Source organism: Podarcis raffonei, chromosome 5, assembly GCF_027172205.1.
Source record: "Podarcis raffonei isolate rPodRaf1 chromosome 5, rPodRaf1.pri, whole genome shotgun sequence".
Classification (NCBI taxonomy): Eukaryota; Metazoa; Chordata; class Lepidosauria; order Squamata; family Lacertidae; genus Podarcis; species Podarcis raffonei.
In genome coordinates, this window is record NC_070606.1 from 44,459,510 (window position 1) to 44,936,562 (window position 477,053).

A 477,053-nucleotide genomic window follows, 5' to 3' on the forward strand; every position below is an offset into this window, starting at 1 on the left:
TCCATTATCACAGAGTGAGAATCAGAACTGCAACTTGCCGACTTCCGGAGGCGGCGCAAAACCGTGATGGCGGACCTCTTCGAGCTCTGAAGAGGGGCACCGCAGAAAAGGGTTGCTCGCGACGGCGCAGCGGCAACCCATTAAGATAAACCACGGGCAGAGTGAGTCCGTGGCCGTGGGACCCGGCGGGCACCTGGAGCGACCCCGAAATCACAAAAGGAACCCCGTAAGGGGCTCCGGAGTGAAGGAGGGGGAGCGGTGCTGTGGGTTCATCGCTCTTTCTGCGGAGGCGAAGCCGCGCGGCTGTCACGGATGAGCGCTGACCTTTCTTCCAAGAAACATCGGGCTGAAACATCAAACCCGTGAGTAAGGACCTAAGATTCTACAAATCAAATCGGAAAATTTGGCTAAAAACGGGAGACGAGAAAGAGGAAGTCCGTCTTCCGACACTGCTTTCAAGATCAAAGCAGACGGTCTAAAGAGCGGAAAGCGCTGTGAACAGGGAAGCTTTGAAGCTTTAAATCGGGACTTTCGTGCACATTTGAATTTTACTTTTAAAGAATAAATACAGCATAAAATTGACCTGGAGCGGACACCCCAAGGGCAAGGGAAGACTCTAACCCCAAATTCCCGGGTGGCCGGGTAAAGTTGTTTAAACTGCGGAACTGTTGCAAGCTTCCAGATACTTTTGTAACTGGATAGTGTAATTTTGAGCTCACCTAGCTGAAGTGGATACAATTGCAGGCACCTTGCTGGAACTTTGTTATATGTTTAAAAGGGCTCTGCAGGACCTTTCTTTTAGCGTGCTGGAACTAATTTGCTTTTAAAATTGTTTTTAAAGTTGGAACAAAGAGACTTTAATTGCGGAAAGTTACCTTCTTCTTACTAAAACTTTGGTGGCACTCCCCCTAGAGGACATTGGGAATATAGAGGCCTGGGAAAGTTTCTCTGTTTACCTTCTCTCAATAGACTGTTTTTAATTCTGGACTTGCCTTTCCCATGGGATTACAACACTTGACCTTGAACGTTGACTGATGAGTGGCACAGGAAAGACAAGAGCAGCCAAAGCTAAGGAAGCTAAGGAGAAAGAGAAAGCAAAAAAGCAAGCACAGCTTTTGCAAACAACTTTAACTCAGGGACGTAGATTATCAGTTCCAGCTGTGCTTGCGACACAAAAAGTAGAAACCGAAAAGCCTGAAAAATCTGAAGAGGAAGATATGGCAGCAGGAGGAGCTGAGGCAGTACTGAAACAAGTTTTGGAACAATTGTCAGCAATAAATCAAAAAATTGATAACCAATCAACAAAAATTGACCAAGCAACATCCTCGATCCAGAAATTGACAGATCAGGTTTCCCAACATACCCAAGCAATTGAAAAATTGCAAGGAGCAACAGAAGAGAATCGTAAACTGGCAGGGGAAGCCGTTCAAATTGCAACATCAGCTAAAAAAGAAGTCGAGGAAGTTAAAGCGGAAGTCAAGCCTCTTCATAAACAGATAGGGGACCAACAAACCTATCTCTCGTTGGTGGAATTGAAAAATCGCGAGACCAACCTCAGACTAAGGGCAGTCCCAGAAATTGAACAAGAAGATTTGAAAGGACTTTTGACAACAGAGTTTACAAAGTTCTGGGACTTAAAAGAAGAAATTGATTTCAAAATTGTATCGGCTTTTCGGTTGGGAAGATTAGTAAGAAAAGATAGATCCAGAGACTGCTTAATAGCTTTGAGATCAAGGGAGGAGAGAGACAAAATACTAGGCCTACACTTCAAAAACTCAATTGTGATACAAGAGAAAAGGGTGGAAATTTACCGAGATATTCCTAAACAGTTATTGGACTTGAGAGCCACCTATTCAGATTTGGCTAAGTTGCTGAGACTCAACACAATTCCTTACAGGTGGGAGTTCCCACAAGGGCTATCATTCACTTACAAACAGAAGAAGGTTAAAATAAGATCACCAGAGGACTTACAAAAGTTCCAGCACGATCACGGAGAAGACCTCCAAAAAGAAGCAGCAGCTAATTGGCCTATACCCAACCCAGGTGGAGCAATACCTGCACCTTCGGAACCAGAGGAGAAAGAAGATACACCGCTCTAGGTGTAGCAGAATAGTTCAGGATGTCTCTGCGGCTACTCAGTTGGAATATAAATGGCGGAAATTCCCCGGAGAAAAGAAGGAGGTTATTTCACATATTGAAGAAAGAACAATTGGACATTATTTGCCTACAAGAAACCCATGTGACCAGGCTCCACAGGAAGGTTTTGGTAAATAAAAGATTAGGCCAAGAATTTATTTCGTCTGACAAAGTAAAGAAAAGAGGAGTGGTGATCTACGCTAAGGAGAGCCTGATACCCAAATTTCTATTTAAGGATGAACAAGGAAGAATTTTGGCAATTGAAATTCAAACCCAAGGAGAAAAAATATTGATATTAGGAATTTATGCCCCAAATGACGGGAAATCAGAATTTTTCAAGAAGCTGCATGAGACGTTGCTGGACTATCTGGATTATGCTAACATCATAATGATGGGAGATATGAATGGAGTGGTGTCTACACATATGGATAAGTCTTACAACCAAAACTTAACATCAGACGGCAGACTGCCCAAAACTTTTTTCGAACTGACTGACAATCTGGATTTGATCGACATATGGAGGACAAAGAACCCCCTAGGTAAAGAAGGAACTTTTTTCTCTGAGGCCCACCTGTCTTGGTCAAGGATCGACCAAATCTGGACCTCCAGGGGGCTGGCACCCAAGACTAAAAAGGTGGAAATCTGCCCAAAAACATGCTCCGACCACAACGCCTTGAAAATAGAACTTAGATTAACTCAACCCGGTTCCTTCAGATGGAGAATGAATGACACACTACTAAGAGATCAAGAGATTGTGAAAAAGGCCCAAAAAACATTAAAGGACTATTTTGAGATAAATCTGAATACTACAGTTGAAAAAAGAACGATCTGGGACGCAAGCAAAGCTCTTATGAGAGGGTTTCTGATACAACAGAATTCAATCAAGAAAAAACTCTGGAACGGAAAGAAGGACAAAATATTGGAGAAAATACACCAAGGAGAAAAAAAACTGAGAACCAAACCAAAGTCCAAGGAGGTGCTGAGAGAAATTAAATTCCACCAAGCAGAATACTCAAAATTGATTAATCAGGAGATTGAATGGAAAATAAAACAGATGAAGCAAAGATCTTTTGAATCAGCAAATAAATGTGGAAAGCTGCTAGCTTGGCAGCTGAAAAAAAGACAAAAGCTAAACACGATAACAAATCTAGAGATTGATGGAAGGATCGTACAGAAACCAGAAGAAATTAGGAGGTGCTTCCACAGATACTTCAAAGAACTGTATGCACAGGGGCCCCAGAAAGAATCAGAGATAGATCAATTTTTAAAGATAAATGGACTATCAAAAATAACTCAAGATAAAAGATCAATCTTGAACTCTACAATAACCTCACAGGAAATTGAAGGTGCCATTCAGAATATGCAACTAGGCAAATCTCCAGGCCCGGATGGACTTACCTCCAAATATTACAAGGTTCTGAAGGACTATTTGATACAACCTTTGTTGGAGGTATGTAACCAGATTATGGATGGGAAGAGGGCACCAGAAACGTGGAAAGAAGCCTTCATCACATTGATACCTAAGTCAGAATCTGAAAAGACTCAGCTTAAAAACTACCGTCCCATCTCACTCCTAAATGTGGATTACAAAATATTTGCAGACATTTTGGCAAATAGACTTAAAAAAGTCTTAAATGAAGTAATTCATAAAGACCAAGCTGGCTTTCTCCCTGGTAGACATTTATATGAGAACACTAGAAACATCATTGACATTTTAGAACTTTTGCAGACTAACAGGAACACAAGGGCGGTGTTAATCTTTATTGATGCGGAGAAAGCATTTGACAACATATCTTGGATGTTTATGAAGAAGAACTTGGAAGGGATGGGAGTGGGACGGGGGTTTGAGAATGGATTACATGCAATCTATTCAGAACAAAAAGCTAAATTAATAGTGAACAATGTGGTGACGGAGGAATTTAAAATTGAAAAAGGGACACGACAAGGGTGCCCTCTATCCCCTCTGTTATTTATTTCAGTCCTGGAGGTGCTATTGAATATGATCAGAGAGGACCGGTTGGTACAAGGGATAGAGGTCGGAGTGAAACAATATAAACTGAAAGCTTTTGCAGATGACCTAGTTTTGACACTGCAGGAGCCAGAATCCAGTACAAAAAGAGTTCTCGAACTTATATCTGAATTTGGTCGGGTGGCGGGATTTAGGTTGAATAAACAAAAAACTAAGGTTCTGACCAAAAATTTAACAATTACAGAAACAGAGGGGTTTCAGAGAGAAACAGAACTGAATGTGGTTAAAAAAGTGAAATACCTTGGGATCTATTTGTCCTCCAAGAATTTGAATTTATTTAAGGATAATTATGAGAAATGTTGGTTGGAAGTTAAAAAGGATTTAGAAATTTGGTCAAGATTGAAACTTTCCTTGTTGGGAAGAATTGCAGCTATAAAAATGAATGTGTTGCCGAAAATGTTATTTTTGTTTCAAACCTTACAGATCGTGGACAGAGTGGATTGCTTTGGAAAATGGCAGAAGGATATATCTAGATTTATCTGGCAGGGCAAAAAGCCCCGAATAAAGTTTAAAATATTAACAGATTCGAAAGAAAGAGGGGGGTTTGCCCTGCCGGACTTGAGGTTGTATTATGAAGCTGCAGCCTTCTGCTGGCTGAAAGATTGGTTTTTGTTGGAAAACACCGATGTCCTAGATCTGGAAGGTTTTAATAATGCTTTTGGATGGCACGCATACCTATGGTACGACAAGGTTAAAGCACATAAATTGTTTAAAAGCCACATTGTCAGAAAAGCAATTTTTGCAGTCTGGATGAAATATAAAGACTTACTAGAGAGTAAAACTCCGAGGTGGCTATCACCAGTGGAGGCCAAGGCCCGAAAAAGACCCAATATGGAGGCCTATTGGCCGAAATATTGGGAATTGACTGAAAAAATTGGAGACAATTGGAAGTTGCAGAGCCAGGACAAACTAAAAAATAAGGTGCGAGATTGGCTACATTATGCTCAAATTCAAGAGGTTTTCAAAATGGACAAAAAAGTTGGTTTCCAGGTGGAAAAGTCGAAACTAGAGACAGAATTGTTAGAACCAAAGACAAAGCTGTTATCTAGAATGTATAACTTGCTGCTTATGTGGAATTTACAGGATGAGACAGTTAAATCTGCTATGATTAAATGGGCACAGGATGTTGGACACAACATTATGTTTGAAGACTGGGAAAGGTTATGGAACACCGGAATGAAATTCACGGCCAGTACGGCCTTGAAGGAAAACATTATGAAAATGATATACCGGTGTTACATGACCCCAGTCAAGTTAGCTAAGATACATCACCTGTCTGACAATAAATGTTGGAAGTGTAAGGAAGCAGAGGGGACTTTCTTTCACCTCTGGTGGACATGCCCAAAGGTTAAGGCTTTCTGGGAAATGATTTACAATGAGTTGAAAAAGGTATTTAGGTATACCTTTCCCAAGAAACCAGAGGCCTTCCTGTTGGGCATGGTAGACCAGAAAGTGTTAAAGAAGGACAGAACTTTGTTTATGTATGCTAGTACAGCAGCAAGAATACTCATCGCAAAGAACTGGAAGACACAAGATTTACCCACGCTGGAGGAATGGCAGATGCAGTTGATGGACTACATGGAGATAGCTGAACTGACCGGCAGAATCCGAGATTTGGATGTAGAAACAATTGAGGTGGACTGGAAAAAGTTTAAAGACTACTTGCAAAAGTATTACAAACTGTATGAATCTTAAGACGGTGCATGATTTGGAAATGATACGCTTTAGCAATTATGATTAAGTAAATAGTAAACTAAGTGATAAAAGAGAAAAGGAGATAATATGAAATTGAACATGTTACGTTTATTTTAAAGGTATAAAAATTGTGACATAATACATTGAATATAGATACATAACATGTAAAAGTTACAATAAGGTATGACATAAGGTAACAAATTGCTGACATTGTTAATATAAAGAACGCAGAATCGGAAGGGGTGGGGAAGTCCAAGTTGGGATTTTTGTTAAAAAAAAAAAAAATGGTTTCTTGTAAACTCCTTATTTGTTTGTAATGTATAAAATTTGGAAAGAAACGTAATAAAAAATATTATAAAAAAAAAAAAAAAGAACTGCAACTTGCCAGTGGTGGCTCATTTTCCAGTTTGCACCTTGTGATGGCCTGAAGCCAAACAAATCGATCAACAAATTCCAGAAAACTAGTAAGCAAGCTTGTCTTTATGCCAACTTGGCACAGTGAAAGCCAATGCAATATTTATACTGAGACACTCAGCAATTCCAACCAAATGTTGGAAGACAAATGTCGCTCTGTGGTGAGATGACCCACATCAGTTTGTTTGTTTTTTAGTAGAGCAAAGGTTATATCTGTGGACAGCTCTGGCTGTGGACAAATTCAGAAGAAAGCCAAACAGACAAGCTCTTGCTCATGACTAGAAACTCTACAGACTTAGCATAGCTTTATGTGGGTGAGCCAATTGCAGGGAACCCCTCCATGCAAGCAGGAGCTCATGGGACTTCTTCTCACACAGCTGTATCACTTCACTGATAAATAAAGAAACTTTGTGGGGTAGGACAAAAGTGCAGCCCACCTGTTCACTCTATACTAGAAGTGGGTAACTTCCAGCCTATGGTACACAGCAGGGGTTCTCAGTTGGACCATGGGGCCATTTCCCCCAAATTATGCCCACCTGCACCACCCCGACATCACAGGTGTTGCGAGGTGTGGGTCACATGACTAGAAAGGAAAAATCAAGATTGTCCTGGTTATTCCTTCGCAAGTGAGCCTTGCATTTGGTGCCAAATTCAACCCCTGCAGGAATCAGCAGCATTATGGTGTTCCTAGTAAGCAACCCCCAAGTGCAGCCAATCTCTATTGCAAGCAATGGTTGTACCCAGCACTAGTCAGCAGATTGGGACTGATCGTTGTGCCCACGCCTGCCCTACTTACTCCTGCCCTGCATATGCCATATTTAAAGGGCTATCTACAAGCCAGACTCCAGGTGATCCTTCAATGACTAAGTTGCAGATAGACATTTCAATAAATACTGAAGTTGTTGGAAAGCAAATGTCAAGAGCACCATTCTTTAATATCAAAATAAATCAGTGGGTTTTTTCCCTGTTATACAAGTGGGGCTGCACTTTGATGTGCTCCTATTTTGGTTTCCTGCCAGCCATGCACTCCTCAAGGAGTACAGCATTCCTTTTGCCCTTTCCCTAGTTTTCTTCCTTTGCAATATTTTGGAATTTGAGCTCAATGGGCACGCTCAGTCCTCATCATGTCTCCTCCCCACCTATATGACTGTGTTTTCCACCAGCAAATATATTTTGTACCTTTGAAAAAGTTAACCCAGTGCTGCTGATGAAGATAGGTGACTGGGGCGTGATTTTTGCTATTATTAATATATATCAGGAATGGGAAACTTGTGACCAATCAGATGTTGCTGTATTCCAACTCACCTCACCCCTCACCATTAGCTATGCTGACTGCAGCTGATGGGACTCAGAGTTGCAGAACTTCTGGACTCTTCACCCCCTAGAATACTGAGCAGCCTTTCTCCCAAACAGGTGCCTTCCAGCCAGCTTGGACTACAACTCCCATCAGCTGCAACTGGATGCTGATACAGAATACAGTGCTGGAGCAATGGAGGATTTCACAACATGTAGCTAAGGTCACTTTCTATTACCTCTTTCCTTTGCTTTTAAACTGGCTGTTAGATTCAGAGTGCTAGCTAGGTGTTAATTTTGTGACCAGCAATTAAAAACAGATATCTTTAGGAGACAATTAGCTTAAACCACTTCAGTGGAACATCTTCTAGCTTTTACTAGCTGATGGGTTAAGAATGTCTCCTCGATAATGTTTCAAGCACCATCTGTTTATTTGTCCATGAATAAGGTCTAATAAAATAAGTAAAGCTTAAATGGATGCACAGAATGGGTAGGGGGGAAGGAACAACATGTATTTTAAAAGATGAGAGTAAGTTGCTTTAGAGGAAATGGAAGGAATAAAAGAAACATTGACAAAGCCTTTTTTTTAGTGTGACTATTAGAACTTTAGAAAATACAGGTGTCACAGTAATAGATTGTCCTTGAGACTTCAGTGCTGATAATGTTAAAACAACAACAAAAATCCCCCTCCATCCATAGTTCTAAGGTTTATACTTGAGTGTCTTGGATCATTACGTTTTAAGAGCTCTACACACAGTTCATAGCCATGGAAGCTTTTTGTTCCCATATTTTGATATTTTTTCATTGCAGGAATGAAAAGAACTAGGATCTAGAGTGACTTTGCATTGGGAATGCAAAGGAAAAGCATAAGTCAACAACAGGTTCTGCCCCGTGAGAGAATAACAATAAGAAATGAAACAGAGTCAGATACAGAAATGGGGGGGGGGGCAGGAACAGATAATTTGATGGACTATTTAATAACATAAATATGGATCAGGCCATTGGCCCATCTAGTCCAGTATCCTGTTTTCACAGTGGCCAAACACTACCTATGGGAAACCTGCAAGTGGAACGTAAGTGCAACAACACTTCCCTTCCTCCAACTTTCTTCTCTTTAAAAACTTCTAACCACAATAAACAAAATAGAAAAGGTGGTCTTGCTGAAGCATCAAACTTAAGTCAAGGCACGACTCACTTGTGGAAGGTCAGTGTGGTAGCAGGTACACACAGAAAGCATTGTTGACTGAAGTGTGCACTGCTCTGAAATCTGACATGGGGAAGGGTGCTGCATAAGCACTGGTGGAGGAAGAGGTGTGCTGGAGGAGCGCACTGCCCCTGGCAGCGCAATCCCGGCGGGGTGCCATCACAGCTCCCCCCCCGCCTACAAACGGTGCGCCATGCCCCCAAGATGCATGCCATGCCCCTATGGGCAGCGCACCACACCCCCAGGACGCGCGCCAGCCCCGCCCCCGCCTGCTGTCTGCCCCCCGGTGCCAGAGCACGAAGCTCCGCCACTATGCATAAGTGCTTAAAATACATAAAGAAGTGGCTGGGAGCCATTACAAAGAAGGCTTGAAATAGTCAATGGTGCTTCAGTTATCTCAAGGGTGGGGAAACCTTTTGAGACCGAAGGCCACATGGCAATATTTCTTTCTTGACAATCTTCAGGCGGGCCAAACGTCAGTTGTGAGTGGCATCAGAGGCTAAAGTGGGTGGAATAATGAATACCTGTGCACAGTAGGCAAGTTTACACACACACACACACACACACACACACACCCCTCTTTAATCTCTATCCTGACAAGTGAGAGGCATTATTAGAGTCCAAGGACACATCTCAGCCAGGTAAAAACATTCATAGCACATAGCAGGGTGTGGAATGGGAAAAGTTCTGCGGGCCACAGACAGGACCCAGGAAGGCCACATTCAGACTCTGGGACTGAGGACCTCCACCCCTGTGTTCATCTATTAAGACAGAATAGGGTGGCAAAGGAAAGTGTGGAGAGAAGAAAAGGAGGAACGTGTCATGTGGTCACTTGCTTGTCCAGACCAGAGTACTGACTCAGTGTTGCAAGCTGGAACCAATTGGATAAGTGTTTGTGCATGACCTATCAAGAACAGTTTCTGAATAGCTGCAGTGCCAGCAGATTTTTGACAGCTGGCCAGCACTGAGCTGTGTCAGGAGGATTGCGCTATCTGTATCATAAATCTACAGGCCCTTGCTCAGGACTTTTGGAGGACATGGATCATGGAATGTAAGGGATTCACAGATGCCCTCGGAAATGGAGAATGGAACCCACGGTGAAGAGCACACAACGAGTCTGTGACGCTTTCCTGCTGTTTGATCCCTCAAGTCCTTGCTAGAGCTGAGTTCATGAAGAGGATATCAACCTTAATTTGCATGAAAATGGAGCTCAGTAAACGCAGATACAATTAAAACCAAGGCTAAACTTTATTAAAGAAGGCTCAAACCTATACAACTTTTCACTGTACCAGAACCATCCAGTTAATCCGCTTATCTCTTAGGGCTGAACGTAGTGTACCTGCCGAGGCTTCAAATGACAGGATTTACTCTCTGAACAAGGCTTGATTTGCTGAATATGTAAATAGTCAAATATTCTCCTGACAGTTTGCATGACTGAAGTTACTTGTCAATGCTCGTAAGAAGCATAGTATTAAAAACGAATATATTCAATTGCATATATATATATATTTGTCTTGGGGCTGTTCAGATGGATAAGACTCTTGCAGTTCAATCCTGTGTATGCTTACTCAGAAGTAAGCCTAACAAAATTGGATGGTCTGTACTTCCAGGTAAAAAAAGCACAGGGTTAAAACTGCTGCTGTAATTTAGAACCACTTTACAGTGGTACCTCAGGTTATGAACTTAATTTGTTCCGGAGGTCTGTTCTTAACCCGAAACCGTTCTTAATCTGAGGTGCGCTTTTGCTAATTGGGCCTTCCGCTGCCCCCGCGCCACCAGTGCACAATTTCCGTTCTCATCCTGGGGCAAAGTTCGCAACCCGAGCTACTACTTCCAGGTTGGCGGAGTTTGTAACCCAAAGTGTTTGTAACCAGAAGCGTTTATAACCTGAGGTACCACTGTACTTAGGTTGTGTGCAAATTAGACATTTAAACTACAGTTCCCACGATTCTCTGGGGGGTGCCTTACATGTATGGTGTGTACACAGCCTAAGAGAAAGGAGCCAGCTACATATTTCATGGTGTGAATTTCAAAAAATAAAATATAAGTTGGTAATACCCAAGGACAAGAGAAAATTCATTTTTGCCCTAGCACTGCAGCTGTTAGTACAATATCCATTACAATAGTAATAGCCTATTTATTATGAATCATCCCCAGTGAGCACAGTATATCCCCTTTTAGTCTGTCAATGAAAAAAAATGGTTTAAAGCAACACCACCAGCAGGATAAGCTTCCTCAACATCAGAAAAGGCTTGCCTAAACAAATAGGTTTTCAACAGATGTTTGAAGCACCCAATGCATATGGTGCTGGAGGAGACTCCTGGGAGTCCCATGGACTGCAAGAAGATCAAACCTATCCATTCTTAAGGAAATCAGCCCTGAGTGCTCACTGGAAGGACAGATCCTGAAGCTGAGACTCCAGTACTTTGGCCACCTCATGAGAAGAGAAGACTCCCTGGAAAAGACCCTGATGTTGGGAAAGATGGAGGGCACAAGGAGAAGGGGACGACAGAGGACAAGATGGTTGGATAGTGTTCTCGAAGCTACCAGCATGAGTTTGACCAAACTGCGGGAGGCAGTGGAAGACAGGAGTGCCTGGCGTGCTCTGGTCCATGAGGTCACGAAGTGTCAGACTAAACGACTGAACAACAACAAACAAACAAATAGGTTTTCAACAGATGTTTGAAGCACCCAATGCATATAGTGCTTCCCAAACCTAGTCTAGTAAGGCATTACAGAGGTTGGTACTATAGCTGGAAAGACCCATTCTTGTGTGGTTTCTAAACAGCAATCCAATGGGTATGGCCAATGACCAGCAGTCCCTCATCTGAGGAACATGAAGATCAGCAGTTGCACTTAGCTGATTGCAGTCTCTGGGAGCTTGTGACCAAAGGCTTGTGACCAGGACTTGTAAACAGGGGCGTGGGATTGGTGGAAGAGATTAAGAACAGTGAGCTTGTGTCTTTTGGATGAAGGCTGGTTGCTTGTCTGAGCTGTTTGGAGGCTTGATTGTGCATTTGTTTGTGGGTGTGACCATGTACTCTGCTAGCACCAGGTTGGGGGAGGATGATCTCAACATGTATCGGTGGTGTTCAGTCTCCCCATGGTGCCTTTTAAAACTAACCCTTTGGGAGTTTTATCATATCGAAGGTATAAATATATCCTCTTGCACAGGAGGTTGCAAGACAGTGGTGTTGCCTATAGTCAACAATTTGCAGCAAAATAGTAATAATTGCATTGTCAACAATTGACAGCAAAGGCAGAACATCTTGCTCCTAAATTATAACCAGGCAAGTAGTACACCCCATGACATGACTGTTTTTACCAAAGTATCTGCTCTGAGAATGACAGAAATATAAATTACTTGTCCAGGTACATTTTATGGCTCCAGCCTTAAGAAGATGCAAAAATACTGTTTAATGTGTCTCAGTCCTAGTTCTCTATTTATAAACGTAATTCCTAATATGTAAGTATATTTTTCCTTCCATCTCCTTCCCCATCCCATTATACTTTAAATATTCAGGAAGAGCGTGGGAAGAAAATCTATACGTTCCTTTGCATAATTCTCACAATACGAGTCAAGTCTGTGTTTGTTCTGTCTCTGGGCAGAAACTGCTAATTATGTCCATTGCACTGAGTTTGGGACCCAATCCATGACTGACATAAACATTAAGTGATGCATCTATTCTTTTTGCAAAAAGAGACAATTTCCTCAGGGACTTTGGTGGAAGCAACCAAACCTGTATTCATAACATCTGGCACACAGCAAGAATAATCTATTTTCTTAAAATAAAATAAAAATCTTAACCACAACCAAGCATTTCAACCCCCAAATGCTATCAATATTTTCAGCATTCCAACTGACAAGGAAGGTTTCTGCCTGATTTGAACACCACAAAAGCAAAGTATGATCTGGGGTTTGGGTGCATTTTTATAATTTGTTTATATTTGGAATTCCAAAAATGCAGGTACACTTTTATCTGATATAATAAAGTATCATTTTAATATGGAAGACAACACAGGCAGCAAGAGGCACACAACAAATCTGAGAGCCACAGAGAAAAGCGATTAGCATATCTGCTTGGTTCTCCTCCCCCCCTCCCCTCCCCTCCCCGCCCGCGTGTCAATATAAATTAGACTTGGTGACGCTTCTCATATGGATTACTAAGGGAAATGCCACCTTGGAAGGAGATATCAGCCTCCAGTTGAAGACACCTGTCAATGCTGAAACTTAATTTAGGGTCAGGCGGGAATAGATGTCCCATCGGTCATCTGTGAAATGATGGCAAACAGGTTTGAATGGAACAGCAAAGATGAGTACCCATACAATGACAAGAAAATTCGGCATAGCACAACCATGAAAATCAATATTTCAAGCAGTGGCAGAAAAAACTGCTGTCATACTGGCAGAAGGAAGCAAAATGAGATCCCAGTACAGCCGAATCTACAGACTAGTTAAGCCAAAATGCCAGGGTTGAAGCCAATCCTGTTCCTACTGAAGGCATGGGTGCTAAATCAACTTAAATCCAAGTACTTCAGCTAAACCGGATTGAACTACAACAAAAAAAAGCAATAAAAAGCATCTATTAAAACTGTGCTGGAGAAGGCCTAAATAACAACTTGGGTAAATACGTTCAAAGTAAAGCTTATTACGAAAGCAAGCATTGCTACATGCTGGATTACATCCTGTCCCCATCTGTTCCATGGCAAATGTTGAGTAACTCCTTGGCTCCAAACAGACTTATACTGAAAATGAAAGTCTCAACCCAGTGGGAAATTAGTCTAGCATCAGTAATACTGCCACCTGGAGCAGGGTGGGGTTACCTAGGGGGGTGTTAAGAGGCAAACAGGTAAAGGGTGGCAATGGAGGTGTAAATGAATATCAGACTTTGAAAAGCACTGGTTCATCAACTTTGTTGAATCAATTAAACTAAATAGTTTTAAGTGGATTTTGAATAAATGTGCAATTAATTGTTACTGTTTTGAATTTTATGTGTTATTATCTTCCTTGGTGGCTTGCGCAAACTGCTATTCTGAAGGATGTTTTGTTGCAGTGTAAGGAAGGAGGAGTGATGAAGAGTTTATGGAATCAAGGGGGGGCATAGTCCAAAAAAGTTTGGGAACCACTGCTCTATTTTATTGCATCCCCCCACCCCAAACCTTTGAGCCGTGCAAGATTCCAGAGGTTCCAGGCGCTTATCCAGGGTTTTGGAAATAAGGCACAGTGGAGACTATGATGTCTTTATGATATATGGTTTGTTTGCACATATATATCATATATTTTTGATTTCTGCTTGAATCTGAGGCTGTGGATATGGGACAAGCAAGGCCCTCTTGGGTGGTAATGCTGTGAACCCCTCCATTGTAGGCTCAGCTTGCATATATGTGTAAATAAACCATATATCATAAAGACACCACAGTCTCTGCTGTCCCTCATTCCAAAGTAAACACAAACCCTGGGTAAACACCTGAAACCCATGGAATCTCACACTGCTTGGTTTGGGGGTGGTGTGCAACAATATGTTTCTCAGGCTATTGCATGGGTAGGCAAACTAAGGCCTGGGGGCCGGATCCAGCCCAATCGCCTTCTAAATCCGGCCCGTGGAATCAGCATGTTTTCACATGAGTAGAATGTGTGTTTTTATTTAAAATGCATCTTTGGGTTATTTGTGCGGCATAGGAATTCGTTCTTTTACCCCCTTCAAAATATTGTCCGGCCCTACACAAGATCTGAGGGACAGTGGACTAGCCCCCTGCTGAAAAATTTTGTTGACCCCTGGGCTATTGGTTTCAGCACAACTACACCCTGCTTTTTCACTCCGTAGAATGGCTTGTGTGGTTGTGGATTTGGCTGCCTGTCTGAGCTGCAAATGCCACTTCTGCCCATTTCCTTCAGGTCTCCTGTAGCTAATATGGACCTGCCCCTGCAAGGGCTCAGATACAGCTGAAACACTTGGTTAATGTGTCCCTTTGTCTCTTCGGAGGCAAAATGAAATAGTTTGGCAGATTCTCCAATTTGCGAAGGAGGGTGATAAAGAAATGGAAAAGCTCCCTCGAGTCTTGAGAATGTCAACAGCAGCATCCCTTTCAGTCTGCATGGATCCTTTCAGCCTCTCACTTAACACAGCAGGCCAACTGCTAGCCAACGCTGCCGCTTAGAGACCCCCTACCCAACTCAGCGCAAAAGCACCTGGAGCTATTTTTCCCCAAAGAGATGGAAAGGGTGCAGCAAGCATGAAAGGTTCAGAATGCCTCTGAGGAGTTTCAAGTGGCCACTTAATATCAAGGAAAGTTTCCTGGCGAGCAGAGGGAAGGCATTTAAAATATATATTTCAGCTGAAAATGTGGAAATCAAATCCTTCATCGGCCTTGGCACACGGATTTCAAGCGGGAGAAGGAACACCAAAAAAGCAGTGCGTGAGGAAGGAGAGAGTGAAAGCAGGTAACACAAAGCCTACACATTTCCAGTCGTCACTTATCAGATGCTACCCTTTGTTAAATTGATGAGTGACAGCCAGGAGCTTTACTACAGCTAGAAATGTCAGCACCAGATCATTATTTGATGACTATCATTGCTAGCATAAAGGTCCTCGTGTAGAATAAAGCTAATGTTGCTGTCGTACAATTCAGTGCCCAGCCTGACATGCCTTTTGTCTGAATATAAGCCACAGAGCCTCATCCAATGAAAAGGCTCAGCCAAGAATATCATATACCAAGGGATGTTAAAATTTTTTCTTTCTCCTTTACACTTGTCAAAGGTGATGGAATGCTATCTTGTTGTATGATGTGTACATCTTTCAGCAAATAATGACTACGAGAGAGAGCTGCGGCTCAGTGGAATTTCCCAGGTTCAGCAAGTTGGCAGAATTAACCCCTTAAGATGCAAACTGAATGATCCTTGCTGCAGCAGCTGCAGCACTTCTAACACTTCCCCTGCCTAAATTAGACTGCTGAAAATGAAGTGAGTTAACCAGGACTAGGCTTCAGTCTGAAAGGATTGTCAGCTCAGCTCTACTACTGAAAGCTCAGAAATAATAATAATAATAATAATAATAATAATAATAATAATAATAATAATTTCTACCACGCCCATGTGGATGGGTTTCCCCAGCCACTCTGGGCGGCTTTCAACAGAATAAAAATAACAGAAGTGGATTAAAACTTCAAACATTAAAAACTTCCATAAAAAGGGCTGCTTTCAGATGTCTTCTAAAAGTCAGATAGTTGTTTATTTCCTTGACATCTGATGGGACTGCGTTCCACAGGGCAGGCGCCACTACCGAGAAGGCCCTCTGCCTGGTCTGCACTTTATTTGGAGCTTCTCTCTCTCTCTCTTTATTTCTTTCTTACCTCTGGTAAATTTGACTGGTAAATTTGAGGTCTAAGTAAAAACAAAGTAGATCTGAGAAGCCAACCCCTGAAAGGTCTGCCTACCACTCATGCAGACATTACTGAGCTTAGATGGACCAATGGTCTAACTCTGTGTAAGGCCACTTCCTATGCTCCTTACTCTATTGTTTTCACATATTAGTGCCACTTATTTAATAAGGGCCCCTTCACCCACTATCTGTTATATAACTTTGTTCTTATTCTTTGTTATCATTTCTATTCTCCTTAATGCTGATGTAAAGCTTGAGAGTATTTAGATGATGCCAAAATGTAACATTTACTACAATGCCATTAGGTCCAGTCGTGGCTGACTCTGGGACTGCGGCACTCATCTCGCTTTACTGGCCGAGGGAGCCAGCGTACAGCTTCCGGGTCATGTGGCCAGCATGACTAAGCCGCTTCTGGCGAACCAGAGCAGCACACGGAAACGCCATTTACCTTCCCGCCAGAGTGGTACATATTTATCTACTTGCACTTGGATGTGCTTTCAAACTGCTATGTAGCACATCTTTAGACCAGGCTGCTAGTCAGAAGAGTGAAACATCATTACACGGCTTCTGTATGCAAGATAATATAATATAAATAGGACAGAGCCAATATAAAATGTCACAGTCATTTCAGAAACAAACATAGATAAGAACTTCATAATCCGCTCAGAAGCATTTTGTCGACAAAGATAAAGGTGTTATTGGACAAATCATTTGTTTGCTCTTAATTATCCATCCCATGCTCTACACTCATTTTCCCCACAACTCTCTAGGATGAAATCGCTTGTAAATCTTATTTTTCATGTTGGAGATACCAGATTAAAGTCTAAAGATGGAAACAAGGATGGAAACAAATGTCCCAGAAAATCTACTCATTCTGCTACTTGAAGGGTTACAGCAGAACTAAGATGCCTATAAAACTACACCTGAACCTGAAATCGTTATAATGGGGAGCATATTATAGTTGATAGAAGTGCTCTGGTTTTGTTGTTGTTGTTGTTTTCTTGTTTTTTTACAGTCAAACATCATTAGTACTACTGGCACACCTCTTCTTTATGTCAAGGGGTGATGGCAACTTTAATACAAAAGAATCTTCCAGTCAGGTGTCTAGATTTGAAAAGAATCGTACCTGCAAGACACAACCATATTTCTCTATTAAACCGAGTGATTACCGTATTTTTTGCTCTATAAGACTCACTTTTTCCCTCCTAAAAAGTAAGGGGAAATGTGTGTGCATCTTATGGAGCGAATGCAGGCTGCGCAGCTATCCCAGAAGCCAGAACAGCAAGAGGGATCACTGCTTTCGCTGCGCAGTGATCACTCTTGCTGTTCTGGCTTCTGGGATTCAGAATATTTTTTTTCTTGTTTTCCTCCTCCAAAAACTAGGTGTGTCTTATGGTCTGGTGCGTCTTATAGAGCGAAAAATACGGTATAAGTGGTGCTTGGCTGAATACCCACCCACACCCACCCACAAAATGTGGGGGATTATTCAGTGACTTCAGGGGGGGATGTGAATTTATTTAAAGGGGGGAGCTTATATTTGTGATTCCCAATTTTTGGGAGAGAGTTGCTGCACTCAGGTATTGCTTGTGGGCTTCCCATCAATATCTGGCTGACCACTGCAAGGGTGGCAAATCTGCTGTTTCTAACATTACATATTTTATCGGCTATACTAATTTTAGAAGGCCTTGTACATGCTGGCCCAAGCCATCAGACTAAATTAATTCACATGACACTTGAGAAATGATGATGTGTGTCTTTTGTCCTGCACAGGGAAGATCTTTACAAAGGGGGGGAAAACTCCACATGTGAAATGGAGTGTGCAGTCAGTCCTACACATTATCACTCAGAACTGAGTTCGGTAGAACTTATTCCCCAATAACAGTTCACATTTTAGCATCATTTTGGAAAGCAGTGTCTGGGCAAGAGCTACATATTTGCTGCTTAGGTCTGACCACATTACTGTGGAGTTACATCTGTCTGTCTGTCTGTCTGTCTGTCTGTCTATCTATCTATCTATCTATCTATCTATCTATCTATCTATTGGAATATGTACACCACAGTCAGAAAAAGTGGTGCAGTGCTGTTTTCCCTAATTGCTTTGCTCTTTTAAGCCCCATTGCAACAAGCCAAGATTTCCTTTAGGTTTGAGCAGAGCAAAGTCTAAGTGATGGGATGAGGCAAGCTCCTCTACCACCAACAAAAGTAAGACATTCATTTCCATGTTATGCCAGCAAGAAGGTAGCAGCTCCCTAAATATGAAGATGTTTCTGTTGCCTGGGAAACTTCCCCCTTTTGTCTGCAGTATTACAAATGACATATTGTGTATATTTGTCTTCAGTTACAAGATTATCATGTTGCCTATATACTGTATGCCGTAACTGAAGGAGGAACCCTTCCAGAGTGAAATCCACTCAAAAACGTAGTGTAATAATAAATACATAAAACAAAAAAATAAGTTATTAGATGATCAGGCACGGCAACAGATATGTAAGCCAAAGGACTGGCTAATTTGAAAGGAAATGTTAATTCTTAAGGAGGTTGGATGGCCGTCCATCATGGATGCTTTAGCTGAGATTCCTGCATTTCAGGGGATTGGACTAGATGACCCTTGGGGTCCCTTCCAATTCGACAATTCTATTATTCTTGGCTGTGAATAAAATGTTCACCAAATAGGATTCATTAGAAGCATCAATTCACCATACTGGGAAATCACCTTCTCCAAAAGCTAAGCCAACAGCAGGGCTCTCTGCTCACCCTCCAAACACCATCTTGATTTACCTTTAAATGTCAAGCAAATTCTGACCTAAGTGACTCCTCAAAGGCTGAATGCTTGTTGTGTACAGTGGTACCTCTGGATGTGAACGGGATCCGTTCTGGAGCCCCGTCCGCATCCTGAAGCGAACGTAACACGCGACTGCGCGTCTGTGCGTGCGCAGGTTGTGTTTTGCCGCTTCTGCGCATGCACGTGACGTCATTTTGAGCATCTGTGCATGCGCGAGTGGGGAAACTCCGGGTCGCCGCAGAGCGCAACCTGAAAATGCTTATTCTGAAGTGTATTCATCCCGAGGTATGACTGTACCAGTTTTAATAGCAGTTGGGTTTAATAGCAGTTGGGTTATTGTGAGGATTCAGAATGGTGTTGTGGAAACTCAGTCAAAATGCGGTATCAGAGTGAGAGATGTCAGCTGACATTTTGGACATTCCAGTTTCAGAGGAACAAATATAGCAGCTGTCATTGTCCAAGGAGCAGCTGATACTTCTTTCTCCAAATAGAGAATGCAAAATGTTGCACTGCTCATAAAAATAGGCTAATATGTATTCTCCTGTGCATTGGAAGTTAAGGGTTGCATGTCTAGAAACTACCTTTCTGCAAAATACCAGTTGATGATGTGGTTGATTGTGTACCTCCACCCTTTGAAAATCCCTCTCATTATATATCAGACAAGCATCATCTCTATGGTCTTTTAGTACTAGTTTCCACTTTCACCAAGACTTCTAAGTAGAGGCTGTTATCCCAGTTGGTATCTGCATTGGATTTGAAGTGGATTACACACACACACACACACACACACACACACACACACACACTATATGTTGTTCCTTTTAAAATTGTTTGTATATGTCATGTTTAACTCTTTTTTATATATGCAATTATTTTAACTGTTTTTAATCTCTTGTAAATTGTTTTGAGATGCCTCATAGGAAGCAATTCATAAATGAAGTAAGTAATAAAAATAGACAATAAAGAACATGGCACTTTTGAGCTGCTACATATTATACCCAAGACCAACATTAAATGGAGGAGCCATTCCTTAAAGCCTAAATCTCCAGAACGGTTCCTACTTGGGGTTTCTTAAGGGAATGGAGGGGGAAAGGCTCTTCCATTGACTACTTAATACAATAGCTGTGGGCAGGGTACTGTGGTATACTATCTCCCTGAGCATTTGAAATTTTTGAGGATGGCTTCCTCCTCTGATTGGCCTTAAATGGCATAATTCTGGGATGGATCAAGCACAAAGTGGCAGTAATGGTTCCCTCTCATGACTCTCTTCCTAGTCATGGGGGGTGATATCATTTAGCATTGCCACACTTCCTGGCATAATGCACACAGACACACTGGAATGGAGTAAGGGAGGATTTTGATTTGAGTTATTTTAGGGTAGCCTGCTTCACCCTTTCGGAACCATGCCACAGGATGGGTCAAGCATCGTTATTAAAAGAAAAATAAACGGAGAGGCTCTGTGAAATCACTTTTCACCCTGCCTGCTTTTGACTCTGCACAACCAGCCTGACGGCTTCTGCATACTGATAAATGTGTTTTGCAGGGTGACCAGCGAGCTGGTATTTTCTGAGCTACAATGAGTGCCTTCTGAAAGAGTCTGGACATTGTGAATGCAGGCATGGAACAGCTTAGCTCCAGACACACATATTTTGATGACAAGGAATGAAAGGAAATGCAATAAAAGGTAGATAGAATTTTATTCAGCAACTGACACCAGTTTCTGCCTTTGGCATTCATTGGTAGCTTTAGCTGGCTGCAGTGGGAATTGCATACGCTCATCCTGCGAACAAAAATCAGCTGTGTGTCTTATGCCCTACATATAATGAGCATACAGTAGGGAATTTTCAAAGCATTGGGAAAGGCTATGGAAGCAGAAGCAGCTTATGGAAAAAATATATACATAGCAAGTAAGGAAGAGAGATCATCTTGCTTCCACCAAAAGCACAACACAAGATTTCAAAATATTTCCAGAGTGTATCATTGGGCTCCTTACAATTCAGATATATGTCTCCATTTTCTCTCAAGCATAGAATTTAAGAATAGAGAGAAAGAATAAAGCCTAATATAGCACACCTTATGGCTTTGTGTCAGCCACCCTGGAACACTGCATTGGTGCAGAGGCGTGCAATTGGATGAGGAGGAGGCATGCAATGGCATTATAGAAAACTAAAATAGTGGGGAAAGGGTTTGACAGGTGGCAGGTGGCAGAATTGACCCACCTGGCACGTCAGCCACTCTGCAGCTGGTGAAATTGGTGCATTCCAGCATGCCTGCTGTACTGTACTAAGATGCCTTAAGAAGGGATGCAACGAACAGGCAGTTTTGGCTTGCATACCACAAGCAGGAGGCCACATTAAATGTCATAAAAGACTCTCTGTCACATTGGATGTATTTCCTTGGCTTGGTATATGAAGCTAGGTAATTCACATGCTCACCTTCAATATGAGGCAATCAATAGCATTACAACCCTGGAGCTCTTTCTCCAGTTCAGATTTTAATCCAAGCTAGAGAAGAACAACCCCTAACCTCCCACCATCTGCTTTAGGAAGAGGAGTAAGAAGGCAGGTTTTTCTCTCCTGCCAACAGTCTGCTGGTGCTTAGGGAGCTTCTATACCAGTCACTTAGGCTCCAGTATAGAAAATATGGTTTCTCCAGGGCTACTAATGTTGATTGGAATGTTCTGCAAACTCCCGCCCTGGGGACATTACATTTCCTGGATCATCAGGTGCCCAAGGGGAAAGGGCATGACCATAGCAGAGATTCTCTGCCTCCCTCCCTCTTCTGTCCTGCTAGGGCAGAAGCCAGAGAAGCAAGTGAGAGACTAGGAAGTGAGTTTGGAGGTTGACAACTGAGTGACCAAAAACAGATATGGAGGCTCTTAGTTGAGTTGAGAAAGGGATCAGGGATATGCATACTCCCAGTTATGTCAGCTGGTGTTTCCAATAGCTGCAGGTCTCCCCAGGTATTTACCCCCAGCAACTGGTATTCAGAGATAAGCTGGGTGTCATTAAACTAACTTTTTGTTTTTTTTTTTTTATAAATTTTTTTATTGCTTTTTTCCAGAATCTAAATCCATCATCAATAACACAACAAAAGCGGTTTTACAGAAAGAAAAAGAAATTAAACAAGAAAAAATTCATTTTTCGAAGTCTTTTTTTTTTTTTTTCATCATCCACTGGACTTCCCCATCTCCTCCATCCCTGCATTCTTTATAATAAATATAAACAGCAAATTAATACCTTGTTTCCTGTGTTTTTGTATTTTCATCTAATTATTCACTCTGAAATTAAAACTTTTCTCAATCATTAACTTTGTTTCTATCAACTCCGAATTTCAATACTGAAGCATATTTACCTCAAACCTTAGCAAATTTTTAACATTCATATATCTTATAATGTTTTTGTAAATAGTCCTTAAATTTTTTCCAATCCTCTTCCGCAGCCTCTTCTCCCAGGTCTCGGATTCTGCCAGTCATTTCGGCTAGTTGCATATAGTCCATCAGTTGTGTGTGCCATTCTTCCAGTGTGGGTAGCTCCTGTGCCTTCCAGTATTTAGCTATGAGAATTCTTGCTGCAGTCGTTGCATATAGAAAGAAGGTTCTGTCTTTCTTAGGTATCCTCTGGCCCACAATGCCCAAGAGGAAGGCCTCTGGTTTCTTCTGAAAGGTATACTTAAATACCTTTTTCAACTCGTTATAAATCATTTCCCAGAAGGCCTTCACCCTCGGGCATGTCCACCAGAGGTGGTAAAAAGTTCCTTCAGCCTCCTTACATTTCCAACATTTATTATCAGACAAATGGACTTCCGGAGGCGGCGCGAAACAGCAATGGCGGTCCTCTTCAGTTGTTGAAGAGGGGCTCCGCGGAAAAGGGTCGTGCGCTGCGGCACAGCGACGACCCGTTTAGGAAAACCACGGGTAGAGTGAGCCCGTGGCCGTGGGATTCGGCGGGCACCAGGAGCGACCTCGGATACGCAGAAGGGACCCCGTAAGGGGCTCCGGAACGTGGAGGGGGTAGCGGTGCTGTGAATCCATCGCTCTTTCCGCGGAAGCGAAGCCGCGCGGCTGCTGCTGATGAGCGCTGACCTTTCTTCTTTGAACATTTGATTGGAAACAACAAACTCGTGAGTAAGAAATTTGAGGCTTTATTTGGACATCAAATTGGTGAATTTCGGCTGAAAGCGGGAGACGCTAAAAAGGAAGTCAGTCTTCCGTCCCTGTTTAAAGTACTGAGCAAAGTTTTTTTAAAGCGGAAGCGTTGAAAGGAGTTTAAAAGAAGTTGGAACTTACCCTGCAAGTTTGGATTTGATTGTGAGACTGTGCTATACCTCTCTATATTTTGTGGATTATAAAGTTATAAGCCCCAGCTCACGGGCTGCCTGGATACAAAGTAACATCAGACTGTGGCAACTGTGTATAGAGACATAAAGTTACATTGGGCTACTTTGCAGTTACAAAAAAGGAACTGTTGTTCACACCTTCGCAAAGAACCTTTATCATCTGCAGTTTAAAGTGAATTTAGAGGGTTTCCCCCCCTTATTTTGGATTTTACCATATTTGGGAATTAAATGGTGGAAACTTTTGGGGAGCTCCCCCTGCTGGATTGTGGAAATATAAACCTCTGAGAACTGCTGGTTGTTTTGGAAATCTTTTTGCCTGGATGATTGCTTTTCCCATGGGATTTACAATTTGACCTTGAAACCTAGACAGTTGTGGAATGAGTGTGGCAGGAAAAACAAGGGCTGCCAAGAAAGCAAAACAAACTGAACTATTGCAATCAACTTTGCCTGTGCAGCCACGTAGATCATCTGTTCCAATTGTGATAGGTCTGCAAGAAGGACAATTTAAACAGCCAGTTTTGGAGGATATGGCTGCAGGAGGATTAGACCCTATTTCTAAAGAAATATTGGATCAACTGGCAGCATTAAATAAGAAAGCTGATGAACAAGCGGCTAAATTTGACCAGGTTACAGCAACGATTAATAAGTTGACAGACCAAGTTGCTCAAAACACACAGGCGATAGGAAATTTTGAAAAGACTATATCAGAGAACCGAAAATTAGCTGAGGACGCAAACACGAAAGCAGACCAAAACAAAAAAAGGATTGAGGAATTAAGAGGGGAAGTAAGACCACTGAGTAGACAGGTCACTGAACAACAGGCCTATCTGTCTATGGCGGAGCTGAAAAACCGGGAAAGTAATCTTAGGATTAGAAATATTCCAGAACTAGAAAAGGAAGATTTGGCTGGCTTTTTGACTGCAGAAATATCCAAGTTCTGGGGTTTGGCAGAAGAGAAAGACTTCAAAATCGTCACCGCTTTTAGATTGGGAAGAGTGGCCAAGAAAGATAAACCAAGGGATTGCTTGATCATATTGAGATACAAGCAAGAAAAAGACAACATACTTGGCCTACATTTTAAAAACCCATTGGTGATACAGGGAAAGACAGCAGAAATCTTCAGAGACATACCAAAACAATTGTTGGACTTAAGAACTACATACAAGGATCTGGCAAGATTATTAAGAAACAACACAATCCCTTACAGGTGGGAATTCCCCCAAGGATTATCTTTTAATTTGAAAGGGAAGAAGGTGAGAATCAGAACAGCAGAAGAGCAAGAAAAATTCCTAAACGATCACGGGGAGGACCTTCGAAAAGGGACAGCAGGTACCTGGCCACCCCCCACGCCTGGTACAAAAGATCCACCTCCAGACATAGACGAGAAGGGAGACAACCCCATCGGCTAACAAGCTGATCCAGGATGTCTCTGCAGCTTTTTAGTTGGAATATCCATGGGGCAAATTCCCCTGAAAAAAGGAAAAGGATTTTTCACATTTTGAGGAAAGAACAACTAGACGTCATTTGTCTCCAGGAAACCCATGTGACTAGGCTCCACAGAAGAGTGCTAATAAACAAGCGACTAGGCCAAGAATTTATTTCATCAGCTAAAGAAAAGAAAAGGGGAGTCGTGATATATGCAAAGGAGAGCCTAGCACCAAAATTTGTGTTCAAAGATGAACAAGGAAGAATTTTGGCGATCGAAATACAATCACAAGGAGAAAAATTTTTGATAATTGGAATTTATGCACCAAATGAGGGGAAATCTGAATTTTATGGGAAGCTGCATGAGACAATGCTGGACCATATGGACTATAATAACATCATTCTGATGGGAGATATGAATGGGGTTGTCTCCACACACATGGATAAGTCACAAAATCAAAATGTGACTAAAGATGGCAGACTACCAAAGACTTTTTTTGAACTCACAGACAATATGGACTTGATTGATATCTGGAGGACAAAGAACCCCCTAGGTAGAGAGGGAACATTCTTTTCTGAGGCCCACCTATCCTGGACAAGAATCGACCAAATCTGGATATCTAGAGGACTGGCACCCAAGACCAAAAAAGTAGAGATCTGCCCTAAAACTTGCTCCGACCATAACCCCTTGAAAATGGACTTGAGACTTACACCAGCTGGATCCTTCAGATGGAGAATGAATGATGCATTGTTTAGAGACCAGGAGATAGTGAAGAAGGCCCAAAAGACGATGAAAGACTACTTTGAACTAAATTTGAACACTTCGGTGGAAAAAAAAACAATCTGGGACGCAAGCAAAGCTGTTATGAGAGGGTTTCTGATACAGCAGAATTCTATTAAGAAAAAACTCTGGAACGGTAAAAAGGACAAGATCTTGGAAAGGATAAAAGACGGAGAGAAAAAGTTGAGACTAAATCCAAAATCAAAAGAAGTTTTGAGAGAAATAAAATTCCATCAAGCACAATATGCAAAACTGATAAATCAAGAAGTTGAATGGAAAATCAAACAGATGAAACAAAGATCATTTGAATCGGCAAATAAATGTGGGAAGCTGCTATCATGGCAGCTGAAAAAGAGACAAAAACTGAACTTTGTTACCAATCTAGAGGTTGAAGGAGAATGTATTCAGAAACCAGAGGAAATTAGAAAGTGTTTCCAGAGATATTTTAAAAAATTGTTTTCCCAAGGACCCCAAGTGGAGACTGAAATAAATAAATTTTTAAAAAGCTATGGCCTACAAAAACTAACACAAGACAAACAAACTGACCTGAATTATAAAATAACCCAACAGGAAATCGAAAATGCCATTCAGAACATGCAACTAGGCAAATCCCCGGGCCCAGATGGACTTACCTCCAAATACTATAAGATATTGAAGGAATACCTGACTCAGCCATTGATGGAGGTATGTAATCAAATTATGGAAGGGAAGGGGGCACCAGAATCGTGGAAAGAGGCATTCATCACTTTGATACCAAAATTGGAATCTGAAAAGACTCAACTTAAGAACTACCATCCCATCTCACTCCTAAACGTGGATTACAAGATTTTTGCTGACATTTTGGCAAATAGATTGAAAAAAGTCTTAAATGGAGTTATTCATAAAGACCAAGCAGGCTTTCTCCCTGGCAGGCATTTGTCAGATAATACTAGGAACATTGTTGACGTTCTGGAACTTCTACAGACAAATTTGAATACAAAAGCAGTTTTGATATTTATAGACGCGGAGAAGGCCTTTGACAATATATCTTGGAAATTTATGAAGAAGAATTTGGAAGGGATGGGAGTGGGAAGGGCGTTCCAAAATGGCATAGATGCAATATATTCAGAACAAAAGGCTAAATTGATAGTAAACAATGTGGTGACAGAAGAGTTTAAAATTGAAAAAGGAACACGACAGGGGTGCCCCCTATCACCCTTGCTATTTATTTCTGTCCTTGAGGTTTTGCTAAATTTGATCAGGAAGGATCAGCAGGTGGAAGGAATACAGGTCGGAGGAAAACAATATAAACTGAAGGCCTTTGCAGATGACTTGGTTTTGACATTACAGGAGCCGGTGTCCAGCACAAAAAGAGTATTGGAATTAATTTCTGAGTTTGGTCGGGTGGCGGGATTCAAGTTAAACAAACAAAAAACTAAGGTTTTGGCAAAAAACTTGACACCTTTAGAAATAGATGGGTTTCAGAAGGAAACAGAACTAAACGTTGTTAATAAAGTGAAATACCTGGGGGTCAACTTGACTGGGAAAAATTTGAATCTGTTTAAAGATAATTATGAAAAATGTTGGTCTGAAATTAAAAAGGATCTAGAAATCTGGTCAAGATTGAAACTTTCCTTGTTGGGAAGAATTGTAGCAGTAAAGATGAATGTATTGCCAAAAATGCTGTTTCTGTTCCAGACCCTACAGATCGTGGACAGAGTGGAATGTTTTGGAAAGTGGCAGAGGGACATTATGAAGTTTGTCTGGCAGGGCAAAAAGCCCCGAATAAAATTTAAAATATTAACAGATGCAAAGGAAAGAGGGGGTTTTGCCCTGCCGGACTTAAGGTTGTATTATGAAGCTGCATCCCTCTGCTGGCTGAAAGATTGGTTTTTGCTAGAAAACACTGATGTCCTAGATCTGGAAGGGTTCAACAATGCTTTTGGGTGGCATGCATATTTGTGGTACGACAAGGTAAAGTCTCATAAGTTGTTTAAAAACCATATTGTAAGGAAATCTCTGTTTTCTGTCTGGACTAAATACAAGGACTTATTTGAAAACAAGACTCCGAGGTGGTTATCACCGATGGAGGCTAAAGCCACAAAAATACTTAATATGGGGGGTGGCTGGGCAAAATACTGTGAAATAATAGAAAGAGTGGGTGACACTTGGAGGTTGCAGAGCTTTGAAAAATTGAAAGGGAAGGTGCGAGACTGGTTTCACTATGCCCAAATTTTAGAGATCTTTAAAAAAGATAAAAAAATTGGTTTCCAGGTGGAAAAATCAAAATTAGAACTAGAATTACTTGAACCTAAGACGAAAGTGCTTTCAAGAATGTACAACTTGCTGCTTAAATGGAATACTCAAGATGAGACAGTCAAATCAGCCATGATAAAATGGGCACAAGATATTGGATACAACATTATGTTTGAGGACTGGGAAAGGTTATGGACCACCGGTATAAAATTTACGGCATGTAGTGCCTTAAAGGAAAATATTATGAAAATGATGTACAGGTGGTACATGACCCCAGTCAAACTTGCAAAGATATACCATTTGTCTGATAATTAAACTAACTTTTTGTGCTAGCTCAAGAATTAGCACTAGCACATGGGGATTCCACCGTGCATGCCCATGCCATCTCCAAATCTTCTAAGGTGGCAGGAAACCTAGAACAGACTCAGGAGGAATTTGTAGAGAAGGGAGGGGAGGAAGAACATTCTGTCATTCACCTTAGCGCTATGTTGAATATAATGCACTATCTCTGTGCATGGAGATTCCAAGTATCCTTTATAGGTAAAAGATAAAGAACCTCTGGACGGTTAAGTCCAGTCAAAGGTGACTATGGGGTTGCGGCGCTCATTTCGCTTTCAGGCCAAGGGAGCTGGTGTTTGTCCCCAGTTTCCTGGGTCATGTGGCCAGCATGACTAAACTATTACTGGCACATGGAGGACCGTGACGAGTGCCCGAGCGCACAGAAACAACATTTACCTTCCTGCCGCAGCAGTACCTATTTATCTACTTGTACTGGCATGCTTTCGAACTGCTAGGTTGGCAGGAGCTGGGACAGAGCAATGGGAGCTCACCCCATCATGGGGATTCGAACCGCTGACCTTCCAATCAGCAAGCCCAAGAGGCTCAGTGGTTTAGACCACAGCGCCACCTGCATCCCTTTGTTGTTGTTTAGTCGTTTAGTCGTGTCCGACTCTTCGTGACCCCATGGACCAGAGCACACCAGGCACTCCTGTCTTCCACTGCCTCCCGCAGTTTGGTCAGACTCATTACCTTTACCTTTTACCTTTTCCTTTATAGCAGGGGTGGGCAGGCCTTTTCAGCCAGAGGGACACATTTTCTTCCACAAAGCCTTTAAGTGGTGGGGTTGGGGTGGTGATAACTGTGGCTATTGAGGCCAGAGGTAAAACTAGGTACTGTAAATCAACAAATGTAAATTTCCCCATTGTACAGTGGGGAACACACACACATCCATCCTCCATCCAGGGAAGCAAGAGGCATTTGTGCCCCCCACCCTGTGCTTAAGGTTTCCCCTGCCTGATTTATAGCAATGTTGATTCCTAGGGCCAAAACGCAGGCTTCTGCTTGGCACTCTGCATTCTGTAAGCTTGTCTCTGTAACAGTTACCATGTTGGAACACATTGAATTTCACATCTTACATAAGATTCCCAACCTAGCTACATATGCTTAGCCCAGCAGCTTGTCTGCTGCTACCAATGTTCTTTGCATCTGGAACCTCCACCTGCCACAACCAGTTATAATTACAAATGTAGGGGTGAGTGAGAGAGAGAGAGAGAGAGAGAGAGAGAGAGAGAGAGAGAGATGATAGGAATAAGACTATAAAATTGGGACTTCCTATGCAATAACTCTGCCATTAATTTGAAGGGTTTCTCTGCTAGCACAGGTCACTTAAGAATCTATTAGGCTTAGCACAGAAAACTTCACACCCTGTAGGCAGCTTAACTGCAGGATAAAAGAGTGCATATTCCTTCGGAGTTGATTGGCAGGAGTCACGAGTGCTCCTCTAGCCTGTATCTCTCTCCCTCCTCACTTCCTATTGCAAAGCTGTCTCAACAGAACTGCTACAGGAATTATTGGGATCATGCTGTTAGCACCGCTTAAATATGGAGAATAAGATGCTTAAAGGTGTAACATTGATAGGTAATTTGTTTGCCTGTTTGAGGTGCTTTTAGTCCATTTTGTGGGATTTGCATAAGCCTTTCGATGATCTGGCACTCTATAAACCACAAAATATACTTGTGGCATGGGATATATACATCAGTAAATATTATCTACCTACATGCTTCATAAGATAAGTCATTTCCATTTCCGATTCATCCATTTCTCTAGCATATCTCTATATAATTGCACTTGGCTAAGAAGGAGCAGAGAAAGGAGAGGCAAGCAGAACCTAAAGAAGGGGCACGTGCAGATTTAACCCCCTCCATCACTGCTACTGATACTGGCTATGGGAAGGACAATTTTCTCTGTGTCCTTTTCCAAGAGCACATTGTTTGCACCTTCAGTGCTGCTACCAGTCTTAGAGCCTGACATCCGGGCCATGAGCTCCTGACAAAATTAACATTTCACTGCTGTCAGTGGGGCTCAGAGCAGGGACCCTGGTTGGTTCACTGTACATCTGACAAGGTGAGTGTAGTGGGGTAAAGTGGGGAATAGCTGGCCCAGCCAAATCAATCACAAGAGATGGAACCACTTTCTGGTCCTCTCTAGGGGGAAGTGGTAGAACAATGTTAGCTGTGCAACAGAGCCCAGGTTCAGTCCCCAGCATCTCCAGGTAGGACTGGGAAAGGATTTCTCTTGGAAATCCTGAATAGCTCAGTTGGTTGAAGCATGGTGCTGATAATGCCAGGTTTGCAAGTTTGATCCCCATACAGGACAGCTGCATATCCCTGCATTGCTGGGAATCCCTTCCAACTCTACAAGTCTATGATTCTATGATCCCGGAGATCCACACCCAAACAATGAAGGTGATTCAGAGATAGGTGGACCAAAGCAGCATCACGTTGGGATTTTACTCCCCGCTGCTCTTAGGGGTTTATGCCCCACATGGCTTGGTTCTGGCATGAGGCACTGCAGTATCTTACCCTCTCAGTTTCTCTCCAAGCCATCTTGCTCCTGCTCACCTGGCTATGAAATAATTGTGTCACATTCGTGCATGTCATCCTCAGCTGCATGTGGTTCAAGGTTGCTGGAAAGGTATTACCAGCAAGCAAAGGGCAGAGGACAACAAAATACAAAAAACTCCTGCCAATGGCAAGGTTCTGATACTGCATTTTGGGGTGTTGGGGGAGAAAACCCATCCAGGATAGTTCTGGACTTCTGAGGTGGTTCAGTGCTGCTGCAGTTAGGTTTGTCTGCATAGCAAGACTCTGTGGGGCAGAGGTATGGAACCCGAAGCCCCAAGGGCACAAGGCCTCTCTGTCCAGCACTCACTGGCTTTGCTCCATGCCCTCCTGGGCTTCTTATGCCTGGCTGGAATGCAGCCTTGCACTCCCTCTTGCTCACTTGGATAGAGAATGGGGAGATGTGTGTGCACATTCATGGGCCGCATTCAACTAAGACCCACAAGCATAAGTTCACACAATGGAGCTCCCCCACTCCTCCCCCACATGTCCCAGACTCCCCAAATTGGCTCTGGGAAACTCCCAGAACAGTACAAGGCAGGGAGTGGATGGGGGATTGTTCCATCTGGAAAGTTGAAATGCTTGTGGTGAGGGAACAAGTCTCACAGCGCTGCGATGAATTCCTCCCTCTGACTTTTATGTGGCTGAAACACAGTATTCTGCCAGGGGAGAGTTCCATCTGTTGCTCTGCCCACTTCTGACCCATCCCTGGCATGTAGGCCCTGGAAAGTTGCCTAAAAGGCAGGATGTGGCCTTCTACCTGAGAAAGGTTCTCTTCCCCTATTGGAGGAATTGAGGACCAGCTTGCCAAATTCAGGATCTGTCCCATTCTGGTTGATTCAGGATTGGACATTTTGAACAAATCATGCTCTCACTTTTATTAATTTCTTGAAGAGTTATAATTATAGGACTCTCAATAAGACTATCTTTTCTCATCTATCTGAGGGAATGCTAAGTGGAAATTAAGGTAAGCCATGTGGACAGTTGGAAAACGCATACGTCCAACGCCATAAAAGGACAAATTAGGCAATGTGGTCTGTGGGCTTTGCTATATTAAATTTAGTCCCAGGTTAGTAATCATGCAAACTTTATTCTCAATTAAATGAGATCTTTTATGTGGGGCACTAAGACTTCTTTTTTCTTAAGCATTTACCATGGTACATTGATTCCGGGTTTTAAATATTTTATCTACGGCTCTTTTTTACCCTGGCTTGATTTAATTGGAATCCTAATACTGGACTGAGTGAAGTGCTCAGAATATAAAAGAGGCCTGGAAATAAATAAAAAAAGATGATTATTTCAAATGACAAGCTAATGCTATAACAAGAGAGGGGATTTTGGAAAGAACAAGCATTTCTTTTATCTAAAGAAAGTTCTTGTTTCAAAAGCTGAAATTAAAGGGAAACAACAAACACAGAACAAGGCTGTGAGACTCAGTTCCAAATCTTGGCACTTCTGGGCAGGGCTAGGATATGAAGAGATCCCTGCGGGAGACCTAGGGAAAGCTATTGCTAGACAGAGCAGTGGTCTGAATTGGTCCGAGGCAGATCCCTACGCTCAAAAGCCAGTGATTGTTATGTTGTTGCCCACAAAATACTTGCCATTTTGCTACCCCAGGCAAAGGACAAGATAGCAATGGGAATGCAGGTTGCATTCACACACACAATACTGCCCACTCCTCACTTTTCAGTATCTGCTACTGAAGGTGGTTACCTCACTTTGCCTAAAGGTAGTACTACAAAAAATCTACAAAAATCTACAATTCTATGAAGAAATGTCCCAGTGAATATGTGGCCAATGTAGCCAATGCTACAGTTCTGTCTGTGCACCAGAATCCTCCCCCCTTACCTGCAACCCCATGCCAGCTGTCAAAACCTGCTCCAAATTTTGGGGGGAGCAGATAGAGAAGAGGTTGGGGAATTCTTTCATATGAGTGGAGTATCTGTTATGCAGCAGTGGATACAGCTCATAGTAAATGGTTGAAATGGTTAAGCTAAGCTAACTACTTCTTTTTGATGAACACAGCGAGCAGACTTTTTGAAGAAATTGTGTTCTCTTATTAACTGTGGAAGAGTAATAAATACAGACCTTATAGTCTCCATTGCTTCACATTGTGTTCACACTACATCAAAAGTTTGAATATTCAAATTAATTAAAGAATGTCTTAGACATATACACAGCAGTTGGATTCATGGGATCTATTGTGGCTACTAGCCACTGTTAAATATTGAGGTTAGGTTGGCTTGTCTGTTGCAGTTTGTACTCAAAGCAGTGTGATATATGAACAGCATGCCCATGAAATCTCCAGTTCTGTGCATGCTTTATATTTAAATATGTATATTATGCAAAAAAAAAACCCTCAGCTATCCCACTTTATGACAACCAAATCTGGGCATTTTGTTTGTACTTTGAAACTAGCCTTCTTGCCCTATCTGTTGATATAGTCTTCCATAAATGATACTATGTTTGTGTGTTTTCTACTTAGGAATTACCTGCACATGAAAGACACCTGTGGCCTAACAGAATTCTGAACTGGATAGAATATTGGTCTGAACTAGCAAAGGCTTCAACTCCTTTTGTAAATATGTTAATGATTAAACAGTAAGCCCTAATTAAACATGAATCCAAGTCAGCAGAGAATACTGGAGCTGCCCCTCGCAACCCTTTCCGTATGGCTCATTTGCGACTGAGAGAGGTGGCCCCTATGGGTTGGATAGTAAGTCAGTCTCGAAATCTTTCTACTTGGAGAGATAGATGTTGAATGTCTAATTAGCGCTGTCTGTTGTGTCATGTTGTGGCACGGGTGCCACTCCACAAGGCCAGCAAATGACCTTGGATCACAAAGCTCCTCCATTTCATGCAGACAGGATTCAGACTAGCAATCAAGAAGCAACTGAATCAATATCCAATTACTAATTGCACAATGTATCCAGCTTCTCTCAGCTTGCTTCGCTTTTAATAGGGGCCAGGCATCATATGACACCCACGAGACAAAGATATACGCATCTCCTCAAAAGGGTTTTGCATTTTGTTAATAAGCTGCCTAAGATCAGGATGGGTTTTTTTATTTAAAAAATAAAACAATGGGCTGCTGTTTTGTTACAGGTGAGCGGTTGTTTTCATAGGTACAAATTTTCTGTGACAGTGAGCAATAGCGACTAAATGCTAAAGATGCATACCATCAGGTGTGGTCTAGTGTCAATAAGTGAGACAGTGTCCTCCTTTTCTTCAACTGTCCTTTGAGTATTTTCTATCCCATAATCTGGTTACACAGGGAAACTATTTCACCATTTCTCAGTGTACAGTTCCTAGGAACCACCTGAAAGCAATGTGGGGGGTAAAATCCTTTGTGTAAACTATAATTAGGAGGGTGAATTTAGAATAGGGAGAACTGAGAAACTTAACTTTTCTAGCCCAGAAATCCTATCCGCACTGTGAACTGAGCCCAACCTTCCCCTAAAGTTCAGGTCTAATTCACAATGAATTCATCACCAGCCATCTCATCCTGGCTCTTTGTGAGAGCATTGTCTTTGCAAAGGTGGAGAAAAGAGTGACAGAGAAGGCCTGTTGAGGCAGGTGAGGCCTTCTAGGCTTGGATGCAGAAGTTTAGGAGGATCATTTCTGCTCAGGTACATGGGAGTTGTGGTTTCCTATGCTTCCCATTTCAATGACTTGAGCTGGGAGTCAGAAGAAACTACAAATCGCATGGACCCTAACTGTCGTGAACTGGCAGAACACTGAGGAAGGGAAAGAGGATCCCAGTGAGGTGTATGATTGGTACACACCGGGGGGAAATAAAGATGGGGAAGAGGTGGTTGGGGACTCAGGAGGTACTCAAGGGACATCAGAGGATGTTGAAGGGGCGGCTGACAGTTCATGGGAGCCAGGGGAAATGGATACATCACTAGAACCAGAAATGCCCCCGTCTCTGTGAACACGGCAGGCTCTGAGGCACCGGGAACTGTGGGGTGTGCACTTTAAGAGACTGAGGCAGGAGAGAGAACCCAGCCCAGCTTACTAGTTGATCAGGTGAAGATGATGAGACGCGTTAGGTCTGGGAGGAGGTTTGTGGCCTCTCAGCAGGATTTGGCTCAGGCAGGTGAGGATCACATGCTTCGTTAAGAGGAGAGATGCAGCTACTTGTGGGAACAAGCGCAGGTGTGTCAAGGAAGATTTGGAGGGAAAACAAGAGAAGGGAGACAGAGACTCTGTGTTTGCTCAACTTTCGCTGTTGATGTCACTTGGCTGCTTCAGGAACTCCTCTGGGCTGTGATTTTAGGACTGACTCCCTGCCACCAGTAAGTTCCCTGAGACTTGATAATTCTAAGCCTTTTTTTTTTTTTTGGCGGGGGAGCTTAAAAATACCAATATGTCTTGGGGGGGCAAATCTTTGAACTTCCTGTATGCACATCTAGAGACTAGACTGAGCCATGTGTGTATGGGTATTTAATAATGTGTGTAGATGCAAATGTGAAATACATTGGGCCTTTTCTGTGGCTGTTTGTGGAATTCTCTCCCTGCTTCTGGAATGTTCTCTCCATTCATTACATATCTTTAGGTGCCAGGCAGAAGCATTTTCTTCTCTGATGCCTTTGCCTAATTACCCAGTCTGTTGCCATTTTAACTGTGTGTGTAGAAATATTTTTGTTTGTTACTATGATATGCATTTTGGTGTCTTTTTATTGTAAACTGCCCTGTGATCCTTGGATGAGGGGTGGTATAGAAATTTTATAAATGCAAATACTCAAACATTATACATTTGTTGAAGGAAAAGCCAGCGTAATATTACTAGATCGCAGCAGTGCACATAATATATGAAGCTGCCTTTATCTTAATAGATCTTTTAGCATTGAAATTTGGGTTGTCTTTTCTAATGATGGACAAGTAAAACCCTGAAACTCACATTGAACTTCACTTCAAACTTGGAAGTAGATTCAGGATACCTTGCAAACCTCCTAGAAAGCTCAGGGTGCAAAAGGGTGGGGTTTGGCAGGGGAGAGGGATTCTGAAAAGCTTCAGCATAAGCAATAAATAATAATAATAAAATAATTATTATTATTATTATTATTATTATTATTATTATTATTATTATTTTATTATTATTATTTATACCCCCATCTGGTTCGGTTTCCACAGCCACTCTGGGTGGCTTCCAACAAAGATTAAAAATACATTTAAAGTTGAGGGGTAATTAACCTCCTGCTGGACACCACCTCTTCCTTCCAAGCAAATTTATTCTTGCAACAGGGTGGGGGAACTAGTGTCAGGAAAGGCTCATTGAAGACAGAATCCATTTTGTTTGTGAGAGGAAAGAATCATGGGAAGGGGGGCTGGCTGGCTGGCTGGCAGCAGCTAACTCCATTACAAGCTGGGACTGAACCTGGAGACATCTGGTCCTGCCTTGAAGTGCTGCATGTAAAAGTCTGGACTGGGAAGTTAGTAGTTTGAAACCCCTAGTTCTGAAATTGGCTCCATCATCACTAACCTTGTTGGTATGGGGGGAGAAAGATCCAGTGCTGTTATGTATCAGCACTTAAAAGGACTAATTACATCCTTGGGCATGAGCCAACTTCATATTGGATAGTCCTGCTGTAGTAAAATCATTTATCTGGGAGAGATCTACTAAAGTCAGATAACTGAATTAAAGGAGGGGAATTCAAATGGGTTTCAAATTGATAGGAAAAGTCCCAAGGGACTAAGAGTTAAATCAGGAAGCTTGTGTAACCAAGTTTCATATAATGGGGCTTTTACATTGCAATCTCTCCTTGCCCTTTCATATTTCCTTTTTGATCTACATGTTGCGTGTGTAGTATGTTCTTATGCAGATCAGTGAAATAAAGATAATGTTCTCACAATGTGGAAACTCCATAGTAAGATAAATTTGCTGGAATCAGTAAGTGTGAGAAATGCCAAAATATTGGCAGCCGGTACCACAGAGACTTTCTGTAGTATCGGCAGCAACCCCCAACAATGGAATAGCATGTTTTTGCTGCCTCAGAGGTTCTTCATTCTCTTACAACAGAGGAGACAGGCAAGAACTGGCAAGACAATAAAACTGAGATTATAACTTCGCATATCAACCTTTATAATATTAATTGGAAAAGTCTGGAGATGTGCAGCCTGATGAAGGTGGAAATGACAGATGCAATTAATGATTGTGTTGCAGAGGCATTATTGGAAGCAGTTAATGCTAAGATCTCGTTCCAGCTAATGACCAAGACAGTGCAAGGAAATTAGAAAGAGTTGAAATCCAGGGGTCATGAAACCACACTGTGATGAATATGATGCAGCACAGTAACCATAAACAGTGCCAGAACTCAAAAGGCATGACTTGGAAAGAGGCAGACCAGCTAGGAATGGAACATTAACAAATTGATGAAAAGCACCAGCAGATCCGGGCAGGGGGGTGTCATTTGGAGGAGATGGATGCTAAAAACAGGCAGTATAGGTCTTGTCCAACTGTGGATTTCCCCCCTTATGGATTAATGCAGCTTCTTTTGTGTGTGTGTGCTTTTAATTTGCCTCTGAATACAGTACACATAGGGACGTGGGTGGTGCTGTGGGTTAAACCACAGAACCTAGGACTTGCCGATCAGAAGGTTGGCATTTCGAATCCCCGCGACGGGGTGAGCTCCCATTGCTCGGTGCCTGCTCCTGCCAACCTAGCAGTTTGAAAGCACGTCAAAGTGCAAGTAGATAAATAGGTACCGCTCCAGCGGGAAGGTAAACGGCGTTTCCCTGCGCTGCTCTGGTTCACCAGAAGTGGCTCAGTCATGCTGGCCACATGACCCAGAAGCTGTATGCCAGCTCCCTTGGCCAATAAAGCGAGATGAGTGCCGCAACCCCAGAGTCGGTCACGACTGGACCTAATGGTCAGGGATCCCTTTACTTTTACCTTTACAGTACACATTGCCTTCTTAGGCAGTTTTTTTCTTGTTAGGAGAACAAAACCTTAAGATGCTACAGGTTGAACATATACAGCAGATGTGTGATGCTGGATAGAATTGTCTGGGTATCCTTGGAATACATAGTCAGTGCACTTGTTTTTAAAAGTCATAGCAGATCTCATCATAAGAAAACATATTGTTTCTGTTATAGAGGAGAATGAAATAGTTAATCCTATAGAGCAATGGTGAGAAGCAGTTAAATAGGGTTTGTGGTTTGTTTGTGGTTTGCTGTTTGTGATTTGTACACCATGGGGGAGAAAGCAAGCAAACCTGAAACAGAGTGATAGATTGAGACTGAATTATGGAGTACTGGGCAAAGGAGGAGTTGTTGTTGTTGTTTAGTCATCTTAGTCGTGTTTGACTCTCCATGACCCCATGAACCAGAGCACGCCTTGGAAACTCTCACTTTCTTCTCAAAGCTTCTCCTTTTTTATGTCCATGGAGTTTTCTTGGCAAAATACTGGAGTGGTTTTTTCAGTTCCTTCTCCAAAAGGAGGAGTACTGGGGATTAATTTGTAGTTTCCACTGTGGCTGCTTATGTTGCTGAAGAGGCAGGGTACTTTCTGAATTTAAGAGCGACCTGAAAATAGGCTTGCCTTTGCAACAGCTCAAGTGTCTAAAGCTTAGAGTCCCCAGCTGTGCTCCCAGTGCTTGCTGTGTTGCTCCTTCTGTTTCCCATCACATCTTCCCACTTCCAACCCATAAGGGTTTGTGCTGTGAATAATTTTAAAAGCCTATTATATTTGCCATTGGCTGTTGCTGGATCTGTGTTCTTTTATTCAGAGCAATATACAAAGTGCATAACAGTAACTAGCAGTGCATCCCACAAAGCACTTAAAGCAGCATACTTGCTCTTAACAATAAGTCGATTTCGTTGGATTAAGTACACATAATAAGCGGTTTGTTGCTCGCATCCTGCTGCTTCGAGCCCAATTCCTTTTTTAGCAGGGGCTTGACAATTAATTGGGCTGCCTGCTGCCTAACACAGTTGAAGGGCTCCAATGACATCACCTAAAAGGATCCCAGCTGAAGCCTAATATTTTCTTTGGATATACTGTGTTTCTCTTACCACAACTCATTCTCAGAAGCATCTGTAGTAAAGCTTTTATAATACAAGTAGGAATCTGTCCTGTTGGTTTTATACATTCATGTAGGACCATGAGTGAAGAGGGTATGGTACAGGAATCTCCTTTCTCCCTCCCCCCCCCCCCTCTCTCTCTCTCTTTCTCTGATGATAAAAACCTAACGTTGGAAAATCCTTAAGGTCCTTCAAGCAAAAGGAACATACGAAGAAGTCTAATACTAGGTGTGCAGAGGTCTATGCCCAGTTTATCCACTAAGCAGATCACCCAAACAGACACTTTTTGCTGCAAAAACCATCAATACAGACAACTTGTTTAACTCTATGTGTGGCAGGAACTGGCATGAACCAGCAATGGTTCTAGCAAGGGCTTTGCACTTTGCAAATTGTCTACTCCCGTGTGGTTCCCAGCTGGACTAGGGATTCTACTTTTTTGAAATGTGCATTAAGTCAAGTAAAGATGGTGTACAACACACATGCTCTTAAGGCTGCTGTAAGACCATGCAGTGATGTTAGAAAGTCCTTAAGCAGTTAATATTTTTGCTCCTGGCAAGACTGGGGGAAGGTATTTTTCTCATTCAAATCAGTTAGCAGAACCTTGATAGATTCCAGTGCTGCCGCAGAATGATACTGCAGAAAACTATGCAGGTGGTGTTTTGTCAGTATATAAATGAGAGATTACAGATGCATATTTACTAACTGTGTTCAAAATTGTGTGCTAAATTATGCCAGAAATTTTTACAGGCCTCAACAGCTTGCTAGGCTCCAGTGTTTAAAACAATGGAAACACTATCAGGAAAGCAAAATGAGAATAGTTCATGTATACTAAAACTCCAGAAGGGCATGATCAGCATGGAGAAACTAGCTAATGGTCTTGAATTCCTTAAGAGGATTTAAGACAGTGATAATGACAGCGCATACATAATCGTTTATTTTGATTTGCAGAAAGACATTGATAGACTGTTCCTTCTGACAGGGTCTTACATAAAATGTGAGCTTTTGGAATGAAGCTCCAGAGCATGGAAAATTGATAAAGAGCTGGGTCATATGATAAAACAGATGTTATTTATCTGTGGAAGCCCCTAAATGAAAACTTTGCCATGGAAGCACATCAGAGGAATTGCAAGCATAAAAAATGAATCAAGTGCTATTCAACAGGTTTCAGAGCTCATTAATAAATGGAACAAGTGGCACTAATAAATGTGAAGTGTGGCTCAGACAGAGTATAAAACTAATCAAATGAAACTCCAGTGGAGGGAAAGCTCAGAAAAAATCTTGAAGTATTATTTGTGTGCCTGCAGTGGGAATAGAAAGGAAAGCAACAGACCAACAAAACATAATTGGGGTGAAAACAGGCATCACTCTTTATAGTTTGGTAGATGAATGGCAGTGACTTAGGCCTGATGATACCCAGTATGGCCTCTGGGTATTGAAATTGGGAAATAATTGAGAAGAAAAAGTTCAGCATCGGTCCATCCACAGACCCAGAGCCAACTTCCTGGGCATGGCTCCTTGCTTTTCCTTAGTTATTCAGACCTGCCGATCACCCGGAGTCCTGCCTTAAGATGCCCAAAACAACATGCTGCTAAGGGGAAATTCCTAACTAGAGGAAACAAAAGATTCAGTTGAAATGTACTGTTTTGTGTGCGCGCACACACATATTATCTTTGTATCTCTCTGTGCTTGAAACCAGTATTAACTATGAAGTTGAAATATTAAGAGTCAGCAGTTCTGTAGTTTCATATCACATTCTTGTTAAACTTTCAGATGAAAGCCACTGGGGTCTGGATATCTATTTCTGCTTAAACTATCAGTTTGCTCTCAATCCTCTTCCAAACTCAATAAGTGAAAATTGGGCAGATTTGATACTAAGGCATTGACATAGTTTTATAGCACACACATATATAAGGACGTAGAAGCACCATGGTGTTTTTAATCTAGTGACTGGGACATTATTGTGCATGGGAAAATATTGATCAAAATGGATGGTTGGATTAATAATGCTGATAAGGTTTGCATGGGGCTAAATGGTTGTATCTTTCAAGCGTGACACATGCTCAGTTTAGACAGGAAATATGGATAATGGAGGTATGGATAATGAGATTCTACAGTATAATCAGTGATCTGTACTACTGTAAACATATTAATTGAATTACTTATTTAGAGGCCATTACATGCATCAGGAAACACATCAGGCCTTGACATGGCAAATTTGCCTTATAATAGTTTACAATGAAAATAATTGTTTTAATATTACACAGAAGGTAGCTGTGATAGCAACATTAGATCACCTTTCATTTCTGCCTTGGCATGATAATTTGCATAGTCTTGTAAGATTTTTTTAAAAAACAACGTATAATTTTCAAATATGCATGTGATAGGTACATTAAAATTGTTGGGAAAACTCCATTTAAGCACAGGCTTCCAGTAGTAATGAGAAATAGCAGAGAATGCTTCTGCAGCAACTAGAATCAAACAGACCTATTTTTTTTTCTTTCTGAAGAAATATAATGTGAAGGCATGAGAATATGTTGAGACATAATTGTCTCTCTTGGATGATAAATTCAGGAACCGTGCAGGAATAACAAGGTCAAATGATTCAGGGCATACAGCTCATTCATAATGATCTATCCAACACTGAGCAGCCGGAGAGCATAATGACTTGAAAAAGCATAAACATTCAGAACAGTACATTGGCAAACATATAGGCATCATCCAGACTGAGATGAGAACATTGACACTGACATGTAAACCTCCATGCAGAAACACCTAAGAATTGCAGAAGACCTCCTGCAGCCCCACCATACCCTCATTTACAATTACCTTGCAATGGTCCTATTCCTAGCCACATTTGCTTGGAAACAAGCTCCAACTATATGAGACTGGCATGAGTTAACACAAGTATGTCCATCATGTGATAACTGCAACATTGAGTGATGATTGCCATGTTTTGCAAATTTTCACAATTAGCATAAATCAGTTTTCAGGTAGAGAACATTCTCATCACCCAATGTTACTTCAGACATAAGACAGCTAATGGTGGCAGTAATAAGTATTATCTACCCTTGGCAATTTTTATTTATTGTACATGTGCAGCCATGGCTTGTTCATGCTGTCAACTAATGGAGCTGGCATCGGTTATATTTATGCACGGTGTTCCCTGTTCACCATGTGTGTGCATACATTAAGTTAGAAATGACAACAATGGCCAGCTGCAGTGTTCAGCTGCAACAACAGCAGCAGCAGCTGGAAGGATGAAGAAGGGGAGAGTAGCCAGCTCCAAAGACCCAAGCCTTTCCCAGAGTGCTCTGGAGCTTAGCAACTTTTGCCACCTCCAAGAAGTAGAAATGCAAACCACCTAAGAATGATTCCAAAGTAAGTATCAAGGGCAATTTATGGTAAATGTACCCGAGGCAAAATAGGGGCATGTGAAAATGTTTATCTTTTGCTACGTTCCTTGTGGTTTAAAACAGAGAATCATAATTGGCAATGCCATGTGTGAACAACAAAATAATAAATCTAAACACTAAAGCAATTAATCTGAACCCAATAAAAATGTAAAGGTTGTACTATGCTGCTTCTCCCTTGGCCTCTCCTAAAATGTAGGTGAATTTGACCTCAAGCTAAGTAATAAGAGCCTTGATTCATTTCACCTTTAACTGGGAAAAGCCACTTCTATGATTCAGCAGAGGGCAAAGCTGCCTCAATTACAAGCTGGTAAAAGTAAATGTCTCAGCGAACTGCAAACTGATTACTTTGTTCCCTTTGGGCATTATGACTGTCACAGAATTACAAAAGGCACAAGGATCTAGGCCAGCCAGATTATCGCCATATTGTCCTTCCAGGGTCTCTGTCATCTTTGTCTAATGACAAAACAGTTTCTAACACCCACTGCCATCAGCTCACCCCGTATTCTCTATAATGGATCACTAAACCCAGCATAAAACCTTAGTTTGGAAATAGGATGTATGAATGTCAGGGAACATAAAACGCCCAACCTTTGAATTAAAACTGTGCAAGAGAAGTCTCCATAGCTTGTATTCAGTGTCTAAGTGATGACAAAAAAATTCCAAACACACTTATTCAATACTGGTTTAACTAGGACCTGGATATCTGATAGAGTACCTTCTCCCTTACGGACCTGTCCAAATATTAAGATGTAGCAGGGATGTTCTCTTGATGGTGCCGCACTTGCCTAGGATTTGACATGTGACAACCCAAGAAAGGGCACTTTTGTTGTAGGCATCCTGACTGTGGAACTCTGAGCCTGTTGACATCAAGTCTACCCAGTGCCAACTGAAGACCTACTGAGTCACCTCGGCTTTGGGTTGAATTTGTGACGTTGTACTGTGTAAATAGTTGTTTGACTGTTGGTGCTCTTGCCTGTTTTGTTGTTTATTGTACGAATTGGAATTATTTTATAATGGAATGCAGGTGATAAATTTTACAAACAAGCAAAAAAGCTGGGATAGCTCAGTCAGTAGAGCATGAGACTCTTAATCTTAGGATAATGGGTTCAAGCCCCATGTTGGGCAAAAGATTCCTGAATTGTGGTTCTTTCCAACTCCACAATTCTGTTTCTGTGAAATATGTTCATTTTGAATAATTCCTTCATTGTACAAAACAGAAGCTATTTGCTGCAATCATTCAGCTAGTTTTGCTAATGAATAAGATGTCTTAACAATAAGCACAAGCCTCATATCCATGTGTGACTCTGTTCATTAGATAGTGCTATACATTGCTGAATTTCCCCCCTTCTCCCCATAAATCTACTATGCACAATGAACTTACAATGTCAGCAGAAATTCAGCTAATCCTATAGCACAGAGAGGGTAATTTCAAAAGGTAATTGATGTCTTTTTAACCTAGAAATGTCAGATTGTATTGAGAATAATGGGGCCTGACAAGTCTAAAGTTAAAAGAGAAATTGCAAAATTGATCCACTTTGGGTTCTGAATTTTTAAACTAAGTTAGCATTGTGCTCCTATCCAAGTATTATTACATGAATATTTCCCTCTAGGTTTTAAGGCTATCTCCGGAATGGCATGTGGCCTGCTGAATGGGAAAATGCAATAAGACTTCTTTTTCTGTCTTGCCGAGCTCTGGAATATTGGCTTAAAGTCCTGCTTTATAGGGTAGACCGTCACTGCTGCTTTTCTGACACCAGGAAGTGATTTTGCTGGGATGGGAAGCTTCAGGGAGAAATTGGCCTTGTTGAAATGTTTTAGGAAGCAGAGATGGCAGCTCTGATGAAAATGTGGCTCTGCTCCCTGATCTGTCCTCTGTAACTCCATGGAACACAGAGACCACCTCCCTTCCCCTCCCTTAAGCCTCCAAGGAGTCACCTCTGCCGCCAGACTCTGATGGATGCTCTACAGCAGGGGTAGGCAACCTAAGGCCCGTGGGCCAGATGCGGCCCAATTGCCTTCTCAATCCGGCCCACGGATGGTCCGGGAATCAGAGTGTTTTTACATGAGTAGAATGTGTGCTTTTATTTAAAATGCATCTCTGGGTTATTTGTGGGGCATAGGAATTTGTTCATTCCCCCAAAAAAATAGTTTGGTCCACCACATGGTCTGAGGGACGGTGGACCAGCCCACGGCTGAAAAAGGTTGCTGACCCCTGCTCTACAGGCGCTTGAGAGATCAAGAGAACTTTTAGAAGAGACCCCACAGCTGGAAACCCCATTAATCCACAGGAGCCACCCCACCCCCAATTGAAAGCACAGAACCAATTGCTCAATTACTGTACTGTTGGATTTTTAGTAAAAATTCTGTCTGAACAGTTAGCCTCTAATACTTGCAATAATACCAGTGTGAATTTTTCCATTCTAAATTATGATCTTCTGGTGGACACTATGAGGACTGCAGACCCTGAAGCAATAAATAAGTTATTTGAGAACAATATACATGTTAAGAGCATTTGTTCAGGTATAGATTGTTTTTGTAGCATCCTTTTTTTCCTTGGTGTCAATTATATATATATAAAAATTTCTCTTCCACAGACATATTTTACAAACTTATGTAATATTCACGGAAAACAGTATTTACAAGTCTACAATCCTATACAATGTCATCAGGTCATATGCATGGTAAATATGCTAAACCCCTAAAGGAACAATGTTTCTGCATATGTAGGGAAGACACAACTGAAGATACACTACACATTATACTGTCCCCTGAAGAATGAATGCTTTTGTTTGAGTTCTTAAACAATATATGGATTTTGAGAGTGCTTCATAACTACTGCACAGTCGAGACAACTTTCCTACTTATAGGCCATCTTTGCCTGCAGTGGCTGTCCATAAAATTATAGACAATCGATTGCAGTGTTGTGCTACCAAGATAACTTCCTATAATATTTAATGATTTTTGCACAGGTGTTTAGACTGAATAATCAGAAGTAGCTTAGGGGGGCTGTTGCTTGCTTTTGCCCTGTGAAACCCACTTGTACCCACACTGCAGATCTTCAAAACGCCTCTTTCAAATACAGTATTTTTAAAAAGTGTATGATCATGAGATAAAATATGGAGTCTTTTTGTAACCACTACATTTATTTGTATGATTCTGCTCCTCCCTTATCTGGATGAAAAGGGTTTATCGTTTGCTCATTTCATATTTCAAGTTACTAATGCTGAACAAGAGAAAGAACAACAGATTGGTTTTGTTGGCAGCAGGGTGTGTGCGTGTGTGTTTGGTTTTGTTGGCTGGAGCTGCAATAAATTCTTATCAAAATTTCTGCTGCTTTTACTTCATTGGGAACAGCAGGGAATTCCAGCAGGGCCAAAAAGGTTAGCCGTAAGGGATCAGGAAACTAATCTGCACTGGAGAGCCCTTCTCATCAGAGCTGGGTGATACTCTGCAAAACAAGTGAGCTTTGCAGTGATGCTGATAAACCACCATTTCTGTTATGTGGGAAAATTCGCAATAGAAGTAATTAAAGCCCACTACCTCACAGTGGGAATTCAGCTCCACATCAAATATTTGCATAAACCTTCCTAGATGGAGATGTTCTCTAAAATAATTACTTGCCTGGCAGAAGACACGCCCACATCCAGGCTACCTTCAGCAGTTCTGTATTAGCTAGATACCATCTGCTGGTGAAAGTATATGGAAAAAAACACAGGAAGAAAGAAACCATAGGAAGATCTCGCCCTCGAGGCAACAGCTGCATGTGATATACATTTTATTTGAGTTGGGGCCTTCTCCCTTTCATAAAATCTGACAAGAAAAATAAAGCTGAATTTACACGTCTCTGTATGGAAGGCCACCAGCCAGAACACAGTGGAAGCTTCCAGTGGATGTGCTGGGGACGTGGAACTCAAGCCACAGGTTAAGTGTGAGGCAGGTGAACACAATATGTAGCATGGCAGTCAAATGTTCAGACAATCCAAAGGAGAAATGGCAACTAAAGCCATTAAGCTGGCTAAATATTAAGCTGGCTAAAATGACAGAAACAATTAGGAACAGAACAAGCCAAAAGTTCTCTAAGGAAAGGGAGTGCTATAAAAACTATCTAGAAAAACATTCCTCTCAAATAAAGCCTTTATTATACTTTGATTAATTTAATTTTTGCAAAAGACAAAACAGTTATTATAACCAAACAAGCTAATACCAAGAAATGGAAAACATCTAAAGAAGGGCAGTTAAGGAAAAGGAAAAATTGACTCAAATGAAGGTGGTGGACGGAAGCCAAATCAAAAGATTAGAATGCTTAAAGTTTGATAATTAAATATAATAAGTACAGTGGTGCCTCGCAAGACGAACGCCTTGCAAAACGAAAAACTCGCAAGACGAAAGAGTTTTCCGTTTTGGAGGTGCTTCGCAAAACGAATTTCCCTATGGGCTTGCTTCGCAAGAAGAAAGCCCATAGGGAAATCTCCGCCGGCCTTCAGAAGAGGTCCTGGACCTCTTCTGAAGGGCGGCGGGGGGCAAAAGTCTTTGCTCCCCCCCCGCCTGCCTTCCCGGGATAGCGGAGAAGCGCAGCGCGTTTCTCCGCTATCCCGACGGCTTTTGAAGGCAGGCGGGGGGGAGCAAAGACTTTGGCCCACCGCCGGCCTTCAGAAGAGGTCCTGGACCTCTTCTGAAGGCCGGCGGGGGGCCAAAGTCTTTGCTCCCCCCGCCTGCCTTCCTGGGACAGCGGAGACTTCTCCGCTGTCCTGGGCGATCTGAAAATGCTGGCGGGTGGCAGCAAATGCTTCGCTGCCGCCCGCCAGCATTTTAAAAGCCCCCAGGACAGCGGAGACTTCTCCGCTGCCCCGGGGCGATCTGAAACTGCTGGTGGGCGGCAGCGGACGCTGCACTGCCGCCCGCCAGCATTTTAAAAGCCCCCGGGACAGGTGAGACTTCTCCGCTGCCCCGGGGCGATCTGAAAATGCTGGCGGGCGGCAGCGGACGCTGCGCTGCCGCCCACCAGCATTTTAAAAGCCCCTGGGACAGCCGAGACTTCTCCGCTGTCCTGGGGGCTTTTAAAATGCTGGCAGTCGGGAGGAAAGCCCTCCTGTCCCCGGAGCTTGCGGGGTGGGAGGTGGGGAGAAGGCCTTTTCTTCCCACCCCCAGCCTTCAGAACAGCCTTCTGAAGGCTGGCGGTGGGAAGAAAAGCCCTTGTTCCCCCCCCCAGCCTTCAGAAGAGGCATTCCTATGGGAAACCGTGCTTTGCAAGACGAAAAACTCGCAAGAAGAAAAAACTTGCGGAACGAATTAATTTCGTCTTGCGAGGCACCACTGTACAGTGATACCTCGGGTTACATACGCTTCAGGTTACATACGCTTCAGGTTACAGACTCCGCTAACCCAGAAATAGTGCTTCAGGTTAAGAACTTTGCTTCAGAGTGAGAACAGAGATCGGGCTCCGGCGGCAGCGGGAGGCCCCATTAGCTAAAGTGGTGCTTCAGGTTAAGAACAATTTCAGGTTAAGTACGGACCTCTGGAATGAATTAAGTACTTAACCTGAGGTACCACTGTATGGGGAACGGGTGGTGGGAAAGATATTTAGTGGCTATGTTATTTTTTTCTTTATTTCTTTTCTTATGTAACTGTTTATTCCTAGGTGTAGTTCAAATTAAGGATGGAAAATGTATATGGATGTATGCAAAACAGAACTTAAAAAGAAAGAAAAGAAAATCCAAATGAGAAGAGATGTTGAAACAGGAAATAAGGAATGTTATTGGTTCTTAAAATCTCAATCTTTCACCCCAGGATCCATAAAACAGCTACAGTTTACATGAAGACCAGATATTTGTATAGCTTTCTACTCATCTGTCTTCTATTCTAATGATTTGCTTTTGTTCCTCGGTTTCTTACTCTGAACCTTGGCTTGCTGCATATCACAATCCTGGCTGTCATTAGTAGATTTCTCTGAAATGGTTTTCTCACTTACAAGCATTGACAGGGGGTCAGAATCATTTACCAGAAGTCGAGTATTGAGTAGTTCTCTTTTGCTCTCACTATAGTATTCTTTAATTTCGCTTGTGTTTGAGTGCAAACCCAATTATTTGCCCTGATAGAAAAATATCTTTTTTGGATGGTGAAATGTATTCAGCTGTAGCAATAGATAGAAAAATAGATGGATAAAGATAGACGGACAGACAGATCAATAGATGTGACAACTTAGCATTTAAATCTTTACTCTCTAAACATTCTTCTTACAGTGTAGCAACTGAATGGTCCAGTTATATGCTGCTTCATAAAGATTTCTAAAGAAGTGGCATAGATATGATGGCATGGCTATGTCTGCAGTTATGTGCTGCCCTACTGACATTATGAGTAATCCCATCAGCTCTTTTACTGATCTAACATGACACTTCTTTACAGATGTTAGCAGAGTATTGCCAGGCTGGACCATTCTACAGGGGTATGCATGTTGGTTGAATTATGCTGTGGGTTAAACCACAGAGCCTAGGACACAGAAGGTCGGTGGTTCGGATCCCCGTGATGGGGTGAGCTCCCGTTGCTCGGTCCCTGCTCCTGCCAACCCAGCAGTTCGAAAGCATGTCAAAGTGCAAGTAGATCAATAGGTATCGCTCCGGCAGGAAGGTAAACGACGTTTCCGTGCACTGCTCTGGTTCGCCAGAAGCAGCTTAGTCATGCTGGCCACATGACCCGGAAGCTGTAAAGCGAGATGAGTGCCACAACCCCAGAGTCGGTCACGACTGGACCTAATGGTCAGGGGCCCCTTTATCTTTACCTAGGGAACCTCAGGCTTGGAAGACAAATGTGGCCTTCCAGGCCTTTCTATATGACTTTTGGTACTGTCCTCAGGCCACTTGCTTGCTTCAGGGCACTCTCTTGAGTGGCCCTTCTCTATGCCCTCCTTGAGTGCTCTTGCCTGGCAGGAATGTGTCCTTGAACTGTGCTAGTGCCTCTTGCATCCTGCGTGGAGGGTGGGCAAAGGTGTGCAGGTGTAAGATGTAGAAACATCCAACTTGCATGGTTGGAATGTAGCCCACTGTACAAAGAAGAGAGTCACATCTATTGCTTTCCCCATTTTTCTTCTCCCCGCCTCTGGGCAAACTGGCATGCAGCCCCTGAAAGTCTGCCCATGAGAAACATGGCAATCATGCTAACAAAGATTTTCTATTCCTGAACTGACCTTCTATTCTAAAATAAAACTTAGAGAGCACTTGCCCAAGAAGTAGTAGTGAAACTCCTTTAAAGGTGTGCAGCGTGGTAGCCTGGCCCTTTAAATCCTAACCTACTTTGCAGTCTTCCTTCCAACTAGCATATACCAAATAAAACCATTAGTCCATCTAGCTAAGTATTGTCTACACAGACTAGTAGTGGCTTCCTAGTGTTTGAGGCAGGGATCTAAAGAGGCTAGGGATCAAACCTGGGATCCTCAGCATGCAAAGCAGATGTTCCACTATGGAACTCTAGGGCCTTTCCTCAATCTAGTTGACACAATGTTGACACCATCTCTAAAATATTGTACTTACTTGAGTCCAATGCACCATCAAATCTAATGCGCACCTCAATTTTCAGAACCTTGAAACCAAAAAAGTAATTGGTGGTGAATGTAAATGTGCCATTGAATCTAATGCGCACCTTAATTTTCGCAATGTAATTTGGTCAAAAAAAGAGAGCATTCAGGCACAGAGAAAGTCACTGGCAAGAGCCTTCACAATCATAAATTTTTATTTACCTCTGTTTAGCAGTTCTCTGAAACAATTGTTCTAGAGCAAGGTTACCAGACGTCCCTGTTTCCCAGGGACAGTCCCCAGATTTACAAATCAGTCCCCTGACAAAATCCTATCATTCCAACTCATTTCAATGAAGTGTCCCTGGATTCATTGAAAAAAAATCTGGTAACCTTATTCTAGAGAGACTTTAATTTTGAAGGGGGCAGGAATTCCTTTTCTAGTACTTCTTTCTTCCTTTTCTTCCCTTCTCTAGTTCTGGCCACCAGTAGCCATCTTGTGGAGAATAGCAATGCAAGCAGCACTACAAAAACTTCCCCATGTGCCTTTTTGGTGCCCCACCAGGACAAATCTTGCATTTGTACCATGATACTGAGATTGCCAGAGCTGTCATTAAACCATGTGAAGTGCCTGGATTTTTTTGAATAAGGCAACTTTTAGTTCAGTACAAACTTAAGGAATTTAGAAGCTTAATTTCTCCACTAAACACACACATATACACAGCCTTGGTGAAAGGGATTAGATTAAATTTACTGAGCCTTTATGGCTTACTTTTCAATTAGCATCCCAGAAGGAATTTGTTCAAAAATGCTCCAAGATAAAGAGCCCCATAAACCAAGAGAGTTAATAGAGCTCTGCCTTCTCAACCTGAAAATAATTGAGGTGGTCATCAAGGATGGCTGCATGAGTGCATACTCTGGGGCAGTTTGCTAGTTATGTACCTTTTTTATGTTGCTCTTTTCGAAACATGGCTGTCAAAGCAGTTTACCACAAGAGACAATCTGCGTACACATAATTTCCCCCAAACTACAGTGCGAGCATGTGTTTTATTTTGTTCTCAGCGAGCTTTGCTCTTGGCCGGAGGTGCTTTCTTCTGCTCCATCATTTTCTTGTAAAATGAAAGGAAGACAGAACAGGAGGGTATTCTACTAATAGGTAAATTGCCATATATTATAGGTAGGTGCTTGTCCCCCACCTTTTCCCAGTTGTCCTTACTGTAGAGGTGAAGCACACAATGGACATATTGATTTATTATTTTAACAGTGCAGATGCTGGCTGAAGCCATGACTTCAGCTATTTAAAACATGTTCTCTTGATGTACTCACCTGGTGAACTATTTAAGGAGTTTGAGACAAAAGGTCCATTCTGGACGAGGACTGTCTTCCTATTTAATATGTAATAACAGTATTGTGAGCTCTTTCAAATAGTTGCTAACAACTTTTTTCAATCAGGATAGATATTTTTATATGGGTAATAATGAATGCACCAAATTTAACAGGGTTGGTAAACCTTGATCCTTCAAATGTTGTTGGACTTCAGCTGCCATTAACCCCAGGCAGCACAGTCAACCATTAGAGGTTATGAACTCTCCAACATCTGAAGGGCTGCAGGTTCTCCGTCCCTGAAATACATAAAGGATTTGGGAGGCTGGCTATGCTCATAATGTTTTTCTCTTTGACTGTGACTGTGGAACCGATCTGAACCAAATATAAATAAATGTAAAGAGATGCCATCTTAGATGAGTTTTCACCAGGGGGCAAGGTGTTTGTCATGTATGCTATTTTAGAGGCAGAGAAGATATGAGAGGATGGATTTCAGTTCCAGCTCCAATCCAGGAGCCTGAAGGGGCTCCTCATTCAGAATCTAGAATCAATGAAATGTGTTTTGCCTTTGAAAACCCCTTTTAAAGAAATATTCCGCGCTCATTGTCACAGTTTGTCTCTATAGGCTCCCCACTGAGTTGCATTAAGCACAGCACAACACCCCAGCAATAATTTGAAATGCTTGTGGAAAAGCACTGACAAACCCACACTTAGGTTCACTTAAAGGCACAATAAAGAGCTCATTTATTCCTCATGGATGACTGCATACAGCAGCTTTCCCCAACTGGATACCCTTCAGATAGTTTGGATTACAACACACATCTGCTCCAGCAAACATGGCTCTGCAAGCTGGGCAGTGCTATTTTTCTAGAAAAAGAGGTGCCAGAATTCACCATGAACGCCTCCCTTGTTCTGAGAGGTGCCGGAACTGCGTTCTGGCGAATTCCGGCTGAAAAAAAGCCAAAGCTGCAGATGATGAGAGTTGAGGTTCAAAACAGCTGGAAGACACCAGGTTGGGGAAGACTTAAAAAAGAAAGTTTAATATCTTTTTGGTCACTGTTTTGATATATTGTATTTTATTATTGTTGCCAGCTGTCACAAGTGCAAGATTGCAATTTTTTTTAAAAAAAATGAATAAAGCATATAAGATTTCTTGGAACATCTGATTCCACCCCCAACCCCCGTAATTTTGAAATTGGGTGGCTTTGAAATATTTACTTCAGAATAAGCTCCATGGAACACAATGAAACTTACTTTATAGTAACCATGCTTATGATTGTACTGTGTGTCAAATCTGAGATGAACAGATTCCACCCCAATGAAGCCTGGAATCAGTTCAGGAATGGAATCATAGCCAAAATATCCAACATTTTAATCTGGGCTCCAAATGTAGTCAAGATGAGGCCTGTGCTGGGCCTGTCCAGAAGATTCATGGCCTTATTGCTTGACCATGATATTTGGGCTGCACACCCTGGATGCCTCACACCCTTCAGTTACCTTTACTCCATCAGTTAGCATACTCCAAACACACACACTTTGCAGAATCTACCAGAGGCCTAGTATAACTCAATTAATGGCATGGTAGCCACAGTTGGATCTGAGGCAGAACAAGATCACTCAGCATGGGAAAAGTTTTTCATGCTATGGAGAAGATGGTAAGACCTGTTTGCTCTGTTCCCATTCTCTGTCACCACTGCCAATGTATGTGTACATTGCCAGAAACTTTACACTGGCCACAGAAGAGGCAAAGTAGTAGCAGCCAGCCCAAAGCAGCGTGCAAAGTAGTTTCATGCTGTATTTGTATGATGACCCACTTCTGCATTCCATAATCCTTTGATTTTTGATCTTGAACATGCACCCTTAAATGACAATATCATGCTCCCTTGCTATAGTTAAAGCTAGCTGAGGTGGGAATGACAGAGACAGATGGAGAAGCATCGCCCTTGCTAACATGATCTTAAAAAGAAACTCCCTCCCACACAGAATTATTATTTTTTTGTGGTCACTGCTCACTTCCAATTATGTTGTACCATTGGCTAATGTCTGTTGTCAGCTAGAAACAAAGAGCACCAGAGGAAAAAAAACCCCACAAGTTCTAAGCAGTGAAATTGTTTCTTTCTGGTACTACAATGGCCTACAGAAAAAGAAAACATTCCTGCTGAAGTTACATAATTATGTGTTAGATAACCCTGTCAGAATCCCAGGGGAGGCCCAGCATTGCGGCTTTGTTCCCATTATAGATCAGTGCCCTCCTGTCAATTACCTGCCAACTTTAGGTCACACTGCTCTGGGGACATACCTTTCCTGAACTAAAAGCAAGCCAATATTTGTACTGAAGCTCCTTCTAAATAACAGCCTACAGTCAGTGGGAGAGCAGAAGTGGTAAAATCCCTTTTGCAAAATGCAGCTCAATAGCCAGGCAGACATGCAGGTGACAGAATTGGCTGTTCACAACCTTACAAAGGCACATTCCACTCTATTGGATGAAACAACAAGCCCTTTTTGCCTGTAATTCCAAACACTATGTAAAGGAGGAGGGTCAGAAATTGATTTTTAAACCATTTCCCCCCCAGGATTCTAATTTGTTGGAAGTCTAAAGAGTTCAAAGCATATTATAAAGTAGATTGTGTGCCCCCCCCCCCGCCGGACAATCTCAATTCTGATTAAAAGCCGATTGGAGCAGAAAATAGTTTGGGGCTAAGAGTCAGAATGTAGGTCTAGATGAAACTGTTGTTAGTTTTATTGATTTGGTTGTTGTGGTTTATGTTGGGCCCCATCCTGGTATTGATGAAGTTATAAGTTAGCTAAACATTATAAGCTATAAGGTATAAATAAATAAAAATGATGACCATAGAGTCAGATTCAACTCATCCTACAATTGTAACATTTTACCTTGGCTGATTATGGACAGTCCAGTCATTTTGTGTAACAGTGGGACATAACAAGCAGAACTTCCAGGGGCTCTTTTACTGAGACCTCTGTGTAACAATAATGAGTAGCTAAATACATCGTTCTGGTGTTTAAAAAGATTGTTGGAAAAAAGCAGGTCAGCAATTGCCAGTCATTATAGGCAGCTTCACAGGCTTGAATGCCCAGTGGAATGAAAGGAGTAAGATATACAGTAGTAAGCATATTCAGTAAATGTGACCATATCCTGCATGTCTACATGCTCACATTGTCTATACCATGTGTGCAAACAGCCCACATGTATAGTTTATATGTTCACACCTTTAAGGAGGAAGCAACAATGCCTGTGTAAGTCTTTGCAGGAAGTCTCATCAGCAATAAATCAGATCAGCCTGTAAGTTACACCTCTCATTTCAGGATGATAAAGCCCAACTGCTGAGGGAGAGGTGCAGGCTTCACGAAGAATCAGAAAGAGAAATACGGAGAGAAGTAGGAAAGTGGAGAGAAGGGGAGGGAGCTGTTGGGGCATGTTTCCTCTTGCTCAGAGATAAAGAGGGTGGAACTCTTTAAAGCAGCGTCGAAAGAAAGGTGAGAGGAGAAAGGAGATTTGGAGGCAGGGAGCGCTCACACTTTGAGTAAATAATAGTCAACAAAAACAGATACTGTTTTCATGGTGTGAGACAAAAAGTTCTGGTGGTGAGTCTATAATGAGATTGGTGGGATATTAAAACCAAATATTAAAGTAGGAAGCAGGTTAAAAGATAAAGGATAACTCCAGGATTCAGTGATGAAAATGGAGTCTGAGTTCTTGTAGCTATGGTCCCACCAGTATACTTCGAAGGAAGAGTATTTCATGTTCTGAGGATCCTCTGGCTGGGAGGTGATGGATAAACCTAGAGTGAATCTAATGATACCCAGTGTGGAACACACATAGATCAGGGTCTTCTACCATGATCCTACTCCTCCTATATTTATTCACTCTACATGCTTTGAACATGTGAGTACAACTATAATCTTACTATTGTGGTCATATACTCTGCCACACAATAATTCTGCTGCCAAAAAGTAACATTATTATGTTGCTTCTTTCCTTAAGCAGTGAAAGGCACAAGTCTTCCCAAAAAGACAGGCTCAAAGTGGCAGACATTCATATGGAATATATTGGTTATGTGTTGGTGGAATTTTTGAACAACCAAAGTAGGAACAGACCTCATCCACAGTATGCCTAGGCTGGATTCATGCTGAAGTGAAATCAGGACCCTGGACAGGAGCGAGAGCACCATGGACAGTGATCTTGCCATTGAAAGCAGGGAAAACAAATTACCGAACCTTAGCTTTGGCTTTCAGCAATTGCCAGAGGTTTATTGTATGGTTTAGGATAAAGACTGAAGGTGTGCCTTCTAAGTGCTACACCTTTCTCCTCCTCCTCCTCCTCAATATGGCTCAAGACGGCTTACTGTTAAAGGGCTAGAACCCTTTAGTTGGTAGTCAATTGCTCAGAATCCATAGACAAAGATGTGTCCTCAGGAATCTGGTGCCAGCAGATTTACTTCAGCAGGTCCCTGGGTCTGTCTCCTCTTTGGAGTTACTATTGTTTGGGAACAATGGGGCCACGAGAGTATCGCTTTGTTGTACACTTACTTGTTAATTATCGGCACATTGACAGCCATAAGAATTTGTGAAGGGATCAGAATAAAGCTACACAATTTCACACACCCAGATATTAAGGCCAATCTTATGAAATCGTGTCTCTTTTTCTAAAAGGAAAATCAGTAGCCTCAAAACATAACTTGAGGAATTTTCATGACAGCCAAGGGCAAAACAACCACAAGAGTAAAAAAAAAAGACACAGCTATTTCATCTGCATAGTACAATGCAGTTGTGCTTTCAGAGATACACCTTCTTTATGATTTCAAACATTTCAAAAAGCATCTTCATGTTTCAAAGCAGAGATGTGTTTATATTCTGCTATTCTTTGAAATGTTAATTTGCAGGGCCTTGTTTTAAAAAGGAGTTTTTAAATCGCCTTCCTTTAGGAAGAAGTGGAGATGACGGATGCTTACCATATTATACTGCGGCAAAGGTACATATGCAGCTGGGAACTACAGCCAGCCCTGGCCCACTGATTCATGCTTAATAAGTACAATTGCATCCATTCATTGAGTGCAAATTGCATGCATGTAATTTTACATGTGTAAAAATGTAACATGTGAAACAGCAATGACTTGAAAATAAAACCAGTGAGACATCCTTTGGATTAAGTCTTGCAAAAACTTCCACCACTTGTTGAAACTTAGAAAGAATTAGTAAGTGTTCCCATTCAAGGTTCCAGCAAGCCATGCCCACTTCCAGGACACTCCAGTTCCCATCCCCTTTGGGTTCTACCTGTCTTTCAGTGGCTACTGAGCCATGGCCATGGGCTCCCATGGGGAAGCTCTCCCAAATTACTTTGTCCTTCTGCAAACCTTGAGTTTCCTCCAAAGCTGCCTCTATCTCTGCCTTGTACATGGATGGTGCCATGTTAGCTATATAAGGAGTGGCACTGGGAGAATTGAGTTCGCTGTTAAACAATCTGGAACAAAGAAAGTGATTATGTGAAGAATGGTGATAGTTTTGGTTTGTGGGGTTTTTTTTTAAAAAAAGCTCAACATACACATTGGTCAGAAAGCTTTTACAATCTCCTGCAGCAAGTGTATTGCACGAATAGAAATGTGTGCAATGGGTATTATTATGCTTTTCTAATGGACTTCCAATTGCACTGAAGCGGTAGTCAGTCTGTTTAAAGGATCCATTTATGTTGAATGAATTCAAGCAACCGGAATAACATGCTACTCTTGGCTATAGCTGTGAATGCTGGCTTCCATCAATTAGCATAGTTGTGCTTCAGGTGATGAGAGCCTAGCTTAGAAAAATAACAGCCTTACTACAAAACTGGCAGGAGAGAAAGGCACTTAAATGTTTACATGCAGTAGAATGACTATGGGTCGTTCCACTTAATAATTATAGGTTCTCCATAGGCAAAGTTACAAAGCTGGGAACTGACACTGCAAGTTTGGTCGCAGATGTTGAGACCCAGCAGTCATGACCTTAGGGTCAGACTCTCCCTCTGCAGGGGATGAGCCTGGGGATTCAGAGCAGGACAGGGAACTGCAGTTAGGGGCATCCCCAGATGTACCTAACCAAACAGAAGTACTTGCACGAGAAGAACCCTTTGTGCCAGTACTTCTCCAGCCCGAGGATCTTGTGTTACATGCCTCTGACTTGGCAGAATCCAGCCCTAGCGAGACTGAAGTAGGTTGACCCCTTTTAAAGGAAGAGGTAGCAATGCTGACTTTAGGCTCAGCCTGATGACTGTTGCTGAAGCAATAACTGAACTCTGCTCTTAGAGTCTCCAGTCTGAGGGTATCATTGAAACCTTGCCTCACCTCTGTATTGCTGAGGCATTGCTCAATACAGAACAATAGCTGGAAGTCAAAATGGAGCTCATACCACACAGATTGAGGTAGTCTGGATCCAGATAGGCAAGTGGGCAGAGGGAAATTTCTTTGGAAACATCCACTCCTCCAAGCTACTGTGGGATGTTAAAGTGCTAGCCTCCCTAGAAGCATAGGAAGCTGCCTTATTCCAAATTAGGCCATTGGCCCATTGAGCTCAGAACTGTCTGCATTGCATTGACTGGCAGCACCTGTCCAGGGTTTCAGATGGGGGAATTCTCAGCCATGCCTGGAGATGCTGGGGATTGAACATGAAACCTTCTGCATGCAAAACATACGCTCCAACACTGAACTATGAATGATTCAGTGTCCCTCGCAGTTGAGTGCCAGGCTCTATAGTCTTCTTATTAGGAGGTACAAGACTACACACTGCCAGATATGTGGCTTGTTGAGGATGTGTTAGGGTGATATGAAAGTCCGGGGAATTTGTGTGTGGTGAATGAACTGAAAAAATTCTGTCAATAAATCAGATTTTCTGCAATACAGCCTTTGATTATCTCTAAGCATCTTATTGGTTACATTCTTTTTTGTGTGTAAAGGTTATTTACCAGTAAGCTATAAAAAAGCAGTAAGCTATAAACATAGAATTATATTGAGAGAGAGAGAATACATATGCTTGGTATGTATTCTTTTGCTTTTATCCTAGTGGATGATTGGAAAGAGTTCTTTTGACTTCTGTTGTTGAATTCAGAAAAAAGGAGTATGTTGGCTTTCCCCCATTAATTAAGTGCAGAGGTTTTGATTGTTCCAAGTTGTGCACCTGCCTTCAAGCAGCTGTGGATGTTGCTCATCCACACATTCATTTTGTAATGTCCACAGCCACTCTTGCATGAATGGCCCCTAGAATGCATAGCAACCCAGGAAAATGCCATATGCTGCTACATCTAGATCAGAATTATCTGCAATGAGTGGCAGCAACTCTCCAGGGTTTCAGGCTCTACCACGAGATGCCAGGAATTGAATCAGGGACCTTTTGCATGCAAAGCAGGTGGTTTACTGCTAAGCTGTGACCCTTTGCCTAATTGTGGGTTGTTTCTCTCCATTATGGTGTTAATCGTTTGTGGGAGACATAAGTTGGGTCCATAAATAAAAACATTTGCAAATAACAAATACCTTGCAAATTTACAACAAATATTTCAGCTTGCTAACTCCCACCTCCCACAGCCAACAAATAAAATATAATCTCACTTTTCAAGTGAGAACACGGATCAGGATTTTTATTATTCACTCCTGCTCTTCTTTCATAACTAATAGCACAAACATTGAGCTAGGAAGTTTCCCTTTCATTTCCCCCTACAATCTATTTTCTTCTTCTATTGGCCTCCCTCTGGAGTAGCTATTGCTAAGTGTGAATAATACTTCTCCCTCTTGGGTTATATTTGTTGCCATCTAAGGTTCAAAAGTGGTTTCTCTCCAATGCCTATTTAAAGTTTTTCCAACATAATGCCCTCAAGTGAGCCAGGACATACTTTCGAGAGACACCAAATGTTAAAAGGCCTTTTAAAATCCACCGCAAAGCCCTCATTTATCTCCGGAAGGTCAGTGAAGTTATTTATGAGAAATTTGACCTTTGGAGCTCCTATTTACATTTTGCTAACATTCCCCTCTGGACACATATATCAATGGCAGAGAAAATGACAGCACACAAACCACTCCTTAGTAATAAACTACATGGCAAATTTAATAAATAACTGCTGTAAAACGTCAGTGGAAGGAAGCAGGATCCATGCTGGCTTCATAGTAACATCACTGCATGCTGTTTTTGAATGCTTGTCCTATTGGCAAAGTACTTGCTGGTTGTTGTTTTTTTAAAAGTACTCCATTAATTTCACATAGCCATTCACTTCCAAGCAAGCTGTGTGCATCACCCTTCTGAACACATACATGCAAAAAGGGTCCAGGAATAAAACCTTGCACCCAGCTCCTGGGTGTTCATGGTATTCTACAACTGGGTGGGCAGAGAAAACAAAGCAGATACCACAATCTTGAAACATGTCCATTCCAGTTAGAGAACTGTGAATAGCAGTTGTTTTTTATTATTATTATTATTATTATTATTATTATTATTATTATTATTATTATTATTTATTATTATTATTATTATTATTCCAGTGGGGAGATCCTCATGTGCAATGCACAGAATGATCTGTGGGTAATATATTAATAATATAATAAATTTTTATTTATACCCCGCCTTTCCTGGCCAGAGCCGGGCTCAGGGCAGCTAACACCAGTAAAATTTCAAGTGAGCCCTGCGGAAAGATGTCAAGTCCCGCAGGGCCGTAGTCTCTTGTGACAGAGCATTCCACCAAGTTGGGGCCAGTACTGAAAAGGCCCTGGCCCTAGTTGAGACTAATCTAACCACCTTGTGACTTGGGACCTCCAAGGTGTTGTCATTTGTGGTCCTTAAGGTCCTCCGTGGGGCATACCAGGCAAAACGATGCAGTTGGTGCTCTTTTGACATTCCCCAGCTCGTACCTACCTGATGTTATAAAATGTGACATCATACCAGCGCTGAGGGGAAATGTGAGGGTATAATGGAACTTGAGTTTCAGCATGATCCTAAGACCAATTGCCCCAGCAAAATGTGAAGAATGTCACAGCAAATTTATTGTCAAAGCCATATGTCATACCAAAAGAATTGCAATGTCATAAAACAAGATGCAGTGCAGGTGTCACCAGTCTGTTTTTCTTACCTTAGAATGCAGGTAGACCGCCAAGATGTTTAGGACTGTGGATGCCAGGCTGTTTTTTAAAAAAAGATTTTACAACTGAAAACTGTTAAAATTTAGCACTCTTAAAAAAATTATATACTGTTAACATTAATAGAAAAATAAATACTCAGCATTAGCTGATCATAAATAATCTGCAGTGACTTTTTCCTAATACTTTCATTTGAGGTGCTTGTAATGTCAAACTACTGAAAATTCTGAATTAAGCTAGTTTAGAAATGCATTCTGAAGCTTTCAAACAGAACCCAGAAACATTACAAAATGGCTACACTTCTATATTTGCAAGGTTTGATTAAATGCAGCAATGCATGCAAAAGTGCCTGGGAATGGTTTTGGTTGCCCATTAATTTCCACTCATTGTTTTTCAGTCCCGTGGTTTTGTCTAAGTGTTTTTAAGTTAGAACAGATCTGGTTGCTCAGTTTTGCTAAGTTCTACACCACTGCTAGCATGATCTGTCATTGTTTGCCAAAATGACGGGAATGGAAAACTTAAATTAAATTGTGATTACAGCGCTCAGTACATAACTGAGAATAGTCATCAAGAAGAAGAATTGCTTTGAAACCAGAGTAATACCCAGGGTGGGAGCCCTGCTGACAGAACAAATATATTCATTAACCAAAAGATGGTGAACCAAGGGAGCCAGATAAACTTATTTAGCTGAAAAAGGCGTGTGTCAAATACCCTCCAGCTAACTTCAGTGCTTCAACAAGACCCTTTCTCTCCTGTAACAACCAGGCTTTGATATCTACTCTACAGACCCAGTAGAGCTTGGAGCTGGTTCCAGTGTGGCACAGCTGTATGCTACAGAACAGACTGGCTAACTCTTTCTATTAGCCAGCAGCTGGATTAGCAAAGGCAAATCATGAACCCAGAAGGCTGGGGTGGGGAAAGATTTGGCCAAATGCCTCACCATGCTGTCCAAAATGTGCTTGGCAACTAGCCAGCCACTGCTGAAGCAGCAGTATCAATTTCTGCTCTGTCCTGTTTCTCAGGCAATGCAGCTGTAAGCTTAATCCAGTTCTGGCTAGGTTGGCCAGCAATTCCCAGTCCAGTAATTCTCTTAGATTGGGTGCTTTACTCTCATTTTTTAATTCCACCCAAATTTGGACACACCACCACCTGTTCTTGGTCTAAGTTGGAGTCTAGACACAACAGCTGAAGAGGGATGACCTTCTCCCATGTGTGACTGGCAGCATGCCACCAAGCCACACCACAGATCAAGACCCAGTACAGCCACAGTTAGGTGAGTCAGCTGCTTATGAAGGACAGCAGATTCGAAGGGGAACCTGGTCTGCTCCCAGGGCATCAGTTAGAAGACCATGTGTGGCTTCACTCATCAACATCTGGGCCTATTAAGGTGAAGACCATTCACTTGGGCCAGAAGCATCACAAAGCACATAGTGTTTGTCATGCTGATCAAAATGGTGTACAGGGCCAACTCACTTTTGCCCTTCTTTGGCAATTTCCCCCAATGGTTGCTTTACATTGCATGCTGCTTGCCAATTAACATTCATGCTCAATGGGTACAAGATGACCACTAGCAGCACTTTCCCCAAAACATTAAACTAATTAAATATAACTTCATGCATAAAACAGACTCTTTTGCACTTCTAATTGTCACTTTGTATGGGTCTTGGGGAAAGTGATGCATGTGACTACCTCATGCATATTGAGGATGGAGGTTAATCTGCGAACAGCAAATCATTTGCCTGGAATGTAATTTTGCTTCCTGGCAGCATATCAACATAGGTCCAATTCAAATTTTGAATAGCTTTAGTATTAACATTTATTATATACTAACTGTCGGTTATGTACTATTCATTTTGAACTGCTTGGTTTCCAATCATTTGTTTATTAATTTTATTAATTGCTTACCCTGTCAGGTTTGCAATTAAACAAGTGCTGCTAATGAACATTATTCTCAAATCAACATGTCACCTGCAGAAAAAAAGCCAAGGTTTTTGATCATAGAACCACCATGCAGGGATAATAGCATCCCAATTTTGTGTGGACAAAGCGTAGGATTTGTCAGAGTAAGAGAACAGAAAACTTCCAGCAATATAGGGAAAGTGTGATTTGACTGATGGTGCTGGTTATACATATGTTTCTCAGCATATACTGCAGCTCCAAAGTTTGGTACTTTGCTGTTTCCTGGTCTAGAAATTGAAGGAAATGTAGCATCCCATTCAGCATTCTGAAATAAATCATGCAAGGATATCATTGGCAGTACTGACATGACACAATATTAGGGACAGTATGGGCTACCAACATCACCAAGCCTTGTAGATGCTATAAGATCATTGGACTCTATTGCAAATGGACAAATCCAACTTCAGTGTATTTATTGTGATAGATGTAAAAAAGTTCTACTGACAAAAGCATCAACATTCAACCTTAACTACTGAGTGATAAACATTGTGAGAGAGTTCAGAGACACCAAAGTCTCACAAAACTGCCATTAGATAGCAATTCATTTGCAGTTGGTGCAGGTTATTCTCTCAAGTGGTCTTACAAAGTTATACAGGTATGCAACTCCAAGGCCAAACTTTCAGAAAAAGGAACATAATGATAGCACATTATGTGGTATTGCTCTATTTGTATAGATAGCATGAAAGATCTGTTTTCAAGTTGTCCAATCTTAGTATATACATAGCTCAATTAAAAGAACTAGGTGCCAACATGTTGAGTCCTGTGATTGAAATATCTAGGATTTTTGATATCTCTGAACATCCTGGTCCAACCTTTGTGGATTATGCCAGTCACCACAAGCAGAATGGACTCATTGCACAAAATTGTCTCACTGGTGTGAAGAGGGTAATGCCTTTGTTTGAAGAGCTGCACAAACCTTTTCTAGAAGACATTGAAGAAGAGAGAGCTCTTCAGGGTGGCAACAGTACAAAGACATTCAGCGATGTGCAGGATATTGAATGAGCACAGTTCAGGAAGCTTTGGCAATGCAAGACTTATACACTGAGTGAAATTACTGATACATTCTCAAATAACTATTTGCTGCAGTTTGGAAAGAGTGATGTGTCCAAACAGAAGAGAGTACTGCTGTGAGAGTTCTGAAGTGAAAACTGTCCATCACTTGCTGGTCACACTCAGATTGCAAATATTTATTCAGACATTTATTCAGCTGTTGGAGAAATCAGGTATGGAACAAAGCAGCAGTTTTTGCAGAAACATCTAATAACCATCCCAGTGTCAATGCATTGGTAACTGGTGATTTGACTTCATGAATATGCTCAGCACTGGTGTTTCTCAGACCTTTCTGGTCTGACTTGGTGGCTGTTGTTTTTTAACCACATATATCAAATCAGGCTTTGACTTTCAAACAAACCAGGTGCTGTACAGTGCATGGACCACAAAGACAGCCTGCAAATAACTGTGTGAAAGAGGAGGCACAGGTGTGAAACATAGATCAGCTGCTGCCAATCAATTGACATCACCTCTAAAAATTGATGAAACCAAGAGTGATCTATTCATGTTTATTGCAGAGGTTATATCAAAAGCTAGCTGCAACAAACTTCTGACCAGCACATGTGGAGAGCATATTATTAACTAGTTATTTCCAATGTCAAGTCTTTCTGACACTAGTAATGTTGCTCCTCTCAACCAGGAAGAGGCAGATTCTAAAATTATACTCAGCATTTGAGATTACACTCAGTTTCCTTCAGAATACTGATCAGGACTGTTGATTCTAATACTCTAGCCCTTGCCATTTCATTTTTCTGCTTATTCCCTTGGAAGCTGGAAGAACTTCACATACCCGATACAGGGAAGACAAATATCTTGCAAGCCTTTTATACATATGCTGGTGAAATACTCTGCTGTTATCACCAGAAAAGGAAAATCAAAGAATGGGCAATCTGGTGAGATTTCAGATGTAGCAGGGAGTTCTATTGTTTAGGCAACTTCAAACAGCATACTGTGCTTATGTATGACTGCAGCAGTGAATGGATATCAGTTAATTAAGAAAGAGAAGTGTCCTTTTCAAGTGGACACATTCCACTTACTTGAGATAGCATATAATGCATGTCATTTATTATTATCAATAAAGGGTTGTATTTGGCTAAGTTTTACTCATAGTAAGCTTACTGAAAGTAGTGAATATAACTAAATCACATGCTTTAATTTCAGTGGATCTCCTCTGAGTTAAAAGTACCATTGTACCTACCTGAAAGGTAGATTTGCTTGTCCAGTGCAGCATCCCTGGGTTGGGCTTACATGCGCGTCTAGTGGACGAAAGCAGGAATAGGTATTTCAGGAAACAGGCTGCCCCCTCCTCAGTTTTGCATATTTGCCAAGCTTGAACCGTCTGGAACTCAGAATAGTGTTAACCTATTTCCTACAACAAGTAAAGACCATAGAGCCAGTGAGGCAAACAGAAGTGGAATCAGTGTCGCAGACCAAGAAAGGTGTGGTCCCAGTGATGTTACGAGGTGAAGCAGACAGGCATGGTAGGATGAACTGAGGTTTAGGATGACTTATGAAACCTATGCAATAACTGTTGGAGATGCTAATCCGAAGCCATTGGTCTGTTGTCCAGACCAACAGAGTATGACCAAATCTCTACGAATGCTTGCAGAGGTTTCTCCATCCAACTACTGGTGGCGTCGCTAGCAATTTCTAGAGTTCTTTGTGGGCGGGGCAGGTTGGAGGAGTTGAATTTGTTTCCCTGCTTCCCCTTGAGGGAGAAACTCAGTTTATTCCAATCTTGTTTATGTTGCAGTCTCTTGGTCCACCTTCCTATCTGTAGGAACGAAAGGACTGGTTCATCTGGTATGGAGTGCAGCACTTGAAGTAGCAGCGTTCCTCTCAATTGGGTGACAAGCACTTTCCGTTTGCCTTTAGATTCTAGGAGGATATCTTTGAGTGCCTCTTCTCCAAAGAGGTTTGAGCCTTGGAGTGATGCTGTGGAAAAGTTTGTTTTTGATGCAGTGTCAGCTTCCCACTTTTTCCATTCATAAGGTTTTAATTCATATGGAACATGCTGCAAATTGAGAAGCATACATGGTGGCATCAGCTATAAAGGATGCTGCTTAAGTAAGGGTTGGCAAGCGCGTGGAGGATTCTGTTCTGGTTTTGTAAGGAAATATTTCATCCAGGCATGGAATGCTCTAGCAAACATTGACACTTCAGATGATGAGAGAGGGCTGCTGCTTTGTGAACACGCCTGAAGGTGAAATCCAGGCTCCTATCAGTGTGGTATCTTTAACTGTGCTTCTCCATCCTTTGGTAAAAGATCTTTTGAGGAAAGTGAGTAGACTGATTTGTCCACTAATGGGAACTTCAGGAGGTCCATGAATTCTGTATCCATCATGTAATGTTTATTGGCAAGCTGTACAGACTTTCTAAACGGCATAGCAGTGTTCCACTCTGCTTTAGTAACTTTATTGATAACTGCAGGAGTGGGAACAAATCTAGGAGTTGGCTGGGGGTCTGCTGAAGAAATAATGTCGGCAGTTTGCTCTGTTGACTTGGGAGCCAATCCCAGAGCAGCTAGGGTGCAGCATAGCAATGACATAGAGAGTGTCTTGGAACATCCTGTCCAGTGGGGGTTCTTTGATTACTGAACCCTCACTCCATTCATCATCATCTTGCTCTGCCAAGGCAAACAAGTCAAGCCCCGAGGATTGGGAGGTTTGAGTGTGAATGGACTCATTACCATAGTGATGGATGGGAAAGGTGTTAGGTGAAGATGGAGCTGTAGATTCTTCAGATAATGCTTGCTGCTGGCTGTGATTCTGAATTTTTGCAGATTTAGCAGCTCTGCGTGTGGAAGTAGATTGGGGTTGTGAGGGCTGCTGCTGCTTTGGAGTAATGATGCTCACCTGCCTTGATAAGGATCCTATTAATGTTTCTTTAATTTACCATAAAATTTACTTAGATAATTGGAAGAACCGAGCTGGGGGAAGGGGAGGGAGATCCCTGTTCTTGGGTGAGTTTTAGAAGGACAAAAGGGATGATCCTCAAAACACAAGAACCCATCTTCCCCAGAGGATGGAGGGGGATCTAAAGGCCTGTGCTACAACATGAGCTGGGCTAGCCTCCTCTAGCTCACTGGGCTGAGCAGGCAGTGGCTGGGAAGCAGCTGGGGGAGCAAGGTCAGATGGTCTTACGTTGTCTCTCCAGTGATGGGCCTGTGTCCTCTTCCAACCGAGACTGCAGTTGCACTGCCTTAGCAGTAGGCCTCTGGAGATGCTTGGTACTACGTAAGTCCTTAAGGGGTTTCTGAGTCTCAACATTGCTCATCAGGGTCTGATGTGTGCCCAAGAAGGGCATCTCACCCTATAAGGGAGGGCAGAGACTTAGGAGGGATAAAGGGATGCCACATGCAACCACTGTGAGGAAGCAGTGGGTCCAAAGATCTGGCCTGGCCTGCTCATGAACATTGGGCCTGACTAGGTCTTGGTGGGAATTCCAAAATATTGCAGTTGGATGAGTGGGGGGAGATCAACCCATAGCTCTTAGAAGTCCAGAATCAGAGACAGAAGCAGGAGAGGAGGGAGGCAGATATTGGTCAGGCTTGTGAAGAGGCATGGGTGTTTGCCCCTCCTGTTGCTGCAAGATCCCCTTCTGCTGGTCTCCCAGAACCAAGAGGCATAAAGCGGGAAGAGCAAAGACACATGCAGGTGCAGTCTCTGATTGCTTGGGGGGGGGGACCCTGGGGAGGAGGCTACAACCAGCTGTGGGGAGGTGGGGATCTTTAGTCTTGGCAACTGCTTCATGGGGGCCAAGACCTGAGTTGCTGTACTCATTAGACCTGACACTCCTGTGCGGATGCTGTTTTGCTAATAAAGAGTAAACTCAAGCTTTCTCTGTGTGATTTATTGCTGGCTCGTGTCTGTCATTAGGATTGTTGTAGACACGTTTCAGCACTTCTCTCTTCCACACACTCTCCCTGGTCACCAAGCCCTGTTACCTCTTCAGCTTCTGACATCTCCTCCTCCCAGTCTTCTCCCTCGTCTCTCTGACCACTCATCATTGTCCCACCTCCAGTCCCTGGGCTCTGAGACTTCTTTCCTTGGGCAGTGCCCCAGCTACTTCCTCCTACCATTCCCATGTCCAACCAGTCCCTGACACCTAAAGCCAAAACTGAGCCTCCACAAAAGTAAATGGAGGATTACAAAACGGTAGAGCTGCAAAGATCCAAGTTCCAGGGTGGAGGATGATCACCACCACTGCTTCAATTCTGTGAGGAGCTTCCGGTGTCCCAGCCTGCTGTGGATCACTGCTAAAAATATCCACTGCTGCAGCGATCAAGAGGTTAAATTGGAAAAATGGTAGCCACTCATGTCTCCCTCTCCGAAGCCAGACAGTAGGGAAGGGAAAGAAGAAAGATCTAAAATCTATTTTTTGTTCTGTTTTTTAGAGACAGAAGATAAGAATTAACAAGGGGATAAAAAAAAATGAGAGAGTCAAGAATAGAAACTAAGCCAAGATGAAGAAGAGGAGCAGAAAACTGAGGAAGGGCCAGCTTATTTCCTGAAAATCCTACTCCTGCCTTCGTCCACTAGAGGCACAAGTAAGCCCAACCCAGCGCTGCTACACTGGTAAGTGAAATCTTAGTTGAATGCCACCTATTCTTAATAATGGTAATATTAACAGATATACTGTTTAATGCCAAAATAAGCTTCCAAGTGGTTTACAAAGCATAAAAACTGATTACACATACATTTAAATATAAATATCCATAATTAAAACACACATTAAAGCAATCCCATTAACATATAACATAGGAGACACAAGTCAAGGGAGTTCATTACATAACACTGGTGCTACTAGTAAAAATAAAACTCTGGGTATGCACAAAGTGATAAATCATTAGGCCATCACAACGCTAACCAGGTTCCGTTTCTAGGTTGCTCATATTTGGGGGGAAATCACCGAAGGAACCAAAACGTAAGAGCAGCTCTTTAGGATAAGACCAGAGGCATATCTAGCTCAGCATCCTGTTACTCGGCGTGGCTGATTTGATGCCTGTAGGGAGTCCAAAAGCAGGACATGAGCAATAGCCAGTTCCCAGCAACTGGTATTCAGGGACATACTGCTCTTGTTCCTGAAGTTGGCATTAAGTCATAATGACAAGTAGCCACTGATAGCCCCTATCCTTCAAGAAAAGCACCCTTATCGTGGGGTTGGAATCTGAGTAACATGGGATAGAAACCATTGCAGGTTACTTTTCCACAGTTTTAGGATTCTTGTTGTGAACTAATTCACATTAAAACAAGAAAGACAAATCTGGAAAGTCTGTTTGTTAGAAGAATGAATTGCAACTCCAGCATCTTTGCTCAAGGACCTTGTTGCGATCAGATTTTTATTCCACCCCACCTTCCAAAAGAGCCCAGTAGCATGTCATTGACGACAATGAAATTATACTATTTGATGCTGTTATATATCTTGTTACTTAGTTGTTAATGCTGATAGTACCTTAGGATAGCTCACTTCTATTTGCCAATTTCCATGACAAATTATTTGAAATTCACTTATCACCCGAGCAGCCTAGAAAACTGTTATCATTACCTAAGAAAGCCAAATTTATGTTGGACCTGGATCCGGTATTAATCCACTTAAAAAATATGAATTTGAGCCAAATGCAATCATTCATAGTGTGAGCAATTCTTTTCAAAGGTGACTTGAACAGCAATACTGGTGTGTGTGTGTGTGTGTGTGTGTGTGTATCCATGGTCACATTGGGCCTAGTGAAAGCCATGGCTTATGTCAAGTCAGTCTAAAACTTACATTATCCATCAATTACATATGTTGGATGCCGTAAGACTTGTGTGTTAGGGGAGGAAAGTTTGAATTAATACAAAATGTGATTCAATTATTTCTCTTCTTCATGGGCAAACCTCATTAACCATAATTATTTGAGTCTATGTACTGAGGTTTTCATTCCACCAAGCTTTTTTGAAAAACTGGGGGAAAGTTAATACTTGCCATCAATGCTATCTCATCTAGAATAGCTCCCCTATTATTGTAGCTACCATTTATGAAAAGGCTATTTATCCCTAAAGCCCCACTCTCAGGTGTCACATGAGAAATGGCGATTGTAAGTCCAAAACTTAGTTTAAATCCATACACAAAATACAAAATTGGAAAGAAAGGAAATTGAAATGTCAGGGCGACTGGACCTTGCAGATAAAATGCAGCGTATTAGGACTGAAAGTTGAAGATTAGAGTGGTGGTGGTGGGGGAACACCTTTAGTATTCTGTCTCCTTTTTATACTTCTGAGGCAAGTTCTCTCTCTTGTGTATGTGGCATAATTTATAGTGTGGCAGAATCCAATTGTGAAGTGAAGAATGTTTTGCTTGTAAAATTCCATATCCATGGGGTTGGACTGAATGTCACTGCTGCCAGTGAAAAAAGCAAAAGCAAAAGTGATCTAGTATTAATTTCCCCCCAAGGAAAACTTGGGATCAGGAAAGAACTGTTGTTTTTTGTTTTAGCCACAACAAAATAAGAACCACAAGGTTGCCTTGCTGGAGCAGATCAAAGGCACAACTACACTTAAAAGTAATGTTGGAAAACACTCGGGGGGAAATTCCTCCTAACTTTGCTTGTGACTTTTCTGTCAGTGGTGGATATAGCAACAGGCAAGTAATACCTCCTCTTTCCCCTGATGCTTGGAGCACTCCTGGAATTAAGAGATATCAGGAGAACTATAGTTCTTGCCTCACATTGAAGCAAATATTACAAGTTGCTGAGGTTTCACTTTGGAAAGTTTGCATTCTGTCTCCAGCAGGCACCTGTGCTGAAGTGGACAAATAGGACATAAAGATGATGCTCAACCTTTATTGTGTGCTCTAGCATTGACTGCTCAGAAGTGTAGTATCTTAACATGGTGGTTCTGTTTACTTATCATGGCTAATAACTAGGTACAGATAATTCCCCGTGAATTTGCCCAGTTCTTTTTGAAAAGAGAAGAAAACTCCCTGTTGATTCTATGCTGTCTCCTCTCATTGAACGAGAAAGAAAATGTGTCTTTTCAGTGATGCTGGTCCTGCTGTAAATTTAACAGCTAATCCTGGTTTTTTTTGTAGTTGGTTTTATCTCCTGCAATTGCCTTTTGTTGTCATTTGTTTTGTGTTGTGATATGTTGTTTAGTTTTTAAGTTATGTAAGCAGCCCCTGGCATTGCATGTATGTGGGATACAAATTTACAAAAAAACCCAACAACCAAAAACTTTAAACCTGCAACTTTTCTTAAAAAACTTTAGAAAGTAGCTTGGGATATGGCATGGGACTCTGATGCTCAAAGGGTAGAAAAATTCAAAAATCCCATTGGCCATGCAAAAGCGCTTGGGCACATCAGATCTTTGGATTCCAGTCTTAGCCTTTATGATAACAGGGATGTAACTGAAGAAAGCATTGTAATACATTAACTGACTTTTGTATGCTTCTTCCATTAGCTTGCTGTGAGTTTTGATACTTGCCTAGTTTTCCGCTATTTCCTACATTTATACAGCCACCACGTAATAAGAGTTCTCCCTCTGAAGCATCTGACACCCCTTCTGGGGATGCTCATGAATAGGGTGGGCTGTGGCATGGGGTTTTAGACAGAAGGGGGGGAGTCACCCCCAAATCAGAAGGGGTCACCTTCCATGAGCAGAGCCAACTTCACAGCCAAGCCCCTTCTAGTGCTTTTTGGGATCCAAGCCATTACACTAGAGATTTTACAATTACAAAATCAGTATTCTGTGGTTGATGAGAGCCCAAAATACTCTACAGCTGATTACCATAATGAATTAAACAACTGTTAATTCAAACTAACAAGAAGACTTCTTATTTTCTTAGAGAAAATATTTTAAAATAATTCTTTATTTCTGAAGAGAGTGAAATATTAAAACTATTGTTAAGGTTATAAAGGTTGTTGATGATAAAAAATAAGTACATTGACAAGTTTTTAAAAGTTAGTTTTTTTCTGGTTTTCTCATAATTGCCCAATATTTTCTGAGTTCAGTTACTGGGAATAACACGCATGTTAGCAACTTATACATTTTCATTGGTTACCAACATTTAAAATGCTGTAACACATTTGAAAGTACATAATACCATCATTACTTTAAAAGCAGGCACAGTGAAATGAAACAATTTGCAAGTCCAATAATATATACAAAATGGCTGTACATAATGGCACAACTGTAAATCAAGTACAACTGTTAGGTTTGAATTTTTGTTCCCAAAAGCTCTCCCCTTTCCTATTTTTTTTTTAAAGGAAGCTCAAGATTTCTTCATTTGCATACATGATATTTTCCATAAATTAACAACTTTCCAGGAGCTTAAAACACATTCTACACTAAAATCCACACAAAATCAGGCTCAGCCAATGGTTGGTCCTTATTCTGTTACAATGGAACTTCAAAAAGCTATCGGCCTATGAGAGACCAACATTAATGGTAGCCCAGAGCAATTATAAATACTCTTCACAAATACTTCTGTTTTCCTATTTCCTTGACAAAGAGTACAAACCTATGATACTAAGGTACACTGCTTACATTAGGCCAATATTTTAAAAAGGATTGTGAATGCCAGTGCAATGACAGAGTGGACTGTTCCTCTTATTAGTCCCAATGCAACTTCTTAACTATAGTTTTAAGATTAAAATTTCAGAAGCCAGCAGGAATGATTTTTTACATTTTTTAAAAATGGCTGCAATAATATGTTGTCACTTAACAATACACCTGTGCTTTGGAATACAGTTTGGGTTCATAATCTGTGACCTTACGTAGAGCTATCAATCTTGCTCTGAAAATGAGAACTATTGCACTATGTTAGATGCTCTGATGCTGAGTGGTGTTAAAACACTGTGTACATCTTTAGGGAAAATAAATTTTACAAGCTCAGTCTTTGGAGGTATCCACTCTCTTGTTCACTGGACAATTCCAGAATCCACAGAGGTTTGCTTCCGAGTAGTCTTTGGAGGAGGCGGAGGAGGAGTTTTGCTTGGTAATGGAGGTGGCAATTGCTGGAAGACAAATTTGGAACAAAATAGCTTATTGAGGAACCAATTCTATAGCAACTGGTCAATTCAGATGTAATTTCTTACAGACTGCTGTGACGTGCAAGATAAAGCGGTGTACTCATTTAATTCCGTTCCAACTTTGGTCTTATGAACAGTGTTTTGCTGCTTGATGTTAAGTCTAGTGTTTAATACTGACACTAACAGGCTTCACAGGATTTATTAACTAACTTTGTTTCAGAAAGGTCTGCTATATAAGCGGCTAACTTCTGACTTTATTGGTCTTTATTAACCATCTTAGCCCTAAGCATTATCGAGTTGAGAGACCGATGCTGGAATACTTTCTCTTCCCTTCTTTTATGACCAGTTTCAGGTCTGCTCTTTGAGAAACGTCTTTTTTTTTTTTTTTTTGCTGTACGAAAAGGGTGGACTAGCCATCTACTTGCCACCATATAGTAATTAAAGCTTACTAAATGTTAAAATATTTAGCTGCTGTGAATGGCATTATGCTTTGAGCTCTAGGAAATGACAGGAGCCACCAGTTAGCTTGATCAAATTAAAGACAGGAGCATAGATTAGACCTGTGATAAATTACTTACTCCCATAAGGATCAAGCTATGTGGCCGATGACAAAAATCTATACTGTCAGGATAATGTCAAGCTATTGCAGAATTGCGCACATGCTGCTTTCAGGTTCATTTTTCAACAGCTTCATTAAGAATGCAGCCAATGTTGCTTCTTTGCTGGAAGGCTGTAGTGATACTGTAGCATCCTATATAGCAGTTATCTTAGCCCATCGAGTGAACATAAACTCTCCCTTTACATTTTACTGTCTGACATCTTAATACCACTTTTACTACTTCACCCCCTCCATTTTTTATGTTTTCTCCCCCTCTTTTGCATTTCACTTTTCATATGGTAAATCCATTCAACACTTTTCTCATATTGCTAGCAGGCCTGCTTCTAAACAGAAAGTTATAAAAAATGTTATCCATGCTACACAATCTCAGTGACTATCTCGGGGATGAATCCAGACACGTAGAGTAGACCCACTGAAGTCTACTCTTCAATCTTGATGATTTCAGTGGGTCTGCTCTAAGCATGACTAAGTCTGCATTTAATCCACAATGTTTCCAAAGTTTCCTCATAGACTTGGTACAAAATATTTGCAGTAGCTGGAAAAATCTTACTGTATCTGCTTTTGTCTTGATCTTGATTTTGTCTTTTTAATTCTGAATTCAATATACAAACATTTATAGATCTTTTAATAACAATTCACTAATTATCAGTGCTTTCACTCCCATTTAGTGGATGAAAGGAGTACCCGGAAAGGGAAAATATTAGAGGAGGGGATGTCTTCAGTATTGGGGAATGTTCTTCATATACAATGTATTTCAGACCATTTCCTAGGACTGAGGAGGGTCTGGCAGGCCACTGTGTATGTATTGGAGCCCTGCTGAACCACAGACCATGAACTTCTTAATGCTTCAGTAAAACCTTTGTGAAATGTATCCTGGTTATAAGAACCCAATCATTCTGATAAAGAAATTATATTTATCAAAAATGTGAATTTTGTAAAAAATATATATCTGTTTTTAATTAAAGTATCACTATGATACTATCATAGTAAACCAGGTCCCTTGTGGACCCCATCATGTCATCACACTCTGTCTACTTATTTCGGTCAGCGAAACCTTAGATTATATGTTCAGTAAATGTACTCACAAATGAAGTTGATCAATTTATTAAATGAAGCATGGGGGCGGGGAGAGACAAGGCACAAAATGGCTGTTACATTTCAGGCCAATAGCAAATTGTTTTAGTATAGGAATAATTTCATGCAGAGCCTAGAGAATAGCTACATCTGCTAGAGGAGGGCCAGGATTAAATAATAATAATAATAATAATAATAATAATAATAATAATAATAATATCTTCCTAGATGCATCTGATTATTTACTAGTATTTACCTGCATTCTCTGCAAGTCCAGTTTTATTTTCTGTGCTCTAAGTCTAAATCTGAACTGGGTCTGGTTATTGCTCATGGTATTTTATCGGCGTGATAAAAGACCGCATCAAAAAAGCATTATGTATACCTCAAGCATTCGTTCAAATGGTCACACCATTGTTGTACCATGAAATTCTAGTGCGTAGTGCAATACAGAAACCCAGAGGTGAAGGTCTGCTTCAGTCTAATAGTTTCCTGGGACAAGGTATGTGTGGGGTGGGGAACAGACAGTACAAGGGTTCAGGACACAAAGGGATCCCAGACACAATTTTGACAGAAAGCTACATGTGCTTCATTCTGTGCTAACCAGTAGGTACAAATGTAGTAAGCTTGTTGTTTTAAGCCAGAAAGGGTCAAAAACACACCGTTAAAAAGAGGCCCTAACAAGTAGCTCCACACTTACTGTCTTTGTTTGTTGACATCCCTGAATCTGAGAGCAAAAAACAACATACATTTGAAGTCTAAAGTAATGGATGGTAGGCTATTTGCTATATATTTGTTTTCATTTCTAAAAGCCTATTGTATACTATGAATGATAATCTGGTTTTGTTCAGTTCATTTAAAATTTAAATTGACAAAAGGGCTATTTAGAATCTCAAGAATAATATCACAGGTGCCCGAATCATTTCCGCTCAACAATGTGGCTGAAATGCAAAACCAAATTTCGCTTAACTTTACATTAATTAAATGTCTGTGTTTATGTTTCAGTAGTTTCTAGGGTGCTTTTCAGGTTTTAAGAGATTGCTTTCTCTCTAAAATAATAATAAGAACCTGCCAGTTCAAATTAAACCCTATTCTAGGCAGACTTCCCTCAGTCACGTGTACCTCAGGGGAAATGGGAACCTCATGTAAAACGCACATCTGCAACATATAAGCAATCTGTCCTTTCCATTTCAAGTACCAAATTGTTCTCATTTGTTTGGTTTCCTTCTGTATTAAAAGAAAGCAATTGTGCTTTAAAATGTCTTGTTTCTCTTCATAGTCTTTGCGGAACACAGCACAATAGTTAAGGGGAAAATGTAAAATATAAAAGCGATAATGATTTCTCTCCTTCAGAATAACCCATGGATTAAAATAAAATTTGAGTTGTGCATTGAAATACTGTGAATGTTTCCTTCCATGTTATTAGCCGGCCAAAATTCTCTCTATGTGATCAAAAGTTTATTCAAGAGTTACTTGACTTCCTACAGCTAACTATAATATTTATTAGGTCCTCAAAGACACACACAGATATGCAACTCTTTATCCTTACCATCTAAATAATTTTCTTTTCAGTTTTAATGTAGCACAGGGAATATATTGAATGCCTTTTGCTTACCCTGAATAATAGTGTAACAGGGGCAGCCAATATCACCCCCTCCAGATGTTGCTGGTCAACAAGTCCCACCGTTTCTGATCATTGGCCAAGCTGGCTGAGGCTGATGGGAGCTGGCGTCCAACACCTGGAGGGCGAGCACACTGGATACCACATAGCGGGTTTGATAGTATTATGTGACAATGCTCCCAGTAAGCACTTGAACTATAATATGTGTGTGTGCAACAACTGAGTGCAAAAAAAGCGATAGCCTTTATTTCAATTCTATATTTCATAATTAATACAGATCATAGAATTATCATAGAATTGTAGAGTTGGAAGGGACTATGAAGGTCAGTAGTGGCGCCCACCCTGTGGAACGCCCTCCCATCAGATGTCAAAGATATAAACAACTATCTGACATTCAGAAGACATCTGAAGGCAGCCTTGTTTAGGGAAGTTTCTAATGTCTGATGTTTTAATGTGTTTTTAATCTTTTGTTGGAAGCCGCCCAGAGTGGCTGGGGAAACCCAGTCAGATGGGCGAGGTATAAACAATATATTATTATTATCATCCTTGTCTTCTAGTGCAGCCTCTGCATTCGCCAGGGAACCAAGGGCCACTCAGAGACTGTCCTCCCTGTCCCCCAGGACGCCTACATAGGAAGGGGAAGACCAACCTAGTTTCATACATCTGCCAAAACAGCAGCAGCTGCAGGGAGCTTGCATCCTCCCCCCCCCCCCCCGCTGTGACAAAAAACTCAAAATAAGAACTAATGTCTTTTCCCTTTTCTCCCTCCAAGTACTTTTTCCTTTTGTGCCATGTCTTTTAGATTATAAGATGGAGGACAGGGATCGACTTAGTACTGATTGTTGCAAGCCTCTCTTGGGTCCTTTTTCGGCTGAACAGCAGGGTATAAATACTTAAAAATATTTAAAATGAAACTGCAAGCAGGCAAATCTGTCCAATGTAATTTCTTCACAATAGTAACACCATATCTGCAAATAATGGAAAAGCAATAGCAGGCACGTTTTCATGATCTAGATAAAATCTTTGAATTATATCTTTGAATTAAAGGAAGAGCATTCAAAGCTTTGTTATATGAAATCTGCCTGTTAGAAAGTCTTGTAAAAGTAACACTGCTGCTTAAATGAAATAATTATGCCACAGTGTTCATTAACCTGCTTTTAAAGAGTGCTGTTCCAGGAAAGTTCATTACTCTCACCCTTCTGTAAACATCAGGTTTGCTCCCTGAACATTATCCCCATCTCCTTACCTAGAGATTTAGCAGTTGAGGATCATTGCCTAAAGTCTAGAAATTTGTAAAGCTTTTAATGTGGTGGTTTTTTTGTTTGGTAAAAGAAGGAATGGTATCTCTGTGCAGGATCAAAACCATATTGTGCAGACGTCTCAGAATCAACATGCAGGCCCTATTCATACAGCTCTAGAATATAATTATTTAATGACCTTACCCTCCAATTGATCAATTGGCATGAAATAGGTTAAATCCAGACCTGAACTCAGGGGATTTTCACTTGTGTTGGAGGAACGAACCAAGGAGTTTATTTTTCCCAGTTCCTCCTCCCCCCCCCCTTTAGCCCTCTTTCTGTCCCCTGAAAAACTGTTCTGTAGGGTTTGGAGTGGCATGAGAGGCTGCATGGGAGTCAGCAGAGAGAAAAAGAAGCCCACCTTGTCCCACCACTTCTTCTAGCAGGGAGTCTCTACTGCCAACCAGATGGAGCCCTTCCATTCATGAATAGAACTCATTGGGTTAAAGACCATGGTTGTGCCCATCAGAGTTGTGATGCAATGTTGGAAAGGAGTAGTAAGGCTACTTGCAGCTCCCCATGCCTCCTGAAAAGTAGCTCTGTGGGGTTGGGAAACTTTCTGGAACACCATGAAAGAAAGTGTGGGGGCTTCAGGGGGAAAAGGCTTCAGCAATGATAACTTCCTTCAGTGAGGAGTCTCCACTGGATCTTAGTACCTTCCATGGATGGAAGGACTCTTTTCATTTGCAGACAAGTAGCACTGTGATGAAACTGAATACTTTGTATTCTGGGTAATGTACTGGATAGTTGTGAAGATTTGCCTTGAATCTGGAGAAGTAACAGTATTCACAGAATACCAAAGGGATGTGTACACGTGACTATAACTTTTCCAACTTGCAGAACACAGATGCATATATTTGTTCTACCATAATGTTTGCTATGAGCAGATTTCTCTGATACGGCATAAAGCATTAGAATTGGAGGAAAACTCTTTTTCTTGCCTGTATTAGTTCTCTTATTATGCGTTGGGCATTGCTTCCGCTCTATGGCACATTCATCATCAAGCTTTGTATCTACTTTTGGATTGATGGGAATCAAGCCATTATTTGTGTGCTTAGTAAGCGTTAGAGCCAATGTTACAAATTTAAGTGCTCCATTGTCTATTTCCTTTCTCTTCTTGATTTTGAATGCTAACTATGCAGCTGATTTTATATGCAACGATGTGTGTGAGGCTATGAAAGAACGGGGGGGAAGCCTTTATGTAACAGATCTTCACCAGAAATGAAAGGTCCCATTTTATGCTCAGATATATTTATTAGGAAAACCTTTCAAAAAAGAGATTTTATAATACTATGTTAGATAAGATTGTATGTGTGCATATCTACCAGTAAATGTTTTGAAATGAGAATGGGTAGGGCAATAATAACAATAATAATAAATTTGTGTGAATAAATCATCATAATAAAACGATTTTTCCTCAATGCATTCAAAATTGGCTAAAATGAATTCTCATATAATGGGCTGCAATTGCAATTCAAATATTTTGTGATATAGGCCCATTTTTTGCGTATTTTTTGTGCCATCTTTAACATTTCCTACTTCATTCTAATACAGAGCACTCTCTACTTTTGTGTTCCATATCCTTGTTTAATGTGAATAAAATGAGGTTAGCTAATAATTTCAGTGGGTTATCCCCACAGATACTCAGGGTGCGTAATTCAAAGGCAGCCAAGTCTTCATTTGCCAAATCTAACACTGATAATTATGTGAGATGCGTCTATGTGTATGTATTTGCGGGAAGCTCAGCCCTAAACTCATTGGGCTGACGATGGGCAAGTTACTGCCTCATAGCTTCTTCTATTAATATGTAAAGTAAGATTAACAATGAGTCCCACCCTCCTATAGGAGAACATTGCATGGGGGTGGGTGGGTGAAGGAGTACTGAAAGCAAAGAAAAATGGCTAAACATTGTCAAGCCACACGATTCCATTAGCATGCTGGTCTAATGCAAGGTGATCAATGCATGAATAAAGTTCCTCACTTGTAACTGGGGTTCTGAAGATGTCAGAGGAATATAGTTGTATGCGATATTTGACACACTTATAGATAATTGCAGCCTCCTTGTACAATTGGCTGACTAACTAGAATTGTATACTATGATATGCTAGAAGATGAATAGAGGAAACACTGTTGAGAGTCAATTTAATTACATTAGGGACTCCAGTCAGCTTCCTATGCAGAAGGCAAAATAGCTCCTGCATACTAAAATGAAGGGGAGAAATCCACAGCTAAAGGAAGTGGAACAGCTCAGAGCTTGGAAACATTTCTCCTCAAGAGCTGTGCTATCACAATCTTTCCTAATACCACTTTTGGTTCTCAAGAACATTAGTGTATCAATATTTTAAATATCTAATATGGGTTAAAAGTAAGATTTAAACAGAAACCTACTAATTTTATTATATATATATATTCAGACTTACTATTTTCAGACTTACTATTTAGATTGTGTTACAACTTGTTTGCTTAGGTCAAAGGTTGAAGAAATTTTGACAAATGTTAGCGAATGACTTTGATAGGATGTTAGAAACAGAAATCTAAGATTGTTAAACAATAGTTTCTTTTCACCAGCAGCAACAATTTTTGCTCAAATGTTTCAGCAATCCATTACATAGAGTGGCAAAATTGCTTGCCTTTAGGAAACTGGTGAGTGAATGCCTGCAAAACAAACTTCATATATTAAACTTGTCTGAAATATACTTTATTTTCTCTCCTGAAATGAGATAGGAAAAACATAAAATCTAAGTTTCTGCTGGGACTCTCCTCTGTCTTTTTAACAGCCTCTATCAGGCTGTTTTACAATACTTTGTTTTTATGTATAGGTTTCACTACCCGATTAATCTGCGTTCACATACAAGTCACCTAGCATTCTCTTCTGCCAAGGAAAACATTTTCTGTGGCATTCACCGGGGATCAGAGAAAGGAAAGCCATGGTCCTGAAAACACCAGTTGCTTTCCTAATCTACAACCCAGAAGCAGATGAAGGGACAAGTGGGTGCGGACTTTGGAGAGTGCAGATTAGCTGCTGTTCTGACTCCATCCACCAGCTATGGCCATTCTTGGTCAGGGATAGCCCGGTCACAATGATTCATGCATTGTTAACCTCACAACTTGATTATTGCAATACAATACACACTGTGTGGATTGCTATTGGGTCTGGCCAAGAAGCTCCAGTTAGTGCAAAATACTGTGGGTGAGGACAGCCTGCAACCAGCACATAGCTCTAGCACCTAAAAGCTTGCACTGGCTGCCTATATGCTAGCATATAGTCCTTCACAACTTGGGGGCAGGACACCTTAAAGACCACCTGGTTCCTTATATCCTGCCTCATTCACTAAAGTCTTCTTGGGAGTCACAGTTTATGTCTCAGACAATGTATCATGTGCACTAGGAGACATGTGTTTAGTCTTGTGAATGTGATTTTGTGGAACTCCCTCCCAGCTGAAATCGGACAGATGCCTTCCCTGTTGAACTTAAGACCTTATTTTATTTCAGCAGGCATTTTAAATATGTTTTATGGTTAATTTTAACTGATTCTTAATCCTATTTTTTTAACCTTGCAAGTGCACAGCTTAGAGACTGTGGACTTAAAATCCTCTCCTTTATGTGGGCCTCCTAGTGGTGCAGCAATAAAACGGCTAGCACATTTGCAAAGCTAAATAGGATCCAGTATGGTTTCAAACTGGATAGGGGACTGTGCATTGAGATTCCTGCATCGCAAGGGGTTGGATTAGATGACCCCCCCCCCCAGGATCCCTTCCAATGCTACAATTCTATGATTCTGTTATCCTCCATGAAAATAATTACTGACCACAGAAGTACACATTATGTAGACTTGCTTTGAAGAAAGTCACTTCCAGTTATAAAACTTACTCTTTGAGGTACAGGTGGGGATGTCGCAGGGCTAAGAGATTCATGACTTTCCATGAGATTTCCATAATCTGCCATGCTGCCTTTCAGAGGCAATGGAGGAGGAATGTCTGCCATTTCCAAGCTATTCATGCCATTTAGTTCCAGATCTGAAAATAAACACATATCTCACAGTCATTGAAGTCAACTTTCAAATTCCTAGCAAATGTTGCATGCACATATCATTGTTTTAAAAGCTTAAAATTGTCAGCGGACTTTTTTTTTATTGCAGAAACATAAAAAAGGTAAAGGACCCTTGACAGTTAAGTCTAGTCGCAGATGACTCTGGGGTTGTGGCGCTCATCTTGCTTTACAAGCCGAGGGAGCCGGCGTTTGTCCATAGACAGTTGCTGGGATTCGAACCACTGACCTTCTGATCGGCAAGCAGAAAGGTAACTCATTTTAAAATAATATGAAATAATGATTAATACAACAAAATGGAGTGCACAGGTGCACCTACTGATGCAATTTTTGGATTCACATACCAGAAAGAATGTGTTGTTTGAGAAATAAAAGGGCCATATCATGTCTCATATAATCAAAAGAAGGGAGAGTCATGGTCACAGGACAATGCTAATCAGGGTTTCCAGATGTCAACTGTTTCAGAACACCAGCATTTCGGAAAGTGACTTTACTTGTGACTTGCCCATGCATATTATTAGCAGAAGCATCATTTCTGTTGTAGCTTCTTGGGCATTTTCCTGTAACTATTGTTGAAAATTCAACAATGTTAAACATTTATTTTCCAAAGGTATACTACAATCTAATCAAACAAATCTTTATTTACTCTTCCACACAATCTTTCTGGAATTAAATGCACACATTAGGAACATATAGTTATTAAAATTTTAGGAAATTACTGTAATTAAATGAGGAGTCATTCATTGTTTAAATAGCTTGAAATACTTACAAAGAGGACACAAAACAATATTTTCTGAAATTAACTACAAAATAAGCTGACACCTCAGTGTCCTTCAAAAATTGATTGTATTGCAGTACTCTTGTTTTAAATCTGTATGCCCACACTGAACACTTAAGAAATTGGATTTTCCTTTACTATACTTCTTGAAATAATTCTGTAACTTTGAATCACCTCCAAAGTGCAAAATTAGTAACAAATGATATTGTAAATGTTGTGCTTGGTGACCCTGGTTCAAATCCCTGGTTGACCTTCGGCCATTCACCAACTCTTAGCTGAAGGTCTCGTGGTGGGCTATAACAAAAATAAACAACGAAGTAAAATGGTTCACTTTCATTCTTTTCTAGTCTTTTTTTCTTACCTCACAGCAAAAAAGGGGACAATTTCAAAGGCTCTCATGTTCTTAGGGTCTCAAGAAGCTCCACTATAGAGATTTGGCAAAATTAAGGAATTACCGAATTTTTTGCTCTGTAAAACACACCTAGCTTTTGGAAGAGGAAAACAAGAAAAAAAATATTCTGAATCCCAGAAGCCAAGACAGCAAGTGGGATCGCTGCGCAGCGATCCCGCTTGCCGTCCTGGCTTATGGGATAGCCGCGTGCAGCCTCTTGCAGGCAAGGGGAGCCTTCATCCCCTGCCCGGGAGAGGCTGCACGCGGCTAAGGCTCCCCCAAGAGCCACGCTCCCTTTAAAGAGCGCGTGGAGTGTGTGTGTGGCTCTTGGGGGGTTTTCCCTGAGGAGGCTTGTGAGCCTTCTTCCTCTTTGGGGAAGAGCCCCCAAGAGCCGCACACTCTTTAAAGGGTGTGCAGCTCTTGCGGGCTTTTCCATGAAGTGGGAGAAGGACAGCCCGTCAAAGATGGGCTGCCCTTCCTCCTCCTCAGGGAAAAGCCTGCAAGAGCCGCGCGGAGTGTGTGTGTGGCTCTTGGGGGCTTTTCCCGCCTGCCTCCTGCCTGCATTCACTCCATAAGACGCACACACATTTCCCCTTACTTTTTAGGAGGGAAAAAGTGCGTCTTATGGAGCAAAATATACAGTACTTAATTGAACCCAATCTCACACCAACTGAGAACATATTCTTGATTTATGCTAAATGGATGGTGGAGCTCATGTTCTGGCACAATCAAGATGCACACAGGCATGTTTGTGCAGATTTGGGATGGAAAACTTGTGCCTTTCTGGATACAGGAACTACCTTCATCTCCCTAGAGAGGCCTTCACATAGTGATTTTGGTGGGTGATTTATTATTATTATTAACAGAGTTGCTATATGCAACCATGTGCCTTTAAAATGTGAAAGTAAATACAGTAATACGTCATGCTTCCTCAAAGGAGGCACTTTTTAGGATGAAAACATTCTCCCTGAGAGAAGCACCATCCTTAAGTCCTTCAGTAGCAGCACAAAAAGCTTAATTGCACTTCTTTGCTATGCTTTAAGACATGTGTAGGAAACTGCAATGCCACCAGCGGCTGAGACCATTTGGGTCTTCTGGGGGTGTGCAGCAAGCCTTAGGGAATGAAGCTGCCGGGGGGGGGGTACTCCTCCTGCTTGCTGCGGTTTTTGCTTTTCATGAACAGAAATTTATTAAATTCATGGAGCAAAAACTTTAGATCCAAGCCCACGAGAAGAAGCCTAAAACATAACAGTCAAGGGAAGGGTTCAGGTGCCTATAACTTCAGAACAACTTGTACTGAGGAAGGTTACCATCACAAAGCAGTTTGGAAGGATGTTTGCTGCTGTAGTGAATATGAACAGGTGGTTGTTCCATATTCTTTGTTACAGGGGACTTCTTGGAAGGCAGTAGTCAGTAAAAGATAATGGTTTAAGAAACAGCATATACTAATTACTTTCTTTAATACTTGTAAAAGGACTTCATTCATTGTTCTGCACTACAGATTTTTATAGTAGCTGGAGGATTTTCCTATAGCCTTTGCACTATAAAAATATCATATAGCTAACGCAATAAGATGATTCATTAAACACTTATACAAAAAAATATTCATACCCCTTTTGAAAATTATGTATAAAATAATCAGCCTGAGTATGAAGCAATTGTAGCTGTTCATTTGTTCAGTAAAAACACACAGGCCCTGATCCTGATGTGGAACAGTAAGCTGAATAAATGCTGGTACATTGAGTTAATAGCCTGGGTCCCTAAACAAGGAAAGGATCCTTCTAGCAGCGGAGAGAGTATATAAGTCTATAGCACATGGCTGAGCCTCCAAACCGTTAACTAGAGGGTTGGGTCTGAAGACCTATACTCTATTGGCAGAATGCTGTGGCAAAATTAACTAAATAATATTCTAAGTAAATATTTCTATAGGACGTTTATATAAAACTATATACACTACACGGTGAAATTACTGGATCCTATAGTAAATTTTAAGAGACATGGGTGGCACTGTCTTCTAAACCACAGAGCCTGGGGCTTGCCGATCAGAAGGTCGGCGGTTCGAATCCCTGTGATGGGGTGAGCTCCCGTTGCTCGGTCCCAGCTCCTGCCAACCTAGCAGTTCAACAGCATGTCAAAGTGCAAGTAGATAAATAGGTACTGCTTCAGCGGGAATGTAAACAGCGTTTGCGTGCACTGCTCTGGTTTGCCAGAAGCAGCTTAGTCATGCTGGCCACATGACCCGGAAAAACTGTCTGCAGACAAACGTTGGCTCCCTCGGCCAGTAAAGCGAGATGAGCGCCGCAACCCCAGAGTCGTCTGTGACTGGACCTAACAGTCAGGGGTACCTTTACCTTTAGTAAATTTCCCCCTTGAACAGGCCACACAATTATTCTTCACTTAAACCAAGTGTGGGGAACATTGTGGCTCTCTAGATGATGGTGGGTTCCAGCTCCCATCACTGCTGACTGTTGGTCATTGTGGTTAGAACTGATGCGAGTAGGATCATAACAATATATCCTACTCAGCCCTGATGAAAGCAAGTCGAAAGGTGAAAGGAATCCTGATGGACATAGTCTGATTTACTCTCTGGTTAACCTAATTAGCCAGATGATCATAAAACATTTCAGAGATATCAAGTTCCTGATATGACCTGGCTGGTTCAAGTATATCAGAAAAAAACAAAAGTTTGGTAAATTACTATTTCTTACCTGCCCTTCACCCAACGGTCCCGGGGTGGGGTTATAGCAGTGTAAAAAGATAAGTTAGTGTGATTAATCAGTTAAAGCAGACTTACTGGACTGTAAACTGAATGAAAGCTTGGTCCTTGGAGTGACTGGTGGAGGGATGGTTTGAGAAGGCGGTGATGGGGAAACAGAAAAACGTTTTTCACTTCCCATGATGTTAATAACTTGGCTCTTTGGTCTTTGTGGTCTCAATGGACTGATCTGCATTTGGTTAAAAAAAAAAAAGAAGCAAGCAAGACTCAATTTGAAGTATACCTTCCACACATACATCACACAGTCCAAGGATATATAATTTGTTCTTACAGCACAGCTGCTGGAAACAAAGGAGGAAAAATTTCTTAGTGAGCCGTTGACCTTGTGATAAATATGTTCTTAATGTAACAACACAGCGATAAGGAAAAAAACGGTTTTTGTCTCAATGCAGTATTCTTCTAAAATATATCCTTGGCTTGTTCTTTCTTAAACACAGTTTTTGTGGCCTTGAATGTACAGTCAATTTTTAAAAACGTACTTTTTAGGTGTTTCCAGGTTTTATTTAACAAAATGACAGCTGGCTATTCCTATCATAGTTACACCTTGTTATAACCTTTAGGAAAACTAAAAGATATACCACTTACACCACTAGGTTTTTGTTTTATATACACTAGATTGTTTTCATGAGAATTCTCTGCTAGAAACATATTACTATATTTAGAGTATTTCTCAAAGCACAGGCCACAGTGCAAAATATGCTTGGTGGAAACATATCTTACCATCATAACACACATATTTCCTTTTCTTCTTAAAATACTGACTAATATTTCTAGTTGTTGATAGGATTTCTTTATTCTTAGAGATACTGAACTAACTTCCTGTGCCTAGTGAACCATAAAACTCCTCAAAAGTAACTGCAGAGGGGTAATGATCCATACACAATAGAAATGTACTTAGAAGACTCTTGTGGCTTTCATACCGCTGAATATTGTTGCAGATGATTTTGTGTTCTGTCACTTAAAGCCAAGTCACTTTGAGCAGGGAGCACTGTAAGAATGGACTTTTATGGTCTACAGCAGGGATTCTCAAACCTTCTACCCCAAGGGCACACTTTAAAGAGCTGAAAATTATTGAGGCCCACCAGTCACAAAATGGTAGCAAATGAAGACAGAGTTTAGTACAATCAGCCGGCAATTACTAACATCCCTTTCTACTGATCTCTAAACCATCTTTGGAAATTGCTAAATTCTTTGCTGCAGTTTTTTCCTTATGGCAACGAGTGCCATACCTCAGCTTTCCTCAAGCAATTTGTTCTAGAGTTAATGACTCCCCCATTTTAGGCAGAATTTACCGAGTCTGAGGATGTACCTCAAGAATAATTCTTCATTTAACTTTTTTTCCTTCCAAGGCCCACATTTCTCAAAGAAATTTTACTGACTTGCTATTGCCTTCTCACATTCAACATGTGCCCTTTTCCTCACCCCTCAAACTGCTTGTTTATTTCATCCCTGCTCCCTGGCGCCTTTACACTTACTTCTTTCTCCTGTAACACCTTTTCTTGCTTATTCCCTTCCTTTTAATTCCCAGTTAACCTTCTGTCTCACTTTCTAGAGGAAGGAGACTTTCCTTCTCTACTGCTCACCTGAAATTCTCTGTCTCTCAGCCACCTTTACGCAGTATACAAGGAACTGGTGGTGCTGGTATTGGCCCAACTAAAGGTCTGGCTAGGGGTTGGGGCAGTAAAGTGAGAAGGCCATGGGCAGGCTGTAGCACTGTGGCCCACTGTTTGAGAAACACTGCCTTAGAGGACGTCATCTATTCTATTCTCTTGCCTACACAATTCAGAGCATTTTCATGTACTTAAGTCTCCAAGCTTGCCTAGGTAGGTCTGCCTTGGTAAAGAAAAAATACAGGAAACTGCTGTTAGCAAAATAATGTTGGAAAGTACCTTTCACTGCTCCAGGCAGGAAGTTTTTTCTAGCCCTATAAACAAACAAAATTACTTTCTATTTCAGGACACAGGTTTTAAACTGTTTGTATAATTTTCATGGTTACTTATGTTAATTAATGTTTTTCTACAAAGAGCATTTCCCCAGTTATTTAGGAATCTCAGTGAATCCAGAATAAAAATACGATTTTTATTATTTTAGCCTAATTGAAAAAAATGCAAGGGGCTAATAATACTACTTGTCCTTGAATCAATGATATGTTCAGCCAATTACGCTGATGTTTGACACACTTTCTCACAGTCTTGTTTTAATACTTCGAACTAGTCTGAGCCTCAGCCTCTGGAATGAATGAATGAAGAATGAGAGCCCATGTCAAAGAAGTTGGTCTGCTATGTAGAAAGGATCTACACAACAAATCTAAAGAACTATTGTTGATAATTGTAAATACTGAAGCATTTAAATAGTCTTTGTAGAAGAGATCAGAAGCATGCAAGAACGCTTTAATTATGAACAATTTTCTCTTCATAAAGTTTATATCTTTGTTTTTGATCGCCCAGTTAAATTACCATGGTGATTTACCAAGTGCATAGCTGAGAAAGCTTCCTTATTATGTATTTCAAGAACTGAGGACTTCTCTAAGATTAAATAAATTGATGACAATTCATTAAAAATACTGATGAAAAACTGGAAGGGTAGATTCTAACCACTGGCAGACTGTGTCTATAAATTACTGTACTGCTGAGAGCTGCTAAGATGCAGAATTTTAGCATGTCACCGGGGCAGCCCAAGACATTTTGCTGCCTGATCCAAGGAAAAGATAACAGCTCTCCTATTCTATATGCAGGAGCTGACCAGACTGACAGCTGCAGCTTATTTCAACCCTAGCTATGGGATAGTGCCCTCCTAGTAATCTAGTTAAGAGACTGTAGGGCAGGGGGTGTGGCACACACGCCACTATCGTTCGCCATCTCACTTCCATTCTCTGCCCCAGCATCTGAGATGGATGCCTCACCTTTTAATGTATCATTTATAGAAAGTAGTCTTCTTCCAAGTAAAACAATTTAATGAAAGTTGTGTTTTTATCCCTATACTACTTGGCATTATATTACTGATGCCCCTAAAGACATTGAGCATCTGTAAAAGTAGTTTGATTAATTAACCTTTTCAGAGCATTTTCTTTCAGCTACATGTCAGAATAAATCTGCTACCTTTTAACTCCAAAGCATTTAAAGTTCGCCTGTACCTTATGTCGCTTGCCAAACAGACTGCAAGTATTTGAAATGTGGAATTTACTCTTAAACTGGATACTGCTCCAGCAATAGTGTCAAGCACACCATCATTTCCCTGCAATGTTCATTGTGTTTAGGTGTGTGGAAGCTATTATCATTTTACACATAGGCCAGTTATCATTACCGTTTCTGAAAGTATCACTGCTTCAGACTGTTGCAAAGAGATATCTGTCGACTTGAATTCCTTTTCAAATATCTCTTGGTGCTTGCTGTTTCTCTTTTCTTTCTTCTTCTCCTTCTTTTCTTTATCGGGATCATCCTTGTCCAACTTGTCTTGTGACCGAGAATGCATCTTCTTTGGTAGAAGAGGCTCAAGCACAAACCTGAAGGGTATAAAGGCCATCGCTATATCAGTACCAATCACTACATCTTTAGGTGCAGCAACACTTTAGTGCTCCATCCCTTCATCAACCAATCAAACTTAATGATACTATAATGGGGGTGACAGAACAACTAATTCATTTTGGCTATTGATCAAAATTTACCGCAAACTATTATGGAACAGCCCTAACAATTCATGTAGTAGACTAACAGTGCAATTCTATAAACATCTACTCAATAGGTAAGTGTCATTGTGTTAAATGAGACTTACATTCCAGTTAAGTATGTATAGGAATGCAGCTTCGGCACTCAATTCAAATTCACAATTCAATACACTTTATGAAGTGAAAAACACCTGTATGGATTTTTTTAATACACCTGTAGTTTATAACCTCTCAGGGCCAAAGTATAGGTTATATTTATTTACACTGTCTGCTTTTCTTTTGGGGAAGCTAGAAGTTGTGGCATCTCTATCTGGAAAGTGATCCCGATTCATAGCAGAGGTGCATGGTAGCTGCCTGCAAGAAACCTCCCACCTACTGCTGTTTGCCACCAGAGTTGCTGTTACCTTCAGGAGCAGACAGCAGCTTGGTTTGGGGGAGTGGTTTCCGGCAGGAAACTGGCAAGGTCCCTTATGCATTAGAAGAATGAACAGGGTCAGTTTTAAGCTCCCCCCACCCTCCCAAAGCTGGTAGTTTGGCTGGCAGAAACCGAAGTCTACGAAACTGTGCTTGTGTGAATGTTGAAGTAAAGAACAACTGAAAATATTTGTACAGCCACCATATGTCTTTGTAAATGTGTATCACATGTCAAAGGTAGCAGACATGTATACGATTGACCAATGCAGGGCATGGTTCTCTTTCAACATGCAGGAGTATCTGCATAGCCAACTGTCCCTTCTCCCTGCAAATGGCTACTGGTTGTTGTGTGACCAAAGGGAAAAGGGAGGGGCATGTGGAACATAATGGAGATATGCTGCTACAGAACCACTAAGGGTTCTGCTCTACTTCTAAGTGCCCTCTCAAGTCACAAGGTATCTCAGCTCTTTGGAATGCCCTCTCTCTCAGCTTCGAAGAGCAGCTGCGAAGAATGATAGAACACCTGACTTCACATGTCAGAAACATTGTGAAGCATTCCAAAGCTTTTTAAAAATTAACACTGCAATTAGCATTGTGTGTGTCAAGAACTGCAGGGATTCTTAATAAGTATGAGACCAGCGTTCAGTCTCATAAACTGGCCTTCATGAAATCTTAACTTCAATACTTTAAGTAAATAGAAGAGAGTGGTAAATTCTCAGGCTAAGGAATTTTATTGCTAATATCTCAACACAAGATTTTTTTTTAAAAAAAAACCCTACCTGAAAATTTTAATATATGGATCAAAAAGCCCAAAGAAAATGTGAAGCAGGCATATTTATGAACCTTAGGAGTGTGAGCTAGTAGAGAAAATGCTACAGAGTATGCATGCAGTAGACCACACGTACCCATCAGAGCCTGGTCTCGAAGGTGCGCTGTCAGATGAAATGGAGGAAACTGAAGCAACAGACAGTGGCCTTGAAGATGAAGGCATCGTGAATGATCTAACCATGGACCTTGGCCGACTACCTCGTCTGTCATCCACGCTTGAGGGCTACAGAAAGAGCAAGTATCGTTCTTTTATTGCCAGAACACTTCCAAATACATGAATGTTATAAAAGATGTACTTTTATTTAGGTGTCATTCATTTCATTCAGAAGAGTGAAAACGTTTTTCTTGAGGAAAGGTATTTTGAAATAAAATTATATTATTCAAGGCCACAGAAATTATAATGCTAGCATTCATTCACATGTATATGTAGCCTTTTAACCAGAGTGGCTAGCCTGGTTCAGATGTTGCTGAACTACAACTCTCATCAACTACACCCAGTGTGGCCAATGATCAGGGATGATGGGAATTGTAGTTCAGCAACATGTGAAGGGCCAAAAGTTAGCCACGTTGCTTTAAACAACTGAAATAGATAAAGATGTTTATTTATTTTATCTAGTTAATTTATATACCACTTTCTATTTCAACAAAACTCTCTAAGTGGTTTATATATTTCATCAAAAAGGAATCAATATAAGAAATACAATATGAATTCTACACTCAAAACCAAAAAAACCAACAACTACTCCTAAATCCACAACTCCCCCCCCCCCAATATGGAGATTTATCTTTTCCTCACCATCAGGCTCTCACCCTGTAGGGAGCCTGGTACACCACCAACACACCTGATTCTTACTACCTCACAGGGAGAACCCCAGTCAATCCGGCAAAATAAATGACTTTACAGAAGCACACATATTAGTACTGAGGCACACAAATCTAGTTTCACAGATGGAAGAAACAAGAAAGGCAGAATTTACTGTTCTGAATATTTATTCAAGGTTTGTTACCCATTAATAACTAATATATGCACAAAATAATTGAATTCTGCCAACAAAAATAGGAACCCCATGCTGTTTGATCACAGGTAGATTTTCCGCCCTGCCAACTAGTAGGAGGCTGGTGCTGCACGAAGACAGACAGAAGTGATAAAACACTATGCGTTCTGACAGAGCTGAGCTGCAGATCTGTGTGAGGCTGAGAAGATAATATCTGGATATAAGCATAGCAGTCAAATACCAGAATATGTTAAAATGTTCTACTGAAACAAGTGACATATAAACAGGGCTTATATCAACGTCTCTCTTCACACAGGGAGCACATTATCATCTAGGGCAGTAATTTTATCTGCTGTCTCGTGGCTTTTCCAATGTTTTCAAGTTGTAAGAAAGAGAGATATTCCAACATAATGTAGGGCTGGCCCAGGACATATTGCCACTTGAGGCAGCCTCCTGCCTCTTCCTTCCCTCCTCTCCACAGCTACCTGGAGATGGCCCGGGGGGGGGGGGGAGGAGGCCAGAGAGGAGCAGTCACTTCAGATGGCAGCTCCAGGTCTTACTGCTAGCTTTGCTGCCCCCCCTCCGCACCTGTGGCAGGTGGCAGTGGCAGCAAGCACTGCATTGCTCAGACCTGTATCTGCCACCTGAGGTGGCACTCCAAAGGTTATGTAGGTTTTAATAAGATTAAACATTGTTGACTGCTCTACTCACTATGAATTATGCACAGTAATGAATTAAGCTCTATATTTAAAGAATATGTAATAGAAATGGGTTTCCAATTTTGATAAGCAGCCCACCAGCATGGCTGATACCGCTATAAGGGAAGCTGTTTTTCAATTTTCAAAAAAGAAAAGAAACAAAACTATACAATCAAGATGTGTGTAGCAAGACATTAGTGAGACTTAAGCAATTTCTAATTGCATACTTGGACACAAATTATACCAATTGTGACGATAACGTATCTCTTAAATGACAAGAGGGTCTCATTATTTTGCCTGGCTTCAGTGTTCATACATGATTTGTGTGGTTAATAAAGCTTGAAAAATCTACTCCTCTGTGTGGGACCAAATACACAACATATGTCACAATGACAAAAGCAGAGAGAGCAATATTGAGCTTGTACACTCAAGATTTACAGTTATACATTTTCTGAGAAATTTTGGAGTGCATATATATTTGTTTCATCATAAAGTGTGGAAGGGGGAATAAATTACATGAGCACTTCTATGTTGTTGTTTTTTAGTGCATTATAAATTCCATTTCAAATATGCAGCTATTCCAAACAAAACATCCAAGACCAATATAAGGAGTTTTACTTAGTTAACGCCCAAAGCATAAAACCAATAAAGCCACTCAAATAGGCCTGATGCAGATATAATGCTAACCCCCTGGAAATGATATTTCACAAATTTTATTCCTTGATACCTGCCTTTGACTTCAAAGGGCGGATGCTTCAAAAAGGTGTCAGATACCACCTGAGGATTTAATCTCATGACAAAACTGTAAAAAAATGCATACTGTCTTGATTTTAAACCAAGCAGGTCTCTCACAGTGAACCTGGAAAGTATACTGTAAAATCTAATGTTTCTGGTTACCTCTTAGGGTTTATATTTGGTCACTCTTAAATACTTGAAAATGTTGTTATGTATACTAATCTTTTCACAGAATACTGAAATGTCTCCTGCAAGCACTCCTGACTTCAAACTATACTTCAACGAAGAAACTTCAAAGGAACATTCCAGCATGAAATTGCTTAACCATTATTTATTTATTTGGACCCAGCTGAAATTGGGGTTACCTATCTCACTACAGAACATAATTGTCCATTTCTTAATGTTATGCTAGCTTCCCAGCAGACAAGTCTCTGGAAGGGGCATGGATAAGACAGTGGGAAGGTTGACATGCTCTTGCCCTGATCCCCCTGCAGCCTTCCCATCTCCCTCCGATTAAGCAACAGTGAACCACCTGTTGGGAGGCTAGCATAACAGCTTCACCCCACACTGTGACCTGCTTCTGCTCTGAACTTACCCAGGGGAACCTGGGGTCATCAGATGTCATTGGACAACAACTCCCAACATCCCTGATGACTGGCCTTGCTGCCTGGGGCTGATAGGAGTTGGAACCCAACAACATTTGGAGGGCTACACATCGCCTAGCCATGTTGAATAGATTTGGCTCAGCACAGAAATATGACAAATCTATTGCTTACTACTGGTCTTTTGGTCCCACTATGTATATATTTCTCTTTTGACCCATTTAAATGTAAATATATAATATGCAAACATATAAACATATGCATACGCCTGCCAATTAAAGACTTTATCAGACTAAAGACTGTCCTAACCCAGGAACATTTATGCCACAATAAACTGAAAAGATGTTAAGATTTTACAAGCCTCTGTTGTTTTTGCTACAACGGATTATCATGACATGGCTATCGCCAAATCTTTAATTGAGTTGTTTTGATACTCTCAAAATACTAGAATTTAGGCCATCCACTAAAGCTGAATGTTGGAAGATTCAGGAGAAACAAAATAAGTACTTCTTCACACAGTGCAGGAGTTAAACTATGGAATTTGTGGTTGTAGTAATGAGTTTAGACCAATCCACAGAGGATAAAACTATCAACGGCTTCTAGTCATAAGGGCTGTGTGTTGCCTACCTCAGAGGCAGTATGTGCAAGTGGAAGGAAAGCAGTTGTGTTCATGCCCTACTTTCAGGTCTCCCATAATCATCTGTTTGGCCACTGGGTGAACAGGATGCTCGACAAAGTCTTTGATCTGATCCATTATGGCTCTGCTTATGTTAAGTATACCTGTGTGAAAGCCTGTTCACAACTTCTGTCTTACTTTTATGGATATTTTAATAAAACACTGAATTTCACTTGACGGTACCATTGATTTTGTCATATTAAATAGAAATGGAACTGGGTTTAAAACAGAGCATCCTCTGAGAAGATAGAGACCTATTCTGCCTCAGAGCCCCTATAATAGTGCAGAATCTACAGGGAAACAAAAGGTTTAACATTATTTACATTTCCCATTCTAAAACCGATATTTTATGAGAACTACTTACAAGACTCCTGACACCATACTGCTTTTCAACTTTTTCTTTCAGTTGCTTAAAACAGGCTTCCATCCTCTCATGAAATGGCCTAAGTGCTTCTGTGACTTTATCTCCATGAATTCGGATACCTTCTGTCAGGAATGGAATCTGAAACAGAAATTTATATTTCCATTAATTTTCTGGTCTTGTGTCAAAAGAACAAAAAAGGAGCAAAACAGGAATTTCATCTTAACATATAAGGTGCTGTGGAATTGTAACACCTTTGAAAACTATACAAGAACATGCACAATCTCACTTTTGCCTCCAGTGACTCTTAGGGGGAAAATGAGTTTGTGCAAATCTGTGCAGTTGCTAATGTGGTTAGTCAAAGAAACCCACAAACACCCAGATATTTACAGTTTGGGCATGTTCTTGTTCAGTTCTTTGTCTTTTAAAATAAATGGAGTCATCACATTTTGAGATGCACAGCTAAATTAATCAGGATGAATAAATATTCCATTTACATTATGCTCAAAAGAATACCAAGGCATACCACGCCTTAAATTAGCATGCTGATGAATGCCTACGCTCAAGCTACACTATTAATGTCAGCTCCAACAGATTTCCAGAGAATAAATAGTAAAGAAACAAAGCCTGCTTCTGGTTAACAAATGCTATTTATGACCCTTTGCACCACACTGGAAAACAAAATACTCTACTGCATTTTGTGCACATCAGTATTTGTTAATAAAACATAGAAAACTACGTGTTCAATGCTAATCCTAAATTTCTAATCGGAAATTGGTTTTCCAATTTTTTAGAAGAGGGAGAGATAGAGCTGAGAAAAGGCAAAATTATTCCTTTTTTATAATTGAAAATAATCATTTATGTGCAGGGCCGCTGTCAAAAAATACCCATGCCAAGGTAAGATTACATAATTAGCTCGTAGTGTGGAGATGTGACTGACCTTTAAAATGTTTTAAGAGTGATATTTCATTCCCAAAGCTATAGACCTCCTATTAGTCTCTTCTCCCTCAAACTTAAAAGTGGGTGGGGGCTGAAATCTTTTACCAAGATACACAGTTTTGGAGTTTTATATTCTCCACAGCAATCAAGCTAAGAGGCTTCTGCTTAATAATTCATAATTAAACCATAATACTGATTAAAAACAGATCCCACCCCCCAACATCGCTGAACATCCATCTAAATTAGAAGATTTACAAGTATGGAAGACAATATAACTGAACTGCATTTTATACAAATTCAATGAATCTTGTCAGGATGAAATCCTGAATAAAATTTGTTTTCTTGACATTTAGCAGCACACAGCTGCTGCTTCTCTTGGCACTTTTGAAGGAAAAGACCAAAGAAGCACAATATTTCAACTGTAGCCACGGGTATTTATAGCCCATATGGATTTGTCCTTGGCAGCGGAAAAAAATAAACATTAAAATTGCCACTTTGATTAGAACTAATGAAGCATATTTTTTGTTAATCACCAAAGAGCAACTCCCAGCTATCTTCCATATGGCAATTAAATACAGGGAACCACAGTTGTGTTATTTTTGACCAGGGAAGGATAAGCCACAAGAGAAGCTAGCTTTCCTAACGTATTTGCTGCAGGGTCATTCCTGACTTTTACAGGTTAAAAATATGATAAATGATGGAATGTGATGTAAGTGATGCAGCCCACTTCAGAAAATCATCACGGAATATACCGTATTTTTTGCACCATAACACTCACTTTTTTCCTCCTAGAAAGTAAGGGGAAATGTCTGTGTGTGTTATGGAGGGAATGCCTACGGATGGCATGCCTACGGATTTTCCTCCTCTAAAAACTACGTGCGTGTTATGGTCGGGTGCGTGTTATAGAGCGAAAAATACGGTATCTGCTAAAGCAATATCAACACGTTGGTGGACTGGACAATCATGAAAAATGTTGCACTATTGTCATTTACATTGAAAACCGCATGATTTAGGACTTCGGGGCCGCTGTTTTGCTTATGTTACGGTGGAAAGAGCCAGGTGCACTGGTCAGAAAAAGGCCTCAGGGTCTAATTCGGCCCTGGAATAGATCCTGGTTCAAATAAACCAACTGAATGTAAACCTCAGCCAGTGTGTAGGCAAAGGACTGTTAACTCCCTACCTATCAGAAAGCCCTTCCCATACTGTGCATACTCACCCAGTCACAGGCAAAAATATGAAGCTTATAATAAGGAGAGCACTCTGGCAACACCTCGCATTGAGGAGGAGTAGAGGTTTGAAGAAAGCATTCACCTTTTCTTCCTTGGAGACCACAAGACTGAATCAGTGGGGAGAGCCAGTGCTGTCAGTCCTTGACAGGCCCGGTCCATCCATGAGGCAGAGAGAAGCAGCTGCCTCAGGTGGAGGAAGCCATTGAGGTAGTGCTGCCAAGGCAGCACCACAATAGGCACTGAACTGCACTGGGCTTTCGCCATACCAGATAACCACATCTTTACATAAGCATTTATTTGAAGTTCTTCCTGCTCAAATTGTTCGCCACGTGGAGCACACTCCATGCAGTTGGTGCTGGAAATGGCCATTGCTACACTGCTTGGTTGATTAACTTCACCTTGCTTTTGGGCAAAGCGTGTGGATGGGAATCATGTGAAGGAATGTATTCATATCTTTGGGGTGGGGGGATGCCATGGCATTTTGTCACATTTTTGTGAAGCCACTAATTAATTTAATTAGCAATTTAAACTAATTAAATGGCACTTTTTTGCCTTCTGGAACAAATGAAATAATTTACAGAAAGGTTTAATTCTGGACACTCTGATGTGGCATTTAAAACTCATCGCCGTGTCTTCCTAGCTGCAGCAATATCAAGGGGGAAAAAGTTTGCTTCTATTAATCTGGTTGGTTTATGTTTCTTAGCTTTAAGCAAGAAAACATGGAAATGCACAAGAGAGGTGGAAATGATGTGCATCTGTATTAAAATAAATGTGTATTGTTAAATATGCAACCTTGCAATATTATATAAATTTTGCTAGCACGCTAATTCTCTTCTGGGTAAACAGTGTGTCCATGAGCACCATTAAACTTCATTTTTAACATAGTTATTAGGGGCAATGACACAGTGCTGACATTAAGTTAGTCTCCCGGGAACAAATTATTTTTCTCTGTAGGACTGAAAACTCCTAAAATCCAATCTGTTGTAAAAGCTTACCAGGGTGGGGGAATCAATAGAATTTCAGAGGACCACACGAGTTTTTGTTCAGCAATACTTTCATGGTCCATAGAGAATTTCTGAATATTATATCTTAGCTTTCTTCAAAATCTAAAATATAGGCCCCTGGAAATTTAAATTATTCCTCTTATAATAAGGACACAACTGAATATAAAACAACATGAATGTAGCAGTGTTGTTGTTGTTGTTTTTTAAAAAGCAGTCAGTCACATCTGTGAAATGCATCATAAAATTATCCTGAGGCCAAACACACAATATTTGCATATAACTATACAACAGATGCTGGAATGAGCTTTCTAGTTTTTCTCCCTAATACATTCAGCATTTGACAGTAATAACAGCAATCCTTAACAAAAAAAAAAGACTACTGTACTTGAGCTTCACAATTAAAAAGAGAAAGATCCAAAAAAGGTAGCGCTGCACAATTTTCTATAATTAATACTATTTTTCTTCATAATCTTGCAAGGTGAACAGTGAATAAGAGGAACATCTTACAGAATCCTCTCCCTTATATACACAATTAAGCAGATGAAAACAGGAGTTTCAGAACTATCCTAGTCTTAATCTAGGTAGGTCAGAGGCAGTGCTTTTTCCTTTCCTCTCTTTGTTAAGATCAGTTGTGATGGTTACCAATTCCATTTTCCATCACAGGGACTGACTCAAATAGATACAGATACATGAAAGAAATATCGGCTGACTGGGCATCCATGATTCCAGTCTCTGCTTCCCAGAGGTGATTTGGGCACATGTCCTGGCTGAAAAAGCCTGACGTTGCGTTTATTGAAAATACTGTCTTGAGCAGGGGATGTAAACGAAGATGCACTGGATTTGAAGTTACTTTATTCAACTGGCTGCATCCTAAGGAACGCTTGGATTATTCCATGTGGAGCAAACTGGCTAAAGTACAACAGAGTGTTTTTTATTCATTTATTTCATAAATACACCATGGTTCTAGGAAAAACCTAAAGGTCATACATCTGCCCCACTCCAGCTATCAGTCCCTAATGCTTCAGTCTCCATCCCATAACTCTGTTCTGCATCTAGCACATCCTTGGCATAAAATAAGTATTCAGATTGAATGTGAATCTTTAGTCTGGTCCAGCCTTCCTGCAGAGCTCCAGAGTGAATATTTACAGCAGAACTTTTAAGCTACCATACCTATCACTTACCTTTTCTTCTTCTTTTGCCCCTAGAGGTAAATCAGTCCCAGCTGGGAGGAAATGCCACACTGAACTAAACTATACTATGATAGTTTCTAAGCTGAAAGTTCCAGTGCTCTCAGATCTTTAAATTGTGAACTTAACAGCAGGAGATAAAATTGTGGGTTAATAGTGCTAGTCAAATTTGGGAGTATAAAATGACAAACTATGTCAGACACAGAAAGATGAACTTTAACTCCTGTTTCAAGGCATTTGAAATGCCATAGAAACATATACACTGGAGTGAATTCTTTGATGGCTGAGTTTTGTCAAAAATGACAGCAGGCTGCCTTTGAATGCCACTTGGTTCCTTGACGACGTGATTTACCTGCCATGCGATTAGGTCCTTCAATTTTTCAATTTTTTCATGATCTTCTGGATGGTCATACACATATTTTTCAGTAAAAAAAGCCTAAGGGGAAAAAATGTCATTTTACAAAAGAAATTACACATTTGACAATGTAGAAGAACTAATAAAAAGTGAATACACTTATTTAGCCATTTTCAATAGAATATGAACTTTTCAAATGGGAAGTGATATGCAGAAAAGTAGCATTGTTGAAATAGGCACATAGGTACACAAGTGTGTTTTCCGTGCTAACTGGCTTTCACTAGTGTGAGGGTACCAAGGAACTAAGAAAGGCGTGCCAGTACAGTGGTACCTTGGTTCTCAAACTTAATCTGTTCCAGGAGTCCATTCGACTCCTGAAACCATTTGAAAACCAAGGAGCGGCTTCCGATTGGCTGCAGGAGCTTCCTGCACTCAAGCAGAAGCAGCGCCGGACATTTAGCTTCCAAAAAACATTTGCAAACCAGAACACTTACTTCTGGGTTTGTGGCGTTCGGGAGCCGATTTGTTCGACAACTAAGCCATTCGAGAACCAAGGTACCACTGTACAGAATTCGATAGCACAAACAGGAGTGGGGGGAAGTGAAGCCAAAATTGGACACTTCCCCTAGTCCTCATGCTGCCTACTCAAAGCCAGGTAAGCTGTGTGGTTTCGGAGTTTGGAAAGGATGTGCGAGGCTCTGGCAGGATCCTAGAGCCCCTCAATCTTCTTCGCCCAAGCTGGGAAAGTGCTAACTAGGCTTTGGGAAGGAGGAGGGAGGGAGGACCCTAGGACCCTGTCAGAGCCTTCAAACCTCCTTCCCAAAGTACAGCACCTTTATGACCTAGGTTTGAGAAGGCAGAACGAGGGCTGGGAGGGACATCAAATGCTGCTGTGGGCAGCCGAAAAAGGCCTCATGTTGGATCTCAGAAAGCTTGAAGAACAGAAATAAACCACAGATGCTGCCCCAGTTGATCCTTATTCAACGTGGGTGGTTGCTGGTCCCCAGCTTCAGTGATTCTCAGAGGAGTAGATTTGCGTTCTGTCCCTTCCCTCAAAAAGCCTATTTTCAGAAGTATTTGCATTAGTAAAGATTTGGAATGGTTCCTAGAAAAGACAAATATCCTGTGGATCATCCATTAATTTAATAATTAGATACACTTTTAGTATATATAAGTTCTAGGTTTCTCATCACCGGAGAGCCAACATGGTTACACAGAGAACACTGAATGAACATACCTTTTCATAGTTGGTGAAGCCACCCATAACCGCAGGATCTACAATGCCATTTAGCAGCATTGACAAAGGATTAATAGGCAGGTTTGGATCACTCAAATGTTGCTGAACCATATTGTTGATTTTGTCATTTGTTAATTGCATGGTTTCAATTGCATTTTCAAGTGGGCTGATTTCAACCTGAGACAATAGCACACACACAAAAAATCATTAGAAAAATAATTACATATTGGCCTAAATTCAACTGTCAACTGATTTCAAAGTAGAATAATGTTACTATAGTTCCATTTCAGCAATGAGAACAAGAACTGATATTCTTATCATTCTTAAAACACCAGAATGAGCACACATTAAGCCTTGATCCACATATAACATTTGCATTTGCTTATGCAGGTATTCACTCAAACAGGCCCTGCAGCGGGAGGGGCAGCTGGGGACACTTGCCCCAGGACACCTGGGTCCCCCAACCAGGCACCGGCTGTTTTTTTTGCTTGAGTTTATAACGTTATTCTAATAGGACTCTTGCCCCGGGTCTCAGACAAGCTCTGCATGGGCCTGCACTTGAAACAGCAACACCACCCAATTTATTAAGATATACAGCCTGGTCCACCTAAGACTCATGGCAGCTAAAAAGCAAATGCATTACATCCATCTGTTTAATCTTAAATCACATTACCAGGCTATTACTTAGCTGAGCCAAATCCCACCGTCATATCAGCCTCCAAATGGATGACTTATGACCCTTGACTACATTCACCTGTTGGCAATGTGACTTGTATTTAGAATGCTTGCCATGCCAATAGAGTTGTTTTTTTTTTTAATTTTGCATCTCCATAGACCTACCTAAGTTGAACCCTGGATGGGTCTATTACCTCCCACCTCTAAAGAGCCACAAGGCTGTATTCTTTTCCTATTGAGGTGCATTATGCCAGGTGATGTCTGAAACACTAAAGAATTTCTAAAGTGGTTTGCAATGCAGCTGAAAAGCAGGGGAGAAATGATTTGGTCAAAACCCTGTTATAAGAATCAAAAGGGGGTTCTGCCCATGTCACCAATGACTGTTTTAAAAATCAAACAAATACTATAAGAGAATAGAAAAGATAAGGGGTTAATTGGAATGTGTAAAAAAATGCAAGTCTGTATTTGATTACAGTCATTTGCATAAACTTTACATAAGAACACTTCTGTCTACCTATCAGTAACATAACGCATTTCTGAAAGGCACTTATAATCAAATCTTTCTAATTGTCACTCCTACACCTGCACTCTGATTACATCTAACTTGCCTTAATTATCATTTTTTAAAGTGTGTTTTGTGCATTATTTTGGAATGCAAAGTAATATGACAAACAGTTCTGTTGCATTTGCCAAACAAATCTCTCCTCCTCCCTGCTGCATCTGACACCGTTGACTTTTAAATGTGGTCAGTATGGGGCATAAATTGAGTTACAGAATGAGTAAAGCCTTGCACGCTGTCCTTCCAAGTGAATGCTGCTTCTAGGGTGCCCAGTAGTGTGGTCAGAACAAAGCTACGTAGATAGACAGGCAGATTTAATTTGTCTGCTGCATCTTCAAAAATAACAAAGAAATACGTTACTATACAGATAAAAATGCTGTGGTTAAATATGTTGACTAGACACTGTACATAAACATCAGTCATTGTGCATATTCACAAAACATTGTGTAGAAGAAGGACAAATGAAGAGCATGGACAGAGTATTTCACATAATCCTGGTCAACACCCATTGTTTCCAGTAATACTGGGGTGGGGCATGTGTACAATTAGAATTCTGACATGTCTCCCAATAAACACCGCCCAAAGGCTGGTTCTCGCCACTGACAGGTTCATTACAATGCCTAGTCATGCTAAATGTACATCCATGTAATTAAATCTAGTCTAATCCTTTCTCTCACTTCATCACGTTTTTTAGGAAGACCTATACTGGCAAACCAGAGAGAGGGGAAGACGGAATGACTAATGAAAAAACTGTTCGGACAAAAGGATTAAGGAGTTCAATGAATGGTTGGGAGGTAAGCAGGACTGAACTTGCTGGTCGCACGCCCAATGCTGCTGACATCTTGCTGGCCACACTTCACAACAGTCATGAGTTTGGCACCTTGGCTGGCTTCTTGCTTAAATGGAGGAGCTGTGCATAGCCCCTTCCCCATGTAATATTGAACATGCGGCCATAGCTACTGCATGTGATCCCACCCATGCCTCATGCATTCAGTGTAAACGTGAGGACTCACATCTGAACAGCCCCATAGAATTGATCCTTCTTTGGGGAAGGTCAGTATTGTAGTTCCAGGGTTCAACTTGACCTTGAGCTCTCAGGGAGTTCTAGCATAAAGTTGTATCTATCAACAGAAGTGGTTTACGACCAAACGATAACATATGAAGAAAGTAAAATGTTTCCACAGGCATGGCCAAGAATAATTTGCTGGATTAGATAGGCCTCTGGTCTGATCCAGAAGGGCGATTCTTGCATGCTTAAAGGTAAAGGTAAAGGACCCCTGACAGTTAAGTCCAGTCACAGACGACTCTGGGGTTGCGGCACTCATCTCGCTTTACAGGATGAGGGAGCCAGCGTTTGTCCGCAGACAGTTTTTCTGGGCCATGTGGCCAGCATGACTAAGCCACTTCTGGCGAAACCAGAGCAGTGCAGGGAAACACCGTTTCCCTTCCCGCTGGAGCAGTACCTATTTATCTACTTGAACTTTGACGTGTTTTCAAACTGCTAGGTTGGCAGGAGCAGGGACCAAGCAACGGAAACTCACCCCGTCACAGGGATTCGAACCGCCAACCTTCCGATCAGCAAGCCCTAGGCTCAGTGGTTTAGACCACAGAGCCACCCATGTCCCTTAAATTTCACCAATCTGAGCCAGCAGTCTTGGGGTTGCTGACCATCTCCATTAAATTTGCATGAGATCCTGGGCTCAAAAGATTTATTAAATGTCCTATACTTATACATTCTCTTGAGCTACAACTTCTTATGTAGCACCAGAACCATCTCTGATTATTGACTTCTGCTGATTTCTTAGCTTATTTGATCTAGCTCCTCTTTATTGCTCTTGGTTCCCTCTCCTGTGAGTTTTATTCAGTGTAATCCTGCTTGGTTTTGCCAGCTGTTTCTTTCACTCAAAGTCTTCCAGCCCTCTAGAACTCACTGTAGTACTTGCCGTATCACCTTGCCTTATATTGCCTAATTCTGTCAGCACTTCCTGCCCTCCTTCTCATGACTAAGAGTAATGGATACCTTCTGGAACCAGACAACCTTTTCCAGGTTAGTGGAAAAATATAAAAAACTGTCTAAACTCACGTGGTACTGAATCACTGTAATGAATCACAATACTGTGAATAAAAATATATGCATCTGACCCACCAATGTTCTCTGGATACCTTGTTCTTTTAAATCCACAGACTTTGTTTAACTGTAGTATCATAAGATTTGAGGGATCATTTGGCATTGCAACGGTATTTCTGGGTATTAAATGATCTTATTTAATCCATCAACACAGATATTATAAAGAGATCACACATTTTCAGCCAACTGAAGCTAAGCTGTCTTCTACTTCTTTCTCAAACAGCACATTTCTGAAACAAATGTTTGATATCAAGGAGAAGTCATCTCTGAATCAGACAGTGCTGTCTACGAATGCCATGGCTACAAGTTTAAGAGTGCCTTGGTAAAGACTTCTGGTATTTAATATTTGATTTCCTTACACTAAGCATAGGCAAATGGCAAGTTTCTTCTGCTGTTTGCTTATGTCTTGATTTATTACAATGTAAATCTGTGTTCAAACTTTCAAGTCAATGTTTATCTGAATCCTTACCTCTATCTTCATTGCAAATGCAAACAAATTAACCTGGACAGCATAATGTGTGTGTAGTCATATGAAAATTATAAGTTAATACTCCCCACCCCCCTTCTTTGAGCTACAAAGAAATATAGACAGGTGGCTGGTGTCAGGTTGGAATTAGCAGGGTTTAAAATTTAAACATAAAATGCTTGCAATAAATTATTATAATAACTGACTGCTCAAGATTCTTCGCTCTGCCCCCAACCTACCATCAAGGGAGAGGTGTTTCCAACTACTCCAACCTTTGCCTTTGGAAGCAATATACCAATCTGCTACAGGAGAGGGACACTGAGCAACATCATGGGAGGGGTGTTTGTAGGATTAAGGTGAAACTGTGCAGCTCCCTTGTTATTTTTTGTATTGGGTGTTGCATGTTGTTTAAGTAATTTTGTTATATTTATAGTACTGGAATGTGTTTTTTGGAAGGTTACTATATTTGTTGTTTAGCTATGTTACTATGAAAATGTTTTAGTAGTGTTTGTTTGAAATACATCCCTGATTCTTTGCTGTAAGCTGTTCTGACCATGATTGTGTGGAAAAGTGGCATGAAAATATAATGAATGGATGAATGAATGAATGAACCTTGCTACCCCACACATCAGCTGTTAGCCGCAGAGACTGAGTATGTAAACAAAGCCCTGGTGCACCTCTAGGCTCTTTGGGACGTCCTCCGCCCTCTCTGATGTCCTCTTCGGGCTCCTGGGAGTGTCTCCTCAAAGCCATGAGGACTCCCCCTATCTCTTCTGCCATATCAGGGTATGAATTGAATTACAGGCGTCTCCCCACTACCGCGTGATTGACTCACACGCAACCACATATTATTATTTCCTAGAGTCACGCATATATACACAGTCACACATAAGCATGTAAGAGGTGGGGATGGCTGTGTATACTATTCTGAAAAGTATAGTCACTTTTCATTTACATGTTTTCATCTAAAAATACTATGGAAAAGAACAAGGAGCTAATAAGGTATGTTCCAGATATAGAAAAAATGTCCCCTTTGTTGGTAATATTTACACCAGCAAAACATTTTAGAGTCACTGAAAAAGTTGGAATAGCTGCAAATTAAACAAGTAAATAAGTGACTTAATGCTGCATGGATAAGACGTCGGTGCTGACTTTTACAACTGCCTAGTTTGTGTCTTTAATTAATAAATTTCTTAAAATAAACATCAACATGCATCTCTAATTAAGGAGACTACACAAATCACACACAATGCAATAAAATGCATAAAGGTTTTAAGTGTTATATCACACCAGGGTCTCCAAAGCTAAAGCTGAGGAGGACTTTTTTGTGATAATTGTTCAAACTGTGTTGTATGGGACTATTGGTCCTCAGTTGCTAGAAAATAATAGATAGAAAATATTTATGACTTATTTGAAGTTCACTGTTGAACCCACTATAATGAGATTGGATTTGCCATGGTACGAAGAAATTAACCAGTGGTGTCAACCATATTATGGTGATCAGGAGGACCACAATGTACCATGCCAAAGGTTCCTGAAGCAGAAGGGCAGGAACTTAAGCCATAGCATCAACATCAGAAGCAGTATTCATATAATGTAAGATCAGCAAACTGTACACGTTCAGTTTTTAAATAAAAAAATAGCAGCCATGTGATCTTACCATAAAAACTGATTTGACTTCAAACCATCTTAAAATTCCAGGTAATTTATATCCTGTCACATAAATGGTTCTCTCAATCCACATATTCTGCAAATTTAAGAGAAAAGATTTGAAGTAGAATGTTAGCAGATTGATAGGCTTTATCCTAACCCATCATTTATATCTCCATTATCACAAAAAGCCTAACTGCAAGTATACAGATACTACAAAGTTGGCTTTTTTTAATGCACCAAAAGAAATCTCATGGATTGCCTGTATGAGCTGGAGGAGTACTCTTCCATCTACCATACTAGATCAACTTTATGTTTCTTCTCTGAGAGTCTCTGTATGTGCACACATGTGCTTGCATGCATGTGCTAAAAATCTCTCTTCTTTTTTACCCTACCTTGGGTGCATTGCAATCTGTTTTTGCAATTCTTGTTATCTTGTCACTTTTATTACTTTGGATAAATAGCTGTGTAATCCGATTTGCAGTACATTACTGAAGGTGGGACAGCAGAGCATATTCTCCTAACATGGAAGTTGGTAACTGTTGAAAGTTTTCACAACTCCTATCTACTTCGTAGAAGGTGAACTTCTTAAGTCTCCTTTGGGCTTATCAAGGTCATAGCCCAAAATCATGGGTGGGGAACCTGTTTCCCTTAAGGTGTTGCTGGACTACAACTCCTACCACCCCTGACCATTAGCCAATGCTGACTGGGAATGATAGAACCCAGCAAATTGCATCAGTTGAGGCAAGGTTGATAATGAATGCCAGCTGACATGGAGAGGAACTTTAATCCTTTCTTCCCCTACTACAGTCCTGAGGAAAATTCCTTGTCTGAAGGGAAAAAAATTTGGAGACACTCCAACAATGCCAATGGGAATTTATCCCCAAAGCAAATATAAGCTTCTGAAGATGAATTTTCCTCAGGACCACAGAAGGGCAGGAAATGGTGTTTCCCCCCCTCCCCTGCCATGTAAATATGCATTCAAGGCCATCTGCAATTTGGCCCTTAGAAAGCATCAACTCTAGGGTCTACACACAACACAGCTTAAGATCTCCCTATAATACGGATCTGAACTTTAGAAAAACCAAAATTGAGAGTTTAGTGATCATTTAATAACATCTATCACTATTAAAAAAAACTTTCAAGATCTTGGGTTGTATTCAACATGGTGCTAAGCAGATTTTCTATCAGCACAATCATTTATTCTTGTGTAATGAAAAAATCTCCAGTTCTCCTCCCTAAATCTGTTCAAGTAGACTGGGGGATAGAAATGGGGGGGGGGGATCTCCTTGCACTAGTGCTAATCCTTGTGTTTGTGCAAAAATGTAGTTGAATTCCACCCACTGATATATAGGATTTGAAACATAAATACTGGCTTCAAAGATCAACCATATGGCTTTGTGAAAATATTATTGCTGCCTAGAAGACAGAAGTTAAATCTGCATGGCTACAATGTTTACATTAATGAAGTCAACTTTCAGTTATCGAAACCTGTATTTTTAAAGTGGATGTGTTCTTTGTTTCTTATAGTAAGGATATAACATTTTAAGAGGCAATACTCACACCCATGAACAAAATTTTGGTCTCCTAAAATATGCATGCATTTATTTCAAGATTACTAAATGGAATCCAAATAGCTATTATGGATCTCAGTTTAACATGCAAAAATTACCGCAAATTCGTTGTCCGGGTTTTTCTCTCCTTTCCGAACAGGCCGTGAATACTCAAACCGCTGAACCTCATTCACCCTATAGAAACTGAAAGAAGGAAGATACACAATTGCATACAAATTTTCTTATAACACACATGAACATTAAAATGAGGACTGCAGCACACAATGAACCCACTGCGTGGCTTTAAATCACCAGCCGCTGCATGAAATTGTTCTCCACACAGTGACAGCTGCCGAGTGATTTAAAGTGACCTCTATGCATGCTCCAGTCCTAACTGAATAAAAGGTTATTAAAGTAACTTTTGATTAAAAGGTTGGATACAAATGATAAAAGGCTTAGAATAGACTTGCAAATAATAACAGAAATATAGGGCCACAAGGAAAATTACCAGCCCCTCTGCTCACACTTATTGATCTTCTGGCACATTCACAAATAAATGCTATTTACACATTTGGCTTAAGAAGCACCTTTATATATCTCATTCTGCCCTTATTTCACAAAGACCAGGGCAGCATGTGTAATCTCCTATCTCCACCCCACACTAAGCAATCTGTAAAGAAGATTACATAAAGTGTGTGTGGCTGGCCCAAGGTCACTTACGTGTGCTTCACAGCTGCGTGGGAATTTGGAGCCTAGATACTACACCATACTGACTCCTTCAAATAAGTAATAAATACCTTAGTGAAATGTTGCTTTTAAAACATTTTGGGAGCAGGATGAAGTAGAGTAGTTACTTATGTCTCCTTGGCTCCAAAGACCCTGTGGTTAGAGCCACAACTATGATTATGAACTGCAACTGTTTCCTTCAGTTTGGGATGCCCTGGTGGCATTTAATTCTTTCTATGGGAGGTTGTCCATCATAATACTTTGGAAACTTTGGGTAGCTCAGATTGCAATGTCAACCCAGAGAGCATATGAAAGGTTAAGCGAGATCCTGAGCACACATGGAGTCAGTTTGGGACAGGCGTTGCTTTTAACAGGGTAAGGGGAGAGCAGAGAAGAGAAGGTGTCCAGTCCAAAATTCATTTCTGCTTGAACCACACTGAAAAATGTAATGCCTGATTTAATTATATGTCCTTGGTGTATATTTCACCTTTCTGAACAGGATTGGCTCAAGGTGTGGGTATATAGTTTAGCAGGTCATTTATCAAGTTATCTATTTAATCAGGTACAGCCTATTAAGTCATAAAGCGCAATTATTTCCAGAGAGGTAACCATGTTATTCCTTTGCAGCCAAATCAACATCTTAAAGACTATAATATTTATTATGGCAGAAGCTTTCACAGGTATCTGCTACATGAGGTGCAGTGAAATTCCAGACATTTGTACCTTAAAATTTGCTCTGATACCGGCTTGTGAAATCTTGATGGTAAATCAAGCTTTGGCTTTACAGTGAAGCACTGAATATCTGAATTACAGTGTTAAGAACTGTAATGATAAAACTGTTAAAATTATGTATCTGTAAAATTTCAACTTAAGTGGACATTCATACAGTAGAGTTATCAAAAACAACATAGGAAAGGAAATGTGTCTGTGGATTCTTTGAAGGGACCCCATCACACCAATAGAGCACATTTAAAGGATACATTGCGCTGGAGAGTTCTTAATGTTTTCTCCTGGAGGAGAAGTTGTCTTCATTTTCTCAGCATTAGGGAACTGAGTTAATAACCTGGCTTCAAAATCTTCACGGCGCTCATATTCTTTTCCTCGGTAAATAAAAACTTTGTTCTATCAACAAATATATAATGAAATTTGGGTACATTATAGATTCCATTAGAAAAGCCCACATATATCTTGCTTAAGCATACCTGGTATTTGTTCAAAAACCTATTTCTACAAACATTGAAACTATACAGTATCCAGAAAACAATTGAAGATAAAATCTGACATAAATTAAAAGCTTAATAAAATAAACTCTGCACCAAGAGCATATTAAATTAGGATGATTAATTTTCCATTAAGATTTTATTTTTTTAAAGATTTTGAGTTTGGGAACATTGGCTTTTAACTCAATACATATGTTACATTTGTGATGTGATAGTGAAAAATGGGCCCTTATGGGAGCCATTCTTTGTGGGAAGTTATTTATGATTAGCAGTTCCCTATACAATAGCAAACCGCTTAGTGTGTGTGTGTGTGTGTGTGTGTGTGTGTGTGTTTGTTTAACTATCAAGTAGTATATAAATTTTGTTAAATCAAGCAAGTAAAATAAAATGTAACTGCAACCATTCAGCTAAGAATGAAATTCCCTGAAAAAATGGAATGGTCCTTATGTATTATGGAAACTATTGTGGAAGAAATGTATCACATGAACCATGACTTCAGAGTGGCTGCAGGATTGGAGATTATAGAAATAAAAAATGGCAAAGACACAGGAAATAGTTAACTATTAGGGTTGAGAAGTCAAGGGACAATTGTCATTGGAGCAAGAAAAAAATGGGGTACCCGTGAAGGCCCACATCTGACTACATAACCCAACCCAACTAGGATCCTCTTTGGCTTAATAGGCCTTGGGATAGGATGGGCTACGAATGAACTATTTTTAAAAATAGAAAAACTATATCCAAGCACTTTAAATAACCCCCTGCGAAGAGTTCAGTTCAGTATCAACACCAGTGATTAGAACAGAGCTTTTATTTTGCATTCTTTTCCTTTGTCTACACAGATTATACAGAAAATGGAGTATGCTAATTCAGTTCCATTTTAGTAAAATAATTCAGGACAGCTTTGCTACTTCTCTTGTGTTTCCTAACAATTCTCCAGAGCTGTATTTAGCAACTCTAAATCACTAGCAGATAACTCTGCCCATAGAGAGAAATGTGTACTGTATTGCAAATTAGTCTGCATGTGACAAAATGCTTAATAAATCACAGGCCTTGCTTTTGTAAAGACAGCAGGGAAGTTGATAGATTTCATTGTCTTGCTTTTAGTTCAGATATGCTCTCACCCCACAACCCCGAAATATGGGGTCCCAGAAGTCTGAGAAAGGCAAGGTCCTGTTGCGCAAGCAGAAGACCATTTCTCACATGCATGGATGCAACCTTTATCTTTCAAAATTTTACACAGAAACATGTCACTTTGTTCTGCTGCCGCAGCCTTGCTCATACCAGGAGATACAGAAATTAGGTTTTCCCTTGCATTTAGTAAAAAGTGGGGTTGAGTTATCAAACTCTATCCCCCATAGCATGGGAATGCTTTAAAATCAGATACAGCTCTGTACCAATGATCCAATTCCTATGCACTTCAAAGAGTCTTGAGCATGTCATGCATGAGGCTGTGATTGTTTCTGAACCAGTAGTGAATCGCAGGGAAGCTGTTCACAGTGTGGCACTCATTAAGGCTCACTCCTGTGACCTTCCATGTATTCCCCTAACATTAATGAGTTTGTCTGAGCCTCATGTTTTGGGGATCCACAAAGAAGAGATTGGGTGCTTTCACTTTCGAACAAACCACAGTTCCCAGTGACATCCAAACTCAGAGAACTATAATGTATTAGAATAAGCCAAGTGTGTAAGAGGGAAGTGTGCACACTTTGGGCCCATGCAGGCTTATTTGCATACTTCCCCATTATGTCTAAATCAGCAAAATGAGGTGTTCAGAATCTATAAAATTGTATTGGGTTCATTCTCTCTCAATGTAATCCCATTGTTCAGGTTTTGACATAAAAAGTAGCAAATGTTGATGATCTCTGTAGCTATTTGATGGATGAATTCACTTGGGGGGGAAATGAGAGTAAATTAACCACTCAATTGTTAGATTTTATTTACTGTTATATCTAATATATCACAAATCAGATTTGGGAGCTTCAATCTGTATGAACAAATGTCACTATATTTTTCATTTTTTATAATTATTATTACATCTGCAAAATCAGTAATTTACATCTAATGCACATTGGTTCCATATCATCCTTTTCAATTATTTGAAAATTATATGATTCGTAAGCAGAGATCTAGAGTAAAGCAAGCTTCTTCTAAATAAAATTGTGAAGTCAAAAATAGATATAAAAAGTAATACATCTTGGGGAGAAAAGATCCTAAAATGTATTGGATATTTCATCAACTTAGCACACTGAAAGAGGATGACATTTTCAAGTATAGCATCTATCTGTTACCCATCAAAAGCTGAAAACATTTACCCGTAGAAATGTTGGAAATCCTTGTCCATAGTATCCAACAGCAAAATAATCTGGTTTAGGTCTGATTACTTTCACAATATTTTCATAGAACTGTGCTTGCTTTTTCTGTGTAGAAAAATATATAGTTAAAAAAAATATCTTTCAACAGGAGATGACAGCATTTTCTTGTTAAAACTGCATTTTCCATTTCTTTAGAATCCTAACACATGCACTTCCTGGTTATCTGCAAGTGAACATATTAAAGTATTTCAATCTGGTTTGAGAAGTCACTAGTGCGTGTATGTCTGCTCAAGGTACTTGGCAAAAATACAGTGGTACCTCGGGTTACATACGCTTCAGGTTACAGACTCCGCTAACCCAGAAATAGTGCTTCAGGTTAAGAACTTTGCTTCAGGATGAGAACAGAAATCGTGCTCTGGCGGCGTGGCGGCAGCAGGAGACCCCATTAGCTAAAGTGGTGCTTCAGGTTACGAACAGTTTCAGGTTAAGTACGGACCTCCAGAACGAATTAAGTACTTAACCCAACGTACCACTGTACTTTGGTCTGTAACTGGAAGTCTTTATCTCTGGTTCAGCAATTCTCAGAGGTCTCATTTTCCTTTTTGGAACCAATCATATAATAAAATATTTATTATTTGCATATCACTTAAAACGCAAGTAAGACACAGGTGATTATATCCAACTAAGTCATACTCAGAGCAGACCCTGTGAAATAAATAGACTTCTGCTACTTAAGCAATTGATTTCAATGAGACTCTGGGTTTTGACTAATGTTGGATAACATCCACTGAATTTAAACTCCACATCTTAACACAGTCCAACTGGGAAAGGCAGGAAGGACAGAGATTATAAAAGTACAGTGCTTTATAAATTATTTCTACAAATTCTAAAGACAGATACAGTGGTACCTCGGGTTAAGTACTTAATTCGTTCCGGAGGTCCGTTCTTAACCTGAAGCACCACTTTAGCTAATGGGGCCTCCTGCTGCTGCCGCGCCGCCGGAGCACGATTTCTGTTCTCATCCTGAAGCAAAGTTCTTAACCCGAGGTAATATTTCTGGGTTAGCAGAGTCTGTAACCTGAAGTGTATGTAACCCGAGGTACCACTGTATTGTTAAAAGCAAGAAGAAAGAGATATAGCAGAGAAATGTTTAGGAAGGTAAAGAGTAAAATCTTGAAACTTTTAGAGGAAGAAAGCAAAAAGCGGTGGGGTGGGGAATTGATGTGTAGGGAGAAGAAAAAGAAAGTGAAGAAAAATCGGCTAAGTATGAAAAGCAAGGCAAATGAAACAGAAACAAACCCCCAACACAGTTAAGCTACCTTTGTCTGATCTTAGCTTTCAGAGTCCTTTCTTAAATGGAAGAGCAACTCAGAATATATATATATATATATATAGAGAGAGAGAGAGAGAGAGAGAGAGAGGGAGAGAGGGGTTGATAGAAGCCCATAATTGTTTTGTCAAGTACACACAGGGCTCTTCAGCAAATAGATATGGAGATATCCAACAGTGTCTTTCCATCAGCAAAACTGAAAAACCTGCCTTTCCTCTCCTCCCTCATGCAGCCACCCCAATGCAGTCCCACTAAATCAGTTCTTGAGATGTGGGAGATCCTCTGGACAATATTTGAGAGGCTGAAGTGGGGCTGGAGGGCTGGAGGGAAAGAGGAAGTTCACTCGCTGAATTATCACCCACACATTGTAGGTACAATAGGCTTTATGTATAACAACAAAAGCATTATTAAAACAATGCATTTTTTTTGTTACCTGTCGGATTCAAAGTGTGCATGAAATTAACTCAACAACAGGGCTGACAGAACATACACAAGGACATGTGCTGCAAATTTTTTATGACCTAATTGTTCAACAAAAGCAATTTGCCTCTATGTGTCACATATGCTACTCATGAAACAGACACAAAACACCAATCCAACTGTGGAAGTCTCTAACACAAATTGTCTTCAGATTCCTATTAGCCTCTCTGGTTGGGAAACTTTTCCAGTGGCCCCAAACAGTTTGAAGTGGTAAAACTTAAAAACAGGAATTCTAGAAACAATCTTATGTTTTTATTAATTCACAATGGACTGAGAAGGAACCTACCAGCAGTTCACTGAGTTGTTCATAATCAAACATTTCGTTTTCGTACTGTTCTGCAAGTTCTTTGCCCAAGGCAATGGCTTCTTCCCACATCTGTTAAAAAAACAGCACACATCTGAACCTCAGTCACAGTTGCCAATCTTTTTTTAAAATCCAGTAATATATGTTGCAATTCATGGTATGTATGTTCGTATGTACATATAGCCTACCTATAAAGCAACAAAACAAGCAATGTAATAATTAAAAAACCCAATATTACATTTGAACAGATAACATAGGCAACTTTTCAGATACCTATATTCCTGCTGCCTTCTCTCTTGACCGATAAGCCAAGAGAAAGGTAAAAAATAAGATTAATTTGGTATTGTTTTTGTGAGGTCCTTGCACGAGAGGGCAAATAGGGAAAGAGATGTTGGATGCATGGCATGCAAACCTAAACATGAATGAGCACAATGGACTCTATTCCTTCACCAACATACATCACAATGCTATGCATGTCATTCAAGGAAGAGGGGGCTGCAAATACTGTTAGTTAGTTAGTTAATTAATTAATTAATATGGCTTTTTAATGGCTTCTGAAGGACAGAATCACATTCAGCTTGGCCATATTACCTATTTAGCTTAGGCATTTGTAATATAACGTAATATATGGTACCAAACACCTGGCACAACTAGATGAGAGAAATGATTGGTTCTCAGGTAAATAAACATGTGCATGCGCACACACGGACATACACAAACAATAATAGCAGCAGAGAGGGGAGATTAGAGTAGATTGGGTGGCATTGGTGTATGCTTTTTTAACCCTTCCCCCCTTGTGTAATTTCTTGATTTGTACCTCTACTAGCTGCCCCCCCCAGATACTATATAGGTTCTAAATGCTTTTATGGTATGGGGGTTTGGTTTTCAGTCTGGGTAATAATCCACAGCATGTATGAACCTTAATTTTCCTAGTACCCTGGTACAGATCCCAGCATTCATTTTTTAAAAAAATACAACCATGTGAAATTTGGTATTTATTTATTTAAATATGTAGTTTTGAAATTATTTTACCACAAAATATGGATTGTAAGCATATTTTCTCTCAAACTCCACATCTTCCAAATATATTTTATCCTAAAATATGCACTTCAATATTTTTTGAGCTATGAACTGCATCACAAACTTCACCAGCAAAACCTGAAGGATAACCAAACCACACATTTCCCTGGTAGTTGCAGTTCGTATCAGAAGACACGAAAAATAAAATCCTCCAGCATCCCTATTTGTTAACCTCATCCAAGTTACCTGCATGTTTTACTATGTTAAAAATACAAAACCCCAGAGATCTAATTACAGATCTTCTGCTATGTCACCCAACTGTGATCTAATATATTTGTTGTTAGAAGCAGCTGAAACTTATCAATGCCAAGACTGAAAGACACCGCAGCGAAGGGGAAAAAAAACTCTGGACATTCTCTGTTCCTTTCGGAACAGTGAAGAGTATTTATAGCTTTAAAAGCACACTAAGAATACGCCAAGTTCATCAATTTGCACAGAGAGCCAAAGGCTGCTACTTCTCTAAGGCACAGCACCAACTGAATAGAAAATACAATTCTTGAAAGACAACTTTATTTTCTCATTTGCAATACTAAGGCAGGGTTAAGAGCATCTTTAAAGCAGGAGTTTGTCAGCAATATGAATCTTGTTTCATAATGTAAAAAGCCATTATGCATTTTTCAAGAGATTAACAATCACTTTTCTGTCATAATAGTAATACAATTTATTCTGCTTTCCTGTTAAACAACATAACTGAGAAGTTTTAATTTCTTGACTATGCCTACACTGGAGTTTTCTCAAGAAAATAAAGTGTATATAAGGAATTGTTTGTGTGCATGAAATGTAGAAAACCTATGACCAGGAAATAAAACGATCTTCTCACTATAAGGCAGGAGAATTCCAGAGTGCTCCTGGCACAAGAGAATGGTCCCTAGAAATGTGAAACAATAGGTTGGAATCCACATGATGCTTGAGGAGATTGCTGGGAACCACATACAGGGCAATATTTAATTGTGTCTCTCAACTGAGTGAACCAGACAGAGGCTTTTCACAACCTTTCCCTTTCTCCTGCAATCTCCCTCACTGTCCAATGGGTCTAAAAACCCTCTGGAGCAGATTGGGAGCGAGGCCCTGGCAGATGCAGAAGTAAAGGGGAATCGGAAAAACCATCTCTTTCTAGCCCCCTTTTCCACGCACAAAAGTCTTCACTAGATCAAAGAGCCTTCTGTCAGTGGAAGGACACAACTGTATACAACCACAATAAAAAAATGCCATGCAGCACTGCAAAAAAATTGTTCAGCCAATCTTTTTTTTTTTAAAAAAAGTTGTCTCTAAAGTCCTGTGAAAACTCTGAATAAGTTTCCCATGTTCACTGCAGCAAATTTATTTGAGAGAGAACAGTGCAATTGTCACAAGAGCCTCTGATAACTGAAATCTATAAATATTCTTGAAGGTCAAAAATGTCCAATCTGCTGCCTCTCAGATTTCCTGCTTTGGAACTTTTCCCAGCTTTGCCTAGGACATGGCAAGTCATCTAGAGAAAAGAGAATCAGTATATAGTGCTTTGTTTGATGTACGTTTTTAAAAAACACACCCTAACAAAGGCACAAGTGAATGATGTTGGGGATACTGCAGTGAAAAAATATGCCTTCCTTTCACTGAAAAGATGAGATGTACGGTTTGTGTCTCAGGGACACAAACATTTAGCAACCCTCTTTTATGGGAATGGGTCAGCTTCCGAAAGGGAGACCTTATTTTTATATGGAGGTAACTATAATTTTAAAAGTTCACACTCAACAGTCACAGTCTTAAAAATGAAATGTGGGGTCTGGTTTCACGTGTGTGTTTTTTTTTTAAAAAGAGCTCTCAGCAGTAGAAAGGAAGTGTCCCTTTCAGTGCCACTGAAATGGTTTCAGTGGTACTGAAGTTCTACCCAATGTAATGCTAGGTTAAAATGTTATGTTTCAGAAAAGGAATATTATTTTAGAAGAATGTAAACTTCTGAAAAAAGTCAGGGTTTGAAAGATGGTTCACATTTTGTCCTGAGTTACAGGGAGCATTACCCTAGGGTTGGGCACCCTGTGAGTGTGCAGAATTTGAAAAGCTTATGGGTGCACATTTGTACATGTTCTGCACATATGTATGGCTTACCCAGTAGCAGAAGAAGAAGAAGAGGAGTTTGGATTACAAGTCTACCGCTCTTAACCACTACACCACACTGGCATAGTGGTGCTGCTCTGCTCACGTGACAACACTCTGGCTGTGTCGCTGTTTCATACTGGGATGGAGAGAGCTAAGGGCAAGGTGGTGACTAGGTCCATGTGGCATGAATGTACTGGTAGGAGTGCCAGATTGGCTCCAGACCGACCTTACTGCCACCTTGCCCTTTGCCCGCTCCATCCTAATATGCAGGAACAACTTAGATGCAAGGAGGTCAGATGAGTGGCACAGCCTCAAGCATGCCATCTGCTACTGGCCCTGCCCATGCAATGTATATACCCTACTTTCTCCACGTGGCCCCCTACACATGAAGTTGAGGCACATCTGAATGCATACGACTCCTAAGTATGAACTAGTCCTAAATCTGCACAACACACTAAATATATCTATAGAGAATAAGGCTTACATATTATTTGTTGAATTTAAAGTGGAATTTTAATGCAATTAAGGGCCAAGCTAGATGCGATGTTAACAGTGTTTTTGTGTTTTGTGGCTCACAAATATCAGGATCACAGCAGGTAGAGAATTTAACCCTCTCCTTGCCCGGCTGTGGTCCTGAAATGAACCCCTCCTCTCAAGCTTGTATTTGCATTGAAGGAAATTCTCCACTGATACCAATGACACAAGGAAATTAGATGAATTTGTTATTTCTCTTATGGTTCATAACTTAGGACTACTTAGGAACATTGGAAGCTGCCTTATGCTGAGTCATATCATTGGGCCCATCGAACCCAGTGCTGTCAATCCTGAGTAGCAACAGCTTTCCTGGGTCTGAGCAGAGATCTCTCTCAGCCTTACCAAGTGTTGCCAAGGATTGAATTTAGGACCATCTTCTAGGTGCTCGACCACTGGGCCAAGGACCCACTCAATAAATATGCTCAATAGATTTTTGTTCTGTATTATTTTATTTTTACTGCTTTTGCGATGACAAATTAAATTCTCTTATTTTGTTCTCATTGTTTATCAAGTAATTGGAAATAATGTTAATATGGATAGGCAAATTATCCTGCTACAGTATACTTGTAATTACTTGTTATCCCAGTAAAGTACAAGATGTATTTCAGTTGGTGATTAGAGAATCTCTGTAGATTTCTAATCAACACGAGCAAACGATGGAATGAAGAGCACTCTCAGGAAGTCAGTCTTTTAAACACATCTAATTTAGCTTTCTCATATTATCTATATTTGGATGTAGGATTCTCAATTGGACTTCTCAAGCAAAATGTCTATGTCTCACAAATCTAGCTGGATTTCCTGGATCACCTTCCCCAATGACAACCTCATAAAACAGCAATTAAAGTGGTCTCTCTTTTCTTACTATTTTTATGCTCTCCGATCTAGCTGTTGATAAGTGAGATTTTCTTCCTTCTTGTTAGAAAAACTTCCTAACACGCCACTCAAATCCTTATACAAGTTTACACACACACACAAAAATCTGCTTATGGTCCATTAACCTTATCCTGCAGGAAAAGTTTTGTTTAATATGCTCCTGACTAGCACTCTCAATCTGATGTTTCGTATGAAACCACTGTCACCATTTAAAGATATTCATTGGCTCCCAGTACATTTCTGAGTACAATTAGAAGTGTTGGTGCTGACCTTTAAAGCCCTAAATGGCCTCGGTCCTGTATACCTGAAGGAGCGTCTCCACCCCCATCATCCAGCCCGGACACTAAGGTCCACCGCTGAGGGCCTTCTGGCGGTTCCCTCGCTGCGAGAAGTGAGGTTACAGGGAACCAGGCAGAGGGCCTTTTCGGTAGTGGCACCTGCCCTGTGGAACGCCCTCCCAGCAGATGTCAAGACAATAAACAACTATTTTACTTTTAAAAGACAACTGAAGGAAGCCCTGTTTAGGGAAGTTTTTATGTCTGACACTGTATTGTTTTTAATATTTGGTCGGAAGCCACCCAGAGTGGCTGGGGAAACCCAGCCAGATGGGCGGGGTATTAATTAATAAATAACAACAACAACAACAACAACAAGATCAGTTCCTGGCAATGGGAGTCTTTATACTCAGGCTTAATATGTGCACTGTTCTACTAATCTCTTCCTGTTTTCCTACAGTTCAATTCTTCAGCTTCTTCCTTCCTATACATCTCATTTACAGGGTAACCAAAGCCACATCCAGCATGTTAAGCAGGGATTACAAATGGAAGGTTAATTACTTCTGAATTATCTGGAGTAAAGGTGGTTCGTTGGTGCAAGGCCTGCATATATGTAGTAGCCTTTTAGTAGAGAATTTTGAGTCTTAGTAGGAAAAGAATCACTTAAGGGAGAGCTAATGTATGCTGGAACTACATATCCACCAATACTTTGCTTTGCAGGAGCTGAGGGAGCATGTGTGGGGATGGATACATGGGGCTGCAGGGCTGCTGCCTAGCAGTTTTCCAAGCCATTTCTTCCCATCTAGGTTCAAGGAAAGACAATAATTCTGGCAGGTGGATAACAAGTTGTTTAGAAAAGGGAGAAGAATTAAATATTCCTCCTCTTGTTTGAAGAATGCCCCCTACAAATAACTGTACTTGCCTTGAAAGTTCATTACATGGTTCCAACCCACGTTTAGTTTCATAAGATGGGAAATCAGAAATAATAAACCAGACTATCTACTGTTGGGGCTGCATTTTCAGTGTTAAGAGCACAGTGTTTTTGCATAGCCACGTCAAGCCTTCCCGAATTTTACATTTTACATGATTTAAGATGATGATATAGTATGACAGGAGGGTGAAACACTGGGGAAAGGAGCGGCTTGTGGACTGTGGAAGGAGCAGGTGAATGTGAAGGGGAAAATAATTTCTCAATTGCCAGCATGATGTAGCAGTACCTTTAGTGTTAAGTGTTGTTGAGAAATACCTGACTACAGATTGCATTAGTATCTGCGTTTTCAACAACAGAGGGAATTCAGTAGCCAAACACTGATTAAACTGTGAGAAATTTAAGACTAAAATCCAGGGCATTTTCAAGATGCACATGGAAACACACACAGAAGAAGAACAGAGGCTGAGTATATCCTACCCTCTATAGCTAGCAATGCAGCCTTAAATCTTTATTCTCTATTCTACTAGTCCTTTTCTTTTGTCATTAAACTTTACTTTTAATTCTACACTTGAATTGAGCTCCCCCCGCCACAAGTTCTCTCAGTCTCAAACATATATGGCCTAGATATCAAAGACCTATGAATACATTTTACTAAAAATACAATGTCACGCCAAGTAGCCAAATGCAGCTTCACCCACAAAGGTTTTCTCCAGTCTTGGTCTGCTCTGCTCTTGCCCACTAGCTTCCAAGATGTTGCTATAAAGCCAGCAAACAGCTTTGCTATAAGCCAGCAAAAGGATGAGGAAGAGACACCAGCCCATGTGTCTAGTGCCACAGTTTTGGAAGTAAACACGCAGTCATGCCCCAATACTGTATGACCTTGAAAGGATGGAATTATCTTTCTTGCATCATCAGGACTTTTATTTTCTGGCCATAATCCCAGTGGGGAAGGTAAGGTAGTTAAAAAAGAAAACTCCACAGACCAAGTAGTGACAACTCTTTGAATTGTGCCAGGTAGTGGTTGCTTTTATTTCTGTGTGGCCAAAGGCCGATCTAGGGGAACGCAACCAGTATGGTCGCACCAGGCGCAGAGTTTCTGGGGTGCCACAACTATGAAGTTCAACAGAAGGTGAAAGGGGGGGCACTAGATTTTGGCATCACCCAGGGTGCCACTGAAATTTGAGACTCCAAGATAGACCACTGGTATGGTTCTTGTACAGGTTTTTTAAAACAAATAAATAAATAAATAAATAAATAAATAAATAAATAATATTATAAACTGCTTTGGAGTCTATTTTCAGGGTTGTAAAGCATTTCTTATATATTTAAACTATTAGCCCACAAAGTCAATACCTGACATCCCTGAGCAAAGGTGTCCCTGCACATTTAATTTTCTTTTTGGCCCATTTAAAATATACCTGTTTCCATTTACTGCCAGTGTTCCCCAGATATGGACTCAATCTGCACATATTTTTCCTGTGTACTAAGGGACATAGAACGCAAGTCAGATAATGTGAATTTTCAGTTGGAAAATTTGAGAACCTCTGTAAACAATTAGGAGCTCTAAAATTGTTCCTTGAATGCTGACAACACAGATAAGAATAGTACAGATTTTGCTTATCTTTCTAAAATGGAACCGAAAAGGATACAAAGCAAACATTCAGCAGTTCTTTAACAAACCGACATTTACTTTGCGTTTTTCATTAATACCCACAATTGGTGTTAAAACCAAAACCAGATTGTTCTACAAACAGTGTTTTTGCAAACTGTGAATTTCTCATTTTGTAGAGCCATGCATGGTGAAAGCATCGTAAACAGGTATTTTGCCTGCTGCTCATAAACAGCCAATTAGTGCCATGGTAGCAGAACTGCATAAGTCTGTATTTAAAATAAAATGGACTTTGGAGCTGGTTTTCCCTTAAAAAGCTGAAGAAATTAGAAACAGAAATGCTGCAAAAATACTGTGGTGTCCTGCTGGTTTCATAACACCCCATCACACAAGCAATGACATATTTCAAATCTGTGCCCCTCCTTTCAGCTGTTTCATGTCAAGCTTCACATGACACACTGAATACTTCTGCTGTCTCTCAAACCATTTACTGATTATTATATCCTGTTTGTATCCTGCTTTTCATCTAAAAGTCCAAGGAACTCACAATTACATTACATTAGGAAAATCCTCAGAATGAGCACTCCATTTCATAACCAGAACCACCCAGTATATTATCTTGAGTGTATAAGGCAGCTTAGATTGGCTCAGGGTCATGTTGTGAGCTTACTGACTGAGAAGGGATCTGACCATAGGTCTGTCCACTTCATGTCGATCTGCTGCACACTTGCCACTAGCAATTCCCCAAGCATATTCACAGATTTGACTTGAGCCCATCTGCACTTTAATTAGTCACAAACTAATCTCTGCAAAGAGAGCCAGTGTGCTGTAGTGGTTAGGAGCGGTGGACTCGTAATCTGGTGAACCGGGTTCGCGTCTCCACTCCTCCACATGCAGCTGATGGGTGACCTTGGGCTAGTCACACTTCTCTGAAGTCTCTCAGCCTCATTCACCTCACAGAGTGTTTGTTGTGGGGGAGGAAGGGAAAGGAGATTGTTAGCCACTTTGAGACTCCTTAGGGTAGTGATAAAGCGGGATATCAAATCCAAACTCTTCTTCTTCTATCTAAATACCTACATGTGTATGTAGGAGTGTGGGGGACTCATTCTTTGCTTCCATATACAAAACTCCTGGCACTTGTCAGTGAGGCCACCTGAGCATTCTAAACAAAAACTTGAAAAAGCTCCTTCCTCCTCTTCTTCCACCATCTTCCTTGCCCCAAAATGTATCTTGGGACAAGCAGACGTGGCTCATCACAACCCCTGAGGCAGATTTTTTTCCTTTCTGAAAATCACCTCCTGCCCCTCTGTCTGAATCCAAGAGCATTACTTCAGTATTGGGACATCATTGGACACAGCCCTTTTTTAATTGCTGTGGGAAGTCCTAAAGCTACCAGCTAGATAGAGCAACTATAATAAGGAGCTGCCAATTAGATGGCTAATTGGTCATGCCATCTTACTCTGCCCCCTGCCTTAAACTCTCATTGTTTTTACCAGTATCAGCTTATCATCAATAAATCCCTTTAGAATAAGATGTGCCTTTCCTTCCTGGTAAATTGCACACTAATCTATGCCCTTTCTGTTTATTCAACATTTTATGTATCTCCTGTCATTGTAATTAGGCTCTAGCTTCCAGTTTCTTTAAAAAAAACTTTGCAAATCTCAACTTGAGAGCTCACGGAAGGTCATTTGATGAATTCTTTCTTTGTCATTTTGGCACATTTGTAGCTTGCAATTTTGCAGTAAAAGCAATGGAACATGCTTCCTTATTACCTTGCCCTTGTCAAAATAATGGATAATTTCTTGATAGAGCTGATCTTTTAGTTGTCCTTGTGTGGCCGCCTGGTATCCATCCCTCTGTGTAAGATGCGCTGCGCATGGTTCTTCTGACCACTAAATTAAACCATGGAGAAAAAGAAGGGAATAACAGGTAAATGATGTACCTATAACTGTGCTCTATTTTAAACAAGCCCATGTGATGGATTCGTAAGTTGTTTTGTGGGTGGGAAATATGACATCAGTGTTGACACCTTGGAGTTATCACCCACTTTTGAAACCAACCAACCAACCAACCAACCACTCTTCATACATTCAGGTTAACTGATCAACCACAGACCAGAAAAGACTTTACCAACCAGAGCAGGGGCTAAATTAAAAGCTCTTTCAAATAAAATGACCTTGCATTCTTGCTCAGTGCACTCAGTTTTACATTGCAAAAGAGCCTGCAGCACTGAGTGATGTCAATATGAGTATAAAGAACTGTAAGGTGCAAAAGGAAAAGAGGCAGATGTAATGTGGGCGTATAGGGGAAAGAAAAAAGTTACGGACGGAATTACAGAAGGGGCTCATCAACATGGAACGTTCTTGTCCTCAAGAGCTTTGCAAATGGCTCCGGCCACCACAAGTTGAAAAAACTGTCAAAGGCATAGTGGATAATAGATGCCATCCAGTTAATAGAAAAAGACACCACTGACCACAGTTAACAGAATCAAACTTCTATAGACTTCAATAATGGTGTGGTTTGTGTAATGGCGGGGGGGGGGGAGAGTGGTGGTGCTTTTATCCTACTTGAAAAAGATCCTGCATTATTTTAAAATCAGCAGTGGAATAACACTATACCATTTTAAATACAGCAAGCCTGTCTGATTTATAGGTTAGAGCTAATGCTCTTTTTACTTTTTAATTAAGTCTTACATTCAGCAAGGAGAAAGCTGTTATTTTTCCAGGTATCTGACTTCAAGTAATTAACAGCAGCAAATTAAGAAACTTATCTTGATTTTGAAATTTTATAAGGCAGCAGTAGAATCATTATAAAATTGAAATTCATTACGCTTCTATGCATGATAGAGGTATTGTGTTGTAGCCTCAATTAAATAAAGAGAGGAATTCAGGAAGAGAACATGATTTGGCCTAATGTATGAAATATACTGCTATATTTTAAAACTTGCCATGTCTTATTTTTCAATTCCTCTGCTTGGAAAATGATGTGCTTAACATATCTGGTTTATAATTCAAATTTGTAATGGAAAGCCATTGAAACAGAATAAAGTGACTTTTATTTAATTTTCTGCTATTTGCCTAGAGGTTCCTAACACTGCAATCCTCAAAGCACTGACTTGCCTGCATGTGAGCTATGGGCCAGATTCAAGGGGTCAGTACTTGCGTACTAAGCTTTAAATGACCCAAGTGACTGTACCTGCTGTAATCTGGAGGAAAATGTCAACTTGTCCTCATCAGATGGAGAGACAAAGAGGATGGTGACAGAGGACAGGGCACTTTCAGTGGTGGTACCCTGTTTATTGATATTCCACTGGGAGAAATCAGGCAGTCCTCCATTCTGACCATTTTGGAGTAGAAAATCAAAACGTTTTTATCTGGCAACCTTTGCACAACTCTTGTACTGTAGGTTTTTAACTGCTGTTGTTTCACATGTGCCTTGATTTCATAGTTTTAAAATGTTTTACTATTTTATGTTCGAATCAATCCTGGGTTTACTCTTGGGAGGAAGGGTGGGATATACATGAGTAGACAAACAAACAAATTTTGAAATGTGTAGCCAACCAGCCACTTAAAAATAATGAAAGCTTAGCTTGCACAACACTCCTCAAGGTTAATATAAAGAATACAATTCTCTGTAAAGGTGCGTGGGGTCATCATTGGATCCCAATCTTATGGATGCTTAGCTGGGAGTAAACTGTACTAAACTCAGAAGGGACTGAGTTAATATGCAAAGGGTTAGGCTGCCTATCTTCATGATTTCTTTCCCTGCACATTGTATCTCTCATTAGCAATTTAAAAAACTGCACACACTTTTAATAAAAGCTCTTCAGTGACAGCTTTATCCTTTAAGTGTCACCTGAATATCATTGACATTTTCTCTCTCTTTTTTAAATAAAAGACTTACAAATCAATTTCAGAAAATATGAGTATATAAACTTGAAAATGTCTTTGTATAGGTCCTACAAATATGCTCTACACTTTTTCTACTGCTACATTAACAAGCTTTGGCTGCTATCTATTCATCCCCACCCACCATGCATCCTGTTTGCCCTATACTAAATCTTTGTACCTTTAATTTCCCCCTTTAAATATTTTCTTCTAGAAGCATCAAAATAAATCAGTGGCTACCAGTGTTCATACCAGCTATTTTTGAAATGAATTATACAAGGGCATGTTGCACATAACATTATCCCCATCAGAAAATTACTTTCACTACCATCTAGAAATATTGATGAGTTAGAAAGGGGGCTTCTGCTTCATAATTCAATATTCTACAGCACACTCCAATATCGCCAAATGTTTGGTTCTGTTCCAATAGAATGGCTTGCTAATTTCAAGATTCAAGAGACTACTGTGCTGAAGTTATGCATCTACACCTTTAACCTTCTGTTTACAACTATTTTTTTGGAAGGCCTAGTAGTCTGAAAACCTGATCTAATGTTTTGTAGGACAATGTTCTACATCTATACAGTGGTACCTCTGGTTACGTACTTAATTCGTTCCGGAGGTCTGTTCTTAACCTGAAACTGTTCTTAACCTGAAGCACAACTTTAGCTAATGGGGCCTCCTGCTGCTGCCGCGCCGCTGCTGCACGATTTCTGTTCTCATCCTGAAGCAAAGTTCTTAACCCAAGGTAATATTTCTGGGTTAGTGGAGTCTGTAACCTGAAGCGTATGTAACCTGAGGTACCACTGTACTTCTTTGATACAACTGAATGGCATATGTTTCTATTCCTTTAATTTTCTGTCTAGAACTATTCTTTCGTGAATCAATCAGTTGATCCAAACAAGTAGAAATATGGAATATTGTCTAAAGATGCACAGTATCATTTACTATAGCTTTTCAATACTAGGCAATGCCACCAATGGAGCTTGTTCTGACTCAGCACAGTTTCTTCTCCAATTTTGCAAAAAAATTCAATGAATATTACGTTTTTCTTTCTTTCTTTCTGTTTTCTGCCTTCCAAGGGTCCCAAAATTCCAAAATATGCCAAGGACAAGCAAACCCTACAACTGCTTATTTCACAACTACCTCATCACGAGATGTCTTTGTTTAACTGGAACCCAACCAAAAGGGATCCTGAGAGATTCACATTCAAAGGGCCAACTGAGCACAGGAACATAGCAAGCTGCCTTATACCTGTCAGACTAGCTCAGTACTGTTGATATTGACTGTCAGTGGCTCACAGACAGCCTTATCAGTCTGAGACTGAACCTAGGACAAGGCAGATGTTCTACTAACTGAGCTATGGCATTTGGGAACATAAAGAAACATCATCTTCGATACTGCATTCCAACTACAGTGGTACCTTGGTTTAAGAACAGCTTAAATTTATGAACAACTTGGATTAAGAATGCTGCAAAGCCGGAAGTAGGTGTTTTGGTTTGTGAACTTTGCCTTGGAATAAGAACGTGTTTGCTTCCTGTCAAGTGTGTTCCATTTGTAAATTGAGTCCCACGCTGCTATGGGAAAGCACGCCTTGGTTTAAGAACACTTTGGTTTAAGAATGACTTCCGGAACGGATTAAGTTCGTAAACCAAGGTACCACTGTATATGGCTTTGTCTGTTTGCTTATTTCTCCATGTCTACATCATGATCCAGTATTATATGGTATCTTATCAAATACAAAAGTCTGTGCACATAGGTAATTTATAAGGCTGTGTTAGTTCTGTAAGGCTGTCTTAGTGGTGCTTAGACCACTGGGGGTTTGGAATTCTTCAGAAATCTAGATGGGACAATGCTACACAAAGGCACCTTGCTGTGGAGAAAAATGTCTGAACAAATCTAGTCAAAGTATTATTTGGGCAAGGAAATAACATATACCCACTGTGAATCAATTTTCTGCCTAAACACATGCAAACTCCTCAGAGCAAAATAGTTAGAGATAACTATCACTTCTTTAAAGAACTCAAAATGTATTTACTGGAAAAATCCCCTTATGGAGAATAAACTTTTTAAAAGCAAGTTATGCTGTTCAATGTGTTTTTCCCAATTTATTGCATTTTAAAAAAATAGAAGTGAAAAGAATTTACAGAAATATACTGCTACAACTGAAGCATATTGTGCTTGTCCCATGAATGTACAATGCAAAAAGGATTGGAAAAAGTAATTATTTTGTCTTAGCAGAACATATCTAGCTTAACTAGAAACCTCCTCTGGTTCAATACGGCTCCACAAGACATCAGTCAGCAGAATGGAGGAAGGAGAAAATTTCTGGAGATTCTGCAGGCATCTGTACTGCATCAAAATTTGGTTTGGATGGTTGAGGGTCTGTTTAGAGCATCTTTTAGGGAGGAATCTCTGATAATTATCTCGCTCCCCCTTCTGCTGATGAATTCAGTATCAAAAAGATATTGAATTATCTGAATTAAGCAGTGGACAAGAGAATGGGCTGTTTCATATTTAAGTTATCGTATCAGAAGACATGTGGAAAACTCTGTCTACCACCAGAGATCTAATAGGTCAGAGGTGTTGTTAGTATTAAGAATTTGTTTATTGTATAGTTCCGCAAATGAAGATATGTCAAATAGTGATTTATTGATGATGTATTTATAATGTTTATTATATTTTTGGTCAGGATCCAGCTTTGTTGCTGGAGTAGCAGGTGTCCTTGGTGGCTGGTAAGAAAACTAGGTTGGTAGGATAACTATGACAATTCCTGGATCAATATAGCTTGACCACAGTTGTCCATGGTTTGGTAACCCCTTGCTTAGATTACTGCAACGTACCCTGTGTAGAGCTACTCTTGGGGGCTGGTCCGGAGGCTGCAATTGGTGCCGAATTCAGCAGCTGAGTTGCATGTGGGAACAAACTACTGGAAGCATGTAACACTCTGTTTGTGAGATTTGCATTGGCTGCTAATCTGCTCCCAGGCCAAGTTCAAGGTGTACGTACTAGCATATAAGGTCCTATACAGTTCAGGAGCAGGTGACTTGAGACATCAACATTTTCCTTATATACCCAGTGGATCACTGTAATCTGTGGGAGAATTGCTGTTTCAAGTTCCAAAGATCTCAGAAGACAACTCAGCGTAACTTGAAGCAGGGTTTTTATTGTTATGTGGAAGAGCATTCCTGCCGAGATAACAATAGGCACCTACTACCTGTACTTTTTGGGAACAACTGAAGATACTTTTGTTCTAACAGGCTTTCCCAGCAGGATAAATGGGTCTTTGCCTTGAGAGTCTATTTTGTATGGTTTTAGTTTAGTTTTAAATGTATCTGGTTGTTGTTTGTGGGAGAGTCTTTTTTAAAAACCTTTTTGTCCTTTTTATTGTATATTGGCTAGAGACAACTGCATAGAAGGTGATTAATATATTAATAATAAAAATAAAAAAGGTAAAGGACCCTGGATGGTTAAGTCCAGTCAAAAGCGACTATGGGGTATGGTGCTTGTCTCGCTTTTCAGGCTGAGGGAGCCGGTGTTTGTCCACAGACAGCTTTCCAGGTCATGTGGCCGGCATGACTAAACCACTACTGGCGCAACAGAACACCGTGACGGAAGCATGACTGCAAGTATATTCAAGGCTTCCTAACACAGGTGACATCTCAGTTGTTTTCTATGGAGCAGAAAAGGTTCCTGCACTCAAATCCTCCTCCTACGACTATGGTTAGACAGTTCACTAATTTCATGGTACAATCCTACACATGCTTACTCAGAAGTCAGTTCCACTGTGTCCAATAGTCCTATTTTAAGCTAAATATTCAATCTCAAAACTGTGCCCCCCCCCACTTTCTTCCCTTGTTTCAACCCCTCAGGCAACTCCAAATTCTCCTTAGTATTTTGACTTAGAAAAACAGTAAGTTCTCTAGTTCTGAATCTCATCAACACTGAGAACTGTATGGAAAGTTTCTTCACCAACCCAGGCCCTTCAAATGTTATACAGTGCTGGTAGGCGGCAGATGACAAAGCACACCTTGACTAACAATCCGCATTCATATTTTGTTTGTCCCACAAAAATGCTGCAATTCTAGACCTAAGCTTTCAATTTTTCTGAATCATTTAGTGCATTTTACAAGGGAGTGTTTCAGACTCAGCGATCTTGCAGCTTGCAAAACAAATGCTTAAAGACAGTACATCCCAACTATTATACCTTAAGCAGCTTTGCATGCAGCAGTAAAGTGTAGGCAGCTTCAGTGTAGTTATCACATTCTTTGTGCAGGTCACAAAGCTTGTACAAATACCTACAAGTAAAAAATGAAAATAAATTCTCAGTAATGTCATAAAACAAGGTCAAAGGGCTTAGCAGTTAAGATTCCTATGCTCAAATAGAATACCATATAACTGATGTACTTTAAAACTCATATTTTATTTCAACCGATCAGTATGTAGCACACAGCATGTCAAGAAACTCAACAACAAACAATAATGTACTCGTGCATTTTATAAGGTTGTAACTTCAGTGTCTATAAAACTGAAACTCTTTTTTGATAGCTTGGTGTCTGGAGATATGCAACAAAAAAGTTATGATGTTGGTATAAATGTGTGTCTTTCCTAAAATGGGCAGTTAATTTGTTGTTTCAAGAAGCCCTCCAAGAAAACCACTGGGGACTCCATAGCTAAATTGCTACCACAACTAAGGCTACAATCCTATACACTCTTCCCTGGAAATATGTCCCAGTGAACTCAATGAAACTTACTTCTGAGCAGACATGCATAGGACTGTACTGTTAAAGGGGAAAGAAATCTATTTTTTAAAAAATCACTAAAATTGCTCTTAACATATGCATGGTCAAAATGGAAACTACAAATGCATAAAAGGCTTTATCTCAAATATGTTCTATACCTTTCTGAAGATTTGCTCAAAGGAATGTAGTCAGATGGTATAAAAAACCTTTTGGTAATTAGTAGCCTATCCTGGGGATACAAGATTTTGCTACCCACCAGAGAATGGGAGAATGCAGTTGGGACAATAAAAAGTACAATAAAAATTAATGAGCAATCAGTCTAGCTGAAAAGAGAAAACAAGTAATTAAAACACCCCCCTGCACCCCTAAGCAACGAACAGAAACAATTTCAGTGGGGGGGGGGGAGACAAACAAAATAAAATAAAAGGGCCAGTATGCGAGAAGCAACAGTGCCTATGAAAGAAGAGGAGAAAGAGGAAAAATAGCTACTTAAAAGGCTGGTAGAAGGGAGAAACGTAAATTCACGTTTTATCCAGTACAGCTGTGTTTTAATTACAAAAAAACCCTGGTTGGGGCGGGGAAAATGAGAAGACAAATATAAAAGACAGGGAATCAACTAATCACTAATGCTTGGATTCTCTATTAAAAAGTAAGTTTTATTCATAACAGACCTATTGAAAGTAATGGACCTAAGTTATGTCCATCAATTTTAATGGGTCTACTCTAAGTGGGATACAAATTTAAGCGAACAAATGATTCCATTCTGGAGAAAAGTGGTGTAGAAGCAATAGACTAGACATCTATATATACCTACAATATACAATATCCTAAATATTTAAACATTTAAAAATCAACCTAATTATAAAAAAACAAGAGGAGCCACACCAATCCTAGCATTTCTCTTAACAGAACACAGACTCAGTTTTGAAGATTGTAGGAACAGTCAGAAATGCAATTGTATATTGGGCATATGAACGAAAGAACACATTTAATTAATCTTACAGACTCATGTGAGCAGAACAGATTATCTGTTCCTTTTATTAGTGCAATCCAACAGCCCTCTTGCTTTATAAGAAACACAATGTCTAATAAAGTTAGGTTTACAAACCTTATGTACATTTCTTCTCTTTCAATCTCTTTGTAGAAATTCTGGAACAAGAAAAGACATTAGAGATTTGTCAGTGAGCCATACATATATTAGGCATATTTATTATATTAGAAACTCATAGCCACGTAACATTAGCCTCAAACTGTGACATGAAACTTGCTCCTGGTTAAAGGAGCTCATACATTCTTATAACTGAAATCTGCAAATAGTACTTTACATTTCACTGCAGAGATTCAGTATTTTCAGGGTAGGGCATTTTCAAGTCATACACCATTAGCTTTTCTTGGCTTTCTAATGTACAAAACAACATAATGTGCTAAAATGAAATTTCAAATTTCAAAGTAGTTTTGGTAATAAATCATACATTCTTGAATCTAATACTTTCTTAAGTACTGGATTTAAAAAAAAAACTTGACAGGACTGTTGTGAGGATTAATGAGAAAGAAAATAACAGAGCACTTTGCATGCTTAATTTGGTAAGGAATAATTCACTTAATAAAAAGAATGCATGTTTCTCCTGCTGTCACACCTTCTAACTTTCAGTATAGCAAGAACTTGATGAACGTTTTCAACCTCGACAGACTGAGATGGAATTCAGAGTGAAATATGAAAGTGAAGTATACTTTATGCTACAGTAATTCCATCAACAACGGGCTACTCTTATGGAAAATAACAATCCTGAAGGTGGAAATTGCCTTGGAAGAAAAACCCCCAATAGTGTCATTATGAAGTACGTATTTTTTTGCTCTATAAGACTCACTTTTTCCCTCCTAAAAAGTAAGGGGAAATGTGTGTGTGTCTTATGGAGCGAATGCAGGCTGCGCAGCTATCCCAGAAGCCAGAACAGCAAGAGGGATTGCTGCTTTCACTGCGCAGCGATCCCTCTTGCTGTTCTGGCTTCTGAAATTCAGAATATTTTTTTTCTCGTTTTCCTCCTTCAAAAACTAGGTGCATCTTGTGGTCTGGTGCGTCTTATACGTTATCTCTCATTTGAGACACAATTTGCTAACAGACCAACTTAGTAAAGCCTCATGTCCACCTGCTCGCTGTATCCTTTGCATGCACTGATGTTTCTTCTGCACTGTACATAAGACTATGAAGATTCCTCTTCGTGTATCTAACAAAGTAGCCTGTACCTCTAAAAAGCCAGCACGCTTTAAAGGTGCCACAGAACTCTTGTCATTTTTTAATAACCAGGCTATTTTACTGAAGTTAGATTTTATCATTGGATCTTCTTTTCCTTGTATTTGTAGTGTACTTAGATGGATTATGACAGCAAACCCATGCTGCAAATGGATTAATACACTTCAGAAGTGAGGATCTGGGGAATTGAAAATAGAGGCAAACGCAACAAATACAAGTTATAGAGAAGAGCTAGAAAAATAAACCTCTTAAACTTTTCCGGTTTGATAAATTGCTCTAATTTCCTTTATAACTTTTGAAAAAGCAATGGAAGCAATCCTAGTGCCTTTAAAAACAACAACAAACCTGTAAAGTTTCCAACAGGCAGAATCTTGTCACTCTAATTCTACTCAGAAAAGCAGGCAGTCTTTTCTAAAAGCAATCCACATTTCACTCTACAGTGGTGCCTTGCAAGACGAAAAGAATCCGTTCCGCGAGTCTCTTCGTCTTGCGGTTTTTTCCGTCTTGCGAAGCAAGCCCATTAGCGGCTTAGCGGCTTAGCGCTATTACCGGCTTAGCGGTCTTAGCGGCTCAGCTGATAAGCGGCTTAGCGGCTCAGCTGATAAGCGGCTTAGTGGCTCAGCTGATAAGCAGCTTAGCGATCAGCTGTTAAGCGGCTTAGCGGATCAGCTGTTAAGCGGCTTAGCGGATCAGCTGTTAAGCAGCTTAACGGATCAGCTGATAAGCGGCTTAGCGGCTTGGGAAAAAGGGGGGGGAGGGAAAAAAACCCGCAGGAACTCGCAAGACATTTTCGTCTTGCGAAGCAAGCCCATAGGAAATTCGTTTTGCGAAGCACCTCCAAAACGGAAAACCCTTTCGTCTAGCCGGTTTTCCGTCTTGCGAGGCATTCGTCTTGCGGGGCACCACTGTACGGATCATGATCAATAGCTACTTCCAAGGACTCTCTCCCCTCCCCAAATTAAGTAATAGCACTACTACTGACGCAAAAGTTAAATAATGAGGCGGATAGCCTCTTAAACGATAGCCCAGTTTACCAACAGTACACTCATGCAGTACAAATACCAATCACAGATATAGTTTTAAACAGTAAATTGCATATTCTGCAAGTATTCCTAAGCTTATTAAAGCATCAAGTATGTCGTGAGGAAGCCCAGTGATCTAAACTTTGATTATCAAACTTTTCTGAACACCTAAGTTCATCTCGCGTCCTCATCCTTAGATAAAAGCTTTCATATTTATCTGCATTTCTGAACATTTGGGCCACACTGATTGTAAAATTGTGCAAATCCGCTTTTGATTTTTTAAAAAAATAATGAATAGCTCTGGTCAAACATCATAACAGTTCTATTTTTCCTATGTGCATCTAATTTCATGACGTTTCTCTTTAAAATTGGTTGTGGTTGTTCTTAACTTGCTAAAATAGTAAAAGGTATGTTTCCTAGCAAGACCCCACTGTTACATTTACAAATTCAGCAGCCACTCTGAATTCAGCCAGTTTATTTCTTCTCACTCACCAGCACATTGACAGTACAGCTCATGCGGTTTTCCTTGTTTTCATCATGCATAATGGTTCTGTAATCCAGAAGTCTCTCCATCAAGCGAACCACAAGTTTAACAAAATTTTCACCATTTTTGGCAAGGTACTTATGTTTTCTACAGTGTTCCAGGAGACTGAAAATATAATTACAAAAACATCGTTAATCACACTCGGGAGCAGGCACTTGACTAAGGTGTAATTTTAAATATTTTGTATCATTAACATATTTTAATTATTCCTAGGCTCCAAAGTTCATTATAATCTTATTGGTATCTCTCTCGACTATGTTCTAAGACAAATCCCACTGCTAAACCAACACTTACATTTTGTCAAATAACACTTTATACTGTTCATCTCCTCTGCCTCCTTCTACTTCATGATCCAGCTTTGTGATGATCTCATTTTCAAACTACAATTAAATAGAACAAACGTAAATAATCAGCACACAGCAAATATTTCATTTTATTACTGTAGAAATCAATGGGTCATAGATTTGTTAAAGCTCACAACAAGATATATGACCACTGTTTTTCAGCTTGATTGGCTTTTAACAGTTTGAGATCTCTCATATTAGGCCATGTGTAATGATCTGTTGCCCTATGAGGATCTTTCAATTCAGAAAATACTTGGTCATGTTGTTAAATGGGGCTTAGACGATTGCTTTAAGAAAATCTAAATAAGGTATCTGATTAGCCGAATAAGGGGTGGGGAATAACACGCCGAACAGGCACACAATGTCCTTTACAATAATTATAATAGCAACAAATGCAAGCAGTTTGAAGCATCATTACTGATGATATATAACACCTTAGGCAGGACTGCCAATTGCATCATCCAGTTGGATGAGCACCCTAACATCTATTTGAACTAGAGAAGTTGGCTCACCTCAGAACACATCTAATGGATATCTCCAAAGATATTTCATTGGGGGATGGAATTTGTAAGCTGAAGCAGAAAAGAGCTAGTCAGGAGGTTAAAGAGAAGGGTGTAACATGACCATAGGGATGGAAATTTCATTCTGGCAGAAGCATTCTAAATTGGATGGTGGCATTATGACAAGTAACTGAAGCAACAGATTATTATTAATATATTCTTCTTGTACATGCATAGTCTTATTTTATTATAATATTAAATCAATAGTTGTACAATTAAATGTATCTGACATGCTGCAGCTTCATTTCTAAGAGTTATAAACTAGTGAGTAAGTGTACAGAGAATTGGGCTGTTAATGTGGAAAATGAAGAGTTTTTGAGTTGCAGGTCCATGTTGTTGCTGAAAAGTTAAGTGCTTGCTCCGCACTGAAGATTCGGAGTAGAAAGACCACAAATTTTTAAAAATCAGTAGAACGCTTAAAATTCCTAGCAATTATTAACGTAATAATTATTTGTGTGCGAGACTGGACCTAATGGTCAGGGGTACCTTTACCTTTGTGTGTGCGCGCATCATTGGCCAGATGTGATTAATATATGGAGTAGATTCTAATTTTATTTCTCTTGCTTTAACTTTATATAAATGCAATGGTGTTAGGAACAAGTTTTCCTCTCTGTTTCTTCCCCTTCCCCTTTCATGAGTTAACACCCAAACTTCTCCCTGGGTCTTTTTCTATATCATAAAGCCATGGTTGGACATGCATTCAAATAAATGTGCAAACCCATAATCTGGTCTTGATCACATTCTAGCCAGTTCACATGTAGCATGAAACCACGGTTAGCACCAGCAAGGAGTAGTGCAACCTTTTCTTTCTTTCTGCCCATGGCAGACATTTTGGGCAGACAACCATGACAAGATCTGAATACCAGCACCTCATTTTTCACTCCAAAAAGCTATGGTTAACAGTCTGTGAAAGAACTAGAATGATCCAGCATGAAGCATTGGGATTGAGTGCTCCCCCTACCCAACGTGTCATTAAAAGTATGTTGTAATACTTTCAGTTTCAAGGTATCTTAGCTTGTTGTTACATAGGAACCAGAAATTGTGGTTTAAAACAAGCTCTAGTCAGTTTCCAAACAAGTCAGCTTCAAACTAGAGTTTGCTTTAAGACAGAAACTCAGGTTTGTATGTAAAAACAAGTCAGGCTTATTTGGGGTGGGGTGGGGAATAGCTGCACAGGAATACCAAAGGAGGGAGGGGGCACTGTGTGAGCCTGAGCCATAGCTTTGTATGTGAACAAGCCTTACGTACAGAAATGAGATTAAAGAAGCACTGTTTAAAAAGCCCCAGATTATCCACATGTTGATAGTTACATAATGAAAAGCAGCTGGGCATGTTTCAATTTGCTGCTGTGTGCCTGGCAGGGCTCTGAATTTTGCAGTTTCCCCACCTTCTGTTCTCCTTCCCCGTTTCACAATGCTCGATAAATACCGTATAACTTGGATCTTATTGGTTGCAGTTTAGTATTGGAATCTGCCTAGTGTCTGACTACTATTGCTGGCTGGCTGTTTTTTTGTTCTCTTTGTAGAATTATTGTTTTATATTGGGGTAGCAAGCATGGTGCCCTCCAGATTTTGTTGATGTCTCATCATCCTTGACAGATACTGGTTGGGGCTGATGGGACTTGGAGTCCATCATCACCTGGAGGGCACTGTGTTGGCTATCCCTATTTTACATGTGCACCCCACCCTAAGATAAATTGATATAGGGCTGGTTGGAAATGTTTTAATTAATAGATAAAAAGAATTTAATTAGTAGATAAAATAAAAAATAAAGGGCATAAAGACTGCAATCATACACATCTGGGGAGCATCGTTATAGTTCAGTGACTAAACTATATATTGACATGCAATGTTAGTGAGGGTGTCAGGGACTGGCTAGACAAAGAATGGTGGGACACACCAGCTGCGGAACCCGCAAGGGAACCTCCAGAGGAAGGCTCAGAGCCTGGGGATTGGCGGTGGAAGGGAGAAGATTGGGACAAGGGGTTGGATGCTGAAGGGGAGACAGGGTTTATTGAGCAGGAAGAGCCGGTGACAGAAAGCAGTTCAGACTCTGAATAGAGGAAGGAGGGCAAGTGGCTGCTGAAGAATCCAGGGAACGTCCCCCCTTCTGCTGTGACAAGCTCCCCTCCTGGTCTCCAATAATGCACAGGAAAATGAGGAGAATAGAACAGAGGCCAGAGGTTTGCAGACACAAGGAAGTCTGAGATTCCTGGGCAACATCCGAGAGAGGAGGAGGCTTAGAAAGAGTGGAAGGCAAGACCTGCTGGGAAGGGTTGCTGAGTTGTATGTCGCTTCCTTGAATAAAGAGTTAATTCCACTGAGCCCTGTGTCTTTCGTGCTGACCTGTGTCTAACTCCAGCCATGACAGAGTGAGAGAAAGGCAGGCATGGTTATATAGAATCTGTCAACATGTGAGGTAAATGCACTCAAGGCCCAGATACTACAGGGGATCTTGATGTTTATGCTCCTATAACTAGGGTGGTGGTTTTTTAATTTTTTTATTTTTAGCCCTTGTGTCTTCTAATTCCATTTTGTGCCTTCCAAGTCTCCTCTTACATACACTGATTGCTTCTAAAATCCACTCTGCTTATCCCAACTTTTCATTTATTTCTACTACTTCTCCTAACTAAAGAGGAAAAAGCCACCTTCGAATTCTAATGAAACCTCAAGTGTTCATATCATAATAAATTATGCAAATAACGTGCATAATTCAAAATGATTACAGGTTTGGGACTTACTTGTCACTAAGATAGTATATACATTAGAGGCATCAATCATTCAAACCGATGTTGCCTAAAAGTAGTCTGGCAATGGAAAACGGCCTCTACCTGGGCATACAACCAAATCTGAAAGGACTTTAAAAGTCCTTTTACAGCACCGGTGTGGTATAAAGGATGACAACACAATCAAGGATGTAAAAATGGTATAGTACAGGGTGTCCAAGCAATTGATTTCTATGGCAAGCATAAGCACTCCAACTAGGAGGAACAATATATTTTTATATAATAATAATAAAACATATATATTTGAGCAACTATATATCAGCGAACGCTTACAAAAATATTTTAAGTCAAGTGTAAACTCTAGCTAAATTTTGTTTGCAAAGAGCAGTCAATCCACTTTGGAGGAATGTTCTTGTGAGATGCCACATTTTGGAGAAGAAAATGGAATTACAGTCGTACCTTGGAAGTCAAACAGAATCCGTTCCGGAAGTCCGTTCGACTTCCTAAAAGTTCAGGAACCAAGGCACGGCTTCCGATTGGCTGCAGGAAGCTCCTGCAGCCAACTGGAAGCTGCAGAAGTCACGACAGACGTTCAGGTTCCAAAGAATATTCACAAACCGGAACAATCACTTCCAGGTTTGCTGTGTTTGGGAGCCAAAACGTCCGATTTGCAAGGCGTTCAACTTCTAAGGTACGACAGTACATTCCTTGATGTGAAATAGATATTTGAAGTGCAGCAACACTAACCCACCAAATCAGTGAGGGGGCGGCTCACAAGTAAAAATATGTCAGTTACAAAACCTGACTTACTTAGCTCAACCGAATGAAGTAAACATGTACCTGCCCAAAGCAACTCATGACTCTCCAGACCTTTGAGATGAGGAATTTATTCTCATTTCAGTTTTGAACAACTGCATAGCTGCAGAGTATTTTTCCAAGGAATTTGAGACATTCATTCTTCAGTCATTACACTGTCTCTATGATATACCTGGTATGAACTCTTCCAAAGTCCACAAAATGGCAGTTAAGTGTCCATTTGGAACTTAATATGTCATATACCTGCAAGGTGCAAGGACCCTATGAGGATCACAAACACCTGCGTGGTAAGCACTTGACATACTCATACTACATGGGCAGCACTCCAATGAGGGTAGTGTAGCCAATTTTGCTTAATCTACTGCAGGTGGCAACATGGTCCCCTACAGATGTTGTGGAGCTCCAACTCCCATCATTCCCCTCAGTTAGCTATGCTGGCTAGGGCTGATGGGAGTTGGGATGAAAACAACATCTGGAGGGCACCACATTGTCTAAGGCAATCTAAATCATCTCACCCTACCTCCTGTTTCTTAGTCGTATTGTAACGGGGCAAAAACATAATGTTGGAACTAGCTATTTTACATATACAAGTAGAGACCTGAAACAGAAGTTGGAAGTGTGAGAATGTTCCTCCTCAAGGCTACAGGAGGACTGGAACAGAAGCTTGGATAACACTTTTGGTGTAAGGGTGTGTTCACATCAAGGGTGGCTGGGGGGACATTTCAGAAGGTGGAATTCTCTCCCTTCTGAAACCTGCCCAGCTGCACTATAAACTAACTCATGGTTAGGCAAACTAAGGCCCTGGGGCTGGATCCAGCCCAATCGCCTTCTCAATGTAGTCTGTGGACAGTCCTGGAATCAGCGTGTTTTTACATGAGTAGAATGTGTGCTTTTATTTAAAATGCATCTCTGGGTTATTTGTGGGGCATAGGAATTCATTCTTCTTCTTTTTTTCAAAATATAGTCCGGCCCCCCACAAGGTCTGAGGGACAGTGGACTGACCCCCTGCTGAAAAAGTTTGCTGACCCCTGAACTAACTAAAAGCTTCCAGATCAAAATATAGCCACTATATTTCTATATAGAGAGGGGAAGAAAGGTTCAATGTGTGAGAAAGGGAAAATGCAACATTTCCCCCCCCCCTCAAATCTCCCTATATAGTAGTGGTTCTTAACCTTTCATGGACCCATTTCAGAATCTGATGGAGGTTATGAATCTTCATGTACAAACCAAGTTCTGCATACAATTTATTGTATTGCATTGGAATTCATTTATCTTTTTTGCACCCGAGTTCATGGACCCATTGAAGTTCAACCACAGCCCACAGCTTAATAACTTCCCATATAGTGTAGGGAAGGAAGGGAGCCACATCCACCTAACCTAATCTGCCCCTCCAAAATCCTGTCAACTGGTAGTCGTTCAGGCCTTGCTTTCCACTCCCACTTCACCCCCCCCCCGACCTACTTACCATTCTCTAAATCTTGGAAGCCTCCTGAGCATACATCTCTATCAGACCACTTTGTGTTTTCCTTCCCAAGAAAATAGGGACAGGATCACCCAAGTCTCATATTGGAGGGACTGATGCAGGATTTCCAGAACTTGAGTCTCCAGCTGATTTTGGACTACAATTCCCACCATCCCTGACCACTAGGTCCTGCTAGCTAGGGATAATGGGAGTTGTAGTCCCAAAACAGCTGGAGACCCAAGTTTGGCAAATTAAAGGATATTGGCTTTCAGTTCCCAAAGAATTCAAAATTCTCCATGGATCCTCCAAATTTTGTACCTAGGATACATGCAGCTTGAATACACGTGGAGGGGCTTCTCCTTCCCCGCAACCATCACCACAATGTCATCTGACGGACTATTTTCCCCTGAGATGAGTAGAAAAGATGCAGCAACAGCACCTTTCCTTTCTATTGTAACTTTAAAATAAATAAATCTATGCTTGTTGTTGTAATCATCTTATATAAGCTGCTTTGTGCAATCTGCCTGAAAGGGATATAAAAAAAACTGCAAATAAATAAATAAAGTTAAATTACTTTGCGCTATTTTGTTATGTTTCTAGGGCTTCCAAGGAATTTGCAGAAAATGGATAATGATGCATTAGAAGGGCACCCATCTAAGCCATATAAGCTCCCACCTTAAGAGCCATGATTCGGAGTGATTTCTTTCTATCAAGACCACACAGATGCTTTCGTTTGGAAATAGTTGCCAAAGGAGAAGGAAAGGTAGAAATACAAACCCTTGCAGTTCTACCTCTTGCCAACATTGTCTCAAGTAGCTTTGGCTTTATGACTTTTCAAGCCAGGGGATCCCAGCTTCTGGTGACATTACAAGAAGGCGGGGTGTCAAACGACTGCACAGTGGACACATGGCCATGTTTATGGAGTTCTATACACTCCATATGTATCCTTCTGCTGTTTTAGAAAGTTAAGGCTGGAAAGATATTAAAAAACCGGCGGGGGGGGGGACCTCAGTGAAAAAGGATTAAAATGCAACTGCAAGATAAATTGTTATTTGACCTTCTGTGCCCCCAGTAAGGCAATGCAATTCTTTAATGTAATAAATGTACTGGTTCAAGGAAGGAAATTAAAATGAGAGAGAGAGGAATAATCCAATCCACTCCTTGCAGTGCAGGCTCAGAGGTGCATCCGTATAGTGCAAGAGCATGCCAAGTAGTAGTTTAAAGCAATATAGTACAGAAGAGAAGTCACAAATCTTCGCAGATTCTCTAATAGGGTACAAAAATGGAATTGCCTTCTTTGACACTTGCTGCAGAAATTATCCACTGGCTGATTATCTATTCGTATGAGATGGCTGGTATGTGGAGAGGAAAATTATTTGTTATATATATAAAAAAAATCTCTGACATTTTGATGACACTAAAACCACTCCATCATGGGAAACTAAATGCAAATTGCTTCAAGTTCTACTTAAGGAAACTACAGCCATTTTGGTTTCATTTGGGAGACAAGTTTGGTGTACTGTAAACATTGTTTTTACAGCATATTGGCTGTTCTTGAGATGTAAAGATGGGTATATGTGGGTATACAACAGAAGCTCCCACCTTTCACACAGGGCTGATTTGTTCTAGGGCCACATGGCTAGGGCAGCATGTGCAGTGCAACTCTAGGGTTGCAAGTCCCACATTTTCAGCTATGGACCTTCATTCTTCTCCATAGTTAACTTACGGGCTCAGTATGGAAAGGAAGAGATTGCTGTGAGCTTAAAATTAAACAAAAATGATGGTGCTCCGAAAGGGTTTTTTTCTGCTTTCTGGTGATGGTGCCACAATTTGAGGGTGGCTTTGAAATACAAACTTTCTCAGCTGAGAAAGCAATCAACGATTATAAGCTGAACCTGAGCATCTTGTGCCCTGCTTCTAATTGGTCACTGTGATGTGAGCATTCACTGGTGTCACCAAACCTTATCATTAAGGCCTGGTTGGTCCTGGATTGTTCTGAGTGTGCTCAGGCCTAAAGTACGCAGGAGGAACCAGCAGCAAGAGTTCTTCCCAGTTCTTTGAGAAAGCAGTGAAAAATTGAGTTAGCCAGAAGGCAAGCCTGGAGGAGCTCACCCATCACATCTATTATCCACCTTCTACAATGGAGAAAGGGTTTTTGGTTTGGTTTTGGTTTTGCTATTTCTACGCAACTGTCTCAAGCAAAGCTTTATGCAACACATCAATGTGCAGCTTAAGGACTGCATATCCAGCTAGCAACTGTGCTCATAAATGATGCCTCTCACCTGACATTAAGAGTTCTTATTAATTCCTGAAGCAGCAGGAAGAAATGGGAATCTGCTTGTTCCCAAGGGCAAATATCATACCTGCCTCACCATGGATGAGGTAGGGATCCCACTGGTGAAGGATAGAAACTGAGGCAGCACCTCCTTACGTCTTGGGTTATTTGAGTATCTCAGTTGGCCAAGTAGCTGTTTCATTCCATACACACACAGTTCTATGTTTATTATATATAATTATTATCTCTAAAGCATCAGCTATGGACATTTCCAGGGCTTGACAGCACTTATCAGCACCAGCTTCCAAAGATGGTGTGAGTCAAAGAGAGTTATTTACATAATCTCCAGGGAGGCAAATGCATCCTGTTTTTTCCTTTGTTATTTTCTTTCATCTGTCTAATTTTTCTCACTTCGTTCCAGTTGCTTTTCTCTTCTCTCACAGTTTTACCCTTCCCTTTAGCTATGATTACACTTTGCAGCCCCACTTGGCACCTTCTCGTTAGACCCGTGTGTCTATTTTTTCATTGTTGTCATCCCTTTTTGCTTGCCTTTTCACACGCTTGGAATTTTCTCCATCCTCAATCTCTGCGCTCTTTCCCATCTATTAAAAGTCACTTATCTCCTGGTCCCTGACTTCTCGCATTTGGTGGAAATAAATTTGAATTTATTTATTGGGATATGTATAAGCCACCAAACATTAAAATAAAACACACATATATACATAGGCAACCTCCATCAGTTCTGTAATAGTATACCGTATTTTTTGCTCTATAAGACTCACTTTTTCCCTCCTAAAAAGTAAGGGGAAATGTGTGTGCGTCTTATGGAGCGAATGCAGGCTGTGCAGTTATCCCAGAAGCCAGAACAGCAAGAGGGATTGCTGCTTTCACTGTGCAGCGATCCCTCTTGCTGTTCTGGCTTCTGAGATTCAGATTTTTTTTCTTCTTGTTTTCCTCCTCCAAAAACTAGGTGCATCTTATGGTCTGGTGCGTCTTATAGAGCGAAAAATACGGTGAATTAATTATAAGACAGTCTGAATCCATGAGCACTCTGAACCTTTATGCATAAAGAGTGCCCAAACTGCATTTTTGTATTTGCACAATACTATCAGACTTTACTTTTTTAAAATGTCAGCTGTACTGCACCCAATGCACAGGTCATGAGGGCTGTAGGAGATGTAACACCCTTTCTGTAGTCTATCAAAGTTGCCTTTCTTTTTACATCAAGATGGGTGTCTGTCACAGAAGAGGCTGAATGAATAGCCCCCAAAGAAACAGAAAATTACTTAAAACTAAATAAAAGCTTCAGCCAAATAATGGGGCATGATTGATGGAGGTGGTTAAGACAAATGTGCTGACATTTGCCACTTAAAAAGAAGACAGATGAATGTTCCCATGTTGATCTTGTACAGTAGGGGAGCACATACCCATCAAAGAATGAAAGCAATCAAACAACAACAACACATGCCATTGGAGGTGGAAGTTGTGTCACTCATTGCTAATTACATCACAAAAAGGTCCAAGTAGATTCCTGTGAAACTTGTGGAACCAGTCAGAACCACATTAGTAGTACCACATTAGAACAAAGCTGGCAGTATAATTGCAGAGAAAAAACCCTTGGAGTGAAGTATTACACTGCTCAATCCCAAACTACTGTCCCTCAAATATGTATTTCCCCCATCTTTTAAATATCCTATGAAGAATAAAAAAGTGACATCATGTTGCTTACCATGCAATTATTTAGGTGGCAGTTTTGAGGTGGGGTAAGTAAAGACTGGGGTGTTAAACCACAGAGCCTAGGGCTTGCCGATCAGAAGGTCGGCGGTTCGAATCCCTGTGATGGGGTGAGCTCCCATTTCTCGGTCCCTGCTCCTGCCAACCTAGCAGTTTGAAAGCACGTCAAAGTGCAAGTAGATAAATAAGTACTGCTCCGACGGGAAGGTAAATGGCATTTCCGTGGGCTGCTCTGGTTCGCCAGAAGCGGCTTAGTCATGATGGCCACATGACCCAGAAGCTATACGCCGGCTCCCTTGGCCAATAAAGCGAGATGAGCACCGCAACCCCAGAGTCGGCCATGACTGGACCTAATGGTCTGGGGTCCCTTTACCTTTAAGTAAAGATCACGATTGCACATAATCACTTGAGAACTTCACATGCAGTGTCTGATTAGTTATTTCTATAACAGCCAGAAAGCATGAAGGAAAAAGCAAGAAGAAAATGCGCCCATCCTCTGATGAGGTAACAGGAGGCTTAGGCTTTCTGTGAGAGTTTGAGGCCAAGGAAGGAAACTTAGAATTTAAACACACACATACACTAACTTTTTGCTCCACACCAATAAATTAATGTAATCTATCAAACTTCACACAAGCTAGATCTTTGGTATGGCACAACAAGATTGTCCTTAAGATATTTTTGCTTAGTTTTCAAGCCTTCATTTTTCAGATGTTTAGAAGAGCATAAAATACAATGCACAAAAGCTACCTCTAAATGTATAAAACAACACAACAAAAACATATGAAATTCTTCTGCAAAATAAAATGAGATGGGATTATTGTCATACAATTTGTTTCCCTTTCCTACTTTGAACCCTAGTGGCAGGTCAATAATTTCCATGCTCCATCATAGTTACGACATTATTGCAGAGTAGCTTACAAAAATCATTATGCTCCATGATTTGATTTAACAGGATGCATCAAAATCTCGCTTTTCCCAGAGCTGTGTATCTAGTGGTGCTGAAATTTTTCTTTGCTAGTGATTTTCAATTTATTTTGTAAATAAAACAACTCAATCAGAAACTATTCACAAGGATACAAATGCTATTGTTTGTCTATTGGCCAATAATCACCGCTATGACCAAGGGGAGCATTTGTCATAGTCTGCATAGTAGAGGTATACTTATCCTTCACAAACAAAGCTGGAAGTGTTATGCTGAGCTGAGTCTTATTAGAAATTCATGTTAACACCTCTTGGAAGGGAGGTAAAATGTTAGCATCTATAATCCTTTTTAGTCTATCAGATTCAACAAAGTCCATTAATTATGTGGTGCATTTAATTAAGGATAGCTGGATGTCAGACAATGGTAAAAAGACTGATTAGCATGATCATGTTATTTAACCCATCCTGCAGTTCCCTTAAGACCTGCAACATCATTGCTTTATGACCCCCACCCTTTGCATACCTATTTACATACCGCCCATGTGACTTGGGTTGCAATCCTTTACGCACATACCAGGGAGTAAGTCCCACTGAACTAAACTGGATTTACTTCTGAGTAGATATGTATAAGATTACACAGTTAAGTACTTCATTAGGGTTTCTAAATATTTTATGGTGCTTCCAGGAGCAGTGATATGTACTGCAAACAGCAATTATTAATTTTCAAGTCCTGGGGAAATAGAAGTTAAAACATCAACTGACAACTAGATAAGACAGTGCCGCCTCATTGATATTACAATTTATTGTCAACTTCTAGAATTGAATAAAAAGATCCTCTGCTTCTTCTTGCTGACAGTCCCAACCCAATTACCTGCTTTTCATAACAGAACTCTAGCCAGAGGTGCTTTATTTGCATCAGTAGTTTTGTGTTAGCAATCATGTGTATTATCCATTTGTTTATTTTATATCCTTGTGTTTTTTTAATATTTTATTTGGAGGGCTCTGTTTGCTTTATATGACACAAGATGGATATACAAATGGATGTTGCATATTGCTGAAAGATAGATTTGCACAATAATTTTACTTGGTTGCAAGTTCTTTGAGGGTACTTCTCTTAGCTTACTTCTAGGAAGTAAGATTAAGACAGAAAGAAAACATTTGTATACACACACACACACACACACACACAGAGAGAGAGAGAGAGAGAGAGAGAGAGAGAGAGAGAGAGAGAGAGATTATTTTATGGTAACTGCTACTAACTGTTGTGTTTTACACATTAGATGAATTCATTATATTGGCCACGGTAGCTAGAGATTCCATGTTCAGATCTAAATATTGGGAAGGAATAACACGGAAGGCCTTGTCTATTACGGCTTACCTAGGAATATCCATGGGGCACCTGGCTGGTACCTCATTGTGGGTAACAGAACGCTGGACGAGATAGTCTAAAACAGCAGGACTGTTCTTATGTAGTCTCCTGTCAGAAGCCATGGGAATTAAAACTGGGAGCGCTTGGTTCTGTACATGGCTCCCCATGTGGTCAGCCCCCCCCCCCCAAATGCATTTGGGGGCATCTTTCTACACTGGGAAGTATTCTCAGGCTCGGTATTGGCCCTGTCCACGCAAGTTGGCTAGTGGTCCTCTGAAATAGGAAAGACCTATTAGTGTCTTCCTGCTCAAGTTCTTCTGTGTTTGTTTGCTGATTGGCTCCTGACCTGGTTTCACAGGTGTGGTTCCTGCTTTGGCCTCCTAGACTCCCAGCACAATTTCTGACAGCTGCCTATGGCAGATGGATGCAGGCTACAGGCTTGTATGCAAAAACAGTAGGAATACCTACTTGACTTAAGGCTACATCTGGATGATCAGCATGGGGATTGTGACAAACTTTACGTGGCTTCTGGGTATACCAAATCAGTGCACTTGATCCTGTAAAGTACTGCAGCTATTTCTGCCTTTAGGCTTTGGTCTCCTTTGAGGTATGCATCCTGGATATGGTACAGAGCATTGGAGCTGCACTAGCCTTGCAAAATGCTCCATGAAAGTAGGAAAGACATAACCTTATATTAACATCCCAAATGTGCAAAGCTTTTAGCCTTCCCAGACACTGTGAGTGTGCAAAGTTAAACCTAAAGCTTCTGTGCAGAACATAGGCAGTTAATCATGAGATACACGGCTTTCACTGTACAACTTTTGCACTGCACAGCACAGCTTTGCAGATAACAGCACCAATTCAAGCAAACTTCTTATTTTGACTCCCCCCCCCCAAAAAAAAAATACAGCACTGGTGGAAATATTATCATCTCATGTGCATGATTTTAAATGTATGTGTATGATAGAAATAATTTGAACAATGAAAATAAGCCAGGTATACCGAATGTGTGATTATCCTCTGTGTGACTGAGGTTCAAAACTCCACTCAATTATGTATAGCTTGCTGGGTGATATTGGGCCGATTTCTCAATCAAACCTACCTCACGGGCTGTTGTGAAATGGCCATCTCATGAGAAGAGAAGACTCCCTGGAAAAGACCCTGATGTTGGGAAAGATTGAGAGCACAAGGAGAAGGGGACGACAGAGGATGAGATGGTTGGATAGTGTTCTCAAAGCTACCAGCATGAGTTTGACCAAACTGTGGGAGGCAGTGGAAGACAGGAGTGCCTGGCATGCTCTGGTCCATGGGGTCACGAAGAGTCGGACACGACTAAACAAGAACGACGTTTGCTTTTGTGTGTGTGCAATCTTGTAGGCTACCCTGAGCTCCTTGGAGAAAGAGCTTGCCATAAAAATGGAGAAACAGAACAGGGTGTGCCAAACCAAGAGTGACGAAAGATAATTTAGAACAAAAACAATGGCTCACAAAATGGATACTACTTTTCAGGCTTGCTTTCAGATGCTAAAACCACAAAGGATGTGCAAAGAAAGGAGATGAGGTGAAATAAAAGATTAAGATAAAGGACGCAAATTGTGGTGCCTTGATTTCTTCTGACTAGGCTTGTTCCTCCCCACCCCCCAATGAGACTGCTCTCCCTTACATTAGCAGGAGCAGGACAAACCTGCTAAATCAGTTATTGCTACTTGTGGCTGTTATTCTGCCCGACGACAAAGTGGAGAGAAGCTGTAAAGACGAAGGCAACTCCCATCATAGAAAATCTTTACTTACAAAGTAATTACCTACTCTGGTGCCAAGACTGAGTTCATGTAATCAATTCTCCAAGGAATTGCTACCAGATAGGATTTCCAAGGTTATTTGTTCACACAAACACCTCCCCTCTCCCAAGTTTGGTGAACCTGATATGCACTCTTGTAAAATTTAGCTGTTGAAAAGTAATATTGCCTTACATGTGGTTCTGCCATATATCAGGTGCATTTTGCGCAAGAAACTATGGAAGAATGACATGAACATGTATTTTATTTCCTGCTGGATTAACATTTCCCTAGAAAAACTGATCATGTAAACTCAGTGACAACAGAAAAGGTTTAGCTCTGAGGATTATTAATCTCATGTCATTCTTACAACACACAGTTGAAAGAAAGGAAGAAGAAAGAAACTGAAATAAGATTACCATATTTTTCACCCTATAGGACGCACCGGCCCATAGGACGCACCTAGTTTTTTTGGGGGGAAATCAAGGAAAAATTTTTTATTCCCCCCCCCAGGTTTGCGCAGCCATCCCCAAGCTAGAAGAGGGAGACGGAGCGCTCCGTCTCCCTCTTCTGCCTTCAGGGACAGCCTCTCTAGCCTCCATGGGGCAGCGGCTTGCCCCGCTGTCCCCTGAGTTTGTGGGGCTGGCGGGGGGGGAGAAGCAAGTTTGCTTCTCCCCCCCCCCGCCAGCCTCCATATCAGGTCGGGGAATAACGGGGTGGTGGCGCTCCGCCACCCCGCTATCCCCCGAGGTTGTGGGGCTGGCGGGGGAGAAGCAAGCTTGCTTCTCCCCCCCGCCAGCCTCCAGATCAGGTCGGGGAATAGCGGGGTGGTGGTGCTCCGCCTCCCCGCTATCCCCCAAGATTGTGGGGCTGGCGGGGGGGAGAAGCAAGCTTGCTTCTCCCCCCCGCCAGCCTCCAGATCAGGTTGGGGAATAGCGGGGTGGCGGCGCTCCGCCACCCCGCTATCCCCCGAGGTTGTGGGGCTGGTGGGGGGGGGGAGAAGCAAGCTTGCTTCCTCCCCCCCCCGCCAGCCTCCAGATCAGGTCGGGGAATAGCGGGGTGGCAGCGCTCCGCCTCCCCGCTATCCCCCGAGCTTTTGGGCTGCAGGCTGCTGCCCGCAAGCCTTGCGAGCCCGCGGGACCTCCCTCCGGGCTTGCAAGACTTGCGGATAGCTTCCTGAAGCCTGCATTCGCCCCATAGGATGCACACACATTTCCCCTTCATTTTTGGAGGGGGAAAAGTGCGTCCTATAGGGCGAAAAATACGGTATATTTCATGTAACAGTTGTCTGAGAATGATATAGGACTTCATGTTTTCAAATTAAAGTGCTGTGAAATATTCCTCCCTCACACATTGTAGTCTGCTGTAAAAAGGGAGCTAATTTAAACTTTGTTGATATGACTAATAAGGTTAGATAATTGTCTTTCTGGCAGGTAATTTAAACAGCAGGATAGCAATCCTTGTGTGAGTGCCTTTTTAAATGGAAAGAAGACAGTCTAGCCACATTTGTTTCCAGGGCTGCACAGCTGTAACTTGGTGGTAGTGCACATGCAAAAGGTTCTAGGTTCAAAACGCAGGCAAGACTAGGAAAAATCAGTCTGAAACCCTTGGGAGCTACTGCCAGTGTAGACTTTACTGAGCTAGATCAACCAATAATCGGATGCAGTATAAGGAGCCTTTCAACGCCACTATTAGGGATGAGAAACTGAGAAGGGATGCCAAAGAACTGAATATTCTGGTGGCAAAATCAGGGCTAGACGTATAGCCCACTTTGAGCAGGATGACAATTGAATCTGCTTGCAACATCCCAGCAATGACAGAAGGGAACACCAAGCTTTCTTTGGCAATGTGCTCTGTTCATGGCTCCATTAGTTCCTTATAGGCATGCAGGTGGCAAAACTATAGATGTAGGTCGCAGGTTGTGGGTTTACAAGTTGTGTTGGTCTGCTTCAGATAAAATAAAATTTGCGTTGTGAAACTTCCTTGGACAAAAGAAAAGCATAGTTTGGTACTCTGTAAACAAAATGTACTTACCATCTGAAAGCCTCTGGTACTGGTAGAATGAAACTCGCACTGCATCATATCGAAGAATATTGGGATGGTAGCTTTTCTAAGTTCAGTTTCAGGGATCAGTGTCATTTCTAACATAGGCCCCACCATCTCAGGAATGAACTTGATCTTATGTTGGCCTGCAGAGACAAAACCACCTGAATTTAGAAGAAGGGGCTTAATTAGAGCCAAGGCTCTTCAGTTTTCAGAATCAAAATTTGTTCTGAAAAAGAAAGGCAGGCAATAGTAAATAATAGTACTCTGAAGATATACAGAGCACATTTGCCATAGCACAAAAAGCAACTTGCAAACCATCCAGGTTTTACAAAGCAGAACCTCAAAATCAGATTTCTCTTAGCCAGAGTTTAAGCCCTTTAGGGTGGACTCTTAGATAGTGCTTTTTGTAGAAAAAAATCAAAATAATGAGAAATGATATTTAAACAACACTGGATAATACCTGCCAATATCTTTAAACTAAAAAAGGTACCCCTTCCCCAGCTTAGCTCATTATTGTCTCATTACTGCCAATCTATTCACCATCAAGTTCATCACCTGCTGAGTCAGCATTCTTTTTATCTAAATTTAGTTGGAACTAGAAAAAATATTAAGTATCAACACTTAATTCAAATTTCCTAAATTAACATTAAGCAAGTATTCACAGTAATTTGCCTTCTTTGTCTGTAGTATATTTTGACAATGCAGTTACAAAGATGCCTCCTTATAGATAGACTCTTAGGATAATCTTAAATAACTTCCAACAAGTGGAAGACAACCCTTATTCTTCTAATTACAGATTGATAATACAAGCTGATGTGCTAGTTTAAGTTACCAGTGGTGAAAGAGAGGGAGAGAAATTGAATTCTTAGAAATATTAATTAATAGTTGTTCAACAGAAGTAGCATTTGAAACGTTTTTTGTAAATATATGATTAAAGGTACATACATTGAATCATACAATATTTAGATTACACAAAAATGAAAGATGTGATAAATATTGCTAGTGTTTTCAAAACATTTATCTGCTGTATTTTTAATCATAAGTCTATTATTTCATTATCACTATGAACATCTCAAGGTATGAAGCTGAATATAAGCTAGGGCTACAGTAAGTAACACTTCAGGTGTTTGATTATCAAAAATTTTAATTATACACCTGTTTAGCACTTACTTCATCCTGACTCACACTTCATATGTAGAAACAAAGTTAAGTTCCAAGCAGAAACAAGAATTTCAAAAGAGATCTATGTAGGAATGATTACCAAATATATTTTGAAGAAGCATATAGGGTTGGCTAGTCACATAGCATAAATCTGATGTTCTTGTAGACTTCTGGACATAGAAAATATGTTTGAAATGAACTCAGAACTGCTTAAGAATCACTTGGCTTCATCTCTTATAAACTTAGTAGTTTTATTGACTGGGTGGAGGGGGGAAGGCTCTCTTTTGATGGTAATGTAATTTGCCATGCACTCTTCAAAATGAGATAAGCCAACCCTGCTGCATTTGGGAGTTGTTATTCCGCTGAATGGAATCTGGACTTCTGCCTCAAAGTTGTTTCCTTATGGCACCACGCAGCAGTGGACAAGCTCTGAAGCTCTGCAAACACGGCACCAGACAGAAGAGCCTAAGTCAACACCAGCTGGTTAGGCACACAAGGTATACCGAAGTATAAAAAATGTTTAGGAAACGAAGTAGGAGGATGAGGCAAGAACCCCAACAATAGCTAAATGAGGACTGAGCATGCTTAGTGGCCCTACAATGTCTTGGGAAGGGAGGGAAGGAAAACTGAGGGGGAAGGAAACTGAAGAGTATTCTGTAAATGGACTAGGATGAACGGAATACTGAACAGGAGCACTGTACACAGCAAGGCTTTGTTGCAGGCCCCACTTGTATTTTTATATTTCTTGAGCAATAGCGATCTTGAACTTAAAGCCACTCACATTGGTGACCACCACCATATCTTCTGAGCCATGAAAACTGTCACATCTACGAAACATTCCATAGCTTAATTAGGTTCTCTGTCTAATTCATTTATCTAGGGAACTATATCGAATGCACTGCCTGAATCAAGAGATGTTGTCAGGGCTCGAGTCTGGCTTAGGTCAGCACTAAAGTAGTAAGTCACCAATGCCAGTGAAGTTAACTCTTTATTTGGGGGGGGAATACAGCTCAGGCCTAGTGGTCTCAGCAACCCTTCTTGGTAGGTTTTGCCCCAATTACACACTTGTGAGGACTGAAGGTCCCCACCTTCCCACCCCTAAGGCGCCTTATCTCCAAGGTTTCCCCCCATGCAGTTTCAAACTACATCTGCACACAACTAAACTCTGTTCTGCTCTTTTCATTTTTGTGTGTGTGTTCTTGGAGACCAGGGGGAGGGGAGCTGGTTGCAGCAAGAGGGGGAGGCTCCCTGAATTCTTCACCAGCCTCTTGACCGTCCTCTACTTCAGCTTCAGAGTCTGAACTACACTCTGCCACAATCTCTTCCTGCTCACTAAACCCTGTTGCCCATCCAGATTCTGACACCTTTGCCTTAGTCTTCTCCCTCTGGCCATTTGTTGTCATCCCACCACCGCTGTGCTAGTTCTAAGGGCTTTTTTTGCCTGGGGGTTCCCTAGGGAGTTCCCTGGCTGTTGCCTCCCACCACTCTTCTGTATCCAGCCAGTCCATGACAGATGTGCACTTTGCTTATAACAACAGTATTAGCTGCTCATAGATACCCTTGAACAGGACACAGCTCCAAAAAGAAATAAAAGTCTACATATTACAAAAAAAATTGTAATAGTGCTATTATAGTTGAGCATACTCTTAAGCAGAATATTCAGCGGTAAGCCAGGAAAAGCTTTTTTAAAAACATGAAAACAGTATAAAGATTTATTTCTATTTCATTATTACTACCATTCAGTCTTCCAGGTGACAGTTCTTTTGTACTATACCTGAAAACTGTCAGAGCAAATAGATCAGAAAATGAATTATAGTGACACAATGTTATTTGTCAGGGAGACCATCAATGCCACAAAGTTCCTGTTCTGTCACAAGGCTCCAAGTTTAGGGATTGAATTTCAAGACAGAAAGAAAAATGGCTGGTTTCAAAGTAAATCCATGAAAGAAGCATATTGCCCTAACAACGCATTTTAAACCTTTGATTACCATTTTTTTAAAATATAGAGAATGCCCTTGGTTCAAAGCAACAGCACTAGCAAGGCTTCCCTATGCAATTCAATCATGCACAATGTTGGTCAATCCATCGAAGCAAATGGGAGTGGGAGCAGCATGCATGGAGCTCCCATGACCACAAGGAACTGACATATTAGGGAGCAAGTGGGGAATGTCTTTCTAATGGGAAACGAAAGGGAATATCTGAGCTTGGCGATAATCATGAACACCACAAAATAAAAGAAAGCTTTACATCCCCATTTTATAAAGGGTGGTGGTGAATGAGCCCTTCACTTGTTCTCTTTGTACACGTTCTAACGTCTAATTCACCTCAAAATTAGAATTTTGTGGGCATCAGAAGAAATCAGGGGAAATCAGCAGTAAAGCACTTCATCCCCTTTTTTTGTCACTTGTGCGGTGCCTCCTATTAAATCCTTCCACGTAGGTCTAACTAGCAGAAATCTTAAATCAATGCAGGAGGAGGTGGCTCCCTAGGAAAGTAATGCTTGAGAAAAACGTGTACCGCGTGGAGAAAGAAAGAAAAAGCAATTAGAAAATATTACAATGTGTATAATCACACTGCAAATCTTCCTTCCTCTGCTGCCTGAAGGCCATTTAGCTTATCAGTTCAGCTGCAGTGTTTGATGGCAGCTTTCCCCAGAATTTACTTTATTCTGCAGTGGTGGATTGGAGGAAAAACAAGTAGAAAAGCTTATGAGAACTGCGGAGTCAGCAGCCCCACAGTTTTGGATGATAAACATATCGTTCCACAAATCAGCTATGCAGCATATCTGATATCTAAGATACCCTGCAGATTCTCAATCATATTCAGCTGGAAACTCAGGGCCTTTCATCCCCCTTCCCATAACCAATTATCTTCAGGCTACGTAAATCTTTCTCAACCAAGATTGGCGTGAAGGATCACCTCCCTTGGGGTTGTGGTTGGAGAAGGCAGAGGATGCAATCCAAAGTCATCCAATGACGCGAAAGAGCTTGGTTTCAAGCTGCTGAAGTAGTGCCTCTTCAAATCCCTTGCAACTTTCCTTAAGAGGTAGTAGTATCCTGGCAGCCACCAATCCTTGCACTGGGATATAAGAACATTGGGTGGTAGCCAATTAAGTTTTCTTCCAAGCCTTGCCCCACCCTCCGACCCTAGGAGTTCTCATAAGGGAGCAGGTCCTGGAGGAAGAACTGTGAGGGGAGAGACTTCATCAGGCAAGGCCTCCTTCCACTCTAGTCTCTGCTTCTGTTTGTATTGTATTATTTTATGTACTGTGGCTTGCGCTTGTTTTATTGATTATAGTTTAGAAATTATTTATTGTAACTGTTGAGTGGATTTCTGTTTAACTTTTATATGTTATTATTATTTAATACTATTCTAATGATTGTTGAATGTTACTTTTTTGATGTAGGTTGCCTATTTTAAAGTTTTATTGTCTCATTTTTGTATTGCATTAGATTGTTAGAAGATGTACATTTTTTGTTTCTTCAGCTTGTAAACCGCCTTGAGTATTGTAAGATAGAAAGACGGTATACAAATTAAAAAGCGATGAAAATGAACTTAGGGCTCATCCAGATTTCCGCTTGCCCTGCCCTGCCACTCACCCCAAGGGAAACGCTATCTTTAATGCTGAATCGGAGCAATCAGGTTTTCTGCAGACTGACGTTTGCTTCAATTTCGGTGCTAAAGAGCCGGAAAAGTGACTGAGAAAACAGAAAACAGCTCAGACCCCTGCTTTCTAGGCACACGCTCAGACCCATACCTATGTAGTTTTGCACATTCTCAGGCTGGAAGACAAACATGGCACAAGTGTCACTGCGGCAGCTCCCTCACCCTCCATGTCTCTTGGTTCTATGCAGATTGTGCGATGCTCCCCAGGGCATCCCCCTCAAGCTCTCCCAGAAATGCCCCTGTTTACGAGTCCTGTTCATGAGCTCCCCGAAGCTGCGATCAGCTAAGCAGAACTGCTGCTAGCTCTTCCCCCAACTCACTTCCTTGCCTTTTATCCAGCAAACTAAATTCTGCAATTAGATGAGTAATTTGGATTCCCCTTGTTGTCAGTGGGAACTAAGTGCCCATACGTGACTGCGTGTAACTTGAGTATTTCTGAAGCCAATGTGATTGAGATCATAAACTAAGATCTGCTGTGTTTTTCTTGGTGCCTGGTTTTATCAGTTTATAATTTACTCTTACTCTGCTGGAAAACAGATGCTTTTAAATTCATATTATCATTAGTATGCTGCGCCTTCCCTACACGAATAAAAGCATGGTAATTTAAATTCACAGACTGCAATCCTGCAATTAATTACCTGTGCAAATCAATGGGCTTTTGTGTGTGTTAACTGCATGCAGGATACCAGATTTAATTTGTACATTAAAATGAAATCATTTTCTATTACAACTGATGTATTTTCCCAGCTCCTATGAATTTTGAGTGTCTCTAACCCCAATGCCAGTACAGTGTTATTGTTATTGTTGCCTCTGGGACAGTGTGGTGCAGCAGTTAGAAGAGTGGACTAGGACTAGGGATAAAGATTCAAATCTATACTAAGACTGACCTTGGACTAGTCACGATGTCTCAGCCTAAGCTGCTTCATAAGGTTATCGTTACCAAGCTAGACATAATGTGTGAGACGCAATGTATGCTGCTTTGAACTCATTGGACAAGAAGTGGGATATAACTGCAATAAAGTAAATTTGAACAGATTAACACTGCTTTCTTGGATACTTTTCACACCCACAGCCCACTAAGGTGCACAATTCCCCCTCCCCAGATGTTAGTATGCAAGTATTCTCACTATTCAGAAAAAAACTCCCCCTTACACTGTCATCAGTCCCTAGCAATAACTCAAAATGATGCATCTTCAGAACCTTGAGCATGTGCACTTGATCTATATCACGATGCCACAATACAGTAAGTAGGCATCACCTTTTAATGAAATGGGCCTAAAATCCAGGGCGGCGGGGGAATATAATCAACACTCAACTGCGCTCAACTTTTCCACCTGTTTGGTATTAATAAAACAACTGATCTCACATTCACAGTCCACTGACCCATCTGCAAAAATGGGAGCAGATTTTCCCGCAGCCCAGCCTTAATATGCACTTTCTTATAGGCTGCTCTGAACTTTATGTGTGCCCCCCCACCAGCATGCGTCTATTAACCTACTATTTGCAAATAGTACAACAGCACCCAGGCACAGTAGGCCTAAATAAAATGGCAGTACTTAGCTACATGGCATGTTTTTGGTTTTTTACAGAATGTTTTGGGTTAAAGCACATATTTTCCAGGATTTGTTAAAGACTCTAACACTGGCATTGCCAGAGAAATGACTTGGAGATGAGCCCTCTTAACGCTGTTACCCAAAATAAAAAGACCAGTGCGTCTGGTGTGTTAACTGGAATCTCGGACAGCTTTGGGAGAAGGGGATGGCTAAATGAAAGTTGTGACTTGAATCCAGAAGTGCAATTAGGAATAGAGACGATGATGTAATATGGTTATGAAGAATCCATGAGTGATGTTATTAAGGCAAAAAAAAGGGGGGGAATCTTATTGGTTTTCTATAGAAGCCACTGTTGGGAAGCCAGAGAAAACATTCTTGGAAAAATAGTTTTAGATATTAAAAATAAAAATCAGCAATGCATGCCAATAACACAAGCATGTCTCTCACCAGGGAATTATGATGGGAATAAACTGCATTTTAAGAGATGGCAATGGTATTAACAGCGAATTACAGAGATTATGCGAGCAAAATGCTGGGCTGAAGGAGTAGAAGGAAATTTACAGAGTCCATGCTGTTCTGGCAAATGAATCTTTTCTTACCATGAATGAGGAAAATGAAGTGATTAGAGAGAAAAGACGCCAACTGAGATTTGACATATCCCACCTGCAGGATCAACTGGCACAGTGTCAGCAGGAAGAGGGAGAGAGAATGACATGAAATACCCTACTGGCAAGCCAGCTCAGCCCAGCGGTTTCATCGACCAACGTATTGCTTGGATACCCAATCGCTTTCAGCGGTTTGAGACTGGCTTAAAAAACAAAACAAAAAAGCCCTACTGGCTCATCCTCTGAAACCTACTGAACTGTGTGACAGGGCTACTTTGAACCCTGGTCACTAAACACAGAAGGACAAGGCAATCAGAGTAAAGGTAAAGGACCCCTGACAGTTAAGTCCAGTCGCAGACGACTCTGGGGTTGCGGTGCTCATCTCACTTTACAGGCCGAGGGAGCTGGCGTTTGTCCGCAGACAGTTTTTCTGAGTGATGTGGCCAGCATGACTAAGCCGCTTCTGGTGCAATGGAACACTGAAACCAGAGCAGCGCACGGAAACACCGTTTACCTTCCTGCTGGAGCGGTACCTATTTATCTACTTGCACTTTTTGGGCCTGCTTTCGAACTGCTAGGTTGGCAGGAGCTGGGACCGAGCAACGGGAGCTCAACCCGTCACAGGGATTCAAACTGCTGACCTTCTGATTGGGAAGCCCAAGAGGCTCAGTGGTTTAGACCACAGCGCCACCCGTGTCCCTCAATCACAGTACTATTGTTCAAACTATTTCAGTGAAGCTATTCAACCACTTTGAAAGAATGGAGTCCCATGCCAAAAAATAACTGAAACCTGTTTATCTGGGGGGTGCTTTTGGCAGATATTTAAAGGATGTTGGTAGCTAGAGGTCTTTCCTCCAACATAAGATGAGTCTATCCCAGCACAGGCATCAGCATGTGAGGTGATTATGGTGACTGGGCTAAAGAAGCAAAGTGACAGTTATTAACTCCTGATCACATCTGAGGAAGTAGCAAGATAATTAGTGCAGATATTAATTAACAAAGAAAATAATTCCCTAAGACTGAGATTCTGTGGCTGCCAGGACTCCTAAAGATTTTTCAGGGAAACTTCTCCAGTACTTTAATACTATCTATATACCGTATTTTTTGCTCTATAAGACTCACTTTTTCCCTCCTAAAAAGTAAGGGGAAATGTGTGTGCGTCTTATGGAGTGAATGCAGGCTGCTCAACTATCCCAGAAGCCAGAACAGCAAGAGGGATTGCTGCTTTCACTGCGCAGTGATCCCTCTTGCTATTCTGGCTTCTGAGATTCAGAATATTTTTTTTCTTGTTTTCCTCCTCCAAAAACTAGGTGCGTCTTGTGGTCTGGTGTGTCTTATAGAGCGAACAATACGGTACTTACTGTACTTCTTATAAACAGAACCTATATGGATTGTTGCCCACAACAAACTGATTGAAATGGTCAACATGCCATTTTATTATGATTTTATGAATTTATTCATGTGTTGTAAATTAGGTATTACCATGGTAACAATTTATTTCACATGACTAATGTCTTTGGTATTAAATTAGGAATTCAATTCTAATGTATCATTAGTAAAACAAACATATACTAATTCATTCTGTTATTTCAGCATTATCACCGCATCATCTCAATGCAAGGCTGTTGAGCAAGCCAGCGGATGGATAATCTATGAGTATGAAGCATCATTTTTGGTGGACTGGCCATGATCTTAGAAGGTCTTTCTCTGCTTAACAGAGACAGGTGGATTTCAAAATAGCGCTTATCACAGTATGGAAGATTCAATTACGCAGATTTGTGTTGAAGAAATTATAGTTTTACTTGATCCTAAAGTTTTGCTTTTTAGCAACAACCTTGGCAATTCCTAGATTTTGTTAGTAACATTTTTAACTTTAATTTTTTAAAAACTGCATTTCCCTCCTCGTTTTTCTGATAAACAAACAGTTTACTAATGTTTGTATAAATCTTAACTATAACACTCTTTCCCAGTAACATGTAGATCATTTGGATCAACTACCATCAACTTTTGAATCCCAACCTGCAACCTGTAATACACTTTTGACATTTTTTAAACCATGGATGTAAGGATTTTAAAAAAAATACTTTTCTTGCTCTTATTTATAATCCTTCCCTTATTATCAGAAAGAAGGGGGGGAGGCCATTTTAGTGCTGGGACTGGCCTACTGCCTCAGGGTTCTTCAGAAACAGCATATTTCAGCATGTGTAAGGTAGCAACCATGTCATTTCCCTGCTGAAGTTGCTGCTTGATTTGTGGTGGTCAGCAGGGCCTCCCACCTGCTCCGAGACAATTTGATGGCAACTAGGAAACTCCTAAAGTCAGCAGCTTGATTATTGTGGCAGTCTGCGCTTATTATTATTTTTAAAATTGCAATCAGAATAATGAAAACCAGATAGTTTGAGAATAAAGGACAAGACACCAGGATTTAAACCGTATCTGTATACTAAAGCCAACTCTGTTGGCTTTTTCAGTGGCTTTGCCTGGCCATGCCTGGGTAGAAGAGAACATGAGGGTGCAAGTGGTGAGAAGAAAGATGTGGGTTCATTGTACAGAGCTGAAATACACCAGACATTCTTGGAGAAACAAGTTACTCAGCAGCCTGAGTTCCATGTCTTCCTTTGCTCACATGAAGCCAGTCCTTTTAATGGCTGAACTTGTGATATCAAAAGGACTTAGGTCCAAGTACTCTACCTTGGATCAGGATGCATGTGCAATGGAACACTCAAAAGTAGATTTTTTGGTAGTGATTGACTGGAAGAGCTGAGCTTAGTTTACTCTTTTAAAATGAGACTTTCTGGGTATATGTCTGTCACTTGTATATTATTATGTATTTTGGTTTATCCTGGTCTCTACTCACTAATGCACTCAAGTCTTTCTTAATAAAAACAGAACCGAGCTATTCCCCAAAAGGCATTACTAAAGTCTTATTTTCCTTCCCTACATAACGCCATAGTTCAAATAGAGTGCACTTCCAAATCATAGAAAGATGAATGTGAATTCTCTCTTTCATCACAAACTCATGTAATAATCAGAAGATATATCAGAGTTTGACTGCTTCATTGTTTCGTATTAAACACTCTACAATTCTGGCTGATTATACATAAGGTTGCTGCTTTCTTTCTTTTTTTCTGCATCAGAGTCATTTAAGAATATAGCAAGAGTAAGTTAGCCAACGTTCAGGTGAAAAGTAAGTAATATTGGCAGTTTTACAATATCAGAAACTTGCAGCTACTTAAGTGATTCAGCTGTTATAATTTATATTATAGCAAATCCTGTATAATTCACTCAGATCAAAGACACGGCTAAACATCAAAAGAGGTATAGTGTCCATATCAATGGAAATATTAGTATAAGGATAATTTTTCTTATTGGTGATTACAGAGCTTTTATGCCAAAATCTGTGAAATCATTGAGAATGCTGCCTCTCCATATTACCTATGCACTTTCTAAAATACATCTAGAACTCTCTCTTTTTTTGGATGGTATGGTCACTCAATATTTCTAGTGCCAATGGGAAGAGGGCTTTAAAAATATTTCTTCCAGAGAACCTTGGTGTTAATCTGTGTGCCTGTTGATTATTGAAAACCATTAGAGTATCATTACCTACATTACATCTCAGAGGAGTGTATGAGAAAATTTCACTTATGCTATGACAGAAACAAAACAACTAACATAGATAGTCAATGCAACACTTATGCAACTTGCTTGCTTAACAAAGCCTTGTCCGTCCTATGAACTGATTAAGAGGGTTCTTTCAGCAAAACCGATCTTAAAATGGATAGAATGCGTTCAAAGAAGAGTTCAAACTAGTGAGGACCAATCCTCACATGAGAAACTGCTGGGAATTGCCTTTGTGCATCAGTCATAACAAGAATCATGGAGGGAAACATGCTGCATGCTGGTGGCAGCCACTTCTTCAACATAACAGCTGCCATGCAAGAAATGGCCCTGAGTAGCTGCTGCAATAAATAAAATTAAATGTGTGTTAGATACTGCCAAAATATTTGTGTAACCAGAACTGTGTACAAACCTTATAAGCACAGCGCTAATGCTGCAAAAATGCAGTGAATTCAGCTAATCAGCATGTGCTGATTATTCAAGGATCAGATAGTGGGGATCCTACTTACCCAGGTTATACCACATGTCACGGATCTCAAAGCCAATTTGTCTTCTCATATCGCCATACCTAGAAAGAATGCAAATTTATTGATAAAAATGCTCTTTGTATTATTTCACCCTTTCAGCATTGTAATCAAATTATGTCTGGGTGTTTTGTTTTTTTTAAGCAACCTAGGATAAATGATTTGCTAGTTATTTAGGAGTCTTATTTAGGAGCCCAATGCACTTTATATCTTTAGGTCTATTGAATTTGTTAGGCAATACAACCATTGTTATGTGTAGGGAAAAGCTTGCAGAAATTAAATTACATTCTCAAATCATAGAGATGATAAAACACACACACAAAAGCTTGCATGGTAGCTCCCAGTCTAACATCTGCATTTCTCATTCTTCCTTGAGGGAAGAAAAAAGCTCTACTCCAGCGTCTATGCTGCATTTTCTGTAAACGTTTCACCTGTGGGAATTTCAGTTTGCCTTATCGGCATATTACATAACTGTCCCTTGAGAGTGTGGGGGTGTTTGTGTAGATTAATGAGAGTATTATCCATTTCTCAGTCTCTAATAGCTGGAGAAAACACACTGCACAGACTTAAGAATGTTTTACTTTTATGCATATTCTTAGCATACATTGCCTGCCCTAGAAAATGAACTAAGAAGAACTGTATTCAGCAAGTACCAAAGGATGCCCCCTCCCCCACAACTACCATGACATCTGCTGAGATACTACAATGGATCTGAATGCCCAGCAAATCTGCAGAAATCAGAAGCGATACTTTATTTTGGATTTGCAACTGATGAATGCATAAAAAGTGGATGATTCCATGCACTTCTTTGTCTCTTTACACACACACACACACACACACACACACACACACACAATTTTGTAAATGCAAGTACTGCCAATGGTTACCATACATTAATGAATCAAACTAAACACACAGTCGGGGGGGGGGAGAATTGCACCTTCTTTGAATTCTGTGGTTTTACATAGGTAAAGGTACCCCTGACCGTTAGGTTCACTCACAGATGACTCTGGGGTTACATGCTCATCTTGCTCTATAGGCCGAGGGAGACGGCGTTTGTCCACAGACAGCTTCCGGGTCATGTGGCCAACATGACTAAGCCGCTTCTGGCAAACCAGAGCAGTGCACGGAAACGACATTTACCTTCCCGCGGGAGCAGTACTTATTTATCTACTTGCACTTTGATGTGCTTTCGAACTGCTAGGTGGGTAGGTGCTAATCAAATGCCCTTGCTTAATTGATCATCAGCAAGTGTGCCCACCCCTATAAAAGCTGAAATTTTAGGAGTTTGCTGGTCTGGAGCATTCAGGTGTGTTTTAACACAATGCCAAGGAGGAAAGATGACACAGTGCTCTTGTGCTGCTGCCCATGAAACTGGGAAGGGTTCTAAGGTCATCTCCAACCAATATAAAGTCTATCATTCTACAGTGAGAAAGATTATTCAAAAGTGAAAAACTTTCAAGACAGTTGCTAATCTTCTCAGGAGCGGATAGCCCAGCAAATTCACCCCAAAGTCAGACCGTGCAATGCTTAGAGAAATTGTAAAAAACAACAACCAAGAGGTACATCTAAGGCTCTACAGGCCTCCGTTAGCATATTAAATGTTAAAATTCATGACAGTACAATTATAAAAAGACTGAACAAGTATGGTTTGTTTGGAAGGGTTTCCAGGAGAAAGCCTTGTCTCTCTAGAAAGAACATGGCAGCACAGCTTTGGTTTGCAAAATTGCATTTGAACAAACCACAAGACATGTGGAACAATGTCCTTTGGACAGATGAGAATTACATCCACAGCCTTCCTTTTTAATGCACAGGAATAATAAAAAGCTGCAGAACTTTCTGTGGAGTTTACATATTAACATACCATACAAAGTTTCAGTTGCTTGATCGCTTCTGTTGCAAAGACTCCATGAGTCTACTCCAGAGAACAAAAATATCCAGGACAAAGTTCCACCACTCTCTACTATTAACTGTCATCCAGTTGTAAGGTAGTTTGTGAAGCTGGAACTAACCATGGGATAAAATACCATACAATAATGCCAAAACAACATGTTTCTTTAGAGTGTGGTCCTTAACAACTGTAATTCCCTATCTTGAGTGAACATGGAAAGCCCTTAATGCAACATGTTAAAACCGAAGTGTTTTTTCTTAATTCCATATATCCTTTACTATAACCCTTAAAACACATTTGCACAGCCTGCCATCACCTTATTGCCCACTGCTACATCTAATCCTAATTCAGGGTGGCCTAAATTCTGGAAAACCAAGAGCCAAATTTAGGTTTGTGTAGATGTAAATTGCAGTTAACCATTACATGCTGGTAAAACTTTTATGCAGAATGGTAGGGCTGAGGCAGGCAGGGACTAGCATACAATTTCCTTGGCATTATCACAATCTGAGTATTTCATATTGTTTTTTCTGTGTACTCCATGTAGGAGTGATTCTTTTTTCCCCACTCTGAAATGAACTTCACATTGTTTAAAATTATGCAACGTTTTGTCTTTCTCAGCACAAGGAAACACTGTGTTAAATTCAAAACTCATGCAGTGCGGTTCCATTCACAGAAAGAACACTCATGCTGTTCACTAATGGAAAGGAGGGAGGTGATTTTTGCAGATTCCCCGTTCCCCATGCAGGCCTCTGGAAATCTGCTCTAGAAAAACAGAGAACACTGTGGAACGCCATGGAACCTGGCATGCAGGGAGAGAAAGTACAAACTATCTCTCCACCTTCCATAAAGGGAAAACTTTCACTGGCTTAGAGGCCTTAGTCTTGAAGGAAGGACTCCTTGTATGTGATGGAATGGCATCTTTGGCTCCAATCCAATGTCTTTTAAGGCTCAGCCTTACAAAAAAAACCAAGTCCTTTAAAAATAATTAAATTAAGGAGATTTCGCATCATAGCTAAAATCACTGAAGGCAACTGAAAACAAAGGGACAAACCTTCATTCTTCCAAATACCACAGCATGCTGCTTCTTTTTTTTAATAAAAAAAATTGCTATGAAATATAGTATAAAATGAATAAATTCCCTGTTGAAAGGTAGGCAAGTTAATCCGTTTTAACCAAGGTACAAGTCTGTGGCAACAAAACATTCTTTAGGGATACCACACTGAAATTCACAGCAGTTATGGAGATTAGCTACAAGACCTGTAGGAATTAGGGAATAAAGCATTCTCATCAAATGAGATTAGGATAAGCAAAAAGCTAAAGTGGCTTTTAAAAAAGATTTCTCTAATATGTTCATTCTTAAATTTCTTGACTCCATGAATATACTACAAGATAAACATTTGCTTTATCCAGTAATTTTGTATCTTGATGCTTGTCTAAAGAATATGATAAATACTTGATTCATGGTTTCAAGACTAACCTTTCATCATACTATGATTGCTTCTCAATGCATCTTGAATTTTCTAAGCAGTTAAAGCAACATTATGTTAATAATCCCTCGTGCTCCTGCTCATGATTTTATACGTGGAATGCAACTTACTTGTTAAGGATTTTGCATCTTTTAGTACTTGAAAAGTTCTCCAGCTGAAGTGACTCTTGGGTAAGAAAAGCAACAGCAAGGTGGAAATAGTTGTTCCAAAGCTAGAGGTCACAAAGATTACAAGAATCATCAGTATTACATGACTGAAACATCTTAACATATGGTATTTTTTAAAGATGTAATTTATATGCATAATTATTAATAGTAATAAGACATCAGGCTTGGTTTGTTTTTGACAGAAACTTTGAATTTTGCCACACTGCACAGTTTTGATTAAACAAACTTGCCCATCTGCACAAATATTGAAATCAAAGGCTTTCTGATGATTCAAGCAAAATGGAATGCGAATTCATGAGTGTCTGTTTATGTTGTACAGAAAGTCAAAGAAAACCACCAACTTTCTCAAATGGATGCTGAAGTATGGAAATATGTGAACTAAACTATGAAAAATGTGCACAAGCAAAATAAAAAGAAAGAAAAGGAACTGGAGTCAGAGGACTTGTGGAAAAGTAAAGCAGTGAAATTTCTAAACATACTGTGTCAAGCAAAGTAATAAATTATCCTGCTTGATTAAAACAAAGATAAATTTATAATAAAATTAACTAGATCCCTTAGTATCTCCGTATGATTGTAAGCAACAGAACACATTTGTATACAATCCTAAACCATGGTTTAGTGAACTTTTGAAATATTGTTATGAGATTTTTGTGGTGTTTTATATGGTCAAACTTAATTTCAAATTTTGTTTGACATCTGGCTTGTAAAAAAAAATGAGGGGAGATATTTTTTTCTTGAAAAGTGTACACAAATAAATTAGATAAATCAATGGTTTAGCACGATGTACACGGGTAGGAAGGAGCCTGAGCAAAACCACTGAAAGTTGCCGCTTTTCATCTTCACGGCTTCTGGGTTGTTTCTAAGCAAGATTGTTTCTTAAAGCTGTAAACAGCTTCAGGCTACAACAGTGGTTTCCAAATATTTTTTTTCCATGGACCACTTGAAAATTGCTGAAGGTCTTGGTGGATCGCTTACTGATTTTTCTGCCTGTTGTAGCAACTGTAATGCACTGTGCTAGATGCTGCATATTTTTAAAATACATGCCACAGGCCACCTGAATGAAGCCTTCTGACCATCGTTTGAGAACCCATATAGACTAGGATACCTAAGGGACTGCTTCCTACCATATGAGGCTATCTCTGAATTCATCAGGAGAGACCCAGTTGCTTGTACTGCTAGTCTCTGAGGTTGTTATTTTATACCTCAGGGAAGCGAAATCTGTGGCCTTCCAGATGTTTTGGTACTGAAACTTATATTAGCCCCAGCCAACAGAAAGGGCCACAGGTTCCCCATCCTTCCTATATCTAATTTCCTAGGAATACATCCCACTGAGCAGATGTGTACTACGTACTATGAATCTCACAATGTGGGTGAGCCTCCTAAGATAGGGGGTCCTAAGTTAGGGGGTCATAACATTGTTTATTCTGTTTTCAAAATATATAATTGGATGTTACTTGGTTATAAAGCATTGGATGGATTTTTATCTTGAACAAAGATTGCTTTACATACTGCTTACATGCCATAATGGTTCGGAAGTGGTTTACAGGCATAAAACCAAGTCTAAAATTAATATAATAACAATAATGCACAACAAAAATTACATCAAAGCGTTAAAAATGTCCATATTTAAAATGTGCAACAAAACAAACCCGCTAAAAAAAACACAAACTATTAAACAGGTAAAATAATCAATTAAATAGTTGGATTTTTTTAAAAAAAGTTCAATTTCAGGTGAATGGTTACCTGAACAGGTGCCTCTTCAAGAGCCAGCAGAATGCCAGTGCAGATGAGGACTCTCCTCTATCAGCAGGGAAGGCATTCCACAACACTGGTGCCACCAGTGAAAAAGCCCACTACCGTGCTAACCAATAACCCAATAATCAGGTTGCAGCAAAACTAACCGGTTCCCATTTGCCCTTAATGGGCAATGGAGGGCAGTATCCCCTCCCCCCCAGGTAGCCAGATCCAACTATTTAGGGCTTTATATGTAAGTAGCAGGACCGTAAAACTGTCTCAGTGGCTAATAGGCAGTCAGTGCAGATCCCTTAGCTAGTCTATGTGACCAATAAGGAACACCACTCACCAGGATAGGCTGTGGTGCTCTGCCCCAACTGCAGCTTCTCGACCAGCTGCACGGAAGGAAGCCTCACATAGAGAGCATTATAATAGTCCAAACATAAGATTTGGCAAAATTATCTCTGCCCAGGAAAGGGAGCACTTGACATACCAGCTGAAGCTGGTGACAAGTGCTTTTTGCCACAGAGGCCTCCTGGGTGTCCATGGAGAAAGACGGTTGCAAGAACTGTGTACTGGATCCTTGAGTGTGAGTGCAACCTCCATCCCAAACAGACAAATCCCCTAATTCTCAGACCTGGGAACAACTTATACGCAGTGTTAGTGTCTTAGCAGGATTCAGCTACAGTCCATCATAATAACTAGTAAGTGGTTTCCAAACTTTGGAACATTCTGCCCTGGGAGATCCATTTGGCTTTCTACCTGATGGTGTTTTCTGCCAAGAAGAATATCTTCCAGTTCCAGCAAGCCTTTGGCATAGTTGATTTTTAATTATTGTTCTAGCCCTCCAAGTTTTCTCCCTCACAGCTGATGTGCTTGTGTGCTTGTCACCAGCTACGGGTCTAGGTTGTGGTTGTGTGTGTAATTTTGACTTGCTTTTGAATTTTGATCTTGACTGAGCTGCCCGAAGTGCCTCATACTGAGGCACAAATGCAGGATGTAGACGATTTTTTAAAATAAAGTAAAATGCTCTCCAAGATGACACAGTGAGTGAGGAAGTGTGGCTGCAACTCACAGGGATACTTCAAATGCCTTTTTTTAATGACTGCAAAATGTGTGGAAAGGATGCATGCACACACATATACAAAAAATAATAATGGAGACAATATTCATGTCTTACCTGCAGCTCAAAGTTGGTTTGATCAAGAAATTTCTTGTTTAGCATATCTGCATACTGATTAATTGCTCGCAGGAAGACTCTGAAAGATCAAGAGAAAATTACATAATTACACACTTAAGACTTTGGCACCTTTGTAAGTTTGGCATCCAAATTAGATATAAATCCAAGACTGTCTGGAAAGTAGAATTTGCTGCAGTTATTAGGAAAGCAGTGAAAACTTACCACTGTTAAATATGCAGAATTATATGCAGATGCTCTCGAAATTAATCAAGGAAATTAGCATATGTAGAATAAAAGAAATAGAAGCAATCCTTTGGAAAAAATATTCACTTCTATTTAATATCATGATATCATAAAAAGATAATTAACAATTCAATTTACTGATAAGCAAAAATTAATTGCATTTCAAAGTCACATGTACTAATATTATTGGTTTAGAATTAAACTCTTTACTTAAGTAGAATCAACAGCTGGTGAACAATGGATTGAACTTCTACTTATATATTAGCACATTAAAAAGAGGAGAAACATAGCTTACATTGGGTACAAACAAAACATCCCTTAACAGGTATTACATACAAAACTCTACATTCTGGCAAAGAGTAAAACAATCTTCAATGCCCAGATCTTTGCTTTCCAGGCAAATGTTTCAGCAGCAGCAAATTGTTTAATTGGTGTTATTAGGATGTCGACTAACGACTTGGTAAACTGACATGTCCTTTGAATAGGCTGCAGACACTGTGGGTTTGTGTCATTATCTCTGAAAGGATGGCAATAATAAAGGTCAGACTCTTTCTAAACGACCTCTCTCTTTTTGCACAATAGTTATCTGTAGAAAGAGTGACTCACATTAGGACACAGATAATAAACTTAATTACTCCTAATACATTTCAGTATCCTGCAATAAAAAGAGTCTGGAAACTGAGGACATATGGCATTTTGACAGGTCCTTTACAAAAAAGTCAAGGATCACTAGGTGAGTTAAGGACAAACGCACAATATAAACTTGCATCTGTGTTCCTTTTTGCTCTGTCCTCTGCTACCTCAGACACTTCACAGACAGGACCCAGCATTTGATATTTGCCCATATATATATTTATTGCCCATGGATTGCTGCTATAACAAAAATATGTGGTTTATTTTAAAATAAAGTCTCAGTCTCATTTTTCAAATACACATAATTCCACAAGCACAATCCTGTTTTGCAAAAGCAAACGTTGTGAGGAAGCTACAGCACTGCGAATGGTACAGAGATGCAGCAAGAAGAGTGACAGCTTCAACAGTAGAAAGACCCTCAAAAGGTAAGGGAGGCAGTTGTGTTAAATTCCTCTGTAAATTCAACGTTAGGGAGGAAAGAAACAATATCAAATCCCCTTCCTACAGCATTAAAATAAACCAGTTGCTGCCTAGGCAGCCGGTGTTTAGACACCAGGCTTCATTTTACCTGTCTGCTTTCTTAAGCCATTGGGTAGCAGAGTCAGTATTTGAGATTTGTTTCAAGTATGCACTGTTTCTATTGTGCTTGTATCGTTATTTCTGTCTTCTGGGAATTTTACTGTCACCCATCCAGAGGTCCATGGATGTGGTGCAGGATATGAATTGACTAAACCAGGCACCCCCAAACTCGGTCCTCCAGATGTTTTGGGACTACAATTCCCATCATCCCTGACCACTGGTCCTGTTAGCTAGGGATGATGGGAGTTGTAGTCCCAAAACATCTGGAGGCCCGAGTTTGGGGGTGCCTGGACTAAACCGATAAATCAGCATGGTACTGCAAGAAACCTCAAGCCAAAACGGTGGAAGACAGGCAACCTACATGTGGTGAACCTATCAGAAACCTAGAGCAGCTCAGAGCTTTTTAAGCAGGTGACAGGTCTTCTTGTGTGTTGTTGCCAAGTTCTACCCTATCCCCACTTTATGAGTGTAAAAAGCTTACACCATTATCCCAAAGGAACAATATGTCCTCAACTGGATTCTCTCAGTTTCCCCCCACAGAATTCAGATAATTAGAGAAAAGAGGGTAAAAGTACTGATGCAAGTGGACAGAGAAATTGACAAGGGGCTGCAATTTACCTATGAATTTACTGTAAAAAAAAATGTTGGACATAACTCATTACTTAACTACTTTTTTTGGAGAAAGGCATCTAAAGAACTAGTCGAACAGAGGTGACAAAATATTAAGTTCTAGGGCTAACTGACAGATTAAACAGTCATTGGGTCCAGATGGCATACACCAGAGCATTTGTATTCAAATTTGAAATTGTTAGTACTTTAACAAGCATTTACAACTTGAAACTATGATCGGCTTCTTTACCAGAAGCCAATTTAGAAAAAGGAGTAAGAAATAAACAGAAAATTAAAGGCAAGTTAGCCTAACAGCTGTCCTGTCCAAGGTAAACTGAAAAGTGTTGATATTTGAATTATTAGCCATATAGAACAGGCTTCCCAACCTAGTGGGGGCTGTTGTAGAATGCAGCTCTCATAATCTCCGACTATAGGTTTTATTAACCAAGGCCAGTTGGAGCTGAAGTTCAGCAATATCTGAAAGGCACCAGTTAGGGAAGGCTAATATAGAAGGTAAAAATATTGCTGAGGAAGAATCACCATGGATTCTTAAAAAGAAATCATGCATTACCTTTTTTTTTTTTTTTTTTAGTATTCTTGCAGTGTTTCAAGAAACACACAGATAAGAGTGATGCAGAAAACATAATACTTGGACTTAATTTTCCCCCAAAAAATGTTCTTTGTCTTAGGCTCCGATGCAAACTTAGGGGAGGCGGGTGGCGCTGTGATCTAAACTACTGAGCCGGGCTTGCCGATCAGAAGGTTGGCAGTTCGAATCTGCGTGACTGGGTGAGCTCCTGCTGCTCTGTCCCAGCTCCTGCCAACCTAGCAGTTTGAAAGCACATCAGTACAAGTAGACAAATAGGTACCGCTGTGGCAGGAAGGTAAACGGCGTTTCATGTGCTCTGACACTTGTCACGGTCCTCTGTGTTCCAATAGCGGTTTAGTCATGCTGGCCACATGACCCGGAAAGCTGTTTGTGGACAAACACCATCTCCCTCAGCCTGAAAAGCGAGATCAGCGCTGCACCTCATAGTCACCTTTGACTGGACTTAAGTGTCCAGGGGTCCTTTACCTTTTTACCTTTACCTATGTAAACTTAACAGTTAAAGCATAAGAAGAAAGTGGAGTACAGTGGTAAGTAGACGGGGTTGGTGATATTTAAATGAAGTAAAGTAGTGGTAGCTAACATAGAAAACGCCAGGTTATTGGGCCATGGTTTGGCATAGTGTTGTGTAATACTACAAGAACAAACCTTGGTTGCAGCTCATGGTGAGTTTACAGCAAAACTATAGTGTGGTAACAAGAAGACTGGGGAGCAGGTGAAGCTGCCATATTTTTTACTGTACCCACATGATCACATACTCTTCCTTAGCTATGGTTTGTCTTACTGTTATGCAAAAAATAAAAAGTAATGGTTAGCTTTTTCTAAATAAATCCATGGTTATGTGGGATTATACCTAAAAATAATGTTGCTATATGATGTTCTAGAGATTCTGCACAATGCTGGAATTTTTTATTTTATTTTTTACAATTTGGAATTGCCTTTAAAACTACAGTTTTATAATGATTTAATCCTAGTGCTTACAAATAAGACTGACACATTTATGCATTGACTGGCAGACAAAACAGCAACAGAAGGAGATACATTAGTCTATAATTTATTACACTTAACTGGGTGACTCAACAATACACTGTTCAGCAGCACTATTTAGATACAAAACACTAAGAATCAGAACATTAAACGCCTTCATAATATGCACTCTGTTATTTTCAAGAGAGCACATGATTGGGTGCTAGCACTACTGTAATTTATTTAATATATTTGTATATCACTTTATATTGTTATTGGCTCCCCAGGGAGCTTAGAAGAAAATATTGAATGCAAGTTTGGGAGGGGGGGGGTCTCAACTCCAGTAAGATCCAAGGCCAGCTGCACATCCTCATGTGACCATCAGCATTGGAGAGCCTGAAGAAAATGTTCTTGCTCCAGTGTTGGTATTCACATTCTATTATTCTTACCTTAACAAAACAGGCTTGTAAGGATGTGGTGAGAAAATACTGTCAGGAGTTGCTGACCACAGGCCCATGTGCTGAAAAGTATAACTGTGGTCCCTCCAGAAAGAGACTTCCAGGTCTGACCTAGTTCCACCCACCCTCCTAGGTGGGAAGGACTATATAGGGCTTTCTTTTCCAGATGAGGGAGCTGCAGCCCAAGAGAGGAAAAGAGCTACTCCAAAGAAATTCAAATCTCCAGAGCCTGATGAGCTGCACTTAAGGGTACTAAAGGAGCTTGCAGATATACTGGTAATCTCAGAGCCTCTGTCTCTAATCTTTGAAAATTCTTGAAGAACAGGTGAGGTCCACATCTTTTTTTTATATATATAAAAATATATAAAGGTGGGGGGAGAAGATCCAGTTAAGTACCGACCAATCAGTTTGACATTGATACCAGGAAAAGTCCTATAATAGATAATTCCACAGTTGGTCTACGAGCACTTTGAAAAGGATGCTGTGATTAATAACATCTAGAATGGGTTTCTCAAAAACAAGTCATGCCAGATGAATCTCATTTTGGGGTGGATACAGTGACAGGCTTGGTGGATCAGGGGAATGAAATAAATTATAATAGTATTTATTATTTCCAAGTCACCTTCAAAGGTAGCCCCACATAGCATGCATTGCATTAGTTGGGATTCCAGATTACCATAATGGAATGGAGAACTAAGTCAAAACTAACAAAACAAATTTCAGTAGAGTCAAATGTAAGGTCATACACTTAGGCAGGAGGAACCAGCAGCACAAATATGAGATGGGGGACACCTGGCTTCCCAACAGTACTTGTGGAAAGGATTTAGGATAGGGGTTAGCAAACTTTCCTACCAGTGGGACAGCTCACTGTCCCTCAAATCTTCTGGCGGGCTGGACCACCCACCCACCCACGCACGCACACAGACACACACACTAGTGGAGGGAGGCTTCTCTCTCTGGTTTAGTGCGGGGACTGACCGTGAGGGCGGCAGGGTCCTCGGGCCAGATTAAAGAGCCCCTTGGGCCTTATCCGGCCCACTGGCCTTAGTTTGCCAACCCCTGATCTTAGCAGACCACAACCTTAACATGAGTCAACAGTGTGATGCAGCTGCAAAAAAACCCCTAATGCTATTCTAGGCTGAATCAACAGTATAATGTCCAGATCAAGGGAAGGAATAGTACTTGGTCGGACTACGCTTGGAGTACTGTGTCCAGTTCTGGGTGCCACAATTTAAGAAGGATATTGACAAGCTAGAAGGTGTGCAGAGGAGGGCGACCAGAATGATGAAGGGAGGGTCTGGAAACCAAGCATTTGAGAGTGTTGGGTATGTTTAGCTTGGAAAAGAGAAGACAGAGAGGAGATATAATGGCCATGTTCAAATATCTAAAGGGCTGTCACATGGGAGATGGAGCAAGCTTGTTTTCTCCTGTTCTGGAGGTTAGGACCCAAACGAATGGATTCAAATTACAAGAAAGGAGATTATGACTAAACATCAGGAATAACTTTTTGATGGTAAGTGCTATTCAACAGTGGAATGGACTCCCCTGGGAGACGATGGGCTCTCCTTCACCAGAGCTTTTAAAGCAGAGGCTGGATGGCCATCTGTCATGGATGCTTCAGTTGAGATTCCAGCATTGCAGGGTGTTGGACTAGATGACCCCCAGAGTCCCTCCCAATTCTATGATTCTATATCAGTTTTTATCCTCTGTTCCTATTATTTTTGTTATTCTTTGTTAGGCACTAACATTCAAACCATTATCAGTGCCCAGAGGAGCAAATCTGTCATAATATATAAAAAAAGCCAGAGAAATGGATAGGAGTATAAAACAGTGTTTTCTTGTCCTTCTCCAAGGGTGTAACAGAAAATAGCAATACAGTTGTAGAATCTGTTCTGCTTTGTTGGTCTGAGAGTACTTGTGTTGCTGACATTGCTGTAAATGGATCGCTAATGCCAGGAAAGAGAAAAACCTTTACTGAAGCTTTAGGTAATCTTCCTTTTGAGCCACACAATAGCTGTCACATTTTAAAGAGATATAAGAACTTTTTAGAGAGTGAGAGGAGGGAGCTATTGAAGGGATCCTGTACAACACAAACTGTATCGGCAGAAGAAATGGGAGGAAGAAAACTCAGTCTAAAGTCCTAATTCATTATAAAATATTGGCCTATACTTTATTCTCAGTACCAAACATTTGTGATAAAATACAGATTTTATTTCATTTGTTCACAACAGTTGCCTGATGTGCTCGTTAAGATTTGGTAGCTGAAAAGACACACTCTGCTAAGATCAGCTGCAGTGCTAAGCTAGGCTAAGTAGCTCCACAAAACCCTGCTGCCCTTCAAGCTCGCAAGAAGACCCTCCCTGGAGCCCAAATCAGTCCTCTTCAGGCTCTGAGGTGGGTCTCCTTGGGAGCCACTAGGACTCTCTAGGGTGCTCCCCATTATACGCGATTCCATGTATGTGTGTGGGGCCCTGGAATGGAACCCTTGTGTAAATGGGGAGGCATATGTATTTGTTTCAATCATCATTGCTATGGAGCAATGGCCACACTGTATTTTTGCCATTTTTCCTGGAGAACCCTCATTTAAGGCATGAAAGCAAATGAATTTGCTACTTCGTTATTTTCTCTCCCTCTTCCCTGCCTTAAATCCAAGCAATACACTGCAGCTTCCATGAATTTATGTGATGTTTCCTGCTAAGATCCCTAGCTATCTATGTAGAAGGAATGAGTGTATATGTTAAAAACAGAAATCACACGCTAAAATCCTAGATACAGTTACTAGATCTGGCTGCTAGGAAAGCATGAAGATCACTTGCAGAAACCTGTCTAGCTGCAAAGCATAACCTACATTCAGCCCTCAGGAAAACTTGTTTACCATGACAAGATTTGAAAACCAAGATGTTAACAAGAAGTACGCACATCAGCTTGGTATATAGTAAAATAACCTTGCCTTGCCTTGCCCCTTTCTTCTAGCAATAGCTATGTGCTGGTTATGTCAGACAAGATCAGAGTATCTACAACATATGGTGCTCAAGTCATGCGCACAGAAGAAAATAGTTTTTTTTAATAAACTTATTTCTGAGCTGTATTTTTGTTGTACTTGCTCCTAAAAAAAGCAGTAACTTCATGCATTTCCCAACATTAACTCATCTACTTTCCATAGAACAAATAATTTACATAATTTTCCCTTCGCATGTTAAAGCAACCCTATAAATAGAAATTGCTGCTATGATAACCTCAAGACATTTGAGAGTTCTTATATTAAACAGTCATGTCAGCTTATGAAGAATGGAAAATACTAGGTATGCACAGGCACTCGTTTTAACCAAGAACATAGATATAGCTTCTCAAATTAACAACTAGGCCCAGTTCATTCACAGGTACAGTTTAAAATATATCCCAGACAAGGGCTAAGAACTAAAAGGGCAAAAATAATAATCCATTTTTCAGGATATGTCAATGAACTTAACTGTTTTTAAACACACAAGTTCAAAGCAATTTTTAGAAAAGCTCTGTAGTGACACGTCTGCATTTTCACTCCAAAATAAAAGGCAACTGTCTGACCCTCCAGTTAAGGTATTGTAGAAGCTCTTGTAGGAAAGGGTAGCCCAATGCAACAATACAAAGGGCAGTATAGGATGTGCCTTAGGATTTTCAATTCAGTATTCTTCTGATAACATAAAATTGCAGTGGTGTCATTGATATAATGAAATGTGCATGATTTGTTTAAATAATTTATTTGGGGGACAGTTTTTTTACACTATCAAGGTTATTACCTCATAAAGAGTGGTATGCATAGTGAATGAATAAGAAGGATGTATGTTTATTTTGGGGGGCTCCTGATGTCTCTTTAAGTAATCAGTGAGGATTATACATTTGCCCTGAAGGACCACATTAAATGAGTTTCAAAGAATCTCACAATCCCTATTAATTTTAAATTTTAAAATAGGCTGAGATGTCTTACAATAATTCCCCAGTAATCAATCTGTTTTGTAGAATAGACTATTGACTATTGAGTCAAGCTCTTTCATGCCCATTTTCATGGAAAGGACATTGGACCACACACTCTTGGTACGATTATTGAATCTATCAGGGATTGGGTAGCATTGCTGAAATCAAATCATTGTCTGGAAACACAGAAGAAAAACAAGTCTACCTGTGGCTTTAATCATCTTGGTTTACAAGGTTGAGGTTGCGCCCCAGTTATTCACTGGTCAACACCAGACTCCTTGAGAAGTTTTAAGTGTCAGCTAGAAACTAGTGGGAGTTTGATTGAAGTGTTGTTAATGGACAACCTTGCACCTCACCTCTCACAAACAGGAATCGTTTGGGTTAAACAAAAAATCAGACGGGGTAAAAAGAAAACTTATAGTAGCATTGACACTTCACACACTTTGGAAGAATCTACTACTTAATACTTATTTAAACCAGATGTATTTCAAAATAATAGTTGGTTGATTGTTCCAGCGTCTCTCTTAGAGCAAAGCTCCATCTATGTATTATTGCAGTAATGGCTTAGTGATTCTAGATTTCTTAATTAATTATCCAGGGTGTAACAGTTTGTGAAAATAAACTTAAACCCCCTATTCACAGTGGTCTAACACAAAAGTCATTTCATAGTACCTGAATTAGAGTTTCAGGATTCATGGAGTATAATTTCTGCACCTTGACCTGAGCTGACAAAAAATGTTTCCTCAAATCCATCTACCCCTGGAAGGTAGTATTCTTCTTAATGAAGACGTCTCTCTTCCTCCTGCTCAAAGAAACTACCAATGATCAGAATGGTAGAACAGGACCATATCAACGATTTTAGGGGGAGTGTTCTCCAGAAAGATAACCCCTTGATGGCCTGTCTTCTTCAAAAAGGAAAGAAAAGGAAACAATAGAATTGTAAAGGACACTGGGTTTATCCCTTTCCCCTTGAATGCTGACAAATCAAAAGGGTTTCCTTTTTTAAAGGGAATACAGTGGTACCTCAGGATGTGAACTGGATCTGTTCCGGAGCCCTGTTCGCATCCTGAAGCGAACGCAACCCGCTTCTGCGTGTGCCGCGATTCCCCGCTTCTGTGCATAGAGTTATTTTGACCGTCTGCGCATGCACGAGCGGTGAAATCCAGAAGTAACGCGTGCCGTCATTTCCAGGTCACCGCAGAGCGCAACCTGAAAGTGCTCAACCTGAAGCGTATTCAACCTGAGGTATGACTGTATTTCATAAACAGAGAATCTGTTGATTAAGTTTAGGATGATATTTAAAACAGGTATATGGCAAATAAAAAAAAGAGGGTACATACTATCTACTGGCACTAGAGCCAATCAAGTCAGTAGTCTGACAAAGGTGTCATGGTACTGGAATAAGGAAAGTAACAGCTTCTATTACAGGCAATACTCATTTTGCACGAGGGTTAAGTTCCAGACCCCCATGTGCATCACCAGAGCATGAGCAGACCTCTTCCTCCTTTTTGTGACATCTTTATGTTTTGGGGCCACTTTCAGGTTCAGGACTGGGCACGCGTGCGCGATTGTGCATCATTTGGATGAGCCTAAATTGGTCATTGCCTGCTCAAAGTCCCAGATTTGTGAGCCATTAAGAACCTCTTTGCTGATCTGCACCAGAGTCCATGTGTTTTGGACTCTTAGAATTGAGAGCAACAAGAAGGACATTTTGAGCGACCAGAATAGCACCTTCACACAACATCATGAGATAAAGGGAACCCCCACTAGTACCTTACGCTGGCTACTATCAGGGCCTCTGATTTATCTAATGCCCTAGTGCTGCTGGAACATGCCCAGTGTTATGTACTGAAAGAACTGTACTTAGGAGTCCAGGAGGATTCCTCTTGATATAGCTTCTTTCTAGATCCTATTTTTGTCACAGCAGCATAGGAACTTTAGCCAGGGGTTAGAATCTTTGATCACATGATCGGGAGCCCTACCCCATGTCCAGCATCTAACCATTGCGGGAGCCAATTTGCCATGGAAGAGCAAGGGTTCATGACCTCATGTCCCCAAAGCATGTAAAAGCATCTATATATATTTTACACTTTGCTCAGCTTTCCAGGTCATTGACTTTTAAGGTGGCATTGAAGTCATACAACTTCTGCTTGCAAGGTAAAGAATAAGTGAACATGAACCATAGACACTGCATTCACTAGCTTTTCCCCCAATGTCCTTAACTTGACTGGGGGGTTACTCAGATCAGGTTCTTTTTGAGATGTGGCAGTCTTTTTTTGGAGTTTAGGAAGTAGATATTATTCTCCTGATTTAGGGCTTCCCCTACCTTTTCCATGGCCCAGTCTTCCCATAACTGTCTCTCAGTGAGTTGTAGAAGCAGTGTTAAAGCAAATTACGGCATTCAGTGCTTTTATTCTTTCTACATTTTTATTCTAAAAGCACAAAAATGAATTCTTGAATGAAAAATCTATATGCTTATGCTTAAAAGAGCACAATAACTTGTGAACTGTCCTTTTGCATTAATAACTAGCCCCCTTTGTATTACAATATTCTTATCAGGCAAAGAAATGGATGCAGACTGACATTTATTGTGACAAAATGAATGATGTTTTCATGTGCTGGAGATCCTAAATGCTTACAGCAATCACATCACAGAATTCCATCTGCCTGGAACAGATAATTTTATATCATCTATGTATATCTGTCAAATGGTATAGTATATCTATCGGCAATAAATCTAATCATAAGTACAAAAAAGAAGCCGCTTATATAGCCATGAAGATTGGAATTGGATAAAAATTGTGAAAAAATGACTGTATAATCTATATTTTAATTTCCTTTCATTTTCTATCTCTTACAGCATTTTCCCCTTTGAAATAAAGCCTAACAGGTGATAAATCACCCACCTTGTTTGGGGCATTAGGAGACTGTAGTGTTATGTTCTGCATGCCTGTTGAAGCTTATATCATTTTGTTTCACAAGTGGGGCATTACAGAGTCTTAAATCATAAAGTTGTCTCTCTTTCTGCTCTGTGGCCACTCCTGTGGCTTTGAAAATCCAATATGAGGAATCATTCTCTATGGTAACTTCTGTAGCTGCAAGCAAAGCAATTTAGAAAACACTTTTATGGGAGCAGTTTCTACATAGTACTTGTAACAAATTGCTTTGCAGTGACAACATTTACAAAATATGCAGTTTAAGTAATACAAATGGGTTATCAAATTACCATGATGTAAACAGATAGAAAAGTAGTTTCCCATCAACAAATCCATTATAAACTAGTACAAAACAGGATTATTTACCCAGCATCGCTGCATTCCTGCTAATCTGGCACAAAGTTATTACAGCTCAAGCTTTAAATGCAAGTCGCTCAAATTTTCTAACATAATTTACTAATGTAAAACATGTTGCCTATTTTATAAGGGTAGGAAGATGGAAGAAATAACTTTACCGGGGGGGGGGGGGATGAGAACAGGAACTCTGTTTATGGAAGGATTGCTCCATTTTTTGTGAACCTTTCCCCTCTTAGTCCCGGCATCACAACTGAACCCACTGAAGTGCCACTGACCATCAGAAGTGCCTTGCCTTCTTTGACAGAAATAATTTTATCCACTATGGAATAGTCTAATACCCATTTCTTGAGAGTGCAAGTACTTCTGTAACAGCTTGCAGTCAGTGGCAATGAGATTCTTTCTTTAAAAAGAATCATCACAGGTACTTCATAGATGCATTCCTCCAGGCAGAAGCCATTTATCTAGTGTGATTTATGCAAGCTTGTCATGCCGCATTTTAAATAAGTTAAAATGGCTTTTATAATTGTGAGAACAAAATAATTGAAGGCACTGTATCATAACGTCAAGTAACTTTTTTATTATAATCTCCGACCAGAAATCTACAGGTTAAGGAAAGAATTGAAAGCACGACCATTTCATCAGCTCAGCTCCATCTGGTTCCTTCCCTTTCTGAACTGTTTCCATTACAGTTGATCGTTCTAAGAACTGCTATTTAATTGAGGTTTGGTATCTGAGTTTGTTTCCCTCCCTTCCCTTCCCTTCCCTTATCTTCCAATCCCTTTTTCTTCTTGTGTTGTGTCTTGGAGCTATTGGGCTGAAGAAGGGAATAAAAATCATAATAAATAAAATTTGTGTTTGCTGTATATTGTCTCTCACATTTTCAGGAAATGACTGGGTACCTTTCAAATGGCTGGAACACTTTGTGGGTAACTTCTGAAGTTGGAGAAAATATAATAGCACTGTAAGCTAAATAACAGCATGGTCTTTGTGAGCCTCATTTTTTAAAATGTTCAGAGATCAGCTAAACACAGACATCATACAGCCTTTATTCAAAATAACACGAAATGCCTATCATCAGATGCTCTAAAATGGAAGCAGGGATCTTCTCTTTGTCTCTCTGGTAGAAGAATCAGTTCACTAGGAGACAGACACCTTGATTGCAGCTAGAATTGTTTTTAATTTACTAGCTGTTTGAAATCTCCTGAAAAATAGAAGCAATCAGCTCTACTACTCGGTGCAAACAACTCAGATTAATTCTGCAGCTACCCACTTGAAACATTCCTGCCAAGAAGTCTGTGAATGGTAGTGTGAGGAGTGAATACATGGAGCTTTCTGTACATCTCTAGGAAAACCATAAAACTTCAAGGGTTTGGTACTAAAGATACAAATCCAAAGTGAAGGCCTTAGAGCATTCTGACATTTTAATGTTTTCCCATTTGGTTATTCCTAATTTCCAAACACCAGATCGCAGAAATTGTTATACCTTGCCAACCAGTTCTGCGCCACTGAATAAAATCATGCTTTGCCAGGTATCAAATAATGAAGGGGGGGGGGAGCCAGTGAATTCCAGTGTGCCAGTCTGCACCCATCAATTGTTGGACTGGTCATGTTGTTCGGATGCCTGATTATAATCTTCCAAAGCAAATACCATATTCCGAACTTAATAATGGAAAGCGTAATGCTGGCAGTCAACAGAAGAGGTTTAAAGACTCCCAAGGCAAATCTTTAAAAATGTAGTATAAACACCGACAACTGGGAAACACTGACCTGTGACCGCTCCAACTGAAGAACAACCTTTACCAAAGGTGTCATGGGCTTTGAAGATGCTCGAACTCAGGACGAAAGGGAGAAACACGCTAAGAGGAAGGCACACTTGGTAAACCCTCAGTGTGATCAACTCCCACCCGGAAATCTATGTCCCCACAGTAGAAGGATGTGTGGATCCAGAATTGGCCTCCACAGTCATTTACGGACTCACTCTTAACCAGGGGTCAGCAAACTTTTTCAGCAGGGGCCAGGCCCACTGTCCCTCAGACCTTGTGGGGGGCTGGACTATATTGGGTGTGGGGGGGTGATGAACGAATTCCTATGCCCCACAAATAAACCAGAGATGCATTTTTTTAAAAAGCACACATTCTACTCATGTAAAAACACGCTGATTCCCGGACCGTCCACGGGCCGGATTTAGAAGGCAATTGGGCCAGATGCGGCCCCCAGCCTTAGTTTGCCTACCCATGGTTAAGACCATGTTCATGGAAGACAAACTCGGCTACTAGCAATCACCAAAGAAGACAACGGCCCATAAATCACACGATTCAGTCCCCCCAATTGACAGATGCTGCCCTTAATATGCCAGTTATTTCCCGCCAGTTTTTCCCCCCGGCTGCATCTGCCTTAAATTAGAGAGCCATTATTTTTGAAACCAAAAACAACTAAGGCTGCTATCTCCAAATTCTTATGCGACATCTGAATAAATAAATAAATAATATGTCAGTGAAGAAACCACTTATTGTTTAACGCAGAAGTTTACATTATGTTATGTTTTGAGTTATGAACACTTTTAAAAATTGTTTAAATACCTAACCTTGAAATGTAACACAAGGCAAAACTATCGGATTTAGACTTATGATCTCTGAGGAGATTACAGAAGCCGTGGTTACACTTGTTAAGGAGGGCAACCTCTTAGAAAGGCCATGTCTTGGGTATTAACAGGGTTGGTGTAAGAAACTGAACAGCCAAGAGCACACTACCCTACTTCTTGCCTTCCCCTTCTTCCTGACAGCAACCCTGCCTCCCCCTCGGCCTTATGTCCTGCAGCGTAACTTCTTTTTGTTGTTGTTTTGTCACAATGCATTTTATTATAGTTGTTACTTTCAGCCTTTCGGACAAAATGTGTGCACACCAAATAACCTTTAAGTCTCATAAGGTATGTGGCCAAGGGTGGAACAGCTACCAGGCATAATAATGCAGAGAAAGTTGTTCCATTTAAACGAAACATCTCAAGTGAGTTTTGTTCTCTTGCATCCTCTGAACTAGCTGTGAGTGATATTTCTGTTTCTGCACCACATGTGATCTCCTCAGGAACAAGTCACCAACTACATACAGTTCCCAAGTGATTGACAACACCCCTATTTTTCTGTTGCAATCTTAGCTAAAATACTTTTTTTCTTTTGCGGAATATAGACTCAGGCTATGAAAGAATAAACAACACAGTCTCTTAACACACTGGCCTAGCTCACATTAAACCAAAGTTAAAACCAACACATCATGGTTTGTGAAAAAAACTATAAGGATGGGTTTGGAATAATGTCACAATAAGCCAGACTCTGGCTTGTTTATCCGTGACTTAGCAATAGTAGAGAGAGGAAGCAGAACTTTTCAGCAGTGTATTTGTGACGGCAGTGGGGGCAGACAGAAGTACATGTCTTTGGGGAGGTTTACCCCACCCATATCTGCCTCACCCACCACTAGAATGCAGCACTTGGGTCAAAACAAACAACAGTTTGATTAAATAAATGCTCTGTTTCCTTGCACTTTAACACCTCTCATTTCAAATCAGTCAGCTAGATGCTGTGAATAAGCTGCAAGTCTGCTTTGTTTGCTCAACACACATAAATTGCTCTCGCCTCCTTGCGATAAAGATAGTTCACCGACATATAAAGCAATATTTAATAGTCTTTGATAAAACAAGACAAACAACACACTTCTTTTGTTCAGCCAGCATCAGGCAATGGTAGCATCTTAAGGTTTGGTCACCCCATTTCATAATTTCTTCCTTTGTTAATTACTGGCATGTGCCCATTTTACAGGCTACTGTTAAGTGCTGATAGCCTAGCCCTTAAGGTTTTTCCTGCTAAACACATTTAGTCTTAAAAATGCAAATGTTACCTTATTCATATTTCATTTTGGGACTACTTGTAGAGAATCACATGGACATTTATAGGGATGAGCACAAGCCTCATTTCATGTTTACCAGTTGCCTTGACAAGGATCAAAAATAGTATTATGTGTTAACTGGAAGGAGGATGGTGAGAGCATTTGAATAGCTGCTTTAAGTACTATTTTGGTAAGCAACCGTATTGTGTTTGCCTCCTTGTATGAATTTGTAATCACAGAAAAAGTATGTAATAATTGCTTTGAAAATGGAGTACTTCAAAACAAAGAGCACAATCCTAAGCAAGTCAACTCAGAAGAAAATCAATGGCACTTAATTCTGGAAAGTGGCATAGGATGGCACCCTGAAGGTCACAATTAAAAAGAGGAAGAGTGTAGGACTATTGATGAGGAAGTGGTAAGAGGCAAAGTCTCAAGTGATAGAAAAAAGAATGATATGGGAGTGAAGCAGAAAACAGGAGGACTAAACCAGGATGTGTCAGTCTATGGCACATATCATCCCAATGTATGGTGGTCATTTCATTATGCATCGCTTGCTGCATGTAATTAACACACTTCTTTCCAGCACAGTGACAAGAACTATCACTGTTGTATTATAGTGTTGTTGGAATCAGATACAGGTTCTTTGGTGTACACTTTGATGTGGGTTCAAACACACACCTTGTAATGCCTTGAAGATAACAGTCGCATAAGATGGAAACACCTGAGACTTGGAAACAGCAACAACCCCAGAGTGTTGAGGGCAGAGTGGAATGCCATGGCCTCCTGACTGTATGCTCTACAAAACGTGTTTGGGAAGTGGTAGGCATAAAAAGTAGAGATGGACTTCTCTAACTTTGCACATTCCATCTTACCCACATCATTTTTATGTCATCCACATGTAATTCAAAGAAAAAGCCTGATTGGCATTCACATCACTATGCTGAATACCATCTGGTGAACTCAATTCTCCGTGTTTTGGAAAACGTTTTAATTGCAATCCACAGTCATGCATGTTAATAACAAAAAACTTGTCAATAGCTTGCCCATTAGCTTGTGAATAGTATAGGGTTGAGACAAAATGATGTAGCTGGGGAAACATGGTTAACGTTTTTTTTTACCTGCAAGAAGTTCCTCCTTTTTCACTGATGGGAGGTTGGAGATATAGGAAGAGGAGGAACGTGCTCTCCCCCTTTCCCTTTCCAGTGCTTGGTATTCCTCCACAATGAGCTTCCTCACAGATCCAATCAGCTGCTGTTTCAGAAGTAATTTTTCATGACAGATAAATATTATTCTGACAAGAGCAGTGCCCAAATCTGTGTGATGCTGCTTGAGGGTCAAACATTCCCAGTTGACATGGGTTATTTAGATCTATGGCAGCCTAGATTTTGACAAAGTTCTAGAACTGATGCTGCTTTGGACACTTTTGTCAGTAACTCAATGCTTAGCTGGGGATAGGAGCTGTAGCTCAGTGGTAGAACATATAGTTTTCATGCAAAAGGTCCCAGGTTCAGTTCCTGATGTATCCAGGTAGGGCTGGAGATAAACTTGTGCCTAAAATCCTTCAGAGCTGCTGCCACACAATGCCCACAATACTAAAATAGATGGACCAATTGCCTGACTTGGTACAAAATAATTCCTATGAGTGTGACCCTATTTGTTTTTCCTTGAATTATTAAAGCTATAAGAACAATCTCAAAAGATGGTGATGGGAACATTCTGCTCCAGCCTGCAGTTTTTGGCTTATGCAATACTGCAAGGTTCCTTAATCTCCCATGCTATCTACGGTATATGAAACCACTGGGGAAGGTCATTGAAGGATATGGTTGAAGTGCTGTTTGTACATTAATGATACCTAGCTCTGTTACTCATTTTCATCTGGTGCAGCTGTGGTGTTTAAGGTTCTAAACAGATGTCTAGGATCATTATGAACTGAAAGTAGGTGAATAAACTCAAACTTAATCCAGATAAGATGGTGGTATTGATGGCTGGTGGTTCAGATGTCCTTGGGATAGGTGTTTAACCGGTTCTGGAGGGGCTGCACTACTCCTGATGGTGGCCAGGAGTGATCCCCCCCTGCTCCAGTTAGGGTGGAATGCCAGCTGTGTCCCCTCCTGGGTTGGAAGGATTTGGTCACTGTCATTCATGTCCTAGTAATCTCCAGAACAGACAGTGCTATGGTCTCTGCACGGGGATGCCTTTGAAAGTACTGCTATAACTTTATGAATAAGAATCATTTCAAGTTATTGTATTGACTCGAGAGACCTAAATGGTCATAGAATCATAGAATCATAGAGTTGGAAGAGACTACAAGGGCCATCGAGTCCAACCCCCTGCCAAGCAGGAAACACCATCAGAGCACTCCTGACATATGGTTGTCAAGCCTCTGCTTAAAGACCTCCAAAGAAGGAGACTCCATCACACTCCTTGGCAGCAAATTCCACTGTCGAACAGCTCATACTGTCAGGAAGTTCTTCCTAATGTTTAGGTGGAATCTTCTTTCTTGTAGTTTGGATCCATTGCTCCGAGTCCGCTTCTCTGGAGCAGCAGAAAACAACCTTTCTCCTTCCTCTATGTGACATCCTTTTATATATTTGAACATGGCTATCATATCACCCCTTAACCTCTTCTCCAGGCTAAACATGCCCAGCTCCCTTAGCCGTTCCTCATAAGGCATTGTTTCCAGGCCTTTGACCATTTTGGTTGCCCTCCTCTGGACACGTTCCAGTTTGTCAGTGTCCTTCTTGAACTGTGGTGCCCAGAACTGGACACAGTACTCCAGGTGAGGTCTGACCAGAGCAGAATACAGTGGCACTATTACTTCCCTTGATCTAGATGCTATACTCCTATTGATGCAGCCCAGAATTGCATTGGCTTTTTTAGCTGCCGCGTCACACTGTTGGCTCATGTCAAGTTTGTGGTCAACCAAGACTCCTAGATCCTTTTCACATGTACTGCTCTCAAGCCAGGTGTCACCCATCTTGTATTTGTGCCTCTCATTTTTTTTTGCCCAAGTGCAATACTTTACATTTCTCCCTGTTAAAATTCATCTTGTTTGTTTTGGCCCAGTTCTCCAATCTGTCAAGGTCGTTTTGAAGTGTGATCCTGTTCTCTGGGGTGTTAGCCACCCCTCCCAGTTTGGTGTCATCTGCAAATTTGATCAGGATGCCCTTGAGTCCATCATCCAAGTCGTTGATAAAGTTGTTGAATAAGACCGGGCCCAAGACAGAACCCTGTGGCACCCCACTAGTCACTCTTCTCCAGGATGAAGAGGAACCATTGATGAGCACCCTTTGGGTTCGGTCAGTCAGCCAGTTACAAATCCACTGAGTGGTAGCATAGTCATTCTTTACAAGAATATCATGGGGCACCTTGTCAAATGCCTTGCTGAAATCAAGGTAGGCTACATCCACTGCGTTCCCTTCATCTACCAGGCTTGTAATTCTGTCAAAAAACGAGATCAGGTTAGTCTGACATGACTTATTGTTCAGAAATCCATGCTGACTATTGGTGATCACAGCATTCCTTTCTAGGTGCTCACAGACTGTTTGCTTAATGATCTGCTCCAGAATCTTCCCTGGTATTGATGTCAGACTGACTGGGCGGTAATTATTTGGGACCTCTCTTTTCCCCTTTTTGAAAATAGGGACAACATTTGCTCTCCTCCAGTCTGCCGGGACTTCGCCTGTTCTCCAGGAATTCTCAAAGATGACTGCCAGTGGTTCTGAGATCACATCTGCCAGTTCTTTTAATACTCTTGGATGCAGTTCATCTGGCCCTGGAGACTTGAATACATCTAGACTAGCCAAGTATTCTTGTACTATCTCCTTAGTTATTCTGGGCTGTGTTTCCTCTGCTGAATCATTTGCTCCAAATTCTTCAGGTCGGGCATTGTTTTCTTTATCGGAGAAGACTGAGGCAAAGAAGGCATTGAGGAGTTCAGCCCTTTTTGTGTCCCCTGTTTGCATTTCACCATCTTCTCCTCTGAGTGACCCCACTGTTTCTTTGTTCTTCCTTTTGCTATGAACATACCCATAAAAGCCTTTTTTGTTGCTTTTAACCTCTCTAGCAAGCCTGAGTTCATTCTGTGCTTTAGCTTTTCTGACTTTGTGTCTACACGTGCTGGCTATTTGTTTGAATTCCTCTTTGGTGGTTTCCCCCCTTTTCCATTTTTTGTACACATCTTTTTTAATCTTAACTCAGTTAAAAGTTCTTTAGATAGCCACCCTGGCTTCTTTAGGCACCTTCCATGTTTCCGTCTCATTGGTATTGCCTGAAGTTGTGCTTTTACTATCTCCCTCTTAACAAACTCCCAGCCATCATCAACTCCCTTTCCTTTTAGTATTACTGTCCATGGGATCTCACAAAGCACTTCCCTAAGTTTTATGAAGTCGGCTTTCTTAAAGTCGAGAAATTGAGTCCTAGTATGCTTGGCTGCTCCTTTCCGCTGTATAGTAAACTTCAGAAGAGCATGATCACTCGCGCCTAATGATCCTTCCACTTCTACCCCACTAACCAGGTCATCAACATTGGTTAGGACCAGATCTAAAATGGCTGTTCCTCTTGTTGCTTCTCCCACTTTCTGGACAATGAAGTTGTCTGCAAGGCCAGTGAGGAATATGTTTGACCTTATGCTCTTAGCTGAGTTTGACATCCAACAAATATCCGGGTAATTGAAGTCCCCCATTACTACTATCTCCCTTCCTTTTGCATGCTTGGCCATCTGTTCCAGGAAGGCATCATCTATGTCCTCCGTTTGGCTTGGGGATCTATAGTAAACTCCCACAATGAGGTCACTGTTATTCTTCTCTCCCTTAATTTTGACCCAAATGCTCTCACTTTGGCTTTGAGGTTCTAAATCTTGGATCTCTTCACATGTATACACATCCCTGACATATAACGCCACTCCTCCTCCTTTCTTGTCTGGTCTGTTTCTCTGAAATAGATTGTATCCCTCCATTATTACATTCCAATCGTGGGACTTATCCCACCAGGTTTCAGTGATGCTAGGGCCAGGACATTTAAACAGCCCTTTTAAAAGGAAAAGAAAGAATTTGCACCCTAGCCAAGACAACCAGGTATGGCATCATCTGATGTTTTAAAACAGCAATTGAAATAGCAAACTGGTTACTAGTTTGCCATGAAAGGGTTATTCCCCCCCCCTTTTCTTTTCTTTACAGCAACATTTTGCTCAGATATTTACATAAAAAACTAAGGTAATATACAGATGCAGTTGACATCAGGAAATTTTCATTTCACCAACTAAAATGATTTCTATTGTTGATAACATGTTTAAAAGAATATGAAGAAAGGGGCACACAAATGTATCTCCTATTATCATCAATCTGAACAGCTGGAAAGTATCTAACATGTGAATATAGTTGCTTTGTCCAAAGCCTTCCCTAAAACTGCCTTACTTTTCTCTCCTCTATTGAAATCTTACTCAAAGGAAAGGAACTTTTTCTTCCAAACTCCTTACATAATCCAAAGAGTGGAATTCTTAAAAAAGAAGAAGGAAAAAGTAAAAAGTTTGGAAGCTCTTCACACACAGACAAGGTATAGCCCATTTATGCTATTTGCTATTCTTCTCTGGATTTGCTTCAAAACCTGAAATATGCTGCCTGTATACATCTATTTACTGGAATCAAAAGTCTCCAAATTGGGCATTATGTGATGTGGAGTCTGGCACTTAGCTCTTGTGCCCGACAATCCACATCACATAATGCCCATGCAACTCTTTCAGTCACAGCCCAAACCACTCACTTTCCTAAATTGTTTAGCTTAACCTCCATGGATGTCAAGCGCAAAAACATCCTGCTGGTTTTCATGATCAAAACATAGAGCTGTAGTCATTCTAATAGTGCTATCTTACAAGCTGATCCTCCTGCAATATTGGTTCCATTTAAGTTTTCAAAGAGGAAAGGCATTTGTTTAAAAGCGCCCCTGTGTTAGCACAGTGTCAGATTTTAAAATTTACTGCCGCAGAGAGGAAACTTACCTATAAAAATGTTCACTCTGAAATGGTGGAAGTTAGGAACATTTTTTTCCAACACCTGAAGCACTTTTGATCAAGCAACATCTCGTGTGAAAACTGATCTCCTACACAAACCAACTCAGCAAAATAATGCTTGAATGAGCCCAAACCTCAAATAGATAGGGAAGGAGCATACAAAGAGCAAAACTGCTTCTGTTCTCTGGAGGAGGAACAAAGTACTGTAGGTGGAAGCTCTGCTCTTGGAGCCAATATCTTTGTGTGGTTCCACTAAGACAAGTGTAGGAAAGATTTTTGGCCTGGTGTGCAGCACTTCCCAAATGCCCAACAACTAGCTAGCTGTCAGGCATTTGGGAAGCACTGCACAGATCACTTCCCAAGCGCCCAAGCTTTGACTTAGAATATCTTGTGAACCTGACCAGCAGAAGTTCCCACTGCACAACACAAGCATGCTGTGTGCAATGAGTTGTTAAACTCAAGCCATATCACGTATTGATTTTATAGGACCAATGGTTTAATCTTTCACCTGAGGATGTTGCCCATAGTCATCTGATACACTGGACTGTTGACAACAGAAGGGAAAAGGCGCAAGGGAGGAACTTCAAGAAAATAGATTAACACACACACCCTGCTTCTACATGCAACACTGACATATTGAGCAGAACATTTAGCATATCAGACAAAAATACTTCAGACATTAAAAACCAAAAAGGAAACCCAACTCCTTCTACTATTGGCACCCAAAGCACCAACTCTTAGCAGCCTTTTCCACATACTACTTAATCAGCCAATTTCTCTGCCAGATTCACTCAATAATCACACACTTCACTGTTTTTGACAGCAAAATCACTTCAGCTGAAATGGAGAGAGATTTGTAATGAGCTGGCCAGTTCAAATGGTGTAAGCACCAATATATGGTCAATACTTCTAGAGAAACATAGTGCGAACTCCTTGTTCCAATTGCTGCCTGGCATGAAAGTCTTCTCTGTTGGCCGAAGAAGCATAGCAGAAGCTTTTTTTAAAAAAAACAAAAAAGAAAACAAAAACAAAAAACCCATCATGGGGTGGGAAAAACTAACCCTCCTCTATTTCTGATCTATTAAGCAACAAACGATACAGAAAACTCATTACTCAAGAGAATGAGAATGCTTGTTTAGAGATTTCCAGGCTGTCTTTTGAATCAGATGGGTCCTATAATCTTTGTTGATCCTTCTTATAATGATTACCTGTCTCTCAGATTGAATTGCAACATAAACTGAATAAATAAAGGAGGCAATTAAGAAACAAGCTATCAAGAAGGAATCTGGTATTAACAGACACATCACATTGCTTTAGTAGGTTGTGCAAAGTTACCTTCCCACAGTGCCTACATGACCCAGAGTCCTACCTACTCTTCAAGAGAATGAAAGAGCTCCATTTTCAAAACAACTATCCAGTGAAACTACTACAGAAGGAAAGGCTATTAATCCAGAAATATAATTGTTCCAACAGGATGAGAAAGCTAAAAGCCTACTTTTAAAGCAATGATTCAGAGGACTATATGTAGCTTTATCACAGTTTCATTAAGGTAACTGAATAATTCTAACAACAACTATTAATATGACTATTACAACTATTGCAGTAGCAGCAGTATTTGGAAAAATTGAAGACTGGTTGTCTAAGATCCTACATACTTTGACTGATTCCATTGGTATGGACAAACAGTATCTCAAAACACTGTACTCCATTGGTAATATAATTGTTATAGTTATGTTTTCTGAATGCTACTTTCCAGGGTAGCAAGTATTTTGCTAACATCTCATTTATCCTCACAAAACTTCACTGATGCAGCTTAAAAAATACTTTTCCAAAACCACCAACTGAGCTTCATTTTATTGTGTGTGTGTGTGTGTCTACACACACACACACAAATTTTGCATAACCACCCATAAGGAAATGTTCTCTGGGTGGCTTACAAAAATTAAATGGCTAAAATAAAATATTTAACATACAATACAAAGCAATAAAAACAGCATAAAATTTGATTGAATGAAGACAAATCATAAAATTGAGACGTCCAGATTATTATTATTTTTAAAAAACTTGTTTAATAGGCCTCAAATGAAAAAAAAGCATTCATCAAAAACATAAGGATTGCTTGGGAATGGATATGAACTTGAATCACAAGTGGAGGAAGCTGTATATTATTCAGGAATTAGTAGTTAAAACTGAAGGCTGTTGTGTAGCCATGCCGAACACTATGAAACAGTTGCTTAATATAAAGTGTGTATTAGTATCCTGTGATGAGAACAATACCCGAATGCACCTATCAATATTAGAATTGATGCAACATGTGGAAATTTGAGATGTCTCCGATCATCTTTGGCTCTAGCATTCAGGGTAGCTAACCTGTGGTCCTGCAGATGTTGCTAGACTACAAATTCCATCTCCCCTGATTGGCCATTCTGTCTGGGGCATGACAGGCAGCACTGTTTTAGCTACCCCTATTCTAGATGATCAAGTCTCAAATGCTCCAAAAGATAAATTGTCACTCACTGCTGCTTCATTCTGTACAGGGAAAGAGAAATTGCATGTCTGCAACGTACTACAGAATGCCCAAGGAAAGAACCTGTGTCCAAGCAGTTTCAAACACCAATAAGTGTCTGGAGAAAAGAAGCACGACCCCATCATAAGCAAGAGAAGGCTTGTGAGCCTTTTGTCATGGTTTTTTAAAAAACACACACCAAGAACTTTCAGGCCTGGTAAGGTTTACATGTATGCATTTCAGTTTCCACTCAAGTCCCTTTGCTTCACATTTTGGAAATTTGGGCCTACATCTACTCACCTTGATGTTCTTGCAACATAGAATTTGTCTAGATAAGTAGGGAAAAAAAGAATAGTCTGTGACAGTTCTGCAAGTTCTTTTTTTGTTGTTGTTCAAAATGCTTAAGACATAGAGCAGGTTTAAAGCCTTTTTCCTTTAGCGCCATCATCAGAAAACTCATTTCCTTATGTTCCCTAGTAATATTCTTGGTGCATACAAATGTGAAACACTAGCACCTTTGCCTCTGATATTTCCCAGTCATTTTCAAGCCTCGTGATCAGCAAAAAAGTAGTCAATATGGCAGTTAGCCAAAGTACTATAGCTTTGGAAGATTAAAACTGATTTGCCCCAAGAGGAGGCAATCTTGCAGTTCATTTTCTTTTGGATATAATTTCCCATCTACTTTCTTAATGGCCTCATAGATGTAAGTATTAAGGAATAAATTTACTTTCACTTAAAAAAATATGGGCATAGAAAACCTTGCAATTTTATTTCCCCACTAATTCTAACCCCCCCCCAGCACAATATCCTGTATTTGCAAGGAAAATGCATATTATTTTTATTGATAATCTTAAATTGGGTCTCTTTTCTGAAAGATGGAATAATGCTTAACCTACTTCGTTGTTAAAATCACAGAGCAAGTCAAATTAGGAGCAACTTGTATTAAAATTACAGCTTCAAGTTATACAGAACTCTTCCTTAAGATCAGGGTGTTCAAATAATGGATGGGGGGGGACAACACGAGGCTGGTCATGATATCTAGCATAGCTTCTTTGTCTATAGAATTTTCTAGTCTTGAGAGGAAAAAAGAAAGCACTGGCATACTTAATTAGGCAATCGTTAGAATAATAGAAATGGAAATAATCTCGGCAGTTGTCTAGTCCATCCTCAGGGCAAAATCTGCAATGCAGGATACAACTGCAGCATCCTGGACAGATGGCCTTCTAACCTCTGCTCAAATACCTCCAGTGGAGGAGAGCCTGCCACATCCTGAGGCAGTTTTCTCCATTTCTGAACAGCTCTTACTCTTAAGATGTCTTTTCCAAATTCTTAGCTGAAATCTGCTTCCCAGAAATTTCCACCAACTGGTTCTACTCTGGAGCAATGAAGAACAAAACTGGTTCCTCTCCTATGTGACAGCCTATCCGATATTTTAAAAGCTGCTACCATGTCTCCCCCTTAATCTTCTCTTCTCCATGATAAACATACCAAACTCATTCAACATTCCCCATAGGACTTTGTTTCGAGGCTCCTCACTATCTGGTTCCACTCTTCTGCACACATTCCAGCAGGTCAATTCCCTTCTTAAAATATAATACCCAGAAATGACCAGTGCAGAACTGAGTGGTGTTTATACAATGTGCCTCTTAATACAGCCTAAAATAGGGCTAATCTATATGCCAGAGTTACTAGCTACTGAGAATCACCATGGAGTTCACTGGAATTTTCTACTGCCCCCACTTCCCACCCAGGTATAAGCAAGCAACTTATGGGTCTGGACCTTATCTACCTACACTGCTTTCTTTCTAAACATGCAATCTGGCCTGCCATTCTAAGCAACCAGTACACTGCAAGCTGTGTTTGGTGAGGAGAAGGAAGGAGGCAGAAGATTCCTCTATGCAAATTTTTCTCCAACTAAATTTCAACTGATGCAGTTGAATCCAGACTGGTGTGTATGTGTGTATATGTGGGAACTCTGCCCATGTTTTCTAATTTCCTCATCATTTCTATCATCAACACAAGAACCTATTACCAGATAAGAGTATGGTGTTTGGAGCGAAGGAAGATGGTGTGAATAAACTCTGATTATCTTTGTTATCCTGATTTTGTGAACAAATCCTAATATTCTGACAATCTGAATGGTAATACAGCACTTAATTTCCTGTGCCATGATGCCAAGGATCAGCAACAGAAAATGTTACAAACATCTTTTTTGTACAATTCCTGTACTGATATAGTGAAAATTGCCCCTGGAAAAACAAGTATTGCAGCCACTTTTCAGAAATAGCTACTACCTGATAATGACTTATGATAAACTTTCTGAAGTAGTTCTATTTTAATTTAACACATTTGCCTCTATTTAATTACTTAGTTCACACCATAGCTTTTCTAAGTAACAAACACATCAACGCGTTCTTGCTCCCGACACTTGCTATGACAGAGTGAAAAATAGCAACGCTTGCAATGTGACTAACACCAGTTCAATGGCTTGCTTTATATAAATAAAGAACAAGCTCTTGCAAAGCTTCACTTAATTCAGAGGTATTCAAGATGATTTTGCAATAAACAAAAACAAAAAACAACCATATTCAGAAATTTTACATACCAGATAGGGCTAACTCCAGGGAGGTTGAGAGTGCATCCCCAAATAGCTCACCATTAACCCCCTTTTGCGGTATCCCTATGGTGATCAAAAGCAAAGGCACTTTTCACATCCTCAGTGCTTTTCTTTATCATCTATATCAGGAATGAGGAATGGGAAACCTGTGGGTCACAATATGTTGTTTGACTAACTCATTACTCTGACCACTGGCCATATTAAAAGGGAAAAAAGTTAAAAGACCTCTGGATGGTTAAGTCCAGTCAAAGGCAACTATGGGATGTGGCGCTCATCTCACTTCAGGCCGAGGGAGCCAAAATTTGACCACAGACAGCTTTCAGGGTCATGTGGCCAGCATGACTAAGCCGCTTCTGGCACAATGGAACATCGTGATGGAAACCAGAGAGCACTGTTTACCTTCCTGCCACAGGGGTATCTATCTACATGCACTGGCATGCTTTCGAACTGCTAGGTTGGCAGGAGCTGGAACAGAACAACGGGAGCTCACTCTGCCATGGGGATTCATAGAATAGAATCATAGAATCATAGAGTTGGAAGAGACCACAAGGGCCATCGAGTCCAACCCCCTGCCAAGCAGGAAACACCATCAGAGCACTCCTGACATATGGTTGTCAAGCCTTTGCTTAAAGACCTCCAAAGAAGGAGACTCCACCACACTCCTTGGCAGCAACCTTCCGATTGTCAAGCCCAAGAGGCTTAGTGGTTTCGACCACAGAGCCACCTGTGTCCCATATTAACTGAGGCTGAAAGACATCCAATAACATATGGAGGGCCACAGGGTCGCCACACCTAATCTACTATATATTTTTGAAAGTGGGTTGTCTGTTTGTTCTCTCTTAAGTTCAGAATCCTCTTGAGATATCATTACCTGACTTTGCATGAGGATTTCCAAGGTGGAGGCAGAAGTTTTTGTTGACATTCAGGTGCTGGCTGTCACTTTGAATGAAGATGGAAGAGTGAAACATGGCTTCATCCAATTTTTGGTGTGGTGGGTCCAAACTCAAAAAATTAAACTCACAAATTAAACTATCAATTTAAAAATCACAGTGCTCTTTGGTTTATAAAAATTCCCAGGTCAACCAATATATAAAGAACAGTATCAGATAGCTTGTTAATTCCAGTATTGTAAGACTGACTCAGTTGCATGCTGTTTTTCAAGGAGGTGAATATTAACTATGACCCATAAAAAGAAATAAGTTTCTTCATTTATTTATTTATTTTAAATACAAATCCACTCAATAAGACAACATTTCAGGGAAAACATTTCACCTCAGTTCCTCTGCTAAAGTTATTTCCTGCATGTTTCAATTATTTACCCTAATTCCTGCGTGTTTCAATTATTTACCCTAAGATAGCTGCATTCCTCCACTCTCAAGCATTAAATGTACAGTGAACTAAATATGCATGGCAATATTTTCCTGACTTAGGGCTCATCCACACTTCTGCTTGGCCTGCAGGTTTCGCTGGAGAAATCCACTCTTTACCGCTTAATCAGAACAAATGTAAATCAGGTTTTCTGTGGATTGATGTTTGTTCCAATCCAGCCATAATTTTTCATAATGTTTCCAGGGAAAGCAGTGGGACAAATGGAAAATCACTTGGAGTCGTGCTTAAAAAGCACAGGACTGTGAAAAATCTCTTGGACCTCTGCTTTCTAGGCACGGGACAAACAAAGTTTGGGAAAGCCCTGAATCTGAATGAAGTGCTGGGTATATTACAGATGCCTGTCTTCCCAGACAGCATGTTTCTCAAGTTATTTTAGCAAAATATTTCCTGAAAGTGTCATCTACTGCCATATAATGCAATTAAGTAAGTGGGCCAGAAGAAGCTTCCCTTTGTTAAATGATGTTGAAATCTTTGCTGACTAGGACTAAGCAAAAATAGAACAATAGCAATTCATCTGGAAACACTCATACCGGGGAACATAGTTTAGATAAAGGGCTCAGATCCCTTAGGAATAAAAATGCTCAGAGATTCTCCTGCCCCACCAATACAAGTCCAGTAGTCCTGAAACCCTGGCCTACCTGGCAGTATGTCAAGTCTAAGTCCAGGGATCAAGCCACACGAGCAAAGGTCAGAAAACGCAGCCTAGGGTCAGTTCAAGTAGCCAAGTCTGAAGTCCAGCTGTCAGAACACAGTCCAGAGCCAAACCTGAAGCACACTCCTGCATCATCCAAGTCAAGGTCCATCAACATGGGCAGTTTGAGCAGACACAGCACCTCAGCTCTGCTTTCCTTTCATACTTTGCATACTGATTGCAGCATCTGGGCTTGATGAGGCACATGACCCTCACCTGTTCTGAGCCTACTGAGGAATCACACACCTCCTCCCAGAGCTAATAAGCCCCACCTGGCCAACTAGGGAGCTGGGCTGTGGGCCCTTACCTGCCAGCCTCCTAGAGTGCCACTCCTGTTATTCCCTATGCCTCAGAGCCCAGATGCTGCAATCAGTATGCAAAGTATGAAAGGAAAGCAGAGCTGAGGTGCTGTGTCTGCTCAAACTGCCCATGTTCATCAGGACAATGGCCCCTCTGGCTCTGGGTCCTGCTGCTCTGGTTAAGGTGCACTAACTTCCATCCCCTCGCTATCCTCTGTTACCCTGTGAGTACTTCCTTCCCCATTCCCTGCTTGCTCCAGTTCGGGATACACCCGTTGCTGGGGTCCTCTTTTTCCTCTTCCTCCTCCCCGTCGTCCTGCCAGTTCATGACACCAGTAGATTTCTCCAAAACCACCACCTTGCTGTCATCAACAAACTCACAGTTTTCTGTATTAGTATAGTGAAATGGGGTTTAATATGTAAATATTCCACGACACAAATATTTCAGAATTTAAGCTGCACCTGATTTGCTTATTACCATTTTAGCAGAACAAGTATTGACAATAATAAATAAAAAGTACTGGAGAATGTGACTAAATAAGATCAACTAGCAGCTGAGCCCTCCAGCAATACAGACACAAAAGATCATATATAAAAAGAAGGGATATACATGGGAAGTTCACTGAACTAAAGAACACTTTAATTTTATAGATCTCATTAGCTTCATAAAATACATTTCACATTCAGAAGGTCTTGAAAATATTATACCTTCCATCAATCTTTGAGAAGAAATCACTAATTGAACACAGAGGCTTCCAACTCCATTTCTGTGATCACCTCATTGATTAATTCTCTGCACAAGCACAAAAATATCAGATTGTGTAGGATGCATTTTATTTAGAAGTCAGTTCCCCACTTAATTTTTCAAGTTTTAGAAATGTTACAGCTGCTGGTTTTTCCTGCAAAGCATATTTTTACTCTCATTTATCCTTTACATTTCAAGTTCAATCTTTACTTTCATTTCTAGTTCAATTAGCAATCGATGCAATCTTGTTATGGGAAACCCTGATGCGTCTTGGAAGCTTGGAGCAGAGACGTTACGCTAGTTTTATCCAGCACGTGAGTCACTATTGCTTATTGGGGAGGATGGGAGGGAAGGTAGGCACCATGCAAGCACATAAGTGGAGTCAATTTGCTGCACCTACCAGTGTGTCTGCATTGTGCCAGTCTCCCTGCTGCCTTGCCCCTCTCCTTTTCGGTAAGCAGCAGCAACACACCTGCTTGGAAGCTAGCGTACCAGCTCTGCCCCACCTGGCAAGCTGCTTCTGCCTCCATCTTAACATCAGCACTGTTGGGCAAGCTTCACAGGACAGCTTCTCTGTTACTGATGCTCTTCTGCAATATACTATAATGTCATAGGAAAGTGCTGGGTACATTCTGGGACAAACCTTTTGGCTGCATGGGCAATATCTGTCAGGTGAGTGGGGCTGCTCACCTGCCTATCACTTGGTATCACAATGACATCATGTGCAATGTGCTTTGAACTCCCAAGGTCGGGGCTTCAAACACCTTGCAAGGCACTACTAAAAGGGAGGCTTCTTTTCACATTGTTTTAGCAGAGAATCTCATGAATTTTGCATAGACGCTCCTGCTAAAACAATGGGAGCTTTTGATCCATAACCCTTAATGATTCAAGGATGGGTGGGTATCAGAACCTACTGCTGAAAAGGCAGCCTCTCCTCCCCCTGCCCTGCTCCCACTCACATGTTTAACTGGGATAAAACTCCGTTGGTTAGAGTTTGGTGCTGATAATGGCCAGGCTGCAGGTTCAATCCCCATAAGGCACATCTGCACATTCCTGCATTGCAGGGGGTTGGACTAGATGATCCCCATGGTCCCTTTCAACTCTATGATTCTATATCATTGGAAGGGTGGTGGAGGGAAGAGGAATGGCAACTGTTCCCTCCCCCGCTCAAAATTAGATGATACAGGATATTGAGGATGCCTGAGAAGCTAGACTCGCTCTCTTAAGCATGTGGCACAACCTTTTACAGCACACATGGTATATTTGGATACCAATTCAATTTAGAAAACCTTCACTAAAGATCAAAACCATGAAAACCTCTCCAGTAACACGCAACAGGTTAGCATCAAAATAAAATAAATCTTAATGAGTAAATTAGCAATATAGTCAAAATCGTATTCCCCCAATAATGATTTTGGAAATTACTGAGGCTCAGATTAAAGCTCACTTCTATCTTATCCGTATGCTTCAGATCCTCAAAACTGCCCCTCCACATCCCATTGAATCTCCTTTTCCCCCTTCTGCTCTGTCCTCACTTGACCCTCATGGAACCAAGTGAAATGTGGGAGCCTCTAAAATGCCAGTAAGATTGAGGACATTGAGAAAGTGATAAGCTAATAGCTGTAGATTCAGCATGGCCATCCACAGACTTAACAAGAAAGGCCAGTTCCAGTACCAAGGAAACAGGTGCCCTGCTCAAATGATACCAGACACTGTCCAAAGGGCAGAAGAACGCTAAATACTATTCTGTGGGGTGGTGGGTTTAAGTGATTTAAGTAATTAATGTGGAAACTAAGGGAGCCTATAAGGATTAAGAAGGGAAAGGGATCGGCTTAGATCTGTTTCCGAATCTCATCTCTACAACAGTACCTCTGACAAGTTCAATTTCATTGATGCAGAGTTATCACTTATAGGCTTGCTACGATAAATCAAAGTTCTAGGAAATAGATGGCTTAAGAAACAGATCCATTATAGTCCACATGCTGCTAGAATACTAAGTCCCTAAGCACACATGTGATGTCATTATCAACAGGATACTAATGTCAAGCAGAAAACTGCCTCAATCTTGACTGTCAAAGATAAAATTTTGGAATAGGAGCCTTTTTTCTCTTGCTGTGTAACTCCAATTGAAAGAAGCACTGCACCAAGGTTTCTTTTTCTTTCTTTCTTTCTTTCTTTCTTTTTCTCGTTAGGTGTACATAAGAAAAGCACCAGGAGAAATAAGGATCTAAACAACATAATGTGTGTGTTCACTTTTAAATGTTAACATGACAGCTACAACAGAAAAGAAAGTTGTGCTAAAGGTCAAGGGATTGTGGAACTCATTCCAAAGCTAGGATTCTTTTAAAAATAATGATAATGATAATCATCATCACAACTTATTCTACATACAAACATTTAGTATATTACGGATGATTCTTGTCTGCACACAAAAAGATCCACACAGAGCTTCATAAAGCAGGGTTACCAGACGTTCCCAGGAATAGTCCCCGGATTTGCAAATCTGTCTCCGGACAAATTCCATCCCCGGAATGTCCCCAGATTTGCAAATCTGTCCCCAGGAAACGTGGCAGACGCCACCTCAGCAGCCCGGAGCCAGCCTGTTAGCGCTGCCCGCTGCTGTGGCACCCGCCATTTTTCCTGCACCAAGGCAGCGAGCATCTCCTGAAGCCAGCCAGAGCCAACTGCACTACCAGGCTGGCCTCTCCTGGGCAACAGCTGCCCGCCCATGACTCCCGAGCCTCCCCTGATCTGTCAAAACAAAGGGGGAAGGGGGAAGGAGATCAGGGAAGGCTCGGGAGTCACTGGCGGGTGGTGCACCATTGCCCAGTTTTTTAAAAATCTTTGCGCATTTATGTTTCATAGGGTGCAAAAGAAGGGCTTTGCACCTTTATACAATATGCATGTGTGCTTGGGCCCAGGGTCTTTTGCCTCACCATCCCCACTACTGACTCCCTGTTGCTACTCAGCTTCAAAAAAAAGGGGTCCCCGGATTCATTGAAAAAAAATATGGTAACCATATAATAAAGCCCTGCTTACTTCTCCTACTCTCTATTCCCCCAAGTATGCATGTATGGCACAGTTGTCTCGGAAATAGAAGATCTGTATGCATCCCTTCCGATCTGTCAAGTTACATAGAAAGCTTGCCTGAATGATTGCACAGACCACACTCATCTGGAACATGTACACCAAAGGGGAGGAACAGGAATGTATTTATCTGTTCTGGAGACACTGACACAGAGAAAGATCATGCTCACAGTTTTTAAGATCTATAAATATATTAAAATATTTATGGCATGTGAAGAATAGTTAAAATGTGGGCCACATTTCTTAAGTTTCAATGTACAACTGGTGATACCCAGAGAGTTCACTTCCTACTACTCTTCTGAGTTAATTACTTGATTTGCAGTTTTCATACAAATAAAGCATCTTCCAGGGTGTTTTGGCTGCACTCCCATGTCCATTATCTTAAGTCATTCTGAGGTCACTATAAACGCTTGCCCAGCTTCCCATATACAAGGTATTAACAACAGTATTCTTTTCACCATCTGGAATTTAAAGAGGAGCTTGGAAGAAGGTCAAGATGGGTTAGCAGAATGGGACATCTCACTACACCACAATCTTGGACAACAGCCTGAGGATGGAACAAGTACAGGCAGCAGATAGAAGGCAGAGGATCTGAGACAACCCTGGCTAGATATGCAGGATTTAGTTATTTTCATCTCCTGGCTAATTAAGTGATAGAAAATTTGGTCGAGGAGAGTGTATCGGAGCAGTGGATCAAGCTTGGCATAAATCATTACTCTAGGTTTAAAATATGACAACAGCAGAATTTCAAATGGTTGAGTTTTTTTTATTTATTTAGTAAATTTGAATACTGCCCTTCATCCTTAAATCCCATGGTGGTTGTCCCATCATTTCCTACTTGCTCTGACCTACAATTTAGGGTCAAACTAGACATGGCATTAAATGTGTCTTTGCATTTAATGTGCACACTTAAGAAAATTCAAACAGTGAGGGGGGGGGTGTTTGCTTAAAATTAAGTTAACCCTTTCATCCCTTGCTGCAGTTTTGTCAAGAACCCTTTCTCTGTCACTGCTATTTTCACTGGAATGAAATTTCCATTGATATTTCTCATCAGCAGAAGCAAGCATCCATGTGCTACAATTTGACAGAAGCTGCTCATAGGAGCTGATAAGCAATAGTTCTTCAAGTCCTGCAAATTAAATCTTGTGTATCATGCATTTAAGTTTCCAGCGCACCCACATGTTGGGGGCATGTTTAATTAACAGTGAGAATAATATGAAAATCCTAAAAATAAGCTCCAAGGAAGCATCTTTTTAATAAACGGGTTTATGACATTTGGGTGCATATTTAAGAGCAGAGCACACACATTCCTGCATCTTTCTGCTGTTTGTAGCAACAGAGTAGTCTATACTATACTCTTGACATGAAGACTAGAATGAAATGTGATGTTGAACAGAGATTTGCCACTGAAAACAACAATACAATCAATAACCATTTCGCATGGAGGTTCAGTTTCTGGCCTCCACGCATCGGCAGAGAGCGTATAAGCATGCCCCACCCCCGTTCTGCCCTTTTTATGAGCTTTTTAAATATACCACTTTACATTTATTTTATATTTACATTTATATGCCATCATTTTTGTATTTTTTTAATGTTGACATTTTTTAATTTGGTATATTATGCTTAATGATTTATAAGCCTTCCAGGATGCAGTAAACATTATATGATACTTAAGAATTTGTAACCTTCTCCCCAGATTAATTTGCATTGCTGTGTCAGCTCTCAGTCACGACGGAACCAATCTTGGCCAACTCACCAACTTAATCGAGAGGAGAAAGAAAGAGGTTGGCGGGGGGAACTCAACTGCAACTGACAAAGCAGTATTTTTATTTCTTAAAATGGATAGGAACTGGAACCTAGCTTGCAAAGGTAAATAACTATTTCTCAAAGGGCTCTTATTTATTGACAGAAAAATTATGTTATACATAATGTACAGCAAACACAGTCTACAAATATTCCATCATGTTAAAAGCCATTGTAATTTGGCTTTGACTTATTCATCAATAGAAACACACTAGGGGACAGAAATCAAAACAGGAATTGTACAATAGACTATATACTTTTTACTTCAGCATTAGACAGATTGTGACAATGTTTCTAAATAATGCTGTTGCACATGGTTGAAGCTGCTCTTGTTTGATGTTGATGTGAAGACAACAGACCCTACGGGTTGAATACCACTAAATCATTGCACAAACAAAATGATAACTGATTGAGCAACAAAATCTGTCCCCTCTCTTCTCCGTATATATATCCAGCAGTGTCCCCAAATCTTTCCTGGATGGTTGGTGTGTGTGTGTTCTGGGGCACATGTGGGTAGGAAAGAGAGTGAAAGTTGTGTTCAAGCATTGTTGATCTATTTTGATTGTATCTGTAAAATCTTTTAACTGAATACTAAAATGATGATGAAGAAGAAGAAGAAGAAGAAGAAGAAGAAGAAGAAGAAGAAGAATTTAACAGGCAGGAGAACACCAATAGGAAATTTGGGAGTGCGTGATGACTCAAGACAAAATGTTCTGGACAATTATGCAGAGAACTTCATCCAAGAATGCATTGGCAGAGACTGTTCCTTTTAATCATGATGATAAATGTTTTGCTTTATTCGGTCAACCACCACCAAATAAACATTTCTAGAGCATATTGGTAGCAATCAACCAGGACAAAAATCTAGTGGAAATCAATTACATCCTCTAACGTAATTCCTTGATGAATAAAATTTTTAAGCCAGCTGATGTTAATTCGATTTTGCAAGCACTGTGCATACGGAAGTCATGTACAGAGAAAGCAGAGTCTTAAGGCTAAAGTCCTATGTGCACTTACATGAAGATGATGTGCATCAAAACTTAATATATAAAAGCAAAGAATTAGTGTTGTAAGGGGCACAGAAGATATACAGAAGATGCTTACTTATTGCTGTGGTGGTTGGGAATTACTTTGAGAATTTGAAAAGCATATAATGCTCAAAATCTGCGGGTCACTGACAAAGTACTGATAAGGGGAAGAGGGGCTACATTGTATGGCACGCTTGTTTTAAATTCTGTATACAAGTGACTCCCTACTTACGCAGGGGTTATGTTTTGGGAAGCCCCCCCACATAAGTGAAACTGCATAAAGTGGGGAGCACCTGTTAAATGCCCTCTCTCTCTTCAATCCATACCAAAAAGACTGTTCCAAAAATATCCATAACTAGAATTGAAGCTCTGGGGCCGGCAGGAGGTTAAAGGACATGTGGGAAAGTGCCTTCTGCTGTGCTACCTGCACTTCAGCTGTTAGGTGAGGCGGCTGAGCAGCGTAAACAAAGCCCTAGTGTGCCTCTGGTCTTTTTGGGACTTCTTTCATCGTCACCAACATCCTCTTTGGGCTCTGGGGTCTTCTTCTGAGCCCTGAGGACTCTCCAGCTCTCTCCCGCCATTTCCAGGATTGAATTGAATTGTTTAATTATTTCCCGGTGCTGCCCACATACATGGTCACGCATGAGCCCACCACTCCAAAAAACCTATTGGCCAGATTTTACTAACATGGTACACAAGCAGCACAGAGTTTTCTGCTAGCACAACAGGGCTTCCTCCCCTCATGCATGCCCATGCCTCCCTGAAATCCAATCTAGAAGGTCAGAAGAATCCTCCAAACAGCACATGGCAGGGAGGAGGGGGACAGGAGGTATCATTCTGTCTAGCAAGCAGCAATTCTTGCTCTGGCAGAACAAACGTATTAGTGAGACAGTGAATTCCACCCTGTAGTTTTAAGTCATTAAGCAGAACTTCCCGTTTCAGTGACTTCATACATTTCAAAGATTATACTGTATTCCATAAATACTTATTGAGCACTGATATGTCAAGCACTGTGGATATATTGTATTCTGTTTTAAAGAGAGAAGTAGTATATGTCTGTGAAAGTCTCATAAACAAAAAGAAAATGAAATGTGACCCCCCCCCCCGTTAAATGGATTAGAGCCCCATTTACTTTTGACAACATGAAACTCTTTCAGTTTCAATGCACATTTAAAAATGAATGTAAATACTGACATTTCACAGTGGAACAAAAGGTTTAAGCTATGACTGAATAATGTTTTTATATTTTTGCTTTGTCATTAAGCAGGTAATGGAAGGGGCAAACAACAACAGTTATTTGGTGGACATATTATTTGTTGAGATGCTTCTGGTAAGAGTTAGTGACTAGTATGATTAAAGGGGACAAAGGTAGCATTTTATACAGTATGGTACAGCATATGAAGTAAGTTGCCCAATGATGCTCCCAAACATTTGAATTAAGAACTCACCCAACTGACTTTTGTCTTGGGATCTTTCTACCTGAACAAAGCTACCATGCATTCATATACATCTTTCAATGTTATGCGGTGTTGTATTTATCTATATTCAGTACCAGCAATCTACTAACTAAGCATTCTGACTTGGAGTATTCTCCCTGCCCTTGATTTCCTCATTAGCGTTGTTGAAATCCTTCATTAAAAGGTTATTAAATCAGAATGTCTTACTCCGATAAAAAAAACCAACCACCTAATTTTCCTCAATTAGTAAAAATGTTGCTAACTTCCTGAAACATGGATCAACAATTAAAAATGCTTGATTTTTAAATGGCAACTTCCTGGCTACACAGTTTTCCTACTAGCGTCACAGAGCACACACTAATATGTACAAAGGGGGGAATTCATTTTCCTTGTGGCCAAGCAGATGACAGTTACTGTGGGCAACTAAGATTTATCATTAATGGCATTTTGGGGTAAAGAAACATGTTGTATTCCTCATCAGCTTTCTACATGAGTACAACAAGGCATTGACAAGAACTCCTGTCCAGTCTAGCCTCAGAGCTGTTTCTCACTGGCTTTGAAAGACACAAATACACTCTTGGGAGTCACACCCTTGTCTTGTGCCAAGAAAACAATCTTCCAATGACAACTGTAACATGCACAACTGTGTCAGGTGGAACTCATGCGCCCTCCGGAGTTTTGCTCACTTTCTTCCTCTTTAAACCACAGCTATCTCTGTCATGACTAATGTGACAACGCTGCCCAGAGTCTCCCTCAAAAGAAATAATGGACAGGTGATAGGCTAACAGCTTCATAAACTGCTGTGGGATAACAAATAGAAATTCTCTCAAAGCTTTCTCAGCCACTTACATGTATAAATGCAGTAAAAATGTCAAAGCAAACAGAACTCTGAAGAGCCTCCACATTAAAATCCCAAAAAGTATAATCCCATGCAAGGCAACGTGCAAATATACTTCATCAATTTTTAATGAAAATTGAGGGCCACGTCACATGAAATAGCTACTCAAAAGTACACTACCATACACAAGCTTTTGGCCAAACCTCCAAATGTACATATATTTTTAAAGAGATGTCTATCAATAACAAGTGAACATAGAATTCAAATATGCCTGCTTTCATTTTAATTAAGTTCTATGGCACAATAAACTTAATTTGAGAGAAGCTTTTGTATCTTCTCTGCCAAGGCACCATAGTTTAAATATTTTGGCACAGCCGCAGCTGAACTCTATGGCAGAAATAAAAACACACATAAAAAGGATTTCAAGTGCAATAATCTTATATCTGAGGAAGGCACTCCAAAAGCAAAACTTTGATACAAGCACCTATTGTGTGTTGAATATACCACTCTGGCAGTTTGGCTTGAGAACCTGCAGAAAATGTGGAAGTGAGTGGAGCAGAGGGCAAGGGGGGATAATCTTCCCATAACATGTTTAAGCCCCCGTTCACAGAACATTTCCAGGTAGCTAGTAACAAAAGAAGCACTCAGTAGGCTTTTATAAGAGGTTTTCATGTATTCATTTAGAATGAAGGTTAAATGGCACTTAGAAAATACAAACAAACAGTTCAGTAGCACTAGGGGAGATCTGATTAAATCCAGTGGTGGTCAAGGGTATTAGGGGAATGGTAGTATGTCTGGTGGGGGGGGACACTATGCTCCTTCTGGAGAAGTTTGTTCACCTTTGGTCCCGAACCTGTACTCACCTTTCACCGGTGGGCTCCTATAAATGACTTTGACTGGCTGGCTAAAACAGGTGAAGGTAATGGAATTCTAAACAGACATCCCACACTAAATTTATTGCAACAGTACAAATACATCCATTTTACAAGAAACAGGTTTCATGGTTTAAAGAGAAAACACACAAGGACCTTGTGGCATTTGCCCTCCTAGGAGTGTGACATCATACTGGGTTCATAAGGAAAGGGTTAACTAATTGTGAAATGACTAACCTATAGGAACCCATGGGGAGGAGTTAGAGTTAGAGTTGTTAAGAAGTCAGTCTGGGGTTAGAGAAGAGAGAGGGAGGATAAGTCTGTGGGTTGGGCTAGTCTGATGTGAGAGAGTGAGAGAATTGGTTAAGAGGAGTCAGTCAAACAGTTGAGATAATCAGCCAGAAGGCATTAGGAAGGTATAGGCTGGTAAAGAAACTGACAAGAAAATTATCTGAGAAACCATAAACTTGTTAATGCTTATAAAATAAACTTGTTTATTTGGTTTAATTTTAACAACTGTCTGGACTCAGTGTGTACCCGAGAGTAACAGGTTGGTGGCAGCGGGGAAGTGAGCACAGTGGTGGCACAGGGATCAATAGACTGTTAAACGTCCGGGGACCCTGTGTGATCGCCACAGACCTGTACCTGAATGTTCGTTCCCTTGACTTGTGGCACAACAGAGAATCAATGGTTTGTTGAGAAAACATTAAACAAAATGAAAAATACACATTGGAAAAGGGAAAACTAAGCTTAATAGACTGAGAGCGTGCAGATACAACACACATCAGTATTGAAATAGTAATTTCAGGCAATGTTCAGTGATTTTCATTTGTACTTACTTATTCTGCATCATGTTCATGATAACCCAGTCAGAGGGATAGACGTTCTTCCCAATGAGATTCTTGAACATGATAAATGTCTCCATCAAGAAGTCCTGAAAGAATAAGGAAAACATATGAAGAAGAAGGGGTGTGTGTGTGTGTGTGTGTGTGTGTGTGTTTGATGGAAGCTGGCTGAAGAAAAATTCACTAGATTAATGACCAGATTTCAAAAATTATGGACAAATATGGCAAAACTAACCAGCTCTAACCAATGCAATAAATTACTGCGATAAATGAGTTACTGTAATAAACAATAATTAATTACTTGATTACACAATATGATACTGCTGAACATAATTAACTTGCTGGATTGATGACCAGATTACAGAATTACTTCTTGCTGGACAAATACAGCAGAACCAACCAGCTCTGGCCAATGCCATATCAAGAGCAGACTGTTGTGCAGCCAAGTTGTATTGCAGGAATTTATTGCAAAATCACAACAACAAAAGCGATATAGACTGAAAAGAAAAAAATACAACCATGTAATGTGTAAAGGATGCCTTGGATTAATATTTAAGGAATGGTGGAGAATATGAAGAGTTAAAGTGCAGCTGATGTGACGGATTCATTTTAATTTGCCAAGATTTTTAATGTTATGTTGCAACATATTAGCTTCTGACCCAATAGGAGTTTGTCATAAGAGGCCAAAAGTTTCAGTAGATGGGGGCGGAGGGGGTGGGACCAGACACACATATACATTGATTTTGAATCAAATCGCTAAATTCAAAGAGTGACTATTGTGCAGTCACCACTGTCATGACTCACACCCAAGACATTGGTGAAAAATGGTATTTTGACAAGAATAGAATGACCTTGCATTGTAGACTTAGAATTTGTGGTTAACATGTGTTGTTTGCGTTACATAAGGGAAATGTTTTATTCTAGGCACATACTTAACAAGCTCAGTAAATGTGTCCTCACTTTAAGTGATCAAACTGCATACTTTACTACTCTTCCCCCCCCCCCCCGTATCTTGGTAAAAGCTTAACATTTCCTTTTCTAGATCAGCCTAAATAGTTTGCTGACTGAATTATCATAGAGTCTTGCTTTCATTTAGATGCATGTTTTTCTTCTGAATAAAACGGTTTGCTTCCTTGCTACCTTGCTTCATAACTTAATAATTGAGACTTCAATAGGATTTATGCTTATGTGAATGGGGGCAGATCTGGACCTACATAGTTAACTCTGAATATTTTATGGTTGCAGATGCATGCTCTCTTAAAGTAGATTTCATTTCATACTTTATTAGTTGTACAGAGTGCTTCTGCTGTTGGATTTTCATATTTTTTTCTGCTGCGTGCAAGATGTATTTCCATATACTTTGCAGATTAACTTGAATATTTTACTAATCATGAAGTTGAAGGAACAGATTTTGGTATTGATTTGCTGATTCAGCGACACATGCTTAATCTGTTTGCATTTATGCTTAAATGCTCTCAGATTATAATCAGAAAAAACAAGTTTAATAGCACTTTCATTCCATCAGGATGCATCAGACACAGCTCCTGCGTTCCCCCAACAGGTTCCGTTACAACTGGTAATTGGAAGAAATTATATACTTTAAGGAAGTGGTGCCTGAGTTTGCTGTTTTTCTCTTCCTTCCTCATTCCCTTTTGTGCCATGTCTCTTCAGCTGTAAGCCAATAGGCAGTCTTGTCTTGTTTTTATTTATCTTACATAAGCCACTGTGGGAGCCTTTTTGTCTCAAAAGCAGGATAAAATTGCTTATATATTTATATAACGATGTTTTCCTTATTTTAAGAATAGGAATGCTGGTACCTGTTCTCCCACTGCACCTGCCCTGTGAAGCTCACTGGGCACAGGTGTCAATCACCTTTCTGCCTTCCCTCAATTCTTGAAATAACCAAAAGGATGGGGAAATAATAATAATAAATAATTTTAATAATGTTATTATTTATACACCACCCATCTGGGGTAAATAATTTAAATGAAGGCAGGGTGCTCCTTTCACTAGTACTACTGCTGGTTTTTAATTTCCTGTCTACTTTCTTCCAAGGGAAATCCAGCTAGGCTGCGTCAGGGGGGAAAAGGTGAACATTTAGTCTTCCATCTTTTCTCACTGCCCACAAAAGAGGGAAAATACTGACTGGAGTGTGCTAGGGTGAAAAAAAATAACTCTCATTTCCTTTAACTATTCTGACATATTTATTTATCATTTCCTTTTGAGAGGATTTCCAAAGAAGACCAAGTGCTCAGATTGGCAAAAACAAGTTTTGTTTTTGTTTTAAAAAAGCTTGGATGTTTGGGAACATTGGAAGATTCAGGGCAGATAAAAGAAAGCAATTCTTTATGCAGTGCCTAGTTAAAACTATGGAACTTGTTCCTTCAGGAGGCAGTGAGGGCCACCAACTTGGATGGCTGTAAAAGAAGATTAGAGAAATTCGCAGAGGACAAGCTATCAATGGCAGCAATGACTATTTTCTGCCTCACAATATGCCTCTGAATACCAGTTGTTGGGAATCGCAGGTGGGCATAGTGCTGCTGTACTCATGTCCTGCTTGTGAGCTTCCCACAGACATGTGAGAACAGGATGCTGGGCTGGATGGGCCTGGCCCAGCATGCTCATCTTTAAGCTGCATAAAGGTAAAGGGTCCCCTGACCATTAGGTCCAGTCGTGGCCGACTCTGGGGCTGCAGCGCTCATCTCGCTTTATTGGCCGAGGAACCCGGCGTACAACTTCCGGGTCATGTGGCCAGCATGACTAAGCCGCTTCTGGCGAAACCAGAGCAGCGCATGGAAACACCGTTTACCTTCCCGCCAGAGCGGTACCTATTTATCTACTTGCACTTTGACGTGCTTTCGAACTGCTAGGTTGGCAGGAGCAGGGAGCAACGGAGATTCGAACCGCCGACCTTCTGATTGGCAAGTCCTAGGCTCTGTGGTTTAACACACAGCACCACCCGCGTCCCAATCTTAAGCAGCATACAATGCATGCAACTTTAAAATATACCACTCTAACAAAATAGTAACACCAACGACAGATACAGCAGATTAGAAACAGCTGAATAGAAAAGGGGTAATTCCATTTAAATCCCTCCATCTGGCAGATCAAATGCCTGCCAGGCAGGAATAACAAAGACTGCACAGCATACAAGGTAGGCGAGCCTTGCCTGCTCCAGTATGTCCTTTTTATTTATTTATTTAAAAATTTACACCTTGCCTCAACCACAGCTACTCAAGATAGCTCCCAAAGAAACCAAAAGAGCATTATAATTATAACACCAGATCTAATACCCTACTTATACCAGTAATAATGTTACAGCACAGTCAGTGCAGAATGACAATATATTAGAGAGAGTGCAGAATAAAAGAGTGAGGGCATATTTGGAAAGGCATTCAGCTACTCCTCTTTTAATGGAATTTGTTGATGCTGTGACACAGAAAAGCAGCATGATTAATATTATAAACTATTACTCCATCCTGCCTATAAATTTACAATTTTGTGCAACAGGAAAGAATATGCTCCCCCTCACCCTTCCATCAGGCTCTCGAATCTTTTACACACCATGTAACATGGGCTTTTCCAGCTTAAAGTGTTTTGTTTATTATTGTTATCTACAGGCTGGCCTATAAGAAAGGTTCTCAGGGCAACATTACAGGATAAAAACAAATCAAGTTAAAAACTCAATTATAATAACATGAACAATATATTAAAATATGATGCCGCATAACACAAACAGTGGAAAAATAAAACAATTGCTAAAACAGATTTAAAAGGCTGCAGGGATGTAAAAGGCCTGGACACCAAATACTCATTTAAGTGGGTGTGGAGGTCAAGCACAGCAGGGGTTCCTCTGTGCTTCTATGGACAAAAATGGATCAAAGAAGAGCAGCCAAACCTGAACTTCATTCTATGGGGGAATTGCCATCCCATCCAGGACAGGTTGGACTCCCCTCACATGAACAGACAAGCTATGTGTTAATAATCATTCTACCTTATCTGAACTAAGCATGTCAGCTGGGTTTGGTGAGAAGGCCACTTTTTGATGCAACTGCTTCCTGGATACAGTGTGTGATGGCCTGGGACTCGGGCTCGGACTCGGACCCAGAGGAGACGCAATGTGCACTGGATCCTTTGCCTCAGGCATCATCTGAACCAAGTCTGGGGCCTGATCCTGAAGAGTCTCAGTCTATACAGGTTCCCCTGCAACAAACACCAGCTGGGCCGAGTCAGGGGCCTGAGCCTACCAGGTGCAGGGATTACCTCGTTGCCTTCAGCTGCGCCATCACTTACAGCTGCTCCACTACTGGTTTGGTCACGGGAGGCTGAGGCAGCTCCTGGGTCTAGCGATGATACTGAAAACTACTGAGGGATCCAGGAAAGTTAAAAGAATGGCACTTTGCCTGCCGCTGTCTCAGCAGAAGTTATCCCATGGTAAGACCAAGGCAGTTTCTGTATCAAAAGCAGGCCCCAAACCTGATAGAAATGGGTTTACAAAATCAGTTTCGGCCATGAGGATTTACAGCTGACTGCCCATCACTCATTCACAGCCTGTCCCAAAGAAGGAACACTAGCCATTGGCCAATAGTTGTTGAAACTGTCAGGTGCACTGTAGGTATTTTCCCCCAGGAGTGGTCAGTAACTTGAGAAAGAGCAAACATATGTGCTAGGCTGCAGAAAGAATTTAGCTTCATTTATGCCACTAGTGGTAGTCTTCAGGATAAAATGGAGTTTACAAAACGAAAGAAAAAGAGGCCAAATGAAGCCAAAAGATCAACTGCTTTATAGCAGAAAGCAGCAATGAAAGTAATTTCCACATTTCCCAATAGTATTGGGGTCAGGGTAACAGACTTCCAAAGCAATACTTAAACAGACACAATGGGCAATTAAACTCTTAAAATGAAAGTACAAGCTTGACCCTGACTGAATAGGATCTACATAGCGAATTCTTTTCAGGCTCAGAAACAGCAGAATATGTTCCTATAACAATTCATGTAAAGCTGAAAATCCTAAGTATAATCAGAGGGCATAAATCTCACTGAATCCAAGAAGACTTAATGTAAATATGCTTAGAAGTGGGCTGTAAAAGTCTCACAATTATTGCCAAAATCAGGGGTACCAATCTGGGACCACCTAATCGTTGTGGACTGCAACTACCACATTCCTGACCGTTGTCCATACTAGCCCAGGCTGATGGCAGTCAGAGTCCAACAACATCTGAAATGCAGCATGTTGGCTACTCTGGCCTGATCTAAGGAAATGGCAGGAGAAAGAATATACAGTTCAGGTTGCCTCATATCTCAAAGGAATTGTAGAGCTTGGAAAGATGCAAAAAAAGTGGCAACCAAAATTTTCAACAAATTGGTGCACTCAGATAATCCTGAAATAAAAGGAAGCTAGTATTGTATTGTGAAATAATCATTCATAAATAAAACAATCAGTTTCTTTTTCATGTGTCCAGGAGGAACAAAGGGATCGAGGCCATGAGCAGTGTCAAAGCAACAGTGCACCACTATAACTGGAGCAATGGTTGTAACATAATTTTTTCCCATTCAAAAGAAGATAACTTGTTTTTCGTATCAGTACTCAAAGCTCTTCAATAATTGCCATTTTGTTTCTCAGCACAATAAAGTGCTGGCTTTCATCTATAAGTCATAAACAGCCTGGACTAACATTCTGAAGTTCTTACTGTCACACAAACCTGCTCATTTGCTAGGAACTTCACAGACCCCACATTCAGAGGCTAGTTCAGTGGCTTCGAAGGCCTTCTCTTAGGTCCTTCCTAAGTTTTTCCAGCTATCTTTTAGATACCAGGTGCACAAGGTTTTCTCTCTAGCCTTTGGCAGCATATAGTTATGGTAGTGCTTTCATTATTGCTACGTAAGCCACATGGAGATATGACTGGTGGAAAGGCAAGGAATGAATCTTTAAAATAAATATTTTAATTAATTTAGTCATTTAACAAAAAATATATATCTTGAGTGTAAGCTGCTTACACAGAATGGTAAGGACAAATTACTTCCATTGTCATTAAAAACACACACACACAATTTAGATAGTTGATTTATTTCCAAAGCTTAGGTAATGTTTTTTACCTTGGGGGAAAACAATATAAACAAATCTTTCAACCCTCAGAAATATAGTTTGAAGCCTAGTTGGATTCTAGACTAGTTTTTTACTTTTTGCATGGGTTTGATAATATAGGTAAATGTGTGCGTTTAAATGTGTGCGTTTTTTCTTTTTCATTCACAGGTTGAATATGAAACTGTCTTTGTAGAATTAGCCCTATTATTAAAAAAACCCTTACTACTGACACATGGTTACAAAATATTACTAAAATGGCACTAAGTCTGATTTGTTGTAGCTGAAATAGCCAGCCCAAAAAGGCACCACTACAGAAATGATAGCTAACTATAGTTCATTAACACAGAAAGAAACCACCATGGTTTAATTGATTTGACTGCAGGATTGTGCTAAGAAAATGGTTCTTTATTCTCCTCCTATTATATATATGCTCAAGCAAATGGATACAATTGGAGAATATCTGAATCACATCTGCAATAAACTGAGAAATCTTATGTCTCTTCTTTGCCTCCACAATGTTGTCAGAAGATTCAATTCTCTCTCAAACTCTTTAAAATGCTGTACCACAGAATCCAACTCCCCTAGGTAACAGAATTTGTAATCTAACACAGTTGATCAGACTTCAGGTCATCTGCTAATTAATGGATCTCAGCCAACAAGTTTGGTTGTTACTTTGCAGCATGCATTTGCCATATGGCAATGATAGTTCCAGGTCATTAGAGAGGTATCTACTTAGCTATAAATTCCCTTCTATTATGCTCTAATTAAGTTGTACTATGCACTCAGAAAGAAAGATTATAAAGAACCTTGAAGAGTTTCACTCATTACGGGCATTAACAATAAAACATATATTTAAACCTAGCATGTGAGGTTATATTGCTTAAAATGGCAGATGCACAAATAAAAACGAATTTAACTAAACAAAGTAAATAAATCTGGCATATAATAGCAACTTAAAACAAGGTAGGATGATTCCAGCTGAAAAACATTAGAAGAGGAAGTTCAAGGGAATACCCCGAGAATAACTACTGAAGCTTATAGGTTGGTTTAAGGTTAGGTCTAGGATTCAGCTGGATAAAATCTTGTTTTCCCACCCCAACACCAATTCCTTAAGCCATGTTTTCAAATTCTGATTTTCCTTGAGTATCAGTTGTTTCATCATTTAATATCAAGGCAATGAAACAATATTTGCTCTTCACTCAGGAGGTAAGCAACGCTTCATCGATTTTTATGTCAGGTCATGAGGCACCCATAATTTTTTTATATAAGCTTTATAACTTTCTTTGTCAAATAGCAACAAAAACAAACATCAATGCAGGAAGAAGGGGGAAACAAACTTTCAGGTTGAACTTACAACAACATCCGATCTCATCTTCCCAAAGGTCTTGATTAAATGGGCATAATGATAGTCTTCCATTTGTCTTAAAATAGCTGTCATGCTTGCAACAAAGTTTCCCTGTAAAAGAAGAAAGACAATCAGTTAAATAAGTAAATATGCAACACAAGACACAGCTGTACTCCGGAAACTCCTGTAGGCATGTTGCAACACGTACAAGTCAGAATATTTTAAAGAAATTCCTTAATATAACCCAAAACTCATTCTCCCATCAAACCATTGGATCCTATAAACTCAAAAGAGAATCCTGGAGTTCAGAAGGCTCTCCAGAACAGCATTTGCTTTGCAGGAAGGTACATATGCAAGACAGAGTCTGAGACAGGCACCCCCAAACTCTGCCCTCCAGATGCTTTGGGACTACAACTCCCATCATCCCTAGCTAACAGGACCAGTGGTCAGGGATGATGGGAACTGTAGTCCCAAAACATCTGGAGGGCCGAGTTTGGGGATGCCTGGTCTGAGAACACCCAAAACTTTCCTTCCTCGCACAACTGGAAGTGACTGCAGCTCATGCAAAAGCTCCATTAGATCCAGACAAATCAATCCAAAAGCATGCATATTTTGTTCCTAATTAGATATAGCATAAACTTCATAAAAGTACTTTCTACCTTCACTACAAAGTGTTACCAGAAAATTACCAAAAAAATAAGGGCTCACATAATCTCACTGTCAAATAAGGGCAATAAAATGATTCTTATAAGAAGTATCCTTTGAGATGTCTATCATTTTTCATGATATATTTATCTGCAAGGTCACAGGATTTATAAAACTCGCAATCATTGTAATGTCATGCATAGCAAACATATTGATCCACACATGTGAGATGAAACCAAAACACACTAGTTTCTTCCTGTGCTCGGTGCCTCATCACACTTAAAACAACCAAATGGCTGATACAACTACAGCATTTTCTAAAACTACTCTTTTAAGGTACAACCTCATGACGGTGGAATTGTTTGCTACTGACTACACTCAGAAGTTATGGGTACAGTTGTGATTTGCAAACTCATGGCCTCAATGACTAATTATCTACATTTATTTCTGTTTCTGGTTAACAGCTTTGATCATATGCATATGCTAGCCTGATTCTGTTTGTTTAGCAATTTAAATTATGATGAAGAAGGGCAACAACCAAGAGATTAATATGGGGCCTGAGGGAAAATAATATGCAAACTTTCTATATGAATGGAAGCTTAGACTGTATGGAGTTCTTCAAGTGTATCAATACTAAAGAAAGATACTTAAACGGACTTGTCTCTCATGTACATTTGTGACTTCTTTTCTCTTTAAATGGCTAATTATTTAAGATTAATGTGTGTAAACACAAACCCTCTCCTTCATCTGCCAATACCTTCAGCATTTATCAAGAGATCCTAATCCTCTCTTTTGTAATTGCACAGTATTTCTCTATGGGAATTACTACGATTATGCTGATAAGCAAATAAAGAAGATGAATCATTGCAGAGAGAGACAATTACATTTAAAAAATCTTATTAATTAGCATGGTTAAGAGCTAGAGAGATGAATAGGTTAATCCCATTAGCTAACTGTTATAGTTCTGTAGAAATGGAGAATAAAAAAACATTTTTTTAAAGAAAACCTGACTTCTATAAAATGGGTAAAAGCATAACATGTAAAGATGGTAATGAGTTCATTACTGCACAGTTGTTTTTTATTTTTTTAAAAAACTGTTTGCATCAAAAGAGTTCAGGGATGAGGCAAATGAAGGCACTTCTATACTTTCTCTATTTTTGGATGGTGTTCAATAATATACCGGCAAATTAAGGTTACTCAAGTAAAGCTGATTTGGTGCAACAATACCAGATCGCCCCCAAAGATCGGATTTTTTTTTACAATAAGGAAAGTGATGTGAAAATGCACTGGAAAGTGTGAGATAACATTTGTTTGATGCAAGGTCATCTTACCTCCCTGAAAACAAATTAGAATGACCGTTCAGTAAATAGGCAACATTATCTAATATCCCTGCAAACAAAATCAGGATAAATGCTCACCTTAAGACTAACCGTGCAATCCTATTCAAAATAAATATGCTGAATGCACTTCAATTAGTGAAGAAAGTAAGGTAAATAACAACAACAACAACAACAACAACAACAACAACAACAACAACAACAACTTATACCTCACCTATCTGGCCGGACCTCCCTAGCCACTCTGGGAGGATATGGAGGAGGGGCCAAAATTGCCATAATCCAGGCCCTCAAATCTGGTAAGCCTAATTAGCATTGTGTACTTTCTTCCAATAGCTTTTCTGCTTTTGGCAAGTACCACACACACACACACACAAAAACACGAGTCTATCAACTGTCCTAGCTTTCTTTTTCACTAAGAGCACAACAGAACATGGAGGGGGGGGAATTGTGGTTTTCTAGCTGCTCCTCAATTAATGTGCAAACAGAAAGCCGGAGATCCGGACCACCCTACACCCTACACTGGGTAATACTTATTTATTTCCCACATTTTAATCTTGCTTTTCAGACAATTATGATATCACAAAGCAGCTCATGTGAATAAAGAAGAGCTGCCCTACCAACCAAGCTTACAAATAAAAAAAGATAAGGCACCTGATGGGAGAAGAGTGGAAGGAAAAGATGCCACAGGGAGATATTCAAGGCTAGAACCAAGTGGTGAGTACAACCATTCATACGAAATTTGAGCCAGATTGATCTTCCCTTGTTAACGTTCTTGCCTGAATAGCAGTTGGTGACTCTTGGCACGCCTGGTTTCTGAGCAAAAATCAGCTAATAAGCCCATATGGCAACCACAGGATAGACTTTTGCCTGTCATATGTTCTCTTTGCCCCCGGGAAATGTCAATAGCAAACCATTCTGTTCTGAATGTCAACAACAACAACAACAGCTTATTACTTGTACCCTGCTTATCTGACTGTCCCGCCCCCCCCCCCAGCCACTCTAGGTGGCTTCCAACAGAATATAAAAACACAACTGAAACATTGGACATTAAAAACTTCCTGATACAGGGCTGCCTTCAGATGTCTATGAAAATATATCTAATGCTGATACCAACAACTGGGTGCACATGCTCCTTCCCACTCAGGTACTTAAGGGTTGACGGCAAGGGTGGTATTGAACTAAGGTTTACTCAGAGTAAAGGTAAAGGGACCCCTGACCATTAGGTCTAGTCATGGCCGACTGTGGGGTTGCGGTGCTCATCTCGCTTTATTTGGCCGAGGGAGCCGGCGTACATCTTTTGGGTCATGTGGCCAGCATGACTAAGCCGCTTCTGGCGAAACCAGAGCAGTGCAAGGAAACGCCGTTTACCTTCCCGCCGGAGCGGTACCTATTTATCTACTTGCACTTTGACATGCTTTCAAACTGCTAGGTTGGCAGGAGCTGGGACCAAGCAACGGGAGCTCACCCCGTCACAGGGATTCGAACCACTGACCTTCTGTTCAGCAAGTCCTAGGCTCTGTGGTTTAACCCACAGTGCCACCCGCGTCCCCATTTACTCAGAGTAGACCCATTTAAATTAAAACTGAATTGAATACCATCCACTGCATTAACTGGGCTGCATCAAGCTCAAGAGTTGTGCTAGAGGGAGCCAGTACAAGTCCCTACCCACACACAGAAATGCCTGCGCTGTTGGAACATTCTCCTTAACGCTACTTTTAATTCACCCATTGCCTTTCCCTCTCTTATGCTTCTGATCTTCTATAATGTGTATTATAGGTGTTGTTACATTGCAAGAAGCATTGAAAAATACATATAAAGGAACACAGAAATAGATTTCCCTCGAGTGTAAGTACTAGTTTTTACAACATAAAAATATTCCATTTTCTTCTATTTCACTTAGGACAGTGTAATTCAGGTCAAAGAAACTGGTGTTTGATGCTAATTTAATTTTTATTGTAGTATTCAAGACACAATTGAACCTGCTGTCAGATTTAACCTTTTGTTTATATAACACATTTATACTTCACTTTATAATTCAAGGCATATGTATTGCACAATGGGGTGTTTTTATCCCAACACTGTTGTTAATTTTGGAAATTCACTTCAAATGCTGCACAGACACATGTATCTCAATGCTAAGTGTATCTATAAAGCCCTTATATCTATAATCTGACTGGTTACAAAGAGAAGTCCTTGATTTTCAGTTCCGATGAAAAGCAAAGTATGTAAAATTAAACCACAGAAATATTGCCTGTTTGGGTTTTCAAACTGGCTATGTTCCTCCTTCAAACAACAGACAAAACCTGCTGGTTAAGAAAGAATGATTTAATGGGGAACTATTCCTGAAAACAAGCTTTGTGCCAAGAATACAGAAATATAATTGTTGCTCCAATTTCTATTGTAATACAATAATTACAAGAAGCACTTACAATAAGTATCCTAATCCAGGAAGACCTCCATCCCTTGCATTTTCCCTCCTATGGGACATCTTCTGAATAGAGCTATTTTAATTATTCTAGAATCACTATTTTCCCACTTAGCTATGCTTTATCTAGTGTGTAACTTGCTTATTAACTATGCTATTTAATGATGCTGAAAGAAATGACATATCTGTAGATGTCTGGAAGTGTCTCATAGTATATAGCAGCTGATCCTAATTTGTAGATACATTTTGCAGAGATGACCAAGTTATACAATTCCAATAACTAAAACTGCCAGGATTATTTCTCATGAAACACTTTATATATGAAAATACTCCCAAAAATAGCCTTTAAGTTGTCAATTTCTCCCGTCTTTTTTTTGTCTAAATACATTTTTTTGTCTATATACAAAGAATGCAGTTTATTTGTGAATGTGAATTTGCAAAGCAAAATATAATCTTTGTTGAACAGCAATGATCTATGAAGCTGACTTAATGTAATTGTTGCTATTTTCAATTCTTGCAAAGGAAGCGATATGAAGGGAGAGAGGTTTTGTAATTTATATATTTGAATTACATTTCACCCAAAAATCCATTTCGAATAAACTGTATAATCCAGGTTGTAATAGAATCCTTTATGGACAGAAGTCAACATTTTTTTAAATGGGCTGAGATATTGATCCTTCTCTCACCACAGAGAAGTTATTAAGACTGAATTACTCTTGCTTCTATTAAGATCTGGTTGAAGGCACAGTACATCATGGACCACAATTTAAGTAATCTTGATATTTCAACTATCTCAGTTGGGAGAGAAAGTTATTTAGCTGCTGTATCGTTGAAGGTTCAGGGTCACATTGTTAATTATATGACGAATTATATGCCCTATCCATTAACATTGCCGTGCTACAATGGCTCAACTACTCCTACTCTGTTCATTTATGTCCATTTACTTTATTATATTTGTACCTTTTGAGTATGGAATTCCACACTTTGTAAGTATGGACATTTGTGAAGCACTTAAAGTTTAACATTGCTTCTTTTGATAAACAGGGAATAACTGTATGCGGATGCCAGAAGGTCATATGTTGACCTTTGTTGTGGCTACATAAATGCACCTTTACAATTACTCCTAGTGTAAAATTGAAATTGATTTTCAGAAAATTAGATTTTTCTTTGTTCTGCCTAGAGCAATATGCTATATTAAGGGGATGGGAGAGGCAAAACAGCACATTAGTATGCTATGGATCCAATTAAGTATTAAAACCAACTCAAGATTTTAGAAAAATTAAAGATATAAAACATTACTTGCTATTGCTCTCCAGTGGGTAGGCTGATGAAATATAATCCACATCGTTACAGTTCTAAATTTGGTTGAACGTAATTTAGACAATAGCACCAATAGCTGGTATCGGGGCTTAATATCAGTGGTGCATTTAGATTATTGTAGATTGTGGACTTAAGGGCTCTTATTTCACTTACTTCAAATTGTGTTAAGCCATCCTTGTTACATTTGGGGACCATCCTGCTCATACTTCTATGTGAGACTCTGAATTTCTGCTTAATCTCAGAACTCCCCATATCTCTTTCCCCAGATTGTTCAAAACAAGCTGCAAGACATGCAAACAAATAATAATGGGAGTGCCCCTGAGCATGTGTAGAGCGCTTTTCCTTATCGAGAATGAAGGGAAACGTATTTTGAAGTCAACGGCTGTGGCCTTCAAGGTTTAATGTGGCCCCCTCTCCTTTCAGAAATGAAATACCTGCTAGCTTGAGCTAAAACCCCTCTGAGAAACACAGTGACTGAAGGAATTTAGAGGTCTACTTCAGTGTGCTCTGAATATTAAATCAATATGATACTAAAACTCTCAATAATTGGCAAGCAGAACTGCAGGCAAAACAGGGCTGAGACTATTTACAGTTCCCAAACCCTACTTAAGAAAGCTTAGCTCTGATACGATCTGCTTGTTTCCTCAAGCATGCACGGTTTCTAGCAGATCACCACTGCACAAGTAACCCAAGCAACTGCTTGAGACAGCAATATTTTTTAGGCGTAGTGGGGATGCACCAAATGAGAGTTGTGTTCCAAGTTCCCTTAGAGTGCTGAAAAGGATAGTGAACACAATTCATGAGCTATATGCAATGGTGCAATATTTGCAAATAGAACATATGAAAGGGATTCTGGGGCACATCAGTAGACTGGCACATCTCTTTCTAAAAAATTGCAGGCTTCGGGTGGAGAAAACAGGTATTGCCAGCTCAGACTACAAACTTAAGATGCTATGATGTTTTAAACTGGCTGCTTATTATTTTATTATTAATGACTATTTTATGTATGCTATGCCCTGAAAGGCAACCTAAAATAGTTGCTTAATTTATTAATTAGGGACTCTCTTTTTGGCATCATCTGCTGTGAAACCAATTTATATGTGGTGCTTTTAAAATATTGCTTTTATATATAACTTATCCTTTCCTGTTCCCGATATTCCCGGAACCCTTTCTATAAACAGCAAGTATACACATCATGCCCCACTTTCCAATTTAAGAAATGGAGGGCTGAATTTTGAACTGACAAATATGTTTGGTGCTATCAACAAAAGGGACTTTTATTCAACTTTGTTTCTGCATTTTGTTACCAATTAAAATAGTAGCTTGAGATGACTTAGTGTTGTGCACTCTGAAGTGCACCCGCCCTTTTATTGCTTTAACTTGGTTGATTTCATTCGAACAAAGCTATGTATCTTTTACCGTCAAGCAGATGTCAGAACTTTAAATTGTGACACTTCAAACAACTTTGGAGAGTTCCAGGGAATTGCAGAGCTAGCTTTGTGAAAGATAAGGACATAACATTTACCTTTCAAGTTTAGTGTATACTAAAATTTGATACCTGACAGCTAAAAAATAAAAGAGTCATTGTCACTTTGAAATCTGAGTGTGTAGTGGCCAACTGGCTATTGACCTATAAGTTGTCCTCAGATTCTCTCAAGCGGCAGTCTACAAGACAAATTGGTTACTCAGACCAGTGGGAAGCAGACTATATAACAAAACTGAATAAAAACTGCTTGTAAAAACACCATGGCCCTCCATGCAGCCTCCAAATGAACTCTTCCAAGCTGTAAACAGCCACTGCTCACTATTAATTCCTGATAAGCCTAACTCGAAGAAGCCAAGATGAACAAAACAAAGAAGACCTCAGACACTGGAGATGGGAAGTTATCGCTCCCCACTGCCAGGCCTTTCTCTTCTGAACAAGGAGTATAGAATACTCAGATAAACCAGCCTTTTCAAATTAAAACAAAAACAAAAAACACATGATGCTGAGAAAGAAACTGTGCTCAGTAGAACTGAGTGAGACAAATTACTTTCCTCCATGATCCACGTAGTTCTTGCACCCCCCCCCCTGAAGTGGGCACTTGAGAAAGAGAGGTAGTTGAAGAGAGGTTGACAGTTTTCCATATTTACTTAGGTGCCACTCCGTGAGATGGATGGTACCAAAACAATAGACCGCTACAAGTGTGGTACAAACAGCACTGGATTTTAATGGTGCTATTCTATGCACATCAACTATTCAGAAGCAAGCCCTACTGGGTATAGTGTTGCAGCCTCAACCAATGATGGTTCCATTATGGCTTCCAAAACAGAACACATAAATATTATCTAATATATTCAAAAACAGCCTCAAGTGAAGCTTTCTATCCTGTAATTCATCAACAATAGGAATAGCTGCCCTCCAGAAAGCCCAGGACTGCCTGGCCCCTAAGAGTGGGTTGTATTCTGAGCTGTGTGAGAACCCCTAGAGGCTTCAAGGCTTCTAGAATGCATGACTTTTATCTACTTTGTTGTCATTCTGGCTGTAGCTACCTTGCACTACTTAACCACCAATGTAGTGTCTATCCTAAAAAATACATGGACTGAAGAGGAAAATGTTAACTGCTCTCTTAATACCTAGAATGTAGAACAGTTTTCTCTTTCAGATGCTGGGGGTTAGACAATGATGATGAAATGATGAAGCAGAAAAATCACCTTCAGCTTAAAGACTGTGTTGGGCCACTCTGATGAATGATGCACAAACTGATCACAGCAGTGCATCAAACAATTTAGGGCACATAATTGTGTAGCAAACAGAAAAAAGCAATAATAATGTTGATATTAAAATGTTTCACTGATGGCACCTATTAATTTAAACTAGATTCTCTGCTAAATGCAATTGACAGGATAACACTTTCAGAGATGAAGTTGGAGAATACCTAAAGAATACACAAATTATTTCAAGGTACTTTGTTCATCGAAAAAGGACTCGTTTCATAACCGCCACTTTTCTAATGGATGCTAAACAAAACATTCCTGATATGTGTTATTTTTGCACAGCTGTTACAGTTAATCTCTCTGGATTCAATTCTGCCTGGACAAAGTGAAAAAGTTGAATAATAAAAAGTGACCTAGTTTCTCTATATAAAATATCTGACTTTAGAACAAAAGTAGAATATCAAAAGCTGGAATTTAAATGCAACAACAATCGTACACACATACACCTTTCCCACCTGCATTTCCTATTTCATACTTCACAAGTACACCCCAGAGCTCCCATGGTGTGGGCTGGTTGCCCATATTTGCATTCCAAAGACTCACACACAGTAGCTGAGAGCATGGTTCAAATGTGTAGCTGAACATGTGGAATGCCACACGAATAAGCATGTTGTGCTTGCTGAGGATCACGTTTAAGATCTCTTCTCAGCGAGTGAGTTGCAGCTGAAAGGTTCTCTACCCCAGAACTTACATAAGATTGAAATCCTATTTTCAGTCTGTGAGGCTGGATATAACATTCAAAAATAAATTGCTGCACCACCATAGTTTGGGACAATGAAGAGGATGGAAATATGCTAAGGTTCCGTGGCCTGCTGCTAATCCCGCAGGACTCAATTACTACAACCAAGTCTCAAGTGAATTTGGGTGGCTGACAGGTCATTTTATTTCTCTATTTATGCATTCTGATTTATAAAGCTTGAAAAACAAGGAGAAAAGAGGTGTAGCACAGAATAAATGGGTAGCTGATGCATTGGTTTGCTAGATCTTTGCCATGGTCAAGCACCTGTTGTAGCAGTTCTGAACTCCCTTGCTCTGTTTAGATCCTGCCTTTCTTTAGCACACCCTGTAATCTCTGCCTTGCTCTCCTTTCTGATTTTATACAGTGTCTAGGCTTCTGTTTCAACACCTTGATCCCTCTTTTGCTGAGTCTTATTAAGCTATTCTCGCACCTAGCTGTATTAGACCAAATCACATGTGATTTCGTTTTGCCACCTTTACTCTCATGGTAATGTTCATTTAGAGTTAACAGCCATGATGTTACTGTGCAACTATCATAAGCAAAGGACTACACATTGCAGGGCTGGGCAATATATCAATATATCGTCCAAAACCGATTTGAAGTTCATGTTGTGATAGTAGATTGATGGCTTTTGACTTGGCAATATATTGCGAATCATGATGTGTGCGTGCTATGCAAAAATCACAATGTGGAAAAAACATGAAGCCAGCCAATGCTTCTCTTGATTCCTGCAGCCCCTGTTAACTCTGCGGGCTCAGCTCTCCCCTGCCTCGTGCGGGGGGGGGGGGGTAAGCAAATTATAAGAGTAGGCACCAGCAAAAATCAGAATGTAGGAAAAACCATAAAGCCAGCCTACTTCTACCTAACTCCATCCAGTGCTTTTTTTTCTTAAAATTTTTTTAGGGGTACTCTCATTTTCCTATGCATATTGAAATACTGCCCCTCAATGAGGCCAAACTTAGATTCACAAAATGTTTGGGGGTATGCATACCCCTGCGTACCCCCAGAAAAAAAGCACTGGCTCCATCCTTATTTCAAATATCATGATATATTGGCATATTGCAAAGTTTAGCTGGTGATATATTGTGATACTGAAAACCAGGTATCGCCCAGCCCTAATGCATAGTAGCAAAATTGTGTATGTGTGTGTATGAATAAACACATGCAAACACGCACTCATGCCTGTACAGATACTTTGCCCATTAGGAAAGGTACATAGTGTAAAATGGGAGGCTTAGCCACCGTCATTGATTACTTATGGCTGGGGACTGGTCTGGTATAAGAAGGTGTCAGGAGTAGGCTCTCACACAAGTAGTGTACTGCTCTTACTGTTCTTTGTGTAGCAGCAAATATAAGAGCCACTTACGAAATCTCCTACTCTAGATAGTGGCATCAATGTGCTTCTAGCATCGCTTCAGGGCTTTGTTGAATCAGTGTCCTGACCATCTTATCAACAGAAGCAAAGCCTCACTGAGGCACATATTAAAAAAAAAAAATCCACCAAAAACAACATAAAGAGAAGCCCAAAAATATTGATCTGAGTAAACAACATAAAGCCTAGAACTCCTACATTCTAAGCCTAAAAGAACAATTCCTCATAGAGCCTCAGGCAAGTTCTTATGTTCCCTACCTTAAGCTTCCCACTAGAAATCATTAATACCACTACTTCAACTTACAATGTTATGAGTAAAAAATATATTACTACACCTATCACAACTGCTTTGAAGGCAAAAGGCACTATATAAATCAGTGCTGACAGTCAATCCTAGAGGAATCCTACAGAAAATATGTAGAAGGATATGATTCAGAATGTCAGTATTGCAAAGAGTTTGCAATATACAACACATACAAAGACAGTGTAAAATCATCCAAATGGGGCAAAGTATGCATAAGGCATCATCACATACACAAACCAGCACAATAAAAACATTCCCTTTTGCATTCCTTCCCATTGATGCTTGTACTGGATTTTCAAAATGCTTGCTAAAGCATTGCAGTTGTATGGATGACACATCATCTGGGACTTTAACTAATAGACAAGTCTTTGTGAACCAAAGAGCTTTGCAGGGATTGTTTTTGAACTCTTTCGCATATGCTTCCACAGAGACATCTGTAAGCTTCCTATGCACTATGAAAACAGCATATAAAATATGGCTGTAATTTGCTCTACTGCTTTACTTGCTTGCCTCTGCATATACATTGATTGCATGTATTGTTGAGACAGAAAATGCAAGAAAAACAAAGCAACATGTTTCCTTTCCGTGGAGGAACTAGTAATACTGTGATTTGAGGCTTAAATATCTCAGTAGAAGGTATGACAGTGAGACAAATTTGCATGCCCCTTTAAGCCCTCACTTGATACAGCTGTGAATTTTTCACAGATGAAATGACTGAACAGGTATACGTGTGTGTATCTAAAGAGGACCCATTTCTTAAAACACTTGTACTAGCACAATTCCACCATGTTCAGTGGCATGGTATTTCCCCCCAAAATGACACTAGCAACTGGTCCACCCATGTTTACTGTCTGAATAGTGGATGCTCATATGCACTCTCTTCCTCCCTCTCTCTTCCTATATATGTATGTACGCATGTATGTGTGTTTGTGGGGGGGGGGAGGGGGCTCTTTAGGATGTGCTGCTTCTTGCTTGTTTTCCCCTTTGAGTACACAGGCTTGTGAATAGTCCCTAGGAAGGTAGGAGTGGGGTTCTACCTGGGGGCTGACAACAGCTCTCTGTCCTGGACTTCTCTTTTGCTGCTCTTTGAGGTTGTTGGGTTTTCTGGGAGACAGGGGAGCAGCTACCCTGCCATATACAGTAGTACCTCGGGTTAAGAACTTAATTCATTCTGGAGGTCCGTTCTTAACCTGAAACTGTTCTTAACCTGAGGTACCACTTTAGCTAATGGGGCCTCCCGCTGCCGCTGCTGAAAACCTTGGGACAAGAGAGTTTCCAATTGCGGGCTGTCCTTTGCTACTCACCAGGCCTTTTTGGAAGCTGCAGCCTTTTTCAATCTGCCTACATATTTCATTTTGCATTACCACACTATTTAACTACCCCACTATTTAACTGCCCTCAACATTACCTGATTTCACACCTTTTCAAAACCATTCTTTAAAAAAAAAAAATCCCCCGCCACAGTTGTACTCCCACAAAATAATTGAAAATACCTCTTCAGAATTGGACCGCTGAACAGATTTTACCCTGCCAAGTTCTGATCCAGAACCATAACACAAATTTTCAATATTGTCTTTTCAACAAAGACATTTTCAGATAAATAATAATAATAATAATTTTTTATTTATACCCTGCCTTCCCCAGCCAAGGCCAGGCTCAGAGCGGCTTACAAGCAATAATAAAAACAAGATGAATGATTACAACTTAAAAACAAAAATAAAAAACAACATTAAAATAATGGAACATTAAAATATTAAAATGTAGCCTCATCGCAGGAGGAGAAGGAAAAGAAAAAAGAAAGAGAGGGAGGGAGGGAGGGAATCAAATTGGCTCCAAATAACTACAAAATATTATGTGAACAATATTCTCCAATATGTTTTAATGTTTTCATCTGCTTCACATATCACTACATTAATGCCTTTTAAGATTGACCTTTCTCTTACTTCAATATTGCTCTACAGAAAGATAAGGTAGCGTATCAAAAGGATTAAATTTTAAAGTAGACATGGAAAATTATGCCTATAATTTAGCTTGTCTAAAAGTATAAAGCCATTTTAAAGAATGGAGCATTCAGTACACCAAAATCTTACTTCAGTGGGTTATAGAGCACGTTGTTATCATATCCCAGTTATTAACTACAGAGTTCCACAACTAGAATAAACCCAAGGCTGGTTTTAATCAACTTGCATTACTTGCTTTAATGCAATGAACAGTTTATTAGACGACGTATGAAAAATGTTCTTGCTCTTTTTTCCATCTATCGTTTTCAAGTGCAGATTTGTTGGGAGGGAGTGTCTCTAATAAAGAACTTCAGCTCATTTTGAGCTAATTTTTTGTTTTGTTTTATTTGGGGAATACTGCTGCTTTTCAACTGGGCTTTCCCCCCCTAAACTTTTCTGTCAAACATGAAACAAAGAATGCACTTTTATTTTGTTTTCATAAAGCTCAGTTCAAAACCAAACCAAACTGTGCCACTGAGACTCGTACAAATTGAATTGAAAAACAGACTCAGCAAATGCAATAAAAATTCATACCACATTACAGACGGTACTTTTTTCATTCAGGTTTAGCAGCAAATCTTGTTTTTAATTTTGCAGTGTTAACGCTTCGTGGTAAATTAGTAAATGAATTATCATCATCATCATCAACAACAACAACAACAATAAAAGTCACAGGTGAGAATGGCTCTTTTAAGAGACAAATGAAATTGCAGAATCCTTTCCCATGGAGAAAAGCCTTTGGAAATTAAGAGTTGACACATAATATGACTATGGAAAGTTCAAAGTATTTAAATATGTGATAACCTTGAGGCCTTCAGAATTCTCTTCTGCACTGAGGACTCGCCAGGAAATTAGACAGCGCCATCTAGGAGTGCTCCAAGGCATTTGCTACCTGAGGTGAAGGACAAGATGACACCCATCTCCCAGCCCATGTACAAAATCCAACCATACTGGCAGCTGATTCTTACTTCAACACTGATGAAATCATTAACTGGCTTAGGTGAGACAGGGCAAGTCTACTGGCATACAGTGGTACCTCAGGTTAAGTACTTAATTTGTTCCGGAGGTCCGTACTTAACCTGAAACTGTTCTTAACCTGAAGCACCACTTTAGCCAATGGGGCCTCCTGCTGCCGCCGCGTCGCCGGAGCACGATTTCTGCTCTCATCCTGAAGCAAAGTTCTTAACCCGAGGTAATATTTCTGGGTTAGCAGAGTCTGTAACCTGAAGTGTATGTAACCTGAAGCGTATGTAACCCGAGGTACCACTGCATACAGTTCTGCCCTTCAAAGGCTCACTGGTGCACCCTTCCTAGGAGCATCTGTCACCTGAAGCAGTTGCCCCAGTCTACCTAGCGGGAGGGCCTGATTTGGCACTATCTTATATCAGATGAAAAAAATATTTTAAAACAGTACTAAATAAATTCAACTTATGTTCACCTTCAGAATCACCTATTAGACACCTTCCCTCATTAACTCAACCTTGTGGGTTGGATTTTTCTGGAATCCACTTCTAGCTGTTTTATGATCCTTGGCATAAGATAAGACTATTTACATTGGTTGAGAATCACTTACATGCTTTCATTTCTAAATGCCAAATGTACTCTAAAAGGGTGGGGTGTAAGACTAAAGGATAGAGAAATTCAATATACATGTATTCCACAACTAGTCCACTAGAGAGCCTTATGGAGTTTGGGAGACTAGCACTAAACAACTAAGACAATTTTCTTTTTCAGAGAGAAATTTCATTGGCTATAAAATTTAAAATGTTGCTTTACCCTATAGCCTGTGGCAAGGCTTCCTTGCCTGAATCATCTAGGAATAAATTGAATAACCCTACAGATTTCCAAACTGTGTGTTACAACACGTTAGCGTGTCGGCTGCAGTGTGTAGGTGTGTCATACGAACGATCCCCACACTTCTCCCAGGGCTGGAAAAGGGTTAGTCAAACCTCCGCTTTGATAGTAAAACTGAATTACTGTGTCACAAAATGATGCATGTCTAAAACGTGTGTCACCAACATGAAAAGTTTGGAAAGCTCTGCCCTTGTCTAAGTAAGTCTTCACCACCCACTCATATTGCTGCAATATAGGAAAGAGGGAAGTATGGGTAAAACATGTTACTTGCTTTACTCTGAACCCTTTGAGAGCTGTACGTATGTGAGTGAGCCCATCAATCTGTCATCTCAGAAAACAATAATTTAGGTCCCTGTCCAAATTGCTACTGTGTTTTTCATCAAAATCTCAAGAAAACAGTAAAAGAGATTTAAAGGGGAAAGGGCACTTTTCCTCTGTAACTACCATGCAACACTGGTGTTACAAGACTGACCCAAAGCTATATTTGGACATTTTTATATTTATAGGTCAGACAGTCCTCTTTCAAATACACCCCAGAGAACTCACTAAAAAGCAGTATTTTTTATCTTCTTATACTGGTGTAACTTCCCAAAGTTCACTGAAATTAGTCCTTATTCTACAATTTGTGGTCTGTGGGAGGGAGGGGAATAAGGTACCCTTTTGATAGATATTAAGTTGCTGGAGAAGTGAGGGGAAAGAAAAATGTGATGCATTTTCACCAAGATAACCAAAATCGAAAAGAAAATTAGATGTTCTAGCAAGAGAAACAGAACTGTGAATAAAAGCACTCAGTGTTGTAAACGCTGAAATGAAAAGTTTTAAGAAATATCTCTGGGGGTTTAAATGTAAGAAAACGGTTTACTTGCAGCAAGCTGAGCGCTTAAAAAACAAGAGGTTGAGATACAATCAAAGAAGGGAGCTTTGTCTGCTGTGCTGTGCATATGAAATGCCTCATCCACTGAGATACCTTGAGGTTCCGGGTTCATCTCAGAACGAAATCACCATGAATACCATATTAGCAAATAAGGTGCAGGCCAGGCATTGATCACTGAAAACAATGAGAACAATAGAAGTATCATCTACTGTTGGGGAACTCAACAGACTGCATGGCGACAATTTCTGAAATGTACCCAGAAATTGTTAAACTTTTCCACTTGCACCTGGTAAATTTGTCTGGAGGAAGTGAAAAGCACTTTCATCTTGGCTTTTTTCTCAGTAAAAACAGGATTAGTTCATTTGGGGACTCTAAAAGAAGATTGCTGTTAACATGAAAAATAAGTGGCATGGCGTGTCAGTAGAGCCATCCCACATTATTCAAGCATGGGCATGAAGAGAAGGCTTGCTATACTGGAGTTCTGAAAGGAGAGCTGATATGCTTTATTTTAGATAACCAGCAAAATACTGAGTTGTTTATTTTATGGCACTTGAAGGGAAAAAAAATATTTTTTAAGGGGAGAATTTTAAAGTTAATTTACCCACATGCAAAAGCCACTGGATTCTAAACGTCTATATTACATTTCTCTTGAAAAATACAACTTATGGCAATCAAGACTTCTCAGAATGAATGTTTTTCTGAGTATGGGTAAGAAAGATAGAAGATTTATAGCCATAGGTCCCTCAACATACAAAAGTAATAATAGATTTTGGTCAGTTCAACACCTAGAAAATATAAAAGGTATATTTGTGGAGAAAATAACCAGTTGTTTCAAAATCCAGTGTTATTGAATTTAAACTTCGCCAGACATAACTGATTTGACCAAAATGAAATAAATTGGATATGATGTTTTAGAAAAGTGTTATTGGTTTTGCTCTGCGAACAAAGGAAAAGGGGGGAGTGCTGAGAAGAACAGCTAATCTAAAAGAAGACTGGCTTACATCCAAAGATAACTATTGTGTTAGTGTAAAATATTTCGCTTCATGCGAAGGAAGATCCCCAGTTCCATTGATTATTCATTCCTGCTGCCTCCCATGTTATTCCAGAGGGTTATCCAACCTTCAGGAACAGCTTTTCAGAGGTTCATTAGGAAGGGAAAAGGTGTAAAATGGTTGCATATATGATATGTATGAATTTCTTACAACCAACATGGACAAATATGGCATCAGGAATTAACATGTCTGGGCATCTGCTGCATCCATGTCTTAGCTGCCCACCACTGACAGAACTGAACATATCTCCTATGGCAGATCCTAGGCTCGGGGACAGCACAGAGGAAGCACTAAGCTGGTGAGATATTTATGTTTCTCCACCACCACATACAATCCAGTTCAGCTAGCAGATGCACCAAGAGTCCAGTAGCAGGCAGCCACAGCAATTTTATTTTAAGGGAGCCTAGAGAGCATAAAGCAGGTTTAGCCGTGAGATAAAGGAGGATGGCCACTGGCAAGAAGCCTCTAGGAAGAAGCAAGAGGAGGAATGACAGATACTCCTGGGGAACATGAGTAGGAGAGTGCTGGTGTGCTTCCCTTAAATGTCTGACTGACAAGTATGGGAAACAAGGTGCTGAACTGGACAGGTCTTTGGTCTGATATACCAGGGCTGCCCTTATGTTCAGTTCAAGGTCTTTCCCTCTCTTACACTGAGAGAGAGCCATCTTGTGTTTGTATGGAGAGTCCAGTGGAGGTGGAACAAGGACCTACTTCTGGTCTCTTGCTTGGACCCACATAAACCTGGATCTAGTCTTGGTACATGTGTAACTTATATGTTTATAATTTACATGTGTAATTTAATGTTTTATCACTTGAGAACTCACAACTGAACAGCCTCCACTGGTGTGTGTTCTGTTTGAGAAGCACTATCCAGTGATTGGAGGGCAGGTCTTTCCTCTGTGACTGCTTAATTTGTAATAGGGGACAAGGTGTCTGAAATACAGTTTAGCCATTATCACTGCAATATGTTCAGAATATTCTAGGGCAATTTGGTTTGCACCATTCAACAACTAAACAGACCTGACCAGCAGTCTATACAAAATGACAGTCAGTTCTCATATATCCCCTAAATTCCTGGAAAATTTGTCTGGAAATAAATGAATCTGGAAAATAAATGAATCTGGAAAAGATTCGAGGAGCAGAAAAAATTAAGTCAACTATTCTCCTGCAAATCTCAAAACAACCTTCCTCAGGCGAAGTCCATATTGTTTTAGTTCCTATAGCAATCGCCTCAACCACTTCAAACTTTAACACATACATACTGACATATGGAAAGCTATAAGGAAGGAAATTTGACCTCTGGGATGTTGCCCCTCTAATTACACCATCTTTAAATATGGCCTCCTTTATAATCTTTCAATACACCATTACAGGACAAACATAAAAGAGGCCTTTTCCATCTATAAGATCTGCACACCCATATTTCTCATGGTTGTTAAGCAGATGCTTTCTTAGTTTAATAGAGGTATAAATTCCTTTTACCTCATCATGTCTCACCACAGTGTTAAAGGCTGCCATGCTGGTCATTGAGGATGAGGAATGATTTGGATTTTGCATTTACTTGGGGGTTTGGTTTTTTTTGTTCTCAACAATAGTATGTTTTTCTTTGTGTTCTGTTGCCACTGAATCTGTTCTACAGCAGAATATCAAGCCTTAATAAATTCCTTAGCCGTGTGGGTGTGTGAAGTAATTAAAAAAAAACCCAAACCACTTGTGCACATATTATTGGAAATGGAATATGACAAGATGTGGCATATATTATCATCATCATATAACAAATTTAGAACAATTGCCACAAATATCTTCTATTGAGGCACTGTGACATTTTCCTCCCAGTGTTCCTTATTACAACCATGGATACTGAAAGATAAAATTGTAATTTTATGGCACCCTTATGGTATTGGAAGACGCAGCAGAGTACAATGGCCTGGGCACTACAGCATTCAAATTATGTGACATAAACCTCTGGAAAACCTACAGTGACTGGATATAACCAGATGGTCATGAATGGATTCTGGTTTTGTGCTGAGTCACTCACTAGCATTCTGAGCATCTTAGGCCTGGTAAACATGTGCAGCAAAATGAGGCAGTAGACTCCTGAACTGATAGAGGAGAAGGTGGATAACTTGTAGCCCTACAGAAGTTGTTGACATTTGACCCTCATCAGCCCTAACCAGCACAGCCTCTAGTTAGGAGCTATGAAAGCTGTCATTCAACAACGTCTGGAGGACTATATATGGATAGTTATTTTTATTTTTATTTTTAACATGGGAACGCAATTTAAAAAGTTACCCCCACTACCACACACACAGTCAGACATGACACAGTCGATTTCACCACCTAATTTCTACTGAATTCTGCTTCATGCAAAGAACAAGCCTTAGTCTTCTAAACAGCTCTTTCCTGTAATGTGTTTTATGTATGCTCTCCAGCTGTAGCACACCATGCAATCTTAACACAATTTCCCACAAGATAATTCAACAAAAATAATTGTGTGTTTGTTCTCATAGAGCAAATTAGGGAGAAAAAAAATATTTATTATTCAGATGGTCGAAAATATTCTGTACTGGAGAATAGGTCTGCAAAACTTACAAATCATCCGTAATGGTGGCAAGCTAAATGGTTGCTCAAGAAAGAGCAAAATGTAGTCATTTAGGGTACTATATATTATGCTATTGTAGATTCTTAGATCTTCATTTATTTCCTAACTAGACAGGCTGCATAATAATTTGGATTGTGAAATATTTCACATTTGTTGAAAGTACTGTGCAAGTATTCCTTCAACCTTTAGAGCTACACTCCGTTCCTTAGATAGAAAAAAGTAGGTTTTGAGATCTAACACGTTTGAAATCTGACATTTAAAATGAAAATAACTGAACTTGAATAGAAATAGTGTCCATCTGCCCATTATAAAATACTGAAGATGCAGGGGAATGGAGAACAGAAGCATTGGATACAACCCAAAAATAATAAATATTGATAGTGTATTCCAATGTATGTTTGCTCCTAAGTAAATATTTCTGTTTTAGGATTTAATCTATAGTGAACTGCCCTGAGACCACCGGGTATAGGGTGGTATATCAACAACAACAACAACAACAACAACAACAACAACAACAACAACAACAACAAAGAAGTGTTAGTATATTTAGATTTTATGTTCAATATATCAAAGTACCCCAACTGCATGGAATAGTTTAGCATAAAGGGGTACAAACTGCTGCACACACTTTGCCAATCTATTGGAAATCTACCATTAGATCCAGTTCAACCTTCTGCCTACTGCTAAACTAAGCAATACAGAGCTGTGTTTGTTATGAAGATCTTTCAGCTTTCATTTACTTATCATATGAATTGAATCCTGGTGAACCCTGGTGTGGCCGTGGGACAGCAAAACTTCCACCATTGAACCTTACTCCTTATGCCAATTTCTATCATACCTAGTAGTATTTTGGCCAACGTGATCATATATTGCTATGTCATCCACAATCCAGTCACCACCACTACACCACAGCTCTGCACCAAAGAAATCACTCATAGCTGCCTAATGACAGTGCCAGGAGCCTTAAATTAGATTCACCAAGCTGTTCTGCCTACACAGAGACTGGCGGTATCAGGTAATTAGTGAAAGAGCTTAATTTTGACTGCATATTTTACAAAGTAATTGACAACTAACCAACCAGTCCACCAAGAATGTTAAGGGAAAGCAACACAATTAACTGCTGATGAATCCAAACCACAGTAATAACTTTGCTTTTCAGAAAAAGTGTCAAAGGTAACACCTGTGCCATCCTCCATCCCAACTTTAGGCAGACTGCGAAAATTTAGAGCCGGAACCTATGCAACAACAGTAGTAAAGAAAACAAGCCAGCAGCTTATTTAACATCAGCAATTCAGCAATATAAAAATAATTGCTTTCAACAGAACATCTAATGATGTTGCGGGTCCCAGATGATTACAGAAATGAACAGCCAAACACAGTTCATCTCTGAAACAAAACCCTCTCTCTTTCCAATTTAAAGAAACCAAGACTCTTGACATGAAATCAGAACGGCCCTAGTGCAACTGGAGTAACCTAGATAATATTGTAATGCCTGCAATTATACCCACTCTGTTGGAATTGCTCAAACTGTATTAGACTGTAAGTATTAGGTGTTCAAAATAAGACTCAGCAGCACTAAATATCACTCATTTTGATGAATATAAAAGATACTGGCACCATTTGATTTTGGTAGCTGGTTAATTTAAATTATCTAGAAGATTAAATAGGAATTTCAATCACAAGCAATGATACAAACATGACAATTTACATTTGACATCTATATGTACAGTGCTGATACCTCAAGCTGGCGACTGCTTCCTCTCATGCAAGGACAGAAAAGACTCTCAAACTGGGAATTGAATGGACTGGTGCTATTTCTAAAGAAATCACTAGGGTGATCCATTTTGTTTCACATTTGACATCGTTCATAGATTTGGAAATTGGAAGAAAAATGTTTCCTCCATTCGGAACTAGCAAGTGGTGTTAAATATTTACTAATGCTCTTTTTGCTAGACACTGCTAGATATTGGCCTGGTATGCATGTTGTGATAAGCCAAACTATGAGAGGAGCTGCATAGTCACTAAGGCTTTTTCTCAAGCCACAAGCCTGAGTTTGGAAAGCTTGGCTCATTGTAGCATGGGAGTAAAAAAGCCCAGGGAGGAGCAAAATAGCTACAACCTGTCTATTCACACAGTCCCATTAAGCCACAGTTTGGCTTACTATGATGTGCAAACCAGGAGATACTGCCTGTACCCTTTGCATCATCAATGTGTAAAGAGCTAGATTCTTCTGTTCTTGCTGTCAGGGAAAAAATATACTATGCTTCTGTGTTATGATTCGGTCATAATGCTGCATCTCTTCTTTTGACCTGTCAAATCCAAGAGTTGGGCATCTTCATAACAATTTGAGAAAGGACATCGAAGATGAAAAAATCTGCAGTGGGATTCATTTATAAGTCTTTATACATCAAATAATGAAGAAGAAGGGTTGACCTGGCCTTATAATCAGAAGTTAGTTATCCCTGCCAGTGAACCCAAGAAGGCATAGTGACTACCTAGGTCTGAGATATTTATATGAAACCCAACCTAAAGACATTTCTTTGGGGAGGGGGTGTCACTGGAGAAATATACAGCCTATCAAAGCTGCCTTAATAGACAAGAAAACTGGAGACAGTGACCAGCATTACTGAGATGCTGTGGAAACTGCACAGTAAGATAACTGTGATATTAAACCTTGGAACGATGATAAGAAACTATCATCAACAATGACCATCATTTGAAAGGAGGGTCATTCTACATCCACAGGATAACTCTTAAATGATCATGCGGCTCAAGACGCATGATAAACTAGGTGTTGTCCTGTAGATGCAGCAGCCTCCCTGTTCTTATCTTGCCTGTGGATTGTGACAACAGATAACCAACTCCTCGTGTGCTCAGAGTTGCGGTGGAAAACCACTGGCTGGTGGTGACTCAGAAACATGCATTTTCTGCTATCGCCCTATTTGTTGGAATGCCATTTCTTCTAACAGGGGCACCAATGCCAGGGGGGCAAGCATTTTTGGAGGCCCACAATATGGGGGGCAGACCCCAATGTTCCCTACTGTCAGGGGGTAAAGGAGGCTGAGCATGGAGTTGAGCACAGCTTCAGTGACCAGCTCTTCCTCCTGCTGCCATGCAGGGCTGCTGAGCATGAGAGAGGAAGAGCTGCCAGCCACTGCATTTGGCTCTGTCCTCTGGCTCCTCCTGAAACGCCAAGTGACATAACACACATGATGCAGCTTCCTCAATCTTCAGGGCAACTTGGCACCTCTTTCCCCTACCATATGGAAAGCACCACCAGTTACCTACTTTATACATCTTTTTCCCCCTCCCACCCAAGCTCCCCAACATTCCTCCCCCAGGCTTCCCCTGACCAGTAGGCTGACCATGTCTTTTTATATATTGCAATACTTTGCTGCATTTTTGTGCTTTTAGTACTCTTGGTTTGTGTTTTAACTGTTCTACACCACTACAGGTTTAAATAAACAAATAAGACCTTCATTTTCATCCTGTGACATGCAATAAAAGTTCGCCATAAATGTTCAAGACAAGGCAGCTGCTACCCGATGGACCCACTCTAGTCACTAGAGCATCCAATCCCTGGCATTGCAGCAAATCTACCTCCACTCCTACGCTTTAACACCTATACTGCTAACTCTGGCGAGTTTAGTGTTCAGATCAATTCATTCCTGTCTGCAGAAGACACCTAACAAGTAGGAAACTATACAACAGAATGATTGGCTGCCATCTCTCTGCCCCAACATTAAAACACATCACAGCGTCATCTTATGGAGATCACCAGAACAATTATACCAGAGGCTGCATTGGGCACTGGAGCTGGCATTATTCTGTGAACTGTGTCGTGTCAAGATCATTAAAGCTAATCCTAGCTTCTCTATGGAAAACAATGCAGTGAATCCGATGACCAGGCCTTAAATCTACCCCATAAATCTCCCACCCTGTTCTGCTGACCTGTTTAATGGCTGCCACTGCACGGCAGAATTGATGGCAGCTTTTGCTCCAGTGCAAAGTTTGAACAGCTCTTGGCACCAGAGCAAAGGGGAAAGATTTCCCTTTGCCTTAAAGCTAAAAGCACAGTAATGGCACTATTATATGCAGCTACACAGCAAACAGATAAACAGATTTATATTTATCTGAGGATAATCTTAAAGAAGGGACGCGGGTGGCGCTGTGGTCTAAACCACTGAGCCTCTTGGGCTTGCTGATCGGAAGGTCGGCAGTTCGAATCCCCACAATGGGGTGAGCTCCTGTTGCTCGGTCCCAGCTCCTGCCAACCTAGCAGTTCAAAAGCACATCAAAGCGCAAGTAGATAAATAGGTACCGCTCCGGCGGGAAGGTAAATGGCATTTCCATGCACTGCTCTGGTTTCGCCAGAAGCGGCTTAGTCATGCTGGCCACATGACCTGGAAAAACTGTCTGTGGACAAACGTTGGCTCCCTCGGCCAGTAAAGCGAGATGAGCGCCGCAACCCCAGAGTCGTTCGCGACTGGACTTAACTGTCAGGGGTCCCTTTACCTTTAAATCTTTAAGAGTCCAGAATGAAACACATATCTACATATCCAAACCACAACTAATGATTGAAGGCAAGCTCTGATAATCACCTTCCACTGACCCTACTGTTTAATCATATATGAGGAGACCACTAATTCACCCCCACCCAGCTTCCAGAGTATGAACTACAGGAGCTTGACCCCCTCTCTGTATGAAAGGACACTCTGCTCCAACTGCAAGTTACCTGGACCAGAAGAAAGGCCTATGCTGGCCTCTACCACCATAGGCCGTAGGCAGTAGGAGGCTATACATGTGCCTTCCAGGAAGACGGTCATGACAAGGGGGAAAACCAACCTGGCACTATCAATCGCTCCAGCGCTTGCTTTTCTCTTCCCTACTATTTCCCTTTTTCTTTTGCATTGTATTATAGAACCATAGAACCGTAGCGTTGGGAGGGAACCTTAGGGTCATTCTAGTGACTAGTCCAACCCTCTACAATGCAGGAATCTCAACGAAAGCATCCATGACAGATGGCCATCCAACCTCTGCTGAAGAACCTTCAAGGAGAGTCCACCACTTTCAGAAGGAGTCCATTCAACTGTCAAACAGCTCTTACTATCAGAAAATTCTTCCTGATGTTTAGTCGGAATCTCCTTTCTTGTAACCTGAACCTGAAATTCTTTTCGCATGCACTACCAGCAAGCCAAGTGTCTCCCATCTTATATTTGAGCATCTGGTTATTCCTGCCTAAGTGTAAACCTTATATTTGTCCCTGTTGAAATTCATTGCCGGGGGGGGGGGGGCAGTTTTCCAATTTGTTAAGTTAAGGCCATCTTGAATTCTGATTCTGTCTTCTGTGGCATTAGCTACCCTTCCCAGTTTTGTGTCATCTGCAAATTTGATGGGAATCCCATGTACGAAAACGTGGGAAGAGACTGTGCTATATTTAAAAATAAGTGCACTTGTTAATTTTTAGGCATGTTATAAATGTTACAATATAGTAACACACTTAAGAAGACTGAACAATGAGAACAAAAAATGATTTAATAGTTTAAAAATACATGCACATACAAACCCCAATTAACCAGAAAATGTGAATTATGCAGAAATTTAACTGATCTTTCCAATGCACTCAAAATGCCGCACTGAAACCTATGCATATACATAAGTCGTATTAGCGGTACAGTCATAAACCCACTGACTATTAAGTCCCATTGAACTCAGCCAGATATATGTCTTAAGAAAGCTTGCTTTAGCTCTTATTGCCCATGTCAGCAATGTCCTACTGGAAAATTAATGGAAACCTGGGGTGGTTTATTAAATTCTGAAACTTATTGAGTTTAGAGGTTTTTCATTGTTTAAAAAAATAAAACATATCTTGACTACTTTTTACACTACATGTGTATAATTGGTGGAGAAACATTCCCCCACCTCAATGTCTCTGTTGCATCCAAAACAAGTAAAAACCCCATCCTTGAGAACTGAGAAACTGTAGCAACTACTCTACCCCAAACACATGCATCTGGGGTTGCCAGAGGTCCCTTCTAGGTCATAACACGTCAGCCAGGCAAGTCCAGTTCCAGAATATTTTGAAGCAAAATTCTATTTTAAAAAATTATATTAAAAACCCCCAACAAATTAATTGCGGGGTGTTTTACATTTTATAGTCAAACAGCTTACACAGACTTAAGTTATAATCAAAACCGCTAACTCTGCTGTATTCCTTTTCCGATTCAGCCTCAAGATAATGTAAACAGTACTCTATGTCCTGAGTCTGGAAATGCATTTACTGTAAATTGTAATGACAAAAGGGCAACGCTGTAAAGGGAAGGGGAATCCAGATCCATTCTGGAAAGATCCCATCTCCCTTCCCCAATTTCCAAAGGGATCAAGAGCATGTGAGGTCCGTCCTCTTCCTTGTGCTATCCCTGGTTCCCCGTCCATCACTGGAAGAACTGCATCCTGAACTCAACAAGTTCCCGGTCACACCGGCTTCCTGCATCAGAGGGAACACGAGAACTCTCCCTAGCGGAGAGCCAGCGCCAGTTCTCGTCTCTTCTCCGCCGAGCTACACACGCGCGTACACTCACACACACGCGCGCACGCACCGAGCGCCAGCAAAACAGCACACGCTCCCCTTTCTCTCGTGCATTCCCAAAAGTAGGAGCGGAGGGAGCTCGCCCGAAGCCTCTGCCTGCAAGACGGGAGGACTACAGAGAATGCTTCAAAGTGAACACATCAAGAAGCCAGGTTTGACGCGGGGGCTGCTTGAAAGGATCCCCGCCACCCGCTTCCTCCCCATAACAACCTCCACCCCCCACCCCCACCCCACCCCCCGCACTGGCTTCATTTTTATCGTATGTGAGATCACATCGAAGGCACTGAATTGCAGTAAATGAGGACATTTTCCAGACTGCGTGGCTCCTGCTGCTGCTACCCTGACAATTGCTTCACGTAGTCACGGCTGAATTAATGTTTCACTGCGAAATCTAACGGGGAGGAAGAGGAGGCAGAGGCTGTGCTGCCGGTTGGCTGGCAGCGGTGACCAAGTCTCCGGGAAGCAATTCCACCCCCCTTCTTCTTCTTCTTCTTCTTCTTTAAAAAAGAAAAAAAGAAAAATCCCATTGGTGTTATCTTGCAGCAGATGCTCTTACAAGAGTGGATCGTTGCTCTGCAAGCTTGCAGAAGTGAGCCGGGAGAGATGCATCATCGCAAAGGAACTGCACAGACCTTTACTTATTTGTAAGGAAGCGTAGGAAAAGGTAAGCATCGCACGGAGAATCAGACCAGATTCTGTGCGGACACTACTCGCCCCCCCTAAAAAATAACCCCCAAACCCCAAAAAGCTGCTCAAAGATTCCAGAGGGATCAGAGTGCTCGGGAGCTTCGACATCTCCCCGGAACGAGGCTTCATTGCAAAGAGTGAGTTACCATGGCTGCCTAATTAAAACTTCACAAGCAGAAGTGTGAGCAAATATGCGAAGCGTGAATTTTGTTATAAAGGGGGGGGAGTGAGGGGGGGCGAGTCGTGTTATGCAATAGTAGTACGCGGCTGCCTGGTAACGCGATTGCATCTTATAAGTTTCACGGCAGAAGCGGGGGGGGGGGGGGTAGCGAGCTGGGAGAATACCACTTCACATGTCCTAGAATTTGAGCGTTCTAGAAAAATGCCATAAACCTTGGCCGGGTCGTTCTCAGTTCACATCATACAAACTGCTGAAGTGCTCAGGTGACGGTGTTGCTGTTTAAAGGGGGGGGGGGACTATCCGCGAACTCCTCCGGGGCACCGGGCTGTTGTCTCTCAATACTCTAGCCCCAAACCACCAGCTACCCAGCCATTCTTTTCCCCAGCGAAGGGACTAATTAGATTTTACCACTGATCTGCATGATAATGGAGAACACTACGAGCAGATCTCCTCCTCATCGGTAACTTGCGGTGCAGTAGATTAGTCACAGCTAGCCTCCCCCCAAAAAAATCCTTAATCAGACGTTCAAGGGGTGCAAGCGTGTTTGCTTGCTCCTAAACATCGGATTCTGGTTTGACGCTGCCCTTTCCCCACTTCCGACACGTTCAAATGGGGAGTCCCGTCCACCTGCACCAGGCGAGCAAGACGAAAAGGGCAATAGCGCGCCTCCGGCTCCAAAGTCACCGGGGCCATATCGCGGCGGGACCTTGCGTCCTGCAGCCTCATGCTGGCGGGGGGGAGCGGGGTCCGCCTTGCGTCTTTAGCACTCGAAATAAAAATCCTCTCCTGTGACCTCCGTCTCTCTCCACTTCATAAAACGCTAGAGCGAGCTCCGGCAATCAGGGGGCAACATAGATTGCAGCTAGCAAGCCGGGGGGGGGGGCGGTTGGCGATGGGGGACTGTTGCTGGAGGGTTGAAAGATAAGCCTCTCCGACCATTCTTTACAATCTGGAAAGCCCTGGAGCAGACTGGTGTGTGTGTGTGTGATGGGGTCTGTCCCAAAGGAGCAGCAACTCTCCCTCTTCGCCCTCTGTACTACGAAGCTAGGCTAGGCAGTGAAGCGGTTTAAATTCGACCTTGTCTGTCTAAACAGCTTAAATCCTACACAGGCACATAGTGAGGGAGTGTTTAACTCCTTCGGAACTAGAAAGTTTGGACAGATCCATTCTCCTTTCCTACCCTAGTTCCAGAAATCGCATCCCCCTCCCGCCACCAGTATGTTGCTATAGTGTAAAGCAAACTGACACAGAAAGCGTCAGTGCACATATGTGATTCATTTCTTAAGTTTCTGTTCCCCTCTATGGGGATGCCTTTCATATTTATATTCTGCTTCTTTGATTCTGTGCACATCAAGGTTAACACCAAGATGCTGGATGAAAAACTACTGGCTAGAAATCGTCAGATGTGACCATTGCAATGCATTTTAATCACCCCGATCCACAAAACATTTCAGCAAAAATTCGAAGCATGAAATCAAAGAAAAATCATGTCTATGTTAATGTTTATGCACTTGGCTATTAGAAAGAACATAAATGGGAAAGTAATGCTTGAAATCAAGATATACTTCATTTTAGCATTTATTTTATACTCCTGCATATAAGCAGAAATAAATTCAAAGCTATAATACGTGATGAGAGTAATGGTCTGTTGTCCAAACAGATGACATAAGTACATCTGGTAGGTTGTTTATGTATATTGGGAGAATTGCTGTTACACTCTGTGCATAGCTTTTTAAAAAATCAGCATGCTGTGGTGTTGACTTAACACATGAACTTGTGTTATAAATAAGTTTTTTATAGTGGAATGGGTATCAATGGAACCTTAATCAAAATGCTGTGAAGTTATCCCTTCATTAAAAAAACATGTAAGAACAAAATGGGCACCTGCTCCTTTCAATAAATTAGTACAACTTAATTATAAATATGCAGAAGTATAGCCGTTTAAACAATAGAAATAATCAATAAAGAATCCATTTGTTACTGATGGGGGGGTTAAACTATTTGCCATTCAGTGCACAGGTTTGTTCATTAAGCAAACAAGCAACCACTCTTGCAGGACTGACATCCAAACTAGAAATCAGGGAAAAAACTAAACTGAATTCAGCCAATGATAAAAGGGTGCAAACAACAAGCAAATAGAGCACAAGAGCAACAAAGCAGTGATGGGTGCTTAGCACTGAAGATATAAATTAGCAAGCTGAGAGAGCAAAAGGCAGAAATGCATGCCATGCAGTCTTATTAACCCCAAATGTACTTGAACATGAAATATTCCTCACACAACACATAAAATTACAATTTTAAATTCTTCATAAATATTCATTCATTTATTAAAACAACAATTACAAATGCACTCAGCAGTATATTCTGATTTTATTATAGGTTTAAGTCATTACTAGGTGTATTAGGTGTCCTGTAAACCACTTAGAGATGACTGTGATTAAGCGGTATACAATTATTGAAATAAAAATAAATATTCATTGGTATTTGCCAGTTTGGGGTTGGTGGCAGGAAGACCTGAAAGCAGACCATCAACATGGAAGCAAACTAAATGAAGGTTTTATGTTGCCTTAGATGTAGGCCTCAGTGTTGTCTTGCACAGGCAGAAGAAACTCAATCTTTCTTACAGAAAAATGCTCTTTACAGTTTTATAATGCGATTAGATTTTCAACATCATGCACGGCAGGGGCAATAAATAGTAACTGTAGAGCAGGAGTACCTAATTTGGAGTACAGCAGGATTAGGACTCCCATCATCCCTGAATGTTGGGCCAGGCCGGCCAAGGGTGATGGGAGTAGGAGTCCAACAACATCTGGAAGGTCATATGTTCCCTGTCCTCTCTGTATATAAATATTTCCCAGTAAATAATATGTTGTTGAGAACAATAGTTTTATTTCTCAGACTCAGAAGTAGTGTGTATTACTTGAAAATGGGGGCTGCAGGGGTGGAAACAAAAGCTCCACCCCTTGTTATGGTCACTAGCTCTCATGAGTTATAGGATGACCTTCTGAAGGGGAAGTCTCTAACACTTGTGGAGACTCCCTGTGCATTTTAGAATCTGGAAAAAAGTGAGGGAAGGGGGTGAATAAATCTCCTTCTCCCCTTGCACATCTCCATAGCATACGTTATGAACAACTGAAGAGGCCTGCCATATGTGTCCATCGCTTCTTGTTCTGAACGTTATCAATGATTTTCACATTGCCCCATTGTTTTCATGCACATATTTTTCAAACATTCACCAGCTTCTTCCAAAAGGAGTCAGACTGCGGTATCAAAGACTGTCCACCAGGTTGGAGGGACAATCTGTTTGGCAGACACTCTGAATGCACTCCTGCACCAAATACCTGAAAGATGTTCTGCATGGTATAAAGCCCTTTACCTACATCATCTTTTGAGTGCTGCTCTGCCTGTAATGTGCAGTAATGCCGTGACTTAAATCCAGTTGCAGTCTTCTCATCAGTCACATTACTATTTGAATCTGGGGCATAAGAGCTTAGCAGTGGAGTGAACTGGCTGTACAATAGTAGTATTTCGCAGAACTGTAGAGTTGGAAGGGACCCTGAGGATCATCTAGTCCAACCCCCTGCAATGCAGGAATATGCAGCTGTCCCATGTGGGAATCGTACCTGCAACCGTGGCATTATCAGCACCATGCTCTAACCAACTTGGTCCAAAAAGGGAAATATTATTTCTTCTGCCCTTCTCCCCTATCCACCATTGCCATTCAGGCTATGGAGTAACTCTATGACCCCACCATGCAAACATGCACACAGACAATATTATCTTGTTGCCTGGAAATAAAAAGTCAACAAACATTGTATGTAAAAAAACCAAAAACCCTCTTCCAATTATCACAGAACAGTTCTAATCATCTTTTAATTCAAAAAAGGGCTAGTTAACATCAATTGTTTCTTAAAGTCGATCAGACAGAATTTGCTTATATCACAGATAATGCTCTGCATCATCACATAATAAATTAATGCAGAAATCCCATTCTATGTATTAAGAATAGGCAGAGGACTAACAAATCTATATTCAAACAACTAATTCCACATGCTTTATGGGACCTTGGACTTGTGTTTCTGAAATATCTGCCTCTCATACTACATGGCAAGTTGCTTTTGAGACTAGGGGTGAGGAAAGCTGCTGAAAATAACATAAATTCCAAGTAGGAATTTAGCTTGGAAGCATTTGGCCCTAGGATTCTGGCCCTCACCTGTAACCCTTGATGTGGACCAGCCAGAACAAATGCTCACTTAAGCTCTCCAAAAGTAAGGATTTTAAGGACTTTGGTGCAGTATTATCACCATGTAGGCCTTCCCCCCACCAAACTGGAGAAGTGACATGGAACTGCAAATAAGACACAGTGTTACATGACAACATGCAAGGTTGTACAACTAGTCTGGTATTCACATTTACATATTTTGAAGCCCTAAGATTCATTATTAATTATACAGAACATGATCAGATGTTCTTCTTTGGCACTGCGAAACCTATTTACTGCACCATTTATCACTTTCAGAAAGAGTAAGAATAACAACTGAATGCATGTAGCACAAAGCTAATCGGCAAAAATTTCACAGACAGGTCTATTTTGTGTGCATACTTTTTTGCATAATATCCTCACTGGGTTTTAGATATCAAAGCCCCTTTACCTTCCCCGCCATTTCTTTTACTGGTCAGCCCACTCACATCAGTGCAGCTGGTAAAGTCCACCACATGAGACTACATCGCCAACTTGCAAAGAGATTTATGTCAAGATGCTGTCAGTGTGAACACAACATGTTTAATGCTTGTAGATATCATCATTCATGAGCCACCTACGAGTGATTTAAAGCCCAAATACACTGCAATATAATTCACTTAGAACTAAACTGTTGACTAATGGTATGACATACATTCCCAAGACAAAATTATTCCAGTGACAATTGTAGACTCATACAGGAGGTAGAGCCAATCAGATCTCTCTAACCAACTTTTTAGACTGCACACCTCCAAGTAGAAAAAGCAGCTACTGTTAAAGCAACCCAAAGGAATGAAAGCTATTCCCAAGATAAATGAATGTTTGAATTTCCCTCCAAATTATTGCATAGTTTAGCATTTCACAAGCCCTAGCATGTTTTATTTCCTTTTAATATCTGCATCCTTACTAAGTAATTGACAAATTGAATCTACAGTGTGTGTGCTGCGCATGTGCATGTTTGTGTGTGAATACTACACAACTATGAAAGAGACTGGGCCATATTTGACGTTTGCAATCCAAGGAAGAGATGAAGAAGAGAAAGTATTAAATAAAACCAGGAGCCTCTTTACCTTGCATCTCACCGACTCATTTGATCATTTTGCTTTATTAGTTGAAATTACAGTATTGTTTTGTAAATTTAACCCCATTGAAAGTCTTTGATTTCTCTTCTTACGCTTTTCTTAAACTGTGAAGGAACATATTATTAAGGATGCAGTCCCGGGTGGCAGCAGAGGGTTAAGGGAATGGCACAGCCTGCATTACATCCACAGCCCTGCTGCTTGCACCAGTCCGAGTGGAAGGTGGCAAAAGGATAAATAGCCTTTCACTGCACCAGCTCTCAAACTGGCACAGCATAAAAGCCCTGATCAGGCCAGCTGCAGTCACATGATGACAGTAGGGTCAGTGTAAGATCGAGTAGCCGTGATCCTTTTCCACCTACACCCACCCCCAACATGCCCAGCTTTGGGGTTTCTGCTGGTTAATATACCAATCTTTCAGTGGGTGTATGGGGGGCATCTCACAGGCAGGACTTCCCCACCGATGATAGAGCTGCTCTGTCAGCAGAGGCTACCCGAGCTGGGCAGGACTTGGCAAAAGGACATATGCACTCCATCAAAAGTCCAGCCAGCATTTCCAGGCTATAAATCTGGATTGCTCTATTAATCTTTGGTTGCTTTTCTTTGTACTTTTATTAGTTTAATGAAGATGTGTTCTTTTGCAAAACGCACAAACACACAAAACCCGCAATGTAAACATAGCTTAGTAAGTATGAGGGAAAACTGGTTACATGGGAAAGGGCAATGAAAATATAGTTAAGAAATTAAGCAAGTGTTTATTAAGTATTAGGGAAAACAGGATATGGAGAGGGCAAAACTGGAGGAAAATCTGACTAAGAGATTTGTTTTATAAGAGCATATGAAAGGTATTTTAGAAACCATTATTTCTGCTGTTCACCAGATATGGGTATGGGATATCACACGTTTTGTACTGTCGTGTAAAAATAGCTCCAACATTCCAGGGGTTTTAATCTTCCCTGACATGTTAATGTTTAAAGCTGTCTCTTCCTATCACAGCAAGATGAAAAGGATCTAGCCTTTTGCTACTTTTTTGGACTCAGGAATAAGTTCCAGACTTGCAGGCAGAAGGTCATCTATCCAGGCTCTGACCAGGACCAGGACCAGAGGCATACCTAGGGTCCCTTGAGAACTTGGCAAGTAGCTGAACTGGTGCTTCCCTCTTGAAAAACAACAACACTTTACTGCAGTAGCCTCATTAGAAATTACACTAGTAGTTCACAATAGTATGTTGTCCTCTTTGACCCTATAGAAGTATTAAAACAATAACCCCTTGACGCCTGATTATAGTTGATTTTAAGCATCACAGGTTTGTTAAGAAAGCCCTCTTGATTATTTCAACAACATCCTAAAGTTTGTAAAGCAGGTGTCTACCTGTTAGCCAGAAACCTGCCATAACAGGGACTCCTGGAAGCCCTATAGGAGCTCCCTAGTCTGGCCTGGTTTTCATGACATACTAAGCCAAACTATTGCTTTCTGGGACTACAGGAACATGCGAGCTCCTGGGCAAGAGCTCACAGCTTCTTTACTCCTCCCTTGTCTTCCTTTACACATGTGCTAAGCTAAGCCTGTCACCCAAAACTGGGCTTGTTGTTAGGCTCTCTCCTCACTAACCACAAGCCCTGGGACCAAGGAGAAGCAAAGCAGCTGCAAGCTTCTCTCCAGGAGCCCAAACATTTATGCTATCCTAGTAAGTCACAGTTTGGTTTACAGGGTTGTGAAAACCGGACCTATGTTTTGATTTCCAAGGTTAAATTATTAACAGGAAATGACTTTTAATATTTTTTTATCTAGCTGACTTTAATTTCTTAGGTATTGTGTGTGTTTTTGTAAGCTGCCATAGCCCTTCAGGCCATGAGATTTGCAGCAGGTCCCATGATGCTTCATCTTGGATGTGTAGAATTTGTCTCAGATGCTTGAATTTGCAAAACAACTCTCCAAAACTAATCACTGGAATTGTGAGACTGAGAAAACATAATATTAATGTTTGCCCAACTGAATCAACCTAAAAGTTCCTTCTAGCCCAGTGCTCTGTTTTCTGTAGTAGCTGGCCAGGTGACTTTCGAAATCACACAAGTAAGGTGTGAAGGCGAGAGCTCTGGAATAGCCAGAGGATCAGAAAATGGCCAGGAGGAAGAAACAGTAGTGTATTGGCTAGAGTGTTGAGTCTAGATTAAGGAGACTTAGGATCTAATCCCAGCTCAGCCAGTTCCTACCTCTTAGTATATACCTCCCTCGCAATGTTGTGATTAAATAGGAATCCCATGTAAGCTACCATGAGCTCCTTGGAGAAAGGGCAGGATACAAATGTGATAAATAATAGAATAGTGGTGTTAGGAGCAATTTCACATCCTGACCTCTGTAAATCCTTTCAGACCTTTTGGGTTTTCTAACTCTCTCCCACCCCCCACCCTGCCCCATATTTCTGTGACTCCTGAGGGCTAGAAACCTACAGTTTCGCTCTGTTTATTTGAATTTGAAAATGCTGCTGGGTTTAATTATAGAGATCTTATTTTACACTCCGCAGTCAAATTGCTAACTAGAGATTTTGGGACACCTTGAAAATAATACACCTACTATTTTGGAATCATATATTTGAATACTCACTGATGTGTGAGTGCCACTTGCAATGAGCAAAAGATTAGAAAAGATCAAACAGGAAGAAAAGAACCACTACAACCTCTATTATCCAGCAACTCCTCTTAAGACGTAGTTAGCATATGGACCGATAACAGATGTTAGAGAATCCATATATTGCTGTACCCATTAAACTTCCTTACAGGTGCCTGAAAGCCATTTATCCATAAGCTGCTCCTGTGAGGCACAGAGGACATTTAAATGACCACAAACACATGGGCTGCACACAATTTTGTAGGCTATTTCCATGGAATCTGCACTGCTGCAGTAGGGAGGATGCAGAGTACATGGGGAAGATTCATAGGATTGGGGTGTGAGGCATGGTCATTTAAATGTCATTTCCACAGATAGGAGTTTCCCATACAGCTAGGAGGATGCCTAAAGGACACTCAAATGAGCAGACAATGCGCTATAAATTATTTCAAGTACCTACCAAAGAAAGAGCAGCTTTCCCCAGCATTCTTATTTAAAACATAATTAAAAGTCCAAAGATATCAGTGTCACATCTATGTATGCTTTTTGTGATTCAGAATTTTAAAAATAAAGCATTTCTATTAACCCAAGATGACAAATGATTATGCTACTCTAACAGTCAGATCTCCTCTGCATATTTTCTCAATATACAAACCCCACTGTGTCCAATGGGACTTCTACTCAGATATATATTAATATGATTGCAGTCTAACTCTTTTAAAACGAGGAAAGTATTAATTTCTGTGACAGCTGAGTACACAGAATGGGCATGAGATTACAATTATGATGTTAAATATTTAGGACAATCAAAACAATGTTCATCTCAACTATGTAAAATGCCTGTACTGAAAACTTAGCATAGAATTCCCTATTTTTCTATAAAGAAAATCAAGCCTCTATCAATGTGCCCACAGCAGAAACATGTAGCAGGACAAAACTTGGCATTTTATGTAAAGTTCCTGCATCTGGCACCTGGTTCAATAGATATGAAAGGAAAACCTATTTGAAACATAATATGGAAGTAGTTTCAAGTATCTGCTTTGGACAAAATTCTAAAGGTTACAAACAAATTCTTTTCAGTGATGTAATGATTTATGAATACCATCTATCTCATTTAACATAATGTCAAGGATAACCCATTTAAATAATTTCACACTAGTTCAAAGGTTGAAAAAACAATATGGGCTGGTAGACTTACGAGAAACTCAAAATACTGGTGCCTTCACTGTTTTCTTTTTGACACCTGCTAAAAATGCTGATGTGAATTTCAATACGTTTTAGTAATTTAACTTTTGTATGTTTTAAAGTATTGTTTTTTGTAAACTGCTTTGAGGGTTCTTTTTTAAAACAACAACAATCAAGCAGTATGTAAATTTTATGAAATAAATAAATAAAAATACTTGAAATGGCCCAGATGTCTAAAGAACAGGGGCTTAAATGCCAATAGTATTTTACTCAGCATGTTTGCAGTATGGTTCTCAAGCCATTCCACTCTGTCAATATTATTTGCATAAAGCTGTGTCCAAAATAGCTTGATCCAAGTTATAAACTGCTTGACAATTCAGACAAGTCTATCCTGCTATATACTGCCTTTACATTTTAGTAACACTTGTAAAAGGCTCCCATCAAACCAGACACACACTTAACATTATTTGACTTCACGGTAACCAAAACTAGTTGTTCCAAATGACACCCAACTTGATATAAATGGCCAGATCTGTGCTGTACAACATTATGGTATCGTTTGCCAAAGCGGTTTAGAATATGAAGTTGTCTAACTATGCCAGAGCAATGCTACAGGTGCCATAGCATTAAAGCATTTGCAGTCATGCTGAATGTAAATTTGCTAGGGTGGTTGCACATAGTCATGAAGGTGGAAATGTATCCAAACTCGCTGGGGGGGGGGGGGGAAGAACCTATATTTTATCATCTGAATGACAGAGTTAACTTGGTCCAGGCTATTTAGTAAGTCTAAAAGGTAAAGGACCCTTGACAGTTAAGTCCAGTCGTAGACGACTCTGGGGTTGCAGCGCTCATCTCATTTTATTGGCCGAGGGAGCCGGCGTACAGCTTCCGGGTCATGTGGCCAGCATGACTAAGCCGCTTCTGGTGCAATGGAACACCGAAACCAGAGCAGTGCACGGAAACGCCATTTACCTTCCCGCTGGAGCGGTACCTATTTATCTACTTTTACTTTTTGGGGTGCTTTTGAACTGCTAGGTTGGCAGGAGCTGGGACCGAGCAACGGGAGCTCACCCCGCCGTGGGGATTCAAACCGCCAACCTTCCGATCGTCAAACCCAAGAGGCTCAGTGGTGTAGACCACAGCGCCACCCATGTCCCTCTATTTAGTCAGTCTACTTAGCCATTAAAAGTATAATGTATGCTTTACTGTGCTGAGTAGCCATAGGGAACTTCAGAATTTCAAGCACTTGTTTTGCTTTCATCCTCACCATACATTCTCATCAGATAGTGTTGGGGAGGGTTATGTGGGAGTGCTCTCTCATCAAGGTCTTTTTCATGGACCATCATAATTTTTTATGAATGCTGTTCAAGCCCACGCTTTGAAAAACTGTTTTATTAATTCATAAAAAAAAGAATTCACAGACTGTCCAAAGTATCTCTCAAACAACACCTGCTTTCCCTCTCAGCGTGATGCTGCTCATCTCCTGAAGATGTAGTTACAGGCTATTTGAATCCCTAACAAAGGGCAAAAGTAATATTCTATGTATAATGTCTGGCCTTCTGGTTTCCATGGAGACAGAGCAAGGTTGAAAAATATGGAGAGTAGCTTTCCTCTTTGGAGGCATTCAACTGGGGGTAGTGGATATGGTGGAATAAGGTGCAAGTCTGGCCATGGCTAGAGTTTAATTGGATTGAGGTACAATTTAACGGGGGGGGGGGGAGGAAACATGATGTTTGATACCTTATTCAACTTAAAGTGTAGAGGCTAAATGGCCTGTGATAAATATAAAAAAGGTAAACTGAGCATGAATTCAGCTAGTCATGACTTATTTTTTTTAAAAAAAAAACCACACCCAACATTGGTAAAGACTCTGGGCTGCTTCTTGATCCATTAAAATATATCTCATTTTATGAACAAGAGGCAAATGCGCACAACAGGGTGTGCAGGATTGTTCTGATGTGAATGATCTTTCTAAATCCACTTGTCAGAAAGCCCCCTATGTCAGTGAAATGTGTGATTAGCAGAGATAACCCTCCTGCTGCTGGATATGACATTATACCAATACTTGAATAAAACAGTATGAAAGATGGTTAGCTCATCATTAACTCCTCTTTATTGTTCCATACATATCTCCAGTCCGGAGATATCCTTTTACTCTTTCAGTTCATGGCCAAATTTCCTGCAGCTTTGTCTTGCTATCGGTTGTCCTCGTTGCTTCAAATTTAATTTGAGAACACGGTTTCACAGTCTGAATTTCTCTTCCTGCTGTTATTATTTACTTCTAAATCATACTTTCATAAACACTTTTTTTAAAAAAAGAGGCTTCGCAAAATAAAGTTGTAATGTATTATACTCTCCAGTAGAAGACTTGGAGAACAGTAGTGGAACTCAAACTCATATTTAATCCCACTCCCTTTTCTATTTAACATCCATTGTTTTTTGGATAGTCTGCTCAGTATTGCAAAAAGTGGGTGGTTTGTTGTTGTTGGGAGTTTTGGAGGGGAGGTAGCTGAGTGCAGAAGCAAGTCACCCTACACCAGCTTCCTGGCAGGTGAGATGCTGTTACTTAACAAGAGAGAGCAGGCAAAGTGGCAGGGAGATCAGCAAAATGAAAACACACCAGTAGAGCCAATCTGGCACTCCTGCCAGTGTGTTTGCAGTGCATCGACCTCTATGCCCCTCTCACTCCCAGTAAGCAACCCACCTGCCAGGAAGCTATGGTCATGGCTACAACCCACTCAGTAAGCCACTTCTGTCTGAAGGGAGACAGGAATTGGCTCAGTGGGACCAAGTGGTAATTCTGCATGAAACAGCACAAACACAGGTAATGGTTTGCAATACAATTATGATTGTTAGGGAAAGCTTGTTCTCTAATGTAAAATGGGCAGGCTAAAAGGATCTGTTTATTTGTTATTAGAACCATGATGTCCATCTACCAGAGTCAGGTGCCATACAATGAATGGAAACAGATGTGAAATTGCAGTTCAAAGGGTCTGGGGCAATTCCCTACTACACTATAGTCATACACTGAGATAACCTGCAAATACATATACAAATCTACATCTGTGTTATTACTATAGGTCAAGACTCCCTTCACAAAAACTTTAAACTGGTCAGCAGAACCACACAAAGTAAACAGTCCAAAGTAAACAGTTAATACATTTCACGAGAGTGGGAACATGAAGACTATAGGACAATGACTATATTTTCGTAATTAGCAGCTAAAAGGAAGAGCATTGATGTGTCATGACTCGTAAGTATTAAGTCACTATAGATAAGGAAACAGACGGTCAGGGATGCACAGTTTGCCCAAAAATCAAACAAGTTTTGCTGTGCCTTTCATCAAACAATTGGGAATCAAAAAACCTTACTGATGTACTGTAAATGTGCCAGTATATCCCAATCTACCGTCTGGCCAGCCCTGCTCTAATGAAAAGCGATCACATTTTAGATGAGAAAGTGTGACCAAAGTCCGGGGGTGAAAAAACCACCTTTAAGAATGCCCAAAAGCAAGACTTTTGATTCCATATCCCGCCTTCTTTTAACCTAGAGCCCCTATTCCAAACTGCTTTCCAATATGCTTTTGAAGCTCTTCAAAGTTTCAAAGGCCCCCTCTACATGAAGAACATGGCCTACTAAGGTCTAAAGCCTAATGGGCATGCAGAGATCATCAAACAATTCTTATGACAAAAAAGTGGCGTTGTGAAGTGTCAGACTTCAAGGCTAGAACTGGTGACCTTATGGCCCAAAGCTTAGACCTAGCCAAGTGAGCTTTCTGTCTTATTTCAGCACATAAGGTGACGGACATGTAACTACTTATCAAATGCTATTTGGAGCTATGATGTTCTCTCAGTGACAATTGCCCCTGTGATTGACAGGCAGTGTGAAGCCTTTGAGTTAGTAAGCTATAAATACTAAGAGTCTGGGTCTTTCAAAGTTGCCTGGTCAGTAGATGCCCCCTGTCTGTTTGCACTTCAGGCCGTAGGTTCAACTTCCTTGAGATTTGGCTCTTCTTCCCAGATTCAGCTCAAAACACACCGCCTGTTATTTTCTATGTTGTATGGAACAGCCATACAGTTTGGTTGAGTGGAAGAGTCAGTAGGATAACCATGCGAAACCAAGCCAGTTTTATTAAGCACCTTGAATTGCATGTGAAACATAAGCAAGTAAATCTGTTCTTCTGAGTAAGCCAGCTGTTACACGTCAGATTCCACTTGAAAGTCTATCAGTCTTTCAGTGGGGTTGTCTGTCATTTTCTTTGAATAAGAAACTGAGCAAAAAAATTCTCGCAGCTCTACTGCACTTGTTGATTATAACCTGCTAATTCAAGCATAAGGTTAAATATAGTTTCTAATAAAAATGAGACACAAGTTAATCAATAGTATGTTTTATGTCTGAAAATGATTTATGTTTGGTGGGATGTTTTCTATTTCTAGGTATTTATATAGTTTGTCTACTAATGTCTTAAAAATTAGTTTCTAAAAAAAAACTTGCCAGTTTATGAACTGCACATTATGAATTGCAAATAAATATGAGATGTCTGCAAATGTCATTCAAAGCCACGATGAGCAGTTTTATCTTGCAAATGAGCAAGGAGATCACATTCATTTTTTAAAATACCAGTTGCAATTCTAATGGCAACATATTATGTTTCATACTGCTTTTTTTACATTGGGCTAATTCATATGCTGTTTCACTTCATATTCAACAGACCTTGGGTATAACTGCTAAAGGTGACATAGCTGCCATCCTAGGTTTGTTCCAACAACAACAAAATGCACAGGGCCCATTTAATAGTTTGCATGTGGCTGCAATAATCAGATTGTATTGTACATACTTTTTTTTTTAAAAAATGGTTTTTTATAAATGCATTTTTTATTAAAGTTCAGACATTCAAGGAAGAATTTCATTGAATAGACACAAATATTGCAGTGTCAGAAGGCACAACACAATAATAGTGCCACCTTTGCTCTCTTGAAGGGATGGGGTCAGTGCTGTTCCTCTGTAAAGTAGTGGATTTTGCCATAGGTGGATTGTAGTACAACAAATTAAGCTTCCTTGAGAGAACATGTAACCTATCAGTAATGGAATATGCCCTGTATTTTAGGTGAGTGGCAAGATGGCTAAAGGAGCTGATAATGAGATGTGGAATCTTTCGTCTCCAGCCTCACAATCCCTTAATAGTGACGGTAAGTAATTAGTCATGCCATTTTATGATACCACTGTCTCAAGTCCCACATATCTTTCTGCAAGTTTAGCCTTACTTACAATTTCACTTCAAAGGCCCTTTGTTTCATTGCAGATGGTGAAAATGTGGACTGCTCAGCTACTTCATTAACCCCTTTTCCTTACACCAGGCATATTGTCCTTTTAATTTGAACAAAATTTAAAATTTAAAAACAGTGAATCATCTTTTTAAAATAAATAAATGTGTTGGTGATAAAGTCAGGATAACAGGATTCACCACATCCTTATCAATAGTATGTAGGAACAATGGGATTTGCTGCACAAACCTGTAATATGTACTGCAGATGTACAAGCCATGTACAGCTTGAATGTAGACAAATAAAACAACACAGTGCATCAAAACAGCATAGAACAGGATTTCTTATACCTGCACATAGATTGTTTTATGACACAAGAAGTTGCCAGTCCACACTGGTTTGTCCATGTTGTCCAATACAGTCGTACCTTGGTTCTCGAACAGAATCCATTCCGGAAGTCCATTTGACTTCCGAAAACGTTTGAAAATCAAGGCACCGTTTCCAATTGGCTGCAGGAGCTTCCTACACTTGATCGGAAGCTGCGGAAGCCACGTCGGATGTTCGGGTTCCAAAGAATTTTCGCAAACCAGAACACTCACTTCCAGGAGCCAAAAGGTTCGAGTCGCAAGGCGTTTGACAACCAAGTTATGACTGTATTGTCTACTCTTGACTGCCAGTAGCTGCCCAGGTTCTCAGACAGAGGGGTCTTTCACATCACCTGCTGTCTATCCCTTTTAAGTTTAAATGCCAGGAACTGAACCTGGGACCTCCTGCATGCACAATATGTGGTCCCTCAGTAGCATACGCTTCTTTCTGAACATCACTTTGTCCTGTTTAACACTGAGCTTGCTGCCTAAAGTCACACTGTGCAGCCTTTCTCTAATACTAGATACGTGGAGCTAATGATGATTGCTCCTGTCACATACTGAACCATCCACACACACAACATTTCTCCCCCATTTATTGCTGCTTCATAATTTCAGGCTTCAACTCAAGCTCTGAAATGCTCTAAAGCTAAGATCTGTGGATCGTGGTACATATCAAACTGCACCATATCCATGTTCATATCACTGCAGTCCTTTTTGTTACTGTATAGAACACCAAGATCTTTAAATGGGCCCTCTTAAAAAAAAAAAAAGAATATTAACATTATATATATATATATATATATATATATATACACACACACACACACACACACACACACACACACATATATATACACACACACACACACACGTTCATTTTAGGATATTCTTGTCATTACCCTATGGATTTGTCAAAATATTCAGTGTGAGAGCTTGCTGTACATTTTTTTCGAACAGAGTATAACACCATTAAATCCAAAGTAGTGGGTTCCTGGAAATTCCTAACATGACATAGAACACAAAGTTTGAACCACTCACCTCCTGACATAACTGAACTGCTTAACATTTTTTACCAGCTTGTATCACTGTTGTTCTTAACTTTACTGCACATGGCTTAGCAGAGCATATTCTTTTTATACATTTGTTAAAAACAATTCACGCAAAAGTGTTTTTTTGTGCAGGAGTGCCAACCTCTTTTGTGCAGCTTGCATGTTCTTGCTGGCAGGAACATCTAAAAACAGGAGCAGCCAATTCTCCATCAGCCCCAACTAGCATGGCCAAAAATCAAAGATGTTGGGAGTTGTAGCCCAACAACCTCTGAAGCTACCACATTGGCTACCTCCGCTAAATACATCAAGTTTTATGGTGAACTGTAGCATGAGGGTGTCTTACACACCCTCTACATCACACATTCCTTCTTAAGAAAAAAAAACCCATAACCTGAGCTATATTGCAACTCAGTTGGAACCCTTAATAAATACACTGGGTTCCAACTGAGTTTAAAGCGTTAAGATCGGAATGTGGAAAATATGAGAACAAGAAGAGGAAGGCAGAAATGAAAATATTGGAGATATACTTCAGAGGTCCAGAGTATGGGAAGCCCAAAAAATTAATAATTAACAATTTGGATTGTAATTCGGCTGTTTTTTAAAAAAAATTATTATTATTATTATTATTATTATTATTATTATTATTATTATTATTTAATTGGATTGTGATTTGATGGATTTGTTAATTGGATGTTCTTATTGGAAAACTAATAAAAATGATTTATATATATATAAAGGAACCCTTAATAAATACACTGGGAAAAGAGGTCAAAGCAAAAACTCTTTTTTAAAAAATTGGCAACCATGTGTTAAAGATTTAAACCAGAAGTCTAGTAGTAACTCCAAAAACATTAGTTTCCTTATCTAACTGGAACTTTCTACAAAAATCTACAACAAGGCTTTGAATTATGAGTAATCCCATTAATAGAAACTAGCATGAGTACATCAACCTTTGATTACTCGTGCATGAGTTTGCTACAACTAGCATATGGTAGTGTTTTCCGGAATTAGAAGGGGTCTGTCTACAACAGAATATGGGTTGTACCCACAGCAGTACCAGCAGAGTTCTGTTACCACAGCAGCACTTCCATTTCTTCTCCTCTTCCCACATGCCTCCAAAATCTCCTCCAGAGTGTCCCCCAACCCTCTGGAGAAGATTTCGAGGCATACAAGAGACTGCAGAGAAGAAGAAGGGAAAGTTCTGTTCTACTAACACAGATGTCCCTTGTGTTAGCTCAAGCTCATGCACCAAATAATTTATTAGGCTAGCTAATAATTCATTAGCTAGCCTAATAAATTATCACCAAAATTAACTATCAGAATAGGACTATGGTCACTTTGTGACCCAGGTATATTTTACAAATATTCAATTTATTCCTAAACATAGTTAAAATGCACAACTGGGATAGCTCAACTGGTAGATCATGAGACTCTTAATCTCAGGGGTCATGGGTTCCAGCCCCATGTTGGGCAAAATATTCCTGCATTGCAGGGGGCTGGACTAGATGACCCTTGTGGTCCCTTCCAACTCTACAAATTCTATGATTCTGTGCTTCTTTAGATTAGTTAATTCAAGTTAATATGTAAGTAATTTATAAATTATCAGTTTACTTCCCAGTGAAGCCATGCTACCAATATTGCTATACTGTAAAACTGCCTTTTGAAAGAGTACTATGAAGTCCAGTAGAATGCCAATACTGGGTTCTTGTAGCATTAAACCAAATCAACAGACTGTTGTACTCCAATATCTCTAGCTGGAGATACAAAACTGTGTATGAGAAGCTGCCATTCTTCACACCTTGTGTGGAGAGATGACTTGGTTTGCCTTGACGGCTCTAGGCCTTCTGCCTTCCATAAAACAGGAGACATATTTAGATGTTTCCCAGGAATGTGGTGATGTTTTCATGGTAAAGTATTCTGAGGTTGCAGCGCTTGAAAGCCAGGACAGTTCTAATTGATTTACTGCCATTGTGTTGTGCTCAGGCAAGAAGAGAGAAAGGATACAAACAGGTAAAAAGCATGAACTTTTGGGTTGGAACCAGAATTCATGCATGCTGGTGAGGGAGGGAGGGAGGTAACCTTTGCTGATTCACTCCTCCAGCAGCAGCTTCCAGTGCCACATCCCAGGAGCATTGGGGACTGCAGTAGAAAGAGAGGAATCAACAAAAGCCACCTCTGCCAGCAGGTTACCTCCCCTGGATAAAAGGCCTTCTGCCAGTAGAAGAAGCTTTGCCATTTTGATCCAAACCGCTGTCTTTTTCGGATTAGCCAAAGTAAAGTTTGTGACTCCTAAACCCTTTTAAAGTTAATTCTCTTGATCTTGGTTGATATTCAATGCATCTGTTGCATCTATTTCATCTTCAAGTTGTGGGTTCACCTTTCAGAGGCTATATGCAAGCACATAATAGTTTGCTTAGGAGGTAAAAACCTTAAGATCACTCATTTCCCTTTCCCATCCAACTAGTAATTTAGCCTGTCCACCATTCTTGCTTCATACGTAGATCAGCTTGTTTTCTTATGTGCCTTTTTATGCTACTACTTGACCTAAAGCAGCAGGCAAGGTGGCCAAGGGAGCTATCCCATTTTTTTTGGGGGGGCATGATATATAAAGGGCTTTCACTCCTTCCCACCACCCATTTATGTAGCCAGCCAGATCCTTCCACACTGAAGGGATTGCTTCCTGCTAAGATTTGGACTGTCTTGGCTAAGATTTTTGTTTTAAGCCTAGGCCATGTTTATCTGCAATGCCTTATTCCTTAGCGAAGTGAAAGAAAAGGCAAACAAGCACCAGCAGCTGTTATTCCACCTGAATTGTGTATATATTATTTTATTTTGAAAATGTACTCTACAGTAAAACAAGTGTTAGTTTTTTGTGATTTGTCAGCTAGTTAGGGGGGGTTTTTTTGTTTGATTTCCAGCTACAGTTTTTCCTCACTGTAAAACCCACAAAAAAATTTATAAAAATGGATAAGGAATCAAACATGGCCGAATTCTCTCCTCATACAATTTGGCACGGTTCCTCTGAAATCAGCTTTTATTTTCTTACTTCAGCAATCAAATAAACTTCACCATGTGTATAAAACAGCTGTGAGGCAGCATAATAAACTAAGGTGTGACCCTCTGAGTATTCCCTGAACAGAACAGAGCAGCCACCTGCATCATCTTAGCTACTCTTAATAATTGAACACAATATGAATATTAAATATGCAACACAAGGTTCTGTATTTTGCTATTTATAAAAATTTCCTTGTTTAAATGACATTTTAAATGAAAAACATGGAATGCATAGCGCAAAACAGTATTTTCACCATGGAACACTAATTGTTCGGTATTTAAAACCAAATAAATTTTGATGTTTCCATTGCCATGAAAGGAATTAACAAGATGCATACTTTCAGAAACACTGGATTTGCTTACAAGGAAACAATTTTTTTAAAAAAAAAAATCTTGATGACTGCTCAAGCATAGCAGTGTATCCCCTAAAATCAGTATCCTGTCAATATGATGCATCACACAACCAAACCCCACTTAGCTCCATTCTCACTGTAAAATGACTGGTCACACATGCACATCTGTGCCCACACTATAACACCTAGACTTTGTTTTTGTTTTTAAAGTGTTTATCTTTTCAAATGTTAATAATGAAATTATCAAAAATTCAGTATAGCCAACTCAATTTCAAATCTAATAAATGAAGGACCTCTAAGGACCGAAAAAGCACCTTAACTCACCATTGTTTATTGACAATCACTCTGCAGAATAAAATATCCCCATTTAAAAAGCTTTAGACAAAGGGACATTATTTATCATCCATCTTGCAGTTCATATTTGGAACTATTCCAAAAGGGGGAAATTGTTATTCCCACCTTACAGAAGAATGCAAAGTTAACTGTATACAGCTGCTTCAGTGCACTGGCCCCAGGCTCCAATACTCTCACTGACATATGTATGAGTAGGGACTGACCAATCCTTTTAATCATCATGGAAAATTAATAATAATTTATTATTTATATGCCACCCATCTGACTAGGTTACCCCAGCCACTCTGGGTGGCTTCCAACAAATTAGAACGTGATATAGCAGACACAGATCCCCTTCTTGCACACATGGTTCTCTCCAGCACCACCTGCCCCCCAATATTCACACACTTTCATCCTCCCAACCTTGTAAGAGCCAATGACTGATCCAAGATCATTTAACAAGCTGAACAGGAATTTGAATAATATTCCAAATCCAACGAAGTATCTCAAGTCTTTCCTCACTTGTTTCTGTGAAGGTAGAATCACAGAAACGTAGAGTTGGAAGAGACCCTGAGGATCATCTGGTCCAGTGGTCCCCAACCTTTTTTTGGCCATGCCCCACCTAAGCATCTCTAAAATCCTGATCCCCCCCCCCGTGTCATATAATTCTTATTATTCAGAAAGTGAACTCCTATTCACGTGGAGGAAGCCTAAAAGGCCATTAACTTGGTCTACACAAGTTTCCAAATTGCCCCCCCTTAAAAATGAAATTGCTCCCCATGTTGGGAACCATGGATCTAGTCTAACCCACTGCAATGCAGGAATAGGAAGCTGTCCCATACGCAGCTCAAACCTGCAACCTTGCTATATTTTGGATTACAGCTCCCATTGTCCTTCAGTATTGGCCACGCTGGCTGAGGCTGATGGGTTGTAGCCCAAAACATCTAGAGGCATCTAGGCTGGAACAACTGTTCTTTCCAATATGCCATACTGGTACACACGATGGAGGCATTAATACTGGCATTACAGAAGAGTTGCATGGGAACCTAAGATTATGTAAAAAGCTTTGGACACCCTGAAGTGGTTCCCACGCCCCTCACATCATCATTAAGGCCACATTGCTCAATCAGAACTCACCTAAACTGATTCCCCCCCCCCCCGACATTACCCATGAGATTAACGCTGGGTGGTATTCAGCTAAGTTTTACTTCACTGAAATTAATGGACCTAACATAGTCATGTTCATTAATTTAAATGGGTCTACTCTGTGTAAAGGGTCGTGGGTGGCACTGTGGGTTAAACCACAGAGCCTAGGGCTTGCCGATCAGAAGGTTGGGAGTTTGAATCCCCACAATGGGGTGAGCTCCTGTTGCTCGGTCCCAGCTCCTGCCAACCTAGCAGTTTGAAAGCACGTCAAAGTGCAAGTAGATAAATAGGTACCGCTCCGGCGGGAAGGAAAACGGCATTTCCGTGCGCTGCTCTGGTTCGCCAGAAGCGGCTTAGTCATGCTGGCCACATGACCCGGAAGCTGTACGCCGGCTCCCTTGGCCAATAAAGCGAGATGAGCGCCGCAACCCCAGAGTCGGCCATGACTGGACCTAATGGTCAGGGGTCCCTTTACCTTTACTCTGTGTAAAGCTGAGTTGTATACTATCCATTTTTTACCAGAAAACTAAAACAACATAAAGAACAACAATATATGTACATGTGGAGATTCCCAACCAACCAATAGGAGACCCTAAACTTACTCTTTTTCCTTCAAAGTTTCAGATGTTTTGATTAAACACCTACATACTTAGTGCAATAAAATTCTTCCTAAAAACTGTTTCTGAATACAGGAACCATGGAGAGTAAGGAACCCAGCAAGTGCTTGCTTACAGCCTCTGAAAGTGAAGTTGATCCAGCTACATCCCTTGCCTTAGAGATGAAATACGCACTGGATCCCAACCGGCAGATCAAGAAAAGAAACAAAGCCCTGCAGGTGAGATTCAAAGACATATGTGACGCCCAAAACGAGCAGAGAGATAAACAACTCTCTACATTACAGCAGAGTGACAAAAAGGAAGCAAAGCCCATCTCTTACAGAGCAGCTTACCGGAAATATATGACAGTGCCTGCTCGGAGATCAATCCCTAACGTTACTAAAAGTACAGGAGTTCAGACTTCGCCTGAACTCAAAAAGTGTTACCAGACATTCCCCTTGGACCGGAAAAAGGGGAGTATCATCAAAAGCATAGCTTCTGTTGACACTTTTCCAAGTCAAAACAATGGATTCCTAATAGATGTTAAAGATAAAGACAGCAAAATCTCAGGGGAGGCTGCTCAGTGTAGCAAGAAAGTCACTGGATTTGTGACAGCTGAGTTTATTTCACATACTAATGAACGCATGAATGCAATAGAGCAGCCTTCTAGTGACAACTGTTCGGAGACATGTAGAAGCACTGATTTGCACAGCTGTACTAAAGAACCTCCTTCTCTTCAAAATTCAGCAGCTTCTGTTTTAGAAGAGCCTGATTACCAGCTGCATGACAAAGCAAAACACCACAGTGGGCCGTTGGGGAACGAGGAGGCTAATCCACCCACCCATGGAAAAGTGTTCAAGACAGAAGTAGCTTCTGTCTACTTGCCTGCATCCAGTTCTCACATCTCACTGACGGACCTGCAAAAATCTGCAGCAGGGAATGACTGGTCTCTGTGCCCGACCGAGGAGGACAAAAAAAGAACAGTGCATCTTAATGGTCTGCAATCACAAGCCGTAAGTGCAGCTCAGGCCTGTTCGACGCAGGCACAGTGCCAATCAACCGAATGTAATGAACAGACCCTTCAGATACATGTTTCACCTATGGAAGGAAAACAGCCTTGTCAGACAGCAGTTGCTGTGAGTGAAGGATGCCAACAAATTGTGCCTCACACAGAAGTGGTAGACTTGAAAGCACAGCTACAGATGATGGAGAACTTGATCAGCTCAAGTCAGGAAACCATAAAGGTCTTGTTGGGTGTTATTCAGGAGCTGGAAAAAGGAGAAGCTCATAGAGAAGGGTAAGCTGTTTTTGGAACCTTCCTTAATATGCATGATCACACCATTTGTTAAAATAGTTAAAATGAATTCTACTAAGCAATTTACAGTTCCATTTATATGTTTATGTGCCCTTAATTTTTTACTTTGAATGTGTTAGAACTGCTGTAAGAGTACATTCAACTGCATTTGCATCATATTGCTGTATTTGGAGTATTTTCACGAGATAATTATACTCGATTCACCATACCTGCAATACATAATTCAGTGTCTAGCTTGACACTAACATACTAATGCTGCAAATGACCTTCAATCTATTTCATTTTGATTCTAATGCACATATAATAAATTAGGATTTTTGAGTACAACTGTGCTCCTAAGATAAACATACTTTTGATATCAACACAACCGATTCAAAAGAATATTGAAATTAAAATATAATCCCTTTACATATTGGTCTCAAATCAAAAAGTCATTAAAAAATAGTAAAGTTAAGAAATCTTTGCTTAGTTCTTTAAAAACAGATTGCTCTGGGAGGCTAACAGGAATACTCAAACAATCCAAAATATACAGCAGCGTCATTTGACAGAAAGGGAATGCAGAGAGTATTTTAAACATGAACGCATGCGGTCCTTCTTTTGCTCTACAATTTCCTATAAAAGTGTTACTCAGTGTTATTTGTACCAGCATAGCTATTTACTCAGGCTCAGCTAATTAAGTCTTTATCTGATAATTGCAACTTTTGTGCTTTTGGCATCTCATATGCATCCCCCTCCTTCACCCCTTTAAAGATACATTGTCTTCATTTGCTGGTTAATTCAGCGACTGCATTCTAACACGCATATACTTTTCAAATTAATGATTGCATGCTTCAAACACCTCCATGCTTTCTAACTGTTTTACGTAGCTCTTGCTTCCCCCACTCCAGTAAACATTCCCCCTTTGACTCTTTACATTGAAAGTACCACTATGTTCTGTGCAAAGCTCCTGGTGCTACTCTCACCCTAAGTAAGCAGCTGACTAGTGTACACACCCTTATTAAAATGGAAGCAGGTTGTTCCCTGGAATAAAGTTGTTAACATTTTACCCCACCCCCCACCCCAAAGGTGCTTGGACTATCAGCTTTACAGAGTTGATTTAAATGTATAACCTACCATATCCCCAGTGGTTGGGTCAGGTTACACAATTTTCAATACAGCAAGACTCATTTCCTGCTTTTTAGCTGCTTAAATGTGAACTTTTTGTTGTTGCACATCCTTTGTGATTATATACAGTAATTCATTCCTTTCACTGGTGGTATTAGGTTTCTCAGCACAGTATCTTACTACCTTTCTACAATAGGAAAATTCTATCCAAGTTCTGCTGCTTGTGAACAGTCTAAATATATTTTCCCTTCGTATTATTAAGAACAGAGAGTTTTTAAAGTACTGAGGCTGCAATTCTGTATTCACTTACTGAATTCAATAGGATTTACTTTTGAGTAGACTTGTGTAAAATAACTACTACCCTTTTGAGGTTTTTGCATCTATTCCTATACAAATCCTAAACTAACTCAGAAATCTGTGCCAGTTTATTTCATTCAAAACCTCAGCTTTCAAATAACGGAATGCATTTCTCTTACATATAGTCTAATGATCAGCATATTTTCAAGTCAGTCAGAAAACCATCTACTTGGTGATGCTTTGATCCCTTTGATTTAACTGGTTATCAGTGGATGATTTATCAGTGCACAAGTTTTCAAGATCACAGAGCTCTGCTTCAGATAGATAGCTATCTCACAGTTCTTATTCTGCCTGCCTGAAGTATTCTGCGAAAGCTTAAAGCTATCACCATGCAAATTCCAACACTATCTGACTTCATTAGAGAGCTTAGTTTAAATAGGTTCCATCACCATCATCATCATCACCATCATCATCATTATTATTATTATTATTATTATTCCCTGCTCTTCTGCTTATAGAAATGCAAAGCAACTAACTACAAAAGCAGCAAAAATTTCCTCTAAGTGCAACAATCAAGTGTGATGTTTCCCTCACTATCAAACCTTTTTAAAACACCACTACCAAGAAAGCCCTGTTTTACAACCAAGCTGATGGCCCAGGAAGTAGAGCCTTCAAGGCTGACCGCAAAGCTCAGGCAGATCTATATGGGAGCAGTGTTCTACAGATAACCAAGTCTAAGACCTTTTAGGGCTTTCAACTCTGAAACCAACACTTTAAATTGAAACCAGAAATACATAAATAACCAGAATAGAATAGCAGCCTTTTCAGATGCTTCGCAGGTCTACAGCCAATGCATTCTGGCCCAAGTTACATTTCCAAGCTGTTTTTCAGGACACAAGAGTTGTTGTAGTCCAGTAGAGATAATTGCAGTAGTCTAATCTGGATTCATTTATTTTAAAGGACAGGTGGCGCTGTGGGTTAAACCACAGAGCCTAGGGGTTGCAGATCAGAAAGTCGGCGGTTCAAATCCCCACAACGGGGTGAGCTCCTATTGCTCAGTCCCTGCTCCGGCCAACCTAGCAGTTCAAAAGCACGAAGTACAAGTAGATAAGCAGAAAGGTAAATGGCGTTTCCGTGCGCTGCTCTGATTCACCAGAAGCGGCATAGTCATGCTAGCCACATGACGTGGAAGCTGTACGCCAGCTCCCTCGGTCAATAAAGCGAGATGAGCACCGCAACCCCAGAGTTGTCCGCGACTAGACCTAATGGTCAGGGGTCCCTTTACCTTTACCTTTACCCTGGATTCATTTATTTTAAAGTAAGTGTGCCCACTAGGAACTCAGTCTAAAGCATGGATAAGTGAAGCTGTCTGTCTTCTCCACAACTTCTCATGCACTTGAGATTAAAACTCCTTCTACCCTCAGGTGCAAAATCTTACTGACTGGTCGAACAATTGTATATATTGCCCTTCGTCAAAATTATTCTGGGGTGGGTCACAACAATACAAGAGTTAACAATGCAGCCCCAATATAACCATAGGACACAGTGATATCAGCAGCAGATTAAAATGCCTGAGTGTGGGGGTTTTTAAGGCCTACAATATTAATGAAAAAGGCCTACAACCTCAGTGCCTTGCAAGCTACTGTGTAACTGGGGCAGCTCATCAACAGAAGATCATAACCAGCCAATGAATAAGCTTTGTATATTGTAATTTAATCATATATTCCAGTAGTTTGAAACAAATCTTCACAGAACCCTTTTCAACATGTGGCAAGAGTTCTGGAGCCAGTGACCGTGTAAAACTGAAGCATTGGTATTTGTGAACTGAATGCATGACATAGACCATGCTGAATATTTCACATCAACAGTACATTGGAGGGGAAGATAAGTGACAGTGGTGCAAGCTCTCTTTGACATTACTGATGTTCTCTTTGAGGAGACTATACTAAGCTCTTCCTGCCTTCCCCCAAAACTGCTTGATCCAATCTAACTTCCTTCAGTAAAGCAAGATTCTTCACGTGCTCCGGAACATGCCACACTGTTCAGTAAAAGAGTACTTTCCTCAGTTCATATGGGTTTTAAAAAATGAAAATTCTATTATGAACTAAATTGTACACATTTCCCAGATACTGTACTTAAATGAGAAGGCCTTTTCTGTGGTGGCACCCCAGTTTGCAATGTCCATGCTAGGGAGGCTTAACTTGTGCCAACATTGTAAGAGGGAGGGGGTTGGTATCAGGTGAAGAACTTCCTGTTTTAGATAGCACTTGAAGTCCTAGTCTGTGTTTAGCTTTTAGGGGTTTTTTTGTTAGTCTTTTATCAAATTATATTTACTTGTTCTGTGCATGTTCTGCACAGTTAAGAAATATTTAAATTATTTATATATATATTAAAAAAAATCATAGGGAAGAATATGCTAAGTTTCACCCTAGAGTGAAACCCTGTCCCTTTTACTCGATCTCTCAGCAGCTTTCAACACCACTGACCATCCTCCTTGATCAAATGTTCAGTATTGTAGAGTTTCCATTCCTATCTGTGTCCAGAGAGTTGAAGGAGTTCTCCTTGCCCACACATGCAACAGCACATGGCCTATGAGGTTCCACAGGACACTATTTTGTTCCCAGTACTATTTAATACCTATGCAAGTAAGGCAAATGATAAAAGGTAAATGACCAAGGATACCTTAAGGACTGCCAGAGCTCTTATATCCCTGCTTGATCACAGAGATCATCCAGAAAAGTGGCTTTTAGTTGTCCCCCAAGTAGAAGTCAGGCATTTAGTTTTACATGCTCCATGCTGTGGAATACTTTTCCAGCAGAGATTCAGCAAGCACTGCCCCTGTTAATTTTCAGGAGCCTCTTGAAGATTTTTTAATGCTGGCAGGCCTATTCAGTTGTTTAAACATTTCCAAACGACTCAGCCATTTTTATGATTATTTTAATGGCATGTTTTATTGTACCTGCTGTATGCCACATTGACATTTTATGTGAGTAGGTGGTCTATAAATATTCTTTATTAATAAATGACCCACTCCCTTTTGTGGGTCATACCAAGCACAAGTTTAGGTTGGCTACCAAGGTCAGCCAAAACGCATAGACCTCTGGTGATTAAAATACTATAGTAGAACACACAACTGTTTGTATATCGAGTAAATAGATCTATGTATTACAGAGAAGATCATGCTGGCCAATGTTATTGTGAGGTTTTTCATTGACATTAACAACTTTAATAGAAAATGTATTTTGTTTGTTTGTTTGTTTGTTTGTTTGTTTGTTTGTTTCATTTATGGCACACCTTTCTTCCAGTGAACTCGGGGCAGTTTATGCTCACAGCAACCCTGTGAGGAAGGTTAGGTTAAGAGACAGGGACTGGCCTGAGGCCACCCAGTGAATTTCATGACTGACTGGGGGGATCTGAACTCTGGTCTTGCATGTCCTAGTTCAACACACCACACAGCACTTGGCTTTAGTAATATTAGAAATACAAAGGACTCCAAATCAGGGGTGGCCAATCTGTGGCCTTTCTGATTCTGCAGGACAACAAAACCTAACATCCCTTACCATTGGGAATTCAGGGGAGTTTGAGTTCAACAACATCTTGAAGGCCACAAGTTATTTACCACTTTTCTAAACCAAGTGGGATTTTCTACTTTTTAAATTTAAGATTGCCTTCTTTTATGAAATCCATAAAGATTATGTACATGCTACAATAAGGGGTTCTTGAAATCCTATTTCAAAGACCCCTTAAGTGTAGCAGTAAATATGTTAGGAATTATTCTAATTATCTCACAAAGTAGATATATTTACATCTGTAGTTTATTTTATTATGTACAGGTAGTTACTCAGTTTGGATCCTTGAAGAGAAAGTATGTCATTGTTAAGTAATATTGGACTATTTGAAGATATTTTTACATCAATACAGTTATTTTTGCAGATAACGTCTAAGGTGGAAGCCTTTTCCTATATAGGAAAAACTAGAAAGATTATACCATAGGAGCAAGATTTTAAACAACTGAGCTCTAGATTCTAACAAATGCAGCATTCCACCAATAAACACAAATCAGAGCAGCCATTTTCAGATTTATTCATGAAAACTTCTTTTCCCAAAGGAGGATCAACTCTCCTTTACCAACCTGCTTGGTTTCTATGCTATTGCATTTATATTCCAGCTTTTTCTCCAAGGAGCTTGGGGTGGCCTACATCATTCTCCCCTCTTCATTTAATCTCCACAACCACCCTGTTAGGGAGGTTAGGCTGAGAGGCAGTGACTGTCCAGTGACCTTCATGGCCTAGTGGGGATTTGAACCCTGATCTCACAGGTCCTGGTCCAACACCCCAACCTCCATGCCTCACTGGCTATCAGTGACCACTCATGATTCCCATTGTCCACCTCAAGGCTCATTTTGTCTGGTGCAAGTTCTACCACACTGTGCTTACACAAAGGCCCCTTCTGGCTACCAACAGCACCTTTAGCAGCCTGCGCTAACCAGTGATGTCAGCACAGTAATAGCACAGTTTTAATTGGTGTATGAACTGAATTTAATGGATAACCCATAAGCAACCTACGTATTAAGAAAAGCTGCCAAAATTTAGAACTTTCCATTTTACAAGCCTTGAATTGATACTTAGCATACAAACCAAGTATTAACAAATGTTTTTGTTAGTTATTGTTAAAACAACCAAGCACAGCAGACGCAGTAATTGATCCTTTCTCAGTTCCAGTTCATAAGTGCTTTAATGAGACTGGGAGATCTTAGTGCTTAGCAGACTTCTTTTCACAAATCCACTGGAGGCCTTGTATGATGCTGATTGTGTCTATACTTATAACAGCTATATCAGCAGGCTAGGAATACAGGAAATCATTCTTCAGATATCCCTGCTCACCTTTCTGAAAGTCAGTTATATGCTCCCAGTTTGAGGACTGATGAAATAGTAACAACCTGCTGTACTGAAAATTATTTTGCAGAAAAAACGAGGAGAGAGCGAGAGCAAGCAGTTGTTACAGCAGCAAGCAGAGGGGGCTTTTCTTTCTCTTTCCAGTTTGTATGCACAGACTATGCAGCTGGAATAATTTTTTCCCTAGCCTTGGATTATTCAGAACACATTCATATGTCTCTTTCACTCCAAGTCTATTTGAATGCCTATGTATTTTTTAAAGAAAACTAAAACTGGGATTTGTGGAAATAATTCTGATTACAGAGAGCACAATAAGTTGCTTATGACTCGTACTCAACACAGTCTGTCTTGGGGGGGGGGATGTGAACATTAGAAAATGCAAATGCAAAAGGAACCAGGATATATGGATTGTTACCAAAAAAAAATGTTGTCTGTATTCCCAAACTGCCTTTACATGCAGCCGTAAAAATATAAGACTCAAATATTATAATAAATTGATTAGCATGTAAAAAATCAAATAATCTGTAATCACAGTTTTCTACACAGTGAAGAAAGCAATAATTTCCATTATACTACTCACCAATCACAGAAAAAAATGTACGGGAGGGGGAAGTCAATTTCATTATTTAATAACATCAACTGTTTATTTAGATCACACAAAATGCTTTCCAATGCATTAATCTAAAAATTAAGCAAACTTTCCTGACTATGCCTACTATGTGACTCATGCAGGAAGATGCCATAAAATTATTATTTAGCAGACTATTCTTTATGTCATCAAGACTCTAAAATCAAATCAATCTCCAATTTATTAAATCGGAGGCTGAATGAAGTTTACAGACACATTGAATATTTAGGACATCTTAACTAATCTCCCTTTCACCTTTGGATAAATGACCAAATAAGCAATACCGGGTTTATTCTCTCAGTATGTAGCAGTACAAGCCTTCTGTGAGCAAGACAGTTAAAAAGGATGCACAGATAGAACCTGCAAAAAAAAAGGTTGCTGTGTGGACTGCTTCCAGTCAATCAGCAGTGCCTTCTTCCAGAATCCCTCTCTCCCTGCAAGAGAGTATTCCACACACCCTAAAGTTACTCAGGCATCACTGAGTTAGAGGAGGGAGTGTTAGGGCTCCTCCGGCCCATTCATGTGTGGTGCCATGTTGGCTACAGAAGGACAAGCATTCAAAGAATTAGTTGACTTTATCACATATGCATGCAACAAAATTCTCTTCCTGAATTGGGGGGGGGATGCATAATCACAACTAGAACCACTATGAGAGAGAGCATGGGAAGTTGCCTTACACCAAGTCATACCATTGGGTTCATCTAGTTCAGTACTGTCTATACTGACTGGAAGCAGTTCTCCAGGGTAATAAGGGTAATAAGTCTTGAGGATGAAACTGCAGCCTACTCTTCAGCTTCTGAAGAGCTGAGTTCCCCATTTCAAAGTGAACATCTAGCACTGTCAAGACTGAGTTTGCTGTGCCCAGACTATATCCAATGAAAAAGTGGCTTATTGGTGGGAAAACTCCTGATAAAACCCAGATCATGTGCGCACAGCATTCACATCCATTTGAATAGTAATGATCCTAGTTCTAATGCACAGCCAACAAAGTGGTCAGTTTTTTGCAACAGACAAGAATTAAAGCTAATCCTCAAAATTTGAAGCTAATTATGTGAAATTGAAGTAGTTAACCCCCAAATTGGAGCTAGCTCTAGACTTAGGGCTGATCCTTGACTTAATATTACTTCTGGCTTGCCTGCAGTGCAGTGTTATGTTGAGGGCATTTCCTTTCTACTAGGAAGTGGGACATTGTGATTTTAAACTATCCTGCAGATAGACTCAGGAGAGGGACATTCTCTCAACTGCTCAGGCAGCATGCATTGACTTCCTTATGATTTTTCATTGCACTTTCCTCTGCAAACGCTACATTTCCTACAGGAACAGCTGATAACTATAATAATTAAGCTATCAGCTCTTAGCCCTTTTTGTCCAAAGTAGTGTTTCTCCACTGCAGAAAAGAAATGTTCGGCGAAATATCTGTGAAAATCTGTGGGTTTGCAAAATTACATTGCTGCTCACTCCTGTCCAATTCCCGCCCCCCCTTTTGCAAAATCCACATGGATTTTGAATCCAATTCCCTACATAATTTTTTCACATGTATTCTTTCACAGATATTGTTCCATGGGGAAAAACCTTTTGTCGAAATCGGACCTTGACTATGTAATGAAAGCTTCTTCTCATTTGTTGAGACTTGATCCATTAAAGTAAGTCTTCTACTATTAGTGCGACTGGACTGTTATAAATCAATTATAAATTATATTAACCTAGTTCAGATATAGGAACAATAAGGGGAGGGGTGGAATCTATGACTTTATCATTGATCCAGTAATTTAAGGATGGCTTTAAACAAACAAACAGAATAGAAATATTAATACAATCCTCATAGGAAGTTCTTACACTGCCAAATTCTGCACCAAGTTCAGCAGCATACTTGGGCATCATCTAGCCAGAATACCCTGGAAAATTCCACACTGAGTTCCCAAATTCCACTATGGTACATTATACCTCTTTCCCCCTCTACCGAACATGCCCCCTCTGCCCCAAGTCATACCACAATGAGACCTGAACACAGCTTTTCACATTGGCATAAAATGTCGGCATTGCATGCTTGTGCAAAGCAGATGTAGAAGCTTCTAGTTCTCTAGTTGACTAGTTCCTCTGTGTTGCTCTAAGAGAATTAGCAATCATGGGTCAACCTGTTTATGTAAACCATATTATGTAACATAGTCCTGGATGCCCTGTATACATGCACATAAAACCTCTTACAAAACACCCAAATGCCTTCCTGGAAATGGCAGGGAGGACTCAATTATCAACAAGCAGAAAATGCTATGTGCAGTAGGCATGCCAGGTATGATGAAAGGCAAAACAAATTCATACAAGCTAAATCCACATAAGTTATTTTTAAATACACTCCCACAATTCCAGGCAGTGTATTAACCCAATTCATTTGGGGGGGGGGAATATACCAAATATTGGACTAAGAAGTCCAAGAGCAAAAATAAATCACTTTAATGCATATTCATACAACTAAAACTGGAATTTTTATGACAGCTACAAAAAAATTATGTAACCATTTATGAGTATTCTACCCCAACAGTAAATAACTGAATTAATCTAGACCAAGTCATTTTTATCTTTGCATTTAGTGTTGCTTTCATATGCCTTTATGGTTAGATCAACAAGAGTATAATCTAAAATACTGAAGTTTACGTTTATTTTGTCCAAATTAGCCTGGCCATAATTCTGAGGGTGCACTTTTGATAGATACTTTCTTGAATGCAGATGTGCTAAAATGGCTCAGAGGCTGTAACAATTCACTGTTCTGCAGCAAATACTGCAAATCTATTTCGACATCTCCCCCTTGTCAAGACAAGAATAATTCTGTACAAGCTAGTATTACACTGACTTTTGCCTGCAGTGGCCACTTCCTTGAATGTTCTTTCAATCGTGCTGCCCCTTTCGCTGTCATCACAAACTTTTGTCCTAGGGGTCTGAACATTTCTAATGTTTTCTGTGATATTGCCCATGGTAATAGCAACAGCAGTTGCTCTTCTAATTTTGCACTCATTCCAAAAAGAAAATACCTTCTCCTTTTTAAAAAATAATAATAATCTACTCATCAAAAATGCCTCTCAGCTAAGATTTTCTTAACTTCAGTTTTTAAAATAATAGTTATCTGCAACCCCCCCCCCCAAAAAACTTCATTATTTTAGATGCTTATAAGCAGTTGCCTTGAACTTGAGAACGGGAGATTCCTTTTATCCTCAAATCAAAAGCTAGAATTCGACATCCAAATGATGTAATTGATGTCTTTTAGCTTCAAAGACTTATAGCTTGGTAAGGAATACTGATCCACATGACTGCACATGACCAAAAGCAGGAACACGTACACGCACCATTATCCTGCAATACATTGCCCCCGAAAGTTAACCCAGAATATAGTGTGCCACAGGTGCTTCCACAATTCAAGAATGAGTTAAATAAACACCATTCTTGATGGTTAAAGCAACCTAAGCTACAGGGAAGCACACACAGAATCATTAGTATGTCTGTCCCGGGCAAAATTATTTCAGGAAACACAACAGGAGGCCCAGATAGTGAAGAAAGAAGCGAGAAATTTTCCTTCTCCCATACTTCCTATGGTGAAGTAGCACAACATATTGATCCGCAGGATAATTGAAAGCTGGACAAATGCAGGATAGAATTATTTGGTTAAGATGTCTAATATATATTCAACTGTATAATGATGGCAGTACCCACCACTCTTGCCCTGTGCACCAACTAAGGGCCAACTGGAAAACATATCTTAATATCTTTTTGTATGCAAGTCATATGGGATGACAACATATTGCCTCAGCCAGGCTTATAAATATCATTGAATAAGAAAAAAGGGTGTCACTGCTATCACAGAAATTACAGCTAGCCATGACTTCTCTGTTCACTCATCACATTTGACTGCACAAGCAAGGGAGGCCCATGACTCAGTGGTATATCACGCATTTTACATGCAGCAAGTCTCAAGTTTATTCCCTAACATCTTCAGTCAAAGCATTCCAAACAATAGGGATAGGATAAACTTCTGCCTAAGATGCTGGAGAGTCACTGTCGGTTGAAATAGACAAGTGTGTTAGGGCATTTTATATGTTTGATGTTAGGGAAAGCTAAGACTTTGAAGAGACATAAAATGTGGTATCCAAATTAACCCTAGTTTTCTGTTATCTGGATGGCACAGCTTCCCCGTAATGGATATTAAATCAGGCTTGTAGCCATGCTACATGAAGAGGTTATAGTTTCTCTGTGGGTAAACCAGTCTCAAAGACCTAGTCAGCGATGTTAAGTGGGGGACCTAGGTAAAGTTTCTCTCTCTCTTCAGTTTATTGTGAGACTGCAATGAAGTCCTGAACTCTTTGCTGAAAGACAGGATACCAATGTAGAAAATAAAATTTGTATGGGTGGCTTTCTACTGTTTAGACTTCCAACTCTCTTCTGCTTTAACAGCTTATACCTAACAGACATCTTTAAAAAAATCTGATTACAGCACAAAACAAGAATTATGTACCGTATTTTTCGCCCTATAGGACGCACCGTCCCATAAGGCGCACCAGTTTTTTTTGGGGGGGGAATAAAGGAATTTTTTTTTATTTCCCCCCCAGGTGCGGGGCTGGGGCGGGGGAAGCCCGAGCTTCCCCCAACCCCAGCCCCCAGAACAGGCAACTCTCCGCAAGCCGTGGGAGGGGGAAAAGTGTGTCCTATGGGGCGAAAAATACGGTGAGTTAGATAGAGAACAGCTGTATGAAAATTGAGATGATTTAAGGGGACCTATGAAGTCTGCATAGATTTTATTTCCAGAAGTCATCATTGTTGTTCTTTAGCATTATAACTTCTGAGTTATCTACTCTGATGAATTCGTATTAGTTAAGAAAGATATTACAAAATGGGTCAGTTTGACCTTCAACCACACACGAGTAAGAGGAGCTTTAATTATGAGACTTTCAAAGAGATTATCACTTAAGAAAGAATTTTTTGCTCTTTTTTACTGAAAATTACCAATGCAATCATTTAATTATGGCTCACAGGAAGCAACCAAAAGCTTGTGTAGACTTTCTAAAAACAGGCTTTGAATGTGTGTTTTGAAGTAATTTGCTGGAAGCCGCTCAGAATGGCTGTGCAACCCAGTCAGATAGGCAGCATATAAATAAATTATTATTATTATTATTATTATTATTATTATTACTACTACTACTACTACTACTACTACTACTACTACTATATAACTTACACAGGGTCAACAAAGGAGTTAAGAGCAGAGCAGTCTTCAATTATTTAACTATCTCATGTCAATTGCCCTTAATTAAGAAAATATATATATATTCTGGAGGAGAATTGTCGAAAGTATATTTATTTGTTTCTACCACCAACAACTTTTGGTATACATTGTCAGTGATTTTATTCATTCGGTTGAACTTCACTTGAGTATCATTCTACATGTTAGCTGCTCTTCATCCCATGGGCTTTCAGTTGGGAAGTGAACATGAGTGGACTCCTTCCCCACTTTCATGGCTCTCACTGTAGGGAGGTATGAAAACTGAATTAGTAGTGGGTTAATCTTATAAACTCAGATGATACTCTACACTCAAAACTGCCACCTTGCCTCCAATCTGGGTATCAAGTAAAAGAAACAGGAGCTCCTGGTTTAGTTGTTCAGTTTTCTCCAGTGAGTAGAAGGGAAGAAAGAAGAGTAAGTGTGAACTTTTGGCCTATTCAGCTTTTCTGCCTCAGAACAATCCAGGAAGGTGGAGAATAATTTGAGAATGGCCCTTTAGCAGTTATACTGGGTTGTTGTTGCTACAGTGTGAGACCAAATACTTACTGGTATTTAGATGTTTAACTGCTGTACTTTCAATTCATTCTTGAAAAAACACATCTGTTCTTAGTGGTGATAGAGTTGAGCAGGCAAGAGAGATTCTTTCCATTTCTTCAGGCTCATAGATATACAAATTTGTGCAACTCCAAAAGCAGCTGGAGAACCACGTTTGGGAAGCACTGATCTAGTCCAACCCCTTGCCTTGCAGGAATATGCAGCTGTCCCATGTGGGGATCAAAACTGTGACCTTACTGTTATCAGCACCACGCTCTAACCGACTGAGCTATGCTGTTGGACAACAACTTCCATTGTCTCAACTACTAGCTTTGCTGGCTGAGGCTTATAAAAGTTGGAGTTCAGCTACCTATTTTATGAGTCTTGATCTCTGGGATAGTGCATTCTCTTGGTTGCAGGCATATAGAAAAGAGAAGACTTCATGGTTCATGTTGACAGCTTGGTTACACCCAGGAACCATGATCTACTTGGTGAGTGGAGTGAGCCTAGCATTACCTCCACCTGCTGTTCCTGAATCTTCTGAATGACCCAAAGAATCAACTTGAAAGAAGGAAAGTAGAGCAGACCAGTCAGACAATCTCTCACAAAGACATCTGTCCCAATGGATTTTTATATTTGAGAGAGAGAAAATGCTTATCTGAAGATTTAAGCATCCATTCCACCTGTTTATCTGCTCACCTAGTCCACTGTTGTGTTTTAACCCACTAGCAAATATAGACTATATCTGTGGATGGCCAGTCACTTTTATCCCAGTATATTGTAGGCAGTCCTTCAAGGAGTCATGGAAGACTATTCTTCAGTGTTGTGATGAGTACTGCCTTGTTGGTTTATGCATGCTTTGGCTATGTTATCATTGCTATGAATCAAGATGTCATTGCTTCCAACATGTTCCTGAAATGCTAGGAGAACAGCCTGTATGGCATTCAGTTTAAGCCAGCTGACACTTATCCCAGCTTCAGGCTTGGAGCAGGTCCATTGTGCCACTGGATTGTAAAGATGATCCCCCAAAACAGATGATTAGTATTGTTATAAGAGTGTGACTTGCTTAAAGGAATTAGCCGTCATTTGGGGGGCTCCAAAGTTCTTTGATGAAATAGCCACTGACAGATGAAGTTGTTGAGCAATTTGATTCTGGAAGGGTAGAGGTAGCAATTGCATGGCTATAGGGAGATAAGTTTGAAGGGGCATTTGCCGAACAGAAGAAGAAGTCAGTTATGACCACCAGAATAAAACAAATGTGTTTTGGAATTCTACAATTCAACCACTACAAATGTAGAAGTTAACTGAAAGAATGATGTTATTGTAGGTGAAGCACTTTACCAAACAAAACATCACTTCTGGGAGTCCTACTCCAGGTACAGCACCCATGTGTCAGTAGCTGATGATCCTTCCATGTAGTTGTGAACTCCAACACACTGGTGATTACAAGATGCTTCCTACACAATTGAGGGGCAGTTATAATAGGAAGTGGATCACTACTTTCTCTCTTTTCCCACCTGAACGGCTATTTTAGCCTTTTGTGACCTTTTTTTAAAAAAATTGAGATTGGTTTTCCTCATCATCACCACAAGAAAGAAAATAATTGATCATTGCATCTCATGGAAAGTTTCTACATCTGGAAGTGGCAGGGAAATTCCAGGCAGATCCCCTTTGATGAATTTATTCGCTGAGCTCCATGTGCCAGACAACATGCTTCTGCACAAAATGGCAGCCACAGATAAAATAGGGAAGAAGCCAAATGGCGCAAAGACCAAATCACATGTCTAAAGGTAACTTCCCCAGCCCCTGAAAAGGAACAGCAGCCACTGATTTCATGCCAGCCATTCCATATCATCCCTAGATATGAAGGTGAGGGGATAGGCAGAGCTGTCCCATTCACAGTGGGAGAAAGGAAGCAAGGGAGTGCACCAAGATGCTGATAAGAAGCACCACCCACCCAGTTTCTCTCCACTAGTGAAATATTCCTAGAGTCATGTGTTGGGAGACTAATAACAGAATGAAAGTTTGTTTGCTTTTTTTTTTAATGGATTTAACATACCGTTACTAAGGGCTTGAAATTTCGGAATTGCCAAACAAATGCACACTGCAGGAACTAGCAGCTATATTATTTAAAAGGTGTCAGTGGTGGAAGTAGTTGTATGGCATACTGTAGGGTTTCATAATTTTTCTCCAAAGAATTAGTGGCTGTGCGTTGAAGTAAAATAAGACATATGATGACCAATTTAAAAAGCAATATCCAGAACTGCTAAGCCTATACATAGAAAAACTAAAGTCAGCATTTGAGAATTATTTTTGGCATCTTTCCCCTAAAGGTTTCCTTGTTCTTCTTAGCACAATATGTTTCTTACCCTTGTTTTCTATATCTTGATTCAATGATACACAACCCTCTTGCCTTCTCTATCTGGTCCTTAGGACCATATCTAGGTCATACACCAGGCATAGGCAAGCTTGGCCCTCCAGATGCTTTGGGACTACAACTCCCATGATCCCTAGCTAACAGGACCAGTGGCCAGTGATGATGGGAATTGTAGTCCCAAAACATCTGGACGGCCGAGTTTGCCTATGCCTGTCATACACCCTTCCCCAGCAATGTACCATCTCCCTACCTTTATAAGCTCATTGCATCCTCCTTGAGGGTTTTTGCCTGGCTAGAATGTCCTTGAATTCGAATCCTGTTTCTTCCTTGCCAGCAGAAGGTAGCAGGGGTGTATGGGGGATGGGTAGAAAAAAGCCTACTGTACAAGGGTGAAATTCACATTCGTTGTTTCACCTCCTTTGGTTCTAACTCTGCTCACCAATTATATTCGGTCTTGAAGTTTAGAAGGGAACATTACATTCAGCCAGAGAGAGGTTCCCCATCCCTGTCTTACATTACTAGGGAATAATTTACATGCAACACACAGAAATAAGCATACTCCAACGGGATAAAAATGCTTTCAGCTTTGTTCCCCTCCCCCCATAAATCAAGCTCCAATTAATGAAAGTTTTTGTAGCTAAATTCACTATATTAAAAAAATTTGCTGTAAACATAGAATCGTAAGAGTTTGAAGGGACCTCAAAGGTTATCTTTTCCAATCCCTGCAATGCAGGAATCATAGCTAAAAGTGTCCATGACAGATGACCATCCAACCTCTGATTAAAAACCTCCAAGGAAGGAGAGTCTATCACCTCTCGTGGGAGTCAAACAGCTCTTGTTCCACTGCCAAACAGCTCTTACTGTCAGAATTTCCCCCCAAATGTTTAGTTGGAATCTCCTTTCTTGTAACTTGAAGCCATTGCTTTGAGTCCTACCATCTAGAGCAGGGGTAGACAAACTAAAGCTCGGGGGCTTGATCCGGCCCATTCGCCTTCTAAATCCGGCCTGTGGATGGTCCGGGAATCAGCGTGTTTTTACTTGAGCAGAATGTGTGCTTTTATTTAAAATGCATCTCTGGGTTATTTTGTGGGGCATAGGAATTTGTTCATCCCCCTCCCAAAAAAAATATAGTCTGGCTCCCCCACAAGGTCTGAGGGACAGTGGACCAGCCCCCTGCTGAAGAAGTTTGCTGACCCCTGGTCTAGAGCAGGAGAAAGCAAGCTTGTTCCATCTTCCATGTGACAGCCCTTAAGATATTTGAAGATGGCTATTTTGTCTCTCCTCTTTTCCAGGCTAAACATACCCAGCTCCTTCAACCGTTCCTCATAAAGCTTGGTTTCCATCTTGCTTGCCCTCCTCTGCACACATTCCAACTTGTCAACATCCTTCCTAAATTGTGGTGCCCAGAAATGGACACAGTATTCAAGGTGTGGCCTGACCAAGGCAGAACAGAGTGGTACTATTATTTCCCTTGATCTGGACACTACAGTATACTTCTGCTGATGCAGCATAGAATAGCATTATTATTTTTTTACTGCTGCATCACACTGTTGACTCATGTTAAGCTTGTGATCCACCAAGACCCCTAGATCCTTTTCACATGTACTGCTAGTAAGCAAGGTATCCCCCATTTTATATTTGTGTATCTGGTTCTTCCTGCCTAAGTACAGAACCTTACATTTGTCCCTGTTGAAATTCATTTTGTTAGCTTGCACCCAGCTTTCCAATCTGTTAAGGTCATTTTGAATTCTGATTCTGTCATCTAACAGAATTAGCTACTCCTCCCAGTTTGGTGTCATCTGCAAATTTGATGAGCATCCCCTCAACTCCTTCATCCAAGTCATTTATAAAGACATTGAACAGCAACAGGTGCAGAACCCTGTGGCACCACACTTGTCACTTTTCCCCAGGATGACGAGGAACCATACTCTTTGGGTTCGATCAGTCTACAAATCTTGTTATCTCATTCAACCCACATTTTACCAGCTTCCTCACAAGAACATCAAGGGGGACTTTTTCAAAAGCCTTACTAAAATCAAGATACACTCTGTCCACAGCATTCCCCTGAAACCTATAATTTTTTTTAAAGATCAGTCTTTTAAAAGCACATGACAATCATTCACTGCAGTAGCTGCTGAAATTAATCCAGTTAACCCTTTCAAGCACAGTGAATACAATGCCTACAGTACTAAGTGTGTGTAGGTACACATACATGCAAATTGCAGCACAAATTTTAGTGGTGGGGTAGTTCTGCATATGAAAAGAAACACAGAGACAGCGCTGCTCCACTGAACAGAATGGCAAAGCAGACACTGAAGAGTTTTGTTTATACAACAACAACAACAACAACAACAATAACAACGCATCTGGGGCTCTCAGTAAGAGTGACTCGTTCTCATATTCCTAAAGAGCAGGCACTGTTGTCCTATTTTTTGGGGGGAGGGGAGGGGAATTATGAGTGGTGACACTTCATTCAAGCCAGTAATTTTTTTCTCTGTGTAATTACATAGATTCTAGTTTCACTCAAAACATTTTATTGTCGAAATGCTGTGCTTTACATGCCCACTGCAAACCAGATAAAAGAGGTGGCAGATGTAATTGTACTTAAAAATCACCACATTCACTGTTAGCATACTGAAATGGAACTAAGCAAACCACAGCCCAAGGATATTAGAGTCACTGACCCCTAAATGTACTCAGTTGTGAAATTCAGCAGAATCCGATTGGATAAGGGAGCTTTCATTTACATAATAACTAGGATATTATTAATCCCTGCACTCAGACTGGCTAAGGGCTATTAGCCACAGTCCATGAAGTAGAATAATCACTGAACAGTTGAGAGCTAATTCAGCTAGGGATTCTAACTGATAGGTACTTGTGAGGGTATAAGCCAGTCAAAAAGAATTTGCATAACAGTTATGCCATTAAACTCATCAACCTGCCTAACCCTTGAAAGCAAAGTAATTCATGTTTAAATTAATTTGGCACAGGGCAGGGGTGAATTGGTAGGGGCCCAATGGAATGTATAAGGCAACCATTTCTACTTGGCTAAGACCAGTTATGAAGAGATGTATTGACACTGTTCAGTTATTGGTTAGTTAACTGATAAAATTCAGAGGGAAGTAACATGTTTGATATTTGCTCCAAAATTTGGTAGCCAGAGACTGACCCACTTTGAACTTCATTATATTAAATTCAATGTGATGCACAGCGGTGGCCCACATAGATTTATACTGCCCGCCCCCAAATAAACAAAAGAAATGTTATTATTTTGAGGAACTGAAATGGTGCTTTCATGAACTATTTGAGTCACAATCTATTACAAGGCTTCACGTTGCATTCTTCAAGGTTAATTGATGAAATGCAGAAATATGGCTGACTCTATAGGAACACATTCTCTCACAGTGACAGCGTGAACGGACCTCATTTGGAGGTGACAGTATCCCAGGACACAACTGTTAAACTGTCTCAAAGATTTGGCAGGCAGAACTACTTGAAACTTGCTATACATTATAATGGGCAGAAACACATTATGGCAAATATTTACAATAACTAATTGCTGCACTAATGTACATTAGAGGCTTCGGTTTATGGGTTATCTTTGTATATAGACAAGTCACTGTCTTCTGATACCTTTATATGTGGTGAGCGTGTTTGTAAATATTATTACTGAAATACAAAGTAGGAGGTGAAATATATTCCCATCTACTAACATGCCCTTGACTCAGACAAGATAAGTTTTTCCAAAAGCTCTTCACTTCTTTCAAGAACAATGCAGATTAAGGGCCAAAGCATATGTGACATTAAATGATCCCTGCATTTCATGTGCTAGTTTTTAAACTGTAAATTGCATCCATGAGCAAGGGCAGCCAAATGCAGGAGTCCCAGCATGCAAAGGGGAAATTCAACCCCTCATTCCCTTGTTGCATTCCTATTCTAAAGCTGCAATTTGCTTTTGGGCAAATCCCCCATTGGAGCTAATCTGCCATTGGTCCAGTTTGAACCTAAAAGAGCTGACTGTTCCTCTAAGTGGTAACAATGAGTAGAACCAATGTTCTAAGGAAGCAAACGTGATATGTGACACATCAGACCTAGGATGCACTTTTAGCACAAACATTTGGGGACCCATTTATTAATCTTTTACCATTTATTTGCACGGTGGTATTGCTCCTGTTGAGACCCACCTTACCTTGGATCAGGCTGTGACCCACTAGTGAATCCTGACCCACCAGATGAAGAAGAGTGCTATGAGATACATAAAAATATGCACTCTAATATAAAAAATTATATATAGACTGACACTTTTGTGCTTGTTGGTAGATGTAAATTTGTGTTTATAGTTCACAATGACATAAGAAGAGCCCTGCTAGAAAAGGTCCGTCTAGTCCAGCATTTTGTTTCCTACAGCAGCCAACCAAACAGAGACAATAACTCCCCTTCTTATTTTGCTTTGTTTCAAACATTAGCACACAGAGAGCATTTGGGATAATTTGGGAGTCAATAATTGATAGGCTGGCAGGTATACTTTGGCTAGGATCCAAAGAGCTACTTCAGTTGAAGCAAGGCATTTATAACAACACAGTAGAGCATGTATTATAAGCTGAGCCTTATTTCATATCACAAGCTGCTTTTGAAATTCATCTCACTTGCTGAAGCAGATGCCTAACATGATGTGTAACTCAAAAGAACTACATATGTACCCCTGCCTCCCCTTCCCTTGTTTTCCCAGAGTATAAATTTTAGATTCCAAATTCCCCCAGGGCAGGGACCTATCCTCTTGTGTTCTGTAAAGTGCTATGCACACTGATAACTGTGATATAAAAAAACAGATAACTGATCACGGTGCATTGGGGTGGAGGCTACTATTTAAAGACACACACCCCGGCTCATGGAACCACTTTCACAGTTCACTGCTGAATGGATTGGACTTGAAGTGCACCCCAGAAATGGAAAATAAAAATGATAAGGCTGAGTGTACACTAAATGGCCTTGGCAGCCAGGAATATTGAGCATATTTCCTAATGTTCATGTTGCTGGACCTTAAATGTGGCATGTGATACAATCCTCTGCTCCCCCCTTTTTTGACTGTGAAGTATTTGCCACTGAGTTCAGTGGGACTTACTCCCAGGTATGTATAGACTGCGGTCTGAATAGCACTGAGATTCATATAAGTACACAAGCAATAGCAATTTCACCAGTGCTGTTTCTGGGGCACTGAAGTTTTCCACAGGATTTGATATGCAGGCAGGGCAGAGTAAATACAGAGTTCAAACTAGATCGTCCTTGCACACATATTAATATCCAAACCACAGCATTCTACACCTCACCTCGTTTTCAAGTGGCTTACTAAATTAATTCTTAAACTTGCTAACAATCTTTTTTTAAAAAACCAAACTTACAGAATTTGGGATAAAAACTTGCACCTAATTTGGATGTTATCTTTTAACAACTTGCTTTGCAGTATGCAAAGCTACCTGCATCCTGGCCTGTAACCTTAGGCTTTCTCAAAGCTTCACCTGTATTACAGCTGTACAACAATTAGTTAACTATATTACATTAGAAACGGACAGCCCACAGGCCACGGACAGCTTGTGCAAGGCAGTCCCTTCAAATGTTCAGGTGCTATATGTCGTATTTCCAGAAATAGTGTCCAGGAGCTAGAAAGCAAATTATAAGAGTGAGAGTGATTTGTATGCCTTTCCTCATAATAAAGCCCTGCTGCTGAATAATGACTTTCAATATTTAGTTATGGTAATAGTCTTCATTCCTGTTGGCTATCACAGGCGACTAGAACATTCGCCTGATGGGGGTGGACAATGCACATCACTCAGGGAAGAACTTGTCACCCACTATGTTTTTGCTAAGTATGGTAATCTATAATGTGCAAATTATAGGTGAATATCCTGTTCATTTTACATATTTTAACCGCAGCCATCTGCTTAAACTGTCTGCCCTTGAATATCAAAGTTCATAGGCATCCTTATATTCCAAAGCACAGGTGGAAAAGTATGGCCAGCAACCAACTGGGAAAAATAAGGTGTTAATTGCTATAGAAAATGAAAGCAAACAAGAAATAAGCAAACACTTTTAATCATTTCATGTTCTTATCTTTGTAGGCTTTCATATCGGACTGGTCAAGACACATCTAACTGTGACACATGCAGGAACAGTGCATGTATAATCTATAGGTAGGTTAATAATTGCCATGTTCCTTTAAATTGGGTAAAAATGATTTTATTCCCTGGTGGAAGATCGAAAGCAAGTCAATGTTTTAAATTGCCATTTCAGCACGAATGCACAGAAGACTAGGAAATTAATGTTTATTGCACTATAAAATCCAATTTATAAAGTATTTCAGATATAAAAAGAGAAATGAGACGAGGACACGTGTGTGTTCTGTATTTGCACCAGGCACACACATAAAACATCAGCATCATGAGAACGTTGAGCTTAGGGGCAATGCTGATGAACTTGAAAGCAATACTCAGTGAAATCTCAGGGGTGCTTTGCGCTTCATGTTCCAGACTTCTTGTATGTACCTATTAAAAGTGTTAGAATCAGAAGTAGACACACTCATTTTGCTTTATGGAAAGACAGCCAGTCACAGACTTCCACATCATATCTACTTGATGAACACATGGTAACATGCATGTCTCTCCTTCAAACACATTTTCAGTGGGTACATATCACAGGTATGAATTAACATGTATTCATTTAAAATGCTAAGTGAACTCAAACTGAGAAACTGAAAGGGTGAGGCATTGTGGGGGGTCTGCAACATAACTAGTAGAATCAAGATAAATTATAAGCAAATGAATTTTAAAATTTGAAACACTAAATTTAAAATAATGCAGAATTTTAATAGCTTTAGCACGCTACATAGATAATACAGCACTGCATCAGAGGAAAATATGTGCCACTATTCTTTGCAACAATGACAGTGAGGACTAGGTCAGTAGGAGGAAACTGACTGCAACAACTGAGTAGCTCAGGGAATAATTGTGGGATGCTTAGCGCACAAAAGCTATATTAGTGACTACATTTCATATTTTAAGTCTTATGGTGTCTGTTTGCACAATATATCAAACACAAATTGAAATGCAGGAAGCCTAATGCTATCTCATTCATTCTCCTTTGTAATGTATGCTGTTAAAGAAATTAGGGGCTCTAACTTCAGAAGTTCTTAAGGGCGCAATGGCTTCAGGTGGATTTTGTTCCCAATTTTCCAATTGCACATGATGTTTAGGTGAAAATAGCAGCAAATCAGATATGCTTTTGCTGCATCATTACTCAAAGCTATTTTTGTTAAAAGTTAATATATGGGGACACAGGTGGCACTGTGGTGTAAACCACTGAGTCTAGGGCTTGCCGATCAGAAGGTCGGCGGTTCGAATCCCCGCGACGGGGTGAGCTCCCGTTGCTCAGTCCCAGCTCCTGCCCACCTAGCAGTTCAAAAGCATGCCAGTGCAAGTAGATAAATAGGTACCGCAAGTAGATAAATAGGTACCGCCATTTCCGTGCACTGCTCTGGTTTCGCCAGAAGCGGCTTAGTCATGCTGGCCACGTGAGCCAGAAAAACTATCTGCGGACAAACGTCGACGAGTAAAGTGAGATGAGCACCGCAACCCCAGAGTCGTTCGCGGCTGGACTTAACTGTGTGGGGTCCTTTACCTTTTTACCTTATTTTATATTAAGGTGAACTAAAATAGTAACTTCATAAAGAAGCATGGAAATATGTAGAAACATATACATCAGATACATTAAATACTACATTTCAGTTTGCATTTTAACACTGTAAAGAAGAGATAGGGAACTTGTGGTCCTCCATATGTTGCTGAATTACAACTTCCATCATCCCTGACCACTGGCCATGATGGCTTGGGCAGAATGCAACTTGGAATCTAACAATAGCTGGAAGGTAACAGGACACCAGGACAGCACACCCTGTCGTGAAGAATGTTCCAGATTATTTTTTTTTAGAAAACCTTTTTCTTTCCTTATTTTTCATTAAATCCCCACTTTCAAACATTTCCACCCATGTAAGGGCTCCAGACCTATGTTTACCTTAAAAAAAGGTCAAATCATTTTTGTTGGGGGGGGGGGGTTCCTGGAGTAAAGTTTCTGGAATAAAGGAGAGAGTGGAGAAAGAGTTGCACATCCTACTATTTCCCTGCTGCAAATCACGCTTTCCAGAAGCAGCTGTTTGGTTAATGTTAGACACAATATTGTTGTAATATGTTGCTTGGGTAGGTGGAAAATGAAACAGGAGCCATAGTAGTTGTTCTATTTTTCAGTCAGCACTCAGAACCTTATATACCAGCATGGGAGTCTGAGCTCATTGGGAAACATATATAAATACCCTTGTTCTCTATCCTGATGATACATACAATCCACTACATCCAAACATTAGACTCAAACATACATAAAGTGTTAAACATGTAAACAGTGCATCCAAGATGAGTAGACATGAAACTTTATGCCAGCCATCTAAAACTTTCTCCTCTTTTTTCCTGTCCCTGCATATTTAGACTGCATCACCTTTCACTCCATCCATATTTTTACAAGGATAAACTTCACTGTCCACATTCCCATCAGGACAATAATAAAATCCAAAGAGCTGGAAAGAGAGGGCTTTCCATTCTGGCAACAGTAATAGAAGAGGCAGCAGAGAAAAGCACTACACAGTTCTCCAGAGACTACTGCCTCTTACGCTCACTCTGTGCCCAACACCACAAACACACACACACACAGAGTCATAAACACATAATCAAAGGAAGTTCATTCATGTGGCAAAACCACCTCAACATACAAAGAGGAGAACCAGTCTGAATGTGAGATAGCAGACATGAGAGAATGGCCCTCTCTAAGCATCTCCACTTACAGACAAGAAACAATTTTCTAAATCTGCCCTGATTAAAGCATATTTTGTTTTGAACCAAGGCAGCTATTTAAGAGGTACTCATAATGTGCTTAAGAGGCTGTGTATAAACTCAGGAACATAATCGTAGGGTAGAGGTAGGATGTGCTTAGAAAACTCATATAAATGAAACCCTTTTAAACTGGCCTTAACTGAAGCATAAAAAGCAGCCTTACAGCAATAAATCCATTGCCCTCCTGACTACCCAACTGCATCCTCTAATGTCAAGTACAGCAACTGAGAAAGTGAAATGTAGAAATTATTAAATGTAATTAATTTTCCTCAATATGACATTCTTGGAATGTTAATGTACCATGGCACAATAGCTGGTGTCTAATTAAAGACCATCATGGCATGAAAGATGAAGATTTCAAACAACTTAAATCTTCTTTTCCTGTTTTTTTTATTTTCTTTTACTGTTCATCAAAATACCTGATTATTTTGACCAACTTTATCAGTGCCTAATATTTTTAATATACACCGAAGCTCTTCTCCCTTCTTCCTACTTTCTGTACAGATTTCAAAGTAGTATGCAATTGGCTACTTGGTTTTTATGTACTGGGAATTTGGTTTGTCATATATGACGAGGATTTATTTTTTAAAAAGAAAAATATGTGCCCCTGATGCCACATTGGAAAACTTGCTCAAAGAAAGGGTGGTATTCTCACTGGTGATTCCCCAAATACATCCCTTAAAATATCTTCTGTCTTTTTTTCTTTTTTTTAAGAAGGTATAAGGTTGACTTGGGGAAAAAACTGTAGGGAAAATAATAAGTGGTAACTAAAACCTCAAGCATATAGCCAAAGAGATAATGGACATGAGGCTTGTGCTGAGTGTTTTGTCCAAGATAGTCAAGAATCTCTAGCCTGACTGGCTCTCCTGCTTCATACAGTCTTATATCCCCATCAGGGCCGGATTTAGGTTTGATGAGGCCCTAAGCTGCTGAAGGTAATGGCGCCCTTTATATGCCCAGCTGTCCTTTGTCAGCAACAAATTGTCACTGTTTTTGTGTTGAATATATGCTATATGGTAATTTTTGGACTTAACAGGTCCATACACAACACAAAACACTGTTGCTGCATGTAGGTTTTATTTTATTTGTTTTTTATCTAATATTTTGGAAATGTACATCCAGGTTTTTTTCTTTAAATTTTTTGGGGGCCCCAAAAAGAGTGGGGCCCTAAGCTATACCTTGTTTAGTTTATATGTAAATCCAGCACTGTCCCCAACTAAATTGCTGAAAAAGGCAGGAGGATAGCAAGGATAGCCAGCCTGTTCTTCCACAAGGAACATTGTCTAGTACTCAGCACTATAGAACACTTTTTGCCAACCTATGTGGGTTTCAGATTGTGAGGAGAGGTCTACAAAAGTATTTTGTGATGGGATATGGGAGTCAGTTGTTCAGTGCTTTTTAAAAACAATGACACTGTGCTAACCCAAGCAGCCTTACGGATCCCAGTATCAGTTTATACTGCTCATTTGATTACACTGGTCAAAGTCTAACATCTTACACATTCAACTCCCATTTATAAAGTAGGGGGGGGGGTCTAAATCTAGAAAAGTATGATAGCATATACATAATGCAATGCAATGCATATATACAGAAGTGTAGAAGTGTCTACTCTCTCTCTCTCTCTCTCTCTCTCTCTCTATATATATATATATATCATAAGTAGACACTTCTACATAAAACATATTCCAGTAGTTAGTAGCAAAATCTTGCAATATCTATCTGTAATTTGTCTTATGAGAAGATACTGTTAAATGTACTGACTCACAAGCTAGAATAGATGACCAAGCCTCAACTTTATAATTTAAGGTTGCCCCAAGCCCATTAGTGACTAAATGAATTCTTTAAAAAATACAAATTTATTTCATAACTGAGAAAAAAATGGCAACTTTAAAAATTCATAATACACTGCAGTGACAATTCTTTTCAAAGTATTGATTAGAAAAAAACAGATAAAACCCCTAAAGCTTTCATATAATGAATATAATAAAATTATTCTTTTGTTTCGCGCCGACAAATGTTCAAGCTGAGAAAATCTATCCCATTAGTATTAAGATCACAAAACAGAAGATCAAGTATATCCTCCATTCAAAATCAGTTATATTTTATAGAACAGCAAAGCAGAAGTACCACCAAATGAGATTAATACAGCTAAAAAGTTATACATTATCACCATTATCAAGATAGAGCCAGGAGCTCACATATTTCTGCCTTATTATGACTTACTATTGAGAAGTAATGGCATTTGTATGCAGGAAAGGTATTAATCCGATTCCTAGCCTGTCCAAAGTAACTTTTAACAAAAACTGAAAATTATATTCATTCTATGATTATTTCCTAGTGGAACTGCTCTTTCTACCCCAGTTAAAAACAGCTTTTGTTTAATATTTTGTACACTGATCTTGGGCACTTACCATGAATTATCTTAATGGAAGAACCGTCTAAAGCATTCATAACAGAATTCACTTTTGTTGAAAAGTCAGAAGCACTCATTCAAGGCTATTTCAGGTTCAGAAAAGATTTTGTATCTAAAGCATACTGATTAATTTCTGCAGCAAAAAAAAAACCCCTTATAAAAAGCCCTGATTAAACCAGACTACAGAAGTTCTTGAGAAATATTCATGAAAGCCATGCTAATGTATCATTTGGCTATTTTCTGTTCCTCGGAATTAAAAAAAAATATGTATTTGCTTTACGCAGTAATTTAATTTTACCCTAGGTATTATGGTTCTCCTGGTCCTAAATTCTGACTCAACTAAAAACAGGTTATTACAATCTGAAATACAATCTTCAAGTCCAGATCAGCAAATGAAAAAGTTAAGACGATCTTAGTAGATGAAAGCTAATTAGATGATATAAAATCACCACTAAGTTATGTCTCAATAGGGCATCTACACGCCTAAGAGATTTGAGGATCAGTGTTTAAAGTTCTCAAAGCATGACACAGTAATTCTTGAAGCAAAGCCTGCTTAACTTAGTTAATGCAAACCACAGAGAACAACCCTTAAAGAAAAATTAAAAAGATAAAAAGGATACTATAAAGATACATGGGTACAAATTCTCTTTGTCCCACAAAGTATGTTTGTTCCTGTTGCTTATCTCATCAACTTTGACTTGGATTACACTTGGAGACACTTCTAAAAATGTAGCACAGATGATTCTCAAAGAGTTGTTAGGCTACATCCATATGATCAGCTTAAAGTGTGTCATTATTTCAAGTCACAATTAAAAGGCAATAGAATGATATTCAGCTCACGGACACATTACAGAGAAAACAGTATATTGGTAGGGTAAAAGTAAGGGGTTGATCTGCTGCTGCTGCTCCCATTTATTATATGGATTATGTGAACATCAACAGACAAAATAATAAGCCCTTTGCCTGCACAGAGGAGGCTTACAAGGGACAGCAATATGATAATGTGTTGGATGCAAGATAGATAGATAGACAGACAGACAGAATTGATAAAATAAAAGGGATCTTCCTTCACACTTTCAGGTAAGGGGTGTTTAGTTGGCAGAATTGAGGGAAAGGATTCTAATTTGGTATGCAATGTTATTTTGGAGGCTTAGCAATGACATGTGAGAAAGGGGCGTGGATGTTGGAGCTGTGGCTTGCTTAGATTTGGGCAAGCAAGGAAGAGCTTGCAAATGTGAGAGTCAGTGGCGCGTGAAATAATGTAGAAGGTGAAATGTTGGGAGGAAGTTTGGGAAAGGATGATTTGGGGCAGTTTCAGGCGCCAATTACTGGTCCTATCTATAATTGTCCTACCCATATTCATCTTTTTTTCACTGGATATTTTGGACTATGACACCTGAAAAAGCTGCTGTGTGTGTAAGCATGTCATTCCATGGATGCACAATTCAAGTCTAGCTATGTGCTTATTTTCCTGCCATGAGATCCTAAAGAAGAGATCCATGCAGCTTAGAAATGTTAATGATTATGCAGTATAGGCATATGCATCTACCCACAGGAAAAAAACCATGTGCCAAGCTGGAAACTTGGTACATGATTTCCCACAGCTCAAGAGGCAAATCACTGTATAGGTTTCTATTATTATTATTATTATTATTATTATTACTACTACTACTACTACTACTACTACTACTACTACTACATATATAGCAACACTAACAAAGTAGTTCAACAAAAGAAGAAAACCATTGAGCATGGTCAGTGGTTTTTAAAAGCAGTTTGCCTGTGCCCCATGCTTCACATATGCTATCTATATCTCTAAGCTACAACATATGCTGGTCTGAAATTGATTGGGAATATTGAATTGTCAGCACTCAACACAAACATGGTGTCCTAGCCTTAACAACTCAGTAGCTCAGGCCACTGAACAGCAAAACACTTGGCCAAACTATACTGGTTTGTAAACAAACATACCAACAAAAAAGCTCTTTAAGCCTGATGCAAGTATATTCAACTCCCTTCTAGTGGCATGCATACTCTTTAACTTGGGTCCTTTCTGATCCTTGAATCTCGCCATTAAGGAACTTAAGCTTAGTCCTATGTTCAGTCTGTTAACCAGAGACTTTATGCTGCATAGATTTAAACTGACATATATTTTTGTACTAATATTTCAATAGAAGCAAAAACACAAGCAATGTACCATTGCTCCAGCCCATTGCTTTGGCACAATTCTGTCCAATATATTGGACACTGGGGGTCAGAGGGGAGAGAGAAATCAACAAAACCCAGTCCAAGCTCCAATCTGACACTGCATGTACTATTACCATAACAAATTTTATTGTAAAGTCCACAGATAAGTTCCCCATTCCTTACTTTTGCCTAAAGCCATATGCACCCTGTCTCCCTCATAAAAGAGCCTTTCTGGGTGGTCAGGAAACCTTCTGAATAAGGGCCTGGGAGCAGGGCTACTGGAGTGGAGAAAACAACAGGAAACATACTTTCCATGAACTTCCTTGTTAAAGCATTTTAGTTCAATCCTAAATTTAGGCAATCCCTCTCTCCTCCAGCAACCTCCCTGAATGCTACCTCATTTTGTCCAGGAGGAGACCTCCAAGCCTCCAGAGATGCTTTGCATGGAGAGGGGGCAGTGAGACGAAGGGAAGTTTCTTCCACAAACCTCCTTAAGTTAATGTATCTTAGAATCCAAGCGAAAATATATGAGCAACACTTTCTCTTTAAATCTTACATATACAGTTGAAAGATTCCTGTGTTAATTAACATTGTGACAAAACACAATGGTTACTTGTTCCTGTATCTCAGATTCTATCATCAAAGAATCCTCAGCCCTATTTTTTCACATGGATATGCAATGATAGGACCGAACAAATACATTAGGATTAAAGGGATATGTCACCTTGTGTAATATTTTCCCATTTTTTGTGGGTGGGTGGGGGGAGGGAGGTTATAAACCACATTAATTTTTCCCTTAGCTATGAGCCGTGCTTAAGTTTATGATTGTTTTGCCTTTCCATCATTACTTTTGCTTTCTTGGATCCATGAACAGGTGAGGAAACTTGCTATATAATTAACCTACTTTGTGTTACACAAGAATTGCCGTTCCAAAATTGTGTGTGTGTGTATCTCCTTGCCCAGATTGCTGTGCATTACCATTACTAATTGCCCTTTTGTTATAGCGTGAAATCATGCCTCTTTGTTTTTATAAATTAAATCTGAAATGTATTTTACTAATGTATGTTGATCTCTTAGCTATAATTTCTTCTGAATCTTTTTTCCTTAACTGCAGGGCAGCCAGCAGGGCTTTCCACTCCACATACTGCTTACAACTTAGGATGCATATTTTATGAGCTTAACTTTACTTTTATGTGGCAATTTTAAACCTTCAAATGAGTAACAGATTTGAATTTGTTTCTCCCTTGCAATCTTTATGTTTCAAAGTTCTGTTTAGTAACATGATGATCTGTGCCAATTTGACAAGCTTTATCTTTATAATTGGCTGAGCTTCAAGTTTGAGTTACGTTATATGCAGCCAGGATTTTGCCTTATAGAGACGAAGCATAAGCAAAGAGGTCATTATTTCAATAAGTTTGTGCAAAGCTTAGAAGACAGTCTTTTTCAAATACATATAAATCAGATTGTGATGCTCATTCATTCAAATGATGTATTCAGAAGCCTACAGTGCTGATCCCTTTCATGTGTGTGAAGTTGGTAGCTTAAGAACAACTAGGCAAGGGTTTTCATCCAGTTGTTTACCCCAAGTAGATGGAACTTCTTAATTTATCCCTCATTAGCTGCAAGCTTACTCTATCATGGTTTCTGAGGTAATTCCCAACAGGTAATTGTGAACCATCCAATAGGTTGTTGCAGCATACTTTATGATCCAAACAGAAGACTGCAGCTAGTACAGGGTTAAACTAATTTATCCTGGATCAGGATATTGTTCCTTCATTGCAGGGTTGGACTAGATGACCCTCTGGGTCTCTTCCAATTCCACAATTCTATGATTCCACGAAATGTCAGAAACACAATGTGTTTAACATAAAACCCTGTATTGTTTTGCATGTCCCTCTCCCAGGGGGAGTTTTGTACCTTTACTCCAATGTCTCATAATGTTCTGGTATTGGGTGTCGTGTATTGAATGACAAGAGCAACACAGCTTTCATTTCACAATAAATCTCTTTAGGAGTAAGAGGCATAATTTCTAAATCTTAAAAATATCCCCAGACACACACAGAGATACCGTACAGTTAGCAGGTGCATGAATTACCATGTTTGCACAAGGGGCTACAGATGCCAAACCCTCAACCCAAACAGAGACCCAGTTAGTGTCAGACTGCAAGTGCACAAAGTACAAGAACATCTTACAACTAAATATTTTGGGGAGAGGGGTAGAGGAGGAGTCAGCAGAGAAGGGGCGTATATCTTAAAGGTAAAATGACATGCTTTCAATGCAAAATATTCCAGTTTTAATCCATGGCATGTAAAGTAGTTGTGGGATAGACTTCTGTCTAAAACTCAGAAGAGCCTTTACCAGTAATTGTAGTCTGGGGTAGTCAATATGGCCTGTTTCAGATATTGTGGGCTCCAACTCCCATTAGCCCCAGCCTGCATGGCCAATGGTCAGGGATAATGGGAGATGTAGAAAATACTGACCCAAATGGTCTGACTTGGTATGATGCTATGGGGTAACATAGGTCTCACATCATTATTTAGTTGACACATTTCAAGTTTGTTATATATTTCAACCTTCTTCATAACTGTTTTATAACATACTTGTCAATGTGTTCTGTTGAAGGAATGTAGACATTTGATTTTCTTCAGCATGTCACACTCATTTTCAATGTTGACTTGCCTAAAATCTTTACCTTGACAACTGATTTTGGTTTTCTTCTTTTCCTTCCACTATTTAGTGTGGAATTAGATTTTAAGCAGCAAGAAGACAAACTACAGCCAGTTCTGAGAAAACTTCATCCTATTGAGGAAACTCAGGTTGCACCTTTGCCTTATTCCCAGGAGAGTTACTCCTCAACTCCCAAGCAAAAATCCAAAACTGAATCAAAAAAGCACGGAAGATGGAAACTCTGGTTTCTTTAACTAACTCCGTAATATATGGAATTTTAAGGCCTTCTTCAAAAAACAAACAAACACATCCACACGCAAAGTTGTGGAATTTTTAAAAAAGGGATCTTGGTAATCTGAGCAGGTGACTGTCAGCAAGTGTTATACTGACAATATTAAAGAAGCATTCTGTTCTCACCATATGTACCAAAAAGGCCTTTGTACCTATGAACTAACTTTCAGGAGCAAGGCGTTAAATCACACCTTGCCAACTTTGTATTCAAATTTCACCAGTGTGGGATGTAAAAGAATTTTAAAAACCAGGATAGAAATTTAGGTTAGAAAAGTAAAACTACTCTCCCCCAAGTCCCTCAACCCACAATCATTTTTTAAAGAAACATTTTAATGTCAAACTGCCATCTTGCTCACATCTGAGTATATCAATTCAAGTAAGATTTGTTTTGATTTGTTTTTGTGAAGGCGAAAAGCAAGCCTTTTGGTTCCAAAGGCCTTCGTTGTACATCTAATTTTCCAAATATGCTGGGGTTGGGTAGTGCCATTTTCAGCACATAAAATCCTGAGGAAAGCACAATATTTTCAAATGGTCTGAGACCATGAATAATCTTTAAGATGTGACTATGTGTAAACTTGCCTTTATGTGCTGTAGCATTAAGCCAAGTGATTGCATCTCAGTTAAATGCTGGCACCTTTTATTTATTGTCATTTTCATTGCCAGACCTACTGCTCACTTTATATGGGGAGCAATGAAAAGCCACCCAAAGTCAGGACATGCCTTTAATCACTGAAAAGTTGACAGGGTCAAAGCTAGGGGCTCTTAGCTCTCTTAGATATCATTTTTAATCTGTTGGTACCCAACAGCTAAAATTATATATTCTTGGCACCATATTTTGGGAGGGGGGAGGAGAAGAGATGGATAACATTAAAGTAACAGATCATTGGCAGCTGCCACAATTTAATACTCTTTTGTAATTCAGTCTTGAAAAACACTATACACTATTGACACACTGTGCCAGAAATTTTATAATGTGTTGTGCTTTTTAAAAGTTCACAAGAGCCTGGCAATTTTATTTAGTTGCGCATTCAAGAAAGACAGCCAACCATCTTGACCTCCATATTTCGTTCAGTATTAACAGATCAAAACCTTGAATGAAAATGTGAAAACAGACAACTTTAAGAAAAGGTTATGGATTTACAAATCAGTCCCCATACAAAATCCATTGAAGTTGAAAAGTGTCCCGGGATTCATTGGGAAAAAAACTGGTAACCTTAAGAGTAACATTTAAAATTCACCCTCAACTGTAAACCTTGGGCATGAGCCATCCACTTTCTTTATTACCCACGTATTTCAAGAGGAGGAAGCCGAATACTAAATTCTCACCAATATCAATACAATAAGGAAGTTCTTAAATTTGGTTGTGTTGTATCCTGATTTTTCCCCATATTTTTAAATCGTGTCTCAAGAGGAAAAATATGTTATAATGACTTTCCTTGTAAACTTTAGGATTAAGTCAGACTTCTCAGATCCTTTCTAGTTTAATTTTCAACAGGGTATATGCAAGGTATTAGGTCTACAATTTCATGTCTTGAACAAGCATTTTTTCAATACTGGGAAGCAACAAAAAGGGGAAATAATTTTACTTTTAGAATTCCACACAAAAAAGGAGAAACAAGTGTGTGACATGCTATACTCCACTTACTTCAATCTCAAAGTCATTATTTAAATATTGCCAATTTTATATGGCTCCCAAAAAAAGCAATTTGGTCATTTTTAGGGGGAAGATAAATGCTTCACTTAATGAGTTATGAAAATGCAGTATGTGATTGTTATGGTCAGCTTCAAACAGTACTTCCTATTTATGCTTTAACGAAAAATTCACACCTTTCTAGTAAAATTCCAAGAGGGCTACAAATCATTGTACATATTCCAAAATATTTTTTTGCGAAAGCTGAAGGATGAGAAAGGCATTTCCGTGCCATGAAGGAAAGTGCAATTGTTTTATGTTGGACGGGGGAGAATGAAACAATGTATTTTATAATGTTTTTAATTAAAGTTCAAAACCTGTTTACAAAAGATCCCACCATAAATATTTTAGAATTCCAAATATCTCAGAACATAAAATATATTATTTTTATGAAAACAAAATCCTCAAATATAAGCATATGTATATTAAACTAAGATGTTTATTATGATACTGCAAACATCTTCACATACAGAGCAGCTCAGTTCCTTTGACCATTGATGCATGGTCTTAAAGAGGATCATGGCCATTATCTTGATCCAAAGAAGTACAAATGGGAAGTCTGCACATGTAGAGACTTCTGTTTACTTCTGCTGACACTATAACCCATAATACACCCCAAAACGCATTTGAAAATTCCCCCAAATCTAAAATATAGTTTGCCATCCAAGGCAGGTAGTTACCATTCAGTGACAGTGACAGAAGCCCAGCTATATGCATTCATCCCCTCAAACAACAACAAATTGGGTCAATAGTCCAAGCTCTACAGTCACTATCTCACAAGTTATAAATGTGCTTGCTGAAAACTGCACATGCATATGTGCGCTTTCTCCATTCCCCTCCCCCTCCAGCAGCCTTCACTGCCCCTTTGCCTCACCCAACCCCACCAACACAAAACCAGGTTAGGACTTAAATCAATGGAAAGGTTGTTGGGCTTAAAGATTGTTAGCTGCAAGAAATGCACAACAAAAAAGTGTGCAGTCTTCTGGTATGTATGGTAAATATCTGCTGGTTTACAGCCCTTAACAAATTTAAGTGTTTTCGTACCCGGGCCAAAATACGGATAGTATACAACTACACATATTTTAAACAAACAGCTCTCTGATATTCTTAGCATTTGATCTCTGTGTTACAGAAATAGCCCATATTCTCATGGGTTTCCATTTACATACAAATCTACAAAAACAGTATTTTGCTTGTTGCCAAGTAACACAAAAGCTACATTATACAGGTATCAAGGTGGAAAAAGAGGTGCTGGGAAACCATTTTGAAGCTGAAAAAATGAAACTAAATTAAATGTTCTATATACATGAACGGAGTATTTTTCCTAAAACGCTGACAAATTTTAATTCCTACACTTCCTCTATTCAAAAGGTAAAATACATATTCTTGCTCAAAATTACATATTGTGTTATCGTACCATACTATGTAACTTGTAATAAAATGTTCTCTGCAAGTGTGTAAACCGTATCATATTGTATTACATTTAGGATCACTCAGGCACAATTTAGAATTTTATGGAGGGACAATTTAATTCTTTAAAATTTGTAGCCAAGTACAATACGTGATTGAGATGTGAGATGACGATAGTTCCACTTTATTGAGATCTCGTATAAAACCAGGTAGGACACCTAAAAGTAAGTGTATTTTCATTCTCCAATCTGGCATACTCCATAAGTTGCTGCTGTATTCATTAGCAATATCATGTGGTTACAACCACTGGTTTATTTATAAACACACTTCCATATCATGCTTTGATTCCATTTCAAACCAATAAATGCTGCAGTAATTTTATATTACTTGCTATTTTCATACTACAGGGACAATATTTTCTAAGTTTGCATAATTCCCATAAAGCAACATAGTTCTTTGTTTTGGAATTATTGGGAAACAATACATGTAAATATCACTTGTTTTCTTAAAAAAAATACACCACTGTAAGATACTTTACAGAGTCAGGATAAAATGGAAAAAAATATTAAAATTATAAACACTAAATATATGAATTGTTTGCTTTTATTTTACATATTTTTGCTTCCGAAAACTTCTGTACAACAAATTACTGGCTGTGCTGTCTCTATTCTCCCCCCCCCGGCAACATTTCATTGCTATACTGTATCAAGTTTTCTAAATCCAACAGATTAATTTTTCATGAGCAATTTAAAAGTGAACTAGTTGTCAAGATAGCATTTGCCCAACTGCACCTCTGCAGCAGCACCAAGCTCCTTCTCTGTAAACTTAGTAATTATCATTGCCACTAACGGCATCATAAAGGCACAGTATTCATTGCGTTAGAAGGAAGCAATGGGCTTTCAACATTTCTTAGCATTATTTCCATATCAATAAAGTATGGGTGTACGCTATTTAAATTAATGTGGACTCTCTTGAAATATACTCCCCAATTCATTTAGCTGAATGCAGCCTGTTAAGTTTTGTGGGTTTTTTATTTTTTATGGAAGTACAGGTACACCTGAACTGCTCACATTCTGCAATAGATGAACAATTTCATAGAGGGAAACCAAATATGACTTGATTGCAATTATAGTATACCATAAGGCAATATCATGCCTCCTCGTGTATGAAGTAAATCAGACAAGGATCGTATTGCTTGTGTAGCGCCATGATAGTCAGATAGACTACTGTAAGTGAACTGAACCAGAAAGTCCAGTTTTAAACTTGCCTCAATATTAAATTCAGTAGACAGCCGTAGCCAAGCCATTATTTTATTACCTTCAGCCCCCCACCATTACCTCCTACAGTACACAAATGATAACACTGACATATCTTACAATATTTTAAAGATTACCAAAGTAATTGCTCTACTAGATAGTCTTGGAAATGCTGGCACACTGGAATCCTATCATGCAGTACTAGAATCCTAACTTGTCACTGAGCTGTCAACTGATGGAGGTCAGCTACCCACTACAGCTCCCCTAACAACGACAGCTAGTCTTCAGTGCCCTTGTAGGTTCCCTGGTTGCCTGTATCCTCAACCTCCATGCAAAATCAGTCTTCAGGGGTAAGGATCCTTGAGGCAGAAACAGTGGGTCACAGGTAAGTATGTAGGAAATTGCTTTATTTTACATATACAGGAAGCTTGCAACATGGGAGAGTACTTTTCAACATCCTGTTCTGTTTCCAGCTTCCCTGTTCGGGTACTCTTAGGGTCAACCTAGATGAACCAAAATGGCTGACAAGAAATGCTAGCCTAGATAGCTGGTTCAAGCAGAGACCCACAGCAGACAGCGGTCAAGATTTTCCTCAGGGAGAAGGGTGGCAGCTACGGAAGGGTGGGCAACTGGTAGTGATTTGCTGGGGACGCCAGTTTCTTAAGGGGAAGAAACAGTGACAGTCTCGCAACCCCATTTCTTTCCTGCTGCTGGAGTCTTCCTTTTTCTCTTCAGTTGCTCTTAACACTACAGATCTGACCACATTGTCCCACAGTAGCCTACTAGGAAGGAGACTGGTCTCTTGCAGCTTCACTGAGCATTTTCCTGGTTGTGGCATCCAGTCCTAGAATCAAGGAGAGCCCTTGGCTGAAGGAAACCCTAAGCCCAGGTCAAGCCCAAGTTCTTTCCCCATCATCAAGACCCCCAAAAAACTTATAGATGGGTGGTGTGGGGACTAACATGATAATAATAAATTTAGAAGACAAATGTGAAGAAGGCATGCTAAAAGTACTAGAGATTATAGTGACAGCTTCACAATTAAAAGGTTTTTCCAAAGGATATTACTTAGATAAGAATGGTTAACCAAATCCACTGATCACAGAAGGGGGGGATCCACCCACACACAAACATTATCAGGTTACATATTAGAGAAGAGCCTCTGAGCTGTAAAATCAAAAGGGTAAGTGGCTGTAAAATCCATTAAGCATTGGGAGTATAAGTAAGACCTCCCTCCAAGATGACGTAGAGCCATTAAACAGTTACTGGGTATTATTGTTTAATCGTTTTTGGATCCATCTAGCAACAGTATCATGCAGGTTACATTTTATGAGTTTGTCAACAAGAATATCATGGGAGACTGTCAAATGCTCTTCTGAAATCAAGATATACTATGGCTCCAACATTCCCATGATCTACCAAACTAGTAACTATATATACATATATATATATATATACATATATATATATATATATACATATATATACATATATATATATATATATATATATATATATATATATATATATATATATTAAAAATGAGATAAGGTTTGTTTGACATGACTAATTTTTGATAAAGCCATGCTGGTTCCTGGCTATCAGCACATTCTTTTCTGGCTGTGTTCAACAGAAAAGAGGAGTACAAAAAAAATGCACATATGCTGCAAACGGCTAAAGATGCTATGCAGAAAAAGGGAGGGGGGACAAATACAGGCAATACAATATTTAGCATAAGTAATTTTGCCTGTAAATTAGAAAAAGCATTTAGGACTGTAGACTCTGAATTTATGTTCATTCTTGAGGCTATAACTTCACAAGGCTCAATTAAAAACTGATTAAATGAACAGACTGAGACTACATCCCAGCTAATAGAGATCCATATTATTATATTTTCCCCCACATGAAGCAGCATGACAGATTTTCATAAATTATGAAGTCTAGAATAAAAAGTACAGTGATGGCAGGAAATATGATTTGGTTGGGAATAGATCCATTGCCATGTTTGGAATAGTGTGACTAGAACTTTGGATCAAATTTCTGCAAAGCCATGAAAGCTCACCATTTGCTTTCTCAGCCACAATATTTTTGTGAGGGTAAGAGGAGCAGAACCATGTATAGGATAAAAGCAACCAGAGTCCTGTTTCATTCTGGAGGGAGGGAAGCAAGTTGGTGACTTTTGCTGAATGCTCTTTCCCACTATGTCACTTGACAAGATGCACTGCAGAGATAGAGACCCTAAGCCAGAGCACAAGAAGTTGCACTGGCAGGCTGGAGGGAGAAGTTGGAATTGGTGAAAATAACTCATTAAACCCTAGTTATTTCTGTGAATGCAATGAGTCCTCCCATTCATAGAGGGGCAAAACTCAGCCCAACCCATAAAATGTCTATCCAAACCTAAAGAAAAACAATAGCTCATAAATTTTATTTAGTTCCAGGTTCCAGGTAAGTGTTTTTAAAGCTTGTTTTCCATAACTTTCATTTTAACGTAAATATGAACAAATAGAAGGGCATATCCAGCAGTCTATCACGGCTGGTTTATACAGCAGCAATACTGTGCAATTTGAATAAATTTCTATTCCACTTAATAGTTTTAACATGTGATAAGCCAATTTGCCTTCCATTGTCAGTTCCCTCATTCATAGCACTAAGATGCAGTGGTTTGAACAATTACACAAGCAGAATCATCGATTTATCGCAAAATAGCTGCAATCGTCTGTGAAGGAAAAGTTATCAGAAAGCACCCTTGCAATATGTCGAACACATTTCTGTGAAGATTTTGCAACAAAATTCGCCAAAGACATTGTGTTCACAAGTGCCTTCCTCTGCATCTTGCTTCTTCATCTGTGGGCTATCCTTAGAACCTTACAAAACCAATTTTCTACTCCTTTTGGTAACTTTATAGCCCTTATGGATTCCAAGGAATAATGTGATGGTAAATGCTGAATTTTGTGGGTTGAATATGCTGCCCATTCTTTTGGACCTTTCCCCTCCGCCCTTTTAACCATCACCTCTCAATTTGCACATCAGTAAGGTTAAAAGGCACAATGGTTAATAATTTAACATTTCTTAACAAATCATTTGAATTATGCATGTCTTTTTGAATAAGTAAATGCTACATTCACCACTTCTATACTAGGTTCAAATTTTCTGTATCTGGAGGAACAAATAGCACCATTCAAACTACATTGTTCTAAGTGTGTTTTAATTCTTAAGGACAACTTGGGATTTTAGAAGTATCAGCAAGCTGAGCTTCTAGTCTCTTTACCTTTCTCATTTTTGTTCTTCCACTGTGATCAGTTCGTACATTCAAGTGGGGAGCCCCTGCTGTACCTGGCCATGGCCCACTCCTTGTCCAACATCACATGGCCTATTGTCACACAATGGAACTTGCAGTGACGGCCACCAACTTGGATGGCTTTTAAAAAGACTAGACAAATTCATGGAGGAGAGGGCTATCAATGTTTTGTCACTTTAAGCTCTCTACAAGATACCTCAAGATTCTATTGTTTTCATTTCTAAAGATTACCTTGAAATACAGGGAATACCCAGCCTCATCTTTTGAATAGTATGCTTCTAGCTGATTAATTTCTTTTTGTTATGAAGCATGTTCACAGGACAAAGCACTATGATGTGAAGACACCATCAAGTCTGGGCTTCCTAATCCAGGTGTATAATTTGTTGCCCTAGTTGTCACAGGAGGGCTTTCATTGGAGAAAGGGAATGCCTGACACTGGGAGTGAAAAGAATAGTGTCAGCTGTGGATTTAAAATAAGGCAATGATTATTCTGAAAAGGCATCTCACCAGTATCACTTTGAAGTATGTATCTGATGTTATCCTACAGCTTTGCATATAGTTTACTTTCCCACAGATACGTTAACATTGTGATCATATATATATATATATATATATATATATATATATATATATATGCACACTAAAAAAAAAAAAAGACTTCACTGAGTTCAGTCTGGCTTATTCCCAGGTGAGCATATATAGAATTGCAAGGCCTATTTGTTAGTAAATAGTTGCAAGGTCAAAGTTTCATATGGCATTTTATGGGTGTGATCCAATGCAGATTTTCCTAGGAGTAAACCCTACTGAACTTGAGAGTAATCCCCAATTGGCATTGTGCTATAAACCAAGCTTCTTCCTCCTCAGCCATGTTAAGAACTGTCACAAAGCTTCTTGAGAAGAATTTAAATAAAAGATCAGATGCAAAACATGACTTCTCCCTATTGATTTTTCTATATTTGAATTTGCTTGAGACTGTACAAGGTGAATCACATTTGTGTAAAGATACTATTCTAGCTGCTATAGATTTAGACATTCAGTTTCATAACCATTTTACCACCGAATTATGCTGTACCAGTTTAGCGTAAAATCCAAATTCGGTGATGACCCCACTCCAAAATGGGGGGGGAAAGAGAGAAGGAAAAAAACACTAAAAAAAATATATTAACACATAAAGTTCAATCTGCCATTGATGCATGAAAGGTAAGATGATGCAAAATAAAGTACCTTCTCAGTGCAGTTTTACTACTTTATTGACACTATAAAAGTGAATCTTCTTCGGTTGACTGGAATGAGTTCTCTCAGAAATTCAGTGAATCTTAAATGGTAAGTGTCTCTTTAAAAATTCTTGGTACCGGCAGCATTCATTAAATAATTATAATATGTTCAAATGCAATGCTTTTATAATTCCATGTTCATGTTCACAATATTCATTTTTAATACAATGTACTTGTCTGGCCAGCGTTCAAATACAAATTTACTGGCTTTCAGACAATAAAAGAAAAAGACTGTGAAAACCATCAAATTTTCAGAACAGATCAGAATAAATCATTTAAGAAAGACAGTAACTACAAGGCCAGGTAATATATTGCCCCCCTATAGCTACAAATAATATTATGTGTGTGGGGAACAAGCTAAAAATCAAATAATAATAATATTTATGAACAACCATTTAAATACTTTATCTGCTGCAACGTTTTGTCTTTGTTGAATTGATTAGTACATGTCCTATTGCTGACATCTCCAAAGAGGAAAACATCTAAATAATGCATCTCATTTAGGTAAACAGGTTTTCATGAGTTGGCTTTCCTAGGCTTAAGGACGTTTACTTCAAAATGAATGAAAATAATATAAAACTATATTTATAAAATAAAGCTATGACAAACCAACAAAAATATAAGAAACTAAGAAACTAAGAAAAAAGCCCCCATCAGACCAGCCTCAAAATGCCACCTATACAGTGGTACCTCTGGATGCGAACAGGATCCATTCCAGAGTCCCGTTCGCATCCAGAGCAACCCACGTGTGCATGTGCGCGGGTCACGATTCACCGCTTCTGCGCACGTGCGTAATGTCATTTTTTGCATCCGCACAAGTGGCGAAATCCAGAAGTAACGTGTTCCGTTACTTCCAGGCCGCCGCGGAGCATAAATTGGAAACGCTCAACCTGAAGCAACTTTAACGCGAGGTATGACTGTAATAGTGAAGTCAGAAGATACCCTTTCTTTAAAGTACACATTCATAAATCTATGATTCTATACTTTTAAAAAACCAAACATAATGCTATTGTCAGACCAACATGTAGCAAAACTGGGCTCAAATTGTAACTGTAGCACCATCTCAGGATACTTCTGATTGTAAGATATTCAATGTATTTTTGCTGATTATGTCAAAACAAAATTGTTTATATATTTGAAGGCCACGTCCTGTTTGTTACGCTAAAATTAATCTGGTCATAAAAGAGCTGCTTATATGCAGGAATTAACCTTTTTCCTGTTATATATGTGCTTGCTCATCTTAGCTTTCTAACCAGGAAATTCTTTAATAGGCCAACAAATGATCATCTTTTTGCACGTGGATCAAGCCAGATTCAAAACATTGACAATATGCCCTATACTGCCCTTTATGCAACTTTATCTAGGCTTAGATTCCTTTATTCATTTCATAATTTTCCAGGTCAATCAGATTATTTCAAAATGGTTGCTGACCAACTGTTGCAACAAGGTATACAAGCCTTTAAGAAGAAAGTTACATTTATTGGTCCAAAACAGTGTTGACTGCCAAGGGAATTTTCAAATTTTAAATAATTTGGAAATTTTTATGTTTGACAGCTGACATTTCTGAAAATGCATATGTTTAACTTGCTCTTTGATTATATTGTTTATTTTTGTGAGTTACAACATAAGCATTGGCAACAAACAATAAAGGTCTAACCAACCATATACAGCAAACTCTTGTCTTTTTCTGTCCATCTGTCATACAGACAATTCCAGGCCATGTGGGCTGGATAGGTAAATCTTGTAGGACCTACAGAACAGAGGACTTTCAGCTCACCTCCTCTAGAGGTCATCATTCCAGAGACTCAAAAGACTGTAGGAAAAGCCTTGCTCCCTGCTGTTGCTAACTTTACCTGATACAGTGCAAATATATATGACGGAGAAACTTAACTGGAATATCCTAAAGGGCATGGAAGTGTGACTGCTGCAACAGTACTTGAGTATTTGTTGGGAAACAAGACATCGCTGTATTTGTCAGCTATGGCATCTGCACTAGATATAGATTCCAAGCATATATAGGTGGTGGCAAGGTCTCTCTCTGCTCCGAAAAGGGTCAAGCCTCCATAATAAAAGCAGCTGATATGAACGTATCTTGGCCACTGCTGGTTTCAGCTTTCCAGGGACACAGCAGACAAATACTGCTTCTCCTAGAGCAAGCATAACTCCTGCTCCAAGAGTTCTACTAACCAACGCTGCCTCCATTTTATCTAGCATGGATTCAACTTGTTGTTTTAACCTTAGTCACTTCTCCCCAGGCATCAGAAACTGGTTAAGGACTAAAATAGCTGCTCTAGGTTGCTTATAAATAAGCAATAAGTATAGACCATCCAGTTAATCATTAAAGCATTTTTGTGTATATCCAAGAATATTTAGACCACTGAAATGAGCTTAAGATTTCATCATTTAAAGAGAAATGCAGCTGAAGTGAGAAGAGACATCTGTCATAACAAGAGAAACACAACAGAATGTTGAAACAAAATAAAAAACACACCTTCCAGTAGCACCTTAGAGACCAACTAAGTTTGTTATTGGTATGAGCTTTTGTGTGAATGCACACTTCTTCAGATACTTAAATTAACTGGGCTAGTTCATAATCACAACAAGGATCTTGCATAAATGTTGTGCAGTACTCCACAGAAGAGATGTCCAATGGATTATGTACTTTTGTGAACAGTAACTGCCATAGTATTTTTAGAAGTTTGCCAATAGGCACTTACTATGAGTTCTGAATCACGTCCCATTGATATGACTGTTCTGTTTACTGTCCTCAGTAGCTTCTCCATAATAATCTGTACATGTCGCTGTGTCGGTCCCTATAAACCAAAGCAGAGCAGAAAATTAAAGGAAATCATTGAAAAACCAACCTAAGGCTACTCCAGAAGTTTGTTATAAAAACTGTGTGCCCTTAAAGCAGCAATTGTGAATACAGTGTCAAGTAATTTAGATTAAGAACTAATTTGAATTGTTGAGTTACTGTTCACTATGGGAAGTCCAGTAAAACTTTCCAACACTGTTGTAAAGACAAACTGATTAAGGTTGCGTACAAGGCCTTGCATCTAAAAGCAGGCATAGGCAAACTCGGCCCTCCATATGTTTTGGGACTACAACTCCCATCATCCCTAGCTAACAGGACCAGTGGTCAAAGATGATGGGAGTTGTAGTCCCAAAATATCTGGAGGGCTGAGTTTGCCTATGCCTGCTCTAAAGCATTTTACTTCCCCCAAAAGAAATCTGAGAGCTGTGGTTTACCACTCACAGAGCTACAATTCCCAGCACCCTTAAACTACAGTTCTCAGATTTTGGGAGGAGGAAGCAATATGCTTTTGAGAAAGTCTTGTACTTAAAATGTGTGGCATGTATGCAGCCTTAGACTGGGGGGAACAAACTGGCACAGAAGATAAGGGGAAAGCATGCATACCTAGATACACAGCAAGCACAACTTTATGCTCGTCTCTATTCCACTTTTTTTTAGCTGAAATCTTTAATCTCTAACAATCAATCCTGTGCTCCAGCTTCTCCTTTCAATGCCATGGTTTGGAAACTGCTATACAACCATTCCATGGTAGAGCCCAACATAAATGATAAGTTGCCTTTTGCTCATTTCATTACAAAAGAATGCAAGGGCCTGCAGGAGCAGGCCAATGGCCCATCTAGTCCAGAATCCTGTTCTCACAGTGCCCAATCAGATGCCTGAGGGGGAAACTCGATCAGTATTACAGCACAAGAGCTCTCCCCGCCTCCTGTGGTTTCCAGCAACTTGTATTCAGAAGCATTCCTGCTTCCAACATTTTCACCTGTCTTTTAAGCTTAGAGAAGTCCCCTGGTCTACACAACTACCTGAGGGGCTTTGGGTTCTTCCTGGACTTTGTTTTCAGTCCAGAAAGATCCTTGCCATATCAAATATGCCATGCCAGCTAAGTCGTGTGACTCTCAACCATTACATACCACGAAGCAATTCAGTCAGAATTACTTCACAATGTGACTTGTAAAAAAAGAAAAGAAAAAAAGCCACCGTTTGTTGCATGAATACCCAGTAACCTCTGCTTGTGGCAAGTGGAACAAGAAAGACTGACGTAATCTGCCCAGTTTTAAAGCTTATATTTGAATCAACATACATTCTCTGTCTAGTTTTATATGCTTCTCTAGTGACTGCATGAACTGACAGTGAAATTTTCAGACTGAAGTTTAACCTTTCAAAAGGCCCCTCTGTCCTATATAGTCAAATAGATTATTTCTTCTGTACATCCATGTGCAGCTCCTCTTTCTGAAACACACATTTTAACATCTTGGCCACAAATGATGATTACATTTCCAACAAAGGAAACATAATGTAAGGGTTGCCTCTTCACATGTCTTTTGCCTCCCCCCGTTTAAGAAGGCACACAATTAGCTTCATTGGCCATAATAACAACTTCTTTTATCCTGCCCCTTTCCTCCCTGCTCTTGATAATTAAACCTTCAGCCAATAAATACCCTCTACCATTTCCCAAAAAACCCTTCAAAGTGTCTCAATTCAGCCAACTCACCTTTTACTTTCTTTGACTTCTAACCAGGTATCACTGACAGTTTCCTAATCAGAGGGCCCTCAACTTTGCTATCTCAGCAGGTAAGGAAAACAGCAAGGTAATTGGTTGTACCCCCAAAGCATACCTCAGTTCAACTGTCCTTTTGGGGGAGGGAGCAGGGAATTAAGTCCTGCAGTTGGACTGTGTTCATCAAGGCCACATTTATCCCAGAATGCTAGAATATGATCAGACTGAACAGTATCACAGGGCAGCTTGTACATCTTGAATGGTACAGAGTAGATTTAAAACAACTGTCCCATAACCTTTATGAGCTAGTGAGCCAATAAGGTACATATAAAACTTCCAAGTTGAATAAGCCCAATAGTCTTTTCATAAAAAACTAAATTTGCATAATGGGAATTTTGGAACAATGGAAATATGACACAATAAAAAACTCACCGACAGTCACACCTGTGGACCTACATATATAACTATTTAAAAATCCCAACCCTGTAAACTATATGCCATATCCTACTGATTCAGTGACTCAGAATATTCCATGTTACTGTTATGCTTAATTCAAAGGGAAATCATTCTCAGGTCATAGTTCTCAAAGAGCACTGCCGTTCCCATTGTTTTCACTTGGCTGTTTGAACAGGCATCTATGCTAAACAAATTGTTTTAAGATGGTAACATGGAGTTTTGCTGTGCATTATAAATTCCTGATAAATAATTCACACTACCCATCCAGCATTCTGACTTTCGCCATATGTAAAATAATGCTTGTGGCTAAGAAATTTTGTTTTTATTTTCCAACAGCTATCCCTTTTCGAATGTGAAGTCAAAGCGTGGACAGACATCCTATAGTGAGACTTTAAAATGAGCACACGCAGAGTTCAAACAAACCTATTTGCTGATAAAACAAAATTAAAGCCATCTTCAGAAGACTGTATACACAAAGCACTGAAGGCCTCATCTTGCAGTGCAGCATGGATATAATGCAGCAGTCCACACTGCAAAGTTATTCATTCCTAGACTGACAGAAACTGGGAATGAAGTCAAGAAGCAAGCTCAACTCCTGGGCATTGTTTTATTAGATGAGGTTCTTATTGAGTTTTCTTTTTATGCCTCTTAGGAATGCAAATGTGTCAGGGATGACAATGTGAAAGTAAGCAAGTGCCTACCCAGCACTTGAACTGAGCTGGGAAGCAAGGAAGCTGTGCATTCAGACCACTGAGCAAAGAAGTAGGTACTATTTGTAAGAGCCCAGTCTGCATCTGGGCGATGAACTGGTCAAACTGAGGAGGAGACCAGAGCCAAAAACTTAATAGGACCAGATGAAACTAGTATTGGCATCACCTGACTCCTACCAAGACAGTAGTTTAAATATTGTTTGTTAGCAGTCTTCAGGGGTGGTGTTTAAATGCAGCAGAGAAGCCCCACAGCTCTCTCCTTTTGCAAAGTGCCACAGCCGCACAGAGAATTAAAGTGCTTGTATCCCACTTACCGACACCAGATCTCCTACCTACTGATAAATTGTGTGATGTATAAAATAATAAAAATGAAATACTTGTCACAATGCCTACTTTTAGCTTTTTCCCTTCTAAAATAGAACCCTAAGGCAAGAAGAAGCTCTTCTTCTTTTAGCCTTATGCCCACTCACAGCAGTACTGAAAACTTTCAAGATTTCAGTATTAAATAAACACACTTAATTACTAACCACATCTTTCCTGTAAAGTACTTCCAGGATGTTGCTGACCAATTGGCAACAGGCTTCCAGGTCTTCCTGCCGTTCCAAATGGTACTTCAGCTGATCTGTCATCATTGGCAGCAAAATCTCTCTACAGTCTGCATATTGAACAGGGGGGAAAGTAATTAAGTACTTAACCTTGAAAACACAAAGCTTATGACAAATTTCCAAACTGAAGCCAAACATGTTTAAAGTGCACGATCCAGGCAATGTCAGGTGGGTAGTCTCTGTGATTTGTGACAACTCTATTTTATTCTTTCATAGTTATATATTTGTGTTTCAAGAGGCAAAGCCATTTTTTACTTCATTTTGAGTAAATAAATATCCTAGTCATATTAAATTATCATTGCTAATTGCTCATGTGATATTGTGTGTGTTTTTCAATTTTTGGTTAATTTCACCCACTGATGCAAGGTTAAATTGGTGTTTCAAAGATCATCTTGCCCAGTGCAATTACATCCATGGTGCAGAATGATTTCCAGTAAAATTTCCCAAATACTTGCAAAACATACATGTAAAATATGGATTCATTTGTCTATATGTGCAGATACTAAATCACTGAACAGGACTGCAAATGTGTCACAAGTTATAGCAACATAACTTCCTGCATACTTCCACATTACAGCCCAACAATTAATTATCTACAAGATGTGGTTATAGTGCAATTACACTTGGAATAATTTCTGAAATGATTTTAAACTGTGGCAGATGCCATGGTTTAAAATGATTTTCTGTATTTATATTCTTTTCCGTTTGGCGTTTTTGAGGCCAAACATTATTGTTTTACCTGCAATACATGTCAGTTGAATCAGAAGTAACCAGTTAGAAATGCGGGATTTTTGCCCTTCCCAAACACTCTCCCCATTTTTTCCTGTGTGTCTTCTTTCTTCGCTTGGTTATCCAGACATCATGATAAAGAAATGGTACATCCCCAAACTATAGTCATATGCACGTCACTACAATGATTAATGAGTGACCTTGAAAAAAATCTGTTGCCTATAGGATTATGCACTTGTTCACAATACCAAGGCTGAAGACAGCTCATAAGTATGAGACAATAACCACAAGCAACAATACTTCAGCATCTGTTCATCTTCTGCTGCACAGATCTAACCCAAGATGATTAATGTCAGGTGAACATGTGCAAGAATAAAGTATTAATCTTTTTTAAACAGATGCTCAGCAGGGCACCATTAACTAAGCAAAACTGTTCAGAGCAACACAGCCATGTTAAAGCAAAATGTAAGCACACTGATGAATCTGAAGTTAAAACACTTTATGAACATCATCTTCTAAGGGGGTCTAATATTTTGCTAGCCATGTTAAACGTGTGACCCACTGAACCATGTTTAATGTTCCCTCTGCCATCAAGAGCACGCTAAAATATCTGAACATTTTTAATGAGGACTAAAACAGCAAGAGCTTGTTCTCCAGTCTTTTATGGACAAGTAGTTTTCAAATGCTTGTATTTTTAGTAATCTGAAAACACTGTCCATGTGCATCTGTTTAGTTGCAACCTGACGGCCAAATAAAGATTCAGACACATAATAAGCTAGGTGCAACTAAGGTAAAGGTAAAGGGACCCCTGACCATTAGGTCCAGTCGTGACCGACTCTGGGGTTGCGGCGCTCATCTCGCTTTATTGGCCGAGGGAGACAGCGTACAGCTTCCGGGTCATGTGGCCAGCATGACTAAGCCGCTTCTGGCGAACCAGAGCAGCGCACGGAAACGCCGTTTACCTTCCCGCCGGAGCTGTACCTATTTATCTACTTGCACTTTGCGCTTTCGAACTGCTAGGTTGGCAGGAGCAGGGACTGGGCAACGGGAGCTCACTCCATCGCGGGGATTTGAACCGCCGACCTTCTGATTGACAAGTCCTAGGCTCTGTGGTTTAACCCACAGCGCCACCCGCGTCCCGTGGGTCACACCATGATGACTAGTGGATCCAACTGGGATCCACTAGTCAGTGAGCACTCTGCATAAGATACTTACTCCTAGGCTCAAAGCCAGACATGAAGATTAGAATTTAATCAGGGGGACTGAGCATGTTTAACTGGTACAGGAGATCTTACTGGGATTTTTTCCAACAAGCTCTAAGATATGCCTACCTTGACTAGAGACCATTAATCGATTGATATACCCTAAGTGCATATTTAGGATAAAGGTTTCTAACAACAGTACAGGATAAGGCAATTTATCATTTTACCAATCTAGGTCTAGATCTCCATAATTAGAATTGTCATGACTGACCAACCAAGGGACTTTGCATAGCGTACTGAAGACTCAAATGAGGACAAGGTTCGGGCTACTCCATCAGTACCTTATTCAGGGCCTTCCTACCTGAAAGACTAGGGACGCAGGTGGCGCTGTGGGTAAAACCTCAGTGCCTAGGACTTGCCGATCGTATGGTCGGCGGTTCGAATCCCCGCGGCGGGGTGAGCTCCCGTCGTTCGGTCCCAGCTCCTGCCCACCTAGCAGTTCGAAAGCACCCCTAAGTGCAAGTAGATAAATAGGTACCGCTTTATAGCGGGAAGGTAAACGACATTTCCGTGCGCTGCGCTGGTGCTGGCTCGCCAGAGCAGCTTCGTCACGCTGGCCACGTGACCCGGAAGTGTCTTCAGACAGCGCTGGCTCCCGGCCTCTTAAGCGAGATGAGCACGCAACCCCAGAGTCGGTCACGACTGGCCCGTACGGGCAGGGGTACCTTTACCTTTACTTTACCTGAAAGACACAACTCTGTTTCCATCCTCTTACTAAAAATGATGTAAAGGTAAAGGTAAAGGTAAAGGTACCCCTGCCCGTACAGGCCAGTCTTGACAGACTCTGGGGTTGTGTGCCCATCTCACTTAAGAGGCCAGGGGCCAGCGCTGTCCGGAGACACTTCCGGGTCACGTGGCCAGCGTGACAAAGCTTCATCTGGCGAGCCAGCGCAGCACATGGAAACGCCGTTTACCTTCCCGCCAGCAAGCGGGGATTCGAACCGCTGACCTTTCGATCAGCAAGCCCTAGGCGCTGAGGCTTTTACCCACAGCGCCACCCGCATCCCATAAAAAGGATGAGTCCCCTGCAATAACTTGTAGCTGACTTAGCAGAGCCCATGGGAGCTATCTGAGGTCCTGCATGTTCTGTGCTCAACACAGACGGGAGACTGCCTCTTTTCCCTACAAGCCTTGTGCCCAGAACTCACCAAGAATGCAATTCAAAATACAAAAAAAATCAAAATACAGGAAATAGTGTCATGGTTCCAATACCATAAAACCGTATTCATAATCATCATCATCATAAAATCATTCCAAACGGTCCTCCCAGTATGAACATTTTAGATAGAAGTTCCTTTTTTATTTTTGGAGTGGAGGGAGGTATTTTTACTGAGGCATCTTCCCAAATATCTGAGCATAATTGAAATGCAATTTTTAAAAGAATTAAGAATTCTGTTGAAACTGGAAGACAAACATACTGCCATTTATAATTTCACAGCGTACTACATCCAAGCAGAATACTAAGTTTTAAGCTGACATTGGTAGGGGTATTTGTGGCTTGCACATCTTTCAACATCAAGGAAGCCTATTTATCACAGTCCTAACCTGTGTTCCGGTCACCAGCTCCACTTGATTCATTTTTCAAATATGCTGACTTCACCTCTAAGTAAAGTCCAGAGTGAAGAAGAGAAAAATCTTTTACGAAACTTTCAGACGCTTAGTTCCATTTTGACCTTTTCCACAACCAGGCACATACAAGTTACAGGGTGTGGGAATAATCTATAATTCAATGTATGTAATCTATATTAAAGCCCCTGCCCATGTAACCACGACGTTCATCTCTCTGAAAACTCAATTACCAAAATGTAATCATTATTACTATTATTACATTGGTAATTTTGGGGTGTCAATACAAATCCAGAAGCTTTGCTGGCATGATCATAAGCTTTATAAAAAAATGTATTCACTGTGGCAGGTCACAGCGAATACTGAACTTCAGCTATCTGCCTCCACATAGTTTATACGTGGTACTATAAACAAGAAATTATAGGGAGAAAGAATTGCACAAAAACAGAAAAAGAGAGAGGCTTTGTACTATTACGTTGTCATAACTTATGTCAGAGAGTGGCAGTTTATTCTTACCTATAGCTAGATATCCATATATGTTTTACACATAAGGAAAACGTTGAAACTCAAAACCTAGTGTAGGATTTCATTAAACCGTAAAAAATAGTTTTATGGGTCCTCAAAATCACTAACAGCCTGAAAGCATGCATGACTCAATGTACCTTAAATTCAATGAAATGTACTCAAGAATTCAGCTTGAGTCACCAATGGAAAAGAACAATATTTGTTGGACTGTGTAGTGCAATCATACTGCACAAGCAAAGTGTAGCATTAGGTACAGCACTGCACCCCCCAGGAACACTGAAAAGAATCACCAGGCATTGTCTCTCATAGCAAATTCAAGTGGCTATGCATCTCAGAGTTTTGAAGCAAAAAGGCCTGGCCCAAATAAAGGTAGTGGTTTCTACACAGTCAAGGGAATATATGCTTGTAAATTAAAAAAGGGAATACCATGGCTGGTGATACTGAAACCCACAGAGAAGATTAGCGGGCTTGTGCTTCCCCTGTTCTTTTTCTGGCAGAGGCCATTCCTTGGGGCAACAAAAACAGCTTCAGCACCAAAAACTAAGCTTAAATCCAGATGGAATTGAAAGTAGATAATCGTCCACAAGATCTTGGGAGTTGCAGAGCAACCACCTACTTTGAGCACCTTGCTCAGAAAGGGAATGTTTGCAAGCAGCCAATAGTTATCACAATCTTCCAGGTCCAGAGAATTTTCAGAAGCAGTCTGACAAGTGCTGAAAACAGCTACAGCAGCAACATCAAATGTCTGGGAAGTGGATATTTTCCATCTTTTGTCCCATCCTGAACTTACATAAGTCACCACTGCCCCTTATGTGTTGCTTTTTTCACTGGCAGCCTCCTACTGTCAGGCAGAAAGGTATGAGTATAAATATTTTTAAAACAAGTAACTTCCGAAAGGGCTGTTGAGACCACACTTCTCGCAAATAGGGCGTAGCTAATCAATTCCTGCCTGCTCCAGGAGAAAGCATACGAAAGAAGGCCATATTTATCCAAGAACGTCATTCATCTAATAATACAAGACTAGGTTATGGACACATCTGCAAACTGACCCATTATCTTGGCCGGAGGAGCTTTTATCCCTGAAGTACTTAGCAAACATGCCACTTCATTCCTCCACGGTTTCTTTGTAGTGTGCAATTAAATGTATAATTTAATTATGGGATGCCACAAACCCAAATACGGTTTTCATGTCGGATTTGAAGGCAAACCATACTTTGCCCAGTTTGGCTATGAGACAACTGATCAAAGAAATAGACAGGAAACGGGAAGAAGGATGTGAGCCTAAGGACAGCCAAGCTAAGCATCACTTTACATGTGGACCAACCTGATAGTTCTATTACTTTTACTCTACAAATATATACACATTTGCACTTGCAATAAAGGTTGTGGATCATTGGCTACAACCTCAACTGCTATCTGCAGTAAGGAATAGCTGGCCCTGACAAAGACTGGCAGATAGCAAATAATGAGACAATTTAATGATTCTTTAAAGATTCTGTGATTTTTTTTCCCCTTACCATGCTGAGTGAAAAGGTCACTGTGAACTATTTCAATCAAACAATATAGCTTCTGAATTGTGAGACGGCCCATTGGAACATTCAGTATAAAATCTGTGAATAGCTTGCTGCGGCGGGGGGGAGAAACAAAAAGAAAATTAACAGAATGAAGGAGTTAACAATTTCAGTAAAATGTTTTTCAAATGTGAATTTAAGAATTTGGGAGTTTTGAAAAGCTTTTTTAGAAAACAAAACAAAAACATTTTCCTGATATAAATATATTATTCCAAACTCCTTGTTAATTTGCAAGACTCAGCTCAAACCACAAAACACATTTTGGTGCACTTTTATGGCTTGATGAGCCTGGAAACTAGACACTTCACAAATTTCAGAATTTCTGCAATCATTTATTCTGGTAAGACAGTTCCTAAGATTGCTGCAGTATCAGTCTATTTTACATGGTTGAAAGGAAAACTTCAGACTTAACTAAAAAGGTGTGATTAATCAAACCCTGCTTAATCACTTTGACAGCAATATCAAGACATATGTAGGTAAAAATCTTAAAATATGCCCAGCTTTAACCCTTCTAGCTTGCTTGGATTCTAAGGTTGTTACCATGGAATTTAAGGCAACAATACCAGCATCTCCTAAAAACAAACTGGAAGCAAGTATGTTCATATACAATAACAACCTCGAACTGCGGTCTAACACGACCCTAGACCCTCACGTGTGTAAACAAGAATTCCATGGCAAATAACTTTTCTGACCTGGAGACCTAATCACTTATAAGTCACACAGTCTTCCTATCCAGTTATGTAGCAAAACAAACTAAGAACAGGCTGGATATAGCTCTTCATTTCTCTTCTAATCTGACTGGAGTTTTATGCCCAGAACGACTGAAATACCCTTCTCGCCCAACACAACTGCCATACAGGAATTCCTGTTTTTGATCCCTTCTCCAACCCTGCCCCATAATCTCTTTGAAAATCCAATGCAAATAAAGGTTTCTGCAGGTCAACTGATTGATTCAGATGAGGATCTTGGCTCCTACCAGTATTTATGTCATAAAATGTATACACCACTTGATTGTAAATAAATAAATGACTCGAAGTAACATCATATGCTTATCTACTCAGAAGTAAGACTCAAGAGTTCACTGGGCCTTACTCCGAAGTAAGTGTGTAAGCTGCAACACACACTTGTATATACATGCACACAGAGACATTAAGGCCATAATCTTGCCTAGGTGTAAGGGCAAGTGAAGTTAGTGGGAATTACTTCTGAGTAAGCAAGCATAGGACATCACCATAAAATAAATATTAATCTCACCCAGGGAATTATTTGTTTTTTTTTTCATTTAAAAAGCAAGCTTTGATGATTTTATCCACCCCACCCTGGTCCACTGTTTTGGAATCATTTACGCACTCCATTTGGGGCTCTCCTAGTTCTACCCATCTATGGTTATAATGCCCACACCAATAAAATAAAATAAAATACAAGTTATATTCATAGAAGTCATTTAGACTTGCATATTGAAATGGTAAGAATTGTTAAACTTTACAGCAATATTAGAATCTGCTCTGAGATGTCCTTGCTAAAGCAATAATTTAAATAAACATCAGTACATTTGTACTGAAAAATATGTGTATAATAGTGCAAAACCAATGCACATTTACTCAGACATCCTGCTGAGCTTAACAGGGTTTAGTCCCAAGTAAGTGTGCATATGATTACAGTCTAAAATGTGGTACATAACGAAAAAATTAAAGATTCTGATGGCTCAACATTTTTAAAAATCTTTGACACTCATTGTATAATCTATAACCTGTGAAGGTCAACAACATTTATCTGAAAAAATATGTATACTAAAAGTGAAATATGTTTGCTCCGTATGCCTTCAGGAACTGATTATAGTTAATCATTTTGGGTGCCAGATTTCTACTGCAGCAATAAAATACCGATCATATATAGTCTTTACACATATACAAAAACAAGTTAAAAAATTATATATCAAGGACTAAAAGCTAAAAGCATAGCAAACGTTTTGACTCTTACCTAAGTTCTTTGGGGTCAAAAACAAGTTTCACATCATTCACAATAGTTGGCAAATATTTAAGTGCAGCTCCCTAAAATGGAAAAGAATAAATGTACAATTTAATGGTAAATGTGGTGACTGTTAGCTAAGCAATAAATGATTTGATTTGAAATGTAATGCTAAACTGAAATCATGTGCAACTCAATTTAATGTTGAATAAAATAAAAAATAAAAGCCAATATTACCACTAACATAAAAAACCTTAGCTCTATAGCATTTTAATACTGCAAACTGCTTCATGATATCTCAATAACTTTTACAATAACCCTTGTATCTCTTACAAGCAGTGAGGCTCACAAAGATGGGATACCATTATTTGGTTAATTGAGATCATGAGTGAAACAAAATTTGAACTGGGAACTTATGGGCTCTTACGTTCTCAAAGTTAAATCATTTCTCTTAATACATGAATCCACCAGATTTCCAGCCAAGCATTTAAAACAAAAGGCTAAAAAGTAATATGGAACTTGTTCCCAAAATGAAGAGTAACACTGTAATCAGCACACAGAGCCAGCAAATAGTGGCAACTGATCCATCCTCAAGTCCACTCTGTTTCTTTTGACTACAATTCACATCAAGCACCCTGCCAAATTATTATTATTATTATTATTATTATTATTATTATTATTATTATTATTATGATTATGTGCCAAGGATTCAGCCTGGCACTTCTCTGAGCCATGGTCACTCCAGTAGCCTTCTTTTCAGCAATGCTTTCACCCGTCAGTCAATTTGCCAAGATCACTTTCTCCATTACCTTCTCTTTTGATCTCTGGACTAATATAAAGCAAGTAAAGTTTATGTGTAAGATTCCCAAACTGTCTCTTCTCTTTTACTCTCCTCTTCCACTATTCTCTTTCTTCCTCTTTCCATTTCTTTTAAGCCGATCTGCTAGTATCCTATCTTCAGTTGTGCACATTCTGCCATCCTGGTTCCTATACTTCAAAAAATGTCTCCTCCCATATATTTACCAGGCTACTACTTCCTTCAGGATAGGCCTTCCTGAACCTATGCCTTGACTCTATTTCCACACCTCACCATCTCTTATCCTTAAAATACTCTTGTCAATCCCCATCTTCTTCCTTCTGTATCCTTTAGCATCAGTAGACTCAGTCTAAACCATCAGGGAAAATATTATACAACTTATTATACAACACCTAACACACGAGTGACAGTAAATAAACGTTATAAAAATAGATCTTTATGGTGTTTTGTACAGTGCTCTCATACTGCAACTATGGAACAAAGCAACCTTTTCTGCACCACTACCAGACAACCCCATATTTACCCTGCGCAGCCTGCATTCGCTCCATAAGACGCACACACATTTCCCCTTACTTTTTAGGAGGGAAAAAGTGAGTCTTATAGAGCAAAAAATACGGTATCTCCTATGCAACATGTCTGTCGAAAGAAGGAACTTGATCTAATGTATGCATTGTGGATGGCAAGTCAGGCTCCCGCAGAGTCTCATATGCAGTTGAGACTATAACTTCAGAGTACCCAATATTTGGCATTCATAATATTGACAGCTAAGGAAGGAAGACTCAATTTTTGCTCTATTATTACTGCACAAGATGTGACTCTCCTTTTATATTTACTTTTCTGCTTCCTTTGGTGAGCAAACTTTCCGAGATGCCTATTTCCTGCCTTCTTGCAGAGTTTTGTTTCTCAGAGGATGAGTCCTTGATCCTTTAGCAGTACAATCTTGTACCTTTCTATATTCTGCAGTGTGTGTTGGATGCAAGAGTAACTTTACCAGTAAGAGACGGTCACCTTGGTCTATATTTTGCTTGCATGTTGAGGTCCAATGTGGGTTACGATAACTTGTGTTTACCCATATTATACCTATATCTCCATGGCAGGAAACAGTGCCCCACCAGAGCCAAGGCAGCCATGTCTAGAGTAACTTAATCATTCTCTAAGTTTTTGTTATCCATTAACCATCAAATTTATAATTGTCTTTGTGACTAAAAATATAGCTGTGGATGGTGATTGATATGAACTACTTTAGGGTAAAGTTCAGGGTACATTATTCAGTATAATTATTTTAATTAAATCCATTAGCATATCTTTATATAAGATAAGAGCTATCAATGATACAAAATAAGCTTTTCACTGAATAATGCATGAAGTAATTATTAATTTACATATTTCTCTAGATGATGCCTGTTAAACTGATTTTAGTTAGCAAAGAATGAAAAAAATTCACACAACCCATAAATATAGCTGATCTCCCTCCACTGATGGAGAAGCATTCTGGTTTTTTCGCAGCACAACTAAACACGCCTTGAGCCACCATCTTTGTGTTTCCTCTAAATAACTCTTTTACGTTATAAATAATGTATGTCATCCGATTGCAAATATGTCTGTTAGATGTACAGTAAGTAATTGCTCAACCTACTCTATGACAACCTAAGCCAATGAATGTTTATTTTAAATTCAACGATAAGTAAAAAGGCTTACTACTCAACTGCATTTTAGGTTAACATTCAGAATGAAGATGTCCATTGCTCTTAGTTGTTTAATCTTCTAAGAGTCACTTCAGACATTAGTTTAAGTCCCAAAATTTTAAGAACTATTTTCTGTGTTAAGTCTTCTGCGAGGTGCTGTGATTATTTTCCAAAATATTGTTACATGCCTTCCAAAGAGTAAGATGTTTCAGGGTGTTCAGCACATCTCTTGGTTTCCTTGAAGTAAAGGTCACTGGAAACTTATGGAGCTTCTGTGATATAAGGTTTATTTTTATATATTCCATGTTAGCGTAAAAAGGAAGATTTGCAGCATTAACACTGCAATAGATCCTGCTGCTCCACTCAATATGATAGGAGAACCACCAAGGCCATAGCTTTGAGCAAGTCAGGTCTCAAGTTCTAAGACTGCTAGACCTCTAGATCATAGGTAGGCAAACTAATGCCCGGGGGCCGGATCTGGCCCAATTGCCTTCTAAATCTGCCCCGCGGACGGTCCAGGAATCAGCATGAATTTACATGAGTAGAATGTGTGCTTTTATTTAAAATGCATCTCTGGGTTATTTGTGGGGCATAGGAATTCATTCATTTCTTTTTTCAAAATATAGTCCGGCTCCCCACAAGGTCTGAGGGACAGTGGACCAGCCCCCTGCTGAAAAAGTTTGCTGACCTCTGCTCTAGATTATGCCACCTCCAACCAAGGCAAGGAAAGGGAAGACATGCCCCAGCCCTGCTACCATATTCAGCTGTCTGGCGTCTATGCCAACATTTTGCATCACTGAAGGCCCATGCTATCTACTTAACAAAAGCAAATGAAGATAGAGATAGATACACCCTCCTCTTCTGCAGATTCAATAATTACAACTATTAAATCAAAGGGCTGGAAGGTAATCCCAGAAGGCATCCAGCCCAACCTCAATGTTATAACAACATGACATTTAGGTCACTAAATTTATGAAGTTTAAACATTTAAGAACATCTGAAAGTGATCTAAATGAAAGTATAGCTTTTTTTTTTTTATTATAAATGATAAAAGAGGGTGCTTAAGAGACTGTGGCTGCATTTGGATGAATAATAAAGCAATTTATCATTACAACAGGGATAGGGAACCTTTGGCTCTCCATGTGTTATTGGACTTCCAAGTCCCATCAGGCACAGTCAGCAAAATGGCAAGCTGCAGTTAGTCAAAAGCAGAAGTGAAAGCTTCCAGACTCCTTGTGACTGAACCAGAGGAGGGAGGAGCACAAAGCTGATTTAGGCTTATTTCTGTAGTGAAAAGCCACAGCTTATCATTACATCCGGATGAGGTATATGCATTCATTCAGGGTGACTTGCTTGTCAATATTTTCACCAATATATTCGTTCCTGCTGACTGACCAGGCCAAGGGGACTTCAACTCTAATGCTACCTCATAATGCAAATAAGTTTTGTTTTTAGCATAAGTAACACCGGCTGAGAGTTTCACATCAAACTGTGGTTGTTTCCAGGTTAGATTGAATGTATGTTCCATTAGTGGTATGAAAGTAAGGCTTTTTAAATGGGTAAAAAATTGCTGTGTCAAAGCTAGCTGCTTAGAGAACATCCCACGTATTTCCTTATTTATATATTCACTTTACTTATGTACATTGGGTATTATTAGGCTCTACAATAGATCATTTGGAGAGAGTGGGGGCTACACTATATCAAGGAATTATAAAAAGCCATTAGAAGCAAACATTTTCAATTAAGGAATGGAATAGGTTCCAGGACAACAGCAATTTCCCAAGAGGGAATCCAGACCTTGAAAATCTGTGCTTTAGCATCAGGGGGTGAAACATCAGCAAAATATTACCTGACTCCTCAGTAAACAATTTTAAAATCAGAAGAGTTTCTAATATTGTATTGGGAGGGGGTCATGGTTTAGAAGAAAAGAGAGAGAAAACCCTCTGTACATCCCACAAGCCTTTGGGCATATTTAAAGTAGGTATTTGGGTTACAGCCACAGAATTCTGCATGGAAAGGTACAGTATGAAACAAGCTGATATGGATTTCATTTTAACTGATGGCCTAGGTTTTATTTTTTATATAATATATATAACCTATTTCTTTAGATATATCTGGTAATTAAAATAAAAGAATAGTACTGCTGGGTTGTGTTGTAGTTTCCTATTTAATCATTGTTTCAGTGCATCTGAAATAAAGGGAAATCTGGCAAAATAAGCTCTGACCAGAGTACAGACAGTATTTCTCATCTTGTTAAAACTGTAATATAGTTAGAAAAGGAAAAGGAAAGAGAGTAACTCTAAACTGGTTTAATCAGAAAGCCAGCTAATATTATGAAAGGTCAATACTAATTCTTATGAAAGCTAAGCAGAAAACGCAACCTCTTACTTGGTTTGCACGCTGTAGCTGAAATGAAACCCCGCATGATTAGTGGCATCATTACTATCTTGGCTATTCCCAGATGCTGATATACATGAGCACAGGGATATTAATTTCAGATGACAATCATCAGATACCAATGCAACATCAGGAACAATTACCGACAATTAAGCAGTTTGTTAACTTCTTAAATTAATGTTTTTAATTAGAATTACTAACATATTTGCACAGCACAGAGCCAAAGTTTGTGCCCCTGTTCCCATGATAACAAAAATGACAGAGTTTAATCAACCTAAGGATGGCATGTCTTGCCATTATCACCAGGCAAATAAATGAAAGTTTGGTCCTCCATCATTCCTAGGTATCATGCTTAGACCCTATGAAATTCCTGTTCTGCTTTATAGGAAACTAACAGGGAGGGTCTGCCACTGCCTGGAAATTTTTAGAATTCAAAAAATATTATGATTTTAAAAAATGGATTGTGGAATTTGTGAGCTTGGACCTCTCACGCCAAAAGTCTGGTGAAATCACACCAATGTCATGTTTGGCCAACCATCTTGATTCAAAATCATGCCTGGCATCCAAACATCAATGAAGAGCTTAACCTCAACTTCAGGTACCCCCGTGCCAAGTTTGGCAACAACATCTTGCAAGGCAGAGGAAGCTATATCAGAATTCAGGCAGAGTCACATCAAAGTGACGTTTTGGTCCACCATCTTGATTCAAAATGTGTCTGGCATCCACATGGTGATGAAGTCTGCCACACCCACCTCTGGAACTTTCATGCTGAGTTTGGTGATGAAAACTCAATAGGCAGCCAAAGCTATGCTATAAAACGGGAGAAGTCACTCCAAAGTAAATTTCTGATCTGCCATCTTGATTCAAAATGGTGATCAGTGTCCAAACATCAACCAACACTGCCCCCCCCCCACCTTGGGAACTTTTGTACCAAATTTGGCAACAATATCGTTAGAGTTATTCAAACACATGGAAAATGAACAAATGGGTGAACGCATAAACCAATTTTCAAAATATATAGTAAATTAAAAGGTTTTTGTTTGCCCTTATTATATGCTACTCCCTAAAGAAATGAGGGATTTCAAGACTCAAGGGGGAAAAACTTAGAAATGTAGTATGCGTAAAAAGCAACAAATTAGAGAAATTTCAAAGAAGAACTGGGGTAAGGATACATGTTGACTGCTGCTCATATGGAGACAGCCAGATGTTGGAAAACCGGTGATGGGCTGAACATTGATTCTAGGTATAACAGGGTATGGTCAACAGCATTGGCTGAGAAACTAACATGCTAGGTGAGAGCAGCAAAGGGCAAATACAATCCATATTCCTTTGATAACACAAGGCAAATGTTTATTGAATACATAAATAGTTAAGACTGTGGCAGAAATCCTCCCAGCACTCATGGGAAAATGTGGTGTGATCTCTTAAAGAGTAATCAAATGAAACTTTAATAAATGGCATGATAAAAGTCTGTAATTTTATTAGGACAAGTTACTTGTTGTTTACTGTTGTAACAATTGTTTTCTCAAAATTTATCTTCTGTACCATGAAAATAAAGAAAACCAGTGTTAAAAAAAAGAATGAAATGGCGAGGGGCTATCTAGTCATTTAAATAGTTCTCAAATCCTATTTTTCCTTCTGTTAAGTGAAGACAACATGCTCACCATGGAACATTTTCTGTTATCTTTCAAGGCATCCTATATATTGTGGCAGAAGCTCAACCACCGTGAAGTTAATTATTCTTTAATGAAAATGACACAGTTCGCAAGCAGAGTTATTATAGGAAACAAATTTCTCATTTATTTAAATGACTAACTACTCTGTAACAGAATATGGAAAGGTATTTTCTAGGCTGATCTAAATTAATAGAACTATAATTTCAGAAATCGGCAATTGCTCAAAGATCACCACAGGGTGGGGACCTAGATAAGTGAGGAGAGACTGCAACATAGGAGAAGGGGTGTGTGTGTGAGGGGGGGGGGAGAGAGATGGTTTTTTTTATTGTAGAAAGATTTAATTATTTGTGCAACTTGTTTAGAGCATCTTTTGTGGCTAAGGAGTAGGGTATGAAAATTAAAAAAATACAATGACATTAGGAACTATAATAAGCAAATGTGAATAAGGGTTGGTGTTGGGATTTTTTTGCCAAGGTGCTAAAGGGGGTTGGGGTTGGCCACAACTGATGCATCTACCTCTGTGCAAAACACACTGCACAGCAAAACCAAACCTGTACCACTGCAATATCAGAAAGTAGCATCAGTAGCATCAGAGTTCTATTGTTGTACTCCATATTCCACTATTAATGTTCTACTGGTGTATCTTTTTCTAGCTTCAAGAAAGAAACTTAAACAAGGCTTCAAAAGGACATTCCACAATACAAAATACTACTTTAGCACACAGATTCTCAACATAATTTTGCAGAACAAGGAATTGAAGCCTCTCGTAATATGTATACTTCTAAAGATTTTTCTATGGCTTTGGTAAAGACACACTGGCTGCGTTTACACATTACTAAAACACAGTTGAGCATGGTGTGCATGATCTAGAATAAACCTAGGCAGGAGCAAGATACTGATTGGGAGCCAATTACATTCCTGAAGAGTTTTCCTCCTGTCTCATCATCAGGATGAAGCCTAAGCCCAACCCAATAGCCCAGCGACACCCTCCTGAAATCAACTGCCTAAACTACACATTATGCTAAATCTTTAGTATGATTTTTTTTTCTTTTATTAATTAAAGCCATGGAAGTCCTGCTTCTGTTCAGGACGGTCCAGAGAGGAAGGTTAATCCTTTCCGATCTCCAACTGCAGTCCTGACAACCCCCACTTACATGGTTGTGAGGTGTGAGGGATGATGAGGGCCCACGGACATGATATGAAAATACATTCAATACCTTAAGCCTCTGAAAAAGATCTTAATGCTAATTATTATTTGTATATTAAAATCAAAATAATGAATCTCAAACACACTTAGTACACAATATTAAAGACCTTGTTATTCTATGTTTCCAAATCATACCTTTACTATAACAGTCTGCTCAGAGGCACTGCTCATCATTTCATTGATAGACTTAAACAGCTGAAGTAAAGATTCCCTAAAATCAGCTTCGCCTTTGTTTTCATAAAGTCTGAAAAACATTATTATCATTATTATTATCATTATTATCATTATTATCATTATTATCATTATTATCATCATCAATCATCATCATCTAAAAGGCCAACATGGTGCCTCCAAATGTTGTTGGAGTACAACTCCAATATTGGGGTTAATGGAAGTTGCGGTCCAATAGCAACTAGAAGGCACCACATTTGCTACCACTAATATTTAGAAACAGTACAAAGCACAATAAATGCAAACTTACCTTATCCTAAAATAACACTGACTAAGTATTTTCCTTATAGCTGAGAGATAATCTTAACTCTATGTCAGAGTCAATGTTACCTAAGCATCAGTATGATCAAATAGGATAGGGAGTTGAAGAATGATCTGTTACTGCATCATTAAAATTTGGAGACTTTGCCTACTTATTGAGACAAACTGCATATTATCTTACCAGAACCATCAAATGAATTAATTATCAGTCAGCAGGAGAGAAAAAAATCTGAACACAGTGTAATAATGGTCAACATTCATTTAATCAGAAACACGGCAATATTTTCAGTATACCCAAAATAATAATATGCCTCACCTTATCTAATATTAATAAGTCGTTAAGAGAAGAATTAAATAATTTGAAAGCTATAATAATAAGAAAAGCTACTATACATACTGGTTGAACAAAATTCTTGACCGTACAATAAATTTGAAGATGTATTCCAAAGATTTCATAGCTTTGAATAGTTGATCAGTGACAGCAGCATTATCCACATAGGTTCTTAAAACTTTTGTCAGTTTTCTATACGAGGAGATAAAAAGAAGTAGGTTCTGAAAAATGAAAATTATTTACTGGCATGCAACAGTCACAATCAAGTATACCACAGCGATGGTTCAAAGAACTCTTCTGCACCATGACAGCAAAGATTACACTGGATGCATAATTTGTATGGTTCAGTCCACAGAGAAAAATGTGATCTGATGGTGGTTGGGGGACCCATGAAAAAATTATGCAATTTCATAAGGATCTCTCTCACTCCTGAGGCACCCAACTTTCCCCCCTCCTGTCTACTCCTAGTTTCTCCATTTTCTTCTTCTCACTTTGTCAGGCCTCTCACCTTTCCCCCCTTCCCTTTGAAAGATGGCTTTCCATTTAACTGCTGTGGTGCTACTCCCAAGCCTTGAAAAGCACATAGAGCTGAAAGAGGAAATAGATCTTCCAACTTCCTCCATCTCTATTGACTTTAAGGGGGAGAAAGGTAACCACATTCACCACCTAATGAAGAAGGGGGCAATGAAGGAGGAAAGGCTCAAGAGCCTTTGTGAAAACCAGGTGAAGTCCCAAAGGGCACAACTGCGCACATGAGCACTGCACTTGTGACCTCTTAGTATAACCTGAGAATGCAGCCATAAAGATTGCTGGGCTTGACTTCTTTAGTGGGGCCTGCATTTGAAACAGCCCCTTTTCACTGCATTTACTTTTTATTGTGCATTTTGTGGGGGGGTTTATATTGTATTTTTACGTTGTGAACCCACCCTAGGATCTATGGGGTGAAGGGCAGTATAAAAATTTAATAAATAAACATTCATTTTGCAGCCCTTTGCCCAATAAATAAAAGGGTTGCAGGTATCTAAGTCAACTGATTTACAATGGCATTACCGAAAACTAAGATTGGATTTGTAACACTATTCTGCTAGCAGATTCCGCTGTATGTAGCGTTCATAAGGATGCCATTAATACTGACAAAATCTTCCAAATGCAAACTAGCAATTATTCCTAATGGATTTTTATGTTTAGTTATAGAATTTTTAAAAATAAATAGCTCTTTCCCAAGAATAGCTATGAGTAAAATCCAATGTTACACAAGGCAAATAAAAGATCTTCCTTATTTCCTGCATCCTCCTGAACCCCTCCCCCATCTGCTCCAAAGCACCACTCCCACAACCCACAGATTTTGGGGGTGCATCCAGGACTGCAAGGAAAAAATATTAAGTCCTTTACACAAGTGGACATCTATTGTGCAAATGGGATGCCACAACTGGATATCCCTCAGTGACAAAAATTAAGCAGGTATTACAATCAGTCATATGTGTGCTGCTATTATTATTATTATTATTATTATTATTATTATTATTATTATATTTATTTCTCATTCAATGAACAGGCTTATTTGTGGGTATTTCCCTCACAACTAATCATTCAAGGCAGTAATACTAGATTAAAGCTACATAAACACACATAAGTCTCAACATTATTAGCACAGTTCAGGACAAGCATTAACTGGTGTAATTTAAGTGAAAAATGAACACTACAGAATGTTACACAAGTTGTGTGTGCATTAAACGAATAGCCCTTTCCTGTCACAAGAGCTTGTGACTGTTAACATTCTTAAAAATTTGTTATTTTAATTTATTGTATCTATTACTTTTAACTGTTCAATAACTCCAGACTATAAACTGCTGACCCCAAATATAGAATCAAAAATGCTACAGCTCAGGTTTTGGGAAAGAAAAGCTTAGCTCAGGTTTTAGTGGATATTCAGGGAAAGAAAAGCTTGTGAGAAAAGTGTCATGATACCAGTTTTTAATATTGCCACAATTATAATCTCATCTTACTCCAACCAACTCCCATTTATAAAGATGAACTGCATTTTAACGCCTCTGAAAGGGAGGAAATGGGTAACTCCAACCATTACCAAGATTGACCTGCCATACACAACTCAATCTTTACACTCCGAAAGTAACCATAGGAGTAAGTTGGCACATCCCTTCCAATAGCCCTGGGGTGCCACTTGGGCTGGGATACACCATACATTTTAAGCCCACCCCAAAAAAATGAATCCTGGAAACTGTAGTTTACCACCACAGAGCTATAATTCCTAGCACCCTTAACAAACTACAGGTCCAATGATTCTTTAGAAAGGAGGGTAACATGCTTTAAATGTACGGCAAGCACCCAGCCCTGAACTTCAAGAGCTGATAAGCCTAAACACCAAGCTAACATAACCAGACATCACAATTGTAGCTTTTAAACATTCTGAAGCTTACAACACGTATTACTTGGTCAAAAAAGAAGAAGAAGAATTAAAAGCTTACGTGTAGGCCAAAGTAGCGCTGAAATGTTTCTTAATGTAGGTTTCTAAAACAGGGTTAAAATGCTGGAACTTCCGGTCAGCAATTAGTCCAATGATAAATACCTGTTCAGTTTGAAAAGACACTCCATTATCATGTAAATATAGTATTCTGAATGTTTACATTTTTAATGGAAACAGATAGTTAGAAGGGACCTCCAAAGTGCCAGGTATACTTGTGAGGAGGATTTAATCTTCATACATTCGATTTCAGAGGAGGGCAGAGTGCAGTTTTGAGCAGGCACTTAAAATTGTCACTTGCGCCAAACAGAGGGCTTCAGAAGGTGAACTCAAATGCTGAAGAGGTAGCTTTTAAAAGAGGCCTCGCCCTCTTCACTGCTGATGAACCGAAACTGGATATTTTGAATTTTCTACCGAATTTAAAACACATTGTTTAGGTTTGCTGGCTTTATCAGCGTTAGATATTCACTTTTAATTCTTTACCTCTTTAAATGAAGGCATTCTGGCTCAGAAAGTCTAACTTTTGGACACAGTGACATAAACTTTTCCACTATCAGGGATCTGGAAATTGTACATATTATTTCCCAGGTGCCCAGCGGGCAGTTTTTTATATTCAGAATACTATACAAAGGCGATTTATGTTCCCTACATCGGCGTGACACACTAGCATGTGACAACCAATATTACCTGGGGAATAAAATAAAATAATAGAATGCCTTTTTAAAAGAACATTTCCTGTGAGATATTCAAATAGATCTCTCTTTTACTAAAACCAAACCATTTCTCTGTGTGGAGAAATGCTGTGTGTGTGTGTGTGTGTGTGTGTGTAATTATGGCTCTGTTTAATAAGAATATTTATTCTGGGACCCCTCTGACTGCGAGGAGGCCTTATATCATGAAAGCAGAGGTTGTTGGGTGAGGAGTTCTGACAGAAGGGAGAGAGGCAAATTTCACTCTCACTTCCTGGAGGTTTGAGTCACATGGATGGTTATTGGTCTGTTGGGGGTCAAGAGTCAGGGAAAACAGGACTCAGTTGGAGAGAGTTGAGGTGTGGAAGTAAAGTGGCTTGAGGTAAAATTGCCTTGAGGGAAAAGCCATAGAAACTGCCAACAATCATCTCTGAATCCTCTATATCTGTATCCATTTCCCCATATGCATATAAAATCCACCTAAAAAAACTAGTTTAAGGCACAGGTACTTGTGGTGGCAAGTGCGGCTGAGGTTGCAGGGATTCCTGTCAGGATGAAAGACTTCCAGAACCAACCACAGCTTCTTGAAATTAATGGATATATACTTTTGTTAGGAACAAAATGGGAAAATGTTTTCTTGTCGGGGTGGTATTTCAGGAGAGCAGCTTCCTGTATTCCAGTTCACATAGAAATATGCTTTAGGAGAATGTAACATTCCCTGCCAGGTCACTAGCGTGACACACCGCTGCCTGTTATTAATATTTAAATGAAACTATTTAATTTGCTGTGCATGCCAAAGGGTGTGACTTTCCTGTGTTGATAACAGTGAGAATTCTGACATATAAAAAGGAAAATAATAACAACAAATATTCTTACTGCCTTTTTGTTGTTCTTGGGTTGTTGTTTTTGCAATATAACCTTAATGTATCCAAGAGCTATCTTTTGAACCTTTGCTAATATTGCACTCCTGCTCTGAAGTGAAATCTGAAAAGACCACCTCCCCCCCCCCCCCGTTCTACCTGCAAGATTCCTTTATCTGAGAAAAAAATCAGCTACCTCTATCTACAATGTTCCTGCTTTGATTTCATCTCTAGATTGAGGGGCTGCTCACACACGGCCATTTTGTACACGGCCAATTTATCTTTGTCATCACATTGGACCGTACATCCTCAAAATTCGTTCCCTTGTATCACCTTCTGCTCCATACTATCTCAGAATCCTACAACACCTTCAGATTTAACAGCTATACTAGCAAAAGATATTATGAGCTCAAGCATCAGCGTGCCTCTTATGTAACATTCGAACGTATCATAGTAGTTCTCAAACCCAGAGGTAAAAACTGAGGGCCAAAGATTATGAAGACCCACCAGCAAATGATGTGTGAAATGTTAGATAAGGTTAAACTCCTTCTTTATCCCAGCACCACATCGCTGATAAACCCCATCCCACAGGAATTGATATTTTGCCCTTTTAAGAGGAACTTATTTTTTTTATTTAAGCTAAAATTCTGTTTTTACAATACAGAATGTCAGAAAACAAATGGGAAAAGAAACAAGTTGGTCCCTGTGAAGTACATGGGGCTTCATAGACTGAAATGGTCGTTTTTGTTTCACAAAAATGGGAAAAACACAATACACAGCTACACTGAAACAAAAATTGTGCTCTTTTATGGTATGTATTTTACTCAGCCATCCAAACTCAGTTCACTTCCAGTTCTAGATATGAAATTAAAATTATTTAATTAGTCTATCAAAATTCATTTAAACATAGATTTCCAATCACTTTGGGGAAATAGCAGTATAAATACCCAAAAGTTATTTTTACCAGCCAAAAACATCATTGGTCACCCAAAGGCTAAGGAGCTGCCAAAATGAAAAGGCCCTACATGGAAACCATGTATATTAGCTGCTCTGCTATTTCCAGGGGATAATAACATGAATAAATTAAATGAAAATCTATAAATTACCAAGGCATCAAACACCAGAGTGTCAAATGTTTCACTCTCAGAATTCTCCATCATTATGTTGAAGAGCGCATCTAGTGTGTCTTGGAGAAACTGCAAAGAAATATTAAAATTGCTATCTTAACAAAATACAGGAATACAAAATACTATGTAATAGTATTAAACACTATATAATAGTATATAATTATATACTATCTAATAGTATAAAACTGGGGTAACCAACCTGGTGTCTTCCAGAAGTGGTGAGATTACACATCCGACATCCCTGACCATGGTAAGTGGGGCTTGAGTATTGCTTATGGGGGTTTGTTGGGGGATGTTTGTTGCTGTTATTAATTTCTTGTGTGGGCCTTGCCAGTATAAAAGATACAGTGGTACCTTGGGTTGAGAACTTAATTCGTTCCGGAGCTCTGTTCTTAACCTGAAACTGTTCTTAACCTAAAGTACCACTTTAGCTAATGGGGCCTCCTGCTGCCGCTGTGCCACCGGAGCACGATTTCTGTTCTTATCCTGAAGCAAAGTTCTTATCCCGAGGTAATATTTCTGGGTTAGCGGAGTCTGTAACCTGAAGCGTATGTAACCTGAAGCATATGTAACCCGAGGTACCACTGTACTGTACATATGCATATGCATACCCATGTCTATCTAATCTGCCCAAACACTGCTCTCTCATATTATCTTACTATGGTAAGTTATCAACAGCTTGACCAAACCTTGGCAAAAACCCTATGCATCACTACATGCAATTAAGTTTTATCTGAGTTGGTGTGTGCATAAATCAATGCACAATTTCTGTTACCTATCAGCATGAGCCAGACTTAAAACTTCCAAGAACATTCTCTGAAATGCATTTTTCCTCTTCAATATCAAGTGGAGGTAAATAATCAATTTTATCAACAAATAATGAGCAGGTTGTTTCACTTAGTAAAAACCATAAAGCACTTTTACAGAATCACCCTATTATCATATATGTAAAAAAAATGTATACATTTAAAAGTAATACTGCACGACGGTAGCTATATTAGATATAGAAACAAGAGTTAAATATACTTTCAAGTCAATATATCAGCCAAACAGCTGCTGGAAAATGGATTTGTTACCTTAACCACTTCACCTCCATCAACCTTCATCAGTTGTCTCAGATTCTGTTGCAGAAGGTTTGTGTTCGATCGCCACTTCAGCAGCCCCAGTAAGTCCACTAAGAGTAAACAACACAGAAACAACCAGAAAAAGGCAAATCTGTTAGCTCTAATGCCAATAGAATACATTGCAGAGATGGAAATAACTGCAAGAAAACAATATTTTAGTGTGGCAGCACATAAACTTTGGAACTCCCTGCCTCTTGACACCAGGCAGACACCCTTACTGTATTCTTTTCAGCATCTGCTTAAAACATATTTGTTTCGGCAAGCCTAACCAGACATACAGAAGTAAAATGCATTTTGTTTCCTTTTAGCAAGCGTAGTTCTTAATCTCTTTTATTTTTAATACCAGTTTTATAGATAATTTAAATGTTTTATTTTATATTGTAAACCACTTAGGTGTTGTTGTTGTGTTTACAACCAAGTGGTATATAAATTTAGTTAAATAAATAAACAACTCAGGCTGCAATCCGATACATTTTTTTATCTGGGAGTAAGTCTTATTGAACTCAAAAGGACTTCTAAGGTAACACTGCTAATCTTTTTAAAATCAGCAAATCTGCACAGCGTAATTTGGACAGACATAAAGATATAAATTATGTGATAAATAAGAAAGCTAACTACATGGACAGAATATAGCATGCCAGATTGAAGGGAGCATTAAATCTTGTTATTTCCTTCATGTATTCCAAAATGTTATATAGTCCAACAACACACTGGTAAAATCTGAAGGGCAAGTAAGTAGACAGTGCGAGAAATTTCCTTATAAATCAGCAATAGGGTGCCTTTGGCCTTCCAGATGTTGAACAGCTCCCAGGTGAGGGATTATAGGAATTTCAGCCAACTTCTGGAGGGCTATAGGTTTCTACTCCCCAAAATAGGCACCTCAAGAGATGGTGGTAAGCATATGGACTTTTACCATGATTTACCCAACAAACATGATCCTGTCATTCAAACATCACTAATGCAGTATTAGGATTATGTCAGGGAAGGGCAGTGTCTGTAATGTTATGAATCCAGCTACACAGTTCTAAACATACCGGTAATGTCTGAAAGGATTGCAGGTCAACTGGTAGAACAATGGATTTTGATCCATATTTAAAATACAATGCTGCCCCATGAACCTCTATTTAAAGGTCAGTACACTCCTTTAAGGCATGAAAAGATAGGATTAGTCTTTGATTTTTGTTGTTCTGCCAGGATGAAGAAAGCATAGGGGCTGCAAATGAAATATTAGGGAGGCTTTCTACTAATCAGCATGGGATGCCCTGAAACATTTGACTTTTAAAATTAATTAGGAAGAGAAACATTAGGTTGAAAAAGAAACTTTTTAGACCATTGCCATATAAAAACAAATTCAACATGTTGAGCTTCCCAAGATCCTACTACAATTAGCTGAATATATACAAAAATGTGTCTGCAAAATGTGCTTAGGACTCAGCACTTATGCAGTATCCAATCCAGTGCAAGCATACATCCAGATCAACTGACATATGGAATGTATAACAGCTCAATTTCAAAGATGCTAAAAGTAACCATAAAACCTTATTTAACATACTGAATAAAGTTGACAGAAAGAGTACAGGAGAACTTCAAAAATGAAGAAATTACTCTCTAAAGTCAATTATGGTTTTGTCTACCAATAAAGGCAGCTTCAACACAGACTTATTGTCGGCTTTAACACATGAATTACAAATGTAAGCGTTTGTTTAAATATTGAAAATGCTTTAAGAATTACCATTGCCTCAACAATGCATGAAAATCATTGTGGAGCTGAACACTGCAAAATAACAAAAGCTTTTCCTTAAATGTCACATATGTCAATCAGATCCAAAAAACATGAGGCAGTTGCCAAAAATGGCAGTCAGATGTCAGATTTCCATCTCACCAAGAATAACAATTTATCCAGTGTCCAGATATCATTACCTGTGCATTTCTTCAACCCAGCTGAACAGTAAAACCACCTATGTTCATTCCTTAATTTTCTAATACATTTTTTAACAGAACTGTTTATCTAGAAGCTGGTCATCAAAGGTTCTTATTTGCTTTCCTGAACAGCAGTTCCCTATCTACTCCAACCCCTGCATTACAAGCTATTGGGAGCACTTCTTTATTTCTTTTTCCTAAATTCATAATCATATCCTGAAGCAAGAGTATTGCTTCTAACAAAGGTCCCAGTGAACATCTAAAAGGAAAAAAGGGGGGAAGGAGATAACAAAATAATAAATGTGATTTAAAAAGCATTTATGGGTATAATTATTCTAGAACAGGCACATCATCTACATGCAGAGCACTTAACATGGGACTCAGCAAAGCTGTTTCTCAGAGAACTGCAGAATGATGGGTTCATCAACATGCCCCCACATAATCCTCATTCAGTTCTCCTCCTTGTCTGGGTACCTATTATAACCACAGGGTGTTTGTACAAAGTGGGAGTAGGAAAGAGAGGTATCTATTAAGCGCCACTAAACCAAGTCCTTTCCTTGAGGATGCAGGTGAAATCGTACAAAGAATGAACAGATTAAACAGAGTACCATTTTATTTTGGTGTTTCAGTTCAAACTGTTTGTGCGACTTCAATTTGCATTTTGTGAACCAAGTTGTGGGAATCTGTGACTAAAAAGCATGCTTAAATAACACATCCATGTTGAATTCCAACAAGGCAGATGCATTGTCGATGGCTGATTCTCATGCCAGGAAATTTCAGAAAACTACCTGTAGGGTCTCGCATTCGCCCTGAAGGACCAGTTACTCCTGAATTCAGCTTTGTCACTCAAAGCTCAAGTGGCTTCCATGGCTAGGAATACCTACTTTTAGCTATGCATGGTTCACCAACTATGTTCTTTCCTAGGCCAGCATAGCCTGGGCACAGTGGCCAATACCCTGGTTAGAGTACCATAAATGAGTTCTACATCGGGCTCTTCTTGCCACAGGAGTTTTGAACAGCACAGTGAAAAAATGTCATAGAACACCAACTTCCCAGGAGCTGTTCTGGGTGTCTACTTGCTACTGTGCCCAATTTAAAGTGTGATCTGCAGGGGTAGCTTCTCTTATGATCTGTCAACCAGTAAGGCCTGTTGTAAATGTGACTCAGGTTAGGGACTCCTCTGTCGCGGCTTTCCGTTTGTAGAACTCCCTCTCACCTATTTCCCCTCAGTGTTTATATTTCTTTTTTTACATCAGTGTATCTTTTCATACATTTGGAGTGGATTATAAGCATGTTTTATGCTTGCTGCTGAACTGTGTTTCATTTTTCCCCCAAATCTATTTTTACATTGGTTTAACTTGTGTCATTTTTATATTGTTTAACTCTTGTCATCTGGCTGAAAGGCAGTCTAAAGGTAAAGTAAGTTAATAAGATTAATTGCTATGAATAAAATAAATTTGTAAGAAGCATACCCTCCTAAAATACATCAGATTTTTTATTCTAGGATGTGATAATCTTCCTCACCATTTTGAGTTAGCTTCGTTGAACAAACTAGAGTAGAAATCTGAAAGGAATCTTTACTGATGGTGCAGCTTCCAAGATTTTGCATGCCCTTGCCAGCCGTTGAGTGACCTTTTTCCTCCAATTCTATTTTAGTAGAGGGCAAGCTTAAATAAGTCGAAAAATCTTCTAGCTTCTTTGCTTCTGCCTGCAACATTATTCCCAAATAAAATGCAAATATTAAGTATAGCTGCTGAAAACATTTTTTATTCTGCATTTAATCACAGCTTATTTAATCACAACTTGAAGACACTTTCCCCCTCAAAGCTTTCAAAGAGTAGATCAAAAACATGTCACACAGCAAAATTAATGGCTTTTCAACACCTGTTAAACCCACCAATATTCCAAGTTACCTACCTAGAGGGAAGAATGAACAAAAAAGGAAAATGTTTCACATTATCCATTAGAAAAGTTCCAAACTAAGATCTAAACTAAGAAAGCGTAGTGGGCTCAGTAAGTTGTTTTAATTTTTTCTTAAGCAGCTGTATAAAAGTGAAGTTTCACTCTTCTTCCTTATAACCCACATTATTTTTCCGTTACTAAGGGAATAACATCTGAATATAAGCAAAAGCTATACTTCTACATCACTGTACAAAATAACTATTCCTTTAATATTTGTATTCTCAAAGTATTGCAGCATATGGTTAGAATAATACCTTGTACACTATAAGATCATGCTCTCCATCCCGTAGTGTTGTTCCATCATATCTCATCAATTTAACAAACGCCAGGGCAAATATTTTCTCAGATTTATCTTTGGCTGTTTAAGTACAGAAACATGTTGTAAATCAATGATAATGACTACAGATGAAGACATTCAAGAATGCAGACACAGGTTGTTCTAATACCACACATGAAGTCTAGTAAATAGCCTTATGTTAAATAAGGCTGTCTGTGTTCAGAATAAACTGGATATTTAGAAATACAGGGTATATCCACTTGCCTGTTTGCACTCACAGAATGCAATGTATAAAAGTCTTCTGTTAAAAATGGCTCCAAGATTAAACTCAACCCCCAGCACTATGCGCCAGATTGCAATGAGATGTATACGTAACAGTGACCCAGATGTGCCACTCCACATAAGGCAGCTCATGAGAAGTTATCCATATTTCCCAGCAAGGCATCCAAATTCAAACGCCTAGAAGACCAGCTACACAAGCTATTTACCAAATCCCTGATTAATGGAACAAAAGGAGTCAGGTAGAATAGTGAGCTCATGCTCCTTTATGCCTCCTCCGCAATCTCCAAAATTCCAAAATACAGGCAGGGCCCTTGGGCCCTTTGCACACCCTTAAATTGGCTCTCTCTTGCTATGTGGTATTCTGGCCCTGGGCCCATCATAAGACTATACAGTAGCACAGGGGTAGCCAACATGTATCGGTCACATGTTGTCATCTGTAAATCCTATCAGCATGCCTAATGATTGGAGATAATGGAAGTTGTACTCCTAAATCTCTGTAGGACACCATGTTGGCTACCCATACACTACGTGGCACAAGACATAAGGGCTAGAGCAGTTTTTCCAAACCTGGTGCTCTTCGGATATTTTGAACTACAACTCCAGACAATGTAGCCAATAGTCTGGAATGATGGGAATTGTGATCTAAAACATGTGGAAAGCATTACTTTAGGAAGTCTGGGCTACAGTGTGCTATTAATCTTCAGGCGGCTTCATACGCTCATGAGAAAGATTATTCAAGAATGTACACATGAAGAAAAGGTGCTGCGAAAAAGAATTATTATAACCAGGTTAGAAATACTTACTTTCTAAGATACTGGTTCTTTAGTCCTTAAAGGAAGTTTCCGTGATAGTGTTTAACTAACTGCAAACAGTATTATTTATCTCAACTTCTTATGGAGAATGAAATTCAAGTGCTACACTCAATTTAGCCAACCTGGACCCTGCAATCATAATGAGAGGCCCTTCTTTGTGTGCCTCCTCCACGAGAGGTCCTGAGCGTGGCTTCCCATTTGTGGAATGCTTTTCCTGAGGAAGCTCGGCTGGTGCCTTCATTGTATATCTTTAAGCACCAGGCAAAAAGATTTCTCTTCAATCAGGCCTCGGACTGATTAATATTCTATGGCCTTTTAAATGTGTTTCTGGGAGGGGGCGTTATTGGTTTGTTTCTATTTTTGTTTATTATGTATTTTGTATTCTCATTTTTTATTTTTATGTTGTGACCACCTTGTGATCTTCAGATGAAGGGCGGTATACAAATTTTATAAATAATAATAATGTCTGTTCTTAAAGCCTATCTTCCTCAATTTCTTAAGAAAGAAAGCACTTTAGGGGAGGGCTGTGATTTCAGGACCTTTCCCCACAACCCGTTAAAACACACTATCTTTATAATAATGTAAGGAAAGCCCAAAATATAATCTACACAGCAGTAGAAAGTTCATGTTTCCTTTTGGGTCAACAGCTGAACCCAATGAGCCTATAATCAGCTACTTCCATTTTCTCTCATTAATAATAAAAGAACCCGCTGGTGTGAGTTCAAGGAAGCAAAGTGACAGGGCAAGCAGATGAGAAATAGAGGCAGAAGGGCAATACTCATCAACCCTATGGCAGTCCAAAAAATATATGAAAAAGCGCTGTGGCAGTCCTGAGTCTTAACCCATAATGAATGCAATAATCCAAAGCTCAATAGGTCTGGCCACCCATGAACTGCTGCAACATAATGTGACTGCTTCCTACTGAATCAATTTGTAGTTCAGTCTCATAAATATGACAGTAATTTGCCGCATATTGTTTTTCATTAGTGAAACTGTTAAATATTCTATTAAAGGAAGCACTACTTTCATTCTTATGACTAATTTTTATATCAAAATAGCAGCTTTTAATTACACAAGCATTATCCATTATGGAGTAGGTGTCAAATATTACAAGTTCTTAAATACATTCAAGTGAAGGTTACACGATTAAAGCTTTGATTCTTATGCTGATGGCGTAATGAAAATTCAAACTGCAACTCTTCAGAAAATACAAGCACATTAGTTAAGAGAGCCAGTCTAACTCAAGCACACAAGCCATGCATATTTTTTTTTACTTATAAATTGTGAGAAATTAAAAGTCCACACAAGCCAGATACAGGGAACGTAAAAAATATCAAACTTTAATCAGAACATTATCATAAGCCTGGTGGACTCGGCACTTGGCTAACAAGTAAGTTACTATAGCAAGCATTCCTCACAACTGAACTTCACAACCAATGAGGATCACACAAATGCAAGCAAGCTAGTTTATTTTCCCCATAAAAATATCCTTACTTACCTGCCAGCACCCACTGTTGACAACTGACTCACTTGTGGAAATGCAAAGGGGAGGAAAGTATAGCAAAAGTCAGCTAAAGTGAGGTAAGAGGGAAAGGGCCCAAATTCAGAAAAAAAGGACTCCAAATCATTAATAAAAACTAAACAGAGACTTCCTTAAAGTAAACACAGACACTGCAAGTAAAATGAGCAGGGAGAAGTACTCACAGTCCTGTGATGACCTGTGCCGAAAGGTAAACCTTAAGTGACTGCGGTTTACATCTTCAATGGGAATTGCAACCTTCACAAAAGAAAATGTACACATCCATTTATTTGTAAAAATATTTATACGCTACCAACTCTCATAAAATATCAAGGTGGCGGGCAACAAAGCTTATAAAAACAAAAAACAAGACAAGATTGTAATTAAAGTGCCTGCCTAATCAAGAAAGAAACATGCAGTTGAAAAGACAGAGAAGTTTTTATAACTTGGAAGAGATGGATTCTAAGTTATAAAAAATTTTCTGCATCCTTGCCTGCAGGCATTCTCCACTTGCCGCAAATCTGATGCAATGAAGAAGGCATGTAAATAGCTATGCAGCTATTTCAAAAGAGTTTTTTTCAAGTATGTTTTTAAAATACTTATTGCAGTTTTAGAAACTGTATTAGTAAACAGAAAAACAGCATCAATCTTATTCAATGCATTATTATTTACAGAGCAAAAAAATGTGATTTTTCATAACTTTAAAGAAGCAACCTGTCCCGTATACCACAAGGTAAAGGTAAAGGTACCCCTGACTGTTAGGTCCAGTTGTGGACGACTCTGGGGTTGTGGTGCTCATCTCGCTCTTTAGGCCGAGGGGGCCGGTGTTTGTCCACAGACAGCTTCCAGGTCATGTGGCCAGCATGACTAAGCCACTTCTGACGAACCAGAGCAGCCCACAGAAACACTGTTTACCTTCCTGCCAGAGCAGTACCTATTTATCTACTTGCACTTGACATGCTTTCGAACTGCTAGGTGGGCAGGAGCTGGGACCGGGCAACAGGAGCTCACCCTGTCGCGGGGATTCAAACCGCTGACCTTCTGATCAGCAAGCCCTAGGCTCTGTGTTTTAGACCACAGCACCACCCACGTCCCTTATACCACCAGTACTTTTATGGAATATAGGGGGAAACTGACCAAGACCATCTATTAACTTTTTACTGAGGTATAACTTTGACTTTGGACTCAGCCCACTTGGGATCTCCCCATATAGCATATAGGCACAAGGTAAAATCATGTTTGCTCCTTTCAGCTTCTATTTTAGTGGTTCTATCCCTTTAGTTGATTTTTCTGAATGATTTTACGGGATCTGGTTTTAGAGTTTCCTGTTGCTGGTTTTTAATTCTTCTCAGTTTAATGTTGTTATTGTTGTTGTTTTAAAAAATGCACGTTATAAGCTGCCTTGAGCATGTGGTGTTTTTTAAAATGGAAATAGTGTGGAAATTTTCATTTAATAAAATAAACACATAACTTTGTTCCACAATGCAATGTAGAGTCTGAAAAAGTCAGTTAAAATGAATCAGCTTAACTATGTCCTAACTCAGTCTGGGACATCAGTTAAAAGGTCTGGATGCAGGTGAGCCCCTTGAGAACAACATACTCATGATTCAAGCACAACTGCGCTAAGAAAACAAGCTGTGAAATCATTTCTGAATGCCCACCTTGAAAAATATATTAAACTAAGACCACTTGTTTGAGCTATAATACCAAAACAAATATACTTCGTTCTATCTTGCCTTTCCTCCAGATCAGAGCACTGGATGGCTTAAAGCACAGCCTGAGATGTAATTCTATATTGTTTTGATACTGTACCCAGAAGTATAACTCAGGGATATGGAGCAGGCCTTCCTTCCATGCCTTAAAGCCTGATAATACCAGAGGGGGAAATAAAATAATACCTCACACTGTCAGCTTTCAGCTCTACAAACCAATAAGGAATGAGTGCTATCATTTGCTTCAGAACTTTACAGCAGTCACAAGCAGGCCAGACAGATTCTAGTGTTTTGATGCTCCTCAATTTCGGGAGCTATGTTCACCTTGTCTACCTTGACATTTACATCACACCTGTTCCATCAATCCATATAGGCACTCTTTGATCCAGCAGCTCAGTTTTGTTGCTGTCCATATGTAGCAGAACTGTCAATTCAATTTAACCTTTGTCTCACCAACATTTGCCCTTCCTATTCACCTGTTTTCTCTTCATTTATCACATCCCTATTTCATAATAATATACTATCCCCTGCCCCAATGTCAGAACACTTCATGTAAGCATAAATAACCCTATGCAGATATTTATTTCCATATAAGACAGCATTTGTTTAGCACACGTTATCACCCTCACTCTTTCATATTATAATTTTTTTTCTAATGTACCATTTTTGCTGCCTGAGATTTTATTCTCTAGAAAAATTGGATCATCCAACTTCAGATGTACTTCCAAGATGGGGAAAGAGGTTTAAATCCCTTAGTTTGTGCCTGTGTTGCCTCAAAAGCAGTATCTGTAGATGTTAGATATTCCTTTTAAAACCCACTGTGCAGGAAGTGAAGTTAAGGCAGCTGCCATGTTTAACACCCAAGTGGCTTCTTGGGCGTTGCCAAAGGTTAATTTGCACTATTATTTAGTATCAGTCCCTCTTCAATGCCATCAAGGACATTTTCCCACTATCATGTGCCACATCTACCTCCCCATAGGGATTAACACCTACAGCTAAAGCTTTGGAGCTGCCACAAAGCAGTAGCAGAGCACACACTTTGAACGCAGAAGGTTCTTTGTCTATGATCTTGGAGATCTGCTGCCGGTCAGGGTAGATAATACAGAGTTAAATGAACAAATTGTCTGACTTGATAAAAGGCAGTTTCCTATGACAAGCCTGTTGCCTTGACTACCTACATTCTGCTTTTCTAGTGCTACACATACATTCCTTCACTTCCATGCCAAAACTTGGCTGCTTATATTCTAACTCTGCTTCACCATTTCGATTACTTTTTCCTTCATTCCTTCCACGGCACTGAGCACAAATCTTACTGCCATAAAAGATTCCCATGGAAACCTACTGCTGTCAAGCCCCTGGACCTCCTGCATTTGTTAAGAGAATTCAGACATTCTTTCAATTCTTTATACAGTGGTACCTCAGGTTAGAGACGCTTCAGGTTATGCGATTTCGGGTTGTGCACTGCGCCGAACCCAGAAGTACCAGAACAGGTTACTTCCGAGTTTCGGCACTCGCGCATGCGCAGAAACACTAAATCGCGACCCGCGTGTGTGCAGATGCGGCACTGCAGGTTGCAAACGGTGCGGGTTGCGAACGTGCCTCCCACACGTATCACGTTTGCAACCCAAGGTTCCACTGTATCCAGAATCCATGTGTTCTGCTCACATTTTCCCCAGCCATCAAAGAGTTCTCTAGATACTAAATTTCTTCCAACTCAACAGCCATCTGACAGAATGCCCTATGGTTGTAACTTCATCAAATGCACATGCAAATACATAAGTAGCTGCATTCAGACAAGATGCTAAACCATAGCTTAGTGTTACAAGAAAAGCCTAACTGAGCTCTGGACTATTGTTTCCCCTTCCCACTGTGCACAAAAGCAGACCAAAAGTTCCTATTTTCATTTCATATTAACTGCTGAACCCTAAGAAATTATTAATCTTATCTTTGAATAGTTGAAATAAGCCAGCTTTATAAACTGTGGTTTGACTTTACTATCCATAGTAAAGATAGTAAATGTAAAGGACCCCTGGACAGTTAAGTTCAGTGACTATGGGGTGTGGCGCTCATCTCGCTTCAGGCCGAGGGAGCCGGCGTTTATCCACAGACAGCTTTCCAGGTCATGTGGCCAGTATGACTAAACCGCTTCTGGCACAACGGAACACCGTGACGGAAGCCAGAGCGCACGGAAACGGCATTTACCTTCCCACCGCAGAGTTACCTATTTATTTACTTGCACTGGCATGCTTTCGAACTGTTAGGTTGGCAGAAGCTAAAACAACAGAGCAAGCTGTGATTAATCTAGAATTGAAGAAAAAGTTTCCTTAAGGCTGTGCTGGAGGAAGAGGAGGAGGAGGAGGAGGAGGGATATGTGATCCCAGGCCTGAATTTTGAAACTGGGTTTAAACCTTTGGGTTTATAGTACTATTAATATGCATTGCTTTTACAATAGTTAACTACCACAATAGTTACTGTGGTAAACTGCTATCGCAATTCTAGTTTCATTAACAATGTATGAGAAATCCTAATAATTCCACAGTGCTTTTGTGCAGTTTACAGTAATACATTTTTATCTTACATTGCAATCATTTGCTTTACTGTTCAGTTTTCTAATTCAAAAGAGGTGAAAGACAGATGTTGGAATAATTCTGTCAAAGCTGTCTTAACCAGAAGACCGGGAGATAAATACATTCAGTCAATGTCTTCATCTATGTTGTTTCTTAGCAACCTTTAAACATTCTCTGGCATAGATACCTCTTTTGTCTGACAGCTATATAGCAAGTCTATCAACTGGATTCTCTCTTACTCAATTTTTTTTTTAAGGAATCCTAACACTGGACATACCTTTACAGTTTCAAACCAGCGAGGTTGTTTTACTTGGTAATATATCACAGACTTATATTCTGAAAGCGCTTCATCTCCAGCACCAGGAAAAATGACATTCTTTTAAAAAGAAAGAAGGAAATAGTGCACATTATATAATTTTTACTTGCATGTATAAACAAATGCTATTGTTACACTTAATAAGAAAACACAAGGGGGAAACGTTGAAAATTCATGTCACCAGCCTCAGCAGGGTGACAGAGAAACAACAGGCAGAAAATGGTTTTATCATATCTGAAACAGAAATCTTCCATTCGAAAAATTTAAATTCCGCTGTTAATTCTGACAACTGTTTCCTACATATTCTGACACACTCAGAAGATACAGGAATATCAGGATTGGTATATGGGTCAACTGACCAGACAAATACTGTCAATTCACTGTCTACTATTTGACAACAGTAGGAGATTGTCAAATATTCCACTAAACCAAAGATGCCACTGTGTGGGTGGCAACTTACTGTTTTCATTTCATTATGGTGTTGATTGTTAGCAATGGCAGAGTGGAGGCTTCCTGTCCCCTAAAGATGGAGCCGTCAGAACAAAACACAGCAGCATAGCAAATCTTCTCCTGCTAACCACCTGCTTTAACTGCAGGCAACTCCAAACAGGAACACAGATAATCATCAGTGACTAATCTCTGAATATGACCACCCATGATTCTATCTTGTTTTCCACAGAACCCTGCGAGTATTCCCGGCTTGTTATCTAGCTGCCCGCTCCATAAGGTTCCTGAGGGAAGTCTGTATTAAAGTCTAGAAAAAACAGCGGCTCTTGATAGAACTGGAAGTACTATCTGAAATAAAACATATGACATGTTGTTCCAAGTTCGCACATGCTGTTCCTGTTCCTGTTCGCACAGCACAGGAAGCCAAACTATGGCTTAGTGAAATGCTTATAAACGTGCAGTCTCCTTCCTGGAGAGGAGCTTGCAACCATGGTTAGGCTCCCTCCTTACTAGCCACAAGCTGCAGCCAAGAACAAACTTTGGCAACAGTACATTGTTAGTGTGGAGAGAGCTTAACCAATCCTGATCCAGAAAACATGTTAAGCCAAAGGGGACTGGGGCGGAGCAAAGCAGCTGCAAGCTCCTATCCAGGAGTCCATATATTTTCACAGTCCTGAACTGCTGTGTACAGTGAACCAGGTCATTAAATAATGGAGTCAGGAAATGCAAAACTCTTTTCTGATGGTGTACATTAATGCTTTACAAATACCAAAATATTTGGCAATATTTGATCACATCCTATTTTGACCAGTCATAAGCCATACACTAAGGAAAAGGTTTCGAATTAGCATGGGAAATAAACCAGCACACAACACACCTCCAATTTTTTGCCATCTTCGTCATAAACGGATACTGTAACCTCTACATTCTTTGCTGTGGTTTTACTGCCTTTGTCAAAATCTCCTTGAACTAATGTTACATAGATATCATTACGGACATCACCTGAGGCAGAGAGAAAAAGAGAAAGAAAGCAAAATGATTAGTACAGCATTTTACGGTCTATCAATAAATAGAAAACAAATCTTAACATTCCTATGATTTATATCTTCTTAATTTAACCTCCTCTTTAGTGTTAGGGCTCCTGTCCTATGAAAATTTCAAGAGTTTAGTTGTGAAGTAGAAGTTTTATTTACTCATATGGTATGCATATGGGTGGGTGGGTGTATTCAAATGCAAGTACACCTGGTACAACTGCACCTCAAAGCTGCAAGTGTTCCTGGATGACACTTTATTTGAATCCACTTCAATCTGGGTTTAGGCCTGGTATGGGGACAGGATCAGCCTTGGCCGTCCTGATACAGAATGCAGTGCCTAGACTGTTGAACTGGGCAGGTGGACAACAGTATGTGACACCTCTGCTAAAACATCTACACTGGCTGCTCATATGCTTCCAAGCCAGGTTCTTGTGCTAATACACAAAGCTCTGAATAATTTGTATCCGGGATATGTTAAGAACAGACTGAATCCGTCTATACCAGCTTAATCACTGAGATTATATAGATGAGCACTGCAAGTTGCTCCCTGTGCTACAGATGCCCAACTGGTCTGAACTAGAAGTTGGGTATATCATGTCACCGGTCCTGTGCTATGGAATCCTTTTCCAGCAGAGATCTGGCACACATCCTAATTTTTGACTTTCCGGCATCTCATGAAAACTTTCCTCTGCAAAAAGGCCTTTGCTGCTGTTTAATTTTTAAGTAGGCAGGCACCTTAATGATTATCTGTACTTTAAAAAAAATACTTGATGTTTTGACAGTGAACACCACCTTGATATTTTATGATATGACAGTATAGAAATACTCTATAAATAAATAGTATTTCGTGTGAGTGCATGTGTGCTTTTTGATTTGAGGCTGCATGTATTCAAAACAACGCAAGTTTAGGTAAAAGTTTCAAAATTTATCATCCAAGATAAACAGAACATTTCAGTTTTGACAAATCAGCTCCAATCCACATTCTACTCTGGGGATAAATTAATGCCTGCCATATATAACAAACAAAAATGCCTAATGATGCAGCACTCTCATAAACAATGATGGAAACTGAGTTATACCAGAAAGAAGGACAAATTCCTAAACAAATTCTGATTTGATCGTAAGCAGAGAGGATTACTTGATAACACAGCACATAGCAAAGAATGCTAAGATTTAGCATTCTTCAGTACTAGCACCCTTTGAATCCTGAGAATTGCCCTTCCTTCTTGCCCCATTCTTGAGTCTGGAAGAAATGTTGTTGAATGCTCTATTCTCTTCTCTATATTCAAAGGGCTTCCTCAGCATCGCTTTCTACTTATTGATTCTTAATGAGCCTGAGTACCTATAAATATCTCCAGGTCACCTTCCATTTATTTTCCTGAAGAGTTTAAATCTGCATTTGTGGCTTGCTTATATTTGCATCTTATCTCTGCTTCTACGCTTCTTATCTCTTGCAGCTAACCTTCTTGTCAACTTCCTTCCCTTCAGCTTTTCTGGCTCAGGAGGCCTAATTCTGCCATCATTTTCAGTGCTCCTCAAACGCAGACAATTGCTTGGTCCAGTTGGTTAACTTTCCTACAATGCCTATCCCATCTTCAGAATTTTTGGCGTTATTATTAATGAAATGTAATTGAAAAGGTATAAATGCTCCTCAATTGAGTTAAATGTTTTTGTTTATAAACCTGGACTAAACGAACAAAGCAAGCATTTCTCAAAAAATACTGAGTAAATATTTTTGCAAAGATGTTCACACATCTGTATGCAATAATGGATAAGCTACACATTTGATAGCCCATTTGGACACGCAAGCAACAGAGCCGCTTTTGAAGTCTGCCTTTATTGCTTCATAGATTCATTTATAACATACATTAAAAGCCCAAGTACTCAAAACACACCAGGAATCTGAGTTTTGAAACAAAATGAACTAGACGTTCCACCATCTGTGCACAGTTAGTCCACAGTGTTTACAATAGTGCTACTACATTATTAATAAAGAGTCTGAAAGTAGATTGAAAATATAATTTTAAAGCCAAGTCTCACACAAACACTAAAAAAAACCAAAACCAAGTCAATTCATACTTTCCCATGAACTGCTTCTTATTCACCTTCAAGAAAAGAACATTAGCAACATCTAAAATATTTTAAGCGCATCAGATCAAGAATTTGTTGAAGCTTACCAGGCATAATAATCTCAGGAAACCCCATTTTGCGAGCCACAGCTGTGGTTCTATCAACTAAGTGAGGGAATTCTTTTCTTATCTGATGAATATCTCCCGGAAGAAGCTTCAATGTTACCCATAAACCTGTAGCATTAAGTACAATGCATTAGTTCAGAAAAAGCTGTTTATAAAACGGTATTCTTCAAGTGCAAAACAATCTCTTAACATTTCCTTAACCTTTGGTGGTAATAAGGTGACAGATCATCTAATTACACAAGCCCTTCTGAATCAGACAAAAGGACTACCTTGTCCAGCATGCTGATTAGCACAATTGGCCACCCAGGTACCACAAGCAGGATGTCAGCGCATAGCACTCTCCCACTCATGGTCATAAGAAACTGGAACTCAAGAGGAACACCACCTCAGATAGGAATTGAGGCCATTGGTGGCTTTAACAAATGCATGGGGATAAAGCCATCTAAAGTGGGGGTCATCCATCACCATATTATGTGGAAGCGAATGCCACAGTTTTATCTACTGCCGTGTAACTAGTCCTTTTCTATTTCTTACTAGAATCTCTCATCGTTCAGTGATCCCAGGCGGGTTGCTATTATTATTAATAATAATTTATTTAATGCCCGCACTTCACTTCATATTATGTGAGAAATGGGAAAGATTGCACTCTTGAAAAGTATCACTATCTGGTAAAGAAGAACCTTAGAAAAGGTGAGTGGAGAAGGTAGGTTACTCTTTTCACACCCCTTCATAAGCAAACCTGCAAGAAAAAGGTCAAATGCCTGTGGTGACTGAGGGAAGAAACAAAGCAACAGATGCAATTCTCACCATGAACGCCTCTCTTGTTGGCAATGGTGCCCACCTGAGAGGTGCCAGAACTGAGTTCCTGCAAATTCCAGCTGGGGGGAAAAGCCATGATTCACATCTTTATGCAATAGGCTACATTCAAGCAATGGAAACAGGACCTTAGACAGGCATGCGTACATCTACCTTTCGTACATCTACCTTTTCATCCTCCACCCAGGCAGGATCACATCTCATTCCAGCCATGCAAAAGCACTCAAGGATGGTGCAGAGCAGGGCAAGCGAGGGGAGATGAAGCATATCCTCGCAGGGTCCTGAAGGCTCAACAGAGATGAATGAAGGACTACATTTGGCCCCTACGTTTATAGGTTTATAAACTAAATGCACACGTACCTGCTATGGCAGGTCTTGGAAACTAAACAGCAAACATGGACAGAGTATTGTAGCATCTCAAAAAGATTAAGTAGAACTTGTTGCGATTGGCACAACAGGCTAACACGGCTACCCAACTGGAAATGTTCACTATAAAGAGCAAGCAGTAACTCCCTAAAATGATAGATGTGCCACGTGATAGCGAAATGGCCGAAAGACTTGTGTGCAAAAGTACTAAAGAGCATATATCAAGAGTAGTTAAGAATTTCATCATCTGAATAATCAAACTTCCCAATGAAGCAAGGAGGTGCCCATGAAAAAAAAAGGCAATGTCACCATGCTGAACACAATTCAATCAATTCCCTTCAGAATAATGTCAAAGTTATCAGACAAAATGGGAGGAGTTACATCATTTCTAATGCTAACAGTGTAAAGTAAATCGAAGTACCTACCCTGACCCTTGTGGTTAACTTCTTTAGCAGCAATCACTTTGTTTATTACAGTCTGAAGGAAATCATTCTCCCCTGCCACCCTGGGTGAAAAACGGGATGATATGTTCAACTGCTTGTGTCGAATGGCGTTATCCAAGGCTAGCCTGGAGGATGCACATGACGACCAACACCAAAAGGTAACAATGGATGGGGGACAGAAAACCAGAAGTCACAGTAACAAGAAACAGAGGAGCGTATCACACAGTTGACAAAGAGTGTTCATTAGTCAACACGAAGACGAAGGATAGGAAAGGGAACAACACAGACATAAGAAGATAATCAGGAAGATGTAAATCTAATTAAGAGAAGTAAAGCAAACTTGTGATTCCAGAAACGTACATCAGATCCCAGCTCTGTTTGCAGATGAAAGATGAAAAGCCTGAGAAATTACATATAAAATAACAAAACACCAAAATGTAAAACATACTACTCCATGGAATGCTCGAGACTAGCTTCAGAAGTGACGTGAATTAAGCCGTAGCTTAATGAGAGTTAACAGAAGGGTGAAAAGCAAAGCTACTATGCACAGAAGTAGCTTCGAGCAAGGGAGAAAACAAGAGGAAATTCAAGAAACATTTTTACTATGGCTGAACAAGATGAAATTGAAGTTATAAATGAAATGCAGCATTTTGAAAAATCATATCTACTACGCCATACTGCCATGTGGCAGCCGTTGTGTTTGTATTCATTTCACTGGCTATGAAATAACCAGGATATGAAAAGAAAAATGCCAAGTGGCACAACAAAGGCACAACGTGAAATGAGTAAGAAAAAAATTGCTTCGCATGTTCAGCTCTTAAGTCAACATTGGGAATGACAAAGCTATTCATCGCCAGTGCACGTTGCTCATTCCTGATGCAGAGTTTTTCTGAAGAACATTTTAATCTACCATGGGAGAGGAGAGGGAAAAAGAAAAGAGAACCTTGGCGCATATTATTCTGCATCCTTTCAAAATTCTGATTTATGCATACTGCTATAAATCAGATTTAATGGAGCAAGAGACTTGTAAGCATTTCACTAATATCTACTTTTCTTTATCCATAAATATGCATTGTCAGTGTTCATCCTCATCTCCCAATACACTTGTCGCAGCTTAGCTTATAACTGTCACAAAGCATGAATGGAAAGTACTCTTCTTCCAGGGTCCCTGAATTACACCTAACTTCATTTTAAACTACAATACTTTATTAACTTGTTATTAATCATAATTACTATAAAAACAAAAAATCTGAAGTACCCATAAATTGTCACCCTGTATTGACCCAGCAATTGAATATTGTTTCACCTGCCCTCCGACATCCCACTTGGTTATTTTATCCAGGTTTCCACGTAAACTTACTTCAATGTTCTTATGTCTACTTCTTTTTTCTTTAAGCAGCGTGTGTTACCAAAAGTACACCTGATAACAAACTGCATAAGAAAATATTGCCAATGCCTACACAGTGCATAACCACTGTCCACAATGTGCGTTATTTGGAGATTTACGTATTTGCTTCATGAAATTTATATACTACTTGACTGTAGAAAGAAATCTCAAAGAGGTTTTACAGAAAGACTTAGGATTCACCCTGTCCTGTCAGTGGAAGCCCCAAGCAAGGTCTTCCACTTGCACAGTGGGGCTTTCCCTCCTCTCCTCCCCCCATGTGCCATTCCCTGCAAATTGGCTTGGGGGGCCCAAGAGTACCCTCAAACAGTACATGGCGGGGGGAGAGAGAGAGAGGAATCATGGCAAGCTACAACGCTTGTGCAGACAGAACACTTGGAAAAGTGAAACACTGAATTCCACCTTTAGTAAAGTGCCCAAAAGCATTCACCTGTAAGCTTACTGAAAGCCCCCAAAGAAGCAAAACCATTTCTCACACTGTGTCATCAAGATTCTGTATCACTGCCCTTAATTATTCCCAGAGAATATAATGTATTTCAGTACCTACGGCTGCTCAACGCTCTCAACATCTCTACAAACTAGGAAACTCATGGTCAATTTAAATTTCTTATTCAGGCCTTGACTGCAGTCCAGACATTTCTGTGCATGCTAAGCTCTTGGGAGTTATGTGAGGGCTCCCATCTATTTCAGTTGAGGTGACCAACCAACACACACAGCACCTTTCTTTCATCCAGAGAAATGGATGGAAAGCCCTTCCAAGTGGGGAGCTCTATAGCTAAATTGGAGCTTCCTTTCCCACAACAGTAATAAGGACAGACTTTGAGTGTTTGCTAATCAAATCTTAAAATAACAATCTGGAAATAGCAGCAGCAATTGCTTCCTTGTGAACTATACAGGTCAATTAAACATCCAATGTGTCCTCAGCTTATGCACATCTATACAAGCAAAAAGCTACACAGAAGTTCAAAGCTATCTGATTAATTTCCTCAACAAAACAGGCTAAAAATAAGTGACTTTATTGCTAATTTGCTGTAATATTTATAGCTGCCATACACTACTATTTTTCCCTTTCTTGGCATTCTCATTATCGAAACCATCTGAGCTAAATTCTAATCTGGAAAGTCATAATCCACTATAATATTGCTGGAAATCTCCTCTGACATTACTACTGCATTACTTTATACTTACGACTGAAATGGAATGAAGTGCTGTTTGTCCTCGTCATCTACTTTCCCACTAATTATGTCAGTTACATCCATTACTGAAATCAAAAAGAGAGAAATGTCGTTAAAGAGATCAACATCTAAAGGGAGGGAGAGTGGCAAAGAGGCATAAAGACATCTTTGTGCTTCACAACAGACAGTTTGGAACTATTTTACGACGAAAATATTCTTATGTTCAAAGATAGCCCTGCTATATTCACATCAGGGAAAAAAGCAGAATCTTCTGAAGCTAATAATGGCTATGCATTTGTGCATCACATACTGAAACATGTTACAACTGATAACCCACTTCACTGCAGAATAAATTCACACTTTCATGGCAGATGCTGTGAGACTAAAGATAATAATGGATCTCAGAGAGAAACTTGCTTTATTTTCTTTCTTACAACCTTTTACAACATTTAGGTGTATTCTCCTGTGGGCATACAAATATGCATACAGAACAGAATATACTTCAAAAACTCATTTGCAACTTGAAATATCCTCTACCAAGTCTTCAAACTTATTTACTGAAAATACCTATATGCTGCACATCTTGTTATAAAATTCCACAACTGCTTACAGAAACATAATCAATGAAACTCAATATTAACATTAAAATAAAATTTGTAAAAAACAACAACAAGAAACCAATACAACCATTCATTAAAACCAGGCAATGTGGAATGCTAGTTCAGTATGCTAGTTCAGTAAGGCAATTTGCACCAGACCAGACATGGGTTTATGAAAGAGATATCCAAGCCCAAAGAAAGCAGAAAGGTTATTCTTATTTTAACCAGTTAGGGCACATTCAGAAGACAGCATGCCATGGCTTGGTAACACAACACCAGCAGCAAACAATCTCTGAAGAGACACAGTTTTACTAGCAGACATCACCATGATCTAGCAGTAAGAAGAAATACATTGTATATGCCAGTCCAGCACTGCCTCTGTCGGCCACTGGTACCTGGATGTTTGTGGATAAATGTCCTGTTTAAGTATACTGTAAGGATCTAATGCACTAAAACCAGTCATCCATTCCCTTACACCAGAGCTGTGCTGAACTTTCAGTATCAATATATTCTCTTCAAGCAAAGTCCTTAACATCATATTCCATCTTTTTTCAACTCTTCCAAATAGGAAACTCAGTAATGAAAACAAATCCAGTACATTTCTTCAACTTGGTGCCGGAAGAGTAGGGATCAAGTCCAGCTTTTTGGATCACTGTAGTAAAGGAGTAGAGGGGTAATTTGTCCACCTTTCGTCCCCATGTTGCACTCAGCTCTCACCTATGGCTCTTAGAAGCTGTCAGCATACAGCAGCAGCCACACCCTGGGAATGGCTTCGACTGGCCAGCTAAACAAAGTGGGGGGTAACTGATGGGTCTCAAACCCTCCGTGAGTTAAGGACTTCCCCTGCATGTGAAGACAGATTCTGGTGGATTGAACAGACAAGACTCATTGTGAGTCCAACTGTCAAGAAGACGGTTATTGCATGTGCTGTAGAGGGAAATGAGGGACAGAGGGGGCTCATCAGCCTGGGAAGGAGAACTCTGATCCTAAATCTCTGCTGCCTTGCAGCTATACTCGTTCACAAGAAAGTCTTTGGGAGTAAACCCTGAGGAAAAATCTGTACCCACTGCCTTGTGGGACATCTTCAGGAGAAGAAAAGGCTAAGGCCCACACAAATCTAGAGTGGAGTCTCTAAGACGGTTGGATGGTGTCTTGTAGGCCTCTTGCTGGCAACACCTGCAGCCAACCTGGTGCCAAATTAATTGCTCTGTTTTCCTTTGAACCACCACAGCCAGGGCTCTTGTCAACTGGGGAGCCCATGCTTGCACCTCAGGGAGGTCACTACTCAGACCCTGAGATTATTCTTTGAGGCCCTTCTTTGCATGCCTCCTCCATGAGAGGCCAGAAGATGGCAACACGAGAATGGGCCTTTTCTGCAGTGGCTCCCCGTTTGTGGAATGCTCTCACCAGGGAGGTTCGGTTGGCACCTTCATTATATACTTTTGGGTGCCAGATGAAAACATCCCTCTTTAACCAGACCTTTGACTGATTGGCATCCAATGCCCTTTTAAATATGCTATGGGAAGCGGGGATTACTGGGTTGTCTTTGTTTTTATTTTCATTATGTATTTTGTGGTTTTGATATTGTAATTTTATGTTGTGAACTGCCCTGAGCTCTATGGGTATAGGGCGGAATAACAACAATAACAACATCTAGAGGGCACCAGGTTGTCTATCCTAGCCCTGGTCAGTATCACATGATGATTCAGCTCTACCATCCCTATTAAATGCTGCATGCCATTTTCTGGAATCCTTATCCAGTTTCATACTGCATCACTTCTCCGCCCATCCCCTTCGATTCTGGGAAATTAGCACTTTACATTTTATGCAGCAAATATTATGTTTGCCATAGCTACCCTGCTTCTGCACTAGGGCTCTTCTGAAACAAATACAGTGGTACTTCAGGTTAAGAACTTAATTTCTTCTGGAGGTCCGTTCTTAACCTGAAATTGTTCTTAACCTGAAGCATCACTTTAGGTAATGGGGCCTCCCGCTGCTGCCGCCGCGCAATTTCTGTTCTCATCCTGAAGCAAAGTTCTTAAGCCGAGGTACTATTTCTGGGTTAGCGGAGTCTGTAACCTGAAACGTCTGTAACCCAAGGTACAACTGTATATAAACATGTGAAGGGCACATGTACATTCCTTGGCAAGCTGCAAGTGATCTAGGCATAAAATTCAGTAAATATAACCAACAGGCTGAATAATTATTCTCAAAACTTCAATATGCCAAGTCAGCAGTTGTTCAATACCAAACAGCTGCTCTTACTTGCAGAACATTTTGACAGTGCACCTAAAGAGAATGGATTACCTGCTACGCCAAAAGGTCGCCGGAGCCCAGAGGTTAGCTTTCTTGTGTTGTTGTCTCTTAGTTCCATTCTGCCTACTCGTACGATCTGACAGACGAAACTGATTTTCTCTCTTTTCAGGTCTTTGCTGCCAAGGTCCTGGAAACGTTAAGTTTTCATACCTTTACTTTGCAAACTGCACTTACATTTCCACATAAGATTACATAAGAAGAAATATCTTTTGAGGTGCTAGAGAGAACAGAAAGCGACCATTTCCCATTATTAGTTACAATCTACCCCCTGTTAGAATGCCTCCCCCCTCCCAAAGCCAACAAATGCCTCTGGATTACATAAGAAGAAAGATTATTTGCTATTTAGCCTTCTCAGTTTGCCATCCCTTCAACCGTTATTTGCATGACAAAAAGTTTCATAACGATCAAGGAATACATTTACATGGAAATGTTTAAAATGACTAGAGAGTCCTGAACAATTCCTACTCATTTAAAAATGTATTTCCCACACAATAGTCAAAGAGTCTTCAGAAATGGTTCACATGACTTTTTCCCCCCAGTGCAAAAGCATCAAAAATCTTAGTGCCCTTAGCAGCTCAAAGAATTTCCTGCAGCATGTGTCAGAATTGAGCTAAAGCCACATGAAAGTCCATGCGGGTTGAAAAAGAACAAAACTAGGAGCAAGTGAAATACTGCCTATGAGACAGATATGGCCAATTAAAGCCATACTCGGATACTACAGGAGTGCTGTGCTGAAGTGTGTATACCAAGAAAGGAGGACCTTTTTTAAAAAAAAAGTCCAAAAACTAAATCCCCTCAGGACATAATTCTCAGCACCCTATGCCAACAGTGAGCAGAGGGGAAAGTGGGTGGAATAACAGAGGTTGACCTTTGTACTAGGGCTAGGCGACATCTGGTTTGTGATATATCACCAGCTGAACATCACAATATACTGATATATCACAATGTCTGAAATAAGGATGGAGCTATGTAGAGTCATTGGCTTGCTTCACAGTTTTTCCCACATTGTGATTTTTACATAGTACACACATACACATCATCATTTGTGATATATTGCCAAGTCAAAAACTATTAAACAAATATGGACGTCAAACCAGTTTTGGATGATATACCGCACAGCCCTACTTTCTACTGTAGGCTACATTCCAGTGATTCAAAAGCCAGAGGTTTCTGCACTCACACTTCTCTATCCTCCATACAGGCAAGCATTAGTGCTCAAGGACATTTTATAGCTAGGTAAAAGCACTTGCGGGGGGTACAGAGAAGTGCTATTGAGGGGTGTGGCCTGGGAAGAGTCTCAAGGGCCACATTTGGTCTCTGGGTCTGAAGTTCTCTATCTGCAGTGCAGAGCCATGCGGTCATGTTTCTTCCTCCCCAATAACTATGTTCTGCATGTGGTTGTGTGAGCTCTTGCTCACCTGATCATTCAAGTATCCCAGTCACAGCATCGCTAGCTGCAAGCAGGAGCTTTCTGCTTACACAGCTGTGTGCAACATGTGGCTACCGAGAGAGGCCAGAGGGACACGGTAGGGCTAAAGCACAGCTTTGCTCCTTCCTGTATATACCTACGCTCTGGAAGCAAGAAATGCATGAACTTCTGTCTTTTCCTAACCCAGCTCCAGTCCTTGAAGGCAGAAGCTGGAAGGCAACCAATGCCCATTTCTGCACCAACCTGAGGCTGGTGTGCAGTCGGGTCAAAGGAGACTTTGGCAGGAGCATGGGAAATGGCACTATACCAGATCAGATTGTTGGCTGATCTAGCTCAGCACTGTCTTCGCTAGCAGCCAAGCAGCTCTCCAGTCTTTCCTAGCCCTGGAAATGCCAGGGATTGAACCAGAGGTTGAACCAGAGCCCTTTAGCAGTGCTCTGTCACAAAGCGATGGCCTTCCCCTGCTGGAGATTTCCTGTTGCCTCACAAACTATTGAAGCAATAGAATACCTCAAAAGTTGCAAACTTACCGTGAACACTGCTCGAAGATTATGTAATCTATCTATGTCTTTTGGAAGCCCAGAACTCGACCACCTCACCAGATAATTCTCACTGCGTAAATAAACATATCAGTTTATCAGCTACATCACAATTTTACAAGCAAAAGCTAAATATGTCACATTGTGACACATTAAAACCTGCATTTTAACAAGCATACAGAGATTCTACTCAGTCAATATTGCCTCTGTTAGACAACAGTGTTTTGTACATGTGTAACATACACAAGAACACACATTTAAGCAGTAACAGGAACTAGGAATACATGGATTTGTTTCATTTTACATTCCATTTGGGCTGCAGAAGAAATGTGCTCTGGGAGAGTAAGGAGAATCCTGATGGATTCCTGCCCCCCTTGCATTACAAAAAAGGGCATGTTATCTGAAAGCTGAAAGAATTTAAATGGGCTTCTGAAGTTCAAGGTTTAGATTTTCTGTATCAATTCACGGTGCCATTTTTCCAGATGCTTGTCAAAATGCGAGCACTAGGCCCATTTATACTTGTAAATGTGCTGTGTGCTTTACAGCCTTCATCTTTGCTATCCTCAACAGGCATTTGTGATGTTCATCACTATAATTCCCACTTTAAAGGATTGAAGAGATAAATGCTGTACCCTCTCACTGAGAGGACTGCAATAGGAGTGTTTTGTGCGGCTCAGAAGAGAGCAGGGTGTTGAATGTATATCATGGGAACTCAAATTCTTTACTATCACCTTTTCTATATATCTTCAGGAAGATGTATTTCCCTGCCATTCACAAATAAAGTTTTTTGGGGGAGTTTAAAGTAAAGAGTGTATATTCATATGACTAGTCCTGTGCCTTTGGGATTAGGCAGTCTCTAAACTAAAATATAACAGTTAACAAAGCAAACAAAACATTCCCGTACAGCACTGACCTGATAAACTTGGATTCTAAAGGATCATACAAAGACATAAGGACCTCAGCATCTTCTCCGATTTTGCAGACAACGTTTTTCAGGTTTACAAACAAGGCAAATGAAGGTGTCGCAGCAAATTTGGCTTGCCTACTAATGTCAAGATTCTGTTTTTGAGACTGAAACAGGAGAGATTTTTTAAAGAACTTACCAAGTACTCTATGATGACTAAGAAACAAACTGACCCACCACGATACAAACATTTACATAAATCAAGCCCTGCAAATATTTGTGCATTTGGCTCCTGTTCTTAGCTCACTAATCTGCTCCCTCTCCACTCTCACTCCACGCATCTTTTATGTGTCATAGGCAGCATGCAACTAGGCTAGAAACTGACAGGGGGGTAAGAGAAGGACGGACAATTACAGGGTTGGCAGAGCTGCCTTTCTTGGTCATTTACAAGCAAGACATCCATACAGGCAAGTACCACATGCTGTGGTTGCTGCAAACCTTATCTCTTCTCATTAGAAACAGTAGTCTCCCAGATCTAAAAGATTCAGAGAGGTAGGCAGCATAGCACTGTGAGGCTGATACAGAGGCAAGGGAAGGTTCAGTTCACCAATTTTATCCTGTCCCAGGTGAGCAGACTAGTGACTAATTAAACCCTTGGAGGTTTTAAATCTATGATCTACGAATTCAAATGCTAAAAGCTACAGTGCCAACTAAAAAACTGCTTATGTTCTTTCAGGGCTGTAGCAAAGGCTATAGCCAGGAGAAATGTGCAATGTGTTTTTTGAAAACATAATCTTGAAAGCCATTCACAATCTAAATGTCATTGCTAGTCCTTAACACCATTTACACATTTCATAATGTATACTAGTATGCATTATGTTTTATTACTTTTTCTTCCAGCAGTCTTTCCTCCACTTGCTTGGAAGCTATTTCATGAGCTCTGAAAAGGCTGATGGTGCTGGTTTGCTCAGGATCCAATATATTGCCATCTTCGTCCCTTACCACTAGGTCTAAATCAAGAATTCTGTATGAAAAGGAAAACAACAGCAAGTGAATCAACAGCATTTTCTTATTAATCTGAACTAGACACAATTAAGCAGTTTGGTGCTTTAAAATACTCTGGCTTTTTAGACAAAGCTACAGGAAGATTCACAAATTCCCTGGTTGAAACCAAGATCAGAACCCAACCATTTACAGAAGCAGAAGGTGAATTCAAGGACTTTTCCAGATCTATGACACAAGTCTATGGTAAAGCTTAAATGAAGTTAGCTACCTCTGGTGTACTAACAAATAATAATAATAAATTTATTTATACCCCACTCTTCGCAGTTCAGAAAACCGGACTCAGGGCGGCTAACAACAAATTTAAAACACTTAACTGATGCTACAAAAAACAGCATAAAATACGGTATAAAACGTGAATAACAATAAAATCAAAAATCAAGGTAGGGGGGAAATCCATCCAATAAACATTAGATGATCACCAGGGCTAGCTGGCTAAATTAGTCCTATTTAGGCCAGCAAGGAGATCAGCGGAGAATTAGCTGTGGGATCCCAGAGTGGGAAATCTTCATAAAACGGGGAGGGGGAGGGAAGGAAGGAAGGGGAATAAAAGATCAGGCTGAGTTTAAATTGAAACCAGGCGGAATAGTTCTGTTTTACAGGCCCTGCGGAAGGAAGTTAAATCCTGCAGGGCCCTGGTCTCTTGGGACAGAGCATTCCACCAGGTCGGAGCCATCACTGAGAAGGCCCTGGCCCTGGTAGAGGATACTCTAACTTCCTCAGGACCCAGGACTCTAAACTATGATTATTCATGGACCTCAAGGTCCTTTGCGGGGCATACCAGGAGAGGCGGTCCCATAAATACGAGGGCCCTAAGCCACAACTGAGAGAATAGGGTAGGGGAAAGGAACATATTAAGAAAAATAAAAGCTCTGCCTCGGAACTTCCAAGAGAAAACACAGTTAATTCAGAATTAGGTGGTAGCTCTCCTTCCAACAAGAGCAGAAACCTCTAACTGGACTCTGGGAAACAGGAGATCAATTTTTAAAGTTTCCAACATGCAGCTACTTAATTACTTCACAAATTACCACGAAATAAGTGTAACTAATAATAAAAAACCACCTTCTAAAATGTAATGGCTCCTCAATGGAGTTCAAATAAACAGATCTTCTCTAACTTTCCATATAATGGTCTTAAACCCTTCATTAAATTATCACTTCACATAACAGATGAGTGAAAAGGTGTTATCAAAAGCTGCTAATTGTTTGAGGCACCCTTAACAATAAGGATGCAGAATCCCTCCAATAGCCAGTCAGCAGTACTCATTTTACAACCCCCAAACCAATTGTATCTTCTATAAATATTTCACAAACAAAACTAAAATGCTGCTTTTATAATATGTCAGAAAAAAGGGAAGGAGAAACAAGTTGGTTCTCGATTAAGTGCATCAGAAATTTACTGAGAAAATGGCAAAGAACGCTTTATGTATTGAGTTATCTGATCTCAAGTAGTCATTTTTGTTTCACTAAGGGAAAACACAATACATAGCTACTCTGAAACAAAAATTGTGTTTGTTCTTTTATGGTATATATTGTACTCAGCCATCCAAGCACAATTCTCTTCCAATTCTAAATACAAAATTGCAATCATTTAATTAATGACTTTAGTCCATCGAAATACCAATGAATAAAGATACAGCAAACCCACAACTTATGTCTTATTTTACTTGTGTGTATTCAGTTTTATGTGCATGGCAAAAAAATAAAAAATATAAAAATGGGGAGGAAAACCCCACTTGGGTGGGGTTCTGGGAAAAATGACTTTGGCAATCCCACCTGCCATTGAGCCCAATGTGTTTAGACTCAATGCAATCTTGGCTTTGGGCACAATCACTGGAACATAACCTCTGCTTAAGTTGCAGGCTTATTGTACAATACAAGAAGTCCTATAATGTCTGATTTAGCACTGGACAGTTCCTTTGCCAAATGTAAAAAATGAAATAGTCAACAAATAATATTGACAACTTGTGGTTAATTGATTACAAATCATATCTTGGACTATAAATCTTGTATGATATAATAATGTTAGGAGGGTTGCAAATCATTTGTAGCCAGTCTTCAAATGTTTAAGTAATCTATCCAGAGCCACCTTACCCAAATGTTTGTTATTGCAATTGGAATTTGAATCAATTAATTGGTGAAAAGTTAGTAAGCTTAAGCACAAAAGTTACAAAATCAGCAGTACATCTCCAGCTTCAAATACTGCACACAGCCTTCACTTAACAATTTGAATGCAAAAAAAAAGGTCTCAAGGTAATCTTCTTAGGTAATATTTTTTACAAACATTCGCTACAGAAAGCATATATTGAAACTGACGTGGCTGTTTCTCTTAATTTGAGTTAGTAAGTCCCAATGAAAGAGCCCTCAAAAACACTATGTTTCACCCAAACCTGATGTTAAAATTCGCTCTCTTAACAAGTTTGGCAAAATACTTTCAATATCTATAATTATTTAACAGATCCAATTTCTGGCAAAACTTTTTTGTCCCAATTCCTATTTGCTGCAAAAAAAATATTGACTGGTATGTTAGTTTTTGCTGCTTTGGAGCAAATTTGCTAGCCAAATCTCAGCCCTTTGGTAAACAGAGGTTAGATTGTACTCTAGCAATTTATTTGGACAGTAAGTAACGTGAAACATACATCTCTAATACGGAGGACTGGAAGCTTTCTTCGAAAAAAGTAAGAGCGAGAGAAATTTTCAATAGGTTGGAAGTGGTCTGAACACAGATTTGTTCCATTCCAAGACATTTCTTTTCAGAGCACCGAGTGTTCAAACCAATCCCATCATATCAAAAACATTACATCTGTCTTCACCTTAAAGTTCAGACTCTCTCAGTTCTAAGATTAAAAGAACTTCCAAGGGTGAAAACCAGCATAACATTTATACCTTAGTAGGGCTGAGTTGGAAATGAACTCATTGTGTTTAATCTCAGCACACATTTCCTCTCAAGTTCTGAAAATACCAACTTTCCACATTTGCAAGAGAAGCCAGTTATGAATAGGGGACTGCAAATCTTTTTATTTCATGTCTGCCTTTACCTTCAGCACCTTTACATTCTTACAGCCAAGGAAGAATATGTAATGGCTAATTAATAATACAGTCCTAATCATAGAATTGAAGGGTTGGAAGGGACTAATAAGGAATTCAGGTGCTGAGTTATGACCACTACATAGCCAAAATGAGGTTTTGGAGAAACGAAACGTCAGCTTGGGGAAACCCTAAGGTTTACAGAAGCTGGAAAAAATATAGGGGGGGGGCTAAGAAGCCAAACCCCCCAAATTATCTAATTAAGACTGCACATGATCAGTGGTCACAGAATGCCATGTCTGTCTGTCAGGGGCAGAAAGCCCAAGGCAAGGCAAAATGAAATGGATTATCGGGGGTGGGGGGCATGACTGGTAGACTAGAACATTGAATGGGAGTACTCCACAGTGCAACAGTTTCTTGCAGGTTTATACAAGTTATATGCATATAACTTCTACGTACAAAGGAAAAAAGAAAAGGCTGTGCATTTCAAACAACATCACAAACCTGTTTCCGTAGTCAATTTTGGCAGTGACTTTCTTTTTAAGTTCCTTGAGCTCATCCTGGGGTAGGGTTCCAGAGAGTATTTGTGACCTCCATTCAATAAGATCATATATCATGTGCCTTACATTATGGAACATTTCTCTGTTATCTTGCTGTAAAAGAGGAAAACAGTACGCATTTAGTTCTGTTATACTTCATTATGAAGAAGACTAATAACAGCCAAGGTGGTACAGCAGCAAAAGTGCTGGGAGTTCGATTTAAAAAATAATAATAAACAAGTATCGATTCAGTATTCTGTTTTTATCCTCGGGGTGTGAATGCTATTGGACCTGCCTCTCAGCCTCCTACAGCCTTGCAATGTGGCTAAACTGTCCACCTTGCAAGGCATTTGGAGCTTTCTCTGCCTAGCCTCCAAGCCCAGAAAAGGTGATGGGAATCCGCAATTTAAGAGCTTACCAGACTGAGGAAAGACCATGAGGCTGAAGAAGAGTATCTGCACCCGCACTCTGCCCCATAAGCTGCCAGGTTCCCAAAGCAGCATGAAGGCAGCATGCAGGCATATTCCTCAGATACAATTTGGGAAGGGGCTTGCCCACTCTGGGGAGGTGGTTTAAGTTTTATGCATTTCTGCTTACCACAGAGTCGTCCCCCCAATACCCCTGGACCTCCCTTTCATTCGTGGGTGGCCCAGTTTAGAACACAAAGTTGTCAGCACTCAGCTCTTGAATTCAGCATTAGCAGGAGCAAGTGTAGTCAGAGGCTGGAATTTATAACTACTGTAGGTCTGTTTGTTTCTTCAGAATAGTCAAAGTAGTTTTTAAAACACAACTCGGAGAAACCAGACCGATGCAAAAGTGAATTTTCTCAGTTCCTTACATTTGGGTTTACATTTGCAGCAACACAAGGAAATACTCAGGAACAATATTATATATACACACAAACATGTTAAATGCATGCAGGTGTGCTCAGCCAAATGCATGTGTGAATCAATAACAGAATGAAAATTATAAGCATTCTGGCAACCCAAATTTCTAGAAGGAATGGGGGAAGAAAGAGAATGGCCTTTTTGTTCATATAGAGACATATGAGGTTGCCATATACCATATATCAAATCTACTGATCCATCTACCCTAGAACGGTTGACTCCAACTCACGATCGCTCTCCACTCCATTTGAGACAGCTGCTCAAGTTTCTTTTTAAACACAAGATGGTGAGAATGGAACCTGGGAGCTTTGACAGGCAAAGTCTGCATATAAAAGGAGTGCCAATCTGGCCAGCGAGCCCAATTTGATCCATAGGCCAGAGGTTCCCCACTGCTGGTATAGACCCTTGAGCTACTGGCACCATGGCCATTGGAATATTTTTAACTGGTGTATGTAGCTTGGCTGATTTTGTGAACTGAGCTACAGGCTTTTCCAAGGACCAACGGTACAGGACCCTCGAAAATGAATTATCTTAGGAAGCCTTCTATACTTACAATATAGAGCTGCCGCCATATTGTAGACCATTCCCGTAGCGTGGTGGTAACCTCCTGAATGAGTGGTAGTTCGCTGGGTATAACAGTTTCATGTTGTCTAAGAAGCAAGCCAACATAGAATGTCATTCATATGGAAGAAGAGGAAAAAAGGAGGGGAAATGTAATTGCATTCTAATTACATCAGCTGTTAGATACCAACGCTGAATTGTGATGTTCTACACAACCTACCCAATTCTTTTTGGTTTAAAAACTCATAATCACAACTTTTTAAAAAAAATCATTTCCAACATTATAAAATGGGTACACGCTTGAGAGAGTAAGCATTTGGTATTCATAAGCACACACACACAAAAACCAGCCAATTGCACATCACCTGTCATTACAAGGGATTCTGTTCAAACCCAAACACTGCTAGTTTCAAGGACAAGAAAAGCTATTTTGCAAGTCCTCAGTGTTTGCGCCTCTAAATTACTACATTTAAATAACGCATCATCTGAGTACTATACAACTACCATACTACACAGTATGTCTAAAGTATGGTGCTTACTGAAGGAGCTATGCAATCAGTCAGGAAGGTGTCATTATGCAGTAATCAAATGATTAGCGCTTTCATAATTTACATATTTAAAAAGGCATAAAAATAAACCAGGCACAGAAGAATGGTTATTTTACGTTCAGGCTTGTATCTGGCAAAGCTTTTTTGTTTTTGTTTTTGTTTTAATCTTATACTTTTTGCTTGATGGTTTTTTTAACCCTTGCCAGCTAATGGGATTTCTGTAGACCCCAGTGACTGTTTAAATCATCTGTAAAACTTATCTTAGGCAAACCTGAACCACTTCCTACTCCATAAAGCCCTCAGGAACTATGGAGTGAGCTGTCCTGCAGTATTTTATCACAGCCCCTTTCCTTTTTATTTTTTATTTTATATTTAACTTACTTAGCCAGGAGTCCTCCAGATTCCCACCAGCCCCAGACAGCATGGTCAATGGTCAGGGATGACCAGAGGTGGGAATCCAGCCCAAGGGCAACACATTAGCTGCCTCTGTATTAAAGTATTGGGATCTGGTGTATTCCTATTGAAATCATGGCATCAGAGCCAGAAGGGACCCCATGGAAACTACTAAACATCTAAACTAGCTGAGGTCCAGCAACTTCTCAAAATCAGATGCATAAAGTAACTTTAAATTTATCAAATAGGCAAAATGCTACTTTTGTGCTTATACTACTGGAGAAGCACTGAATCATATTTGTGTGTGTGTGTGTGTGTGTGTGTGTGTGTGTGTTATTTTAATCTTGTACATTCCAGTGCAAATGCACACATATGCACACTACAGAGCAACTCGGGGGTCCACTGGACCCAAAGAGTAAATCTTACCTGAGCAGTTTAATTCCACTCCATGTTAACACAGGCGTTATTATTCTCATAATGCAAACTTTCAACACTGATTTCAGCCTTTATTAGGGTGCTGGGATAGACTGTACCACCTCAATTATCTACCATGTGTCCTATTTTTCACCTATATGATTTTATGTATCTGCTTTGTTGTTGTTTTTTCTCTTCTGTTACGAGCTCCCTGATTTACGTATAGAGTTTCCTCTTCTATAGTTCTGTGTTCCTTTCAGAACAACTGGATTGGAGTATAAAGTTTTAAATCAAAGACACAGTGTGTACCGTATGCCATCTCAGTCAGAAGTAGATGCCAGCTGCTTTGACAGACACATGTGTCCAGAATCCTGGGATGGCAGCACAAGCAACAGCTTTTAGCCTCTTCTGCAGTCCCCAGGATTAATCTCCAATCTATGTTTTCCTGTCACAATCGCAATTATTCTGTCTCTCTTAAGATATCACGTCTCACCAACACTTCCTGTGACTATCAGGGACAAGGTCCATGTGCTTGGCTGATCTTTTCGGTCAGCCACTTAAGAGGAAGTCCACTGTGTTACAGTCTACAAGCCCATGGAACCCTGCTATTTCACACAGAACTGGCAGAAAAAGGCACAAGCAAATAACAGCTGAAGCTAGAAAAATATTGCTTTGAAAACACTCTTCTCACATCAATGAGACTTTCCTTACAAACATAAAAAATGTCATAAATCCTCTCAAACATTGAAATGAACTCAAGATGGGTTTCAAGAGAGTTATTGGGTAAACTGGCCGTTATCTTTTCTTTTTTTCATTTTTTTTATTGATTTTCCAAAATTTTTTAGACAAACAAACAAACATATATCTTAACTGTACTTAATCCAATCTTAATAACATTGTTAAGTGACTTCCTCGAATCCCCCTGGCTGAGTTTCAGTGTATATCATTGTAACAGTTTTCCAAAACCAATTTTCCAATAAAATTAACTTAATCACTTAATAATAATAATAATAATAATTTATTATTTGTACCCCGCCCATCTGGCTGGGTTTCCCCAGCCACTCTGGGCGGCTTCCATAGAAAACCAAAAATACACTAAAATATCACAGATTAAAAACTTCCCTGAACAGGGCTGCCTTAAGATGTCTTCTGAATGTCAGATAGTTATTTATCGCTTTGACATCCGATGGGAGGGCGTTCCACAGGGCAGGCGCCACTACCGAGAAGGCCCTCTGCCTGGTTCCCTGTAACTTTGCTTCTCGCAATGAGGGAACCGCCAGAAGGCCCTCGGCGCTGGACCTCAGCATCCGGGCAGAACGATGGGGGTGGAGACGCTCCTTCAGGTATACTGGGCCGAGGCCGTTTAGGGCTTTAAAGGTCAACACCAGCACTTTGAATTGTGCTCGGAAACGTACTGGGAGCCAATGTAGGTCTTTCAAGACCGGTGTTATGTGGTCTCGGCGGCCGCCCCCAGTCACCAGTCTAGCTGCCGCATTCTGGATTAGTTGTAGTTTCCGAGTCACCTTCAAAGGTAGCCCCACGTAGAGCGCATTGCAGTAGTCCAAGCGGGAGATAACCAGAGCATGCACCACTCTGGCGAGACAGTCTGCGGGCAGGTAGGGTCTCAGCCTGCGTACCAGGTGGAGTTGGTAGACAGCTGCCCTGGACACAGAATTGACCTGCGCCTCCATGGACAGCTGTGAGTCCAAAATGACTCCCAGGCTGCGCACCTGGTCCTTCAGGGGCACAGTTACCCTATTCAGGACCAGGGAGTCCTCCACACCAGCCCGCCCCCTGTCCCCCAAAAACAGTACTTCTGTCTTGTCAGGATTCAACCTCAATCCATTAGCCGCCATCCATCCTCCAACTGCCTCCAGGCACTCACACAGGACCTTCACCGCCTTCACTGGTTCTGATTTGAAAGAGAGGTAGAGCTGGGTATCATCTGCATATTGATGGACACCCAGTCCAAACCCCCTGATGATCTCTCCCAGTGGCTTCATATAGATGTTAAAAAGCATGGGGGAGAGGACGGAACCCTGAGGCACCCCACAAGTGAGGGCCCAGGGGTCTGAGCACTCATCCCCCACCACCACTTTCTGAACACGGCCCAGGAGGAAGGAGCGAAACCACTGCATAACAGTGCCCCCAGCTCCCAGCCCCTCTAGACGGTCCAGAAGGATGTTATGGTCGATTGTATCAAAGGCCGCTGAGAGATCCAGCAGAACCAGGAAACAACTCTCACCTTTGTCCCTAGCTCGCCGGAGATCATCAACCAGCGCGACCAAGGCAGTTTCAGTCCCATGATGAGGCCTGAATCCTGATTGGAAGGGATCCAAATGGTCCGCATCCTCCAGGCGTGCCTGGAGTTGTTCAGCAACCACGCGCTCAATCACCTTGCCCAAGAATGGAAGATTTGAGACTGGGCGATAGTTGGCCATACTGGCCGGGTCTAAAGATGGTTTTTTAAGAAGCGGTTTAATGACCGCCTCTTTCAGCGGATCTGGGAATGTTCCCTCACAGAGGGAAGCATTCACCACCCCGCAGAGCCCATCGCCCAGCCCTTCCCGGCTTGCTTTTATTAGCCAGGATGGGCAAGGATCAAGGAGACAGGTGGTTGGTTTCACGCGTCCAAGCAGCCTGTCCACATCCTCGGGGGTAACGGATTGAAATTGATTCCATGCAACTTGACCAGACAGAGCTCTAGCACTCTCCCGCCCCAGCCCTGCTCCCACGGTGGTGTCTAGCTCCTTCCGAATATGAGTGATTTTATCTGCAAAAAACTTTGCAAAATCGTTGCAGGAGATCTTGGGGTCTTTACAAGGCCCCGGTGGTAAAGGTGGTTCCGTTAAATTGCGAACCACCTGAAAGAGTCTCCTGCTACTATTTTCTGCAGATGCAATAGAGGCGGTGAAGAAAGTCTTCTTCGCCGTCGCTATCGCCACTTGGTAGGCTCGAAGTTGAGCTCTAACCTGTGTCCGGTCAGATTCGGAGTGAGTTTTTTGCCACCGACGCTCTAGCCGTCTCAGCGATTGTTTCATCGCCCTCAGCTCCGAAGAAAACCACGGGGCTGTCCGGGCTCCATGCAATCGGAGAGGGCGCTTCGGAGCCAGACAGTCGATAGCCCTGGTTAACTCCGCATTCCAGCGGGCCACCAGGGAATCAGCTGAAAGGCCATCAACATGGGATAAAGCATCCCCTACCACTCTCTGGAAACCATTTGGATCCATTAAGTGGCGGGGGCGGACCATCCGGATTGGTCCCACCTCCCTGCAGAGGGGAAGGGTCGCGGAGAAGTCCAGTTGCACCAGGAAGTGATCTGACCATGGCACTTCTTTTGTTTCACTTTTACTTAGTGTCAGATCACCCACGTCACTAGAGGTGAACACCAGGTCTAAGGCATGTCCATGACTATGAGTTGGGCCAAACTTATTCAGGGACAGCCCCATGGAGGCCATGCTTTCCACGAAGTCCCGAGCGGCCCCTTGTAAGGTCGTGTCGGCATGGATGTTAAAATCCCCTAGGACAACCAAACTAGGTGTCTCCAGGAGAAAATCCGCCACGACCTGAAGCAGCTCAGACAGGGAATCCTTGGTGCAGCGGGGAGGCCGGTACACCAAAAGGAATCCTGTACTGCCCCTATTGCCCAACTTAACATCTTTCTTTCTTTCTTTCTTTCTTTCTTTCTTTCTTTCTTTCCATCTTATCTTTAAACATATTATTCTCTAACATTACATATTTAAATCCTAAGCCTATCTGGTATTTGCAAGTTTTTCCAATTAAATTATCTTAACATATTTAACTAAATAGTCTTTGAATTTCATCCATTCCTCCTGGTACTCCTCCTCCTTCTAGTCGCAGACTCTTCCAGTCAGGTCAACTAGCTCCGAAAAGTCCATCATCTTCATCTGCCATTCCTCCACTGTTGGGACTTCTTGTGTTTTCCGATTCTTAGCTAACAAAATTCTAGCTGCAGTTGTGGCATACAAAAACAATCTAACATCTTTCTTGGGCAATTCCAAACCTATTATTCCAAGAAGAAAGGCCTCTGATTTCTTAATAAATGTATATTTCAACATTTTTTTCATTTCATTATAAATTTTCTCCTAGAAGACTTTCACCTTGGGGCAGGTCCACCACATATAATAAAAGATACCTTCTTTTTCTTTATATTTCCAGCATAAATTATCACTATTATGATATATCTTTGCCAATTTTACAGGGGTTAAGTACCATCTATACATCATTTTCATAATATTTTCCTTTAACACCGTACAATCAGTGAACTTGACCCCTTTCCTCCACAATCTCTCCCAATCTTCAAACAACTGGCCGTTATCATTCATGCTTTCATTCAACTAGTTATCTCAAAACCACTGCTACCATACTGATTCACATAAACCCTAGACCACAAAGAAGTGTGATTCTCCATTCTCTACTTGTTCCTTTGCCCCCACCCTAATCTTTGAAAGAATAAACCTTAGACTTAATTTCCTGTGCATCGTCATTTATTTATCTAATGTGCAAAGGAGCCATTATGAAAATATTTTCATCTGTTAATTTTGTAACTTACCCTTTTCCTTCAACTATTGCTTCCTTAAGCTGTATATAGGAGGAGGGAAATATACCCTTAAACAAGAAAAATAAATGTATTATTGCTGGAGGAGGGGGTTCTGAATGACCAATAAAGTTCAGAATTACATTTCATTAAATGTTACATAGTTATACATCCCTGAAAGATGATTTATAATTATAAGAACAAGCTTGGGGAAGCCAGGGGGAGGAGGAATTCAGAAGTATTTACTTTCACTTTATACTAACTAGACGAGGTTAGCATTGTACGTGAACCCAACTAACTGGTTTAATCATAATCATAGTTACTTGAAACAAACCTGTTTTCAATCATGGGGCATTTCAATTAACAACAGCTTGAGGTTAGGACAGAATGCTGAACTGTCATTAACTGAAATCTAAACCAAAAGCTTCTGATATTCTCATGGGAGGACCATTATTAGAAGAGCAGAGGGGAAGTAGGATGGTACATATATTGATCAGTGGTGGACCTTGGGGTCTCAAATTTCAGCAGAGGCCTGTGTGATGCCAAAATTCAATGCCTGCTACCCCACTGCTCATGCGCCATTCTAAATACAGTGGTACCTCAGTTTCCATCCCGGAAGTCCGTTCTTAAACCAAAACCATTCTTAAACTGAGGCGCGCTTTCCCTGATGAGGCCTCCTGCTGCCGGTGCCCTTCCACTGTTCAGATTCCATTCTTAGACCAAGGTAAAGTTCTCAAACCAAGACACTATTTCCGGTTTTGCAGAGTTTGTGAACCAAATCGTTCTTAAACCGGACTGTTCTTAAACTGAGGTACCACTGTAATAGAAGTAAAATGAAATACAGTGGAACCTCGGGTTGCGGAGGTAATCTGTGACGGAGGCACATCCGCAACCTGCAGCGTTTGCATCCTGAAGCGCCGCATCTGCGCAGGTGCCAGTGCGATTTGGCACTTCTGCGCATGCGCAAAGCTCAAAGAACAGACCTCCAGAACGAATTAAGTTCTTAACCCGAGGTACCACTGTAGCGCCTAGGTCAGCCAACAAGGTGAGTTCAGCTGACAGGATTCCTATAAACTGCCCACTTACATTTGAAAGAGAAGCTACTGAAACTCAATTTTAATATTAATTAAAATTAAAATTCACAACCAGCAAGTTATAAACTATTCCTCTTACCAACCTACAGTGGTACCTCGGGTTAAAAACTTAATTCGTTCTGGAGGTCCGTTCTTAACCTGAAGCACCACTTTAGCTAATGGGGCCTCCCGCTGCTGCCGCCATGCCGCCACCACACGATTTCTGTTCTCATCCTGAAGCAAAGTTCTTAACCCAAGGTACTATTTCTGGGTTAGCGGAGTCTGTAACCCGAAGCATCTGTAACCTGAAGCGTCTGTAACCCGAGGAACCACTGTATTTCTATAAACAAAATATGTAAGTATGTGTGAAGGCTAACCACCACCCATTTTTGTAGTGAAAGACAGAAAATATCACAAAGCTACTTATTGTTTTTCAAAAAGCAAATTCTATTTCAGAGCAACCCATTATTTTAACAGCATTATCCACAAACTTTTTTCTAATTTGCCTTTCAGTAAAAAGTTTCGAAAGCAAATAGAATATCTTAAGTAGTTACAGACACAAAAAAAGGAATTTGCTACTATGGAAACGAAATACTTACTTTTTTGGATTTTTTCCTTAAAGTATAACCTCTGTACCAACCTAGAAGAAAAGATTTCTTAATAAACTTTTATAAACTAATTGTTGGACAACATATACCCACAATCCACACACATCTTCATACAATTCTTTGTAATACATGGTATACAATTTATATACAATTCATTGTATATATTACAATTCATAAATGGCATCAATCCCACATAACCAGTCCTTCAAAAGTGGTATACAACCGTGGTAGCCACCCATGGTGCAATTAGCATGTCAGTTCTTCAATCCACAAATGGCATCTTCCTCTTTTATAACAGTGAATTTGAATGCTTGGTCCCAAGTAGTTTAGTGGCTCAAATGCCAGTACCAGCACTCTGAACTTGACTCAGAAGTGAATAAACAGCCAGTGCAGCTGGTGCAGAACTGGAGTAAAATGGTACAAAGGCTTTGACCCAACAAACATCCAGGCTGCTGCATTCTGCACTAGCTGACACATCCAAAACAGCCTTCAAAGGAAGCCACACAAAAAGCACATTACTATAATAATATAATATAATTTGTTATTTATACCCCACCCACCTGGCTGAGTTTCCCCAGCCACTCTGGGCGACTCCCAATAGAATATTAAAAACACGAGAAAACCTCAAACATTAAAAACTTTCCTAAACAGGGCTGCCTTCAGGTGTTTTCTAAAAGTCAGGTAGTTTAACCTGGTATAACCACAGGATAACCAGAATACTGTATACAGTCCTACATATGGCCGCATCATATACTTATATAAGTGGCATTGCAATACCCACCATCTACCAGAAGTATAAAAGAATGCTTTTCACCTGACCATATATGTATGGTCAGTCCAGTGGTCTGATTACTAGCACTAAAAACAGCTTGAAACATCCAGTCATTAGTGTTTATGCATTTAAAAATGTCTTTTATCTGCCTTGAGCCTTCTGATGGTGACTGGTGGCCAATCCCAGTGAACAGAGCATGGATTTGCCACATTGCTGCATGCAAGACTCTACTATGCACCTGGTGTAGACATTTCTGAAAGCAGCTTAAATATTTGCTGCTCATGGAAGTGGTCTGTTTGTGTGAGTAGTGCAATGTGTGATATGCACAGATGTTCATGTTTCCAGTCCTGTGATTTAGAAAAACCAATAAACCACCACCATTAGCCATTTTGTGTGCTTAATCTAGCTGCTGCTGCTGCTGCTGCTGCTGCTACTACTACTACTACTACTACTATAAATCTGTATGCCGCCCTAGACCTGTAGATCTCAGGGCAGTTCACAACATAAAATTACATTTTTTAAGAAAAAACACACAAACGTACACTATAAAAATAAGGACAAATAAACCAATAATCCTCCCTTCCACAACACATATAAAAGGGCATCGGATGTCCATCAGCCCAAGGCCTGTTTAAAGAGGAACGCTTTCGCCTGGCGCCTAAAAGTGTATAATGAAGGTGCCAACTAAAGCTCCCTGGGGAGAGCATTCCACAAATGGGAAACCACCACAGAGAAGGCCCATTCTCATGTTGCCACTCTCTGGACCTCTCGTGGAGGAGGCACATGAAGAAGGGCCTCAGAGGATGATCAAAGGATCCAGGTCAGTTCATATGGAGAGAGGCGGTCCTTGAGGTATTGCGGTCCTGCACTGTTTAAGGCTTTATATACAATCATGTATATATTGGCTTTTCTGTGAATGGCTGCAATAAGAATTTCTTTCAACCCTACAGGGCAGCCTTTCCCACGCCTGTGTCTTCAGATCTTTGTTGGACTACAACTCCCATCATCCACGACCAGTGATGCTGCCATCAGGATGATGGGAGCTGTCTCTGCCTCTCCCCCCCCCCCCCCGCTTTTTATCCTGCAGTCCTTTTGACTGTGAAACAGCCTGGTGGGCAGGAAAGAAGAGATCCTATATCCTTTCTCAGGTATATGTGAGTAATTAGCTGAGGCAGACAGCCCCTCTACATAGCCTGCACAAAAGCATGGTTTTAATGGGAAGAAATTAGTGGTGTAGATACATAATGAAACAGAGTAGTCGTTTTTTATAATCTTTGTTGTAAAATTTGTCTGTGGCCTCTCCAGAGGATCAGTGGGTGGGGGAAAGGACCCATATTTACTGAGAATGACAGACAGAGCAGTTTACAATGCAGGTTTGCTTGCCAGTTTTGTGCTGAATTGGTTAGAGTTTGTATGGAAGATTCCGCCCAATTTGGCGCAGCACTATCACTCTTTTTGAATGACTATTATGTGTGATTGGTGTTTTTTGTTTTTGTTTTTTTGATTAAACAGTCACACTAAACCAGAATAGGCTTGGTAGCAATAAAAGCACATAATGCTGATCGCTTGCAGATGTGTTGTGGATCAGGGAGGGGGGGCAGAGTGAACGAGAAATTACCTCTTTGTTTCCCTGCAATGACATCCTGCCTCCACAAATGTGAGAGATGTTTTGATGGGCTGAAATAATTATACTACAATGGGGTTGTCAGTGGGGAAGATTTGTAAAGCTAGATGAAGAAGGGGGAGATGTGCTTATGGCACCTTTACTCCCAAGTGCTTTGGAGAAGGGACATTTGCACTGCTGTAAAGGTAAAGGTAAAGGGACCCGTGACCATTAGGTCCAGTCGTGACCGACTCTGGGGTTGCGGCGCTCATCTTGCTTTATTGGCCGAGGGAGCCGGCGTACAGCTTCCGGGTCATGTGGCCAGCATAACTAAGCCGCTTCTGGCGAACCAGAGATGCGCACGGAAACGCCGTTTACCTTCCCGCCGGAGTGGTACCTATTTATCTACTTGCACTTTGACGTGCTTTCAAACTGCTAGGTTGACAGGAGCAGGAACCGAGCGACGGGAGCTCATCCTGTCATGGGGATTCGAACCGCCAACCTTCTGATTGGCAAGCCCTAGGCTCTGTGGTTTAACCCACAGCACCACCCGCTGTAGGCAATACAAAAAAAAACACACCCAACCAACAAAAACAAAAACCAACTTGATAAAATCTACTAACTTAAATATACCCATCCAGTCATCAGCAAATATATTTGTTTCAGTTCCTATCTGTGATGCTAATCAGACAAACAGGTTTATCTGCTCTACCTGTGTTATAAGGCACATAAAGGTGTAGAAAGTGCTGCCGGGTGCAGCTCATCAAAAGTAGAAGAAGAGGAGGAGTTTGGATTTGATATCCCGCTTTATCACTACCCTAAGGAGTCTCAAAGCGGCTAACAATCTCCTTTCCCTTCCTCCCCCACAACAAACACTCTGTGAAGTGAGTGAGGCTGAGAGACTTCAGAGAAGTGTGACTGGCCCAAGGTCACCCAGCAGCTGCATGAGGAGAAGGAGGGAAGCGAACCCGGTTCACCAGATTATGAATCCACCACTCTTAACCACGACACCACGCTGGCTCTGTAAAGCAGGTTTATAAGCATCTGTCTAGCTGTTGGAACCGAGAGCTGCTCTGCACTGAGGGTAACTAAGAAAAGAAGGGAGAGATATTGAGCTGCAAAAGAGATTTTGTTTAGCGAAGGAGGTCTTGTTGCCTTTCTTCTAGGAATACTTGGCCCACCAAGGATACCTTTCCCAGACAAACAAACACAGGGTTACTCACTACATAGGGTCCCTATGTCTTCATTTAAACATCAAATCATAGTTCGAAGTTCTGGTATAAGAGCAATCTATGTTTTAAGCAAGCCAGTGTTTGCTGCCTTCAGGTGCAACAGCCAACTATGGTCAGTTTAGAAAATCTCTTCTCAGGTCCACTTTCACAGTTAATGAAAAGCCAGAGATTGACATTAAGTCTGAACAAAGACTATACATCAATAGTTGAATTTATAAAAGGTAAAGGTAAAGGTACCCCTGCCCGTACGGGCCAGTCTTGACAGACTCTGGGGTTGTGCGCCCATCTCACTTTAGAGGCCGGGGGCCAGCGCTGTCCGGAGACACTTCCGGGTCACGTGGCCAGCGTGACAAAGCTGCATCTGACAAGCCAGAGCAGCACACGGAAACGCCGTTTACCTTCCCGCCAGTAAGCGGTCCCTATTTATCTACTTGCACCCGGGGGTGCTTTCGAACTGCTAGGTTGGCAGGCGCTGGGACCAAGCAACGGGAGCGCACCCCGCCGCGGGGATTCGAACTGCCGACCTTTCAATCGGCAAGCCCTAGGCACTGAGGCTTTTACCCACAGCGCCACCCGCGTCCCAGTTGAATTTATGCTGCTTCTCTATTTGCATATTTCATTGTCATGAGGCAGCATGCAACAGCTAAGCCTGGCTTTTGAAAATCGCATAAAACAAATGAGGTAGAGAGAGCATGCCTTTCACTATCAAGTGTGGTAGAGACCCCTTACTGTGCATTTTATGCAAGTAGTCTTTCTAGGGTTGTAAAGTGTCACTTGGAACAGCGCAACTGCATCCTTCATTTGTATCTGAAAAGGTCAGAGGAAAAAAGCTAGAGGAAGAGGAAGCAAACATACATATTGATGAGAAAGAAAATAAGGTCTCAGTCCTGAAAGGAGCAGGCAGGGAGCGGGGGAAGGGAGCGAATCAATAAAACTTATGCACCTGCAACTGTTAAGCAGCTGTGGTGTTTACTATTTACATCCAGGGGATTGAAAGCAGATCAAATATAAAGTCAGACAAGGAATGCTGAACGGTAGATAGAAATAAACACAGTAAATTCTTACTTTAGTTGTTCAAATGTCAGACAAGGACTGTGGAGACTTGGTTCAAAACTGAACTCCGCTATGAAGCTTAATGGGTTGCCTTGGGCCAATCACTCTCAGCCTAACTTACCTCACAGACTTCTGTGGGGATAAAACGGCAAGAATCCTGCCTTAAGCATCTTGGGGGAAAGGTGTGATATAAATACAAAATAAATATTAATAAAGGATTATATAGGTCAAAGACAACCTTCAAATATTTGGGGGGAAGAGGAGATTATACACATATCGCTGTATATAAAAACTAATACTTCTTTAAATCCACTTCTTAGGAAACGTTCCCTGAATTCGGAAAACCTAATTAACTACGGGCCAGTTGCTAATTTCCCTTCCCTGAGCAAGGTTCTAGAGCAAATGGTCGCAGACCAAATCCAGGCACTTTTGGAAGAAACTGATTTTCTGGATCCGTTTCAATCAGAGTTTAGGCCCAGGATTGGAACAGAAACTGCTTTGGCAGCACTGTATGATCTCAGTCGAGAGAGACACACAAGGGAAACATGTCCCTGTTAATTCTCCTCCACCTCTCAGCGGCTTTCCATACCATCAACCATGGTATCCTTCTCAAGCGACTGTCCAAACTAGGGTGTGTGGCACCGCTTTGCGTCGTTCCCAGAGGGTGTTGCTTGGGGAATGCTTTTCAACCCCATGGAGCCTTCAATGTGGGGTTCCTCAGGGCTCAATCCTATGCCCCACATTGTTTAACATCTACATGAAACCACTGGGTGGGGTTATCCGAAGGTTTGGAGTATACTGTCAGCAGTATGCTGACATCACTCAGCTCTATTTCTCCTTTACATCTGCAGATGAGGCAGTAGAAGCACTGGACAAATGTCGTGCCTCGGTAATGGACTGGATGAGAGCCAACAAACTGAAGCTCAATCCAGATAAGACGGAGGCACTGCTAGTGGGTGGTTCCCTAGACCGGATGGGTGGGAGATCGCCTGCTCTTGATGGGGTTACACTTCCTCTGAAGGAGCAGGTTTGTAGCTTGGGGGTACTCCTGAATCCTTTGCTGTCACTCGAGGCTCAGGTGACCTCAGTGGCCCAGAGTGCCTTCCATCAGCTTTGGTTGGTTGCCCAGCTATGCCCCTATCTGGACAGGGATAGCCTAACTACTGTTGTCTATGCTCTGGTAACCTCAAAGTTAGATGGCTGCAATGCATTATATGTAGGGCTGCCTCTGAAGACAGTTCAGAAGCTGCAGCTAGTGCAGAATTCAGTGGCCAGGTTGCTCACCAGAGCAAGACGGCTTCAGCATATTACAGCGATCTTGGTCAGACTGCACTGGCTACCAATTAGTTTCCAGGCCCAATTCAAAGTGCAGGTTTTGACCTATAAAGCCTTGAACAGCTCAGGACCGCAATACCTCAAGGTATACCTCTTTCCATATGAACCTACCCAGATCCTGAGATCATCTTCTGAGGCCCTTCTTCATGTGCCTCCTCCTCGAGAGGGATGGCAACACAAGAAAGGGACTTCTCTGCAGTGGCTCCCTGTCTGTGAAATTCTCTCTCCAGGGAAGTTTGCCTGGCATCTTCATTATGCACCTTTAGGCACCAGGCAAAAACGTTCCATTTTAACCATGCCTTTGGTTGATTTGATTGACATCCTATGCCCTTTTTAAAATGGGGGGGGTGTTAGGGGGAGGGGTTATTGGGTTGTTGTTGTTATTTTGATTATGGATTTTGTGGTTTTATATTTTGATTTTATTCTGTAAACCGCCCTGAGACCAGGGGGTATAGTACAGTGTATTAATTCAATACATAATAATAATAATAATTTACTTCATTTTGAAAGGGACGCAAATAAAATATTGGGGTTTTTTTAGGACAGACCACACAGCAGAGACTTACAGTTTAGAAGATAAGTATCTTTTATATTTCAGCATTCAAAATTAACTCATTTTAATAGGACCTTGAATATTATCTGAAGTCTGAGGGTTTCTCTTAGGGATATCTTACCATTCTAACCGCTCAACAGATGCTACTAGAGATCCATACAAATTAAGCTGCACAAATATCAATCATTGTGGGGGGGGTTGCGGAGGGGGAGGGAGGGAAAAAGAAAAATTTGCATCTTAGAAAGGTTATTCTTCAGCTATCACAAGCCTGCTCGTTTAATGTGCAGTAACTGTTAATTCTTTGCCTATTTAAATACTTCAATATTTCATTAGGCTTCAAAATAGAACTCATCTGCTAAAACAGGCAGGCACATAAAACCCAAAAGTCATGACGGGAAGAATAATGGTTACGGAAGAAACATTTGTTCCACTTGCCTTCATGTGTCTCCAATATGTGGACGGTGTCTCCTATTTGTAAAGACAGCTCGTCTGGGCCCCTGGCATCATAGTTGTAGAATGCTAGAGAGAGGGAAAAGTCAAGTTTTTAGCATCAAAAATACTGCCAAAAGAAACCCACCAGCTAATTAGATTTTTTTAAAAAAAGTAAGTTCAGTATTAGTTTGTCGGCATAGCTGAAACCACTATCTGTGTATAAGAAGCCCCTCTGGAATTTAACCAGTGTAACTGCAGGTATCACCACTTTTCATTAAAAAAAAGATCACAAAGCAATTATGGATTGAATAAGCAGCATCTTCTCCCGTGTGTTCCTCCAAGAGAGGCTCATTCTATTGATTTGTCCTACCCTCTGAAACTTTGCGACGGAACACAGGATCATACAGAAAGAAGGAATGCTAAATGTATAAGCTGGTCCTGTGTTATTTATTCATTATTTACATTTTTTTTTAAATGTATCTTACTTCTCCAACTTGTATCATGATGCTCAAGGTGACAAAGACCAACAAAAATTAAAACCATCATACAAAATGTTAAATATGAAAAACAAGTTACATAGCATCGTAAGTTTAAATTGTCAATAAGCATTGAGCAAAGAGAAGAATGGAAGTATTTAAGATCTGGTTGTCACAAGTACTGGTTGTCACAAGTACAAGAACATCTGTCCTGTGCCTAATGTCTTTAATTAAAGGACCGATCTGAAAGGAAGTTCCAGAAGCTCAACACCATAGAAGAGAAGGTTCTCTTCCACTGACCACAGCACTGATGGCAATGAGATGCAGGCCAGAGCTTCTGACAAACGTGAGTGGATATGCAGGATCATATATGAGCTGGTGTTTTGAATATTATAATTACTTATAGTTGTTTTATTGTGTATTTCTCAATATTATACAACTCTTAATGGCCAAGGCATTATAATTGTGATATTCTTATCTGCAAGTGTGATGTTCTATTGTCACATTTAGTACTGTTATTTATTGTTTTGTAAACCACTTTGGGATACACTTCAATGGAAAGCAGCACAGAAACTCAATCAGTCAAAATGGTGTAACATTTGATACGTGCCCTAGAAAGGCCGTGAATGGAGCAGACAGGGTGCAAAGAGGAGAAAATAGGAGTTTTTAAAAACCTAAAACAGTTTTCTTTTTGTCCACACACGCTTCCTCGGGAACAGGTGCTGTGCAAGAGCATTTCTCTGTTGCTCATTTTATCTTACTAGGCAAGCTACAAGATTTCTAAATGTTGCTATTTTCCTTAAATAACCAATGATTGTTTCGCCATTTCTCTTTCCACCTTGTTATGCATTCTATAATCTGCTACTTTTTATTTGTACTCAGTGGGCCATAAGTAAAATAATATTGGAGCATGCCTAGCCACAGCTATCACATCCTGACTGCCTAAGAGTAGAGCAGAATCCAGGAGCACTCAAAAGCTATGAACCTAATTAATTCAGAAGGAATGTAAGTCCATCCAAAAGAGGGTGCAACCTAATCTAAGGATCAGCAGCCCTGTTGAACAGAAACACTTCTGTCTTCTGTCTATTAAGTCTCAATCTGGTAGTTTACATTGAGATGTAGAATACTGACATCAAGCATCAGTTCATACTGGCTTGCTACGCAAGACAGAACCAATAATAAACAGTTGTTCCACCCAATTAAACAGATTCAACTTTATTTATTAAATAGAATATCCAAAGAGAAATTAAAGAACAAACAAGATTCATGAGTCTGCTCTTTGAAAAGGAAAGACCAAAATACCCAGTAGATTTAAAACCATATAATAGACAGCTTTTGACAGCATTCATCTTCATATCGTTAACAGTGTTTTGGTTTTTTTATATATATATATATAAAAAGCTACATCAGCATTTTCTTCTAGTCGTTCTCTTTCGTTCTCTTATAATCTCACAGAATTTCATGAGAAGTGTGGCCTTGCCAACACAGCTCTAAATTAACATTTGAAATGGCACTATCTTTCTTTAAGAAAAAGAAAATAACACCCACTCTTCTTGGGACATGTTTAGGAGACACACAAATTGCTACAGATGCATTTTTCAACTGACTCACTTCCTTGTTTACACACACTTTACTGCAAATTTCAGAACACAGATATTTGCAAGAAACAGCCTAAAAGTTTGTGTGCTGGAGAAGAGAAGGGGGAAATAGGAGACATCAGCATTATATTAGAGGACCTGGGAAACTGTGGGGTAGGAGATTTAAATGCTGCTATAGAACCATCATAAAAATAAAACTGCTAACTGATCTACCATGCAATTATATACAAATGTAGTAAGTCCCACTGGTACTTATTTCCATACTGTGTATAGAAGGGTTGCAGCCCCAATTTCTCATATACGTCAGCAATTCATATTGTAAACCAAGAATCTTTAACCTATGACCTTCCAGATGTTGTTCAACTCCCATCAGCCCCAGCTAGAATGGCCAATGCTACAGGCTGATGGGAGCTGTAGTCCCGCATCATCGGGGGGGGGGTCCACAGGTTAGCCACCACTGATACAAACCATGTAAACTTTGCACATAGTTTACATGTTCACATTGTACTTCCACTGCAATTAAAATCATTAGAAGTAATTATCTTTAGTATTAAAGACAATATATTTTTCTCCCATTGGAAATAAAGAAACCCAATATTAAAATACAGCATTCAAAGAAAAAAACCATACTGTAATGGCTCTTTAGCAGTTATTCTGAAACACAAAAAATAAAATTAAGTGTTCTGTCACTTCTGGAAGAAGTGAACAAGAACACTGGATATAACCTAACCCAAGGTTTCCCATGGGACAAGGGTGGCGCTGTGGGTTAAACCACAGAGCCTAGGCCTTGCCAATCAGAAGGTCGGCGGTTCAAATCCCCACGACAGGATGAGCTCCCGTTGCTCGGTCCCTGCTCCTGCCAACCTAGCAGTTCGAAAGCACATCAAAGTGCAAGTGCAAGTACCGCTCCAGCGGGAAGGTAAACGGCGTTTCCGTGCGCAGCTCTGGTTCGCCAGAAGCGGCTTAGTCATGCTGGCCACATGACCCGGAAGCTGTACGCCGGCTCCCTCGGCCAATAAAGCGAGATGAGCGCCACAACCCCAGAGTCGGCCACGACTGAATCTAATGGTCAGGGGTCCCTTTACCTTTACCTTTAAGGTTTCCCATACTTGGGTCCCCAGCAGTTTTTGGACTACAGCTTCTATCATCCCTAGATAGCTGGACCAGTGGTCAAGGATTATGGGAATTGTAGTCCAAAAGGTGCTGGAGACCCAAATTTGGGAAACCCTGATCTAACAGTTAAGAAATTAGAGGCACAATACAGACCACCCTGTGCCAAATTTATTTGACAAAGCACTTGAAAGGGGAGATTAATACAGCCTCTCTCTGCTGACTGCTTATTTTATTTATGTTTAAAAATTATAGACTGTTTTTCATTAGTTTTTTTTAATGAAATGACAGGTCATCTGTGTTTTTCAAAAATTCATTACCATACTTAAGACTACTGTATAAAAGTGACTTACAAGGCAATCCTAAACATGTCTACTCATCAGAAGCAAGTCTCACTTTCAGTGGGTCTTTCTACCAACAAAGCATGCCCAGGAATGTAGCTTTGGTTCTCACTACTCTTAGCCATAGATACAACAATGAAGGACCAATGGAAGAGGGAATTGAGATGTATTTATAGTCCATACATAAACTTTGCTTTTGAGTCCACAGGTTTGGTACCACCAATTTATCCAAAAATAAACTCATGTGATATAAATATATGGAGTTGCCCACAAGCCTTTCATTTCCAAATCACAGCCCACTACTAAGCAACATATAATAAAGGCAGCTGAGCAGAAGCAAATTGCACTGGCCTGCAGAACAGTGCTACTCAAAGTGTTGGCCCGCAAACCAGTGCTAGCCAATGAGCTGCCAGTTCACTGTGACTCCACCACAACCCAGGTTGGGTGGGATGCTTGAGGGACCAAACATGGTACCAGTCCCTGGCACATGGGGCAGGGGGAGGAATTACCAGCCCACAACATCAGATAGTTTGAGAAGCACTGCTGCAGAGCACAATAGTAGCACTCCCAAGCCCACATATAACTGTCCCTGATTCTGATTCAACACTCAATCTACAAGACTATGAGAAAGAATGCTAGTAAGTGCATGGCAGTTTGATGCAGACAGTCATTACGGCACTTTGCTCTTCTGACAGACAACTCCTTAAATACAATAAACCAAACAGCAATCAGATCAGAGCTGTCAGTCACTTTCCGTGCTGAACTCTTGATAAATTAGGAACATTGATCTAAGGAACTCTGCAATGGGATTTTAATTAAAAGTCTTTTTTAAAGCCAACTTGTGAGAGATATGACTGGGAACATACAAAGCTCAGCAAAGTTGTGGCTTTTTTTTGTACTTGAAGCAGTCCCAAAAGAGAGAATAAAGCAGAAAATCTAATTCTCTTTGGGAAGGGAAATTGCAACTGCAACTGCAACCATTTATAAGAGCAGTGCTGATTTATAATAAAGGTACAAACCCCATGTAATCTAAAGTACACTGTAAAGAAACACATGCAAAAGCCTACACCAAATACCGGGGGGCAGGCCTTGCACAGAAAGCTGCATCAGGAGGTGAGTCTGATTTGATATTTTTTAATAATCATAATCATAAGGTTGTTTTACAGCAGTAATATTTGTTGAATTTCTTTTGAGTATTTTATACCCCACTCCAGTCTCCAAAGAGGCTCCCAGATTGCGAAGTGTTGGGTTTTTTAAAAAAAGAAAAACCAACATGGAAAACATTAAAAAACAAACAAAAATAAATAAGAACAGCACAACTTTAGCATGTTCAATATTAAAAACAAGGAGAGATCAAGAACAACGCAGGAGATATAAAAAGCCTAGGCAAATGAAAATGTCTTAAAATAGACTCCAAAAAGATTTGGGGGCATCATCCTAGAGCCAGGTAGCCACAGTTTAAAAGATCCTGTCTACTTATTACTAGTGACCTGCCTCACCTTAAAGGCAAGGAAATCCAGAGGAAGATCCTAATGTTCAGGCAGCTCCAGCTGGAATTGGCAATCCTTCAGTTAACCTCCCATTTACTCCCATTTGTAACCTATCCTACAACCTTAAATCACATTCAGGAAGCACTAGTAATAGCCTCTGTGCCAGAGATGGAATGCTAGCAAATAGTCCCTGAGGGACCCAACATAGGATAGCAAGCCTAAATAGGACCCCCAAGTTGGTTGGTTTTAAAAATCACAATGTAGGAACTCTTTGGAGACTCATAAGCCAGTGACAAAGGTGTCTTCTGGCACTTCACATTTCTTTAACTTGTTTATGAGTAAGTCATGCGAGACAATGTGATATTGGAATCACTGCTGCAATGTTTCTCTCCCCCCACCCACCCACCCACCCTTTCACTCAAGCATCTTATGTATACGTCAGAGCTTTCCAAACTGTGTGTTGTGACACGTTAGTTTGCTGGCTGCAGTGTGTATGTAGGTATGTCGCACGAACGATCCCCACACTCCTTAACCTCCGCTTTGCTAGTAAAATTGAATTACTGTGTCACAACATGATGCATGTCTAGAAAGTGTGTCACCAACATGAAAAGTCTGGAAAACTATGGTATACACCTAGTTTTTTCTTCTTCTGTAGTCTATTGCAATCATTCACGCCACAAATAATAAAACAGCGGTTCAAATGCATTTTCATTATGTGACGTGTGAAAGCAGCCAGACATATTTGCTCCATTAATACCCTTTCTGGTATTGGTATGGATGCTAGATTGAATGACATATAGTTCTTCAGATTAAAGGGATAATGGTTAATGGGTGAATCAAGTATGAAACTAAGATCATTGCTTACACTATGGTACACTAGCTCTCTCAGGCTTATCAAGTTAACTGAACTCATTTGTCTTGTTAAATTGTCCCTTCCCTTTTGGGAATTACATGAGTTAACGTAAACATATCATACTCTGTCCACAAATGAAGACCAAGAGGAAATATAAGGCATCAGAGTTTGTTTGTCCTAGACAAGAGACAAGATTCTCCCTGATATTCCAGCATTCACCCCTGAAGAATCAGAGCAGTACCCAAGATCTTAATGAAATGAAAGCATTCCCAAAGTTGAGCAATATTTCTACTGATAATAGTCATCCACATACAGGTTCTAAAACCACAGTGAACAACAGTTAACAAGCCTCTAGCTTTCTGCTGAAATTATAAAACATGTTGTGTTCAAATCGCTCCTCACCATTTTTAGAAATCTTTTCACATGCCTGAATGTCATTCTGTGCTACAGAAGCTATGGGAATTGAGTATTTATCACATCACTCCAAGTTGTGCCTCCTCCAGCTCATTATGCTTTCTTTGTGGTCCTGCTTATTTTAACAATCTAGTAGAGATAAGCCATGGGGCTTACAAATGAAATGAAAGAACAAGAAGCTTTCACACACAAACAGGCATCTCCCAATACATGAAAATTCAGCACAATATTGCCCCTGATTAAGAAGATACGATGTCACTGCAAACTTGTGAAGCAATTTACTGCATGCCGTACAGTGCGATGTCTTAAAACAAGCGAGATTAAATCATAATTATTTCTTTAAAAGTTGAAAGGCGGATTATAAATCCATTAAATAACATGAACAAACAAAAAGCAAGCATCCTCCTTATGAATCTTTAAAAGTTGAATTGATATGTTCAGTCTTTGTTTGGGGTGGTCTAAACACAACATAGAATTAGTTGTTGTTTTTTCCCCAAAGAAAAGGACTCGTTTTTTTCAATAATCACATTAATCCAATACACACGCAGCACAGGACAGTAACCACAGCAAGATCTTATCTCTAGTACAGCATGTAATCAAATCCTGTTCCACACAATTTCATAAGGGTAGCAAAAAGAATGGCTACAAGCCTGAATGAATTTATAAAAAGGCCACCAACTTCCTTTATTCGGCGGGTGTCCTGTTCCACAGGTCCAAGACCAGTGGTGGGTGCACTGCCAAAGGAACTGTCCATAGAATGACATTCCGAACAACACAAACAGCAGCAGCAAGCAGCCCAGCTCTTTCAGGCACAAACTTTAAAAACTGAATGGTGTTGACAACACAGCAGGTGCAAGACACAGGTGACAAGATCGGAACAAGAAATCAATACACCTTGCTAAAGGCTTATCTCAGCCGCTCACTGCCAAATTGACACTCTAAATGGGTTTGCACTTGTGTGACCACTAGAATTGGATTCAACAGTAGTCAATGATGCCTGAAATCAGTGAAAGTGGATAGGTCAATGTCAAGCTAGATATGCTTTGAGTCACAGCCACCACAATAAAAGCATGAATTTTATATATATATATATATATATATATATATATATATATATATACACACACACATGAGAGAAACTGGGTTATTTGTAATTTTCCTTTATACAGAACATCTAGTATGTTAGATAAGTTGTATATTCTTGCACCAGCTGAATTCGCATAATTTCTCTTCATGCCCACTGGTTTCTGCTTTCTAGACATCACCGTGACAAATGGGTATAACAAATAATGCAAAAAATAATGGGTTTTAGGGGAATTGAAATGGGGTGCTTCCAAATTATGTTAAAAGCAGTCAGGCTCAAAAGGCCAGTACTAACAGATAAATAAAATAAAAATATTGATGAAAACTAAGGAGTGGGGTGGTCTTCAGATAGCTGTCTTCAAATACCTGAAGGGCCACTGCACAAAAGAAGGAGCAGGCTTATTCTCTGTTGCTTGAGAGGGCAGAGCTGGAATGAATGGATGGAAATTGTAAAGAGGCAGATTTTGGTTGAAAGCTGACAGAAACTTCCTAAAGTACAAGGTGCCTGACAGCCAAACAGACAGTACTGGAAGATGTTGGGTTCTTCTTCCCTGGAAGTAGAGCTTAGAAGATTCCTGCACTGAGCAAAAGGATGACCTAGATGAACTCCCAAGATCCCTACAAGCGCCAAAATTCTATACTTCCATATGACATGCAAATTGTATATTATTGCATTTATATCCCACCATTCCTTCACAGAGCTCAAGATTGCATACATGGTTCTCTCCATTCCATATTCCCAACAACCCGGTTAAGTAGGTTAGGCAGAGAGGCAGTGACTGGCCCAAGGTCAGTGGGGTCAAGTGGGGATTTGAACCCAGGTCTTACTCTGGCACTTTTAAGCAAAATTACCACTCTTACTCTATCATGTGGTCTGAGTAATTTACAGATTTTTTCCCCAAATTCATACCATTCAGTCTTTAAGGACCTCTGTCTAAATAATTAAAGTGTTTGGGGAATAAATGGTTAATTTCAAATGACCTTTTGCAGAGACAGAAATTAAAACAAGAGAAAGGCCTACCCCCCCCTTCAAGCACACTCGCACATCCACACACACACACACACGGCAGAATGTAATTACTAAATACTATTAAATACTTCTAAGGTTCTAAACAAATAGATGGTTCCTGTCCAAGAAAGTGTGCTGCATACCTGGAATCAGTTACCATAAGTATGGTTGTGCTAGGTCCCAATAAGTTTTTTTTAGAAAACAAAGTGTCCCGTGCACCAAGTCTCCTACTGTACAAGCATTTCTTCACCCCAACCACTGCAGAAGGCAGGGTTTTGTCATGAGCTCATCATATCTCTAGCACTGTGGTAGTAAACTCAACGAGCTAAGCTATATTACTGACTATTGCCCACCAACAGTTCACCACAGTCAAAGTTGTACCGTACCAAAGTACAATACCCACTTACCTAAACCTCAGTCTCAGCAAAACATTCAGTACCAAACAGAACTTATGCAACAAAGCAAAATGGAAGTCTCTGAAAAGTAAAAAATAAAAATGCACTCCTCCTATGTGTGAACATCTCTTCTACACTGACAAGTTCAACCCAGGGTCTTGCTTTGTGAAGGAGAAGAAGAAAGGAGGGTGTTCTAACTTTTATCTATCCTTAAAGTTCCCCAAGACCTGGAGGCTTGTAACAACCACTGTGGAGCAAAAGTCTGCTCCAGCAATTCCCCCAGGCTCTCCCTTTCATTTAAGCCAATTGTCAGAGAGAAACTTTCTGCAAACAGCTGCAGTTTCTGCCACCAACATTTTCTCAGCCAGCTGCAGAATAAGGAATTATATTGCTCGCTTGCAAGATAGCATTTAACCCCTAGAAATGTAAGTAGACGCTTGAACAACAGATGTTGTCAGTAAAGCATTAAAGGAGAGGGAAAAACCAAGGTGGGATTTCCCCCCCTGCAAAAACAAAACAAAAAAGTGGAAAATTGTTCACTCAAAATCAATAAGAAGTCACATGACTCAGCCTGCTTTCTCAACAGCAAAAGAATTGGCTTGGCTTGGCAACTAGCTCTAACAAAGAGCTACTGTACGCCTTAATCAGAGCTTCAGAGCACAGTTGCTCTATAGCAACCAGCTCTTTTCACATCCAGTGTGTTATCCATTTAAAGGGACTTCTTTTGCCATAGATACAATTCCCATTTTGGAGGAAACTGACAAGGAAGTCATGATTGATGGTTGACCACTCACTGAATACATCTTTCATGATCTTCCTTCTCCATAAAGCAAATACACACCCAGACAACCTTCTGCACTTTGAAGCCCTACTGGTTTCAAATGCAGAAAGTTGAACACATAATCAAATACTGGCAGTGCTTAATTTCACAGGATCTTACTCACAGTAGCTAAAATATGCAATGCAACACAGTTAACTAAAACCATTTTGGAAGAAATCTTCCCCAGCCTCATTTTGCAACATTAGGCTACTCTGAAATGATGGACTTCAGTTGTTGAGTCTGGAGTACAAAAGAAAAACAGTAAATGCCTGAGCTAAAATGGGTCACATCAGCAGAATCACTCGCCACAATAAAAATTCATAGTGAAAAATTAAGAGGCAATTCCACAAATGCACATTTGGGCTACCAGGCAGCCATGGGTCTGAGGGAAAAAATGAAGACTACTAATTGGGCAGGGATATGGTCTGCGCTATTTATTTTATTTTAACTTATTTTCTTGCATTTATATACTTTATCCCATCATGAAACTCAAGGCAGAAGGCATGTGGTTCCCAGGCAGTTACCTGTCTAGGAACTGAAAACATCCAAGACCTGTTTCGATTTAGTCAGGTGGCTGCTGGAGGTGCCTCCACACAATCCCCTAGGGTGCTCTACATAGTATTTTTAATGTAAGCAGAGATGCTGCAGATACATTTGAGTGCTCTGTACTACTATCAAGGAGACAGGAAAGGAGACTATCATTTCATTGGGTTTTTCCCCCTTCTTCAGTAGTTTAAAAAAAAAAGCAATTGGTGAAAATGCATTCCCACTACAAAAAAGCATCAGTCTTTGCTTTCACTTTTCCAACTTTTCCTTCCACCAAACATTTGCTATCAGCTGTGAGAAGACTGTAAAAGAGAAATTCCCTAACATCTGTACTGCAGACTGATCACCGAAAGGTACCACACAGCAGTGGGGCCTGAGAACTGGTTCCCTTTCTAAAAGTGTTTCCCAAGACCATTACAAGTTGTGGTATCTGCAACTCCACTGTGTAGTAATATTTTGTAAGTTTTGCATACACAGCAGCCAGCTTGTGCTTTAGGTGCAAGTATCCACCTAGTTAAAAACAAACTATACAATACTTCATCTTCAAGCACAAGAAAAAATGAAAATTTCAGTATCAGAGGTTGTGTATCTCTCAGCACACCGAATATCAGCTGCTAGGAATCCCGAGTAGGAAAAGGCTATTGCACCCAAGTCCCACTTAAGAGCGGCATCTGGTTAGCCATAGGGAGCGAAGAATGCTAGCCTAGATAAGCCTTTGGCATGATCCAGCAGGGCTCCACTAGCTTATGCTAGAAGCTCCAGTTGGCTGTGGGTGAGGGAAGACAAGCAGTTGGGGAAGATTGCCTATCCCCTCTCTGGCGAGTTGCACAGCAATGCATCTGGCCATAAACCCAAAGTATCTCAGGGGAACTTTTCCAAGGGCCACTAATACTGGAGCTAACTTTGGAGAAAACAACATTTCCAATGGGTGCTTCCACCTGGTCTGGTGCACTGCTAAGCAGCATGTTAGATGGGAGAGGTGAAAGAAAGAGATTTTCCATTTCTCTCTTTGCAGCATGACAGCACCAAGGAAGTGGATTGCCAACAGAATCCAGTTAACTGAGGTGGGGAAGAAGAACCACAGTGTGTCCAAAAGGATGCTCAGTAACATTTTTCTGAGTCAGGATGACACATGGTGGGAAGGGGTGGGGACTACTGGCAACTGTATAAAATGGTCCACACAGTGCTTTGGAGTTGTGCTCTGCTGCCAAAGAAACTAAAGAGCTGAATCTAGCATTTCTCTTCTTCCACTCAAATAACAAACAGACCTGGAGATTTGCCTAAGTCAGCTTGAGCTATCTGCTCAGCAAGCACTTTGCTCCTGTCGTTCCATACAGCTTATTGCAGGTTTAGATTACGTGCAATTGAGGTGATATTTAAAGAATATTTCCCTTCAGATAATATTGAGCTTGCTTATACTCTTGTCTCTTTGAGGCCCTCTCATTTCCTGGACTCCACACTGTTCTAACACCTGCTGACTTTGCCAGAAAGTTCCAGAATGGAGCAAATATTCGGGAAGTCTCAGCTGAGGACATTCCAGTCGCACCTGTGCCCTGTTCTCTATGCTAGTGAAGAACCAGGAAGACTTCAGCCTTGAAGGATTCACTTTTTTTTAGTAGAACCTGAAGTCTGCCAACCAGAGCCAGGTGCGACACTGCGGTTTTATCTACTGCTTTCTGTGCCACATACCTAAATGAGCTGCATAAAAAAGTACAAATCTACATCTCATTTACCTGAGACCAGGGAAACAAAACAGAAACAATAAATTAGTTCCCCTAAAAGGAGTCGGGGGGTTGTTGCTGCTACTCTTAGACAACTGGAATTGGAAGCCCCTTGTCAACTTACTGCACATCATATATTGATCTACTAGCAGATCCAAGCCTAACTTCTGCCTGCCCCTCTGCTAGCAGAACTGCTCATCATTCACTTCCTTGCTTGGAGTAAGCAGCAGTTGCCAGCAAGCAAGCTGGCAGACAGTAGCATTTGACCTCCCTCCAATACTTGTCAACTCCAGTGTTAGAGCTGGGATGGTTGGGGAAAGGGGGGGGGAGGAGATGCTGTAGGCACAGCATAGGTGTGCCCTAGGCATTTAACAACAAAGGATGCTGCCAGAAGAGAACTTACTGGCTTAGGGAAGCACACAGCGATGCTCTCAAAGCCCTTTCTAGTCAGAAAGGGTTGAGGAAAGCACTGTCATTTCCAAAAGTGCACTACAACAGAGCCATGGCTGTAAGCAGGGGCGGGAGAAAATCTCTTTACAAGGCCTCAGTATGCTCTCAATAACTTGGTAAGGAACAGATTAACATCCACAGAAGTACTGGGTAAAATTAGTGCACTTAAAGCATATAGATTCCACTGCTTTACTGCAATAAAATGACCTGGTGAGAATTTGCTTTTGGTAACAACGTCCCTTTTGTAAAATTGCTTTTGCTATTTATCTGGCTATGTGTGAATATTGTAAAACACAAATACCCACCACTCCAAACCACCATGCTAGCTGCATATATAAGCTAATTGCCGAATGGCACCTAAAACCTAGGTTATGGTCGCCACAACCAACTGTCTGGTTGCCTTTCATTCTTTTTTGGCGGTGCAATTTATTATCATCATCATCAATTACATTTCTATGCCGCCTTATATGTTAAAAGAAAAAAATCTCAAAGCGGTTTACAATACACTAAAACATCAAATAAAACAATCTAGAAAAGCATCAAGACATCTCCACAGATTGGCTGGCCAGCGGACACGCAATAGATGGCGGGGGCACTGGGGGTGGGGGGAACGTGCAGCAGCACAAAACTCTGTTGCACACCAGACAAATGGTGGAGACGTCGGTCGCCAAACATGGCAACAAGACATCTTCAGTTGGCCTCAACTGGACCTGCACCAGTTGCAAAATGCACCTGGCACCTGGGGAATGTCTAACACTGCATGCTAGGGATGGGGAAGAACATTGAATACACTTGAAGAAGAAAGGTAAATACTTCCAATAGAAATGTGAAGAAGCGGTTGCAAATGATGTCCCCCCCCCCAGCAGTAATTATTCTACATATACCTGGGGGGTGGGGTGGGGAGTTCCCATAAGTATATATAACCTATGTACTATACTTGCTTGATACACTTCATGCACCTAATTTGTGAAGAGCCACTGAATTCATTCTTCATCTTCAGTTCACAGTCTTCCAAGACTATTAATGAAGCCAGAGGCGAAGGCAAAACAGACGTTACGCTGTTGATAATGCAAGGCTTCTGTATTCTGAAATGCACTTTGCTTTTCAGTGCATATATATCAGCATGTTTGTGTGCTAGAGTGATTAATGTTAAATCGCCATTTAACATGAAGGTCTCTCACCTTCCTTCTAGTGCTCAATTGCCTCTGGTTTCACACAAGTATTTAAGAGTTAGAAAAATAAAAGAGTCTGGAGAAAGAAAATGTTGTGGCTATTCAGCAACCATGGAGGCTAGGACCTAGTTCCTATACTGTTTTAGCAGCAGGTACAGTGAAGTGGAGTAAGGAATGTAATGTGTAGAACTTCAAAATATTTTTAAATGTGTTTGCAATAGAGGTATAGGGGGGCAAGGCACTACCAAATGACCTAGATCGCCCCACAAGGTGTAAACCTACACTGGGAATCCTGCAGCTTCAACCCACACAATGCGGCACGCTGTTGGTTTAGGTATATGATTTTCACTTAGGAAACAAGCTCCAAATCCTGGAGCCCTGCTCAAGAGTTTGAGATCACTGTTTCTTTATCTCCAGGCAAAGCAGTGGGAGAGGACCATTGTCTTTATGCCTATGGCCTTCCAGGAAGCATCTGCTTGATGATTAAGTGGACCTCTGGTCCGATTCAGGACAGCTTCACCCATTTAAGTCATGGGTAGGCAAACTAAGGCCCGGGGGCCAGATCTGGCCCAATCGCCTTCTATATCCGGCCCGCGGACGGTCCGGGAATCAGCATGTTTTTACATGAGTAGAATGTGTCCTTTTACTTAAAATGCATCTCTGTGTTGTTTGTGGGGCCTGCCTGGTGTTTTTACATGAGCAGAATGTGTGCTTTTATTTAAAATGCATCTCTGGGTTATTTGTGGGGCATAGGAATTCATTCATTCCCCCCCCCCAATATAGTCTGGCCCCCCACAAGGTCTGAGGGCCAGAGGACCGTCCCCCTGCTGAAAAAGTTTGCTGACCCCCGATTTAAGTGGTCACCTGTTTACAGAAACAGGAAGCTTACTTGATTGAAAGGCTACACTAAACTGCAAATAGATATATGCACAGGAAGCCCTATACCTAGTATTGCGTATGCAGACTAGCTCATACGTCTCCACCCCACAAAGAAGCAAAGCATTCAATTAGGAAATGTGTGAAACAACTCCAGGGTGGAAATTACTCAGTACTTCTAATAGTAGAGGGGAGGGGAAATGCTTCTCCCCTTTTGTAGTTCTTCATCCTTGCACCACCTGTGACACAAAGCCTCTTTAAATCAAGCTTTGCCCAGCTCCCTTGAAAACATCTGAAGTTTATGTAGGCTCTGGAGGAAAATTTGGTCCACATCATGAGCAAGGTGGGGCAACATCATTGGAGATGCTTTTGACTTTCAAGGGGCCAGATAGGGAAGTTCATGGAGTCTGACCAAACCTACCAGCCTGAGGCTTCCAAGCCCAATTTATAGATTTCTTCCAATAAGGAACCGAACATTCTTAGCTTACGTATCAAAATGTAGCTACAGATTGCGGGCATACAGGTAGCATAATTCAAAACCCTGTTAAACTGAAGCGCTTAGATTTAAATAGCATTAAATAGGCTTAAAATCTAAGCACCCTGGCTTCACTGGGTTGTAGGACACGCTCACTTTATGCAAACATTACGCACTCAGCACTTGCATCATTGATTTCAATACCTTCAAACCGCATGAAGTCAATGGAACTAAATTGGCCTCATTCCAACTTAATTAAGCTGCAGATTGAATGTCTCAATGATTGTGGCAGAATAATTTTTCATTATCTACATTACAGTTGCACTCTGAAATCTTCGTGTAAACCTTCAAGAAAAGGATAGTTCCTACCTCACGAAGAAGTATAGTAAACAGAATGACATCAAAAGAAGCACTCCAAACATCAGTGGTGCTTTCATTAAGGCAAGTGCAATAAGTAATGGCCTGTTAGCCTAAGAGATTTTTTTACAACTTCAAATTGCAATGCTAAATCACCATCAAAATGAGAAGAAATGAGAAGCCCACAGACGTGCCAAAACGGAAAACCTTAATGCCTTTCCCCCCCAAATCAATTCTCCATCTTTCCCTCCCTTTGATGAGTGCTATTCAAAGAAAACAGAATCATATCTAAGAGAGTATAAACTTTTTTTTTCATTTCCCTTCACTCCTTTCAAATCTTGCAGGCATTTGGCAAAGCAAAAATTCAGTCGCTTGATCTGAAGAACTGGAAACTATCCTTAGCGACCATCTGACTCACAGTTCTCTTTGCAGCTGTATTTTAAAGAATAATAATTAAAGTAATATTGAGTTGGCCCTTCAGAGAATGCTTATCTCCCTTGTTAACCTGCTGGCCTAGGGGATTACTAGGGTGGCTTTTGGCTTGCCCCAGCTTTGCCACTGGAATGAAACCTTATCCAAAAAATATCTCCCCAAAACTAACTGCTGCAACAACATGTGCAGAGAAGTTGAGGGATGTGGCTGGGGCACCAAGACACCATTCTGCCAGCTCCAATCTGTACCCACAAGTGAACATCCACTTCTTCTGTAAATTGACAGAAAAGCTCTCTACAGCAATGAGGGGGAGAATATAATGGTTATTTCTACTCCCAAAGGCTTACAAACCTGTATGTGCTCTTGCTGTTATAACAGGGATTCTCTCACTCACCACCCCCCCGCACACAGCAAAATAATTACTCAAGGAAGCAATTAAAACAAAAAAGGTCCATCCAGGCAGAAGAGCAGCATGGACCTCAGAAGGCATGGTTGGGTAGCTGGGTATTACTCAAACAATTATTTCAGGATATTTTGCAGGGTGAAACAAATGTCAACCTGAATTGTTATCCCCTCCCAAAAACAAGAAGAGGAAGAACAGTGGCCAAACTTACACAAGCATTTCCTACAATTTAACCCCAACTCCCCAACACTCTATTACAGTCCTGTTCTCCTTTCTGGTTATTGAGATTTTTGCAACAGAATCAAGTACAGGGACTATGAATTCATCATAGAATTGTAGAGTTGGAAGGGATTCCGAGGGTCCTCTAGTCCAACCCCCTGCAATGGGAGTAGAAATTCAAACCCCTGATTCAACTTCAACTCTAAAAAGGCAGAAAGCTCCTGAAACCATCAACTACTTTGATTTTCTTATAGAAAAGGCAGGACACAAACGTGATTTTGAAAGGTAACATATAAATATGGCAAAGTAGGAGAACCAAATGCAACGACCCTAGCCCTGTTCCTAACATATAGGGAATAATATTTTACTTGAGTTGAGTAAGAGACAGCCAGCCAGCCACACTGCTTTACCTTAACAGGCATAGCGAAATAAACATGCATAGCCAAAAACACACAACTGACCCAACCACAGAGGACACCCCATATTTTTGCCACCTGCTCCACAAATGCCTCTATTTCTAAATTCCTATATTCCATTTTTTAAAATCCCAAAGTACCTGAATGCTTTCTAGAATGCCCCAGCACTCTGCTGATCATGTTCCCCTACAACACAAGGACACAAGCTGGTGCCTGTGAGCTGGAGCCAGGAATTAATCATCTCAGTGCTGCCGCACCGCCAGCCATCACTACTGGCACAGCTTGCCTGTCCTTTGGCCAAGGACAGTTGCATGACACTGGTAGAGACAATAAGGCTATGCATGCATGCACAAGGGTGACCATGTATCATCCCACTGTGCATGATGCCCCAAACACCCCTATAAACTTGGTGCACATGACTTTTCTGGAAGAGGAGGTTTAAGTCTCATTAGCTGTCTATCATTGCCCGTATTAATGAGTGTGCCAGGTCAAGGCTACAAAAGCCAACCTGGGTTGTAAATGAGTCTCGTGAAGAACTATACAAACAGATGAGAGGATCTCTCACACATGCCTACTTTTGTAACCAGAGGTAGTTATCACCCGGTTGATGGAATGTTTGGCTGGAAACCTTAGAAATCACTGGGTGGCCTTGGGCTTTTTGTTATCTCAGTTCCCCATACGTCAAACCAGAATTTTAATGAATCCACAGTGAAATAAAGACACTGAAAAGCCTTTAGTGTAGCTGTATCAACCTTAAAGCAACTGTGTGCAGGGGGGGAAATGGAGATGTTGCTGTCTGCCATCACAAAGGACAGGGCGGGGGAACAGATTGAATTTTCCCCTAAAGGTCATACAATTGATCACCTGTAATTTACAGGCACTTAAATACAGTGATACAAGCAAGCAGAAATTCTTGAAAAATCCAAGCTATACTCCCCTCTGAAGTAACGGCAATTTCCACAACTAAGAAGATATGAACCAAACACCATCCTAAATTACCAGCTGGCAAATAAGAGGACATGCAGTGTAATTGCTTGTGGTTTATGAAGCCAAGCGGTGATGGAATGTTGACCCGGTATGTCAAAAATTATGCAGTAAACACAAACCTATTCAAAATTTTAATCGCCAGGATACCACTGCCTCTTCATAAATCAAGTAGCAAAGCTAAGTAAGTAAACAGCCAGCTCAAACAGAGACTGCACAAGCAGACAAAAAACTAACAACCGTTCTGTTCATTTACATTCTGTTCACATTAACGGGAAAGGCATCAATATAACCCAAGGAATCAGTGTAGCTCCCTTAAGCCTGATACAGTGATTCCATGGCTTTTGAAAAGGGAATTGCAGCTATACCACACTGAACTCCTCTCTGACTAATACAGAAAACTGTCAAAGCATTCTAATGTAAGGTAACTTGACCAAGATATGCTGCCTAATATAGCAGATGGGAGCACATCACAGCACTTCACAAGGGACAATTTAGGAGTCAGTTAACAGGAGACTTGCAGGCTATCAAGAGTGTTAGGAAGCCACAGAACGCACAAAGGCAACAAGAACTCTTCTCCTATGCAACTCTTCTCCCAGTTCAAGTGGACAGGTGAGTGGTGAATAAAGACAAAATTCTATGAATGTTTAGATCAAAATAATGTGTTGGCCTTCATGTGCCACAAGACTTTATTATTTTTGCTACAGCAGACTAATAGGAGAGCTATCCCTCTGAAAACTTTACTAGCAATTTTCTCCTTGCCGCTTGCCTTACTAAAACATTGAATAAACTCTATATTCAAAATAAGTCTTTTTTTCCCCTTCAAAGAGAGTATGCAGCTTGCAAAAAAAACACACACATTATTCTCACAGCAAATTTACACCTCACATGGAACAAAGCCTACTCAAGCACACCGCAGAATAAAGGTGGTAAAGTTCTGAGATAGCAGAACTGTGTGCATCACTGCGACTAGGATGGGCGCTTTTCCTAGGGGAAGCTGCACGTGAAGCTGTTTACTGCCCATGCATCAGGGTGCAAAAGCAGATGTGTAAATATCACATGTGTGCATTCCGCAGTGCAGGACAGCAACTACATTTTATCTTACTAAAGTGTGGTAGGGCTGTTACCTGGAACAGCTGAGTTTAACTCATTTCACAAACACTGAACATTCATTTCTATCTAGGAGACATTTGAAAGCCACAGTCTTCCGTAATGCACTGTCTATTTTAAGTTCTAAACACTTGAGCATCAGCTCCTCCCATTTGGTCCACTGTTTTAGCCACATTTCCTGTTTCAAAGTCTATTGGAGGAGTAGTTTGCATATTTCTAGTCCTTCCTATTTCAGCTGATTTCTGATGTTATTTTCTCTTCTCTTACCTTCTCCTTCTCAAGGTGATATAAACAAGGCTTTCAAAAATGAACCTCCTGATTCAACAACCACTAGGATACAGGTGGGGTACAAGCAAACATGTAACCACTAGGTTACAGGAATAGAACCACTGCTACCACCCATGGAAAGATTGTGACGGGTCATGGGATCATGCATTAGCATGTCCAGTAACCACATGCCTTGCCATCCACATACATTTAGTGCACATGAGAAGGGATTCTACACACATACAAACAGCTATACGCAGAGATGCTAAACATGAAAAATCCTGGTGAAATCAGTCGATGCAATTGCTAGGTACAGTGCTTTCTGACAACTGCCACAACCCTCTTCATGTGTCCCGTTGATACATGGGAGAGGAACAATTTAATGGATTTCTGTTTGGCTGTCTGTACTTAGTTGAGGATGTGGGTTACTTTTAAGTACATCACAGTATCCAGTGCAGATAAAGATATGCAGGGCTGTGCCATAGGAATGACTTGCCAAAAGCCACTGCCAGCCGGTGTAGAGAATACTGAGCTATATGGACTCAGTATCAGGCAGCTTCCTATGTTCCTAAGCATAAAGGTAAAGGTAAAGGGAACCCTGACTATTAGGTCCAGTCGTGGCCGACTCTGGGGTTGCGGCACTCATCTCGCTTTATTGGCCGAGGGAGCTGGTGTACAGCTTCCGGGTCATGTGGCCAGCATGACTAAGCAGCTTCTGGCGAACCAGAGCAGCGCACAGAAACGCCATTTACCTTCCCGCTTGAGTGGCACCTATTTATCTACTGGCACTTTGACCTGCTTTCGAACTTCTAGGTTGGCAGGAGCTGGGACCAAGCAATGGGAGCTCACCCCGTCACGGGGATTCGAACCGCCGACCTTCTGATCAGTAAGTCCTAGGCTCTGTGGTTTAACCCACAGCATGGCTTTTAATTCATACAACTCATAAATATTCAAAATTTGTAAAACAGTTAAGTTCAATACATGATCTATTACATCCTATATAAATGGTTGATTTCAAGTCAAACATTCCCCTTTTTACTATTATGCGTAGAAGCAGAAAATAATTCATTGTGTTTAATAAAAGCCATAAATTGAGTTTCAAGAGCTAAATTCTTGTGCTAATTCAATTCAAATTTCATTCAAAAGCAAGTTTAAGTGACAATAAAACAAATTTTAAAAATTAAAGATCTGATTAAAACTCGTGGGATTTTTAATCATCAATTTGTATTCACCTGCTTAGCACTATTTGAAGGAAAGAATGCTGCAATTTGTCTCAGAGAAGAATTCAAACCAATGCTAATTAACATTAAAATTTTATATCCTAGCTTATGCAAATATCAAAACATTTTTATTCTTGGCTTATATCCAGTTCAAGTGAGACAAACTGCATGGGGAAAAAGATGTCCCAGCTGTAACGATCAGAGTTCAGACAAACCACAATAACTGAGTGGTCCATAAAAATATTAGCAGTATATACTCACTCTGGAGGATCTGAAAGAACGAATGAATTCTCCAGCATTCAGTATGTACACTGGGATTCCATCAGTGTTTAGTATGGAAAGTGCTTGCTAGTCACAAAGACCCGGCCTTTAATTCAAGAAAGTCATTGCAATTAAGCTAACTATATAATTTCTGCCTGGCATAGCTACTGACCCTCTTTCAAGTCACATCAAATTTGAAAATGTATCAATAATTGCATTTCAAATCAGATCAATAATGTTACTTGAACGCATTGTTTTCTCTGTCAAAAACTCATGCTCGGAACTGTTTATACTTTAATGACAAATAAAAAGTTCCTACTGATTTTTCCTCTATTGTTCCACCATAACCTTTCCCCCATGTATTAGTGTTACCATATTCAGTTTTAATGTAAAAATTGATAATATTTTGGCCTTTTTGAAAAACAATACACTTAAGGCTCTCATACAGAATCTCTGCTTGCATGCTAAACACAACACTGCTTAACTTTTTCCATAAAAATATCTAGCAAATCCAGGAACTTTAACCAGAAGTAAATCCAAAAATATTCACCAGTCATTGTGTTAATTGCCATTTACTATGTTTCCATGCTTTCCCAGATTCGGCAGCATATCAAAGAAGAGACAGAGCAAATCTATCACTTCAGTATGTTTCTAAAGCTATCAATGAAAATGGAAGGAATACTATAAAAACATACAGAATTATATGAAGAATTAAAAGCTTAGAGATACATTTGAAGTTGATAGGCCAACAACAAAAAAACCAACCGCTGATGCAAAAATCCCTGCACTCATTATACATGCTGTGTTATTTACATTTCATGACAAACTCAATGAAATGCACTATATCCACAAGAACAAAACAGCCCCGTTTGGATTGAAAGTAAATAGATGGTGAAATTATAGTAGAGTTGTTCTTGGCACAATTCCAATAGCAACTGGAGTCATTATCCACATGCTCGTAATTGGTGGCAATGGAAGAAACATTTCCTCCATCCAACACATAGCAATAAGGAAATCTTCCAAAGGCAAAAAGAACATTGTACAGATTGCTCCTCCCTAAACAATCACCTTAAAATGTCCAATTACTCATTGTTACTCATATCCTTATCAGGAGATCAAATGTTCCTACCCACAAAAATATTGAGAGCTACACATGATTGTAGTAATCATTTGTGGCATGTCATTAAACTAAGGGGCTCATCCACAATTATGCTTGTCTCATGACTAGAAAGCATGGAGCCTAGTGGTTTTCTGCTTGCCCCATGCTGTGGGTGCAGAAGTAGGGCAGGTAATAAAAATAAATCAGGTTAATGGGTAAGTCATAACTAAAAGATAAATCCCCAGGACAAGCCATCTTCTGGCTACAGCAAGGATAACCATAATATCAACACTGGAGCATTAAGCTCATACTCTTATTGGAATGACGGCACAAAAGTTAAGAGTGAGCATCACAGTAAATATGTGGCATCCTGTCTCTTAACTTATCTGGAAGTCCTCAAACACAACCGCAATGTGGTATCTCGGGATGGATGGGGTGGAGGATTTTTCAGAACTTTTTTTGGTGTGCTGGAATTATTATTATTATTTATTTTGTTGGTTGCTTTATTTTGCCCAAGACTAACCCCAAGCTATGTACAACCAACCAACTAAACAAATACATGTTTGGGCTTGGGCCTGAGTAATTCTGCCTGTGTTTCACTTCCCCCCGGGAAAACCCACTCTTTAGTGCTGAATGGCAGTGTGCGGAAAATCTGGTTGCTGATTGACCCAATTCAGCACTAAACCGAGTTTTTCCTCGGGAGAAAGGGAAGTGTGGATGAAAAAAATATTGTCACAGGTGAACAGACAAGGGCCTATTTTCAAGCCTGAAGTGGACAAAATTGAAGGGACCTTTTCTACGAAGTGCTACCCAGAAGTCAAATATATCAGTTTACCGGTAAGTGACTAGTCAAGCCTCACTGCCAGTTCGTCCCCTTTCCACCCAAGTGTTGTGGCATGCACAGTGCGTTTCCAAAAGAGGCAGATTGCGTTATGAGTAAGATAATAATAATAATAAATAAAAAGGGCTGCTGTTTTGCATTCCACAAGTGACACAAGTCTCTGCCTCTTCCACAAGCTCTCTGAGAAGCACAGAAGGCTTGGAAGAGAAGGTGAGTTTCCTATCACTTGCACAGAGATGCTGATAGATAAGAAACTGTCCCAAGTGTAAAAGAAATATCCACCTCTCTTTGCTAGAGAGTTCAGGGAAGAGGTGGAGCCTTGCTTCAACTGCACAGCAGCAGAATTGGCTGGTCCTACCAATAGGTACCTCTGTATTTTTTCGCTAGCAACTGCAAAAATGTTATTTACAAGTTGGTAACTGCTTATGACAAGACCTCTGGAGGATTGCAAACATGTTAACCTGATCTGAGATTGAAACTTCCGCAGTAGAAAGCAAGAAATCTAACACCCAGACCATGGAAACGATACACAGGATTAACATGATCAGTGTGATTTAATGGAAGAATGGAAGTTTCCTTCAATGCCATATGTATTTGTTTAGTTGGTTGGTTGTAAATTGCTTGGGGTTGGACTTGGGCAAAATAAAGCAACCAACATAATTAATAATTCCAGCACACCAAAAAAAGTTCTGAAAAATCCTCCACTCCTACCCATGCCCAGATACCACATTGCGGTTGTGCTTGAAGACTTCCAGATAAATCAGAGGCAGGCTGTCACATATTTATTGTGATGCTCTCTCTATCTTTTGTGCCGTCATTCTAGTAAGAGTATGCTCTTAATGCTCCAGTGTTGATATTATGGTTACCCTTGCTGTAGCCAGAAGATTGCTTGTCCTGAGGATTTATATTTTAGTTATGACTTACCCATTAACCTGATTTATTTTTATTACCTGCCCTACTTCTCCAGAATAAGAAGCAGCTTGGAAGCAGGTGCCCCAATTCCTGCAAAGCAGATAGGTATCCCATATACCCACATTTCCTATTACTTTTAATAATTTCAAACACAACGAAAGAAGAAGAAGGAGGAGGAGGAGGAGGAGGAGGAGGAGGAGGAGGAGGAGGAGGAGGAGGAGGAGAGTTCTGCTCAATAACATTTCTTCCATTCCAGTCTTTGGGCTTCTATTTAGATTACTTTTTTTTAAGAGCCTCATGAATAACTATGAGCAAAACAGAGTCAATTACAAGACACAACTAAATTCTGAGCCATGTGGTTATGTGTCCATGGTTCAATATGGATATTTCAGAGCTGGTAAGGGCATAGAAATGGGCAACCAAAGTGATAAAGGGCTTGGAGCAAGGTTTGCAATATTTGGGCAATTTAAAAATGTTCAAGTTGTACGCAACTGCAACAGTGAGAAGCCCCATAAACTGCATCATAGTGCATTTTGTCATGAAACACTAATTGTGGCAATCACTAAACATTGCTCAAAATGGGGAAAAAAACCCACCCTCAGCTAAAATGCAGCTCTGCCATAAAGCTGGCAATAAGTGGCACCTAGTACATTTATCTACTTGGATATTCAAATGAATATTTAAATTCTATTAAGCACTTGGTTCTGTCAAATATAAAAATCAGGGCCCAAAACAAATATGTTTACTCACAGCTATGTTTCGAGCATGACCAGAGATGTAAACTGATGCAATCAGAACTGGCTGTGACTATCCAGTAGAAAGATTCTGGGATTGGCATGAATTGTTTGTTGTCGGCATCCACCTGCCTCAAGAGACAATAAAATGCACCTCCGAGGGTGAAGTCAAACAGCTGCATTGGCAGCATCAAAGTGACCTCCACACGGCACAAGCCTGGGTAGTGTGCATGGGGGTCCTACACTGCCCAGGTGACAAGACACACACACTCCTCAGCCTCACTGATATAATCCAAAGGAAAGGAAAGCAATACATTTGGCACTAGCTTGGCTGCAGGAGTTGCCGGAATGAGGTATACAAGGCATAGCTATCAACTTACAGATTTGAAAATAAGGGACCAGCAGCCTCGAAAATAAGGGATCAGCAGCCAAAATAAGGGATTTTAGTCAACCAGCTGCCAAACGAAGCCTCAAGCGGTGGTTCCCACAGCGCAGCAACCCGGCAAAGGGGATGCAGCAAGGAAAACCACCGTCACCTCTCCACTGGGAAGTGCTGAGCAAAGGCGAGTCCCCAGGCAACGCGGCCAATTTGATCGGCACAAAGCATGCAAGCTCCACCCCCCAGTCGTTCTTAGACTCCTTATTGGGTGAGCAATGCAGCCAAGCAACACAGTTGGTGCCTCCCTCCTCCATGACCGGCAGGGAGGGAGGGAGAGGAGCTGCTTCCTTTGAAACCCGGGAAATTTAAGGGACATTATCAATAAGGGACAGCAGCGGGACACAGCGCTGGGATAAGGGACTTTCCCACCAAATAAGGAACAGTTGACAGCTATGATACAAGGCACCATCCAATCACCTTAGGGACTCCACTCCAAATTTGTATAGGATAGCTCAATTTTAAAAAACATCAAATCAAAGTGTAGCAGCGGTTAAAAGGGTAAAGTGTCCTCCCTAAAGGATTTGAGGGTCTTTGGCTAACAAAAAAAAATGGCTACAGGAATGAACATGTTAGAGGCGGGCTCTCTTTCAGGCAATTGCCCCAGGTTGTTCATATGGAGGGGCTCATGCTATTGTGGGCATCACAACCTTGTTGCCAACTCCAGCCCGTCCCCCAATAATCCTATTAATTTGAGCTCCATTAACCTAATGGGGGAAATCTGAAACTCACTCTCCTTTAGGGTGGTTTTATCCTTTCGCCATTATAGCATGAGTAAATAGTGCTTAGCGCTGTAGACAGTTTTAACAGCAGCAGTCCGGCCTAAACCAACCATAATCAGAACTTCCAGAATGCCCTCCAGGATATCTACTCCCCTCACTGCCATATTCTTATTGGCCAGAAGACTCAGAGAAGAGGAAAAGAAGGAACAACTAGGATTGGACACCAAGAGCAGAGCAAAGGAAGAGACAGATTTGGACTGTGTTCTCTCTGTCTGTGTCTCTCTCTTGGTTCCTTGGTAGGTAAATAAAGGTAAAGGACCCCTGGACGGTTAAGTCCAGTCAAAGGTGACTTTGGGGTGTGGTGCTCATCTTGCTTTAGGCCAAGGGAGCCGGCGTTTGTCCACAGACAGCTTTCTGGGTCATGTGGCCAGCATGACTGAGCCGGAAGCCAGAGAGCACAGAAACGCTGTTTACCTTCCCGCCGCAGCAGTACCTATCTACCTACTTGCACTGGTATGCTTTCGAACTGCTAGGTTGGCAGAAACTGGGAAAGGAATGGGAGCTCACCCGTAACGCGAATTCAAACTCCCGACCTTCCAATCAACAAGCCCAAGAGGCTTAGTACTAGAACTCAAGGCAGCACAGTGAAATTGATGGGCTGCCGATTAAAAAAAAACAAAAACAGGAAAGCACAGAAAAGCACCCAGTACATAATTAAATTACAAAACGTACTGTAATAAGATGCAGCCAAGATCACTGGCTTACATGCTCATTACAGTAAGTCTATCAACAGCTATTAGGCTATGAGAGTTAAACAGCAGAGGCAGCATAATAACTATGAATAACAGTTGCTGGAAAGGAAACAAGAGGGAAGTATTGCCCTTATGAAGTAAAAAGTTTACCAACCCATCAGTTCTGTGTTCAAGTAAAGTTTAGAGATAATCAAAACTGGGTTGATTTTTCCTCCCACAAAACAGAAACCAACACAAAATATCATGCACAATGAAGGAATAGTTGCCATCCATGACGAAAGATCACTTTGTTGTTGTTTCACGTGAGCGTACTATAAGCAAATATCTCAGTGAGGAAAAAGGTATAGCAAGAATCCTGATCCTATCTCACTGCCGTAACAATTTTTATGCCCCCAAAGTGCATTAAATGTTTTACAAGGATTATACTGTTTGCTTCTAGGTAGCTGTCCACTAGCTGAATACCAGACATTCCTTAACGGAATGGTATCTAAAAACGTCCAAGCACATATACGCATACACAACACAATTATGAAGAAAACATTAATGTGAAAACCACACCAGTGTGGTGTAGTGGTTAAGAGCGGTAGCCACGTAATCTGGGGAACTGGGTTCGCGTCTCCGCTCCTCCACATGCAGCTGCTGGGTGACCTTGGGCCAGTCACACTTCTTTGAAGTCTCTCAGCCCCACTCACCTCACAGAGTGTTTGTTGTGGGGGAGGAAGGGAAAGGAGATTGTTAGCCGCTTTGAGACTCCTGAAGGGGAGTGAAAGGCGGGATATCAAATCCAAACTCTTCTTCTTCTTCTTCTAATGTAAACTGAACACAGATTTTAAAACATTGCATAACCCTGTTTTTAAAACTGTAGGTTTAATCCTTTCCGAGACTCTTGAACAAGTTACATAACAGGCAGAGTTTATGGCCTGAATGAAGAGGTGGGCATGCATAATTAACAACCTTGGCTATGGTGAATCACAAGCCATTGTCCTTAAGGTATATTCAAAATGTATCACTGTGTTACAACAGGAATTTCCCACTTTCATCACTAAGAGAATACAGAATACAACTCATGAATCAGCCAATCCTCTTCATTTAAAATGTTGTTTTCATTTTTTATGAAGCCAGGCTGCCAGGTACATTTTAATTTTATCTTGCAGGCTAAGCAAGGAAGGTTGGGCATTTGATCATTCAAGACAGACCAATGTTTTGTAATTTGGAAGTAGAAGAACTGGAATGGCCTCAAGGGGTCCAAATCAAGGCCATAATTGTAAGGGGGAGGGGATACAGAAATCAGCCTACTGCAAAAATACACAAGGAATCCAAATCACAGTGCACCAGAAGCAGAAATCAGAGTTTGCTACGTATATATCATGAAAGAACCCAAGAATTCCCAACAACTCATTAGCTGAGCCAAATATTCGAGGAAACCACCAAAAGAGAAGTGCCAAAACACACGATAAATAGATGAAAACAACACTTAGACATTAGTCACGATACAAAATGACACTAGAAATTAAGTAGATTAGGGTACCTTTAGCCAGCTATAAGATGAGGCGCCCAGCACAGAGGCTGTCCTGTACCTACTCAGAAGTAAATTCCTCTCGCCTTCCCTTCAGCAGGATTCTTTTCTAATCCAGACCCAAAAACTAATGTTAAACTGCTATTTCAAATGCTGGGTAATCTTAACACACTGTTAACTTTGGTGCTCATATATTTAAAAGCAATTACCGTATTTTTTGCTCTATAAGACTCACTTTTTCCCTCCTAAAAAGTAAGGGGAAATATGTGTGCGTCTTATGGAGTGAATGCAGGCTGCGCAGATATTCCAGAAGCCAGAACAGCAAGAGGGACTGCTGCTTTCGCTGCGCAGCGATCCCTCTTGCTGTTCTGGCTTCTGAGATTCAGAATATTTTCTTTCTTGTTTTCCTCCTCAAAAACTAGGTGTGTCTTGTGGTCTGGTGCGTCTTATAGAGCGAAAAATACGGTAAATGACAAAGCACAGAACTGGGGGAGCAAGAGTGAATGTGCTCCCAGGGAAAATGTGGTGAAGAGGTGAGTTGCATTTGGTCCCATGGCAGGCTCCCAGTGTCACTGTCATTTGAAGCATGTGTGACCAGAAATAGCCCCGATTCTCTCAACCCAATAGTGGCACCCGATATATGGACTTTTCTCCCCGAAGGAGGATCAGATTATATCTGAATTTGATGCCACTATTTAATTAACTGGTTCCAAAAATGAAAATGTCTGTAATTCATATGCATCTTATTATATTTTTTATATATTTATTACGAACCACTTTAAGCTTCTCTTAGGAAGTGTGATATAAAAATGTAAAATAATTAAAATAATCGGAGCTGGCAACATAAACAAATCCCCAAACACTGCATGTGCAGCCTCTTTCTAAAATGGCAAACTGAGCATAAGTTATCTGGATGGATGTCCACTGCAAAGTATATTAGTATCATGTCCACTGAGCAAAAGATAATACTGTTTCTCTCTTGTCATATCCTTCCTTACTCCCTCTCCCAGCTCCATGACTCTTTCAATAGTCTCTATATCACAAATCAGCGGTGAGACCAGGACAACCGACACCCTGTGTTGTGGGTGGGTAGATTTGGTCAGCCACAACACCCGATTGGTAGGTCCCTCGAAGCTGGGTACAATCTGGCCAATGGGACACTGTCCAAATGGTTCAAGGGACCTATTTATGCCCAGGCACGTGTCCCAGAGCTTCCTCTTTTGGCGTGTGCATTCGGAACACCCGCCCACCTCTCCCTACTTTTAGGGCTTGTTGCGCTTGACCTTCCTATGCCGTCATGTGTCGTCTGTTGTTGGGACAGGGGCATGGCAGGAATTTTCCCCACTTGGCTGATTGGCTGTTGCCATTTGGGTTTCACCTGCCGCGTAGCAAATCGTCACAACTTGTAAGGTTGCGGATAGGCTCTGGTTCAGGTGATAGGTATGGGAGAACGCTCTCGCCATCCCTATGTGAAGGGTATTCCGTTAAAGGAATCCAGGGACTCGATGGTTTTGTCAACCCCTGTGAGGGAGTTGTGCCCGTGCCTGAGTCCAGGGGGACATTTGGGTGGCGGAGTTAGCCCGTTCCTGGCTTTCCACTTATCCAGGTGTTCACACTTGGCTGACCTATGCTGGTGCCCTGGGTCAGCGCTACCTGCAAGGCAGGGAGCTAGTCGAACCAGAGCCTATGCAACCAGTCACTTTCTGTAATCAATAAAGTTGTGGCCTAAATTCTGCCAAAAACCAAACAAAAAATTTGAGTCAAGTGTGAATTTATTTAGGGGGGAGGTTTCTGGGTCTGAACACGCAATACCTAAAATGATCTGTATGTAGCCTGTGCAGTTAGATAGAAGGGATATAGAGGGCCAAATTTTAACTACAGCACTACTCACCAAAGTAGTCAATTATTATACAAAGGGACTGTAAAACAAAGCAGTCATTAATCAGAGGTTAGCTGGCAAAGAATCCAATCCGTTAGCATTCTGTACTGAACTGTCAACTTTTAGAGATCTAAGATGGATTTAGTTCAATTTGTGTCTCCCAAATTCTTAAAGGCATTGAAATTCTGTTATTGTTGTTAATGTGTTTAGATACATCTATGTTTGGGGGGGTTGGCTTTTTAAACATGGGTGATTAAACTTGCAGCGCCCCCCCCCACACACACCTGAGCAAATACAGGATTTTCATCTGACAGTCTCAGTTCCACAGGGTAGAGACTTACCTTATTATCCATGCACATTGGTGGTGCTGTATAAATAGCAATAATCTACAGAAATCTTCCTATTACTTACTGCTACCCTAGCCATTAAGTGTATATCACCTGATACTTCTGTCAGCTTGTCTGCAAAGTCAGGAAGCCTTACCTGATAAATTCAGGTGACCATATACTGTGACTTAAAAGCAAACCATGCAGTGCCCCTGTAGCTCTGTACTATAAAATAACAGTTGTAACAATATGTTAAAGGTAAGTAAAAATGCATCAGTTTTAGACCCCTAAAAGCTGTAGCAGTTTGCAAGACTATACCCTGTTCACCGCTCCAGAGAAGCGGACACGGAGCAATGGATCCAAACTACAAGAAAGAAAATTCCACCTAAACATTAGGAAGAACTTCCTGACAGTAAGAGCTGTTCGACAGTGGAATTTGCTGCCAAGGAGTGTGGTGGAGTCTCCTTCTTTGGAGGTCTTTAAGCAGAGGCTTGACAACCATATGTCAGGAGTGCTCTGATGGTGTTTCCTGCTTGGCAGGGGGTTGGACTCGATGGCCCTTGTGGTCTCTTCCAACTCTATGATTCTATGATTCTAATACATCCTTATTTCAGACACTGAGATATATCTGTATCTCATGATGTTTAGCTCATAACATATCACAATGTTGAAAATCAGACGTTGCTCATATGGTCAGATGCCACATGACAAATATTCCATGTGGTTACATGAACTCTTAGTAAATTTACAAGTGGTGACTATGTATTCTACTATGCATTCATTTTCTGCCCTAGTGTTGGAGGGCAGTGCTTTCTAGCCACACAGCCTTGCCTTCCTTCAATTCACAATGGGGCAACCACTCTTTTTGACAAAACGGCACTTATGTAACACTACCTGCTTGCAAAATCCCTAGATCCTTCCAGCTGTCACTTAAAACAGCTTTCTTTTATAAATTTGACGGATGTTCAAAGACACAGTCTAAAATAAATATACCATATTTGTTTTTTAAAAATAAAACTGAAACTTTTATCTGTCCAAGGCCAGCCCAAATGCTGCTGATTTATCAGCAATCCCCAAGTGGGTTAGAGCCAACTCTAGAAAAGAAGTAGGCATATCATAAAATCCAAGTGTCACAGAGAACCGAACTCCCGTATTTTAAAGCAGAGGACTTCCTTCAATTTAATAGCCAGCTTGAAGAAGAAATAGGGTTGAAGCCAAGAATTAAAGGTGTTCTAGATGACTACCTGCCACAGTTGCTATATTTCTGTAGTACTCCCATACACAGCTAAGCGAAAATGTGTTTTGCAAGAAATCAAAACATGTCTCACAAAACAAGAGTATATGGATACAACTACAAGTCGTTTCACAGGCCTTAATAAGGATATAACCAAACATGTGTGTTTCTTATATACTCTACTGATGACATTCATCCTGTTAAGAAACAATGCATTTCCACCCCCTATCACTACCATTTCTGGCCCATCTTTATTCCTGCATGAAGTACTTCAGGATATGAAGCTGAGTCACCCTCACAACTGCATTCTGTGATAATATTTATAAACATCATTACAATGCCTTTTGTTCCAAGGCGGTAATTTCCCTCAGTATATGCAATGGATATTCTGGATGGTTTTATAAATCGCACGCCACAAGATTAGTTTAGCAGAGGGGAAACAGCTTTTCAGGGACATTTATACCCCACTACAGTATCACACTGACAGCACAACCTTTCAGTACAGATACAGGGAATAAGTTATTGAGATGTATATCACAACCAGTAAGTCTCTGGAACATGAGAGATTAGGGAAGCCAGTCACGCACAGGAGTGTATAGCTCAAAAGGAAAGACTATTCTTTGCTGCACTCCCAAGACTGCAGTGGAAATTACAAAACCAATGAATAAATTCAAAGAGTTCTGCAGTTCTGCCACAAACTGATGTCCCTGCTTAAGGGTGGCATATGCATTAAGGAGAGGGAGGTTACAGATTGGTTTACTTTAAGTCGTGGCTTTCGACTGATTTAAAATAATCACAACCTGTTATGCTGGTGCAAAATCAAAACCAATAGTATTGTGCTGATGTGGCAAGATGATCCAGGTTATCCAGCCAGCATAGAAGCATTAATTTATTCTGCTACAGCAGCAACAAGTACCTCTGGCTGGTACATATGGCATAAAGGGTGTAATTATTTAACAACAGACTTTTTTCCCTTCAAAACATTAGCTGCATGAAGCACTGTTGTCATCACAGAAAGGGTGGCTGAATCCATGTCTGCAAACTAGTCCACCTAACTGTTCTCTGTGCGATTGGTGGACACGCACACATGATCACATGGTGTAATTTGGCAATGCAAGCAGTCCCCAAAAGAAACACAGCATGATTCACTCGCCAAGCAGAGGAATGTCATTGTGGTTGTGTCAGCATACTGCTGTTGCAACATGCCAAGTAACTGACCCCGTTTAAGGCAATTTGTTTGTTTCTTTATTAAAATCATATTCCACCCTTCATCCAAAGATCACATAGTATTCCAGAGGGTACCCAAGAGGTTTTGTATTATACCACATATACCATGGCAGTCATTTTGCAACCAGCATCCTTACAACTTTCTCAAAATTCCAGGTGTGCCCACTGGCCCTAAAACTTGATGACTCCTTACACTAAATTATTGAGAGATGATCAGTGAGGCAGAAAATAAAAGAAGTAGTTACTCTGTACAGTTCCTAGAACCAGATTTCAGAATGTGAATTGTAGGAAAATGATAGTGCCATTTAGCATCAAATTTAGTTTCTCTCTTAGCCACAATACAGTGGAACCTCGGGTTGCGAACGTGATCCATGTGGGAAGCACGTTCGTAACCCGCAGCGCCGCGTCTGTGCATGTGCGTGACGCGATTTGGCGCTTCTGCGCATGCACAAAGTGCGATTTAGTGTTTCTGTGCATGCACGAGCACCAAATCCCGGAAGTAACCCATTCCAGTACTTCCGGGTTTCGGAGCGTCCGTAAACTGAAATCGCGTAACCTGAAGTGTCTGTAACCCAAGGTACCACTTTACATCTTTTTTTCAACACTCACACCCTTGATATTCATTAGAGACATGCCATATTGTAGAGCACAATCATCATTCACAGCTATTCTGTTATATTATTCTATTATGCGTGCAACTTTTTTTGAGATCAGTGGACAACAAACAATTTTTTCATCATATTGCAAATTGAAGAACAAACACACTACAGCAGACTTAACAAGCTTTTCTTTTCTTTTTTTTAAAGCAAGGGAGCAGGCCATATTTAGCTGGTTTAAACATCAAATCATTCTTGTTTAACAAAGCTAAATTTCCCAACTCTCAAAAACAGGGGGTTGTACCCAATGCTGAGCCAGTGAGCACCCTGCTGGCACAACAGGTCTTTTGTTTCCTCTCTTTCTACTGTGCTCCCCCACCACCACCAAAAAAAGAAACCTGCTCTAGAAGAAACTCCCACCCCCCCAAAGCTGATTTTGAGGAGCCATGGGGGTCTGGAGGAGCAGAACAGAAGGAGCAATTTATTTTGCATGCACAGAAGTCCCCTTCACCAGTGGAGCTGCAGCATTGATACAACCCAAGTTTTTTGTCCTAAAATTTATATCCTATTCAGGGTAAGTGATGCCACTAAGATTCCAATATTACTTTATGTCTGACCTCTATGAGATTTACTTCAAAGAACTGTTTAGGGTAAAGACCGATGTGACATTTTCCAAGCGCTGGAAATTATTTGGATCCACGTTAACTACCCTGAAAAATACCTCAGAATGCACTGAAAAAGTGTTACATCTATTCCCGCCATATGCAAAATGTAACTTATGTCTTTGTCTTCATCTGATATTGCTCTTATCAATACATAACGATCAAGAAAAGATTATTCCTGTCCTGCTTCCTCTCAAATAAGTACAGTCATACCTCGGGATAAATACTCTTCAGGATAAGTATTTTCGGGTTGCGCTCCGCGGCGACCCGGAAGTAACGGAGCGCATTACTTCCGGGTTTCGCTGCTCGCGCATGCACAGACACTCAAAATGCTGTCACGCGCATGCGCAGAAGCAGCAAAACGCAACTCGCGCAGACGTGTCTTACCTTCTGTTCAGGATGCGAACGGGGCTCCGGAACGGATTCCGTTCGCATCCCGAGGTACCACTGTAACTGGTAATCACTATATATATATATATATATATATATATATATATATAACAAGCACCTTAAATTTTCCAGGCCCATATGCATATTGAAGCAAGCAGAGAACAAAGACAAGCACACCAAAAAGGACACATGCGTGTAGAACAACTGGATTACTAAAGCACGCCTAAAATGGCTACAAAGCTTGAAAGCAAGGAATGCCACATACTGCCAACAAACTAAATTGACAAGTTATGCCAGAATCACTTTTCACCCTGGAATAAATCATTTGCCCACCCCCTGCAATGCAGGAATATGCAGCCGCCCCATAAGGGGATCAAGCTTGCAACCTTGGCATTACCAGCACCATGCTCTAACCAACTGAGCTATCCTTCTGCCAATTCAAAAAATATAGGCCTTTCAACCACAGATACAACACTACAGCTACAGCCAAAGCCACTGCCCACGAAGAAATCAATCACATTTGTAACAGCGGCTTGCAATTTGAAACGCTAAGTTCAGCTGTGTGTGACTCTAGTTTTTCTGCTGCCATGACTTCCAGTTAAAGTTACTGATGGACCAATTCCAGAAATAACAGTTGACAATGGGACACAGCCATTACTGCATCAGCTTAGAACGGCATATGAACAAGTAACGGTTTGTTACACGTACGAGGGGGTCTCAGATGTTCCAGACAGGAAACAACACACCTATGTAACATTCTGAAAGCACAATGGCTACCATGGAACCAGCTGTTGTTGCAGCCCTAGGGTAGGAAGCAGAAGCAGTACTTATGCCACTCAAGTGACAGATGAATGCACTTGCGTAAGCTTCATACATATAATAATATGACACCTATCAAGGACCAAAACAAGATGCACTTGCCCACTTACTGGTATATTGTGAATAGCCACTTGCAGCTATTCACTACAAGCCATCTGTTGAATATGCTCATCAGCTATAATTGGGGTCTCAAACACTCACTGCCTGTAAAGGCAAATATATGTTGATGTATTTATTCCAATGCATCTACTGTTAAATATGTTTGAATAAATGCATCAACATATATTTGCCTTTACCGACTTAGCCCTTAGCTGTTTGCAGTACAGGTAGTACACCTATGTGCAGTTTCAACAGAGAACTATAGAAAAAGCAAGGTGGTTGTCACTTTCAAGGAATGAGCTCACTGAACACCAAAACCAAGAGTCATGACTGCTGTTTTGCTGAGAACCACAATGTTCTCTTCTCTAATGCACTCAGTACTGTATTGCATTTCCAAGAATGTTGGGCACTTTCAGATAATTTAGTCTGCAGTCTACATTTTCAAGCCGTATTTTTATCACAGCATTCAAAGTTTTGGGTGCTCAGCCAGCAGCCCATACACAAATCCAGCATGGCAGAAGGTGGGGAGCAGGGAGGGGGACCTTTCTGTGCACCAGCTCCCAAGCCAACACAGCAAAGAGGCCCAGATCAGACATACTGCAGATCCCCACTAGAGGAGGCTGGCAGAGGTGGTCAAGTACAGGGTACTTTAACAACTCCATTCCAGGCAACCCCACCACCATGCTGGAGGAATCATGATTTTTTTTGCCATCTGTCCACAATTGCTGATGAACAATCCAGACTGCAATTCAGACACCCCTAAAGTTAGACTTTATTATTTCAATTCTTTAGAGCAGCCCTTTATAGTTCAACTAATCGCTCTGGAGCCCAGCAAGACTATTTATTTATTCAGGCAATACGTATCATAAACTCCCTCTTCTACTCTCAGAAATTCTTTCGATGAACTGATCCACTTTGGACATTTGATTCTTATCTGAAAATTTCTTCTTGTTATTCCAAAAAATGTATATTCTAAACCACCTCCATACATCCCATTGGAAAGCATGCCTTCAGAAAGCACAGCAAAGCAATAGTGCAAGGTAGCCTTAAAGAAAGGATAAGCAATTTTTTGCACAGTCCTGCACATATTTGCTCTAGGAGGAGAGTTGTAAAGGTTGGTGGGGCAATCTTGTCCCTTCAGTTTTCATATTTCAGTATGAACTGCACCAAACAAATTGTATTTGCAATGCACAAGTAGAAGCCAAGATGAATTTCTAGAAAACATCGCTACAGAATGCAAGACATCAAATCATCTGTTCCCCCATATTCTATTCAAAGTGTAACAGGAAAGCACACAGCTTCTCTTGTGGAGCAGTTAAAACAGAAAACAGGCAGTGCCATCAAATTACTGAGTATGTGCATAAGGAATATCATTCATATCAACCATTTATTAATCTGCTGAAGTGGGTTATTGCTTACAAGAGTGCAAAAGACTGGTCTGTCTATAAATTACAGTTATAACTAACCCAAATACTTATTTTTAAAATGGCTATGTGAAAAGTTAATGAACAAGGCATTTTTTTCATATGGTAAAATGCGTGAACGCTTCCCCATATGGTAAATATTTTTTTCACTATATAAATGATACTGAAGGAACAAAGCCATTTTTCAGGATTTTGTCATTCACATCAGACCATTCATTAATAGCTTACCAGCCATACCAACAAAGGAAATACTCTTTCAAGCGTTGTTAAGTGGCTATACAAGAGTGCAGAAAGTAACCTTATTTGGACCACTTAATCAGAAAAAATATCTATATGCCTAATAAGATAAAAAAAAACTTTTAAAAACTAAACTATAAAATACAGTATAAATAACTAAATTATATATAAGTAGGCTTGCTGAAAAAAGTTTTGAGAATTTATGTAACAAAATAAAGCGGGGGTCAAGACATACCTTACTATATCTTAAATTCTCCCTAACACATGTTTAAATAGTACCATAGAAATTGTACCATAAAAGCAATCACAGGCTATAGCCCTTAGAAAGGACCACATCCAGATTAGCTAAATCCCATTATGCACAGGACTTGAAGATACCTGTAATTAGAGCCTATCAAGTCAAGACCCTACAATTAGGATCTACAATAGATCAAGATGATAATATATAGGCTATGGAAGACCTGCCAGGTCAAAGGAGGCAAATCTAAAACCAGAAACAGGAGCAGAACGTTTTCCAATAGCATCAATTACAGAGCTATCCATAGCACAGCAGGGTATCTAATCTCCTTGTACAAAATTGCATCCCAAATAGCAATATATCACTCTTCACACAACTCCTTTATTGCATTACTTATTGAAATTTGTATTTCCAACCAGGGGACTGAACAAAAAAAAGATACAAGGATACTCATGTGCTTGTGCATAAACAAAAATACTCTGTTCACAAGCCAGCAATAGGGGCCTTTAAATATTACCCTAAGTACACAGCAGAACCTATGCACCTGGGATCTTTTCAAATGGCTCACCTGCATGCGTGAGGCCAAATGCAAGAAACTGACAGACCCTCTTCCTGGCAGATGATTCTTCTACAATCAGGAACCATTGCAAATAGCCCCCTAATTGCACGGGAGCCACTCACAGAAAGACAGCAGGCACACAGGGAATTTCTACGCAAGTTATTTCATTAGCTGACCTCACAGAGATGTATTTTTAATGAAAGGAGATTTAAACCTTGGTCAACTCCAGGTGTACTTAACATCCACAATACACTGAGTATCATCTTCAACACATTAATTCTTAGCATTTTGAGTGTTCCAGCACTTCTTGTGCATTATCTGTCATGTAACCCTCCAACAAGCCTGTAAGGGAGAAAAGGAACGCTACAAACCTGATGTACCGTCTCCCATGTTTGTTTTTTTAAAAAGCAACCCAAATACCACTTTTTGAGAGTGTGATCAGGACAGAAGGGAGTGCTTAACCTTTTTGTTTCCTGACATGCATCCACTCAAAATCCTCCCTTACTAGGTCTGCAACAGTATAATAAAATTCATTGTTTTCGCTTTTCAAAATCCCCCACTGCCACTTTTCCACTAACAGGAGAAAATATACAGGGTCCATAATCGTTTTCCGTCCAGAGAAAAAAGCAACATGGGGGGGTTAAGTAATTTCTCCTCTCCTGACCGGCAATTTGAGTGCAAAAGCAGCAATCTGAGCATCAAGATTTAATCATGGTTTGCCTAAAGTAACTAGTGGATTAGCCAGTAGAATTTTGGCTAAGGTTCAGTTTTGAACTGAGGGCTTTTTAGTGCACACTCACAGCCATTACCCTCCAGCTACTCACACGTATGAACATCACAAGGACCCTTGCCAGGGTAAAGTAAGTTTGTTTGTTGGTGGGGTGAAATGGATTTAGGGTAGAGAAAGAAGAGGCAATGCTCCCTCACAAAAAATGTTTGTATGAAAGTGGTGTGCTCTCACACAGGAGAATGCCTCATCTGAGATAGCACAAACTGTGTCACATGTATGTATAATTTAAAAACAAATAATGCTTTTTGTCACTCACAACTATTCTTTTAATCAAATGCAAATATAATGCAGATTTAATTGATAGAATCAACAGAGATTTCATTACTCCATATTGACAGACTTAATACTAATCGATACATCCACTGCCAGACTATACAGGATGAAATGCTGCCTACATGTCCAACAAGGAGGGGGTTTTTTTGGGGGGGTGTCAGTCGATTCAGCTGGGTTACCTAGGAACAGCAAACAAGGATTCCCCTAGGTTTAGCGCAGTGCACAAGAGTCGGCTGGGAGAGCCAGGGCTAAAACAAGCCAACTGGGCATCAAGTTCCCATTCTCTCTTCTTAAAGACGAACAAAGAATCTTGCAAGTTAGTGGGACAGGAAGCTTCGGAGAATGGGATGCACAGACCTCGACCCGCTTCATCGGAAAGAAAAGAGAGGCAAACTTAAAACTAGGGAAAGGGCACAGAGACGCCTCTGGATCAAGATCCCCGCACAAAATAAAGACCGTGGCTTTACAGAGAACCAGGCTCAGGAGGTGGAGTAAAGCAGAAAGGGGCGGAATTGCCTACAACGGGACCGAGGGATCCCAATAGTTTTGCCCGGAGATGAGCTCTCCAGAAAGGGCGGGTGCGAGGGAGAGAGGGAGGGAGGGAGTCCCCGGGAGGCAGCCAAGGGGCAGGAAAACACAAGCCGCTCCTTCAACAGGAAACGCGCCTTGCAATGTGGATGAGAGAGAGAGAGAGGCGACCGCCCGTGCGCACCCCACCCTTCCCCGCGCGGGCCTTTCTTCCAAGGAATCGGCTCTCTCCCCTCCGACGTTGCTCACGGCAAGAATGCCAGACTCTGCGGGGCAGCCCACGGAGACAATGAACCCAAGGCGGGCGAGGGAAACCCGTGTGTGGCGGGGGGCACCCAGACAAGGAGGAGGACCACGACAGCTTTTGTACTGTTCTTTTATTTGTTGCCGCTCTTGAAGGCCAAGCGGAGCCTCAGCAGTTTCTCGCCAGCCGAACTACCAAACTTGGCCGGGAAGTTCGCAGCGCCCGGCAAGGATAAGCGCAACAAGCGGGAAGAGCCCAGGGGAAAAGCCCGAGGAGGAGGACGGAGAAAGAGAAAACGCTCACCCACGCCGTATTTCTCCTCCCGCTTGGTGGGCACCCAGCGCGTCATGGCGCACGGGAGCCCGAGCCTGCCCGCCGTCGGGGGAAGCCGGCGCACGAAGGCAGGGATGCGCCCAGCGGCGAGTCTAGCGAGCCGCCATTTTCCAGCCTTGGCCGCGGCCGCAACGGGACAAGGAGGAGGAGGAGGAGGAAAAAGTTTGCAGGCGAGGGAGAAGTCATGTGGTACAGGCGGAGTCAGGGGGTTGGAGGCCCTCCCCGTCCCTGGCCGGTAGGAAACCCAGGCTTGGCTTCACTCGACTTCCTCCGGCGGCCGCCTCCGAAGCGAGCCCGCGCAAACGGCGCCCCGCGCCTAAGTTTAGCCCGAAGTCAGTCCCACTGAGCTCAGCAAAGGAACTTGACTCATATGCAAGCGGACGTGGGTGAGTTTACATAATTGGCAGTGGCGCCGCTTCCAGTAAAACTAAAAACAAAACCCGACCAATAAAGTATTTACTGTACAAGGGAGTTTATCTGGAAAGGCGGGATTTTCGACAGTTTTGCCGTTTTTCACTCCAGATCCGGGTAATGCTGTCCAAAACGTGCTCTGCCATCATTGGCTCAACGTAGAGCTTTGCTTCTGAGTGAAAGTGTTTTGACCCTAAGAGACTTGCAACTGCAGCTGTCAAGGTTCTAGCCCTTAGGGAGGAGAGACCATGAGCAGGCATATCTACAAGTTGCCTCCCGCCACCTCCTGTCAATGCACCCAGCTCCCCGACATTTACCGAGGGAAAAACTGATGAGCGGGCACTGTTGGGCACTGCTGCCCAATGGAACTCTTGAGTCACCGCATCCAATACTGGCTCCAGCTGGCCTCGCCCCTAGGCTGTGAGGAGAATGTGCACAGTTGACACTGCTTCCGAAAGCACCCAGTGTCTTCACGGGAAGTCAGGGCAGGAGCATGCACTGTTGGTCAGTACTGCCTGAAAGCAGGACCCACAGGAGACATCAGCACCCAACTCTTCCGTCCCACAACAAAGGCAAGGAAGTGGAAGGGGTTATATTGTGTGGCTAAAACTGTTCAGCCACACAGCTGCAAAACTATCATCGACCCTTCCTCCCAACTTCAGAGCTGGCCAGAGATCACACTGCAGCTGGTTAAGTTAACTGAATTTATGTATTGTTTCCAGCAACAAGTCCCAAAGCAACTTACAACAATAAATATACATAAGCATATTGAAAACAGTAAAATCATTTAGTCACTGGTGCTGCCCAAATGCTGCGGAAAACAACATCATTGCATGATGCTGAAACAATGACAAAGTTGTTGCCTGGTGGGCCACTATGGGGAGAGCATTCCATAAATGGAATGGGGGCTGTTACACACAAGGTCTTTTCTCTAGTCACCACCCTCCAGGCCTCACTTGGAGGTGGTACTATCTCAGGGTGTGTGGGCAGCTTCCTATGGGGTAGCTTTAGCTATAGGGGTCCTGGCTACATGACCCGGAAGCTGTACGCCGGCTCCCTCGGCCAATAAAGCGAGATGAGCGCCGCAACCCCAGAGTCGGTCACGACTGGACCTAATGGTCAGGGGTCCCTTTACCTTTACCTTTATCACGATATATATCTGCGGCAGCAGAGGGCCTTGCCATACCTCCCCACGGTAGCAGAAGGTGTGCCATGCTTCCTTACAGCAGCAGAGCTGTAGTTTGTTGGTTCTTAACCAGTCCATCCCTGAGGCCAGGCACCAATGCAGAATGATCTTGCCAAACTCTGAAGCTTCAGAATTGGAAATAAGTGATGCCAGTTGTCATGCTTGCCAAAGGTCAGCGGCAGCAGTATACCATGGCAGGTATATTTCTTCCTTTCCAACAGTTTCTGCTGCTGTCTTCCCAGTGTAGCTAGCTATATAGCAGTCTTCAACATTTTCTGACCCAGAACCCACATTAAACTGTACTCTGTAACATAGTAGAACTATACAGCAAATATGTGGAAGAAAGGTATACTCCTTCTTGCAAAAACTAAAGGAGGAAAGAAAATATCCTGAGGAACACATAACATTTTCTAGGAAATAAAGCTATTTTTATAGCACCTTTGGATACAAGTCCTTTCTTGTATTGGCACTGGTTTGTTGCAGTCCTAAGGCCTGGCAGATTATAAATGAGACTGGAGTTCCATTACTAGTGCAGAAGAAACAGAAGGGAAATATGGAGCCATTTGCCAAATGCCAATCTGACCTTTTCCTTAACTAAAACAAAGACTTGAAAAGTAAAACTGCAAGAATAAATTCTAGGGAGTGGGGTGGAGAGGCATAAGCACCTTGTTGTCAAAGGGCTTTCAAAGCAGAAGCTTGAGCCACGCTACAGTTTTTCAACCTGTCTATTTGTAGAGTTCACAGCTATATCGTATTATTTACAATACTGTAAATCATATTGAGACTACTTCGAGTAGCAGGCAGTATCAAGTCAGCTGAGCAGGGTGGAGTCACATTGCTTACCTGACTTCCCAGTACAGAGGTCACACTGCTGGTTAGGCGGTGGGGAAATTGGCATGGTGTACGTGCAGCAGTGGTAGCCCTGGATTGGCTCCACTACTGCCCCCTGACGCTCTCCCTTTCAGTTACTGGGAGCAACTTGTGTGTTGAGAAGCCATGTAAACAACGCTACTCTGCCCTCCTGATCACTACTAGTAACAGGAACCTGAAATACCCTGCAGATCCGAAGGAGAGCTCACACGAGTTCCGATACACAGGAATTCCAAAGAAAGGTGTCCAAACCGCCAGAGTGGTCAGATCTAGCAATTTATTAAAGAAAGGTACAAACCTACAGCAAAGGTCTAATGGCTCCCTTCTTGCCCCTGCTCACAGCCTATCGTGGGTCAGACACCACAACAAGGAACTGGCTTGTCCACACCTAAGTAAAGATACACACATTCTTTATAGGCCCAGGCAGACCACATCACATGGGAACACAGGTGGCTGGTATTAACCATTACCTCCCGCTCTAGCTATGCTTGGGACCTGTGGATACATCAAAGCATGTGAAACACATATGAGCTCAGTGCTACCTATTAGGCAGGGGTCATCTTGACCATCAATATGCTGCAAGCAGGGCTTCCAGAAGAGCTCACCATTTCGGGTCAACACAGCACCTAACAAGTTAAATATATGATAATGATGCTGAAGCTAGAATCTTTTAATTACATCTTGGTTTTCATATACATTTTGGGTTCAGTTTGACAATCAGTTATTAGATACAGGAAAACAGGCGTGATGGAGTCTGATAATGCAATTAACCCTAAATGCAGGCCTTACGTTATACTTTCTATACCTCTTATTTTTCCTTGGTGTCCTGATTCATGCCTGTATGACAATGGTATCCAGGTCTCTCCCAGTGCTTTATCGCATTATATTACGGTATATCTGCCAAAGAACAGACTAAGATTCCTACTCCTGTTAATAAACGAACCTTTGAATTCAAAGACCATTGTGATGTGCTGACTTGATCTACGCGTCGGCATTTTTGCCTTGGGGTTGGGAGATCAAAAGTCTTTTATCCTCAGTCTTCATGGCTCGTCATCTACTGTATTTAAGTGATTTCAGTCCTTAAAAGACAACTTGTAGATGAGAACAGAAACTTTGATCTAAAGTGTTCGTCTTTCATTTTCTCTAATTTTTGAAAACTCTTGAAAATGAAACAAGTGCTCAAATCACCAGTGTGAAAGGGAAAATTGAAAGCTTTTCTATTGTGACTTCTAGGAACCTGAAGTTAAGCAGAATTGGCATTTACCTAAGCAGTTAACTGGCAGCCACAGACTTTTTTCTTTATCTCAGAAGTTTCTCAAAGCAACCACCAACTTGTAGGACCATACTCATCTGTACTGTACTGCCCTTTGTACTTTCCAAGTGTCCTAACCTTAGGTGTCTCACTTCGCCTCTTTGAGGAAGAAGGCAGTGGACATGGAGAAAGAATCAAAGGGTAAGAGGGCCCAGAGCTGGTCACAGTGGTCCCTGCTAGACCAAAAGCTCCAGTACTGTACCGTAGGAGGACATGTGACCTACACCTTTCCATCCTGAAATGGCCCACCCACGATGGCTGTGTTTCCCCTTCTCTTGGAGGCAGTACAATTGCACTCTCTTCAGACTGCTGCTATATAGAGGCATACTCAGATGTTCTGATTATAGGCTCAGAGGCATCTGGTTGGCCACTGGGAGAACAGGATACTGGAGTAGGTGGGCTTTCTTTGGTCTGGCCCAGCAGGGTCTTCTTATGAGGAAGTTCACTTACTGGCAGGTGTGGGTAGAGCTAACAATCTATACTCCCTTGCTTAGCTCTTTCTGCATCCCGAGCTTTATATCGAACTACGTGTCTAGAACACCCTGCTCGCTTTGTCTACTAGAGCTATCACCTGGAGCAGAATACACAAGTCGTCTTGCAGTGATGATAATACCCACTACTTAATAATAAGAATCCAGGAAGGTAAGGAGAAATAAACACAACAGACTTCAGAACTCTTAAGTCATATGAGGGCAATGGTTTCCACTAGCTTCTGACTAACTCTTCTCATATTGTTTTCACTTCTCACTTTCCTGGATTCTTATTATCACTCCTTAGATATCATTTGTTCTTCACTCCTCATGACTTCTGAGTTCTGCTGCTTTCATAGTGCAGCATCAGTGACAAGCAGGCCAAACACCCAACTTCTGCCATTCATCTTGCATACCCCAAAAAACAATTTCATGCCTTTCACTCAAGAAAGAGGCATAAAGGCAATTGTGGGGGCTTTTCCTGTATTCAGTGTTTGTTCTGGCTTTGTGGATAACATTATTCTGTCCACATTTTTTTAACTACCGATACCAATCCTGACTCTAAATACACTATTTCATTATGTCCTCTGTCATCAGTAACAACTGAATCAAATAAACTCTTACAAAACTCACATTGATGTGTATCAAAACCTGTGATCAGAAAATTGCTAGTATTGTGGCAAAGTTCCATTTCCCCCTTTTCCCCCATTGTCATCGCCTTTATTTTTCTAAATAAATCAAAGTCACATGAGAATGCAAACACACTTGTTTCTGTGGCTCAGTGGTCTTAGGTATTCTCATGACACCAATCAGCCTGAGGAAATCTGAAATATACTGTTTAGATAACTAGGATAGGGCTGCCATATGTCTGGATTTCCCCGGACATTACCAGAATTTCAAAGGCGAAATTGACATCTGGAATTTCTGAAAGGCAGCACTTTGTCCTGGATCTTAGAGAAGTCAACCAAAAAAAATCACGGTTTCAGAATCACGTCAGCAACTTTGGGGTTTGTCTAAAAAAATCTCAAAAACTTTTGGGTTTTCCTAAAAAAATATGGCAACCTTAAACTAGGAACTCTGAAAAATGAGACTGGAGCTAAGTGGTGAACAGTGTGCCCCGGAATTAGCACAGAATTTAAATTATGATAGCAAATATTATATTCTGGGTCCACAAATTTTCACGCAGCACTTTCTACCATCCATGGGAACTGAATAAAAGAGCATCTGTAAGGGAGGGGGACTTTGCAGTTTGACATTACTTTGAAACTGAAAGAATAAAAGCTTCCTTAGACTCCAGCAGTCAAGAAAGATTAGGTAACCTTGGGAAACCAATAATATATATTTTTTCCCCTTCAGACTGTGAAATATATTAGTAGATTTTACACAGTGCATTTCTACAAGTAATGTCATTTGCATTATTCTGTTCCACTGCTGGGTAACAACTAGAACAAGATTAAAATAATTTATTCTAATCATACAAACTTCAAAAAAGAACTGAAAAGCAGGCCTGTCTATAGTATCTGCATATTGTATCTCTGCCTCATTTGTTTGGAATTACAAGCCATTTATTAATGTGCTACATGAAATTAAGGGTCATCTCTCTAGAGCTACATAACATCATTTTAAATATTAAATTAAATCCACCCCCACTACTTGCCACCATCAGTATTTGAAATGCCTGGTCATGCAATTGGAAATATATTTGGAATGGGGTGAACTGAAACAGAGCTGTCAATCTGAGTTGAAAAATCTTTGTAATAAACGCAGGAGAGATGTCATATGAATGTTGGGAAATAATCAAGTTATTTTGTTGTAATAAGCAGAACTATACAAAATACACACTTTTAACTGTCTGATCCAACTCTCCTGTGCCTAATAATTTGCTTTTCCAATTATTTTCAGCTTGGCTTTGATACATGGAGAGATGAAGTGCGCTGTAAAACCATAAATTACGTTCTGCTGGAGAACATATGAAGAGCCCTACTGGATCAGATCAAAGACCATCCTGTTCTCACTATGGCCAACTAGTTGCCTTTGGGAAGCCTGGAAGCAAGAACATGAGCACAACAGCACATTCTCCACTTCTGTTTTTCAACAAATGGTATTCAGAGGCATGCTGGAAGGAGTTCATAGCTCTCGCGGCTAGTAGCCTTTGACAGCCTTATCCTCAATGATGTGTCCAATCCCTTTTTAAAGCCGTCTAAGTTTGTAGCCATCACTACACCTTGTGTAAGTGAATACTGTAGTTTAATTATGTACTGAGTGAAGCAATACCTCCTTCTGAATCTTCCCACCTTTGGTTTCATGGCTGACCCCTGGTTCTGGAATTATGAGAGAGCAAGAAAAGCTTCTCACTCTCCACTTTCTCTGTGCCAGGCATAATCTAATACACCTTTTGTCACGTATACAATCTTACATGTAATCCTTCCTTAAATAAAACATTTTTTAAAATTTCCATCTCATCCAGCATACATTCTACCAATCCCACTTCACTTGGTAAGGTCAAGACTCTGGACTGGGTGCTATGAAGCTAGGGTCTTTGTGCAGTTCTTAATCTCTTTCACTGCAAACCTAATTATAATTACCTGGAAATTGTCTTAAATTAATGGGACCGACTTCTGAATGTATGGAAAAGAAACTCATAAACAGACCTGGTGATCATAGTGTGAGAGTCTTTAATGCAGAATGTGTGGAACAAGGTGATGTTATCAAGAATTAAGTATCGCTCCACTTTTCTGTTTACATATAAATAGGCTCTAGGATTTAAAAAATGAATCTGTTCATTGAATTAAAAGAGAGTGAGTTAAGGCACATACAAATTCACTCATGCACCCAAAAGCATGGAAATTATAAGTCAATGTCATATATATATATAATTGTTTTTCATAAAACATGAAAACAGACTGACAGAAGGGAACATGTTCAAAATGTAATGTCCCTCTCAAAGGTCATTATTCATTACAACCCAGATAATGACAAACTAGAGCAGTGCAGGCACAAGATGAAAATATAAATTATGTCTCTGAACCATAGTTTGCACTTTACATTCCTGAAGCACTATACCAATATTAACTATTATCTTCAAAGAACCCTTGAGAGATAATAGTACATGTATCTGTGTTTGTGGCTGAAATGCAACACAGTGAAAACCAACTATTCCAGAAATGGAAGGAGCCTACATACTGAAGGACCCCTTGCTAGTCTTTGTTCAGAGTAGTTAACAAGTCCTTACAAACCACCCTTTTGAAAAATGTAGGAAGATTCTGTACCTGTTCGTGCTTATTAACTCTAGGAATGTGGATCCTATATTCAAAGCATACTCACAATCCGACAATGGGGCAAGTCCTACCATTTTAGGCATGGAAGTGAATATATAGGATAACATAGTATATTATAGTATATAATAACATTGCATATAATAGTATATGATAACATAGTATATAATATAAATAAATATAGCACACACATGTTTTAATGCTTGGATCACAGTAGTTTTTATGTTTGAACATCCTTTTATGCAACTAGTGAGATTGTAATCCATGCCACACATTATCACAATGCTGCCACAATTTCCTCTCAAGATACTGTACCTTTCAGCGTTTTTGTTTGTTTGTTTTGTTTTTGGTATATTTTGTATTTCATTAAGGTAGGCTGGGTGATTCAAATCTAAGACCAGAGGATAGTTATTGACTGCCATCAGGAGGAAGAGCTTCTGACACAACTCTTAGGCACTGAGATTTGGTCCTGATGTTGTGGAAGCAGAAGAAGATTAAGGCAAGGGGTAGCCAACATCTGTACAGTGGTACTTTGGGTTAAGTACTTAATTCATTCCGGAGGTCCATTCTTAACCTGAAACTGTTCTTAACCTGAAGCACCACTTTAGCTAATGGGGCCTCCTGTTGCTACCGTGCCGCCAGAGAATGATTTCCGTTCTCATCCTGAAGCAAGTTCTTAACCCGAGATACTATTTCTGGGTTAGCGGAGTCTGTAACCTGAAGCGTATGTAACCTGAAGCGTATGTAACCCGAGGTACCACTGTATTCTCAAAATATACTTTGTTCTCCTATAAATTGTCTAGGGTCCAGTAGTGTGATTTTCTATTCAACTTGATATCTTTATTGCTGATCAAACTCTACAATAAAGGTAGAGTAGGTTAGCGGTAAGAATATAGTAGTTATAGAACATGTTTGCTCATGCATGGACAGGTTGTAACAAAACGAGAAAGGCGAAACAGCTGAATGAGTACTGTCTCTTCATCGGTAAATAAATTTAGGCAAGGACAATACTTAAATAGCATGGTCATGTAGCAGCACAGATCCTAACATTCCACCATGCAGATGGTGTGATCCAAGCCACATGAGATCCCAGTTAGGAGACTTTTTACATGGTGGAGAAGAGATGCTCACATCACTTCTTTGGCACAATATTTTTGAACGTGTGCACTAGGGCTTAGTTTCACTGCTATATCCATGATTTCACAGGCCACTTAGAGCCCTCAGTCTACCAATTGTTCATTTTTGCTGTACATTTCAACATGTGCAGCTTTTATCATATCAGCTTTTTACTTGGGACAGCTGATCAGATGCCATTTTAGAACTGTGATTTGCAACCAAGAGTGTCGACACAAATTCCCAAATGATACTTCAAACTGTGCACAGATCATAATTTGATTGGTGCCATATGGATACTAACACTTTTATGTGCTTTCTGAGAAGAAAATGGACCTATCAATCCCAGTCTACTTGGAAGAAACTAAGCTAAAGATGTTGTATTCAGGTGCTTTATTTTGTTTTGAAGTATTGTTTGGATAAGTTTCTATGAGAACGCAAGCATTTCCAACCTATGGGATTATGGTCAGGATTTACACAGACCTAAGACTTGTAGTGTTACATTTTATTGTGACCTAAATTGGTACACTGTTTACACATCTATAAAGACAGTCTGCAACCTTAAACATGCCAGGGAATAATCCTATTGAGCCTAGTAGGATTTACTTCTAAATAAACATGCACAGGACTGTGTTGGCTATCTTTTCCATAATTGCACCAGATTGGCAATGAGGCTTATCTGGCAGCCTCTCAGTGTGCACCATATGGCAGAAAGCCTTTTTGTTTAGGCAAACTTTTGCCTTATCAGGCAGATAATATTTTTGTCTGATGCCTCTGTTTCATGTGCTGCACCTGTTTTTGCTTCTTCTTCTTCTTCTTCTTCTTCTTCTTCTTCTTATTATTATTATATTGTATTTTGAAATATAATTTTTATTACTGTATTTAAAATTGGTTTTAGCTGTCCCATGTTTGCTGTTGTGCATAAGCAGTAGAAAGGTAGATAAAAATCCTTGTATAAAATAAATGAATAAAAGTAAATGCCAAAATCCCTAACCAGCACAATCCTTTGGCCACACATTCAATGTTTTCTGACTGTCCTCTGAACCTTCACTTTGTTCCAGAGGTCAGCTATCCTTGACATTATTATGTCCAACTTTATAAAAGCATTCATTTGAACTTATCATTCAAAATCCCATTAAGAAAAGATCCTTCTAAAAACTGTTCATGCGCCCATGTGTTTATATATATCAGTCTTCAGAGCAGACAAGCCAACACAAGGGCTGCCTTGTGAAATTGTAGTTTTGTCTTTAATAAGCCATTCACTGACAGGCAATTATTCACAAAGGTTGCTCAGTGCTAATTTTTTCTTCATGCTGTGCCTTCCTGTCCCTTGATTGTGGGAATGTGCTCCTGTGAATTATAATTATAAGCAAACATGATCTAGTATGTTTGAAATACTGTGCCAGAGCTCGTGCTCTTCCTCTATATTGATTCTGTTCATTATAAAGATAAAGGACTTCTGAAAGTAAAAGTTTGTCTCTGAAAGGAAATGTATTTGACATAAAGCTGCAGTTCTTGGTAAGACTTGCTGTATCGACTAAGGAATCACAATAGAGACCAGGTCTATTGAAGTCAATGAGATTCTCTTGCCAATAAGGTTTTTGCATCAGGCACTTTAGCATGGAAGATTTTACAGCAAGCACAAAAGTCAGTATAGGAATGGCATCAGCAAGACTAAGAAGACCATATGCTCCTCTAATGCCCTTTTCACGTGATCTGTGGCCATGTATAACAAACACAGAGAAGGGGAGCAAGAGCATTGAGTTAGACCCCATGCAGTCCTCATCTCTGTAAACACAGATATATACATTTTGTCGTACTGACACAAGGGTCTCACAATAACAGCATACGCTTTCTCTGCCAGTGCACAAACATTTAGAAGCGATCCTACACAACCCAGCCAATGTAACTAATAGTTAGGATCATCTACTTTCTGTCTCTTACTCATTGAACCTTGGATTGTCCCTTAAGCAAAATTCATTACAAAGCAACCCGAGTTCCTTTCTATGTGAGCCACAGTTCACCATGCCCGTCGGAATTAATTCTATGTTAAAATGTGGCTATCATTAAGGCAGTGGAGAAACACACACACACATATATATTGTGGCACATCAACCATTGACCAAGGCTGACAGCTTTAATTTAATTTGAATATTCTGGGTTCTTAGCTCTCCCTTTGGGCATAATTTTTAATATGAAGCCCATTTGGCCAAGGAACATTTCACATCATATGCCCAAGGTATTGCTCATGAAACCACTCGATTATAAAAGGTTGAGATATTCAAATAGGTTATTGTTTATAGTTGCGTTATGCATTTTTAATAGTAGCACTGCACATTTTTATTCGTTTTTAAACCAGGCTTGTTAAAGCATGCTGTAGTACTGAAGAATTTATGACATACGGGGTAGGAAAAAAATATTGTGGTTTTCTGAAAGAGGAATTTGTATTCACAAATTGCTGCTGTGTGCATGGGTTCCTGGTATGATTGATAGTGCCAATCATCTGTTTATATTGGAGAGGAAACAGGGAATGTGGTTCAGTCTTCTCTCCCAGCTCCCAAAACAGATGATCATTGTGATTTTTGATAATCTGCATGGGGCTGTATATTTGCAGCCCTGTGGAAGCAGGCACACTGCAGCCTAGTGCTATTCCTTTGTGCAAAAGGACTAGGGCCACAGAGTGCAACGAACTGCCACTGCTGCTGCCCTATCTTCTATACAGTACCTTCATAAAGTAAATTGCATGGCACACCTGCTGCACTTGTGGACTGACTCTGAATACAGGTAAGATGACACCTTCTATTGAAGCGCTGCCCACTGCTGAAAGTGCAAGCCCTCTGTTGCATTTCATAATATCCTTTTAGGGGGGAGACTACAATCTGAATTTTTTTTAGATTTATTTATTTTTTTAATGTAAACCCCCACAGATCAAAAACGCCTGCATAATTAAATTCCCTACAGTTCCACAAGGCTGCTTCAGAGCAAGTGACATCCAAGACTGCAGCCTGACTGGGATATTATCACACTTTGCTCAAGACATAAATTGAAAAGACACAGCTGCACTAGTTTTTTTTTAATCAAAGCTAGAGGTATGAAAGCAAGCAGGGATAGACCACAAGCTGGCTCTAAAGAGCCAGGCCAATCAGAATCAGCAATTTTATGTAACCATGTGAAAACTATTCGCCCCTTGAGTTGTCTGATCCCTGCTGGACTGGCAGCTGCAATGACCTTCTCTGGCTATCTGCATTCATGCAGCTCCAGTGCAGCGAGGAGCAAGTGAGCAGCTCCCTTTCCCAGCAAGTTGCCATAGTGCAGGAGTGTCCAAACGTTTTTCAAAGAGGGCCAGATTTGATGAAGTGAACACGCATGAGGGCCGACCAAAGTTGTTGACCTTTTTTATTTAGGATTTTACCCCTTTTTTTAGAACCACGGGAAGGAACTGCCTATGGGGGCTGGATTAAACTGACCAACAGGCCGGATTAATCCCCCCAAATGGACTTTGAACATGCCTGCCATAGTGGTACAAGGCATAAGATATCTACAAAAAGTCCTTGCTTTTGGACTCTTGGCATCTTGAAATGCAACAAATATATTGTCAATGTTCACTCTCACTTGGGTTTGTTGTGGTTTAATCTGTTGCGGTACCTAGCAATTCATGAAGGTGCAGTCATTGAAAATAAAAATCCTTTCCCCCTCCCTGTTGCTTTCTCTTTGTGTGTTGTGGTGGTTTTAGATTGTAAGCCTGTGGGTAGGGACTGTCTAGTACATTCAGCATCTGAGAGCCCTTTTGGCTGAAGAGTAGGGTGAAAATGCTATAAGCAAACATACAGACTGAATATGTGAAAATGACATATTACAATTTAATAGGTTAAAAAGTGACATACGAGTCCGATCTGATACGGATTATTTAATAAATATATCTAGTACTGAAGGCTGAAGCCTTATCCTTGCCAGGGAATCGTTTGCCTGCGTCCCCAGGGCCGAAGAGAGAGAGCAAAAAGCACCAGGAAAGATTCTTCTTTGGAGAAAAAAGTTTTATTGAAATCTGTGCACAGAGGTGGCCAGTGGGATCGTTCCCAAAAGACTGGCCCATAGATACAAATAAACAAGCATCTTTATACCTGAGAGTCTGCCCATCTCTTCCCACCTCTTCAAATTCTCCAATCAGCTAGCAAGGTTAAGCTTATTTCCTTATATGGCATATAGGTGTTTGGCTAGCTAAGCCCCCCCCCTCCTTCCCTTGTTCGTGTGTTCTTCTCTTGAGTTACTGCAACAGGAAGCGTGTGCAGGAAGCGGCCCCCTTGCCCTGTCTGACCACATACGGTAAATAGATGCGGTTTCTGCTTAGCTGGCAAGCACAGGAAATGGCCTTGCTGCTGTTTGCTAGCAACTGCAAAGCAAGATTTAAGAGAGGATTCACTGAATTTACTTCAGGAATTTACTTCAGGTACAAGGTGCAGGGATTACTGTTAGCAACCCTTCTTAGGCACAAAGTGCAACCCCTACACCTCTCCCTTCACTCCCTCCTCTTCTTATGAACAACCTAATACTTAGGTTCGTTCTGGTTGCTCGGGTTCATAGTATCCCTGGAGGAGAGCAATGAGGGTCATGACACGGGGCCCCATCCTGCGGGACATCATCTTCCCCATCATATTTTGCATACATTGCATCAAGCAGGGCATACAGAAGCAGAAAAGCAGTAAGATTATAACAGGTCCAGCAATTAAAACGATAACATGACGAAACCAACTGCTGTCAGGCAACCAGGAGTACAACCAACTCCACGGATCCCCAGCATCAGAGGGTTTCAAAGGTTTTCGAGCTATCATTTGTTCCATGTGGTCTATGGTTGCAGAAATGCTGACATTATTATCTGGAATAAACATGCAGCAATGAGAATGAATCAGAGCACAAACCCCACCCTTTGAGGCCAACACCACATCTTATGATAATCCTCTCCCCTTGATGTCTTCGCTTGTCGGCCATTGCATTTCCTTCTACTACTGATAATATGAGAGTGACTAAGAGGATCATCAAAGGGATGGAAGGACTAGGCCTTTGCCTTCCGCAGAGCCTGTGACGCTCATGCCAGCAAAAATACAGGAGCATCCAAATAAGCAGGGCAGTAGATATTATTCCTACCCACCAACCCCAATCTGTCCATGGCTCCTCCCACCACTCCATCTCTTAACCCTGTAAGGCCAACTGAAACTGTGCTTCTATAAACGCCTCACCCGTAGGGGTGGGTCGCCAAAGTATCTCCTCCTCCCCTATTACTTGAAGCAACTTTCCTGCTACCCAACCATCATGAACGCAAATTGCGTAACCCCACGGTCGCCTATAAGAATCGTAGATATAATGGCAACCACAAGAATAAACCCAAGCGTTCAAGGGACGTTCAGAAGGGGTCAGCACGTCAAGAGGGGTAAAGTTGTCTGGGCTTAATAAAATCAGTCCAGGGGGAGCTGCGCCTGGATTGTCTGGTTGTCGGGTAACTACGGTGGGAGCGCTGCCTGCGGGCGCCCCTCCCATCCACCTTCTTCAGCCGTGCGTAGAAGGGTCAGCGTCCGGAGTGACCCTAGCAGGGCGGTCGTCTAGCGCTCTTCTGGAAATGGTTAGCTTCAGTGGATTAGCAGGATTTGGCGTAACTGTCCAATCTAAAATAGCCTTCTTCACTTAAGTGTGGTGGACCCAAGGGGTGAGGTCAGCAACTTTAACAGCAGTGGGCCTGGGTCCACCTGTTAGAAAGAGAAAAAATCTCGGGAGAATTACTGCACATAATTATCAAACTGCACATTTTGACTAGCATGGGGGGTTATTGCAAAACTGAGTGGACAAAGGCTGGTCCATTGTCAGATCCTATTGACCTAGGTAGTCCATAGCGGGGAATGATCTCCCTAAGCAGGCACCTGGTTACTTCAAATGCCTTTTCAGTTCTGGTAGGCCAGGCTTCAACCCATCCTGTATACGTGCAGATTGCCACGAACAGGTAGCGGTATAGTTCACAGCGGGGCAATTCAGTGAAGTCCACAACAAGGTCTTCCATGGGTGCAGTTCCACTATGCTGAATCCCCGGGGGAGCCAAGGGTCCGGTTCTGGGATTATTCTTTTGACATAGCGGGCACTTCCTGGAAATCTGGGCTGCCAGTTGATAAAGGTGGGCTATGTAGAAGCACTGCTTCAGCTGTCTGGTTGTGGCATCTGGTCCCATGTGGGTGGACTCATGGTATCTCTGAGCAATCTGCCGAGAAAGGGACTCTGGAATCCATATTCTGTCATCATGAGTAAGGTACCATCCTTCTTCGGACAATGTCAGCTCCTGAGCATCTGCAGTGTCCCTTTCCTTTTTAGTGTATATTGGCTTATCAGCGGTGTTCAAGATCCTTCCAGGGACCAGTGCTCCAATAACTGACGCTGGGGGCTGGTTCCCGGGCTGCTTCCTTGGCCACTCTGTCTGCCAGTCGATTTCCTCTGACCACTTCTCCTGGTCCAATCTTGTGTGTCCATAACAGTGTGCCACTGCTACTGCCTCAGGTTCCCATACTGCATCCAGGAGGTTCAATAAGGCTTGTGGGTGGGCCACCTGATTTCCTCTGGAGGTAAGCAAACCTCTTTCCTTCCACAAGGCTCCATGGGCATGTAAAGTCAGAAAGGCATACTTAGAGTATAAATGTTTATCTTCCGTCCCTTTGCTAGGGTCAGGGCTCTGGTGAGCGCTGTTATTTATGCCAGCCGGGCCGATGTTCCAGGCGGGAGTGGCTGCACTTCGATCACTTGGTCTTCCAAGGCTACCACTGCATAGCCTGCTTTTCGCTGTCCAGCCTTAACAAAGCTGCTTCCATCCATAAACCATGAAGGCCAGTGGGGGTTTGCTTCATCTTTAAGGTCAGGCCTGCTAAAATATTCTTCATCCATTACTTCAATGCAATCGTGCATCTGCTCCTCACCTTCTCCTACCGGGGACAGGGTAGCTGGGTTGAGGGCGGTGGTAACCTGGAACTTCAAACGCGGATGCAGCAGTAACATCTGGCACTTTCTCATCTTCGCTTGGGAGAGAAAATAGGTACCCTTCATGTCAAGCAGAGCTGGGACTGCATGCGGGGTCACACAAACAGTGTCTTGGCCAAAAGTAAATTTGTCTGCTTTGTTCAGTAGGGTGGCTACTGCCACAACTGCTCTCATGCATGGCGGTAAGCCTTGTTCTGTAGGCGTCAGGCGCTCAGATAGGTATGCCACTGGCTGTTGCCAGCTTCCCAATTTTTGGCACAAAACCCCTTTCGCCGTCCCTTGGTCCTCATCCACGAATAGAGTAAAGGGTTTCTCAGGGTTTGGGATGCCAAGCGCTGGGGCTTGCTGTAGTGCCCTCTTCAAATCCACGAAGGCTTGCTGTTGTTCTGTGCCCCAAACAAAGGGGTCTCTCTCAGTTCCTCTGGTTGACTCATGTAGAGGCTTGGCAATGATGCTGTAATTAAATATCCATATCCTACAAAATCCTGCAGACCCCAGAAAGCCACGGAGTTCTCTGCAGTTCTTTGGCTCTGGTATCAGGATAATAGCCTGCTTCCTTTCTTCACTGGTAACAAAGGGGTGTTCCACTGTGATTGGCATTGCCTCAAGATTCTATGTTGGAGCAGTCGCTCTAGATGCACCCACACTCCTTCAGCCGCCCTTCGTGGGATGGGATACTTATTTACTGCAACAGGATTGACAAATGGCTTGGGCTTCACGATTATTGGTGGGACATTCTTTGCCATTCCTGGGGGGGTTGCCTTCAGCCCATACCGTGGGGTTCACTTGTTCCAGAATACTGGCGGGGATGGGTCCCTCCTCTTCTTTTACCATCATGAGGCGCCAGTACTCCCTCAGGGGTGCCTCCACAACCAGTTCCCAAGTGACATAGTGGACAATGTGGCTTCTCCCGATGGCTTAAAGGTAATTTGGGCTTGCAACTTTACCAACAAATCTCTTCCTAATAATAGAATAGGGCATTCTCTCTTCCAGTGCCCTTCCTGTCGGCAGATGGCGCACTGATTCCTCCCCAGACGGCTTCGCCCTCCTCCCCGGGCACTTCCTCTTTCCTGAGGGGTGGGGGTGGCTGCCTGTAATGCCATCAACTTCCTTGTTTGATACTTCTCCTTTTTTCTCTGGGCTTCCTCATCTCTCTGATTGCAAGTGGTTTGAGCTATTTCCAACATCTATTCCAGCCCATGGCCGATGAACCCCTCAGGCTTCTGGATTTTTTCTTTTGGCGAATATCGGACGCTGCCTGAGCTACAAAGGCAGCCTTTATGGCAATATCATCTGGGTTCTCCTCAAAGGTAGGGTTCTAATTTCTCCAATTGCACACATCAGCACTTGAAAAAGGCACATGTTGGACTGTATAAGTGCAAGGTGGTGCTTCCCCACCCTGTCCTGGGGGGCTGGTGGGTCATACACTCTGCGTAGAGGCATCATTGCAGTCCCACCCTTTTTCTGTGCCTTATGGGACTTATGGAGGGACGCCCTGGTTTCTGCTTCTATCCATTCCTTCTGTGCCAACAAATGGGAACTAACATCCACTTCTTTCGCATAGGGTTGTACATACTGTTGCAATCTCAATGTTTGATACTGTGTCCACATTTTTTCCTTTCTTTGCTAACTCAATTAGTCCCTTCATAAACTCCTCATCATCCTCTTCCTCTTTGCTCTCTAATTCATCAACCTTGGAGGGTTCAGGCTGAGGGCCGGCTCCTCCCTGGTCCTGGGGCCCTGGGCCTCGGGGATTCGCTAGAGGGGCAGTTGGTGGAGCATAGGGTGGCGGCGGTTTAATGACTTCCCCCTCTTCTCCTTCTTCTCCTTCCGGCTCTGATATCACCGGGGGGGGGGGCTTTCTGACTTCCCTGCCGGTCAAACTGCACAAATTGTATTTTGTGGGGCGTCGCCTCGGCAGGCTTTCAGCCACGGTGGATTCTTTTCTACATTGATTTTCCAGGTAGAAATATAAGGGATCTGGTCTGGGTGGACGTTCAAGATATTTTGATATAGTGGGTTGATTAGTTGCAAATTAAATCTGCCCTCCGAGGGCCAATTAGTTCCTTGGGTGGGCCAATCTACTTCACAGAGTGTTCTAAGGCGCTCCCTTTTCAACTTAAAGCCCCAATCGTCATTCTTCGTGGCTGCTTTCCAATTGCTCAAGAAACACTGCAAAGGGGTACATTTGCTGCCCCCAGACCCCATTTTCCAGATACTCCTCTCCTAACCGGGCTTAAAATCCTTTCACACTCCACACACTACAGATTGTGACTTGGACGAGCTCACGCTGCCAAGGAATGCACAATCCTGCAATCGCTCGGCCAAGGGGACGCTAAGCCCCGGCCCACACTTGACAATTCAACCACTGGAGTATCTGGCACACAACACACAAAACACACCCCAATATAATTTTCCCTCTGTTTCCCCTTTCCCCAACCTTACTGGCGGCACTCCACTGCCACCTCTGTTTCCCCTTTCCCCTTTTCCCGTCCCTGTCTGGCGGGGCGGCACCTTATTGCCACGGCCAGTTCCCTTGTTCCTTTTCTGGCGGCACTCTACTGCTCACAGCCAGACCCTTTATCCCTTTTCTGGCGGCACTCTACTGCTCACAGCCAGATGAAGCTGTCCAGGCTTCCTACCACGCCCTTTCCCTTAGGGCTTACCTGTTCCGCTGCGGACCCCTCCTTCGGCCGTCCTCTTTTCTCCCTCGACCAGGTGTCTCACTCCGGAGCGGTGTGGCCGGCTCCCCCCACGAACAGGCAGGGGTGCGCACTTGGAGCCGCGAACGCCGGTCCGGGGCTGTTCACCGAGGTCGGGCCTGGCCCTCCCCGGCCCCCTGGGGTGGGGCAATTTCCCGGCCAATGCACCAAAATGAAGGCTGAAGCCTTATCCTTGCCAGGGAATCGTTTGCCTGCGTCCCCAGGGCCGAAGAGAGAGAGCAAAAAGCACCAGGAAAGATTCTTCTTTGGAGAAAAAAGTTTTATTGAAATCTGTGCACAGAGGTGGCCAGTGGGATCGTTCCCAAAAGACTGGCCCATAGATACAAATAAACAAGCATCTTTATACCTGAGAGTCTGCCCATCTCTTCCCACCTCTTCAAATTCTCCAATCAGCTAGCAAGGTTAAGCTTATTTCCTTATATGGCATATAGGTGTTTGGCTAGCTAAGCCCCCCCCTCCTTCCCTTGTTCGTGTGTTCTTCTCTTGAGTTACTGCAACAGGAAGCGTGTGCAGGAAGCGGCCCCCTTGCCCTGTCTGACCACATACGGTAAATAGATGCGGTTTCTGCTTAGCTGGCAAGCACAGGAAATGGCCTTGCTGCTGTTTGCTAGCAACTGCAAAGCAAGATTTAAGAGAGGATTCACTGAATTTACTTCAGGAATTTACTTCAGGTACAAGGTGCAGGGATTACTGTTAGCAACCCTTCTTAGGCACAAAGTGCAACCCCTACACCTCTCCCTTCAGTACATGCTTATTTCCATATTTAAACATCCAAGTATACATTTACACTTAAAAGCTGTACAAAAACCAGCCACACCACAGAAATGATGAATTAAAATTGATTCCTTTTATGACTAGTGCCAGCTTGCCACAATAGTTTTACAAAAACAAACTGCATGGCAGAGAAACACAAAGAAAGCACAATGGTAAAAATATCACATTGGCTTTCTGTAGTCACAGGAGGAAAAGTGTGCTCCAAATTCATCAAAAGTGCCATGCTGTCTCTGAGTAAACATTGTTATATAAGGTCATATAAGGGACAGCAGTGGCAAATAGTGATACATTTCCAAAATTATATTTAATTTGAAAACTAATGTGTTTCTACATGGGTTTATAAAGAAGAAATCAAGCCAGACAAAATTGATTGCTTTTTTAATTGAATTACGAAATTAGCAGATGAAATAAATTGTCTGCATGTAAAATATCTAGGCTTCAATAAAGCTTTTCACACAGTGTCTCACAGAACCCTGCTTGGAAAATGAATTAAAACAAAACTGGAAAGAATGTTGCTTGAAAGTAAGGGTGGGGGGGATCTGTGGCCCTCCAGATGTTGCTGGTATACACTTCCCATCACCCTTGACCACTGGCTATGCTAGCTGTGGCTGATGGAGTTGTAGTTCAACAATATCTGGAGTGCTCTAAGTCTTCCGATCTTGCTCTAAACACAAGGCATATTAGATTACCCTTCCAATGTATAATTCTGTGATTGATTGATTGATTGATTGACCCTATCCAGTGTGCCCCCCATGTGTCCTCTCTTTCTCTCTTTACAGTTGTTCTGACTCTAAAATCCAGAGTCGCCAATGAGGTGCCCATGGGTGCAATGGCACCGTTGAGGTCTTTCCCTGGCGGCCAGAGAGCCTGTGAGCCCTCCCCACCCCCACTATTTCCTTGTCTTGAAATGCTGATGGTTGTTATCTTTTTCTCCCTTGAAAAGTACATAGAGGTGAAGGAGGAAGTTGCAAGAGTGACTGTTCTGCCCACTTCCTTTTTCAACTCTCTATGCTTTTCAAGGTTCAGGTTAATTCTACTGGATCTGACTTCCTAACCGGATTCCTTGGGAAAGCAAAGTAGGTATACACACTCTTCCCATGCGGGGGGTGGGGTTGATCACAAGGGGAGGAGAAATGGCCAGAAAAGGTGGCACTCATGGCACTCAAAAATCCAAATGTGCCTATGGTCTAACAAGGCTAGCAATAGCCAGTTAATACCCTGTAAGACCACATCTTACAAAAAAGCATCTGAAACTGACATAGGGTACCCTCTTGAGGGCCTGCAAAGAAGGTAAGATTTGCATTGCACCTAAGTGGGGCTTGCATTTTTGTGGAGCCACTACTGAAACAACCCTTTTCTGTCTTCCACTCCAGTTGAGCACACTGGTAGGCTTACAAGGAGGGCCTCTGAGACAGCCTTAAACATTTTATTCTAGAATCAATGGAGAATGAATACTTGCTATTTTCTACATAGTCCACACACACAGTGTAGATCTGTTGCATTCCACCCCCACCCCACCTCACCCTGAAAAGCACTTCTTGAGAAACTGGTTTCATTCAAAAAATAAAAGCTCATTACAGACTGATTCTGCATTATCTCACAGTGTGTCCAATTGCAAACTGAAGAATACAAATGCAGACCAGCACAATGGCGTCGTGGGTTGAGATCACAAGCACCACATGTGGGGCATGTGCAGAGAGGAAAAAGCATGGCTAACCTAATGAAGAGCCACAATTATGGATCATAATCAATCTAGATTGAAAGCAGGAAGTTGAGGGTGAGCACAAACAATTCCAGACTGAGAAAAAGCTTCATTTTTTTGCTCTACAAATGGATTAGTGTGTCCATAGCCTGAGCTTAAAATATAGGCATGATGACAGTAGCAAAGACAAGTCGTCATCTCTTTTGGCTGTTGGTCCTCATGTGAATTGCCAGTCTTGTTCTGCTGGGGGTACATATTTGCCCCTCCGCAAATTGCTCTCTTCCATTCCCCTTTATGATGAGTATATTGTTTTCATTACAACCCAACACAATACCTCAGAGATGACAACTCTGTTTCCCTTAAAGAAAATAGTTGTGTTTTTTAAAAAGAAAATGTCTGTTTGTAAAATTGGCACAATAAACGGCACCTCACTATTAATTTAAGAGCTGGTACCAAGGTTACAGGAACTGGATTACCCATAGAAATACCTTCTGATGAGAATTAATGTCAGAAGAGTTTATGATCAGAAAAATGGTTTATTATGATGTTTTCTTATAGTGCAAGTTTGATCCTACACTTTTCATTGCATTTGTAGTTTTCTCATTTATTCCCACAGCTTTCCAACATGTATTTATTTAATTTACTTTTATTTAATGGAACTGGTACACCTAATCGTAAAGACCTCTAAGTAGCTTACATAAAATATAACGGTAGATATCATAGAGCATTGTTATTTCAGACAGAAACTGGGGGTCAAAATAGACATTACTTTAACTGTGTAGTTGAGCAACTTTGACAGAGGATTTTAAAAGATTAATTTTAGTTTATGGGGTAACTTCCACTGGGACAGTAGCATATGGCATAGGGAGTTATCCCACCCCAACACAAGAGCAATGAAAATCCTTTTACACAGCAATAAGCCTTGCAGGGCGGTGAGAGGAGAGTTCCCATGGGCACTAGAGATGAAAATGTTGACTATGGGGCATCTGTATTACATTTTTCAAATCCCTAAGTATGGCTAACTACACAATTAAAGCAACTTCTATCTTGACCCTAAGGCCTACCTGAAAGTCTGTTTGGAATGGTTGTTACTGTCCCTTTGGTTGTTTCCACATCAATCCTGCAATGCATAAAAGTTTCTACCACCATGAATTGCATAGATACACCATGCCCATTACACTGGTTGCTTCCATTCCTTGAGCTGTGTGAGAGCAACCATAGGGCATAGCTAGCATATAAATGAGTCACAAGCGTATTTATGACACCAGCCACCTTATGTGTCCCTATGTGGGCAAGGACTTTAGCCTAGGTTATGCAGGTCTAAGGCTTACATTGCATTAATACAACAGTAGCTCAACCTTTCTACACCTGACGAAGAATACTGTATTGGGGAATACAAGACAAAGGGTCTTGTGGCACATTAAAGACCAATACATTTATTATGGCATAAGCTTTTATAGACTATACACACTCTGCTGGATGTATTGAAGTGTTTTCCCGAGCCGCACATACATATATACGTGCTTTGGGCAGGAGTGACATTTCAAATAGTAAAGTTAGAAGGAAATGACATACAAAGTAGTACAGACAGCGAAAATTGCATTATTAACAGTAGCTTTTCATATGCAAAAATTAGTTTTGTTGATAACACAGTTATATTGTCATTGGCAAGCCAATCAACACATCATGTGATTTTTTTAAAAAATCCATTGCACCACAAGTAAAAGTACTGAGCTTCTTGATCAGTGGTAACTTGGTGGTGTTAGGTTGCTGTCCTTTGTTCCAATATGACTCCTTTAGGTACATTGCAGAATGTCTGGAGGCTGAGATGTTCCTCCATTGGTTTTTCCAATATTTCCATTTCTGATGTCAGATTTGTGCTCATTAATTCTTTTGCGCAGAGACTGGCATGTTTGTCCTATGTAGAATGCAGAAGGGCATTGTTGACAGATGATGGCATATATCACACTGGAAGATGAACAAGTGAACGAATCCCCGTTGTTGTGGATGACAATAAATATATTGGAGAGGATTGCAAACAGCAACACCAGAAGAAAATACACCCACATGTCCATGTCTCTTCTGGTTAACAGTGTTACAGGGACCTAATAATGTCATTCACAACAACAGGAACCTATCTATCTATATCACGATAACATTTCATGTTTCTGATGGAGGTGGACAATACCACAGGATTCTATTGTTTCTGCTATGTTATATGAATATGGCTACACTTCTGGAAATTGTAGGACCTGTTGTTAGAAATTACACTAAAGGTGTAATCTTAACATCATTACGTACCTGCTTCTGGTTAATTTTTAAAATAATGTACTGGAATAGGCAATCTGCTTTTTAGCACTGTTGTGTAGGCGGTTCCTCTGCGCCAGGCACCAAGCTGAAGGGGCACAAATTAACAACAACGATTTATATTTATAAGGGCACCTACTCAAAGTACCAAAAGGAATTATTGTGAAAATAAGAATAGGGGCTGGGGGGCAAATTTTGTCCTTGCTCAGGGAGCCATATTACCAAAGTCCGTCCCTGTGCTTATTAAGAAACCTATGTAAACAATACACTTTAGGAATTCTGCTAAATTATATAACACATTATTGTTTTCTTTATGATCAGTCTGAGAACATACTGTAATAAAATGTAACATTCCATAAATCATTGAAATGCAAGTTCCCAATTGAATATTGTAGGCTTCTGGTGATGGGGGAGCCTATTATATCATTCAGCCTCAGTGACTATCATTACTCAAAAAGACATATACAAACTTTTCAAATGAAAAAGTATTAGGAGTAGTCTTAGCTATTACTCTCTGACACATCATTCCTTTGCTCCATGGCAGCTTTTGCTTAGGACTTAGTGCTATTTGCTTAGTGCTATAAGGGTTATGCCTCTTGGAAATGAAGGAGGGGACAACTGAAAAAACCTTGCAGGAAACCACTCTAGGTCTGACCCTACTCATCTCCCCTAAAGTTTAGTTACACCAGGGATGGGGTAAACTGTGGCCCTCCATATGTTGCTCAACTACTACCAGTCGCAGCCAGCATGTCCCATGGCATAGGCGCCATCTCTGGAGGGCCATGAGTGCCAAGGCACCCACAAAATTTTCACTCTGGGTGCCCATCCAGGCAACCCAATGTGTTGGGTACTGCAGCAGGGCACTCTGCCGGGCTCTCCCACTGCAGGAGTGACGTGTGATGTCACGTGTGTGTGACATCACATGTGCGCACTGGGCACCCACAGTGTTGGGTGGAACCTGGCATGCCTATCTCATGGTCGGGGATGATGGGAGTTGGAGTATGGCGACATCCATCTCTACAATTCTATGATTCTATGAAACAGAAACAGTCTCTATTGTGATCTTTTCTTTCTGATACTTATTGGTAGAACCCTGCTAGTGAAGTCAATGCTGTTTTATTCCTTTGAAGCATTTTTCAGTTATGCATTTCCTCTCGTTGATTACCATCTTGCACCTTCACTCGAGATGTCACTTGTCTTTAACCTTTCTGGTAAACTGGACAGTGTAGAGGGATGCTTGCAGATCTTGTACATTTGCTTCTCTACATTTCCAAGACCGCAACAGGGCCTATTAAAAATTCATTGCAAATGTTAGGCATGCACCATTTTGCACTAGTATAATAAGAGCGTGCAAAAATAAACCACAGAGCCTATTTAAAATGTTATGTCAGCATTTATATGCTGCTTTCTTGCCTAAAAATGCAGCTGTACAGTTATTTTTAATGTTTGCATTTATTTGGATAAGGAACTTTCTGCTTATTGGCTTTCATAAGGTCATGGCAAACCAGCATGCATATTATGTATTTGTTTGCAGTTCTGTACTTAATAAACGGTCCATTTTGTTCAAGTAGGCTGAGAAGAAAGATTTCTATTCCTGCAAAAACATTTGACAGGCTAGGCTACAAGTTGTGCGGAAGATCTATAATTAGATCTTCCAATCTTGGCATCTCCCACCTTTTTTGAAAACAACAACAACCCTAAAGTGCAGCTACAGAAGATTGTGAACTTGCTCACATTAGTGACAATGGAGGAAGTTGCCCACCTCCATCTCCCGCAATGTTTTCCTGATCAAAATGCTCCTTTGTGTGCTGATGTTTTCCTTGTGACCAATGAAATAAAGTAAAATACAGTTCTCTAGTTTAACACCTTTTATCTCCCCTTCATTTATATACCACTCATTTCTTTGCTGGAGCTCAAGGGTTGAGTTTCCCAGGAGACTTCCATTCAGATTCAGGGCAAGGCTTTGGAGGCACCCCTGGTGCCTGCACCTGCCTGCTGCATATGCACACTGCCTTCCCACCCTTTAGCCAGCGGCCATGAGTAGGGCATAGGGGTGTCAGGGGGTGGATGTGGCTTCTGCAAGCCCACGCATGCACAGCCACAGTGCAGCCCTGCTGCTGTGAGGGGATGGGACAGGTCAGGTGGTTGTTTGTCGGGCTCATTGAGCGTTGGACATTGGGAGGGGGTCCTGCAAGGCACCCCCTGTGAAAAGGGAGGCAGCGGCAGAAGGTGGGTTGCCATGAGCCTGGTGAGTGCTGGCAAGGATAAGTACCGTAAGTGCCAGTAAGGATATTACAGTCAGGTCTGGAGTGCAGAGAGAGAGGAATTAACTCTCTTCTGCAGCAAGCCTTACAACAATCCCTTCCCCAACTTTTATTTGCAAAGGGAGGAAAGCTGTTATCGACACCAATGGCAGTTTTCTTCCTAGGGTAAATAGCAACCTGGGGGGGGGGGTATAGTTTTCTAAAACCCTCCTGGAGGGATAAGGTTTCAAAACAAAACAAAACCTCACTCCACACCTCCAGTCCCAACCCTGATTGCTAGTCATGGTTGTTGTTTATTTTTTAAAAAATCCAGACGTGTTAAATGCAATTACACATATAAATGATCATCTGGTTCAGCCCTTTGGAGAAAATAGGAAAAGCTGTCATCTTTCATGGTCTCTCAGCAAAAGGCTGGGGCGATTGACTCATGTGGCGCTCGTATGGGGAGGGGGCACCCTTCTTTCTTAAATATATTTGTGGCAATCAGTGACCAGGGAGAGCATTTTATTTCGAACATTAATTATACCCATTTCAGCAAGACTTGGGCACATTTAGCTTTTGCTAGGTTGTGCTCATTTCTGTGTATGCAAAATAAAGACACATTTCCCCTCTTATTTCCTCTGTTCTCTGTGGCAGCTCTTTATGCTTTGTAAAATGACTGAAGTGTTCTTAGCAAAGCAGGATCTTAGTAGGTCATTCTCACCCCAAACTGTTATGAGAAGTAGGCACTGTTCTCACGAGTTGACTTTTTAATTAAATGATTTTTTAAAGTTATATCTCTTTGGCGTGCCTTCATGAATATGCACGAGCACAATAGATGTAAGCTGTTTCATGGCCCATTGTTCACCTTAAAAAGCCATAAACTGCCTATGAGCAATATACTGTGTTTTTTGCTTTTCATGTCAGAATTAGAATAACTTGTTTTTGCCTTGATACTTGCTTCAAAATAGCACAGTAGGTTACACGTTGGGGAAACCTTCATGATAGCTTCCAAAGATTGTGCACAATTCTTTTGTTACTCCACCTCTTTCATCTTTGAAGGAGTCTCTAATTTTCTTCATGCTTCTATCACATCTCCATATCCCTTGAGAACTTCCCCCCTGGCAAATATAACAACAGAAAATGTCTAGTAAAGAGACTTTTAGAAAATTAGCTGTTATATCAAAAATGCTTGAAATCCTATTTTGGAACTCAGACTTTCTACCATTGAACACAGAAGTAATCTCTGGGGAGTGAGAGTTCTCTTGCAGTTTTTTTCCCCATTTCTTTTTTTCTTTTTTCTTTTTTGTTTATGGATAACTTTGAGAGAATCCACAGGCATGATTCTTAAGCCATCTGTCACAGGAAATTAGGGGGGGGTCTTCATTTCGAAAGCAAATTTGCAAATTTCTAAATTGTGGCACTGGGAATACATGTTTAATTAAATTCAATTTTTAATTCTGACAATTATCACTAGTATTATTAGTTATTAAAACTGTATACTGTCCTTCAACTGAAGATCACGGGGCAGTTCATAACATAAAAATGCAAAATGAGAACACAAAATACATAATAAAACAAAAACAAACTAATGCCCCCCCAACACATTTAAAAGGCCATAGAATGTTTAATCAGCCAAAGGCCTAGTTATAGAGAAAAGTTTTCACTTGGCACCTAAAGATATGAAATAAAAGCAACAGCTGAGCCTCCCTAGGGAATTGTGGGTATATTCTCAGTTGTTTCAAGTCATGTCTCGGTCCAGTATATCTGAAGGAGCGTCTCCGCCCCCATCGTTCTGCCCGGACACTGAGGTCCAGTTCCGAGGGCCTTCTGGTGGTTCCCTCACTGCGAGAGGCCACGTTACAGGGAACCAGGCAGAGGGCCTTCTCAGTAGTGGCGCCCGCCCTGTGGAACGCCCTCCCATCAGATGTCAAAGCGATAAACAACTACCTGACATTCAGAAGACATTTGAAGGCAGCCCTGTTCAGGGAAGTTTTTAATATGTGACATTTTAGTTTATTTTTCATCTTCGTTGGAAGCCGCCCAGAGTGGCTGGGGAAACCCAGCCAGATGGGCGGGGTACAAATAATAAATTATTATTATTATATTATTATTATATGTCAATCTGCTTTCCCATCTAGTGATCTGTTATTCTAGTGCCAGGTTAAAACACAGCAAAACAACTCTTGCCCATGATTTGCTCATGGATAAGGTGGATGACCTGATGCATATTAGCAAGACCCGAGCATGTGACCTGGAGGACCCTGACCGAGTATCTTCCAGATATTCAGTTCAGCACCAGTCCAAATCAAAGAGGTGTGTGTGCATGGCAATCACCTGTAGAAGTCCCATCATTCTCATCAGGAAACCAATCCATCAGGGACCTGGATGTAAGAGTTGCAGAGAGAAAGCAGAGATCTCAAACCTGTCAACTGCCCCAGAAAAAAATGAGACATCCCATCTTTTCTTGCAAGAGGACAGCTGCCCAAATGGCCGCTGTGATCTCACAATTTCGGGCAGCACTTTATTTCAGGCATGGCACACAAAAACTATCATTTGGGGGCACTGCACAAGATCATTGTCCCCAAAGAAAGAAAGAAAGTGCTTTTTGGGGGCCGTGATCTTGTGCAGTGTATATTTGGGCACCGAAAAAGCACTTTGGGGGCCCCCGCAATGTCATCTGGGTTATGTGACTTGTACAGAAGTGCAGACCTGGAAGACAGCATCTCAGATTTGGGCCACATCATGTTGGGAACTTCAGTGCTAAAACTAATTCAGTCTTGCTTTGGGCAACTCAGAACTTTATGGCAACCATGGGTCTGTCTCAATACATTGTTCACATTATAGCAAATCATAATCTTGATTTGGTGTTTGCTACAGAGAAAGCAGAGCGATCAGGTGGTGCTGGTGAAGTTAAATTGTCTACATATTTGAATATTATAAAAATACATTTTAGGCAACAGTTTCATGTAGAAAGCTGTTTACAACCCTTAAAAGGAGTCAGATCAATTCTAATAACACTTTGAACTTCTCACTGGCTTAACGTTTTAATTAATACCTTTGCCAAGATCAGTTAAGGCTTTTGATTCACTATTTTTCATTTTGTAAACCTCTTCAGAATATTAATCACTTCTGAGTAACTTCTTGGTATCTTGGTTTCCAGACAAAGTCTAAAAGTAACATAAATCATGAAAATATAAGCATATTTAGCTTTAAAAAAAATTTTAAGTCAGCAAATTCTATCTGCTGGAGTCAGATTTAAAACTATACAGTAAATGTATGTAAACCATAGTGAAATAAAATGAATTATTTAATATAGGTTCTTTAAGGGACTCTAAATGTTACAGGGATTGTTTTTAAATTATGGAGAACAGACAGTTCATAGGAACTAATAAAAGCACAATCAAAACACACAGAAACTGTGTGGGAAAACAATCACAGGAAGAGAAAAATAAACCAGAGGTTAAAAGACTGGGAAACTAAATATGCCTTTGCCTGGCATTAATGTATGCACCTGGCAAGAGTCCCTGGAAGGAGTTCCACAATGTAAATGCCATAGCCAAAAAAGCTCTCTCTCAAACCGTCTATTGTCTCATTTCGCAGACCAATCAAGTTGCTGTAATCAGAGGGCAAAAGTGCCTTAGACACTTACACACCACACACATACAATATCCCATGCATTGCCTATTAAAGATGATTTGCAAGCAGACAACTCCAGAGATGTAGGGCTAAGTCCTGGCTCCTGCCAAGCCTATGGAGACAGAGGCTCTTATCTGAGAGTGAGAAGGAAATCTTTATTGAGGCAGAGAAGAGATACCACCTTAGGTAACAAGTCTCAGCAGCAGCTATGCTAAAGCTCAGGCTTCCTCAACCTCGGCCCTCCAGATGTTTTGAGACTACAATTCCCATCATCCCTGACCACTGGTCCTGCTAGCTAGGGATCATGGGAGTTGTAGGCCAAAAACATCTGGGGAGCCGAGGTTGAGGAAGCCTGCTAAAGCTACATGACAGGAAAGGTGGGGCTAGTCAGGCTGGAGGCAGTGGACAAAGTTCAAGGAGTCCAAGTTGAGGGCAAAGAGGAATCAGAACCGCATGGAAGCAATGCCTGAAGGAGCGTCTCCACCCCCATCATTCTGCCCAGACACTGAGGTCCAGTGCCGAGGGCCTTCTGCCGGTTCCCTCGCTGTGAGAAGCCAAGTTACAGGGAACAGGTAGAGGGCCTTCTCAGTAGTGGCACCTGCCCTGTGGAACGCCCTCCCACCAGATGTCAAAGAGAAAAACAACTACCAGAGTTTTAGAAGACATCTGAAGGCAGCCCTGTTTAGGGAAGCTTTTAATGTTTAATAGACTATTGTATTTTAATATTCTGTTGAAAGCCGCCCAGAGTGGCTGGGGAAACCCAGCCAGATGGGCGGGGTATAAATTATTATTATTATTATTATTATTATTAATGGAGTTGGTCCCAATGTGGGTGGCACACCCAGCTCCCAGGCTGTTAAGATGAAGTAACGCACACTGAAGACTGCAGAGTGTGCAAACGATCACAGTGTCAGGAGGGATGCATCTGTTCCCAGTGAAAGGAGCACCTCCTGGGTCTGGGCCTTCTGACTTCCAGTTCTTCCACCCCCAGCAGTGGGCTGCTGCTTTCCCGGGTTCCGTTGCTGGGCTCCTTTCCCCAGGAGGGTAGAAGGGAGATGGGAGTCCTTCTGATTTTGGGGAGGGGAAGTAGCTGTCTTGTCCTGCCTCTGTTGCCGAGTCTCAGCCTTGCACTGCTCCGCCATGTTATCTTCCTGTTCCTTCTCCTCATTCATCTCAGCCTGCCACTCCACCCCAAGCCCAGCAGGACCTCATGATTCATGGCAGGCTTGGGTTGTAAGACAGAGCAGAAGATTACAGGTTTTAACTGTCAATTGATCCACTAAAAATTATCTCTTAACTGATAGCTTTACTATATTTGCACACTACTATCCAAACTTTACTGATGTACTGAAGAAAGTATGAGATAACATATCCAACTACATTCTTCAATGACTATCTTAAATGTGTTATTCTTCATACTTTCTGACAGCAACACTTCAGACTCCAAAAAGCTTCACACATAAAGATGTGTGATGATTATAATCTGCCCTGAAAATTTATTCATTGGCTGATATACCAATTAAATTGATTAAAAGTACAGTCCTATATACAGTGGTACCTAGGGTTAAGAACTTAATTCGTTCTGGAGGTTCGTTCTTAACCTGAAACTGTTCTTAACCTGAAGCACCACTTTAGCTAATGGGGCCTCCTGCTGCTGCCGCGCCACCGCCACGCGATTTCTGTTCTCATCCTGAAGCAAAGTTCTTAACCCGAGGTACTATTTCTGGGTTAGTGGAGTCTGTAACCTGAAGCATCTGTAACCCAAGGTACCACTGTACACACATCACAATAAATCCCATTGAAGTCCATAAACAGGCTTACAAAGTAACATCCTTTAATGGGTGCATCCTTTGTTTTGAAGCAGTGGTGGCTCATGTCCCTGTCCTCACAGGGTTCAACCCTGCCGTTACGGAACTTCATTCTGTAAACATCCTGCATACTTTGTCATCTTTGATAAGAGTTCTTCTAAACAACTCAGCCCTGAGTGCTCACTGCTCACTGGAAGGACAGATCGTGAAGGTGAGGCTCCAATACTTTGGCCACCTCATGAGAAGAGAAGACTCCCTGGAAAAGACCCTGATGTTGGGAAAGATGGAGGCCACAAGGAGAAGGGGACGACAGAGGATGAGATGGTTGGACAGTGTTCTCGAAGCTACAAACATGAGTCTGACCAATCTGCGGGAGGCAGTGGAAGACAGGAGTGCCTGGCGTGCTCTGGTCCATGGGGTCACGAAGAGTTGGACACGACTAAACGACTAAACAACAAAAACAACAGTGGCTGATTTATTCAATGTTGTAAATTAAATTATCAGCCATTAGCACATCTGAATCTCACAAGCATAAAGACTAGCCAAGGAGGAAAAGGAAGAATCCCATTTCATGAGAAGTTACAGTTTTCAGATAGAAAAATATGTGCTTAGCTATCAGTTTCTTTTGCCTCAGTTGGTCTTGCTTTGAAAGATCTATTTAATGTGGAGTTTGGAACTGACAGGGTCAGATCTCCGAGGTGTCCTGCGTCTGGGAAGAAAAGGAGGGGGAGAAAAAGGAGGAGTCTGCTGTCGCAGAGCAGTGACGCAGCGCGTCTCTCTGTTTCAAGACTCACTTTCACTTCTCGCTGAGCAGCAGCTTGGAACAGAAGCTGCGAGTGTGCTCTTGGAGCACGGATGAGAATGTCGGAAGTTTCGGACGGATTTATTGCCTTGTAAATAAACGCTTTTAGAGATAAGAACTGAACTGTCTCTGGACTTGATTTATCCCTCATCTCACACGGACGGGACCGCTGCAGCTCTGCTCTCCTGCCAGGTCAACTTCCAGCAGAGCGACGCAGGGAAGTGTGACTGGACGCAGGGGTTTGATTTATGCAAAGGTTATGGACGTGTCGCGTTTCCTGACAAGTGTGAGAAGGGAGAAGGCTGCCAGCGACGTGTTGCTGTAATCTCCTGCCAGGAAAGGGCAGAAGGGAGGTGCCGGAGAGCGGAGCCAAGAGCCAGAAGGAACGGCTGCTTCGGAGGTCCGGCATGCTGGCAAACTTGTGAGTACGCTGAAGCCCCGGGGGGAGGAAGAATGGCTGCTGCAGAGGCACTGCAGAGCCAAGAGAGCTACCCCGGTGAGAGGCTGAATGGGGCCAACTGGGAGGCCTGGTCAAGAGGAGCAAGGGGGTGGTTTGTGGCCACAGGGCTCTGGAGTCCAGTCCAGAAGGAGCCGGCCCCACCCATGCAGGCTACTGCTCTGCAGAGTGAGAGAGCGCAGAGAGAGCTTTGCCTGCTGAAAGCAAGTGTGGACGCTTTGCTGTTGCCCCACCTGGAGGGCGTTGAATCGGCTGAGGCCGTTTGGCAGGTGCTGAGGAGTCTGTGCGAAGGCTCAGCAGGAGCCAAGGGCCGGGACGAAGCCGAGGGCCAAGGGAGCAAGCTCCAGGCCGGAGTGGGAGCCACATCAGAGGGGGCTAGAGGACGCCCAGAGGGAGCAAGACCAGAGGGGGCTGTTCCGGGAAGCTGTTTCCATGCTTCGACACCTCTGTGTGCTGGAGAGCAGCTGGGAGCTGTGGAAGAGAGCGCAGGCTGCACCCCAAAAGGCAGTGGGGGGGCAGGCCAGGCAGGCCATTCCAAGAGCTCTGAGAAAGCGAAAGGCTTCGAAAGTTGTTTGTGCTTTGAGGCGACGTCCAACAGCGCTGGGAAGCATCCGCTAGAGGCCCAGGCTGCCAAGGACACTGGCCGGCGTGGAATGTCAACAAAGCAGGTTCCCAGGGCCGGTTCCCAGCAACGACGTGGGAAAGCAGCAGGCCAGGAGAAAAACAAAGACAAGGCGTCTTATCACCTCACAGCTGCGCTAGCGTCTCTGAGAAAAGGCAAGAGCCCTAGCCGGGGAGAGGCTGTGGCCATGGCAACCGATGGGAATGCTAGCAACGCCACGGCATCTGTGGAAAATAACCAGAGACACTCTTTATCTCTCGTGATCGATTCCGGAGCCACGCATTGTCTTGTGACCTCTAGAGGGCATTTGAGGAACTGCAAGACAGTTAAAACTGGACGCTATGTTACTTTAGCAGATGGGTCTCAAAGACCACTGACTGAAACTGGTCTTCTTTATTGCTCTTTCATAGATCATTGGGTAGAAGCTTTTGTGGTACCAGAGCTTGCCCACTCTCTTTTAAGTGTGCCAGCCCTTATGGCTGCTGGGTTTGATGTTTTGTTTTCTAACAATGTGTGTTCCTTTTTCAGGAATGGGAAGAAGATCCACAGTGTCCAGAGAAGAGGCACGCTCTTTCTGGTCAAGATGCCCATTGAAGATGGGGCTGGTGGGAAAATGGGGCTGGTGGAAAATGGGGCTAGTGGAGAGTCCATTGACGATGCCCAAGGGCAGTGTGCCAACATCCCACCACACCATGATTGCTTACACTTATGGCATCGCAGGTTTGGACACGCAGGGTGGTCATATGTGAAGAAGGCCACAGACAACACCATTGGGTGCAGGTTCAAAGCATGTGACAAATACCTAGATTGTCAAGCCTGTAAGCAATCAAAGGTCGTAACATGCTCATATCCCAGGTCTGAGAGGAAAACCAGTAAACCCTTTGAACTTGTCCATGCAGATTTGTCGGGACCCATGCCGACACCTTCGTTAGCTGGATCGAAGTGGGTTCTGGTTCTGGTTGATGATTTTACAAAACATGCATGGCTATTTGCGCTGCAACAGAAGTCAGAGGCAGCTGCACTGATCAGGGATTGGATCACAGCGGTAGAGCTACGGTTCTCTACCAAAGTAGTTTCCTTTCAGTCCGATCGTGGGGGGGAGTTTACAGGTTCTGCGCTGCAATCGTTCTTCAGGCAGAAGGGTATCAGTCATCGACTGACGGCCCCCCACTCTCCGCAACAGAATGGGGTTGCAGAGAGGAAGTTTCGCACGCTACAGGAGTCAGCGAATGCTATGCTGGCAGACTCGGGGCTGCCACAGCGCTTTTGGGCCGAGAGTTATAGAACAGCTTGCTTCCTGCAGAATAGAGTGTTCAATTCCAGTGTAGGAGACACACCGTTCTTTCTGCTTCATCGGAAAAAGCCCAAAGTACATTTTCTGCGCACTTTTGGGTCAACGGCTTGGGTTCTGATTCCAAAGGCCATGCGCAGGAAAGGGGAGCCAAGATCCAGGAAAATGATCTTTGTGGGCTATGAGCCGGGTTCAAAGGCGTGGCGCTTCGCATACCCTACTGGCAACCAGTCCAGGCTGCTTATTAGCGGCAGTGCTGAGTTTTGCGAGCAGAGTGGGTGGAAGCGGCTTCACGGAAACCCGGATGTTCTGGTAGACTCAGATGAGGAAGAGGAGGGCGAGGCTGAACCTGTTGCTGATGAGCACAGTCCACAGCCACAGAGTCCAGAGCCGGGATCTCCAAGGGAGAGGCTCCGTATCTCTCCAAAGGGGAGTCCCAGGACCCCTCCACAGGTCTCTGTCAAGTCTGAGCCAAGGAGTGAACCATCCTCGCCAGCAGGACCAGCTGTTCGCCCTAAACGGCGCAGCAGGTCAGAGGGGGATGATTCTGACATAGAGGATAGGAGGGTTGATCCAGGTGAATCAGGCGCGGTTCCAGAATTCACGCTGAGGAGGTCAGCAAGATCAACCAAAGGGAAGCCACCTGAAAGGTATGAAGCCACGAGTGTCTGGGTTGGTGTGGCTAGATGTGAACCTGAATCCTTTGAGGATGTTCAGAAGTTGCCTCGGGAAGAAGCCAGCAAATGGCATGAGGCGATGCAGAAGGAGATGAACTCAATGGAGTCTCTTGGAGTGTTCTCACTCACACAGCTGCCGGCTAACCAGCAAGCTGTTGGCTGCAGATGGGTTTACCGTCTTAAACCCACAGAAGCAGGAGAGCCACAGTACAAAGCGAGGTTAGTGGCGCGTGGATTTACACAGAGACGCGGAGTCCACTTCACAGAGGTCTATTCGCCGACCTCTAGGGCGGAGACTTTGAGAATGCTGTTGGCAGTAGCAGCACAGAGAGGTTGGAAGGTGAACCATTTTGATGTAGATGTCGCCTACCTGAACTCAGATCTCCAGGAGGAGTTGTACATGCGTCCTCCTCCAGGGTTCGAAGTCAGTGAGCCAGGCGTTGTGTGGCGGTTGCACAAATCCATCTATGGGTTACGCCAATCAGCCAGGAATTGGAATATGTGCCTACATGAAGCCTTAGAAAAGCTAGGTTTTAAGAGATCTCTTGCAGACAGTTGTCTTTACATTAGAGATTCAGGCTTGCAACAGCAAGTGGCACAGGTGTTTGTTGATGACATCTTGTTGATGGCAAGGACAAGTGAACAGGTGGAGAAGTTTGCTAAGGAGCTTGGTAAGCGGTTCAAGCTGAAGCAACTTGGAGATGTCAAGTCCTATCTAGGCGTAGAAATCGCAAGAGCAAGTGATGGAAGCTTTTTGCTTCGCCAGAAAGGTAAGATTGAGCAGTTGCTTGAGAAGTTCAGGATGTCTGATTGTGCAGGTGCCAGATCACCCATGGAGGCTGGGTACGTGAAGGAGTGTCAGCAAGTAGAACGCGTGGTGTTCGAAAACACTGAACTCTTTCGGTCAGCTCTGGGTAGTCTGTTGTATCTGTCACAGTGGAGCAGACCAGACATAGCGTTTGCTGTCAATCTGCTCAGTAGAGAGGCTTCAAGTCCTAGTGTACAGGCCTGGAATGGTGTTAAGCGGGTGCTACGTTACCTGCAAGATACCAAAGACTTTTGCCTCAAGATGTCAGCTGAGGGTGATGTTAAGCTGACCGCCTGGGTGGATTCGGATTGGGCTAACCTTGAGGACCGCAAATCAGTGTCAGGCCTAGTGGTGAAGTTTGGGGACTCAGTGATTGGGTGGAGGTCCCGGAAGCAAAGTCTCATAGCGCTTTCATCTACTGAAGCTGAGTTCAGTGCGCTATCAGAGGTTTGCAGAGAACTGGAGTTCTATGTGTGTTTGGTCGAGGAAATCTGTGAAGAGGATTGTCTGCCCGTGGTGGTGCATGAAGACAATCAACCATGCCTTAAATTAGCTGAGACAGGGCAATTCAAGGCGAGGACCAAACATTTGGACATACGTTTCCAGAATGTATGTCAGAGCGTTCATGAGGGGCTAGTTGCTCTGAAATACTGTCCCTCAACAAAGAACCTCGCTGATGGTTTCACAAAACCATTAACCTTCCAGAAGCACGAGGAGTTCTGTGAGGGTCTGTGTATGGGGAAAGCTTTGATGGCTACTGTCTCCAGACGCAGGACAAGAGGGGGTGTGGAGTTTGGAACTGACAGGGTCAGATCTCCGAGGTGTCCTGCGTCTGGGAAGAAAAGGAGGGGGAGAAAAAGGAGGAGTCTGCTGTCGCAGAGCAGTGACGCAGCGCGTCTCTCTGTTTCAAGACTCACTTTCACTTCTCGCTGAGCAGCAGCTTGGAACAGAAGCTGCGAGTGTGCTCTTGGAGCACGGATGAGAATGTCGGAAGTTTCGGACGGATTTATTGCCTTGTAAATAAACGCTTTTAGAGATAAGAACTGAACTGTCTCTGGACTTGATTTATCCCTCATCTCACACGGACGGGACCGCTGCAGCTCTGCTCTCCTGCCAGGTCAACTTCCAGCAGAGCGACGCAGGGAAGTGTGACTGGACGCAGGGGTTTGATTTATGCAAATTTAATTATCCTCTTTGTTTAACCCTGCAGGGTGTAAATTCAAGCATAATTTAGGGATGATTGCTCAGAGGAAATCAAACTCTTATTGGCAGAAAACCAGTTCCTGTCTTTCTTTTTAATATGCTATTTTGCTGTTATGGTGAAATATCTCTGTTAATGTTCCATCCAGAGCACCCTATCTCCAGATACTTATTTATTTCAACCATGTCTATGATAGGTTCATAAAAGTTACCCTTAAGCAGTATCATATGAAAGTTTATTTGGAATGCATGCTCTTCAGGGTGTGTTACAAACAGGGACAAGCATAAAGCAGGCATTCAATGAGTCAAAAAATAAATACGGGAAAAAATAATTTATAGGGTATTTATCTTTCTTATTGTAAGAGGAGCTGAGCGTAATTACCATATAGCATGTTAATTCAATTGTACTTTCCAAACACAATTGAAGAATGAGTTACGCATAAGGCACACTACATATGCATCATCTTTATTTGCAAATCTATTCACCACAAGCAAACAGACTCATGCAGAATAGGAAACAAACAAAATAAAACATTCACACTGATAAATGGGCTTCAGTGTTTTTGATGACTTTGTTAAACAAGATAAACAACACAAGCACTAACTTCATATTCATAATTTGAGCTGGATAAAATATATGGGCAATTCACTGCCTGCTTTAAGATGACCCAATGGCATCTGGGCTGCACAGGCAGACAAGGCCTCAATCACAGTTTGTTTCCCATGCAAAGGATAATTTTTCATATTAGAAAGGAGAGGATGAATGCATTTGACCCAATTAAGTAGAAAACTTAAAAGAAAACAAACTTCTGTGAAGTCTTTAAGCAAGAATAAAGATATGCACAATCAGACTCATGGATATTCTTTCAGGTTTTGTCTTACCCAGAACCTTAGGGATCTTTTCTTACCCTGAAACATGCGTCATCTTATTCACATGTGAGCACTCTGAGCAAAGTCTCTCTCATCATCTTGAACTACTGCTAGTCCAGCCACAGTTTCTACAAGTACTGCAATGAGCCCTGAGATCCATGAGAAATATCTCAGACTTGACAAATCCACAAATGCTTTCCTCTCTATATCGACTGTATACATAGAGGCTACTGGTAGCTACTTACCTTGGTAGCCTCATACTTAGTCTTGTGATCTTTAATTTCAGGTCTGTTAAGCAGGGTAATCTTTGCTAATTGGCTACCAGGCATTCAAACAGGTCTGAGATGTAGGTAGCAATTGCTGCACATGACCCGGAAAAACTGTCTGCGGACAAACGTCGGTTCCCTCGGCCCTTAAAGCGAGATGAGCACCGCAACCTCAGAGTCATTCGCAACTGGACTTAACTGTCAGGGGTCCTTTACCTTTAACCTAGAACTCAGCTATACAGCTGCAAATAAAAAGTTTTAAGTGTGTTTTAAGTGCAATATACAGTGTGACACTAGATGGCAATGGTGAGCCTTATGGAAAATTAAATGTATTTTTAAAAATACTTTTTAAAAAAGCATTTTCAGAATGGTTTTTAGGTGTATGTAGATTCCACCCTAGAGTAAAAAGGGCTGGAAAGGCAGAGAGAGAGCGTGTGTGTGTCATGGCTGATTTCTGCTTGAATCCAAGGTTGCAACTACGCTAGAAACAAGACTTTTGGGGTGTTAAGACTGTGAACCCTTCCACTGCAGGCACAGGTATATGGTAAATAAACCATATATTAAAAAGACACCACATTTTCTTTTCTTTTTTTAATTAATTTTTATTCAAATTTCCAATAACCATTCCAATTACACTTTAACATCCAATTTAACTTATACATCTTGTAGACTTCCATCAGCCTATCTGACAATTTCCATATTTATCACAACTTTTCACATTCCTAAAGTTTATGTTGCACTTTAACAATCCTTATTTTATCTTTTCCTTTGAGCGACATTCCTATCTATTCTTTTCACAGAGCTTCCTGAAATCCAACAAGCGTTATTTCCTGATCACACACAGTTTTGATATACTCTGTAAATTTATTCCAGTCCTCGGTGAATCTCTGATCGCGTTGGTTTCGAATTTTACATGTTAATTTGTCCATTTCTGCATATTCCATCAATTTCATTCTCCATTCTTCCCTCGTTGGCATTTCTTCCTGTTTCCATTTTTGGGCCATCAAGATTCTGGCTGCTGTAACTGCATATCTAAATAACTTCACATCTTTCTTTTCAACATCATTACCTAATATGCCTAATAACAATGCTTCTGGTTTCTTAACAGAAGTATATCTCAACATTTTTTTCATCTCGTTATAAATCATTTCCCAAAAGCTTTTCACTTTCTTACATTCCCACCACATGTGATAAAATGTTCCTTCTTTCTCTTGACATTTCCAACATTTATTACTAACTTTAAACATCTTTCCAAGTTTCACTGGAGTTATATACCATCTATATAACATTTTCATAACATTTTCTTTTATCGTAGTACATGCGGTGAATTTCATTCCCTCTTTCCATAATTTTATCCATTCCTCTAATTGTATATTATAACCAAAATCTTTGGCCCATTGAATCATTACCGTTTTTACTTCTTCATCCTTTGTATGCCATTCAAGTAATAATTTATACATTTTTGACAATATTTTTACATCACTATTCAAAATTTCTTGATGAAACCTTGATTTTTTTCCTAGAAAACCTTTTTCTCGCATCTCTTTTTTAAACATTGCATTCAATTGGAAGTAATGCAGCCAATCATACACCTTTTCTTTAACCTCTTCATATGGTTTCAAATTCAACTTATCTCCTTCTTTAATTATCAGATTTTCATATGTGATCCAATCCCCTGTCATATTGACTTTTTTCGTGCTCATTATCTCCAGTGGCGATAACCACATTGGAGTTTTAGGCTCTAATAGGTTTTTATACCTATTCCATACTTCAATTAACGTTCCTCTAAAAATATGGCTTTCAAAACCTTTATGCATTCTGTTTTTATCACACCATAGATACGCGTGCCACATTGATCGCCAGGGTTGATTCGGCTGATCTGGCTGGCTAGGCGGGTGTCCCCTTCCTCCCTCACCGCTCCATGTGCGTCCCTCCCGAAGCTGCGCGCTCGGTGGAAGAGGACGACCATCCCAGATAGAAGGAGTGTACCGTTCTTCGGTCAAGGGTATACGATAGCTGCGCTCCCCTGCTAGAACCTCCAAACAAGAAAAAGACACCACATTTTCAAAAGGAAACACAAACCCTGGGTAAATGCCTAGAACCCCTGGAATGTTGCACAGCTCTGAGATTGGGGTGGCATGCAACAATATTTTACAAATTAACTGGTTCTTTTAATGGTCAAACATGCTGAATCCATATAGCAAAAAACTATTACAGTATTTGTTGAGCACAATTATACCGTTTACTGCTATCTTGCTCACTTTGAGGAGTGCACACCTTTTTCAAAAATGTTTGAAAAAAATTGTACTGTACAGAGTCATCAAACTATAGGGCTGAAAAGAGCCCAGTGGATTATTTGGTTTTGCAAAAGCTCCAAGCATCCTATTCCCAAAGCATTCCTGAAATACATGCTGGTCAGCCTTTGGGACAATCTACCAGGAAGATCTCTTATATAAAACTCATTTAAATTAATAGGTGATGCAAAGATTGCAGAGGGGAAAATGAACTGCCTGAAAGGGTTCTCTCTAGAGATCCAGTTCTCTCATGGGCCACCTATTTCTTTTTACTCTACACCTTGCAGAATGCTACTCTCCTCATATTTTCACTTGCTGCTCATCCCTCAATGCCCATGGCACTTTATATACGGTAATCAGCCTTTATAAAGAAAGACCACATTCAGAAGCTCTGACGCAAAGCAAAATTCATCAGGTCCATTTTTCTCTCCACTCATGGGGACAAGTAGCAGTTGTGGGAACAGAATTGCTGTATGTTTAGAGAACATGTGATCGTTGCTTTCCTATTAGAATGCAAGTTTAACATTCTCACAGTCCCTGTATCATATTCTGTATATATAGGGGAACATAAGAAGAGCCTGCTGGGCCAGGCCACTGGCCCATCTAGTCCAGCATCCCATTATCACAGATGCCTGTGGGAAACCAACAAGCAGGATTTGAAGAACCACTAACTCCTGTGGTTTCCAGAAACTAGTATACAGAAGCATTGCTAGTATTCAGAAGCATGGCTAGTAGCCTACAACAGTCCTCTCCCTTCATGAATTTGTCTAATCTTCTTTTAAAGCCACCCAAGATGGTGGCCATTACTGATTCCTGTGGCAGTGAGTTCCACAGTTTAGCTATGTGCTGTATGAAGAAGTACTTTTTTCCTGTCCTGAATCTCTCAACGTTCAGCTTCCATGGATGCCCATGAGTTCTAGTGTGAGGAAGAAAAAGTGTACTCTAGCCACTTTTCCTATACAGTGCACATTTTTTAAAAAACTTCTATCCGGTCTCTCTTACGTTTTAGTTTAGAAAAAACAGTGAGTGACAAATGCTGCAACCTTTCTCCATAGGGGAGCCGCTTCATTCCCCCTTGATCATTCTGGTTGTCCTTTTCTGAACCTTTCCCAACTCGTATAATATAATTTCCCTGTGTCACACAGTCATAATTTATATTAAAGTTTGATATTAGCTGTCTGACCTGAAGCCAAAAGTTTTCTAGTCTTCCTTCCTGACAGGATATGCTGGAGGGCTTCTGTCAAGCACACAAGGTCTATTGTCTATTGTAATCAAAGTTTACTTAAATTGGAGCTTGTTCTGAGTAGACAAAATCTTACTGTCTGCTAAAGACAGGTTATTCTAGGTGTTCTTTTTTAAAGCCATTATTTTGTGTAGAGAGGGAAGTTGAGAAACTGCAACATTTTCCAAGGAAAGCTTTAAATTAGTAGTTGTCACCGAGAAGATTAATTTGGACAGTTAGGAAAGATGCTTCTCTCAGTTTTTGAATGGAGGTCTCATTTAAAGATGGATTGGTCCCCTGTGTCCCTTCCTTGCCCAAGAGTAAGCTAACCAAGAAAGTGCTCATCATTATTGTCGGTTATTGCTTGCAACTTAGAGCTGCAATCCTATAAGCACATAACTCAATGAGATTTAGGGCCTATCCAAACTTGCATTTGTCCCAGGATTCCAAGTCACATACTGAGAGGTGTTTTAGCTTGTCATGCAGCTTCCCCAGGGAAAACCTGCTGTTTACTGCTGAATCTAAACAGATTCTCAGAAAATCTGATCAATGTATGTTTGGGACAACGGCCCTTACTTCTGAATAGGCAGACGACGGGGTGGGCAGCTTACAGCTCAGGGGCTTGCATTCCTTTATTGCTGGCTGAAGAACCTGCAGGAGAGCTTTCCACCAATGTTCATTTTGATTAACATTATTAAAACTTATTACTAAATAAGGAAATGCTCCTTAAAGGGAGTTCCACACTCACCCCCAGCTCTGGCCTCACCCACCACTGGCTTTGTCCCCTCCAACAGCTGGCATGTGGCCTCCAATGGAGAACCTCTGTGGAAATGTGGCCCTTGACTGAAAATGGTTGTATCTTGCACTGCAAGTATGTAATTTTAACATGTAACCTGAAAGCTGTTTCCCATTTTCACAAGACATTCAACCCTGTACCATGCTGTCAGCCACTGATGAGAATTTAAGAATGCCTGTCGAGAGTAACAGGAAAACCTCACATCCACTTCAGTGACTGTGAGGAATAGGAATCATGGGATAACCATCCCTGAATTCGCTCTGGTCCCTGACTCCTATGCATATATTCAAGGGGTGAGTCAGAGGTTGAAGGGAGCGGAAAGAGACCAGCCTTTAAATGGGCAGCTTTTTAATTGGAGAACCTCATGAATTATTTAACACAGCCAATTGTAAATCAATATTTAAATATGCTGGCCTGTAAATCAGGAGCCAGTTATTGGTCCCAGTTCTGCAATAACTGGAAGCTTGCTAGTAACCACTCAAATTACTATTGACCTAATTTGGGTCTTCCCACAGATGTAATATTGTTCTTCGAAGTTTCTAGGATTGCACTTTGGGGAATCATCATTCTGCAAGCACACGTTCCTTGCGTTTCTTGCTAACGCACCAAGATAGTTATTTACCCATATTATTTGTCCAAAAGGTTATATGTAACGATTTCCTGATACACTAACAGTAAACCGCAATGGTTGCCCAAGAAGTTAATATGTACTAATTTCCTATTATACTAATAGTAAATCAGAATAAGTAAAAATCAGGTTTAATATCTTTGAGCTGAAGTTAATCTCACTCAGTTAATAAGGGTTTGTCCACACTTCCGCTTGTCCCAAGCAATTTTCCACTTCTCCCTTGCTTTCTAGGCAAGGGTCTAAACAGTCTGGCATTTGTACTGCATTTCACCCCTAGAAAACACACTCTTTATTGCTGAATTGGAACAAATGGCAATCCAAGGAAAACCTTGCTGCTGCTTGGTCCGATTCGGCAGTAAACTGTGGGTCTTAAATTACTGCGGATGTTTTCTCAGTGGGCAACTCAACTGTGTGTATGGTGGGTAGGAAGACTGAGAAAGAGTGAGAGGTGGTTCTTGCTGTTGGGATAAAGAGATATTTTCCTTAGCAGGACTTCAATTGAAACTGGGAGACAGCCTTCCTTGGAGGGTTCTGGTATGCAACAGTGGGATTTGGGAATCTGCTGCATGCTGGAGCAATTCCATTTTGGAGTTAATCGATTGTGTGCAGATTATGTTTTGAAATAGTTCACGCACATCCATTTTCCTCAGGTAAAGTGCTGGAATACTTGCAACAAGTTGCCACTGACTAATCAGCAAGTCCTATGCTCCAACATGTAGTGGTCAAAAATACAGGCAGATGTGTTGACATAGATATATGTAGATATATGAAGATACACACAAATGAACCAATGAGCAGCTTTACATCATATAATACTCAATTTATTTAGCTCAGCAATCCTATGCGTAGCTTCCTGGAAGCAACCTCCATTCAACTTCATAGTCTAAACTTGTAAAGCATGCTAACTAGGCTTTAGCAAGCAATCTTCCTCCAGCTGAAATGTAACCATTAGCTTTTAATTAGCAATGCAAACAATTTTGCAAAGAAGTCCTATCCTTTAAATTGTTATCTGAAGCAGGAACCCCATCAAAGGAAAGGAAAGAGGTATCTAGTTTCTGCTTGATTATTTCCATCCTTCTCTGACTTCCTCTGTGCTAATCTTACAAACAAAAGTTTTACACATAAGCACCTCTTTACTTGCCAGAGTAAGGAGGGCTGTCCAGTACTCTGGGGCTGCCAGTTTGTACAGAAGTTGACACCATCACTCCTGCTCTGAGGGAAAGTCATGGAGCTGTGCTCCCCTGTGTTCCTATGCCACAGGAATCCTTTGCATATTACAAAGAGTGCTGAAAAAGGAAGTGTCAATGAGCAGTACTTCCAGTCTTTTCAAGTGATGTTGTACATCTCTCCCTGTGGGGAAATGTGTGCGCCATATGTAGGGCAACTCACACTCCCTCTGTGTGGTAGATCCACTATTTCTTGCCTTGCTTATTGCAGCCAAAGCAGAGAAAGTGGGAGTCTTTATCCACTTGTGCTTCCAGTTTTGCTGGTAACAGCTCTCATCTGTAGTGCAGATGTATCGCATGAAGGCCTAGCGGTAGGGGAGATGAAATAAAAAGTATATGTGGATATACTTCATCCTCCAGTTCACTGGGTAGACCTCGTCCCTTTAGTGCCAACACAACTGTGCTGTTTAGCAAATAGTAATTACCCATTTCATCCACTATTCATAGCTGGTCACAGAAAGCATATTTTAGTAGGCCACCTGTATGTCCAATACCAACATGAGAACATTGCTTAAACTGGAAATGGACTAATATTTAGATAACTGGGTTGCTTACAGTACAGTAAACATAATATATTTAAAATGCAACAAAGCCTTTATTATCCCTGTACTGTGATATGTGCAAATATTTGACATTTAATATTGCACAAAACATCCCGTTTCAGTTTCATTTTGTATGTGATGATAGCTTCCTATTTTGTCTGCTTTTTGGGTGCCCAAAAGATTGTCTGTTAGATTAATAATAATAATAATAATAATAATAATAATAATAGTGGGTTCCCTTTGGGTTCAAGTATGGAGGCTCACACCAAATTTCCAACTGGCCATATTTTATTCAGTAATGCATTACTGGAAAGAGTCTAAAGAGTCTGCAAGAACATTTCCATTAGGACACACACTATATAGGAAATAGATGTCATCTTAACTGTTTGACTGGTAACCTGACCACATTCTGCCACCCCAGTTCTTACCAGTTTTGTGGTCAGGTTGCACTCTTGTGTATGTGGCACAGGCCTCACTGATAATACGTAACAGAAATTCCACCTCAGATACAAAACGCTTTACAACATCACTTAAAGCCTCTTTCAGAAGTTATTCTCCTAGCGTCCCAGGATCATGTGGAGGGCAGTAAGAGAACTGTCTAGAAATTGACTGGCTGGGAGAAAATAGTGAAGTTCCAAGCATGTATTTAGTACAGCAGTGACAGAAAATCTCTGAGATGAGATAATTCTTTGTTTAATAAGTAACTACTGTTTTTGTCATTATTAGATGATAGGTTCTCTTCATGCATCCATTGCTGTGGCAAAGAATCCATTAGCTTAACATGATGATTCAATTATCTTGAAAGAGGCTTGGCAGAAATAGCAGTTATCATTAAAACATGCAAACCATCATTCAGCCACTTTAAGCCGTGCTAAAGGACCTCAAAATCCATTTCTGTAACTCTGTAACAGTGTCCATCCTCCTCTCCCTATCCACAAGGTAGTGAAAAATAATTTAGATTCTCACTGTGGGAGGTGGGTGGATTTTGCACTCTTCACACTCTGTTATTATCATGGAAATGAAAATATTTGTCAGTAACTGATGAAATGGGGAAGAGAGGACTTTAGGCTCCCCGGTGCAAAGAGGGTTTTGATCACCGGGGAATTAGCTTTGAAAATGAATTTTGTTAATATTGATGTCAGTTAACTCTTTGGAACTGTTTTTTTTTTAAAAAATAAAACAGAAATAGCTAGACAATAATTTATAGGTCAAATCTTGAATTCATTGGTGGGAAGTTTATGAAAATGGTTTGTATGGCATTGAGACAGAGTTTTCTTATTTGTCTGAAAGTTTTGTCCACATATATCCTCTCCTGTCCAGTGTGATTTATCTCTGCTACTGGTGTACTATAATCCACAAGACACAAGACAACTGCTAGGGTGTTGGCCTCAATATAAGGGACTAAACTAGAAGCCAGTCATGCTTTTCTGGGCCTGGGATTTATTATCCAGGACAGGGATAGCCAAGACAGTCCCATCCAGATATTGGTGAACGAATGCTCCCATCACCCCTCATCTTTGGCCATGCTACCGGGGGCATATAGGTACTGGAATCCAACAATGTCTGTAGGGCATCACTTTAACTACCCCAATCTAGAATTTTGCTTGTAATCTTCTTGAGGAGGATATGAATATATTTTGTCATGGAAAGCCCAATGTTATTGCTGTGTCAAGAAAATAGGGTAACTGTGTGGTGTTGTGGTTGGAGTGTCAGACTAGGACCTGAGAGGTGAGGGCTCCAATCCCCACTCAGCCGTGAAGCACACAGGATGACCTTGGGGCAGTCACTGTATCTCAACCCAATCTACCTCACTGGGTTGTTTTGGAGATAAAAAGGCAGCAAGTTATATGTCACCTTGGGCTCTTTGGAGGAAAGGTGGGGTATAAATGTAATAAATAAATTAAATATATTTTCTGAGATGTTTTCCCTCTTTTTTGTGGGATCTTGATTATGAGATGTATTAAAAACAACAACAGCCCATCAATGAGCATTTCTGGCCTAGGGCTAATTGCAAATGGAATATCAACTCCATTGTACAAAGCTCTAATCATGTCTAAGATCCAATCGTCAAAGACTTGAAAATTACATGTTGAGTAGGCACACAAAGCAGTGAGTGATGCTCAGACTGGCAGAAATTTTGACAGTTAATGACTGACTTAGCTCTGATAAATAGTGCAGAGCTTTTAGAAATTAACTGTAAAACAATTTTGCTAAGAAGTGAGATGCCTTATCTTGAAGTTGTATGTGTTACAGCTGTCTGGTCTAGTCAATACAGATGCCAATTTGCATCTAGAAATTGCTTTTCAAGGGCATTCCTCATCTCTTTCTCAAGAAGCATATGGATGCCTTATGACATAGCCCAATGTGCAAATATTTGCTTTTTTAAATGTACATTTATATCCTGCCTTTCTTTTGAGGAGTCCAAGGTAGCATATGGGTTTCTTCTGTATTTCATCCTCACAAAATCCCAATGAGATAGGCTAGGCTAATGACTGGCCCAAGGTTACCCAGTGCACTTCATGGCCAAGTGGGAACTGTAACCCTGCTCTTCCGGGTCTTAATCTTAACCACTACACCACACTGGCTTCTGCAAACCATTAATTCTGGTGGCATTTGGAGTTTAAACACATCAGCAGAAGCTGAACTTAATACTGAATCACTTTTGGAGGAGCACACTTTATCCTGGGTATAATCACACTGAGATGCAAGCTTGGAAAATGAGTAAGCTACATTTATTGCAGGAAATACACGCTTGATAGGAAAGATCCTAGTTCTATCTAACTAAGGTAAAGAATGCTTGCTCTTGCATCTCAGCAGGAGAGTCACTAAAGATGCCTCCTCTCCTAAGGCAAGAAGGAAGCAGGAAATGAAGATAGCAACCCTAAGAGTATCAGACTAGCCTGAAGGTAGGTCAGCACATGTTAAAGGACAATCCAGGAAACTTGATGGTTCCTCTCTCTCCAGCTGTGTTCAGATAACCATTTACTGAGATTTAAGCGAGCTCCCACAATTGGTGTTTGAAACCAGGTTCAGATGGCATTAACTACAATCTGTATCCTGGAGCTTCTTGAGAAATACCGGTAGTCCTCTTTGATGTGCTTTACCTCCAACTAGCTTCCATCTGGTTAGAAAATTGAAATGGCTATGGTGTGAACAATTCAGGCAGCATTTGCACATGTCTGATGGTGCATGTGCAGATGACAGCTTCACAGAATTGGAGTTAGGCACAGGGAAACAATTCGGGTGAAGACATCCTTGCCCCTGCTCTGGAGTGAATGGCAATGGAAGGAATGACCTTGCAGTGTTCCAAGCTGCTGGTGTGAACATATACTCTATCTACTCTTTCCCATGCAGACATATCAGCCTCCAATGACAGCTGATTTGGACCCCAATGCTTCCAACAGATTCTAGTGTGGTAGCTGAAATATGTTTTGTGAGCGAGACACAGTTTTTCAATAGTTCTGTGTGGCATTTATATATTGCAGAAGCCTCAGAGATAAGCTCAGGTGCAACAGCACTTGCTGATACAGCCATAGCCTGAGACTAATCAAGCCCTTTTACAGATGCCCAAGTCCCTGCAGCTGAATAGATATGTCTTCACAATGGCCCATTGACTGTAAGAATGGATTTTTTCATTGGCTAAAAGTAAATTTCCGATGAAAGGAAGTTAGTCTTTATTGATATTATAAATGCATTTTTAAAAGACCCATGCATGAACACATGCTTGAAAATAGTAATGCTTCTATGTGCTTCTGTATATTGCTGGGCCAAAGTTGTTATATTTTCAGGAAGCTTTAATATGAATTTGAAGTTGTATGAAGATAAATGCTCTCCAAACCTCCTTCCTGAGGGGAAACATTCAGAGAGGTTATGTAAGGTTGCTTGGAAACGGATCTAATAAATGGAGTCTTTAAGAGGCAAGGGTCTACTCATGGAGCTCTCTTTCATTATTATTTATGGTGATGCTCAAAATTGTCACTACCTATCACTAACCCCGTGTAATAACTGCTATAACAAATAATTAACTCAGGGTTTCCTTGGCTACACACTTCAGGATGGAGCGCAGGCAGTTAACTGTGTGAGTCTACACAGACCCATGGAGGAACCTGCAAATTCTCAACCCCAAAGTAGACAGAACTTTATAATTTTCTTCTTTTATAAACTTTCAAAAAGCCACCAACATAAGAAGAGCCTGATGGAGCAGGCCAATGGCCTATCTTGTCCAGCAACCTGTTCTAACACTGTCCACGCAGATGCCAATGGAAAACATACAAGCACTGTGGGAAATCTGCTGTGAAAGGAGGGTTCTGCATGGAGAGAAGGCATATCAGAATATTGGAAATATTCAGAACGTTTGCTAAAATATCTTGGAGCCAATCTGATGCTCTTGCTACATACTTGCCTGCACAGCACCAAGCTCCCTGCACCTCATTCCATTACTCTTCTCCCTCCACTTTGCATTCAGATTCAATGCAGGCTACCCATCTTGCTCCTCAGGTCTTCACAAAGCTTCCCACATGTGAACAGCCTGACTTTCCCCATCAGCTTTTCTGCTTCCCACTCCTTGCTCCACTCACTTTTCATGCACAGCCAGAGGATGCTTGCCTCTGTGCTCCTTCTCCCACCTTTCTGCCTCTGTCTTCTATATCTATTTCTCTTCTTCTCCTCCCCTCCTCCTTTGAACTCCTGCATGAACTTTTTTAAATGGTCTGGCCACATCTCCATTCCCACCCACCACTCACACTTGTGGCTCTTGCAGGTCTCCAGATGGGCTGGTAAGTTCATAGTGCCTGCATGTGATGTCAGTGCTCGCAGCTGGCCTGGCAAGGTTAGCCCTGAGAACTGCAACACTCACATAAATGTTGTCAAATGCACACTTTCAATATGCCTATTGTTCATTCTAAAACAATGGTTCCTATCCAAATGAATGTCTTCAAGGGAAGAATGCAGGAGTTGTGATGCACAGCTTCCATTTATTTCTGTGGACTATGGCAGAAGAAAACTTTAGCAGTTTCCAGTACAGTTGTACAGGACGCTCCTGCAGCCAATCGGAAGCCGCAGCTTGGTTTTCAAACAGTTCCAGGAATCGAACGGACTCCCAGAATGCATTCTGTACGAGAACCAAGGTATGACTGTACTGTATTTTGAAATGACAAATCCAAGATAGTGGATTTAGTAAATGCACAAATCCAAACCCAAATCCTAGGTAACTTCTATTACATTCAGCGGGGCTTACTCCCTAGAAAGTATGAATAGGATGAAGCCCTCAATCTGCCCAGCCCAATTTAAGAGGCCATTACAGTTCTCCCCATCTGAGAGCAGAAAGAGAAACAAACATAAGGGCTCTACTCTTTTATGTTCTTGACGTGATGCTGCATCACTTGCTCAGATTCCTGTACCTAGAGGTTCATACATTTTAGAGCCACTAAAGCCCTTTACGATCAACTAGTCCAATCTTTGGTGGTGTATAATTTAACTGGTGCCTTTTCTTTGGTTTTTCTGTTTCCTTATTTCTCTCTGCAGTAAAATCACACAGTTCTTCAACATACAGTATCAATGTCTAGTCAATGCTTATTATTTTTTTTAACTCATGCAATTTCCACACCCCCTAATGGAATCAGACAGGTAGCCCAAGTGGGTAACTATTTTATACCACACTTAAACTCAGGGCATGGCTGTTTGCCAGATTTTAAATGATGATGTGTGGAGGAAATCTTGTTGGCCCAGAAACTCAGAAAAACAAAAATGGCAACATTACAGTACTTCCTTTTTTACTGCACCAAATTCTGTCACTATATGCAAAACACATGTGTGCACGCAATTAATGAACCTTGTTTTTCCTTTAAAAACAACAACTGTTCCCCCCATCAGGATTGGGACCATGGAAGGTTTTATTTTTTATTTTATTTCTTCTTGTGCTGTAGTTCCCGTGAAAATGGCTCTGTCCCTTCTCCCTAGAAATGTCATAGGTGCCAATGTCACAGGGAACAGGAGCTTAGTGGAGTGGAATGATTTTCAACAGGATCACAGCACATGCGGAATGGGCTAGACCTCTTCCTCCTCATATCATGGTGCCAATTCGGATTTTCCAACTCCCCAGCTCTTATTTATGAAGTAAAAGCAAGACATGCTACATGCATACACACATTTAACATACCTTCAGGTGTTGGCCAGGAGATAATGACATTCCCTTAATTTGAAAGGACTCAGTTGAATAATTCTTTACCACCAGAGGTCACTGTAATCTTATAATGACCAGGCATGGATGGACAGTTAAGGCTGACTATGTGTTTTATTCTCTAGGAGGAAGCATTTCAGTCTTTCATAGTTATGCCCAGATTATTAAAACCCAGCACTGAATTATCTCCAAAAAGAGAAGCCAGCAGACAAATCTCGACTACAGAAATGGGACTAGGTGAATGTGGAACACCCAGGACAGATGTAGCCAACATGGACTTGTGGTTCAGTAATGGATGGATGTATCAATAGACCAATAGGGTTCATAAAGCACCTGCTCATAGAGCGCCTTCCTTTTAGTTGTTGAGGAGATAGTTTTATCTTCTGTTTGGGGTCAGAAAAAGATTTGTGAATCAGGGCGGTGGTAGGCTGCCTTATTGTCTCAAAATACGAGTTATTACTTTTGCAGTAGAGGCAGTTCATATATTCACTTGACACTAGCCAAGGAATAGGTAATTGAGTGATGAGTATTATATGTACATAGGGGGCATGCCACTCACCCTGCCCCTGGCTTCATGTGGCTTTCCTCAGCCACATCCCTCATGTCCATGAATTAGATGTGGATATCTGACCCGTGAAAGCTGGCCTGGAAACTTGCACAATCAAAGGTCTAGTGCCTATGAAACTCTGAATGCATGGAGGTCAACATGCATAAGATTCCTTGGCTCAGAAATCTGTGCCTAACATGCAAATTGTGTGAATTCGTGAAGGGACCAAAATATCATGGTAGGAGCACATGTAGTAGCTGAGGCAGAAATGTTGAACTACAGAGTGAGACCCAACAATTATAACGTATTGGTTATAATTATGATTAAAACCACACAAATCTTAAATTAGGCAATAAAATATGTTCTGAAGATAAATGCTCAGCTTTGGGATATTATTATTAATGTGATTGTTATTGTTATTGTTATTATTAATTACCTGCTCTCCACCCTAAGATCCCAGGGCAGGTTATAACAATTTAAAATTGTTAATATTGAATTTATGAACCACCTTTTACATATGCCTCAAAATGATTTGCAAACATACCATTAAAAAACAGCTGAAAATAGTTTGGAACACTGTACGAAAAACAACTGAATAAAAAAAATTGTGTTTTTTTTAAAAAAATAATATTATTAAGGCAGAGACCTTTTCATCCAGCTGGAAAAGCTTATAGCTGTCATTGTAATGTGATGCAACAATCAAAAGTGTATCTGAGCTTCTGCAGAGTGTCCTTCCCTCATGATGGAGCATGCAAAGCCTACCTGAAGCATCTGGGATTACAGGCAGTGCTTCCAGTTCAGAAAAATATGCTATCAGGATGTCCTGTGATTTTTTTAAAAAAACAAAAAGGCTAAGAGGAGCTGTAGGGGCCCTGCAGCTACAGCACCAGGAGGCTTTAACCTTCTGCCATGCTGTTTTCTTGATTAAATAGGCCCCTGAAGCTATTACTTGCCTGTGTGTGGGGGGAAACATATACAGTAGGTAACATGGTGGCTGGTTCATATGATAATCTATTGCATTCGTACATTTGCACAGTTTGGTCTGAAGCCAGATGCATTCCAAAGAGGTCTTCATGGGCCAGCCTCATTGGATGCAATGGACTTTGTTTATAAAAGGCCTTTTCTTGTTTTGTGTGTGAGTGTATTATTCTACATAGATTTATTCTGAGGAAAATGTTAAGACCACTACGCAGTTTTGGTGCTGCTCTCATTTGTTTATAGTTTTTCGCACATTGTGCATATGAGGAATGGTGAAAGGATGGCGGTTACTGTGGGGATAAAAGGAAAGTAGGACAGCTGCAATGGATTTCACAGCTGGCATGAGAAAAGACTGTGGCACTCCAGAGGGAAAGTGAGGAGCATGAGTGACAGCACAGATCATCTGGCAATGTGGCAATTTTGTTTACCGATTCACAGATCTTCCATTTGTATTTCTGCAAGCTGGGTGTATCGTCCTGATGGCTCTCCCATGTCTGAGGAAAGGAAAATTGAATTCTTCTGCAAATGTGTGTCTGCAGTGCATGAGCGCGAGGTTCAATGAACACGCAATTATGTGTGAGATTCAATTAGGAGCTTTTGAAGGCATCTCTCTGTTTCATTATGAAAGTGTTTGTATAATTCCTGCATGATACTCACATTACACCTCTTCACCTCATACAAAGAAAATAGAACTGGGAAGAAAAGGTTAAAAGAAAAAAAAAGGTCTCTGGTGTGTTACTTTCCACGATCTTTTCAAAACATGTGTTCTGGAAAGATAGAAGATTTAGGGTGGAAGAAAGGGGGAAAGAGAAGTGCTTTCTGGCCACACTTATCTTAAAGCCATAGGGATGAATCCTTGTGAAGAACTCATCCTCATCCAATTCATTCCCATGGTGCATGCACTCTACAGCAGATGCCTCCTCATCCAGTCATGTTATATCAAGCATGACATGTTAAAATCCACATCCATCTGCATTTTGGTATCAAGCACACGTGCCACAATTTTTCTATAAGCATCCTGTCCATCAGACACTACAACTCTATTGTATAAACACGAAAGGCACAGATTCCATTAAATAACTCACACACCAGGTATGTTAGGCTTTCTTCTACTTTGAATGATGGATCACAGAATGTGATGTGGCTTGCAGGGTTTTTAGAGGTGTGGCTGTTTTCTGAGATGCAGCAATGTACCATATTATGACTAGGGTCCCAAGTCATTTTCAGATGGGTACTAAGCTGGAATGCATGCAACCACGGCAATCGCTCAGTTCACCTTTTTAAAAAAAATAATGCTGACATTAGTCCTCTTCACAAAATCTACCCTCATGCTTACTGAATGTAAAAAGGTGGTGGGGCGAAGGGGAACTGTTCCAGCTAGCCATGCCCCAGATGTCAGTCTGCCCCGTTAGCCCAGGAGAATGTACAGAATTTGATGGCCAGGTTGCTCACCAAGGCAAGATGAGCTCAGCATATAATGCGGATCATAGTCTGACTGCACTGGCTGCCAATTAGTTTCCGGGCCCAATTCAAAGTGCTGGTGCTGACCTATAAAGCCTTACATGGCTCAGGACTTGTCGTCTGAGGCTCTTCTCTATGTCTCCACTCCCCGAGATGTTTGGAAAGTGACAATATAAGAATGGACCTTTTCTATGGTAGCTCCCCATCTGTGGAATGCTCTAACCAGAGAGGCTTGACAGGCAAAAACATTCCTCTTTACCAAGGCCTGGGATGTGTGGATAAAGAGTAATATATAAAACATGGGAGAAATGGTTAGTAGTAGTATTCTGGCTTAAATAATAAAGGCGGGAAAGTTGGGCAGGAAAGCCTTTCTGTGACCTAGGTTTGGATGCTGATATCGTACGTCTTCTACAAAACCAAACAGGATAAAGGACAATATATGAACTAACTAACTAACTAACTAACTAACTAACTAACTAACTAATAATCATTTTTCAGTGCCACAAATGGGGATCCTTCTTAGCCTTTTAAGGTAAGGGTATTTCCAAAGAAAATACTTCCCTGTCACCTGAGTATGGGACCTTGTGAATATTGGCTAGGGCTGAAATTAACCTCTTAAATTGATCCAGACTTTAGGCAAGCATTATAAGGATACCCCCCAACCCCATTTCATTGGTTGTTTTGAGAAAATGAGGCTTCTGCCAATTCACATTGTCATAAGTTATACTCTTCTTCCTTTGGTCAGAATTTATATTTCTGTCTGGTGTGAGATTCCTGCCCATGTGGGGGGAGTTCTGCCCATATAGGAGTATGTCTGCACAGCAAAGAGTTAAAATTGTAGAGCCAGCTTGCTTTGAACGAACATCTATTAGAGCCATATATAGAAGTTCACTTGATTTTATCTTTCTACAATAGTTAGTGCTCTCTGATGTTCTCCTACCTCTCTGCAGTCAATAAAAATGCTTCCCTGTGTGTGAATCTGCAATATCCCAAAAGACTATCCAAGTAGTTAGCTGTTTGGCAACCTGACAGGAATAAGTAAATGAGAAAACTGGAAGTTCCGAGTGCCTAGAGACTACTAGAGACTATAGGGAGACCTAAATTGCTCCAAGCATCTATTCACCTCAGACATGCCTGCAAGGCACCGTCTGCTGTGAGGGTAATTAGAAACCATCTATAGAAGACTGGTGGCTATGTAAAGCATGCTGGATTGTGATGGAATGTGTGAGGAGGCCCTGGCTACAAAGGTGCTCCAAACCCCCAGGGCGAGCATTTTCTCTGGGTCTTGTTACAATGGTATATACATGTATTGCTGTAAATAGGGATTTTAAATGGCAGCCATGTATGAACAAACACATCCCAAAAAGAGAGACTTGGTTAAGTATGCTACCCACTACCCACAGAGTCAAGGACTTCAATATAAGGCAATTAAACAGGCAGCCAGGCAGCCCCTCTGATGAGGTCCACCTGGGTGCTTCATGCATATTGCACCCTCCCAAGACCATTTGGCTCTTAGGGAGCCATCTAGATCCATGGCTGTTTTCTAGATTTGCAATATATTTTCCTTATATTTTCAGGAGAGGAAGAAGTGGGTCAGTGTGACTACCAATACAACAGGGTGTAGCACAAGCTTGTGGCCAGCAAGCTGATCACAACCAGAGGCCATATCTTGTGGCTTCTAGATGCTTGACAGTTCCCTTCTTTTGTGGAAGTCCCAGGCAGGCAGAAAACTTGTGAGAGATTTTGTGCTCCAGCAGACAATTAAACATGTCTGGTGGGCTGCATTCAGCCTGGTGGATGAAAAGGTGAGCTATACTATATTGGGTGCCCTGTGTTACATTAAATGAAACAGATTCCAGCACTTAAAAAGAACAGTCTAATCTAATGGAGACACTGTGGGAGTATGAAGAATTGCAGCTTCATTCTCCTTTTCCAGGATGTTAAACCAAAGGCTTTAATGAGAATGCAGTGCATCATTTTCATGCAGCTCTCTTTATCTTCATTTCTGCCTGGTCATTGATAATATGATATGAGGGTTTTTAGTGCTCTTTAAACACTGATCTTCCTTTTAATGGCCCATTGGTCCTCATGTGTAACTCACTGCCTTCCTTGCCTTAGTGAAATATACATTAATGAGTATTGGTAAATCTATACACCATATTTTTATGATCTGTTATCCCAAAGGAATTTATGAATGTCATTATACATTAAGTTGTTTAGTCTGATTAATAGGTTTAAGCTAGCTCTTTACTCTTTTATAAATGAAAGTGGCAACCTCACATTTTACTTTATCTTATCTGTGTCTGCATTATTATAATAAAAAGCTTAATGATGTTCAGATGACATCCTTCATTTTCAATGTTGGAAGCCCAGTGAATGAGTGGGAATGAGGCAGAAAGGGCAGAAGTGGTTTGCCTTTTTAAAAAAACAAAACACGTTATTGAAAAATTGTGTGCTGAAGGGATGGATACACAATAATCAAATGAATAAATAAGCACTTCTTTCCTAATGTCCTTGAGACTCTATGAATACCTGAGCTCAATTGATTTTGGTAGAATCAATTTCCTATGCAGGATTAAACTTGTTTGCAACCTCCATGTTAAGCTGGTGACATTTAGTGGTTGGGAGCATGAGTTATGAGCAATGTCCCCCTTCCTAGCTCAGATTGTAGCTCAGATTGGCTAAAAGCAAGCCATTGTCTTCTCCCCGTTAATGCTTGCCGAAGGACCTAATTAGCTATGAAGCAGAGCTTTTTTTCCATACTCATGTTTAGGGCAATCATGGAGATAAAGGGAAGTGGGACCATGGCCCTACCCCCAGTGCAATATTACATCACCCACTGGCCCCACCTCCTTCCTGTCCATGGATGGCAAGGAGACAGGCCAGGGGAGGATGTGATATCAAAGGTGGGGAAAGGGGTATGCTTGCATTCATGACTGCCTTAAACACAAACCATGCATCAAAATAGCTAAGGATATGTGTGATTTTCATGTTGCAATTTTCTTTTTCTAAAAGCATCCGTGCACCTAGTTTGAAACAGGCTATAGTGTAGATGGGATGATGTCTTCCTTCTGCCCCATGCTGTTCCAGAGGTACTCTTGGCTGCAAAGGGAAGAATATCATATGTTGGAGATTGGCATATGACAACATACATTTTCATAGAATCAATTCCTATTCCTATTTTGCATGGCAAAAGCTTTCATTGCATGCTGCTTTGCAGCATTCCTAGACCTAGTTCTGTGCCCGAGAACCAGGGTGATGGGAAGCCATTCCAGAAGACGATTTGGCTTGTTGGGGGGGGGAGGGGAGTTGAGTTAATTTTCCTAGTTTCGTTATTGGATCTCAGTTATTTCAACCAACACTCAACTCTTGTAAAGACTGGGATCATGGCCTCCTTTTCCTGAGACACCTGCCCATGTAGTGAATGTGTGCTTCTCTGACAAGGTACATCGTTGTCTGCTGTTCTACAAGCGACACAATTCATAGCCGAGTTGGAATATTTAGTGCCCACCACCTGGGAAACATAGCTTTTGCCATATGCTCCGAAGGGCTGAAATATGTTGCTTGGCCTGCATTTCCCCCTCACACTGCTGTGTTTACAAAAGCTGATGGCCAAAACCCTCAAACTGTTTTCCGTTACCATCTTGTGCCATCAGCGTTTCTTTCTGCAGTCTCTTCTTTAATCACTGATGCTTTATAACCCACAATTCCCGTTTCTAGATTCATGTCTAATTTGCCTAACTTTGCCCCTGTTTCCAGGCTTTATTTTACTATGGGGCCCACTCTGCTTCTCATGTTGTTTAATCTGATTAATGGGTCCAAGCTCCACATTTATATTGTCTTGTCTAACTCCCACTTTTGTTCTATCCATCAAGTCACTCGAAATAAGGCAGCCTGACGTACAGTAGCTTATCCCTCTCCACTTTATTTCCTTCTATCATTTGTCATTTCTGCTCTTCTTTACACCTTATTTTTGTTCAACAATTATATGGCTATCCATGTGTGTTAAGCACTGTTGAAAAAAGATGTTAGGAGAGTGTTTGTGTGTGTGTGTGTGTGTGTGTGTGTGTGTGTGTATCACACTATCTAAAACACATGGCTCAAGTTAAGCAACAGTAACAAAGAAACCAGAAATACCAGAAAGGCTTATTTGAGAATTAACCATCTTTTTCTGTACTAGATATTGGGAATTTGCAGTCCTCCAGGTGCTGTTAGACTACAGCTTCCATCCTCTCTGATCAATGGCTATGTTGCCTGAGAATTGATGGGAATAAAAGTCAAACGACCAGGACTCCTCCCCAGTTCTACTCAATATAAAAGGTAGATCCTGTATGCTATTGGAAATGCAAAACATGCTGAAGCAAAGCCTGCTTCCCCACTCACTGCCCATAGGGATCACACATCGTCAACGATGTCCGCAAGGACAAAACTCTCTACATTTTCAAAAGCAATTCACTGTGTGACATGAAGGGCCGCTGCTAGGAAATGTGTCCATCTCTCTCGGGCATGCAAAGCTAGTTGTGCAGGGTTTTTTTTTTAGACACAGGTGTTGAAATCTAATGGTTTTTTTCATTAACTGGATTTTAGGAAAGTCACTAACCCGCCTCAGCAAATACAACCTTACCCAAATTATTGGTGCTGTTATTTACTTAATTCAAGTGGAACCTGAACTTGTTGAACAGATTGGAAACTATTCAACAGGAAATATATAGATCCGCTCTCGCTCCCCACTTCCTTGGCTTTCAGGTTACTGGCTTATTTTGTTACACTATGGCAGTTCAGTGAGCTGCCAGGAAAGCGTGCTTATTTGTTTATTGGATTAACTTGTGTCCTCTTCTGGACCAGAGGCTATAGGCAGGTTAAAGGTGTAAGAAATTAATTTCAGTTGTTAATTCTTAACTGGTGTCAGTCAAGAGAATCTATTTAGGGTGGTACGATGTATTAAAGATACACTTTCCTGATATATTACACTTGGAAAATCTTCTTGGGTACAGCATCGCAAGAAGGCTCAGAGACTGTCCTCCTAGTTCACGGTTTTAAAAGTGGAGAAGGCCAGGGAAGGACAGCAGAATGAATAGCCAAGGGTATAAAAGAGGGAGGGGTATTTATAAAACCGAAGAAATGGGAGGAGGGAGTGGGCTGTGAAACAAAGCGTAAATTTTTCAAAGGCAGGGGCATAGGTTGACATTGTTTGTTTCATCAAGGTCAGTGCAAGCTTCTGCCATTAGAAGCAGTGAAATTAGGGAGAATAAATGAATCCTGGCAAAGAAACTTCCAAAGTCTGGGCTCTAGCCCTGCCTTCCTCAACTATCCAAATCCCCCTTTGCACAACTCTCTGGTCTCTTGGCTTCAGATCAGAAGAGAGTTAACATAGCATGGCAATTTAACTGAAAGATGCCTCTTTTGCTACAGAATCCTATGGCTGTTAAACTCCAAATTCACAAAAGCCTCTGGTGCCTGCAACTTTATGTCCAATATGGGGGTTCTTTAAATCTTTTTGATTCAATATTCTAGGGACCTGTTAAATACTTTCAAGGAGGGGGGAGGGAGGCTATTATTTTCCCCCACCAGCACCAATGGGTCAAAGTATAAAACTTTTACATTCTTTCTCCAAGTAGTTCAAGTCAGTATATAAAGGGGGATGTTATATTGCTAACAAAACTCTGGGTTGGGTTAGACTGAGAAAACCTACCCAAGGGTTTTATGGACGAGCTGCGATCTGAAAATGGGATTTCCACTGCCACGTCCAACAAGGTTGCCAACATTTACTTGTATCCTTCATGTGTGGAAACTACAGATATGTAGCTTTTTTCACTCACTTTATCTCCATGTCAGCAAGAACTCAACTTCTCAAATTTCTGCATGCTGAGCTGCCAATAAAGACCGAGAGCCAGGAAACATTTGCACCCCTAAAGCCCACTATTCTACCCAGTGCACCGCATTGTCTTCAAACTTGTCCCGCACACCCGATTCTCCTGGACCTTCAAACCACAATTCAAAGCAGCAGTAATTGCTGCAGTGGGAAAATTTTTAATTGCAGGAGCTCAGCATGACAGCCCCATAATCCACACCTCTCCAAGGAGAGTCCCAAACAATAAACAGCTCTTTCTGTCTCTCTACATAAACACACCAAAGGACAGCAGTACAGAACATAATATCCAATTTATTACCATCAGAGCCGACAGAAATAGAATAATGAGCCGCCAAAGGGTGATGGAGTGTTTAGCATGTTGAACTTCCGCTGAGATGACTTGGGTTCACATCCTTGATCAGTCTTAAGCTTTCAATTAGAAATGCAAACAATCTTTCAATGATGTGTTACAGTTTAAATGGTTAGCAGGCGGTAGGAATCCCATCTATGAAAGTATTCAGCCTCTGCTTGACTATTTCTCCTCATTCTCTGACTTCCTCCTCGTTAATATATAGCAAACAACAGAAAAACTTGCAAGT

At 40.7% G+C, this 477,053-nt stretch overlaps 2 protein-coding genes and 1 long non-coding RNA gene across 6 annotated transcripts; 2 read left to right on the top strand and 1 right to left on the bottom strand.

Annotated features, from left to right (window-relative positions):
• Positions 1–70,816: 70,816 nt before the first annotated feature.
• On the bottom strand, positions 70,817–416,966 carry DOCK1 (dedicator of cytokinesis 1). 3 transcript variants are annotated; one of them, XM_053388897.1, is made up of 52 exons: positions 416,868–416,966; positions 377,533–377,616; positions 370,541–370,581; positions 368,884–368,939; positions 362,948–363,044; positions 361,473–361,621; positions 357,769–357,904; positions 356,890–357,047; positions 355,968–356,049; positions 354,000–354,135; positions 351,107–351,179; positions 348,496–348,575; positions 346,871–346,996; positions 344,537–344,661; positions 343,174–343,272; positions 338,803–338,875; positions 335,982–336,085; positions 335,290–335,473; positions 331,798–331,895; positions 330,701–330,790; positions 328,050–328,150; positions 325,630–325,755; positions 324,876–324,984; positions 316,971–317,041; positions 314,937–315,043; positions 309,260–309,387; positions 305,752–305,847; positions 213,199–213,300; positions 205,755–205,849; positions 166,362–166,440; positions 163,391–163,491; positions 159,888–159,946; positions 148,764–148,918; positions 133,043–133,128; positions 132,697–132,853; positions 130,040–130,080; positions 128,397–128,487; positions 122,078–122,197; positions 112,907–112,996; positions 110,811–110,915; positions 108,259–108,400; positions 108,002–108,080; positions 106,672–106,756; positions 105,010–105,096; positions 99,522–99,698; positions 98,282–98,365; positions 93,574–93,711; positions 89,581–89,726; positions 87,901–88,099; positions 84,616–84,766; positions 80,476–80,621; positions 70,817–71,981 (listed from the first exon to the last, which is right to left on the bottom strand). In XM_053388897.1, the coding sequence occupies exons 1-52, from the start codon at positions 416,911–416,913 to the stop codon at positions 71,886–71,888; spliced, it is 5,586 nt and encodes a 1,861-aa protein (XP_053244872.1). In that variant the 5' UTR covers positions 416,914–416,966; the 3' UTR covers positions 70,817–71,885. The 3 variants fall into 3 exon arrangements, with proteins under 3 accessions (XP_053244872.1, XP_053244873.1, XP_053244874.1); XM_053388898.1 differs by lacking the exons at positions 377,533–377,616; positions 416,868–416,966 and adding an exon at positions 374,886–374,907; XM_053388899.1 differs by lacking the exons at positions 70,817–71,981; positions 80,476–80,621; positions 84,616–84,766; ... (18 more) ...; positions 163,391–163,491; positions 166,362–166,440 and adding an exon at positions 177,411–177,502.
• On the top strand, positions 238,842–297,786 carry INSYN2A (inhibitory synaptic factor 2A). Of its 2 annotated transcripts, XM_053388900.1 has the most exons (6): positions 238,842–239,726; positions 254,149–254,230; positions 261,301–262,501; positions 270,994–271,086; positions 283,737–283,808; positions 293,889–297,786. In XM_053388900.1, the coding sequence occupies exons 2-6, from the start codon at positions 254,161–254,163 to the stop codon at positions 294,070–294,072; spliced, it is 1,620 nt and encodes a 539-aa protein (XP_053244875.1). In that variant the 5' UTR covers positions 238,842–239,726; positions 254,149–254,160; the 3' UTR covers positions 294,073–297,786. The 2 variants fall into 2 exon arrangements, with proteins under 2 accessions (XP_053244875.1, XP_053244876.1); XM_053388901.1 differs by lacking the exon at positions 270,994–271,086 and having other exon boundaries at positions 238,843–239,726.
• A 225-nt stretch (positions 416,967–417,191) lies between the features above and the next one.
• LOC128414122 (uncharacterized) lies at positions 417,192–423,601 on the top strand. Its single transcript, XR_008330588.1, has 2 exons — positions 417,192–417,283; positions 423,049–423,601. It is a non-coding gene; the product is annotated as an uncharacterized LOC128414122 (long non-coding RNA).
• Positions 423,602–477,053: the final 53,452 nt, after the last annotated feature.

What these genes read in the sequence shown, in the direction of transcription:
- INSYN2A (XM_053388900.1), top strand. Translation starts at nt 254,161, where the DNA reads ATGGCTAAAGGAGCTGATAATGAGATGTGGAATCTTTCGTCTCCAGCC. An exon ending in GGAGAAGCTCATAGAGAAGG is followed by an intron (nt 262,502 to 270,993) that starts GTAAGCTGTTTT and finishes ATTCTTTCACAG; the next exon opens with ATATTGTTCCATGGGGAAAA. An exon ending in AGTGCATGTATAATCTATAG is followed by an intron (nt 283,809 to 293,888) that starts GTAGGTTAATAA and finishes TCCACTATTTAG; the next exon opens with TGTGGAATTAGATTTTAAGC.
- DOCK1 (XM_053388897.1), bottom strand. Translation starts at nt 416,913, where the DNA reads ATGACGCGCTGGGTGCCCACCAAGCGGGAGGAGAAATACGGCGTGG. An exon ending in CACTTCATTCCATTTCAGTC is followed by an intron (nt 348,576 to 351,106) that starts GTAAGTATAAAG and finishes TTTTTCACCCAG; the next exon opens with GGTGGCAGGGGAGAATGATT. An exon ending in AGAGAAGAAATGTACATAAG is followed by an intron (nt 128,488 to 130,039) that starts GTTTGTAAACCT and finishes TTTTACTTGTAG; the next exon opens with GTATTTGTACAAGCTTTGTG.